Source organism: Podarcis muralis, chromosome 9 (genome assembly GCF_964188315.1).
Source record: "Podarcis muralis chromosome 9, rPodMur119.hap1.1, whole genome shotgun sequence".
Classification (NCBI taxonomy): Eukaryota; Metazoa; Chordata; class Lepidosauria; order Squamata; family Lacertidae; genus Podarcis; species Podarcis muralis.
The window spans coordinates 12,533,368-13,070,442 of NC_135663.1; the positions used below are offsets into that span (position 1 = coordinate 12,533,368).

Sequence of the window (537,075 nt, forward strand, 5' to 3'; positions counted from 1 at the left end):
TATCGCTCCGGCGGGAAGGTAAACAGCGTTTCCATGCGCTGCTCTGGAGTTGGTGTTCCATTGTGCCTGAAGCGGCTTAGTCATGCTGGCCACATGACCCGGGAAAACTGTCTGTGGAGCGGACAAATGCTGGCTTCCTCAGGCTGTAAAGCGAGATGAGTGCCGCAACCCCAGAGTCATTCGCGACTGGACTTAATTGTCAGGGGTCCCTTTACCTTTAAGTATGCATTGGATTGCAGCCTTTCAGGCACGTTGTTTGCAGGTTAAGGTGTGTCAAAGCCCATTGATTCCCCCCCATAGGTTAGGTGCACCTGACTTTCATAGGACTGAGCTATTGCTTGAGTGCAAGCCCCATGAAGACAGTGGGCCCTATCCTGAGATTCACTTAGCTTTTCATTGGCTCAGGCTGCATGGGGTACTAAATAGATAAAACTAAACATCAGGAATAACTTTATGACAGTAAGAGCTCTTCCTCAGGAGGTTGTGGGCTCCTTCCTTGGAGGGATTTTAGCAGAGGTTAGGTGGCCATCTGTCATGGATGCTTTTGTTGAGATTCCTGCATTGCAGGGGGTTGGTCTAGGGCAGGGGTCAGCAAACTTTTTCAGCGGGGGGCCGGTCCACTGTCCCTCAGACCTTGTGGGGGGCCAGACTATATTTTTTTTGGGGGGGATGAACGAATTCCTATGCCCCACAAATAACCCAGAGATGCATTTTAAATAAAAGGATACGTTCTACTCATGTAAAAACACGCTGATTCCCGGACCGTCTGCGGGCCAGATTTAGAAGGCGTTTGGTCCGGATCCGGCCCCCGGGCCTTAGTTTGCCTACCGATTCTCTAGGGGTCCCTTTCCAGCTCTATTATTCTATGATATACAGGTGGGAGGAAGGTCCACAGAAGGCAGAACGGGCTTACCGCGGGGAAAATAATAATTGCGGAGAACAGAAACTGCTACAGAATCCAGCCCCTAAAAACACCGGGGAGCTGAGTGCTCAGACCAAATGCTATCAGTTACGCGGGCTGCCTCTTCGGGTTCCATTCATAAGAAAAGCGCTGGAGAGCGATTGGTTGCTTCGACGCGGAGGGCGTGGCCAGCCACCAGCCCCTCCGAGTCGATTGGCTTCTGGGAGGAGAGCGGGCGGGGCTTTCCCGCGGCAGGGAGACGGTTGCCAGGGACGCCGCGGCCTCTGAGGCTGCGCAGCGTCGGCGATGGCGGGCATCGAGGGCGAAGACGCCAGCGCCACTTTGGACCACATCCTCACCCAGTTCAACACCTACGAGGATTACCTGGATTCGCAGATCACCACGCAGGACCTGTATTACTTGGAGGCGAGTGTCTCTGTGGTTTGTTTTTTTTTGGGGGGGGGGGGGGGTGGCTCGCATTCCTGAGTGTCGAGAGGTCGCCCGAGCATGTGCAGAGTGCATTGCAGCCCTGGGGCCCGGACGGGGTAGGGGAGGAACCCCAGCAGCTTGAGGAGCAACTGCAGAGCAGGTTAACTTTTGCCAGCTCCCTGCTCTGCTTTAGCTGCAGTTCTCCCTGAGGGGAGGAAAACCGAACTATCTCTTGAGGACTAGCCCCTTCTGATACACAGTAGCTGGGCTTCACGCCGGACTTTGCAAAACTGCCCCCCCCCCCCGCTCCCATTTTACTCAAGTTGGCTCCACTGATTACTGCAGTGGGTGGGTGGCTGTGCTAATATTCTGTCTACATTGTATCTATTTTTATTTGTCTATTTGTTTAATTTCTATACCGCTTTATATTTTTAAGAAAAATCTCAAAGCGGTTTACAGCATATTAAATCAACAAACAATCTGAAGAAAGTCAAATAAAGAGTATACAGTCAAAGCAACATAACAGAAAACGAAAATATTATCTTGAAGATTTCAAAGTAAAACATTACAAAGGCAAAGGAGGTCAGCTACAGAATACATATTTAACATAGTTAGGGCTGGGTGAGTGTGGGCCCCGCCCCCTAGGCCAGGTGGAAAGGGCCTTGCAGGGAGCGGCCTTCACACTCACAGCCGGGCAATGTTATATACTGTCATCACACTATATCAAGCCTCTGGACACTATAAAGCATGGTTTAAAATGTAATAAATAAACAAACATGGATAATCATTCAGGCAACTATTGATTATTATTATTATTCAGTTCCTTTATATCCCACTTTTCTGCATATATAAAACAATACAGTTAATATGTATTTTTTGGGGGGGGGAATATGTATTTTTTTTGGGGGGGGATAAAACAGTAGGGAAGGAACAGTTTTCAAAACCAATCTTAAAGCTGGAAGAAAAGGAGCCTGTTGGATCTTTCCATGGAGGTAATTTCATAGTTCTGGAACCACCACCAAGAAGTCTCCGCCAGTCGTATAAAGATGGCTCAGAGAGCAGCACCTCCAAAACTAATCTTGCAGCCCAAGCAGGTGAGACAGTTCTTAAGATCACCTGGTGTCAGGCTATTAGGACTTGGCAAATACCAGCACTTTAAATTAAGCCTGGAAATTAATAAATAAGCAATGCAGTTGGTATAATATCCATGCAATCTGTTCTGACTGCCACATTCCTGGTAACAAGTTAGCAGCCAAATTTTATACCAGTTGTGGTTTCTGAACTGTCTCTTAAGGCAGCCCCATGGGGAGAACTTTGCAGTAGTGCAGTCTAGGTATAACCAGGGCACAGCAACTATAACGGTACACAAGGTGTTACGCAAACTGCCTAGCACAGTACAAGGCCTTCCCCTGCTTAACTGTGCCATTCTGAATAGCCCAACCCTTTTCAAATGCTTTTCTGCCCTTCCAGCGGAAATTGCATGTTCACCTTTTGTCGCACCTTCTTTCCTGAACTTAAGAAAAGAGTTGTTGTTGTTTAGTCGTTTAGTCGTGTCTGACTCTTCGTGACCCCATGGACCAGAGCACGCCAGGCACTCCTGTCTTCCACTGCTTCCCGCAGTTTGGTCAGACTCATGCTGGTAGCTTCGAGAACACTGTCCAACCATCTCGTCCTCTGTCGTCCCCTTCTCCTTGTGCCCTCCATCTTTCCCAGCATCAGGTCTTTTCCAGGGAGTCTTCTCTTCTCATGAGGTGGCCAAAGTATTGGAGCCTCAGCTTCACGATCTGTCCTTCTAGTGAGCACTCAGGGCTGATTTTCTTAAGAATGGAGAGGTTTGATCTTCTTGCAGTCCATGGGACTCTCAAGAGTCTCCTCCAGCACCATAATTCAAAAGCATCCATTCTTCGGCGATCAGCCTTCTTTATGGTCCAGCTCTCACTTCCGTACATCACTACTGGGAAAACCATAGCTTTAACTATACGGACCTTTGTTGGCAAGGTGATGCCTCTGCTTTTTAAGAAAAGAGTAATCTTCCCCAAAGAAAGTCCAGCTTTCAGCAGCAGAGACTAGTCCTGTCCCCTTTCCCTTCTGTAGACTTGAGGAAAGTGCAGCTTCTGACTTTTACCAATAAAATGCTAAACACAAGAAGCATTATCCTCCGGGGGCGAAAGTCAGTTTTTGGAAAAAGTCCTGACATAGTTTAATCCTGCAGGTTTTTATTATCTCCTCTCTCCTCTTCTGACTGCACATCGTATCTCGTCCTTGCCCTTCATTAATCTCTTTTTGTTCCCTTGTTCCCTTTCCTGTGGCTTTCCTTTTTCGTTTTCTCTAATATGCTATGCCATGTGCTTTGACAATGAGACTCCAAGGGCGAGCATGTGGTGCAAGCGTCTCCAAGAGATATTTAAGAAGATTGCGGAGAATGTGGAGGAAAGTTGGGGCAGGCAAGGGACTAGAAAGGGGAAGAGATGAGTCATAAGACTGACAGGACAACTGACAGCTTAAATCAGGTGTGAGGATATACATGGGTTAGTGTTAGAATTAGATATATTAAATATAATTAGCTGCTTCAGTGGAGCAGTGAATTAAGAGCTCACTGCAAAAACAATCTTTCTGTGTGGTTCTTTATGAAGAGGAATGCTAAGCTCTGCTCTTGAGATTAAAAATGTGGGAATATGAAGGATAACAAAATTGGAAGGCAGTTTTGGAGCCAGCGTGCATTGGCATTATTTTTCTCCATAACAGCATTTGGGGAATTGTAGAGTTGGAAGGCATATGCAGTTGTCCCACCCGGGGATCAAACCTGCAACCTTGGCATTGCCAGAGCGATGCTCTAACCAGCTGAGCTGTTAATGAAGTGTTTGCTTTAGGCCAGGTGTGGGGGACCTGTGGCCCTCCATAATTTGGTGAACTTCAGCCAGTGGTCAGGGATGGTGGAGGTTGTAGCTGAACAACTTCTAGAATGTTACAGGTGAGCTGGAATGTGTCCCTTTATTTAAAACAGCTGGTGTCCAACCACATCTATGTTCCATTTTCCAAAACAGCTGGTGCTATTTCACTGATGGGAAACAAAAAATGTCTAAGCCCCATCAGTGAAATGGCACCAGGTGTTTGGGAAAATGGGACATAGATGTGGTTGGGCAAACGTTTTCAGCAGGGGGCTGGTCCACTGTCCCTCAGAACTTGTGGGGGGACGGACTATGTTTTTTGGGGAAAATGAACAAATTCCTATGCCCCACAAATAATTCAGAGATGCATTATAAACAAAAGCACACATTCTACTCCTGTAAAAACACCAGGCAGGCCCCACAAATAACCCAGAGATGCACTTTAAATAAAAGGACACATTCTACTCATGTAAAAACACGCAGATTCCCAGACTATCCGTGGGCCAGATTTAGAAGCCGATTGGGCCGGATCCAGCCCCCAGGCCTTAGTTTGCCTACCCATGGGGTAGAGGATTTGTAATTGAATCATTCTGGTCTTCCTGAGTGCTTTTTTTACCTGGAGGTACACAGTGCTACGCAGTACAACCACCTTTTTTGGAGAGGGGAAGGAGGTGGGAGTCCTCTCGGACCCCGCCAGAGCACCATGCCTCCTTCCCCAAGCCCAGGAAGCATTTGCCCATCTTAGGGAAGGAGTTGCAATGCTCTGACAGGATCCTGGAGCTCTGCGGCCCCCTTCCCAAAGCCCCGGGAGGGAGTGGGGGAGTGAGGCCTCCTCACCTGGGCAGCAGCTCTGCGGTAGGTGTTTGAGAGGGGAAGAGAATGTTAAGCCGCTAACCTGCCCTCACCCCCAACTTTGGTGTCATGCCCCTCCCCCTTAGGCACCTTTTTCCTAAGAAAAAAACCACTTGTCTTCTTGTAAAGGTAAAGGGACCCCTGACGATTAGGTCCAGTTGTGACCGACTCTGGGGCTGTGGCGCTCATCTCGCTTTACTGGCCGAGGGAGCCAGCGTACAGCTTCCGGGTCATGTGGCCAGCATGACTAAGTCACTTCTGGCAAACCAGAGCAGCACATGGAAACGCCGTTTACCTTCCCGCCGGAGCGGTACCTATTTATCTACTTGCACTTTGATGTGCTTTCAAACTGCTAGGTGGGCAGGAGCAGGGACCGAGCAACGGGAGCTCACCCCGTCATGGGGATTCAAACCGCCGGCAAGTCCTAGGCTCTGTGGTTTAACCCACAGCGCCACCCGCATTCCTATAGTCTTCTTGTTCCTCAGACCATACATTGCATTTGTACTGTGAATAGTGCGTTAGCAGTGAGGCATGGATGTTAGGATCTCATGGACATATGCCACTCTCTGCTCCCTCCACAGAGGCTGTCCACGTTCTTGTGGAAAGTGCCTGCTGTGGGATGTGAAACACAGATAGCAGTCAAATTCAACATTCCTAGAGCGGACATGAAAGGGGATGTTTGCACCAGCCAGTAGAAAACTTCCTGTTTCCTCCTGGGCTGGGACAAACTTCCTCTACATGTGACCAAAGGTGGGCGTTGCCTTTAACTGTGCAGGTAAAAAGTAGCACAGCGCAAGCAGCCATCTCTCTCTCTGACTCCATTCCTCGAAGAAGCAACACCTCTTCAGCTACAGATGCCCTGCTGGCTTCCAGCCAACAGAGCACAAAGGGACTATCTCCTTATTGGATAGATTCCACGTGCATATACTTTTGTAACCTACGTCTGCCTTCAGGGATCCATCTGTGAACTGAATGTGAGTAAACGTCATTTATACTTTTTACACAAGATTGGGTGGTGTCTATTTTTTTTTAAGGGGAGGGGAGAGACTCCATCAGGCAAGGCCTTCTTCCACCTGCCTTGCCCCACCCTCCGACCCTAGGAGCCCTCATAAGGGAGCTGTTCCTGGAGGAAGAACTCTGAGGGGAGAGTCTCCATCAGGCAAGGCCTCCTTTCACCTGTCTTGCCCCACTCTCTGTTTCTCAATGTGTATTGTATTGTTTTATGTACTGTGGCTTGCCGTTGTTTTATTGATTATAGTTTAGATATTATCGTCACTGTTGAGTGGATTTCTGTTTAACTTTTATAGTTGATATTATTATTTTATACTATTCTAATGATTGTTGAATGTTACTTTTTTGATGGAGGTTGCCTATTTTAAAGTTATGTTTTATTATCACATAATTTATAATTGTATTGCATTAGATTGTTATAAGATGTACATTTTTTGTTTCTTCAGCTTGTAAACCGCCTTGAGTATTGTAAGATAGAAAGGCGGTATGCAAATTAAAAATGATGATGATGTTGATGATAAGGGGGAGTAAAGGGGATTACCAGGAATTTTATATTGAGAGGCTAAAACTAGCCTGCAACAAGCTAACCGCTGTGTCTTTAAAAAGGGGAATGTTAGAACTCTGCTAAGTTACAGAACTTGCTAACGCAAGTTAGGAAGGATATTATTGAACAATATATCCTCTCTTGTTTCCCTGAACATTCCCACACCTACCTGATCCAGGGAGTCCCCAGGATCCAAACATACATAAAGCGTTGATGCAGCTACAAGCAGGATATTTTGAGGCAGCAACCATGCTTCTAAGATAATTAGAGCCACGTTTGCATGTAAGAATAGTCTAGGGTTCCTGGGATACCATGGGTTATTGTTCCTGCTTTGCTCCTCCGCTGGTGTAATTGGGAGAAATAAACCTGGAAGCTATAATTAAGCTTTGCATACCATTGCACCTGGACCCTGGATTGTGGCTCCCTAACGAGCCAAGAGATGTAAGCCAACAACAGACCATGGTTAAAGGCTGGCTAGCAATCCTAACTGGGTAGGAATCAACCAATCAGCAACCCAGTAAAAGTTAAAGCAGTGAGTAGATAGGATGGAGGAAGTGGTACAGTTTGCAGACTGATATGGGGAAAATGAAAGGCAAATTGGCAGGAGGAGGGAGGAATATAAAGAACCTGCTACAGGGTGCTGTGGGGTAACTGAAGACAGCAGTGCAGATTGGTGCTGTCGACAAGGGAAATATCTATGGGGAATGTGGGGACCAGGGACCGGTGCAACATTACGCTGCCTAGTTGTGCTGGAATGTGGGGTTTCTCTTGTAAAATCTCGGGGGACAGACTTAGTGGGGCTGATCTGGAGTGAAGTCTGTGGGAATGAATTGCTTATGATAGCCAAGGTGTGAAGTTTTGTACCTTTGCTAGATGACGCGAATGTAAGATTCGCATAAATTATGGATGCTGATTTATGGTATTATCCAATATATAGAAATAATAATAATAATAATAATAATAATAATAATAATAATAATAATAATAATTTATACCCCGCCCATCTGGCTGAGTTTCCCTAGCCATTCTGGGCGGCTCCCAATCAAGTGTTAAAAACAATACAGCATTAAATATTAAAAGGTTCCCTTAACAGGGCTGCCTTCAGATGTCTTTTAAAGATAGGATAGCTGCTTATTTCCTTCACATCTGAAGGGAGGGTGTTCCACAGGGTGGGCGCCACTACCGAGAAGGCCCTTTGTATGGTTCCCTGTAACCTCACTTCTCGCAATGAAGGAACCGCCAGAAGGCCCTCAACGCTGGATCTCAGTGTCCGGGCTGAACGATGGGGGTGGAGACGCTCCTTCAGGTATACAGGAATGAATACACATACAAACACAGCCGCCATGCTCACAATTTATTTCCTGTCCTTGGTGATAACCCATAATTCCACCTTGGCTGCCTTTTGGCCCCTTGATTAGCTAACTGGGGAATGAAATAACTTCTGGATGACTGGAGAAATCCTATTTTAGCCTACGTTGCATAGTCTTTATTATTTGCATAAGTCTATTTGTAAATGCGTGCTCACGTTTAGAAGTGCCTAGAACAAAGACTTTAAAAGGACTGTATTGTGCTAGGCTTTATGAATAGCTTAAAATCAACCCACCACTTTTGAGTCTTATTTCCAGCAGGGAGCCATCAAATCCCAAATTGCTCCTGCAATCAAAGTCAAATCGGCAGGCTTTTTTGCTGAGCTTTGCCAAGTATGCAAGTCTGCTCAATGGGATGGAAAGCAAGATAAGCGTCCACATTTCAGCTGAAGTTTCTTGGGTCACTCTATGCAAAGGGGGGATAATGCTTAGTGTGTTGTCTGAATCCAGGATCATGGTTCAGGTCTCCCTATCTTAACCATAACTTGCAAGCACAGGACAAACCATGGTTAGTTATTGGTTATGGAGGAGAGATCTTAATCACATCCTGGCTTCAGACACACTAACCCAAACCTTAGCATAGTTGCTGCGCTGACCTGAAAAGTCTGGGGAGGAGTAGAATGGCTGCAGTCTTCTTGAGAGTCAGTGAGTTTGAACTAAACCATGGTTTGTCTGTTCAGGGAAGTTTTTAATGTGTGACATTTTGATGCATTTTTCATCTTTGTTGGAAGCCGCCCAGAGTGGCTGGGGAAACCCAGCCAGATGTGCAGGGTACAAATAATAAATTATTATTATTATTTGTCTCAGCTTGACATGTGACTGTGGCACCTGCCTGTTCTTTGTTCATGGGCCTTCATTAAAAAAAAAATGTGCAAAGCATCCATATCCTGCTTGTCCAAAATATTCAGGGCAGTTAGCAAAAAAAGTAAAGCAAAGAAATACAATAGGTAAAGGTAAAGGGACCATTAGGTCCTGTCGTGACCGACTCTGGGGTTGTGGTGCTCATCTCACTTTATTGGCCGAGGGAGCCGGCATACAGCTTCCGGGTCATGTGGCCAGCATGACTAAGCCGCTTCTGGCGTACCAGAGCAGTGCATGGAAACGCCGTTTACCTTCCCGCCGGCTATTTATCTACTTGCACTTTGACGTGCTTTCGAACTGTTAGGTTGGCAGGAGAAGGGACCGAACAACAAGAGCTCACCCTGTCGCAGGGATTCGAACAGCCGACCTTCTGATCGGCAAGTCCTAGGCTCTGTGGTTTAACCCACAGCGCCACCTACGTCCCTGAGAAATACAATAGACTTAGATAAAAACAACAATACTTTCGTAAAAGGCTCCTTCTTGGGTTCTTATCTCTGGCGGTTTTTCCTCGACTCACAGTAATGACCCCGATCCAGCAGTTCTGTGATGCTGCAGAAAAGGGGCGAGTGCCCTTCCCCAACTCTTCCTTCTGTGATTGCTGGGTTGCGGAAAAACTGTCTTCAGTGCCCACATGCCACAAGCTGTAACATTCCTAGAAGGACAGATCTGTTGAATTAAACTGGGGTGGTTGTTCTTCAAGGTTGCCACTAGGTGGAAATGTTATTTCACTTTTGTTTAAATGGAGCACTAAGAAGGTTGGCAGTAGGAGAAGATTGCTGTACGGTGCAGAAGTGCGGGCTTGATCAGTCTTGCCCTATAGCACTGCTCCATAGTCGGTGATTGACGAGCCATATCATGCCTGTCAAACCTCACCCACTGTTGCCCCTCCTCCTTCCTTTGGATTATTGATATAGTGCTGTGCAGTCTATATCCCTAATTTTCAGAGCAGCAAATGCAGAGCAAGTTTTCTGCACTTGGGGCATCACCAAACTAATTTTGAGGTGTGGCAGCTGTCCTCCTCCACCCCCCGAATCCTACCTCTTTGGTTTCCCCATGATCCTGCACATATTATAGGCCACAGGGCTGGCGCGGTGGCAGCCAGTATGAGCAGCAAGATTAAAGCTTTGACCACCATTAAGCTGCCTCATATTAGGAATAGCTGCAGAGATAGCGCAGGATAGTGCGCACCCCGGAAATGATCTCTTTCAGCTTCTGCCTTCTGGAAGAAGGTACAGGGTTATAAAGACTAGGACAACCGCCTGAGAAACAGTTTCTATCCAAACACGATTTTGGTTTTAAACACAGTGTAAGGAGTCTCTATGGGAGTATATTGTATTTAATTATGGGGTATCAGAATTTTTAGGGGGTTAACCAGGCTGGGATAACAGGCTTGTTGGTTTTTGAATGTCTGATGTAGATTTTTTTCAATTTCGTTGTTCTGTATGGGACAATGACAATAAAGATTATCGTATCGTATCATAGCTGGCAATGTTAAAGAATCCATAAAGTAATCCATTTTAACAGCAATTTCTTTTTTAAAAAACAGAGTAAGGTTGTATCGTCTACAAAGCCTAGTGAGTACAATGCTGGACTTGGACAAAGGAGATGCAAACTGAATTCCCAGCTCTGCTGTGGCCTTTGACAAGCCACAGTTTCACAGAATCATAGAATTGGAAGGGACCCCGAGGGTCATCTAGTCCAACCCGCTCCAGTGCAGGAATATGTAGGTGGCCCATATTTCTCAGCCTTTGTTCCTCATTGGCAAAATAATAGGAATAACTGCAGTGTACCCCATGTGGGGTGAAATATTCCTGCCTTGCAAGGGGTTGGACTAGATCAGTGTTTCCCAACCTTGGGCCTCCAGCTGTTTTTGAACTACAATTCCCATCATCCCTGACCACTGGTCTTGCTAGCTAGGGATGATGGGAGTTGTAGTCCAAAAACAGCTGGAGGCCCAAGGTTCGGAAACACTGGACTAGATGACCCGTAGGGTCCTTTCCAACTCTACAGTTCTATTATTATTTGACTATTCATGTGAGGGTGAGAAAGGCAGCGACATGCCAGCTGCCCCAAGTAGGCAAGGATGAGACTTCATTTGTTGTCTGTACAAATGTAACTTGGATGTTTCCTAGACCGGGGCCCTCGTATTTCTCTTTCTAGGCGATTCTTTCCTGTGCCTATGCTTTTTGGTTTATCTAAGCTGGCATTGATTTCCCTTTTTACCACACCCTTTGATCACCCAAGACTCCTAGGGCAGCCCACAGTTACAACAAGAAGAAAAAAGCAATCTGTTTGAAAAACAGCATTATAGCTGCACAATTGAAAGTCCACCAGAGTGCCTTAAAATGGCACATTTTAAAGATATATTTAGAAAGATATATTTTGAAAAGTGAACAGTGTAATGACTATAATTATTGCATATATCATATACAGGCATATAAATTGAAATTCTCTATTTTCTTCTTTTTGTTTGCTTGTCTATATAACTTTGCTATTTGAAAATGAACTTTATATTAAAACGAGAGAGAGAGAGAGCAAGCTAGGAACCACAGATAACTCTGTTCCTTGTTGACAACAAGCTAGCCTCTGATGTCAGCTTTGGATAAATGTGTGGAAGATTAGAAATGATTTTTTAAAATTACTGTAAAACTTTAAAACTTGCATGTTCAGACAGTGGCAGAAATTTTCAGCGGGCCACCAGGGAATCAGCTGAGATGCCATCAACATGGGATAAAACATCCCCTACCACTCTTTGGAAACCATTTGGATCCATTAAGTGGTCCTCCTTCCCTGCAGAGGGAATGGGTTGCAGAGAAGTCTAGTTGCACCAGGAAGTGATCTGATCATGGCACTTCTTTTGTTTCACTTTTACTTAATGTCAGATCACCCTCGTCCATAGAAGTGAACACCAGGTCTAAGGCATGTTCGTGGCTATGGGTTGGGCCAAATTTATTCAGGGACAGCCCCATGGAGGTCATGCTTTCCATGTAGTCCCGAGTGGCCCCTTGTAAGGTTGTGTCAGCATGGATGTTAAAATCCCCTAGGACAGCCAAATTAGGTGTCCCCAGGAGCACATGCACGGCCTGAAGCAGCTCAGGCAGGGAATCCATAGTGCAGCTGGGAGGTCAGTACACCAAAGGGAATCCTGTACTGCCCCTATTGCCCAACCTCCAGAGCACACATGGTGCAAGTTAATGATTTCCTAAAAATCACTGCACCCCTTCCCCCTGCCCATATGTGTCAGCATCGCCTTTGAGCCAGTGCACCAACTGGACTCATGCACCTCAACCCCGACTGGGCTAGGCGAGCTGGGTAGCACTGCCAGAGACCTCCTTTCTCACAGGAACAGGTCACAGTGCTGTGGACTCACAGCTTAGAGCTGAGAGCACCGGATTCACTGTCTCAATAATATAGTCGTTGCGCAGCAGAGTTTTGCAGAGTCTTGCAGAGTATAAACCACTCGGAGAGCAGCTCTGTAGAATATCTTCCTTTTATTCTGTAACTACAACTATGACACAAAACTATATACAGAGCTGAATATTCTAAGCATAAATCAATGCTACACTGAGAGTCTGCAGCTGCTCTTAGCAGCAACCTTATCTCTACGATCTCTAACACTCTCTCTCTCTCTCCGATACACTGACTGACTGACTCTCTCACTCACACAGAGACACACAGATGTGGTGCTGGGCAGAATAAGTAGATAGCAGGACACGCCTCCTCCTCTCTGGAGAGTCAGCAGAGATCTCAGGAGATTCTTGGATATGGGAGGGGTGAAATCTCCTCAATATGATCTGGGTTACTGTGCGTAAGAGAAAACAGGTAGACAAGCAGCAGCAAGAACAGGCCCATCTGCCTTGTCCGACCAAGTCTGTTACACATGCCAGGCCAATTCCCTCCATTCACGATTAAGTCTTGGATGGCAGTGGTCTTGTGAATCATTGACCTGGCATTGCACAGCAGCACCTTAAGGTCCTGTGTGTCTCCCTTGTTGATTCTAGCATCCTTCCAGTCAGGACCAGACCTGGAGGCAGGGATAGTCCTCAAACAACGACTAAACCTGCCTCCCCAGTAATGACACGATCTGGTCCTAGCATAACTCCTCTTCCTGCCTGTGATCACTGAGATCGGGTGTCCCAATGCATAAACCCCCACCACCGCAGAACCTGCCCCAGCCATCCTATTGGCCAGGGCCCACTTCCAGGGCAGCCCTGAACCTATCCCTTAAAAAGATGTTTTCTTCTGGCAACAACAAAACAAAAGAACCCACAAAAACCACAAAACGCAATTTACAGTTAAAGACAGATTAAAATAACCTCCACCCCCATTAAAAGCATTGAAAACAACCCCAAGCTAACTACATTGGTACCTCGGGTTAAGTACTTAATTCGTTCTGGAGGTCCGTTCTTAACCTGAAACTGTTCTTAACCTGAAGCACCACTTCAGCTAATGGGGCCTCCTGCTGCCGCCGCGCCGCCGGAGCACAATTTCTGTTCTCATCCTGAAGCAAAGTTCTTAACCTGAATCACTATTTCTGGGTTAGTGGAGTCTGTAACCTGAAGCATATGTAACCTGAAGTGTATGTAACCTGAGGTACCACAGTAAAACAAAACAAGATAATATTTGAAACCAAACAGATGAAAAGGTGCTTAAAAACGTTTATAAAACACATTAGACACCCGGAGCAGTGAAAATATATCAGAACCGCCCCACCTCACCCCAGCTAGCAATGTCCCAAGAGTTTGGTCCAGCGAGAAGGCCACGCTCCCTAGGCCAGCTAGTGACGGCCTTGCAAAGAAGCAGGTAAAGGCCTTTCAGAAAAGAAGGTAGAGTCCTTGCAAGGAAGCAGGCCCCGCAGTCCTCGCCACAGACATGTGGGGCGCAAGCAAAAGAGGCATGAAGGCCATTTCAGTCAAAGCAAGATGAAGAAAGTGAAGATAAACCAAATGAGGCCTAAGGTTCAAGAGCACCTTATATTGAGTCATCTGCATAAGGTGTTTTTATACTCCACCCTTTAGCCAAAACGGCCCTTGGAGCAGCTTTCCAAAAACCAGTATCCGTAAGGTCTGGCCATAAGTGACCCCTCTGCAGCTCTCGCTTCAAAACATTGGTGACTTGCTAAGTGCACAGTTGCTCCTTCCGATTCAGTTGATCTGAATCTGATTTTTGCTTCTTCAGAACGAAGAAATGGCTCGCCAGCTGGTGGAGCTGGGCTTCCGAGGAAGCGGCGAAGTGCTGAAGAGGGAAGATTTCATAGCTAGGAAATTGGCCGCCGAGGCTTCGAGGCTCTCAGAAAGGCAGCAGCAAAAGTAAGTGTGCGTTTGTGTGTAAAATGAACCGTATCTCAAGTTCAGGAAAATGGAAGTAAGAGAGGATTCAATGTAAATTTTAAAGCACAACCTCAGACCCTCCAAGTGTCCCTATTTTCCAGGGACAGTTCTGGATTTACAGAAGCCGTCCCGGTTTCTGATTTGATCCCAGAATATCCCGCTTTCCCTTAGGACGCCCCTGTTTTCATTGGAGAAACTTGGGAGGGGAGGGTATGGAGTTATGCGACGCCCTGAGCCAAGCAGATAAGTAGCTATGCAACCTTTAGAAGATATCTGAAGGGAAGCTTTTTAATGTTTTATTTTGTTTTCGTATATGTTGGTAGCTGTCCAGAGTGGCTGGGGCAACCCAGTCAAATGGGCAAGGTATGAGTAAAATAATAATAATTATAATAATTGTGTTATGTATTAAGATTAACTGCAGTTCTCACTCAGGGCCACCAGTATGCAAATGAAGGATTGAGAACTGTCGCTCACTGATAGGTTAGTTAGTTGCAAGTTGTTACTGTTACAAGTTAAAAGGTAAAGTTAACGGTACCCCTGCCGGTACGGGCCAGTCTTGACAGACTCTAGGGTTGTGCGCTCATCTCACTCTAGAGGCCGGGAGCCAGCGCTGTCCGAAGACACTTCCGGGTCACGTGGCCAGCGTGACAAAGCTGCATCTGGCGAGCCAGCGCAGCACACGGAACACCGTTTACCTTCCCGCTAGTAAGCGGTCCCTATTTATCTACTTGCACCCGGGGGTGCTTTCGAACTGCTAGGTTGGCAGGCGCTGGGACCGAGCAACGGGAGTGCACCCCGCCGCGGGGATTCGAACCGTCGACCATGCGATCGGCAAGTCCTAGTCGCTGAGGTTTTACCCACAGCGCCACCCGCGTCCCCACAAGTTACTTAGTATTATATAAAGCAGCCAGCTAGGCCGCAGTGTGTCAGACTCCAGGAGCAGTTCTAACTGCTGTAATAAAGAGCTGTGAATCTAACAGAGCTGAGTCCTTTGTCTATCTTCCCCACTATTTAACAAATCGAATAGGTAAAGGTAAAGGTACCCCTGCCCGTACGGGCCAGTCGTGTCCGACTCTAGGGTTGTGCTCCCATCTCACTTAAGAGGCCGGGGGCCAGCACTGTCCGGAGACACTTCCGGGTCACGTGGCCAGCGTGACGAAGCTGCTCTGGCGAGCCGGCACCAGCGCAGCACACGGAAACAAATCAAATAGGACCTCATTATTTTCATCAGATAAATGCTGGAGGGCTGTATAAAACCAGTATGAAAATATGTTGGAAATGGCATCTAGGCCTTGGGTAAGATGTTGAATAAAGCCAAAACCATAACCACCCACACTAGCTGCTTAGGCCAGTAATTCCAAACTGTGTTGCAACAAAACCATTTATTTCCATTTCTTCAGACACACCAACAGTTAAAGGTTTCTGTGAGCCCAAAGGTCCCACTGGAGGAAGCTGCCCACTGCAACTTTCCATGATTCATTGCTCTGTGTGCAGGTTCAGTCCCCGGTATCCCCAGGTAGGCCTGGGAGAAACTCCTTGCCTGAACTGTTATGTACTGAAGTTCTCACCCTGGGCCAGCAGGGGGGGATACTGTAGATAGTTTTCACTCAGGTCCACATATGCAAATAAGGGATTGAAAGTGACGTTCAGTGATTGGATAGTTAGAGAAAATGGTTACTGTTGCATTCTAGTGGAGCTCTATATAAGCAGGCTGGCTGAACCCTTCAGTTCAGTTCAGTTCTGTTCTGGCCTGTGAATAAACAAGAGCTGTTTGAAGAATCACTGTGTCATCTGATATGTTCACCCACAACTTAGCATGAACCCCTGGAGAGCCACTGCCAGTCAGTGTAGGCAATATGGAGATAGAGGCATGCATCATCTCACTTGGTCCATGGCGGCTTCCTATGTTCCTGTGAGTCGGAGGTGTAAAACTCTGTTGCATTTTTCCATTTGGTGCAATTGCACCTTCACCCCCATCATTCAGCCTGGACACTGAGGTCCAGCGCCGAGGGCCTTCTGGCGGTTCCCTCCCTGCGAGAAGTGAGCTTAGAGGGAACCAGGCAGAGGGCCTTCTCGGTGGTGGCGCCTGCCCTGTGGAACGCCTTCCCAGTAGATGTCAAGGCAATAAACAACTATTTTACTTTTAAAAGACAGCTGAAGGCTGCCCTGTTTAGGGATGTTTTTAATGTCTGATGCTGTATTGTTTTTAATATTCGGTTGGAAGCCGCCAAGAGTGGCTGTGGAAACCCAGCCAGATGGGCGGGGTATAAATAATAAATAATAATAATAATTATAATTATAATTATAATTATAATTATTATTATTATTATTATACTGGGCTTGTGCTACACCCACCCCATGCACTTGAAACACACTTCCAAAGAATTATGGGAACTGTAGTTTACCCCCACAGAGTATTAGTTCCCAACACCTTTAGCAAACTACAGTTCCCAGAATTCTTTGGAGGAAAAGATGTGCTTGAAATGTATGCATTGGATGCAGCCATAAAAGGTAAAGGTAAAGGTACCCCTGCCCGTATGGGCCAGTCTTGACAGACTCTGGGGTTGTGCGCCCATCTCACTTAAGAGGCCGGGGGCCAGCGCTGTCCGCAGACACTTCCGGGTCACGTGGCCAGCGTGACATCGCTGCTCTGGCGAGCCAGCGCAGCACACGGAAACGCCGTTTACCTTCCCGCCAGTAAGCGGTCCCTATTTATCTACTTGCACCCGGGGGTGCTTTCGAACTGCTAGGTTGGCAGGCGCTGGGACCGAGCAACGGGAGCGCACCCCGCCGCGGGGATTCGAACTGCCGACCTTTCGATCGGCAAGTCCTAGGTGCTGAGGCTTTAACCCACAGCGCCACCCGCGTCCCTAAGGATGCAGCCATAGCTACCACCAATGGTTTTGAGCACGCCCTGTGGTGGAGGTTTTAGGCTTTTTCTCTCTTCCAGTTTTTCTTTCTTTCTTTTTTTGCAAGACTCTTAGTTTGCTTGGACAGCTGTCAAGCATATGCTATCACGTTAGCTGTCAAACTGAAGCATGTGCCAGAGCAAAACATTTTCACTTCTTTCGGTCCATATCTTTGCATAATTGGTAATTGACCTCTGCCTTTTGCATACTTTGGGAGAACACAGAAATAAACGCTCGAAACCGTGACCGCCAAAGCATTGCTCTTAAATTTGAGCTAACAATTTGAGGAACATTTTTTTTAGGTATTAGAATTGGGTTGTTGTTTTTTTCTAAAGGAATTTGTGTCGTTTGGGCAATTCCTGGGCTTTGGCTGCTGATTCTGGTTTCCATGCCTCCTTATTCTGGATTCACAATTTGCCTCCCAAAATGTGTTAATATACCGCTTGTTCAGATGAGAGCAGTTGTGGAATTCAGATAAATGAACTGAATTAGCATGATTTTTAAGTATTCATATTTTTCTCCAACGTTGCAGTTCCTGTTCATGCAATGTGCAGCTACTCTGAGTGACCTCTAATATACTTGCTTTCTTTCTCTTTTTATTTTATTTTTAACAACAATTTGAGCTCAATTCTCAATCCTGCACATTCCTGGATTCTCTAATCTGAGATGAATGGGTTTGTGAAGTATAGATACACTTTACAAGATGGTTTAGTAACCAGTGAGCTCATATAGGTGGCGACAACATCCCCCCTAAGCAGAAAAGGAGACGAAATCTGCTTGGGGTAAGCAAATCAGAGTCAAAACATTATGTGAATGCGGTCTTTCCTTATTTCTAATCAAACTGGGTACAAAGGATGAGGAGATAACCTTACACAGGGCCTACAGTCAGGAAAGCATATCACGTATTGCATATGGATTTCATATAGCTGAGCCAAAATAAGCTGACTAATCTTTAGTTGCAGGTCTCTGGTTTTTTTATATATATAAAAATGCCAGAAATGTACCTTCTTTCTTTTTGTTGCACACATGGGAGGCAGTTCATAACTGCAGCCTCCCAGTTATCTAAACCTTGTAATATTATTTTGCTTTTATTGAAAACAAAAATGACAAAGAAAAACTAACAATGAAGTTATTTGGGGATTTTATCACGTCTTCATGTATTGTGCTAGCTAATGAAAACATTATTAAAACGGTTGTAGTTCTGCACCATCTGTACCAGCCCTTGCAGAAAGGGTTTTGCAGTGTTGTCTAAAAATGCATACCGTATTTTTCCGTGTATAAGGCTATGTTATTTTCTTTAAAAATCATGCTAAAAAGTGGGGGTCGTCATACACGGATAGTGCGTAGGGTGGACGTTTGATTGGTTGCTGCCGTGGCTGTCAGCGACTATTGCGCGTGTTATTGGTTGCTGCGTCAGTGGGTGGTGTTGATTTGCTGACGCTGTGGCAGGTGGGATTGACAGCTTCTGCCAGCGATGGGACAGATGGAAGGCGGATTTTGCGGCGCATGCAAGTGAGCAATTTTTGGCAATTCCCCCCCCCAAAAGAAAGCTCAACAACCCTGGGTAATCCCCCCCCCAAGCCATCTCCCCCCATTTTCTTAAATGAGAGTTCCCCAAAATAGGGGACATTTTATACATGGAAAAGCACGGTAATTTTACCTACTTGAATAACTACGAAATGCAAATGTGCGTTGTGACTAGTAGTGGCCTGTTTTAACCTGTTTTAATTGAGAATTAAAAAATTGTCCTTCCTTCCATGAGATGAGAGGTAGTTTTCCTTTTCCAAGGGGGTGGTCTTGTTTATAGGATGTTTTGGCTAAAAAAAACCTTCTCTCGAAGAGGCCACCAGGTTGTGCCTTGTTTGCTAGATCTCATGTTGTGCAGGGAACCAGCTCCTTTGCTGTAGCAACAGAAAACCAGAAGAAGAAGAAGAGTTTGGATTTGATATCCCACTTTATCACTACCCTAAGGAGTCTCAAAGCGGCTAGCAATCTCCTTTCCCTTCCTCCCCAACAACAAACACTCTGTGAGGTGAGTGAGGCTGAGAGAAGTGAGACTGGCCCAAGGTCACCCAGCAGCTGCATGTGGAAGGGCAGGGAATCGAACCCAGTTCACCAGATTACGAGTCCACCGCTCTTAACCACTACACCACACTGGCTCTACACCACACACGGTCCAAGGAACAGATCAGCAGAACCAAAAGCAAATGGTTGAAAAAACATCTGGGCCTTGGAGTGGGTAAATGCTAAGGGCAGAACATTTTTGTGTGACAGAAGTTAATCAGACTTTTTTTTCTGGTGGGATAAAAAAGAGAGCAAAACACACGAGATCGGTTGCTGGTTCTTCCTGTCACAGGACTCGTGAATCAGCTGCTTATGTCAACATTCTTGCATCTTTCTACATGCCTGGAGAACACCTGGATATTTGTGTTGCCGTTTTCAGAAACCGTGGATCTCTGTGCGGTTGCCAAGCTGCTTTGCGTAGGAAGGTTTCGATGTGGACAAACTTTTTCTGATTCAACTGATGATTGATCCTGTGCCAGTGTGTTGCCCAGGAGAGGATTATTCCCGAGCTCCTTGTGTAAGTGGCTGGAGAACAGAGCCATGGAGCTCCTACAAACCGGTGCTTCTTCCTTTCCCCTGTGGCTCAGTAGGCCTACGTACATCTGTCTGCACATGCCAATTCAGCCTCGAGATGTTGTCTCTCACTTTCCTTGTCCCACTGTGCCAGCACAATTCCCTAACCCAAAGGTCACCACTGCATATCTGGAATTGAGGGTGGGGAGACCTCCGTATTTGGAACTATTGATTCCAAGGGGTTTTGAGTGCTCACCTGTCTCACCTTTTAGAAAACAAGTTCAAGCAGTTGTTAATTAGACCTACTCGCCAGGGACCAGGGTGGATTAAAATCAATGTGTGTTTTTTTAATTAAAAAAAAACCAAAAGCAGATTCTTTGATTTAAATCAATTTTTTCTCATTTGAATTGGATTTTTTTTTAAAAAAAAATTAAATTGAATTTTAAAAATAAAATGCTTTGGGCGGAAAAATCTTTCTAAAGATAGTTTTCTATTTAAGCTACATTATAGTCCAAAGGCTATTCATCAGGAAATAAGGATTTGTTTTAAGTTTTTCATGTGCACTAAAACTCAGCCTAAGTTTTTTTTTAAAAAAACAACCCCGTTTAACCACATCAGTTAACAAACGTGGATACATATGCTATAATGTTGTTGTTTTAGTTAAATAAATTGTTTAAATTGTTATTAAGGAAATGATTATTTTTCTCCTTCCAATAAAGTGCAGCAGAAAAGTTGTCCAAATATAATCAGTTAACTTACTAAACTTCACAATAATTTCATAATTATCTGTCTATGTATTTCTAAGAGTATAACCATATCAGTAATTTTTGATATAACTGTAAAAACTGCTCTGAAAAGTTATTATTCCAAAAATGAGACCTTCATCTGGTTGTAAATATTAAGATTATGCCAACAAGAATGAGTCTGTCTGTAAAAAAGAAGATTTAAATCAAGTCTTACTGACTAGTGATTTAAATCGATTTGATTTAAATCAAATCCACCCTGTCAGGAACATTCAACTTGACTTTAGTGAACACCCATCAGCTTTTTGGAGTTGTGATGCCAGCTATTCTGGATCAGCAGTACCTCCTGTCGTAATTGCAAGCCCAAAGCTTCAAGACCACTTCACATATTACACCATGGCAAACATGTGTGTTCCAAGGTTCTGTGACCAATCTGTGCTTCTAGGCGTGTGAACCTCTATCGTACACAAGGTTAAAACTATGTTTAAATGCTAAGCTTGTAAGAGTGCATATAAAATGCTTTCGTATGTATCTGGTCTAAACCACAGAGCCTAGGGCTTGCCAATCAGAAGGTCGGTGGTTTGAATCCCCGCGACGGGGTGAGCTCTCGTTGCTTGGTCCCTGCTCCTGCCAACCTAGCAGTTCGAAAGCACGTCAAAGTCAAGTAGATAAATAGGTACCGCTCTGGCGGGAAGGCAAACGGCGTTTTTGTGCGCTGCTCTGGTTCGCCAGAAGCAGCTTAGTCATGCTGGCCACATGACCCAGAAGCTGTACGCTGGCTCCCTCAGCCAATAAAGCGAGATGAGACAACCCCACAGTTGTCTGCGACTGGAGCTAACGGTCAGGGGTCCCTTTACCTTTATGTATATCTACTGGCCCAGTACTAAGATGAAGGTCGACCAGGCTTGTGTGCTGAGCACTTCTTTATGGAAGTAAGTCGTGGGCAACTTAACACTCATCAGAAGCGTCGCTTCATTGCCTTCAGGAATCAGGAACATTTTCGGCATCTCATGGCAGGACAGAGTCTCAAACAAGGATGTGCTTTCCCAAGCCCATATTCCCAGCACCTTCTTACTCCTGTCTCAGCGACGTCTATGCTGGCTTGGTCATGTACACGGAATGGAAGATGGCAGAATCCCTAAGGACGTTCTCTACGAGGAACTGGCTTCAAGCACTAAGCCTGTTGGCAGACCAACTCTGCTTTACAAAGATGTCTGCAGACATGACATGGAGGCTGGCCACATGAGTCAACAGTGTGATGCAGCAGCACAGAAAAGCTACTGCTATTCTAGGCTGTATCAACGGAAGCATAGCGTCCAGCTCAAGGGAAGTAATAATACCATTCTATTATGTCTTGGTCAGACCACACCTGGAATACTGTGTCCAATTGGGGTGTGTGAGTGTTAATTGGGTTGTTGTTTTTACTTTGATTTTATATATTGTGATCTTTTGTGTGAACTGCCCTGAGACCTCTGGGTATAGGGCAGTATATAAATTCAGTTAATAATAATAATAATAATTCTGGAAGCCACAGTTTAGGAAGGATGTTGACAAGCTGGAATGTGTGCAGAGGAGGGCAACCAAGATGATCAAGGGTCTAGAAACCAAGCCTGATGAGGAACACTTGAAGGAGCTGCGTATGTTTAGCCTGTAAAAGAGGAGACGGAGAGGAGATATGCTAGCCATCTTAAAATAGCTTAAAGGCTGTCACATGGAAGAGGGAACATGCTTGTTTTTCCTGCTCTTGAGGGTAGGACTTGAAGCAATGGCTTCAAGTTACAAGAAAGGAGATTCCGATTAAACACCAAGAAGAACTTTCTGATTGTAAGAGCTGTTCGTCAGTGGAACAGACTCTCATGAGAGGTGGTGGACTGTCGTTTGGAGGTTTTTAAGCAAAGGTTGGATGACCATCTGTCATGGATGCTTTAGCTGAGATTCCTGCATTGCAGGGGGTTGGACTAGATGACCATTGGTGTCCCTTCCAACTCTACAATTCTATCATTCTATGAACCCTGCTGTATGGAAATCCCTTGCAGACGATTGCGGTTCTGGGAGACAGTCAGGTCTTGTATTCACAGCACTGACCAGAGGAGGAATGACCCTGGGAGGAGCGCAGAGAGAAGAAATGCCATGGTGCATCTGTAGCAGCACAACCGGATGCCTTCATCTGCCCCAGCTGCAACAAAACATGTCTCTACCATATTGGTCTCTACAACCACAACATGCACTGTAACTGTCCGGCAGGTTGAATTTACTCCTGAAAGCATGCTCCTAAGACAGACGGATGGCAACAACAACAACATATTTAACTAGCTTCTATTTTCCTCTGATTATATTGTCCTAGTGCTTGCTTTCTTTCTTTCTTTCTTTCTTTCTTTCTTTCTTTCTTTCTTTCTTTCTTTCTTGTGAATTACCGTATTTTTTGCTCTATAAGACGCACCAGACCACAAGACGCACCTAGTTTTTGGAGGAGGAAAACAAGAAAAAAAATATTCTGAATCTCAGAAGCCAGAACGGCAAGAGGGATCACTGCACAGTGAAACCAGCAATCCCTCTTGCTGTTCTGGCTTCTGGGATAGCTGCGCAGCCTGCATTCGCTCCATAAGACGCACACACATTTCCCCTTACTTTTTAGGAAGGAAAAAGTGAGTCTTATAGAGCAAAAAATACGGTAGTTGTTTTCCCCCCAGATGTTATTGTAGTTAGCCATCTTAGGGTTTTGTTTTTTTAGTGGAAAGGTGGTATATACAGTGGTACCTCAGGTTAAGTACTTAATTCATTCCGGAGGTCTGTACTTAACCTGAAACTGTTCTGAACCTGAAGCACCACTTTAGCTAATGGGGCCTCCTGCTGCCACCGCGCCGCCAGAGCACGATTTCTGTTCTCATCCTGAAGCAAAGTTCTTAACCTGAAGCACTATTTCTGGGTTAGCGGAGTCTGTAACCTGAAGCGTATGTAACCTGAAGCGTATGTAACCCGAGGTACCACTGTATATGAAACAAATAATTAATACATTCCACACATACAGTCTGTTGATGAAGTATGCCAGTTCAAATTGATCCATATAAACATGTTAAGACCAACTCTGTGATCCCAGTCCCAAGTTTCTAAAGTAGGAGGCAAAGTTATAGCATACAGAACTTACCTCCGGCACTGGAAAGTCAATTTAGATTTATCCGCCATGCAAGATAATTCTGTTGCCTAGCCCTTGCCAGGCTTCTATAGCGTTGCAAATAAGTCTGCAAAAGTTGCTGCCCACAGAAAGTTTCCTAGTTTGCCAGTTGGTACGCAAGTATGCTAGTTGTTTGTGATATATTGATGTCCTGAAAAGAGGGGGCAAATATCTCCTTCCTAATTTGCAAATGTTTTCCTTCTGTCTGATCAGCCGGAGGCAGTTCTGACTCCCTGGAAGCAACAAGGCAAGGGCCGTATTCAAATCTGCCTTATAGCACCAGCAAAGCAAGCAAAGGGTAGTACAGTCGGACTTTGGAAGTCGAACGGAATCTGTTCTGGAAGTCTGTTTGACTTCCAAAACGTTCGGAAACCAAAGCGTGGCTTCTGATTGGCTGCAGGAAGCTCCTGCAGCCAATCAGAAGCTGCAGAAGCCCTGTTGGACATTCGGCTTCCAAAAATTGTTCACAAACCGGAACAGTCACTTCTAGTTTTGCAGCGTTCGGGAGCCAAAATGTTCGAGAACTAAGCTGTTCGAAAACCAAGGTACCACTGTATGGGACTTTGGAAGGGAAGGTCAGAGTTCAAATTTCTATTCAGCCATAAAGCTCACTGGACTTGGACCGATCATGCATTCTTTCAACAGCCCTGCCAGATATGTTAGGCTATGAGGATAAAAACCTGCATCTATGTATGCCACCCTCGTGAACCCTTTAGAACAGTGTTTCCCAGACTTTCCCAAACAGCAGGGTCTCCTGCTGTTTTCGGACTACAAGTCCCATCATTCCTGACCACTAGTCTTGCTAGCTAGGGATGATGGGAGTTGTAGTCCAAAGACAGCTGGAGAGCCAAGTTTGGGAAACACTGCTTTAGAAGAAGGACGAATACAAATGTGTTTATGACGAGGGCACTATCTTAGTGTCCTTAGCCCCAACACTGCATGCATTTTTCAGTCTTAGCGCTCACGTAGGGCACAATACTTTCAGCTGAGCACAAATGGGTGCTTAACTTAAAGACGCAAATAAAATAAGAAAGGAACTGGATACGTCTTCACATTAGGTCAGAGTTATGTCTTTGAGTTTCGTCTTCCATATGTAAAGTATTTGAATATAGCCTCCAAAGAGGAAAATTGAAGGGAGGGGCAAGAGGATGTGTCTTTTCTAAACATCGCCTTTTGGTTTTGCCGTCATAAATTCACCCACCGAAATACAACGGAAAGAATTAAGCACCGAGGATCCAAAGTTTCTTATTATTCTAAACGTTTCCATGTATTTGAGTGGCTGGGGCTACAGGAAATGCCAAGTGCCCCCCCCCCCAAAGCAGTTGTGTACGCAGTAGAGAGATGAGATATCTCCAACATGATTAGCTTCATGTGAGGGAAACTTTGCCTCCTTCTGCATATGTGCGTCTTGAAGGCTTTCCCCTGGCAATCCAGAAGGGAGGATGAATTGCAGAAGACTCTATGCACCATTAGAAGCAGAGTCTTTGAACACCCTCTGACTTTGAATCCCACTCGAACTGGAGCATCCCTGACAGTGTATATAACTTCGCATCGTCTTTAGTTATAGCTCTGTGTATTTTGCATCCCAATTGGGTGGCTAGGAACAGATGGAATCTAGCATTTGGTACAGGCATCAAAACCTCACGACCATGGCTCTTTGAGTATTTTGGTTATTTTTCTTTTCATACCCTAAATTTCTAAGCCCCATTTGCTCTGGAGTTGGAAGCCAAGCAGCTGCTCAGGTGATGGCATGGAAGTTTCAACAGGTCCTGAGCAGCTTTCACCCTCAAACTCAGCATGTCTATCTGGTCGTGCAAATTGGCCCTTTGTTTGTATCAGGAAGGAGACGTAATGTTGAGATTCACTGTGAGCTGTTTATTTGATTTTTGGTCAACGTGAGCTTTTGTAGGCAATAAAGCCCTACAAAGGTTTTGACATATGACACTGAAAATGTCTCGGAACCTCTTTTTGAGCTCTTAGTACACACATGTGAAAGTTATTGCAAGTGGGCCAGTTTTAAACTAAAGGTATATGTTCATCAATGGACCTTCTCCGTTTATGGCCCAGTGATAACAGAAGTTGCCTTTAGGCATTGTATTCTTGCTTTTGAGAATAACACATTGCATCTTAGTTGGTAAATACCATCTCACAAGTGGGACCTAAAACCAAATAGCCTCGGGTTGCAGATGCTTCAGGTTACAGACGCTTCAGGTTACAGACTTCGCTAACCCAGAAATAGTACCTTGGGTTAAGAACTTTGCTTCAGGATGAGAACAGAAATCATGCAGCAGCAGTGGGAGGCCCCATTAGCTAAAGTGGTACCTCAGGTTAAGAATAGTTTCAGGTTAAGAACGGACCTCCAGAACGAATTAAGTTCTTAAACCAAGGTACCACTGTACATTCTCGTCTCCTAATAGGAGCGCTCCTCTTCGAGCTCCCTGCAAAGCTAGCCATGCCCTCCTTCAGCAGGCTATGCCACCCATCTGCACCCCCATCGTTTAGCTCAGACACCGAGATCCAGCACCGAAGGCCTTCTGGCGGTTCCCTCACTGTGAGAAGTGAAGCTACAAGGAACCAGGCAGAGGGCCTTCTCGGTAGTGGCGCCCGCCCTGTGGAATGCCCGCCCATCGGATGTCAAGGAGATGAGTAACTATATAACCTTTAGAAGACATCTGAAGGCAGCTCTGTATAGGGAAGCTTTAAAAAGTTTTATTACGTTTTTATATCTGTTGAAATCCTCCCAGAGTGGCTGGGGCAACCTAGTCAGGTGGGTGAGGTATAATAATACAGTGGTACCTCGGGTTACATCCGCTTCAGGTTACATCCGCTTCAGGTGACACACTCCGCTAACCCAGAAATAGTGCTTCAGGTTAAGAACTTTGCTTCAGGATGAGAACAGAAATTGGGCTCAGGTGGCGTGGCAGCAGCAGGAGGCCCCATTAGCTAAAGTGGTGCTTCAGTTTAAGAACAGTTTCAGGTTAGGAACGGACCCCCGCAATGAATTAAGTACTTAACCCGAGGTACCACTGTAATAATAATAATAATAATAATAATAATAATAATAATAATAATTCAATTCCAATTGACACTCAACCTTCTATGGCTACCGAGGGTGCTCAGTCCCATTAGACCAGGGGCCAGCAAACTTTTTCAGCAGGGGGCCGGTCCACTGTCCCTCAGACCTTGTGGGGGGCCGGACTCTATTTTGGGGGGGGGGGGAAGGATGCAAGAGCACCATGAGCCCTGGTGACTGCTTACCTGTGTCTTGTAAGCGGCAGGGGCTGGCGGGGGGGGGGGGGCGATGAGCAGTGCGTGCAGGGCTCCAGAGAGGGGATGCTTAAAATGGCGGCCGCTGCTGCTGCTGGCACCAAGAAGGCCCAGCCCCCTTCCTCCTCTAGGCAGGGCAGGGAGAAGCCAGGAGGAGGTGCCGCCTCCGTGTGAGGGAGACGGAGGGGGAGGGGGAGGGAAAGAATGTATGTGCGCTGGCGATCCATGCGGCGATTCCCGGACCGTCCACGGGCCGGATCCAGAAGGCAGTTGGGCCTGATCCAGCCCACGGGCCTTAGTTTGTCGACCCATGCATTAGACCAGCTTTTCTCAATCTGTGGGTCCCCAGATGTTGTTGAACTACAACTCCCATCACCCCTAGCTAGCAAGGCCAGAGCTCAGGGATGATGGGAGTTGTTTTCCAACAACATCTGGGGACCCACAGGTTGAGAACCGCTGCATTAGACTCTTTATGCTCCTTTTAGGGTATTTTTTTTTGGGGGGGGAGGTATTTCAGTAAACCCTGGTGCTCCCTTGATCATGCTGACAGCTCCCTCTTCCATTGCCTCTGTTTGGCTTCTATGTGGTGTCACTTTTGTTTGCTGTTGGAGGGAGTGACAGTCCGTGGGATTTTCCTTTTTCCTTGGGGACATGTGGGCGACTGTTTACACAGATACATTGGGTATAACTATTTCGGAGATATTTTCCGCTTGCGACGTTCGCAAAAGGGTTATCAAAGTCTTCCATGTCTTACTGCTTTATGGCCTCTGTCAGGGAGGGGGAAGCAAATGGTGAAATCTTAAATGGTTTGCTGTTTACCTTCAGCAGCTCAGGATGCTTTTCGGTTTGTAGCACAAAGAAGACAAGAAAGCCCTTCCTTTTAAATAGCATGTGGGGGCCAGGAAATTTTTTTTTGATGACTCCAAACGTTCTTGTCCTTAACATGTTTACTTTAATACAATATTAAGCAAGCTTTTTTTGAAAAGCTGCAGGTGTGTTTGGGTAGCTTTCCACTCTGTGCAAGTGAATTTGTTACATTAACAGAAATGTTTTTGCACCTGGAAATAGGCAGTGATAATCAACATGCTCAACCTTAAGAATAAATTGCTCCTGTTCTTCCTTGACCCCCTTCTGCTTTTAAAATTCTGAATGGTTTGGTGGAAATACCCTGGGAAGAAAGGAAATCTGTTTAGATAGGTATTGCAAAATATGTCTGTTTTGTAAAGAAGCATTTGTGGGGCTGGGTTCTTTTGTCTGTGCTTTTGGTAACAGTTTTCAAGTGAGTTAAGCCAGAGTTCAAATAGGATGTTTGTAAAAGATTGGAATTCTTGTGACCTGTTCTGAACCTTTTGGGGTAAGGTAGGATAAAAAAAGCAGAGACATCACCTTGCCAACAAAGGTCCGTATAGTTAAAGCCATGGTTTTCCCAGTAGTGATGTATGGAAGTGAGAGCTGGACCATAAAGAAGGCTGATCGCTGAAGAATCCATGCTTTTGAATTATGGTGCTGGAGGAGACTCTTGAGAGTCCCATGGACTGCAAGAAGATCAAACCTCTCCATTCTGAAGGAAATCAGCCCTGAGTGCTCACTGGAAGGACAGATCGTGAAGCTGAGGCTCCAATACTTTGGCCACCTCATGAGAAGAGAAGGCTCCCTGGAAAAGACCCTGATGCTGGGGAAGATTGAGGGCACAAGGAGAAGGGGACGACAGAGGACGAGATGGTTGGACAGTGTTCTCGAAGCTACCAGCATGAGTTTGACCAAACTGCAGGAGGCAGTGGAAGACAGGAGTACCTGGTGTGCTCTGGTCCATGGGGTTACGATGTGTCGGACACGACTAAACGACTAAACAACAACAACAAGGATAAAAATCTAAATAAAACTTGAATTTGACCAGTGACATTGAAGTATGAACTTCACCACAATGGGAGTAGGAGAACTCAGTGTAACATGTAGCACTGCATTCCTTTTTTTGATAGAGTTACAAGCATGGTGGATCAGGGGAATGCTCTGAGGGTTTTGTAGCTGTTGACTGACCAAACTCAAAGAGTGCTCACCCATGGTTCCTGGTCACCCTGGCAAAAAGTGGATCTGTCCTGGGCCCATTGTTGTTCCAAGAGGTACAAATGTAAAGTTCTGCACTTAGGCAGAATGAAGCAGCTGCACAAATATAGGACGGGGGCCCTGGCTTGCCAGTAGCAGATGTGAAAAGACCACAAACTTAACATGAGCTAACAGCATGATGCAGCAGCAAAAAAAGTGAAAGCTATTCTAGGCTGCATCAACCAAAGTATAATGTCCGGAGCAAGGGAAGTAATAGTACTATTCTGTGTTGCTGTGGTCAGGCCGCACCTGGAATATTGTTTAAGAAGGATGTTGACAGGCTGGAATGTGTGCAGAGGATGGCAACCAAAATGATCAAGGGTCTGGAAACCAAGATTTATGAGGAATGGTTGAAGGAACTGGGTATATTTAGCCTGGATAGGAGGAGACTGAGAGGAGTTCATACGTGTTACCTGCCCCTCTGCCGTCGCGATACTGGTGGACCCAGACATGGCTCTGATGGGTTGGTAGCTAGTCTACAGTGCTGGAGTCCCTCTTTTCTCCTTTGGCTTTTCTCATTCCTATGTGAACTCTTTTCTCAAGAGCTACTTGTAGTAAATCACTTGGACAGATCTGAAGTGAAGCTGTCGCATTATTTAAAGCCTGTTTTTTCTGTTGTTGTTTGTTTCTTCCTGCTGATTCTACAGCCAACTTTTTTTAAAATGTTGGCTAGTTTATGCCATTGTGCTTGTGTATGTATATATGCATAATTCCTACAAACTTTTTAAGCTACAATGCTAAAGACAAGCTCTTGTTGTATATACCTTTAGGTGTCATTGCATTAAACCTCCTGGAAGGGGAAGAAATTGTATCTAGTGGCACTAAAATATGTTCCTCTTCTGGGCCTGGAGCTAAATTTCTCTCTCTGTGTCTCTCATGATGGAGCTAACTATTTCCTTGTTTTGGTCATTGGTTTTGGAGCAAAGGCTGCTTATTCTTTGCCGCCAGACGTTTTGCTAAAGATAGCTGTTGCATATTTGAGAGAAGCCGTTGATCCTAAGTTAAAATGCAGAAATGCAGGGAAAAAAGAACCAAACAAAAACGGACATTTGTATTTCAAAGCTTCAGGTGAAGAACAACCGCCAACTCAATTTGTCTTGCCTCTTTCCATTTTTAGCAACTGCAAGCAAGAGATTTTGCTGATCTTCTTTTGGCTAGAGTTGCGCCTTTTGTGATTCTTGTTGTGGCTGCCTTTCACTTTGTATTTTTGTAATGCTAGGGGCTACTGCCCCTGCTCAGGCCGCTCTCCAACTCCCTTCTCCCATACCTGGACAACCCCTCCTCCCTTTGCACCTCATCCACCACCTCGCCTATCCCAAACTTCCCTTCTCGCTCCTCTCACAGCTCACCCCAAACCCTTTAAAACAGGCTTCCTCAAACTCGGCCCTCCAGATGCTTTTGGCCTACAGCTCCCATGATCCCTAGCTAGTGGGACCAATAGTCAGGGATGATGGGAATTGTAGTCTCAAAACATCTGAAGGGCTGAGTTTGCGGAAGCCTGCTTTCAAAGGATGGTGAAGGTGCTTCAGATAACAGTTGGGCAAACTGCTTTCTAAAGCTTTACACCTCCTCCATTGAACAGCTTTCCTAGGCTGCTTGCCACCTGTCCTATTGTTCTCTCACCTACCTATTTTCCATTCCCATGTGATTCTGGAGTTCACTAATTTGTATTGTATTGACACTCCGAACAAACCCTGTGATGTAGACCACTGCTGTCCCCATTTTAGGGGTTTATGTGTGTCCAGGGCTTTTTTTCCAGCTGGAACTCAGTTCCAGCACCTCTCAGGTGGGCGCCATTGGCATTATAAGAGAACAGAGGAGGTGCCCATGGTGAGTTCTGGCACCTCTTTTCTAGAAAAATAGCACTTTCTGTGTCACATTTGGATCTGGGCTTTTTACGTAGACTAGAGAAGGCTTCCAGTCCTCCTTGAAAGATTCTAAATCTGCGTCTCTTCTTGTTGCTATCAGTTTTGCCATCTCAACATATCCCATGATTTTCATCAGCCATTTGAATGTATTCTGTCCTCCTTCCACTTCTGTGCATACGGATTCCCCTGTGGAATCTACTCCTGAGGAGGCATACATAGGATTGTGCTGTGAGTGGCTTGGTCGCACCCACTCACAAATGGCTTGGGAGGGGGGGAAAACCAAATTATTTTAAGTAGTGTAAGACTCTTGAGAGTCCCATGGACTGCAAGAAGACCAAACCTATCCATTCTGAAGGAAATCAGCCCTGAGTGCTCACTGGAAGGACAGATCCTTTGGCCACCTCATGAGAAGCAACTTTGGCCACCTCATGAGAAGAGAAGACTCCCTGGAAAAGACCCTGATGTTGGGAAAGATGGAGGGCACAGGGAGAAGGGGACGACAGAGGACGAGATGGTTGGACAGTGTTCTCGAAGCTACCAGCATGAGTTTGACCAAACTGCGGGAGGCAGTGGAAGACAGGAGTGCCTGGCGTGCTCTGGTCCATGGGGTCACGAAGAGTCGGACACGACTGAACGACTAAACAACAACAACAATGTTCAATAGAGCAGCCCATCACTGAAAATTCAGTCCTTTATCTCTCTCACTCTCTGTGTATTATTACCACAGGTGCACGGCAGCTCCCAATCAGAGGCATGCTGTGGGCAAGATTGCTATTAATTGAAAGCAATTCTATTTATACACCTGCCCCCCCCAAAAGATTCCAAAGGTAGAGCGTATGCCAGAGGAGGGGAAGCGCAAGAAAACAGCCCACACAGCATTGACACAGTTATAAATTTAATCTCCTCCTTAGGGGAAATAGATTGGAAGGGTACAAACAATTCTCCAAACCAGCTTAACTACTACTCCAGAGGTGCAGGTGTTCGAAAACCATTTCGAGGATGTTTACCCATCGATCCCTGCAGCTGCCAGAAAGGTTGCATCCAAAATCGTTTTGGAATAAAAAAATGTTTAGAAGCAAGCAAAAGTGCTCAGCTGTAGTTTTGCTGTCTTTTCTATTAGGAAAGGAGGAAGAGATGTTTTCTGCCGCGTGCCTGCCATTTGTGATTTCCCTCGCAGTTTTCAATTGCACATTTCAACCATTTTGTCTCCAGTCTCGAGTCATGGCATGTTCCAGTGCCTCACATCGTGTTTTAAATATGAATTAAAGCTGTAAATTTTTCCATTCTGGCAAGGTGACAAACTTTTTCCAACCATTCCCAAGGAAGTAGGTGAAATGTCGCCATAATGTTGAAATTCCCATTCTGACGATTAAGCTGCTTATTCAGCACTCCCCTCAGTACAGCCATGGCGTTCTTGCTAATGTTATACCCAGTTGCTTGGTGAAAGTAAATGAATCCTGTTATGTACTGAGTTGAATAGGATCCAAAAGGCAGCAGTCTGATTGGTCCTAGAACAATAGGATCCAAAAGGCAGCAGTCTGATTGGTCCTAGAACAATAGGATTCAGAATGCAGCAGTCTGATTGGTCCTAGAACAATGCAGCAGTATGATTGGTTGGCAGGAACTACCCAATCATGCTCCAGATAGAAGTGAATCCACAACCTGATTGGCTTACAGTAGAATTCCAGAATTAGCCAAACATGTGCAGCCCATTGTGTAAATAATGTATATAAAGCAGATACTTTGAGGGGACATTCATTCATTCCTCCTCACCACTATGAGCTGAATAAAGAGCATGAAATCACTTTGCGACTCTGAGTATATTTCAAATCCCAACACTTTTGACAGGAAAAGAACCCCCCCACGCACACTTCATATCTAAGACTTAGTCTAGATTAGCCATTGCCAACCCTAACCCTTCCAGGTGTTTTGAACCACGTATAGCCCCCATCAGCGCTGGGCAACACAGCCATGCTAGCTGAGATTGATAAGAACTATAGTCCAAAACACACCGTTTAGACTTTGGATATACATTATGAAGAAACCCTTTCTGGGACCCCACATTTAAATTCTTCCCTGGTCTCCTTGCTGGCCCTAGTAGGACCAACTTGGCCAGTTAGCCCTGGTGATCGTTTGATGTCTACTGACTGGGTCCCCACCCACCAAATTACCCCTGAATTTTTGGATTTTATTGATATTGATGCTGCATTTTACGTTGTATTTTATGCTGTTTTATGCTGTTTTTAAGTAGCATTTTAATCAATGTTTTATATTTGCTGTTAGCTGCCCTGAGCCGAGTTTTTAAACTGGGAAGGGTGGGGCATACATAAATTATTATTATTATCGATCTTGTTCAGCCATTGCAGTGTTGGCAGCTAGTGAAATGGCACCTTGAGCTGACATTAAAATAATGTTAAGCCCATGATTCTATGATGGAGAGAAATGCCCATTCATCAGAATAATTCACCCTTGGCAACATGAACCACTTGGGTTAAAACTAGTCAAGTTCAGTGTTGTGGATGAGATATGCCATTATAGTCACTAGACCAAGCCCTGTGAAATGGTGTTGTTGAGGCAGTGGTCCCAGCTCTCTTTCCCACCAAAACCCGATTACCCCCTGGCAGAGGACCTCATTGATCCAGAGTGGATTAGTTGAGTTGTCTTGCACCCTTATTTCCCCTGCATCACCCCAATAGGATTTGAAAAGAGGAATATAGCAGGGAAGCATTGTTCTGGTATTTATCCACATTTTCTAATGCAATTGTGAGATTACGGCCCCGGTATGCATGCAGCCAAGTGCAACAGTCTCTACATGTTCACCTGTGGAACAGAGTAAGTTTATACAGGGGGACCTGAGTTTGAAAACTTTGAAAGAAATACATATAACATTATTGGTAGGGAATGCCACAATATAGGTAAAGGTAAAGGTACCCCTGCCCGTATGGGCCAGTCTTGACAGACTCTAGGGTTGTGCGCTCATCTCACTCTATAGGCCGGGAGCCAGCGCTGTCCGCAGACACTTCCAGGTCACGTGGCCAGTGTGACAAGCTGCATCTGGCGAGCCAGCGCAGCACACGGAACGCCGTTTACCTTCCCGCTAGTAAGCGGTCCCTATTTATCTACTTGCACCCGGGAGTGCTTTCGAACTGCTAGGTTGGCAGGCGCTGGGACCGAACAACGGGAGCGCACCCCGCCGCGGGGATTTGAACCGCCGACCTTTCGATCGGCAAGTCCTAGGCGCTGAGGCTTTAACCCACAGCGCCACCCACGGCCACAATATAGCATCTACTTAAATGAGTTAAAGCCCAAAAAGGTTAAAGGACTTAAGTACTGTATACTTAAATCAGGGCTGGTTATGACATGAACCTTACTTCATCAGTATTAGAAACTCAGATATATAAGCTAGGTGCCAAATTGTTCCTTAAACCAGGGTTACAGTTGCCAAAACGGAACGCCTAGTTTCCATTTGGGGACCAGATGGCTCGGAAGTCGTATTTTTCAACACGACTTTTTGGTTCCTGAAGTTCGTTCTGATTTTGCAGATAAAGTATAACAGACAGCATTCTACAGGATGTGTTGCTAGTGTGCTAGTGTATGAAAACAGGCAAGGTCCAAGGATCTCTGGGCATGCACCTCCAGATGGTGGAGACGTCCGACACCATCTTGGCACCCGGGCATCTTCACTTGGTCGCAAGTGGCTGATAGCCAGGTGCAAAATTGCGCCTGGCCAATTTTGAACACTGGGTGTGTCTGTGTTGTCTTGCTACAACAAATTAACATGTGTATGCATATTTGCTTGGAAGTATCCAGTGTGGCATTCACTCATGTGTATAGAATTGCAATCACAGCTTACTGGAATGATGAGATCCAACATATACGAAAAACCTACCTTTCCCCTTGTTGTGTAACTGGGTCCTCTGATATATAAAAAGAAATGATCTCTGCCTAACCAGAGATCAAAACCATATTCTATGCCCTAGATATATCAATAATATGCTTTGAGCGATGTGATATGTGGTTTCTTTGGAAACCAAACAAATAAACCAGCAGTGCTCATCCTTTGTTAACCACCAGAGTGTACTTCAAATGATTTTTAACAGGTCCTTTTCTGAGTGTTTTCTTTTTTTAAAACAAAAGGATCAGCCAGCGTGGATTTTTTTCTTCTCACCTGAAGCAACTCTGTACCTGGAGTTCTTTACTTGGGGCTGTTTTCATAGCAACCTAGCGGGGAGGGGGTTTTAAATAAACTTTGCTGCTCAATGTGGAACCCCTCCAAGAGAGTTTTGCTACTCTTTTATGGGAGCTTTTTTGGCTTTCCTTGAAATTCCTCAAGCTGTCTTGGCAGATTTTGCCTTAGGTGAAATTTGGGCGGCTACCCTAGCGAGCAGCAGCAAAAGTTTTGGCAGAGGCCATCATTACATACATCAGCAGGTCACTCCCAAGACATGAGGGCAAGGGCACTCCCCCCCATCTCCTCCCACCAGTGTGAAAAGCAACAGAGGAAATGTCAGAATTCTTCCCTCCTGACATCTGTGCAAAAGGAAGCAAGTTGATGAAGCAGAGAATTCTGACCAAACCTCTGCCGCAGTGGATGGAATACAGTAAAGCATTCCATGGAGAGCCAGTGTGGTGTAGTGATTAAGAGTGGTGGACTCGTAATCTGGTGAACTGGGTTCGATTCCCCGCTCCTCCACATGCAGCTGCTGGGTGACCTTGGGCTAGTCACACTTCTCTGAAGTCTCTCAGCCTCACTCACCTCACAGAGTGTTTGTTGTGGGGGAGGAAGGGAAAGGAGATTGTTAGCCGCTTTGAGATTCCTTTGGGTAGTGATAAAGCGGGATATCAAATCCAAACTCTTCTCTTCTTCTTCTTCTTCCCTTTGACTTGCCATGCGTGAAAGAATTCAGCTGCAATTGCATAGAACCATATGATCATTGAGATCGCACGCCGGCAGTGCTGCGATCCTTGCACCTCCACTGAGCAGAAACACAACACAGCAGTACAGTTTCCCAGGTGGTAGCTGTTCTCTGGACTCCCCATCTATAGCATGTTTCAGTTGCTTACTAGAAATGAATTCCCCACCCACCTGGGCATTTCCCGACTTTGGTCATACTGCTTCTTATTTTCAATATATTTTGTATTTGATTGACTGGCGCTCTCTCTCTCTCTCTCTCTCTCTCTCTCTCTCTCTCTGTATTGGATTGCTCTTGCTCTGCATGTTGGAGTCTTTCCCTCTTAGTTGTAGCACAGCCTTTTATTCCTTCCTAAGAAAAGTCCAGCTGGATCAGTCCAGTGACCCATTTAGTCCAGCATCCTGTTGTCACAATGGCCAACAGACTGGCCAAAGGGGGTGTCTACAAGCAGGACCTGCAACAGCAACTCATATTTAGAGACATATTGCCTCCAATAGTGGAGGTGGACCATAGATATCATGTCTTGTGGCCACCGATGGCTTCTGCATACAGTAAGAAGTCTATAGGTTGACTAAATAAGTAATGTGCCACATTAGGAGATGTGGATGGATTAGGGGGTTATGCTGGGTACCTCCTGGAATTTTATGGACACTGGATGCAGTCCCCAAGATACTCTAACTTACTAATTTTATATCAAAGAGCCTTCTGGATATCTATGGATATATTTTTTTTTGGTGTTATCCCCAAAATAGCTTCATGCACAAATGCCGGATGGATGTTTGAAAATATAGGATTTCTGCAAATGTTAGAATGTTTGTTGCTTGCATAGATACATGTACCAGATGTCCAGGCTGTGGCTTATTGTCACAGATGCAAGCAATGGCAAATATGGATGCTTTCATGAATGATGCCAATAATGTTTTTTCTGTCTGTAGGTATGTGTACGCAGGTGGCACTGTGGTCTAAACCACTGAGCCTCTTGGGCTTGCCGATCAGAAGGTCGGTGGTTCGAATCCCCACAATGGGGTGAGCTCCCATTGTTCGGTCCCTGCTCCTGCCCACCTAGCAGTTTGAAAGCACGTCAAAGTGCAAGTAGATATATAGGTACCGCTCTGGTGGGAAGGTAAAGGGCGTTTCTGTGCGCTGCTCTGGTTCACCAGAAGCGGGTTAGTCATGCTGGCCACATGACCCGGAAGCTGTACGCCGGCTCCCTTGGCCAATAAAGCGAGATGAGCGCCGCAACCCCAGAGTCATCCACGACTGGACCTAATGGTCAGGGGTACCTTTACCTTTATGTGTGGGTTAACTTGGCTAACGCAGGACAGAATGTGGGAAATGGAGATTGTTATTTCATTTCTGTAGCACACAGATTTGAGTTTGTGATTGTTTTGAAGGCTTATGCCTGGAGAGTAGGCACTCTCACCCTGTGTTGCTGCTCCTGTTGACTGTTGTTGAGCTTTACTTTTGATTGATTTGTTTTTATATTTTATTATCTTATTAATTATTTTATTTTTGTTTAAGCTACCTTAAGCTTTGTAGAGGCGAGACACTTTTTTTAAAAAAAAACACCCCACAATAATGTTAATTATAGCTTATCATAATTAGTTTCTCCACGACAATGTCCACCAATGTTCTTTTCCTAGTGCCTTGGCCTCTTCTTGCCTGTTCAAAGTACTTCTTTTAGTAATGCTGGTTTGCATAATGTGAGGAAAGAGGCTGGAAATGCAAAAAAAGAGAGAGCAAACTTTACCTTTCTGCATGCAAAGGATGTACATAACAAGGGAACCAATATCACATGTGCTAAGGTTTACCAGCCATTAGTTTCTCGGTATAAAATTGGATTTCACGTGAAGGGAAGCTGGGCGCAGGGACCACACATAGCTAACCTAAAAGCAAGCACCATGGCTGATAACCTGAGAACTGTCTCTCTGGTTCTAGAACCACAGATATTCCCCATAAAGCACAGAAAGACAAAGTGGGAACTTCCCTGAGTAACAAGAAGAGGAGGAGGAGTTTGGATTTGATATCCCAGTTTATCACTACCCGAAGGAGTCTCAAAGCGGCTAACAAACTCCTTTCCCTCTCTCCCCCACAACAAACACTCTGTGAGGTGAGTGAGGCTGAGAGACTTCAGAGAAGTGTGACTAGCCCAAGGTCACCCAGCAGCTGCATGTGGAAGAGCGGAGATGCGAACCCGGTTCCCCCAGATTACAAGTCTACCGCTCTTAACCACTACACCACACTGGCTCTCTCTCTCAAGAATGTATCTGGAGCAGTTTGGGTTCTCTAAAAGCTTTTGACTATTGATTAAAACCCAGAGTCTATGTTTATGCAGTTCCTTTCCTTCACAAAAGTGCATTTTTATTGCCATGGTGCAAACCAGCACAACCGGTGACTCACCAGTCAAGCACAGCGCTCCAGCTGCAACCTACCAATGCTTTGGCACACTTCCGTCCTTCCTGTAATTTCGAAAACAAAAGAAGTTATCAAGCACCCGGTAAGCTGCAACACATGACTAGTCGACTGTGTCTGCCATAATTTTCTCTACAAAACGAAAAGGACAAGTGGAACTGGGAATTAGATTTTGTAGGCTCTTCTTCAGGGAAATTCCCTTGAAAAATCCATGTAGATGAGGAAGTGCCATTTTTTAACTTCTCTGTTTCCATTGAAACTCGGTCGATGCAACTGTCTGGGGCTGCTGCCTTGTGGTTTATCAAGAGGCGCATGCTTTTGAATGGCAACTTAACATGAATAAGCTTAGCCAAGTTCATACTGTCCGGAAGCCTGACTGAGTAACAGTGTGTTTGTGAATGAAGCTGCTGTTAGGCAAAGTGGCTTTCCTTTCAGACTTTTTTATATTACCTGGTTGTTCATAAGGAGCAATGGACTGAAGAGATTGCTATGGCAGGTATCTCTAGGACAGGAATTATGTCCATCTCATAGGGTAACAGTTGAAGCCGGATGTCAGGGAACTGACATCAGAGACACGGGAGAAGGAGAGGGTCTCAGATTCTGCAGGTGAAGGTCCTAGCACAAGGGGGAGACTCAGCTCGGTGGAAGGGGAAGGAAATACGCGTTACACCAAGAGTCCAGGAGAGCAATGGGAAGAGGAGGTGGAAGGGCTCCGGGATTCTTCCCTGGAAGTCAGTGAAGAGAGCCCAGGCACTCTGCTACCCACGCCCACCCTGCGCAGGAGACTCCCGCGCAATGAGAGGCGGAGACGATTAGGTGTCAAACAGCTTTTATGCTGGCAGAGGTTTAAGAAACGCCCACAGACAGATTCTGCCAGTGACTGAGGCAGCCACACGGAGATGGGCTGTGCAGTCCAAAGGGTTTAACCAGGCAACCAAGCACCCAAACGGGGTCGGCTTACGCACGAGTAACTCCAAACCACTACACCAGTTTTGCCTGAGAAACACTGTATGCAGATGACAGCCATAGTTTAGGAAAATGATGATCTGAATTTGGGACAATAGGACTGATGCTGCTTTGAGACCAGCACTTGTGGCTGAACTCCCATAATAATACATGCTTAACCCTTTTGACTATAAAGAAAATGATCACATGCCTTGACAAGCGATACTACAGGCTCCCAGCGTGCTCTCTTGGAAAGGAATTTGGTTATGTAAAGAATGCCCTACTATAGGGCTGGGTGATATCTGGCTTTCAACTTCGTGATATATCACCAGCTAGACATCGCAATACAGCGGTACCTCGGGTTACATACGCTTCAGGTTACAGATGCTTCAGGTTACAGACTCCGCTAACCCAGAAATATTACCTCGGGTTAAGAACTTTGCTTCAGGATGAGAACAGAAATTGTGCTCCGGCGGCATGGCGGCAGCAGAAGGCCCCATTAGCTAAAGTGGTGCTTCAGGTTAAGAACAGTTTCAGGTTAAGAACGGACCTCCAGAACAAATTAAGTTCTTAAACCGAGGTACCACTGTATACTGATATATCACAATGTCTGAAATAAGGATGAAGCTATGTTGACTGGCTTCACTGTTTTTCCCACATTGTGATTTTTGCATAGCCCACACACACCATGATTCATGATATATTTCCAGGTCAAAAACTATAAAACCGATATCATGATATAATCTTCTTTTTTGTAATTTTTTTATTGAGTTTTCCATTATTTTTTTACATAAAATCCACACCTCAATAGCATGTAAATAATTATCCACCAATTCCTGCCCCACCGCCACTTCCTTCAACTTCCTTTTCTGGTTTGTTTATACACTGTTTTCCCTTGCTTATTTTCTATTCCATTATACGTATTTATTATATTATTTGTTATTATTATTTATCATTCTTTACAATGATTTTATACATTTTATATTTATTCTAAGTTGTTAATTGTAAATGCTCATTCAAACCCTGCTAGAGAGTCCATTTCCTTATATTGTTTCTGTATATACAACATAAATAGTTCCCAATCTTTTTTGAATTCTCTGTTGTCTTTGCCTCTGAGTCTTTCTTTTAGCTTCACCATTTCAGCATATTCCATCAATTTTTGTAGCCATTCTTCTTTAGTTGGTATTTCTTCACTTTTCCATCTTTGGGCTAGCAACATCCTAATTTATTTCATTTCTCAATTTACCATGATATAAACTTGAAACTAGGGAAACGGGTGGCGCTGTGGTCTAAACCACTGAGCCTAGGACTTGCCGATCAGAAGGTCGTCGGTTCGAATCCCCGCGACAGGGTGAGCTCCCGTTGCTCGGACCCAGCTCCTGCCAACCTAGTAGTTTGAAAGCATGTCAAAGTGCAAGTAGATAGATAGGTACCGCTCCAGCGGGAAGGTAAATGGCGTTTCTGTGCACTGCTCTGGTTCACCAGAAGTGGCTTAGTCGTGCTGGCCACATGACCCGGAAGTTGTACGCCGGTTCCCTCAGCCAATAAAGCAAGATGAGTGCCGCAACCCCAGAGTCGGCCCCAACTGGACCTAACGGTCAGGGGTCCCTTTACCTTTAAACTGGTTTTGGATGATATATTGATATATCACCCAGCCCTACCCTGCAAGTTCCACACACAATATAGCACAACTTTCAGGACCAGCAATTCTTAGCATCTTTATAGGCCTATCTGCGTAGCTTTTATCTAGCATGGGGATGAGGAACGTGTGGTCCTCCAGATGTTCCTGGACTCTGACTTCCATCAGTCCCAGTCAGCATGGCACGTCTAAATGATCTGTCCATGCTGTGGGTCTGATCCTTGCAGGCAACATGCTGAGAACTTCAGCCTGAGCTACACAGAGCAGAGCTCCACGTTGCCACAAATTTGCATGATGGAAATGTGCCTCTTCAGGAGGAGATTTGAAACTAAGAAATGGGGTCCCTGGTTTTCTACTGTATCTCCATCTCCATTGCTTCCCACCCCATTGTGGCTCCTGATACATATTTATTGCATGTGTTACCAACATATTGTTCAGCCCTATGTACTATTAACTATGTGATTTTGCTTCATTCAGATAAGTGAGTTTGCATTGTCTATCTAATTCTCGGTGCCCAGCTGTGAGGTTGCTAGGGTGGATGCTGTCATATGAAAGGCTTTTTTTTTTTGAAGTGCCAACCCTAGAACTGCCCTAGAACTGCTTTCCTCACTTGCAGTCGCAGACTCACAGCTGTCCATGGAGGCGCAGGTCAATTCTGTATCCAGGGCAGCTGTCTACCAGCTCCACCTGGAACGCAGGCTGAGACCCTACCTGCCCATGGACTGTCTCTCCAGAGTGGTGCATGCTCTAGTTATCTCCCACTTGGACTACTGCAATGCGCTCTACGTGGGGTTACCTCTGAAGGTGACCCGGAAACTACAACTAATCCAGAATGCGGCAGCTAGACTGGTGATTGGGAGCAGCCACCGAGACCACATAACACCGGTCTTGAAAGACCTACATTGGCTTCCAGTACGTTTCTGAGCACAATTCAAAGTGCTGGTGTTGACCTTTAAAGCCCTAAACGGCTCGGCCCAGTATACCTGAAGGAGCATCTCCACCTCCATCATTCTGCCCGGACGCTGAGGTCCAGCGCCGAGGGCCTTCTGGCGGTTCCCTCATTGCGAGAAGCAAAGCTACAGGGAACCAGGCAGAGGCCCTTCTCAGTAGTGGCGCCCGCCCTGTGGAATGCCCTCCCATCAGATGTCAAAGAGATCAACAACTACCTGACATTCAGAAGACATCTTAAGGCAGCCCTGTTCAGGGAAGTTTTTAATGTGTGACATCTTAGTGTATTTTTGGTCTCTGTGGAAGCCGCCCAGAGTGGCTGGGGAAACACAGCCAGATGGGCAGGGTACAAATAATAAATTATTATTATTATTATTATTATTATTATTATTATTACTTGCAATAGCATTATAAAACGCACGAATTCAACATGAGTTCCCACAGCAGGGCATTTCCACAGGCGAGTATAAAATCCAGTGTTTCCCATTACTGGGATATATCTGAGCTATGAGATTGTTTCAAACTGGCAGTGTGTTGTGCACATCACAGATGATCTGCAGGATTGCAGCCCAAAATGACAGGCTGTGCGTGCAGATTTACTGCGATGACTTATTATTTGCAAAGACAGACTTGTCGGCATGATAAAACATTCCCCTTGCGCAGCTCAAAAAGCATTTTTGATGCAGCACCATATGATGTAAACGTTGAAAGGCTTTATAAATGACCTTCCTGTGCAAGGACTACCTCATGGGAAAATCACCCAGTATTTTTCAATTTAAATAATACATTCCCCCCCCCCCCGAAGAACATGTGTTTCTGTGATCTGGTACCATGAAAAATCAGCTGCCTTTATAAACAACTTAGGAACACTGATCCCATGCTATGATTTATGATCTCTCAAGTCATGCCACTCAAAAAACGAAAATACAAGAGGAATCATAAAGCTAAGGTACTTTCTATTCATTCCCTCCCCCTTTGTTTTTATAGCTCCGAGTAATGTTGCTTGCTTTTAGTTGCATTATCTGAAATAAAAACACTTCAGAGCAGAATGATACCAATGTTTCACTTGTTGATGCAAGCATTACTCCGTGCAAAATTGTGGTTTGCTGTATTGGAGCCTTTCTACAGGACTAAGTCTGTGCTGGTGCTCACCAGAGCTGAACTGTAGCGACTCCTTTTGATGTTTGGGAGTGTCTCTGAGAAAGAACAGTCAGATTTCTTGCATTTGAGGTTAGAGCACAGGTTTCCAAGGCTGAGGTCATGACTTCCAGGAAGGCTTAAGATCTTGAACATTTCACCTCTATCCTCTTTTCAAAACTTCCACTGCTCCCTTCGTTGGTGATGCCATTTTAAGTCACTTAACTATCGTTGTGGAAATATGATTAAGCTATCCAAGTAAAGCACAAGAGCACACTGATTTCTTGAATGAGAATGGCTTTGGCGACTTGCCACAAAGGATTTATAGAGGAACAAACAAGGGCAAGACCTTTGTTTCCCTCTCTATAACCTTTTGTGGCAAGTTTTTCCTCTATCTCCTATAATACTGGAGCCCGGGATTGAAGCTGAATGCTGGAAGATCAAGAGCAGATAAAAGGAAGTACAGTGGTACCTTGGTTCTCAAATGCCTTGGTTCTCAAACTATGAAAGCCCAGATGTAAGTGTTCCAGTTTTCAAACAATTTTTGGAAGCCAAATGTCTGATTCAGCTGTCAGCTATTGTATCTGGGGCACCTGCACCAATCAGAAGCTGCACCTTGGTTTTTGAACATTTCGGAAGTCAAGCAGACTTCTGGAATGGATTAAGTTTGGCGCTTTTGCTCTTTTGTTTTTGAGGCTTTTTTGGTTAATTTGTTTTTTGTGACTGTGTGGAACCCAGTTCAGCTGCTGATTGATTGATTGTGTGACTGCAGAAATGGATAAAAGCCCCCGATCCAAAAAATGACTATCAGTGCAGGGAAGAAAAAAAATCAAATTTTCATTTTTATCATCTACAATGCTGTCTTATTTATTTTATAGAACAGTACATTGATTATTGCTTTCATTTTATGGAGCAATGGTCTCTTTAGATCATAAAATTCATGTTAAATTGCTGTTTTAGGGGTTGTTTTTAAAAGTCTGGAGTGGATTAATTCGTTTTGCATTACTTTCTATGGGAAAGCATGCCTTGGTTTTGGAACGCTTTGGTTTTGGAACGGACTTCCGGAACGATTAAGTTTGAGAACCAAGGTACTACTGTACTTCTCCATGGAGCACATATTCAGCTATGGAATTCGCTCCACTGGGTAGCTCAGTTGGTTAGAGCATGGTGCTGATAATAGCAAGGTCACAGGTTCGATCCCTGCATGGGACAGCGACCTATAGATGATCCCCAAGGACCCTTCTATGACTCTGAGCAGCGGTTCTCAACCTGTGGGCCCCCAGATGTTGTTGGACTACAACTCCCATCATCCCTGAGTTCTGGCCTTGCTAGCTAGGGATGATGGGAGTTGTAGTCCAACAACATCTGGGGACCCACAGGTTGAGAAAAGCTGCTATAAGATGTAATAATGACACCAACTTGGATCACTTTAGATGAGTATTAGACAAATTCACAGAGGATAAGGCTATTCATGGCTACAAACCATGATGGCTGTGTTATTTCTCTAGGGTTGGAGGCACATGCTGGCTAGCTTTACCTTTCCTGACTGAGTAGGACAAGGTTGCAGTAATGCCAAGCTGAGCTTTCAGGATCAGGGCCTCAGAAAAGTAGCTAGACTTTAGAGGGCAATGCAAGAGTCATACATCTACTCTTCAGCCTGGAATCAATAAATAGTGGGATTCCTCCCTAATTATGACCTTTGCTGCCATGTGCAGTTGGGGAATGATCTGTGTCTTCCTTTTAACAAGATATCTGTTGTTTGTCTCTCATCGGTAGAGGTTTGTAGCCATATCCGTTTCCTCTCATTGCAAACAGGGCTTTTTATGGCTTATGTGCATTCATCAGCTGTTCGGTAGATTTTTGTGGAACGAAGTCCTTCCCACACATTTCTTTACTACAAAAGCAAACATATGGTTCTTCCTAAGTATCTAAACAGTAGTGGTTTTTGCAGGAAAGCTTACCATCTGTCCTCTTAGTGTTCAAGACTGTGTCTTGCAGGAGTAAACTAAGATGCAAAAGACTGTTGCATCTCCATTATAAACAAGCCCTAACTCAATTTCGACCTGAATTACGTCTTGCATCTTTTCAGAGTAAGATGGTTTTGCCTTTAGATCAGCCTTCTGCTTTTTCTTTTCAGGTTTATAGACCTCATAGCTGGAGACCCAGTACAGAGTACCGTGCCCTGCTGGCTTTTGACTTCTTCGTTACCGATTAGCAGTGTTCTGTCTGCTAATCATGGTGCTTTTTTCAAAATAAGTTATATTAAGGTTTTTGTGTGTGTGTGTTACATAGCAAACAGATAAAAAAGGAGCAATACACCTATTGTCTCCACTACTCTTTTTCACAGTTCTTGACACCTGAGAATGCCAAAAGTAGTTTGCAATACAGATTTAGTTATTGCTCTTCAAAGCAGAATGTCCAGTCCCACTGAATGTTGGACAGACTTTGCCATGCTGATGAGAAGGGGTCTTTGGAAACATTGGCCATCATATAAAGGACCCACACATCGGCAATCGCTCGTCAATTGGACCTCCTGTGTTGCCACCTCTTTGGCCTTCCTTTGTGGTGGCATGGAGAAAATTGCCCTGGCCACATGTTGAACTGGAGTGATTTAGTCGAAACAAAATATAAACTTTCTTTCCAGTAGCACCTTCAGATAAAGGGACCCCTGACCATTAGGTCCAGTCATGACTGACTCTGGGGTTGCAGCGCTCATCTTGCTTTATTGGCCAAGGGAGCCGGCGTACAGCTTCCGGGTCATGTGGCCAGCATGACTAAGCTGCTTCTGGCAAACCAGAGCAGCGCACGGAAACACAGTTTACCTTCCTGCTAGAGCAGTACCTATTTATCTACTTGCACTTTGATGTGCTTTCAAACTGCTAGGTTGGCAGGAGCTGGGACCGAGCAACGGGAGCTCACCCCGTCGCGGGGATTCAAACCGCCAACCTTCTGATTGGCAAGTCGTAGGCTCTGTGGTTTAACCCACAGCGCCACCCGCATCCCTAGTAGCACTTTAGAGCAGTGTTTCCCAACCTTGTGCCTCCAGCTGTTTTTGAACTACAACTCCCATCATCCCTGACTAGCAAGACCAGTGGCAAGGGATGATGGGAATTGTAGTCCAAAAACAGCTGGAGGCACAAGGTTGGGAAACACTGCTTTAGAGACCAACTAAGTTTGTCTCTAAGGTACTACTGGAAGGATATTTTTTATTTTGTTTCGACTACGACAGACCAACACGGCTACCTACCTTTAGAGCCAGTGTGGTGGTGTGGTTAAGAGCGGTAGTCTCGTAATCTGGTGAACCGGGTTCGCGTCTTTGCTCCTCCACATGCAGCTGCTGGGTGACTTTGAAGTCTCTCAGCCCCACTCACTTCACAGAGTGTTTGTTGTGGGGGAGGAAGGGAAAGGAGAATGTTAGCCGCTTTGAGATTCCTGAAGGGGAGTGAAAGGCGGGATATCAAATCCAAACTTCTCCTCCTCCTCCTCCTCCTCCTCCTCCTCCTCCTCCTCTTTCTTTAACTAGAACTACGGGGTGATTTAGAGAAGCCTTCATAACTCATAACATCATAACTCATAACTTCATAACTCATGCGCCGCCCCAAAGTTAACACAATGGCATATTGGATTCCTAGTGACTATTCCTACTGAACAGCTTCATGTGTAAGGTGGTGATCATGCCTTACGGGGTGTTCACAACTGCTATGAAGAATCAGTTTTCCAGCAGCAATTCCAGCGTGGTGTAGTGGTTAAGAGCGGTAGACTCGTAATCTGGGGAACCGGGCTTGTGTCTCCGCTCCTCCACATTCAGCTGCTGGCTGACCTTGGGCCAGTCACACTTCTTTGAAGTCTCTCAGCCCCATTCACCTCACAGAGTGTTTGTTGTGGGGGAGGAACGGAAAGCAGAATGTTAGCCGCTTTGAGACTCCTTCGGGTAGTGATAAAGCAGGATATCAAATCCAAACTCCTCCTCTTCCTCTTCTTCTTCTTCTTCTTCTTCTTCTTCTTCTTCTTCTTAACAGATGTGTTGACTGATTATTCCTGCATTGACTAATACATTTCAGTTTTCTTTGGGGAACCTTCTCTCTCCACCCCGTTCCTGGTTTCGCATCCCTTATCTCTTGCATCATGTCATACAGGTGAATTTGCATGTTAATCTCTCAGCAGCAGATATATGGCTGGCTAAATGAGATTGGACAAGTCCTTCCTGCAACATGGGTCACAAGTGACCTTATTATTTCTTCTCAAGTGCCATTTTGGACAAGGTTTCTATATAGGTTATGTCACCTCCAAGTATGTCATTCAGTATCTGTTTTATAGCCAACCTGAACGGACCAAACCAGATGAGAATTTTAGGTGTTACTGGATGGCACGAGGGAGCTATGCTGAAGCTTCCCTGTGATTTCAAAATTAGATCCACAGTTCATAACACCTCACGACTAAATGTATTAATCTTACCCTCCAGCCCCCATAATAAAACTGCATTCTTGGTCCGTAGTCTGATTTGCTTCTCTAGTGGAAGAGTTACAAAATACTTCATATATCAGTGATTTTTTATTTGTTATTTGGACTGAAATCCCATCACTCTCTTCCTTCAGATTATAAATCTAGACAATTGTATTATTATTATTTTAAATAATGTTATTACCCAGGATCCAAAGTGTCTTGGAACCAGTTCGTTAAGCCCAAGGGAGCCGTAGACTTGCTTTTCATTATACTCATCTGCTCCTCCATTCCACATGGCAAACGGTTTTTGAACTCTGAAGGTAGTTTCAAAAGCACTTTGTGATATGGCATCGAGGTGGGGGAAGAGCGTTCAGCTGTTCAGAGGGAAGAGAACGATAAAACATTCCACCCTGCTAGCACAAGTCCCTTGCGTGAGCCTAAGCAACTCTTTGGACACTGGCCTAACCCTTATTTTAAACCTTTTTAAGAGATCTGGGTATTGTTCTGCCAGCAGACCAAAAGTATTGGGAATTGCAGTTATTTGGAATTGCTTTCTGTAATTATTTCTGTACTGCGTTCCAGGATTTTTTGCTCCATGCTTCGCTTTCAAGATTTTGAATGAGTCTTGTGGCTTTCATTTCACTTGTAAATTTATGGTTTAGTCTGACCTGCTCCTTCCTTTGTCAAAAATAAGCAAGTCACTTTTTTTGTAAAAAAACCCACACCCAAATCTTCATTGATATTTTTTATTAAATTTCTATACTGCCCTTCATCTGAGGATTACAGGGCAGTTTATAGTATATATGAAAATACACAACATAGTAACAAACAAAACAATACTTCCGCTGCTACAGTTTAATTAGATTGTTTAATTAGCCAAAGGTCAGGGAGAAGAGGAATATTTCTGTCTGGCACCTAAAGATATATAATGCGGGTACCTGATATATAAAGATATATAAAGGTGGTATCTGACTCGGTTGCCCCAGCCACTCTGGGTATCTTCCAACAGACTATACAAGAACACAACGGAACATGACACATTAAAAGCTTCCCGATACAGGACTGCCTTCAGATGTCTACAGAAGGCCATATAATTATTTATCTCTTTGACATCTGACAGGAGGGCGTTTCACAGGGTAGGCGCCACTAGCGAGAAGCCCCTCTGCCTGTTTCCCTGTAACCTCACTTCTTGCAATGAGGGAACTGCCAGAAGGCCCTCGGAGTTGGACCTCAGTATCTGGGCTGAATGATGAGGGTGGAAATGCTCCACATTTCCGCATACAGGACCAAAGCCGTTTAGGGTTTTAAAGTGTCTCCTGTTGTCACCCTCTGGACCTCTGTATCATAGCTGTCAACTTTTCCCTTTTCTTGCGAGGAATCCTGTCAGAGGGTGCCCTAGGTCCCAGCTCACAAAGGACCAACGCCAGGTCGTTGTTATAAGAAATAGTCTTTATTTAAGTTCTGTTTCATTCTTACATTCTCAGCGTGCACCTCTACGTCTCGAACCCTAGACCGCCGAAGCTCCGTCTGAGTCTCCTCCCCCCAGGCACCAGTTTAAGACCCTAGCCTTGCTCCACCTCTTCCTTTGTTCTTTCCTCCTCTGGGTCCTCTTGCCCATCGAGGACTCGCCTTTCCTAGACTCTTCAGAAGCTGAGTCTCCCGAGTCCTCCCCCAGCCTTCGGCGGGCTTTAGGACCTGGTTCCCACTCCGGGGTGTCAGCAGTCCCGCGCGCCTGTACATTTGAACTTGGCGCGCGCGCGCAGCCCGACACCTTCCTCCTCACTGCTACACAGCTCCTGTCGCTACTCTCCTCCCCAGGGGTGCTGCCTGGCTCTGACTTCCCCTCCATTCCCTCACTCTCCGACAGGGGCGTGGCCAGCCCTGACTCCTCTTCCCCCCCACTGCGCTCCGGTGGGGAAACTGGTCCTGATCTCCAGCTACTACTTTGGGAGTCTCCGCTGGCCCCTTGCTTCTGGTGTGTCCCCTCTGGGACCCCCTTCTCCCTGGCCGTCGGCGCCCCCTTCTGGGAGTCTTCTGATTCACTGGAGAGGCTTATGGAATCTCTCGATTCACTGTCATTCTGTTCTCCGCTACCTTCAGATTCCTCCCCCTCGCTCTCCATTTCCTCTCTCCCCTGTGGCTCAGTCCCTGAGCCCCTGACAAATCCTATTCGGAATAAGGGAATTTCCCTTAAAAAAAAGGGAAACATTGACAGCTATGCTCTGTATGAGGGCAGTAATGCTGGCTTACCTCACAACGTGGTTGTAAAATTGCAGAAAGACAGTGCATGTGAAGCTCCTTAGAGTCTTCAAAGTGTTTACAGATGCTAAGTATTATTATTTTAAAACTAATATTACAATGAAAACAGCAAACGGTAAATAACAACATAGAAGAAGTCATAAAGCTTTTTTAATGGATGTTATGTTATAGGAAATATTAATGTCTTATACCATCCCCGCCTTCCCCTATGGTTTTATATATTGTATATCTTCTTCTCTCTTTTTTTGCTGAAAGTCGCTCGGAGACTCTTGGGTGACAAGCGACTAAAAAGCTTAATAAATGAAATGAAAATAAATGAGAAATATCTTTAAATGTGACATTCCAAAATGTGTCAATCTTCCAATGAGTTCCAGTCCATGTTTCTACAGAGCTTTTGTACTCCTATTCATTTTACTTAGATATGTTTTCCACTGTATCCAGTTTGATTTACTCCTGTGCGATTGTGTACAAAATCGCAGCCTCTGAAAAAAAGTCAGTCTTGACCTTAATGAAATGGTCCAAATTGTTTTGAACCAGTCAAGGGTGGTCTTGCACTATTTCACTGAGTAGCTGCTGTTCTTAATAACTTTAGAATTAACTCTTGGACACTGATATAAATGGAAATTCTTAAATAATGCTGCGAAAACTTTACAGAGTCATGAGGAATTAAATATCCCGATGTTCCCTTAATTATGCCAAGTATTTTCTTTCAGATATAATTGAATAATTGGGAACATTAGCCTTATTATTGCGGTAGTTAGATAATTGGCCTTATTTGGGTTAAAGGAGCTCCTTACATATTCAAGCATGTTTTATTATCTTTTGCTTACTGCACTTTACCACAGGAATTGCAAATCTCTGCCAAATTCATTGTTGTCCTGCTGTGAAACCCACTGACTTTCATTGCAGAGCAGAATCCTGCAGAATTTCTCGGACTTGATTAAAAGCACTGTCTTGCTGCCTTTTTCTTTTCTTTTCTACAGCTGTGATAGTTTTTTGGAGGTCGTTGATTTGAAAATATGGCAAGGTTTGTTCAGCGTTTGGAGATGCGTGTGTGTGCGTGCGTGCAATTTGAATTGTTTTAGACCAAAAGGATTAGAACAGGTCAGGGAAGGAATCTGTGATTCATCTAATTCAGCCAACCTAATGACATGCCCCCCTCTCCATCCAGTTCTCTCGATATCCATTGGGAAGATCAACTTTCTTTTAAGACCTCGGTACTGATGATATTAAACTGGCATTGAATATCAAAGTCAGACATTCCCCCCTCTTCCTTTTTCCATCACAAGCTTGTTCATGGAGGTGACTGATCTCATCCTGGCACCTTTAAGGTCCTGCCTTCATTGCATAAAGGCGAAGGAAATAAGTGGTCATCCCCGGCTGGTGCTGAATGCAGAGAAAGTTGATGGGCCATGAGCTTTGGTAACTGCAGAAGCCAAGAAACAAAGTCGCATGCAATAAACTTCTTTTCCAAAGGGGAAAGAGAGGTCCAGCAGAGTCTTAAATACAAAGTCCTCTGGAGACGCTATCAAAAGCCTTTTCAACACTGAGAATATTGGCATAACTCGGCATATGTGGGGAATGTTGCCCGACACCTGCCTACATTATGCCTCAGCCCAGCCAACACTATTAATCTCTCGCTTTCAAGTATACTAAACTTCTCAGAAATGACCGGGAAAAAATTTATAGGGGGGGGGGACCCCAAACAACCCGGTTGGCCAACCAGGTTTGCTCATCTGTGAACCAATGATAAAGAACATAGTCTTCATTTTTGGCCTAGCCAAAAACTGTTGCCTTCCCTCCTCATTCATTGAGAACTTAATTCTAACTGAAAGCAATTGATAACTTGATTGGCAGGTGTGTGACTAGCATACATCTGATTTTCAGGGACGCGGGTGGTGCTGTGGGTTAAACCACAGAGCCTAGGACTTGCCGATCAGAAGGTCGGCAGTTCGAATCCCTGCGACGGGGTGAGCTCCCGTTCATAGAATCATAGAATTATAGAGTTGGAATAGACCACAAGGGCCATCGAGTCCAACCCCCTGCCAAGCAGGAAACACCATCAGAGCACTCCTGACATATGGTTGTCAAGCCTCTGCTTAAAGACCTCCAAAGAAGGAGACTCCACCACACTCCTTGGCAGCAAATTCCACTGTCGAACAGCTCTTACTGTCGGGAAGTTCTTCCTAATGTTTAGGTGGAATCTTCTTTCTTGTAGTTTGGATCCATTGCTCCGTGTCCACTTCTCTGGAGCAGCAGAAAACAACCTTTCTCCCTCCTCTATATGACATCCTTTTATATATTTGAAAATGGCTATCATATCACCCCTTAACCTCCTCTTCTCCAGGCTAAACATGCCCAGGTCCCTTAGCCGTTCCTCATAAGGCATCGTTTCCAGGCCTTTGACCATTTTGGTTGCCCTCCTCTGGACACGTTCCAGTTTGTCAGTGTCCTTCTTCAGTGTCCGTTGCTTGGTCCCTGCTCCTGCCAACCTAGCAGTTCGAAAGCACGTCAAAGTGCAAGTAGATAAATAGGTACCGCTCTGGCGGGAAGGTAAACGGCATTTCCATGCGCTGCTCTGGTTTGCCAGAAGCGGCTTAGTCATGTTGGCCACATGACTCGGAAGCTGTACGCTGGCTCCCTTGGCCAATAAAGCGAGATGAGCACCGCAACCCCAGAGTCGGTCACGACTGGACCTAATGGTCAGGGGTCCCTTTACCTTTACCTTTACCTTTACCCCCCCTTGCTTCCTCCCCCAAGCTTTTGAGGGAGATTTGTGCCGATTATTCCCATACCTGCACAGGGCCGGCCCTTCTGTTAGGCGATCTGAGGCCACTGCCTCAATCGGTGGACTCATGGGGCATTAAATTGACACCACTGGACCCCTCTACCTGCCACGGCTGGGCTTTGCCTGCCCTGCTGCCTGCTTGCTTGATAGCGAGCCTCCCTCCCTTTCTCTAGGAAGGTCCATCGCAGACGTTAGGCACCATTAGCCTCAGCTGCAGAACAAGCACTTTCTCAGCCACCCTGTCCAGAATGAATCTAGTGTGGTGCTAGCTGTGAAAAGCTTCCCAGGATTTAGTCTGGCTTTTCCTTTGGGATGCTAGTTTTCCATGCACAGGGAGGCCTTGTGGGGTTAATGCATTTTGTATGCATGCATGTTCTCACCCTGTGATTTGTGTCTCGGCCTGAAGTGGTACAGTAGCCCACGCAGACTTGAGCCACGTGTCGTTTCTGCGCTTCTCAGGTGGCTCCTCTGTTGACTTATTTCAAAAACATGTATGCGTAAGAAAATACACAGCCTCCTGACATTTAGCAAAACTGGATGCTCCGAAAAGGCGGGCAAGGCTTCAGCCTCCTACATATATAAAATAATCTTTGTTAAATGCCAGTAAATGAGGTGGTAATAACCTCAGACAACTTTGCAGGGTACGAAAAGAGGCCTTGTGGAGAGGAGGAAAAACTCAGTAAGGCGATCTTGGCCTCTCTCATAAGCAACAGAAATGGTCAGGTGGCTTTCGGAGCGTGGGGCCACAGGTATAAAAGCTGATTTAAAGCAATAAGATTTGAGGTATATATTTTAACACCCTCCCTCCCCTCCTCTCTGAAACTAGCATTCAAATTCAGCAGTGCGGCTGCCAGTGTTTCCCTGGCTGCTGGATGGAGTAGCCCATCCACTTTCCTTCCACAACACCTGTGTTTACATTGAGGCCTTGGCAGTACACGACCTTGCCGCAATCCTTCACTCACAGCTTTCAGTTTGCTTTCAGCCATGGCAAGAAACGCTGGCCCGGCACTTTCACTAGCTAGTACCGTTGGCATGTTGATTTAGTAGTCCTAAGCTTGGAATCTGATATAAATCAGTTTGCTGGAAGCTCCCTCCCAGCGGAGAATGCTGCCCAGACATCTCAGATGGGAATAAAAATTTGTCTTGTAAACCTGGCTGAACTTATTTTTTTATATGATAGGCTTGTTTTTCTGGGGTTGTTTGCTCTGTTTTTGTCTTTCGGGGGTCTTGAAAGCTTGGTTTACCTATTTTTGCTCCCCCCCGCCCTTCAGATGTGGTTGCAAACACTACTTTTTTTTTAGAACAAGTCATATGAAACACTTTTGGTGTGTGTGCAACAGGAAAAGAAACAATCCAGTCAGTTCTGAAGCCACAATAGGGGGAAGGAAGCTTTGTTGACATAGAAGGGGGGTACCCTCTGAGTGTTGTGGACCATGACTGCCACCATCCCTGACCATTGGCCATGCTGGCTAGGCCTGGTGGCAGTTGTGGTCCATAGCATCTTGCGGGCACCAAAATAGCTCCCCCACCCACCTTGAATTTTCAGGTTTTATTTAAATTTCTAGCCCTTCTTGTTCTTGAGATATAAGGAAACAAATGCAGGTCCTTTACTGCTCAACTGCTCAGTAGGAAGCAAAGCTGCCTTGCCTCCCACTGTTCTGGCCAGTTAATGCCAAGGTACTGCAGAGAAGACGCGGGTGGCGCTGTGGGTTAAACCACAGAGCCTAGGACTTGCTGATCATAAGGTTGGCGGTTCGAATCCCTGCAGCGGGGTGAGCTCCCGTCGTTCGGTCCCAGCTCCTGTCAACCTAGCAGTTCGAAAGCACCCCTAAGTGCAAGTAGATAAATAGGTACCGCTTTATGGTGGTACTGCTTTATGGTAAACGGCGTTTCCGTGTGCGGCGCTGGTGCTGGCTCACCAGATGCAGCTTCGTCACGCTGGCCACATGACCCGGAAGTGTCTTCAGACAGTGCCGGCTCCCGGCCTCTAGAGCGAGATGAGCGTGCAACCCTAGAGTCGGTCACGACTAGCCCTGTCGGGCAGGGGTACATTTACCTTTACCTTTACCTTTTACTGCAAAGAATGACAGGTGTATACAGTGGTACCTCTGGTTACGAACTTAATTCATTCCGGAGGTCCGTTCTTAACCTGAAATTGTTCTTAACCTGAGGTACCACTTTAGCTAATGGGGCCTCCCGCTGCCCCGCCGCCGTGCAATTTCTGTTCTCATCCTGAGGTAAAGTTCTTAACCTGAGGTACTACTTCTGGGTTAGCGGAGTTTGTAACCCAAAGTGTTTGTAACCCAAGGTGTTTGTAATCCAAGGTACCACTGTACTTAAAAGTAATAATATTATTAACCTAAAATATAGATCCATTTCAGATTGGCATCCAGACACTGTTTAATTCATAACTAACCTTCGTCACCTGGCAGATGAAGTATGCCGGAATTAGATCCCTGTTGGGTCAGTTCATATGGGGAGAAGTATTTATTTATCAGATTTACAATAAATAATATAGATTTGAAAATAATAATAATATCACTTGTTTATTTATCTAATCCGAATCTGTACCTGGAAGATCCACACCTTCTGAACTGTCACTTTGAGTTTAATGGAGTTCAGAAAATGAAAGCTTTGCATGCATTCAGATAAGGTCTTCAATTCTTTTTTGCATGTTATCTTGATCTTTGATTGCATGTGCATTTTCAAGAGTCTCCCACCCCTCTTCTCTCCTTGATGTAGAGGAATATGAGGCGGGAGTGAATCTGTGGTGTATAAAGGCTTTGCAGCCACAATTGCATGATGTTTGACAAACTCTCAGATTTCAGTATTACACCAAATACTTGAAGATGTTGTCTAGGTTGCAACATTTTAAAAGGATGCCCTAAATCTACATCCACAGGACCACCCTAGCTCTAATGTGTCTCTTCACATGTGGGAAAGATGGTAACCAGCTCAGAGGGCAGCTTAGTGAGAATAGTGTTTTGAACACAGATCTCAAGCCAGCAATCTGTTTACTTGACTGTACTGGCTCAGCAGGTAATTATTAAAATCTAGCAAGTAGAATTCCTTGTAAAGTTCTTCCCACACCTGCTGCTGCTTTTTCTCCCAAATGATAGGGATGGAGGAGTCATCGCTTCAAAATGAGGTGTGTTCTTCCAACCTGGGGCAACTTGGGGCTTCCTGGGGAGTCAGCCAAGCCTCAGACACTTCTGCAAGGTTTATCTTTCCCTTCGTTCTATTTCTGTTCCTTCCCTTTCCCTGGTAGCCCAGCTACTTGAAGGAGTGGGGATGGCCGTTTTCAACCCTGCCGTTGCGGCACCTCCTTATCCTCCCATTTCCAAGGGGGAAAAGAAGGTAGAAGTTACTTACAAGGAACATAAGCAATGGCACTGTGCAGGGAGATGTGTAAAGTTTGGAAGGGGGTGGCTGCTGCACAGCACAGCTGTTGGAAGCGACTCTCCTAGCAGACCTGTTTGATCTCATGCCTAATTTGCCAGTTCCTTGTAGCTTGTGAGAAAGCATTTCCGTGAATCTGATCTTCTCATTGGCTTTGGGGCTTTTGGTTTTGTTTTCCTCCTCAGGTGTGCTGGCAGCAAATGGCGTCAAGGAGTAAGAGTTGGAATCTATATGCTTGTCATGAGGGGGTCCATAACTGCCTGAGGCCTCGGGGCACTGCTGCCAGTCATGTGTGGTCAATGGTGGGCTTGGTCAATCAGTGGTCTGATTCAGTATTTAGGACAGCTTCATATGTTCATCTGTTGTCTTAGTCTGCTTTTCATTCATAATGTGATGGCCTGGGACTCGGGCTCAGGCTCGGAACCAGGGGAGACTCAGTCTGCACCGGATCCTTTGCCTCAGGCATCATCTGAACCAAGTCTGGGGCCTGATCCTGAAGAGTCCCAGTCTGCACAGGTTCCCCTGCAACAAACACCAGCTGGGCCGAGTCAGGGGCCTGAGCCTGCCCTGGCTCCAGATGCGGGGATTACCTAGTTGCCTTCAGATGGGCCATCACTTACAGCTGCTCCACTACTGGTTTGTTCATGGGAGGCTGAGGCGGCCCCTGGGTCTAGTAACCCACCTACGTCTCCCGAGCTGCAGAGAATAAGGTCTGAGAGAAGGAGAGACCTGAGTACTCACAGGAGGAGGGCTTGCCTATGGGTTGGACAGGGAGGTGAGTCACCGGGGGATCAGGAATGGCCGCTACCCCGACAAAGATAAAAGGCTGTCGGACCCCACCCCAGGTTGTGGGAGCAACATTGCTGTATGCTAGATCCTGCCTGAGATCCTGTACCTGTCCTTGCCTGGTTTCCTGCCTTGTGTCCTGTCGGACTGACTCCCAGTGGAACCTTCGGATTCTGGACCGGTCCTGGACCGCGTTTCACGGGTTACCCCCGGGCCCAGCACACATAAATAGCCAAGTTTCCCCTTTGCAAATATTGTAATGTTTAGTGCAGAAGCAGGAAAAGTTTGGTTCACAGCCCCTCTGTTGTGGCCCATATGTTCTCTATAGCAGTAGTATATTATTCGACCTTAAAGTCTCAAGAACCGTATGAGAGAGGTTAGGTGGAGATGTGTTGTGACATGCTAGGTACCACCCAGCCACCCTGTTACCATAGCTGTACTGAGAGTGTTGGTGATCATTGGTGGTCTTCTCATTTGCTCATACAATTTAGAATAGGTTAATAGTGAGGCGGGTTTTGAACCCATTGTGGGGATAATTCAGAACAATGCAAACTGCCCTGCCTGCATTTGTTTGAGGTTTTGCACCTGGTCTTGGCAGCCTGGGAGCAGCCATGAGAGTAGTGGCTCTCACACAAGTACAGTTAACTTATTTTAAATCGAGCCTAATTTACTGTATAGGACATTACAAAGAGGAAGCATCTGTATCACCTGATTCATCCTTGAACCAAAGGTCTAACAACCACATTTGCTTGACATCCCTTTCTATTGCTGCTTCTCACAAGAAAGTGTCTTTGTTCAGCCTCAGTTCCCCAGAGCATTTTCGGAGATATCCGAAGTTGTGACTTGAATCGGGTGCAAAGCCAGGAGCAGAGGATTTGGGACCCATTCATCATGAGGGTGGAGATAAGATCAGCTACCTGCGGTTTTATAAATATGCCCCGAGAGCAGGCAACTAATTATTTTCCATGTTTCTTTCCTCCAACCGTAAAGCACTCAGGGCATCTTCTCCTCACAACGAACTTCTGAAGTATATTGGGATGAGCGTGACTTGTCCAAAGCTACCGGGGGGGGTTTAAAAATTTCTGCAGCAGGTGGATTTGATGTGGGCAACATCTGATGATGTTAACATGAGATGCTGGCATGGGGGGGAGCAATTTGGACTTCTGGTGTGCTTAAGGATGCATGCCTGTCATTCACAGTTTTAGAAGTGTGGGGCTGCTCTCAATGAGCTTCATGTCTACCAAGGAATTTGAACCTAGTGTCTCCAGCCTGCATTCTGTACTCTTATCTAGTATAGAGCACTGCCTTTCAGATGTGATAGTTAATTTGTGTTGCATGTTCTTGGCCCTGTGTTCTGAGAACCTGGGTTATTTTTTCATTTTAAGCTTCTATTGACAGTTGTTGGGAAGTAAAAGGGATGCGAGTGGCGCTGTGGTCTACACCACTGAGCCTCTTGGACTTGCTGATCAGAAGGTTGGCGGTTTGAATACGCACAATGGCGTGAGCTCCCGTTGCTCTGTCCCAGCTCCTGCCAACTTAGCAGTTCAAAAGCACGCCAGTGCAAGTAGATAAATAGGTACCGCTGCAGCAGGAAGGTAAATGGTGTTTCCGTGTGCTCTGGTTTCCCTCATGGTGTTCTGTTGCACCAGAAGCAGTTTAGTCATGCTGGTCACATGGCCTGGAAAACTATATGTGGACAAACACTGGCTCCCTCAGCCTGAAAGCAAGATGAGTGCCGCAACCCCATAGTCGCCATTGACTGGACGACTATGGGTCTTTTACCTTTTTCCATGTCGGGGAGTCATATAAACATTGTACAGTGGTGCCCCGCAAGACAAATGCCTCGCAAGACAGAAAACCCGCTAGACGAAAGGGTTTTCCGTTTCTGAGCTGCTTCGCAAGACGATTTTCCCTATGGGCTTGCTTCGCAAGACGAAAACGTCTTGCAAGTCTTGCGATTTTTTCTCGCTCCCCCCCCCTTTTTCTAAGCCGCTAAGCCGCTAATAGCCTTTTAGCCGCTAAGCTAAAGGCACAGGTCAAATCTGTGTCCAGGGCAGCTGTTTACCAGCTCCATCTGGTACGTAGGCTGAGACCCTATCTGCCTGCGGACTGTCTCGCCAGAGTGGTACATGCTCTGGTTATCTCCCGCTTGGACTACTGCAATGCACTCTACGTGGGGCTACCTTTGAAGGTGACTCGGAAACTACAACTAATCCAGAATGCGGCAGCTAGACTGGTGACTGGGGGCGGCCGCTGAGACCATATAACACCGGTTTTGAAAGACCTACATTGGCTCCCAGTACGTTTCCGAGCACAATTCAAAGTGTTGGTGCTGACCTTTAAAGCCCTAAACGGCGTCGGTCCAGTATACCTGAAGGAGCGTCTCCACCCCCATCATTCTGCCCGGACGCTGAGGTCCAGCGCCGAGGGCCTTCTGGCAGTTCCCTCATTGCGAGAAGCAAAGCTACAGGGAACCAGGCAGAGGGCCTTTTCGGTAGTGGCGCCCGCCCTGTGGAACGCCCTTCCAGCAGATGTCAAAGCGATAAACAACTACCTGACATTCAGAAGACATCTTAAGGCAGCCCTGTTCAGGGAAGTTTTTAACGTGTGATTTTATTGTATTTTTGGTTTTTATGGAAGCCGCCCAGAGTGGCTGGGGAGGCCCAGCCAGATGGGCGGGGTATAAATAATAAATTATTATTATTATTATTATTATAAGCCGCTAAGCCTTTAATAGCCGCTAAGCCGCTAATAGTGCTAATCCGCTAATCCGCTAATAGGGTTGCTTCGCAAGACGAAAATACCGCTAGACGAAGAGACTTGCGGAACGGATTATTTTCGTCTTGCGAGGCACCACTGTACCAAAATCACCTGCTTTGGTCATGAGAATCTAATATGTCTGAAGGTCAATCACAGTTGTGACAGCTTATGAATGGAGAAACAGAAGTTTAGCACATAAATATGAGAAGTTGTGATCTGACTTCAAAAAAGCAACCACACTTCAGAGGAAATGAGAGCAAATAATTCAGCGAGAACGGGCTTTTGTATTCCACCAACTCTTTAGAGTTTGGCTGACTAGATGAGGCATATCGCTGAGCCTTATTTATCAACCCCTTTGGCCAGGGTGGAACCCAGTTTCTGTCATGGAGCACTCATGCATTAGAATTGGCTGCCTGGAGAAGGGAGTGTCCCGAGGCCATGAGATGGGATGGTTTTTCCTCAAATGCTCTTCTTTGGCACCTGATTGTTTCGAGAAACATCACAGCATTGGATGAGGCTCATTATCCAGGTGTGTTAAATTAGCCTTGTTGATGCAAACTTTCCAGTAAATGTTTCAATTAACTCTTTTGAAGTTTAGAGCCTTAGTTTCGTACACGGATGCGCTTGAGGTCAGAGTTCCCTTTTAGCCTAAATGCCAAGGGGCGAGGTGGATCGCCCCTCCCCACACCTGGCTTCTCCAAGCCAAAAGGGTGATGGATCTAGGGACCCTAAGAGCAACCCTAAGTGCAAGAGTCAGGTAGCCCCCCTTGTCCTTTCAATGTTCTTACAGTCTCCCTCTCCGTTCCTAGTGTCATTCCCTGCTCCCGTTTGCTCTCTGTGTGCCTGCAACCCTAAAGTGGACATGTGCCATGGGACCACATAGCAAAGTGTGCCTCTACTGTGTGCCCACCAGCCTTGTGTTTTTACAGACTCTGTTTTTGCAGCCACTGTTTTGCACGGTGTCTGCGGTGGAAAATGCCAACGAACATGCGGCAAACATGCCTGCTCTGTAAATTGTGGAATGGACTTGTTTGTTTGGTGCCCTGTAAACAGAAGTAAAATATTTCAGGTTTCTTGAATTGATACATGGGCTTTACCCTCAAGCTTCATGAGCTACACGCAGCCCCAGCTGCTGAAATGTTTTCTGCCCTGGGTGACAAAGCACCAAGGCAAATTAAATAGCAGGGTGAGGAGGCCACACCACTCTGCCCCTCCTCTCCTTGACCTAAATGAAGCTTAAGCTTCTAATAAAGTCATAGAATGATAGAGTTCGAAGAGACCCCAAGGGCCGTCTGATCCAACCCGCTGCAATGCAGGAACCTTAACTAAAGCATCAATGACAGCTGGCCACCAAATCGCTGCTTAAAATGCCCCCCCCCCAATGAAAGCAAGTTCACAGTATCCTGGGGAACTCCATTCCACTGCTGAGCAGCTCTTACTGTCAAAAGCTTCTTCCTGATGTTTCATCGGAATCTCCTTTCTTGTAATGCGGCCTAGGACGTACGTACCTATGGGACCGCCTCTCCTGGTTTGCCCCGCGGAGGACCTTAAGGTCCACACATGACAACACTTTGGAGGTCCCAGGTTGCAAGGCGGTTAGATTGGTCTCAACTAGGGCCAGAGCCTTTTCATTACTGGCCCCGACTTGGTGGAACGCTCTGTCTCAAGAGACTAGGGCCTTGCGGGACTTGACATCTTTCCACAGGGCCTGCAAGATAGAGCTGTTCCGCCTGGCCTTTGGTTTGGACTCAGTCTGACCCTTATGTTTCCCTTCCCCTTATGGTTTTGATCTATGGGCTACTTTTAAAATGAGGCAGAAATTGCATTTTAACCAGTATTTTAAATTGGTTCCCCCCCCCTATCATTTTTTTACTGTAATTTTACTGGTGTCAGCCACGCTGAGTCCGGCTCTGGCTGGGGAGGGCGGGGTATAAATAAAATATCATCATCATCATCATCATCATCATCATCATCATCATCATCATTATTAACTTGAAGCCATGGGTTTGAGTCCTAGCCTCCAGAGCAGGAGAAAACAAGCCTGTTTCCTCTTCCATATGAAGAGGAACTTCCTATCAGTTATGCAGATATAAAGTTGGCGTGGGTGTGTGGTGTGTTTCGCACTGTCTGCCACATGTCTGCCTTATCTCTGCATTGGACAGAGGTATGTCCTCAATGCAATGAGCTCCAGATTGTCCAGGGTCAATTTTGTCCCTTAAGGCCAAGGTGGTTGACCTGGAAAAGCTGAGAGAGGCAGAGTGGTTGGTGGATGAGGCCTTCAGTGATGCAGTAGCTGTGCCCCTCTCCCAGGATGATAGCTCCCCTGATGTCAGGAACTATGAGAGTCTCAGAGAAGGAGGACATCATCTGAGGAAAAGTGCTGGAAGTGTTTATTTGCTAATGCTAGAATCATCCCTGACCATTGGTCCTGCTAGCTAGGGATGATAGGAGTTGCTGGAGACCCAAGTTTGGAAAACCCTGCTCTAGAGCATATGCACAGCTCAGCCAATAGCAGCCAAAGACCTGACATGCTGGAGAGCAGCTCCATCAATAGGAGTCAGAGACAACTCACATATCCTGCCCTATGTGATAGTAGAACAATGGTGAATCTCACAGTCATTTCCATGAACTTTATCTTGACTACCATTCAGTCTGATCGCCAAAGAATTGATGCTTTTGAATTATGGTGCTGGAGGAGACTCTTGAGAGTCCCATGGACTGCAAGAAGATCAAACCTATCCATTCTGAAGGAAATCAGCCCTGAGTGCTCACTGGAAGGACAGATCCGGAAGCATAGCCTCCAATACTTTGGTCACCTCATGAGAAGAGAAGACTCCCTGGAAAAGACCCTGATGTTGGGAAAGATGGAGGGCACGAGAAGAAGGGGACGACAGAGGACGAGATGGTTGGACAGTGTTCTCGAAGCTACCAGCATGAGTTTGACCAAACTGTGGGAGGCAGTGGAAGACAGGAGTGCCTGGCGTGCTCTGGTCCAGGGGGTCACAAAGAGTCGGACACGACTAAATGACTAAACAACAACAACAAACAACAACAACCATTCAGTCCCTTAATACATTACAATGCAGAGGGGTTTGTGTGTGTGTGGTTCATGCATATTTTTACCAACCAGTCAACCCAGTTTTTCCTCCCTTTTCCTTTTTGTGGTAGAATCCAGCTGTGTCAATTTGTTGTGTCTGTGGTCTACCAACCAACAGAAGCTGGTTGATTTATCTTTTTGTTAGTCTTCTGTGCTTTGAACACTTGGGGGAAATAGCCTCCCCCATGGAATGAACAGGTGCAAAAGACCTCTTCCGCTGGTCCTTTCCCTCCCCTTCTATTAAAAGCAGTCAAAGCCCTTCTTGTTGTTGCGTTAGGTGATTTGAAATGCGAGAGGCCTGCCCAGCTCTCAAAATGAGTGCAACCTTTTATTACTTGGTTTCCATCACTCGACTTGTTTGTAACTAAATTTGTCCCCGGTGTATTTTCTTAACCCGACGAGGGCAGTTTTGTGTGGTTGGCGAGGGCGTTTTAGGGTTAGAAATACAGAAATGGGATGGCTGTCAAAATAAATAGGCCCAAGTGTGATACAGGATGCTGGTCTGAAGCTGTTGCCATGTAACACCTCTGCAGCAAACAAACAGGTTGGAAGGTTAACAATAGCAACCTGACACATCGGTGTTGAGCGCAAGCAACCCAAGATGCAGGCGCTTCTTCTGCATTCATCCCGTGTGTGGCTGCAAATATAGACAGGTGTGTCCAAGTCACAGTTCCTGTGCAAAACAGGGATGTATTCACGCCATTGAAGTTCCTGCTGAAAATGAGCACTGCATTCTGTTTGGATGCTACAAGCCTGGTCTACCCAACTTGTGTGATACACAAAGCTGAATGCAGCCCCCTAGGTAGGTTTTGCTGGATACTGCAAAAAGTGGGTGGGGGGAGTTTTGATCAAACCGGGATACGATCCTGGCTTGTGATCTTGGGTTTCTGGAAAAGCTAAAGTTTACTGCATATGAACACATTGATATACTGAGGTTTGCTGAGAACCAGGAAGTCAGTTTAGAAACTGCCGTATGTGGAGGGAGGCAGGAGTGGAATGTGAATCTGAGGCTCACTGTTGCTCATGCATGCATTGTGGGAAAACTCCACACTGCTAAGCCCATTTCTGGGTGGAACTAACATAAATAGACAGAGACCAATCTATGAAGCCAAGGCACGCATGAGGGTGGTCTTCATTACTGCTGCAGCAGGACCCCCAGTCCACCGAAAGTATGGTGGGGGGTCAAGAGAAGTCTTCAGTAATTCACCTATGTTGAATTCTGCACCAGCATCAGAGAAACCTCTGCCATGGCTTGGCCAGGCACAAACTGGAAGCATGGTCCAGGTATTTACTGGCTAACTCTTAATGAAACATATTGGGTTTGCGGTACTTATGTGTAGCTCTGGTTGCCCCATAGCGAGCGAGGTCGTTGCTATCTGAGATTCCTTTGGGTAGCATACAGAACAAGGGAAATTATATCCAGTAGTGAGATTTTAAACTGGTGAACCCAGAAAGGAAAAGTGGGCATGTTCAACGTGTCTTTCCTTCACTTACTGCTTTTAGCAGCTCTCTCTAGGGTTCAAAGCTGCCCGGATCCAGTTCCGCACCCTTCCACCAGACTGCTGTGCTTGGTGATTTGCTGCCTATAGGTGAGCTCTTAAAGACCTGCCTCTCACCCTGCTTCACACTTGAGCTCTTGTGTAGTGTCAGCTAAGCAAAGAACTGGAATTCAGGTCAATGTAGTTGTGGCATATAAAACTATCTCACAGTAGCTTGCTAAAATACCCATTGCAGCCCAGCTGTAATAAGCAGAACCTACTGTATTTTTCGCCCCATAGGACACACCGGCGCTTCTCCCCGCTGCCAGCCTCCAAACCAGATCGGGGAACGAAAGCCCGGGCGCGCTGTGCGCGCCCCTGGCTTCGAGATGCAGGCTGCTATCCGCAAGCCTAAGGAGCCCAACGGGAACTCCCGCAGGCTCCCAAGGCTTGCGGAGAGCTTCCTGAAGCCTGGAGAGTGAGAGGGGTCGGTGCGCACTGACCCCTCTCGCTCTCCAGGCTTCAGTGAAAGCCTGCATTCGCCCCATAGGACGCACACACATTTCCCCTTCATTTTTGGAGGGGAAAAAGTGTGTCCTATAGGGCGAAAAATACGGTACTTCTTTTATCAACACTATGCCTGTCCACGAAGAGTATAACTTAAGTGAGATTCCCAGCTGTATCTCTTGATAATTACCACCTCCCAAATCACTCTGTGTGTGTTTATTGGGAATACCCCTGATCCTACTGGGGCTTGCTAACAAACAATTGTTCATAGGATTTGTTCCCGGCCGACCACAATAATATTGAAAGTCAGCTCTGAGGACTTTTGTTTTTCCTGTTTTCGCACCATCATGGATTCTTTCTGTTATGTGTGTGTGAATTCACCTGAGGTCAAGCAAATTTGCTGTGGAGTAGAGTCTTTACTAGGCCAGTCAGGTGGGGCTGGACCCAAAACAGGCTGTAGTCTGCAGCCCATAGACTTTAATGGCGAGGGTCAGAGCTGAATTGTCTGATGTGGACTTTGACATCTGGCCCGTCAAGAGCTTACCTGGTTGTTTCAAGTGCAGATGGGCAAATTGCTGCTAAGTTTCAGGTTTCCCATCCTACGGTTTGCATTCGAGATAAGAAGTCTCCCACAGCTGGAATTTTTGCATGGGAGAAGAAGCACGGTGGAAAACTGGATAGCAGTAAAAGTAACTGGTGGGGAAAGCAACTCCAAAAAGCTTATAAAATGGCTCAATAAGTGCACAGGTGGCAGCTCTGTCTGGGAGTATAGAATTTGAGGCTGTTTTTTTATGGCCCGTGAAATCCCTTTACCAGAGGGTGTTGTGTGGGGAGTGAGGGCAAACGATACGTTTTTTCAAACGCAGAGGTATCAGTCCACCCAAGTTAAATGGCACTGTCCCTCTTCTATTCTTCTCCTCTCTCTTTTTTGCATAATATAAGAGAGGGTAGTGGGGAAGTCCCAGGGAAAGTGTGTCTTTACTGCAGCACACAGTCATTTCCTTAAGTAGCAGCATTCCCACCATTGTGATGGGTGCAGGGGGGACGGGCGGTTTTTGCATGCAGCATGCCTGTGTACTTTGTTTAAAAACACTTTGTCCATAGCTACAAAATCCTTTCTAGTGGGGCCAAGCCCCTTATAATATCAGGGCGGGGGACAGGTCTCGCTCCCAGTTGTAGCACTTTTATTTCCTCACATGGGAAAAACTACAGCCATTCTTTTATATGGGCGAAAGTAAAGACATGCAATTGCAGATGCCATTCAGAAAGAAAAAAACATTCTAAATCTGTTTCCTGCACCTGGAACTTGAGGCTTTGCTCCCTCTTAATTCAGTCCCAGCCTGTAGCTTATTCACTTTGTATGGGAACAATGGAAAACCAAATACAAAGAGAGAGAATGTTTTTATTGACTTGGTAAAGACTGGGAGCGGTCACCCTGCTACAGGAAATGATTTGCCCCTTCTAGGTGTGTGTTTATGGTATTTGGGGTTTTTTTCCATGCTGGTTCATCTCTACAGCTTCCAATTGGGAGTAGCTCACACATCTGCTCTGACTGAATGTTGCATCTGATTGGAACTCGAAATCATTCTCTGCATAATATTGCGGACAGTGCTATCTCTTGTAGTGCCTGGCCTTTTGACCTCACCGTATATGAATCTGTATGTTTCCTCCCCTGCTGTCATCTTATATAATATAAGAACATAAGAAGAACTCCGAGGAAAGCCTATCTGGTCCAACATCCTGCTTCCCAACCAGATGCTTAGGTGATTAGCTTATGCAGTTATTGTTTATTCAATTTATATACTGCTCTTTATCAAAAGATTCCAGGGCCGTGTACAACGTTAAAAACATATTACATTGCCCCTTGTATTTCATTAATAACAGGATTGTTACTGAAAAAAGAAAAAAGAAAAAACACATTATAGAACATAACTGATGAAAACACAATAAAAACATAATAAAAAGCATAAGGTAAAGGTAAAGGGACCCCTGACCATTAGGTCCAGTCGTGGCCGACTCTGGGATTGCGGCACTCATCTCGCTTTACTGACCGAGGGAGCCGGCGTACAGCTTCCGGGTCATGTGGCCAGCATGACTAACCCGCTTCTGGCGAACCAGAGCAGTGCACGGAAACGCCGTTTGCCTTCCTGCTGGAGTGGTACCTATTAATCTACTTGCACTTTGACGTGCTTTTGAACTGCTAGGTGGGCAGGAGCAGGGACCGAGCAACGGGTGCTCACCCTGTCGCGGGGATTCAAACTGACGACCTTCTGATCGGCAAGTCCTAGGCTCTGTGGTTTAACCCACAGCACCACCCGCGTCCCTATAATAAAAAGCATACTGACAGCCTAATAATAAAATAGTCATCATAATAACAGTCCTCTCCCCCATGCTTTTAGAAGCCATAGATTATTTAATAACCACAGGCCTGGGTAAAGAGGAATGTTTTTGTCTGGCATCTGAAGACATGTACTGATGGTGCCAGGCAAGCATCTCTGGGGAGAGCATTCCACAGTTGGGGAGCCACCACAGAAAAGGCCCATTTCTTCTGTTACCACTCTCCAAACCTCTCTGGGATGGAAGTCACAGAGAAGGGCCTCAGACGACAAGTGCAGGGTCTGGGTCAGTTCTTATGGGGAGAGGCGATCTTTAAGGTATTGAGGTCCTGAGCCTTGCAAGGCTTTATAGGTTGACACTAGTACAGTTGGCTTTGGCCCTCCATACACATGCCTCTTTAATATTGGTCTTTAAGGTGCCGCAGGACCCTTTGTATGCTTCTTTCTCTGAGTTACATGAACCTTTTAAAGGCAAAGGGACCCCTGACCATTAGGTCCAGTTGTGGCCGACTCGGGTTGCGGCGCTCATCTCGCTTTATTGGCCGAGGGAGCCGGCGTACAGCTTCCGGGTCATGTGGCCAGCATAACTAAGCTGCTTCTGGTGAACCAGAGCAGCACATGGAAACACCGTTTACCTTCCCGTCGGAGTGGTACCTATTTATCTACTTGCACTTTGACGTGCTTTTGAACTGCTAGATTGGCAGGAGCAGGGAATGAGCAACGGGAGCTCACCCCGTTGCAGGGATTAGAACCGCCAACCTTCTGATCGGCAAGTCCTAGGCTCGGTGGTTTAACCCACACCGCTACCCACGTCCCTTCATGAACCATTTACTGGTCAACAACAGCAAAAAAACCATAGATGGATATCGTGGGAGGATGTTGCTTTGCCATGTCATGCCAGGAATTATTAGGTCAGGCTACAGTCAGGCCAGCTTCAAGAGGTGAAGCAGACTCCGTTTCAAAAAAAAGAGAGTTAAAATTCACACAAAGAGCATCAAGCTCTTACTTTTGCTTGGAGTTATTCCTTGGGCTCCCCTCCCCCTGCTCAAGTTGTGCAGAATGTCTGGCTTAAGTACAGGCATTCAAGTTCTTCTACCCCTAATTTCTTTTTCGTTTTTTGGTGTGTGTGTGTTTTTGCTTTGGAGTGCCTACTATTTGAATTGGCTGCATTTGAAAGCGCTTGCTTTTAATAAGGCCACTTCTTTACGTTGTGTCGGTTTATAACTCTCGCCTTCCATGCGTCCTTCATATGTAGTTCTTGGGCTGGGGGATTGTGAAGGACATACTTTTTTGTGTGCCCTGCGAGCACGACCCTCCCTTTTGTGCCCCTCTTAGGCAGAGTATTTGTTTTGACACGCTAATTTTGGGATGAGGTAGCTTGACACTTCTAAGTCAGTTCATTTGCTTGGCACACTTTTGGACGAGTTGGTCTATTATCCCCGTCAGTCATGGCTGGCATAGGCTGCTTCTAGGTCAGCCAAAAGCAACTGTATGACTGACTTCTGGCTGATCCTGAAACACTCTGGCTGCGGCTGACCTAGTAAAGAAGAATGCAATGTTTAGGGTGCTGCCAGCTTCCATTCGTTCTGAATGTTGTTTTATCTCATCAGATTTCTGGTGTTGTAAACAAAAATCTGCCCTTTTTTCCCTTATGGGGTATCCAAGAGCCCATATAGAGTCCTTATGTACCGTATTTTTCGCTCTGTAGGACGCACCTGACCATAGGACACACGTTGTTTTAGAGGGGGAGAACAAGAAAAAAATAATTCTCCCCCTCTCTGCTCAGCGCAACTTCAGCGAAGCGGCAGGAGAAACAGAGCCCCTTCCATTTCTCCTCCCGCTTGGCTGAAGGGGCTCTGTGCATCTCTCCCTCTCTGCTGAAGCCAGGAGAGTCTTGCTCTCCAGCAAAAGGAATCCGAAGCCTCCGGAGTGCTATCCCTGAAGCCGATCCTGGCTTCAGCGAAAGCAACGCAAAGCCTCCTGAGCGCGGAGGGAGCGCTCCCTCTGAGCTTCATAGGCTTCGCGTTGCTATTGTTGAAGCCAAGGAACCTGCATTCGTTCCATAGGATGCACACACATTTCCCCTTAATTTTTGGAGGGGGAAAAGTGTGTCCTATAGAGCGAAAAATGTGGTAGGTTCCCTATTGGTAGGAGAAAATAACAGAGGCCAACCAGAGAATATTGAGAAGCAAAGCAGCTAGTAAGCCTGATCTTTATTGATCTGTTGCAACAGGGTCCTCACTCACCACACGCAGGAGGGAGGAGGAACCCAGAACAAAAGTGTGCCTGCCCTTATATAGACATTTTAAATTCCCTCCCTGGAGTCCCAGACCACCCCCAGAAACATCATACATACGTCACAGAAGGGGTGTAGCTCAAGACCACCCCCCAGATACATCAAACCTACATCACAGAAAGGGCCGTCTACAGCAGAAATCTGAGTGCTTTATTTACCTCCTGTCTGCTAGGTTACCTGTTTAATGGTCACTTGACTGGATTGCCTGGGGAGCCTGTCCAGTCTTTTGTAATGATAAATAGTTCCTGAGCCAGGTCACAGGCTCACACCCTATTCATATCTTAAATGTGCCCTTAAGACAGAATTTGTAAAGGAAAAGACAATGGGGAGGCTTTTCCAATTTCCTTTGACCTTGCAGAGAAAACATTTGGTCAGTTTGGGAATCAAAAAATGGTTTCAGGTTGGTCTTCCTGTGCTGACTATTGTTACCTTTGAAGCCCTGTAACATGGATGGGGAACACGCTGAGCTTCCCTACTTCCCATGGGAAGGAAGGAAGGACTGCTACCTGTCAATCGCCATGTGTCAGGGACTGGCTGGACAATGAGGACTGGTGGGAGGCAGTATCCAGGGACCCTCTGAGGGAAATCCCAGAGGAAGAAGGCTCAGAGCCCGACGATTGATGGTGGGACACTGAGGAGAGGTCAAAGGGGGAAGGTGCACAGACACAGTTGGTAATCTTGGAATCAGTAGGTCAATATTTTCCTGTAGTGCATCAACCCAACATCTTGTGCTTCCACACTGGCGAACCAGGCACTGACAACCAAGACACGAAGAAGAAGAAGAAGAAGAAGAAGAAGAAGAAGAGCAGCAGCAGGAGGAGTTTGGATTTGATATCCTGCTTTATCACTACCCAAAGGAGTCTCAAAGTGGCTAACATTCTCCTTTCCCTTCCTCCCCCACAACAAACACTCTGTGAGGTGAGTGGGGCTGAGAGACTTCAAAGAAGTGTGACTGGCCCAAGGTCACCCAGCAGCTGCATGTGGAGGAGCGGAGACACGAACCCGGTTCCCCAGATTACGAGTCTACCGCTCTTAACCACTACACCACACTGGCAGTAGTAGCTGTCTTGCTGCTATTTTCCAGCAACTCGTGATTCAGAGACCTCTGAATCTGGAGGTTGTAGTCTAGGTTGGTTCAGCTCCCAGCATTTCCCGTTCCCCTCCGGAACTGAACTTCTGCCCTCTACTTCATTAATCCCCATTTCTTGTCTTCTGCCTGGATCTAAAGCTCAATGTCTGCCTGGAAATGTGTAATTGTAGCAAGCCATAGAGCAGCATGGCTAAGCAGCGTTCAAGTGGAGGCTTTGGCTGAGCGCAAGCCAAGCTACCACTCTTTGAAGAAGCCAAAATATGTTGCACTGGAACAATTTTTCACCTGGTTGTTCTCAGCCTTATTTCCAAGAACAGTTGAATGTCTGAAATTTATTTCTGATCTCTGCAACATTGTCAAATTGATGGAAGTTTAATAATCGGTGGTGCTTGAGTATTGTCTCAGAAGCAAAGTAGCAAATGACTTCCAGATGTGCCTTTTCTTGTGTACCTCTCTTGCTCATCTTCTTGAAGATAGTTATTATCCAGTTTGAATTCTTTTAATTTTTAACTGCATTCTGGTGGAGCAGAGTGGAGGGAAAACTGGGTGAAATATCAGAGATTAAATTCTATGCTATAGATGTCAGTTGCGATCAATGTTAGTGGCAATCAAAGTTGATATCAAAGGTGCAACACTTTAGGATGTAACACCTTTTGACTTATGATGGAATGAAACAATACTAGGTAAAGAATATCTTGATGGCCGGGGATGATGGGAGTTGTAGTCTAACAACATCTGGGAACCCAAAGATGAAAAAGTAGACTGTTGTTTATTTTGGCATAAAACAAGTAAGTTAACATAGAGTAACAGAATGCTCTGGAATTGCATCCATTACTGTAACTAAGTTTTTTCGTTTTTTCCTACTTTTTTCGTTTTTTCCTACTTTGGGACTAGAGTAGACCCATTGAAATGAATGGGCATGACTAACTTAATTCATTTCAGTGAGTCTGTTGTGAGAATGACTAGCATTGAATGCAACCTGAAGTATTTTAAGATCACTTTTCTATTCAGAATACTCAAAAGTGATGATTCTCATTTCACATCACATAATAACCATAACAACAAGCTAATCGCTTTGCATACAGCAACGAAGAAATAATTTCAAGCATATCAACCAACCAGAGGATAAAACAGCAGATTTGGCATGTTGCGGTTTAAATCCGGCATCTAATTAACTGATAAATATTATGAATTCCCAGAGGTTGATGTGATTTTACTGCCTTTCCAAAGGCAAATGGACATGGAACCAGGTGAAGGTTGGATCTCTAGAGACATTATGAGGGAAACATGGGGTTTGGTTCAGATGTGGAAAGTGGCGGTGGCAGGTGTAGGAGAGAATTGACAAGTGGGTAAGGTAAAAAAGGTAAAGGACCCCTGGACGGTTAAGTCCAGTCAAAGACGACTTTGGGGTTGCGGCGCTCATCTTGCTTTCAGGCCGAAGGAGCCAGTGTTTGTCCACAGACAGCTTTCCAGGTCATGTGGCCACCAGGACTAAACCGCTTCTGGCGCAATGGGACACCAGAGCGCACAGAAATTCCATTTACCTTCCCGCCGGAGCGGTACCTATTTATCTACTTGCACTGGTGTGCTTTTGAACTGCTAGGTTGGCTGGAGCTGGGACAGAGCAACTGGAGCTCACCCCGTCGCGGGGATTTGAACCACCAACCTTCTGATGGGCAAGCCCAAGCGGCTCAGTGGTTTAGACCACAGCGTCACCCGCATCCCTACTGAGAAGTGGACAGGAATGCTTTTAATGCCCCCCCAAGCTTGCAGTTTCTATCCTGCAAATGCCTCCCTCCCCCGGGTATTTTCAGATGAATATTTTTTTCACCCAGTTGGGCTCCCAAAGCAGAAGCAAAAGTGGGAGCACACAAGCCTGCTTGAGCTCATTGGCTCAGCATCACAAATTTTAGCTGTTCCTCAGAATGTGAAGGTTGGTGGTCTCTAAACTGTGTGCGGAAATTACTCTTTTAGAAGATTTCTCCCGCCTTTATGTATCAAAGGATGCCACTTCGGCTGTTTCTTGGAAATGCATTTTAGTGATTTGAGGAACCTTTTGATCTACTGTAAAAACAGTATCGTGCACTTTATGAATTAGTACAGTTTGAGTTTTATGTTCAAGTTGTTTTATTTATCATCAGCCAAATATGTGCTTCTATATTGAAATGGATGCATACTTTTATATTGGAATGGACATACATACCCAAGGTGCTATTTCTGGTTTAGCAGAGTCTGTAACTGAAGCGTCTGTAACCTGAAGCATATGTAACTTGAGGTACCACTGTATACTTTTCGATTACAGTGGTACCTCGGGTTACATACGCTTCAGGTTGCATATGCTTCAGGTTACAGACTCCGCTAACCCAGAAATAGTGCTTCAGGTTAAGAACTTTGCTTCAGGATAAGAACAGAAATTGGGCTCCGGTGGTGCGGCGGCAGTGGGAGGCCCCATTACCTAAAGTGGTGCTTCAGGTTAAGAACAGTTTCAGGTTAAGAACGGACCTCTGGAACGGATTAAGTACTTAACCTGAGGTAAAAAGATAAAAGGTAAAGGTACCCCTGCCCGTACGGGCCAGTCTTGACAGACTCTAGGGTTGTGCGCTCATCTCACTCAAGAGGCCAGGAGCCAGCGCTGTCCGGAGACACTTCCGGGTCACGTGGCCAGCGTGACAAAGCTGCATCTGGCGAGCCAGCGCAGCACACGGAAACGCCGTTTACCTTCCCGCTAGTACCTTCCCGCCGCGGGGATTCGAACCGCCAACCTTTCGATCGGCAAGCCCTAGGCGCTGAGGCTTTTACCCACAGCGCCACCCGCGTCCCTGTTAACCTGAGGTACCACTGTACTAAAAAATGCTACTTATAGAACTTAATGGAAACAAGTCCTAGAAGGGTCTTGCGTCACCTTTAAAATTGGTCCACGAAATCTTATGCCAACAAATATACCAGTCCTCAAGGTGCCACAAGGCTGTTGTTTTTGACATCTGATTTTGGATTCTTCAGGTACCGTATTTATTCCCCCCCCCCCAAGTTGTTTGTTGAACGTTGAGTTCTTTTGTGCCTGAAGCAACGTTAACATTTTTGCACCAGGTCTGTGTGCATCAGAGTTCAGTAATTATGCAACTGGATGACTTGAAGGCCAATTTCCACATTGCATTTGAATGGTACTAAGACTGCCCATCAAATTAGGTGCAGCAGAAACTGCCACCCACCCCACCCACACATGAAAACAAAGACCATCACAGCCAACCCCAAATGAACAACCACACCCTAGGCCAACCCCAACCTCTCTCAACACCAAAGGAACACAAGTGAACAGCAGAGAACCTGCACAAGCGATGCTGACACAAAACCCTACATATAGTAAGTAAAATAGAAAGGTCGCTACCCGACCCCATCCCCATCTTTTCCCCCCACTTCTTTTCCCCTGTTCTTCCTAATATCTCAACAAATGAAACTGATTTATAAAAATGTTACATGGGGGGGGGGAAATAATAATATGAGAGAGAGACATTGCACACACTTTTGTAAACCAAGAAAATCTTTAATAATGATGATGATGATGATGATGATGATGATGATGATAATAATAAGGTGCAGCAGCATCCCGAGAATGTTTACTCAGAAGTAGGTTGCAATGAGTTCCAGGAGCTTTTCCTCCCTTTGGCATTTTGCAGTCTTTGCAGCATTGCTATTTATTTAAAAGATCCTTTTTATTCCATACCTCCATAGCTTTAGGCAGCTTATTTAAAATCACAATAAATAAATAAATTAACCACTACGTTAAAACCCATTCTTTCTGAAAAGAGCTTGGGAAGGATAATTATAAGTATGCAAAACTAAATCAGAGGACTGGGAAATAATTACTGTGAGGAAGCTAGTATTTAATGCAATACAAAGCAGACATACAACAAAATTAAGTTCCTAGAAGCCACCATTACATTTGAATTTTGAGAGGTGGGACTGCTATTACTGGTATTTTCACACGGGGGCTGAGGTAGCAAGTGTGAGTTGGTTTGTGAGTCTGCTGGTGAAACTGAATATAGTACAGTGGTACCTCTGCTTGTGAACAGGATCTGTTCCAGAGGCCCGTTCGCAACATGAAAAGAGCATAACCTGAAGCGCCATATCTGCGCAGGTGTGCGGCACGATTTGGTGCTTGTGCACATGTGCGAAGCGTGATTTAGCATTTCTGCGCATGCGTGAGTGGCGAAACCTGGAAGTAACCCTTTCCGGTACAGTGGTACCTCGCAAGACGAATGCCTCGCAAGATGGAAAACTCGCAAGATGAAAGGGTTTTTTATTTTTTGAGCTGCTTCGCAAGACGGAAACGTCTTGCAAGTTTGTTTCCTTTTTCTTAACACCGTTAATACAGTTGCGACTTGACTTCGAGGAGCAACTCATAGAACGCGGTGTGGTAGCCTTTTTTGAGGTTTTAAAAGACTTTGGTGATTTTTGAAGCTTTTCCAAAACTTTCCCGACACCGTGCTTCACAAGACGAAAAAAATCGCAAGACGACAAAACTCGCGGAACGAATTAATTTCGTCTTGTGAGGCACCACTGTATTTCCGGGTCACTGTGGGACGTAACCTGAAAGAACGTAACATGAAGCAAATGTAACATGAGGTATGCCTATACTTCAAAATCTAACACTTCACTAGGCTGGAGAAATATGGCTGCTAATATGTCCATTAAGATATATTAAGGATTCCTGTTTCTTCATTATTATGGACAAGTAATGTGTGCATGGGTCAGTACCTCACCATGCCTAGCTGTGGTGTAAGAAAGAACCTTGAAATAGATTATAGTGTGCCTTTTTTTGTCACTTTACGTAAACACAACAAAACATTGTTCTCCATTTCAAATAGTTCATGTTTGGTTTTATTTGTTTTGAAATTGGAGGTTATATGAATTGAACCGATCGAAACATGTTAATATTTTGACTAAATAATATTTTGGGCTTAATATTGGGTTAGCTTCAGATAGTTGAGCTTAGGTCCCATTGAACTCAATGGGACAAATGAGTCATGACGTGAACCCCACTGATTTCAGTGGGAACTTCCTTCCACTTAGCCTGTATCTAACTCAATATTATTATAGCTAGGGCTGTCCCAATCGATTTACTAATGTAAACCAGATAAGAGTTTTAATCTATCAAAATAACAATCTGCATTATTTGTTTTTAGATGATATACGTGCATGTCTCAGGCATTATTGTAGAAGAAATATTTTCTCTTCTTCACTTCTAAAACAGTGCATCATATTTGGGGTGTGTGGGTGTGTGTGTATTGTTAAAAATTAAAAACTTGATGCCTAATTAATTGGGAGTTTCTTTTTAGACTGCAGTCCCACGCAAACTTACTGGGAGTAAATCCATTGGACTCAGTGGCCAATGTGGTGTCAGTGTTCGGATTAGATTGTCGGACTAGGATTTGGGAGACAAAAGTTCAAATCCCCACTCAGCCACGAAAGCCCACTGAGTGAACTTGGGCAAGTCACTGTCTCTCAGCCTAACCTACCTCACAGGGTTGTTCTGAGGATGAAATGAGAAGGGTGGGAACAATGCACACCCCTTTGAGCTCCTTAGAGAAAAAGTTGGGATAGAAATACAATAGTAAATAAGTAAATAAATAATCATAGAATCATAGAGTTGGAATAGACCACAAGGGCCATCGAGTCCAACCCCCTGCCAAGCAGGAAACACCATCAGAGCACTCCTGACATATGGTTGTCAAGCCTCTGCTTAAAGACTTCCAAAGAAGGAGACTCCACCACACTCCTTGGCAGCAAATTCCACTGTCGAACAGCTCTTACTGTCAGGAAGTTCTTCCTAATGTTTAGGTGGAATCTTCTTTCTTGTAGTTTGGATCCATTGCTCCGTGTCCGCTTCTCTGGAGCAGCAGAAAACAACCTTTCTCCCTCCTCTATATGACATCCTTTTATATATTTGAACATGGTTATCATATCACTCCTTAACCTCCTCTTCTCCAGGCTAAACATGCCCAGCTCCCTTAGCCGTTCCTCATAAGGCATCGTTTCCAGGCCTTTGACCATTTTGGTTGCCCTCCTCTGGACACGTTCCAGTTTGTCAGTGTCCTTCTTGATCTGTGGTGCCCAGAACTGGACACAGTACTCCAGGTGAGGTCTGACCAGAGCAGAATACAGTGGCACTATTACTTCCCTTGATCTAGATGCTATACTCCTATTCATGCAGCCCAGAATTGCATTGGCTTTTTTAGCTGCCGCGTCACACTGTTGGCTCATGTCAAGTTTGTCAATCATCTCATGGTAAATCAATCAAAGTGTTTTTAGTGATGAAACTAATTGATTGACTGAAGATTTCGGCCTTTACAGTGGTAACTCTACTTAGGTTCACCTCTGATTATGTATCCTTCAGGATATGTACACGGCAAATGCAAACCCAGAAGTATTTTTCCGGGTTTCGCCACATGCGCATGCACAGAAGCGCTCTATCACACTGCGCGCATGCGCATAAGTGGTCCCTCGGGTTGCGGAAACCTCGGGATCCGACCGGAGCTCCCAAATGGATCCTGTCTGCAACCGGAGCTACCACTGTACTTATATTACTGGTATACAGAATAACCCTACCATAAGCGGTTCTTGAAATTGAGAAGAATTTGTCTTGTCTGAGAGCTGATTGTAGTCTTCATGTCAGAGCTTCCAGAAAGAAACCGAGAGCTCAGAAAATGCATATGTTATATCCAATGTATTTGAACAGTAACACTAATGTGTTTGGATTCTTTTAAGATAATTTAGTGTTCCTGGGGAGTTCTTAGCTCTGTTCCTAAAGTGATGTGGAAGATGAAGGGGAGCATCTCTTGGAACACGTCTGCAACGTTCACCTGAGGGTGTGAAAACTATTAAAGGCTTTCTTGGCCTTCAGGCATGTGTAAAGTGGAACACGGCCACCTGGGAGTTTGCGAATTAAATTCCTGGGTTATTTTCTATCAGAGGAAAGGAAATGTTTGGTGTTGAATGGCAGATCACTACAAACTAGCCACAAGTTTTTGCTGTAGCTCTTCTCAGATCTTCTTGTAATTGCTGTTTGAAGCTTGAGGGGTTGACAGCGTGCAGGTCAATTGAAGGTATAAAGAACTATTTCTCAAACCGTTTGTTGAAATGATCCATCCTGCTTGTGAACTCTTTTCTCGATGAGCCAGAAACCCTACAGCAAAATTAACTCTTGTTTATGTTTGGATGCTTTTCATAAACTGCTGATTGCAAGGTAGTTTTGAGTTACATGTCTGTGAGGCTGTTCCAGTTGGGAATATTCTTCTTCTTTGGCGATCACTCGTAAGATTGTCTTGCATAAACACGGTTTTAACAATGAGTCCGTAAGTGACTGTGGAGGCCAATTCTGGATCCACACACCCTTCCATAGTGGGGACATTGGTTTCCAGGTGGGAGTTGATCACGGTGAGGGTTTGCCAAGCGTGCCTTCCTCTTAGCCCGTTTCTCCCTTGTGTCCTGAGTTCAAGTGCCTTCAAAGCCCATGACACCTTTGGTAAAGGCTGTTCTCCAATTGGAGCGCTTGCAGGCCAGTGTTTCCCAGTTGTCAGTGTTTATACTATATATTTTTTTAGATTTACCTTGAGACAGTCTTTAAACCTCTTTTGTTGACCACCAGCATTACTCGGAATAGAGTAGTTGCTTTGGAAGACGATCATCAGGCATCCGCACAACATGACCAGTCTAGCGAAGTTGATGCTGAAGAATCATTGCTTCAACACTGGTGATCTTTGCTTCTTCCATTACACTGGTATTAGTTTGCCTGTTTTCCCAAGTCTGTTTGCTAACAAAAAAGTTCTTGAGGGTTCAGTAGAGCATGCTTGAGGGAGAGTGTGCATAGGGTTGCAGCCTTAGGACTAAATATAAATCTTTATTTTGCCTTTGAAGGTTCAAATGTACATGACAAACCAAACATGATGTAAGAAAAGACCCATGGTTTGTTTCTTTCCTATCTTTTAATACGACTACTAATTTATTTATACGCTGCGCATCTGGCTGGCTTCCAACACACATAAAAATAATAGCAAAACATCAAACATTAATAGTAACAATCTGATCCGATATAAAAAGTCACAATAACTTTAAAATAAACACCTTATATGAAATAAAGCAGTAGCCATTAAGCCACTGGAATCCAAAAGTAAACAGTAAAATTAAATACCAGCAAATAATTATTAAACAGGAAGTGATTTGGAGTGAAAAAGTCGCATGGAGTTACAGTGGACACTCGGGTTGTGAACGTGATCTGTGCGGGATGCACGTTCACAACCCACAGCATTCGCAACCCACAGCGGCGCGTCTGCACACGTGTGGGTTGCAATTCGGCGCTTCTGCACATGTGCGACCACTGAAACCTGGAAGTAACCTGTTCCGGTACTTCTGGGTTTCGGTGGGTGCGTAACCCGAAAAAACGCAACCTGAAGCGGCTGTAACCCGAAGTATGACTGTACTTACATCTTTCCCAAACTGAATTTTAATGCAGAAGTAAATGGGTCCCTCAGCTCTTTGATGTCTGGGAAACAGTGGAGTTAAAGAGGTCTACGCAGGCATTGGGACACGGGTGGCGCTGTGGTCTAAACCACTGAGCCTAGGGCTTGCTGACCAGAAGGTCGGTGGTTTGAATCCTCACGACGGGGTGAGCTCCCGTTGTTCGGTTCCTGCTCCTGCCAACCTAGCAGTTCGAAAGCACGTCAAAGTGCAAGTAGATAAATAGGTACCACTCCGGCAGGAAGGTAAACGCCGTTTTCGTGCGCTGCTCTGGTTCGCCAGAAGCGGCTTAGTCATGCTGGCCATATGACCCGGAAGCTGAACACCGGCTCCCTCGGCCAGTAAAGCGAGATGAGCGCCGCAACCCCAGAGTCGTTCGCAACTGGACTTAACTGTCAGGGGTCCTTTTTTTTTTTTTACTCAGGAATTAAATGCAGTGATAAGACCAGAGATTTCAATCCACCTCATCATCTGCACTCTGAAAATGAGCAATGGCTGCTCCTGAACAAGTAGATGAATGGCAGACTTTCACTTTGCATGCAGACTTTCACTTTCTTTTTCGTTAGATTGGTAGTCGTGTGGATACTGCCAGAGTGCAGATTTCTAAGGTACATAGAACTGGATGAGTTTTCAATCTATCTGCATTTTAAGAGTGGAAAGCCTTAGCAGGTGGGTGGTGCCACTGTGACTTTCTGTTCCTGCAAATGCAATGTTTTCAATTGGTGAACATCCTAGATAAAGCGATGCAATGGGAGGCCGGGGAGAAAGTCCTAGGAATTCGCCAAATTATCATCCTAAGTGAAGTTTCTAATTGTATGGAGTGGCTTCACATTTAAGGTAAGTTATTTTTGCTGATATGCTTGGCATGAAGAGGGCTTCCTTCTGCCTACAGGGAAGAAGAAAAATTGCCTCTAGTCTCTCCATAGCGCTGCATGATAACCCTATTAGCCTAGCCTCTGGCTGACCTCATTTCTTACCCAGTTAGGTGAAAACATGTGTCTTAAGATAACTTGGTAAAAAACGTTGGATGGGGTGGAGGGGGGGGGATAATTCAGAAACGATCCCCTTACGACACTACTTTTAAGACTTATAAAACAAAGTCCTTTGCATTAACATTACCTCCAGGGCTTCACATTAATAATAAGAGACACAATGATGAAGACTTCACATTCCTGAAGAGCTGCCTTGAAATTTATTAGGAGACAAAGATTAAATACTTGAATTTCAAGAGTTTTGCATTTGCACTTTATAGCCAGGTGGCTTGGATTGGAATTCTCGTGGTGGCAAGTATCCAACCTTGAGAAGATACAGCCCAGGATGTGGAACTCAAGCTGGAAAATGATAGAGTATTCTAGTGCGTTCCCAATATGATTTCATCTCGTGAGCTTCGAGTACCTGGCTAAAACCGCCTATGCTTTAAGGCCTGTGCTTAGATAAATTCAATATTAAATTGCAAAAAAAGAAAAGAAGTCGGAAAGCAGTGCATTTAAAGAATTTTTGAGGTAGTTCTTTTTAATATCTCGTAAAGCAATGACAATCCTAGAGAGCATCTTAAAAAACAGAGACATCACCTTGCCCACAAAGGTCCGTATACAGTGGTACCTCAGGGTAAGTACTTAATTCGTTCCGGAGGTCTGTACTTAACCTGAAACTGTTCTTAACCTGAAGCACCACTTTAGCTAATGGGGCTTCCTGCTGCCGCCGCGCCGCCAGAGCATGATTTCTGTTCTCATCCTGAAGCAAAGTTCTTAACCTGAAGCACTATTTCTGGGTTAGCGGAGTCTGTAACCTGAAGCGTATGTAATCTGAAGTGTATGTAACCTGAGGTACCACTGTAGTTAAAGCTATGGTTTTCCTAGTAGTGATGTATGGAAATGAGAGCTGGACCATAGAGAAGGCTGATCGCCGAAGAATTGATGCTTTTGAATTCTGGTGCTGGAGGAGACTCTTGAGAGTCCCATGGACTGCAAGAAGATCAAACCTATCCATTCTGAAGGAAATCAGCCCTGAGTGCTCACTGGAAGGACAGATCCTGAAGCTGAGGCTCCAATACTTTGGCCACCTCATGAGAAGAGAAGACTCCCTGGAAAAGACCCTGATGTTGGGAAAGATGGAGGGCACAAGGAGAAGGGGAGACAGAGAACGAGATGGCTGGGCAGTGTTCTCGAAGCTACCAGCATGAGTTTGACCAAACTGCGGGAGGCAGTGGAAGACAGGAGTGCCTGGCGTGCTCTGGTCCATGGGGCCACAAAGAGTCAGACACGACTAAATGACTAAACAACAACAAAAAATGATAGCAAGATAATAGACAGAGTTCACACAGTTGCGTGTACGTATTTGAAGATAGCAGTGGATAGCTCAGTTCTTTCTCAAACCTATTATTGGCAGCGCATACAAACATCCATAGCAAATCAATACAGAATTACCACCTTCCCAGTGACACAAAACATTTGTCAAATGAAAGAGGCAAAGGAGTCTAACATTACATCTCTAGGTCTCCAGGGAGATCAGACGTCTGCTATGTGTTTTGACGACAAAAAACCAGATAAAGATATTTAGCCACTAACTTGGTGAGCTCCTGATTATTCCCCAATAATAGAAAATGTATGACCTCTAACTCTGGTTTCCATTTGGGGATGCAGAGTTGATCTAGGAACTGCTGGCAGAGATCAAGATGTAGTTTACATTTAAGAACCATATGTGTAAGAGTTTCCAACAGGTGGTCTTCACATGGGCAAATTCCTTCTTCCAGCATTCCCAAGAACCTTCCCCATAGGAGGTTTGAAGGATTGGAATTAAACGTGGCCAGCGAAAATGCCCTTCTTTCTTGAGGATCAAGCAAAAATTCAAGATAATTGTGGTTAATTTCATGTGCCCAAGAAAGCTGAAAGTTAAGTGGGGAACATGTTTTCTGATAGCTCAGTTGGTTAGAGTGTGCTGCTGATAACACCAAGGTTGCATGTTGTATCCAGGGCTGGATTTAGGTTTGATGAGGCCCTAAGCTACTGAAGGTAATGGGGCCCTTTATATGTCCAGCTGTCCTTTGTCAACAACAAATTGTCGCTGTTTTTGTTGTTGAATATATGCTATATGGTAATTTATGGACCTAAATGCAACTAGTCCATGCTGAATGTAGGCATCTTATATATATAGAAATGAGCATGCCAGTGATATTTCAGGGAGCAGGCTAGCAGGCAGGGCCCATTACTTACATCCTAGGAGCCTACATAACCTGTAAAGGTAAAGGTAAAGGGATCCCTGACCATTAGGTCCAGTCATTGTTGGCTATTTGCAGTATGGTAGTGCAGCAGAGAGCTTGCTGGGGAGATCATGCATTAAAAAGAAAAGGACTCAAAAATAACTTAAACAAGGTTTTAATAAGAAAAACAAAAACTCCATTTACACTAATACATCAACAAACCAGACCCAACCACCAACCCATCCCCCAGGGTAATGGGAGAGCTAGGTGCTGCTCCTTATATACTAAACCCAAATGCTGACACACCTTAATCAAATACAACTCAGCAGCACCTGCTATGTTTCACAGCTGTAAAGCTGGGTCTCGTTAGTTTGCTCTGGCCCTTGCTCTGGCCCCTTAAAGACATACACATCGGGTGGAACAATGATGAACCTTTACATTTAAAGAAACCATTCAACAGTCATGACTGACTCTGGGGTTGTGGCGCTCGCTTTATTGGCCGAGGGAGCTGGCGTATAGCTTCCGGGTCATGTGGCCAGCATGACTAAGCCGCTTCTGGCGAACCAGAGCAGTGCATGGAAATGCCGTTTACCTTCCCGCCAGAGCAGTACCTATTTATCTACTTGCACTTTGATGTGCTTTTGAACTGCCAGGTTGGCAGGAGCAGGGACTGAGCAATGGGAGCTCACCCCGTCACAGGGATTCGAACCGCCGACCTTCTGATCGGCAAGTCCAGTGTCCAGGGTCCTTTCCAACTCTAGCATTCTGTGCTTCTATACTTCCTCACACACCCACATTCTTTTAGTATAGGGATTTGTTACTTTGGCCATAGGCTAATACCCATCTGCTCTAGAACCAGCGGATGGATGGAATTCTCCACTGCTCTCTTTAAATGGCGCCCATGGATGAGATATGGCCAACTGTTTGCTGCATAGTGACGTCTCTTAACTCAGCGTGGAATCACTGCAGCCAAGAGAGAATCCTGTTTCTGGGGGTTTGTTGTATTTTCTTTTAGTTGTATAACTAAATATACAATGTGGAAATGGCAAACACATTTGGGAATAAAGAGCCAAATGCAAACACGTAGATCAGCGTAAGTGTACAATCGGTGGCAAACCCAGGGCTGCTTTTGTGTAACGTGTGGAATTGTTCACAGCTGTGTCCTTTCAGGTTCTTTTTGAAACACAGCTGGATGGGCACCTTGTTCAGGATTGAGAGCCTAGGAGCAGTGTAAGCCAGAGGACAGCGTATTTCCATATGCTTCCATATTTTGGCTCCATGTGGTTTAACATAAATTGTGTATAATCATGGATTGAGGTTTCTTTTTGCCATTCCTGCCAGGTTCTGAATCTCTAGCTACTGCTTTTTTTCAAGCTTATTCCTGCATCCATGAATACAAGAACCCTTTTAAAATGAAAGCTGGTATTCTCCAAAATTGAAGAAGAGCCCAGTGGCCACACAAACAGCATGTTGTCTACCAGTTCATATGTTGTTCTAAGAAAAAGAAAAACTTAGGTTGATTGGCCATCATTTTCAGACAACATATTCTGGGAGCTGTGACTAACAGTAATTAGCTTTGCCTTCTAGAAGGGATGAGTAAACTGTTGCTCTTCAAATGTGGTTGGAGTCCAAGCTCCCATCAGTTATAGTCAGCCTGGCCAATGGTCAGATACTATGGGAATTGTAGTTCTGCAATATGCGGAGGCCCCAGCTTCCCCATCTCTGCCTTTCTACATGAAAAACTCTGGGCCAACCTGACTGCAGAAGTTCACCATAGAGCAGTGATGGCTAAACTTGGCCCTCTAGCTGTTTTGGGACTACAACTCCCATCATCCCTAGCTAACAGGACCAGTGTTCAGGGATGATGGGAATTGTAGTCCCAAAACAGCTGGAGGACCAAGTTTGGCCATCACTGCCATAGAGTGTATTGACACTTCATCAGCACAGAACAAAATTAGATTATCTTATGTTCATTAAGGGAGCCAGAGAGTCAAACGTGGACCAAAGTTATGTAAGTACCTGAACTTTAAGATTGTCCTTGGAGATCCTGCTCCAGGTGCAATCAGGGAGATGGTCTTTTTGGTCGAAGCACCTAAGTCACAGAACAGAGAGGTTCACCTTTGCGATCTTTTTGGTGACAGGTGGACATACTATTCTGTTTACTCAAGATTCCCATGTGCATAGTCTGCACCCTTCAGTTTTTTAATTCTGTGTTTTCAGTCTTGCAGATGATGCCCGATTTGCTTCTGTTGTATCTATTTAGTTTTGATTTTATGCTTTTGTGTTGTGTTTTATATTTACATTGGGGTTTTTTTATTTACTAAAAGCCCTCCCAGAAAACCTTGTGTTATGAGGTAGTATACAAGTGCCAAAATTAAAAAAATAAACAAGGGCTCTGAGTTGAAATACCTACTTATCCATAAAAAAACCACTAGGTGATCTAAGACCACTCACTCTTTGTCCACCTAATCAACTTTCCAGGGTGCTTGTGAGGATTAAAAATAATAATGATGATGATATAACTTTGTTCATTACTTTGACCTTCTTAAAGGGATATAAAAATTATTTTGGTTATTGTTGAATATTGTTTGCCTTTCTCTCCTTCGCTAAACCTTTATTAGGCATTAAAAGTATAGTCCATCATAAAACATCCGTGTGTAACATTTTTAAATATATACAAATAAACAGTCATGTAAAATATATAACAATGAGGTATTTCATTGGGGTTTCTTCCCACTAAATCGTGCCATTCACCACGCTTCAGAGATGTTGTTGTTGTTTAGTCGTTTAGTTGTGTCCGACCCTTCGTGACCTCATGGACCAGAGCACGCCAGGCACTCCTGTCCTCCACTGCCTCCCGCAGCTTGGTCAAACTCATGCTGGTAGCTTCGAGCACACTGTCCAACCATCTCGTCCTCTGCCGTCCCCTTCTCCTTGTGCCCTCCATCTTTCCCAACATCAGGGTCTTTTCCAGGGAGTCTTCTCTTCTCATGAGGTGGCCAAAGTATTGGAGCCTCAACTTCATGATCTGTCCTTCCAGTGAGAACTTAGTGCTGATTCCCTTCAGAATGGTTTGATCTTGCAGTCCACGGGATTCTCAAGAGTCTCCTCCAGCACCATAACTCAAAAGCATCAATTCTTCGTTGATCAGCCTTCTTATGGTCCAGCTCTCACTTAAGACATACTATTGACAAAAACTCAGCAATGTATAGAGCCACCTTCGCCAATCTGGTGCCCCCTGAGGTGTCCAATGCAGAACATCTGGAAGATGGCAGATTGGCAAAGAGTATTAAAATATCTGGGAACATATTAAAAAAGCTTTTGCCTGGCACCAAAATGGTATCAAAGGAGGTGCCAGGCAAGATTCCCTTGGGGAGAACATTCCACAGCCAGCATGCCACCACCAAGTAGTCTTTTCATGTTGCATCTCACATTGAAGAGGAGCCCTGATGGATCAGACCAAAGACCTATCTAAAGGTAAAGGTACCCCTGCCCATACGGGCCAGTCTTGACAGACTCTAGGGTTGTGCGCCCATCACACTTAAGAGGCCGTGGGCCAGCGCTGTCCGGAGACACTTCCGGGTCACGTGGCCAGCGTGACAAAGCTGCATCTGGCGAGCCAGCGCAGCACACGGAAACGCCGTTTACCTTCCCGCCAGTAAGCGGTCCCTATTTATCTACTTGCACCCGGGGGTGTTTTCGAACTGCTAGGTTGGCAGGCGCTGGGACCGAGCAGCGGGAGCGCACCCCGCCGCGGGGATTCGAACCGCCAACCTTTCGATCGGCAAGCCCTAGGCGCTGAGGCTTTTACCCACAGTGCCACCCGCGTCCCTAAAGACCTATCTAGTCCAGCATAAAAAAGGTAAAGGGAAAGGACCCCTGGATGGTGAAGTCCAGTCAAAGGTGACTATGGGGTTGCGACGCTCATCTCGCTTTCAGGCCAAGGGAGCCGGTGTTTGTCCACAGACAGCTTTCCAGGTCATGTGGCCAACAGGCCTAAACTGCTTCTGGTGCACGGAGGACTGTGACAGAAACCAGAGCATGCAGAAACGTTGTTTACTTCCCGCTGCAGCGGTACCTATATATCTACTTGCATTAGCATGCTTTCAAACTGCTGGGTCGGCAGGAGCAGGGACCAAGCAACGGGAGCTCACTCTGTCGTGGGGATTCAAACTGCCAACCTTCTGATCGGCAATAATAATAATAATAATAATAATAATAATAATAATAATAATAATAATTTATTTATTATTATTTATACCCCGCCCATCTGGCTGGGTTTCCCCAGCCACTCTGGGTGGCTTCCAACAAAATATTTAAATACAATGGTCTGTTAAACATTAAAAGCTTCCCTAAACAGGGCTGCCTTCAGATGTCTTCTAAAAGTCTGGTAGTTGTTCTTCTCTTTGACATCTGGTGGGAGGGCGTTCCACAGGGCGGGCGCCACTACCGAGAAGGCCCTCTGCCTGGTTCCCTGTAACTTGGCTTCTCACAGAGAGGGAACCGCCAGAAGGTCCTCAGTGCTGGACCTCAGTGTCCGGGCAGAACAATGGAGGTGGAGACGCTCCTTCAGGTATACTGGACCGGGGCCGTTTAGGGCTTTAAAGGTCAGCACCAACACTTTGAATTGTGCTCAGAAATGTACTGGGAGCCAATGTAGATTTTTCAAGACCAGTGTTATGTGGTGTTGGCGGCCACTCCCAGTCACCAGTCTAGCTGCCGCATTCTGGATTAGTTGTAGTTTCCAGGTCACATTCAAAGGTAGCCCCACACAGAGCGCATTGCAGTAGTCCAAGTGAGAGATAAATAGAGCATGCACCACTCTGGCGAGACAGTCTGCGGGCAGGGAGGGTCTCAGCCTGCGTACCAGGTGGAGCTGGTAAACAGCTGCCCTGGACACAGAATTGACCTGCGCCTCCATGGACAGCTGTGGGTCGAAAATGACTCCCAGGCTGCGCACCTGGTCCTTCAGGGGCACAGTTACCCCATTCAGGACCAGGGAATCCTCCACACCTGCCCGCCTCCTGTCCCCCAAAAACAGTACTTCTGTCTTGTCAGGATTCAACCTCAATCTGCTAGCCACCATCCATCCTCCAACCCAGGAGGCTCAGTGGCTTAAACCACAGCGCCACCTGTGGCCCCTAGTCCAGCGTAGAATCATAGAATCATAGAATTGGAATAGACCACAAGGGCCATCGAGTCCAACCCCCTGCCAAGCAGGAAACACCATCAGAGCACTCCTGACATATGGTTGTCAAGCCTCTGCTTAAAGACCTCCAAAGAAGGAGACTCCACCACACTCCTTGGCAGCAAATTCCACTGTCGAACAGCTCTTACTGTCAGGAAGTTCTTCCTAATGTTTAGGTGGAATGTTCTTTCTTGTAGTTTGGATCCATTGCTCCGTGTCCGCTTCTCTGGAGCAGCAGAAAACAACCTTTCTCCCTCCTCTATATGACATCCTTTTATATATTTGAACATGGCTATCATATCACCCCTTAACCTCCTCTTCTCCAGGCTAAACATGCCCAGCTCCCTTAGCCGTTCCTCATAAGGCATCGTTTCCAGGCCTTTGACCATTTTGGTTGCCCTCCTCTGGACACGTCCCAGTTTGTCAGTGTCCTTCTTGAACTGTGGTGCCCAGAACTGGACACAGTACTCCAAGTGAGGTCTGACCAGAGCAGAATACAGTGGCACTATTACTTCCCTTGATCTAGATGCTATACTCCTATTGATACAGCCCAGAATTGCATTGGCTTTTTTAGCTGCCACGTCACACTGTTGGCTCATGTCAAGTTTGTGGACTCCTAGATCCTTACACCCTAGAAGCAGGGTGTAAGGCTAATAATCATATCTCACAGTTGCTTCCCAGTGGCAGGGATTCTGAGGCGTGTGGTCTCTGATCCTGGATTATACAGCTGCCATTACTAATCCCCTTTTAAAGACATCCAAGTTGGTGAGCATCGCTCCATCTTTTGGCATCAAATTCCACAGTCAACCCTTCGGTTTCATTGGATGCTGATAGGTTATAGTTTTATTATGAGGGAGCGGGAAAAATTCTCTGTGAATGTCTTTCATGTTCACTCTTACTTGCCCTGCTTCCTCCCCCCCCCCAAGAAAACCACACCTGTTATGTGCTGAGTTGAATAGGATCCAAAATGCAGCAGTCTGATTGGTCCGCAGGAGCCACCCAATCCAACTCCAGGTGGAAGTGAATCCGCAACCTGATTGGGCTACAGGAGAAACCCAGAATTAGCCAGTCACGTGGGGCCCATTGTGTAAATAATGTATATAAAGCAGACATTTCGGGGGAACTTCCATTCCTCACTACTATGAGCTGAGTAAAGAGCATGAAATCCACACTCGACTCCGAGTCTATTTCAATACCTCTCCCTTTTTAGTTGCCACAGCCCTCTGATCATTTTGGTCGCTGCTTTCTTCAGCTTTTCAGTACTGAGGGCACTTGACGAAGGGCCTCTCTTGAAGATTTTAGACACACAAGGAAACAAATAGCACTTCACATTCCATAGTCTGAGGCTGGGAAGTGCTTGAAAAGGTCATAGCCAACACTTTGAATGGTACCCAGAAAGAAACGGAGAGCTAAAACCCTTTCAGCTGTGCTTTTTGCTACTATTTTCATGTTCTACTGTATGCAGTATGTCATGAACTGTCAGGACAATGGGGAGGAGGAGGGAAAAGATCCTGGCAAGGGGTTTAGCCAGGACTGGGGCAAGCTTGGGGTCAGTGCTGGATTACCAAATCCAGAGTAGGCATGGCCTATCGGCCCCATGGCTTTTTAGGGGCCCCATGGGACCGGATCAGAACAATATTGATGTGATCTTGTTAGTTGATAAGAGCTAATTTTTTAATTTATACTTTTCAGGTTTATACATTTCACTGATTTTACAATCATTTTGACATTTCAAAACTTGACTTCCTTCCCCTTCTTTCTGCAGTTCCTTAAAATTATTTTTAATCACTTCTGCATATCCAAATTAACTTAGTTTGCTCATTTTTTCATCTTCTTTAAATATATACTCTTATGAAACTGCAGGTTATTGCAATAATCCTGCCAATATTCTTAAAGGTAAAGGTAAAGGGACCCCTGACTATTAGGTCCAGTCGTGACCGACTCTGGGGTTGCGGCGCTCATCTCGCTTTATTGGCCGAGGGAGCCGACGTTTGTCCTCAGACAGCTTCCAGGTCATGTGGCCAGCATGACTAAGTCACTTCTTGTGAACCAGAGCAGCGCACGGAAACACCGTTTACCTTCCCGCTGGAGCGGTACCTCTTTATCTACTTGCACTTTGACGTGCTTTCGATCTGCTAGGTGGGCAGGAGCTGGGACCGAGCAATTGGAGCTCACCCCGTCGTGGGAATTCGAACCGCCAACCTTCTGATCGGCAAGTCCTAGGCTCTGTGGTTTAACCCACAGTGCCACCCTTGCCAATATTCTTACCTGTTTGCAATTTATCTGTAAATATTCAATAAACTATTTCCATTCTTTTATATAAAAAATTTTATCATCTTAATTTCTTATTCTTCTGGTAAGTTTCACCATTTCTGCATGTTCTATAAGTTTTGGTATCCATTCTTCCTTTGCTGGGACTTCTGCTTCTTTCCACTTTTGGGCAAGTAGCATTCTTGTCGCTGTAGTCACATGCATGAATATGTTTCTATACTGTTTAGGTGGTTCTGTCCCTATAATTCCAAAAATCGGAAGCTGGCCTTGGTTTCCAAACATTTTGGAAGTCAAACAGACTTCTGGAATGGATTCCATTCACCTTCTGTTCACCAACTGTAGTCTGCCGTCTAACATTTGTTTGTGTTCTGCTTTTTAAAGTAATATCTATACTATCGGTTCCAGAAATTTCCCCCTCAGCCTAGTACTGTTACTAGTTGTTTCCCTACTAGTTTTAGCTACACACAACAGGGGCTTGTAAGGCTAAATAAGGCCGGAAACTTGTTTTGCCCTCTACCAGTTGGACGAACCACACCTGTTTTATGTCAGAAATGATATAGTTTGCCAATAAGTATAATACTGCCAACACAATTTTGGCCACAATTTTAAAAAACACAGTACAGGAACCGTCATACAGGGCAGGAAACGTTCCTGATCTGAAAGCTGCTAATGTTGTTTTCGTGATCTTTGCAGTTGTAGTGAGTTGTAGTGATTGTCTGCACAGAAATATTAAAAATTGGATAAATTCAAGGAGGATAGCCACTGGATAGACATGGTAAGAGTAGACCCTCCATTTACAGAGGCAGTCTAACTCTTGCTTTCTGATACTCAGTGCCAGCAGCTGGAGGTGCCTCTGGCAAATCATGGTCTGGTTTTGAACATCTCTGGAGTACAGTGGTACCTCGGATTAAGTACTTAATTCGTTCCGGAGGTCTGTTCTTAACCTGAAACTGTTCTTAACCTGAAGCACCACTTTAGCTAATGGGGCCTCCCGCTGCCGCCGTGCCACCGGAACACGATTTCTATTCTCATCCTGAAGCAAAGTTCTTAACCTGAAGCACTATTTCTTGGTTAGCAGAGTCTGTAACCTGAAGCGTATGTAACCTGAAGCGTATGTAACCCGAGGTACCACTGTATCTGGCTGGCTGCTGTTGGGAAACTAGTAGACAGTTTTTGTCAACTTTGATATACATCAGACAGACAGTTGGGTCTAAAATGTGTTGAAGATGTTTTTCAAGCCAGCAGTCACATACATTGTAAGCGTTATTAGTTTGCTTGATACCTGAATCCAGGATTTGTGTAAGCCAAAGTGTGGGCCAAGTCACACAACCATTTGTGTTTGCGCGTGTTGGAATTTGTGCATTGGAATTTGCTAGAAACGGACAGTTTTCATTGGATATCAGCATGCTAAACTTGTTTACCCTATAAAAAATATTGAAGATTTTCCAGTACTTGTTGCTTTGTGGGTATGGGCATTTTTAATACTCATTCAGCAGTTGCAAATGCACCAAGAAAGTTAGCTAATGTTGACTTCAACATTAAAATGTTTATGTGAGCTGCCCCTACGTCTTCTGATTTAAATGAGCGTCTTTCCATGTGCATAATCGAATTGCTGGCTTCCTCCCTGCGCAGGCTGGCTTTGGTAAGTTCTTTGTGTTCAAGATGTTGTTGTGTTGTGATCGAATTATTAGCTTCCTTAGTGTGAAGAGTGCAGGTATCCTGGGAGACCATCCCAAAGTTGGGGCGCCATAAAGGAAAAAGCCCTTTGACTTCTGAAAGTGGGGAACCTAGAGAAGTTTCAGCAATGGTGTTTTTCCAGGGCAGTTTTTGCACTTGGTGTGCAGTTACCCAATGCCACATGTGTTCCCAACCTTTCAGTGTTATCCATATGAAAATGGGCCGCAAGCCAAAAAGTTAATACCGGCGCCTTAATGAGCCAAGCTATCGCAGAGGCCAAGATAGGCAGTGAAGCATTGCTTGAGCCCAGAATTAAAACCAGCGTTCATGCTGCCAAGGTTGCAAAGTTTTAATCCTGATTGTAGGCATATGGGCAGCCGTCATCACATGTTACTTAAAATGAATAACTGTACATAGCCACAGGTGCAGATTGAAAAGAGGCTCATGCGTTTCCATATGCAAGTTTTTCTTTTGAAAATTCAGCTGTCGGATCCTATGTCATTGTTTCTAAGGGAAATGAACCATAGAGAAGTATGGGGTTCCCTTAGCCAAGTGCAGAAAGAACTTGTGACTTTTGGCAGTTAGGAAAATGAGAATCTAATTATTTTGAACATAAACTTTCAGTAATCACTTAATGCATCCTTTGTGCTGCAAACATATGGGGCAAATGTTTCTGCATTATTAATACTCAAGGATATATCAGCTAATAATTTTCCTCATTCTCAGTCAAAATATTTAGATGGTTGATTTTTAAACTGATGTCCCTCAGGGATCAGCATGATCAATTGGGTTTATTTTGAGGTGTTAGAGGGTCTCACAGATGATGTCACAAAACAGCTGTACTGAGCTTCACGTTGAAGCTATTTATTGACCTTTGACATTTTGCAAAACAGCGGAGAAATAAATATTAGGATTCTGTTTCTGCTCTGTTCAGAAGAGTGAGAACCTGTGCCACAGACAATCTGAGGACCTTAAAAAACTCATTAGAGGTTGCTCACAATTTTGGCTTTGGACCGCTTGAGAGCTTTGACACTAGGGCCAAATTTGTCGCTCTAAAAATGAGTAAAGTTAAAAACTTACTCATAGGTCGGACTGCAGAAATTTCTGAATGCCTCTTGTGGCTTGATGCCTCATTGATCTTTCCAAGTTAGTTTTGTAGAGCTCCTTCCTGCAAAACTAGGCACAGAGGCCAGGAGCAGTCTTCAGTCACAAATATTTTGAGGAAATTTCTTGAAAACGAAAGTGTGGCAAGATTTGCACCAGCAGATTAACTGTCTAGTTAGTGTCTACTTGCTAGGAAGTTCTCTTTTCTGCAACTCGTGAGAGGAAAAAATTGTGAAATGACATGGCCTGAAATGCCTTAGGACCACGGGCTAAACTGACATGTCAAGGCAGATGCACGTAATACTCTTTCCTGGTGGTGGTGATGAAGAAAAGCATCTGTGGGATATTCAGATTCGGGTAGAGGAACAGAAAGGCAGGTTTATTAACCCCAAACTTTTTTTTCTGCTCTGTGAAAATATATATACTTATATTAAAGGTAAAGGGACCCCTGACCATTAGGTCCAGTCATGACCTACTCTGGGGTTGTGGTGCTCATTTCGTTTTATTGACCGAGGGAGCTGGCGTACAGCTTCCGGGTCATGTGGCCAGCATGACTAAGCTGCTTCTGGCAAACCAGAGCAGCACATGGAAACGCCGTTTACCTTCCCGCCGGAGTGGTACTTATTTATCTACTTGCACTTTGACATGCTTTCAAACTGCTAGGTGGGCAGGAGCAGGGACTGAGCAACGGGAGTTCACCCCGTCACGGGGATTCGAACCGTCAACCTTCTGATCGGCAAGTCCTAGGCTCTGTGGTTTAACCCACAGCGCCAACTGCATCCCCAATACTTATATCAGGTTAATGCATACTCTGACATACTATAGGGTCAGTTACAGCTTTTCGAGTTCTTGCCTTGTTCTCATCTTTTAAGGAGATATACAATTGTCCCTGGGCAAGATAAAGTGACTAACAAATTTAAATAATAATAATAATAATAATAATAATAATAATAATAATAATGACGACTCTGCTGCCTGGGGCTGATGGGGGTCCAACAACATTCAGAGGGCAGTGGCAGAGCTTAAAGTCTCAAATTTCAGCGGTGCCCTGTGTGATGCTAAAATTTGGCACCTCTTACCTTCCAATCTTCATTGTAGTTTTGGTGCCCCCTGAGGCTCCATACCCAGTGCGTCCGAACCTGTTGCTCTCCCCTAAATCCATTTCTGCAGAGGGCCACAGATTCCACATCAGAGAAATCTTTGGCTCTTCAGGCATTTTCCTTGACGGCCTCCTTAAAGTGCACGCTTGACAACAGTTTGATAAAACACCACTCTGCAACCATCTAGCTGGGCATCACTTTATCACAGCCTCCAGCTGTTTCTGATGACAACTCTTTGACTAGTGTACAAAAGTTCTGCTTGGTTGGTCCCATTTTTTAAGATCTGTCATTTGGGGAAGATAGTATTCCTTCACACATGGGTCTCATTTCCTGGATTTATGTGTGGAGTTCTCTTGTAAAATCCTGTTCAGAGAAACTATCAGGGATAGAATATATATGTTGGTGTCCTGAGAGTCACAGCTTTATTATGTTTCTAATGTGTAGTCCTGTAATAGATGAGTTTTACACCTGATTTCTATTTATATGCATGATCACCACTGATCCTTAAGAATGCAGGGATTGTTTGAGGCTGATTCTTGGAATCCTGCTAGTTCCAGTGTCTCTGCTTCAGAACGTTTGCATGTAAGCTTAAGATGTTTCAGGTGCACACCAACAAATCAAAAGTATGAATGCAACAAACGTGTGTCCGCAGGATTGTGCATCATGCAGAAACACTCATTGTGATTGTCTGCATTTCCCTGTTAGGTGTATAGAGCCAAGTGAGACAGGACGTTAATTGCATAAATGCAGTTTAATGTACATTTTTTAAAAATATGCAATCATCAGTGGTGGAAGAACCAGAGTAGCCCTGGAACCTCAGGGGGGTGAGGAGCGAGAGTTTAACCCTCCACCCAATGAAAGTATCTCCTGGTGACTTTTCAAATTCCACAATTGTGGGGCCACCACTGAGAAGGCCTTGTTCTAAATGCTGCTAACCTAATTGTCTTTGTCAGTGGGCACCTAAGCAGGGCCTCAGAATTGAATCTGAAGGCATGGATGTGCATGTGAGGCATAGAGGTGCATGTGGTCCCTCAAATAATCTGATCCCAAATCATTCGGGGTTTTAAAGGTCATTGCCAGCACTTTAAAACTGGACCTGGAAACGCACTGACAATCAGTGCAAGTGGTAAGATATAGATGTAAATGAGCTCCAACCAGCCAGCTCCAGCTAGCAGCCAAGAAGCTGCATATTGTGTGAGCTGAGGTTTCTGAACCATCTCTAACCATCTCTTTTATAGCCATGTTCAAATATATAAAAGGATGTCACATAGAGGAGGGAGAAAGGTTGTTTTCTGCTGCTCCAGAGAAGCGGACACGGAGCAATGGATCCAAACTACAAGAAAGAAGATTCCACCTAAACATTAGGAAGAACTTCCTGACAGTAAGAGCTGTTCAACAGTGGAATTTGCTGCCAAGGAGTGTGGTGGAGTCTCCTTCTTTGGAGGTCTTTAAGCAGAGGCTTGACAACCATATGTCAGGAGTGCTCTGGTGGTGTTTCCTGCTTGGCAGGGGGTTGGACTCGATGGCCCTTGTGGTCTATTCCAACTCTATGATTCTATGATTCTAAAGGCAGCCCTACATAGTACATGCAAGTTCCTAGGAGAAGACACAAAGCAGGGAGAAAGATGCCTACTTAAAGAGACCCAGTACGAGGTATAGAAGAACTTCTTGTAACCTAAAATAAATTGTTGAGCCCGATGAATAATTCTGTGAAAGGCCAGAGCTAGCATATTTCTCTATCAGTTTGTTGTTGTTGTTTAGTCGATTAGTCGTGTCTGACTCTTCGTGACCCCATGGACCAGAGCATGCCAGGCACTCCTGTCTTCCACTGCCTCCCGCAGTTGCTCAAATTCATGTTGGTCCCTGTTGTTGTTGTCCATGGAGTTTTCTTGGCAGGGATACTGGAGTGGATTGCCGATTCCTTCTCCACGTGGATCACATTTAGTCTAAACTCTCGGCTATGACCTGTCTGTCTTGGGTGGCCCTGCACGGCATAGCTCATAGCTTCTCTGAGTTATTCAGTCCCCTTCGCCACAACAAGGCAGTGATCCATGAAGGGGATATCAGTTTGTAGAGTCCCCCAAACTTATAGGTACCACAAATAACCACAGCAAATGATTTTTAAGATACGCCGCTTTGAGATTTTTTTTTCTGCAGCTGAGCACTATATAAGTTTTAATAAACAAACACATAAATGGGTGGTGTACTCTCATTCCATTCCCTTTCTAAAGCACATGAAAGCAGTCACCAAAAAAAAAAAAAGTCCCTGGTGTGGATTGTACTGTGTCTAATCTCTGTGAGAAATTTCTTGTCCAAGTCTGTAAGACTACGTACTAATTATATACATACATAAATAATTTTATTTCTATGCCACCTTTGTACAGTTCATGCTCAAAGCAGTTTACAACGTGAAAAGAATACATAACTACAACATAACGAAAGTAGCCATAAACAATAAATGAAACCTTAAAAAACACACAACCAAACTGAACAATTTCCATATAAATCATAAGATACAAGATAAAGATACAAAAAAACACGCCAACAAACAGTCCCCTGCAACGAAAAACCCCAAACAGTACCCCAACCCAAATGAGATGGACTTTGATTATAGAAGGATTCTACTTGCCTTTGAACTAAAAAGCCCCCACCTATCTGTAGTTTATCCTGGCTGGGGCTGATGGGAATTGTAGTCCAAAGCATGGGATGGGCACCAGGTTGATGAAGCCTTGTCTGGCAACACAGGGTTTAAGCCAATGACACTCCGTTACAATGAATAATATCCATTTATTTGGTTGCTATTTTCCAACTGAAAATGCCTATGTATGTTTCCATTATCCTAAACATCTGAAAAGCTATAAAGTGCCTAAGCAAAATGTTACACTGTGTCTCTAGGGGCAACTTAGTTCTGTTAGGCTGTGGAATTTTTCAGAAGGCTTGAAACTGCTTAACAGCAGTTAACGGCCAGGCATCAGTTTCTAGAGAGCAGATTTTTTTTTACTGTAATAAACACAAAGCTTGAGGGATTCAATTTTGTACTTTTAAAACCACAAAATTTGTCTTGGACGCAGGGTCCTGGGGTCGATGGTGGTTGAATTACAGGTCTGCTCAACTTGTGACCCATTAAACCAAACATGGCCACATATTGTTACTCCTCCATTTTTGCAGTTCTAGGCAGGTAGCAAAAATATGGTTTATTGAGTCTCCGGAGGGATGCCATAGATGGTGTGTCAGCTGCACTGGTCTATTGTGCTATGTCAAATCAGTAGAACAGTAACAGAGAAATTATATGCGTAGGGAGCTGAATTGATGATTCAAAAGCCCAACAGCTGTGCAGCCAATCCTCTCCCCACCCCCTTAGTGTAGCATAATTCTTGGGTAAAGGTAAAGGGACCCCCTGACTATTAGGTCCAGTCGTGGCCGACTCTGGGGTTGCGGTGCTCATCTTGCTTTATTGGCCGAGGGAGCCGGCGTACAGCTTCCGGGTCATGTGGCCAGCATGACTAAGCCGCTTCTGGCAAACCAGAGCAGCGCACGGAAATGCTGTTTACCTTCCCGCCGGACTGGTACCTATTTATCTACTTGCACTTTGACATGCTTTCAAACTGCTAGGTTGGCAGTGTGTAGGGGCAAATTAATAGGGACAATGAGCCTCAATCTACTGTTGTTTTGTGTTATGAGAATGGCTGTCTTCCTACAACACACTAAACCATGGTATAGCATGGCACGCTGGAATGAGTCAGAGCATTCCTTTTTCTTCCCTTAAATATCATCTTGTTGTGTCTCCAAGACCATGGATTGTGGTGTGAAACAAAGAGAAGGCTATCTGAGAGGTCAGGTGGTGAGGTTTTGCTAGGAAGTTTACTGCCTAGGTGTGGCCTCAGTGAAGGCCCTCTTCCGAAGGCGAAGGAGAACTTCACTAGAAGATCTTAATGAGTGACCAGCTTCATACACAATTAAGGCTCGTGTAAAACCAACCGGCTCATATAGAATTAAGAATACCACTCTCTTATCTCATGTCTGTTAGATTATATGACATTGTTTTAAAATTATAAAACTTTAAATAAACAACTTGTTTTGCAATGGACAGCTAATAGGGCATATGGTAAAGGTAAAAGGTAAAGGACCCCTGGACGGTTAAGTCCAGTCAAAGGTGACAATGGGGTTGCGGCTCTCATCTCGCTTTCAGGCCGAGGGAGCCGGCGTTTGTCCACAGACGGCTTTCTGAGTCATGTGGCCAGCAGGACTAAACCGCTTCCGGCTCAACAGAACACCGTGACAGAAACCAGAGCACACGGAAACACTGTTTACCTTCCTGCCGCAGTGGTACCTATTTATCTACTTGCACTGGTGTGCTTTCGAACTGCTAGGTTGGCAGGAGCTGGGACAGAGCAACGGGAACTCACTCCATTGCAGGGATTCGAACCACCGACCTTCCGATCAGCAAGCCCAAGAGGAACATGTTCTGGATTGTTCTCATCGTTCATGTGTGTGTCAGTGAAACCCAGTAGACTTGGATGCATGCTGTCGCTCAGAATCCTTTGTGATAGCTCCTCAGCAGACATGGCACCATAGCAGACAGAAGGCAACAACATTTGCAGAATTTCAGGAGTGTACCACTCCTAGCAGAGGTGCCGAGTTCCGCCCAACATGGGGGGGAAGGGGCTCGCCGCATGTGTCTGGTGTCACATGTGTGACACACATGTGACTTCATGTGCGTTGGGAGGAGGCTTGGCCCCTCAAGTTTGGGGGAAGGGGCTCAGCCCCATCCCTACATACTTTAGGGTCGGGTGCTGAGGTGTCCTCAGCCCCATACAGTTGCAGCAAAGGTACTTTTGCAATGTAATGCAGCGTATTCTAATTTCACTCATTCATTTGTTTGCTCTTTCATATACAGCTTATGTATTTTGTTTTCATCTTATCTCTGGAAGTTACAAAACATTAGTCAAAATTCAAGTTGAAAGTCAAACAAAAATTTGAAAAACAGCTGCAAAATCAATTTGAAGTGACCACTACAGGCCTGAGGTCCATATTATCTGCTCTGAATGCTTTGCCACATAATGCCACTGAAGAGCCTAACTGATGCAAGAATGACTTGAAAATATTGCAGGCCATTTTTTAAAATACTACACTTTTTAATAAGAATTCTGAAACATTATTTAGGGGAAATGAGGAGTACATTTAAACCAATTTAAGGTTTGTCTTTACCCTGGCTTTTTACCTCACATAATTAGCTCATGAGTGCTGAAAAGCAGTGGTAAAATTGTTTTTTGCTTCTGGTTGTTCCACAAGACCAGCAAATTAAATGAGGAGGCTTATTGAAGTAAAGATTACATAGATGGGGGCAGGGGGGGGGGACAGCCCCTGTATTTTCGATTGAATAATGAAGCATTTGCTCTAAGAAACTCCATCACCAAGGTAGCCTATTTTAATATGTTTTAATGGGGTAGAAGTAAAGGAAAGACCTCGGAAAATCTTTGGCTCTTTGCTTCAGAGACGCATTACATATTATTTCTATAAAAGTTTTGCATTCCAGATGGAGTTGCTTGCCTAATTCATGTCACAAACTTTGACCCTTGAGTGTGAGCTTTGGTTTTGTATATAGCGTGTTCTTTTAGAAACTGCTCGTTTTTGAAACTGGGTAACTAGCAACACAGTTTATCAGGTAATAAATTACTGGAGAAACTTTACTCCGCGAAGGAATGTAATTAATACTGCTCCATGTAGAATTAACTGTTGCAGATGTTAATATTAGCAAATCGGCAGTGGAGCAGGCTTCATATTTTTCTGGAGAACGAAAGGGATTCTTCTGTCAAATATAACACACACATTTTGTTTTTGTAACTGGAGTTGGGTTTGAGTGGTCGCTCTCAGAAGTTCCAGAATCTGATAATTTCACCGTGGATTTTAATCCAATTGTCAACATCTCTGCCTTGCTGCTGTCTTGAAAACACTTGAGAAGCGCCATTCACTAAGAAGCTAGGGCTCAACCCGTCAAGTTTCTCCTGAATAAGCTCCATTAAAATGAATGGGAGCAACACAAAAGCAGGGCCATTCCCCTGACAGGATGGACTCCAGCGCCTTACAGCTCTTCCTGTAGAGGGTTTATTCGTCTTCAAGTGTGTCGCAGCCAGTGAGTGTGTCTTGAGAGAACTACAGTGGTACCTTGGTTCTCAAACGCCTTGGTATTCAAACACTGCAACCCCAGAAGTAAGTGTTCCGGTTTGCGAACTTTTTTGGAAGCCAAACGTGCTCCGATTTGAGTGCCACACTTCTGTTTTGAGTGTTGTGCTTCAATTTTGAGTGTTACACTGAGATCTGTTTTTGCTATTTATTTTGTTGTTGTTTTTTTGACAGCTCTTTTGTTTTTGTTTTTGTGACTGTGTGGAACCCAGTTCAGCTACTGATTGATGGATTGTGTGACTGCAGTACATTGTTTATTGCTTTCATTTTATGGATCAATGGTCCTGTTAGATAGTAAAATTCATGTTAAATTGCTGTTTTAGGGGTTGTTTTTAAAAGTCTGGAACAGATTAATCCATTTTGCATTACTTTCTATGGGAATGCGCTTCTTGGTTTCAGAACGCTTTGGTTTTAGAATGGTCTTCCGGACAGATTAATTTGGAGAACCAAGGTACTACTGTACTGGTATGTTAATAATAATTAAATAACAAACACATCTGCAGAGGGAGCTGACAGCTATGTCTCTACATGATTCACTGTTCTGCCCTTGCCACCTTCTCGTTTCCTTCTGCTAGGTGGGGGCTATTGACTCTTTTCATCTCTGTATTGGGTGTCCATGCACTTTCAATGCAGAGATGCAGTAGTGTCATACCAGCTTAGAGTAGGCTGTCCCGTTGCACTTACACATGTTAATACTCCGAGTATATGCCATTTAAGTCTAAGTGTAATTGCAATTTTAATGTCATTGTTGTTGTTTAGTCGTTTAGTAGTGTCCGACTCTTCGTGACCCCATGGACCAGAGCACGCCAGGCACTCCTATCTTCCACTGCCTCCCACAATTTGATCAGACTCATGTTTGTGGCTTCGAGAACACTGTCCAACCATCTCGTCCTCTGTCGTCCCCTTCTCCTTGTGCCCTCCATCTTTCCCAACATCAGGGTCTTTTCCAGGGAGTCTTCTTTTCTCATGAGATAGCCAAAGTATTGGAGCCTCAGCTTCAGGATCTGTCATTCAGGGCTGATTTCCTTCAGAATGGATAGGTTTGATCTTCTTGCAGTCCATGGGACTCTCAATAGTCTCCAGCTCCATAATTCAGAAGCATCATTTCTTCGGCAACCAGCCTTCTTTATGGTCCAGCTCTCACTTCCATACATCACTACTGGGAAAACCATAGCTTTAACTATACGGGCCTTTGTTGGCAAGGTTATGTCTCTACTTTTTAAGATGCTGTCTAGGTTTGTCATTGCTTTTCTACCAAGAAGCGGGTGTCTTTTAATTTCGTAGCTGCTGTCACCATCTGCAGTGAGCATGGAGTCCAAGAAAGTAAAATCTCTCACTGCCTCCATTTCTTCCCCTTCTATTTGCAAGGAGGTGATGGGACCAGTGGCCATGATCTTAGTTAATGCCATTACTGTGTTTTTAAATGGAAGGTGGGTATAGAAATGTTTTAAATAAAGAAGTGGAACCTAGAGCTGGGCGATACCTGTTTTTCAACATTGTGATACATCAGCAGCTAAATATCATTATGTACTGATATATCACAATGTCTGAAATTGCCCAGCCCTAACCCATACCGCTCCTGCTTGCAGGAGCCAGAGTGGCATGGGGTTTGCTCAGCTCAGTGAGCTGGGCAAGCCCCTCTAGCGTTCTGGCTCCCGTGAGCTGGAACTGTATGGGGGCTTCATCAACTGAGGGTAGGCAGGGAAGCCGCAATGTATCACCAGCTCAAATTGCCAAGATCAGCTGAAGAGGCGGGTGGTTTAAGGAAGCCCTCTTCCCAGCTGGTCAAGCGATTAGATCTGGCTTCCCGGCCTCTGTCAGTACAGAGCAAGAAGGAGGCAGGCAGACTAGAGTGAGTGTGTTGGCGGAGGCCGGGAAGCCGCAATGTATCACCAGCTCAAAAAGTCTGAAATCGGTATCGCAGTTTGGCCGTGGTTTCTGTTTTAGTAAATTACAGTGGTACCTCAGGTTAAGTACTTAATTCGTTCCGGAGGTCAGTTCTCAACCTGAAACTGTTCTTAACCTGAAGCACCACTTTAGCTAATGGGGCCTCCTGCTGCTGCCACGCCACCGGAGCACAATTTCTGTTCTCATCCTGAAGCAAAGTTCTTAACCTGAAGCACTATTTCTGGGTTAGCGGAATCTGTAACCTGAAGCATATGTAACCTGAAGCGTATGTAACCTGAAGCGTATGTAACCTGAGGTACCACTGTAATTGTAATATCACCCAGCTCTAGTGGAACCTACTCGTTCAGAGGAAGCATCCATCTAAATATGAGTTGCTGAGTCACAGCAGTGGTGATGGGTTATTGCCTTTATCTTCTGCTTAATGGCTTCTTAGTTATTTAGTTAAGCAATGTGTATGAGCCTCCATATTACAAAGAAAATCTCTAGGTGACTTGCTACATCCCCCAAATATTACAAATACAGTGGTACCTTGATTCTCCACTTAATCCATTTTGAGGGTCCGTTCGACTTCCAAAACTGTTTGAAAACCAAGGCGTGGCTTCCGATTGGCTGCAGGAGCTTCCTGCACTCAAGCGGAAGCTGCGTTGGACGTTCGGCTTCCAAAAAACGTTCGCAAACCAGAACACTTACGTCTGAGTTTGCGGCATTCGGGAACCGATTTGTTCGACAACTAAGCCATTCCAGAACCAAGGTACCGCTATACAGTGGTACTTCGGGTTAAGAACTTAATTCGTTCCGGCGGTCCATTCTTAACCTGAAACTGTTGTTAACCTGAAGCACCACTTTAGCTAATGGGGCCTCCCGCTGCCACACAATTTCTGTTCTCATCCTGAAGCAAAGTTCTTAACCCGAGGTACTATTTCTGGGCTAGCGGAGTCTGTAACCTGGAGCGTCTGTAACCCGAGGTACCACTGTAATACCTTCTTAAAGGCTTCTAGTTCATAGCTGGACATTTCCTCTCATCTAGAAGGGTTCTTCTTCCGTTCCAAATGTCCTCTGTGCACAGGTAGGTCCTAACCTTCCATGCTCAAAGCCATAATTAATGTTTAACTATGGTTTTACGTGAATGTACAGTTTGTGGTTGTTCCTGCCCCTGCATGGCCAGAAGTTGGGGAGGAGTGAAGTGGGGACTTTTGAGCAGCTTGCTACTCATTCACATTTACACATAGTTAAACATTTGCTATGGTTTAAAGTGATGGGCAAACACAGTTGTAACCCCTTTCCTCTGTGAGCCAAGAGTCGGATGCCTCCAAATGCGATTTGCAAGAAGAAGAAGAAGAAGAAGAGTTTGGATTTGATATCCCGCCTTTCACTCCCCTTCAGGAGTCTCAAAGCGGCTAACAATCTCCTTTCCCTTCCTCCCCCACAACAAACACTCTGTGAGGTGAGTGGGGCTGAGAGACTTCAAAGAAATGTGACTGGCCCAAGGTCACCCAGCAGCTGCATGTGGAGGAGCGGAGACGCGAACCCGGTTACCCAGATTACGTGACTACCGCTCTTAACCACTACACCACACTGGCTCTTTGTTCAGCGCTCTCTTGCCAAATTTACAGAAATGGCAAAAAAGGAGATGTGGAATGAACATTAGTATTTCAGGAAAGGATTAGAAATAGCATTGATTGTTGAGCTTCCAACATTAGGCAGTTCACCAACTGTGTTAAAATCTGAATGGAGAAAATAAATGGGAAGCCAGCATTTGCTATTTATTTTGCCTTTTTATTATATATATATATAATGTTGTTATGCTTCTGATTAATGGATTTAGGAAGTTTGAAAGACTGTAAATAGGAAACAGATGCCACAGATCTTTTGCTCGTAATTTTTATTTCCTTTATTTTACAAAGAACACTACTGTGTTTTGAAAAACAAAATTAAACCACACTAGTCACTACCACTTAGCCACTATCCTGAATTACTGTAGTGGTAAGAATGTCTAAAGTACAGTATTAGGAAAAGATTTACTTCTTGGCAAAAGTTGAGATGCTTGGATTAACAAAAGTCAACAAACCTATTTGGGGGTTATATTTGAAAGTTGAGTCTTCTACAGCCTTTAAATCGGAAGCAATAAAAACCAATTTTTGACTTTGAAGAATTCACGCAGCAGTTATTCAGATTCTAATTGATCTGGCTTTTGTTGAAACTCTTATCCCTTTATAATATTTACAAGCTGATTAGCTCAGCCTGGATAGTTCATCTGGTTAGAGCGTGGTGCTGATAATGCTAAGGTTCCAAGTTCAATCCCTGTACGGGACAGCTGCATATTCCTGCGTTGCCGGGGGTCAGACTACATGATCCTCAGGGACCCTTCCAACTCTACAATTCCATTATCTTACTCTTCGTTCATTTGTATTTGCTCTATGACTCATAATTAGAGTGCATTTAGGGAAGGGGTCTTCCTCAGTTGAGTTCTAGCTGGGCAGGGTTGGATTTTCTGAGTTCTGAGAGTAATTGATCTCGATCCAGAGCAGAACTCCAACGTATAGTTAGCAGAGTAAAAACTTAAACGTGTTGCAGGATTCCCAAAAAATAGACCAGAGGCAATTAATATTTCATCCAGCAGAGCTTGACTGCTACTGAAGGCAATTGAGCATAATGGTCACAAATCCAATACATTCAGGATTGGCACTGTCCATAAGAAATCATCATCATCATCATCATCTACACCCCACCCTCCCCAGCCAAGACCGGGCTCAGGGCAGATAACACCAAATAGAAAACAAATTGATTGAAATACAGCTTAAATAAAACATTAAAACATTAAAATGCAGCCTCATTTCAGCAGAAACTCAAAAACTTTTTGGGGATGAAAACGTCAAGTCTTCACCAAGGCTAACTATCCAGACTGGTCCTACGTGGGCCAGAAAAAAGGCAGGGAAGTCCCCAAGTAGGAGTTCTGTCACAGAAGGAAAAATCCAGTTGCAGCAGACTTAACTTAAACTTGTTGTTGTTGTTTAGTCGTTTAGTCGTGTCCGACTCTTCGTGACCCCATGGACCAGAGCTTAAATTTACAGTAGCTTATAATAAGACTAAACACCACACCAGAAGGAAGAGAGATAGAAGGAGAAAGAGCTCCTTCTGGCCTTTTATAGTCAGCATGACCTTGATAGAAAAGATAACAGAACCATTTAAAACCAGCTGTTCTCAGCTTCTCTGAAGGAATAACCCAAACATCATGAACCTTCTGCTTGTTTCCTTCACACAGAGAAGCTTCCAGAACCCTCTTGAATTAATTAGAATAGGAAAGATCTCTACACATCAGATCAATACCTTCACTAAGAAATGCAAAGTGACAGTTCGGACTCGGGGACAACAGTATATTGCCTAAAGTAATCAGCATGTACCGTAGTTAACATCTCTCATGAGTTTTATCATTGGATTCCTGTCCCAGCAATTTATATAGGCCCTTACAGTCACCCCTTAGTACATGTTGCATAGACCAAAGTTTGTATTGGGGTGGGGAATGAAGGTTGAATCTGGCCTCAATCATATTCTTGTTTCTTAATTTCCCATTGTAATTATACAGAATACAGCTTCAAGGCTTTTTCTGGTTCTTTTCAATATTGGCTGAAGTTAACTTGTTTTGTGATGACTTGACTGTAAAGCTTTATTAGAGCGTTTCCGTCTGAATAGATTGAGGTTTGCTTTGTTATTTCCAAGTGCTGCATTTACAGAGCTCTTAATATTTGTTTTGTTTTATTTCATTTCTGCGAGTTCCCCTTGGATTCTAGGCTCGAGGAATAAAATGTGCGGCAAGGATGTGGACATTTTTCATTAAAATGGAGCTACAAAATAAAATATAACATTTAAAAAGTCTCTCCAATTGAAGTATAAACATTGCTTTTGAATTCTTTTTTCTCAAGGGTGACTTCTAACCCAGCTGTTTCCCCCCACCCCAGAGCCGATTCCTTTCCTTTCGGCTCTGTCTAGATGGTTTTACTACCAAGAAAAACACAGGCAAACTTGTACAAACACACACATAATCTTTGAAAATCCCGAGGAAAATGTGTTGCACGTCAGTGTCACAGAAAGATATATTTGACTGATTATCTCCTTTTTAAAAAAACAATAACCAACTATCATCTTGGGAATGTTGAGGGGATGGAGCAGAAATATCGCTATTTGCAACACATATTTTTTTTGTAAAAGATTACCTATGTTTTAGGACAGGCTTACCCAACATCCAGATGTTGTGACTCCAGGTACCATCAGCCCCATGGCCAGTGGTTAGGGATGATGGGATCTGAGGTCCACTAAATCTGGGGAATGGCTACTCTTGTTTTAGAAACAGAGCCCTGCAAAGAGATAGCTGAGTATGTTATACGACTGGTCAGCTTGGCTAAACCTGTGAATGGCAGTGGCTCTAGAGCAGCATTTGCCAACGTGGCTCCATCCAGATGTTTTGACCTACATCTAGTTCTGCTGAGATCTTTTAACTGAAGATGCTGCATCCGGAACCTTCCATATTCAAAACAGGGGACTCTGTGGTTCTTCTAGGCCAGTGTTTTTGAAACTTGGGTCTCCAGCTGTTTTTGGACTACAACTCCCATCATCCCTAGCTAGTAGGCCCAGTAGTAAGGGCTAATGGCACTTGTAGTTCAAAAACAGCTGGAGACCCAAGTTTGGAAAACACTTTTTTAGGCCAGCCTGTTTGAGACCAGGTTGCAGTCAGGTTTTCTGCGTTGCTGCAGAACTGCCAACTATGTCAAACCCATATTATATATATTGGTAGATATTTCCGTTGCACTAAGTGGTCCTATTCCCAAGATCAAGGCGAAATGTTCTGCATCCCTTTGAATTCTTTGCAAACGTTTGTTCCAGTCGAAAAGGTACTTCACCTGGCTGACCGTAACCTGAGCTGAGCATTCCTGCACGCTTCTCTGCCACAGAACAGGGTTTAAAACCTTCGTAGGAATATTAAATATGGAGGCGAGCACAGGTGCATGACTTCTGGCTTCCATGTTATTTGCATAATAGTGGGCTACTAATTGAAGTGGAGAATGGTCAGGCAGCCAAGCATGAAGAGATAAGAGCTTTTTTGCCGAAGTGTGCTCACTTAAGTCTCCCCTCCCTTTACGAGCGCTGTATTCATTCATTGCTGCTAACTGCACCACCTGTTAGCTAAAGTGCACAGGTATGCATTTCTTCCTGCCCTTTTCCTCGCTGAGATAATTTTAAGTGGAGCGTTGGCCAGTCATCTTTTGTTGAAGCCTTCAGCAGTTGAGAGAGGAAGAAAGCTATCCTCAGAGGTGTTGTCCATAATCAAGACAAGATGTTGGTTTCTGTTGCTGGAAATGGAATGTGGGGGAAAGTGTCTGTCGGGGATGTTAACTTTCACTTGCTGCAAAAGTGTTTCAACTGGCTTAAGAAAAATACTCTTAACATAACGTTCTTATTTATATGGCTCGGGACCTGGGTACTTTAATTATTATTATTATTATTATTATTATTATTATTATTATTATTATTTATTTGTACCCCGCCCATCTGGCTGGGTTTCCCCAGCCACTCTGGGCAGCTTCCACAGAGACCAAAAACACACTAAAATGTCACACATTAAAAACTTCCCTGAACAGGGCTGCCTTAAGATGTCTTCTGAATGTCAGGTAGTTGTTTATCTCTTTGACATCTGATGGGAGGGTGTTCCACAGGGCGGGCGCCACTACCGAGAAGGCCCTCTGCCTTCTTCCGTGTAGCTTTGCTTCTCGCATTGAGGAAACCGCCAGAAGGCCCTCGGCGCTGGACCTCAGCGTCCGGGCAGAACGATGGGGGTGAAGACGCTCCTTCAGGTATACTGGGCCGAGGCCGTATACCTGAAGCACCAATGATGAAAAGACCATCTTTTCTCGCATGTACTTTCCCTTGTATTAAGAACCTTTGCAGGATTTTTTTCCAGCTGGAACTCTCCAGAACTCATTTCTGACACCTCTCAGGTGGCTGTCATTGCCATTGCAAGAGAACAAGGGAGGCGTTCATGGTGAGTTCCAGCACCCCCTCTTTAAAAATAAGATGCTCTTGCCTGGGCACCCTCACTTTCCGAATTTCGGTGAATGGCAACTGTTCAAATGGCCTTTTGTGCTGTGGTACCTTAAACCAAGGGACGCGGGTGGCGCTGTGGGTTAAACCACAGAGCCTAAGACTTGTCGATCAGAAGGTCGGCGGTTCGAATCCCCGTGACGGGGTGAGCTCCCGTTGCTCAGTCCCAGCTCCTGCCCACCTAGCAGTTTGAAAGCATGTCAAAGTGCAAGTAGATAAATAGGTACCAGTCCGGCGGGAAGGTAAACAGTGTTTCTGTGCGCTGCTCTGGTTCGCCAGAAGCGGCTTAGTCATGCTGGCCACATGACCCAGAAGCTGTACACTGGCTCCCTTGGCCAATAATGCGAGATGAGCGCCACAACCCCAGAGTCGGTCACGACTGGACCTAATAGTCAGGAGTCCCCTTTACCTTTACTTTAAACCAAGAGAGGCTTGCCTGGTACTTATTATTACGTCTTTCTAGTGCAAGGTAAAGTATTTCCCCAGGCTTTCTAGAATAGCTGGAATATAGTTTTATTCTGCCTCTGCAGTTTTATTCCTATTTTATTTTTGGTAAGGTTACTGATTTATTTGTCATTCTTTTTTAGTGATTGCCATGCTTACCCTGAACAAGGTTTTTGAGTGTAAGCTGCAAATAAATGTTAGTTTATTTATTTTTTACTGACAGAAAGTGTGTTGAACCGCTACACATTTTAGTAAACATCTGTTCCCTGCAGACTTAGGGTTGCATCCAGATTAAGTGAATCGTTCTTATATCCCTCTGAAATTGGTTGTCATCATTGGTGCTTAAATGGGGAAAGGGTAAGGTGGCAGTGAGGTCAGGATGCACAGTTGTTCTGGTGGGAACATCGGATGAGTTTTGTCACATAGGCTGCACCTGTGCACCTGGGCAGGCCCAACCTTGCTTCCACCTTGCCCCTCCCAGTAAGTGGCAGGAACTCACCAGCTGGTAGGCTATTGGTGTGGCTCCACCCCAGAGGAGAGCTGCTCCCAGTGCTGTGCAGAAGCCTATTTTAATTCTAGTTCCAGCGCATTGTGGAAATGTAGTGTTTCAGCAAACCTAAAGGACCATCGTGTGCAGTCTGGCTTCCAAGAGTGTGATTGGCCTAGTTCACTCAGCAGCCCCCACTGATTTACCGTTTGCTATTATATTCTCGTAAGAGCTAGTCTGGTGTAGTGGTTAAGAGCGGTAGTCTTGTAATCTGGTGAACTGGGTTCGCATCCCCGCTCCTCCACATGCAGCTGCTGTGTGACCTTGGGCTAGTCACACTTCTCTGAAGTCTCTCATCCCCACTCACCTCACAGAGTGTTTGTTGTGGGGGAGGAAGGGAAAGGAGATTGTTAGCCACTTTGGGACTCCTTCAAGTAGTGATAAAGCGGGATATCAAATCCAAACTCTTCTCTTCTCTTCTAATGGGCTATTTAAAAAAGGTAAAGGACACCGGCAGTTAAGTCCAGTTGCAAACAACTCTGGGGTTGTGGCGCTCATCTGGCTTTATTGGCCTAGGGAGCCGACGTTTGTCCACAGACAGTTTTTCAGGTCATGTGGCCAGCATGACTAAGCCACTTCTGGCTAAACCAGAGCAGCGCACAGAAATGCCATTTACCTTCCCACCGGAGCGGTTCCTATTTATCTACTTGCACTTTGACGTGCTTTCAAACTGCTAGGTGGGCAGGAGATGGGACCGAGCAACAGGAGCTCACCCCATCGTGGGGATTCAAACCACTGATCTTCTGACTGACAAGCCCTAGCCTCAGTGGTTTAGACCACAGCACCAGCCGCGTCCCAATGGATTACTTTATTTGAAAGAAGTTGTTTATTTTAAAATTGTTGTGGGTTTTTTTGGTGTTGGATAAGATTATTACTATGTGTGTGATCTTTGCTGTCTATTTTGTTGTTTCTTCAGCTTCTAAACTGCCTTGTACATAGTAATATACAGTGGTACCTCGGGTTACATATGCTTCAGGTTACATACGCTTCAGGTTACAGACTCCGCTAACCCAGAAATATTACCTTGGGTTAAGAACTTTGCTTCAGGATGAGAACAGAAATCGTGCTCCGGTGGCGCGGCAGCAGCAGGAAGCCCCATTAGCTAAAGTGGTGCTTCAGGTTAAGAACAGTTTCAGGTTAAGAACGAACCTCCGGAACGAATTAAGTACTTAACCCAAGGTACCACTGTAGAAAGGTAGTATATAAATTCAAAGGGAAATGAAGGGAAATGAAATTATTGTCAGGCCTAATGTACTTGAGTCTATCTGTTAAGTAGCCCAGAATGTTTTGCATGCTGGGTCAGTATATATCATGGCAAACTTAACCTCTGCAAAATCACCTTTGCAGGAAAATTCTGTGTACGCATGCCCATGGAGGATTCCTACTGCCATTCTTGCTAGTCAGATGTTGTTCTCCAGCATTTGCCGTGTCAGCCCTTTTTGTCGGAGTGAATTTCTTTATCATTTCTCCTTACAACCTCCCTTGTGATCTTGAATTTAAATATTTCAGGTGGAAATTATGTAAGAAATGACTTGTGCAAGGGTGTAGCAGCTAGATTTTGCTATTTTTCTGAAGAAATCTCTGTGATTTTTGAGCAAGAGTTGCAAAAGCTGATTGCTTGTTTGCATAGTTCTTAGGAACTTTTCACTTGGGGAGCGAAAAGTTGAAAATCTCTTGAGGTTACTATTACCATTAGTTTTTGCTAAGCTTTTAATTTGTTACTCTTCCGTAAGTGTTGTTTAGGTCTTGATAAGTATCTCTACTTTGATGTGATGCTTTCCAGGGGCTGCTATGTTACTAGGACTGAAGCCTTGTATCGCAAAAGTGCTTAATAACAGATGCTGTATTTTTCCTTAAAATAGATTAATATTATGATTTGATCTAAAAGTGTTTATTTTTAAAAGTGCCTTTTACACAGTGTGATCCAAGGTTCATGCACTCCTGATACTTTTGATGTCTGTGCTTCTTAGATTTTGCGTAGTTATTTCTCCAATTGCTGCCTGTGAAAATATATTTATAACAAGATTCCAAGGCTCTTGAGACCACAAGCTTTTCCCACATGCATCTTTGAAAAAGCAAGTTTCGTGTTAGGAAAGCTCATACTTCCAGAGTTTAGAGGGCTTCAAACATGAATGGAGAAATACTGAAGTTGACCCATTGCTATGTGTTCTGTTCTCTAATCGTGTGAAGAGTAGAATCATAGAATTGTAATTTGGAAGGGACCCTGAGGCTCATCTAGTCTAACCCCCTGCAATGCAAGTATCTCAACCCCCGGTTACCCATCCAATTTGAAACCACACTGGACCCTGCTTAGCTTTGCAAACGTGCTGGAAGCTTTATTGCTGTACCACATCAGCCCATTAAACAATGATAGACACAATAGCTTCCTTGTGGGATTTTCATCTTTCAAAATCACATTATGCTGGATATAGGGGTGTTATCCAATGTATGGACATTACTGATTTGTCCACACTGATTTGTGTCTAACACTGTATAAACCACAATCTATATATGGTCTAGACAGCACCTTAAAAAGCAGAGACATCACCTTGCCAACAAAGGTCCGTATAGTTAAAGCTATGGTTCTCCCAGTAGAGATGTATGGAAGTGAGAGCTGGACCATAAAGAAGGCTGATCACCAAAGAATTGATGCTTTTGAATTATGGGGCTGGAGGAGACTCTTGAGAGTCCCATGGACTGCAAGAAGATCAAACCTATCCATTCTTAAGGAAATCAGCCCTGAGTGCTCACTGGAAGGACAGATCATGAAGCTGAGGCTCCAATACTTTGGCCACCTCATGAGAAGAGAAGACTCCCTGGAAAAGGCCCTGATGTTGGGAAAGATGGAGTGCACAAGGAGAAGGAGACGACAGAGGACAAGATGGCTGGACAGTGTTCTTGAAGCTACCAGCATGAGTTTGACTGCGGGAGGCAGTGGAAAACAGGAGTGCCTGGCATGCTCTGGTCCATGGGGTCACGAAGAGTCGGACATGACTAAACGACTAAACAACAATGACAACAACATATATGGTCAAAACATTAGGCTAATCAAATCACTTGTTTCTTCATTTATCCTTTATGCATGCTTCCAATTTCCAGTTCTTAACACTACACAGTGCAAGCCTTAAAACATTTGCATTTAATACAAGTGTCACATTTTAAACTTATATGTCAGCGTATAATAGGGAAATGAGACTATATTGGTTATCGCTGAGCCAATTCTTCCCCAGTTCCATCTGCTTTTTTGAGGCAAGATTAATCATCCCAGTCTCCATGTCACTTCCTTGTTTTTTAACCTTACTCAGAAATAAGTGATGTTTCTCCCGAGTATAAATATTAACTGTTTAAAATGGCAAAAGGCAATTATTGCGAATAAAAATTACGGACAGCAACTAAATCTTTACCAAATACAACTCAAACAGCTGTCTGGTTTTCATTTTTAAAAGTATTGCTAAATTATACCCACTTAGCAATCCTGCCTAATAGCTATTGAGGTGATCCTGGGCCGGTCTAAGACATTTTGATACCTGAAGCAAAGGACAAGACGGCAGTTCTACTCACTCCACGTATGAATGTTGACTGGTTTGGAAGTTGAGTTTTACTTAAAATGGGTGCTGAGCCAGCATCTTCCGTTAATAGCTGAGATTTATATTTGTCTATATTTATCTATCACCAGCCTAGGGACGTGGGTGGCGCTGTGGTCTTAACCACAGAGCCTAGGGCTTGCCGATTGGAAGGTCGGTGGTTCGAATCCCCACGATGGGGCGAGCTCCCGTTGTTCGGTCCTAGCTCCTGCCAACCTAGCAGTTCAAAAGCACGTCAAAGTGCAAGTAGATAAATAGGTACCGCTCCAGTGGGAAGGTAAACGCCGTTTCTGTGTGCTGCTCTGGTTTTGCCAGAAGTGGCTTAGTCATGCTGGCCACACGACCTGGAAAAACTGTCTGTGGACAAATGCTGGCTCCCTTGGCCTGCAAAGTGAGATGAGCGGCGCAACCCCAGAGTCATTCGCGACTGGACTTAACTGTCAAGGGTCCTTTACCTTATCACCAGCATAGCACTACGATACAGTTATACGTCACGATGTTGAAAAGCGGCGGGAGGAACAAGCTGCATCGGCCCCGCAAAGTTATGGGGTGAAATCAGCTCTGTTAGTGGGAACAGTGGTGTTTTCACCCTGGCGCCTTACAGGGTGGGGCCGGTGGAGCTTGTTTCTCAGTGCACGAGGGGCTGGCGGTGGAGGGATTCAGGGAAAGGCAAGTTCCACCCGCAATATACCACTAGGTGAAGGCGCCATTGCGCTATGGCCCTCAAACTGGTCCTGAGCAATGTATCAATACATTGCCCAGTCCTTATAGCTAGAAGCCACCATCTCATCTTAAGGTAACAAATTCAATAAATCAGGCATGTCCAACAGTCGATTGTGTGATCCTGATCAAAATAAGCAGCAACTTTGGGTCTTTCTCCCCCCAGAAAGCTCAACCGCTTTGGGTCTTCCTCCCCAACAACATTGGTCAATCCAATGAGTAGATCACTGCCAATTTTTTTTATAGTGGGAGTAGATCACTATCCCTTAGGAGTTGGACATGCCTGCAATAAATGAATGATGTGCAATGTGAGGAAATACTGCCTCGTCAACTGATTTCTGATAATTTGCCTGATTTCCGATAATTTATTGCTGTGAGTTGTGTGTTTTATCGTGAATCCAGAATTCAGGGCAAGGTCCTCTCCTCATGTTAGCTCTGCTAATCACATTAGGAAGCACGCTGAAACACTTCCTTAAAATAAAAATTTTAAAAAACCACCCTTGACAGCAGTGATGTTTTTTCTTTTTCTTTTAATGAACTTAGCCTAGAGCTGATAAAAGAACCTTTTAAAAAAAGTTGTGAATGTTGGATAAATGACAGGACCACGTTGCTGGTAGCTTGCTGTTAACTGTTTGTAATATCAGTGCCAATATTATGTCAGGTGTAGGTTTCTCCTTGTCAGCCAAAGCTGTGATAACCATGGAAACTGTTCAAATAAAGTGCATAAGCAACCAAAATATTTTCTGAAAAGAGAGAGAGCCTTGGCTTTGTAGAGTTTCGCGTATCATATACTGAGTGTAGCTTTTGCAATTACTTGTTCATTTTATTAAACAATAAAATACGTGGGATTAAGGCCCTTCCAAAGGTATTTCCTGTACATTAGATTATGTAAGTAGCAATCAAGAGTTTTATAGCACATTTCTCAATTGAGTGTGTGCCAAATATGTCAGAAATGGTAAGAGTTTAAGCTTTCTTTTAAAAAGTAACTTCCTAATCCAATTAGTCATTGTAAAGAGTAGCTCTCTCTTAACCCAATCCATGCGCGGGGAGAGTGAAAGCTTATATTTCTTCCTTCATAAATAGAAGTGCAATGTTCCACTTGTATGAAATTCCTCTGTAACGCAAGGGTGGCTTGCCCTGGATGGATCTCTGAATGCTTTAGGCCAACTCCCAAGAGACTGCGATCTACTCACAGAATAAAAAAATGGCAGTGATCTACCACTTTTTGGTAGGGGTTCAGGTCAAAGTTGTTGAGCTTTTCTTAGGGAGGAAAGTCAAGAGTTGTTGACCTTTTTTTGGGGGGGGGGGTTCAGATCAAAGTTGTTGAGCTCTTTTTTAGGGAGGAAAGCCAGAGTTGTTGACCTAATAATAATAATAATAATAATAATAATAATAATTTATTATTTTTACCCCACCCATCTGGCTGAATTTCCCCAGCCACTCTGGGCGGCTTCCAATCAAGTGTTAAAAATGATACAGCATTAGATATTAAAAACTTCCCTAAACAGGGCTGCTTTCAGATGTCTTTTAAAAATAATATAGCTGCTTATTTCCTTCACATCTGAACCACTGATATATTAGAAGTGGACTCTTTATTTACTGTGTCTGCAATTATTTAAGATAAAACCTATTTTGGAAAGAAACTGCTTTTGCCATTTTATGGGCGTTTATCATTTGTTTACAGATAGTTGCCCTGATGATATTAGCTTTTGTCTGTTGGAGGTGTAATGCTGGGAGTTCCTCAGTGATGCACATGATGTGGGCATGTCCAGTGATATTTTCTTTTTGGTCTGAAGTTGTCCTTATCAATTTTGTATTAGTGAAATCCTTGAAGTTTGTGGACGTTCATGTACTTCTAAATTATATTAATGGACAGCAAGAATGGATTTTACGTGCCCTAAGAGCCACTAAGAGATTTATACTTTGAGCCTGGAAGGATAAATAGCCCCAATCTATTACGCAGTGGTTTGGTGACCTTAATGTACTTGCTGCATTTGAATGTACTTTCTATTTTTCTTGGATCCAGATTTGGGCAATTGGACAGCATATATTACTCTTACGTGTAAACTAATTTGGGTGTATTGATTTTTAAATGTACTGTTAATGTAAGTTGACAGGTCCCCCCTCCCCCTGTGTTTCCTTCCTTCCTTCCTTCCTTCCTTCCTTCCTTCCTTCCTTTTCTTTTTTCTTTAATGAATTTGCAATAAAACAAAGAAATTAAAAAAAGAATGCTAAAAAAATAAAAAGTTGAACAGCAGAATCCAGTAATTAGCAGTTTTTGTACAAAAATATGTTTTTTAGTAAGAGTCTACAATAAGTTATAGATGGGGTCTCCGGGATAACAGGTGAAATCACTTTACTTTAAATTACCTGTACCAGATTTAAAATGAACGTGAGAAATCAGTCTTCACTTTTAAGGTGTTTTTGAAATGTTTAAATGGATTTTGTTTTAAATCGACTCCACAGCTAAATAACATTTACATTTGGCTGAATCCATTTGGTGGTTTTTCTGAATTCTGAACTGTGGCCCGCTCCCCATATTTATACATCATGCAAAGCATGCAAGGGTGCTTCTTTTCTGTGATAAATAAAACCTAAGCAGCACCCCTTAACAATCAGGAATATCTTGGTGCACATCACTGAGGATGAGCCAGAAGCTCCACATCATCCTTCATCTCCTGCAACAAGAGCTTATTGCACTATTACACTGTAGATATTTAAAGCACAAGCTGTTCTCCCATCACTTTCTACAAAGCATCATTTGGCCATGCCACTGAGCTGGACCAGTCCAGCTGGAACAACCAGTTCCCGGACTCCGACTCCTCCTCCAGCTCATCTGTGAATCCTTGGAAGTCCTTTGTCCCAGCAGTAGATAATTCTAGCAGGTTTCTTTTCTTTTTGCTTCACATCCGGCAAATTGCTGACCTCCAACGGTTCACAAAAGGCTGTTCTGAGCATCTTAGCGTGCGGCCTGCTGATCTCATTTGAAGATCAGTAGTGAATATACATCCCCTAGAGAGTAAGGACAGTTTCATTGTTGCTTCTTTGAAAGCTGAAAATGTATTAGGTTAGCTCTTTTAAAAATAAGTTTTCGTGCTGAAGTGTTAGCTTTAATGGGAGACGAAATGCTTGTGGAGACCAGTATATAGAGAAACCAGAAGCTGAAGACTGGCTAAGAGGTGGTTTCTGAAATAAGGTTTGATGGCCCATAGCTGAAATTTTCTTACCTAGCGTAACTGATTCTTTATGTTCTCTTTCCCTGTACTGTTGATCCATTGACTTGATGCTAATAGTTCACACACCACTTCTCCCCTTCCTTCTGCTTCTTGTCGGGGTGGGGTGGGGTCCCAAAGTGTTGCAGTTGGGACCTCTCTTTAATCACACTGATTAGGTATTGAAACGGAGTGCCTAATGTTAGGTGATAATATTTGCAATGTGTTATCTAGGCTGTATCAACAGAAGAATAGTGACCAGATCAAGGGAAGTAATAGTGCCACTCTATTCTGCCTCGACAGCATCTTAAAAAGCAGAGACATCACCTTGCCAACAAAGGTCCGTATGGTTAAAGCTATGGTTTTCCCAGTAGTGAGGTATGGAAGTGAGAGCTGGACCTTAAAGAAGGCTGATTGCCGAAGAATTGATGCTTTTGAAATATGGTGCTGGAGGAGACTCTTGAGAGTCCCATGGACTGCAAGAAGATCAAACCTATCCATTCTGAAGGAAATCAGCCCTGAGTGCTCACTGGAAGGACGGATCGTGAAGCTGAGGCTCCAATACTTTGGCCACCTCATGAGAAGAGAAGACTCCCTGGAAAAGACCCTGATGTTGGGAAAGATTGAGGGCACAAGGAGAAGGGGCTGCCTGGGGCTGTTTTGATTGCCATGGAATCATAGAATTGTAGAGTTGGAAGGGACCCAGGGGTTATCTAGTCCAACCCCTTGAAATGCAGGAATCTCAGCTAAAGCATCCTTGACGGATGGCCATCCAACCTCTGCTTAAAAACCTCCATGGAAGGAGAGTCTACAACCTCCCAAGGGAGGCCTTTCCACTGTCCTGTATGGACCTTTGTCTCACAGGGAGCATGACTTTGCAGGAGGGAGTGACTTTTCATACTTGGCAGTTGATACAGGATGCGGTGAGGATAATGGGAATTGCAATTGCATTGGTAAATTCTTATTTTGCAACTGAGGGCCACCAGAAGCAACCCAAGCAGTTGCTTTGCAGACGTGCGTTGTAGAGTCAATGTAGCGAAGTAGTATCAGACACAGAATAGTGCTGCAAAGAACATACTCATAACGCAGAAGTCTGCTTCTGGCTGGGTAGCAATGAGTGTTTCGGTTTAATGGGTGGCACCATTTTATGTGCACTTTGTAATGGTGTTCCATTAATTAATGACTTGCACCAATACTTTCCTGCAGAACGAGGGCGGCAAGTTTCAACAAGAGCTTGCCCTGATTTGGCCTCAGTTTCATTGTCATCTTATTGAAGCCTCTGGTGGGGATTGTCATCATGAGTCTGCGATGTCAACAGTTTGCCAATAACACTTAGCTTTGGGTGTGTTTGTTTTTTTGCCATCTTTGTATCCAGGAAAATTCAATCCATCTTTTAATAGACAGGCTGTCTTTGCTTACAGATATATATGTGTGTGTGTGTGTGTGTGTGTGTGTGTGTGTGTGTCTATAGATATGTGTGTGTGTGTGCGCGCGCTGCCCATCTGACTGGGCACTCTGGGAAATTCTGGACGGTTTCCAACAAATTAAAAAAACTTGCGAGAAAAACTCGCAAAAAAACTTGAGCTTCTCATTCCCATTCCAATATGGTTTGCGCAGAATGATCTCCCTGTGGAACAATCTCCCTTTCTTATAAATTAGATTACATTGAAGATTCTGCAATGGAAGGACTTGTTACCGGAAAAATCCGAGGGCTCCCTTGGACAAAAAGTAAAGACACAAACCAGAGTAAATTGGAGCAAATCAGCAGCCTGTAGGCTTGGCCTTTATTGAACTGTTGCAACAGGGTGTTCCCCTCACTTGCAAGAGAGAGGAAAGACAAAGAAAAATGGTGTGCAAGGTCTTATAAAAACTTTTGAAATTCCCCTCCTGTAGCTCAAGCCCACCCCCAGAATCATCATGCATACATCACAGAGAAGAGGGGTTGAGGGAGGAGTTGTGGTGGTAACCTGAGTGTCCTGTCACCTGGCTGGTTCCTCCTTTCCCCCTCCCCATGAGTCATTTTCTGACAACAAAAGGTAGTCGCAGTTTCCTGCCCCCTGAGGGAAGATCTGATCATTGTCCTTTGTTCCAGTCCATGCTGAATCCACTCCCATATGCAAGTTCTTTGTGATCTTGATTGTCTTCTGTCTGGGATCATCAGGGTTGGCATAGCAACTGGGCAGGGCTCCTGTGGATGTGCTGGTATGGTGAAGGGATTATGGCTGACCAGAACCAAGCCACCCCCCTTTGATAGTCCTTGTCATATGGAGTAAAATAAAAATGGAACAGTGCAAATCCGATGTATGGTTGATTTTTCTATGAATTTATAACAGAAGTGTGGCGTATGTAGTGTGTGAGTGTGAGTGAAGTTTGTACAAACTGAATGATTGGGGTTGGGGGGCTCCTGCTACAGACTGAAGAAATGGGCTGCAGGAAGACCTTTACTTGTTACTTGTTAGATTGTATGTGTGACATTGGAATAGCATGCATAACTTGCTGGTTAATCGTTAAACACAGCTTTCAGTTTTTCTCTTGCCTTTTTTTGCATCGCCCTTATACTGCATCGAAAGGGTGCAATTGCGTGAATATGTTAACAATAGAATAACTGAGTGTTTACATGCCAGTAAAGTAAAGTGTAGCTCTAATCCTTTGTAAAGAAATTACTCTAGCTTCCTTTCTTTTCTTTTTTTTCCTTTTTGAGGAAATAACTTCTTTTTGGTATTTATTTTTACAAGCTTTTTCAGGTCACTGAGTGTTAAGTAAACTTAGTCAAACAGGAGAAATGCATAGCAGGGGCTAAAGAATCCCTTCCAACCGTTTTCCCTTTTCTAGTTGCCACTTCTCCCTTCCTTGGGAAAACAGAGAAGGCATAGTAAGACTGTACAAAGTTTAACTATCCCCAACACAAATATATCCAACTGTTCCTTGTGGGCATGGAGGCACCCTTTTCTCTGGAGGGTTAGCTTTTTATTAAAATTGATGAAGAAGGGCAGTCGTATATTACCATTGGTGTGATATGTGATGTGGGTGCATGCACACATATATTTGCCTATCAAGGCCCCCAAGCCACCCCCACACAAGGACACAGAATTTTAGGTTAATGTTAAAGGGCAAAAGTTAGGCCACAACTTTATATTGGTTACAGAATGTCAGAGGTATTGGCTTAGGCCAGGGGTCCCCAACCTGTGGCTGATGGGCCAGAAGTGGCCTAGGGAGGCCCCTGAGCAGCCCCCGAACCGAGCCACCCGCTTGGCGAGTCCCTGCACACTGCGCTAACAGTGCAGCGCGGGGACTATCTTCTGCGGCTCCGGAAATCGCTTCAATGCATGCTCAGACACTGGAAATCGCGGCTGTGCATATCCGCGGCACCGGAAATCGCTTCTGTGCGTGCCCAGACGCTGGAAATCACTTCTGCGCAGGCAAGATTTTCGGTGTCTGGGCATGCACAGAAGCGATTTCTGATGCTGTGGACATGCACAGACGCAATTTCCGGCATCGCACTATGCTGGCCCGGCTCACGGAGGATCTCCATGCCCGGTAAGCCTTGCTGACCCCTGACTTAGGCATTGGCCTCAACAGACTATATCTGACTCCTACGCGCCTTGCAGGAAGTCTGGTAAGGGTACACCACCAGTAGGGGGAGTCCCGCTGATGCGGATCGACTCAAGCACCCCCTGGGTTCCCGTCAGGGTCGTGGTATGGCCCTGGCCCCTCCCCGGGCTTTGGACAAGATCCACACTCCCGGATTCCTTTAACAGAATAACCTTAATCTTGGAGGGGCAGGTGATGGCCGCACCTCCCCTCCCCCACACAATGCTATTCCAACGCCTAACCGCCAAACCTTACAAAGTTGTGATGAGGTAGGCGAAAACCAAGTGGCTGGTGCCAATTTGCCAAGTGGAAAAAGTCCTACCAGGCCCCTCAACGGCGACAAACCGAAGACCATCACAAGGCCAAAGATGCAACTTGGAAAAAGGGTGGGAGGGCAGGAGATCCGTGGCGCGAGGCTGAAAGGGAAACCTCAGAGTCGTGCCGCGGCATAAATCGGCCCTGGCCACGCTCCCGAGCGACCCGATTGGCTGCCTGGCAAAATGAGGGGGCCAGGGTCTCTCCCAGCAGGACGCGGGGCGCCATCCCACCCCCATGTTGAGGGGGGAGGAGGCTAGGTGGCCCAGCCGTAACCTGGCCCCACCCAGAAGTGGACCCGATTTGTAATAGGACAGTAATGTTTGGACGAAATATGTAGCCAGTCCATGGCTACAAAATGTGGTCCATGCCAGAACTTAAATTTGAGTTGATTGCAAGCAATATGTAACTCATTCTCTATCTGCTGTGAAGACCGGGATTTATTGGAGTTCCCTGTTTATTTTTCTGCATTATAATATGGTCTGCTGTGCTTTAGATATTTATATTCAGCACAGTGCACAGGAGAATCTGCTTTAATTATATGGCATCTTCATAAGGAACTACCTTATCAGGAAACACACCAAGATCACCCCTCATTTTGGGGACTACATAAATTGTTTTGATCCCTGCAGTCTAATCACAAAGGTGCTTCAGCTGGTTGCCACATAGTATGTACAACTGCCATTGACTGGTGGATGCGTATCATGGTGACATAAGACGGAAGTCCTATCTAGTTCAGCATTCTGTTCTTAATGGCCAACTAGATGCCTATGAGCGGGACGCGGGTGGCACTGTGGGTTAAACCACAGAGCCTAGGACTTGCCGATCAGAAGGTCGGCGATTCGAATCCCCACGACAGGGTGAGCTCCCGTTGCTTGGTCCCTGCTCCTGCCAACCTAGCACTTCGAAAGCACGTCAAAGTTCAAGTAGATGAATAGGTACCTCTCCAGCGGGAAGGTAAACGGCATTTCCGTGCGCTGCTCTGGTTCGCCAGAAGCGGCTTAGTCATGCTGGCCACATGACCTGGAAGCTGAATACCGGCTCCCTCGGCCAATAAAGCGAGATGAGTGCGCAACCCCAGAGTCGGTCACGACTGGACCTAATGGTCAGGGGTCCTTTTACCTTTTAGTTGCCTATGGGAAGCCTACAAGGATCTGCTGGGTTCCAAACCAGTCCAGCTGCTGGTAATGGGCCTGATCCGGCCTTCTCTGCTGCATTTGCTTGGAGCTGACACAGCAAAAAAATACTGCCCCCATTTGTTGCCCTGTTTGGCAAAAGCATCATGGCTTTAGATGCGGTGGCTCTGCTATTCAGTTCAGCCTTGCCGCACACAGTGTGTTGGGGTTGTGTTTATTAATTCAGACTTTTCTATTAAAAAAATCTGCAGTCCTTTTTGAAATATTTAAGGTTGGTTTGGAACATTGTCAAGGTACTGATGGATCTTCTCTTGGACTGTGCTCTTTTAATTTTTTTATTATTATTATTCACTCTTGTTTAAATGTTATTTAGATGAGGAAGAAGATAGAAAGAGCAGGGAACAAACATTGTGTTCTCTCTTTCCCTTACCAGAGCTCTGGCAAGTGCAGGAAAAGAGCTGAAAGACGACTTTCTGAAGGCACTGGCGGAGAGGGAGGAAGCCAACCGCAACGGCAAAATGTCTGTAAGTAAATTTGAAAGGAAAGTTCTGTAGAACAATGTGAGATTGCAGTGAAAAGCTGCCATCCGAATACTGCGACTATTATGGGTTCTCAACATGGAAATGTTAAATAGAATGAAGCTTATGGAGGAAATTGAGGGAAGGCTCAGAAATCAATTGATCAGAGCACAACTTGATTATTATTTTTTAACATAAAAACAATGTCAATAGGTTGTGTGAAGGCTTGGAAAGTAAAGAATAGAGCAGATCTATTTCCGTATAGACATATAAGATCTGTATGAAAACACAACTCTGCATTTCATATGTGTGCATATGCGCATGGGACGGGGTATTCTTGTTTTCCTAAATAATATTACGGAAAACTTTCACAAGTTTTGACAGGGTCCTTTTGTAAGCGCAACTGAAATGCATGCACTTAAAATTTCATACTCTTAATGCAGATACTCATCAGTGCAGCCAAATGTTAAGATACAAAAAAATGTGTGTAGTGGTGTATTTACATTTTTCTGATATTTACATTTTAGTACTGTACTACAATGACGAGCATTCTGGACTCTTCCTTATCCTTAGATACTTGGCTGCTTTTGAAGAACTTGGTAGAAGCCACTGAGTTGGCCCACATGTGCCTTGAGTTCTCTTGGTTGGATCAGGCTAGACTTTAGGTCTCCAACACAGTGCCCTCATACACCCCCTTTGCCAAGACCTGCCTTTCCCAGTTTTTAAAATGAGGGTTTTGTGGGGGCCTTTTTTGTTGCTATTTGGTTGTGGGGTGCCTTTAAAAAAAAATCTGTTTTATTTGTTGTGTGTATGGGGGGGGTCAGTGTTTTGCCTGTTGTTTGCCTGTTTGTTTATGTGTGTGTGTGTGTATTTCTGACCATCACCAGAAATACACACACGCGCGCACACACACACACACACACAAATACAATCATACCTCGCGTTGGTTCTGTATTATGCTGTTTTTCATTTTGCTTCTGACATCATTGTGGCAGAAACAGTATGAGGAGTCGCAATCCTTACCTCCTACTTAGGGGGCTAGAAGAAGCTGTGTATGGCCCCATGCAAAACATGGTTCATGCTTCTGGAGGACTGCCAAGTTTTTATCACGGAACAGCATCCTGATAGGCTGGGTCAGCGATGGCCTTCCTTGCAGGCCATGCGACACAAGGTGATATCAGGCTTTGTTTATCATGAAATTCTACTCGATAGTGATCCAGAGCAGAACTCCAATGTATAGGTAAAGGTAAAGGGGCCCCTGACCATTAGGTTCAGTCGTGGCCGACTCTGGGGTTGCGGCGCTCATCTCGCCTTATTGGCCGAGGCAGCCGGCGTACAGCTTCCAGGTCATGTGGCCAGCATGACTAAGCCTCTTTTGGCAAACCAGAGCAGCGCACGGAAACGTCGTTTACCTTCCCACCAGAGCGGTACCTATTTATCTACTTGCGTTTTGATGTGCTATTGAACAACTTAAACACGTTGCAGGATTCCCAAAAAACAGACCAGAGGCAATTGTATTTCATCCAGCAGAGCTTGACTGCTAAGGAAGGCAAATGAGCATAATGGTCACAAATCCAACACATTCAGGATTGGCACTGTCCATAAGAAATCCAGTTGCCGCAGACTTAACTTAAACTTACAAGAACTTATAATAAGTCTAAACCTCAACACTAAGCATACTGTCTGCAGCAGGGGTCAGCAAACTTTTTCAGCAGGGGGCCGGTCCACTGTCCCTCAGACCTTGTGGGGGGCCGGACTATTTTTTTTTGGGGGGGGGGAATGAACTAATTCCTATGCCCCACAAATAACCCAGAGATGCATTTTAAATAAAAGGACACATTCTACTCATGTAAAAACACACTGATTCTCAGACCGTCTGCTGGCCGGATTTAGAAGGCGATTGGGCCGGATCCAGCTCCCGGGCCTTAGTTTGCCAACCCATGATGTACAGAACACCACACCAGAAAGGAAACAAAGATAGAAAGAGAAAGTGAAACTCAGGCTCCTTCTGCCCTTACTACTATAGTCAGCATGACCTTGGCAGAAAGAGATAAGAGAACCAGTTTAAGGCAGCTGTACTCTGCTTCTCTGAAGGAATAACCCAAACATCATGAACCTTCTGCTTGTTTCTTTCACACAGAGAAGCTGCCAGAACTAATTGAATTAACTCTTGAACTACCGGTAATTAGAATATGGAATATCTCTACACATCTGATCTATACTTTCTGTACTAAGAAACTGACAGTGTTATGTACTATTTCACATGTAGGCACTACTCACGGAATATGTGTGATTTGATCACCCTCTAAATAATAATAATAATAATAATAATAATAATAATAATAATAATAATAATAATTTATTATTTATGCCCCGCCCATCTGGCTGGGCTTCCCCAGTGTACTTCAAGACCAGTGAAGGACACATGAATGCCTCTTCCACACAAAACTTAGAAGTGGAGGGTGGCCAAGCCACCTGTGAAACTTCTGTATGTTATTCCAAATAATATGCAGTGATTTTCCTTTCAAAAAAAAACCCCAACACACCATTGGATACAGATACTGCTTCCATGGCATTTCACTTTAACTGGAATTGTGGTGGTGGAGACTGAGTACATTAGAAAACTTGCTATCTATAGTCCATTGGGCTACAATACAGTGGTACCTCGCAAGACGAATGCCTCGCAAGACGAAAAACTCGCAAGACGAAAGGGTTTTTGGTTTTTTGAGTTGCTTCGCAAGACGAATTTCCCTATGGGCTTGCTTCGCAAGACGAAAACGTCTTGCAAGTTTGTTTCCTTTTTCTTAAAACCGTTAATACAGTTGCGACTTGACTTCGAGGAGCAACTCATAGCACGCGGTGTGGTAGCCTTTTTTGAGGTTTTTGAAGACTTTGGTGATTTTTGAAGCTTTTCCAAAACTTTTCCGAAACCGTGCTTCGCAAGACGAAAAAATCGCAAGACGAAAAAACTCGCGGAACGAATTAATTTTGTCTTGCGAGGCACCACTGTAATCTAAACTCATTATAATGTCTACCATATGTTGCTATAAACCCATCCATCATGTAACTTGGGTACCATCCCCCAAAATGAAGTTATCAGATGCCTTAGACGTATGGAAGTGCTTTTCCCATAAGTCGGGATAAGGATTTTATCCCTGGTCTTTTCAAATATCTAGAGTTTTGTTAACAAGGTTCCAATGAATGGTTGGGTTGACATGATAAATAGACTTTCATACTTTAGGTCTTCTAATTTGTACATTACTGAGATGTTGCAGCTCTTGGAAAGTTGGCTAAGGTTTCAATCAATTAGCAAGTTACAAATAATATAGCTTGAATGATTAGGAAATAATCTAAACAAAATGTGCCTAGACAACGAATTCTGAGATCAGGTTGGTCTAAATTATGCTTTAGCTGCTAAACTTTAGCATGGGGCATTGACATTATCACTGAATGTTGTCTGAGTCAGCAATTAACAAGCATGGACATCTTAAGCTAGTGTAAAAACAGCTTGTTTCCATTCAAAGGAACCACAAGTCCTGATTCAAGCGAAAGAAATGTGAATTGGATTGTTTTTAATACACCAATTTCCTGTGTTGAAAATGCTATGAAACACAAGATTGCATTGTATATCACCAGAAATATTGTGCTGACATGATCTTTTTCTGATTTTTTCCCTTCCAACTTTTATTGGGGGGGGGAGTATGTGGGGGAGAGGGATGCTGGTATGCTGCTGCTGAAATAAAACGTGCATTGTCAAAATATTCCTTTCTCTTCTGATGGAACCCATGTCTGTGCAATTAATATTTCCCTGCAGAGATGATATGAGTCATGCAGGTAATCATAATTTAATTTCAAACAAATCACTTTTGTGCTTAGAATATGAATTGCATATCACATTCCAATTCTCTGCTAGCAGGGCACCATAAAAAGACGTAAAACTGTGCATTTCCTGGAAATAGCTGTGATTTTTCTTCTAGCAGCACAGATATCAATAACTGCTTTCCCCTGCATGTTGAGAGTAAAAGAAATGTCAAGCAGTTTTAAGGAGAAATGGCCTTTAGGCAGCTTAAATATCTGATCTTTGCCAGAAGGCTGATAATGGGTTTCAGTCATAAAATATATATTTTGCTTTCAAATTTTTCCAAAAAATGGTTTACTTTTCCTTTGCTCTTTGTTTATTTTCAAAGTTTTTTTTGTGTGATGCTTGCATGCTTTCTGCAGCAAAGGTAGCCCCAATAAAAGATATCTTCTCAGCTTGCAAAGGTGAACTCAAATAACCCCGAAGGTCCCTTCTAGATATTTGCTAGGGCAAGAAAAACACCACTTAGTCAATCTTGGACATGTATAGTGAGATTTTGGAGGGGAATGCAAAGCTGTGCTCATCCAAGTGTTGAAACTGCAGCGGTTTCTGAACCTGGAGCTGGAAGGATGTCAAACAGAGATTCAGCTGGAGCATCAAACCAGAATAAGGTTACAAATTTCTTAGACAGCACTAGGCCACACTAGTGAAAGCTTGCAGGTGAAATGGAGCTTTTATATGAATTCAAGGGAATGCTGATGCCCTTATTTCTCTCTTCCTTAACACACATACTCGCCTCGCCCAACTTTGACTCATTCCCAGACTTTGCCTCCTGTGTTGCCAGAAGTTGGGTGTAACAGCAAGCACCTGGGTGCAAAGCATGCTAGTTCTACTTTAGTTTGCACGGCAGAATTGGTGCCGCTCGCAGAGGGAAAGAATATGCAACAGCTGGCATGTTGGGCATTATGCATCCTGAACTAGAGACTTCACTTTAAAGCACTAATCTGGGAGTGCAGAGAAGCTCTGCTGAGACTGTGCCCATGCACTGGGTAACAGGCACAATCTACAGGCTACTGACTGTACAACTTAGAGTGGTTCATTGACATACAGTTTCCATCTTGAAGTTAGGCTCATGGACAGTGCCAGATTTACATAGAAGCTAAACAAGCTATAGCTTAATAATAATAATAATAATAATAATAATAATAATAATAATAATAATTTATTATTTGTACCCCGCCCATCTGGCTGGGTTTCCCCAGCCACTCTGGGCGGCTTCCACAAAGACCAAAAATACACTAAGATGTCGCACATTAAAAACTTCCCTGAACAGGGCTGCCTTCAGATGTCTTCTGAATGTCAGGTAGTTGTTGTTCTCTTTGACATCTGATGGGAGGGTGTTCCACAGGGTGGGTGCCACCACCAAGAAGGCCCTCTGCCTGGTTCCTTGTAGCTTTGCTTCTTGCAATGAGAGAACCGCCAGAAGGCCCTCGGTGCTGGACCTCAGCGTCCTGGCAGAACGATGGGGGAGGAGACGCTCCTTCAGGTATACTGGGCTGAGGCCGTTTAGGGCTTTAAAGGTCAACACCAATACTTTGAATTGTGCTCGGAAACATACTGGGAGCCAATGTAGGTCATTCAAGACCGGTGTTATGTGGGCTTGGCGGCCGCCCCCAGTCACCAGTCTAGCTGCCGCATTCTGGATTAGTTGTAGTTTCCGGGTCACCTTCAAAGGTAGCCCCACGTACAGCTTAGGGCCCCACTCTCTTGCCCTGCCCCCCAAAATACTTCTTAATTGTATTTCACTATTAATATACTTCTTCTTAATTGTATTTCACTATTAATATACTACTTCTTAATTGTATTTCAGTTCAACAAATACTTCAATAAAATACATATTTTGTTATGTGCAAATGGCTTTAGAATAGGCATAGGCAAACTCCAGCCCTCCAGATGTTTGGGACCACAACTCCCATCATCCCTAGCTAACAGGACCAGTGGTGAGGGATGATGGGAGTTGTAGTCCCAAAACATCTGGAGGGCTGAGTTTGCCTATGCATGGTTTAGGGCCTCATCAAACCTAAATCCGGCCCTGCTCATGGAAGCCACGTAATAATGAGAATTTCTGGGTTTGTTTGTTTTTTGCTTTACGGGGAAGCAGTGTAGAGATTCTGTGTGTGGGTCACTCAGCGGTGATGCTTCATGAAAACCTGAGAACCAGTTGATACGCTCAGCAGAATCCCGTGGTGAAACTTCTTGTGTGCCATTCTAAGATGGAGGGATGGGATTTCATCTTAGAACGTTCTGCCATTAAAAAAAGGAATAACCTCTCTGCACATATAAAACTAGTGTGTTTTGCCTTCTCTTACACTCTGTAATTTTTCTGTGTGCTGGGAGTCTTTTTCCTGCAGGAGTATTCAAATATCCAGCCTTCCTACCACCATCATCTTCAGCCACGTTTTGCTACTTGACCCTGCTAAATGTGCCAAGCTGTACCTCTTAATCCTGCTAAATGCATAATTTGGTCCTCAGCAATTTAGGAAATGATTTCAAAGTAACCTTCCTCATCTCATTAAGCAATTGGTTTACTGACTTCCAAGTCTCAAATTCTGGACTCTGAATCTTTAAATTGCTACTACATTTTCCAAAGGTTACCTTGATTTAAGATGGAATAACTTTATTTTGAGTAACGGACAAAGTCGGTTGGGGACTTGAAGGTTTTCTTGCCCAATTGTCAATGTGGCAGGATTCCTTGAGCCCTTTCCAAAAGGTTCCCAACCTTTTGCGTTCTTGAAGATTCATTGTGGCTATAATTTCACTATTTATTTTAATATAAATCTCTAAAAACAGTGGGTGTTTGCGTGGAAGATTCATTCCTGCCAAAAATGAAAGCAGAATGTCAAGATAAGGCAGATTACAGGCGATTGTAACCACAGCTTCCCAAAACTATGCAGTAGCCATTTAGTGGTGTATATTGGTAGAGAAGCTCCAGAACTTATTTAACATCAAGCATATGAAATGGGGGCGGGGGGCATTCATCGCAGAGTCATGGATTTGAGGAAATAATATTCTCGGAACAAGGAAGTGCCTTTGAAGTGGCTAACACTAGAGTGCTATAAAAATCACATCTCTTCAGAAAGAAAATTACAAGTTGAAAACGAAAAAAAGATAACTCATAATTTGAGGGCAAACTCTAGTAGCTGGAAGACCGCTCAGCTGCCACAATATGAGCTTGCAATATTTTCTACAAAATACACCCTGAAACAATTACTTCCCTCGTGGTGATGACAAAAATGGCATTTCTGCAGCAGTGGGTCCAGTTTGAAGGTACTCGCATGGCATTCCGTACAGACATTTCTGCATATACCGTATTTTTCGCTCTATAAGATGCACTTTTCCCTCTTCAAAAATTAAGGGGAAATGTGTGTGCGTCTTATGGGGCGAATGCAGGCTCCTTGGCTTCAGCAATAGCAACGCGAAGCCTCCGAAGTGCAGAGGGAGAGCCCCCCCCCCCGCGCTCCAGAGGCTTTGCGTTGCTTTCGCTGAAGCCCCCGGAGCACAGTGCAAACTCCTGCTGCGCTCTGGAGGCTTCAGGCAGCTATCCGCAAGCCTTCGGAGCGCAGCAGAAGTTCCCGCCGCACTCCGAAGGCTTGCGGATAGCCGCCTGAAGCCTGGAGAGCGAGAGGGGTCGGTGCACACTGATCCCTCTTGTTCTCCAGGCTTCGCTTCGCTGGAGAGGCGCTGCACAGTTTTCCCTCTCTGCACAGTGCCCTTTCAGCTAAGCGGGAGGAGAAATGGAAGGGGCTCCATTTCTCCTGCCGCTTCGCTGAAGGGGCGCTGAGCAGAGAGGGGGAGAATTTTTTTTCCCCTGTTCTCCCCCTCTAAAACAAGGTGCGTCCTATGGTCAAGTGCATCCTATAGAGCGAAAAATACGGTAATTGATAATCATAGAGTTGGAAGGGACCCCAAGGGTCATCTAGTTTAACCTCTGCAATGCAGTAATGTTGCACAATGTAGTCAAACAAACAGGCTATTGCCTAATTTAAGCTATGAGAATGCTTTAACAGTGTTGAAGACAACAACCATTTGATTGTGTACATTAAAGTAACCTACTAGAAAGGTGACATCATACTGGGGAATTTGTATTAAAAAAATCCCCTCACTTATTTTCATATTATGTGATATTTGCTTTGAGCTTTTTTGTTGAATCAAATATAATTGTAATATTATTAAGAAATATAATATGTATGATGATGATAATGTAAAAAAAAAAACAACAACAGTGGAACATTTGCCTTAGATTTAGTGGGATGTGATACCCATCTGAGTTGCTCTCCTAGTTAAAAGGTTTTGCAAATTAATTACAAATTAAGGGTGCGTCACCAACTGCTCTTGATATTTACCTGTTCCAATATGCTTCTGATGTTGTGTTTGAATGCACTGGCATGTTCTAGCAGTCATCCTTAGGCAAGTGCAAATAAACCTCTATCAGATCCCTTCAAAACACACTGTAAATCTTTATAGCACTGCAGCCAAATGCAAAACCGCATGACCACATGGTTTAATTCTCCTGAGATAGTACATGTAATTCCGTCAGGTTTTTCCATGCTCATTCATCAGTTTGGGGCTTTCATCTGCTTTTAAAGTCGTGGATTTTCAAGCAGGGGTGAAATTGCTCCTGTCACTAATATATGTTCTTGTTACTCCATCATTCTGTCAGTTTGCTAAAGAAACTATGAAAAGGGGCGTGCTTCCACAAATACCAAGAAATGCAGGTTTTTCTGTTGGGCTAATTTGACAGTGTTAATCTCATCACAAATGCAAAAGGATTTCATTTTTGTTTTACACCAGCTGTAACGGAAGCATATTGTGTTTGTGTGTATATATATATCTATATATCTGTATATCTATCTATCTATCTATCTATCTATCTATCTATCTATCTATGTATATCGATTTTACATTTTCAAATAAACATTTTACAAATATCCAGTGACTTCCCTTCTCTTTCTATGGTTCATTTTACATATCATACATCCCTGTGTATTTTACTATAACCATTCAAATTAGTTTTCCACTTTTACATCCATGAAAAATTATTTACTCTGTTGAATTTATCTTAATGCGGCCAGCGTTTTCATCAGCTGTATGCAGTTATTTTCCATATAGTCAATAAATGTTTTCTAGTCTTCTTTAAAAGTATGTTCTTCTTGCTCTCTTATTCTATATGTTAAGTCTGCAAGTTCTGCCAACTTAAGTTGCCAATCTTCTTTAGTTGGGACCTCACTCACTTTCTATTTTGGGCTTACAAAACATGGGCCGTAGTTGTTGCATACAAAAATAACCTTTTTTGACATCTAGGAATTTCAGTCTGGGTTATCCCCAACAAAAAGGACTCTGGGTTGTTGTTTTTGGGGGGGGAAGTAGTTTTAAACATTTTTTTCAATTCATTAGAAATCAATTCCCAATACACTGGAAGCATATCGTTTTACCATTAGTTGTAAAACTAATATTTGCTCCCTTTGCTTATGCTTAGAACCAGGAAGAGATCTGGAGGGGAAAAAATCATTTCAAAAATATTTGGTATCACAAAGTAAGCTTTCTGGGCCCAGGGACACATTTGAAAATCTAACAAATAGTCATGGGCACCAAATAATACTATTTTACAGAAGAAAACCAGATATTGCCCAGCACTAATGGGTTCCAAAGTTCAAGAAGCATTAGATCTTCTTGATCCATCCACCCACCCCAAACTTGTACTCAGTTTCAGTTATAGAAACCCATTATAATGGTTAAATTAAACCCCAAATTGGTTCTGCTTAATTTTGTGGGTAACCTATTCTGCTTGCGTTGTTCAACTTAACATCAGCGGATGTCTAGATGAATAGTTCAGCATAGTTACTTCTTTTATTTAGTTTTCTGCTGATATTGCTTCCAGGCCCACAGCAAAGATCACAGAAACAGGTGCACCTGAAGAGGTTTCTTAACAGTGGAAGCAAAGTTAATGTTTTACCCAATCCAGATTATGCCTGGGCTGACATAGAACTAGTAGGTCAAGGATCTGCCTTCAGAAATATTTGTGTGTGTGTTTTATATTCAGGCCTGGAGAAATTGATTTTCCCATGACTCCTGGTGGTAATTTGACCTAAGGAATAGATTGGTTAAGGTTAGGCAGGCAGGCATTTGTATTTTGCTTTTAGATGCCAGACTAACTTGTGATGGGTAAACATCCGCCGTAAATTGTTAGTTCTGTTCTAGTGCCACATGAGTTTTTACAGAAGTGTTTGGTTTTAGTTTTCCTTCTGGAGAAAATGGAAAAGCTAAACTAAAAGAAAGCTGGGGGTCATTGTAGATAATTGGATGATCTAGCAATAAAGTTCTGTCTTGGAAATACCAAACCAAGTGGTCTCTAATGTCCGCATCATTGCAGAGAAACACTCAGCCGGACACGAGCAGACACTGCGTATTCCAACACAAGAATGTTTTCCTTTACAAGGTCAATGCACATTATCGTTTCTGATGCAGAAGACTGCATTGGCAGTCTCCCAGGTATTTGAATAGATTTGTAAATAGGTATCTTGGTTTCTCTCAGAAATGAATTACTAGTTCCCATAAATATCTCTGGGTTGTTTTTTTGTTTTTGTTTTTTGTTTGCAAAGAGAGTGTAGAGTTTTCCTGGAGTCTATGTGTACATGCTTTAATCTCTCTCCACCAGGTTTTGGTCTCCAGCACCACCACCTTCTCCATGTTGCTGAGTTTGAAACGTTACCTGCTGTTGTTGTTTATTAGCTAACAATACGTTAGCTCTTGCATTGCTTTGCAACTCATGTTTTCTGCTTGGGCAAGCTCCAAATTGTTAACAACAACAACAACAACAACAACAACAACAATAAATAATAATATAATAATAAATTTTATTTATATCCCGCCCTCCCCAGCCGAAGCCGGGCTCAGGGCGGCTAACAACAACAAAATAGTACAAAAGTACAGCATAAACAACATTCTAAAATCATTCATTATAGAATTAATTAATTCAAGCCACTGGCAACCATTGGGCCAGAGCTCCGCGAAGATTGCCGAGGGAGGGAGTCAGGCTGTGCCCTGGCCAAAGTCCTGATGGAACAGCTCTGTCTTGCAGGCCCTGCGGAAAGATGTCAAGTCCCGCAGGGCCCTTGTCTCTTGTGACAGAGTGTTCCACCAGATCGGAGCCACAGCCGAAAAAGCCATGGCTCTAGTTGAGGCCAGCCTAACTTCTCTGTGGCCTGGGACCTTCAAGATGTTTTTATTTGAAGACCGTAAGTTTCTCTGTGGGGCATACCAGGAGAGGCGGTCCCGTAGGTACGAGGGTCCTAAGCCGTATAGGGATTTAAAGGTTAAAACCAGCACCTTAAACCTGATCCTGTACTCCACCGGGAGCCAGTGCAGCTGGTATAGCACCAGGTGAATGTGATCTTGCAGCGAAGACCTCGTAAGGAGTCTCGCTGCAGCATTCTGCACCCGCTGGAGTTTCTGGGTCAGTCTCAAGGGCAGCCCCACGTAGAGCGAGTTACAATAATCCAGTCTGGAGGTGACCGTCGCGTGGATCACAGTGGCTAGGTCAGGGCGAGAGAGGTAAGGAGCCAACTGCTTAGCTTGGCGGAGATGGAAAAATGGAAAAATAAATAATATTATTTATTATTTATACCCCGCCCATCTGGCTGGGTTTCCCCAGCCACTCTGGGCGGCTTTCAACAGAATATTAAAATACAATAGTCTATTAAACATTAGAAGCTTCCCTAAACAGGGCTGCTTTCAGATGTCTTCTAAAAGTCTGGTAGTTGTTTTTCTCTTTGACATCTGGTGGGAGGGTGTTCTACAGGGCGGGTGCCACTACTGAGAAGGCCCTCTGCCTGGTTCCCTGTAACATGGCTTCTCGCAGCAAGGGAACCACCAGAAGGCCCTCAGGCAGAATGATGAGGGTGGAGACACTCCTTCAGGTATACTGGACCGAGGCTCTTTAGGGCTTTAAAGGTCAGCACCAACACTTTGAATTGTGCTCGGAAACGTACTGGGAGCCAATGCAGGTCTTTCAAGACCGGTGTTATGTGGTCTTGGCGGCTGTTCCCAGTCACCAGTCTAGCTGCTGCATTCTGGATTAGTTGTAGTTTCCAGGTCACCTTCAAAGGTAGCCCCACATAGAGTGCATTGCAGTAGTCCAAGCGAGAGATAATTAGAGCATGCGCCACTCTGGCGAGACAGTCCCATCCCATTTCTGATTTGACTCCACAGTTTTCAGCTATATTCTAAATTCTTTCTTTCTAAATTCTTCTAAATTCCGGTGGTCATATTGCCGTTAAGATACACAATCCATAATGCTGGAGCCTTGACAATTCACTGATTGAGTTATCACATAAGGCTATGCCAAATCATGGCTTAGGTGGATGCACAGGATCACAGAGAGGAGATGGTTGGTGCTTTGCTCTTCCTCTGGTCCTGCTGTAGTGGTGAGTTTAAGTCATGGTTTGGCTTAGCATATCATTCAAACCTGGGCTTGTGGTTTGTCTTTGCTTCAAGCTCTAACCAAAGTTTGTTGCTGATTTACAGTTAATGCTTTGTCAAGGGAAAACAAACAATGAGCCTAAGTTTCAATGACAGGCAAAGTCAAACCAGCCAGACTGGAAGAGGAGCAATGTGACAGTTACAGCCTATCTGAATATCCGTTTGTGCTAATCTGAGGGTTTTTTGTGGCATGGTATTTCATAGACAAGGCACCAGACACGTGGTGAGACCAGCGCGATTTCTGTTCTCATCCTGAAGCAAAGTTCTTAACCCAAGGTACTATTTCTGGGATAGCAGAGTCTGTAACCTGAAGCGTCTGTAACCCAAGGTACGGTACCACTGTACAGTTAAAAGGATCAGGTGACAGGTGATGGAAAAGACCTCTACCTGAGACCCTGGAAAGTTACTGCCAGTCTGAGTAGACATTAGTGGTCTAGGTAGACCAGTAGTCAGATCTGGTATAGGTTAACTCCCTATTTTCCTACCAAATGTGTGATGAAGAATTTTCTATCAATCATATTACCTCTTCCTCTTCTTTCAAAGTTTGCTATGTGGCTGCCAGGGTTTACATGCTGAACCATACAGTTAGACTAGAGTTATGGACTGGGCAGAACTGGCTCGCACAGTTTGTAACCCACCAAGTTGAAAGCAACCTACAATTAGCAAGTTTGCAGGCCTGGAGTGGAATAGCGATCATTAGAAAACTTGGTGCTGATCATTGGGCAAATTGCTGGATTTACATACTTCCGAATATTTTGTAGCTATAACACATGGCATGTTTGTACCATGCCTTTCACTATTTTTAAAAGAAATCTCTTTCAGGCATTCTCCAGCAGGTGGCAGATGCCTGTCTAAGGAGCTGTTCCGAATGCCAGCGCTCCTTGGGGTTCTTCCCTCTCGTTGGACATGTGCTTCCTCTAAGTCTGCCAAGATGATTTTCCTTCCTAAAGGAAAGTGTTTGGTACACTGTCTTTCCTCCTTCCATCCCCCTGAAATGGCAGTTGAAGTGGAAGGAATGGGGAAGGAGGAGAAAAGTACCAGGCCATCTCTGTGAAGTCAAGAAAATACTTCACGCTCATTTGGTGTTCCGGAGGCTGTTTTGTCACATCAAATATTTTTGATGCTCAAATTGAAAACACAGACAGCTTTTTAGAGCAGCAATTGCTCAGGAAGCTTTGGTTTGCAAATAACCAGCAGCATGGATCAAGGAGCTGGTGGGAAATTTCAGGAGAAATGGCTTTCTGTTCTAGGTTGGATGGGTACCTACTCAGTAACCTTAAACAAAGTGCTCTCTCATACACACTGTGTCTTTTTCTGTCTTGAAATTTGTCTGTCTGTTTAGCCTGTATCTTAAGCGAAGCATTTGCAACCCCTTGTAAACATGTGTATGCCTTGGACCATTCTGGCATATAGCAGTCACTGTGAAGTACTGTATCTTGGGGATTATTTTTCCACCTGCTACAGAGGTATCTACACTGATGGTTTAATGTTCTTATGAGTTACTGTTTTGTCTTTATAATCACATACGTTTCTGAACTGTAGCAGCCTGAAATCTTCTGCTCAGATCCTGCTCCTGTCTTGGACCTCTTTGCTGGACTTGGGGTCTCGTTTCCTGCTTACCATCTCGGAATCTCATCTAGACATACTTGAGTTTAAACTCTTTCAGTCCTTTGATGTAAGAACGGCACCTTAGTTATGCTAACTTGTTAATTGTCCAATCTTCATTATGGTTCCTTACTCTGCCGTTACTCTGTGTGGGACGCGGGTGGCGCTGTGGGTAAAAGCCTCAGCGCCTAGGGCTTGCCGATCGAAAGGTCGGCGGTTCGAATCCCTGCAGCGGGGTGCGCTCCCGTTGTTCGGTCCCAGCGCCTGCCAACCTAGCAGTTCGAAAGCACCTCTGGGTGCAAGTAGATAAATAGGGACCGCTTTCTAGCGGGAAGGTAAACGGCGTTTCCGTGTGCGGCTCTGGCTCGCCAGAGCAGCGATGTCACACTGGCCACGTGACCCGGAAGTGTCTCCAGACAGCGCTGGCCCCCGGCCTCTTGAGTGAGATGGGCGCACAACCCTAGAGTCTGTCAAGACTGGCCCGTACGGGCAGGGGTACCTTTACTCTGCAGAGCTGAAGTTCTGTTCATCCAGTATTTTGTTTCAGTTATCTAGTTATATCTGGAAGCTCACAGGCAAGGCACAATGGGAGATTCACTCCCTATTCTCTCTCTCTCTCTCTCTCTCTCTCCCCCCCCCCCAGCATCTAATAATCAGAAGCATATTGCCTCTAAACATAAATGTTCTGTTTAGCAATCATGTTTAACAGCTGTTGACAAACAAATGGATTTTTAACATCCTTTCAGCACTGGGCCATATGCAGCCAAGGTATAGCCAAACCTGAATACCTGAAGGGTTATCGGTTAGTGTTGGCAGGAAGTTGCAATGGCTGTTGACCCAAGATTCAATGTACCACTCATAAAGGAGCTGTCCAAAGACTGAATCAATCGCTAGCTAGGGTCAGTGCTTAATATAGTAGTCCAAATTGGAACGAGAGGCAGTAGAAAGTCAGAAAGCAGTCTAATGTGGTGCACAAGGATGTGTTGAGCCAGAAAGGCAAGGCCTAAACTAGACAGTTGTCCTCGTCATAGAGTGTCAATATACTGTCTGGGATGGGACCCTGTTAGTGCTTGATGGGGACATATCGGGGGAACAGTAATGCATATCAGGAGAGATGGCTCTGGTTTAAATTTCAACAGGTCCTGACAACTCACGTTTCTTCCCTGCCCATTTTAAAGCTAGCGGCCATCCCCACCTCTTGTGACAGGGAATGATATAACAAAGATCTGCATTCATCTGCTACAGCACATTTTGGTTGCACCCATCCTACTTTGGCGTGAGCAAAGTGAAGCCCCTTCTCACCACACAATTATTCAGTTTTGCACAATCCTGATTATGTCATGCAAGGTCATTTCACCAGATCTTGTTTTGGCAAATGGAATTTCCTTGGGGATGTTCATCGTTTCCCCTTATCTATTTTACTTTGATATAATTTGTCTCCCCTCCCTTCTTGTCAGTTAAGCTGTTCACGTCCCCCCTCTTTTCTTCTATACATTTTTGAAGTTCCTTTGTTGTTCGTGTCTATCACCATCTGTTCTGTTGCTTTTGCCATGGAGGCCCACTGAATCAGCACGCCCTGGGGCATCCCCTCTCAGTCCAGTGACTCACACAGGGTGCTTTTTCTGGCAACATCGCCCCAGTTCTCCTGGGGAGGAAGGAGTGTCAGATGCAGCTGTGGTAGCTTCAGGATGAAAAATAGCTCAAGCTCTGAATCACGCAGTAGGAAGGGAAATACCAGCACGCTTGGGATGTGTAATTTTTATAGACGAAGCAGCAAAGACACACCTTTCTTATGTGTGCATGGATTTACGCAGCTGCTCATTAAAGCTGTCTTGAAAAATATACTGTTCCTTGAGCATACAGCTTTTACTGGTTATCATAAAAAGCAGATTTGACGCAACATCTTTCCACAGGCACATGTCCACATGAACCAGAGACCAAGGGAGAACTGCTGAACTCCTGTTCCCTTCAGATTCTACATCAGGTTCTTCACCCAGAATACGTTAGACAGCTTTCCATGTGCTTGGCTTCCCTGTGTAGCGATCGTTGCATTTGGCTTTTCATAGCATCTTCTTTCTCTCTCTCTCTCTCTCTCTCTTTCTCTCTTCTCCTGCACTCACTCACACACAGTGTTGGCCAGTGCGGAGAACCAGTGTGGTGTGTTGATATAGCAATTGCTAATCAGGTTCAAATTCCAGCTCAGGCAGTCACAATCCTGTAGTCTAAACCAGGATGAAACAAAATGAGATTAAGCTGTTTTATAACCCCCGTTGAATCTTGAGGATAAAGTGGGGACAACATATAAGAAATAATCAAAGAGATAGTAGTGGATAAATCCCTTTCCCCTAATTTAGGCAATGACTGTCAAATATCATTCAATTTTGCTTTTGCAAACAATTTTGGGGGAACTGGCCTTAGTCAGACCAGGAATTGTTTCCCAACACTCTGATCCTCATTACACACTGAATAGCCAAGCTGGGTTCTTTGAAATTCAGATGTTAGTCTGACTTAATTCCTGTTTTAATACATGGGAGGGAGTGTTGGGGGATACAAATTGGTAACAGGAAGTAGCCTATTTTGTCTCCCACTGATTTCAGTGTGGAGCAGCCCCTCCTCCATAATTAACTGTTTTCGTTACAACCTTGTAAAAAATTAAAGCAAATCTGAGGATTTTAAAGTAAAATATGACACTAGGAGTTTAGAAAGAAGAAATCTGCTAACAGGTTATTCCAATTTATGATGGGTGTAACCTAATTGTTAATATAATTATTATTTTCATTATGTTGAGAATGTTCTTTAAGTAGTTTTGAGAACTCACTTATTGCTAGAAGCAAAAAGAGGTATATTTATAGCACCCAGCCACATTTTAAAATGCATATCACATCATCAGAGAAGAATGTATGTATTAAAAATCCATTAAAATCATACAGTATATATAAAACTTTAAAAGACAAATGTTACAAATTGTTGAAATGCGATGCAGTTCTAAGTACAATAACTGAATTATCACAATGCATAAAATACCACAATACATTTAAAACATGTAAACGGATCAAACTAAGAAACAAAGACACACAACTTATAAAACTTTTTTTAATAGAAAAATCTGTGATGCCACTGAAAAACTAGAGATGCAAAGTATGTGCTTTAGTACTGTGTTAAGATTTTTCCCAGCAGGCTTTGGCCTCAACACTGCTCTTTTTGCCACGTGACAGTTGCCCATAGTTAATTCTTCTTCTTCTTCTTCTTCTTCTTCTTCTTCTTCTTCTTCTTCTTCTTCTTCGGCAATCACTTGTAGTCAAGTAAGATTGTCTTCCATGAACACGGTCTTACCAGCGAGTCCATGAATGACTGTGTAGGCCAATTGGACTGGATCCACACGTCCTTCCACAGTGGGGAAATAGGTTTCTGGGTGGGAGTTGATCATGGCAAGGGTTCGCCAAATGTGCCTTCCTTTTCCTCTTTTTTCCCCTGAGCTTGTGCTTCTTCAAAGTCCACGACACCTTTGGTAAAGGCTGTTCTTCAGTTGGAACGCTCGCAGGCCAGTGTTTCCCAGTTATCAGTGCTTATACTACATTTTTAAAGATTTGCCTTGCGAGTGTCTTTAAACCTCTTTTGTTGTCCACTGGTATTTCACTTTCCATTCTTAAGTTGGGAATAGAGTAGTTGCTTTGGAAGATGATAATAAGGCATCGGAACAACATGACCAGTCCAACAAAGTTGATGTTGAAGAATCATTTCTTCGACATTGGTGATCTTTGCTTCTTCCAGTAAAGGTACTAGGGATGCGGGTGGTGCAGTGGTCTAAACCACTGAGCCTCTTGGACTTGCTGATCTGAAGGTTGGCGGTTCGAATCCCTGCGACAGGGTGAGCTCCCGTTGCTCTGTCCCAGCTCCTGCCAACCTAGCAGTTCGAAAACACGCCAGTGCAAGTAGATAAATAGGTACCGCTGCTGTGGGAAGGTAAACGGCATTTTTGTGCGCTCTAGCACTCGTCATGGTCCTCCGTGTGCCAGTAGTGTTTAGTTATGCTGGTCACATGACCTGGAAAGCTGTCTGTGGACAAACACTGGCTCCCTCGGCCTGAAAGCGAGATGAGCGCTGCAACCCCAAAGTCGCCTTTGACTGGACTTAACCATCCTGGGGTCCTTTACCTTTTTTTACCTTTGCTTCTTCCAGTACACTGACATTAGTTTGCGAGTCTTCCCAAGTGTTGTGTAAAAGTTTTTGGAGGCACCATTGATGGAATCTTTCGAGAAGCTGGAGATGGTGTTTATAAGTGGTCCATGTTTCTCAAGCATGCAGTAAAGTTGGTAGTACAGTGGTACCTCGGGTTACAGACGCTTCAGGTTACATATGCTTCAGGTTACAGACTCCGCTAACCCAGAAATAGTACCTCGGGTTAAGAACTTTGCTTCAGGATGAGACCAGAAATTGTGCAGCTGCAGTGGGAGGCCCCATTAACTAAAGTGGTACCTCAGGTTAAGAACAGTTTCAGATTAAGAACGGACCTCCAGAACGAATTAAGTTCTTAACCCGAGGTACCACTGTACAATGTCTTTGGTCCCAGCACTGCTCTTTTTGCCACGTGACAATTGCCCTTTGTTAATAAATAATTGTCACTTAAGAAATGCAGACTGAAAAGCTTTGGAATTTGAGAGTGCAAGAGTCCACAATCGGCACCCTGTCAATGTTGCAGCAAAGTTAGAGGGGTCATTTTGTCTCAGCTATACCTTCCAGCAACTTCATTGCAGCAGGACTTAGCCGTCACTGAGGCGGCAAACCTGTCGCTGTGCTGCTCCACTCCAGACTGAGTGTTCCTCCATAACAGATGGGAGAATCTACCTGCCCTAAGAAAACTAGCACTTTCTCAAGGAGAAGACTGGGCCAGAACACTTGTTCTAATGCAAGATTTCCACACAGAGGTGTTTAAAAATAAAAATTAAAAAATAGAGAAGCTTTCCTTCATGTAAGCCACCACTCTGAAGTGTTACAGCCTCAAAGTGACACCTCTGAAAACTTGAACCATGCACCATTACATATTTTGTGGAGCTTGTAAGAAAATTTGAAATCGCTTGTTAACCAGAGACCCATTGCCCATTAATTTTTATTTCTTTACAAACACTGAAGTAAAAGAGAGAACCTGCCACAAGAGTATAATAACAGAGGCATCTTCTTTGAGGACATGTAAGTGTTTTGAAGGACGCTTTTATAGCCCCATGCAGAATGATGGGCTATGTTCCAATGTTCAGTACGTGATTAAAAAATATGTCCTCTGACTCTGAGGGAGCTAAAGCTTTGTTTTCCTTCCCCCTCCCCTTTTACTCTCTGAGTCAGTCTTTCATCGTGGCATCATTAAACTTTCCTCCATGTGGACAAAGCTCCAGGCACAGAAGGAGGATAGTGTGAGATGCAGATAGAACCTTGAAAATTCCGTGTAAAGTAAAACGAATTAACAAAAACACGTTGGGCCATGGGCCATTTAGCAAGGCGCTGAAGCACATAAATGGGTGTATCTAATGTTTCCCTAGTCATCTCTGTGGAGAATCTGCAAGACTTTTTCTTTATAACCCCCTAATAATAATAATAAAAATCATCTGGATTGATGGTTTTGACGTCTCAGGGCTTGAATTGAGACAAGATACACTGGAAAGAAAAGTTAATTTGGGCAGCCTTATTGAATTTTCTTCCCTGTGTGTGTGTTCATTAGCATGTTGAAACCATGGTGGCAGGGGCTAATGGACAAAATGTCCCCACACTGAAATGACCATTCTGACTAAGCTGTACTGTGTTTATTTCAAACATAAGATTTTGCACATTGGAACTACATGCCAGAGTTCTTGCAGTAATTGTTACCAATATTCTGACTCTTGCTCTACACTTCGAGCAGATGCAGGTGTGAACGACACTTGCACACAGGTGATGTGAGGACCTTAGCCTTTCATTCCTCCTGTCCCACATAGTCCACATTTCCTGCAAAACAAAACAAAAGCTCCTTGTAGCATCCTCTCCTCTTTCTTCCCTTTCTTCCTGCCTTTCTGTCCACAAGAGTCTTATTATCCCTGAATTTTCTTTTCTCCCGTTGGCTGATTTCCCTATCTTGAGAATGAGGGCTCGGGAAAGAACAAATTAAGTAAGTCCCAGCCTCTTGGGTTTAATAGAAGAGGAGATATAATCAGGCATGCTGATCCCTTCCTTCCTGTTCTGTAATTAGGGGCGCTTAGTGCTTGTGGAATTACTGTGTGCAATTGCATAAAAACAAAGTCACTCAACGTGAGGTGCCGGATTGTACTAAGGAAAGAGCAGTGTTGATGGAGAACTAATATTTTCCTTTAGATAAGAGAACTACACCTGTAAACCCGGAAGGTGTAGATGGAACATGAACTGTAGTAATATAAAGGCAGATTAGAACCTACTTTTATGGCTAAACTTAGTTACAGTTTAATAGAGATGGGGGCTTTGTCATTGCTGCACCCCATGACTGGTACATATGTCATGAATACGCTCAGGCCAAGGTGTTACTGCCAGTGGAAGAGTATGTTCTTCATACTTTTGCCAGCATTCCAAAAGGGATGTGTAGGAAAGAATTACCTAGACAGGTAATTCTTAGTTGCTTTCTTAGTTCAGTGCAGAAATCCCCCACCGCTGAAGAGACAAGCCACGCTGAAGTTCCAGATGAGGCTTGTCTCTATGGCAATGCAAGCTGCTGCATCACAGCACAGAGCCCTACTGTGTGTGCCTAATTACTACGATTCTCTCATCCAAGGAGCATATAGATTACAGGCTCAGCTCAAGTTAGTGAAGCATCAAATTTTTCTTTGCAAGTAACATGTTTGGGCAGCCTTATCACGTATCAGTGGTGAACAGTGGTCACTCTCCATGTCAGGAATACTGTCACCACAAATTCAATTATTCTTCTTAAGTTAAAAAGCATACGATCCGATTCTAGCACTGCTTAACATAAAAAAGGTAAAGGTACCCCTGCCCGTACGGGCCAGTCTTGACAGACTCTGGGGTTGTGCGCCCATCTCACTTAAGAGGCCAGGGGCCAGCGCTGTCCGAAGACACTTCCGGGTCACGTGGCCAGCGTGACAAAGCTGCATCTGGCGAGCCAGCGCAGCACACGGAAACGCTGTTTACCTTCCCGCCAGTAAGCGGTCCCTATTTATCTACTTGCACCCGGGGGTGCTTTCAAACTGCTAGGTTGGCAGGCGCTGGGACCGAGCAGCAGGAGCGCGCCCCGTCGCGGGGATTCGAACTGCCGACCTTTCAATCGGCAAGCCCTAGGCACTGAGGCTTTTACCCACAGCGCCACCCGCGTCCCTTACTGCTTAACATATAGGCTCTATATTTTAGATGAATCAGTAGCCTCCTGGGTGTTCTAGATCTTCTTATTTTATTCATCCCATTCTTTTCATTCATCTCCCAGTCTCTGTGTATGTGTGCTGCTTGCAGGACTTATCACATCAGTCTAATTCCGTGGCTAACGAGAGAGACTTTGCCGAGCTGGTTCATCTAGCTCCAAAGGTCCCATGGTGCCCATTTGATGGGGTCAGAAATGCCCCAGAGCTATTCCTGCTACAAAAAAAATCCTTGTAATGTCTCTCTATCAAATTCATAAGTGCCCAAAGCCATTCAGGAGGCCAGAGTTTTGCCAGCAGAGGCACATAGTGGCTGCGGCAGGTGCAGGGAGAGCAAGAAGAATGGACACAGGAGACTGGTATTGTGTTGAATTAGGACACAACTTTATTGATTCCAGGAAAGAGTAGGTTTGGATAAAGCTTTGGGCAGGTATCCAGCATCAGGCAGCCTGTCCACCACCTGACAGGAACCTGGTGGGGTTGACGTTGTGTTGGGGAGTGACCCCTGACATGGTGCCGCAACACCATACAGGCCGCCATTGGGTGAGGTGTGTTGGCCCACCGGCCTCCCATGGACTCCTGGACAGAGTTCCCCCTCCTGGACCCCTCTATTAGGCTACCTCCATGGCTAAGGATCCAGCCCAATGCCTTATCCTCCCAAGTTGTGGTGGTGGTTATGAGGTAGCCGAAACCTGCAAGCCAGCCAGTTTGCTTGCAGGAGAAAATTGCTTCCTGACCCCAAATATGGTGACCAAGTAAACCAATGCAACACATGCCTGCTCCCCCACTGTGGGTGACACTAACACACTGGGGGGTGGGCAGGTGGGTGGGTAATCGAGCGATGAACATTCCTGTTACTCAAAAACCTTTTAATGTCTCTCTTACCAGTGCCAGGAAGCCATGTTTCTGTTAGAAAAATCACTGTTAGAAGGCCTACAGCTATGGTGAACATACGTTTCTAATGGGATTTCAAAGATCCATTAATTTGCCATTAATGTCCAGTATCAAAAGCAGTACCCGAAATGAATTATGTGTTTTGCTGGAGCTCTAAATCCAGTAATGAATGTGGATAAAATGTTTTATCTAATACTGCAAGTATTTTATTGGTACTTTAAAATCTGTCCATTGCGTTATAGCAATTACGGGCCAAGCTGCAGAGGCCGAGAACTTCAGTATTGTGTGTGTGTGTGATAAATCTCTTCCAGATATTTCCAACAATGATAAATCCATTTTAATCTGTTTAGTGCCTATATTTTATTCCGCTTTTCAGACAATTATTGTTGAGGGAACGATATGTCCTGCTAGTAAACTTACAAACTAAAAAGATAAGGTGCACATTGGAGCAGGAGTAGTAGGGGAAAGTAGAGGAGGGCGATCAGAAGCTATAAACATTTATAACCCACTCGGACCACTGATGTTCATGCTTGAAAAGCAATTAGTGGCTGATGGATGGGGCCAGAGTACCTTCCCATCTGCAGCCCCAGGGCAACAGGGAAGGGGAGCAAAGTGTTCTTTCTAGCCCAGTGGTGGAGAAGCAAGATCTTTGCAGGTGCTGCTTTTCAAGTCAACAGAGTGAGTCCAGTGGGTCTACTTTGTGCCGTGATGATCTTCCTAGGAAACAGGGGATGGAGACTCCAGGTGGCCCTTGGTCTCTTGTCCAGTGGCAGAGATCAGATGTGCTGCCCTTCAGCTCTGCAGCCCTAGAGCAACTGTGCATCACTTTTCAGCCGGGGGAAAAGGCTCCCACAGTGACTTGTATATTGACGGTCCCTGTTCTCAGGTTTATAATCTAAAAGACATGACACAAAAGGTAAGGGAATTAAGAAAGAGGAGGAAAAAAGATTTGGACACTAGTTACAGAGCTTTGTAAAAACCATCCAGAATTTAAAGCGAAATTTGTGTGACCTGTCCTTTAATGGAGCACTTGTAGACTTGGTTTTGTGACTGCTTATTTCCTAACTATGCAAAATATAACATTTTAAACTTAACAAATAAAACCTCTTTGTTCTCCGCTGTATTTTATATATATATTTAAATACTAATAATTTGTTGGGAAAGGGATATTTTTATTTCAGGGATGTAAGCCTAAGTACATATAATTGAAATAAGTGCATGCTCTTCCCTCTTCTTCCAATTCCTTCTTCTTCCTCTGTGCTTTACCTTGCTGTTGAATTTTAGATTGTAACCTCTTTGGGGCAGGGACCTGCTGCTTTGTATTCTATAAAGCACCATGCATTCTGAATTGAATGGGTCCATGTGCATAATAATAAATGTATAGCTCGATTTTGTGCAGAAATAAATCCCATCAAATTCAGTTGTACTGATTCCCACTACTTTTCGTTCCCTGACTGTAAAAGAGAGAGAGAGAGAAATCATTGTCAGCAGCTGGTAATGGATACAACATAATGTACACTAAACGGTGGGATTGATAGACAAGCATGTCCTCTCCAGCAGAACTCCCAGGCTTTGGAAGCAATGGTTGTCAATGCCTGTGTATTTTCTTGACAGGAGATACCATGCCGTACAATGGCTGTGTTTGTTTTTGGCCTATGGGCCAGGGACTCCCTGTGTCGACGGGACCTTGTTCAGCAGAGGGAATAATAAGGTGGTCAGTCATGCAACCAAAAGATCAGATTCAACGTTGAAACCAAAGATGAATTCCCAGCACTATTCTCTTTCAGCTTCGTGTAAAAAAAAGGGGAAAAAAATATCATTTCACTTTGCCCAAACGTATGCCCTTGACGTGGGCCTTGAGAGGTTGGAAAGTTTGCCTGAAAAGGCAGACTTGGAAAAGGGGAAGCAAACTCATGCTGCCAACCTCTCAACTTAATTAATTAGACAATGAGTGCAAAACTGTCGTGTCAGGAATGGGGCTTCCGTTATTTCAGTGAAATTACATTTTGAAGATAATTCACATCTGGGTCTCTTTTAGGTAGTGGCATGGTGAATTTGTATCTCCTCTCTCGATCCGCTAATGAGACCTCATCCTGGCAGGTCCTCCATTGCTGTTTTCCCAGTGTTCACATGAGACAACTGATTAAATTTACTGGTTTCTAGTGATTCAGAAACTTGCAGGCAACTCCTTGTTTTGTTGCGGAGGCAGATGTGTCGAGAGTGCCTACTGGATGGTGGCATTTCTGGTAAGTTAGTCACTCCCCGGCCACAGCATTTTGCATGACTGCACTCCCAATTATTGTTTTCCTGTTTTGTTGTTGCTGTTGGCACCCGTCTGTCTTGGGAGACAATGGAAGAGTGCGCCTTTGGGGGTAAAGTCAAACCATTGGAGAATTACAGCACCTGCTGTGGTTGTAGAGAGCGATACAGAAGAGACATGTTCTGTTGCAGCTAGGGCAGATGAAGGCGTCCGGTTCTGCTGCAGATGCACCATGGCGTTTCGTCTTCCCAGCGCTCACTTCTCCTCGGGTCACTGCTGTGAATACACAACCTGACTGACGTGTATTGTGACTACAATACAGTGGTACCTCGGTTTTCAAACAGCTTAGTTCACGAACAACTTGGAGTCCGAATGCTGCAAAACCGGAAGTAGGTGTTCCGGTTTTCGAACTTTATTTCGGAAACCGAACATGCTCTGTTTTGAGTCCCCCTGTTTCCTGTTGCGCTGCTAATTTGCGTCCTCCCATTGTAATTCAAGCCTTCCATTTCCGATTGCAGTGTTCTAAGGTGATATTTGGAGCTTACATTTGGTGCTCTCTTTTTTTGCTATTTATTTTGCATTTTTTGTTTTGAGGCTTTTTCACAATTTGTTTTTGTGACTGTGTGGATCCCAGTTCAGCTACTGATTGATTGATTGATTGATTGATTGTGTAACTGTGGACATGGATAAAAAAAACCCCATCCAAACAATGACTATCAACAGTGCAGGGAAGAAATTTTTATTATTATTATTATTATCATCTACAATACTGTCTTATTTATTTTATACTACAGTACATTGATTATTGCTTTCATTTTATGAATCAATGGTCTTGTTAGATAGTAAAATTCATGTTAAATTTTTGTTTTAGCGGTTGTTTTTAGAAGTCTGGAATGGATTAATCCGTTTTGCATTACTTTCTATGTTTCTTAAATGATAATATAAGAAGAGCAGTAATTTAATTTATGAAAACTTATGAAAAAACTCAACCACCTATTTTTACATTTTTAGACTGAGAAAACATATTTTTGGTTGGAAAGAACATTTCTGTTTAATGTTAAACTAATACTGTATCAGTGAGGACTTTCAGGATTGGGTAATGATAAGTTGTCAAAATGCAAGCGCTAAAATATTAATCATTGGGAAATAAATAGGTATATTTAGGAAGAAGAACCAGGCAAGGGTGTTCCATGTCATCTGTTCCCTTTGTTATCTTTATTTAAAGCCTGGATTAGTGATTAGGAAATATCTTGATACAAAAGGGATAAAATTGGCAAATGAAAAAAATAATGTTTTGCTATAAGCAGATGACGTCACGTCAAGCATTTCCGATGCAAAGTATCCATTGAGCAAATGATAAGTGAAATGCAGGATCAGTTTCTGGGAACACAATAAATGAATTCTAAGACAGAATCTATGGGGTTTTATTTGAAGGATGGTGGAAATGTATAGCATGTTAGGAATAATTGGAAACAAATTACAACACAATATTTGAGCTAAAATATTATAGCTCAATACAATATTACAATATGAACAGCTAAAATGGAACGGGTAATAGCAGCCAACCCACTGAAGAAATCCAACTTGAATTTTGAAAAGTTGGAGGGGTTGAAACATTTCTAGGTTTTGAAAGTTAGACTTGATAAAGAATTGTGCTTAAGTATTGTGCTTAAGGTTTCTTACTTAATTTCAGAGTTTAACTTTTGAAATATCTGAAAAAATATTAAAAGCTTAGCAAAAGCTAACTTTGAAAGTCATCTAATCTTCCTTGCTGTATTATACTGTATTGTTTTAATTAGTGTTTTTATAGTTGTTTTGATTTTGTGTGGAGTGCCCTACCTGGGTGGATGGAGCAGCCAAGTAATTTTGTTGTCCCCGAGAGGGGGCAATGACAATAAAGATATTATTATTATTATTATTATTATTATTATTATTATTATTATTATTATTAAAAAAGGACACAGAGATTTTGTTCTAATGGGAAAAGCAAGCGAATAAAGATGAACGTTAAGAAGAAGCCAAAGCAGAAATGAGGTTTGGGAAAGTGAGTTTTGGGGATGGGATTTCAGAGGCTTCCTAAGCTGTAGACCAAGTCCACAAATGGAATCATTGTGCCCAAAGGTTCCATACTAGTGACCCAGGGTTAAGTAGAACAACACTGGTTTATGTTTTCAGTCTGGATTGCTGCTGTTGTGTGTGGTTCCTTCCATCTTTGCATTTGGGTGTGCTATTCTCTGTTACGTTACAGTGGACTTTTATTAATTTTTATTTGAAAACTTGGTATTAATCTTATCTAGATAATTCTCTCCTTCCTTGGAGGTTTTTTAAAGCAGAGGTTGGGTTGCCATCTGTCATGGATGCTTTACCTGAGATTCCTGCATTGCAGAGAGATGGTCTACATCAGGGGTCAGCAAACTTTTTCAGCCGTGGGCCAGTCCACTGTTGCTCCAACCTTGTGGGAGGCCGGACTATATTTTGAAGGAAAAATGGAATGAATTCCTATGCCCCACAAATAACTCAGAGATGCATTTTAAATAAAAGCACACATTCTACTCATGTAAAAACATGCTGATTCCAGGACCGTCTGCGGGCCGGATTAAGAAGGCGATTGGGCTGGATCCGGCCCCCGGGCCTTAGGTTGCCTACTCATGGTCTAGATGACCCTTGTGGTCCTTTGCAACCCTACAATTCTATTATTCACTTTTAATAAGAGAAGAGGATGCAGCAGTTGACTATGTAAGGCTCTGTCACAGTGCAAACAATCAAACTCTGGTCCTCTGGATTTTAGAACTTCCAGTCTGGTGGGCAGTTCCAACCTAAGCCATACTCTTAGAGATGGGATTATGCTGTTAAATCTTAAATGCAGCTGCTTTCTATCCTAGATGTTTTGCTTGCTTTTTTTATGGACGTGGGAGTGGTGGAACACCAGGATTATCTTTGTCAGAGGAGACTGTGTTGGAATGTCTTGTGGGAAGGAATGCACTTCCTTTCTCATGTCGCACTGCTTTAACTGCTGAAACATCATCCCTCCAAAAGCATCCAAGAGGCCTGAAGTCAACACTGAGCATTCTGTATTCTGCCACCAACCGAAAGAAACCAGGGTCAGATAAAATGAATGCAAGTTTGCGTATGTGATGAGCACGTGGCACCTTGCAGGCATCCGTAAGAAATTATTTTATACCTGTAAGCATTTGCGTGGTAGCCTGGAGGTTTGGTTACAAGGGGCGTCATGCTATGCTGAGCCTCTCTTTTGAGCAGACTTGTCATAGCCTGGTAATTGGTCGGTAGTGAATTGCTCCAAACTTCTTCTTGTTGTTTAGTCATTTAGTCGTGTCCAACTCTTCATGACCCATGGACCAGAGCACGCCAGGCACTCCTGTCTTCCACTGCCTCCCACAGTTTGGTCAAACTCAGGCTGGTAGCTTCGAGAACACTGTCCAACCTTCTCGTCCTCTGTTGTCCCCTTCTCCTTGTGCCCTCCATCTTTCCCAACATCAGGGTCTTTTCCAGGGAGTCTTCTCTTCTCATGAGGTGGCCAAAGTCTTAGAGCCTCAGCTTCACGATCTGTCCTTCCAGTGAGCACTCAGGGCTGATTTCCTTCAGAATGGATGCGTTTGATCTTCTTGCAGGCCATGGGACTCTCAGGAGTCTCCTCCAGCACCATCATTCAAAAGCATCAATTCTTGGGCGATCAGCCTTCTTTATGGTCCAGCTCTTACTTCCATACATCACTACTGGGAAAACCATAGCTTTAACTATGTGGACCTTTGTGCTCCAAACTACTGGAATGCAAATCTTGCCCAACTCCAAGGATTGGTGTTTGCTTTCCTTGTGATGGAAAAGAAAGTGCAGGCGAGTCACACTTTATCTCCCCTAATTTGGGGGTCAAATCTAAAGGGCGAAAGTGCATATGATTCCCATGGGAAGTTGAGTGATTTGCCCCTGTATCAGGAGGATGAACATCTCTCTCTCTCTCTCTAGCCAAAATGGGTATATTTCCACCTTTGGATGAGTCCCAGGAAAGGAAGTGCGAATCATTTGCACTTGTTTTCTTACTTTTCTCCTTCTGAGCTTTCAAAACATTTCTGAATTAGTCAGAATTCTAAGTGTTATTGTATTGTGGGCTTGGAGATGGTGTGGAGGACATGCAAACAGTGGGCACAAGAGGGATTTGTGCTGGCATTTAAGCAATTCCAAGTACTGGTAAACGTATCTTCAAACAAGTGAGGTTTTTTCAGCTGGAACTCAGTTCCGGCACCTCTCAGGTGGACGCCATTATAAGAGAACAAGGGAGGCGGTTCATGTTGAGTCCTGGCACTTCTTTTTCTAGAACAATAGGTAAGGTAAAGGGACCCCTGACCATTTGGTCCAGTCGTGGCCGACTCTGGGGTTGTGGCGCTCATCTCGCTTTATTGGCCGAGGGAGCCAGCGTACAGCTTCCGGGTCATGTGGCCAGCATGACTAAGCTGCTTCTGGCGAACCAGAGCAGCGCACGGAAACACTGTTTACCTTCTCACTGGAGCGGTACCTATTTATCCACTTGCACTTTGACATGCTTTCGAACTGCTAGGTGGGCAGGAGCAGGGACCGAGCAACGGGAGCTCACCCCGTCACGGGGATTTGAACTGCCGACCTTCTGATCGGCAACTCCTAGGCTCTGTGGTTTAACCCACAGTGCCACCCGCATCCTTCTAGAACAATAGCACTGCTTAAAACTCATACTGCCTTTTTATAGTGTGCCTCTTCCCTCCTCCCCAGTTCAGCTGAACTGGTGCTGTTCTCCTTACTTGAAAAACTTTAGATCCTTCATACTAAATTAAGCCCATTCTTTGTGTGGTGGAGACTTCAGGTCGCACATTCATTAGAATGGGAGATTCGATAGGCCAAACCGCAACAGTGATTTTCAAAGTCTTGAAAAAGGGAGCTGATACAAATTCTGCATGTGTTCTGCATGTGTACGGGAGGGCTCAGCCCCAACATTCCTTCAACCCATGCAATATTTGTAAAATAATAGAAGAATAAAGAGTTGGCTATGCTTCATTCTGATGTGATATTTAGTCAGCTTGGAAATCTTTTGACCGTGGTTTTAGTTTGCAGTACCCATTCCTGCACCCACCTGTCTTTAATTTAAATTGATGGCTTGTTGTGACTTGCCACAATCTCATATCATTTTTTAATTATAGGTCTACTGTGCAGGGACAGAACGTGTGGCAGGCTTAGAATAGAATACACAGCCAAACTAAATCAAGTTAAAGGTAAAGGTACCCCTGCCCGTACGGGCCAGTCTTGCCAGACTCTGGGGTTGTGCGCCCATCTCACTCAAGAGGCCGGGGGCCAGCGCTGTCCACAGACACTTCCGGGTCACGTGGCCAGTGTGACAAAGCTGCATCTGGCGAGCCAGCGCAGCACACGGAAACAGCGTTTACCTTCCCGCCAGTAAGCGGTCCCTATTTATCTACTTGCACCCGGAGGTGCTTTCGAACTGCTAGGTTGGCAGGCGCTGGGACCGAACGACGGGAGCACACCCCGCCGCAGGGATTCAAACCACCGACCTTTCGATCAGCAAGCCCTAGGCGCTGAGGCTTTTACCCACAGCGCCACCCGCGTCCTTTAAATCAAGTTAATTGGGAGTAAATGTGTTTAAATTTGCTTATATCCTGGTCTTCTAAATTGTGATACTATATGGAAAGTGCGGCCATCCGCCCCCCCCCCCCCGCCAGAATACAATCCATTCATGCCCTCTCTGTTTGCAAAAACCCTGATTGCAATAGATGTGTTGATCTTCAAAGCTGTTCTTTTAAAAGTCTAACTATCTGTTATATGCAATGGGAAGTTGCAGACATCCCCTTCACCCCATAAAGTAGAATTCAGGGTAGGGATGTGCATGTCAAATGGTAGGGTTCAGTTTTCGACAGCCTTTATTATGTTCACTGAGACATAGTAAATAGGCTGCCATCTAGATAACATTTGTGTAGGATTCTGCCCCATAACAGGGACGCGGGTGGTGCTGTGGGTTAAACCACAGAGCCTAGGACTTGCCGATCAGAAGGTCAGCGGTTCGAATCCCCGCGACAGGGTGAGCTCCCGTTGCTCGGTCCCTGCTCCTGCCAACCTAGCAGTTTGAAAGCATGTCTAAATGCAAGTAGATAAATAGGTACTGCTCTGGTAGGAAGGTAAACAGTGTTTCCGTGCACTGCTCTGGTTCGCCAGAAGCGGCTTAGTCATGCTGGCCACATGACCCGGAAGCTGTACGCCGGCTCCCTCGGCCAATAAAGCGAGATGAGTGCCGCAACCCCAGAGTCGGCCATGACTGGACCTAATGGTCAGGGGTCCCAATACCTTTTACCTGCCCCATAATATCAACCAGACAGCATGGGAAACAGCAGAACAAAACACTAACGAGGCCAATGATTTCACTCCAATGTGTTGTTTTTGGTTTTTTAAAAAAAAATCTAAGTAGAAATCTTACAACAGGGATAATCTTGTAGCTTTAATAATCTAATAATGTTACAGCCGGTAGTTACCCTTGCGCTGGTTGTCAGCTCACTTTCGGACGGGGAACAGTTGCTGCAGAGAAACTGCTCATGCTGCGGAGATGGTGGCTGTTCCAATGTCAATCACACCGTGATAACAACGGCGAAGCTGTACTGCAGATGCTGCCACATAAATTTGCCATGGAAGCTTGGATAGTCTGGAGAATGGCTTTGAGGATTGTTGGTCCTTAGCAGCTAAGCTATGTGAAAGAAACAAGAAACCCTAACTAATTACTCTAAAATCTACATGGAAAATATTTAGACACTGGGGGGGAAACAGCCAAAGGCCAAGAGTTTCCTACTCGGTGCATCTGTGCTACAGTGTGGAGGAGTGAGAAGGAGTGGGGAACAGGAAGGAGCAAAGCCCTCTAACCAGTCAAGACAACCCCAACTAGAACTGTATAGCAATAAAGATAGCCAGCATACATGCAGCAGCAGCCTACATTTCTCAGACTTTGAAAAGGACAGAAAGGGTTGCTTTTTAGGCTCAGTTAGTAGTGCGTGAGGCTTTTAATCTCAGGGTTGCGGGTTCACATTGGGTGAAATAGTCCTGCATTCCAGGCCCCTTGTGGTCTGGACTCTACAATTCTGTGATTCTAAGTTGCAAACTCCACCTTGCTTTCTTTTCCTTCTCCCCAAAGAATGGCGATGGTGGAGTTTAGGTCCAGGCCGTAGGTTGGCTGGTATAGTGTCCAAAGCTGTTAAACTTGGTTCTGGGAGACCTGAAAAAACGCTCCTCTGCTATTGGTCACAAAGCTGTTGTAAGATTAAAAGGGGATGGGTCTATGTATGTTGCCCTGAACGTCTTGGATGCAGAGGTAACAAACTCAGCAAGAAGATCATTCCCCTGGACTGACCTAAACATAGGCAGGATCAGATCTTCTCATTCTATTTCATAACTAGCTCAGAAGTTTTAGCATCCCAGTTTTAGCAGAGAGAGGTTCATTCTGGACTGTTCACCAGCAGTCTGCCTACCGATAGTTGATGGTCAGGCAGCAGCATAACAGTAAACCTGGGAGTGGGGGTAGATGCAAATGCATGGACATAAATATGTATACTCGGGAGGAATTCTGGAAAATATAACTGGAGAAAGCTGCCTCAATTGGTTCTGTTCTGCATGCAATCCAAGGCAGTTCAACATAATAGAGTCTGGAGAGAGTCTAGAAGAGAAATTTAGGAGCGTTCCTACCCAGAGAGACTTGCCAACTTTTGTGTTTGTTGAGAAGCACCTCCCAATTTCATTGGGGTTTTTTTGATACTCGTGAAATGTTTATGATGTTTTCATGCTGTTTTGTGCCCTTTTAATCCCCAGGCCACAGCTGCTCTTTGTTCCATGTTTCCATATTCTTCTTTGCTATCGCTGTCCTCTGGCTCCCGTGCCCTCACTGCCATTTAATCCAATCCATCATGCTGTGCTTAAGGGATGGGATAAGGAGATTTGGTTCAGTTCACATGTCTCGCCAAAGTGGTGCATGCTCTAGTTATCTCCCGCTTGGACTACTGCAATGCACTCTACGTGGGGCTACCTTTGAAGGTGACCCGGAAACTACAACTAATCCAGAATGTGGCAGCTAGACTGGTGACTGGGGGCGACCACCGAGACCACATAACACCAGTCTTGAAAGACCTACATTGGTTCCCAGTACGTTTTCGAGCACAATTCAAAGTGTTGGTGTTGACCTTTAAAGCTCTAAATGGCCTCGGCCCAGTATACCTGAAGGAGCGTCTCTACCCCCATCGTTCAGCCCAGACGCAGAGGTCCAGTGCCAAGGGCCTTCTGGCGGTTCCCTCATTGCGAACAGGGAACCAGACAGAGGGCCTTCTCGGTAGTGGCGCCCACCCTATGAAACGCCCTCCCATCAGATGTCAAAGAGATAGACAACTACCTGACATTCAGAAGACATCTTAAGGCAGCCCTGTTCAGGGAAGTTTTTAATGTATGACATATTAGTGTATTTTTGGTCTTTGTGGAAGACCAAAGAGTGGCTGGGGAAACCCAGCCAGATGGGCGGGGTACAAATAATAAATTATTATTATATTATTATTATTTAAAGGTGAACTTACCTAATTTCCACTTCCTGAAACGATCTGCTAACCGAACAATGGCCACCTTTCAAAACTTCTCTGAATTTTGCAATGCAGTTCTCCAGCCAAGCAATGTGCATATAAATGCATAAAGTAGGACAAAGTGTGCATAAAAATGCATGCATTTGAGGATATGTCATAGAAAATGCATTAAATTTGGGGAAATTCTTTTGCAAAATGTGTATAGTAGGCAATGACATACCAGTATGCGTCTATTAGGGGAAATTTGCTTCATGAAGATTTTTTTTAAAAAAAGTGATGTGGATTTAGGATTGGAAAATTGAGAAACCAAAATCAACAGAGTTGCCCATCAATAGCTGTGGCTATCTGCATGATCTTGTCTCAGTGGCACACTGATAAAAGCTCTTATGCAACAACATGGTGGACTTCCAAAGTGAAGGTCATCAGAGTAAATCCAATCAAATGGCAGTAAGTGAGGCTAAGTAAAAGTAAAAAAGAAGAAGAATGGTGCTACGAAGCAAAAGGTTGCCAAACCGCATCCAACAATGTGAATGCTCATTGGGATGAGTATTTTTCCAGCTATGGCTTGCATGCATTGAATACTTTTCAAAGTAAATATCGAAATTACAAAATAGTCAGCACAGTCCCCATGAATTACCCGTTTTCTCCCAATTACATTTCATAGAATCATAGAATAGTAGAGTTGGAAGGGACTCTGAGGGTCATCTAGTCCAACCCCGAGCAATGCAGGAATCACGACTAAACGATCCATGGCAAATAACCACCCAATCTCTGCTTTAAAAGCTCCAAGGGAGAAGAGTCCACCACTGTCCAAGGGTTGTCTTTTACACTGTCGAACAGCTCTTACTGTCATAAAGTTCTTCCTGATATTTAGTCAGAATCTCCTTTCATGTGACTTGAGTCCGCTGGCTCGAGTCCTGCCCTCCAGAGCAGGAGAAAACAAGCTTGCTCCTTCTTCCATGTGACAGCCCTTGAGATATTTGAAGATGGCTATCACATCTCCTCTCAGTCTCCTCTTTTCTAGGTTAGCATACCCAAGTCTCTCTGCCATTCCTTACAAGGCTTGGTTTCCAGACCCCTTGATCATCTTGGTCTCCCTCCTCTGCACATGTTCCAGCTTATCAATATTCTTCTTAAAATTGTGGTGCCCAGAACTGGACACAGTATTCCAGGTGTGGTCTGACCGAGGCAGAATAGAGTGGCACTATTACTTCCCTTGATCTGGTCACTATTCTTCTGTTGATACAGCCTAGATAATACATTGTAAATATTATCACTTAACATTAGGCAGTCCATTTCAATACCTAATCAGTGTGATTAAAGAGGGGTCCCAACTGCAACACTTTGCGTCCGCACCCTACCCTGACAAGAAGCAGAAGGAAGGGGAGAAGTGGTGTTTGACCTATTAGCATCAAGTCGATGGATCAACAGTGCAGGAAAAGAGGACATAAAGAATCAGTTATACTTGGTAAGAAAATTTCAGCCATGGGTCACCAAACCTTATTTCAGAAACCACCTCTTAGCCAGTCTTCAGCTTCTGGTTTCTCTATATCAGCGGTTCTCAACCTGTGGGTCCCCAGATGTTGTTGGACTACAACTCCCATCATCCCCGAGCTCTGGCCTTGCTAGCTAGGGGTGATGGGAGTTGTAGTTCAACAACATCTGGAGACCCACAGGTTGAGAAATGCTGCTCTATATACTGGTCTCCACAAGCATAAATGGCGGTGCCCAGAACTGAACATGGTATTCCAAGTGTGGTCTGACCAAGGCAGAACAGCAATGAGTGACTAAATTCATCACCCAACTCAAATTGGTCTTAGCATTGCTTCCTACAACAACATTTCCTACACACATACAAACATGGGTGACGAGCTTGAGTAGGCTCCTGGCATAGCACTGCTCGTGCTCCAACCCAAACCTCAATGACGTCAGCTAGTGCTATATCACCGACACTGCCTGGGAACCCCTTGGCAGGCTTCATTGGCATAGGATCACAGAGGTCCAACCGCCCTGCAATGCAGGGATATGCAGCTGTCCCATACAGGGATTGAGCCTGCAACCTTGGTGCTATCAGCACCATGCTCTAACCGACTGAGTTATCTGGGCTCTTTGTATATCGACACCAGAGGACCCTGCTCAGCTGCATGGCCCCAGCAGCTGCCCAAATATTCCAGGTTCTGATGCTGAACCTGGTCACCACACTGCCCAGGTTAAGGTATAAAATGAAATTAAAGTACCATAGATTCCGGTGTGGGACACGGGTGACGCTGTGGGTTAAACCACAGAGCCTAGGACTTGCCGATCAGAAGGTTGGCGGTTCGAATCCCCACGACGGGGTGAGCTCCTGTTGCTCAGTCCCTGCTCCTTCCAACCTAGCAATTCGAAAGCATCTCAAAGTGCAAGTAGATAAATAGGTACCGCTCCGGCGGGAAGGTAAACGGCGTTTCCGTGCGCTGCTCTGGTTTGCCAGAAGCGGCTTAGTCATGCTGGCCACATGACCCGGAAGCTGTACGCCGGCTCCCTCGGTCAGTAAAGCGAGATGAGCGCTGCAACCCTAGAGTCGGCCACGACTGGACCTAATGGTCAGGGGTCCCTTTACCTTTAGATTCTGACGTATTAGGCAACTGGGTGTATAAAACGACTCCCAACTTTTGCTGTTCAATTGTAGAGTTTTAGAGTTATAGAGTTTGAGCACCGCCAGGGCAGAGCGTGCACCCCTCCTCTGCCTCTGCCGTCGCAGCAGCAGGAGCAGCCTGAGGCGAGGCGTTTAGCAGGCAGGTGGGTGAGCGCCACGCTCGGAAGGACTTTCCGCATCCCCTTCTGTGGGGACAGAGGAGGAGCGACGGCAGAAGGGGAGCCTCTGCTCACCGTCTCCCTCTCCACACGAGAGCCAGTGTGGTGTAGTGGTTAAGAGCGATAGATTCGTAATCTGGGGAACCAGGTTCGTGTCTCTGCTCCTCCACATGCAGTTGCTGGGTGACCTTGGGCTAGTCACACTTCTCTGAAGTCTCTCAGCCCCACTCACCTCACAGAGTGTTTGTTGGGGGGGAGGAAGGGAAAGGAGATTGTTAGCCGCTTTGAGACTCCTTTGGGTAGTGATAAAGCGGGATATCAAATCCAAACTCTTCTTCTCTTCTTCTTCCTCCTTCCCAACGCGTATACCCAGCATATAAGACAACCCCAAACTTTTGGGGCGATTTTCCAGGGATAAAAAGTCGTCTTGTACGCCGGAACATACGGTAACTGCTGAACATAGTTTAGGAAGTTGCCCTGAGTTTGCTCTTTCTCCATCTTGGACCATTGGCACACTATTTTCTGCAGTTTCTCATTTGCTACTGCAGGACCTCATTGAAGGTGAGCTAGAGGCCATCCAAATAATTTGGTGGGGGGGGTTACAATTGGATTTGGGGGGGTGGGGAGTGCTAAGTTGACACAATGGAACTGCCTAGCCATGCATTCTTGGGCAATTTTTGCTGAAACATTGACTTACTAAAGTAAATATTTTGGGATCATTACAGGAAATAAATTTCATGGTGTTTTTAACTTGTATCTATAAAAAGCTAGAAAGGATACTGAGCAGACAGCAGTGGTCTGGTGAGTAGACCCTGCAGCTGTGTTGGCTTCATAAATGTTTTGCATGTGCCTTTCTTCAAGAGCAGATAAGCAACAACAACAACCCCTTCCTCACACACACACACACAAAAATCCCTTCCCAAACGCCGTTGTCTTCCAAGATCATGAGAATTTTTAATGTAATAATTTTATCAAAATAGGCTATGCATTTTTCCCCATTAAATGTTTGAAATAATTAGCAGAGATTTCAGCACCAAGCAGCAGCTGTTGAGAAAATCAGGCATAACAAAATCTCCAAAATATTTGCAAGAAGTGAAATTGCAATTATGTAAATCCGGGCTACTGGAATTGTAAACATGGAAACCCAGGAGAGAGCCGTCAGCTGCATCTTAAAGAAAAATCTTTATTTTTTTATTTTATTTTTTGCAAGTCCCTTGCTAGCAACAGATCATCCCCCTGATCTCTCAGCCACTTGCTTCTTTCTTCTCTTTTTCCCCCCAGCCTGGAAGTGAAGTGGCTGGAAGCTGATTCCTTGAACGATTTTGTCCTCTTGTTCACCGCAGTGTGAACAGCTGTGCAGAATTCTCCAACACCATTTTCTGTATGTACCGGCCAATGGTCAGCTGAGATGAAAAGGGAAAACATTCATCTTCCAAGATGTCTTAGGGTTTGCCCTTGAAAGAAATGTGGCGGTGGGGTGGGGGAGTATTAACAGTGCTGAAGCAGATGCAGAACAGATTCCTGTTACAGTTTTGACACCATCTGAACCTAAATCTAAACCCCAGTGCAAGGAAGTTTTTAGAACCCTGTTTCAAACAGCTGTCGGGTAGACAGGGGAACAGGTCTATAGTCATCCCTGCAAAGTTGACATGGATCAGCATCAGATCAGTCATAGACAACTAGGGTTATGGTATATATAGATCCTTATGCAAGCTTTTGAAAACCTCGGAAACTTGCCTACTTCTTTGACAATAATTAGCCCAGCCCCTGCACCTATTCCTTGGCCCCTGACGAAACAAAAGGCAATTAAAAATGGCATCTGTATTTTAATATCTGTAACAACATCAACATTGTTTCAAGTGATGCAATTAAATTGCAGTGGTACCTTGGGTTAAGAACTTAATTTGTTCCGGAGGTCCGTTCTTAACCTGAAACTGTTCTTAACCTGAAGTACCACTTTAGCTAATGGGGCCTCCCGCTGCTGCCGCACCACCAGAGCATGATTTCTGTTCTCATCCTGAAGCAAATTTCTTAACCCGAGGTACTATTTCTGGGTTAGCGGAGTCTGTAACCTGAAGTGTCTGTAACCCGAGGTACCACTGTAATGTGTTAGGCCCAAAGGCATTGTTCTTCCCACCTTTCTAGGGAGCTGATTTTACAGAAGTATCTATCCATTTTCTTGTGGAAGAGCTAAGGTCTTGCAAGAAGCTCTCATCTGATTATATGGCATGGTTTCCTTAATTTTAATGAGCTTGTAGAGTTGCTGTCTGGCAAAATATTTGCTGTGTTCTAGAAAAGTCAGCTATTGACATGCTTGTTTTAACAGTCACTAACATTGATGGAAAAACTTCAGGGAAAGAAAATAAACCTAACTAGTGTTTTATAGTTGGTGAACATTGACTGTCGGCAGCAGAAGATAGAGAAAGCTTTCCTGCTTCTACCAAAGGCAACTGGTTCTTAGCAGCAGAGAAAGCTGCAAAGCCTTTGATTTTATTTTGTTGTGCTGCCATTGGAAGACCTGATACTAACCAACGATGACAAGAATGGAAACAATAAAACCAAATAAAAGTTGCATTGCTTAACCATAAAAAAATGAAGCCTTCACAGAAAAAGATAAAACAGAAAGCATATTAAGAACAAGGGACGACACATGATATTATGTGGATTAAATCAAAATCGAAACCAGATATTAAAAATCTATTCCCAGCAGGTTAATAATCACTGCATGAATCCAAAAGCAATGCTAAGGAGCGGCATATACTAATTGACTGGAAGATTGTTGCCATTTACTGCATTAGATTCAAACAACAACAACAACAACTTTATTGTTCATACCCTGCCCACCTGGCTGGGTTTCCCCAGCCACTCTGGGCAGCTTCCAACATATATAAGAAGGTAATAAAACCTCAAACATTAAGAACTTCCCAATACAGAACACATTCCAGCAAATCAGGGCTGCTTGGGGGTGTAGCTTGGGAGGATGTGTGGCTTGGGGAGAATCCTGGGGGCCAGACTGAAAGGCCTGGAGGGCCACATTCAGCCCCAGGTCTGATGTTCCCCATCTCTGATGTTCCCCATCTCTGCCCTAGGGAGTTCATGGCAGAGTTGGGATTTGCATTGGCCTTTCCACCTCATAGTTGTTCACTTGGTTGCACCAGCTCTTGTTTTTCTCTTCTTATTCCTCCTTACCTTATTCCTCAAGCATAATATGACTTCCCTAGACATCCAGCCTCTCCCCTTCTTTTGAGGGGCGATTCATGAATACATGGCAATATCCAGTGACACCCCATGTGTTTACCCCACGGAAACACATAGGCTTTTAGCACATCCCTGCGTGTAACAATAACAACAGCAATAATTTTATTATTTATATGCCACCCATATAAATTGCCCCAGCTGCTCCGGATGGCTCCCAACAAAATATTAAAAACACAATACAGTGGTACCTTGGTTTACGAACTTAATCCGTTCCGAAATTCCATTCTTAAACCGAAACTGTTCTTAAACCAAGGTGCGCTTTCCCTAATGAGGCCTCCTGCCGCCGGTGCCCTTCCACTGTTTGGATTCCGTTCTTAGACCAAGGTAAAATTCGCAAACCGGGACACTACTTCCGGTTTTGCGGAGTTTGTAAACCGAATCGTTCGTAAACAGGACTGTTCTTAAACTGAGATACCACTGTAAAACCTCCGACGTTAAAAACTTCCCTGTACAGGGCTGCCTTTAGATGTCTTCTAAAAGTAGCATTCTTTGAATGGCACACATGGTACCATCCTATTCTTAAAAAGTAAGATTCCATACCTCTGCTGCACTGCTTCCAGGCACTCACCTGGACAGTAATTCTGCATCCTTTCCCACATTTTTAAGCAATGGGTTTCTCTTTCATTTGGAAAAGGCCTTTTCCTGGCCTCCCCCCCTCAAAAAAAAATAAAAAAAATTCAGCTGCAGTCTTTGTTGCTTGCCACCCACATGGAATAGGGAGACAAGGCTGAGCACATCAAAGCAAAAGAGCTGTTTAAAGGGACATGCCTTCCCTGTGAGTCAGTGTCAGGTGCAAATGTTCTCCACCTCAACTCTTTTCACCTTAAACAGACACTGTGGTCATACCGCTTTGTTTCCTTCCATTTGGAGTTGGAAGGATTCCTCCCCTCTTCCACCTCACACACACTTTTTTCCACTGTGATCTCCTTTGTCTAATGGAGGCATGTGTGTGATACTCTCTTCTGTATTAAAATCAACCCCCCTAAACCCCATATACTCGAAAATCCATTTTGCGTAGAAGGCAAACTAGAACACTTCTCACTTTGTTAAATTTGTAAATTTTCTGTGGGGACGAAATCAGCATTCAGGAGAATTCACTTCTGTGATCATTTACTTGGAATCTCGAGTAATAGAACCCAGACACGATTTTTCTTTTTTTTAATAATAAATTTTTATTAGTTTTCCATAAATAAAGAATAAACAAAACAAAAACATAGACATAAACAAACAAAAACATGACTTCCCCATACCACCCCTTTCCTGCATTCTTGTTTCAAGATTTTTTAGCAACCCTCTGATCATGACTTAAGTATATTTCATGTATTTAACTTCAGTTAATTATTAATACCACTGTAGTTCTTTATCTCTTATAACTCTGAGCCCCTAATTTTCCAAATTACAACAGTTTTTAAGATAAACTTTGAATTTGTTCCAGTCTTCATCCACCGCCTCTTTCCCCCGGTCTCGAATTCTGCCAGTCATCTCTGCCAGTCCCATATAGTCGATCACCTTCGTCTGCCATTCTTCCAGCGTGGGTAAATCCTGCGTCTTCCAATACTTTGCTAGAAGAATTCTTGCTGCTGTGGTGGCGTACATAAAAAATGTCCTATCCTTCTTTGGCACCATTTGGCCCACCATACCCAAGAGAAAGGCCTCTGGTTTTTTAACAAACGCTCTCTTCAGAACTTTTTTTATTTCATTATAGATCATTTCCCAGAAAGCCTTAATCTTCGGGCAGGTCCACCAAAGGTGATAGAAGGTTCCCTCCGTTTCACTGCACTTCCAACACTTGTTATTGGGCAAATGATAGATCTTTGCTAACTTAGCAGGAGTCATGTACCACCTGTAGATCATTTTCATAATGTTTTCTTTTAAGGCATTGCATGCCGTAAATTTAACACCAGTGGTCCATAACTGCTCCCAGTCTGCAAATTCAATGTCATGCCCAATGTCCTGTGCCCATTTAATCATATTAGATTTCACCATTTCATCTTGAGTATTCCATTTCAACAGCAAGTTGTACATTCTTGACAAATTTTTAGTATTGGGTTCTAACAGTTCTGTTTCTAATTTTGACTTCTCCACCTGGAAGCCCCCAGACACGATTTTTCCACCTCAAGAGCTAAAGACAGGCCTCATACTTTCTTGCTCAGTTTTATCATCTCTGCCACTAGGCATGATTTAACGCATGGAGACTCAAGGGTACACGGGTTTTCTTGCTACCAAAATTATGACAGCTGCCAACATACTCCATAAGAGGTCTTGACTTTTTTTTTCTTTCAGTATACTCATCCAGATGTTCAACGGAAGTGACTGTAGGGTCACTAATTTGGGATCTCCTGATCATTTGGACGATATCCATGTAAAGCTATTTTTAATACAGCTTTAACTGCTCTGCCTCCACGGCCAGAGGCAGCAAGAAGGAGTATAGCATCTAGATCAAGGGAAGTAATAGTGCCACTGTATTCTGCTCTGGTCAGACCTCACCTGGAGTACTGTGTCCAGTTCTGGGCACCACAGTTCAAGAAGGACACTGACAAACTGGAACGTGTCCAGAGGAGGGCAACCAAAATGGTCAAAGGCTTGGAAACGATGCCTTATGAGGAACGGCTAAGGGAGCTGGGCATGTTTAGCCTGGAGAAGAGGAGGTTAAGGGGTGATATGATAGCCATGTTCAAATATATAAAAGGATGTCACATAGAGGAGGGAGAAAGGTTGTTTTCTGCTGCTCCAGAGAAGCGGACACGGAGCAATGGATACAAACTACAAGAAAGAAGATTCCACCTAAACATTAGGAAGAACTTCCTGACAGTAAGAGCTGTTCGACAGTGGAATTTGCTCCCAAGGAGTGTGGTGGAGTCTCCGTCTTTGGAGGTCTTTAAGCAGAGGCTTGACAACCATATGTCAGGAGTGCTCTGATGGTGTTTCCTGCTTGGCAGGGGGTTGGACTCGATGGCCCTTGTGGTCTATTCCAACTCTATGATTCTAAGAAGAGGATGTTCTTGTGCTCAGGTCCTGTTTCCAAGTTTCCCACATGCAAGATCTGGTTGACCACTGTGTGTACAGGATCCTGGACTAGGTGGTGCATGTTAGCATGCAGAGGGCCGGGAGGCCAGCTGGCTAGCCCCGGCTGGGCCATTTCCTTCCAGTGGCCCAGTACAAAGACCATCACCTCTGCTCTGATGTAAATCAGTGACCCGGGCTTACGCAGCCAGGGCACACTCTCAGCAGATCGAACTGTGCACACAGAATAGGCGTGAGGCTTGTGGAAGCATACTACAGCTACAGATTTATTAATCATAAATCAGGACAAAGTAACATGTCGTCTCTCTCTCATGTCATCTCAGAGAGAACAGCTAAAAGCAAAAGCAATACACACAATGGAAGTTCCCAGCATACTGTGCTGGAATGTAAACAGACATGTGACATGCAACTCCACACGTCTGCTCCTTAAGGTGGAATGGAAATGTCAACAGACCATTGGCCTGATTCAGCAGGCTGTTCTTATGTTAACAGTGCTTTGGACACTCTCTAAAGTGTTGCTATCACTGCAGATGCCATTTGAATCCCCCACAACACCTGCTGAAAATCAGGCAGGCTTGTGTATGTATACTCAGCCACATGGATGGGTTTCCTTGCTCCTCAGTTTCTGTCGATTGCCTCCAATCGGTTGTCGGTGAATTGGAAGTTCAATTCCAGCTTTCCAAGGAATCGGGCACCACTGGTCCACACTGAGCTCCGTAGAAAAACAGAAACAGCCCGATGGGGAATGTGACCCAGTGCGGAGGAACTGAACGCCTGCCAGTTGCCCTACATCGCTGCATTCATTATGTCATACCACACACATCTGATAAGGGAAGGCCTAATGCCTCTGGATAAGTTCTTGTATACAAGAGCTCAGCAGGTCAAGCAGAGAGAGCAAGAGAGCTGTTTCTTATTTAATAACTGGAGGTATGCAGGTGCTAATTTAAACCACATGGGGAAAGTGGAAAACCAAGGAGCATCGCCGCAGAGCACAAAAGCTGTGGTGTTTGAGGACAGTTGAGGCCCTTTCTTACTCAGTTAACTTTTTTATTTGTGAAAATATGAATTTGTCAGTTATTAAATTAACATTTTTGTTCTTTTTCTTTTGGCTGCCATTACTACTTGTCTTTTAGTTCCCAACCATACTGTGGTTCTAAGGGTTGACGATGGATTTGTATTTCATACCCATTCTCCCCTCCTTGCACTGTCCTCCCATACTGATGAATGGTGCTACTCTGGCTGCTCGTCTGCCTTTCCTTCTTCACCCCCCACCAAAGGGAGGAGAGGGGTGGGGATATTCAGTGGGTGGGGGCAGTTTCCAGACTGGGGTTCATACACCCATCACTTGAGAAAAGTACCTCTTTGTCTTAATAGCTGTGAATGTTTGCAGACCCCACCCCCAAAATGAAAAGGAGAAGAAGCAAAACCGATAAGCTGAAACTGGATATAAATGCAATGTTTTCTTCAGCTTTCCTTCACTTACTCTATGACACCTGGTGTCAAAACTGAATATAGGAAGATGACTTACCGATACTTTGATCCAGCTAGTCCAGGAGTCACAAATCTGACTGCTGGTGGCTCTCCAAGGTGTAAGGCGGAGATGATCTTTCCAAGCCCTCATATTTGAGATCCTTATAGCTGAATATATCATATACTGAACTTGGGACTGTCTTTGTGCAAGGTATAGTAAGGGTAGATTGCTGTTGTTGGCTGTTTTAGGGACATTGTTAGAGTACATAGAGGTAGTTGTTGTTGTTCTTTAGTCGTTTATTCGTGTCCAACTCTTCATGACCCCATGGACCAGAGCACACCAGGCACTCCTGTCTTCCACTGCCTCCCGCAGTTTGGTCAAACTCATGCTGGTAGCTTCGAGAACACTGTCCAAACATCTTGTCCTCTGTCGTCCCCTTCTCCTTGTGCCCTCCATCTTTCCCAACATCAGGGTCTTTTCCAGGGAGTCTTCTCTTCTCATGAGGTGGCCAAAGTATTGGAGCCTCAGCTTCAGGATCTGTCCTTCCAGTGAGCATTCAGGGCTGATTTCCTTAAGAATGGATAGGTTTGATCTTCTTGCAGTCCATGGGACTCTCAAGAGTTTCCTCCAGCACCATAATTCAAAAGCATCAATTCTTGGGCGATCAGCCTTCTTTATGGTCCAGCTCTCACTTCCATGCACCACTACTGGGGAAACCATAGCTTTAACTTATACGGGCCTTTGTTGGCAAGGTGATGTCTCTGCTTTTTGTTCTCCCACAAAGATTTTGCTCTTCACTTCAACAGGGAAGGTGGAGTTCTGCATGAAGAAAGGAATGTATGCATGGACATGTACCCATGTTAAAATGAACCAGAAAGTCCATGTACTGTGTATCGCTGAATGATCATTGGAACATGTATATACTGTCTACTCAGGGACATCGTTTGGGTTGGGAACTCAACTTGACCCTGTTCCGTGACCCTGTTCCATTTGTTAGGAGAAACAAGTTGTCAATGGTCTTGCTGATTGTAGCCTATGTTGTTGCATAGAATTCCGGGTTGGAGGGAGAGAATTACATTATTCATCACTTTAGTGGAACAATATTTTATGCTGTCTTGTAGGAATCACCCTGCTGGAAAGAAAACCAGAACAGCAAAGTTGTTTTACGGGGATTTTCCTTGGTATCTGAACCAAAGGGTGGGATTTGAAAATTCTGTTGCTATCAGACGCATTCAGCGTGATCATTATGGGAATGGAAAAGCTGAATGATGAGGTGAACTGCTGAGATACAAGTGCTTTTAATTTACTGTAATTGGTAGCTTATTCATGGGTCAACAAACCTAATGAAGATGTAATACGTGGTCAGTTTGACATTGCTCGCATTCACTCAAACCATCAATGGGAAGGTGTTTGATTTTCCTTGTGATTTACCTCTGCTCATATAGCCAGATGGAGATGCAATAGACTTCCACATGGACTAACAATGGACTAAGGTGATGATATCCAGACTTTGACAACGACCAGCTGTGCAGCGTATTCCGAGTCAACACGTTTCCTCACACGTATACTTAAGACTTTTTTTTTAAGTTCCAATACCTGTTTTCCAGGTCAGGTGGACCCCTGCTGAACAACTTTATGAAAGAGGTCTTCATTTTACCATAGCAAATACCAAGGTAGCCTTTGAACAGGACGGTTCTGCTTTTAGAAAATAAGGCATGTGTTGTGGGCTCCCTGTTTTCATTTAGTCTTGCTGATTTGAAGCAGGTTCTTCTTCATGCATTGTGTTTGTTCAGGTAAAACAAGTACTGCCCCCAATAATGTGTGAAGAATGCAGCTGGGTTGCGAGAGAGCAGACAGGGTGCTGCAATGAATAAATCAGCTCAATAGCCAAATGTTCTGGTCTATGGGCTCAAAAGTGTATCCCTTCAGAGAAGAGAAAGCTCCCAGGTGAGAGCTGGGAGCACTATTTCTGTTTGTATCTCAGCATCCTAGAACATCCGCCATTCATCCTTCCTGTAGATTAAATGGGCATAAAGGCTAAGCACTTTCTTCCACTCAGTTTTCAGGTCCTGTTTGTGTGAAGGGGCTCTAGCTCACTCATAAGCATGCATTGCACACAGAAAGTCTCTGACTAGTCCAGTTAAAAAGATCTCAGGTAATGGAACTGAGAAAGACCTCAGAGAGCCATTGCCAGTCAGATAGCACTGCACAAGATGGGAGGGTGGTTGGAAGAATTTGCTGAAACTAAATTGGAAATTTGAATACAGGAAAGGGAGATGTGAGGAAGTCAGGAAAGTAAGTTATATGAAACTAAGATTTGAACGTATATATTTTTGTTTGGTTTTTGTGTTTTTTATCGTTTATTGTTTGTTGTTGTGTTATTTTGTCTTGTTTGTTATTATAAATCTGTTGAAACCTTAATAAAAATCTTTAAAAAAAAAAAAAAGATGGGAGGGTGGTTGGATTAATTATAAGGCAGCTGATATATGTTCGTCCTCTCAGATCCGAAGAGCATTGACTGAGTGGGACTTAAGCAGCAGTTTCCAATGCATAAGAGTGCAATTCCAGTGCGATTTTCAGTGTGGCTGCGCACACAGAGTCCGGTGAGAGAAACACAAACGCGGAGAAAAGAAAATACACCTGGAGTTGCAAAAATGTCCAGGGCAAATACAGAGCAGTACAAAGAAAGAAAAGCAGATGTTGCCCAGAGAGCATTAGTCACGTCTCATATCAAAACGTGGGTGCGTTCTGTTTGGCTTTCAGCGGAAGCTGTTAAGGCGAATTCTGCTCTATAGGAACCACAAGTTCATCCTAGTAAAAGCACATGTATGAACACGGGTGCAATTTGAAGCCAAATCACTAAACTTTAGTTTTGATATTAGCTCTCTTCCATCCTTATGTGGGGGGGGGGGGGGGAATCAAGTTATGCAGCACTCTTTTGGTTTTGAAGGTGTGTTATAAATAATATAGGCAGATATGCATTCTTTATGCTGGTACAAACTTACACCGCTACACATTTCATAGAATTGTAGATTTGGAAGGGACCCGCAAGGATCATCTAATCCAACCCCCTGCTATGCAGGAATTTCAGCTAAAGCATCCATGACAGACGGCCATCCGAATTCCTATTACTATTAGCTGGGGCATTTATTTTGTCATTTTGTCAACAACTCACACAATAATAAACACACTTCTTCTTTTTTAGTTAGAGCAATTGCAATTGAATGATTTTTCCCCCCAAGGCAAAAATGTGGCTATGGCATAGCCAAAAAGCAGTGCAAAACATCACCAGCCACACAATCAACTTCTTTTTTATTTTTTTATTTTTTTATAATAATATTTTATTAGGGTTTTCCAAGAAGTTAACAACCAACAAAAATCAACAAAAATCACAAAAAACAGACAACAAACATCGGAAATCCAAACAAAAAAGCAGAAAAAAGAAAAATACAAAAGAAAAAAAATTAGCATAAAAAAGAACACTCTTTCATATTGATAACTTTCAAAACCTTATTCTCTTTACTTCCACTCGCCTTCCCTTCTTGTATTCTACTTTAAAAATTAGTTCAGCAAGATCATTACAATCAACTTCTTTTTTAAACAACAACAACACTCTTTTGCAGTAGTGTGCCAATAGCACCGTGGCAATATGCACTGGACATGCCAACCTTGTAATTGCATTCAGTGGGGTGTATCCAATATACCACCTGTTTAGTTTTGCTGTGCCAACGGGGCTTCCATTTCCTCTCCTCCCTAAACATGTCCCTAAAACCTGCTCTCCAACCCTCTGAAGCTGATTTCGAGGATGCATGGTAGACTGGAGGGTTGCAGACAGGAGAGCTGTGTCACACTGCAGCATTGGACCACCCCAATTACAGTTACATTTTGCATCTGAAAGATGAGCATAAACTACCGTATATTTCACTCTATAAGACGCACCTAGTTTTTAGAGCAGGTAAACAAGAAAAAAAATATTCTGAATACCAGATGCCAGAACAGCAAGAGGGATCACTGCGCAGCGAAAGCAATGGTCCCTCTTGCTGTTCTGGCTTCTGGGATAGCTGCGCAGTCTGCATTCGCTCCATAACACACACACACATTTCCCCTTACTTTTTAGGAGGGAAAAGGTGTGTCTTATAGAGCGAAAAATATGGTAGGTTTCTACACAGGTAGGAGAATATGAAAATCACAGCACATGGCAGGGTGGCCTGTGATGTTTTCTAGATGCTGTATTCTAACTAAGCCCAATATGGCCAACTGGTGGCCCACTTGCAGCTCTCGTGAAGTCTGTGGCTTGCTGAATGCCCCATGCTTCCAATTTTTTCTGCCACCAAATTTTGTGACACAGTTGTGAAGGGAAGGCTCACCCCTGCGTGCACGCACACCCAAAAAACACAGCAGACAGCTGTTGCTAGGTAAACAAAACAGGTAGAGTGAAAGCAACAATGTAAAGTAAGGCTAAAGCAACCAGCATAACAGCGAAAAAAATAAGATAAAATAAGAATAAAAATGTCGGGCTCCCTCAAAGTCCAGAGCGAAACAGATTTGCTTAGTCTTTATAAATGAGGTGCTGAAACCTTGATTCAAGTGAAATTGTGGATATTTATCAAGTCCAGAATGTTGTGGGTGGATCAGACCCATATGTAACCAATTGACAATTCTGCAGGCAGAAGAATGACGCCTGCACGTTCCAAAAGTAACACCTGAATCTGCTCACACATTTATAAAAAGCTGTGTGAGTGTCACGCCCTGGAAGGGCCTGGTGTCTCTCTTGCAGGATCGGGGCCTCTAGGGAATCAGACAAGGGGGCAGACACTACTGCCAGGACATAGGGTGGGGTGGGTGTCTTTCCAGCAAAGCAAGCCAGGCCGAGGTGCAAGGAATTAAAACGCAACTGTGGCTGAGAAGCCGAGCCCAAGTCGGCTACGGAAAAGGAGGCTGGGGAGAAAGTACAGTGGTGCCTCGCAAGACGAAAAGAATCCGTTCCGCGAGTCTCTTCGTCTTGCGGTTTTTTCGTCTTGCGAAACAAGCCCATTAGTGGCTTAGCGGATTAGCGCTATTAGCGGCTTAGCGGACTTAGCGGGTCAGCTGATAAGCGGCTTAGCGGCTTAGCAGATCAGCTGTTAAGCGGCTTAGCGGATCAGCTGATAAGCGGCTTAGAGGGTCAGCTGATAAGCGGCTTAGCGGCTTAGCAGATCAGCTGTTAAGTGGCTTAGCGGATCAGCTGATAAGCGGCTTAGCGATCAGCTGTTAAGCGGCTTAGCGGCTTAGCAGATCAGCTGTTAAGCGGCTTAGCGGATCAGCCGATAAGCGGCTTAGCGGCTTGGGAAAAAGGGGGGGGAGGAAAAAACCCCTGCAGGAACTTGCAAGACATTTTCGTCTTGCGAAGCAAGCCCATAGGAAATTCGTTTTGCGAAGCACCTCCAAAACGGAAAACCCTTTCGTCTAGCGGGTTTTCCGTCTTGCGAGGCATTCGTCTTGCGGGGCACCACTGTAGATAGAAGAGGGAGCTGGTGCGGCTGAGGATGAGGGAGACATCTAGCAGAGCAATGCAAGGAGGCAGGAACAAGGCGAAGCACTGGACCTGTGAGGTGCTTTGCTGCACAAGAATTGTCAGCTGTAGAGTTGGAAGGGATTCCAAGGATCAACCTCCTGCAATGCAGGAATCAGATAGGTCTGCAGGGGAGCAAGGAAAGGCAGTGACTACACACAGAAAGAAAGGGTAGAGCAAGGCAGATGCTGCTTAGGGCCTAGGAAGCTACAGTTTTGAATAGGAGCTCAGAGGGAAAAGTTCAAGGCCAGCTCAGAGAAGTCGAATACAGTGGTACCTCAGGTTACATACGTTTCAGGTTACAGACTCCGCTAACCCAGAAATAGTGCTTCAGGTTAAGAACTTTGCTTCAGGATGAGAACAGAAATCGTGCTCCGGTGGTGTGGCGGCAGCGGGAGGCCCCATTAGCTCAAGTGGTGCTTCAGGTTAAGAATAGTTTCAGGTTAAGAATGGACCTCTGGAACGAATTAAGTACTTAACCTGAGGTACCACTGTACCATCAATGTATCTGACACGGCTATAGGCAACAACTCCTAGGGACCCAAGTCCCTTCACACACACCCCACATAAAATATTTGAGGCACACCTCCCCCCCCCCAAAAAAAAATATAAGTTGATGGGCATTGATGCCTGTCTTCCGCTTCCACTTTGGACTTTGTTTCCCAGCAAGCCCTTGCAACAGGGTTGCAAGAGAGCTGGAGTTGCGCAAAGAGAATGAATCCACAGGGCAGCTTCACAGAGCTATGCTAGGCTGAGAGAGGAAGAGACTCCTGGTTGCTTATCATTAAAAAAAATATGAAACTAGGACTCCTCTCAGTTAAATCCTTCCCAGACTTGCAATTTCAACCACATAAGGCCAGGGGACAAGGGGAGGGTAGAGGGATATTGTCCAGAGCAGGCACCCCCAAACTTGGCCCTCCAGTTGTTTCGGGACTACAACTCCCATCATCCCTAGCGAACAGGACCAGTGGTCAGGGATTATGGGAACTGTAGTATGGAAGTGAGAGCTGGACCATAAAGAAGGCTGATTGCCAAAGAATGGATGCTTTTGAATTATGGTGCTGGAGGAGACTCTTGAGAGTCCCGTGGACTGCAAGAAGATAAAATCTCTCCATTCTTCAGGAAATTAGCCCTGAGTGCTCACTGGAAGGACAGATCATGAAGCTGAGGCTCCAATACTTTGGCCACCTCATGAGAAGAGAAGACTCCCTGGAAAAGACCCTGATGTTGGGAAAGGAGAAGGGGACGACAGAGGACAAGATGGTTGGACAGTGTTCTCGAAGCTACCAGCATGAGTTTGACCAAACTGGGGAGGCAGTGGAAGACAGGAGTGCCTGGCGTGTTCTGGTCCATGGGGTCACAAAGAGTCGGACATGACTAAACAACAACAACAAAAGTCCCCAAACAGCTGGAGGGCCGAGTTTGGGGATGCCTGGTCTAGAGCCATTTACTTTCAAGTTTTCCCGCCTGCCATCCCTTCCTCCTCCCCGTCCCACAACCTCTCTCCCACATCACTGTCCTTGTCCGCCCCTCCCCCAAATATTTTCTTCAAGTTGGTCTCCTGGTCAGGGCAGAAGTACATATGATGGCAGCAGGCCTTCTGTCATGTGTAAAAGAAAAGGGCAGGCAGTGGGTGCTGAAATTCATATATTTCCCCAACTGAAGCGAACCTGGAAGGGAGAAAATGGCAGAAGGACTTCTGGAGGAGAAGTTCCCAGGCCTAGTGGAGGGTTCAATAAGTTGGAGTTTTTGTTATTAAATATACCAAGAAAAAAAGCACACCAAGAACTCAGGCCAATGTAAGCTTCAATCGTGGGAGTGGTCTCTACTCGCAAGTAGGGACCACTCCCACTATTGAAACTTACATTGGCCTTAGTTCTTGGTGTGCTTTTTCCTAGTGGAGGGTTCAGCACCCCAAAGCCCACAGCCTCTTGGCAAATTTAACCATCTCCACTTGGGACATGCTTGGGGTCTAGCCATGGTTGAAAGTCATAGGCCGGCTGCCCCCTGCATCTGGTTTGGGCCTGCAGCATTTGGGATTACCACGTTGCGAGAGGAAGGGATTATAGCTCCCTGACCTAGTCAGCCCTGCCTGCCACGTCTTTCTCTTTCGCTAGCTATTAAGTTTCCCCGTTGGAAACGCTGCCCAAAGGTTAAGTGAAGCTAAAACGTTTCCATTTAATTAGGCACATGCGGCCATTAAGATCCTATGTGGCCAAAGCAGGCCATAGTTTATAACTTGCGCATGAAGAAATAGAGCAATCAGCTCGTAAAGTGAGGAGAAGGGGACACGGATTGTCATTTTAATAGCATTCCCTATCATTTATTTTCACATGAAAAGACAAGGAGAGCTAAAATAGGTTGTTTGGGGAGGGAACCCTAACCCTCTTCCCCTCCGCCCCCCTCGTCCCCCCATGCTATTCCCCCTCTTCCAATTAGGCTCTGTAGCACCATTAAACTTCCCCGTTTCCAAAAGCTGCTCCGGCTGGAGGCTCCAGGGCCCCAAACGACAATAATTTTGCTCCTGGCTGTCACTTGATATTGCATATACAGTGTGCTTACAGTGGAGCCCTGGAAATCCCACATGGAGTGCATTCTTTGGAATCGTCTTTGTTTTATCATTGCAGAGCAGCCCACAATGATTTGTATTATTGCACCTGAATAAACAGAGCTCTGCCTTTCACCCATTGAGGTCAACGTGTGCATCTTGCGGAGGGGGGTGGCATTCTTCACATCTTCTCCTACTGTTTCCACCGAAGAGCAACAGCTTCATCAGTCGTGCCACCTGACCGAATGTCTTATCTTGAAAGGCCAGCTGCTGACCACCAGTAGTTTTATATACAGGGCTATTTTTCCTCTCGTGGGCAGAAGTGGTGCGCTTCGGCGTAGCTCTCTGTTGAAACTACCAGCATAGTTTCAAAAGGGTAGGCCTGCCAAATTCTCCAAATATTTTAATTTCATTGTCATGCACAATAGCAGGTGGACAGTGTTGCTGCCAGTTTCTTTGTGCTGGCGGGAGAGCAAATTATTCCTGGCCAAGAGAGAATGGTATTTAATTGATATTTTAGGATGGAAACCAATAACAGCCAAATACACAAGCTTCAGCAGAGATTTCCTGCTTATTATCTTTTGAGTGGAGGTTAACCACTCCTTTGTGTGCTCGATGGGGAATGGGGGGAGCTACATCTTGAGTTTTTCCACAAGTGGGGTTAAAGACATCATGGTGCAACATTTGGTATTCAGATTGTACTTTCGGTTGATGTGGGTGATGTGGAGGTGATGGGTTTTCCCCCCTTGGGGTTTAGGAATGCCCCCGCTATTGCAATATGGTTATTCTGTGACTCCAGCTATTAACGTGGGTCTGAGATAGAGGAGTTCCAATCCCTGCACACACCCCACACTTAAATGAAAAGTTAACACACATTTGCTGTTTAACAAATGTCAGGGTTTTAACTGACAAGAGTGTGATGACAACGTTGTTGTTGTTGCTGTTGTACCTCAGGGCTGTACCAGCTCCTTAACATTTTCTGCTGGAAGGGGATGTGAGACCAGGATTCTCCTTGCTGACCTCTCCTTGTTTCTGTTTCCTGAAGCCTAACTGTAACTCACTCTATGTGGGGCTGCCCTTGATACTGACCCAGAAACTCCAGCAGGTGCAGAATGCCGCGGCGAGACTCCTTACGGGGTCCTCACCACAGGATCACATTCACCCGGTGCCATAGCTGCACTGGCTTCCGGTGGAGTACAGGATCAGGTTTAAGGTGCTGGTTTTAGCCTTTAAAGCCCTATACGGCCTGGGACCCTCGTACCTACGGGACCGCCTCTCCTGGTATGTCCCACAGAGGATTTTACGGTCTTCAAATAAAAACATTTTAGAGATCCTGGGCCACAGGGAGGTTAGGCTGGCCTCAACCAGAGCCAGGGCTTTTTCGGCCGTGGCCCCGATCTGGTGGAACGCTCTGTCACGAGAAACTAGGGCCCTGCGGGACTTGACATCTTTCCGTGGGGTCTGCAAGACGGAGCTGTTCCACCAGACCTTTGGCCAAGGCACAGTCTGACCCCCTCTCTCCTTCTGTAATCCACCTAGAACTCTAGCCCAGTGGTTGCCATTAATTTGATTCTGAATTGATTTTAGAATGTATTTTAATTAATTGAGTGTGTGATTTTATGTACCCTGTGCTATTTTTACTTGTTGTTAGCCGCTCTGAGCCCGGCTTTGGCCGGGGAGGGCGGGATATAAATAAAATTTATTATTGTTATTATTATTATTAACATTGAACCATCAGGCAGTGAAAGGAGACCCCCTCTAGATTTAATGGAGTGTTAATGCCATATCTGTAAGGGACGCGGGTGGCGCTGTGGGTAAAAGCCTCAGCGCCTAGGGCTTGCCGATCGAAAGGTCGGCGGTTCGAATCCCCGCGGCGGGGTGCGCTCCCGCTGCTCGGTCCCAGCGCCTGCCAACCTAGCAGTTCGAAAGCACCCCCGGGTGCAAGTAGATAAATAGGGACCGCTTACCAGTGGGAAGGTAAACGGTGTTCTGTGTGCTGCGCTGGCTCGCCAGATGCAGCTTTGTCACGCTGGCCACGTAACCCGGAAGTGTCTCTGGACAGCGCTGGCCCCCGGCCTCTTGAGTGAGATGGGCGCACAACCCCAGAGTCTGTCAAGACTGGCCTGTACGGGCAGGAGTACCTTTACCTTTACCTTAATGCCATATCTGCACCAATCTGATTTTATTGTCTTCATTTTACCCCTGTTTCGTATTTCATTATGAAGCCTTAGGAGCTATCTGGTCCTAGGACAGTGTTCAAATATATACAAATAAAATAAAAAGCAGCAACATGCTGTGTTGGACAGGTCTTTGGATAAGCTTGTTTGCATCAGGAAGCACCATTGAACCCCGTGGGAATTATATATAAATATGTTAAGTTTACAAAATGGATATATGTGTGTCTGTGTGTGTGTGTTTTAAAACTATCTAAGTTGTAATGTATTGCCTGCTCCCTCCCACCCTCAAACCATGTGACACTAATATATGTTCTCTTTGCATAAGCAATAACAGATGATGGGGTTATGCATAGAGATTTCAAGGCCAGGTTTTTCTGGTGAACTTAGCATACCAATGGATCATTGCATGCCCATTTATCATGTGCAATTATTGTGACCGCTTTCGGTAATCTGTATGAATCCTCTTGGATGCATACTTGGTCGTTCTCAAGTCACTTCCCACGTGATAACTGCATGTCCAATTTAGGACATTTTGAGTATCTGCCTGGTAGAAACAGAGGTTCCAAGACAAAACTACCAAAACTATTTTAAAAGTAAGTTCAGGAGTCCAAGAGCCATCTCAGTTTACAGCCACTAAAGTTCTAGGCCCAAATATCCTTCTGCAGCTATTGTTAAGGTCTCTCAATGTTTAGCCTGGAGCTTTGCCATTCCATAGCTTTTCTGAATGCTCCCGTTGCTGAGATCATGAGCGTCCCAGGCAGACTTTACCTGTCAGAAGAACATACCTAGCTGCTCCGATTGTGGAGTATGGCTCTAGTACAGCAGCACTAAGCAAAATGCAAACCAAAGAAAAGTCCCCCAAATTGTTTTTAGAATTCTCATTGTTATAAAAGACAGTTTTATTATTTTAGTGGCCTGATTTATAGCAGTTACATAGTTGGTGTTGACAACTCCTTTTCTGCTGTGTGCGAAGGCTTGAGTTTAAGATTCATTTCACCCCCCAGAAGACATGACTAAATCATATTGCAGAGTGATAGGAATTTCACGTTATTTCCCTGATCAAGAAAATGGTTTATATAGCCTTCAGCAGTTTGTGCACCACAGGGAGAGGCCAGAAATCCATTTTAGAAATTCTTTATGCTCGAATTCATAGGCTGAGTCTTAAACGCAGAGTTTCAGAAGGCAAGAACGATTAGTCGGCCAGCGGGCTGGGACTAAAATGCGCAACTCTTGAGAGGATAAAAAAGTACTGTGAACGCATCGTAACCTTTGTCTCAGTGATACAGCATCCCTGTCGTGGAAAGTGATCCATGATTCTGTTTGTCGCTTTTCAAACAAGCTGGGAATTTAGAATACCTCCATATCCCCATAGCACACGAGATGCAGTTGTGCTTGTGGGTGGCTAATGTAAACAGCTTTTTATATGCTTGTGGAATTCACACACAAGCCCAGCAGCCTCTGAACATCCTTTGTTTGTCCAGGGACTGTGGAGCTACAGTGGGGATATGTCCAATACACTATTTGTAACACAGTGTCATGGATTGTTTGGATGCAGAGGAATGATGGGAGGAACCAGCTCCCTAGAGGAAGAAAGCTCAGAGCCCAAGGAGTGGTGGTGTGATGACGATGGGTAGTCTGAGGGCGAGGAGGGAGAAGACTGGGAAGAGGAGGTAACAGGGTTTAGTGAGCAGGGAGAGTTTGTGACAGAGAGAAAATCCAGAATCGGAGGCAAAAAACTGAAGCAGGCAAGGGGGTGGAGGGGGGCTGAGAGGAAGATATGAGTCAGGTTGGTGAAGAGTCGAGGGTGTCTCCCCATCCTGCTGCGACCAGCTCCCCTCCCCCCCATCTCCAAGAACAGAAGAGGGGTGAAATGGGCGGAGCAGCAACATGCTGCACACAGGCGCAGTCTCTGATTGCTAGGGAAAAACTCTGGAGAGGATGGGACTTAGATAGCTGTGGGGAGGTGGGGCTTTTCAGTCTCAGTAACTGATTTTTTGGGGTAAGACCTACCAGGGATGAGCTGCTGCGCTCATTACGCATTAGCCCTAACAATCAGCTGAGGCTGTGATGGTGTTTACATCAGATGTCAAAGAGATAAACAACCACCTAACATTTAGAAAAAGGGACGCGGGTGGCGCTGTGGGTTAAACCACAGAGCCTAGGACTTGCCGATCAGAAGGTCGGCGGTTCGAATCCCTGCGACGGGGTGACCTCCCGTTGCTCGGTCCCTGCTCCTGCCAACCTAGCAGTTCGAAAGCACGTCAAAGTGCAAGTAGATAAATAGGTACCACTCTGGTGGGAAGGTAAATGGCATTTCCGTGCGCTGCTCTGGTTTGCCAGAAGCGGCTTAGTCATGCTGGCCACATGATCCGGAAGCTGTACGCCGGCTCCCTCAGCCAATAAAGTGAGATGAGCGCCGTAACCCCAGAGTCGGCCACGACTGGACTTAACGGTCAGGGGTCCTTTTACCTTTTTAACATTTAGAAGACATTTGAAGGCAGGCCTGTTCAGGGAAGTTTTTAATGTGTGACATTTAATATATTTTTCATCTTTGTTGGAAGCTGCCCAGAGTGGCTGGGGAAACCCAGCCAGATGGGTGGGGTACAAATAATAAATTATTATATTATTATTATTACTCCAACTTGAACAGTGTGGTTTACGGGCCGTGCACTCTGTGACACACAGACACTGTTCTTCCAGGTCTGCAGCCTCCACTGTCTAAAGTTCTTTTGTGCCCTGAAAAGACATTGCCCTTTCTTTCTTGCTACCCTAGGCACTTAGAAATTTTCCCCAGTTCTAACCCTAAGCCTAAGCTTAACCCCCACCTTTTCCATGAAGCCCCGGCAATTCCAGCTAGTTCCTATGTCTTACTACAGGGATGGGATGGGGAGCCTGTACCTTTCCAGATGTTGTTGGACTCCATCATCCCTGGACTGGCTGGGGCTGATGGGAGTTGGAGTCCAGCAGCATCTCGAGGGGCCCCTTGCATTGCAGAGCCCAAGTATGTGCAACTGCTATGAACAAAAAAGAACTTCTCTGTTACGCTGCCTCCCCTTCCTCTATGTGTCAAATTTTAGACTGTAAGCTAAGCTCCTTGGGATAGGCTCCTGGCCTCTTGTACTCTTTAAAGTGCCTTGCACCCTGTTGGTGTGACATAAGTAGCAATAATAAGAATAACAGAAGGCAGCTTGCCTGACCTTAGCTGGATGCGTGCAAATGGCTGGTGTCTGTGCAATTCCCCTACCTAGTCCTCCAGCCGTGCATGACCCCAGTTAGAGACTCCGTGTCTTCTGGCTTTTCAGGGCAGGAAGTGGAGGTGGATTAAATAATCATGGCTATCCCTTCAGCACCAAACAGCTGATTGGTGTTCTTCAGGGTCTCTAATGGGGACCATGCACACACATGCATTATAACTGGGGCCAAAGAGTTCTTTTACGGCTGCTCAGCATGCTCTAGCAATAATATATCCACCTGTCACAGCACCTTGTGGAATTACTTTAAGAACCCTACCTATAATAATATATATATATATACATTCTAGCAGTTTAAATACAAGCACAGCTCTGGTGCACACTGCTAATAAGCATCTGTTTATATAAAACTGGGCATTGCATGATGTCATCCAGTTCAGTATGATTGCCTGGAATCATCCATGCGATTAAGCAGGGAAGAAAAAAGAGGCAGTAATTCTAACAGGAGGAAATGTTGCTGAATCAGCAGCAGAGAGGGAAAACTGTGTCAGTATTATTATTATTTTTACAATTTTTATAGCAAGCTTAACAAAAACAAAAAAAGGGAAAAACATCAGCTCACATTAATAACGTATCAGTCAACATAAGCCATCCAAATGTTCTGATAGATATCCCAACCAAATTTATGTTTATAAGCTATACATTCAAATGTAGCAAGGCGATAAGGTTGTATAATAGATGTTGAGCATTTGCCATTGCAAGTTCGAAGTATAAGCCTCTTGGTGACCGTAAGGGATTGCAAACTCTACTTTCGTTCAAAAATTCTTTTTTATTAATTTTCCACATTTATAACAAAAATGACATATGAAAACACAAAACAAAGCGCCTTACACTACTAAAAGAAAGAAAAAAGAATAAAAACACTTATTATTTCTAGAAGCCAAGTTAGCTTTCATTGTAATCTGACTTCCTCGATTCCCTCCCAACTGAATTTCATTGTAACACCTTTGTAACAGTTTTCCAAAATCATCTTTCTAATACAATTAACTCCTTCAATTTGCTATCTTTCTCTCTTTTCTTTTTAGCTTAAATCCATATTACTATTGTTGTTGTTGTTTAGTCATTTAGTCGTGTCCGACTCTTCGTGACCTCATGGACCAGAGCACGCCAGGCACCTCTGTCCTCCACTACCTCCCGCAGTTTGGTCAAACTCATGCTGGTAACCTCGAAAACACTATCCAACCATCTCGTCCTGTGTCGCCCCCTTCTCCTTGTGCCCTCCATCTTTCCCAGCATCAGTGTCTTCTCCAGGGAGTCTTCTCTTCTCATGAGGTGGCCAAAGTACTGGAGCCTCAGCTTCAGGATCTGTCCTTCCAGTGAGCACTCAGGGCTGATTTCCTTAAGAATGGATGCATTTGATCTTCTTGCAGTTCATGGGACTCTCAAGAGTCTTCTCCAGCACCATAATTCAAAAGCATCAATTCTTCGGCGACCAGCCTTCTTTATGGTCCAGCTCTCACTTCCATACATCACTACTGGGAAAACCATGGCTTTAACTATACGGACCTTTGTTGGCAAGGTGACGTCTCTACTTCTCAAGATGCTGTCTAGGCCTGTCATTGCCCTTCTCCCAAGAAGCAGGCGTCTTTTAATTTCGTGGCTGCTGTTAATTTCGCTTCCAGGCATATCCGCAACTGAGCGTCCTTTCGGCTTTAGCCCAGCCGCTTCATCAGCTCTGGATCTACTTGTACTTGCCCTCCGCTCTTCCCCAGTAGCATGTTGGATGCCTTCCGACCTGAGGGGCTCATCTTCCAGCGTCATAACTTTTATATGCCTGTTGTCTTTGTCCATGGAGTTTTCTTGGCAAGGATACTGGAGTGGCTTGCCGGTTCCTCCTCCAGGTGGATCACGTTTGGTCAAAACTCTCCACTATGACCTGTTCATCTTGTTTGCCCTGCTCGGTGTAGTTCATAGCTTCTCTGAGTTCTTCAAGCCCCTTCGCCACGGCAAGGCAGTGATCCATGAAGGGGCCATATTACTATACCACATTCTTATTCTAATCCTAAGCCTATCAGATGCTTTCAAGTATCTTCTAATTATCCTATATTACAATATTTAGCTAAATAGTCTTTAAATTTCTTCCAGTCTTTTGGGTGCTCCTCTTCCTTCTGATCACGGATTCTCCCAGTCAGTTCAGCCAGCTCCATAAACTCCAACATCTTCATCTGCCATTCTTCTACCGTTGGTATTTCTTGGGATTTCCAGTTTTTTGCTAATAGCAGTCTTGCCGCTGTAGTGGCATACAAAAATAATCTAACACCTTTTTTTGGCAATTCCAACCCTATTATACCAAGTAAAAAGGCTTCTGGTTGCTTAACAAATGTATTTTTCAACATTTTTTTCCAATTCATTATTGCAAACTCCACTTTCGTTGTCCTGTCGTTTGTCCCCCATGCCGCAGGAATATAATTTAAAAGTGTGTGGACACCTGCAAATATCAAGGATTTCTCCACTTTCAAAACTAATGCAGACAATAACATAAGAACTAAAAGAAAATATCACTGGACAGGAACGAAAGCTGTATATTAAGTCTGGAAATCAAAATGGGCAAACATTCTTATCTGCCATCTTTCTTTTGCTAACCAGCTCTATGTGACCTTGTTCTTGTTTCCTGTCTAGCTGAAACATTATCCTTTTTCCATTTTTTTCATTGAATGCCAGAAGAAAAATAAGCACCAGCAAAGTACAAGACGGTACCATCTACAGAAATTCGACCAAACTCAAATACATCATTAGTGCTCAAAGTATCATTAGAATTTCTATTTCTGATCAATTTTATGAGGTTCAACAGGAAAAAACCCCCACCATTTTTGTTAATGTAAGAATTTGGAGACGTTTATTTCAAAATAAAGAAACTGTCATGGTGAGTTTTCAACAGATTGCACAGTCTGTTTTCCCCTTCCTGATGAAATTACATTATGAGATCTCTGACTGATGACTGCTTTGCAGCTCACCACACAAGGCTAAAATTTCCCTTGTGTTCTTCCCCTTAACACATTTTTCTCTCTTGGGCTAGAAACTAAACAAATGAAAATCATTACACCATTTTGGAAAATGGTGTAAAAAGGCTGAAAATCGGTGTCGGTTTTGGAATTACTGCTTAGGTAATCCTCCTCCTCCTCATAAGCATGATACATTAAGAGTGGAGATGGAGAGAAAATAAATTCAAATGAGCACCTTATGAAACATTTACCAGGACACAGGCAGCATTCGTTTTAGGGTCAGTGCATTCTAACAAGAATGTTTAATCCTTTAAAAAACAGCACCAACCACATTCAGGGATTAGTATTCTGCTTTGATGTTTGATTAATGAAACAAAGGCCCCTGAAGTTAATGTTTCATTAACAGTTTTAATATTTACTTTAGACAAAGTTTAATGTTCAGTTGAAATTTTTAAGTCTATTTTTAATATTCTCACATTCTATTTATTTATTTATTTATTTATTTATTTATTTATTTATACATACCATGCCCATCTAGCTGGGTTTCCCCAGCCACTCTGGGCAGCTTCCAACAAAATATTAAAATACAATAGTCCTTCAGATATTAAAAGTTTCCCTAAACAGGGCTGCCTTCAGTTGTCTCCTAAAAGTCTGGTAGTTGTTTTTTCCTTTGACATCTGGTGGGAGGGTGTTCCACAGGATGGGCGCCACTACCGAGAAGGCCCTCTGCCTGGTTCCCTGTAACTTTGCTTCTCACAGTGAGGGAACCGCCAGAAGGCCCTCGGTGCTGGACCTCAGTGTCTGGGCCGAATGAAGGGGGTGGAGACACTCCTTCAGGACCGAGGCTGTTTAGGGCTTTAAAGGTCAGCACCAACACTTTGAAATGTGCTCGGAAACATACTGGGAGCCAATGTAGGTCTTTCAAGACCAGTGTTATATGGTCTCGGCAGCCACGCCCAGTCACCAGTCTAGCTGCCGCATTCTGGATTAGTTGTAGTTTCCGGGTAACCTTCAAAGGTAGCCCCACGTAGAGCGCATTGCAGTAGTCCAAGCGGGAGATAACTAGAGCATGCACCACTCTGGCGAGACAGTCTGCGGGCAGGTAGGGTATCAGCGTGCGTACCAGATGGAGCTGGTAGACAGCTGCCCTGGATACAGAATTGACCTGTGCCTCCATGGACAGCTGCAAGTCCAAAATGACTCCCAGGCTGCGCACCTGGTCCTGCAGTGGCACAGTTACCCCATTCAGGACCAAGGAGTCCTCCACATCTGCCTGCCTCCTGTCCCGCAAAAACAGTATTTCTGTCTTGTCAGGATTCAAGCTCAATCTGTTAGCCGCCATCCATTCTCCAACCACCTCCAGACACTCACACATGACCTTCACCACCTTCACTGCTTCTGATTTAAAAGAGAGGAAGAGGTGGGTGTCATCTGCATACTGATGAACCCAACCCCCCTGCTGATCTCTCCCAGCAGCTTCATGTAGATATTGAAAAGCATAGGGGAGAGGACGGAACCCTGAGGCACCCCACAACTGAGAGCCCATAGGTCTGAGCACTCATCCCCCACAACCACTTTCTGAACATGGCCCAGGAGGACGGAGCGGAACCACTGTATAACAGTGCCCCCAGCTCCCTCTAGACAGTCCAGAAGGATGTTATGGTGGATGGTGTCAAAGGCCGCTGAGAGATCCAGCAGAACTAGGAAACATCTCTCACCTTTGTCCTTAGCCCATGGGAGATCATCAACCAGGGCAACCAAGGCAGTTTCAGTCCCATGATGAAGCCTGAATCCCGACTGGAAGGGACCCAAATGGTCCGCATCTTCCAGGCGTGCCTGGAGTTGTTCAGCAACTACCCGCTCAAGCACCAAAGCACCAAAGAAAGCTGATGGGTTTTGTTGTTGAACTTCTGCTCCTTGTCCTGGCCCTTTTGTTCTTGCATCCTCAAGCTCAGCCCCTGAACTAATTGACTGCCCTATTTTGATCAGTAGTGGGTTCTGTGTTGACACGTGGAGAGCAGCCTTTAGCTTAATTGCTCTGGTACCAGGGATGTCTGGGGAGCTGTGCTAGCAGGGAGACAGTCAATAAAAAAGATCTATGAGCAACTTGAAAGACTGTGTGCAGACCATGCATGGTCCTTCAAGTGCAGATCACTTGAGCAGTTCTAGAACTTAAGTCAGGTTCAGCCATCGACTACAGATTACGGTAGGTTTGCTGCTTATGACACGTAATACCTTAAACACAGCAGTTCTCCATCACAAAACCTTTCCTGCTTGCTGATCTAATGACCTGGCCTTGAATACTAGGTGGAATGGACAGTGGAGTGTGTGTGCTTGTGTGTGTTTTGAATAAAACCAAAGGCATTTTTGTCTGCAGGACTTTGGTTTTGAAGTTTTATTGGGAGAATTCTTAAGAGCAGATGTATCTACAGGAGCTTGCCATCACAGACAATTTCCTGCTTTGTATTCTCTATTTTCTTTTCCCTCAAGCACTGTATAAATTCTCTCTTTGAGCAAAACAGGTGCAATCAGATTTAGGGATGTTTAATGCGGCAATGGCAGAATTTACACAATGTTCGAAGAGGACCATATGGGGAGGGGGAGGAAAGCCCATCTCATAAATGTAAACTCTAAATTATGTTTACATGCTGGATAGAGGACACCAGAATGTGCAAGCAAGCAGAGCTGTGCAAAGACAGATATCTTGTTCTGTAGTCTCCAGCGAAGTTAACAGTGTTTAGCCATTGAACTTCAATCCACCCAGATAAGTTTATGACTAAAACCTTTGGTTGTTTGAACACCTGGCTACTGTGCATATCTTGATTAAGACAAGTAATATTAGGGTAGCAGATTCCATGCAGGATTTACATAGTCTTTAAATCCCAAGGATACAACAGCTCATCAAGGAAGCTGATGACCTTATTTTGTCTCTTGGCTACTCGGAGGAAGAAGTTATCTGTCAGCCTGTAGGTTCATCCAGGTTTCCTTCACTCTCGGTAGAATATACACTCATCCTTTGAGGGTTCTCCAGGTGTGCCTGGAGTTTCATCCCTGGGAAATTCTTGGTTGTCAGGAGCTGTTCTCAGTTGGCAGCTAGCTTTGCCTCGCTTCCAGATGTTGTCCAGGCTGCCCAGTTTCCAGGACATATAAGCTTCCTCTGACCTTGCCCCAACCCTGGTGGTGCCAGATGTCTCTCTTAGATGTAGGCTTTTCAGGATTTTTGGCATCTTTGCAGCCAGTTCCCTTAGCATTGGCACTCTAAAAAAGACTGCTCTGGGCTTAGCTGAGCAGGTCACATATGTTCATCATCCCTCCATGGGTGCCCCAGGCATCACAAGATGTTGTCATGAATCACATGGAGGTGTCATGGTGGAGATGGTCAGGCCCCTAAGGAGGAATGGGAGGAACCTGAGGAACTCAATCTCGAGGACCCTGGGGTGGGTTGCAGTAGGTGAGGATTGCAAATTCTGAACCATAAGAGATGTCTCATCCTTGGGAGAGTCCTAACGGATTAGGAGTTGGAGATCGGCTCTACAAAGGAGGCTCTGACAAACTTTCAGAAGTGCCTCCTGTTAACTACCTGCTAGATGTGATGGCCTGGGACTCGAGCTCGGACTCGAAGCCAGAGGAGTCTCAGTCTGTACCAGGTCCTTTGCCCCAGGCGGCATCTGAACCTAGTCTGGGGGCTGATTCTGAAGAGCCCCACTCTGCACAGGTTCCCCTGCAACAAGTACCAGCTGGGCAGAGTCAGGGGCCTGAGCCTGCCCTGGCTCCAGATGCGGGGATTACCTCGTTGCCTTCAGCTGGGCCATCACTTACAGCTGCTCCACTACCAATTGGGTAAGGAGAGGCTGAGACAGCCTCTGGGTCTAGTAACCCACCGACGTCTCCCGAGCTGCAGAGACTGAGGTCTGGGAGAAGGAGAGACCTGAGTACTCACAGGAGGAGTGCTCGCCTTCGGGCAAGACAAGGAGGTGAGTCACCGGGGGATCAGGACTGGCCGTTACCCCGACAGAGATAAAAGGCTGCTGGACCCCGCCCCAGGTTGCGGGAGCAATGTTGCTGTTTGCCAGAATTTGCCTGTGATCCTGTGCCTGACCTTGCCTGGTTTCCTGCCTCATGTCCTGCCTTGGCCCTGTCGGACTGACTCCTCGTGGAACCCTTAGACTTGGGACTGGACCTGGACTGTGTTACTTGGATTACCCCCGGGCCCAGCACACTAGGCATGCCTCCCTCATCTTCTCCAGCACCTTTTTTACATAGAAGCCTCTCCTTTCAGGGAAGGCCACTGGGAGTAAATCTCATGCTGAACCAGTTTCCATCTTGTCTCCATTTCCTCAGGCACAGATATGCCAGTACCAGAGCATACAAACCTCACCTAGCCAGCCCCCTAAGAAGGAGTGCCTGCTTGCTTGCTCAAGCTCAGAACTCCAGCTGCCTTTCACTCTAAATGCTATGCCTGTCCTGTCCTTCACTTCTTGGTTCAGTGTCCTACCTCGCGCTTGCCCAAGCCTTAGATCTCTCATCTAACTGCTTATATTTGCAGCCTGTGACTGCTTTATGTACGGTTTGAATCTGAAAAAATAAAAATAAAAACCTTTTGCAGAACTGGGTTTGTGAGTTCTAGTTCCTGAATGGGCGAGGAGGACTAGGACAGATGTCTGAATTGAAATCTTGCCAGAATAAAAAGTCTTGCCCTGCCAGCTTACAGCCAGTCACTTGCGCTGCCAAACTGGCCTGCCTAACCTTTCCAATATGCCCCCCAGATGCCATCCCTACACTGGTGTTGGTCTTCTTTGCCAGTGTTCAAAAATCCAGTGGATGTGGACTGTGCAGAACATTTCACTGCGTGTTGTGTGAATGATTTTAGAGGTGGGGAAAGATAGTGTTGGCAGAAAGGAGGGGAAGCTCCGTGTCTGGCTCCTTTTGCGTGGATCTAATCTGTGTTATGAATTCCAGCGGAAGGAAGAAGCCTGGATCAGTGAACAGGAGAATATGGTTCTCTGTGGGGACCCTGTGCTTTCTTAGCTGCTTCTGTTTCCAGACACCGATGCGATTGCATTCCTGCTACAACAGTTTTGTTGCATGTACATTTCCTTGCATGGCTAAAGGGTATTTCATAAGGGGTTTGCCGGGTCACTTTAGGACACTCCCGCAAGGTTGAGTTAAGCTACACGAGCTCATTATGTTGTCTGGAGAACTTAATTTGCCGCTGGAGTTAATAAGTGAGCAGAGCATCCAGCTAAATCCGTCTGCTCGTTTGGGGATGTTTTCTTCAGTCTCCTTAAGCAGGTTGTGTCTGCGGCTGCTGCCAAGGGTTGATTTGAATGCAAGTCTTGAGCAGGCCATTGCCAGAGCGCGCGCACACACACACGTTCCAGTACCCAGCAGCAGGGCACTGAAACAAGCAGAGACAGCTGGGTCAGGATTTTAGTTAGGGTTTGAGAGCCCATGGGTGGAGTACGGAGAGGCATCTATGATCAGCTTTCCAGAAACCAGAGAAACTCATTGTGGAAAGCAGTTTCTTCTCCCATGATGGGGGTTGTTGCAACCACTTCACTCAACGAAAGCCTTGCTTTGGAAACACTTTTGTGCTTTGGTCTTTAGATGCATGGAGCCTCCCAAATCCGCGTGGAAAGTCTGGGGAAAATTGGGAAAATCTCTTTGAAGAGACAGTTTGTATAATGTAATTGCCATCATTTGAAATGGTGGCTTTTGCCCAGTGCTGGGAGCTGAAAGATGGCTTATGGTGCTATCTCCAAAGCAATTAAATCATAGGGTAGCAGATACCTGCAGACATTCATGGTGACTGCTAACATGTTGTTTTCGGTTGTCTTTGCTTATTTTCCTACTCACTTTATCCCCCTGTTAATCTGAACTCTTAAATCAGCTGGACAGATACTCCTGTTCTCCAGTAGTGGAACACAATTATCTGATAGGACTCATCTCAGTGGTGATTACACCAGTCCTGCCACAATTCTGACTTTTCATCTCCCATCCCCTTTTCAGGAAGAGCCATAGTTCAGCAGCAGAGCCCACGTTTTGCATGTAGAAGTTCCTAATTTCACTTCCTAGGTTCATCACCAATATCCTAGCTCCCAAATCTACACTTCTCTCCTGCCAGGCTGCTTGTTTCCTTATAAGATCCAATCTAAATATTCAGCTGAGAATAACTTAATTAATAAAAGACTGCTTTATCTCAATGAACAGTTAACTTATTAGCAATCAGATCTGATGGAGGTTCCATTGCAACATCTGGAGGACTTAGAAATATTCTAGTGGGCCGCTAGTGGTGCAGTGGGTCAGTGGGTCTGGCTGTTAACCATAAGGTTGGTGGTTGATAATTTGAGTCAACCTTTTTACAAGCATTTGCAACCCTGAATCATGGCATTCATTGTCTGATGACTATTTCAACCCACCCCCCAAAAGATCAAAGAGTGTAACGGGTCACCTGGACTTTAGTTCAGGAACTGAAATCAATCAGAACAACAGGTGAATTGAGAAGACTAGTGTAAAGAGTCCTAGGAACTTGTGAATTGTTTTCATATTTCACTTAAACTGTGAGCACTACTTGGGGTAGTGACTTCTCCTCATGTTGTCTGGGATCAGAATAACAGCCTGTCTCTTGTGCAGCTGGAAAGGGAAGGAGATGCAATAGAGCTTCCCAGGGTCATCACAGCCCAAACCTTCAGTTTGCTTCCACCAGCAATTTCATGTCGATGCTGAAAAGAATGGGAGACAATCTAGGCCCATGCAGAACCCTGTAAATCAAAGGCCTCGGGGCAGAATTAGAGTTCCCCAGCACTGTCATCTGGGTACACCCATTCTCAAAGGACCAGAAACACGGTAAAACAGTACAGCCCCACATTCAACCCTGAGCACTGAATCTTACTTACATATTCTTGTGAAAAATATTGGTTGATGAAGTCTATCACGAAACAGTAGTATCATTCCGGTAACGCTGTCCTTGAGACTTTTGGGACATCTTCCGTTGAAACTTTTGAAAAACTATTGAGAAAACTTTACTTTTTAGACTTTTGAGACATCTTCTGTTGAAAGCTTTGAATAACCATCGTGAGACTGACCTTTGACGCCTATCTTGAACACATGGCTTGACGTTCTGCGCTACTCATCTGTTACATTGTATATATGATCTCTAATAGGTTTATTTCTACTTTTTGAATGATATCATTATTCTATTACATATGCTTTAACAGTTATTAGCCTATGTGTTGTGTCAATATTTCTGTGATTGGTTCTCATTGCAACACAGGGGTTTGCTTTTCCCAAATGCAACCCTGACAGACGATCCAAAGAGAGACCATGGTTGATGATACTGAAAGCTGCTGAGAGCTCCAGGAGAACTAGCAAGGTAGTGCTCCCCAGGTCACCAGCGTATGTCATCCACCAGGGCAACCTCAGCCATTTCTGTTCCATAATTGGGCCTGGAGCCAGACTGAAATGGATCCAGATAATCAGCACAAATAAGCTTTAACAAGCTGAACCATGGGCCTGGATGGTGCATGCTCTTCGGGTGTTGGAGACTTTGTGGACTGAAGGCTCCTGCCAATTTTCTAATTTTATGCTTTATCTATAGTTACCATGCATGAGCATTTCCTGTCGTTTCTCCTCCAATGTAGGATATACCGTAACTAGTTCCCGAAGCGATGGAGTGTTTTGGTGGTAGCTGCTATGCCTTGTTAATGTTCTATGGTTAATTTGTCAACTAAGTGGTTGCTGTCACTACCCAAAGGAAGCTCTAATTATTTTGAAGTGCAACTATTTCACAGTCTGAATTCTTACAGCGAAAGAGAATATGAAACAGCTTTGCTAAAGGAGAGGAACTTTGGCGTCGTTGGTCTGTGACAAATTTTAAGCTGCTAGCTTAAAATCAACACCGAATTAAGCCAAGAAATACTGGGATTAGCTGGTATAGATTGCCTTTGCCTGCAAAAACCGAATACGCTAAATGGACTGAATAATTGTTAGCAGAAGGCTTTGGCCTGTAGCTGTGTTGGTGGGCCTGAATAATATCTGTGTACTTATATTACATCCTTTCCTGCTCCCACCTTTCCTTTCCATTTTTCTTTCTGGCTGCAGCAATGTTTTTGGTGGGAAGTCTATACCAGGTCATGCTGAGCATCCCGCACACGCAGTCTGCTGCATCAGTTTTTGCAGGCCTTGTGAAAGGGGAGGGAAATGGCAAGCTGTACAACACAGCCTGACCAGCCCTTATGGAAAGGATCAGGGAGGAAAGCAGGCCAGGTGGAAAAGAATCTTGAAGAGCATCTCAGCTAGCTGAACTGTAGAAGGCATTATGGTGCCTTAGGACAAGGGTGACTACCCTGTGGCCCTCAATGTGTTCTTCAGCTTAACTCCCACAATCCCTGTACCTTTGGCTACTCAGGCAGGGGCTGGTGGGAGTTGCAGTCCAACAATGTCCAGAGGGCCACATTGTCAGGGCTGGTGACAAAAACCAGTCACCCCCTGGCTCCATGCCTGAAAACAGAACATCAGGGCACGGGCAAAAATAGCAGAGTCACGTGAAGGCCCATGGGGAGTTCCAATGTAAGAAAACACACACACACAAGGAGAGAGAGAGACAGAGAGAGAGAGAGAGAGAGAGAGAGAGAGAGAGAGAGGGAGATATTCTTTAATATTTTACTGAGGTTCTTAGAGCATAAAATAGTCACAAAGTCCATATTCTTCCTGGATCCCCAGGCAAGGCACACAACTTCGTTCAAAAGAACGTGTCCAGTTACAGAGGCAAAAACACAGATAGACTGTACAGAAGACGAAAGATAGAAGGAATACAGAACCGCTCAGTAGCAGGATATTTACCTCCTACTCTGAGCATTTTTACCTTGAGTCTCTCGTGACTCTGGTAAACACAGCCCAGCTGTTTCTGAGCATGTACAGAAAAGCTTTGAGAAAATTCGGGAACATTCTGCATCCACAATCCTCGACACACATACTCCCCACCTATGTTCCAGGGACTGGTTCACTTTGAATCTAAAGCGCCAGTAGCTGTCCACCTTGGTATCTGGTCCAGAGGGGGAGGAAAATAGTGAACACAGCATCCAGGGTCTAGTTTCAGCAGAGGCTGTGGCATCTTCCAAAATACGAGAGGGCAGGCCCCTGCTATGAGGGGGTTGCTGTCTAAAATTTGACATGGGGCAAACAACAGAGGGATGGGGAGTTTAAGTGGAGGTGCCCACTTAATTTCACGTGCATGTTCTTGTACATACTTAAAATGGCAATGCTTATTAAGAAAGTCAGTAGGATATAGTTGCTAGAGTGGACCACAGGGGCCATGTCTCTCCTCAAACATGAATCTTTATGGGTAGCCTTATTTCAAACACTGTCTCTCCACAATCCTCTGCCTCAGAGGATTTTTGTAAGGTAAAACATGGTCATTCTTATCAAGCAAGCAAATTTTTATTATGGTCATAGACCAGCACAAGTAGGGTGGGGTACAGTCATTTAGAATCTGTAAGACTTTTTGGAAAGCTAAAAAGTATTAAAACAAAAGGTATATCTAAAGGACTATAAGTCTAAAAGAAACTGAAAGAATCTAAAAAAAGGGTTAGGAGCATCAAACGGATGTGGAAGAGCATAAAAGACTAGTATATAAAAGGCTATGACAATCAATTTAGAGAGCACTCTGATGTGAGTGTTCATTACATCTAGTTTGTGGCACAAGTCATCATCCGAATTTTGAACGCTACTGTGCAGAATCTGACAACATTGTATTTTGTAGCAGGGTTGGTATCTTAATAATGATGATGATGATGATAAAATTTTATACCCTGCCCATCTGGTTGGGTTTCCCCAGCCACTCTGGGTGGCTTCCAGTAAAATATTAAAATACAACAATTCATCACATATTAAAAGCTTCCCTAAACAGGGCAACAGGGAGGTATAGAATTGTCCTGTGCACCCTGGGTACTTATGGAGTAGTGGGGTAAAGGTACCCCTGACCGTTAGGTCCAGTCGCAGACGACTCTGGGGTTGCGGCGCTCATCTCACTCTATAGGCCGAGGGAGCCAGCGTTTGTCTGCAGACAGCTTCCAGGTCATATGGCCAGCATGACAAAGGTGCTTCTGGCAAACCAGAGCAGCGCACGGAAACACCGTTTACCTTCCCTCTGGAGCGGTACCTATTTATCTACTTGCAATTTGACGTGCTTTCGAACTGCAAGGCGGGCAGGAGCTGGGACCGAACAATAGGGGCTCACCCCGTCACGGGGATTCAAACAGCCAACCTTCTGATCGGCAAGCCCTAGGCTCTCTGCTTTAGACCACAGTGCCACCCGTGCCCCGGAGTAGTGGGGAGATGAGGCTAATATGGATGCCTCTATAATATAGGCACTGGAGAAACACATGCTCTATTGTTTCTGTTTGTCCAGAGTCACAGGGGCATTGCTGGTAATTCTTAAATACACTACCCTTTGGAGGAAGGGCAGGGTAAAAACAAGTGTAATTAATAAATTATAAAATACTATTATATCTTGCATTTTGTGTCCCACCCTTCCTCCAAGGCAGCGTTTTAGTCTCACACCAACCCTGAAAGGTAGGTCGTACTGAGAAAGGATGGCTTGCTTAATGCTGACCCGTGACCTTCACAGCTGAGCACGGAATTTAAATGTCGACTTTCCGCATCCAAACTCAGCCCTGCGGGGGTGCATATTTGTGCACAGATATTTTGTCATACAGGGTGATACTGGAGGTGACCGTCTGGGGGAATGTTTCTCTGTACGCCCCGGTTGTGTGACCAAATCGGAGAGAGGGAACAATATCCTGATCTGTCACTGGAATTCATTCTGCAGGTGCAAAGAGAAAAAAGAAAAAGAAAGAAAGAAAATACCACCTGCAAGAAAATCTCTTCCCCCTCCCTATACAGCTGGCCTCCATTCTTTATGATGATGAGTGCCTAGGGACAAATGTGGTCCTTCAAATTTCAATTTAGGCAGGAACCTCGTAGTTCTTTTCTTTTACAGAATGATTGTGGAACGAGATAATTTTTCTGTCTGAACACAGTTGTCCTTGGGCAGCTTCTCTTATCACAGCTGCCAAAAGAGTGTGTCATTCCAGCTGATGGTTTACTTTTGATGGCCGGGGGGGGGGGGGTGTACAGCCCGGCCTTTATGAGCCCTGACATTTGTCTGCTTCCCTCCCATTTCACCCTGCTCAAAGAATGACTCGCATCATTAAAAAAAATGTCGGTGACCCTACTAAAATAATTGTTTCAAAAGCCCGTCGTTTGTGGCCTCTGAGAGAATCGTACGCAGTTTATTTAGCCTGTGGGTGCTTTTGTGCCCCTTTTCTTTTTGTAAAGGTGTTTACATTGAGATGCGTTGCTTCGCAGCTGTAGGAATGATTTTTCTTCTTTAATTCCACCCGAGGACCCATGTCTTCAGCAAGGCATTTCCTGAACTGTTCCAACTTCACTTTGCCCAAGCCACCCCTAGCTAGTGAGGAACGAGCCCCTAACCAGGAAATAGCTAGCAAATTTGAGTCATACTACGCCCAGTTCCCCCATAAATCTCCAAACTCTGTCTGCACTCACCTCTCACCCCCGCACCTGCAAGTCTCCAGCCTTTATTCCCTTCTTTCAGTCACCCACCCATTTACCTTGCTATTACAAGAGGAAGGAGCAGTTTCCTCTCCCTCCTTATTTGGCATCTGGGTAGGGAGTATAGGTATAGCAGCAAATCAGGCATCAGGAAGAGGGGGGCAGAAGAGAGAAATTGTCCTCTTTTTCTACCTCCTGTGATTAGTGACATAACAGCAACAAGGTGGGAGGATAGGATTGGATTAAAGTCTTGAGTCTGAGCTGAAGAACTACTTGGGGAGTTGTATTTGTGGTGTAATAAAAAAATTAAGGTCTTATATATATAATAAATGTTCATTATAAATGTACCAACCAAGCACGTACATAGATATGCGGACCACATATCTGGAGCAGCACAGGAAGACCGTCCTGAAACCGTTTTGACTCCCAAACTGACCAAATGTTTTCTCTGCAAGGAGGGAGGGGGTGAGGGAACCTTCCCGTTGTCTCAGGAATTGGGTAATCACCATGTCAAAGGAATGGGCAGACTGCCAGGAAGCGCAATCAGATAAGGCATTATCAGATAACCTGGCAGACAGGAAAAACAACAGCATTAAATTTTTTGTTGTAGACCGCCTTTTCTGTGATGTAGGTATGATGTTTGTGGGGCGTGGTCTTGGGTTACACCCCTTCTGTGATGTATGTATGATGTATGGATGTCTATATAAGGGCAGGCACACCTTGGTTCTAGGTCCTCCTCTGTCCTTCTGTGTGTGAGGGGAGCACCCTGTTGCAACATTTTTAATAAAGATCAGGCTTACTAGCTGCTTTGCTTCTCAATATTCTCTGGTTGGCCTCTGTTATTTTCTCCTACCAATAGGGAACCCACTTAAGGACTCTGTATGGGCTCTTGGATACCCCATAAGGGGAGAAGGGCAGATTTTGTTTACAACAGTGGTGAACATTATGAGTTGCTGAGGTTAGCATTCCTAGCTTCTGGGGCCATCTGCACCCCTAAACTAAACTTGCTTGAGCCATCCTACTCCCACTTTGCCTTCATTTCCACCGTAAGCCCTCTCAGTGGGGACTGTAGCAGTTGTCTTGAAGCAAGCACTGGAGAGGAGGCTGGTTATATAGTCAGTAGGATCAGCGATCAAGTGGGGGATTAATCTCCCCATCTGCAGCCTCAAGTGATATCCTCCAACAGAGACAATCTGTTATATAATCAGACTATTGATTGTATAAAATGGCTCAGGTTTAAAAAGTACTGACCAAACCTCCTAGCATAATCATAAGGTAGATCCATTTGCCAGACTGCCGGTGATCTTCAAGGGCGGTAGCTTCTGAGAACCATTTGCCTATCTACCGTACTTCAGAACATAAGGAGATCCCTGCTGGATCATATTGAGGCTGCATCTAGTCTGGTATTGTATTTCTCACAGTGCCCAGCTAGATGCTTCTGGGAAGGCCAACAGCCAGGCATGAAGACGACTTCTTCTTTGGCGATCACTCGTAGCAGAGTAAGATTGTCTTCCATAAACACGACTTTAACAATGAGTCCGTGAGTGACTGTGGAGGCCAATTCTGGATCCACACGTCCTTCCACAGTATGGACATTGGTTTCCAGGTGGGAGTTGATCACGGTGTGGATTTGCCAAGCGCGCCTTCCTCCTATCACGTTTCTCCCTTGTGTCCTGAGTTTGAGTGTCTTCAAAGCCCATGACACCTTTGGTAAAGGCAGTTCTCCAACTGGAGTGCTCGCGGGCCAGTGTTTCCCAGTTGTCAGTGTTTATAGACCTTTCCAGAAGAATGTGTAGCCTTGGCCTTCTTTTTCTTCCTTCAGTTGTCCCTCACCTGCTCTTTGAGTCTCTTGAAGCGCTGCAATATCTGTTATGTACTGATGTTCTCACCCTGGGCCAGCAGGGGGATACTGTAGATAGTTCAGGTCCACATATGCAAATAAGGGATCAAAAGTGACGTTCAGTGATTGGATAGTTACAGAAAGTTGTTACAGTTACGTTGTACTGGAGCTCTATATAAGCAGGCTGGCTGAACCCTTCAGTTCAGTTCTGTTCTGGCCTGTGAATAAACAAGAGCTGTTTGAAGAATCGCTGTGTCGGCTGATATGTTCACCCACAACTTAACAATATTGATGTTAAAACGTCACAGCTCTCTTGCAATGATGGCAGTTCTGCCTTCAGGAGGCTCGCTGTCTGTGTTATCTGACAAAGTCCGTATATTCCATGTTCCAAAGTTCATTTGTCTTTTATGACCGCTAGGTGGTGACCCCACTGGATGCGGTAATCCAGTCAGGGGAAAAGGGAGACAGACTATTTTTAGGGCACCTTTTCTAGCCCCCCCCCCCCGTCCCTCCTTCACAACGGATACCGAGAGGTATATTGCCACTGATAGACTCCCCTGCCCACTGCCTGATTTTGAGTAATTCTCTTTTAAGCTAATGACCATTTCTATATCTTCTGCAAGCAAACCTTCCTTTGGTCTGCCTTGAATCTTTTGTCAGTTTCAGTCAGTGCAGCATATTATAAAAAAAACCCTTTGTCACCTTTGTTCTGAACCAGGGATTCTCAGACTTTCCGTCCCCAGGGCCCATGAGGTGACAGAAAGCTACCGAGGCCCACAAGTCACAAAATTCTGCTCCCCACGAGGTTTCTGTCCCACCTTGAGCTCACCTTAGGACAGAGTTAGCCACAAAATATGATGCTTAGGGGCAGAGTTTGGCCTAAGCAGCTGGCAGTTACTGACATCACTTTCTACTGATACCTAACCCATCTTTAGAAACTGATAAATTCTTTGCTGCAGCATTTTTCTTGTGGCAAGCAGTTCCAAAGCTCAACTTCCCTCAAGCTGATTACGGACATTTGCTCTGGAGATACTGTGGCTCAGCCTCCACATTTTAGGCAGAATTTGCTGAACCAAAGGCTCTTAAGTACCGGTAGGTGTTATGTACTGGGTTGAATAGGATCCAAAATGCAGCAGTCTGATTGGTCCTAGAACAATAGGATTCAGAATGCAGTAGTCTGATTGGTCCTAGAACAATGTGGCAGTATGATTGGTCCGCAGGAGCCACCCAGTCCAGCTCCAGGTGGAAGTGAATCCACAACCTGATTGGCCTACAGGAGAATCCTGGAATTAGCCAATCACGTGCAGCCCATTGTGTAAATAATGTATATAAAGCAGATATTTTGGGGGAACATTCACTCCTCCTCACCACTATGAGCTGAATAAAGAGCATGAAACCCACTCTCGACTCCGAGAAGTAGGGAAGGCTTTTCTTCTATATTTCCCCCTTTCCACTTTTCACATGCCTCTCAAAGTATTTTTACCCATTAAATACCTGCAATTTCTTCCTCCTTTCATACTCAACCTGTGTACCTTAACCCCCCCCCCCAAAAAAAAGTCTGTTTATTTAATTTCTCCTCCTGGTCCTTTCACATTCATTTCTTTCTCTTATAACTGCTTTCCTCTCTTATCCCCTTTATTTCTATCATCATCTAAGCAAAATAAATATTAACCTTTCATCTCCCTTTATCTTGTATTATCGCCATTTGACATTTAGTGGCTCTTAAAGACTCATATGTATTACGGAGGCACTGAAATCCAGACTGATGCAGCCCCAATGAACTGTGTTGCATAACTCTCAACATTTTTGGTTGGCCAAGGATCACAGGTTTCTGGAATTAGAAGAGTGACATGCCTCTTCCCAAAACTTTTAATTATCTGCAAGAAAAAGGAGAGTAATTGTTGCTGGTAGAAAATGTGCCAAGTTTCTATTAGCATTTACAAAAGTGGCCGAATGTATAGGGAGCTTTCCTTTCCTTTGGAAATTTAGCCCGGCTTTGGAGAAACCGTTGAGGACAGTGTCTGCAGAACAATCTCACTGTCAACAACTGACCGAGTTTGCCACTTTGCTGATCGTAAGTCTTGTCTTTGATTTCAATATATTTGACTGCTCTTCATTAGAAATCCAAATAGTGTGTCTGATTAGACTTGTAAATATAAGCATGTCTGTGCTGTAAGCTTTCTGCTTTGCTAGCGGCTACAGTCTTCTCCTCCTCCGTTTTAAATATGCTTAGTTGGTTTACTAAGTAATTGTCTCTCCAATGCCAAAAAGAAGCTGTAAAAGAATAGCCTTCTCAAAGTATGTGTTCCATTTTTCATAGGCTCAGTCAAGGATCTGAGCTACCTGTCCGGTACTGAAGGCTATAGTGGAAATGTATCATGAGTTAAGGTTAGGAGGTAATTGAAAATATTTGCATTACTATGCAGAGGCATTCTCTTGTCTCAATCCTCACAACAGTCTTGTAGGCTGAGTGTTTTCCTCATATTTCTAATGGAAACTCTGAGGCTGAGAGAGGGAGCATGCTGTGGAAGAAAGGAAGTAACTTAGTGAGTTTAGGGCAGAGATGGGGTTCAAATTGGGGGCTTCAGCTCAGTTCCTTAACCATTATATGCTACATGTGTGTTGCCAGCAGTTAACCATTAATGATATTTGCATTTCATTTTAATGACTCCACTATGTAACACAAAAGGTGCAAAAGTTAAACTGATTGGGCATGCTGTGTTTATTTGACAGTTACCTTAGAAATTCATTCACTAGAATTGGGGAGAGAACTTAAGTAGGAGGATGTTTTAGAGGAGGTATCTCCAACCCTGTCTGATCCACTTTTAACTCAAACATGCATTTTGCAGACCCATTTCTTAATCTTTCACCATTTATTTGCATGGTGGGAGTGTTCCTGTTGCAGTCCACCTTGGGTCAGGCCAAGACCCACCTTAGATCAGGTTGAAGAACAGTGTTTTGCAGCACATGAAACACCCTCAGTAAATGTAATGTGGTGCCTTCTATGTTAGATAAAGCACATGGCCCATGAAAAAAATCTTGAAAAGTGGAAATAGACATTGTGGGACTTAAGAAGCAAATTTATTGTTTTTTATTGGTTTCCTTGATTCTGGTACTTTTGTGTTATTTTTGCAATGCTTTCAGACTTATCTCTGCAGCTCTGAGAACTAGCAATCATTCTTTGTGAAAGCTTCTATTATTGTGTTTAAGAGCTGTTTTATTTTGTAACAGGGAGTCAATTTTTAAGTGGTAGAATCCTGGACTGTAACACTTCAGACTACAGATTGGGGTGGGGGGGTCAAACCTTTAAATGTGTGTTCCACACAGTAAGGAGATGCAATACTTGTCCTTGTCCCCCCTGCATGTAGTAAACTAGCATCAGGGATAAATGCTTAATGCAGGAATTGCTGCTGACTGACAGGCTTTTGTCTCTTGTTATCTCACCTGGCTAATTTTCCCAGCAATTGAGAAGCAGGGGAAATTAGCAGAGCAAGATAAGCCGAGAAAAAGCCTATTAGCAGTTCCTTCTTTCTCGCAGTATAATGTCAAGCATAAAAATTTAAAAAAGTCTGGCTGCTTTTCACAGGATGAGTGTAATGTGTAGTCTGGTTTTAACACTAATCTGAGAGGCAGCGTAACAGCACTGCAGAGTGTATTTTGCCTAAATCAAAGGGCATTGTCTTATATTCACAGTGCTAGGAATCTGTAAAAAGTTGGGGGTGGTATGTCCAAAGTCCATTTCGGGGGCCTAATCCGTCCCGCTGGTCGGTTTAATCCGGCCCCTATGGCAGTTTATTTCTCAACAACTTCAATCCTAAAAGGTCAACAACTTTGGTTGGCCATTTGGACGGCCCTCACGCATGTTCACTTCATCAAATCTGGCCCTCTTTGAAAAAAGTATGGATACCTTCCATAGCGTGAGATACTATTGGCCAGGGTCACTATCTCAGTTTTGATGCCCTCCTTTTTCCTCAGCAAAACACTCTAATGTCCTCACACCCAAAATGGGATGAGTCCTTGAGGCCTCATGGAAAATGGGGGCACCTGGCAGCAGGACTGATGAGCTCTATTAGTGGCTTGTTAGGACACTTAAATAGGGAGAAAGACTATTTTTTAGCAAGGGTGAAAGGCTCACTTGCTTATATTGAAGACTAAATTGCAAAAAGAAAAAGAGAATCATAGAATTATAGAGTTGGAATAGACCACAAGGGCCATCGAGTCCAACCCCCTGCCAAGCAGGAAACATCATCAGAGCACTCCTGACATATGGTTGTCAAGCCTCTGCTTAAAGACCTCCAAAGAAGGAGACTCCACCACACTCCTTGGCAGCAAATTCCACTGTCGAACAGCTCTTACTGTCAGGAAGTTCTTCCTAATGTTTAGGTGGAATCTTCTTTCTTGCAGTTTGGATCCATTGCTCCGTGTCCGCTTCTCTGGAGTAGCAGCAAACAACCTTTCTCCCTCCTCTATATGACATCCTTTTATATATTTGAACATGCCTCATAAGGCATCGTTTCCAGGCCTTTGACCATTTTGGTTGCCCTCCTCTGGACACGTTCCAGTTTGTCAGTGTCCTTCTTGAACTGTGGTGCCCAGAACTGGACACAGTACTCCAGGTGAGGTCTGACCAGAGCAGAATACAGTGGCACTATTACATGAAAACAGCTGTTCATGTAGAGATCATTTATTCTGGGACACAAACAAATAATCACAATAACTATCGTTGCTTTATCAGTACAAATCAGTCATGCCCCACTATCCCAGCCAAGCTTTCGTATTCCTACCCAGTACAGAGGCCTTTTTAATAGTCACTCAATGTATGAAACTGGTCCAATGTCCACAGATAAAGTCCTGAACAATAATCACATTGGAAATACGACCTCTTCCCTACCTTATACTCTACAAATGGTGGATGTGAGGGCCTCAGCCTCTCCACTCCAGTTGGTGGAGGTAGAATTGTGGAATTGTGCAAAGCAACATTTGCTTTCATACAAACTTGTTTTCCTTCCTATGCTTCTATCCGGTTTGTTTGTACTTTTTAACACCTCTGTACTGTGAGATCTTTTGATGAAGGGTGGTCTATAAAATCTAGTAAATAAATATCTCAGTTAAATTGGTTCAATTTAGTACAGCTAACATATCAGGAGATCTATCTGTTGGTTGCTATGTGGGTTTGAAATCTCGTTTACAAAGCACGTGTGCCTCATTTCAGGTTATGTCCTATTGTTAGGTTTCCCTAAACAGTAGCATTAAAATAGTTTCCCCAATGGGTACTCTGGTATCCAGTCTTTTAAAAGGGCAAGGGGCTGCAAGCAGGGTACTCCACACAGTGAAGACAGACGTGACAGTTTATTGGAGACCTTGCTCAAACATCATAATCTCTCGGTAAACCATGAAGGTTACTCTGGTACGTCCAGGAAGCTGATACTGCATATTATTACCTCCTTCCCAGAAGTTGACAGTAAGAATCTCAAGCAAGTTTCTACCCATCATTGTTGGGAATAATATTCTTTGAAGCACAAAGCTTCTAACAGTGAAAGGCTTTAATGGTTGGTCGTGAGAAAAAGATGAACATGAGACTCAGAGATTAAGGTATGGAGAATGGTTCACTGTAGGTTCTCCCCTGGGTCCTCTTTCTCTACTGGCTTAGTCCTGTTTTTCCTGTACTCCAGAATGTCTCCTTGCTTTGTTTCTGAGTGGGCATGAGTAGGGGGAATGGGGTCATGTCTGTTTGATATCCTTTGGTTTAGCTCCTCTGATGACGCAGAGGCATGGCAGTTTTGCCAGCCTTATTCTCCTCTGGCATCATAGTAGATCAGCTACTGGCATCAAGAGGTTCAAAACCCATGAGCAACATTTGTGAAATTAAACCATGGATTTGCTTAGAAACCACAAGGTTTCACATGTCACCTTCTTGGTGCAATTCAGTTGAATGGGTAGTCACTATAATAACAGTATTACATTCTCCTATCTTTTAAGATGGATCATATAGCAAAGACAGGACGTGAGAGGCTTCAGCATTGATGGAGGAGCCTAGATCTTACTTGTTTTTGTTTTTATCCTTTTCCTGTTCTTGTTGATTCCACATTTCCAAAGAGCAGGTATTCTGCTGATCTGGATGAGGAACCAGCTCTTGTCTGCTCCCCTCTCTGCATCTCCGTCCTGATTCTTCCTCCTTACCATCCCCTCCTGCAGTTTCTGTTGGTGTTTCATAGATGTGGCAGCAGGGACTCAGGTCTAAACCACTGAGCCTCTTGGGCTTGCCGATCAGAAGGTTGGCGGTTCTAATCCCTGCAACGGGATAAGCTCCCGTTGCTCTGTCCCAGCTTCTGCCAGCCTAGCTGTTCGAAAGCACACCAGTGCAAGTAGATAAATAGGCACCGCTGTGACAGGAAAGTAAACAGTGTTTCCATGCGCTCTGGCTTCCGTCACAGTATTTATTGCGCCAAAAGTGGTTTAGTCATGCTGGCCACATGACCCAAAAAGCTGTCTGTGGTCAAATGCTGGCTCCCTCAGCCTGAGGAGAGATGAGCACCACAGAGTTGCCTCTGACTGGACTTAACTGTCCAGCAGTCTTTAAAAAAGGGTCCCTGACCGTTAGGTCCAGTTGTGACTGACTCTGGGTTTGTGGCGCTCATCTCGCTTTATTGGCCGAGGGAGCCGGCGTACAGCTTCCGGGTCATGTGTCCAGCATGACTAAGCTGCTTCTGACGAACCAGAGCAGCACACGGAAACGCCATTTACCTTCCCGCCGGAGCGGTACCTATTGATCTACTTGCACTTTGACGTGCTTTTGAACTGCTAGGTTGGCAGGAGCAGGGACCGAGCAACGGGAGCTCACCCCATCGTGGGGATTCGAACTGCTGACCTTCTGATCAGCAAATCCTAGGCTCTGTGGTTTAACTCACAGCGCCACTCACGTCCCTTTACCTTTACCTAGATATGGCAGCCATGATCCCAGCTGCAGTGGGAATAGCTAACAGCTGCTCAGCACTCCACCAGGGCCAGTAAACAAGGGGAAATTCCCCATTTGCATTCTCATAAATCTCCTCGCCTACAAACAAGATTGCCAAACTCTTTAACATATAAACAGGTACATCTTTTTAAATGGGAACCCCAACTAATCTTCAGAAACTGCTCCAATACTTTTTTTTTAGTCAACACTGGGTGGCTGTATTATGAACTAATATTTTTTTTTTTTGGCAGGGGGTCACAATCTTGCTCACCAAATCTCACCTTCTCTCTTTTTTAAAAAAAATCAGTAGTATTGAATGGAAATCACAGCTTTCTTTAAGGCACAGGAGGACAGCGGAGTTACTCTATCCGAGTCAAGGAACTGGCATGAGATATGTACCGTCGATCATAGTTGGCACTTCTTCTCCTTTGTGATTTTCCATTTCTCTGTTAATTAAAAACACTGTGAAGGCTGAGTGCTTTATTTTCCCGTAATGAAGATTATGAAAACAGTAGGCCAACATGAAATGCTAATCCTACCCTTTGCAGGTGGTGGTATTATGGCACAACAGCTTCCGAGAAAGGAATGCATCAACTTGTTCCCAAACGTTTTGTTCTGGGTAGGGGAGATTGAGGGATGGTTCATGGGCGCATTGCTCCAAAACCCACAGATTAGACTGGGGTGCCAAATTTCCCATTGGAGGAAACGAGCTGTGGTGTTCCCTTTTGATTGCTGCGGTGCTACAGTCTCACTTGGGCTTGTATAGTTTACAAGAGTGTCTTGACCTTACTTTGTCCACAGTTACGTTGCCACATTCTCTGCCTTCCCCCCCCCCCTTTTTTTTACACAGCTTAGAGTTACGAAGTGGTATAGCAATTAAATAATTAATCAAATAAGCAAATATTAGCAGGGAAATAAATAAATATAAAATACAGAATGTATCTGAAGAGAAAAGGCAGGAAGAAAGGAGGGGAGGTTAAGGATCGGAAAAATAAAAACACAAAACGTATTTACAATATTCCCAACAATATTTGTGACTCAGCTTTCTCCTGTATTTGCTGTACCACTAAATGATAAAAGATGTCAAGGTTTCAACAAAATAGTTAGCAAACTGCCTACCCTCCCTTATGCTAATAATGTTTCTCAACATTAGACCACATTTTTCTTTTCTTTTCATAAGCTGGTCGTCTAACGTGCAAGCATTTATTTTTCTCCAGTAAAAACTAATTGTCTGTAGAACATTGATTAAAAATACATTGCCATTTCTCTACTGACTAACAAAATATACTCTCTTGTAACCAAAAAGTACTATTATAGGGTCTATTGGTAAAGTGTATTTACAGATGTCCAAAAAAGATTTTATTTTGGGGCACGTTCAAAATATATGTCCAGTTCAGCCTTTAAAGATTTACAACTCTGGCAAGTAGTATTAGATATGGGATAGCTCTGATTTAACCTAGTGGGGTAAGAAGCCATATTAGTATTATTTATTGAATCTATATAAAAAATTGTATAAAAATCAGTTTGTAAAAAAGTATTTTAAGGTCACACTGTTTGTTTGTTTGTTTGTTTGTTTGTTTGTTTGTTTGTTGTGGGGTGTTTTTCCAGGGCCATTTTTAAATAGAAAGTGGAATGTCCTGTCCTAAACATCTTTCCTATTTAGGTAGGTAATGATTTGATGTTATATCTAATAAACTCATAATCATTTTCTATATTTTGTTTTGTTCAATCGCATCTCCCCTACATTGGTGACTATTTAGAGTGACAACAATATCATTCAAAAGTCTTGATAGTTGCATAATTTGGAAATGTTTCCTCTTGAATCGTAGAATTTTAGAGGTGTGGTCATAGCTTCAGGCTTGGAAAATGACTGAAAGAGAGCTGAGTTTTGCGGGCTGGGGAGAGGGTCTTGTGATGTGGACAGGGATGTCTGACTGGGAAAAGACCTCTTAAGAATAAAACAGCAGATTTTATTTATTTGGACACATTTATACCCAATATAGGTGTTTTTTCCCCCAGCCATGTGCCATACAATATAAAATTTAGGTTTTGGGGCACTCTAAAAGTTCGATTTTGTATGGAAATATGTCCTGACACATAAAATAAAAAATCTGATATCGTTTTAAGGGAGACTTGTCTAGATCAAATCAACTCAGATACCTTTTATTTATATTATGCCTTATAGCATAACTGTCCAAAGGTTGCTTAGTAAGACTAAGATCTCTGGTATACCTGTGCAAATGTCCATCTGTTGCAGAAACTTTTCCCACTGTTGGATTTGAGCTACAAATATCTGCTTAGCCATGAAGCTTTGTTGTTGTTTAGTCGTTTAGTCGTGTCCGCCTCTTCGTGACCCCGTGGACCAGAGCACGCCAGGCACTCCTGTCTTCCACTGCCTCCCGCAATTTGGTCAGACTCATGTTTGTAGCTTCGAGAACACTGTCCAACCATCTTGTCCTCTGTCGTCCCCTTCTCCTTGTGCCCTCCATCTTTCCCAACATCAGGGTCTTTTCCAGGGAGTCTTCTCTTCTCATGAGGTGGCCAAAGTATTGGAGCCTCAGCTTCAGGATCTGTCCTTCCAGTGAGCACTCAGGGCTGATTTCCTTAAGAATGGATAGGTTTGATCTTCTTGCAGTCCGTGGGACTCTCAAGAGTCTCCTCCAGCACCATAATTCAAAAGCATCAATTCTTCGGCGATCAGCCTTCTTGATGGTCCAGCTCTCACTTCCATACATCACTACTGGGAAAACCATGGCTTTAACTATACGGACCTTTGGTGGTAAGCCATGAAGCTTACTTGATTTCATTTAGCAAAACAGTAACAGCCCTATGCACACTTACTTGGGAATAAGTCTATTGACTATTGAAGTCAGTTGGGCACATATAGGAATGCACTTTCAGCCTAGCATATATAACATTATTTGGGGTGAGGATAAAGAAATTAAGAATGTATAAGCACTTTAGTATGCAGTTGTAAAAATAATATCTGTCCATCACTACATTATATATGAGTCGTGTGCAAGTCACACAACATGTACATGGTTTTGAATGTATGTTGTTTATCCATATTGGATTGGATTTTTTTAAAAAACAGCTTAAAACCTATAACTTCAGTTAAATGTGGCTGTGTAGGACATGCATTATGCATAGATGCTGCCCAGAGAGCCATTGTTGTAGGCTAGCTGAGTGTCAAGAAGGAGCTGATCTGTTTTGCAATAGCCTCAAAATCCTGGGTGAGGTCCAAGAGAGGGAACCATCGGTGCACCTTGTTAAGGAAATGTCTGCTAAGCAAGCAAATCTGTTGTTGGTCCACCACCACCCCTCTCTTTTTTTACTATCCTTCTGTTTTAATGTTATGGCTGCTGACAAATTAATTTGAACTCGGAGTGATTTTAAGCATGTTTGTTTGCATGATCAACATCTGAAACATATCGAGCCATTGATCTGTCTCAAGGTCAGTACAGTGGTACTTCGGGTTAAGTGCTTAATTCATTCCGGAGGTACGTTCTTAACCTGAAACTGTTCTTAACCTGAAGCACCAAGTTAGCTAATGGGGCCTCCTGCTGCCGCTGCGCTGCCAGAGCATGATTTCTGTTCTTATCCTGAAGCAAAGTTCTTAACCTGAAGCACTATTTCTGGGTTAGCGGAGTCTGTAACCTGAAGCGTATGTAACCCGAGGTACCACTGTATTGTCTTCTCCAAGTGGCCACATCTCTCTCAAGATCCCAGGTCTTTGGTTCCTGAACTCTTTTTAATTGAGGGTGCTTGGAACCGAATCTGATCCCATGTGTTCTACAATTTTGCTATAAAGGTAAAGGGTAAAGGGACCCCTGACCATTAGGTCCAGTCGTGGCCGACTCTGGGGTTGCGGCGCTCATCCCGCTTTATTGGCTGAGGGAGCCGGCGTACAGCTTCCAAGTCATGTGGCCAGCATGACTAAGCCGCTTCTGGTGAACCAGAGCAGTGCACGGAAACGCCGTTTACCTTCCCGCCGGAGCAGTACCTATTTATCTACTTGCACTTTGATGTGCTTTCGAACTGCTATGTTGGCAGGAGCAGGGACCGAGCAACGGGAGCTCACCCTGTTGCGGGGATTCGAACCGCTGACCTTCTGATCAGCAAGCCCTAGGCTCTGTGGTTTAACCCACAGCGCCACCCGTGTCCCTACAACTTTGCTATAGGTCCACATGTTTTAATGCCTGTTGTCCGTCTCCTTGCGCTCTTTGGAGAAGCAGCGTAGGAGAATCTCAAATTAATAACATTTCTCTTTTGTGCATTGCCCATTTGGAAACAGCCTCCCTATCCAAAGGGGTGGACTTGCATTAGATTTGTACCTGTATGGCCGTTGTGGCATGTGTGGCACTTGAAGCAGGAAGTAGAGGGAGACCCAAATCTGATTGGAAGTGAGCCAGAAGAGGAGGGAGCTCTGAAGGAAGCAATTCAGTTGCACGGTTTTCCTTAATAAATTTTCTCATGTTTACTTGGAGGAGAGCCATAGGTTTTCAGAGGGCTTGGTTGAAACAGAGCACACCTGGAACTGTTCAGCTATGTTTACAAGCTCCTTTCAGAGGCACACGGTGTCCTGCCACTTCGCCCTCTTGAAGCACCAACCCGACCTGTTAGTATTCAGCCCTCACCAAATAATCCAGGTTGCCAAGATCTTTCCCCATCCTGGAGATCCAGAGGCAGCCAAATTAGCTATTACGCTTGTTGTTACCAACACAGAGAGAAAAACACATTTGGAACATTTTCTGGCTTCCCAAGTTCTGAGCATGCAAAGACTTGTTGGCTTAGCTTACAGGTGATGTGTTCTTATCGCTTGAGGTCTGGCAGCATTCTGAGAATAGAAACTTTCCCTCTTTAATCATCAGTCACAGTGAAAATATTGAGGCCAGTCTTAGTCTTTGCAATAACATTATTCTATAGGACAGTGGTGTCCAAACTTTTTTCAAAGAGAAGATTTGATGAAGTGAAGGACTGTGGGGGTCGACCAAAGGGCCAACCAAAGTTTTTGAGCTTCTTTTAGGATTGAAGTTGTTGAGGGTTTTTTTTAGGATTTTACCCTAGGAAATGAACTGCCTCAGGGGCTGGATTAAACCAACCGGTGGGCCATATTAGGCCCCCAAAACGGACTTTGGGCATGCCTGCTATAGGAGAAGCACAAGGTCAGCTGTAGCAGTAATGACACCTGTAAGACACAGGTGCCCCATACGTTCTCTATTCCCTCCTTTTTACTCCATCTTTTGTTGATGTAGAAGAGCCGTAATGAGAAGATAGCTGAATTCCCAGCTTTTTGCCCAGTACACTGAGAACTGCAGTTAGTTACGATAGACAGAGCTGGACCGCATGGACATATAGTCATCTGTGTGTCTACAGAGAAGTACCATAAACATGAGCAAAACCAACTTGGTGGTCCATGAGAGGGACTGAAATGTGCCTTAAAAATTAAGACACCATCCTGTATGCATTGGATCATTCTGTGTCCATTGGAGTGTGGAGGTCTAGTGGAACATCCACTATATATGGGCAGTAGCACTGTCAGGATTTCCCTGACACAGCCCCACACGCAAGCAAACAAGCAGGTTTGTGGGAACGCTAAATGGAGATAAAGCTCTTGTACCCGAGTCCTGCTTGCCAGTTTCCTTGTGGCATCTGGTTGGCCACTGTGAGAATATGATGCAGGACTAGATGGGCCATTGGCCTGGTCCAGCAGCCTCTTCTTAGTGTGATTTCTGATAAATGGAAATTTCACCCCTGATTCCTGACTAACTAGGCAAGAGGGAGGCCATATTAACTGTGTGTCGGAGCTGAACCATAGACAGCTAATGTGTGAGAGCCAGGAGCCATGCCAGGGTTAAGATCTAGAAGTATTCCTTTTCAAACAGAAGATGAGATTTGCAGAATGCTCATTGGTGCACTTTTTACCAGTTATTGCACTTTTGCAGGGCATATATGGACTTATGGAATATGAAGAGCCTTGAGCATAGTCTCCAAACCAGCTTGCGATTAAATTATTTGCTATCATGCTATCTTCAGTGCTCCTGAAGATTACGTGGCCAAGTTACTGAACCATTGAGAGACTAATAAAAGAGAGCTGACAAAAACCATTGTATCATAGACATCAAATAATGGTTAAATGCAGAATAATTTAGCTGAAAAGGGTAATGATCTGACAATTATGTCTTATGATTGTTTAAGTGCTAGCTCTTTGATGCTGCGACTGAGGAGAATCTCATATTAATGATGGAACTTTTAAAGTAGGTACTAAGAAATTTACGTAGCTATGAGCACCAGCTATCAAATTACACAACCTTGTTATTTTATTTTTTTAAAGCACAGGACATTTGATAACCAAAACATGTGAAAAAAAGAACATTTAACCTTCCTTTTACTGTCAGTTTGATTGACAAAGACACTTTCGTTTGGGTGATTTCCTTCAAACTCCAATCTAAGAGCCAGGATAGGATGTTTCTCCAAGTTAAAGAGTTGACATCCATCTACAACATGTTGTGGCAAGAGTTCATAGTGACTTGCTGGGAGAGCAGAGGAGACAAGAAGTGGTAGATGAATGACAAAAACCTGTACACCTTTCTAATTAAACTGCTCAGAGGCTAATGCAGATGGTTTTGATTTCTTGCTGTACTGAGACTTTCAGAATTTAGATGGAAAAAGACCATACGTTTCGTAAATTTAAAATGGTTTACCTACAAACTCTCCAAAGGTCAGATTCATGTGCTTTTCCATACAGCATTCAGAAAAAGCTGCACAGGCAAGAAAACTTGGCTTAGTTTCATTGGTGTAGGAACTCAAGAAAGGCATGTTAGAGCCCTGCTATCTAAGTTTGGAGCAACCAGTTCAGACCTCCTCACATGCTGAGCTTCTCAGGTAGATGGAGGGAACAAAGGATTGATTAGCTAGCCCTTCTTAAGGTGAGCTAAGCCTAGCAGGACAGCTTACTCTATGGCATTAACCCCTTCATGCATTAATGAGACTTGGGTAAGTTGGTTGTATGAGGCTGGTTATCCCACAGAGAATCACAAGGCTAGAAGGAATACAGTCGTTTCCCCCATCTTGGTCTCATGCCTCTTTCTCTCCACTGCCCTCCCTTTTGTACTCACATGATGACAGCCCCCCCCCCCCCCCCCCGCGATCTTCTCAGCAGGCAAAACTCTGGAGAGTCCATCTGACATCTTGAAAGCAATTGGGACATAGCAATATCCTTTGGAGAACTAACGGGTAGGAAGGCATAGGAAGTCCAGCAGCACATCTCATGAGGCATATGGAGATGGCAACTGACTCCCTAGAGTTGTGTCTCTCTTACTACCTCTTGTTCATGATTGTTTTTGTGTGTTATTTGTGAAACATCTTGAAAGACCTACATTGGCTCCCAGTACGTTTCCTCCGAGCACAATTCAAAGTGTTGGTGTTGACCTTTAAAGCCCTAAACAGCCTCGGCCCAGTATACCTGAAGGAGCGTCTCCACCCCCATTGTTCTGCCCGGACGCTGAGGTCCAGCGCCGAGGGCCTTCTGGCAGTTCCCTCATTGTGAGAGGCAAAGCTACAGAGAACCAGGCAGAGGGCCTTCTCGGTAGTGGCGCCCGCCCTGTGGAACGCCCTCCCACCAGATGTCAAAGAGATAAACAACTACCTGACATTCAGAAGACATCTGAAGGCAGCCCTGTTCAGGGAAGTTTTTAATGTGTGACATCTTGGTTTATTTTTGGTCTTTGTGGAAGCCGCCCAGAGTGGCTGGGGAAACACAGCCAGATGGGCAGGGTACAAATAATAAAGTAGTAGTAGTAGTAGTAGTAGTAGTAGTAGTAGTATTAAGTGTTTTGACGTTTTGTTATATGAAAAACATAGCCCCTACCAGCTTCAATTGGTTTTCTTCTACCAAGGAGGATTTTGGTTGCAGATGTATGCATGTTAATGCGTGTATGCATGATCTCACTTGCTTGGGTCGTGTACTAATGTCAGAGGCAATAGCAGAATTACAATTTTTGGCATCTTTTTATCTCACCACATTAGAAACAGCAATAATTCAGTTTTGGAGATCCCTTTGCCAGTAATTGGATTCCACAGCCGTTAATTGGATTCCACCTGTGGTGCTGGAATCCTGCGGCGGTGGTGATGATTCAGTAAGAGAGCACCTGTCCTTCAAGATAAAGAGACCCCAGTAAACCTTACTTATATCCTTCCTTTCTAGTTTTTAATTACCCTGCGGCTTTGGAACTAATAAGCCTAATAGCAGCTGAGCTACTCATTGCCTGTGTTTTGTTTGGTCATGTTGTGCATCTCACATTGTGTAAAGAGACTTGAGCTTACAAATTAGGAAACTCGCCTCTGCCACAAATGCCTTGGCCAAGTCCCTCTATCTCTCGGCCTCAGTCCAGCATCTGGGTGATGGTGAGGAGCAAAACACAACAATGCAGTGATGGCCAAAGTTGGCCCTCCAGCTCTTTTGGGACTACAATTCCCATCATCCCTGACCACTGGTCCTGTTAGCTAGGGATGATGGGAGTTGTAGTCCCAAAACAGTTGGAGTGCCAAGTTTGGCTATCACCGCAATAATGTATATACATAGCTGTCAACTGTTCACTTTTTAAAAGGAAAATTCCCTTATTCCAAATAGGACTCCTCACAAGAAAAGGGAAAAGTTGACAGCTATGTGTATATAATGTATTTGAAGTGCTTTCAACACTGGGACTGGGAACACTGGGACTCACAGGTGCCAACTGGGAGGGGAAGCACCTTTCCTTCAAGAGTAGCAAATGACTAGTAAGCAAGCCACCCCCCAAAAAAACAGAGGGACAAGCCCAGTGGGAGATTGAAGTGCATGCTTGATGCATAACTGTCTAGAGGAGTTGCTAAATCGTGTTTCAAAGTGGGGGGGGTGGGGCTTCAGTTCACTGCCCTGCCCTGCTGGCAAAAACAGTTTTGCAAAATGTTAACATTGCAGAATAAATTCTGCAAAATATAAGAAAGAGGAAACATTTGCAGGGACACAATATTAATGTTTTGAGTGTTTTAATATGTTGTTGCTAATTGTTTTTTATTTTTAAAAATTATTGTTTTCTTCTTTTTTTGAAAACCACTTTGAGGTTTTTTATAATCAAGCGGTATATACATTTTATTATACAAATAAACAAATAAATGCCTGGCAGGAGAGAGGGGGATACAGAGTCACTACTCAAGGCTAGGATTTGAATCTGATGCATGCATGCAGGTTGTGCAACAGAACACCTTAAAACCTTCCATGCGTAGCTATCCTAGGTGCCATGTTCAACATACATTTCAAAGTGTTTTGTTCCATCTCACGGTAGTTTCAGAACAAGGTGCTTGCATAAAAGACACAGTCATCACTTAGCTTGGTTGTTGTTGATTCGATTTATTAGTTCCCGAATGTGGCATGATCTCTAGGTGATTTACATTCAGGATAGAAAGAGAATTACCGGCAATAATTAACAATAAGAAACTCTCCAGAACATCAAACACCATCAACAATAGTAAAACATCATTAGCACGTAGCTCCTCACATTCCATCAAATGCCTGGGAAAAGAGGAAGGTCTTAACCCAGCACCAAAAAGAGATTGCTGTGAGTTGCCAAGTCGGCCTCGCTTAATCCGCTCAGGCAATGTTGGTGGCAACAGAAGCATTCCAGCTGACTTTAGCTTGGTGTATTTCCAGCACTCAGACCAAATTGCAGTTGCTATGAAACTTGCCCCCAGAAAATGTGTATGAGCCTATAAAGGTCATGGAGGACAGCCCTCTTGAGATATCCATCATCACCACTTTATTGGTATGTTGCCTTTTCATAGTTAACACTATGCTCAAGGTGGCTTGCAACACAAAAAAGATTTACAGTAATTACAAACATAACTGAGGTAGTCATGAACAATACAGTGGTACCTCGGGTTAAGTACTTAATTCATTTCAGAGGTCCGTTCTTAACCTGAAACTGTTCTTAACCTGAAGCACCACTTTAGCTAATGGGGCCTCCCTCTGCCGCCGCCTGAGATTTCTGTTCTCATTCTGAAGCAAAGTTCTTAACCCGAGGTACTATTTCTGGGTTAGCGGAGTCTGTAACCTGAAGCGTCTGTAACCTGAAATGTATGCAACCCGAGGTACCACTGTAAATGCAACACATCCAAAAGTATGCAACCAAGTCGAACCATTTCCTCATAAAGATATAAAAATAAAGATACAAAAAACACAACAACATTGATAAGAGTAACAAGCCTCGCCAAACAATACCCCAGCCCAATGGTCTGTTCAGTAGTCTCAGCATTTGCAGCTGGAGTCAGTCCGGCCCCGCCCTCTCAGGCCAGGTGAGAAGTTAGGCCAGCAAGGCAGGGAGCATGTCTTCCAGGACTCACAACCAAGATGGCCTCTTCCCTCTTCAGCAGCCTCAGCTTTTGTAGCTGGAGTCAGACAGGGCCACTGACGTCAGAAATGTCTTTTGTTGTATCTGTGACTGTGCTTTCAAGAAGCCACCCTCCTTGTTCTATAATGGTTCCTCATTGTATCTTAAGGACCTTCCTTTTAGAAGTTTCCTTTGGGCCATAAGGTTCTTTGTGCATCATTTAGGGCAGGCATGGTCAAACTTGGCCCTCCAGCTGTTTTGGGACTACAGTTCCCATCATCCCTGACCACTGGTCCTGTTAGCTAGGGATGATGGGGTTGTAGTCCGAAAACAGCTGGAGGGCCAAGTTTGGCCATGCCTGATTTAGGGTAACTCCTTAATTGTTTTGCAGCGTTTTGTTTTCTTGGGCTCCTATTTTAGCTGGTGTCACTCTTCTATGCTATTTATGATATATTGTGCTGCCTTTAGCTTTTTGTTATTATTTTAGATATAGCAGGTGGTGGTGGTGTATTCTTCCAAATGTTCACTGCCTTGAACTTTTGGCTGAATGGTCTATTAAATGAATGAATAAATAATCATGTGTGGGTTTGTTTGTTTTTTCCTGTGGGACTGATTATTGTGTTGGTTTCCTAAATAGATGATATTCCACCCCAGGTGCATTAGAAGCTCCACCCCTCCTTACCTGCACTGTTCTGCCAGCCATCTTTTAATTGTTTTTGTTGTTTTTCTAATTCTAGGCTGTGCATTCCCTTTCTTCCATGGTCAGACACAAACCTCCTCTAATTAAAAACTATCCGCCCCCCTCCCCCCTTGGCAAAGTTAGCCCATTATGCCAGGATGGAAGAGTCACCTCATGTCTACTAGCACATCAAAAGAGAGAAATGTAATCCCTCAGGAAAAATAGAACATCTGGAATTTTTCCTTCTTTTCTCCACAAGGGCTTGTTTTAGATTAGCAATATTTTATCATAGTGGAATGAAGCTGGAGTGTAAAGTACTTAATGTTCCCTTTCTTTGTACCAATAAAATTGTGCTTGCCAACAGAAAACCTGGGTTGTTGTTGTTGTTTTTTTAAAAAAGGGGGAAGTATTAGGGAAGTATGACAAGAGAAGACTTAATCTTTTAGATTAAATTCTTGAAAAGGGCTTCTTGTTGAAGTCTTTTGCTTCAACCTTGCAACCGATAGTAAACAAATTCCTCCAAGGGCCAACTGATCTGGGTGGGAAGTGGAAAACCACTTATAATCCAATTAATCACAAAGAACTGGATGATCCTTTCACGAGGCGAAAGCAACTTCCACACTTTGCATGCTCAGCTGTTATCTTTCCCAACGAGTAGCACAGTTGCCATTAAAAGCCTCCTGCTAGCAAAAACATCCGTTGGGTTCATTTTACCTCCAAATATTTTTGCACTTCTGTTCCAATAAATATAAGCTGCCCTAACTGGAACAGACAGACTTACGGCCCTCCTCGTGGCTGTAGCCCAAACTATTTACTCTGGAGCCATCTTCAGGCGTTCCATAATGTTCAGCCTGAGGTGATTCCAGGATAAAGGAGAGGGGGGGGAGAGGCTAGGCTAGTTCTGATTCACATCAGCTTGGTCCACAACCCAGGAAAGCCAAGCTGAGTGGATTTTTAAAAAAGCAATTAGCACAGCATTTAACACCCGCTTCAGGCCAGTTCAACTTAGGACCCAGCAAAGAGCACCAGCCTTGGGGCCCACCAGGGTGCGACAACTCCTTGTTCATTTCTTATTGTCCCAGACAGGCATGGACAAACAGCAGGTCCTGTTTACCAGGGGACCTAGGAGGCTGCCTTATCCTAAGTTCATGTAGCTCAGTATTGTTGACTCTGGCAGGCAGATGCAGGGCTTGCATGTCCATTAATAGTTAGTACCTGGATGGCAGAATGAGCAAGCACCCGATGCGTTTTTATTTTAAGTTACAGTGATTATTCATCTATAAGTGTTTAGCGCATGCAAATCCCCATTTGGTCTTGGTTTCCATGCAGTTGCTGTTTGTTCATGATGTGGCTGCCCTAGCACTAGAGAGTGGTACCTCAGGTTACATACGCTTCAGGTTACATACGCTTCAGGTTACAGACTTCACTAACCCAGAAATAATGCTTCAGGTTAAGAATTTTGCTTCAGGATGAGAACAGAAATCGTGCTCCGGCGGCATAGCATCAGCGGGAGGCCCCATTAGCTAAAGTGGTGCTTCAGGTTAAGAACAGTTTCAGGTTAAGAACGGACCTCCAGTACGAATTAAGTTCTTAACCCGAGGTACCACTCAAACGCTTTGGTTCTCAAACAACTTGGAACCCAAACATTGCAAACCTGGAAGTAAGTGTTCTGGTTTGCGAACTTTTTACGGAAGCTGAACACTCTCTGTTTTGAGTGTTACACTTCCAAATTGAATGTTATGCTGAGGTCTGTCTGTTTTTGCTATTTATTTTGCGTTTTTGCGGCTCTTTTTGTTTTGTTTTTGTGACTGTGTGGAACCCAGTTCAGCTACGATTGATTGATTGATTGATTGATTGATTGATTGATTGAGTGACTGTAGTACGTTGTTTATTGCCTTTATTTTATGGATCAATTGTCTCGTTAGATAGTAAAATTCATGTTATATTGCTGTTTTAGGGGTTGTTTTTAAAAGTCTGGAATGGATTAATCCATTTTGCATTACTTTCTATGGGAAAGCACGCCTTGGTTTTGGAACGGACTTCTGGAACGGATTAAGTTTGAGAACCCAGGTACCACTGTAGAGGCCATACACAGATCAGTACAAAGGGAATTCCACCATGGAGGGCCACAACCATCTCTCAGCGAGGAAGGGATGCATCGTGACTGTCGTACACATTTATTGCCACTCCCAATTCCAATGTCACCTAAGAAGACTGGGGACGGGACTTGATCCTGCTGGTGGGCCAAACCCTTAATTTCCCCACCCTACCTTTGAGAAGTGGGCAGGACTGCCCACCTGTCCTCACATGATGAAATAATGATTGACAGCTCTCAAAGTTAGCTTCCCGTCACACCAACTTCCTTTAAAGGCTAATGGCACCAATTAGCTGATTGGCGCTGGGAATGTGCCTTCAGCTGGGCTTGCCATTACCACCAGCCATCTAATTGATTGTTACAGGGAGCTCCTTTAGAATCCACTGGGAGTCTGAAGAGGGAAAATGTTGCATTTGCAGGACGTGGTCTGTAGCCAATCTAAGTCCTGCCAATCGATCCAAAATGGCTCCCTGTAATTGTGGAATGGTGGCCCCTTTGAAAATGGGCTTCTAGCACCAGTGGGGCTCCCTATCAATGATCTCCACTTGCAAAAGTACCACATGAAACTCCCTTTATCCTCCTCATTTTTCCTTTGTAGAGTGGTACCTCGGGTTAAGAACTTAATTTGTTCTGGAGGTCCGTTCTTAACCTGAAACTGTTCTTAACCTGAAGACCACTTTAGCTAATGGGGCCTCCTGCTGCTGCCGCACCGCCGCCACATGATTTCTGTTCTCATCCTGAAGCAAAGTTCTTAACCCGAGGTACTATTTCTGGGTTAGCGGCGTCTGTAACCTGAAGCATCTGTAGCCTGAAGCGTATGTAACCCGAGGTACTGCTGTACCTGAATCTACAACCTGTCTCACACATGCCCCCATGTATGATGTTATGAATTGGGCAGTTTTGTGCGGCTTGTGGGGAACAGATTTGTAGGCCATGCTGGGGCCTAGGTTGCATCCAGTGCTAGTCCTACTCAGCGTAGACCCACAGAGATTCATGGACACGACTAACTTACCTCCATAATTTTAACAGTCTACTCTTAGTAGGACAGTTGGATACAACTGAATATTTTTTGTTCCTGTTTGTTGTTCTAGAAGGGTCCGCTCCAGGTGTGAGAGGTCTCCTGGCAGTTGCTTCTGATGGGCCTTAGCTTTTCTGGTGTCAGCAGGCAGAGACACCAGGGCTCCCATCGATGCCAGTCAAGAGTCAACGCTCCTAATTTTCTGTGATATCCCCAGCATAACTGTCACACATGCAGCGTTTGGGATTCTGACAATAAATTGGAATCTCTTCTGTGGTTTATTTTCACATGAGCTTGGTTGTATAATATCTCTAAAGCCTTCGGGATTTTGTTGGGAAATCTTTCTACTCTGTTGCCATTGTCTTCTTTTTTTAAAACCCTGGCATTGTTCAAGGGTCTACGCTGAGTAGGACTAGCACTGGATGCAACCTAGGCCCCAACATGGCCTACAAAGCTGTTCCCCACAAGCCTGGCATTGTTTGGTTCCTAAGTGGGACTGGAGTTTGCTGCTGCGTCCTGAACTGAGGTGAAGGGTAAAGACCAGTGTTCTGACAAGCAGTCGCAGTGTAAGAACATAAGGAGAACTCTGCTTTTGCAATGTCACAGGGAATAGGGGTTCAGAAAGCACATTTGACGGTGTACATTCCCCTCAGCTGAGCCATAATGCAAAGCCATAGAGCCAGCTTTTTGGACTTCAACCAAGAGAACGAAAGGAACATTTGTCCTGAGGGCGCTTCCAGGCCAACTCCCTATTGCTCTAAAATTGCTGCATCCATCTTCAGCCAGTTGACCACCTGATGAAGTGAAAGTGCTCCTGTCATTGGAGAGGCTCAGGAGGAGATATCGGGAAGCCAGTTGGAACTGGGTTTGAATGCTGCTGAGAGATTTGCCATTTTAAACAATCCTTTCCACCTCACGGAAATCTGACAGCTCTCATTGCAGTGATTTAATTACATCAATTGCATTGCTTCACTCAGACATTTTTTGCATTGCTGACATCCACAGGTCCCCCCTCTTTTTTTTAAAAAAAAATATTTTTATTTCAAAAGCTCAATTTATATAAACAAGAACATATGTATAACTAAACAGCACTTCCCTCCTGGAATCCAGCTCTTTGCTTCTGGGTGGTCACTACACTATTCATTACTTGTATAAGATAGGAAAATACAGTAAGGGCTCTCTTACCTAAATTAAAATACAATAAAATTCCATTAACAGTTAATGTACTTATGTAATCACACCACAACTATCTGTCATTTCCAGTATCTGTTGGGGAGATGACTGATTTCGTATTGCAGTGACCAGTTTTCAGACCATGCGAATAAGATCAAATTTCACTGTTAGCGAAAATAGAAATTGTGAACTGGCTGTAAACACAGACAAACAGCAGCTCTACATGTTGCACTTCCTTAGGAAACACCTGTGACCGTTCTACCAAATACTAACATGGCTCAGTTGGTAGAGCGCGAGAGCTTTAATCTTAGGGTTGTGGGTTTGAGCCTCACGTTGGGCAAAAGGTTCCTGCATTCCAGGGGGTTGGAATAGATGACCTTTGTGGTCCCTTCCAACTCTGCAATTCTATGAATTGCTTGAGAAGGGCCATAGTTCAGTGGTAGAGCACCTGTTTTTCATGTAGAAGGTTCCAGGTTCAACCCACAGCATGTCCAGGAAGGACTAGGAATGTCTGCAATACTGGAGACCTGTAGGCCAGTCAGTGTAGGCCAGTGTTTCCCAAACTTGCGTCTCCCCCAGCTGTTGTTGGGCTACTACTGCCATCATCCCTAACTAGCAGGGCCAGTGGTCAGGGGTGATAGGAACTGTAGTCCAAAAACAGCTGGAGACCCAAGTTTGGGAAACACTGGTGTAGACTGTAATGAACTCTCAGTGATGGCCAAACTTGGCCCTCCAGCTGTTTTGGGACTACAACTCCCATCACCCTATAGCTAACTGGATCAGTGGTCAGGGATGATGGGAACTGTAGTCCAAAAACAGCTGGAGACCCACGTTTGGGAAACACTGGAATAGACTGTAATGAACTCTCAGTGATGGCCAAACTTGGCCCTCCAGCTGTTTTGGGACTACAACTCCCATCATCCCTAGCTAACAGGACCCAGCGGTCAGGGATGATGGGAATTGTAGTCCCAAAACAGCTGGAGGGCCAAGTTTGACCACCACTGAGCTAGATGGACAAAATAGTCTGACACAGCACCAGGCTGCTTCCCATGTCCCAAAATGTAGTGTTAACGTCTCACCAAACTATATGCAAGCATTAGGGATGAGGAACCTTTCAGATGCTGTTGGACTCCAGTTTCCATCACCTTTGACCACCGGCCATGCTGGTTTGGGCTGATGAGTATTGACATCCAATATCTGGAATAGATTTTGGAGTCCCCAACTCTGGACTGTGTAATGCTTTTTCATGTGTGGTCATTACAATATATGACTGAAGCAGATAAGAGGTTTATAAAATATAAATAGCATTAACAGATGAGAAAGAGGGAGAGAGAGATTTATCCCTTACTCACAGTGCTATAATTCTAGGGCCCCTTCCAGTTGGTGTTTATTATGGGCAGGAATGCCATCCTGCCCTCAGGGTTGTGGGTGCCTGCCACTGTAGTGCGGATGTGCAGCATCTTACACGACACACAACGTCATGTCAGGTTTTTGGAGGGGGGCTGTGGCAGAGAGAGGCAGGCACCCACAACCCTGAGGAGAGAGAGACTCTGCTTCCACATCCAAGCCCCCACTCTGGAGAAGGGTACCTCGCTCACTGGTTGGCTGCAGAGGGTGGAACTTAATTGCTTCTTTTTCAGAGGCAGCGCGACAGAGGCTGGCTGGCTGGCTGGATAGATCGATCGATCGATAAATAAGATAGATAGATAGATTAGAGAGGCAGACAGAAAGACAGATAGCCAGATACAGTGGTGCCCCGCAAGACGAACGCCTCGCAAGACGGAAAACCCGCTAGACGAAAGGGTTTTCCATTTTGGAGGCGCTTCGTAAAACGAATTTCCCTATGGGGGGTTGCTTCGCAAGACGAAAAAATCTTGCGCGTCCCCGCGGTTTTTTTTCCGCTTTCCTCCCCTTTTCCTAAGCCGCTAAGCCGCCTATCAGCTGTTCCGCTGATAACCCGCTTAACAGCTGATCGCGAAAAGCCGCTAGACCGCTGTAGCGCTAATCCGCTAAGCTGTCAATGGGCTTGCTTCGCAAGACGAAAAAACCGCTAGACGAAGAGAATCGCGGAACGGATTCTTTTCGTCTTGCGAGGCACCACTGTAGATAGATTTTATTTATACTCTGCCCTCCCTGGGCAGAGCCAGGCTCAGGGCAGCTAATACCAATAAAATCACAGTAAAAACATAATGGGGGGGAGACCCAATTTAAAATACAGGTTAAAATGCAATTTAAAATGCAGCCTCATTTTAAAAGCAGCCGATAGATCAAGACCATAAGGGGAGGGCAACATAAGGGTCCAAACCAAAGGCCAGGTGGAACAGCTCTGTCTTGCAGGCCTCTCTCCAGCCTCCTTGACTTTCTGGGTGCCTGGCTCTCAAAATTACATTATTGTGGGTGCCCAAGTACCCACAGCCCCCTGGCATTGGCTCCTATGATTATGGGATACATGCTGCTCATGCATGTCTTGTTCATAGCACCTACGCTGTGTTGCCAGCCTCAAAGTACCGGTCTGTATTTTTTGCCCATTTAATCTGGATTTTGCGCATTTAATCTGGCAGGGAATTGATATTAAAATAAAAAAACAACAACTGTTGCCAACCACCCATCTGCAATATATGAATGGCCCAATTGCAATAGGAAACCCCACCCAGAAGCTCCCCATGAAATTAATTAGCGGTTAATCCAAGACAGACAAAATACTTCTTCATGCAACACATCATTTACTCATGGAATTTATCACTACAACGTTGTAATTTTCAGCAGCCTATATGGATTTAAGAGAAGATTAGATAAAAAACAGAGATAAATTAAAGAAATTGTTTTTTTAAAAAATCAGTGCCTAGAAGCTATGATATCTAAGTGAATCACTGTGTGTGTTTTTTAACCCTTCAGGGAAAATCCCTTTCCAAACCCCCAAAGAGTTACTGTCAGTGCAAATACTGAACTAGATGGATACTAGTGATGTAACTTAGGATAAGAAACCGGCAGAGAGGGACTGAGAGAGATTTAAGGGCCTCGGACGTGAGGTTGCCAGGCTGATAGTAGGTGGACTAATGGACAACGGTTCGGGGATCGAAACCGGGGAAGGGAGGGTGGGGTTTGGAAATCCAAAGGGTGTCTGATTTTTTCTACTTTTTTTTTTAAATTTTGTGTTGTTATTAGTATAAAAATGGGGAATTTGTGGAAGGGAAACTGGGTCGACCCTAGAAAAAAAATTTAAGCATAAATGATTGATGTATATAAGTTAAAAGTTGATATATAAATTGAACTAAATATAATAACAAATTAAGGTTAAAAATTTAGGGATAAGAACTTGTTGGATAAATATTTGGACATGGAATACAAGAACGGGAGGTGAGGGGAAGTTGTGGAAAGAAGTTATTGTAAATTTGGACTGTAATGGGTGAATCTTTTTTTCTTTCTTGTTTTTTCTTTTCTCTTTTCTTTTTGTTTTTTGTACTATTTGAAACTTTAATAAATATTATTATTATTTTTTTAAAAAGGAAACCCCACCCAGAAGCACCCCATGAAATTAATTAGCGGTTAATCCAAGACAGACAAAATACTTCTTCATGCAACACATCATTTACTCATGGAATTTATCACTACAACGTTGTAATTTTCAGCAGCCTATATGGATTTAAGAGAAGATTAGATAAAAAACAGAGATAAATTAAAGAAATTGTGTTTTTTTTAAAATCAGTGCCTAGAATACTGAACTAGATGGATACTAGTGATGTAACTTAGGATAAGGCACCTTCCTATGTGAATCACTGGATACTAGGTGTTGGGGACAAATTGCAGCTGAGAGCTATCATCTCCATGCCCATCTTGGGAGCTTCCAGAGGCATAGCTAGCCATTTTGTAGACAGAATGGAACTTTTCGCTAATCTAACAAGACAGTTTTTTTCATTATAATAATAATACCTTTATTGTCATTGTACAACCTGTGTACAATGAAATTAAACGAGCCTCCCTCCCTCCTCCAAACACTTGATCTCTTATCGAACAACACACCATCTCACAAGTCAATTTCACTATGTTATTTTTCATTCAGCAGCCTAACAGCCCATGGATAGAAGCTATTTTTTAGCCTGTTGGTACGGCTGTTTATACTTCTATATCTCCTGCCCGAGGGTAGAAGATTAAAGAGGTGAGGGCCGGGGTGTGAATTTTTCTCGCTCTCCTAAAGCAACAATCCCCTGCAATGTCATCTAGCGGACTCAAGGGACAGCCCATGATATCATGTGCTGTATTCACCACCCTCTGTAGAGACTTTCTGTCCATGGCTGTCAGGCCAGCATACCACACTGTGATACAATATGAAAGGACACTTTATATTGTGGACCAGTAAAAGGAGTTCATCAGTTGTTGTTTAACATTATTCTTTCGCAAGACCCTGAGGAAATGGAGTCTCTGTTGGGCCTTTCTGACCACCTGAGTATATATTGATTTTCCAAGTGAGGTCCTCACTAAGGTAAACTCCCAGGAATTTAATGATATGATCCCCATGCATTATTATTATTATTATTATTATTATTATTATTATTATTATTATTACTACTACTACTACTACTACTACCCTTCACCCAGTGGCGTAGCGTGGGGGGTGCAGGGGGGGCCAGCCGCACCGGGCGCAACATCTGGGGTTAGGGCAAATCCACAGGTTAGGGGGCGCAAATCCACGGGTTAGGGGGCGCAAATTACTTCCCTTGCCCCGGGTGCTGACAACCCACGCTACGCCACTGCCTTCACCACAAGATCTCAGGGCGGTTTTGAGAATAAAATACAAGATAAAAGCACAAGTAAATAATTAAAAGAAAAACAACAAAATAATACCCTCCCCCCTTTGCCACAGACACTTTAAAAAGACTGTAGAATTTTAATCAAAGACCTGGTTGAAGAGGAATGTTTTCTCCTGGTGGCTTAAAATATATAATTGCGGTCCTGAGCTGTTTAAGGCTCAGTAGTTGATGTTTCCCTGCAGCAAATTTATACGTGGCCACCATTATGCAGTCAGTATTATAAATGATATTGGCTGAATGAATGCTAGCAACTGACAGCACTGATAAGAGTGCGTATCCTAAATACGCATACGAGCATAGAAATTACAGGTTTTAAATAGTGTAGCATTGCAAGATGTGATAGCAGACTCTACCGCTGCAAAGAGTTTCTCATGCAAGAATTAAACTGGAAACTCCGTTTCCCAGCGGTGCTGAGTTTTGCTTCTAAAATTGCTCCTTCTCCACATCCGCTGCTGCTGGTTTGCACCTACACTTGGCCACTGTGGGGGGAAAACCACATTGCAACTGGACTTTCCCGTGCTAATGTGAATAAAATCTATTTCAGTCCGCTACTGACGGAAATAATATTGCAAAGTAAAGTTGCTCTTTTCAGCCAGCAATTGGAGATTTTAGCAGGGGATGCGCTACTGTGCCCCCCGCAAAAATAAAAAATAAAACCTGACGTTGGTTTGGCATATGGCCAGGTGAATAGTTCTAATAATATATATGTAAAAAGCTCTAAAACCTGCGTAAATATTGGAGTGCAGCAACAGCCAAACCACATTCCACAATGGTATCTAATGTTTGGGTTCTAAGCAAGCAGAAATGTTAATCAGTCCCACCAGATGCTGTTATACTGGCCTCTCTTCCCAATCTTGCCTGTATCTTCTTGGGTCTATTGGGCAATACAAAACATTTTAAACAGATACATAATTTTATCCTTTTGGTACATGTGGTCCTGGCACATTAAACATCATATCCTTCCACGTTGGACAGATGAAAGCAGTTTAAGCATTAACATGGCACAGTTTTTTCCATCTACTAACTGTCCATTACTGTGTAGACGTTGCTTCATGCACAGTTATAGAGAATCAAGTTCAATAGGATTTACTCTCAACTGTAGGCTTACAGTTGTCATTCGCAAAGAGCTTTATACTCTTCACTGTGCTTACCCATTCAGCAAGAAAAAAATTACTGTTCAAGACGACATATGAATTCATAGGAAAGTTTTGGACCCAGTTTGCACTTTATGCAAGAAGTTAGTCTAGCTTTCCTGTCAAGTGAATCCAAGAATACCCATCGTGTCTGGCAGAGTGTAGGGCATTTTACTGCTTTGCAAACTCATTGCTAGAAAGAATGGGCCCAAAGCAGGTTTTCTGGAATATATTCATTTATATATTAAAGATATGTATATTCCCCCCCTTCCACTGCACTTGTAGTGCCCAGGGTGGCTAACAGCAGTTTAAAGAGCAATGAAATGGAGTAGAAAATTATTATTTAATGTTCTCACCTAGCTGTTTCATATTTACATAGCACTGCTTGTCCATCACTACAAAAGCTGTCAGATTTGTTGCAGAAATATATACCTAGATCTCCAACACTCTATTCTAGACGCTTACATTTAGGGGCTCACTGCAAACCCAATCAACATACGGTTTTTATTGTTACTGTGCAGGATCTCTTTAAAACTGTCCCTATGTGGTGCCTTATCCCTTGTCAGTTCAAAAGACCTCCCTGTTCTAGGAGACACCTTTAAAGATTATCAGCTGATTGGTGCTGATTGGAGGGCCTTCATGGGGCTTGCTGTAATCAAAAGGTAAAAGGTAAAGGACCCCTGGATGATTAAGTCCAGTCAAAGGCGACTATGGGCTTGTGGCGCTCATCTCGCTTTCAGGCTGAGGGAGCTGGCTTTTGTCCACAGACGGCTTTCTGACTCATGTGGCCAGCATGACTAATAATAAATAATAATAATAAATTTTATTTATATCCCGCCCTCCCCAGCCGAAGCCGGGCTCAGGGCGGCTAACAACACTAAAACAGTACAACATTATAAATACATTCTAAAAATTAATTAAAATACAAATTGATGGCAACCATAGACTAAAGCTTTGTAGAGATTGCCAAAGGAGGGAGTCAGGCTGCACCCTGACCAAAGGCCTGGTGGAACAGCTCTGTCTTGCAGGCCCTCCAGAAAGATGTCAAGTCCTGCAGGGCCCTTGTCTCTTGCGACAGAGCGTTCCACCAGGTTGGAGCCGCAACCGAAAAAGCTCTGGCTCTAGTTGAGGCCAGCCTAACCTCTCTGTGGCCTGGGACCTTCAAGATGTTTTTATTTGAAGACCGTAAGTTCCTCTGTGGGGCATACCAGGAGAGGCGGTCCCGTAGGTACGAGGGTCCTAGGCCGTATAGGGCTTTAAAGGTTAAAACCAGCACCTTAAACCTGATCCTGTACTCCACCGGGAGCCAGTGCAGCTGGTATAGCACCGGATGAATGTGATCTCGCAGCGAAGACCCCGTAAGGAGTCTCGCTGCGGCATTCTGCACCCGCTGGAGTTTCTGGGTCAGTCTCAAGGGCAGCCCCACGTAGAGCGAGTTACAATAATCCAGTCTGGAGGTGACCGTCGCGTGGATCACAGTGGCTAGGTCAGGGCGAGAGAGGTAAGGAGCCAACTGCTTAGCTTGGCGGAGATGAAAAAATGCCGCCTTTGTTATAGCTGCAATCTGCGCCTCCATGGAGGCTAAGCCGCTTCTGGTGCAATGGGACACCGTGACAGAAACCAGAGCACATGGAAACGTTGTTTACCTTCCCGCCACAGTGATACCTATTTATCTACTTGCACTGGTATGCTTTCGAACTGCTAGGTTGGCAGGAGCTGGGACAGAGCAACGGGAGCTCACCCCATCGCAGGGATTTGAACCGTCAACCTTCCGATCGGCAAGCTCAACAAATTCAGTGGTGTAGACCACAGCGCCACCCGTGTCCCCTTTGCTTTAATCAGCGACCAGCTGATTCACATGGAAAATGCTCCATTTGCAATAGCTATGTTACACAGGTAAATTTATTTAGTTATTTCTTACTGTTTACAGGCTAACTGTACACATGGCACCTTGCACAGTCATAACAGGTAACACAAACTTGTCTCTGTCCAACAGTGGGGACATTACGAATCACCCAGTTCCTACTGAAAATCAGAAATGACCTCTAGCCAACAGGATAGTGGTACAGAACTTATGGTTTGTAGCATATTCCCCAGCATGTGTCCTGAGTTAAAGGGGGGGGGGGGGAATCCTTTGGACATCCTTTCACAGCACAATCCCATGCATAGTTGCATGGAAGTATGCTTCCTGCCTTCAGTGGGTCTTCGCAGATGTGTTTAGGATTGCATCCTTAAATGCATTTACATTTTTGCACTGTTCCAAGTCCTAGTAAATTAAGATACAGTGGTACCTCGGGTTACAGTGGTGCCTCACAAGACAAAATTAATCCGTTCCACGAGTCTCTTCGTCTTGCGGTTTTTTCGTCTTGCGAAGCACGGCTATTAGCGGCTTAGCGGCTATTAGCGGCTTAGCGGCTATTAACGGTTTAGCGGCTTAGCGGCTATTAATGGCTTAGCGGCTTAGCGGCTTTAAGAAAAAGGAAACAAACTCGCAAGAACTCGCAAGACGTTTCGTCTTGCGAAGCAAGCCCATAGGGAAATTCATCTTGCGGAACGACTCAAAAAACGGAAAACCCTTTCGTCTAGCGAGTTTTTCGTTTTGCGAGGCATTCGTCTTGCGGGGCACCACTGTACATACGCTTCAGGTTACAGACTCTGCTAACCCAGAAATAGTGCCTCGCGTTAAGAACTTTACTTCAGGATGAGAACAGAAATCAAGCTCCGGTGGCGCAGCGGCAGCAGGAGGCCCCATTAGCTAAAGTGGTGCTTCAGGTTAAGAACAGTTTCCGGTTAAGAACGGACCTCCGGAACGAATTAAGTACTGAACCCGAGGTACCACTGTAAGGTCTCCAGTCAGCGGATTCTCTGTCCTCTGTCTTGGGGTCTTTGTCTTTGGGAAAAGTTTTGTAGGGAAAGGTGTGGTAAACATTAGCTCTCTCTCGCTCGCTCTCTCTCTCTCTCTCTCTCTCTCTCTCTCTCTCTGCATTTGCTGCAGAAGCTGCAGCTGCCGTAACAGAAGATAGCTGGAAGCTGCTTTTGTATGGAGCTGGTTTGAGCTTTATGCAAAACTAACAGGTTACTCAGCGAGTAAAAAGAAAAAATCACCTTAGATGTCCAAAGGCCATCTATTCCTTCATATTTATTTACTTAAAAAGCATTTCTAAACTGTAGCAAAGATATATCATAATAGTGATAATCTATGCTGGAAATGTAGAGAAAAAGAGGGTACCTTTTATCATATGTGGTGGACCTGCCCCAAGGTGAAAGACTTCTGGGAGAATACTTATAATGAATTAGAAAAATGTTAAAATATACATTTATTAAGAAACCAGAAGCCTTTCTTCTTGGAATAATAGGTCTAGAATTGCCCAAGAAAGAAGTTAGATTGTTTTTGTCTGCCACAACTGTAGCTAGAATTTTGTTAACTAAGAATTGGAAAACACAAGAAGTCCCAACAGTGGAGGAATGGCAGATGAAGATGATGGACTTTTCAGAGCTAGCTGACCTGACTGGAAGAGTCCGCGATCAGAAGGAGGAGGAGTACCAGAAGGAATGGATGAAATTTAAAGACTATTTAGTTAAATATGCTAGGATAACTTAATTGGGAAAACTTGCAAATACCAGATAGGCTTAGGATTTAAACAGGTGATGCTAGAGAATAAAATGTTTAAAGTCAAAATGAATAGAAAGAATGACGTTAAGTGATTAAGTTAATTTTATGAGAAATTTACTTTTGGAAAACTGTTACAATTATATACACTGAAATTCAGCCAGGGGGATTAGGGGAAGTCACCTAACAATGTTATGAAGACTGGATTAAGTACAGATAAGATTTGTGTTTGTTTGTTTGTTTGTTTGTTTGTTTGTTTGTTTTAAAGATTTTGGAAAATCAATTTAAAAAATTGGGGGAAAAGCTTTTCTAAACTGTTCAACCTTTCAAAAAATGTACACTACATAACAATGCAACAGCAATATCCATTAGAAGAGAAGTGAAACATAAAACCAATAAAACAGAATAAAAGCAAAACCAACAACAAATATTGGGGGAATCGTACACATAAAACAGGGTCCAATCTTATGAGTCAATTGAAGCTTGGGCAAAAAGATAAGTATTGGCAAGATCTCTGAAGTGGGTAATATTTGATGTATGGCAGAGAGAGGAAGGGAATTCTATCGTACAGAGGTGGCAGCAGAAAATGCACGCTCCCAGGTTACTGCTGTAAGGTAATATTCTGTAAGGTGAAGTGCCACAAGTAGAATTTACCCAGATCAGAGTTTCCTAAATTTGGGTCTCCAGCTGTTTTTGAACTACAGTTCCCATCATCCCTGCCCCCTGGTCCTGCTAGCTAAGAGGGGTGGGAGTTGTAGTCCAAAGACAGCTGGAGACCCAAGTTTGGGAAACCCTGTCCCAGATGATCAAAATGATTTTACACATTTATACAGGGGCAGGTGGTCTTTCAGGTAACCCGGCCCCCCAGGTTCTTGGACTGAGCCATGGGAGTCTGGGGCAGAATGCTAAGGGCAAAATTCTAAGGGGTGCTGTATTGCCATATAGACTGGACTGGGTTTTATTGGGGGTTGTTGCTGTTATTGATATTAATTTTTGTATCTTTATTTAAATCTTATGATTTATGTGGACATTGTTCAGTCCAATTGTGTCCTTTTTGCTGTTTATTGATTTATGACTACTTTTGTTATGTTTGATAATTATTATTTTTTAAAAAGATTTCTTGTTGTAAGCTGCCTTGAGCGTGGTTTTGGAAAGGCTGGGTAAAAATAAAACGATGTGTATCTGTATTAACTTGCAAAGACTACACAGTTTTTTTGTAAATAGGTGCCAGTTTGGGCAGAACAGATTGTTTCTTTGATCAGACAAAATCTGTAGAGGGGAACTGGCAATGAAAGGCAATTGTGGCCTTGTGTCTTATATATATATTCTTTTACATCATGGTAAATAAACACATTAATCCCCAAGTATTCCACTTCTTTTGGATTTCTTTAGTCCAATTTTGTATTTTGTATTTTGGAACGGCTAGATATTTTCACCTGTGTTTTCCATGAGCATCACTGCTATTCTTGGAATCATACCTTTCAAATTTACTCGCAAATTAGCAGATGGGCTCCTGACTTATAACTATTAAATTTTGGGATTTCTTTTCAATGTTGTAGATATGCATCCTTTTATTTCATTAGCCATTCGTAATATCAATAATCCCTCTCCTTGCAGAGAGAGATGCTTGTAGGTTAGTTGTCGGTTTAGTTGTTTATTGTTTGGGAAGATAACAGAAGTTAAAGAATGCTGATTGATTGAGGTCAGGATATAACAGCTGTGCTCAAAGATCTGCATTGGTTGCCATTTTTATACCAGCCCAGGTTCAAGGTGTTATTCGAGGTCTATTCTATATCTGACCTTCTTCTGCAATGTCTTATCTTGAAATATTTGAGATAATATTTTGTTTGTTTGTTAGTTCTGTTGCTTTGAATGCATATTTGACCTTCTGTACTGCTTTATTTTGCAGTGTCTTATTTGATGTTTTAATGTAGGTTGTAAACTGTTTGATATTCTATAAAGTGGAATTATTATTATTATTATTATTATTATTATTATTATTATTATTATTATTCCCTCTCCTTGTATTATGTACCAGTAGAGAGATTTATAAGCATTATTGCACTATTGAGATTACTACTATAGTGTAGAAGCGCTGGCCTTGGGCAGTTCTAACCTTGGTGAGCTGTGGGATTTTGAAGCCTCCTCAATAAGTCTGTCCCCAAAAATTCTGAGATTACCTGGTAAGGTTGTTTGGTTTTTTTCTGTGGGTGCACAATTCAGACTGATGGTGTTGGAGCTTCCATCGTGCCTTAGATTCCCTGCATATACTTTTGGGTTGATTCATGTGGTGCACCTGAGAGAACAGCAAAGGCATGAGATAATTCACCTCCATACCTTGTTCTCTCCACACCTTTGAGCCTAATTATGCCAGTGACATTCTGTTATTCTGGAGCTTATGTGCATGCTAAGTTAAACCAGAACTTTGCACCTGCTTTTCTTCCCATTCATGGATACTGTTTACAGCTGGTGATAAGACGATTAGGCAGAGAGCCGTAGCCCACAAGCAAATAATAATTGCTATTTAGATATACCTTTAAACCCAGCATGGTCTAGTGGTCAGAATATTAAAATAAGCCCTGGAACACCTGGCTCCAAATACCTGTTTCAGCCAAGGACTCAGTGGGTGGCCTCGGGCAATCTGTTTAGTTCAACAATTGCACAAAAGCCGAACACGGGAAATAATAGCACAGTTTGCAAGGCTTTTCTGTGGAGATTAATCAGATGATGTTTACAAAATATAAAGAGGTTTTGGGAGGAGGTGGGGGTTAAAAGATAGGTTGGAAGCTGACCATATTCTACTATTACAAGGATAAAGGAATGTACATGTTGGTTCTTGCAAATCATTTTTCTGAGAGTTATTACCAGGAGATGAAAGTTAAAGACTCACCTTTTTCAGATATAGAATTGAGTTCCAAGTGGTTGTTTTTTTAAAAAAAAGTTATACCCTAGCTTTTGAGACTTGTTGGTTTTTTGAGAAGTCAATTCATACACTGTTTTGCAGTTGTTTCGGTGTTAAAAAGTCTCTGATTTGTAGTATTTCCCAAACATTAAAATGTTAGAAAACTTTCTGAAATCCATTAATTATGAACAGAGAGGGATTGAACTGGATTGTCTGTGCCCATGCCAGCAAATAATCTGGCCAAGAACATTTTGCTCCAACCAGTTTTTACTTTTCCCTCTTCCACTAAGCCAGATAAGAAGTACTCCATCCATAACGAATGTTCGTCCTTCCATCCTCCTTGGGGCTCTTAAGTCAACCTTAAATTCCTTCCTCCTGGAGCAAGAAGGTCACAAATATTGCCGATAGCATGTTCTACTTCAGGCAACTTCAGATCCGTGTCAGTTCTTAACCTCAAATATTGAACCAATTTCCCCACAGATAATAAAAATAGAGTCTAAGATGGAAAAGGCACAAGCTTGCTTTGGATATTGTTTTCCTTCTGCAAAAGTCACATGAAAATCGCTATGTGGGATTTCCATTAAATCTTTCCACATGGAGACCATCACCAGATGGTTAACTACTTATTTGCAGCAGTTCAGATTGGACAGTTTTCTCCATATCACCAAAGACATTTCCTTTTTACTGTGGTGGAAAGGGGAGGAAGGGAAATTGCTCAGTCTACAAAGTGAGCCACTGCATAGGCCTTAACAGACTAGGACCCTAGAGTATCTGAATTACCACCTTCTTGCATGCTCTGCCTCCACTAGGTAAAGGGACCCCTGCCCATTAGGTCCAGTTGTGGCTGACTCTGGGGTTGTGGCGCTCATCTCACTTTACTGGCCGAGGGAGCCGGTGTACAGCTTCCAGGTCATGTGGCCAGCATGACTAAGCTGCTTCTGGTAAACCAGAGCAGCGCACGGAAACGCCATTTACCTTCTCGCTTGAGTAGTACCTATTTATCTAATTGCACTTGGACGTGGTTTTGAACTGCTAGGTTGGCAGGAGCAGGAACCAAGCAACGTGAGCTCACCCCATCGCGTGAGCTGCCGACCTTCTGATCAGCAAGTCCTAGGCTCTGTGGTTTAACCCACAGTGTCACCTGTGTCCCCTGCCTCCACTATTAGAGACCTAATAGCATGCCTCTGAATTCCAGTTGCTAGGAATCACAAGTAGGGAGAGGGCTGTTGGGCTGCTGTGCTGTTGTACTCATGTCCTACTTGTGGACATTTGGTTGTCAGCTGTGAGAACAGGCTGGTGGACTACATGGGCGTTTGGTCTGATTCAGCATGGCTCATTTTATGCTCTTATTCTTCATAATGTATAGAGTGCTGTGGTCTAAACCACTGAGCCTCTTGGACTTACCAATCAGAAGGTTGGCGGTTCAAATCCGCGTGATGGGGTGAGCTCCCATTGCTCTACCCCAGCTCCTGCCAACCAGCAGTTCAAAAGCACACCAGTATAAGTAGATAAATAGGTACCACTCCGGTGGGAAGGTAAATAGTGTTTCCATGCGCTCTGGTTTCCGTCATGGTGTCCCGTTGTGCCAGAAGCGGTTTAGTCCTGCTGGCCACATGACCCGGAAAGCTGTCTGTGGACAAACGCCGGCTCCCTCGGCCTGAAAGCAAGATGAGTGCCACAACCCCATAGTTGCCTTTGACTGGACTTAACCGGCCAGGGGTCCTTTACCTTTACCTTTTTAAAAAACTGTTGAGCTGAGGATAAGCTATCATTTACTACTAGTCATGATGGTCATATATTACCTGCATTATCAGAGTCAGTCTTGCCTCTATATACAGTGATACCTCGGGTTACAGACGCTTCAGGTTACAGACTCTGCTAACCCAGAAATAGTACCTCAGGTTAAGAACTTTGCTTCAGGATGAGAACAGAAATCACACGGTGGCAGTGGGAGGCCCCATTAGCTAAAGTGGTGCTTCAGGTTAAGAACAGTTTCCGGTTAAGAACGGACCTCCGGAACAAATTAAGTACTTAACCCGAGGTACCACTGTACCAGTTACCGAGGAGCACAAGTCAAGTCAAGTAACCTTTATTGGCATCACATAAGAACATTCAGAATACATTCAGAATAGATAGGCCAGTGAGATCTCAGTGACTGTGCTGAGGAGCACAAATAGGAGAAGTGCTATCCTCCTGGGACCTCCCATAGGTAGGTTGACCATTGTGAGAACACAGTGCTGGAGCAGTGCCCTGTCCTACCTGTCTCTCCGTTGCTTCAGAAGTAGAGCTTGCTTTCTGTAGGGAAGGGATCCCTGCGAGCCTCCCCCAAGGCTCATGGATCCTTCTTGGGTGCTGTTTGGGGCTGTTCCTGAGTTTCTGGGGACGCCATTCATTCATTCATTTTATTTGCTCAAAGCATCTTACAACAAAGGCAACAGGAACACATTTCAAACAAACGATTCATAATAACATAGCAAAGCAACAAAACAGTAACAATTTCATAATAGCATAGCGAAACAATAGCAAACATAGTAACATTTTTAAAACTTCATTTTGGTACTATAAACAACAAGATGTCTTAGACAACTTGCAGCATCTAATAGCAAAAGTAACAGGGAAGCTTCACAGTTTTACCCTGGTTTTAGGAACACCCCTCTCATGATCACAGTCCTTCTCCTGCAGAAGCGTCTTACAGGGTGGATTTGGTTTAAATCAAATTGATTTAAATCATGTTTTAAATCATTAGTCAGTAAGACTTGATTTAAATCATTATTTTTTTACAGAAAGACTCATTCTTGCTGGTATAATCTTAATATTTACAACCAGAGGAAGGTCTCATTTTTGGAATAATAAATTTTCAGAGTAGTTTTTACAGTTATATCAAAACCTACTGATGTGGTTATACAATTAGAAATACATAGACAGATAATTATGAAATTATTGTGAGGTTTAATAAGTTAACCATTTATATTTGGACAACTTTTCTGCTGTACTTTATTGGAAGGGGGGAAATAATCATTTCCTTAATAACAATTTAAACAATTTATTTAACTAAAACAATAACATTATAGCATATGTATCCATGTTTGTTAACTGATGTGGTTAAACAACTTTTAAAAAACAACAACTTAGACCAAGTTTTAGCACACATGAAAAACTTAAAACAAATCCTTATTTCCTGATGAATAGCCTTTGGACTATAATGTAACTTAAATAGAAAACTATCTTTAGAAATATTTTTCCACCAAAAGAATTTTATTTTAAAAATCCAATTTGAATAAAAAAAATCAGATTTAAATTTTTGAAAATCAGATTTAAAATAAATAAATCAGATTTAAATTTTTAAAAATCAGATTTAAATTTTAAAAATCTGATTTTTTTTTTTAAAAAACCATTGATTTTTATCCACCCTGGCTTCTTATAATGCTTCCAGATCATCAATGCTCAGATCTTCCCTGAGCATGGTGTGTGGGTGACAACTAGATGGTCCATTGGCATGTTGAGGTTATAATCCAGTTACAGAGGCACAGCCTTGAGTGTATGACTTGGGATGCGGTGGGCAGGGATCAGGGACAGAGCCTCGCTGGTAGACCTCAGATGTGGAATTCCTTTCTGTTAAAAGCTCAGTCTGTTGGCTTTTAGGCACCAGGTGAAAACCAGGTTAACTTTCCCAGGTTTTAACGCCATTTATTTTGTTTTGTGGTTTTGCTGCTGCTTTTAACTATTGCTATGTGCTGCTGTTTTATTATCATTGTATTTTACTGTTTAAAGTGATACCGTAAGCCACCTTGGGGAATTTGAAATTGAAAGGCAGAGTGGAAATCTTTCACAAAGTAAGAAAAAAGGAATGGCTCACAATATATTTACAGCTTCCATGTGAAGTGGTCTCCACATAGTAGCTGCAGTTTGACCAGGATCTTATCGAGGAAGTTAATTACATCAAAGTGGTACTTTAGATCTGAAGTACTACTGAAAGAGGTGATTTTAAGCAGGCTTGAGGTAGATATTTCTGCACTAGCCTCATATTTGGATTTTATATGGTGTGATATGTTTAATCGTTTATCTTTGCACTTTTTCATACATGAATTGTTGTTTCAGATGACATGTGTAAGCTACCTTCATAATAATGCCTGATTTTATCTTGTTGGGTTTTTCCAGTACCTATTAGGAATCACTATTCTAACTTGTCTTTATTTTTTAATTTATTTAGTTTACAGTGGTGCCTCGCAAGATGAAATTAATCCGTTCCGCGAGTCTTGCGGTTTTTTCGTCTTGCGAAGTACGGCTATTAGCGGCTTAGCGGCTATTAGTGGCTTAGCGGCTTTAAGAAAAAGGAAAAAGGAAACAAACTTGCAAGAACTCGCAAGACGTTTCGTCTTGCGAAGCAAGCCCATAGGGAAATTCAACTTGCGGAACGACTCAAAAAACGGGAAACCCTTTCGTCTAGCGAGTTTTTCGTCTTGCGAGGCATTCGTCTTGCGGGGCACCACTGTACTTGTTCATTCTGAGACAAGCAGGGCTGGACAGATCAGCCTAAGCACACCGTTCCACACGATTTAAAGAACATGACTTCTCCAAAGAAACCTGGGAACTGTTTGTTAAGGGTGCAGGAAATTCTATCTCTGTGAGGGAAAACTGCAGTTTCCAGGATTCTTCGGAGGAAGTCATGTGCTTTTAATATGACCTTATTGATAGGCCCGTTTCACCCTGTTTTGTGCAGATTCTTTGAAGTAATGTTCCCGCCTAAATTGTACACATTACTGTATGCATTTATTCTAAGAAGCTAAAAAGGTAAAGGACCCCTGACAGTTAAGTCGAGTCGCATATGACTCTGGGGTTGCAGCGCTCATCTCTCTTTACAGGCCAGTGTTTGTCCACAGACAGTTTTTGCGGTCATGAGGCCAGCATGACTAAGCCACTTCTGGTGCAACGGAACACCAAAACCAGAGCAGCACACGGAAATGCCGTTTACCTTTCCTCCGGAGCGGTACCTATTTATCTACTTCCACTTTGGTGTGCTTTCGAACTGCTAGGTTGGCTGGAGCTGGGACTGAACAACGGGAGCTCACCCCATCGAAGGGATTTGAACCGCTGACCTTCCGATCGGCAAGCCCAAGCAGCTCAGTGGTTTAGACCACAGCACCACCCGCGTCCCTAAACAACAACAACAACAACAATGTACTTTTAAATGCATTATTTCCTGTCAAATAAGTATTTTATACTGTACACAACTTTGCCATAAAGTATCATTTTGTGCACACTTTTTGTACATTGCCACAGCATTGCAAAATCCGGAGAAGCGCATAATCTGATCAAGAGTTATGTTCCAGTCCTCAAATGAATTTGGGATTGTTGGATTGGGTCAGTCGACTGCAAAAAGCAGACTGAATGAATTCTTCTTCCGTCCCTAAAGACGAGCAACAGCTGAGATGTGATCTTGCAGGAGACAAATGTGCTTTGGAAAACTGTTCAAGACTGTCATCGCCCAGCCCTTTGTTTATTAAGAAGAAGAAAAAGATGTCAAGCAACCAACCAAATTTCAAGGAAGGTATACTTCAAGGGAAATCTGGCGTGTTCTGCTCAGGTACATTTTTCTGCAGGAATGGGAATTTATAAAAGTGTAAAGTAGAAAAAAAAAATCCTGTAAGTTTTGCAGGCATTTCTCATGAGAGCTGAGCTTCTACACTTGTCTGCTTGAATGTAGTTACAGTATATGTGCCTAAGAGGCTACGCTACAGCTATGGAATATAATAGCCCTTACCTTTTCCTCTCCTGCTCTGCTAAGATGAGGAGTAATGCTATTTCCATGGAGAGGGGATTGTTGCCGGGCCCTGAGCAAAAAGAACAAAATCAGGAGCGAGGTTTGGGCTTGCGAGAGGGTGGCCTGTAAAAACAGGATTTTCTGGGCTGCTCATTTGTAAACAAATGTATGTTGCAAAACGAAAGAGATCACATTTGTGTTTTTATTACTTCTGATTCCTGTTACTTCTTACTCCGTTTATTACACTTATTCCTGTAAGTGATCTGAATAGCAATTGAGAAATGCACTGAGTCAACAAAATAGATGCTCCCATTTGCGCTTATTCTCAATGGCTCTGGCAACCATTAAACCTTAAAAAGCGAAAGGAAAAAAGCAAGCTTGTTTTGTTGTTCAGTGTTGAAACTGGGGCCATCCCAGCCAAGCTCAGGCATTCTCTTGCCAACAGTAACACCACGGCAAGCTATTTGAAATTAAAACTAACAGAAGTGGTAGCAAGCTATCCCAAGGCATTAGTTTCCTCCCCCCAAAAATACCTTTAGGGATAAGCCATGTGCTTTTTCGTTTCACTCAGAAGCTGAATTAGCAAGTGTCTTAAAGGTAACACACAAGGAAATGCCAGTGTGGTGTAGTGGTTAAGAGCGGTAGTCTCCTAATCTGGGGAACCGGGTTTGCGTCTCCGCTCCTCCACATGCAGCTGCTGGGTAGCCTTGGGCCAGTCACACTTCTTTGAAGTCTCTCAGCCCCACTCACCTCACAGAGTGTTTGTTGTGGGGGAGGAAGGGAAAGGAGATTGTTAGCCGCTTTGAGACTCCTGAAGGGGAGTGAAAGGCGGGATATCAAATCCAAACTCTTCTTCTTCTTCTTCTTCACCTCCTAGACCCATGAAGCTTTGTGTGCACATACAATGAGGTCAGATGGTTACCTTCCAACCTGGAAACCTTGCATAAATACCTTGATGAAGAGAGAGACAGGGCAGCTGTAGTTTCTCTCACTGATTCCCTTCCCACTTTTGCCTCCTGTAGTGTGCAGGTATGCTGCACAGCATCGGGGTGGGGTGGGGGACAGAACAGGCGGGAGAAGCGACAGCTGCCTTATTTCATCCTGAGTCAGAAAACTGAAAGGCGCAACAATGGTGACCGGGCTGAAAAATAGAAGCCCTGATGGAGCTACCATCTCTTTATCCTGTCCCAAAAGTGTCCAAATCTTGAAGGGGCCTCCATACCTGGCCACTTCATTATACACTGGTACCTCTGGATGTGAACGGGATCCGTTCTGGAGCCCCGTTCACATCCTGAAGCAAATGCAACCCACGTCCCTGCACTTGCACGGGTCACGATTCGCCACTTATGCGCGTGACGTCATTTTGAGCGTCTGCGAATGCGCGAGCGGCGAAACCCAGAATTAACGCTCCCCGTTAATTCCGGGTCGCTGCAGAATGCAACCCGAAAATATTCATCCCAAAGCTACTTCAACCCAAGGTATGACTGTACATCAAACAGATAGATCCATATCTGCACTGGCTGCCGATTTGCTACAGATCCAAGTTCAAGGTGTTACTATTGGCATATAAAGCCCTTAACTTGGGACCAGTTGGCTTATGAGATTGCCTTACCCCACATGTGCCCTGTCGACTGCTTCAATCGTCATAATTGGCACTACTGTAGGTGCCACATAATGCCATTTCTGCATTTGTAAAAACTCAATCATTTAGCATGGCAGCAGCCGCACTTTGGAACTCCCTGCCTATTGAGATCAAGCAGGCACCTTCACTGTGCTCTTTTCAGTTCCTCCTAAAAACCTTATTATTTAGACAAGCCTACCCAGGTGATTAGAAAGTGGAGCTAATTTTAATCTGTTTTTAGATTCAGGTAGGTAGCCGTGTTGGTTTGACGCAGTCGAAATGAATAAATCATTTTTTAAAAAATGTCCAGTAGCACCTTAGAGACCAACTAAGTTTGTTCTGGGTATAAGCTTTCGTCTATCTGAAGAAGTGTGCATGCACACGAAAGCTTACACCCAGAACAAACTTAGTTGGTCTCTAAGGTGCTACTGGACAATTTTTTAAATAAAAAATTAAAAATTATTTAATCTGTTTTAGTATTTTAACTTTTAACTAAAGTATGGTTGTGATTTCCCCCCTCAATTTTTATCTTACATAAATTGTTTTCTGGTTTGTTTGTTTTTGTGTGTGTGTGTGTTTTACAATCAAGCAGTATGTAGATTTTGTGAAATAAATAAGGAAAATGAATACCCAACAAAGCAGGATTTTATATGGCGAGGTGGCTCAGTCCGCATCCCAGAACTCATTGCTCTGTAGCATGTCCTCCCACTTCTAGGATTGCCCTGTCTGTTGCTCTTCTCTTCACCAGCTGCTTATTCTTGCTTGCTCTGTATGCTTCTGCCAAATTCACAGCAGTTCACACCCATGCAACTTTTAACGCAAGGCTGAGGGCCAGCAACCAGGTCTGTATGTGTACCTACCCCGGTATATGCTGGCACATGAGTGAGTGGTGTACAGAACTGAGTTGTATGTACATGAGCACATGTACACATGTTGTACATGCATCTTCAAGTAATCCGTCTCCACCAGAGCTACACTTTCTCTTCCATTCGTTACCTTAGCTCCACCTGCTATCCCAAGTATCTCTTCATTCTTGGACAGCCCATTCTCCATAATCTTGTCTATAATCTCTTGGCACTTCCTATACTGGACACGTCAGAAGTTTATGCTATGAAATTAGAGCAGTGGTAGCCACTATGCTGCCCTCCTAATGCTGTTGGACTCCCACTCTTAAAAACCCAAGCCAGCATGGCCAAAGGTCAGGGTTGATGGGAGTTGTAGTCCAACAATATCTTGAAGGTACCCATATTTGTTGGCATCTGAGAGGCGATGGAGGAGCACACCTTGTGGGTAAAGTCAAACTCTTAGAAGTTTGCAGCACCTGCTATGGCTGTAGAGACCAATACAGGAGAGACATGTTATGTTGCATCTGGGGCAGATGAAGGTGTCAGGTTATGCTACCACAGATGTGCCATGACATTTCTTCCTTCTGTGCTCCTCCCAGGGGTCATTCCTCCTCTGGTCACTGCTCTGGATACCCGACCTATCTGTCTCCAGGCACTGTGGTCATCTGCAGCCTCTAAGGCAGCTGCATAGTAGAAATTATTACACATTTCTTTAATACTTCAAAAATTGCACAGTGACTACTCTTATAGCTTGTAGTTTTGAATAGGGCACCCTCTTCAAAGGTCCTAAAGTGGGTAATAATAATGATAATTTGTTCTTTGTACCTTGCCCATTTGACTGGTTAACAACTCCTAATACAGTGTGGGGGGGAAGTATTTGATCCCCTTCTAAATTTGCCCATTTGCCCTCTGACGAAGAAATGACCAGTCCATTATTTTAATTGTAGGTTTATTGTAGCTGTGTGTGTGTGAGAGAGGGGGAAACCCCCAGAAACCCAGAAGACAAAAGTCAGAGATTGGTGTGCATTATACAGTGGTACCTCGGGTTACAGACGCTTCAGGTTACAGACTCCGCTAACCCAGAAATAGGACCTCGGGTTAAGAACTTTGCTTCAGGATGAGAACAGAAATTGCGCAGTGGCAGTGCGGCGGCAGCAGGAGGCCCCATTAGCTAAAGTGCTACCTCAGGTTAAGAACAGACCTCCAGAACAAATTAAGTTCTTAACCCGAGGTACCGCTGTAATGAGTGAAATAAGTATTTGATCCCCTGTCAACCAGCCAGATGTCAGGCTACCTGGTATCTTCACTGTATGTAACAAGCTGATATTAGTTGCACCTGCTGTAAGGGAGAGGTCTTACCTGTAATTCTAGCTTGTTACAGTACCTGTACAATGGGCAAATTTAGCAGGGGATCAAATACTTTCCCCCCTCACTGTATATTGATTTTGTGTGGGTTCCTGCTCTCAAAGCAGTTCAGTTGCGTTATAATTCCAATGATTTTGAAGCTACCAGCAGCCAAGTGTTAGCAGTACAAACTGTTAATATTCTCAGAATGCGAATATTTATTTACTAATGGCGCATAAACTAAAAGGATCAAAATCCTGCCTAAAGTTAATCTCATTGTCACAAGCCATCTTGCCTTTCCAGACTTTGCTTCCTGGAACTCTGATGAGAACCTTTGTACCGCTCATACCATGATGATCTGAATTTTACGCTAGGTAATTTCCAATTCTCCAGTCATTTAAGCTCTTGACAGTTTTGAAAACAACAGCTGATCTTAGCATAAGCAGGCCTCCCTCACATGCCTGCAACTTCAGTTGATTGTGTTTTCTCAGTGCACCCAGATATTATGCTGAGTCATGTCTTGATTCATGAAATGGAACAACCAAGTGGGAGAAGAGGCCGAGAAAATGATGAATCGGATAGAATCCTGTGCAGAAGGCAGTACAGTGGTACCTCGCAAGACGAATGCCTCGCAAGACAAAAAACTCGCTAGACGAAAGGGTTTTTTGTTTTTTGAGCTGCTTCGCAAGACGATTTTCCCTATGGACTTGCTTCGCAAGACGAAAACGTCTTGCAAGTTTGTTTCCTTTTTCTTAACACCGTTAATACAGTTGCGACTTGACTTCGAGGAGCAACTCATAGAACGCGGTGTGGTAGCCTTTTTTGAGGTTTTTAAAGACTTTGGTGATTTTTGAAGCTTTTCCAAAACTTTCCCGACACCGTGCGTCGCAAGACGGAAAAAATCGCAAGACGACAAAACTCGCGGAACGAATTAATTCAGAGGAAGCTCTTACAGAGCAGCTGTCAGGGAATGGGAGGCAGAGAAGGGGGAGAGAATGGGAACTTATCGAGACAAACCTCCACTAATTAGTAGTTGCTCTTCCTCGGACGAGGAAGGTGACGAATGAATCTGAGAGGGAGGAGGCACTTCCGGGGCCAAGCCACTCTCGTAAGAGAGGAAGGAGGGGGGTTGGGCTTCGGAAGTGGTTATGCTGGGGGAAACCGAAAGCAAATTTAGTCGAGGCAACTGACCCGCCATGACTGGAACAGACTTTCAACGCTGACTGTAAATAGCAATAAATCTTTGTAAATATGGCTGGATTCCTGGACTCTTATCTCCACTAGCACTCACAACTCATTCCTGACAGCAGCTAGTAGAGTTACCTACATATACATTGCTCCAGTTTATCAGGCAGTGGGGGAGAAGGGACAGGATGAGAACTGTGCCCATGATTCCCAAATTATTATAATATGGTGTTCAGAAGTGCAGTTCACCCGGACTAAGCAGAAGTTACCTGTAGATGTGTCGTAGGGAGGTAAGTTAGAATAGCCCTGCTCTGCTCTTTGCAAAAGGGGAATGGCATGGCAAAAGTTGCTTGTGCTGGCTCTTCTAGCCATGGAGACATGGGTGGTGCAAAGAAGAGGATGAACTGAAACCATCTTGTTATCCATTTACAAGTTGGTCAGTGTAGCTGCCTGTTTATCAGGAGGCTTGTTTGTGTATATTACCTGCACAAACAGCATATTTCTACCTGTGCCAAACAGGGCGGAATTACTTTCGGAAATTACCTTGCTTCAGCAAAACCTATCCATGGATTATCCCACATATATCTTGGGTCCAGTGGATTTTACTAGTGATGGGTGAACAACCCTCAGCTCAATTGAGAATTGACTTTTTTTCCTTCATAATTTTTGCATTATTCTTAATCCAACCTAGAACTCACATGACACTAACACATTTTTACTTCTCTCAGAGTTTTTTTTAAGGGGTGCTGTTTCTTTTACACAACCTCCTCTGGCAACTGCTTCCATTGCATCCCAGAAGAGGTGGTTTGTTATGTTTTCTACATCTTTTTCTTTAAAGTAGTTTTGGAGGGTCTTCAAGGGACTCTCTCTTGTTCTTTTCCTTGTAGTCAGTATGGGGCTGAAAGACCATGATATGTTTTGGGGGGAGGGGTTGTATTTCCTCTCCTAATTTGAGAGTGACTTGGTCTGTAATCTTAATGTTGCCAATATTTGTTTTGACAAAGGGGGTCAGGCCTGGTGCGACTAGGACCTTGTGCCATGATGTCCTGGCTGGAACATGTGACTGGTGTCACCTGGGTTCTCCTCTCTCTCCCCCCCATGTATTATATAGGCCTCCACCTTTTAGTATTTTAGTAGTCTGTAGGTAAAAGGTAAAGGGACCCCTGACCATTAGGTCCAGTCATGGCCGACTCTGGGGTTGCGGCGCTCATCTCGCTTTATTGGCCGAGGGAGCCGGCGTACAACTTCCGGGTCATGTGGCCAGCATGACTCTGGCGAACCAGAGCAACAAACAAAAACACCGTTTACCTTCCTGCCAGAGCAGTATCTATTTATCTACTTGCACTTTGAGGTGCTTTCGAACTGCTAGGTTGGCAGGAGCAGGGACCGAGCAACGGGTGCTCACCCCGTCGTGGGGATTCGAACCGCCAACATTCTGATCGGCAAGTCCTAGGCTCTGTGGTTTAACCCACAGTACCACCCACGTCCCTGTCTGTAGGAGGCTTTGATTTTTCTGGATTTCCCTTGGAGAAAAGTTGGCCCTCGGGTTGTGGGGTGTATGTCTCTCAGGGAGATGCAGAACATGAGGTTTTTATGACTTAGGGACAATGGCTGGCACCCATTGTCCATTCCTTTTGTAGCAGATAGAGCATGGCAGTCTAATAAGTTTTGCCTCAAATGCTTCTGTTGATGGTTGTTTTGGTTCTAGACCACCTGGGCAAGTTGACATTGGACTTGGATGTCACTGACTGAGAAAGCAAAAGAAAAGCATGTTAAAAGCTTGATCTTGGGGCAATAAAACAGCAGTTAATTATACTGGACATGTTAGTTTCTGGTAAGCTTGTTGGCAGGCTTCGTCTTTAGCCTCATGTCTATCATACTTTCCTCCGCTACATTAAACATGTAAATCTAATCAAATTATTATTTCATGAACTCGCAGATATTCTGTTAGGTTCATGCTCTTTGAGCGGCCAATGCAAGTGGGATTTTTCACACCAACCTGGTGGCGACCAGCAAATACTTCTGATTTTCTTGCCCTCGATAAACATTGGAATAGAAAAGGAAAACATGCAAGTAGTGAAAGAAATGTAACATAATTAGTAAGTATGGGACAAGGAGAACAGTAGCGTGTGTGTTACACTGCCCAAATGAGACTATTTTTCCTGCCCACTTTTTTTTATGAAGATGGAAGAAAAGGCAGTGCATTTATTCAGTCATTCTGGAGGAAAGCTGTGAAATTATTGAATTATGTAAAATAGCCCATCCACGAGTTCCTTAGATAGCTACCCTTCAGTGGCATGTTGTATGCAAGCAGAAGGGCCTAGCTTTCACTGGTCACAATACCTTCCAAATTATAAAAATTACAAGCAGTAACCATGGCCATGACACCTTTCTGAGCATGAGTAAGAAAGGGTTGCATATGAGCATGTGAGACAGGGTTGCTGGAGCCACAGCAGGGAGGTGTTGAAGCACATGGGAAATGCCAGTCTCTACAGACTGTCTTGCCAGAGTGGTGCATGCTCTAGTTATCACCCGCTTGGACTACTGCAATGCGCTCTACGTGGGGCCACCTTTGAAGGTGACTCTGAAACTGCAATTAATCCAGAATGCGGCAGCTAGAGTGGTGACTGGGAGTGGCCGCCGAGACCATATAACACCGGTCCTGAAAGATCTTCATTGCTTCCCAGTACGTTTCCAAGCACAATCCAAAGTGTCGGTGTTGACCTTTAAAGCCCTAAACGGCCTCAGTCCTGTATACCTGAAGGAGCGTATTCACCCCCATTGTTCAGCCCGGACACTGAGGTCTAGTGCCGAGGGCCTTCTGGCGGTTCCATCGCTGTGAGAAGTGAGGTTACAGGGAACCAGGCAGAGGGCCTTCTCGGTAGTGGCGCCTGCCCTGTGGAACGCCCTCCCAGCCGATGTCAAGGCAATAAACAACTATTTTAACTTTTAGGAGACAACTGAAGGCAGCCCTGTTTAGGGAAGTTTTTAATGTCTGATGCTGTATTGTTTTTAATATTCGGTTGGAAGCTGCCCAGAGTGGCTGGGGAAACCCAGCCAGATGGGCGGGGTATAAATAATATATTATTATTATTATTATTATTATTATTATTATTATTATTATTTTACAAACGTTCACCACCATCACCCCTTCCCTGCATCTGCAAGGACCTAGCTTTCAGCATATATGCCCTCAAGTGGCTGCTTTGGGGAATAGCTTTTCCCCAGTGAACTCACACCAGGTATGTCTGTGCTCAAGAGTGCCATGGAAGGCTTTCTTGTGATTACATCAATTGGGCAGGGAACCATGCCAGGAGAGAGTGGGTGTCTATGGCGGTGAAGTTTATCCTTGCCAAAAAAAGGAAGAGAGCATGGGACAAACCCACCATGGCAGTCTGCTACTGAGACCCTTCAGATATTGTTGGATTCCAGGAGCTCCCACCAGGCCCAGCCAGCATAGATAGAGACTTGGGGTGATATAGGATATAGTTCCCCACCACTTCACCACAGTATGAATGTGAGTGAATGTATGGGTGCGCACATGTCTCCATGTTTTTGCTCAGCGCAAGTGAAATGGGGTTGGGACAGAAGGGGTCTTTCCATTCCTCTCCTTGCCTTCCCTCTTCTATCCATGTTCTCCACCCCATGGTCTGCTCAGATTGGGCCCAGGGTGGGGTGGTTGAATGGTTAAGCCCCCTCCCCTTCCTCACAAATACATCTCACATACAACAAAAATCTCATTTTTTATTTTTATTTTTTAATTGATACAGCAAGAAAAGAAGAAAGAGAAAACACAAATACCAAATTACACACAGGAATAACTATAGACACATAATTTTCTTAACAAACGATAAAACATAAATTGGTTTTAACGCTAAAGACCCAACCTCCCGTCTATTCCATATTTTGATTTCATATTACTTATTGCCAATACACACTTTTATCATAATTAAACTTTTTCTTAATATGTCTTAATTCTTACATCTACCTTGCAACTATTGCTGCAGTTCATCGAATGCTGCAACAGAGTTTAAACTACTAGATTTATATTTCAAATATTCTTTGAAAACCTCCCAATTTTGAGACAAATTCCTGTTCTGATTTATTCTTTATTTTTTCTGATAGACCGTCTAATTCGACATATTCTGTCAGCTTTTGGATCCAATCTTGTATATAGGGGATTTCATTACTCTTCCATTTTGCCGCGATAAGAACTCTTGTTGCTGCCGTAGCGTATAAAAAAATACCCTTCCTCTTTTGCAGAATATCCAGATCTGTAATTCCCAGGCGGTAGGCCTCTGGTTTTTTATTAAAAGAGATCTTTAGCATTTTTTGCAGTTCTGCATGAATACTCTCCCAGAATACCTGCATTTTCTTACATATCCACCACATATGGTAGAAAGTTCCTGAGTTGTCTCCGCATCTCCAACATTTACTTGACACATTTTTGTACATTTTAGAAAGTTTCCATGGTGTTAGGTACCATCGGTGTTGCATTTTTTGAAAGTTCTCTCTAATCGTATAACAATTTGTGAATTTCCCATGGATCTTCCATAATCTCATTTTGTTCTTAGTGCATGCACACCCTTTCCCTGAAACTCCACAAAATCGACCTATTAAGAGTCTGGTCGACAGATAGCTTGGCAAAAGGGCAAAACCCACCTAGAAACCTCTTGCGATCTTTGTCTCCAAAATGTGAGCAGTGTGTGCCTAGAGAAGACTTAAGAGAGAGAGCGCAGTGGAGACCTTCAGCCCCCAGCCCTGGTCCTGGTCCTCTTAGAGAGCAGAGATATTCTGTCTTGAGGGCAATATTGATTCTGGTCTTCCCACGACGCTTTCTTTCCCCCTTTCCCCTTAGCTCCATTTTCAAAAGGATATGTAACAGTTCAGTTGCTCAGACGCACAGGGCGTTAGCGTGATATAAATATTTGCTATTGCTACTAATAGCTGAGCAAGTACAATATCAAAAAATAAATAAATTCAAGTGTGACTCATAGCATGTTAGCATGTGTTGTGAATACACTGGCTTGGCTACAGCTCTGCGAGTTGAATTCCGAATGTTCTTATTTTTAGCTTTAAAAAATCGAGATTAATAATATACTGGGTGGGGGAGGCAGAGGGAAGCTGCTGTAATAGGTGTGTTGGTGTTTCTATAATGATTAGCCTGAAGTTATGAGTTGAAGTCGTTACCAGGATGGGGCCTTCCTGGTGTTCTTAGAACCCCCATCATCTCTGACCATTCGCCATGCTGGCTGGGGGCTGGTGTCCAAAAACGTCTGCAAGTCACCAATACAGTATGCACTTTCCATCACTTTAGACAAATAATAATAACAACTGCCGTATTTTTCCGTGTATTAAACAATGTTTTTTGACTCAAAAAATCTTTTTTAAAAAACTGGGGTCGTCCTATACAGTGGTACCTCAGGTTACATACGCTTCAGGTTACAGACTCCGCTAACCCAGAAATAGTACATCAGGTTAAGAACTTTTGCTTCAGGATGAGAACAGAAATCGTGTTCCGGTGGCGCGGCGGCAGCAGGAGGCCCCATTAGCTAAAGTGGTGCTTCAGTTTGAGAACAGTTTCAGGTTAAGAACAGACCTACAGAACGAATTAAGTACTTAACTAGAAGTACCACTGTACATGGATAGTGGCATGGGGGGGGGAGCTGCGCGCTGCCAGACTGCTGGATGACGGGTGCGCAACTCCCCCCATGCAACTGCAGGAGGGATGTGCTCTAGGGAGCTTCCTGCCCGCAGTGGTGTGGGGGGAGCGGCTACCCACTTTGCCAACCCCCAGCAACGGCCCTGTTGGGGTAATGGGGTGCACGTGTAGTTCCCCCCTAAAAAATGCTCAACAACTTTGGGCCACCTCCCCTCATTTTCTTTAAATTTAGTTCCCAAAAAATAGGAGGCGTCTTATACATGGGGCATCTGACACATGGAAAAGTACGGTATTTTATTATTTGTTCCCCACGCATCTGACTGGGTTGCCCTAGCCACTCTGGGCAGCTTCCAACAGAATATAAGAAAACATAAGACAACATCAAACATTAAAAGCTTCCCAATACAGGGCTGCCTTCAGGTGTCTTCTAAAAGTTAAACAGGTGTTTATCTCTTTGACATCTGGTGGGAGGGCGTTTCACAGGGCGGGCACCGTTGCCGAGAAGGCCCTCTGCCTGGTTTCCTGTAACTTCGCTTCTCGCAGTGAGGGAACCGGGAAGAATGAGATAAAGTTGACTCATTCAGCACTTAAATACTGTAGCATCAAGTGGTGGTTTATATGTGTGGATTCTTTTCATTTAAGTTGGTTTGCATATTAAGCCTGAAGTTATTTGGTACTGAGTAATCTATGAGAAAACAAAGGATATGCATAGCCCACACAGTTTTGAATATTCACACAAGTTCTTTGCCATTGTGCCTTGCCTAGTTTTCTGCTTTCTCCATCTATATGCTGAATATATTCCACTCTTTGCCACTGGAATTTTGCCTGCAGCATATTGTGAAGCAAGTTTGGGAAAGTTTCTCCTCGTGGGAAGCATATAGAGAATTTCAAGGCTAACCATAAGCATCTTGGTAACACCTGATCAATTTCTTGAGGGTCATTTTGGATGCCTCTAACCTGACACAGGATTTCACTTAAAGTGAAATTTGAATATTCCACTTGGTTAAGGAAGCTCAAGGGACCTCATAAATGTGTCGAGAAAACTAGCAAAGATTGGGGGGGGGGGTGCTCCTATATTTCTGTTTAAAGTAGAGAAGTCTGTAAAATTAGTTAACCTTGGGAAGCTGTGATCATGCCATCAGTGTGAAGAATGAATCCCATTTTTGCCTTTGAACATCTATTTAAGTTCAAACATGTTCTATAGTCATTTTGACGGTTTGGCTTTCAGAATAACGAGGCTGTCAAAAATACAGTAAATTACCACCAACACTATTAACTTGTTTTTCCTTCTAGCAGAAAACATTCTTTTCAAATTGAAATGTGATTACAGGCTTGATCTCCTCTAAACATTTTATTTAACCCAACTGAAAACGATGTTTTCCATAAGCTGCTTTCAAGCCTGGATTGGGGGTGGCAGGGTGTGTGTGTGTTGGGGAGGGGGGGAGAGAGAGACCAAAACAGGGGAAAAAGCAAAAAAGCCCTCACCTAATTATAGGATCAGTATTCTTGAGGAGGTTTGCAAGTATACTGTGTGACACATTTCAACAGCTATTTTGTCCTGGAAAATGTTCAGTGTCATCACAGACCATGATGCTGAAATACTTAAAATGACAGAATACCAAACTTCTAACTGTCTTAACCATTGTAGGCTAAACATATTTAAAGACATACTATATGGCTGATTTATCAAGATGTGCGTACATATTTTGGCCTCTGTTTGTCTTGGGAGACAATGGAAGAGTGTGCCTTCGGGAGAGTCAAACCCTTGGAGAGTTACAGCGCCTGCTGTGGCTGTTGAGACAGATACGGGAGAGCCTCTCTTTTTTTAAGTGTTTAATGGATTTTCAGTGAGACAGGTTTTATTGCAGCTGGGGCAGATAAATGCATCTGGTTTAGCTGCTACAGGTGCACTATGGCGTTTCTTCTCTGTGGGCTCCTCCCAGCGGTCATTCCTCCTCTGGTCACTGCTATGGATACACGACTTGACTTTCCATCTCCAAGCCACTGCAGTCGTATGCAAGGGATTCCCACACGGTGGAATTGATGTTGCCAGCCCTCCCATCTCATTTGCAGGCTTCTTTGTAACACGGGGTTGGTCTGCCAACAGGCCTAGTGCCTGAAGCCAGCTCCCCGTAGAGCAGGTCCTTGGGGATCCTGCCACTTTCCATTCTGTGTACACGACCAAGCCAGTGTAGACAGCCCTGAGACAGAAATGCGAACATGCTGGGAATATGGGCTTGGGAGAGCACATCTTTGTCCTGCCATGCTGTTGGAAAATTCCATTCCCCCTTTAGTTGCAGACATGGAACTGTTGCATGTCACATGTCTGTTTACATACCAGCACAGTCTGCTGGGAACTTCCGGGTGTGTATAGCTTTTGCTTTTCTCTGTCTCTCTGAGAAGACAAAGAGAGAGACGACATGTTTCTTTGTCCTGATTTATGATTAATAAATCCGTAGTTGTAGTATGCTTCCACAAGCCTCACGCCTATTCTGTGTGCACAGTTTGCTCGGCTGATATAGTGTGCCCTGGCTTTGAAGCCTGAGTCACTGATTTTTGTTGGAGAAGAGGCCGATGGGTCTTCGCAGCAGGACGGCTGGAAGGAGATGACCCAGCTGGGGCTAGCCAGCTGGCCTTGTGACCCTCTGCATGTTGACAGCGATCACTCAATTGCTGATTCTCAGCCTAACTTACTTCACAGGGCTGTTGCAAGGATAACACAAGGAGACCTATATGCACCACCCTTCGCTCCACAGAGGACATGTGGGATATGAATGCAATACATAAATAAAATAAATCAAGTTAGAACTTTAATTACCTTACCCCAGAGCTGTATTTCTAGATGGCTGTGCACCTGAAGGCAAGGGTGAGAAACTTGTGGCCTTCTATATGTCTCTGAACAGCAACTCCTTTCAACCCCAGCCAGTGTGCCTGATGGTCAGGCATGGTGGCAGATATAGTTCAGCAGAATCTGGAGCATGGGTAGGCAAACTAAGGCCCAGGGGCTGGATCCAGCCCAATCGCCTTCTCAATCCGGCCCGTGGATGGTCCGAGAATCAGCGTGTTTTTACATGAGTAGAATGTGTCCTTTTATTTAAAATGCATCCCTGGGTTATTTGTGGGGCATAGGAATTCGTTCATTTTTCCCCGTTCAAAATATAGTCTGGCCCCCCACAAGGTCTGAGGGACAGTGGACCGGCCCCCTGCTGAAAAAGTTTGCTGACCCCTGAATTCTGAAGGGTCACAGTTTAGTTGTTACAGAAGGCCTGGATATAGCCCCCTGCTCAGTCATGAAGCAGGACTTCTGGACTTAAATGTCATTCTGCGCAAATGCAAAACATACTGAAAACAGTTTTTTGTTTTTTTTAAAAAGCAACAGGTGCACTTTCCTTCCCTTTCAGGTGCTGTGCTGTGAAAACCGGCACCATTTTTTCCTCTTCACCATTACAGGCTTCTTAGGAGAAAAAGTGGAAGCCCTGGTTATGCCTTATAATAACATACCCGTGTGTCAGACGGTCTTTGGTGAGACCTTTGAGGAAGATGCCCATCCGTCCAGGTTACATCTTAAGCATTCCTCCACAACCAGATAGTTAGCAAGCATTTAGTATGTAAACACAGTTATGTACATTTGCTTTTGTAGGTTGCCAGCTGGGTTTTGGCTTACGTTCAAATATATATTGGGAGATAATTTTTTTTGCCACTGGAATGATTTTACCGTTTGGTTTCGGTCTATAACAAACAGCAGCTCAGGCGTTCAACAGATACTTAGACTCCGGGCCCCTATTTAACCCCATTCTACTTCAGCTGAATTCCTAGTTACCAGCTTGGCTTAGACTTTTCCCATCATGGCTTCGAGAATAACAACATCTAAGTGGAAGAAAGGGAGGAATCTCAACACTTCTGTTTCCTTCTACCTGAACCCAGTAGAAGTGCATAGGGGGTGGGTTGGGGGAGGGGGGTCACTGTCCAGGAGTGGCGCTTAGAAGCTTTTTAATTAGATTTTATGAAAGGGGACAGAGAGCTGCTTCTGTTTACTCCGCCCCTATATTTTTCTCTGCATTGAGGCTCAGGTCTACAGCACTTCTGCTTGTAAGCTAGCTGTTGCTCATTTTTCTTGCTGACATAACCACAACGCACTAGGGTTGCCTTCTAAACTTCCTTCGTCCTTTCATAGAATCATGGAATTGTAGAGCTGGAAGGGACTGCTAGGATCATCTACGGTAGTCCAGCCTTTCTCAACCTCTGGGTCCCCAGATGTTGTTGAACTACAACTCCCATCACCTCTAGCTAGCAAGGCCAGAGCTCAGGGATGATGGGAGTTGCAGTCCAACAACATCTGGGGACCCACAGGTTGAGAACCGCTGACTCTAGTCCATGGGTAGGCAACCTAAGGCCCGGGGCTGGATCCGGCCCAATCGTCTTCTCAATCCGGCCTGCAGACGGTACGGGAATCAGCATGTTTTTACAAGAATGTGTCCTTTTATTTAAAACGCATCTCTGGGTTATTTGTGGGGCATAGGAATTTGTTCATTTATCCCCCCCCACACACACAAAAAAAAATAGTCCGCCCCCCCCCCAAGGTCTGAGGGACAGTGGACCAGCTTCCTGCTGAAAAAGTTTGCTGACCCCTGTTCTAGATTTCCTTTTAAACTGGATTTAAAGGAAGGCTTCATCAAAAGAAGTTCAGTGTTGGGGGGTTCATGTGTTGAGGAGCAGATGCCCAAGCCTTTCTGCGAAATCTGTTCTTAGGCTGAAACAAATCACAACCCGGCGTTCAGAAACAATGCTAAACTGTCCTTTTCCAGTTACAGATAGGTAGCCGTGTTGGTCTGCCGTAGTCAAAACAAAAAATATTCCTTCCAGTAGCACCTTAAAGACCAACTAAGTTAGTTCTTGGTATGAGCTTTCGTGTGCATGCACACTTCAGTGTATCTGAAGAAGTGTGCATGCACACGAAAGCTCATACCAAGAACTAACTTAGTTGGTCTTTAAGGTGCTACTGGAAGGAATTTTTTTTGTTTTGTCCTTTTCCAGTTTTCAGCAAGAAATCCAACAATAAATTTCCACCAGCAAGCAAAACAAACAAACAAATCTAAAATAAAGAGAATGAATCAAGCACTTTAACACAAAAAGAAACAGGTCCAAATGGCCACACAGCATTATGTAACAGAGGAAAAACCTCTGACACAGCAAAAAGGGACCAAAACCAGTTTTTCTAGTTTGAAGGGCTCTATTCAGAATTTGAAAATATTCACCCTGTTCTTGCTAAACTAGATGCACTATTTCTGCCCTGTAACTGTAGTACTTAGTAATAATATTAATATCTATGTAGTTCTGTGGTTTTAATTTTGTTTCAATTTTGCCTGAGGGGAGACAAATGAAATAACTGGTTAAAATCATTATTTACCACTTCCCTTTGTAAAACTAGTTTCTCGAGCCCAGGAAATGTCTGACAGAAACGCAAGACAGACTTAATTCCTCCCCCTTACCCGCTTGAGCTGCTTCGAGGAGTCTCTCTCTTACGAACTAGAAATGCTTAATTTTATGTCTGAACACATGCCAGTACTTTTTGCCAGGCCATTATTGCATGTGGCAACTTAGAAACACTTTAGCACCTATTCCTCCAAGTTCCAGTTTATCCCTTCATTTGTTTGAGATAGGGATGTTTACCTAAAAATAAAGAGGGTGGAGTGGATTTTCTTTCTTTCCTTTTTCTTTTTGGTGTTCTGTTCTCCTTGCTCTGTTTCCCCACCCATCTTGAGGGGTGGGTGGGACTTATGCTACAGTTTCTGCACCTAAATCCTCTGTGTTCCTCACCTGAAATTTTAATCCTCAGCAATCAAAGAGCAGATTTTGGTTTCAGGTGAGAAAGGAAAGCGGGCTAATCCTTTTTAAAGAACCAAAATAAGTTTACCAAAGAAAGCAAAAGGAAGTTTAAAAATCACAACTCTCTCACGGGAGACTTTTGCAAATTCAGAAAATACATCTGGAGGATCAAGCTATCTTCTGCCACAAAGAAAGCATAAACAGGAAACACCATGTTGAATCAAGGCAAGATCTACCTATTCCAGCGTTCTACTTCCAACAAATACTGGCTTACTTCTGAGAAAGGACATGATGACCTATGTCAGTTGTGGGTACACAGGATTTCTTGATGGCTCTTGACATGAGATATCAACCCATAGCTTCAGGGGGGCAAAAAGGGGGGAACTAAGGGATGTAAATCACTGGGTGATAAAGGTAAAGGGACCCCTGACCATTAGGTCCAGTCGTGGCCGACTCTGGGGTTGCGGTGCTCATCTCGCTTTATTGGCCAAGGGAGCTGGCGTACAGCTTCCGGGTCATTCTGGCGAATCAGAGCAGCGCACGGAAACGCTGTTTACCTTCCCGCCAGAGTGGTACCTATTTATCTACTTGCACTTTGACGTGCTTTCGAACTGCTAGGTTGGCAGGAGCTGGGACAGAGCAACGGGAGCTCACCCCGTCGCAGGGATTCGAACCGCCGACCTTCTGATCGGCAAGTCCAGGGCTCAGTGATTTAACCCACAGCACCTCCCGCATCCCACTGGGTGATAAACAACTTGCCAAATATGTATAGTGCAAGTTAGGTCTTCCCTGTGAGAGAATAATATCCAGCTGTGTGTTTCTTTCACACTGACCCAGAATTGATGTTCTGGGAGAGCCTTGTGCAAATTGGCTCCCAAGTATTGTTCAGATCAGGAGACGGGGAAAGCTGCAAAGGTGAGTGTGAAGATGTTTCAACATGACTCCACCTTGGCTGGTGAATGGGATGTAGTATTTACTTAGCGTATGAGCAATAGAACATTTGCTGCAACTCTGGTAAAAGGCAAAAGGACTGCCAAGGACAGCTTAGGGGATGCTTTTGTGGTAGGGTGAGAGTTGCACCTGTAGACGGAGCGTGGGGGGGGGAGAGAGATTGAAGGGCTACCCTCCTGAAATTCAGAGTGCCTAAAGCTAGACACCTGAATCTGTACGCAGGCAGCCAAAACAAGCAATGGCAACAGCAACACAAAATCTCCCAGGAAAGCAAAGTCCATTCATCCTCATCATTTACACCTTTTGACAGAACTTGCTGTAATCCTGCGGCAAAGAATCTGAGCCTTTTCCTATCGTTAATTTCTATAGTGCATTTAATATGCAAAGCTCTGTTATTTTTATTTGATTTACTATCACAGGGGCCCAACTTCCTTGGTACACAGAAGATTATCATAAGGCTAAAAATGAAGTTGCAATCCCTAGTGGTGGCTTATGGCAAAATGGGATGGGGAGAAATGGGGGGGGGGGGGGATACGTAGTACGACCAGATTTTTCGAAAAGAAGCACTGTTTATATTGGCTCCAATCCAGCTAAAGGAAGTTGTGGTTAATTCCTTTCCCCCCATTGCTTTCACTGGGCTTTGACACAACTAACGTTAGCTAGATTGGGACATTTGGCTTTCTTTGTGTTCAAGAGGGAAAATTAGGTTCATCTGGTAAATAGCTGGCTTTGCCCCGAGGGCTTAGAGTAGGTTAAAGAAAACAGGGCACAGTTCATCAGGATGTTCTCATGCAAAGGCACAATTCAAAGGAAGAAGAGTTGCAGGTGGTGTATTGTGCTCCTGTACTAAAGGGACCCTGACCGTTAAGTCCAGTCCCGGATGACTCTGGGGTTGTGGCGTTCATCTCGCTTTATTGGCAGAGGGAGCCGGCGTACAGCTTCCGGGTCATGTGGCCAGCATGACTAAGCCGCTTCTGGCGAACCAGAGCAGCGCACGGAAACGCCGTTTACCTTCCCGCCAGAGTGGTACCTATTTATCTACTTGCACTTTGACGTGCTTTCGAACTGCTAGGTTGGCAGGAGCAGGGACCGAGCAACGGGAGCTCACCCCGTCGCAGGGATTTGAACCGCCGGCCTGTTGATCAGCAAGCCCTAGGCTCTGTGGTTTAACCCACAGCGCCACCCGCGTCCTGCACTTCTCCCTCTCAATTCAATGGATTATTCTCCTTGCTTGTTTCTCTGCCCTGCTGCTCAGAGACGTCTCAAAAGACATTCTAGTGCCTGCGTCCAGCTCACCTCCTCTACGGGCAAAATCCTGCTAGGGCTTCCTCTCACCCCTCCAGCAATAACAATAGAATAATACATTTAAATAAGTTCATATCCCAAGATCTACCTTACAGCAAGCTCAGATCACAAAGAAGATAAGCATCACAACTAATGATAAGGATGCTTGAAATCACAGCACCATCCCATAATGAAAACACTGTGGAAAGATAACGTGAAGTAGTGGGTAAGGCTGCATTCCCCCAGCTTGGAGGAGACAATGAGCTTTTTATCTAATCGCTGTAGCCACAGGACTTGGTCAGAATTAATGTATGTATTCAAAGGGCAGTTTTCTGTTTGGTGCAGTAACATGGTGTACCTTTCCAACTTGCTTACTGGAGGAAGCAAAGCTTGTACCTTAGGCACCAAAGTCATAGCTATAAAGCACTGGGACGGCTCAGTTGGCTAGAGCACGAGGCTCTTAATTCTCAAGGTTGGAGGTTCGAGCCCCGTGTTAGGCAAAAGATTCCTGCATTGCAGGGGTTTGGACTAGATCAGAGGTTAGCAAACTTTTTCAGCAGGCAGCCGGTCCACTGTCCCTCAGACCTTGTGGGGGGCTGGACTATATTTCGGGGGGGGGGGTTAGGAACAAATTCCTATGCCCCACAAATAACCCAGAGATGCATTTTAAATAAAAGGACACATTCTACTCATGTAAAAACATGCCAATTCTTGGACCGTCTGTGGGGCCAGATTTAGAAGACAATTAGGCCGGATCCAGCCCCCCGGGCCTTAGTTTGCCTACCCATGATCTAGATCAGTGTTTCCCAACTTTTTTCTGACCATAGCCCCCTTCCAACCTTGTTTCCTTCCTGTGCCCCTCCCCAGGAACAAAGCCAATGGGGGGGGAGGTGCCCTCCCCTAAGTAAAAATCAATACAAATCTGAGGTTCTGCCCCCCCAAAAGCTTGCCCCCCTAACAAAAACCCTGGCTATGCCTTCCTGCCCCACTCCATCCTACCAGTAGAAAGGTAGCTATTTAAATATTTTGTTTATAAATAGAACATCTTTTATTTATAATTTTTATAATTTATCCAAAATACAATTACATAAAATGATGGGAACATAATGAAATATTGTTGAAGCAGAAAAACATAGACTCATAGAGCTGGAAGAGACCTCAGGGGTCATCTTTCTAGTGCAACCCCCCCCCCCTGCAATATAGGAAACTCAGCCAAAGTATCCATGACAGATGGCCACCCAACCTCTGCTTAGAAACCTCCAAGGAAGGAGAGTCCAGAATCTCCCGAGGGAGATCCATCTTCCGTGTATTATAAAGGTAATAAACACTTATTTGACCCCAGTTATTTGACACGGGGCGGGGGGGGGGACCTACAGATACAGTCCAAAAGGCACACAGGGAGTTCTGTATATATGGTAAAGGTAAAGGGACCCCTGACCATTAGGTCCATTTGTGGCCAACTCTGGGGTTGCGGCGCTCATCTCGCTTTATTGGCCGAGGGAGCCGGCGTACAGCTTCTGGGTCATGTGGCCAGCATGACTGAGCCGCTTCTGGCGAACCAGAGCAGCGCACGGAAACGCCATTTACCTTCCCGTCGGAGCGGTACCTATTTATCTACTTGCACTTTGACGTGATTTCAAACTGCTAGGTTGGCAGGAGCAGGGACCGAGCAACGGGAGCTCACCCCGTCGCGGGGATTCGAACCACCCACGTCCCGTTCTGTATATATGGGAGAATTTTAAAATGCAAGTGATCCTCACTTACCTGGGGCAAAAAGATCTTGTCATCAGGAGGAGCCCTGGATGCCTAGATAAAACACTATACCCCCCCCCCACTGTTACCTGGGTGTAAAGGCAAATGAACTCAGTGTGGCTGTCTTCTGAGTAGACAGTTATTTACTAGATGCAAGTCAGTAGCACCAGATGACCCCACTTGGCTAGGCGCTGGGCTAGATTTCACTCTACACCTTGCAGAACCAGGCTGACACTGTCAACGGGCGCTGTACTCCCTGGCGACATCCGAAGGCCCTGATCCCCTAGGCGTGGGGTGGATTGCACCCTACGCCTTGCAGAGTCAGGTCCAGGCAGCGATTGGGCTCAGTCCTAGCAGCAGCAACAAGCAGCTCTGGCTCACCCAGCCCTAATAAAATAATAATAATAATACAGTGGTGCCTCGCAAGGAGAAATTAATCCGTTCTGCGAGTCTCTTCGTCTTGCGGTTTTTTCGTCTTGCGAAGCACGGCTATTAGCGGCTTAGCGGCTATTAGCGGCTTAGCAGCTATTAACGGCTTAGCGGCTATTAGCGATTAGCGGCGATTAGCGGCTTAGCGGCTATTTGCGGCTTAGCGGCTATTAATGGCTTAGCGGCTTTAAGAAAAAGGAAACAAACTCGCAAGAACTCGCAAGAACTCGCGAGACCAAGGAAAAGAGACGGTGGATGAAGATTGGAAGAAATTTAAAGTTTACCTTAAGAATTGCTGTAAAATTGATGAGTGCTAAAATGTCAAGGTTAAGAAAATATAGAATTACAGCTGTAAATTGATTAAGTAATAGAAGAAAGGGGGGGGGAGAAAATGAGTAATCAGTCAATTGAAGCGAGGGGTTGCTGAAGAAATTTTGAAATAGGGATGCAGAAGGGGGAGGTATGGGGAAGTCGGGGAAGTAAGGTTTATGAAAAAGAGGTTGTGAAATTATACGTGTTTATATGTTTGTGTGTTTATGTATTGTTTATTGTATTGTTTTTTATTTATGTTGGAAAATTAATAAAAATTTATATATAAAAAAGAAAAGAAAAAAAACTCGCAAGACGTTTCGTCTTGCGAAGCAAGCCCATAGGGAAATTCGTCTTGCGGAACGACTCAAAAAACGGAAAACCCTTTTGTCTAAAGAGTTTTTCGTCTTGCGAGGCATTCGTCTTGCGGGGCACCACTGTAATAATAATAATAATAATAATAATAATAATAATAATAATAATAATAATTTTATTTATACCCCGCCCTCCCTGGCCAGAGCAGCACTCAGGGCGGCTAACACCAGTAAAATTACAATAAAAACATAATTGGGGGGGGGGGGCAATTTAAAATACAGGTTAAAAATACAATTTAAAATGCAGCCTCATTTTAATAGTAGCCCATAGATCAATTGCCACCCCACCACCGTGCTTACCTGACCTGGGGGTTCTGGATCGTGGGTTCTGCTGATCAAAGCAGGACCCTCTCCTGTCAGAAACAAACCCAGGACTGCTCCAAGAAAACATATGTGGCAAAAATGAGCATTAGGCCCTGGTGGGCTACCCCCTTGCCTGCTTGTGATTGGCCAAGCGGATAGCCAGCCAATTAGGATTTTTAAAAATAAAAATGTGATCTCCCCCATCACTTCTCACTTCCCTCTGTGGCTCTTTGCCTCATGCTTCCCCCCCCCCCTTTACATGATTTTTACCTGTGGCCCTAGTGGAATATCCTGGGAGACGCCAGGGGGCCACATTGGGAAACACTAATCTAGATTAGCCTGTACTAGAAGCAGTGCTTGTTCTAAGGTAGTAAAGCAGATATATTGTATAATGTTTTTCTGTGTAGCGTATACTTCCTGCAGGTGTGCTTCTTATCTGTATGTGTAAACACATATATGAGATTGATGGGATAAGGCAACCTTGCTCTGTGCCTGCTATTTTCTGCCACTGCAGAAGACTGAGAGATGTTGTGTCACAAAAATGACATGAGGTTTTTTTCTGTAATGGAACTGGCATAGTTATGGGGTACGCTGCTTTTTCCTTCTTTTTTGACCCCTGAGAGGGTCAGCATTTGTGTGAAGGTCTCGCTACCCAATGGATGAAACTCTTTAGTAATGTGTGCGTGACTATTTTCAAGATTGCATTAAAACATACCGTATTTTTCGCACCATAGGACGCACTTTTTCCCTCCTAAAAAGCAAGGGAAAATGTGTGTGCGTCCTATGGAGCAAATGCAGGCTTTCGCTGAAGCCTGGAGAGTGAGAGGGGTCGGTGCGCACCGACCCCTCTCGCTCTCCAGGCTTCAGGAAGCTATCCGCTAGCCGCGGCTAGCGGAGCGCTGCATTAATCCCGAAGCTTGGGGCGCGCGGAGCTCAGCGCGCCCCAAGCTTCTGGGTGCCGGCAAGGTCTCGCTAGCCCTGGGAGAGCCCCGCGACGTTGCGTGGCTCTCCCAGGGCTAGCGAAGCGCCGCGCTAATCCCGAAGCTTGGGACGCGCGGAGCTCAGCGCGCCCCAAGCTTCTGGGTGCCGGCAAGGTCTCGCTAGCCCTGGGAGAGCCCCGCGACGTTGCGTGGCTCTCCCAGGGCTAGCGAAGCGCCGCGCTAATCCCGAAGCTTGGGGCGCGCGGAGCTCAGCGCGCCCCAAGCTTCTGGGTGCCGGCAAGGTCTCGCTAGCCCTGGGAGAGCCACGCAACGTCGTGGGGCTCTCCCAGGGCTAGCGAAGCGCCGCGCTAATCCCGAAGCTTGGGGCGCGCGGAGCTCAGCGCGCCCCAAGCTTCTGGGTGCCGGCAAGGTCTCGCTAGCCCTGGGAGAGCCCCGCGACGTTGCGTGGCTCTCCCAGGGCTAGCGAAGCGCCGCGCTAATCCCGAAGCTTGGGGCGCGCGGAGCTCAGCGCGCCCCAAGCTTCTGGGTGCCGGCAAGGTCTCGCTAGCCCTGGGAGAGCCCCGCGACGTTGCGTGGCTCTCCCAGGGCTAGCGAAGCGCCGCGCTAATCCCGAAGCTTGGGACGCGCGGAGCTCAGCGCGCCCCAAGCTTCTGGGTGCCGGCAAGGTCTCGCTAGCCCTGGGAGAGCCCCGCGACGTTGCGTGGCTCTCCCAGGGCTAGCGAAGCGCCGCGCTAATCCCGAAGCTTGGGGCGCGCGGAGCTCAGCGCGCCCCAAGCTTCTGGGTGCCGGCAAGGTCTCGCTAGCCCTGGGAGAGCCACGCAACGTCGTGGGGCTCTCCCAGGGCTAGCGAAGCGCCGCGCTAATCCCGAAGCTTGGGGCGCGCGGAGCTCAGCGCGCCCCAAGCTTCTGGGTGCCGGCAAGGTCTCGCTAGCCCTGGGAGAGCCCCGCGACGTTGCGTGGCTCTCCCAGGGCTAGCGAAGCGCCGCGCTAATCCCGAAGCTTGGGGCGCGCGGAGCTCAGCGCGCCCCAAGCTTCTGGGTGCCGGCAAGGTCTCGCTAGCCCTGGGAGAGCCACGCAACGTCGCGGGGCTCTCCCAGGGCTAGCGCCGCGCTAATCCCGAAGCTTGGGGCGCGCGGAGCTCAGCGCGCCCCAAGCTTCTGGGTGCCGGCAAGGTCTCGCTAGCCCTGGGAGAGCCCCGCGACGTTGCGTGGCTCTCCCAGGGCTAGCGAAGCGCCGCGCTAATCCCGAAGCTTGGGGCGCGCGGAGCTCAGCGCGCCCCAAGCTTCTGGGTGCCGGCAAGGTCTCGCTAGCCCTGGGAGAGCCACGCAACGTCGCGGGGCTCTCCCAGGGCTAGCGAAGCGCCGCGCTAATCCCGAAGCTTGGGGCGCACGGAGCTCAGCGCGCCCCAAGCTTCTGGGTGCCGGCAAGGTCTCGCTAGCCCTGGGAGAGCCCCGCGACGTTGCGTGGCTCTCCCAGGGCTAGCGAAGCGCCGCGCTAATCCCGAAGCTTGGGGCGCGCGGAGCTCAGCGCGCCCCAAGCTTCTGGATGCCGGCAAGGTCTCGCTAGCCCTGGGAGAGCCCCGCGACGTTGCGGGGCTCTCCCAGGGCTAGCGAAGCGCCGCGCTAATCCCGAAGCTTGGGGCGCACGGAGCTCAGCGCGCCCCAAGCTTCTGGGTGCCGGCAAGGTCTCGCTAGCCCTGGGAGAGCCCCGCAACGTTGCGTGGCTCTCCCAGGGCTAGCGAAGTGCCGCGCTAATCCCAAAGCTTGGGGCTTCAGGATTAGCGCTCCGCTAGCCGTGTCTAGGCTGCGGATAGCAGCCTGCTTCCCGGAGCGCCGGGCGCCCTGAAAGCAGAGCTCCAGGCGCTTCGGGAACACATCCGCAGCGTGGGGAGTCTTGCAGGAATTCCCCACAGGGCTCCCCACGCTGCGGATAGCAGCCTGCTGCCTGGCGGGTGGGGCGCTCTGCTACAGGGCGCCAGGCATACATCCGCAGAGTGGGGAGCCTTGCAGGAGTTCCCCCACAGGGCTCCCCACGCTGCGGATAGCAGCCTGCTGCCTGGCGGGTGGGGCGCCCTGAAGCAGAGCTCCCCGTCCGCCGGACAGACATCGGCCAGCCCCACAAGCTTGGGGGACAGCAGGGAGGCGCAGCGCCACTATCCCGCTGTTCCTCAACCTGGTTCGGTTTCCCTGACCTGCTTTTGGGGGGGGGGGGAAATAAAGGGGAAATTTTTTTCCTTTATTTCCCCCCCAAAAAACAAGGTGCGTCCAATCGTGCGAAAAATACGGTATACGATGCTGTAGAGCTTTCATCTCCTCTTCCCCGCCATCTTCCTTCCTTTCTTCTTTTATCTTGTTTCTTTTCTAAGGAGAAGCAAATTAAAGGTTTCTCACAGAGTTTTCAATAACATCTGCAGCATAAACAAGGCTGACATTTGTTTCGTTTGGGCTGGTCCTCAAGCTCTCCGAAAACTTTGGAGCCCTCTTTGCAGTTGAGGCTTTCGGCTGCTCTGGCGTGTGGTTTTATATGCCTTTCAGCTTGGCATGCTGCCACCTTTGAAAGAACCTCCAAGAAAGCTATCAAAAAGAGTGAAGGGGAAACCCCCAGAAAACATTGCAGTCCTTGAGAAGACCTCCCACTCCTCACTTCAATCCCCCTCGCGATGGGAGTCCTGCTCCTGTTTTCAAAGTGAAAACTCTTTGGCAGCGAAGAGCGAGCTTCCAATTTGAATCATTAGTTGCCTCCGGAAGTAGATGCTCTGTGGGCTGTGGAGAGCTCAAATGTGGATTTGTGTGTAGGAAATGACTTCTGGAACAGGTTTCAGTGCTCAGTAGCCTATAACATGACACAAGTTAGGATTTCAGCGCCTGGTTTGCTTAATTTTAGAGTAGAGTTCCTCAGCATCAGAGAGCTGAGGAGACAAAATAATGGCCAGCCTTTCAGCCGAGGCTCGTGGGATATTTTTAAAACAGTCATACAACTACAGTGGTACCTTGGGTTACAGACGCTTCAGGTTACAGTCTCCACTAACCCAGAAATAGTACCTCAGGTTAAGAACTTTGCTTCAGGATGAGAACAGAAATCGCACGGCGGCTGCAGGAGGCCCCATTAGCTAAAGTAGTACCTCAGGTTAAGAACAGTGTCAGGTTAAGTACGGACCTCCAGAATGAATTAAGTTCTTAACCCAAGGTACCACTGTACATGAATCTTATTCAGTGAATTATACAAATGTTAATCAGCTGATTGGCAGAGGAACCCTAGACATGTTTATTTTGGTTCCACTGGGACTTGCTCCCAAGCAAGTGTTCATTTGATTGTGTCCTAATTCTGCATAATTCTCCATGAAAATTTGGAGCTGGGGGTGAGGCAAAGCATTATGGATGGGAAAAGACCAGGGTTTCTTTGTTCTTGGATGATGCATTCACACGTTACAGCGGGCAACTTAGCCTTGCCCCTTCGTGGGTGCAAAATGGAAGACTACTTTAAAGCTGCAGCTGAAACCTTCAGGGTTTTTTTTTTACTTATTTAAAGCAATTTATATACCACCTGTAATTTGGAAATGTTAAGGCAGTTTGCAGCAAGTGGAATGCAAATTCATTTAAAATGGTATGTTAGGTAGCAATTAATAGCTAATTAAACTATAGCATCCACAGTGGAACTGAAGCGCAAGAAGTACTAATGAGCTCCAAAAAGACTGTCTAAATAACAAGTGTCAGAAACATAGCATCGTTGGTGTTTGTCTAATTTCGGAGGCACTCATGCTAAAACAAGGTTGAAACAAACGTTGGCCAATTAATTGGGGGCATATTTTTAATAGATCAAAAGATTGTAACCACTTAATCAACCAAGCATTGTAGCGCTAGATATTTCTGTAAGCTCCTTCCCCCATCTCTCTCCAGGTGCAACAGGGATGCAGAACTCTTTTTTTTTTTTTTTTGGCATTCTCTTCTGGGCAACTTTCTAGGGACCACCTATCAGTGGTGGGTGGGGCCCAATGCAAAAATTAGCAAAGCAATGGACATGACATAAGGTCCATTCCACCCATGCAGGGTTATCTATTCATATACACACACCCATACCCTTCATGTTCCCTCCAGGCAAGCAAGGGGCATTGTAACAGTTGAAGGACACATTCTAGCCAGACAAAAGCAGCCCATCAGGTTGTGTCCTGGGCCTGGAGGGCTGCATTTCCCCCCCTGGGCCTGAGGCTTGGCACCCCAGGTCTAGGGCAAGGCATGCTTGGAGGCAGCTGAATATCTGCATCCATCTCAGTCAGGCTTCAGGCCCAGTCATAGTACTGAAACTGCTTTCATCCTACTTGAACTCTCAGTGGCCTTTGATAGGTAAAGGTAAAGGTACCCCTGCCCGTACGGGCCAGTCTTGCCAGACTCTAGGGTTGTGCGCCCATCTCACTCAAGAGGCCGGGGGCCAGCGCTGTCCGGAGACACTTCCGGGTCACGTGGCCAGCGTGACATCGCTGCTCTGGCGAGCCAGAGCCGCACACGGAAACGCCGTTTACCTTCCCGCTAGTAAGCGGTCCCTATTTATCTACTTGCACCCGGGGGTGCTTTCGAACTGCTAGGTTGGCAGGCGCTGGGACCGAGCAGCGGGAGCGCACCCCGCCGCGGGGATTCGAACCGCTGACCTTTCGATCGGCAAGTCCTAGGCGCTGAGGCTTTAACCCACAGCGCCACCCACGTCCCTTTGATACCATTAACTAAAAGAATCCTTTCAGAGCAGGTCAGGAAGGTGGGAGAAGCTCAGGAGCTATTTCAGCAGTTCTGCTCCTACCTCTTGGGCGATTTCAATGAAGCAGTTATGCTGGGCCATTGTTAGGCACACCATGGGAGCTTCCTTAGGGTTTCTGGCAAGGTCTCATCCTGTTCCCCCACTGGGAGCTGTAATCAGGAGTTTCAGAGTGACAATATGTGGATAACACCCAGCTCTGTATCTCTGCTTCATCTGAATCAGGAGAGGCGGCTGAGGTGATAAACAGGTGTTTGGAGTCAGTGATAGGCTGGATGTGAGCCAGCAGATAGATGCTGAGTGCTGAAAACACAGAGGCGTTGTGCGTTCCAAATTCTCGAATCCAGGAGGTGGGAAGAAGGCCTGTTTCGGATGGAGTTGCACTCTCCTGGAAGGAACAAGTTCATAGCTTATGGGCATTCCTGGGTCCATCATTATCCCTTCAGACTGCAACCCCTTTTGGACAGAGATGAGTTGGCCACAGTACACCATACTCTGGTAAAGGGACCCCTGACCATTAGGTCCAGTCGTGACCGACTCTGGCGGTGCAGCGCTCATCTCGCTTTATTGGCCAAGGGAGCCGGCGTACAGCTTCCGGGTCATGTGGCCAGCATGACTAAGTCGCTTCTGGCAAACCAGAGCAGCGCACAGAAACGCCGTTTACCTTCCCGCCGGAGTGGTACCTATTCATCTACTTGCACTTTGACATGCTTTCGAACTGCTAGGTTGGCAGGAGCAGGGACCGAGCAACGGGAGCTCACCCTGTCGTGGGGATTCGAACCGCCGACCTTCTGATCAGCAAGTCCTAGGCTCTGTGGTTTAACCCACAGCGCCACCCGCGTCCCTACCAACTCTGGTAACTTCCCTTAAAAATGATTTGGAAATTTCAGCTAGTCCAAAATGCAGTGATGAGACTGCTAGCTGAAGTTGCCTTTAGAACTCCTATCACACCCGTTCTAAAGCAGCTGCCTTGGTCGTCAGCTTGTTCCCAGGCCTTATTCAAAATGCTCACACCTTGTTTAAATCCTTAAATGACACCAGTCCCAAATATCAGGGACAGGACTGCCTCCTTCCTTACATACCCCATGCAGGTTGTGAATATCAACTCTTGGTAGCTCCACTGTTTTCAGAAATTTGGGTTTAGCAGATTTTCTTGTTCAAGATTTGCATTTCTGGTCACGGCAGAAAGCTTAATCTTTGCTCATTGCCGTATGAAGAGCCAGTGGAGTAAAACAGGCTCCTTGGATAGGATTGTAATAATGCAAATTGTATTCCCGTTTCATGCTTGCACCGCACACCTCTTTGCTCAACATGCTTTAATCCTGAAACTAGTTGCCTCTGGATTCACTCCCTCCTCTTCTCTCCACAAACAATTAAACTGTTTCACCACAGCAATGAATTCATAATGACAAATTGCTGGTTGGTCATGGCGATTTACTTGAAAGTGAAACAATAATCCACCTCTCTTGGAAATGTGAATCTCAATTAACATGTTGTGGTAAGCACTAAAGGCTGATAAGGGAAAGTTTTACAGCTTTTCATCCTATTTGTCTGCAGCGTCACCCAGTTATCTTTTGGCCCAGTCGTTATCTGGTGCTCTTGTTAACTGAGAGCCACTTGCATAATTTTTATTGCCAGAAATTATACATAAACCAGAACAAATCCGATATGAATTGCAAGACGATAGGTGGAGAGGAGGAAAGCTTTGCACATACACAGCACCCCCTTATCGCTCTCTTTCTCGCTCTTTAAGTAGTAACCTCAACCTCTGGGCCAGTCCTTTATACCTAATCCCACTGCCTCAAAATTGTGCTTTAAAGAACTGGGTTATATGAAACGGGGACAAACAGAACCCATAAACTTAGTTCATGGGGGAGGGGGGCGGAAGGAGAAGGGTACAATTTCCTCTGATCTTCACTGCAGATACAGTCTTGCAGTTTGCCATCATGTCTTGCGATTTGCCTCTGAGGCGACTCACCTTAGCTACTCTGAGCTTTCCAAAGAAAGATTTAAACAAAAGGGCTGTAGTTGAATAGATAAGAGAGACAGGACATCTAACTGCCCCAAAGAACGAATTACAAACAGGAAGTCCCCTGGGCAAATCTTGTGTCTGCTATTAACCCACTGCGGCCTTTAGAAATCCTGTGTCCCTCCATTGCAGCCCTGGTGAGGCAATTTGGACTGGGAGCGTGGAACTGAAGCAGGTGGTTTAACTGTACACACATACACGCATGTCACCATTTTCCTGATTAATGTTGTTGTTTACTTGTTTAGTCGTGTCCGACTCTTCATGACCCCATGGACCAGAGCACGCCAAGCACTCCTGTCTTCCACTGCCTCCCGCACTTTGGTCAAACTCATGCTGGTAGCTTCGAGAACACTGTCCAACCATCTCGTCCCCTGTCGTCCCCTTCTCCTTGTGCCCTCCATTTCCCAGCATCAGGGTCTTTTCCAGGGAGTCTTCTATTCTCACGAGGTGGCCAAAGTATTGGAGCCTCAGCTTCAGGATCTGTCCTTCTAGTGAGCACTCAGGGCTGATTTCCTTCAGAATGGAGAGGTTTGATCTTCTTGCAGTCCATGGGACTCTCAAGAGTCTCCTCCAGCACCATAATTCAAAATCCTGATTAATACTGCCACTCAAAAATGCCCCATGTTGCAAAACATATGGATACCTCTTGCTTGCTGTACTACAGGGTAAATAGCAGCCTGGGGTGGGGTGGGATTTTTATTAGGAAAATGGTACAGGGGGAGAACTCTCCCTGGCCCTATAGTCCCAATGTGATCTTGTGATCTTTCTTTCTTTCTTTCTTTCTTTCTTTCTTTCTTTCTTTCTTTCTTTCTTTCTCTCTCTCTCTCTCTCTCTCTCTCTCTCTGTCACATACACACATGCATGCGCGCGCGCACACCCACACCCACCCACACACCCATTTGGCTGCTGATAAACTTTCTAAAAGCAGTTGGAGATCCTATCACCGTTCTCCTGCTGTCATGCCTCGCCATGCCCTAAGGCATTAACATGTGTGACACATCTTGGAACTCATGCCTATTACACTGGGGAAGGGACCTTGTGCAATGCTCTGTCTATTCTCTCGGGTTCTTAGTGTTCTTACTCACTTAAAACCTTGCAGGAAGATGGCAAATGCAGCATCTTGCCCATCCTGGCACAGCGAGTAGTGTGTTTTTAAAACAAAATCTGTTCCACATGGATCGGGACCAGATGGCTGCAAAGAGTGCTGCAAAAACAGTTTTTGTCTGAAAACGCCTAATTGCGGCAAAGACACGGTAGCTGTGTAAACCTCTCTTGCTATTTACACCCAGAGCTGTCAATTTTAAAAATAAACTTCAGGAGGAGTCGTCCCCCCCTCCGCGCCCCAATCTATTTGGTGGTAACCGCATTTGCTCTATGGTTCTTCTTGTTAATTGTGGACTGCTCCAGCTTTCCATGAAGACATCTGCGCAGCGGCACACCCTATAATTACACGGGAAGCAGGCATCTCTATCTCGTGATTTTGTTGGTAGCTGTTTCTTGACTGGTGTTCAGATGAACACGATTGGGAGGAACGGAGCGTTTTCACTAAGCTGTGATGGAGGACTCACTGCAAAATATTAAAATGGGGGGGGGGGGAATGAACGAGAGACTGAAGACAGAAGTTCTCTTTACAAGAGTAGTTATTGCTCATAAAATATCAGTAGCAATATCAGTCTTTAGCAACCAGCCTTATGGTTCCACAAGTGAGAAAGAGAACATACGTCTTTTGGTAAGGTGCATGCAGAAATAATAATACTGTGGGGGGTTATTGCTTTCGTATATATTATGGTATGCATTAATATTGTGAATTACCCTGTGATCTTTGGATGAAGGGCTGTATAGAAAAATAAATAAATAAATAAATAATAAATAAATAAATAAATAAATAAATAAATAAATAAATAAATAACACACTGGCATGCAGATTTTATTCTGCATGTGCCAGGCATTTTCACATACAAAAGTTCAGTGAATATTTATGATTTTTCCATTCCTTTGGAGTTTGTAAAATAATAGTAATAGTAATAGTTGTTGTTATTTGTACCCTGCCCATCTGATTGGGTTGCCCCAGCCACTCTGGGTGGCTTCCAACTTATATAAAAACATAATAAAACATTTCACATTAAAAGGCTTCCCTATACATAAATACTACACACACACGCATCATTCACTCCTTTGCACAGTGCATGCAAGCATGTTCCAATGGCATTGGTCCACTCTCCCCAGCTCCCCACACGAATAGGACTTTTTAAATGTCAGGCCAAATTGAACAACACTATGTGCACCAGTTTCGAGAGCTATTTCAAGCTCTGCCACATACAATTTAACTGCACCAGCACTTCTTGCTGCTGGTTTTTTTAACTCAGATCCATTTTATTGCTGTTTGTGCAGTTGGTTCAAAAGTGGCTGCACAGTAAAACAAACAAACAGATGACATATGGATAGGTAACTTTTAGCCTAGTATCAAAATACGGGACACACCCGTCCCGTGCTCATTTTGGGGACTGCATGTGACCATACGATGCACCCAATTTCTTGTAGCTTTTGTTCAGAGAGAATCTTCTGCCTCTGCTCAATTCTCCAAGCATCTCCATGGCCGACCGAGACGGCGCACCTCCAAATTGCAATTTAATTACCTGTGGCTGGTGACAGAGGAGTTCAGAGTAGAAGGACTCCTTTAAATCTGGGAATTTCCCACACAGCAAACACACACCTTGGCAATAAAAGCCACCGGTGTAAAATACACAAGGAGGTGAAAACATAATTGCCATGATGACAGTTCTGTATCCATAATGCACTTCAATCAAAGGGCAGTTGGCACCAGTGTTCTGGGCCTCATCCAAGGCTCTCTTAAGAGCAATAGGAGTTTCCCCCTGACTTCAGTATGCTTTTGACTGAACACTTAGACACCACGTGCATTCACATGGCGATGCTAGGGGTACATGGCTGGAGGTGCAAGGGCCGAATCCAGCCCCTAAGACTTCCCACTTGGCCCACCAATGTTCCAAGGATCTCATTCCAAGGATCTCCCACTTCAAGTATAACTCACTTCAGTCCCTTTTCCTTTGAGATGCTGTCAAATGGCTGTTTAACTTCTTCCTCCCCAGCACGAACTGTATCAAAGGTTCTGTCGGAGTTTCTCCATTATGCACTGCTAGCTGTTCCAGACCTTTCAAGTGTCCCTGTTTTTCAGGGACAGCCCCAGATTTACATCCCGGTTTCTGATTTGATCCTGGAATGTCCTGCTTTTCCTTTGTTGTTGTTGTTTAGTTGTTTAGTCATGTCCGACTCTTCATGACCCCATGGACCAGAGCACGCCAGGCACTCCTGTCTTCCACTGCCTCCTGCAGTTCGGTCAAACTCCTGCTGGTAGCTTCAACAACACTGTCCAACCATCTCGTCCTCTGTCATCCCCTTCTCCTTGTGCCTTGTGCCCTCAATCTTTTCCAACATCAGGGTCTTTTCCAGGGAGTCTTCTCTCCTCATGAGGTGGCCAAAGTATTGGAGCCTCAGCTTCACGAACTGTCCTTCCAGTGAGCACACAGGGCTGATTTCCTTAAGATCAGTTTGATCTTCTTGCAGTCCATGGGACTCTCCAGAGTCTCCTCCAGCACCATAATTCAAAAGCATCAATTCTTCGACGATCAGCCTTCTTTATGGTCGAGCTCTCACTTCCATACATCACTACTGGGAAAACCATAGCTTTAACTATATGGACCTTTGTTGGCAAGGTGATGTCTCTGCTTTTCCTTAGGACGTCCCTATTTTCATTGGATAAATGTTGGAGGGTATGGAGTTATGTGTCCCCCAAGCCGAGGAGATAAGTAACTATACAACCTTTAAGTAAGCATGGACCAATGGTACCAAATAGTATGGGAAACAGCCCTACTAGAAAAATTAACCAATAAACTGAAACTGACATGGGGACAAATAGAAGACACTTTCACCCCAGTATGGCTCCCCTTTATCACATACACAGTCCAACAAGACAATGACAAAAATCCACCAAAAGCATACAAATCAATATGGCTAACCTGATCCAAAACACCCACCCACCCCACTCACACATGAAAACAAAGACCACCACAGTCAACCACAAATGAACAACCATACCCTAGGCCAGCCCCAAACTCTCTCACCACCAAAGGAACAGAAGCGAACAGCAAAGAACCTGCACAAGCAACACTGACACCAAACCCTACATATAGTAAGTAAAATAGAAACATCGCCACCCGACCCCACCCCCCATCTCCCCCCTCCACCTCTTTCCCCCTTTTCCCCCTAATGTCTCAAAAAATGAAACTGATTTGTAAAAATGTCACATGGGGGGGGGAATACAAGAGACAGACATTGCAAACACTTTTGTAAATCAAGAAAATCTTTAATAAAACAACAACAACTATACAACCTTTAGAAGACATCTGAAGGCAGCCCTGTACAGGGAAGTTTTTTAAAATGTCTAATGTTTTCTTACAGAGTGGCTGGAGCAACCCAGTCAGATGGGCGGGGAACAAATAATAAAATACCGTACTTTTCCGTGTATGAGATGCCCCATGTATAAGACGCCCCCTATTTTGGGGAACTAAATTTAAAGAAAATGAGGGGAGGTGGCCCAAAATTGTTCAGCCACTGCGGGCGGGAAGCTCCCTAGATGGGCAGGGTATAAAGAATAAAATTATTGTTATTAGTAGTATTAGTATTACTGTGGAATAGGACATCCTTATTTTCATCGGAGAAATGTTGGAGGGTATGCTATTCAGCCTTGTTTGTTGAATGAGCATTTGGGGTGCACTGCCAAACATAAAGCACTGTTGCTATCCATTCTGGGAAAGAAGGAGGAGGCTGTAGCCCACATTATAGGCCCTCCAAATGTTGTTGGACTCCAATTCCCATCAGCTCCAGCCAGCCTGATGCTATCCATTCTGGGAAAGAAGGCTTTTGCCCACATTACAGGCCCTCCAAATGTTTATGGACTCCAACTCCCATCAGCTCCAACCAGCCGGATCGATAATCAGAAATGATGGGAGTTGTAGTTCAACAACATCTGCAGAGCCAGAGTTTCCCACTCACATCCTATGACATGGCCTGCTTGGGAGTAAATCACTGGGCTGCTGGGCTTTCGGCCCTTGCCCAGTGCAAAGTATGACCGTTGTTAAAAATTAGTTGCTGACCGGGGGTTATGCACTGTGCAGAAATGCTTAAGGCAAGCCGATAAGGCAAAGTTGAACGTCCCAGTGAAAAAGTTAACCATTAACAGCTATACTGCCTAAGAGAGACCAGGGGTAGGTTACCAAGAATAAGCAGTAAACACATGAGGAGGTCATAAAAAATGGACTTGTTACCATTCCAAATTATGGTTTCCAGAGACTGGCTTCACGTGGTTACTGTTTATTCCCACCCTGTTCTTGTCAAACTTGGCTCTTGGCGCAGCATTAACCACGTGAAACTGTGGAGATTCCCTGAGGGCTCTCACATTAAGGCCAATCCACTTGTCAGGGACCATATTTGGTCCCTGAATTGCCCCACCCAACTTGAGCTGTGGTAGAGATGCCAAGGACTGGCAGCTGATGGCTTGTGGACTAGTACTTGTCTGTGGACCACCACTGAGTAGCACTGTTTTAAGTGGCCCAAAATATTCCATGTTTCTAATTCTTCTTGTACCTACTTAGTGTCGCCCGTTCCCCTGGTCCCTGCCTTGGAAATGTTTTCTGTTTGTTTAGGGCTTTTTTCTTTATTCTATGCTCAGAACCCCCCTTTATTTTTCTGAAGAATATCTGATTTAGATAGCATGATTTAGACGGCATCTTAAAATAATAAGGAAGAAAATTTATGAAATGGCAAAAAAATAGTAACAAAACAGAAGATGTCTTAAGTGAAAAGCAAGTTTATTCTAAAGGTAAAGGTACCCCTGCCCATACGGGCCAGTCTTGACAGACTCTAGGGTTGTGCGCTCATTTCACTCTATAGGCCGGGAGCCAGCGCTGTCCGCAGACACTTCTGGGTCACGTGGCCAGCGTGACAAGCTGCATCTGGTGAGCCAGCGCAGCACACGGAACGCCGTTTACCTTCCCGCTAGTAAGCGGTCCCTATTTATCTACCTGCACCCGGGGGTGCTTTCGAACTGCTAGGTTGGCAGGCACTGGGACTGAGCAACAGGATCGCACCCCGCCGCGGGGATTTGAACCACCAACCTGACGATCAGCAAGTCCTAGGCGCTGAGGCTTTTACCCACAGCGCCACCCGCGTCCCTAAGTTTATTCTACATAGCCATAAATTACAGGCTACTAGGCCCTCGCTGAGATATACATGACTTTACATGTAAAATAGCAGCCAGCTATAACCAGAGGAGCTACAGGAATACTGGGGCATCAGTCCCTACATTATAATTCTGTGCAGTGAATTCTTGAGTCATCAGTATCATTGTCTAATAACGAAGAATCATCCTTAGACTGGACATAATACCTTTGCCATTCTCCAACTCCACCTGCAACCTAGGATCACCAGGGGTAGATTCCAAGCTGGAGGGAGGCGGGGAATGGCTTTGCAGGGACCTGTACCATTCCTTCTAGCATAAGGTTACCAGATTTTCTTCAATGAATCCGGGGAGACTTTAAATAAATAAATAAATACTACTACACATTTGGGACGTTGATGCTGCAGCGATGGCGGTGGCAGAGGGGCAGCCACCGCCTTGACCTCAACCACCACATTTCCCCTTCCTCCGAGGCTTCTATCTCCTTCCTCCATGAGCCTTTGCAGCCCCTGAGTTGTTGGTTATTTGGTAGTGGTGGTGGTGGGGAAGCAGTGTGCGGTGGGTCATGGAGGGCGGAGAAGGAGGGCCAAGAGCAGCGGCAGTGAGGCTCAGGTAGTGTGATGCCTCCCTTCCCATCGGAACAGCCCCAATCCCATTCCTACCTGCGTACAAGCAGGAGGGGGCAGGGATCCCTCAGCTGGGAAGGGAGTCTTCCCGTTGCCTAACTGAGAGATTCCTGCCCCCTCCTGCTTGCACGCAAGCTCTGATAGGCAGCGTGAAGCCTCCCTTCACAGCTGAGAGATCCCCGCTCCGCTCCTGCTTGCACGCAAGTAGGAATTAGGAGGTTGCTCCTACACAAGTAGGAGTTGGGTGGAGAGCCAGTGTGGTGTAGTGGTTAAGAGCGGTAGACTCGTAATCTAGTGAACCGGGTTCGCATCTCTGCTCCTCCACATGCAGCTGCCGGGTGACCTTGGGCTATTCACACTTCTTTGAAGTCTCTCAGCCCCACTCACCTCACAGAGTGTTTGTTGTGGGGGAGGAAGGGAAAGGAGAATGTTAGCCGCTTTGAGACTCCATAGGGTAGTGATAAAGCGGGATATCAAATCCAAACTCCTCTTCTTCTTCTTCTCCAATAGGCAGCATGAAGCCTCCCTTCACAGCTTAGTTGCTGGGGTCAGGGAAGGTGGAGGCAGCTGCATCTTAGAGCCCCTGCACCACCATCATATGGGGACTTCTGAGCAGCTCCTGAAGCCAGCCAGAGCCGGCTGCTGAGGCTGCCACTGCTGCATTTCCCGGGGACATTAGATGAAATCCGGGGACACTCCGCGGATGGAATTTGTCTGGGGACTTATTCGCAAATCCGGGGACTGTCCCTGGGAAACGGGGACATCTGGTAACCCTATTCTAGCAGGCAAGATCCCTTGGAGTGAGCCTATCAAGGCCACCCCATTTGGGTTACATAGGCCAATCCTTGGGGAGTAGGAAGTAACTCTCCTGCGAGGATGCTGAGCACCACATCCTGGTTGGAGGAGAGGACCGAGAATCGAGCATCACAGAGATGTATGGACCACTGTGTCAGGCTCCGAGTGCTGCTACTTACACACTAGCTGTGTGGCAAAGGGCAAGGCTTCTTCTACACTGAAGAAGGCGCTCCCTCAGGGGAAAGTGGTGGCTGTGGTGCCTGAAAGCTCATGAAGCTGCGGCTTGGGCAGATGGGAGCAGACAGAGAGCTTACCCCCACAACTTGCAGGGACATCTCTTCGCCTCATCTCTCGATCCTTTACTCTAGTGCAGCAGGGCCCCGAGACAGTGCCAGGGCAGGCTGGCAAAAACTACAATGATTTTTATAAAGGTTAGAAAAACCATCCGACTTCCCTCCTGCCCCAGTGGTCGTAAGAGGATCAAAAGGCTTAGGAAAATATTTATAATGAAGGGCAATTCCCCTCCCCCCCCCTACCTTTGTTTCATTTGATTATAAGAGAGGTTATATTCCTTCTCTCCCCCCCTTAAAAACACACGATCTGATCTTAATGGAAACGACAACGTTTAAAAAAGATGCAAATGAATGCTTCTGTTATTTTTTGCAGAATTTCTTCCCGGGTAGAAAACAAATTGTACAAACAAACTTCTAAGGAGAGGCCGTGGAGGGGCGGGAGAGGGACACCCACCTCTGAACCCAGCCGAGGAAGTATTCCTCCAACAGAACTTAAATGAAAAGGGCAGCACACCTGCTCCCATCTGGTTTCTGTCCTGCACATGTCTCACACGGGCCTCTTTTTTTTGTGAAGTTCCTTCCAAGTCAAACAAGAAACAATTTTTAAGTAGCACCTCAAGAGGAACCGGAGTAAGGCCTTGCCAAGCAGAGCCACAGACCCTACAGTTTCCTCGCTGTACGGGCTTTGTTTTCATTGCCTTGACCCATTTGCACAGATTTGTTACTGGTGGCCTGGCCTGCCTTCCTGTACACAGCAAACCAATAATAAACACAGGCCAGCTAACACCCGGAGACACCTGCAGCAGCAAACTGCACAGTGCGTGATTGTTCGCTCCCAGAGGAAAGCCTTAGCGGGGGGAGGCTTCCACAGGCCTGGAGGACACGCAAGTACACATACACACGCTGACAAGGGTTGTTGGTTTTTTTAGCAAGAAGGCTTCAGAAACTCAAAAAAAGAATGACTGCGAAAACATTTCCACTCCCCACCCCCCGCCTCCCATAGGGTAGAGGGGAAATGGTTCTGTGTGCTATGTGTCTCTGTGTCTTATGGGAATAGTAGTACAGTAACCTCAACAGGAGGGATGCGGGTGGCGCTGTGGGTTAAACCACAGACCCTAGGGCTTGCCAATCAGAAGGTCGGCGGTTCGAATCCCCGCAACGGGGTGAGCTCCTGTTGCTCGGTCCCTGCTCCTGCCAACCTAGCAGTTTGAAAGCACGTCAAAGTGCAAATAGATCAATAGGTACCGCTCCGGCGGGAAGGTAAATGGCATTTCCGTGCACTGCTCTGGTTCGCCAGAAGCAGCTTAGTCATGCTGGCCACATGACCCAGAAGCTGTACGGCGGAGATGAGCGCCGCAACCCCAGAGTTGTCCACAACTGGACGTAATGGTCAAGGGTCCCTTTACCTTTAACCTCAACAGGGTAGCGTAATGCAAGTTCTGGAGTCAACGTACCGTGTTGGCATCCATCTGTCTCTGGAGACAATGGAGGAGTGTGCCATTGGGTGGTTGCAGCACCTGCTGTGGCTGTAGAGACTGATGCAGGAGAGACATGTTTTGTTGCAGCTGGGGCAGATGAAGGTGTCCAGTTGTGCAGACCCACCGTGGCGTTTCTCCTCTCTACGCTTGTCCCCAGCGGCCATTTCTCCTCTGGTCACTGCTATGGATGCGCAGCTTGACTGTCTGTCTCTAGGCACTGTGGTTGTCTGCAAGGGGTTCCCACTAATAATAATAATAATAATTTATTATTTATACCCCGCCCATCTGGCTGGGTTTCCCCAGAATATTAAAATACAATAGTCTATTAAACATAATAATAATAATTTATTCCCACATGGCAGACTTGATGTTGCCAGCCTTCATGTTAAGTTTGCAAGCATCTTTGTAGCGCAGAATTGGTCTGCCAATTGGCTTGGTGCTGGAACGTATCTTGCTACTCAACTGAAGCTTGTCTAGCCCATTCAGAGGTGGGGAAGACACAAGAGGGAGCCTCTCTTAGGGATTCTGAAAGCTACACACCTGGTCCAGGGGTTGCCTGAAGGCTTTATGGGTTCATATGGGGTCCCCTCTCTCCCAAGCAGGCTTCCGGGTGGCTGCAGCAGCTAATTTTTGATCAGCTGCAGCATCCACATTCTCAGCTATTATTGCTGTGTGTTTCAACTTGTTTAATGTAATTTGCATGTGATTATATTTTTGGCTCATAACAGGCTTAAAACACACAATAGTATGCAGTTAAGGCACACCATCAAACAACAACTTGTACTGGAAAATGTATTAATGGTGGCATACTTTGCACAGGGCCCCAAATTAGGAGGTAGGATCCTCTTTTAGCATCATTTAGAGCCCTGGCTCAAACATGGTAACAGCTGTCTGACTGGTTGATGTGCAAATGATGACAGCCATTCAATGCACAGTTACTCTCCCTTCACTCCCATCGACATCAAAGGGGATTGTGCCTTGTGCCCTTAAATGCAGAATCAGTGTGATGCAGAATGACCTCGTGCCAAGCTGAAGATGCAGATCTTGTGTGCTTTCTGTGCTGCTCCAGTGGGGGAAATCTCTCTTGACTAACACTTGGGTAGCTCTTGCACAGTTTTGATCTCCAAGCATGACCTTTAAGCCCCAATTTTCCAGGCTTCCTCTGCATATATAGTCTGTACCTGGCCAATCAATGTACTTTCGGACTCTACTGAAGAACAGCCACCGCCTCTGCTGAGATACATAATGCAATACCTGAGGACTCCCACCAATCAGCAGCTGAAAGGGCCCATGGAAATACTAGCTGCTAGCAACTGCCAGCAGACCACCTTCTACTGAGTCAAACTATTGGTCTCACTAGCTTAATATTGTCTACACTGACTGGCCGCGAGTTTCCATTTCAGGCAGGGATTTGGGAACATCAGAGGAGTCCTGCCCAATCAGGACACAGGGCCATGTGGTCTAACACTCTGTTTTCGCAGTGGCCAACCAGATGCCTGGATGTCTCTCCAGCTGGAGAGTGCTTAGATTGAGGAGGTGGTCAACCCATCTGAAGGACCAGGGCCCTAGTGCTCACCTTTCATGAACTGTCCAGACCGAGCTATATATAAAGCTATGGGGCATAGGATTGGTTGCCTCCGGTCACATGAGATTCTGGTCTGTCGGCTTAGCATCCATGTTTGTACTACCTATCTAGAGGCCCCTTGTTGGTATGGTTAGTAGAGAATCAATGCCTGATCCACAGCTTTCGAGCTTTGCTGTGTTTTGGACTCTTTGCACAGTGTAAAAGGTAAAGGTAAAGGTACCCCTGCCCGTACGGGCCAGTCTTGACAGACTCTGGGGTTGTGCGCCCATCTCACTCAAGAGGCCGGGGGCCAGCGCTGTCCGCAGACACTTCCGGGTCACGTGGCCAGCGTGACAAAGCTGCATCTGGCGAGCCAGCGCAGCACACGGAAACGCCATTTACCTTCCCGCTGGTAAGCGGTCCCTATTTATCTACTTGCACCCGGGGGTGCTTTCGAACTGCTAGGTTGGCAGGCGCTGGGACCGAGCAACGGGAGCGCACCCCGTCGCGGGGATTCGAACTGCCGACCTTTCGATCGGCAAGCCCTAGGCACTGAGGCTTTTACCCACAGCGCCACCCGCGTCCCCTTTGCACAGTGTAGGTTCTGCCTTTGCAGAGGCCCATAGCAGTGTACACAGGTGGGTAGCATCACTCGTCTTTGCTGGCTCAAGTCCTGCCTCTTCAGGTGCCACTCAGCAGTGCTGGCAAGTACATGTTTACCTCACCGACTCAGCCTCTATTTGGCAGCAGCTGCTGCCTCTGGTGAAATCCACATATGAAAGATCTCTGAAAAACCTTAAACAACGTTTGCAGATGTTTGGAAGTTTTCTTCAAATTCTTGGAAAGAGGATGTTTGTTCTTTAATTGCAAAGCCTCAAACAGGAAATCTTTTATTAACAAAAGCATATCAATATGAGTTGCTCGTTTCGATTAACAAGGAGGAAATACATTAACAAAGATAATTTAAGCAATTACTCCAAAGAACTTCTGAAGATGATGGGCAGATGTTGCCTTCATGCTTTGGGGGTTGGGGTTTTAGAGTGTGTGTGTGTGTGTGTGTGTGTGTGTGTGTGTGTTTTTTCTGCAAATGGTATAGAAAGGTTGTTGAAGAATTTTGAATATCTTTCATTTTGAAAGATAGTGTTTCTCTCCCCCCCCCTTTCCTTTATTTCCACCCTATGTATATCACATCTGTTTAATGCAATTATCCCTTGCTTCAAATTGCACATTATGGCAAATTAACCAGTTAGGTTTTTCTGTTTGTATAATGCCATAATCCAGTTCCCTGATGGCTACCATGTGGCTCCAAAAGGGTAAAGTGGTATTCAGAGGTAGGCATGCAGCTGAACCATTAACCTTACTCAGAAATGGACCAGGACCTGAAACCAGAATTGAAACTTATCCTTGAGCCTTCTTCTCACATTGCTGTGATATGATCCCAAAGCTCCAGGCATTATCCATCAACGGTGTCTCCGAAAAATTTTACACATCACTTGGGAAGACAGGCAAACTAATACCAGTGTACTGGAAGAAGCAAAGATCACCAGTGCTGAAGCAATGATTCTTCAACATCCACTTTGTTGGACTGGTCATGCCTGATGATCGTCTTCCAAAGCAACTACTTACTCCGAACTTAAAAATGGAAAGTGTAATGCTGGTGGTCAACAAAAGAGATTTAAAGACTCTCTCAAGGGAAATCTTTAAATATGTAGTATAAACACCATCAACGGGGAAACACTGGCCTGCAAGAGCTCCAATTGGAGAACAGCCAAAGGTGTCATGGATTTGAAGACACTTTAACTCAGGACAAAAGGGGGAGAAATGCTAAGAGGAAGGCATGCTTGGCAAACCCTCACCATGATCAACCCCTGCCCAGAAACCAATGTCCCCAATGTGGAAGGACGTGTGGATCCAGAATTGGCCTCCACAGTCACTTATGGACTCACTGTTAAAACCGTGTATATGGAAGGCAATCTTACTTGGCTACGAGGGATCACCAAAGAGAGAGCATGGAATCCAGTTTTGCCAGATCTGGACATGTTTTGCTCATCAAGGCTTCTCCAACGAGCACTGCCAAGTTTCCACCAGGTCCTGCAGATTATTCTGTAAGCATTGCTGCTTTGACCAATTGCCATCCATGATGACTACACAGCAAGGCCACAATTTATGCAGGGGCTCCCTTCCAGAGATTGCGCCTGAAGTCAAAACAGATTGGGTGCCATGATGGGTGGGGTTGCCAAAGCTTTTTTCCCCCTGGACGCCCACTTCCTTGTGCATAAAACTTAATGCTCACAAGTTACATGTGCATAAGTTGCAGGCTGACTGCAATGGCTAAATATTGACATAGCTTCCTCCAATCAGACACTCAAATCAGCATCAGTGGCACACTGTGGTTGATACCAATATGTCTTGCCTGTTCCATGCCCCTTCTCAGTCCTGCCTTCAAGTTTTTTTAACCTTAGAAACTTTTAAAAAATGAGGTGCCAGTTCTCATATATTGATAAAAGTGCCATGGGTGAGATGGCAGCAAGAAAAGAGGTGTCAGTGCTCCATACCAGTTAATACCATCTCAAAAAACACCGCCCTAATTCATTAGTAAAAATCCTCTAGGAAATCTTCCCCTCCTGTCTTTAACCCAGTCCTAATGATGGGAATACTGCCTACAGCTTCACGTAGGACATTCCTTGATTTCCTAGAAACAGGTGACATAAGGGTACAAGGCTCTTGAGCTGAGTGAACGAAAGAGAACCTATTTGCCGATGCAGAGAGCTGTTATTAAAACATCGTTAGAAATCAAAGGAGAGCGTCAAAATCTGCCAAGCCAAGTTCGCTGGATTTTTTTCTTCTTCAATGTATTTGGCTAAGTGTGCTCTGACGTGGGAGTCCACTGCAAAAAGGAGGAAGATTGAAAACCCAAGTGATGTTTTGCCACCTGAAGATACCTGGAGCAGAAAGACATAAAATGTTAAAAGAAAATAGCAAAGTCAAAGAAGCTCTTGTTTGGAGCAGGTAGAAAAGATCATTCAGAAGTTTTACACATCAGATGGTAGCCAATCTTTCTTTATTATTATTTAAACCATATCTTTCACAGTCTTTAGACTGGCTTTAGGCAAAGCAAATTGACAGCACTGATCATGTGACTTAAGGATAATTTTCGCATTGCAGCTTAAACATTCAGGAGCATTCCCACAAGCTCTTCAGAAGACATTGCACTGGGACCACACCATCAGGTCTTAATCACTTCTCAAACTGTCACCCATACCTCACCTACTAGACTTTCCTGGGTTATAGTCCAGAGAACTGCTGTACTGCTGAGAGAGAGGGTACAGCACATGTTTCACCTACCCCATTCCTTTTACTTTCATTGTGGTAAGGAATAACTGGGCAAGAACTTTGGTTCTGCACACAGCTGACCAAGTCTGCCATTTGGAGCACCTTTAAGGGCAGAGGTAGCCAACATAATGTCCTCAAGACAGCTACAATTCCCACCACCCCTGAAAATTGACCGTGATGGTCAGGGCCAGTCATGTACCCCAATTCTAGTGCAGGGAAGTAACCTCGGGCTGTGGATTGGGCCCACCCACCTAGGCTAATAATTGAGGACTTTTGAACAGGAAGCATGCCTAGCCCAATGCCATCCCATGCACAGCAGACAGCGCCCAGTAAAATTTTGCCATGCCCCCTCCCTTTAAGAAGTAGCTGGAAGCTCCCACCTAAATTTCCAACAATGCCTTGCCACTCTGGGACATTTGGGGAAACTAACATGGCAGCTTCAAGCTGCCCAGCACTGATTCGCACCACCACTGTTGGTGCCCACCTCAGCTGCCAGATAAGCCCACTGGAGTTCCCTGACCCACAAAAGGGGTCCGCCAGAGGGCACTTTGCCTAGGTGACCCTGACAGGAAGGGTGTAAAGAGCTTTCTGTTTGGGCTGCGGCTTTGCCTGAGCAACAACAGTCTTCCTGCATCTGTTGGGTTCCTGTGTGCTTCTCCGTCTGACTCCTGTCTCGGTCCTTTTGGGGCTCCCGTCCCAAACACTATGACATAATCTCTTCCATACAAGTAAGAAAGAAAGCATTACTCAAGGCTGGCAGTGGTACAGATTACAGACACAGGGATGGCTAAAGAGTTAAGAACAGTATCGGGAATCCCAGACTCGCAAGGATCTCCTTATGAGAGTGGTTTGCTCGGAGGCGAGGACTGTGGGTCTGTTACCAATGGCTGAGGGGGCACCTGGTTCTTGGCAGTTGGATGGAAGATAGTCCCCCGGGCTCCTCCTCTTCTTCCAGCTGTCCATCACCCCCTCCCAACCCTCTCCTGTTGCTGCGGAATCTCTCTGCTCTCCAGTGTGATAGGAATTTTGAGGTCTTAAATATATGTTAAATGTTCATAAGTGTACCAACCAAGCATGTACATAGATCAGCACAGGAAGACCAACCTGAAACCATTTTGATTTCCAAACTGAGCAAATGTTTTCTCTGCAAGATCAAAGGAAAATGGAAAAGCCTCCACATTGTCTTTTCCTTCACAAATCCTGTAGTAAGGGCACATTTAAGATATAAATACTGTAGGGTGTGAGGCTGTGACCTGGCTCAGGAACTAAGTCTTTAAGACTGGCCAGGCTCCCCAGGCAATCCAATCAAGTGATCATTAAACAGGTAACCTGGCAGACAGGAGGTAAACAAACCACTCAGATTTCTGCTGTAGACCGCCCTTTCTGTGGTATAGGTATGATGTATCTGGGGTGGTGGTCTTGGGTTACACCCCTTCTGTGATGTATATATGATGTATGGAAGGGTGGTCTTGAACTCCAGGGCAGGGAATTTAAAATGTCTATATAAGGCCTTGCACACCATTGTTCTGGGTTCCTCCTCCCTCCTGCGTGTGGTGAGTGAGGACCCTGTTGCAACAGACCAATGAAGATCAGGCTTACTAGCTGCTTTGCTTGTCAATATTCTCTGGTTGGCCTCTGTTATTCTCTCCTACCAAGAGGGAACCTATGTAAGGACTCTATATGGGCTCTTGGATACCCCATAAGGGGAAAAGGGCAGATTTTTGTTTACAACAATGGATGGGGCAGGACAGGGAGCCAGTGGGACTGCCTCTGCTCCCCCAGCCTCTAAAGGTGAAGGAGTGGAGAGACCCTTCTTCCTTATCAGCCTGTTCCACACCAACAGCACCCTCCATGTCCTCCTCTTCTTCTTCCTCACCTGAGAGCACCATAACCTCCAACATTTCTCCGATGCAAATAAAGGTAAAGGTACCCCTGCCCGTACGGGCCAGTCGTGTCCGACTCTAGGGTTGTGCGCCCATCTCACTTAAGAGGCCGGGGGCCAGCGCTGTCCGAAGACACTTCCGGGTCACGTGGCCAGCGTGACGAAGCTGCTCTGGCGAGCCGGCACCAGCACAGCACACGGAAACGCCGTTTACCTTCCCGCTATAAAGCGGTACCTATTTATCTACTTGCACTTAGGGGTGCTTTCCAACTGCTAGGTGGGCAGGAGCTGGGACCGAAAGACGGGAGCTCACCCCGCTGCGGGGATTCGAACCGCCGACCATGCGATCGGCAAGTCCTAGGCACTGAGGTTTTACCCACAGTGCCACCCGTGTCCCCGATGCAAATAGGAGCATCTTTAAGAAAAGTGGAGCATTCCAGGTTCAAATCAGAAACCGGGGGCAGCTTCTGTAAATCCTGGACTGTTCCTGGAAAATAGGGACACTTGGAGGGTCTTCTGACCAGCCCCAGCCCCAAGCTAGTAGGGCTTGCTGGGCTCATGGTTAAGTCCCTTGGTTCTGACTTTTTAGCCCAGCTCCCTTCTGACTGCTCTTACTGCTTAGTCCTGCCTGCCTGCCTGCCTGCTGTCCATGCTTCTTTGGTGGTGCACGGGAAGTACAGAAAGCTTTTTCAGTTTTTAATGCCATCTGAATGAATACAGGGACGCACACTCAGGAGCCTGTTCTCACTGTGAATTACTACTTGCAAATGCAGCCAACACCCTGTTTACACAGATAAGCAAATCCGCAGTCTGCTGAGCTTCCTCCAGTCAGAGCAGCAGCTGTGGAACACTGTGGATAATAGTTGACTGGAAAGCACATGTTGCACACACAGGGAAAACAGTTCCTCTTCTGTACAGGGAAGAAGCTTTTCTTTTGAAGACTTAAAAGCTGCGACATCTGCTGCTCAGCCAGCCACTGTCTCCCCTGCAATCTTGCTTCTGAGATGCAGAAGGAAGGGGGGCGGTTGGTGGTGGGGGGTTGATTATTGTTTTTTCATGTGTGCCTCTGAACTTTTGTGCATGTGGTGTGTTTTTTTTAAAAAAAAAAATTACACAAAAACTCAGGAGCAATGGCCTAGGGAGCAAGCATCTTTTCCTTTGATCCTCTCACTTGTTGGGGTGCAGTTAGCAATCTCTAAACATTTCACAAGGTGTTCTGATTTTATTCACTTTTCCGAACCGATCTTAACAGCCACCGGGGTCACTATAGAACAAGTCCTGCAGAGCAAAAAGCTTTCCAACTATTTAGCCTTAACATTATTCATTTCGCAGCTTGCTTTTTTTTTTTTATGGAAAAAGGGGGGGTGGAATCCACTCACAAAAGCAAGAGCTTGAGAAACCTGCTTCTTTTTAGCAACAAAAAAGCCAAGACCTTGAGTATTTCAGATATCTGTTCCGAATGCGGCAGGTTCCATGTGCACAGCTATATATCAGAATCTGTGTGCATACAGTACACCTGCTATGCTGACAGTCCACTTTGTCACTCATTGCCTGTTCGGGAGGAAGAAACAGGTGATGAACACTTTCAAAAAGGGGGCTTCAGTAGCTAAACTTGCAGCCCTAGATGCCCAAAGAAGTTGGTTTCACTTATATTAAATTTCACTAGGGAAGGGGGGAGTATTTATACAGGAGCAGATGAGAGTCTCCTTCTACGCAGAGATCACTGTACTGGGGTGACAGCCTTGCGTGAATCTCCCAGCAAAAGTGTTTTGAAAAATTAGCCGCTAACAATTTCCTTTCCTTGAAACCAGCACCCTTGTATTTCATGCAGGCAACATCGTGAAACGTGAGATAATATCCTAGTCGGCTTTCATCCCTCTTCTGGGCAAATCCGTCAGTTTCAACATTTTTTCCAGAGCAGAACAGCTAAGGCCATCTGTTTTAAAGATATGGAAGGGAGGTCCGCTTCCTTCGCTGCCGTAGCCCGGTGGTATTTTTGCTAGATGTAACCTGATCCACAGGTGACAAATTAGGCCAAACAGTATTCAAGAAAAAATAAATGGTCTGTCATTAAGAATTTATTTTAACTTGTAATGTATTTTAAGCCTCTCCTTTTCAGTCAAATTGTTGTTTCAGGGCCTTGGGGCAGCACCTGCAAAACTGTCCGTGTTTTGGTGGGTTGTGTGTGTTTTTTTAAAAAAAGAAAGCGTCCTCAATGAGTTAATAATTGACTCCTAAATATTGTCTCCCTTTTGCTTTCCAGTCGTTTACCTTTTATTTGGCACCTCTTCAACTTTTTCCCCCCCATTGAAGACTCTTTCACCAGGTGGCATGGCTAAGGCTTCAATTTCCCCACCAGCCCAGATTTTCTTCCGTCCCGCTTTTCCACTTGAATACGTACACCAAAATAGGATTTCTCATGGAGGACTGTTTGCTATTGTGTAGGCCAGGGGTCAGCAAACTTTTTCAGCAGGGGGCCAGTCCACTGTTCCTCAGACCTTGGGGGGGGGGGGCGGACTGTATTTTGAAGAAGAAAAAATGAACGAATTCCTATGCCCCACAAATAACCCAGAGATGCATTTTAAATAAAAGGACACATTCTACTCATGTAAAAACACACTGATTCCCTGACTGTCCGTGGGCTGGATTTAGAAGGTGATTGGGCCTTAGTTTGCCTACAAATGGTGTAGGCCCTCAAAGGAGCAAAACTTTCTCACATAACTAACTACACACTGGCTTATGCAGTCAGTCAAGGCATGAGTGACATAGCACAGTAGAGGACTGGTGTGAGTCTCTACCCTCCGGTGCAAAATGAGCCCAGTAGTGTGGAGGCCTAGATTGTGCTATTTTTTCCCCTTTGGAAAACACTGTCCAACCATCTCGTCCTCTGTCATCCCCTTCTCCTTGTGCCCTCAATCTTTCCCAACATCAGGGTCTTTTCCAGGGAGTCTTCTCTCCTCATGAGGTGGCCAAAGTCTTGGAGCCTCAGCTGCAGGATCTGTCCTTCCAGTGAGCACTCAGGGCTGATTTCCTTAAGAATGGATACGGTTTGAACTTCTTGCAGTCCATGGGACTCTCAAGAGTCTCCTCCAGCACCAGAATTCAAAAGCATAAATTATTCGACGATCAGCCTTCTTTATGGTCCAGCTCTCACTTCCATACATCACTACTGGGAAAACCATAGCTTTAACTATACGGACCTCTGTTGGCAAGGTGATGTCTCTGCTTTTTAAGATGCTGTCTAGGTTTGTCATTGCTTTTCTCCCAAGAAGCAGGGGTCTTTTAATTTCGTGACTGCTGGCACCATCTGCAGTGATCATGGAGCCCAAGAAAGTAAAATCTCTCACTGCCTCCATTTCTTCCCTTTCTATTTGCCAGGAGGTGATGGGACCAGTGGCCATGATCTTAGTTTTTTTTTATGTTGAGCTTCAGACCATATTTTGCGCTCTCCTCTTTCACTCCTACTCACTTTCTGCCATCAAGGTTTGTGAAGTTACCTGATCCTAAATCAAGCAGACTTTCTGGATTCTTCATCCATATACCAAATCCAATATGGAGGTGGGTTTTTGTTGTTGTTGTTGTTGTTTGCAGTAATGGCTACAGTGGAGCTGAGAGGGTGGGGATACATGGCTCTCCACAATGGGGATACCCCACACTGGGTGGGGAGTCAGTGTGGTGTAGTGGTTAAGAGTGATAGACTCATAATCTGGTGAACTGGGTTCGCTTCCCTGCTCCTCCACATTCAACTGCTGGGTGACCTTGGGCTAGTCACACTTCTCTGAAGTCTCTCAGCCTCACTCACCTCACAGCATGTTAGTTGTGGGGGGGGGAGGGAAAGGAGATTGTTAGCCGCTTTGAGACTCCTTCGGGTAGTGATAAAGAGGGATATCAAATCCAAACTCTCCTTCTCCTTCTCCTTCTCCTTCTCCTTCTCCTTCTCCTTCTCCTTCTTCTCCCAGCATCCCAACACTGTGTGTTGCTGCCTTTTATGGAGATTGGGGCAAGACAGCTGGAAGCTTGACACAGTCCGGCCGCAGCATCTGGAGCATCAGATTGTCTTTGCAGCCACACCATGCCAATGTCCCTCCAGTCGTGCCCCTCTCGCTCTTGCAAATGGCAACAGCATGGGGTGTTGGAAGGCTGGAAAAGCAATGCAGCCTCGTCTTCTTTTCTGAACGTGCTGAGAAACATTCCCCAATTTTAAACCATCTAATAGTTATCCCCCACTTCTTATTTGATCTAGGTGTCTTGCAGTATTATCAAAGCCACCTTTTCATATATATCTATATATCCTTCTATCCCTGATCCTTTTATTATGAGAGTTTAAACCCATGGCGCTGAGTGACAAAACTTTTATATATCTATTTTTAATCCCCCTCAGAAAGTGCAGGGGGGAAGCATAAAAAGGAAAATGATAAAAGATTTTATCAAATATGGAAGAGCCTATGATTTTGTCATAGAAGAAGCAGAAGTATCATTATCTAAAAGTTGTTGCGCTTTAGCCTGGGCAAAAATCTACATTCAACTTAAACAGTGTCCCACATCAATAATTATTTTTTCCCCTTTTTATAGCATATTGTTAAAAACTATAAATCCTTCCATTTCTTGGAAATTTCCGACTGCAGATCTAAAAAGACTTGAATTTCTCTCTCCTGTATTTTAAAGGGAACATCTGCCCAATTTTTCTTTTATATCTCTTTATTCACCCTTAAACGAATAAATGTTACGTGTGATAGGGCTTTAAAAACAAACAAACAAACATATTGTGTAATCTGAGTTAATATCCTGTTTTTTTTCCTACTGCATATTCTTGATTTATTTATTTTTAGAAGACTATTCCAACTCTCAACCGTATCCCCCCCACCACCCATGGTTACTCTTAAGACTCTTAAGACAGTCTAGGATCCCCAAATATCCAAAGAGCCCTTGGTTCCCATTAAAGCTGCCCTGATATTAAGCTGCTTCTTAGAGGCCTAGGTCTGGGTGTCGCAAGGTGGTTAGAATGGTCTCAACTAGGGCCAGGGCCTTTTCAGTACTGGCCCCGACTTGGTGGAACGCTCTGTCACAAGAGACTAGGGCCCTGCGGGACTTGACATCTTTCCCCAGGGCATGCAAGACAGAGCTGTTCCTCCTGGCCTTAGGTTTGGACTTAGTCTGACCCTTATGTTTCCTTCCCCTTATGGTTTTGATCTATGGGCTACTTTTAAAATGAGGCTGCATTTTAAATTGCATTTTATCCTGTATCTTAAATTGTCCTCCCCCCCCCCCTTATGTTTTTACTGTAATTTTACTGGTGTTAGCCGCACTGAGCACGGCTCTGGCCGGGGAGGGCAGGGTATAAATAAAAATACATACGCTTCAGGTTACAGACTCCGTTAACCCAGAAATAGTGCTTCAAGTTAAGAAGTTTGCTTCAGGATGAGAACAGAAATCATGCAGCGGTGGCGCAGCAGCAGCAGGAGGCCCCATTAGCTAAAGTGGTGCTTCAGGTTAAGAACAGTTTCAGGTTAAGTACGGACCTCCGGAACGAATTAAGTACTTAACCTGGGGTCCCACTGTAGTATTATTATTATTATTATTATTATTATTATTATTATTATTATTATTATTATTATTCCTGAGTTGACATGAGAGGATGCAAGAGAAGAACTCCCTTCCCTTCTTTATGTGGCAACCAATTTGAATGGCTTTTAGGTGCCAGGTGGAAACTGTCTAACTTACCTGAGCTCTTGGTGATTTTTTACGTGGCCTTCTATTGTTTTAGTGATGCTTTCGACTTACCGGGTGCTGCTGTTCTTCTGTGTGCTGTCTTGTTTCATTGCGATGTTTTAACTGATATCGCAAGACCCCCCTGGGAATTTTGTATGGAAGGCAGAGCAGAGATGTTGCAATGAGCCAATGTGCTTTGTGTGCAAAGTGCTGGAGGTGAGCTTGGGATGGGAGCAAGCGCCATGGAGACTGAACTGGTTGTGCATCCCATCGCCTCGAAATGGCTTTGCACCCACACCCTTAAAAGTCATCTTGTGACATTCACACTGACTGTTTAATTATCAGTAATGCATGAAACACATTGTCTGCTGTTGGTCACGCTAAGGGGCGAAATGTTGAAAAGACTGCCTATAAACCTACCTCCTCTGAGGCGGAAAGGTGTGGCAAAACTGAAAAGCGATAGAACATCTTAAGAGAATCCGTCCAACGCACTTGTAAGTTTTATGAATGAAAGCTTTATAAGTGCTTATAAAGTGCTTCTAAATGAATTTTTTGAAAGGGGGCGAAAAGAACAATGAAGTTGAATGCTGACAGGTGATACAGGATCAAAAGCAAAAGGAAGCCTTTGTACCTTTATCACAGGATTTCTTTTTTCTTTCAAATATTTTTGATAGAGTGTTTGAAGATTTTTTTTTTTTATTTTTTTTTTAAGAGACACTGATAGACATCCAGGCTGCTTCCCTGTAGAGCTGTGAAGCTTTTGTCATTTTTCACATGGCAGATTTGTGCGAAAACACCTACTTTAGGAAATTAATTTTACAATCAGATGAGAGTTGAAAGATGTCCTTTATGTTGTACACTGAACATAAGACAGAGTACACTTTGCCAACTTTTTAAACATTGGAACATCCCATGTAATTTAAGGTGTTTGCTTTTAATCTGTTACTTCTGCTTTTTTTTTTTAATGAAGCAATTATTCATATACTCACAACAAGCTTTCTGTCTTTTATCCTCGCAGCTTCAATGTATCATTTATTACAGTTCTTGCCATTCAGAGGAAATACTTTTTCTGCTAGAAATTCTTTTATCACAGCTCAATTTTTCCTCTTCTGAGGCTTTTTCTCAGCAGTGGTTGGGGAGGAAAATACATTGCTGAGTTTTGACTCTGAGGCACCTCTCCCCCCCTTTTTAATACAATCCTTCTGGTCTTTCCAGTCTGGGATATTTACAGTGGTAAATACCCTAGCCACATATGCACCATTATTTTAATAGTGGTATCATGGCTTCCCTGCTCACATTCTTCCCATCCTCCAAATCTGACTGATCTCCCTGATGTGTGGAAATGGCAAATGTTTGTTTTACTCCAGGAGCCAAAGAGAGTGACTTTCAGCTTTCTCAGAACATGCAATTATTGTGCTGCATTCCCTCCTCCGAATTAGTTGTTGTCTCCCCCACCCCAGTTTCACATGCCCCCATATAAAAACACAACTCCAGGGTTCCTGCTTCTGCCACCAGGATCCAGCTTCCTAGTTTTGACATGTACCCAATTCTAAAGAACACTCCTCCACGCCTGTTTTGGAGCTCCTATGCTTTGTAGAGAGCACAAAATGTGGTCTGAAGCTCAACATCAAAAAAAGATCATGGCCACTGGTCCCATCACCTCCTAGCAAATAGAAGGGGAAGAAATGGAGGCAGTGAGAGATTTTACTTTATTGGGCTCCATGAGCACTGCAGATGGTGCCAGCAGTCACGAAATTAAAAGACACCTGCTTCTTGGGAGAAAAGCGATGACAAACCTAGACAGCGTCCTAAAAAGCAGTGACATCACCTTGCCAACAAAGGTCTGTATAGTTAAAGCTATGGTTTTCCCAGTAGTGATGTATGGAAGTGACAGCTGGACCATAAAGAAGGCTTATTGTCGAAGAATTGATGCTTTTGAATTATGATGCTGGAGGAGACTCTTGAGAGTCCCATGGACTGCAAGAAGATCAAACCTATCCATTCTGAAGGAAATCAGCCCTGAGTGCCCACTGGAAGGCCAGATCCTGAAGCTGAGGCTCTAAAATTTTGGCCACCTCATGAGAAGAGAAGACTCCCTGGAAAAGACCCTGATGTTGGGAAAGATGGAGGGCACAAGGAGAAGGGGACGACAGACGACGAGATGGTTGGACAGTGTTCTCAAAGCTACTAACATGAGTTTGACCAAACTGTGAGAGGCAATGGAAGACAGGAGTGCCAGGTGTGCTCTGATCCATGGGTCACAAAGAGTCGGACACGACTAAACGACTAAACAGCAACAATGCTTTGTAGATGGATTAGGGGAGTGTTCTTTGATTTGGTTTACATTCCCATTGGAGTTTGACCAGACCTGCTGTGCCTCACATAGACTGAGAGGGTTCCTTGGACACCTCCAACATTCTCCCATTGGGGCACATTCTGGAGCAATAGCATAGTCTCCTATAGCGAGTCTGCCCTTGTGTTATGATCCGGAAATGCCTCAGGGACCCCAGAGTTGTACAGTTTGTACAGAGGTGTACAGTTTGAAAACCACTTGGAGTATTATCGCAGCCTTGCAAATCAGTTCACAAAAGTTACTGATATTTGTTAGGTGTCGTTTAGACTCCCTGGAAAAGACCCTGATGCTGGGAAAGATGGAGGGCACAAGGAGAAGGGGACGGCAGAGGACGAGATGGTTGGACAGTGTTCTCGAAGCTACAAACATGAGTCTAACCAAACTGCGGAAGGCAGTGGAAGACAGGAGTGCCTGGCGTGCTCTGGTCCATGGGGTCACAAAGAGTCGGACACGACTAAACGACTAAACAACAACAACAAATGTTTTGTATCTATCCATATTGTACATAATATTTGTAACATTACAAGTGGGATTAAAATCCTGCCAACATTTTCATCTGTTTACAGTGGTCTCCTAAATAAATTATAAACTTTTCCCGTTCTTTCTTGAATTTCTTGTCTGCCCCATATCTTTCTTTCTTTCCCACTGATGCATATGTGAATTTTAATGTTTCTATGGGGGTAGAGATTTTAAATTTGGTCTTTTGAGAGTGCATCAGGTCTTCGATCACCAAACTTTTAAAAAAGAGAGGAAAGCCCCAAAATATTGGGGATTTTCTTTCTTTTTTACCAAGAAAGAAAGAAAGAAAGAAAGAAAGAAAGAAAGAAAGAAAGAAAGAATACAGTTTCTTTATTGTATTTATACCCTCCATTTTCAGTCAATATTGGCTCCCAAGGCACAGTAGCAGCAGCATAGTTGCACAAGAGTATCCTGTTCCCTATTCATACCAACCAAAGATACAACAGAAACCTTTTTGCCCAATTGTCACCTATTTAGAATACAAACAAAAACTATTCAGATTTTGCCAGGGAATGTCTGTACCGCATGTCCTTTCTCTTCCCCAGGACCCAAGACAGGAACTTGTTCTTACTGTCACTGCTCAGTCCAAGAATATGTGTATTATTATATCATGGGTAGGCAAACTAAGGCCAGGGCGCCGGATCCGGCCCAATCACTTTCTGAATCTGGCCCGCGGACGGTCCGGGAATCAGCGTGTTTTTACATAAGTAGAATGTCCTTTTATTTAAAATGCATCTCTGGGTTATTTGTGGAGCATAGGAATTCGTTCTTTTTCCCCCTTCAAAATATAATCCGGCCCCCCACAAGGTCTGAGGGACAGTGGACCGGCCCCCTGCTGAAAAGGTTTGCTGACCCCTGTATTAGATAGTCCCTTAGCATTTCTAAACTGTCGTCCCCCCCCCCCCCAAGTAACTCAGATATTCTCTCTATAAAAGCAGCTTCAAGGCTATTTTCTCTGAAGGCAGCTGCAATTTCCTAGCGAATTCAAATAGGTAATTAGAGCTCAGGTCACACCTCTCCCTGTGACAGCCTCAGGGCAAGGAAAAGGTAACCCAGAAACAAAGACCACACTCACAGAGCAAAGTGAAATCCACTTATTCCAAGTCTTCAGCTTCGTTTACTGGATCTTGTTCAGCACAAAAATGGACAGAAGCCACAGAGCTTCTTGCAACCCGGAGCAGGATGCTCTATCCTTCAAAGGGCTGGCTCAATATTTGACGACAATTCAATCAGAACCTGACTGAGCTTGCCCAGTGGCTTCTGTTTATTCAAGCATAGGCTGGGAGCCAAAGGCTCTTGAGTCCTCCTCTGGTTGACTCCGGGCGATTTCAAGTTGCAAGTAGCTACCAGGTAATTCGTTGTTTCCCCGCTATTGGAGTAAGGACATATTTCTGTTGCCTGTATATCTTTGCAAGATGCCATGTATAATGTAGGTTTGTTAAACAAAGGCACACAAAAGCTGCCACTCTTTCATAATAAAAATACGTTTGGAAACAAATAATAATAATAATTTATTATTTATACCCCGCCCATCTGGCTGGGTTTCCCCAGCCACTCTGGGCGGCTTTCAACAGAATATTAAAATACAATAGTCTATTAAACATTAAAAGCTTCCCTAAACAGGCCTGCCTTCAGATGTCTTCTAAAAGCCTGGTAGTTGTTTTTCTCTTTGACATCTGGTGGGAGGGCGTTTCACAGGGCGGATGCCACTACCGAGAAGGCCCGCTGCCTGGTTCCCTATAACTTGGCTTCTCGCAGGGAGGGAACCATCAGAAGGCCCTTGGCGCTGGACTTCAGTGTCCAGGCAGAATGATGGGGGTGGAGACGCTCCTTCAGGTATACTGGACCGAGGCCATTTAGGGCTTTAAAGGTCAGCACCAACACTTTGAATTGTGCTCGGAAACATACTGGCTTCCTTTTGTAAAAGTGGAAAGACAATGTATGGAAAATAATGAACTAAATAGGAAACAGGCCGGAGCAGAATGTAAAATATTACTTCACTGATTAATTTGGGGCTCATTCTAACAGTGGGTCTCCAAGGCTGTGAGTCAGTCTACTACTTGTTAGATACTGTAGGTGTTTTCTGGGATGCATTTGCTATGAAAGCCAGACCGGCTTAGTGCAAAAAGCAGTGCAAGCTGGGTCCAGGACTTTTCCATGAATTCACTCTTTGGCCTTGAGTGATCTTTTTCTCTGTCTAAAGCAGAGGAACACGTTTCTGCAAGAACAAACACACTGATATTTGCATAACTCTTTGCAAATGCAAAATGCAATCTAACATGCTCTTCTCTGTGAGTAAGCCCTACTGAACTCAATGGGACTTACTTTGGAGTAAACATACACTCTGTTGCGAACTGCCCTGGGATCTTCGGAGGAAGGGCAGTATACAAATTTAAAATAATAATAATAATAATAATAATAATAATAATAATAATAATAATACCTTGGGCTTGGTTGGAAAAGTACAGCATGAAATATAGTACATGTCCTCAAAAGCAAATAATCAATATGAATAGCAAAAGTCTTTCTTGTTTGGACACTTTATTTTAATCATACTTTTCTATCCCCTTCCTCTCTCTCCCCCATTCCTAGTCCATAATCTTCATTCGGGATCATAATATCCGTGGCCAGGAAGTATCTGCATATATCGATTATGCACACCGGTTAAAGGTGGATGAGTTTGAAGTCTATTTCAGTGGCAAGAAGAAGCTTTTCCCCAGGCGCTCTGATCTGAGGTTGGTTGCTCATTTTCTTCCTATTTATGAAATACAGACGGTTAGCATAGCAAGTTTCCATTGACATCTGTGGGAAGGCCATGACCTGTTCTCAGATCTCTGCCTTTTTAGTTGGAACCATGCATGCCCATAGCCTTCTGGATGATGGCCATTGAAGGTATCGATGTTAATTGTTCATACAACTGAGCTACAAATACAGTGGTACCTTGGGTTAAGTACTTAATTCGTTCCGAAGGCCTGTTCTTAACTTGAAACTGTTCTTAACCTGAAGCACCACTTTAGCTAATGGGGCCTCCTGCTGCCACCACGCCGCTGGAGCACGATTTCTGTTCTCATCCTGAAGCAAAGTTCTTAACCCAAGGTACTATTTCTGGGTTAGCGGAGTCTGTAACCTGAAGCATCTGTAACCTGAAGCGTATGTAACCCGAGGTGCCACTGTAATACAGTAACATGGAAACAACAGTAATCAAATCAAATTAACAGCAACACACAGTCAATTTACATAGTAGCAAATGAGGACAGTCCAAACAACACATTATTAGTTGTTGTTTTTAAAAAGCCCAATGGAAAAAGAACAGGCCTACCAGGAAACCGGAAAATGGGGAGTGAAATACAGTGGTACCTCTGGTTGCGAACGGGATCCATTCCGGAGACCCGTTCGCAACATGAGCAGAACGCAACCCGCTGCGGCGCGTGTGTGCATGTGTGGGTTGCGATTCGCCGCTTCTGCGCATGCGTGTGACGTCATTTTGCGCGTCTGCACATGCAAGAGCGGCGAAACCCGGAAGTAATCCTTTCCAGTACTTCTGGGTCGCCGCAGGACGCAACCTGAAAAAACGTATCATGAAGCAAACATAACACGAGATATGACTGTACAGTTCTCGAGGGAGCTCGTAGCTGCAGCAGTGAATGCCTGCTTACCAACTTAACCTCAGACAGAGACAGGACATGGAACGGAGCCGCTTCTGAAGGTTTAATTGGTGGACAGTCTGATATGGAAACCAGTGGTCCTGTAGCTACCTGGGTCCAAGCCATTTAGGAATTTTGCACTCTGAAAAAAAACACACCAGGGAACAGTATAGCTGGAAGAGTAGTGGAGTAACATCAAGAATGTGGACCAGAAAGCTCTAACGCTTGCTTATGTGTATATGTCTGTTGCTTAATTTCTCATGCACTATTCAACATTTTCCCTGCAATATAATCTGAAGCCCTTCTCCCTGTGCTCCCTTCTCAAGGTGTTCATAGGCTGACAACACAATATTGGGTCTTTTTAGTGGTGGCCTCCCATTGGTGAAATGCTCTCTTTTTTCTCTTGCCCTGGGTTTTTGGCCCTTAATTTGAATGGGGGCAACATGGCTTCTTTTTGGTGGTGTGGGATCTGTAAGTCCTGCCTTTTACCTACTTAGATATATTTGTGGGGGATTTTTTAATTGGTTCTTAACTGATTTTAATGTACTAGATTCAGGTAGGTAGCCGTGTTGGTCTGACACAGTCGAAATAAAATAAAAAAATAGAAAATTGTCCAATAGCACCTTAGAGACCAATTTAGTTGGTTCTGGGTATAAGCTTTCGTCTGAAGAAGTGTGCATGCACACAAAAGCTTATACCCAGAACAAACTTAGTCGGTCTCTAAGGTGCTACTGGACAATTTTCTAAATTTTTTATTGATTTTAATGTAGTCGCGTTGGGTCGCCCTGTGAGAAAGCAACTAACAAGTACAAACAACTAGAGCAACAACCGTTTGGTGACTTGCAGCTGAATGTGTGAACTTAAGTGTACTGGAAAACATTGTGCTTTGAAGTTTGGCAATCTATTTGTGGCATTTTATCTCTGAAAGTAGTTGCACGCATGCATGTCATGACTTAATCCTGCAGCTATGAAGTCTGTGAACTTGCCTTCAAAATACATATTTATTTCATATTCATTTGCCAGAGCCTCAGATCCAATTAAAAGCTTATTCCTGGTTATCAAAAGCCAATGTAAATAGAAATGACCTTGCATATATTTTCAAAAGGCATTCAAGGCAAGCTCCCGCATTGTTGATTCTCTAGGGGAAAGGGAATGTACAACAGAGGTGCAAGCACCAAAGTTGTTTCTCTGTGTGCCCTTGTTGTCCAAATTTAGCATGTAGATGGGATAATCATGAACATGTATTTGATAGAAAAGTATTTGTATTTAAGAGAAGTAGATCAGAGAATGTAAATGAAGAGGAGGTGGTCTTAAAGGTGCAGAAGACCAAAGCCTTGTGCAGGATAAAGCCACAATCCTGATAGGACTGAGTGAAATTATCTGAAAGCAGGGAAGAAACAGTGCAGATGGTGGAGCATTGATCTAATGCAGGCATAGGCAAACTCGGACTTCCAGATGTTTTGAGACTCCAATTCCCATCACCCCTGACCTCTGGCCCTGTTAGCTAGGGATGATGGGAGTTGTAGTGCCCAAACAGCTAGAGGGCCAAGTTTGCCTATGCCGGGTCTAATGTGTTCCCAGCCGTGTGACGTCACACGTGCCGGGCACCCACAATGTTGGCTGGAATCTGGTGTGCCTGTACTGAACCTTGGAAGGCAAGAAGGCAAGAGGGTCATTGTCAGGTTCAGTGTGAGGACCATAGAATATTTAATCCTGTTTATAATCCATAAAGGGACGCGGGTGGCGCTGTGGACCAGCTCTGGGGTGGACCGACTCTGTGGTGACTGACTCTGGGGTTGCGGCGCTCATCTCGCTTTATCAGCCGAGGGAGCCAGCGTACAGCTTCCGGGTCATGTGGCCAGCATGACTAAGCCGCTTCTGGCGAACCAGAGCAGTGCACGGAAACGCCGTTTACCTTCCCGCCGGAGCGGTATCTATTTATCTACTTGCACTTTGACGTGCTTTCGAACTGCTAGGTGGGCAGGAGCAGGGACCGAGCAACAGGAGCTCACCCCGTCGCGGGGATTCGAACCGCCGACCTTCTGGTCAGCAAGCCCTAGGCTCTGTGGTTTAACCCACAGCGCCACCCGCGTCCCCTTGGACGACAGTATATAGGAGTTGAGGATTAGAATCACCCTTTCCACTCACTTTTATCAAGAGACTCTAAGAGACTGGCGTTCCATATGCTTTCTGCTGATGTCATCATTGGCTGATTCTCCTGTCAAAGTTGTATGCCCCGCCCCCCATCCAGCCACATCCAGAGACACTGGGGAGCCCTTTTGTTTGAGTGCTGATGGGTGCAAGAGGTGCTACTATCCTCTTTCTGCTTACACGTCTTGAACTGGAATGACTGTTTAGCAAACGTCTTATCTTCCTAGCTTCTGTTCTTGGCAGCCAACAGTGGGGTACAATTCCCTCTTTGCATTCACCCTTAACTGCTTTGGTTTGTTGTAGCAAGATTAAAGAGAATCATAGAATCATAGAGTTGGAAGAGACCACAAGGGCCATCGAGTCCAACCCCCTGCCAAGCAGGAAACACCATCAGAGCACTCCTGACATATGGTTGTCAAGCCTCTGCTTAAAGACCTCCAAAGAAGGAGACTCCACCACACTCCTTGGCAGCAAATTCCACTGTCGAACAGCTCTTACTGTCAGGAAGTTCTTCCTAATGTTTAGGTGGAATCTTCTTTCTTGTAGTTTGGATCCATTGTTCCGTGTCCGCTTCTCTGGAGCAGCAGAAAACAACCTTTCTCCCTCCTCTATATGACATCCTTTTATATATTTGAACATGGCTCTTCTCCAGGCTAAACATGCCCAGCTCCCTTAGCCGTTCCTCATAAGGCATCGTTTCCAGGCCTTTGACCATTTTGGTTGCCCTCCTCTGGACACGTTCCAGTTTGTCAGTGTCCTTCTTGAACTGTGGTGCCCAGAACTGGACACAGTACTCCAGGTGAGGTCTGACCAGAGCAGAATACAGTGGCACTATTACTTCCCTTGATCTAGATGCTATACTCCTATTGATGCAGCCCAGAATTGCATTGGCTTGCATTGGGTGAGAAACCCAGCACAAACTCATAATGTCCCTGCAGTGCTCTTCTGAATTTGGAAGGTGTCCCCTTTCACATCTTTCTAGCCAAGCGCTTGCCTAGGGTCATTTCTTCTTCTTTTGTCCGTAGTGCCACTCTATGTGGACTGGGGCGCACACATTCACATGCACACGATGTTACCACAGTTCTAGCAAACTTACCAAGCCCCCCCACATGGGCACAGGAACATGGGACAGTAGCAGTTCCAAAAATATTATGGGTGACGTGGTCAGATAAATTGTAAGGTAAAAAGGTAAAGGACCCCTGGACGGTTAAGTCCAGTCAAAGGTGACTAGGGGGTTGTGGCGATCATCTCGCTTTCAAGCCGTTTGTCCACAGACAGCTTTCCGGGTCATGTGGCCAGCAGGACTAAACCACTTCTGGCGCAACGGAACACCATGATGGAAACCAGAGCGCACGGAAACGCTGTTTACCTTCCTGCTGGAGTGGTACCTATTTATCTACTTACACTGGCGTGCTTTCGAACTGCTAGGCTGGCAGGAGCAGGGACAGAGCAATGGGAGCTCACTCCGTTGCGGGGATTCGAACCGCCGACCTTCTGATCGGGAAGCCCAAGAGAGCACAGTGGCAGCAAATGCATCTCATTAAATCAGGGACAGGGAATCTGTGGCCCACCAGACTGTAATTCCCAACATCCCTGACTATTGCCCATGTGGACTGGGGCTAATGGGAGTTGGAGTTCAGCAACATTTGAAAGGCCACAGCTTCCCTGTATTAAGCAGTCTTCCTCTACGTTTCTCTGGTTCCAACTGCTTCTGCAGAAGCAGCTTTTTTCTTGAAAAGATTCTGTCTGAATAATATTGTGCACATGTGCATATAAACTCTCTTTTGGCATTCAGGAGCTTATTGTTGATTAATATACCCGGTCACTGATTAATAATGGTGACGTCTAAAAAAATATGAACATGCCCCAAAACATCAGTATATTTGTCTTTTTGAGATACTGAAGGAGAACTTAATATCTAATTAACAAAAAGAACCAGTCATTGTCAGAAGGAAAGGTGTCTTTGAACATTTTCTCTTAAACTGTTTATAAGAGGGAAACACCAAAAATAGTCTCACAAAAATAAATAGATGTTTCCCTCGCTGGCAGACTTCACTGATCAAAATTTGCTTTTTCCAGTAGGGGAACTGCCACCCCCCTGGAGATTTTGGTTGTCCTCATCTGCACCCTCTCCTGATCCACAGTTTCCTTTTTGAGATGTGGGGACCAGAATCGTGCGCAAATTTCCAAGTGTGACCACATCATTTATTTGTGGTTTTATGATATTGGCTGTTTTATTTTGGATTTGTTTCCCAGTGATTCCTAGCATGGAATTGGCCTTTTCTCAGTTGCACCACTCAGGGTTCGCATTTCCACTGAGCTATCCACCATGACCTCAATATCCCTTCCTTCCTCAGCCACTGCCAGCCCAGACCCCATTAGTGTATATATGCAGTTGGGGGATTTCTTTGCCCCCAGATCCATCAGTGGACACTTACTTGCATCGAACCACATTTGCAATTTTATTGACTGTTCATTCAGATTGAAGATTCCACAGAGGAAAGTGGGGTTGAGACAGATATGTGCTTGTTCCGGTTATACACACTTTGACTTAGTACCAGGAGTGTATGGTGATGAATGGTTCTGCAAAAGATTTAGAATCATAGAATTGCAGTGTTTGAAAGGATCCCAAGGGTCAGTTCTTCCAATTCCCTGCAATGCAAAAATCTCAGCTAAAGCATCCATGACAGATGGCCATCCAACCGCTGCTTAAAAGCTCCAAGGAAGGAGAGTCCGCCACTTCCTGAGGGAGTTGGTCCCACTGTCAAGCAGCTCTTGTTCAGTTTCTGTTAATTGGTTCTCGTGGGAAACTTGCAGATTCTAGCTTCGCACAATTAACTCAGGCTGGTGTCAATTTACTCTTGGCAGAAAGCCCAGGTCTGCTTGACCTAGAAACTACTCACTCTGATTGGTTAACGACCAGCACTCAACTCTGTTATCAAGGGATTGCTAGCTCAGTTTGAAGTGAGGTGTTGTTAGGAGTAGAAGTGCTGTGTATGGTTATGAGAGAGAGAGAGAGAAAGAGAGGGTTTATTTTGCTTTGTTTTGTATGCAGAAACTCTGCTGGTTTTATTTTCTCCTTTTAATAAATCCTGTAAATAGTTATTCTGAGTCTAGCTGACTTGTCATTACTGCCGCAACTAGCTTCCTCGCTGTGCAGGAAAACTCTGCTACGTTTGGGCTAAAGCCAATAGGGCTATGCCTGACACTTCAAAGTTCCATGAGGTTATGGGCATTGTGCTGCCAGCCTGAGTTGCGGTGGTGTCAGCATCAACGGCGTTGGTTCCAGTAGTTCCAGAAGTTGTTGTTCTCTGGCTGGTTCCTGACCGTGGTGAGCTGGTGACGCAGCGGACACAAGGACAACAGCTGCAGCGTGTGAGTGCTGGGTGCTGTGGTTCCTGTTTTCTCTCTCGGTGGTCGTGAGTAGCTGGTTCCGGGTTCCAGGGACATCGCTCTCAAGATGGCCTCACAACCAGTTCAGATGGCTTTTGAGCGTCTGAATGACTCCAATTACTTGCTGTGGTCGGAACGCATGCAGGCAGTGCTGCAGAGGGATCGTCTCTGGCAAGTGGTGAGTAAGTTTCCTGTGAAGCCTGATGATGAAGACCTCGATAAAGACCAAAGAGCAAGGGCCACAATTGTCTTGGGGCTGGAAGATTCCCAGTTGCCGTATGTGAGGGGAATCAAGACAGCTAGAGGTGTGTGGCAAGCACTTAAAGAACTCCATGTGCGTGAGACAGCGGTTTCCAAGCTGTTCATTCGCAAGGCATTGTACAAGGCAATGTTACAGCCTGGGGTTACAATGCAGGAACACCTACACAGTTTACAGTTAAAGTTTGTTGCGCTACAGGAAAGAGACTGTGCGTTAGACCAGCAGGAGAAGGTGGCTATTATTTTGAGTTCTCTCCCGGAAAGCTGGGATAATTTAGTTTTGTCTCTAGAAGGCATGCAGGAGCATGATTTATCCGTCAGTTACGTTACTGGGCGTTTGATTGAAGAATGGCAGAAGAGGCAAGAAAGGTCGTTGGCTGCAGAGGCTTCTACAGGCGGGCGGTTTGGAAGGAGTTCTCATGCCGTGCCAGAGGTGGAGCGAAAGCAGCGTACCAGTGAGGAGTCAGCGTTTGCTGTTAGGCGTTGTTTCCAATGTGGGTCTTCAGCGCATCTGAAACGACAATGTCCGGAGTTGGTCAAGTCTCAGTTGCCGGTGCAGGAGCAGAGACGAGATCAGCAGCAGCAGCAGCGTAAAAGGAAATTCTTCAAACGAAAACAGTCAGCTCAGCTGGTGACCGGCGAGGTCAAGATTGCTGATGAGAAACAAGCGGTCTGGGTGGTCGATTCGGGAGCATCTCGCCACATCGTGAATTCAGATGAATTGTTTGTTTCCAAGAACTCAGCACAGCGCAGCCAGGTGGCTCTAGCAGACGGAAGTACTTCCGAAGTGATTTCGGGGGGTGCAGTTTTTGTTCCTTGTCTTCGTGAATGCCTGCAAAATGTACTTTGTGTGCCGTCATTAAGGAGCAATCTGATGTCTGTAGATTGTTTGCTAAAAGCTGGGTTTAAAGTGTATTTTGAAGGAGACAGTTGCATTATTAAGAAGGCTGGTGAGATTTTAGGCACTGCTAAGTCAGAGGGAGGCTTGTTTTGGCTTAAAGCAGGATCTCAAGTTGCAGCAGTAGTCAGTAAATCTCAGCCTGCAGTGAATAACAAAGCTATACATGACAACTGTGTGCACTTATTGCATAGGAAAATGGGGCATGCTTGCTGGAAAAGTGTACTAAAAATGTCTGAATTGGCTGATGGGGGTAATTTAAAGAGTTGTAACAAGTACCTTGATTGTAATGTTTGTAAAAAGGTTAAAACCCACAGAGTCTCTTACCCCAGAAGTGACAGAGTTAGTGAGTCACCGCTACAGCTGGTTCACATGGACGTAATTGGCCCATTTGCTGTAAGCAGGGGTGGATCGCGCTTTTCACTAACAATTGTGGATGACGCCACACGTTATTCTTGGGTTTTTCCCATGAAGAATAAGGGTGATGTGTTCACTAAGTTTAAAGGCTGGGTGGCATCTGTGGAAAGATTTCTGTCCATTAAACTCAAAAGGATTCAGACGGACAGAGGTGGCGAATTTATGTCAAATGCCTTTAAAGATTGGTTACAAAAGCGTGGCATTGGGCATAGAAAAACGAACGTTTTTTCCCCAGAGGAGAATGGCGTTGCAGAACGAAAAAACAGATCTTTACAAGATATGATGTTTGCCATGCTTGATGATGCTGATCTACCCATGTCTTATTGGGGGGAGAGCATGCTCACCGCGTGTTATCTCCAAAACAGGCTCTTTCATCAAACAATAGGTACAACCCCGTACTTTAAATTGTTTCAGAAAAAACCCAAAATTGACCATTTGCATGTGTTTGGATCAAAGGCCTGGGTATTAATTCCAAAACAAATGAGGAAGAAGGGAGATCCTAAGACCAAACAGTTAGTGTTTGTGGGTTACCAGGAGCTGGGAAAAGGTTTCCGCTTTGCTGAAGGGACAAATGGCATTGTGATCTCCAGGAATGCCAGTTTTTGTGAACATAGTGGCTGGGAGAGACTACATGCCAATACTGAGGTTTGGTTTGAACCTTCCCAAGAGCTTCATGACTCTGAAGGTAGACACAGGAAGTCAGAGTCTGAGGGGGAGGAAAGTTCAGATAAGAGCTCTCAAGAAAGTGGAGTTAGCCAAAGACCAGTTGCTAAGCAACAAAAGAGAGGTCGTAGTTCTGAGGAGGAAAGTGGGTCAGAAGAAAAATTTTCTCCCAGAAGATCTAAAAGACAAAACAAAGGAGTGCCTCCGGTGCGTTTTTCTCCAGATACTGCAAATGTGTTTAGTGTAAGTGCAGAACCCAAGAGTTTTCAGGATGTGTTAAAGTTACCAAAAGAGGAGGCAGAGCTCTGGAAACAGGCAATGGAGGAAGAGATGTCCTCTCTGAATGAGCACAAGGTCTTTACACCAGTAGCAGCGCCTGAGGGGGCAAAGATTGTAGGCTGCAGGTGGGTGTACAAACTTAAACCTCTGGTGACAGGAGAGTACAAGTACAAAGCTCGTTTAGTGGCTCAAGGATATTCTCAGAGGCCTGGAAAAGATTATGACGAGACTTTTTCCCCTACTGCTAAGGGAGACAGTGTAAGGCTGATTTTAACGCTTGGAGCAAAGAGAAAACTCCTGTTAAACCATTTTGACATTCAGACTGCATATTTACATGCATCAATATCAGAAGACCTGTATCTAGCCGAACCGCCTGGTTATGAGACAGGTTCCAATAGAGTGTTAAAATTAAACAAAGCTCTATATGGTCTCAAACAGGCTGCAAGATCTTGGAACAAATGTTTCCATGAGGCCTTAGTGTCATTTGGTTTCAAGCAGAGTACAGCTGACAATTGTGTTTATGTACGTGGTACAGGCAGTGATCAAGAGTTTTGTCTGATTTATGTAGATGATGTTTTGTATGCATGCAAAACAGATAAACAAACTAAAAGGTTTGCCAAACAATTGTCCAGTAAGTTCAAAGTGAAAGACTTAGGCCCGGTTAGGACATATCTAGGGTTGGAAGTGTGCTGGGCCCAAGATGGCAGCTGCTTAATTAGTCAGCAGAACAAAGTTAAACAACTACTGACTACATACAGGATGCAGGATTGCAAAGGGGCAGTGGTGCCTATGGATCCAGGTTTCATAAAAACACTTCATATAGATGAGAGTCCTGAATTTGAACATCCTGATGTATATCACTCTGTAATTGGAAGTTTATTGTATATAGCACAGTGGTCCAGACCTGATATTAGCTATGCAGTAGGCATATTAAGTAGATTGGTCTCAAAACCCACACTAAATGCCTGGAAAGGGGTAAAACAAGTTCTGAGATATCTCAAACAGACAATTGGCTATATGTTACAATTAAATTCTTCAGAGGATGAAATGTTGAGTTGCTACTGTGATAGTGACTGGGGAAATTTGCCGGATAGAAAATCTGTCACAGGACTAGTCATAATGGTCGGTGGAGCTTTAATCAGCTGGCGGTCACGCAAGCAAGACGTTGTAAGTGTGTCATCAACGGAATCAGAGTACGCCGCATTGAGTGAATTGTGCAACGAGGTGATTTATTTCAAGCATTTGTTAGCAGATTTAAATGTAAATTGTGGAGAACCAGTACAAGTTTACATTGATAATCAAGCTTGTATAACCTTAAGTAAAACAGAGGGTTTCAAATCACGTTCCAAACATATCTCTGTAAAATACCAAAATGTACGTTGCTGTGTACAAGACAATGTAATCACCTGTACTTATGTATCAAGTGAAGAAAATGTAGCAGATGTGTTAACTAAACCATTGGCAAAGATAAAGAACAAGCGAATGTGCAAGGGTTTAGGTTTGCTGGAAAAATGATCTCCTACATAGGTGTATTTGGTGTTAATTGTTCAGCAGAATCTGTGAGGGGGTGTTCAGTTTCTGTTAATTGGTTCTCGTGGGAAACTTGCAGATTCTAGCTTCGCACAATTAACTCAGGCTGGTGTCAATTTACTCTTGGCAGAAAGCCCAGGTCTGCTTGACCTAGAAACTACTCACTCTGATTGGTTAACGACCAGCACTCAACTCTGTTATCAAGGGATTGCTAGCTCAGTTTGAAGTGAGGTGTTGTTAGGAGTAGAAGTGCTGTGTATGGTTATGAGAGAGAGAGAGAGAAAGAGAGGGTTTATTTTGCTTTGTTTTGTATGCAGAAACTCTGCTGGTTTTATTTTCTCCTTTTAATAAATCCTGTAAATAGTTATTCTGAGTCTAGCTGACTTGTCATTACTGCCGCAACTAGCTTCCTCGCTGTGCAGGAAAACTCTGCTACGTTTGGGCTAAAGCCAATAGGGCTATGCCTGACACTTCAAAGTTCCATGAGCTCTTACTGTCAGGAAATTCTTCCTGATGTTTAGTTGGAATCTCCTTCTTGTAACCTGAAACCATTGGTTCGAGTCCTACCCTCCAGAGCAGGAGGAGACAAGCTTGCTCCATCTTCCATGTGACAGTGCTTGAGATATTTGAAGATGGCTATCATATCTCCCAGTCTCCTCATCCATTCTGAAGGAAATCAGACCTGAGTGCTCACTGGAAGGACAGATCATGAAGTTGAGGCTCCAGTACTTTGGCCACCTCATGAGAAGAGAAGACTCCCTGGAAAAGACCCTGATGTTGGGAAAGATTGAGGGCACAAGGAGAAGGGGACGACAGAGGACGAGATGGTTGGACAGTGTTCTCGAAGCTACTAACATGAGTTTGACCAAACTGCGGGAGGCGGTGGAAGACAGGAGTGCCTGGCGTGCTCTGGTCCATGGGGTCACGAAGAGTCGGACACGACTAAACGACTAAACAACAACAACATCATATCTCCCAGTCTCCTCTTTTCCAGGCTAAACATACCCAGCTTCTTCTTCTTTTTATTTTTTATTTAAAAAATTAACAATTTCAACACAACAAATTATCAAAACAAATCAACTTCATTATTTGTCCCCTTTTTTTTGCCCCCACCTCCCCAACGAACCCTCCCTCCCTCTCCCCCAAAACTTCCCTCAGCTCCTCTCTCTGATTTCTCAACTCATGTTGTTCTCTGCATACTGTCAAATTGTATACATCCTTATATTATCTATCTACTGTATTAACCCTCAATAAATTGGTGTAAGTTTATTCAAAACCGGCCAAGGAGTCCGGGTCATTTTGTTGTCTTTTTAAATAATTTGTAAAAAGTTCCCATTCTTCTTTGAAGTCACAGTTGTCCTTATCTCACAATTTGCATGTCAGTTTCGCCAGTTCTGCATAGTTCATCCATTTCTCTTGCCACTGTTCTTTTGTCGGGGTTTCCTCCTTCTCCCATCCTTGTGCTATCAAGACTCTTGCTGCTGTTGTAGCATACACAAATAAACATACCCAGCTTCTTCAACTGTTCCTCATAAGGCTTGAGGCCTCAAAACTCATAAAGCCTCAAAACTCATGGGAATTTTGTTCGTTTGTTCGTATGTACAAAATTAACACACACACACATACACAAAGATATATATTCTTTTGGCATACAATGCCCTTGCCATCCCAGTGTAATTTTAGACAGTTCTGGTGTTTGTGGTTTTCAAATGTGGTGTTTCAAGGATCCGGAACACGCCCTTTCCACTTCCTCTCCTTGCCACATTCATTGGTAAACAGAAACCTTTGTATTTAGCTGAACTTTTACAGTATTTTCATTTAACCCGGGGAATATGATAAGTAGCCGTCCTTGCAGACAAGTGGTGGACAGCAACAAAAAAATGCCCTCACACTCCAAGAAGAAGAAGAAGCTCTAGTGTAAAGTATTTGTGTGTTTTCTGAGGGCTCTGTTTCAGCATACCTTCAGGATATTTCCCTTGCTAATGAACTCATGTGTGTCTGATATAAAAATGACTGATGCTGAAAGGATATTCTAAAGTAAGACTTCCATCAGTGATAGGATAAACCAGTAATATTAAGGTCACGATGGAAACACAAGGTTCAAATGGGTCTTTTGCTCTTATGACACTCAGAATTATAATCTGGACATAGAACCCAAAATGGTGGGGATTTTTTCCCCTTTCCAGCAGGGTTCCTACTCCTTCTTAATGACATGCTCTTGGGAAAGTATTTCCTTTTTAGCCACATTAAATTTGTTGCCCTTTAATTTCACTGGATGCTTTTCTATGCTTATAGCTACGGAGGATGCATAGGTCTTTTGGCTGAAAGTTTATAGCAGGGCAGACCAACTTCTGGATTCTTGTGGCTGCTCTGTCCTCTGGTCTATGGTCCAGATGCCAGATGTGTGTTTTGTCACACGGCCTAAACATCTTACGGTTGGTTGGGCTATGTAATAAAGCTGGCACCATTTTAGAACAAGGACTTCGCTGTTCAAGAACACAGACTCCCGCAGAGAGCAGGTTTGAACCCTCCACTCCTTATGGGTAGGGACCAGTCATACCTGTTCTTTGCAAAGTATTTAGTAGTAGTAATAGTAGTACAGTATAATCTCTCCTATAATTTTCACATATTTCTAAGACCACACCAGTTGTGTTTGTTTGTACAGTCATACCTGAAGTAGCTTCGGGATGAGTATTTTCGGGTTGCGCTCCACAGCGACCCGGAAGTAACGGAGCACGTTACTTCCAGGTTTCGCCGCTCACGCATGCACAGATGCTCAAAATGATGTCATGCGCGGAAGCGACGAATCGCGACCTGTGCATGCGCAAACACGGTTTGTGTTCGCTTCAGGATATGAACAGGGCTCTGAAACGGATCCCGTTCGCATCCAGAGGTACCACTGTATATGTGCCATTTTAAATTGCCTACTTGCTTAACACAGCTTGAGAAATATAACCCTCTCTCTCTCTCTCTCTCTCTCTCTCTCTCTCTCTCTCTCCATCCTCTTTCCAATTTGTAATGGAATCCATCATATCTTTTGGAATCTTGATTTTAAGACGCCACAGTGGAGCATCTAGCCACAAGCTTTGGAAATTTCTTCCAATGGTTAATTAGCCTCGCTACTAGGCATTGCTGATTTCCCCATCTAGCTATCAGATTTTGTCCAGCTTTTCTTTATCTGCTTGCTTAAAACAGTTCTGTGCCATCAACTGTGATCACTTGCCTAGATAAGATTAATCACAACCTGACCTTCCCTTCCCTTCAGTAAGCTAATTAGATTGAACTCTCTTAAACTCTCAAATCAGACGCCTGCACAAAGAATCCAGGCACCATGACACTTAATTATTATTACAACACATACAAACCACAGCAACATTAAGGCTTTCTTTCAGACAGGAGCACATGACCGGTGAGTTTGACAATGATACCAGGGAAGGACCTAGAAAACATAATTCGTCAGTCTGTGAACACATAGAAAAGTGATTATTAATTGACTGAATATGCTGAATTAGACAATTTATCGGGGGGGAAATAAAAAATAAACTGAGAACTGAATTTGTATCAAAATGGGAGGCCTTCAGAACATATCTTAAACAAAATTATACCACGTTAAGATCTGTAGCAGCTTTTGTGTGATCCCGGTAGTTTTTAGCAATTGCTTATATAAACATAAATAGATATATACATTGTGAAAATATTAACACAAAAAATTGTATTTTGGTATGGCAGTAAAGATATGTAAAAATGAATAAATGGGAGGTTGGGTATAAAAGATAATGAATTTTTTATTTTTATTGTAACATGAAATTGCAATCACAAATTTATGTCAAACTTTTCATCTTAATAACAGATTGTGTAAGTTTTATTATTTTTATTTTCCCTCCCCCTCTTAAGTTGTACCCTTTTTCGGTATTGTTTTTTGTATTATTTTTCTTGTTATGTAACAAGCAAGGGAAAAAATAAAAATTATATAAAGAGAAGAAGAAAAAGAAAAAAAGAAAAATGATTATTAAGACCCAGTAAGGGTTTCTCAAAAATAAGTTATGTCAAACGAATCTCATTTCTTTTTTCGATGGAGTTACAAGCTTGGTGGATCAGGGGAATGCTGTGGGCATAGCGTATCTTGATTTCACTAAGGCTTTTTGACAAAGCCCCCCATAATATTTTTCTCACATCCCAGATTGCAATGCCACCATCAAACTAAATGTCTCTGACATGCCACATATCGGCACCATTATTGAGGGAGTAGGTGGCAGCTCAGCACAGTGCTGGGTGATCTGGATTCTACCTGAAACTTTATTTTGAAACTGGGTGTCTAGCTGAAACTTTAGCAAAGGTGGCAGCTGAGGCCCTTCCTCTTACAGTCTCTCACCCTGTCGCCACAGAAGCAGACGGCATTATTCTAATCGGATCAATCTTGTACATGACATTACAAGATATTTCCTCATACTGGGAGAGGCGTATGCCAGCTAGGAGATGGCATGGAGAAAACTGTGATTCAGAGTGTGACTCTTCTCTGACTGAACTTGCAGGGTTTCCCTTGCCAGCTATAGTACATAGAACATGGCACTCATAGGGTGCTTTCTCCTGCCACCCTTGACAGCAGGAGTGTGTGCCCCTCTACCACTTTTTTACCAGTAGAACTGTATCACTAGATCACTTCTGCCACTACCCTTGGTCATGCCGCCGCATGATTTCTGTTCTCATCCTGAAGCAAAGTTCTTAACCCGAGGTACTATTTCTGGGTTAGCGGAGTCTGTAACCTGAAGCATCTGTAACACAAGGTACCACTGTATAGAACTGGGCATCTGTAGTAGAACTGTGAGAAGATTCATTTTTCGCTGTGGAAATTAAGGCATCCTGGTTGTCTCAGATTTCCCCATTCTGTGGGATAATTTCTTCCCTCCGAGGCTGTCAGAAGACATTAAACCATATGTTAAGAGTGCCACCCAGGCCAGGTTCTCCTTCCCAACAGAGAAAGAAAGATTTGGACAATTAAGAATTTAATGTAATAGTCATATTTTAAATCCTTTGGGCAATTCCAAAGGGTCTTGCATTTGATGTATATGGTTCCTTGGGCTTCATTTTCCGTGGTATAACACTCCTTTATCAAGGGAGCATTATTTATGTGCTGTAATATTCATTTGGTTCTAGCCTGTTAAAGGAAATGACTTTATTAGCACAGGCATTTGAACTGAAACACGGGCCTGGAGTCTGGGCTGTAATTTAATCCATTTCTCCTCTGCTAATTTGTGTAATCTGAGTGGGTACAAGTACAATTCTGTTTTGTCAAAGAGAATACAATGTTTGCTTGGACACCTTCAATGTCGCTTGGAGACCTTCGGGTGACAGGCAACTAATAAGTCAAAGAAATGAAATGAAATGAAATCATATCCCCTTTCTTTCCCCCTCAAAAGAACCCCTTATTTGAATATGTCATTTATTTATTTATTTGTTTTTTTCATGTACCACCATCACCAGTAGGCCCCATAACAGATTACATCAATTAAAATATAGAGCAATGGGATAAAAAAGCAAATGGAATAAAAGCAATTCCATAACTCTTATCGCACAGAAGGGGGGGCAGCAAAACAGCATTAAATTGTCCATCAGTTCCATGAAAACCCAATTGTAAAAAGCTGAGAATTCTTCACCCCACGTATTCTCCAAAGGTGTGTCTTGACCTGTTTCCTAAAAGTTTGATGAAGAGGCCAGGCACACCTTGGCAAAATGCCCGGGAAGGCCGCCAACCTCCCAAGACACCGGGGCGTCTCTCCGGTGGACACACTCTGGCTATAAATCTCCCTCAGTCCAGAGAGACTGGTAATAAGCGACCCCTCCCTTCTGCAAGGAGCACACTTTTCTTCTGGCATCTCACTGCAGAAGAAAGAGTCAATCAGTAGCTCTAAACTACTTTATTTTACTGAGACTTCATCAGCATGTCTGTGCTCTCTCAGCACCAGTACAGAAGAGCATCACAAACAGAAGTGAAACTAACTTCCAACTTCCAACAGTATTGAGACTTCCTGTCTCACGTTCTCTCAGACACTCACATGATATACACACAAAACATAGTGCTACTACTGGAGCAGCACGGATGGATAAAAACCCTAACTGGGGAACAGGATTAAATTGTCCATTAATTCAATGAAACCCCAATTGTAAAAAGCTGAGAATTCTTCACCCACGTATTCTCCAAAGGTGTGTCTTGACCTCTTTCCTAAAAGTTTGATGAAGAGGCCAGGCACACCTTGGCGAGGAGAGAATTCCATAGATATGGAGCCACCTTGTATCAGACCGACTCATGCTCAGTTGCCTTCTTCCTCCTCTACAATGAATAGTATAATTCTTCTTATCATTATGTTGTTGTTGTTGCTTAGTCATTTAGTCGTGTCCGACTCTTCGTGACCCCATGGACCAGAGCACGCCAGGCACTCCTGTCTTCCACTGCCTCCCGCAGTTTGGTCAGACTCATGCTGGTAGCTTCGAGAACACTGTTCAACCATCTTGTCTTCTGTCGTCCCCTTCTCCTTGTGCCCTCAATCTTTCCCAACATCAGGGTCTTTTCCAGGGATCTTATCTTTATAGAAGAAGAAGAAGAGTTTGGATTTGATACCCCGCCTTTCACTCCCCTTCAGGAGTCTCAAAGCGGCTAACATTCTCCTTTCCCTTCCTCCCCCTCAACAAACACTCTGTGAGGTGAGTGAAGCTGAGAGACTTCAAAGAAGTGTGACTGGCCCAAGGTCACCCAGCAGCTGCATGTGGAGGAGCGGAGACGCGAACATGGTTCCCTAGATTACGAGACTACCGCTCTTAACCACTACACCACACTGGCTCTCTTATACTGAGTGTCAACACACTTTCGGCCAGTCCAGCATTTCTTCTGGTTGGTTGATTTGCCCCAGGTCAACCTCCTCTCTGCGCCCCAGACAGAAACAGTGACACACCTGCTGGGAAGTTAACAGAGTGTCTCCACCCTGCCCAGTGGCCACTTCTGCATGTTTCTTCCTTCTGCAGAATCTAATGGATGGCCTCTATGTCATACATCGTAAACAGAAACAAAGTCAAGTCCCACCAAACTAAGAGAGGTGATTGTGAACAAACTGAGATCTGAACTTCCAAATAATGCAAATTGACTTAACATAAAGCTGGTAGTGTGGAAGTGTTTTACTAATATGAACAATTATAAGCAGGCAAAATATTTAAAAATAATCCACTTGGCTCAATAAATACAAAATGAAATAGAACCAAACCTGTTCTGACCCTGTGTTCTTCCTTGTATACCAAGTTTTGATCCCAACTTGTACATCATCAGCTTTATTTCACAAATTGCAGCACTGAGATCTTTTCTGATCTAGCAGTCTTAAATCCAACAGCAAGACAATACTCAGGGAGACAGATTACCATTATTATGAGTGGCAATATGGGTCCCAGTCCTTATTACACAAAGCTGATAAAGCGCTTAGTTAACTTGTTACGGTGAATACTAGGAATTACTGCTGATGAAACAGCCGTTGCCTCTTTGAAATGAAATATATACAGCAATCAGCTAATTGAGAAGCCCAGCAAAACTAGACTAGCTACTTTCCAAGTACAGTTCCAGATATTTCGTAACAAAAAATTCAAGTGGTGAAATTTTCAGACTCGGCATTTGGGCCCACCAGTCAGGCCCTTGACCTTCTCCCTACCAAGAGTGACATCGTGAGGCTGTTCACATGACTCCACATAAGTTTGTTGTGTGTGAATGGGGAAAGGCTGGGATTGCAACATCAAACCCTGCCATGGGCACATCAACATCATCATCATTTTTAATTTGTATACCGTCTTTCTATCTCACAATACTCAAGGCTGTTTACAAGCTGAAGAAACAGAAAATGTACGTCTTATAACTAATGCAATACAAAAATGTGATAATAAAATATAGCTTTAAAATAAGCATCAAATTGTTACATCTATCGTTTTGTGTTTGGACCATTTGGCAAGGCCTCACTGTCATTGCCTTAGGATTTTCCCAGAGTTTCCCCCTGAAGTTCTGATGGGGCGGATTGTGCTGATGACTGAGAGGAGAATACCTATTTGGACCAATGCAGATATAAAATATTATGTCCGCCGTGAATTAAATAGTTAGACCATTCAGCAATGTCATACATTCTTTAATCTCTCTAATATTTTTTTTCTGACTTCTTTCCAAAATCAAAAGCAACCCAATGAAACATGGTTGGTATCAGGCCAAGGGTTTTTATTCTTTTTTATTTTATTTTTAATAATGGGCATCCAAGAGAAGAAGCGGTTTAAGAGATTGTGGGAGGGAGGGAGGGATGGAGGGAAGCAGTTGTTTCCAGAATTAAGAAATGCTACTTAATTCTTCTCATTGATAGGGCATTTCCACAATGATTTTTGCTCTTTTTACGAGGAGTTCTGGGAAAGGATCCCTCCTCCTCCACTCCCACCTAATTAGTATCCAGAGAATATGGATTTAGAATGAAATTCCAACTTGCTCTAGTAACAAGTTTTGGAAATGAAACAGCAGAGCAGAGATCCAAGCTGGCGGGCAGACCAGGCCAGGAACGCATTTTTCTGTCCTGCGTCTGGGTGATGCACCTGCGTCTATACATTACAGCCACCACAGTGTGTGTGGGGGGGGAGGGGAAATCCCTGAATGCTGCTTCTCATTACATCCCTGGATCAAAATGTTCCTAGTAACAATGTGGTCGGAGGCCAGTTTTCTCTGCAGCACTGGTATGCCCCGATGTTTGCGGGATGCCGATTCAGAAACGCTGTGAGGGGTTCAGACGCTAAGATAAACGTCTGGTTCTTTGGATTTATTATTGCGGCACCCCAAAATGACAGTGAAAATAATTCGAGAGAAATAATGGAGAGGTTAGAAAATAACAGAAGTTGGGAACAGAAGGTCCTTCCATTCTGGCTTAGATCCCAGTCCCATGGAAGTGGTAAATCCAGTCCTTTTTTTCTGGGGGTACACAGAGGTACGCATACCCCTAAACATTTTGTGAATTTTTGTACTTTTGTCAATTTACTGTACAGTGGTACCTCGGTTTACAAACTTAATCCATTCTGGAAGTCTGTTCTTAAACCGAAACCATTCTTAAACCGAGGCGCGTTTTCCCTAATGAGGTCTTCCACCGCCGGTGCCCTTCCACCATTCGGATTCTGTTCTTAGACCTAGGTAAAGTTTGCAAATCGGGACACTATTTCTGGTTTCGCAGAGTTCTTAAACTGAATCATTCATAAACAGGACTGTTCTTAAACCAAGGTACCACTGTATTTATTTTTCCCCATTTGAACTATAAAGTGGTCATTTTCTTGAGTCAAAATGAGAGTATCCCTAAACATTTTTTTAAAAAAAGCACTGGGTCAATCTGTATCGGTCCTGGGCCACTTCAGACTGAAGTGGGGGGGGGGGGGGCTCCCACAACTGAATACTCCACATACGAAAAAATGATCCCTTCACACAATAAACTGGAAGTCAGCAGAAAGATTTCATTGCAGCTTTCTCCTGGGCATGCATGTTTTTAACATGCAGGGATTATATATTACAGTCGTACCTTGGATTCCAAACGCCTTGCAAGTTGAACGTTTTGGCTCCCGGCCGCCGCAAACCCAGAAGTGAGTGTTCTGGTTTGCGAACGTTCTTTGGAACCCGAATGTCCGACAGGGCTTCCACGGCTTCTGATTGGCGGCAGGAGCTTCCTGCAGCCAATCAGATGCCGCACTTTGGTTTCCAAACATTTTGGAAGTCCAACAGACTTCCAGAACGGATTCCGTTCAACTTCCAAGGTACGACTGTACTTGGAGAAGCATTCAGATGTGCATTCCACTTGCATTCTGAAGTGGTGCAGCCCATTCACATGTTTATCACCTGAATGTGAACTAGGCCTCTAAAGTAGGGTCATCACCTAAGGGGTGTTCGAATGAGCCCCCTCATGTAGTCAGCGAACAACCGGGGGTAGTGAGAATCTTCCTGCTGTCCGTCCTTATTCTTCCAACATTCAACTTAATTTGATGGCACTGGGTTCTAGAATTACGAGAGGATAAAAACATCTGTATTCACTTTCTTTACACCATCAGGAAAAACTTTCTGAGAGTAGATTCAGGTAGGTGGCAGTCGAAATTTAAAAAATTTAAAAATGTCCAGTAGCACCTTAGAGACCAACTAAGTTTGTTCTGGGTATAAGCTTTTGTGTGTATGCACACTTCTTCAGATACACTGAAACAGAAGTCACCAGACCCTTATGTATAGGTGGGAGGGGGGGGTTCCTCAGAAGGGTAGTAGGAGATGGGTGATTGACTCAATGGTTATGGTAAATGACAGCAATTAGTCCTACAGGAAAAAGCAAGAGAAGTTGCCGAATTACAACTTATTACTATGATTCTGTAATATACCTGCTGCTCCAGAGAAGCGGACACGGAGCAATGGATCCAAACTGCAAGAAAGAAGATTCCACCTAAACATTAGGAAGAACTTCCTGACAGTAAGAGCTGTTTGACAGTGGAATTTGCTGCCAAGGAGTGTGGTGGAGTCTCCTTCTTTGGAGGTCTTTAAGCAGAGGCTTGACAACCATATGTCAGGAGTGCTCTGATGGTGTTTCCTGCTTGGCAGGGGGTTGGACTCGATGGCCCTTGTGGTCTATTCCAACTCTATGATTCTATGATTCTATGACCTCTGCCATGTCCCCTCTTACTTTTGTTTTTATAACCCAAAAAACCTAAGGTTGTAACTCTTTATGGTGGAGTTGCTCCAGCCCCTTGACATTTTTGCCGAACTCCTTTCTCAATGATCCCTAAAACCATTGTGTGTCTGTGTTTTGGCTTTGCTGTTTTTAGTTTGTTCATTTGTGTTTTATCAGTTTGGATTATTGTTGTTGTTACGTTTGCATTTATATTTGTAAGCTGCTTTGAGCAACTCCTTTGTGGAGGGGGAAAACGGCATACAAATGATGATGATGAAGATGAACTCACACCATTGCACCTGATGTGTTTTGACTATACAGTCGTACCTCGTTTTGTGGCCGGGATCCGCAAAAGTTGCAGACTTGCTGTATATCAATTTGCCTAATGTTGCTTATAGCTTCTCTGTTAAGTTCTCTGTTTGCAAAGGGAAAGGGGCAACAAATAACTCCATTCTAGGGAAATGGCAGGAGCTCCATAGCTATGGCAAACATTTTCTGCATATTGCACTGGGAGCTGTAAGTTCAAATCCCTGCACATCTGGAGCAGAGCATACCTGCCTCTATAAATATTCCATTTAGCACACTGGTATTCCATACTGCGCATAGCAATACCTCTCTCAAAACTTCCAATAATCAAATTACACTTAACTGCATTAAGCAGACATCGAAAACTAGGTGATTACATCAGCTACATAAACAAAAACACACAAGAATCTAATTTGACTCATTGTGCAGTAGAACAATTCCGAAGCATGTTTTTCTTAATCCTACAGAGTGGGGTTGTAGACTGCCAAAAGACAATTAACCCCGCTGGGGTTTAATTTTCCAGTCATTAAATTTGTGTATTGAATTTAGTCGAGTTCCAAATTCTTCTTTTGGGAGTAATTTACTTTCTTTGTGCTTTACAAGGGGGAAAAAAAGGAAAATAATAACTCTACCTCCATAGGAGACATGTTCCTATAGTCTGCGTGTGTTTTTTTGCTCTATCTTTGCCTTTCTGCCTCTATAATGATGAAGAGATAAATATATTAATAAGAAGCCTTTGCTAGTCCTCCTAGTTTCACTACCTGTCCTGCAGCCCCTCATACTTTGTCATTGACCCTGTTGTCATATGAATCTGTCCTGCTGTCCTGACTTAGTTGCCTACGAATTGATAGTCTTGACATTTTAAACTTACCTATTTCCACCCTGGACTTCGGATATTTGTTTTTCTACATCCACCTATAGTGGCTGATGCCCATTGGGGCTGGTGGAGTGGAAGGCGGGTAGACTGATCCAGTAAAAAAGGTAAAGGTAAAGGACCCCTAGACGGTTAAGTCCAGTCCAAGACGACTATGGGGTTTCGGCGCTCATCTCACTTTTCAGGCCAAGGGAGCCGGCGCTTTCCGGGTCATGTGGCCAGCAGGACTAAACCGCTTCTGGCACAACGGGACACTGTCATGGAAACTGGAGCGCACAGAAACACCGTTTACCTTCCCACCAGAATGGTACCTCTTTATCTACTTGCACTGGTATGCTTTCGAACTGCTAGGTTGGCAGGAGCCGGGGCAGAGCAACGGGAGTTCAGCCCGCTGTGGGGATTCGAACCGCCAACCTTCTGATTGGCAAGCCCAAGAGGTTCAGTGGTTTAGACCACAGCGCCACCTGCCAATCCAAAGCCAACTACAGGCAGGGAGCCAACTACTCCTATTCTGCACCCGCTCATTGACCCTCTCCTAGTGGCAAAGGGAAGAATAGGTGTAAACAAACGGGACACAAGACAGCATTCTGGGATTTAAAATTGGCAGCAACTTTATTGATTTCAGATGTAGGTAGGCTTTGACTCAGGCTCTGGGTGTATATCTATTATCAGCCTCCAGATGGAAGGCGGAAGCTTGAGTGTGCCTAGGATATGGACGACAACAAGATGGCGGTCAACGGAGGTGGCCCTTCTCCAACCGCTGCTGGAAGCTCTGTGGCCCATCTGCCCTAGGCTTGGCTTCTAGAAAGAGACTGCCACTTAGGGGTACTCTGAGGTCACACCTGTTTGAGGTTGAGGTGATGCACCAATTCCCCCCAATGAATTGGGCCATTTTTGCCTGTTTTTACGACTATATAATCCGCATAATGTAGATGATTTAGACATCTTCCATTGATGTTGATTCCTTTTTTCTGACCATTCCTGCTTTTTAAACACACCTCTGAATACAGTCAAATAAATATTACACGCCCGCTCAAACACCGGGTTGCATCCAGTCTTATTCTTACTCAGAGTAGACCCTGTGACCTTAGCGGACATGACTTACAGTCATTAATTTCAGTGGATCTGCTCTGAGTAGTTTGATACAACCCTGTGTTTATCGTCAGAGACTCTCCTCCAGATAGTTCCCTCGCTTCTCACAATACAAGTCTACACTTGTTTACTCAGATGAAAGTCTCACTGTGTTCAGTGGGACCTGCTCCCCAGTAAGTGTGTTTAGGACTGCAGCCTCAGCTATGACACTCTGTCTGTGGAATGCACAACCCACGAAGGCTCATCTGGGGCCAACTTTAATGTCATTCTGACATGTTTGTTTGCCCAGGCTTTTAACCAGGAATATTAATTTACTGTTAGCTGCTTTTGCTGAAATTTTACATCCTTGCTCCACTCTCCTTGTTTATTTGTGAGTTTATACTGGTGTTTTCCTATTCTGCTCTAATAGTTTGACTGAAGGGCACTTAAAATATTTTAAAATAAATCCGTGCCATTGCATGTCACCTGACAGATGCAGGGCCATTTCTCAGACTGAATGGCAGCAAACCTGGCTCTTGCCTCTGAGTAAACAGCGCAAGCCTAACTTCCATGCATGTCAGCTGGTATCAAATGTCAAGCCGAGAGCAAACAGCAAATATTTGGAGATCATCAAAACTCAGATGAGGATTTTTTTCAAGCCACATTTTTGAGAGCAAATTCGTTTCAGCTGTACCACAGATCACTTGAGGACACAGTCTAAGATGCTAAATCAAGGATCTGTAGCCCTACAGCAGATTATTGATCTCCCTTGCAGCCTCTTTTAACAAGTAATGCACTGAAGCTTTTCCAAAACCACCAGGAAGTGACACATTCTTAGTAAAGCTAAAGCCTAATGAAGATGTTTCTTTGATACAATCCGGATTCGTGAGCACTGTGGTTTAAAACCCAATGAAATTAGTGGAAAGACTTCAGATGGGGCTTATTTCTTCCTGGTTCCCCACTCCCATAAAAAAATCCTTTTTGCTTTTTTTAAAAAGATTGAGTCATAATAGTGCTTGACACTCTCTCTCTCTCTCTCTCTCTCTCTCTCTCTCTCTCTCTCTCTCTCTCTCACACACACACACACACACCATTTGCACTGGAACATCTACAGCGTTTGAACATGCTTCAAATCTAACAAGATAATGCATCCCAAGATGCAGTCTCACATTCGTGGATAACGCATGTGCATAATTTGAGCATGGAACACTTGCCCTGCAACAGAATCGAGACACGAGAGGATTTGATTTTGGCCCCCAGGCCTTCCTGGAAGTGTGGATTTGGGGAGAGATCAGTTCAACCCTTCGATCAACCACACCACTAAAAGACACTTAAATATACACGCACATGGATAGTGGTGACAACATATCCTGTGCATTTTGAGAGATGATACTGCAATGATAATCGCCTCATGGATTCTGGAGTCTACTTCATACACTAAGCAGGCTCTCTGTCTTGTTCGGCAGAGGAGCAGAAATGCACCACCATCTATAGACAAGGTACTCTGCAATGTGGGTGCAGTATATGTGTCAAGAACTGATTCATGTGATCTTTCATCCTCACTTATACAAGACAGTGTGTAATCAGTCTTATGTAAAGGTAAAGGACCCCTGGACGGTTAAGTCCAATCAAAGGCGACTAAGGGATTGTGGCGCTCATCTCGCTTTCAGGCCAAGGGAGCCAGCGTTTGTCTACAGACAGCTTTCCAGGTCATGTGGCCAGCAGGACTAAACCGCTTCTGGTGCAACGGAACACCAGAGTGCACGGAAACGCCATTTGCCTTCCTGCCACAGTGGTACCTATTTATCTACTTGCACTGGCGTGCTTTCGAACTGCTAGTTGGCAGGAGCTGGGGCAGAGCAATGGGAGCTCACCCCGTTGTGCAGATTCGATCCCCCAACCTTCTGATCAGCAAGCTCAAGAGGCTCAGTGGTTTAGACCATCACCACCCACATCCCATAAGTCTTATGTGTTGGGTGAATGTTAGCATATTCCACCATGGTCACATGATACTTTGAATACATAGTAAGCTGCATGCATGCCCACTTCTCAGACACATCTGCAACTGGCAGATGGTATTAAGGCTATGGATTGGTCAGGTATGGTAGAAGCATTAGGAGCCAAGTTTTCTACTCTTGTTAAGTGAAGAGAGCAATACCTTCTGTCTACTGCTCCTCGGGTTGGAGGAGACCTATAAAGTCTGTCCAAAGAATTGCACTATTCCTAACATTAGGAAGTACACATTCCAGGGAGCTGGGTTTGAACCTCAGCCATGGCTTGTGAAGTGGTCCTTGAAGGCATCTCTCCAGGTCTAGAACAGAAGCCTCTTCCTTCTGTGGTTTGCCAAACCCCGACCTTTAAATGTATGGTGTGCATAACATTTGAAGCTGCAATTTTGGGTTCGCAAGTCTGTTGCTTGCCCTGAACCTTTGTGGAGAAAAGGAACTGTAAATCATATAAAGAAGACTTACAGAGGCAGCGAGAAGTGAGTGGTCTCCCCTCAATAGGATGAAAATGACATTTTCAAGCAAAAGCACTGGATTTCCTTTTCACCCAAAGTGGCGGAAGTGTTTGAAACAACAAGGGAGGGAAAAAACCCATTAGCTTGGCTGGCGATTAGAAGTTTTGTGCACGATTCTGCGACTTGAATCTCTCCGGATGAAACTTCTTCAGTGCCTAAGGAGATTAGAAGGGGAAGGCAAGAAGCCCCTTTGAAGAAACCACAGAACTAGAGGGAGAGATGTGTATATTATGTGTGGCTTTGAAAACATGCCTTCAAAAAGATCCAGAGTTTCCATCTTGGAGAGCTCATCAGCCTTTGATCAAAAAGACTGATTTATTCACGGATGTTAAATGCTGCTTCCTTAAAAGGGGGAATCATTCATGAAGGTGGCCCAGCTCCAAAAAAAGTTCTAAAAAAGAAACGTATCAGAATCAAATTGGCCAGGATTGTCACAGAACTGTGATACTTCCTTTCATATTTACGATTCCCTGTCCCCCCAAGGTCTTCCTGCCTGTCATCATGGCTCCAGCGTACCAGAGTCTCAGAGGTTTGGTTTTGCCAGGACTTAATCTCGGGCTTATTATGTACTTCGCAAGAAAGGGACCTTTATTGCATATGTATACCTAAGATTGTTGTAAAAGAGAGTCACAAATATCTGTTTGGCTAGCTGTTAAGTCTCTGATTGTACCAAACATTGCACATGACCAGTTATAACCAACCGTTGTTTTCATGAGTCACTTAATTGGCACATATATATTTATTTACATACCAGTCTGCAGGCACAGAACAAGATGGTAATCAGGTGGTGGGTGGGCTTCTCAGATTGCTCCTGGAAAACAAGGCACTTAGAACTGCTTCCCAGGTTAAAATTTTAGAGCTCAGGAGTGTCAGATTGTCCAACAGCCATAGAGAAGATATCTGTGGCCACTCTATAGCTTGTAACTTGCAGTGGCATAGTGGAGAGTGGGGCCCACAGGGGTGGTTGGGTTGCCCCAGGAACAAAATTGTTAGTGGCGCAAAATTTCGACACCCAGTCAGGGGCGAACGAAGGCGTCATGACACCCAGGGCGGGGCATCGCTACGTAGGGCGCATGTGCGGCGTCGCTATGTACAATGCATGTGCCCTACGTAGCGGCACCACACATGCACTGTACATAGTGGTTTGCCGCCAGCGCCGCTTGAGCGTCATACGGACGGCGATGGGATCCCTCCATCGCTGCTACCGTTCGCAGCTGTAGCAGCGAGGGAGGGATCCCACCGCCATCCGTACGGCGCTCAAGCGGTGCCTGCAGCAAACCACTATGTACAGCACATGTGCTGCGTCGTTACATACAGCGCATGCGTGCAGCACTGCACATGCGCTGTACATAGCCGTTTGCCACTGGTGCTGGGAACCTCTGCTCGTGGCTGCAGCCACAAATGGAGGAGCCTCCACATATGGCTGCGGCGGTGCGATGGCTGCTCGCGCTGCTGCTGCGAGCCACCACAGGGTGCCGTCTTGTCACCCCACCCCCCAGACATGGCATCCGGGGCGCACCGCCCCCCCCCATTGCGACACCACTGCACCCAGTGGTTCTTCAATACAGCTGCATGCTTCCTTCACTGGGCTTCATTGAAAACGGCTTCTCCATGCAAGCCAGGAAGTAACCTCTCCAGACAACGGAATAGCTCTTCTTTTCTTATCTCTGTGACTATGAATTCCTGGGTGACGCAGATGCCATTAGGCAGTTGAATGCGCATGTGTACTCAAGTCTGTTCCCCTCCCTCCGTGAGGCCCCGGGTGTTGGCAACCCGTTCTATGCCACTGGTAATTTGTGTTGTAACTTGGCCGGCTGGCTAGCTAGCTTGAGAGCGCTTTTTAGAACAACAGGTGAGTCAGTTAATTTAATAGGGTTCCACGATGGGAACCTTGTGCTGCTTTATCAATAGCAGAACTGAAGCGGGGAGATCAGCCTGGTGCCAAGATCTAGTGTGCCAGTGTGTAAACTCTGGCTCAGCCATGGCTTCTGACCTGTCACTGCCTATCTGCCTCCACTCCCAGTTCCTTGCAGAGGCACCATTTGTGCCCATAGGCGCCTCCACGAGGGACAGGCTGTAACCATTTGCACATTCATGGTGTCACAGTGATCACAGACAGCATGGAAGCTACTTGTAACAGTCCCAATGTGGAAGCACTAAATTCATACCAATGGCTACCCATGGGAGTAGCCATCAAGGGTGAAAGGGCCCTTGCTTATTTGCAATTTTGTTTAGGTTTTGGGTGTAAACGAGGCGACCGAAACCCACATTTAAATCCCTGTTTTCCATAGATTTTCACAATACAGGGGTACCTCGGATTTCAAACAGCATGGTTCCCGAACAACTTGGAACTCGAACGCTGCAAACCCGGATGACAGTGTTTCGGTTTGTGAACTTTGCTTCGGAAGCCGAACGTGCTCCTGAGCTTCCGTTTTCACTGTTGCACTGCTAATTTGCGCCGCCCCGCCATTGTAATCAAAGCCTTCCATTTCCGATTGTAGTGTTCTGAGGTGATATTTGGAGCTTATATTTGGTGCTTTTGTTTTTGCTCTTTTTTTCATTTTTGTGACTTTTTCATTTTTGTGACTTGTTCTTCGTTTTATGATTGATTGATTGATTGATTGATTGTGTGACTGCAGAAATGGATAAAAGCTCCCCCCCCCCCCATCCAAACAATGACTATCATCAGTGCAGGTAAGAAAAAAATATAATTTTAATTTTTATCATCTACAATACTGTCTTATTTATTTTATAGTACAGTACATTGATTATTGCTTTAATTTTATGGATCAATGGTCTTGTTAGATAGTAAAATTCATGTTAAATTGCTGTTTTAGGGGTTGTTTTTTAAAGTTTCGAACGGATTAATCTGTTTTGCATTACTTTCTATGGGAAAGCACGCCTTGATTTTAGAATGCTTTGTTTTTGGAGCAGACTTCTGGAACGGACTAAGTTTGAGAACCAAGGTACTACTGTATTGGTATGGATTTGGGAATGACTCATCTCATTGTTTATTTCAGCCACTTCATACCTATTTACAGTGGTACCTCAAGTTAAGAACTTAATTCGTTCTGGAGGTCCATTCTTAAGCTGAAACTGTTCTTAACCTGAGGTACCACTTTAGCTAATGGGGCCTCCCGCTGCTGCCACGTGATTTCTGTTCTCATCCTGAAGCAAAGTTCTTAACCCGAGGTACTGTTTCTGGGTTAGCGGAGTCTGTAACCTGAAGCGTCTGTAACCTGAGGTACTACTGTACAGTGGTACCTCGGGTTAAGTACTTAATTCGTTCTGGAGGTCCGTACTTAACCTGAAACTGTTCTTAACCTGAAGCACCACTTTAGCTAATGGGGCCTCCTGCTGCTGCCGCGCCACCAGAGCACGAACGCTGTACTGTTTTTAACACTGATTGGGAGCCGCCCAGAGTGGCTGGGGAAACTCAGCCAGATGGGCGGGGTATAAATAATAAATTATTATTATTATTATTATTATTATTATTATTATTATTATTATTATTATGTTCTCATCCTGAAGCAAAGTTCTTAACCTGAAGCACTATTTCTGGGTCAGTGGAGTCTGTAACCTGAAGCGTATGTAACCTGAAGCATATGTAACCTGAGGTACCACTGTACTTCTTTGGCTTTAGTCAAGAGCAATCCAGTTTCCATGGCTATAAATAACACACACCTTGGTGGAGTGAACTAATAAGATAATAAATTTTGAGTAGATTACCAAATAGCTTCTGGAGACTGACAGTAGTTTCATCATTTTTGGGACTGAGCCTATACCCCTGGGGACTTTAATTTCCTTTCCTTTTTATTTCTCTTTTTTTATTACTGTTCCCCTTCATCCTCAAAACGCAAACGTACCATAATGATAGCTCCAAAGGAATTCCACAAGTAACCGAGCACAGTACAGAACAAAAAGAAGAGGAAACACTGTTGGTGTTGGTGGATTATTATTGAAACACCACCACCTCCCATTTGCCAGACCTTGGTTAAACTCCCATTTATCTAAGCTCACAAGGTCCTTCCCCTCCATTCGACTGCAACTTCAATGCTCATTTTAATCTCTTTTATTGAAACTTAAGTTACAGCCTCAGTTTTTGGTTTCTCTTTAGTTTCTGATTTTTCCAATCTTAAATTCAGCTCCCCACAATTCCACATCATTTTGTGATTTATTCATTCATTTAGGAAAGCCCTCGTGAAAATTCACGAGCGTTTTCGTGAAAACCTAATGTGCTCATTTTTGCATGCAAATTCGCCTAATATAATGCATCTCCCTAGATTATTTTCACTAATAGCACACTTCACCCTAGTACATGCATTTTTGTACCCATTAGGTTTTATTACAGTATATACCTTTTGTTAAATAAAAATAAATAAGTCACTTGACTGGAAAACCATTTTATGTTGTAAACCGCCCTGAGATCTACGAATGAAGGGTCATATACAAATTTAGTAACTAACAATAACAACAACATTTCAAACTTGGGAGAAATGTGAATTTCAAAGGATGGCTGTATTTCAGAAAGTGTAAATCAAGTAGGTTCACCTTCCCATGGAAACTGAACTGAATGGTGGTTGCATCCCATAGGACTTGGCACTTCCTGGATCCCGAAAGTCAAGGCATAATTAGTTTTTGATGATGTGTTGCTTATTTTTAAACATTTTATCCAGAGTCACAATAACTTGCCTTAACTCTACAAATGAAGTATAAGTTACAAATCTGTCAACGGAAGTTCTGATAAACCCACTTGCAGTTCATTGAAAATCAAGAGAGCCAGTATAGATCAGATGGTGGCAAGTTGGACTTGAACCTGGGAGATTCAGGGCTGTTGCAGGAGCTAATGAATCACATGGACCAATTTCTGAGCAAGTGTGTTTACGATTGGATTGTCACTGTGTCTCTCAGTGTTAGGCAAAACACCTTACAGTTGCAGGCAGCTTTAATTAGAAGAACAGCCTTCTGAGACTTGCAGGTGCCTTTCACTGATTAGAATTAAGTCCCATGTGCAATTAATACACCCGCTTGATAATCCTAGGCTATTCTGATTTAAAACTGAACTATCCAGATCAGGCATCCCCAACCTGCGACCCTCCTGATGCTTTGGCCTACAACTCCCATGATCCCTAGTTAACAGGACCAGTGGTCACGGATGATGGGAATTGTAGTCCAAAAAATCTGGAGGGCCGAAGGTTGGGTGTGTCTGATCCAGATCATAGCTAGCACTATAGACCACATCTGTGAGAAGAGAGACAGGCACCAGATTGCCATAGGTCAATCAAGATGTCTTACACCAGGCTTCCTCAACCTCGGCCCTCCAAATATTTTTGGCCTACAACTCCCATGATCCCTAGCTAGCAGGACCAGTGGTCAGGGATGATGGGAATTGTAGTCTCAAAACATCTGGAGGGCCGAGATTGAGGAAGCCTGCCTTACACCAATATGAAATTTGGATGCTTGGTTGCAGTGGATGGCTTCACACTACAAACAACCTAGAATGTGTCATATTAAATCCTGGTGTTCTGTCCTCCATTCAGAGCTTGAGTTCTAGTCCCCCAAAGTTAAAGATGTGTATGTGAACACAGAGCAGGGACCATTGAGACATTTAGCTATTGAAACATCTTACATTTTTCTTAGAACTGTATTGACTGTCGGCCAGAGGCTCAGAGGTTTGTATTCTTCTCTAGGCACTTTTGAAATTTCACTAGTCTTATTGAAATTTGTTTAGCTTTCCTTGGAATTTCTCAGATGTTTTGCCAAGTCAACAACTTTTGGATTTGCCTTGAAATGTTCCTTCAGGTGAAATTAAGCAGCTTGAAAGGAAGGCTTCAATTAATGAACTAATTGAGAAAGCACAATTGTTTCAGTGGGGGGGGGGGGGGTTGGACATCACCAAGGGTCAGAAACCTTTTTCAGCAGCGGGCTGGTCTGCTGTCCCTCAGACCTTATAGGGGGCCAGTCTATATTTTGGAAAAAATAATAATGAACGAATTCCTTTGCCCCACAAATAACCCAGAGATGCATTTTAAATAAAAGGACACATTCTACTCATGTAAAAACATGCTGATTGCTGGACCATCCACGGGCCAGATTGAGAAGGCGATTGGGCTGGATCCGGCCCCTGGGCTTTAGTTTGCCTACCCATGACCTATAGCAATGGACCAAGCTAAGGAGAGGGCATTCAAGCTACTAAATGCTCACCCTGACCCCACCAAGCGACCCTTTCTATTTTTAAATCCTCACCTTTTTTTTAATGCTCTCAGTCTGTAGAGGCCTCAGTCTATTGCTTGATGTTTTAAATGCCTGCATAATCTCATCTTCCACCGCTGCATTTTTGGTGACATACTTAACAAAGAGTGAAAAGGCCAGGATTCAGATTCCGTATCTAAGGAGATATTCAAATTGGATGCAGGTGTGGTTCCTTTACAATGTACATGGTCCTTATCGCACTTACGTTCTGAGCAAGTGTTTGTAGGTGTGGCAAGGTCAGAACTGTGTTATGTAGGTCATCCCAAACTCAGGCTGATGAAACTGCTACATCACACCAATGGCCAAGTTTCTCAGGGGACCTTTTTATTTGGTGTAAATATATATATAGAGAGAGAGAACTTTTTGAGAGGAGTGAGGACATTTTGTATGAAACATTCAACAGTTACTGCAAATTAAGAGCTTAAGCAGAGGCCAAAGACCCATATCATACAGCTTCTTCTTCTTTGGCGATCACTTGTAGCCGAGTAAGATTGTCTTCCATAAACATGGTTTAACAGTGACTGTCTTACTGTGTTACTATATAAGTGACTGTGAAGGCCAATTCTGGATCCACACTCCTTCCACAGTGGGTACATTGGTTTCCGGGCGGCAGTTGATCACGGTGTGGATTTGCCAAGTGTGCCTTCCTCTTGGCACGTTTCTCCATTGTACCCTGAGTTTGAATGTCTTCAAAGCCCATGACACCTTTGGTAAAGGCTGTACTCCAATTGGAGCGCTCGCAGGGCCAGTGTTTCCCAATTGTTGGGTAAAAGCCTCAGCGCCTAGGGCTTGCTGATCGAAAGGTCGGTGGTTCGAATCCCCACGGCGGGGTGCGCTCCTGTCGTTCGGTCCCAGCGCCTGCCAACCTAGCAGTTCGAAAGCACCCCCGGGTGCAAGTAGATAAATAGGGACCGCTTACTAGCGGGAAGGTAAACGGCGTTTCCGTGTGCGGCTCTGGCTCGCCAGAGCAGCGATGCCACGCTGGCCACGTGACCCAGAAGTGTCTCCGGACAGCGCTGGCCCCCGGCCTCTTAAGTGAGATGGGCGCACAACCCTAGAGTCTGTCAAGACTGGCCCGTACGGGCAGGGGTACCTTTACCTTTTTATACTACATTTTAAAATATTTTCCTTGAGAGAGTCTTTAAACCTCTTTTGTTGACCACCAGCATTGCACTTTCCATTTTTAAGTTTGGAATAGAGTAGTTGCTTTGGAAGACAATAATCAGGCGTCCGCACAACATGACCAGTCCAACAAAGTGGATGTTGAAGAATCATTGCTTCAACACTGGTGATCTTTGCTTCTTCCAGTACATTCACCTGTCTTCCCAAGTGATGTGTAAAAAAATTTTGAGACACCATTGATGGAAACTTTCGAGGAGTTGGGGTGGTCCATGTTTCACAAGCATACATCTCAAGGGTTATCTAGTCCAGTGTTTCTCAACCTTTTTCCAACCATGGCCCCCTTCTGACCTTGTTTCCTTCCTGTGGCTCCCCTGCCCTACCAGTAGAAAGGTTGAACATGTTTTATTTATAATTTATACAAAATACAATTTATATATCTACAGTCATACCTCGGGATAAATATGCTTCAGGATAAGTATTTTCGGGTTGCACTCCACGGCGACCCGGAAGTAATGGAGCACGTTACTTCCGGGTTTCGCTGCTTGAGCATGCGCAGACGGTCAAAATGACGTCAAGCGCATGCGCGGAAGCGGCGAAACGCAACCAGTGCATGCGCAGACACGCTGTCACGTCTTACATTCTATTCAGGGTGTGAATGGGGCTCCAGAATGGATCCCGTTCACATCCCGAGGTACCACTGTATATCTGTACATACATACATACATACATTCACTTTACGTATTTCTCGATTAATGTGACTCTTATGTTTGATGGCCAGAAACAAGCCTCCACAGCAGGAAAAAACAAGCTTGCCACATCTTCCATGTAACAGGCTTTTAGGTATTTGAAGATGGCTATCATATCTCTTCTCAGTAGCCAACCGGATACCCATAATGGGAAAACTGCAAGCCAGATGAGCACAACATTGCTCTCCCCACCCACGTCCCAGAAACTGGCATTTAGAGGCATACTGATAGTTTCCTCAGCCCCTTTACATCCCATCTCCCTTCATGGTGTCTCCCGAGCCCCTTCATGCGTCAGCGTCCCCTCTACTTCCTCATCAAGTCACCTCCCTCTTCTGCTTCCAGCACTTCCTTGAAATAAACCACACCTGCAGAACATCTCCTAGACCATCACAGCCAGTGCCGGATTTACATATAAGCTAAACAAGCTATAGCTTTGGGCCCCACTCTCTTGCAGGCCCCCCCCAAAAGGAAAAAAACCTGGATGTATATTTCCAAAATATAAGATAAAAAACAAATAAAATAAAGCCTACATACAGCAACAGTGTTTTGTGTTGTGTAGGCTCCTATGATGTAAGTAATGGGCCCTGCCTGCTAGCCTGCTCCCTAAAATATCATGTTTTTTCTCATTTCTATATATAGGGTGCCTACATTCTGCATGTGCAAATGGCTTTAGATACCTGTTATGTCCATAAATTCCATATAGCATATATTCAACACAAAAAACAGCAACAATTTGTTGTTGACAAAGGACAGCTGTACATATACAGGGCCCCATTACCTTCAGTAGCTTAGGGCCTCATCAAACCTAAATCTGGCCCTTATTACAGCCAGTCTTTTCCCCCCGTACGTCCTTCTTTCTGCTGCTAACTTTCCCTCTCAGCAACATTTCTTCCCTCCGATGTGTTCCTTTATCACATGCAATGTGTGTTTTTCTCTGTAGTGACAGGTGACGGGCGTTGGGTTATTTTTCTTGTGGTGTTTCAATTGCACAGAAGGCTGTACCTCTCATGCATGCACATGCACACACACACACACACACACAAACACACCCATTGTCTATGGTTAGTCCTCAGGCACCATAAAAATAGTAATTATCGTCATCTAGATCTTGTTTTGTTTGTTAATTTTATTTTTCTTAGGGATATTGAAGGTTGGCACAGCCCAAGGCAAGGTGTTTGGCTGCACCTTCTCCTCTCTTCCTTCTCTTGAAGAGACTTTGTGGCTGGGCTACCAGTGTTTTTTCCAGACCGGGGATTGATTACTGGTTCTGAGGCAGCCGTGGGTAATTGCCTCTCTCATTTTAGTGTGCGGCTTGGCTAACTCGATTGAGTCATTTGGGGCAATCTGTCTGCAGATATGTTTGACAGGCGCTGCTTCCTTGCAGCACAGCATAATCTATATCATGAGGATTTAAGGGCAGGGCCTGAGCTTTCTGGCAGGATACGTGAAAAGTCTCCTTCTCTGTGTGCTTTTATTTGTATGATTACCTCTGTGTGCTTATATGAATGTATGGCATATGGGTCAGAAATGCGTAAGCCTTCCCCAACCTGGTGCCCCCCAGTCTATTCAAGAAGGACACTGACAAACTGGAACGTGTCCAGAGGAGGGCAACCAAAATGGTCAAAGGCCTGGAAACGATGCCTTATGAGGAACGGCTATGGGAGCTGGGCATGTTTAGCCTGGAGAAGAGGAGGTTAAGGGGTGATATGATAGCCATGTTCAAATATATAAAAGGATGTCATATAGAGGAGGGAGAAAGGTTGTTTTCTGCTGCTCCAGAGAAGCGGACACGGAGCAATGGATCCAAACTACAAGAAAGAAGATTCCACCTAAACATTAGGAAGAACTTCCTGACAGTAAGAGCTGTTCGACAGTGGAATTTGCTGCCAAGGAGTGTGGTGGAGTCTCCTTCTTTGGAGGTCTTTAAGCAGAGGCTTGACAACCATATGTCAGAAGAAGAAGAAGAAGAGTTTGGATTTGATATCCCGCCTTTCACTCCCCTTCAGGAGTCTCAAAGCGGCTAACATTCTCCTTTCCCTTCCTCCCCCACAACAAACACTCTGTGAGGTGAGTGGGGCTGAGAGACTTCAAAGAAGTGTGACTGGCCTAAGGTCACCCAGCAGTTGCATGTGGAGGAGCGGAGACGCGAACCCGGTTCCCCAGATTAGGAGACTACCGCTCTTAACCACTACACCACACTGGCTCTCCAGTCAGGAGTGCTCTGATGGTGTTTCCTGCTTGGCAGGGGGTTGGACTCGATGGCCCTTGTGGTCTATTCCAACTCTATGATTCTATGATTCTATTTTAAACTACAGCTCTCATCATCCCTTTGTTGGAGGTTTTTAAGGAGAGGTTGGGTGGCCAACCGTGCAAGGTTGAAATTGTGCAAATGAATTGTGCGCAATTGATGAGGAAAGACCCCTTCAGCTCACTGAGAGTTGAGATGTTATATTTTCCACTGTGCTCTACCTGTATTTTAATGGGATTGCCATTTTCAGATTTTGATCAGGCCCATTTCTTTAAAAAATAAATAAGTAGCAAAGGTCATCTTTAAATTTCACTTCTCTTCCCTATCTTGTTTCAGTAGCTTATCCGTCAGCGCGATAAAAACCAATCTGAGCCTGCGGGTTTGTGCGCAGAATAGTTTTGCAGTGTTTACCATGTGTAAATTAAACACTAACCAGCTGTCTGTTACTCATGCTGGAGGCCAGCTGCAGTTAAGATTCTTGCTTACCTCTCAGCCTCCAGCCCCAGCTCGGGAGGAGGCTATAACCTGGGGACAAATTGCACTGTATACATAAGCCTTAGGCCTGCGGCTTTGAAATGCAACGAGGGATACGCACAACTCCAAATAACATCAAAAGAAGCTGTGTGTGCTTTCGCTGAAAACCAGTGTTCCATCTACCCCACCCCTGTTCTTTCTGGGTTTTGGGGGGTGAAAGCAGAACCCAAACTGGAGAGGGAGGCTCCATGCTGTGGCTTCAGGGATATCGGGACTCCGTGGAGAGAGATGGCAAGATCAAAAAGGAACAATGCTGACAGGAGCTGTACAAAACCCTTTGATCTGAAAGCTGCTCCAGCACGCCACTCAATATGTTAAATAAAATCAAGGCTGAAAGCCAATCTCTATAGCACCCCACTGGACACCTCCCACCTTTTTAATAAGAAGATATTGCCATTAATCTTCCCCCCTCTGTTTACATGGCAGGGTTCTCCGGAGGAAGACACACCTGGCAGTGTGCGTCTGTGAATCCTCACTTTGCTGGCGCCGGTGCAGGATTTGGCCATCTCTGAGTATTACCATTTCCTTGGGTTATTAAAATCCAATGGAAAGCTGATGTAAGAGCGTTGTAGTGTGACACATGACTTGACTGATTAAGATCTGTCACGTAGGGTGTATCTGTTGACTAAGTATGCAGCCAAGGCTTGTTAATTTGAGGGTTTATGAAACCACACAGCAAAGGGTAGTCAAATCCAAGAATCTCTTTCGAGCGAGCCCATTTGGATAACAGCATAATGAGCAATTAAAACTAAGAAGGTTAAAAAAAAAAAAACAGTGTAAAAGAATTGGGTAGCCAAGCCGTCTTATCTGAAGCCACGAGTATGTTGTTGGTTTGGCTCTATCCAAAGGCTCCAAAACCACCCAATTAATCAGCACAAGTCAGGGATCTTCCAAAGGCCCAAGTATTTGAACGGTTTGATCTAACAGCATTTCTAAAGGATTTGGAATTCCAACTCTGCAGCCTCCCAGGTCTTTCTCTGTTACCTGTTTGAAGGCTGCCCAGGCCCTGTGAGTCAGTGGAGGAGCTTACCCCGTGATAGTCAGAAATACCAGACCCACGTTGGCGTCACTGCAGATCAGCTCGTGGCGACAAGAGGAGGAGCTTAACAGAGTAAAAGTGCAGAAGAGGGTGACCGTAAACAAGGGCACCTCACCACACTGATGGGGCTCTTAGCCCTTGTATAAAGGTAAAGGGACCCCTGACCATTAGGTCCAGTCGTGGCCGACTCTGGGGTTGCGGCGCTCATCTCGCTTTATTGGCCGAGGGAGCCAGCGTACAGCACATACAGGTTATGTGGCCAGCATGACTAAGCTGCTTCTGGCGAACCAGAGTAGCACACGGAAACGCCGTTTACCTTTCCGCTGGAGCAGTACCTATTTATCTACTTGCACTGGCGTGCTTTTGAACTGCTAGGTTGGCAGGAGCAGGGACCGAGCAACGGGAGCTCACCCCGTTGTGGGGATTCGAACTGCTGACCTTCCGATCGGCAAGCCCTAGGTTCTGTGGTTTAACTCACAGCGCCACCCGCATCCCTTCAGCCCTTGTATAGGATAACCTTAAATTACATCTCAAACGCAGCCTAAGGCTGCAACTATATTCTGCGTTAAAGGTGTGGCTGATGAAAACGGCCCTTGTGCATCCTCCATAAACCCTAGGAAAACTCACCCATCTTCCGCCCACCTCCCCAGCAGTGGCATTCGGTGACACAGAGCAAGTAGCAGCAGCTGTGTTGGTTTGGTGTTCCAGCTGCAACCCTCTCAGCTGGATGCTGCTCTCGAAGGCCTCTCAACATCCCATGGCAGCTTTCGGAGGGGCACAAGAAGCTGTGGCAGGAAAGGGAGCCCTGGAAAATCCCAGTGCATGCCTGGTTTTGAGATGCTGGCAGGGGTATTGCTTGGGACTTTTTAGCAGCTTGGGGCAAACGTTTATGTAAAATGTGCATATTGTAGTTTGCATACAGAGCTGCAAATTAAGATGCTGGAGTCACACCGGCACTGAATTTTTCAGTGGCAAAGACTTGGGGTACCCACCTCCTGACAACAACCCTGGAACCTGGCCAGAATGCCTTCTTTTAGCCCATATTTGTAGTCCGATAATTAAACCCATTGATTCATCTCCTATATGGCAAATACTTCTGTTTTCTTTTCAGTGTTTTCTAGTACGTGAGAGCAGCAGTTCCCCCATCTCCCCCATCTCCTCTTTTCTGCAGGATGAAAAATACCCACTTCCTGCAGCCTTCCCTCACAGAAAGAAGCCTTCTAAAAACTTTTTTCTGCCCATCCTTTTCACACACACCCCTTCTGAATCCTTCCCAATGAGACAACAGCCCTTTAAAAGTTGTTCAGATAAGTTACTCAAAAGTTGCTCAAATAATGGACAGCTGCAAGGCCATCTTGCTTTTTCACAAGCAAGGCAAGAAAATTAAAAACTTGCACTATATGCACTATACGCACTATACGCACTATTGTAAACATTGGACGGCTGCTGTTATTTCAACCAGGTATGCTCGGTGTTGCTAAACAGATACCGAAACCCAGTATTGCAAACTGCTTTCATGGCTTAAAATGCTCCTCTTGAGTTCTGAAGATGTGCATTACCCGGTGTGTATGCCCTTACATCCCTCTGAAGTAAGCAGGAATATCGGCCCTGAAAACTGATGGGCTGGATCCAACCTCTGCGCAATGCTCCTCCTTGTGCTATTTGGCAAAGCCAGGAATGGTGCCAGCAAAAATGATTATATAATAGCAGTCAGATATCAGAAAGCCCGATGGGTCTGCTTCACGTTTCTCATCTCCGTTGCCCTCCTTTCTGTCTGCTGTCACCACCCTGTTCTTTCACCACTCGCTTGAGAGAAGGCAGTAGTTTCAATGATGGGAGGCGGGAAGTCGAGCCGGATGACTGACATCATAAACTCGTGGAACCACAAAGTGAAAAAAGCTGTTGAGCCATCATTGTTTGTAATTAGCTTTTGACTGGATTCCCATTCTGCTATAGGGAATAGTTTTATCTGGATGCGTTTGTGTGGGTGGGGAGAGAAACTCGGAGAACCGAAGTGGAGGAACTCTTCTTGGCTTGGTGAAAGAGATTGAGAGAGACAGAAAAGGGAGCAGGATTTAAATAACGCAGTGCGCCACAGGGCAGATCAGGCATAGCCATCTCAACAGCGTTCTGCTGTTTAAAACGGCAGGTACCACCTCATTCATTTATATACACATATTACATCTAGAGGGACGTGGGTTAAACCACAGAGCCTAGGACTTGCCGATCAGGAGGTCGGCGGTTCAAATCCCCGCGACGGGGTGAGCTCCCGTTGCTCGGTCCCTGCTCCTTCCAACCTAGCAGTTCGAAAGCACGTCAAAGTGCAAGTAGATAAATAGGTACCGCTCCGGAGGGAAGGTAAACGGTGTTTCCGTGCACTGCTCTGGTTCACCATGCTGGCCACATGACCCGGAAGCTGTACGTCGGCTTCGTTGTCCAATAAAGCGCGATGAGTGCCACAACCCCAGAGTCGTCCACGACTGGACCTAATGGTCAGGGGTCCCTTTACCTTATTACATCTAGAGACCAACCTTCTGAGGAGTTCAGGGCATGGCATATATGGCATTTTCCGTATATACCCATGGTATAATATGGCATTATCCCATTTGGTTCTCCACAGACCACTGAGCTTCATGGCCAAACTAGAATTCGAACCAGGGCCTGCTCGCCCCACATCCACCAAAGGATCCATTATGCCCCACTGGCTCTCTGTTTGTATAAACTACCTGGAACATTCCTAATTTGTATTTTTGGTCTATCCGCTGTAGTGTTACATTGCCAAGAGGCTCTGCGTTTTAATGGCACATAGCTTTAATCTACCAATTTACTAATTTGGCAATTAGTTTTAATTTGGCAAAGCCATTATGGTGTTTCGGTAGTCTTCCATTCTAGAAATGGTTCAAACAATTACTTAAACAAACAAACAAACAAACAAACAAACAAACAAACAAACATGATAGGGTGCTTACCTGGGAGCAGGTAAGGACCAAAGCCTGGTGTTTGCAGCAGTAGAACTGCCCGCTGATCCAGATGTCTGAATAAGCAGAACAGCCTATTCCAGCAACTTACTATTTCAGGTATGCAGACTATGCAGCATTGAGCAATGCCCACTGGCCAGCTGCAAGGGTAATGCTTCTTTTATTGTCAAGGGAAATGGCTGAGGCTGTTGCATGCTGTAGAATTGCATGCTGACCCAATTGTCTGAATAAGCAGGTCAGCCTATTTCAGCAAATTTGCTGTATTTCCTTCCCTCAATTATTCCTGCGCTGTTATTTGCATGTGTGTATTGTGCATGTGTGCAAAGAGCATCTCACTTGGTGAGGTGGTCACTTAACAAGGAACCATAAATACACAAAGAGGAAAAAAGAAATTAAATTAAAAGCAATAAGGACCAGTGCCAGGAAGACCCATGTCTCCTCCTGCAACGTTGATGTAAACCACTTAAGAGATTTCTTGAAATATAAAGCAGTATGCAAGTTCAATAAATAAGTAATATAACTACATGGTGCCTTTCTCAGACACCAAAGAAGATAGGAGACAGGCAAGTGCTCCGATATTTGGCATCCTTCAAACAGAGAAGGAAATATTTAAGTAGTTCTTTCTAGCTCAGGTTTACATTGGGGCATAAATATATTATATGATTGCTCTGATTAGCATAGATAGCTTAGAGTTAAATGCATTTGCTAATATAGCTGAAGTTACTGTAAATAAACTGTTAATCTGCAGAAGAAAACACCAGAGGATAAATTTATTTCTTCTATTCCCAGCCCATTCTGATGACATTGATAAGTAAATTATGGAAATTAGGTACGTGTGAAAATAGGTTCTTGAGATGCACCTGAAATTGACAGAAGCAGTTGTAACCTGAGGCTTGTTTTGGTCAATTACCACTGTCAGTTGGTTGGCAAAACTTCTGTTGTCTACAAGGTAAGGTGAGGATGAAGTACGATAGCTAGCCAGCTTAGTTGCCTTGAAATTGAACAGAAAGTGTTGGAATTTTTGTGCCATGAGACTTGTTTCAGTTTCCAGCTGGTTGCCATGAAAGGCGACTTTCACTGATAAACGTTGGAAATCGTGGAGAAAATTTGCTCATTTTGGCACTTGGACAGCCACAAAATAGGTTGCATTGGCCAAGTCATACTCAAGAGGAGACCCTTTGAAAACAAGGGGTCACGTCTAACTTCATTCAGTTGATTCATTTCAATCTGAGTAGGGCTTCTAGTTGGATCCAACCTATTGTCCACGCCAGGGTGAAGAAGCCTGTTTCAGCCCAAGGACCACATTCCCTAGTGGGCAACTTTCTGGGGGCTGTGTGCTTGTGGTGGGTGAGGTCAGAGGCAAAACTGGATGGAGCAATGGATTCAGCTCTTAACTTTGTGCAAAGGGCTGCATTCCAGCCACACATATGTCAGAGGAAGAAGAGGAGGAGGAGGAGTTTGGATTTGATATTCCGTTTTATCCCGGGATCACATTCATCCAGTGCTTTACCAACTGCACTGGATCCTGGTGGAGTACAGGGTCAGGTTTAAGGTGCTGGTTTTGACCTTTAAAGCCCTATGCGGCCTAGGACCCTTGTACCCATGGGACTGCCTCTCCTGGTATGCCCCGCGGAGGACCTTAAGGTCTACAAATGACAACACTTTGGAGGTCCCAAGTTGCAAGGTGGTTAGATTGGTCTCAGCTAGGGCCCGGGCCTTTTCAGTACTGGCCCTGACTTGGTGGAACGCTCTGTCACAAGAGACTAGGACCCTGCGGGACTTGACATCTTTCCGCAGGGCCTGCAAGACAGAGCTGTTCCGCCTGGCCTTTGGTTTGGACTCAGTCTGACCCTTATGTTTCCTTACCCTTATGGTTTTGATCTATGGGCTTCTATTAAAATGAGGCTGCATTTTAAATTGTATTTTTAACCTGTATTTTAAGTCCCCCCCCCCTTATGTTTTTATTGTAATTTTACTGGTGTTAGCCTCCCTGAGCCCAGCTCTGGTCGGGGAGGGTGGGGTATAAATCAATTATTATCATTATCATTATCATTATTATCACTACCCTAAGGAGTCTCAAAGCGGCTCACAATCTCCTTTCCCTTCCACCCCACAACAAACACTCTGTGCGGCTGAGAGACTTCAGAGAAGTGCGACTAGCCCAAGGTCACCCATCAGCTACATGTGGAGGAGCAGGGAATCGAACCCGGTTCACCAGATTACGAGTCCACTGCTCTTAACCACCACACTACACTATATACTTCTCCAACCAGACAGGTGAGCAAGAGGCACAGGACAAGGCACACAGGACATGATCAGGACAAGGGCACATTCTAGCCTGGCAAAAGCACCCAAGGAAGTTGCAAAGTTGTGCCAGGGTGGGGTGTGGCCTGGGCAAGAGCAGGGCCCTCCACTCCTGGTCCTACATGACATGCATTGGACTACCCACGAATCTTTGGCTTCCTCAGATTCAGATTATTTTATTCATTTCACTGGAGGCTGATCTTAAATACATTTTACTCTGATTTTTGTATTTGCATTTGGAGAGTGACAAGAGGGCTGCTTTGACCTTGAAAGGCGTTTTAAAACTTCTAAATAAATAAGGACTGTTTTGTACCTCCTCCCTCCCCCTTCTGCTTTTTCCATTGTTATCTTTTTCAGCTTGTCTTTATTTTTTTGTCGTTCAGGACAATTTGATTCACTCTGGAAAAATAACAGCCCTTGTTGTAGCACCAACTTCAACCCAAGAATCACTACAGCCCTAATGCAACTAAATCTAATTTGGATTAATAGAATTAGAGATGACTTTTAAATGCTTTAAATCTCCCTGACAGAGAGAGGGGGGGGAAATGCTATCAAATTGACAGCAATGAACGCCAAAGCGTTTTAAATATTTCCTGCGTAGATTTCTTCTTCTTATTATTATTATTTTAATAGATTTCCGAATGTTCCAAAAAGTATTTGATACTCTTCAACAAGGGACTCAGGTATGTGGACTATGCGACATTGAGCGGTGCCCACTAACCAGCTGCAAAAGGAATGCTTCTTTTATTTTCAAGGGAAATGGCTGAGGCTGTTGCCATGCTTAATGAGCAGAGCGTTGTCCTTTGCAAAGCTGGAGAGAAGAATGCAAAGCAATCTTATCTCCACACTGACCAGCTAGGAAGAATTTGGAGAGGGAGCCACGCTTGCCCCTCTGGGGCAGCTTGTGTTGGCTGAAGCACCAGGGAATCAGATGAGGCGTCTCCAGCTCGAACAACAACATTGGACATTTTAGGGGTTCGCCTGTGATGCTGCCCAGGGAAACCAGCAAGGACCGAGCCCTGGAAGAAAATGTATTTTTCATCTGGGCAGTGATACAGGGAGGGGCATTCCACCATACCAACCCTGTTTTTTTTTTCTCCAGAAGCAAGGGGCAGACTCTGCAAATGGCGGAAACCTCCCCATGCCTTGCATTCTCACCGCCCGCCTTGTTAGGTAAATGGATGTCCACGTGGCGGGCATCTCTCCACTACAGAACTGTCAGAAAATGGCAAGTACAGTGGTACCTTGGTTCTCAAATGCCTTGGTACTCAAATAATTTGGAACCCAAACGCTGCAAACCTGGAAGTAAGTGCTCCAGTTTGCGAACTTTTTTCGGAAACCGAACATGCTCCGTTTTCAGTGTTACACTTCCGATTTGAGTGCCACACTTCCATTTGGAGCAGCCTTTCTCAACCTGTGGGTCCTCAGATGTTGTTGAACTACAAATCCCATCACCCCTAGCTAGCAAGGCCAGAGCTGAGGGATGATGGGAGTTGAAGTCCAACAACATCTGGGGACCCACAGGTTGAGAACCACTGGTTGGAGCGTTATGCTGAGGTCTGTCTGTTTTTGCTATTTATTTTGCGTTTTTGTGGCTGTGTGTGTGTGTGTGTGTGTGTGTGTGTGGAACCCAGTTCAGCTATTGATTGATTGATTGATTGTGTGACTGCAGTACATTGTTTATTGCTTTCATTTTATGGATCAATGGTCTCGTTAGATAGTAGAAATCACGTTAGATTGCTATTTTAGGGGTTGTTTTTAAAAGTCTGGAACGGATTAATCCATTTTGCATTTATTTCTATGGGAAAGCGTGCCTTGGTTTTGGAACGCTTTGGTTTTGGAACGGACTTCCGGAACGGATTAAGTTTGAGAACCAAGGTACCACTGTACAGATGACTGTTGTAGCTACGTTATGTGCCAGTTGAGCATCTGGTGAAAACCCAAAGCCAGCCACATAATGGTTATACTCAGGCTTGCTTGTCGTGTCAAGAACGGGCTTGCAGAGGAGACTTTGATGCACCAGCAGTGCATGTGTGGGCCTGGGGTTGCCCAGTGCACAAGCCCTCCAGGATGGAACCACGCTGCCGTTCGCTGCATGCGCGCAGGAAACTTGGCAAATGAAGGAAGTGATTATTCTGCAGCTGATTAGGGGTTCTTTCCCCACAAGTCTAATTTATTTTTAATGATTGGGGGGAAATCCTTCACCGAAGAGCTTTCTTTTTCCCTGTTTCAGAGCGAGAGGTGGAAAGCTTTTGCCTGATAGCATTTCTCCCCCCCCCCTTCCTTCCGAGCACCTATCCAGTTGCACAATCTGGCTATTAGCTTTGCCGCTTTATGGTGAGTGAAAGAGATTGCAAAGCAGCAACGCTAGATGAAGAGATACATTCTATGTAACACCTGCAACCCCAAATGTGGCTTGCTAGCTAGTTCAAATCTATGTGTGAAACTGAGTGTGCACATCTGCACACAGAGAGATTGCCTCTTTGGTCTTTTTTAGCCCACAGTTTTCCCATGTCTGCCGTTTCTCTTTCTGGGAATATCGCACTGCTTATCTCTAGGTTCTACTGATGTATCACCCCAGTGCACCTTTCTACGTAGGCCTCTCTTTTTCAGCACCACATGTTTTCTATTCCTCTTTCCCTCCTGTTCTTGCCTCCTCCACTTCTTCTGTACTTCAATTCCTGCTTTCAGTTGCTCTGTCCATTGGCTCACTTTCCCAGCATCCAGCCTCCTTTTCTTCCCTTACTTCCGTATGCCTCCCATCCAAACTCAGGTTTCACTGCCCTCATATAAGCAGCACCGCCTAGCAAATGTTCTATTGCTGCTGTTTCTGTGATGGGGACTTAGAATGGGTTTGCAAATATAAGGAGAAGAGCTCCCACCTTCCATGTGAGGTAGATCTGGCTGAGAAGTACTGCCTACTTAAGTTACCAGCAACTGCCCCCACCCATATTATTCAAACACCTGTAATCTGGGCGTATGAGGACTGAGACCTGCAATATTTACTTGTGGAGAAGAGACAGGCTTTAGCAAGCTCCCTTTAACTCCCCTAAGGTAGCTTCAGGATGAGCAGCCCAGTGAAATGGGTGAGATCAGTCCTGTGATCTAGCAACATTAGTCAGCTTTAGACTTGTAATTCCAGATTTTATTAAATGAGTGAAGGTGAGTGAGCAGGAGTGAGAAGCCTGGAAGAAGGAGGAAAAACAGTGAGTAATTTCTAGCTAACGTAGACTATTATCATCTCTAAGTTAGTTTCAGCAACTAGCATAAAACACAGCATTCTTGGCACATGCAAAGCCTGTTTTGAGGTTGAAGCGAACAAGCAGAATTCCCCAGGACAAAACCTGGGGACCAAGAGGGGTGATGGTTGATGGGGGCAAATCAAGTCAAAAGGTGGTAAGCAGAACTACTGTTGGCCCCACATATTTTCTGTAGGCCTCCAGTCTTCCAATTTACAATGCAGCTGGACATGCTCCAAGCAGAAAGGCTAGGGAGACCACAACAACCAGACATATTTTCCATTTGGCACAAACTTAAGTAAGAGTTACAAATCAAACCATTGCCAGCCCCTCTTCAGCCTCCCTTGCAAAAAAATGAAAAATAATGCCCTGCCCTGTGTCACTCCACTAAATGAGGGAAGTCTCGTTGGTTTTACTTCTTCTCCTTCTTGAACCCTCACTCCCTAATTGTCTCAACCCAGCCATTCCGACCAGAGAGTCCCATACACACTTGAGGGACGCCATGAATGTTCCTTCCTCCATACATCCTGGAGAAAATACCAAATTGCAATAAAGTTGTCATGGTCCAGTTCTTCATGTGAAGCTTGTAGATGGTTAGTTAGCTTCTCCACAGACTTTGCAACCATGCAAGTATCTCCAAGTCAGCCGTTCGCCATCTTGATGTGCCCAGAGGCACTTGTTTCCGTTTAAATATGTACGTAAGCAGCTGTTCTTGCCAACAGATTATGGGTGGGGTCAGGGCCGGATTTAGGTTTGATGAGGCCCTAAGCTACTGAAGGTAATGGGGCCCTTTATATGTCCAGATGTCCTTTGTCAACAACAAATTGTCGCTGTTTTTTGTGTTGAATATATGCTATATGGTAATTGATGGACCTAATAGGTATCTAAAGCCATTTGCACATGTTGCCATGCAACCAGTCCGTGCAGAATGTAAGCACCTATATATAGAAATGAGCAAGCCAGTGATATTTTAGGGAGCAGGCAGGGCCCATTACTTACATCATTAGAGTCTACACAACACAAAACACTGTTGCTATATGTAGGTTTTATTTTATTTGTTTTTTATCTTGTATTTTGGAAATGTACATCCAGGTTGTTTTTTTCTTTAAATTTTTTGGGGGGGCCCAAGAAAGTGGGGCCTTAAGCTATAGCTTGTTTAGCTTATATGTAAATCCATCACTGGGTGGGGGTGGAAGGTCCAATCCCACGTACTGGGCTCAGCAAATCCTATTGGCACCCCCACAGTTCAAACTAAGACCTCACAGCCAGAGTTCTACCCCCCCCACTCTGAAAAGCTGACTAAATTTGCATGCAGATATTATGCAAATGTATGCCATGCCCCTTGCCCCTGAGCCTAGAAATGTCCCTGTGGCATAGGATATGTGAGGTGCATATAGACTAGACAGGTAGAATAGACACATTAGCACAGGCTATTTACTGGAACTTGAGAAAGAGAATTGGGAAGGATTTCTGTCACATAGGATTAACTAAACACCCTATTGTGCATTCAGACAAAGTACAGTATCTGTGTCTTTTGGTTTGCTTCCTTTTCCTATGCTTTGACAGAGGGAAGAATCTTTGGGCAGAGTTGGGCATTTCAACAGGGACAGAAGGGATAGGACTCAGCTTTCTGAAATCTTGCTTGCCTTCTGCACAGCAAGCCAGCCATGAAACTGCAACAGCCTATCTAGTGGCTTGGGAGGCTTGCCAGTGACAAGTAGCCAATGTTTTGACTGCCTTTCCAACATGATGTCTTGGAAGCTATAGGCATATCTGCAGAGTAACTTGTTTCTTGGGGTTTCTGAGAGTGAAGAGAAAGAGTTAAATGAATTTGTGTTAATAGTGCAGACATGCCTTTCCCCCTCTGCCAGCATTCAAAGGGCTGGTCCTGACATGATGCCATTTTTCTCCACGGCTTTGAAATGATTCCCGTGGAGACATTCAGATGGAAAACATGAGTAACCGTTCATGTAGATTTCTTAGGATAAGAGCTAGAAGCAAGATACCAGGTTCACGGTGGCTGCTGCGCACAGGATTTCTAGTCCTGCTCTGGAACGACATATTATTGCTGAGATATTGCTGCTGCTAAATACCATAGAGCTGTGTCGCTTCATTCTGTCTGCTTGTAAATGCAAAATGTCACTGCATTGCAAGTTCCCCTTTCCATCACTCTCACTGATTGGCTGCTGCTTATAGGGGCATGGAACCCTAGGCACAATGATGCCATGACAAACATTTTGCTGTTGTAAATGTCCCTGAGTGAATATGTGGCATTGTTGGAAAGCCACTCATGAATGACTGCTTGGAAGAGCGCAGAGGGGAGCAATGCAGTGCTGCATCTGCAGCAGTACAACCGGACGCCTTGATCTGCAACCCCAGCTGCAACAAAACACGTCTCCTCCATATCAGTGTCTACAGCCACAGCAGATGCTGCAACCTTCCAACAGTTTGACTTCACTCCCAAAGGCCCACACCTCCATTGTCTCCCGAGACAGAAGGACAGTAGCTTTGGGGGCAGCACAAGGCTTGTACAACGTTGCAAACAGATGCTTTGCATTGTCTATTCTTTGGATTGTTGTGGTTTTTTTTACAGTTTCTACAACTGGGACAGGAATATCTGCTGCCTGAATTCAAGTCCAAATTACCAAGTGATTGCAGAAAATGTGTGCGGCCTCCTCTTCAAGAACAAGTCTGACAGGAAGGTCATCAATGTTGACCCCAAGGTAGCATTGTCACTTTTGTCATTTCCCTGAAACAACAGGCCTGTCTGTGTAAAACATCCATGCTTTTATTTTTACTGCTCATTTCACGGATCAAGGGACAATGCATGGGTCTGGTTTTTGTCCTGTTGAGAAGTGATGTTCCATCATGAAGGACGTTTCTTATATTAAAAACAAAAAAAATTCCTTCCAGTAGCACCTTAAAGTTAGTTCTTGGTATGAGCTTTCATGTGCATGCACACTTCTTCAGATACACTGAAACAGAAGTTGCCAGATCCTTCTATATAGTGAGAAGGTGGGGAGGGGTATTACTCAGAAGGGTGGTGGGAATGGGTGATTGGCAGATAGCTGTGATGAGCCTGTTGACGACTCTTAACGACTGCAATAGGTCTTACAGGGAAAAGCAAGGGGTGAGAAGGTGAAAAATGGCTTTGTCATGTATAATGAGATAAGAATCCAATGTCTTTGTTCAGACCAGGTCTCTCCATGGTTTTAAGTTTGGTAATGAGTTGCAATTCACTGTAAGACCTATTGCAGTCGTTAAGAGTCGTCAACAGGCTCATCACAGCTATCTGCCAATCACCCATTCCCACCACCCTTCTGAGTAATACCCCTCCCCCACCTTCTCACTATATAGAAGGATCTGGCAACTTCTGTTTCAGTGTATCTGAAGAAGTGTGCATGCACACGAAAGCTCATACCAAGAACTAACTTAGTTGGTCTTTAAGGTGCTACTGGAAGGAATTTTTTTTGTTTTGACTATGGCAGACCAACACAGCTACCTATCTGTTTCTTATATTAGTTGGATATATGATGTTCTTCAAATGGGACATCTTGTAAATGCAGCCAAGGTGGAAACAATCATGAACATATGAATCTTAAGTACTGCTGAAACAAGGTCCATGTACTTTGGTTCTATCTGAAAGCAACAGATCTCATTGTAGGTAGGTCTTCCTGTAAAGCTGTAGGCCTCACAAGATGGAAATGTCATCTTTTAATTCTTTTTGAATGAGACTTTTTTTCCCATGGATGACAGCAGTGGGCCTCAGTTTCATTAAGCATAAGGCATATCTAGAGAAGCATCTTAAACTCCCCAGATTCCCTTGGGCACTTCCTTATGTAATAGTGCAGTAATAATAGTTCAGTAATCCTGTGCAGAAACTGGGTGCACCTGCAGTCTTAGAGGCAACAACCAACCTACACAAAGCCAGCAGCACTTCTCCTTCGCTTATTGCAGTCTCTGGGAGCTTGGGATCAGGAGCTCGTGAACAGGACTTGCAAACAGGGGCATTTGAAGGAAGGAGGAGAACTGGAGGGATTGGAATTGGAAGAGACTGAAGAGAGTGAGATTGTGTCTTTTGGAACAAGGTTGCTTGCTTGTCTGAGCTGTTTGGAGACTTGATTGTGAGTTTGTTTGTGGTTGTGGTCATGTGACAGCACATGGTCTGAAGGAGAGGGGCTGCCGCTGAAAGGAAGGCAGGCAGACTGAATGAGAAAGCGAGTTGAGCCAGCAGCAGGTCTACTTAGCTTCTTGCAGTCTCCGGGAGCTCATGACCAGGACTACCTGGTATTCCCAGGTAGTGCTGGGAACAACTCCTGCTTGAAACTGTGAAGTACTACAGCCTGTCAGTGTAGACAATATAATGGTCTGTCTCAGTATAAGGCAACTTCCTATATTCCTATTTTATGGGTAGGTTCAAGGCCAAGGCAACTGAGATAATGTATGGGTCCCCTAGCAAGCACTGGGAAACTGGTCTCCTATGTTGCGCCCTTAGTACCAAAAAGTGTTGCTAAGAGGACTTAGAATCATAGAATTGTAGGGCAGGAAGGGACCCTGAGGTTAATTTAGTCCAATCCCCTGCAATGCAAACTTGGCCCTCCAGCTGTTTTGGGACTACAATTCCCATCATCCCTGACCACTGGTCCTGTTAGCTAGGGATGATGGGAGTTGTAGTCCAAAAACAGCTGGAGGGCCAAGTTTGGCCATCACTGACCTATGGGGATCGAGCTTGCAACCTCGTCATTATTGGCACCACGCTCTAGCCATCAGAGTCATTACGCCTCTTAAAACAAGCTACATACAAACCCACACTGTTTGTGCCCTCCTTACCCCACTGCAATGGCTCTATTTCAAGGCGTTTCTCTCTCTCAAACAACCACATTTGACAAGCTGATTTTTCACTGTCTTCCGCTTACTCCAGGTTATGACACCAAAACAGTTAAATGCTACATTACCTTCTTTTTACAAATTGGTTTAAGTATTTTTAAAGTGTGTGCATGGAATGTGCGGGAGGGAGGGAACTTAGGAAATCAGTCCCATATACTTCTGTTCCAAATGAACAGTATGCAATTTACAATTCTGTCACTGCAGGGGTGGTGTGCCCCATTTCACCGCTTAAGGCAAAACAAAAAGCTGCCATCCCACTTTGCCACCGCATGGAAGCCTCCGTTACCTGGGTTGCAAAGCAGCAGCAGCAGCAGGTTCTGGTGAAATCTCGCAAAGCACACGAGATCTTACATGAGTCCTACATTGGACTGACCCAAGATTACATAGTGTGCTCTGTGCACTGGATTTCAGGCAATCCCCCCACTCCAGTAAAACAGCAGAGAATAATGGACAAATGGCCATGATTCAAACAAAGGTAAGCATTTTACGTCCCTTCGATTCCATTTGAAGAGAGGTAATAAAATGCTTACCTTTGATTGAAATAAATGGGACTTAAAATACTGGGATTTGCTTGAATCATATCCCTTTTTCCATTGCTTCTTTGCTGTCTTGGTTAGAGAGTTCCGTTATGAACAATGGCCCTCTGTTGTGATCTGAGTGTGTCCATCTGCAGTGATCTGAGTGAGTCCATCTGTTCCTCATTGTCCCTTTAAAAACGTTGCATCTTAAGTCCTTGGACTATAGATTGAATATGGCAAACACACCCATGCTTTGGTTCCTCTCAAAACCAACGCAGAGTAAGCCGGGCAGTAATTTGTTTGGGTTTGCACAGAACAGCTCTCGGATGAGGGTTTCTTTGAAGTACTTCCCACGAAAGCTGGTTGCATATGAATAGCAACGGGACCAAATATCAAATTATACACATCTTAAAATGGGAGTGTGTTGGTTTGCAAGACATTTAAAAATGCATACCTAAAAAGAAGTGTATTTGGTTGCATTCAAAGTGGGTCACTGGTCTAACTTCCTGCAGCTGTGGAACATCTGTAACAAATAAGCAGATACCCTATTGCTGTGTGAAATATATACTTTTAAGAATTGAGGACCAAATCAAGCACAGAGGGGGTTTCGGCTCTTTAAAGCCGTACACATTGCATTTCTAGCTTCCTTGTGTGTCTCTACTGCACAGAGGCATAAATACCCATGAAAATGGTCAAAATTGGATTCCTACATTGGAGTGTGTAATGGGCCAGGGAGGCTGAATTCCACAAAATAGATTTGTGAGACAAAGAATCACCACCCACTCAGGACCTATGGGACAACATGGAGGACTGGTAGTTTTGGGAGGTGATGCCTTTCCCCCCATAAAATCTAATGGAGACATTGAATGGAAAATAATATTTAGAAATGGTTGCTCCTCCAAATTAACCCTTCTCTACCAAGCCAGCTACTAGGGACGCAAGTGGCACTGTGGGTTAAACCACAGAGCCAAAGATGTGCCGATCAGAAGGTCGGCAGTTTGAATCCCCGTGACAGGGGGAGCTCCCGTTGCTCGGTCTCTGCTCCTGCCAACCTAGCAGTTCGAAAGCATGTAAAAGTGCAAGTAGAGAAATAGGTACCGCTCTGGCAGGAAGGTAAACAGCTTTTCCGTGTGCTGCTTGGTTCACCAGAAGCAGCTTAGTCATGCTGGCCACATGACCCGGAAGCTGTACGCCGGCTCCCTCGGCCAATAAAGCGAGATGAGTTGAGTCGTCCGCAACTGGACCTAATGGTCAAGGGTACCTTTACCTTTACCAAGCCAGCTATGTGATGCTTACTAGAGAGGATAGAAGACAGCAGGTTGTAAACTGAGAGGCTGCAATACCCTCAAAGTGTGGACAATCGGCTCTCATTCCACTTGTAGCAGACAGCAGAATGAGTGTGTAGCACTTGGGGCCCCTTGACAGCTGCCTGCCCAACTTCCTAGCCATTATGCACCCAGGTAAAGGTAAAGGTACCCCTGACCGTTAGGTCCAGTCACAGATGACTCTGGGGTTGCGGCGCTCATCTCACTCTATAGGCCAAGGGAGCCAGCGTTTATCCGCAGACAGCTTCCAGGTCATGTGGCCAGCATGACTAAGCCGCTTCTGGCGAACCAGAGCAGCACACGGAAACGCCGTTTACCTTCCCACCGGAGCAGTACCTATTTATCTACTTGCACTTGACATGCTTTTGAACTGCTAGGTGGGCAGGAGCTAGGACAGAACAACGGGAGCTCACCCCATCACGGGGATTTGAACTGCCGACTTTCTGATCGACAAGCCCAAGGCTCTGTGGTTTAGACCACAGTGCCACCCGCGTCCCTTATGCACCCAGAAGCTATTGCAAATCAAACATTGCTCCTGGCTAGGCATTCCATGCAAATTGGGCCTTTCACAAGATCAAGCTCTCAAGGTAGACTTTGGAACAGAGGGCCAAAGTTGGCATGTTACGTGATGCATGTCATTGTGAGCTGGCAGTATTCCAGTGGTGCGTAACCTCCCAGGATCTCATGCCGCACAGATCGCAATGGTGTGAACTGAATGGTGTTTGATTTGAGTTTCTGGTTTCTTTCTCGCCCTTGTTCCATCCTCAGGCTTATCCAGGGGACAACACAACACGGACTCCAATCGAAACGGACCTCTACCTGCAGGTGGTCATTTATGATCATGTCCTCAGAAGAAAGCTCTAAACATCATTTCTGACGAGGAATAAATACACTGGAAGAAGTCTTTAATATGTATACCAGAGGTGGAGAGGGGGGGGAGTAGTTTATTCCAAGGACTAAATAGTCAAGGGTGCCTTAGGCTGATAAGGAACAGTTACCAAATAGCACTTTTCCTGAGGTTGTTTATTAAAGAGATTTTGCCTTTGTTTTCCTATCTGCATAAGAGTGCTTTAAATCATTTTATAATAATAATTTTTTATTTATACCCCGCCCTCCCCAGCCAAGGCCGGGCTCAGAGCGGCTTACAAGCAATAATAAAAACAAGATGAATGATTACAACTTAAAAACAAAAATAAAATACAACATTAAAATAATGGAACATTAAAATATTAAAATGTAGCCTCATCGCAGGAGGAGAAGGAAAAGAAAAAAGAAAGAGAGGGAGGAAGGGAATCAAATTAGCTCCAAGCCAAAGGCCAGGCGGAACAACTCTGTCTTACAGGCCCTGCGGAAAGAAATCAGATCCCGCAGGGCCCCGGTCTCATGAGGCAGAGCGTTCCACCAGGCCGGAGCCAGAGCTGAAAAGGCCCTGGCTCTGGTTGAAGCCAATCTAACTTCCTTAGGGCCTGGGACCACTAGGGTGTTTTAGAACCCTAAAATATAGCACCCCTTTAGAAACGTGTGTTAACTCAGTGCACAGTTACTTCTAATTACTTTTTAAACCACAGAATGCCTTCCACATTAGGGCTTTGTAAATGCCATTAAAGGGGAAAGAATGAAAGGATCACACACCTCTGGAAATGTGTGCAGGTTTGGGGGAATGCAACTTTTGGTGATGCATCGAATGTGGTGTGAATCAGAACAGGAGGAGGTGAAACTGAATTAACAAAATAAGATAGGGCAGGGTGGGGTGGGAAGAGAGCTGTGTTGCTCTTCACTTAATGATATTCACTAAATGAGTGCCCTGGAAACTCAACGCCAAACTTCAAGTGATTTTACATGTGTCACCTTGGAGTTGGGTGGATCCTTTAAAGCAGGGCTTGCACAGCCTGTGGCCCTTCAGACTTGGCTGCACTACAATGTCCATCGTCTCTGACTGGCTGGGTTGCTGGAGTCTAGCCAAGTATGGCCCACAGGTTGGCCACTGATGCTTTGAAAACTGTAAATTGGAAGGGCTAGGCAGCCAGCTTAGGTACCGTATTTTTTGCTCTATAAGACGTACCTGACCATAAGATGCACCTAGTTTTTAGAGGAGGAAAACAAGAAAATAAATATTCTGAATCAGATGTTGTTGAAGAGGCTTTGCACGGCTATCGCTGAAGCCAGAACAGCAAGAGGGATTGCTGCACAGCAATCCCTCTTGCTGTTCTGGCTTCAGCGATAGCTGTGCAGCCTGCATTGGCTCCATAAGACGCACACATATTTCCCTTTACTTTTCGGGAGGGAAAAAGTGTGTCTTATAGAGCGAAAAATACAGTAACTCATTCCTTTTGTGCTATGGTCCCTCTCCTCCCCATCCCACCCAACAAAAGACAATTGGAAGGGGAGCTCACTAATTGCATTTGGAAATGCTAACACATCAAATCATATAACTATAGAGTTGGAAGGGACCCTGAGAATAATCTAGTCCAGGCATGTCCAACTCCCAAGAGACTGCGATCTACTCCCAGTATTTAAAAAAAAACTGGCAGTGATCTACCCATTGTCATTGGAGTGAGGAGGTGCGTGCGTAGGGTGGGTGGATTACCCAGAGTTGATGAGCTTTTTTTTAGGAGAGAAGGAATAAGGATCCCGCGATCTACCAGGATCAGCCGGGGATCTACCGGTAGATCGCGATCTACTGGTTGGACATCCCTGCTCTAGTCCAACCCCCCACAAAGCAATACAGAAATATGCAGCTGTCCCATATAGGGACCGAACCTGTGACCCTGGCATTATCCACACCCTGCTCTAACCAAGTGAGCTAGAGCAGCTCTGTGTGGAAATGCCCCCAGTGTGGTCCTATGGTCCTACTACCTGCATGGCAAAGCTAGACTATTAAACGCAAGATTTCTCCCTGCCTTCCCTGCTTCCTTTCTCCTTGATATAGGGTCTCACACCTCACCCAGAAGCCCAGGAAACTGGATCTTTGCATCTCGAAAGGAACAGTTCCCTTGTCAGTTTGCAAATCTCTAATTAAAAGTACCCACCTAGAAAAATGCGTCTCTTCCTGCAGGTGGGGGGCAGGTGATGCTACGGGCCAAACGCTCTTAGGGAGGGCTGGGAGAATCCAGCTTGGGAATGAGCAAAGAGCCAAAGAAATCACAGAGCAGAACAGCTCCAGGGGAAGGGCTACTGTCAATAAGCCCATAAAGAGGACACCCAAAGGGAGGGCTGGGATGTCTCGCAGTGAGTAGTTAAGTGCTGTGCTGCTTAAGAGGCACTTGAATGGAAGCAGACTCATTAACAGGTGGGCACAGCTCCAGTAACATAGCAAGATCTAGGCCACGCGGAAGGAGCCCAAGACACGGTTCCTTCTCTTGCCAGGATCGTCTCTGCTCCCAGGAAGGGCAAGGGAAGGAAGCAAATTGTGAGCAAGAGATGAGGGTGAAACCAGAGGGGCACGTGCTTCTGTGTCTCCCCCACTACTAAGGTAGCCTTGTGTTTGACTGCTTACCTGATGGCCACGGGCAATCAGGAATTCCATGCAGGTGAGTGAGGAGGCTGAAGGAAGAGGGACAGGGTGCCCCATTCTTCCTCCAGCAGTCCACTTGCTTTCCATGTGAGCCACAGAAGGAAAGCCTTTTCCCAGTGACCATCGTGGAAATCCATAGCTGTGGCTCTGTCTCCTCTGCCAATCCCCTCTATCGAAGAATTGGGGTGTTTTTTACCAGCCTGACAAGAGGCTAGGAGCAGGATTCCACACACCTCTTTCCACAGCCAACATGGACATCCTGGCTACAGCCTCAGTGCAAGCTGTATTTGTAGATTTGTTTATAACGCAGTGTGAAGGAGACATCAGGAGGGGGTTGGTGCAGAACTGCTCAATGCCTGTGTGCTCACTGCAGTCACCATGCAAAGGCTGCTTAGAGGAGATGTTGTCATGTGGCAGGCCAAGTATGTGCAGCAGCTTTCTATGTGGATCACATAATTTATCCGTAAAAAGGTAAAGGTACCCCTGCCCGTACAGGCCAGTTCTTGACAGACTCTAGGGTTGTGCGCTCATCTCACTCTATAGGCCGGGAGCCAGCGCTGTCCGTAGACACTTCCGGGTCACGTGGCCAGTGTGACAAGCTGCATCTGGCGAGCCAGCGCAGCACACGGAACGCCGTTTACCTTCCCGCTGGTAAGCGGTCCCTATTTATCTACTTGCACCCGAAGGTGCTTTCGAACTGCTAGGTTGGCAGGCGCTGGGACCGAACGACGGGAGCGCACCCCGCCGCGGGGATTCAAACTGCCGACCTTTCGATCGGCAAGTCCTAGGCGCTGAGGCTTTAACCCACAGCGCCACCCGCGTCCCAATTTATCCGTGCCCCCCCCCCAAAGATTGGCCATTTGCCACAACATGGGGAAAACAGTCGGTTGCATATAATGAACTGCTGTACGTGAACAGGGGTTGTGTTTGCATTGCACCCGGAGGAAGGGAGCTGCTCCATTCATGAGTGAGGAAGAGCTTTCAAGGTGTGAATAGTTGGTCTTTCTCATAGAATGTGCAGGGAGTTTTGTTGACCTCTTCAAACTTCTCTTTGCCTGTTTTCCTGCCTTCCATTTAACCGAGTGCCCAAGAGGTTCTTGCCCATATGCAGAGTTTAAGGTTGCAGCCAGAGGGGAGAGGAAGGGAAACAGAGAGATCAGCTTCCCCTGATTCTGTTTGGTGGAATTTAGTAGCATGGAGGTCACCAAAAGAATACTCAGACAACTGCTTTGGTGAGGCCCATTGATGGAAGACCAAAAGGAGAACTCATAGCAGAAGCCTAAAAGGAAAGATGATGAGGGTGAGTTTTCTTCATTTGCCTGGACTAATAGCTGTGAAGCATTACTAAATTAATTCTGTGCTAATCTTGATTCAATAAATCTTGGGATTCAAGAGATATTTTTAGATGATTAATTGAAGGATGATTTGATTCTGGACTTGGAGTCATGCTATATAGCTGGGGGGAGTGGTTTGGTATATATTCACAGTGAATACTTGGAATACGACTATAAGTTCCTGCAAGGTTTAAGCAAGTTGGTAATAAGGAAATTCAATCTCCAGGCCAATGTGTGCACAAGGCTGGGCTCCATTGCTGGGCTTTTGTCAGCTTACTTGCTGGTGGGCAGGAATGAGTACCTTGACCCAGACACCGTTATAATCTCCAGCAATGCCCCCCAACTCACTCTGAGAAATTGAAATGGTGCCCAGCCCCTGTCAGCCAGCATTGTTCAGAGCATTTAGCCAGAAAGCATAATGTAAAGGTGGGCACAAGCACCAGTGGCAGGTCCCATGGGGAAGGTGGAGCCTAACCTTGACATCTGTCCAAAGATTCCAGGTGCTAACTGTGTAGGGACAGTAACTCCATGAGCAAGATTTCTCCCTAAGTGATGAAATACAGTATATTAAGCTTTCAGTATTTAAGATGGTTATCTGCTGAACATTCAGTTCAGCGGTTAAACTAGAGGTTCTCCAAACCATGGATGGTTATTTGAAACCATCACTTGAAGAATGCCAAACCTTGGTTTGAAGGCACTTCTAGTTAGCATTAGCCATAGTTTACCCAGTCCAGATGTCCTGGATAAACCACAATGCAAGATGCCTTTGACATATTATCACTCCTCCGAACCATAGTTTAAAGAATTGCTGACATGGAATCTGAAGAGACTCAGAGTATGCTGCAATTAATTAGGGCATATTAAAATACACTGTAATCAGTTTGCCTGGATTAACTAGATTTTAATATTCTTGTTTAATGTATGTTATTTATTTGGACTGCTGTGGTGTTTAAAATAAAATAGTTAGATTGGTTAAAACAGATCTTACTCTTTACAAGTTTAATATGGTTGGATTGATATATTATCAGTTTGTCTAGAAATAGTAAATTAATTACATTTGGAGAATTAATGTGCATTTAATTGGTAAGTGAGCTGTTGTCTGTTGTCATAAACTGTTCAACCTTTATAATAAGAAATGCTTATGTAGGCATTGTATATATAGTTTTCTTCTCTTAGAAAGCAGCCTAATAAAATCACTTCCATTCCTACTTTATACTTAAAAACTTGATTCTCTTTTTTTAAAAAGAACACCCTTAAAAGTGTATTCTAAAATACCCTGTTATCTATATCTATAAAACTAATTAACAATACTAACTGTAAAATGTAAACAAGGCTATTGGTATTGGCTCAACTCATACAATCAAGTTTCTGAATACTAAGTTCCCCAATACTAAGTGGCTTCATATATTCATATATTATGAAAACTAGCACACAACAGAGAGACAAACTGTAATGTGAGAGAGCTGTTCACACACATTCTTCTTTTTGTAAACCATGCGGTCCTGAGGACCCCAAACCAACTGTGGTTTCCAATAGTATATATATCACTACAGGAAATGTTGTGGGTACACTCTACTATTCTTGTAACACAAACTCCCTGCAAAATCATAGAAGCTGGAGGAACAGGAAGTCATCAGGTCCACTCCCCTGACGTATATCAGAATACCCCATGCATTCCAAAATCCAGGTAAGGACGCATCAGGAAGAGAGTGCAGCAACAATGGAAGTGTGCCCCACTTCTCAGGGGCATCATCTAAGTGTGTAGTTGCTTACTGGCTAGCAGTGCCCAGGAGGCTGGCATCAGGGAGAGCTGCTAGTCAGTAGGAAAGCATTCATCTGCACAGTGCTAACTTCGAAAACTCCTGCTTCCCCCTCTGCCTCCTAGGGCGTAAGGGTGGAGGTTCTCATTCATCTACCTGCCGTGAGAATAGCTTAATTGGTTTTGGCAACTCATGCATCAGCCCAAATGCTTACAGCCTCTCCACAGCAGTGTCACAGCAAGGCTTTAAAAACTAATGCCTGTCACATGTTTAGTCGTTTAATCGTGTCCGACTCTTCGTGACCCCATGGACCAGAGCACACCAGGCACTCCTGTCTTCCACTGCCTCCCGCAGTTTGGTCAAACTCATGCTGGTAGCTTTGAGAACACTGTCCAACCATCTCGTCCTCTGTCATCCCCTTCTCCTTGTGCCCTCCATCTTTCCCAACATCAGGGTCTTTCCCAGGAAATCTTCTCTTCTCATGAGGTGGCCAAAGTATTGGAGCCTCAGCTTCACGATCTGTCCTTCCAGTGAGCACTCAGGGCTGATTTCCTTAAGAATGGATAGGTGTGATCTTCTTGCAGTCCACGGGACTCTCAAGAGTCTCATCCAGCACCATAATTCAAAAGCATCAATTCTTTGGTGATCAGCCTTCTTTCTGGTCCAGCTCTCACTTCCATACATCACTACTGGGAGAACCATAGCTTTAACTATACGGACCTTTGTTGGCAAGGTGATGTCTCTGCTTTTTAAGATGCTGTCTAGGTTTATCATTGCTTTTCTCCTAAGAAGCAGGCGTCTTTTAATTTCGTGACAGCTGTCACCATCTGCAGTGACCTGCCACATGGGGACATCATTTTGGCAGGCTCAAATCAGATCTAACCAAAGAGTGGACGAGCTCAACAAAATCCTGACCTGCAGGGTTCTTCAGTCTTCAGCCCACATTAGTTCCTTGCCAGCAGACTGGCTAGTGTAGACTGTGGGCTGCCTGCTTTGCTCCTTGCAGTAATTTCGAGAAAATTCTGGGGGGATGTTCCATGCACTTGTGGTTGTGTGCTAGGAAACTGCCGTCTGGACACAACATATTTGAACCACGGACGGAAAATATTCCTCCAGGTAGTAATGGACATTTATATTATGCTTCTAGAAATGGATTCAACCTTGCAGCTTCCAGGGACTGAGTACTCCTTGCTGAGCAGGCCAAAGAACAATGCTGAAGTGCCTTTTTTTTTTTGTTTCAGAGGATCACTCCTCTTTCCTACATGACTATTCTGAAAGGTAACGTTTCTGCTTGCAGTCATATAGAATCATAGAATTTTAGAGTTGGAAGGGACTTCAAGAGTCATCTAGTCCAATCCCCCTGCAGTGCAGGAATCTCAAATAGATCGTACATGGCAGATGGCCATCAAACCTCCACTTAAAAACCTCCAAGGAAGGAGAGTCCACCACATTGCAAGGGAGTCTGCTCCACTGTCAAACAGCTCTTGCTGCCAGAAAATTCTTCCTGATGTTTAGTTGGAATCCTGATGATTAGTTGGTTTGGGTCCTACCTTCTGGAGCAGGAGAAAACAAGCTTGTTCCATCTTCCATGTGAGAGCCCTTCAGATATTTTAAGATGGTTATCCTATCTCCTCTTTCCCAGGCTAAACATACCCAGCTCCCTCAACCGTTCCTCATAAGACTTGGTTTCCAGACCCTGGATCATCTTGGTTGCGCTCCTCTGCACATGTTCCAGCTTGTCAATATCCTTCTTAAATTGTGGCACCCAGAACTGTGCACAATACTTCTGGTGTGGTCTGACCAAGACAGAATAGAGTAATACTATTACTTCCCTTGATCTGGACACTGTACTTCTGTTGGTCAGCCTAGAATAGGATTAGCTTTTTTTTTTGCCTCTGCATCACACTGTTGACTCATGTTAAGCTTGTGGTCTTCTAAGACACCTAGATCTTTTTCACATGTACTACTGGCAAGCCAGTTGTCCCCCATCTTACATTTGTGCAGTTGGTTATTCCCACCTAAGTGCAGAACCTTACGTTTGTCCCTGTTGAAATGCATTTTGTTAGTTTCGGCCCAGTTCTCCAATCTGTGAAGGTCATCTTGAACCTCAGTTCTGTCTTCAGCTGCATTGACTACCCCTCTCAGTTTGGTGTCATCTGCAAATTTGATGAACATCCCCTCAACACCTTCATCCATAAAGATGTTGAACAGCAACAGGGACAGAACCCTGTGGCACCTCACTTGTGACTTTTCCCCAGGATAACAAGCAACCATTAGTGAGCCCTCTGGGTTCTGTCTACCTCATCCAGTCCATATTTTACCAGCCTCTTCGCTTGCAATAATATCTCTGACAGATGGAAGTGTTTAGAATACCAGTGGTCATCAAAACTCTTCAGATAGGATAGGACCTGTTTTTATTTGCAGTTTCTTTGCTAAAGCATATTCACTATTGTCTGGAAAATGAAGGCATTGGTGCATTTCCATAGCTCTCTTTGTTGGACTTTTGCGCCAACACAGAGTGTGCGCAGCGTCCGGGGCGTAGAAATAAAAGGCTGTCCGCAATATCTTTGCTTTGTTTTATTTCAAAAACATAACAAACGCTGCAAGCCATCACTCTTCCTCACCAGTAGCATACAAAACATTTGATCAACTTAAATACAGTTTTCAGATAATCAATTATCCTATCACATCCCTTCCTGCATTCTGTGCAGAAAGCAAACTCCCCTTTTAATTAGTCAAATAGTCAAGAGACCACAGGTGTGCAGCTAAGTAGGTCAAACTGCAGACATACACCTCTGAAACCAACTTGGTTCCTGAGTAGCACCATTGACCACCTTAAAATAAAGAAAAACCAACACTCTTATCTTCAGTGAAATCCTGAGTACGCTGAGAACTGGTTAGTGACAGGTTTGGGGGGATGGCTGGAAGAGCACCACATTCTTCCATTCCTTTGAACCTATTGTCTCACTCCGCTGCTCTCACTCACCTAATTCCCCCTTAAAGTAATAAAAACCTGAGGTGGAAAGTAGGCAATATTCTCCAAACTGGAAAGACACAAACACACAAAAAACCCAACCCAAAGAAATCAAGAGATACATAAAATTAAAACTTCCAAGGATGTGGAAATGGTTTCTTCAAGGTGTATTCGGTGTTTTCTTACTTCTACCCTATAAATCAAAGCTTTTGATCTTGGTTAAATTACAGCAAGATTAGAACACCACGTCTGTGCCTGTAGGGTTAGAGAAGAAGGATTTAAATTACAGTGCAAACTTACTAAAAACCATGTTCATAAAAGCACAGATGACTGAGAAGCAACGTCTCTTGTGTGTATTGAAAACCCAAAGCACTTCCTAGGAGAGGGTGGTTTGATGCCCAGTTTGGAATTGCAAAGTGAGAAATGCAATTACATTTGGACAGTTGTCTTATAGCATCTAGGGACGCGGGTGGCGTTGTGGGTTAAACCAAAGAGCCTAGGACTTGCCAATCAGAATGTCAGCGGTTTGAATCCCCGCGACAGGGTGAGGTCCTGTTGCTCGGTCCCTGCTCCTGCCCACCTAGCAGTTCGAAAGCATGTCAAGTGCAAGTAGATAAATAGGTACCACACCGGTGGGAAGGTAAACGGCATTTCTGTGTGCTGCTCTGGTTCACCAGAAGCGGCTTAGTCATGCTGGCCACATGACCCAGAAGCTGTACGCTGGCTCCCTTGGCCAGTAAAGCGAGATGAGCGCCGCAACCCCAGAGTCATCTGCGACCGGACCGAATGGTCAGGGGTCCCTTTATCTTTACCTTATAGCATCTACCAAAGCAACCCCCCCCCCAAAAAAAACAACAACAACAACCTGTCAAATGCCTTGGTAAATGCCTTAATCCATGGTTTGCTGGTGGCCCCTAAAACAGATAGATGCCCACCCCTGGAGAAGAATCCCCATCCAGGTCAACAGTTCTGCAACAGAACAGACAGTTCTGCTTGTGCCTCCCCCCCCCCCCCCTTTCCATTCAGGTCAATGTGCCAGGCTGAAATTCTGGGCTCTGGATCAGGACACCCAGGATCTGACACATAAAACTGCCATGTTGAATCAGAGCAAGGACCCGCCCAATCTAGCATCCTATTCCTAACAGCCCATCAGATACCTCTGGGAGCTCACAAGCAAGGTGATGGAGAAAGTATATACAAATTTAAAAATCTACATATTTTGTATAGTCAAGATTACGTTGCAAATTAGAAATGAAGCACTCAGAACACATCTATTAACCGCTGCGAGAACGACCATTGCCAGGACATGGAAATCATTACAATTATTGAGTATGGTTCAGTGGGATAATGCAATTTGGCAAACAGCGTTATTGGAAAAAGTGACACAAAAATTAAAAGCAGCAAGGGGCCAAAAGAAACACAACAATTTTAATACAGTTTGGTGTGATTTTATGGATTATACAAATAATGAGGCATATGGCAGAACAGTTTACAGCACAGTTTGGCATGCATGGATTATATATTTTTATTTTCTCTTTTCTCCCTTACTCCCTGTCAATTAAAATTGTTATTGAAACAAAATACTTTTAATAATGGTCAACAATCTAAGCGTTCCTGTCAGAGACTGCCTCCAGGTCCTAGCTCACAGAGGACCCACGCTAGCCAGCGGTAATATACAAAAGTCTTTATTGAAGTACATTATCCATTTTCAAACCCTAGCGTGCGTCTCTACGTCTAGAGACTAGACCGGCGAAGCTCCGTCTGAGTCTCCGCCCCCTGTACACCAGCTTAAGACTCTAGCCTTACTCCACCTTTTCCGTCTCTCCTTCCGCCTCTGGGTCCTACCACCCCCCGGGGTCCCTTCCTTCCTGGACGCTTCGGAGGCGGACCCCTCGGACTCTTCCCCCTCCCTTCGGCGGGCTTTAGGACCTGGCTCCCTATCCGGGCTGCTCATTGCGCCACCCTCTTGTACATTTGAACTTGGCGCGCGCGCGCTGCCTCCGGCCTTCCTTTTGACCGTTTCCTCGCTCTCTGATGCAGGCGTGGCTAACCCTGACTCATGTCCTTCCGCTGACGGAAAGCTGCCTGATGCCGATGCCTGGGACTCCTCCCCCCTACTGCTCTCCGGTGGGGAAGCTGGTCCCGATTTCCAGCTGCTGCTCTCTGAGTCCCCTCTGGCCCCTCCTTCCTGAGGTGTTCCCTCTGGCAACCCCCTAGCTCTGACCACGGGAGCCCCTTTCTGTGAATCCTCCGATTCGCTGGAGAGACTTAGAGACCTCGGGCGGCTCTCATCGCTCACTTCCCCCTCGGATTCCTCCCCCTCGGTCTCTAATTCCTCCCTTTCCTGTCCCTCTGCTCCTGAGCCCCTGACAGTTCCCGTTATTATACATCATTTCATATCTGTAATAATTATGATATGTATACTTTAACACAACTTTATTCAGAAACGTTCTTTAGTGTTGTTTAATTTTAATTCTCATATTTTATATAACTGTTGCATGCCTTCTGCCTGAATGAAATAAATAAAAATTAAAATGTAATGTAATAAAATGAATAAATAATTAAACACCAATTGCTAGCATAAGCTCCTCTTCTAAAAATTATCCCATATCTTGACAGAGATAAGCCATTAAGAAATTATACGCCATAACACCACCTGTTATGACATGTCCTTGGCACTTTGCTTTTCCTGATAAAAGCACCTTTTCCGGATACATAACTGGGTTATCTTTATCATTACGGTAATAGATTAACTTCAGTGACTATGATAAGGAGATTGAATCTGATGTGGTGCTTCCTCATTCTTCTTGAAAATCCTTTGCAAGTGCATCTCAAAATAGAGTGCAGACATGGCGTCACAAGCACATTGCCTCCCTATCAAATCAATTAAATTATAAGAAATAACCAGTGGCCAGCATTTCAGTGAAAGGTGTATCTAATGAAATCCTCAGCTACTGTTCATTTGCTTTATTAAATGTAATGGTGATCAGCTCATGAAATTTGACAGGGAGGCACACAAAGAGAAAGAGAGAGAGAGAGAATTATTAAATATTCTGTTTCCTTCTAAGAATGAGTAGTAGTTTGTATTTACTAAACAGGTGTGTTTTCAACATAATCCAACCCACAAATCTCAGGGCTCCTACACTCTAGTAAAGGTAAAGGGACCCCTGACCATTAGGTTCAGTCATGACCGACTCTGGGGTTGCGGCGCTCATCTCGCTTTATTGGCCGAGGGAGCCAGCGTACAGCTTCTGGGTCATATGGACAGCATGACTAAGCCGCTTCTGGCAAACCAGAGCAGCACACAGAAACGCCGTTTACCTTCCCGCCGGAGCGGTACCTATTTATTTACTTTCACTTTGGCGTGCTTTCGAACTGCTAGGTGGGCAGGAGCTGGGACCGAACGATGGGAGCTCACCCCGTCGCAGGGATTCGAACCGCCAACCTTCTGATCGACAAGTCCACAGTGCCACCCGCGTCCCTATCTGGTACGTTAATGTGCCCCAAATGCCTTCATATCATTAGTGCAAGCCCTCGCAATTCCATCACTTCCCCTACACAAACACACACATAGCGCCATGTCTGCACTCTTAATAAAGGCTGCTTTTGGGGGAGGGGGTAGCATCCGTTTCCACTCCCAACCCGAGACCAAAGTTTCTTCTCTTTCAGAAAGTGTGAATCCAACTTGTACCATGCATAATATGGAACAGAAAGATGCATACTGATTAAAAAACTAAATCAGAGGGATCACCATGTTGATCAGCTGCTGCTGGAAAAAATAAGGAATCCTTTAAAGCTTGTTCAAGACTTAACAATTTTTTTATCCTTTGTGGCTCAGAACCCACTTCATGAAATGTATGGAGCAGTGATCTAAAGGGTGCAGGGGGGGAGGGTATCTGGAGTGTGCAGAAAAAAGAAATGAGGGTTTTTTAAAAAAACAAACAAACAATAAAGCAATATCAAAAGGTCAAAGCAGTGCAGATGATAGCAGCAGTAGGTGTGTCACAGCGGAGAACAACTTAACACAGAATCCAATCAGATAAATCCAACATCCAATTTCTCTCTCTCTCTCTCTCTCTCTCTCTCTCTCTCTCTCTCTGTGTGTGTGTGTGTGTGTGTGTGTGTGTGTGTACGGCACACTCACAACTAGCAACCACTGGAGATAGCAACAGCAAAATTGTAAACATGCACCCAAAATGCCATTTGGAGGATTTCTTGAGGGTCACATTTGCAGCTGCAGTTGCTCTAACGCTTTTATTTTCTTTAATACAATGATTTGAAGTTGTTCCACAGAACATCCTCAGGACTGAAACCTCTCATTATACTGGTATCTGAGCATTACCATTTTTGATGGAAACGCCAGCATGAAGTTTTGACATTTGCTGTAAACGTGAACTCCCAGGCCAGCTTAAACTTAACATTACATCGAAGTGAAACCAATAAAATGAAAAGTTGATATTGCGGTCGTGGACTCAAAAATGCTGGAGATTCAAAAAAAATTATTTATAAATAATGTGTACTCTGTTAGATTGCCTGCTGGGTAATAGATGCCCCTGTGTGTTCATAATGCTCATGATTCTGAATTGCAACAGCATTTGCTAAGGTCATATACACTGTGGAAATGTTTTTTCTTTTCATTTGTTGGTGTTGGTGGTGTTAATATGGGCTACTTGGAAGACGGTTCTCTAGGACGATGATATATTCCAGCTGCAAAACCTTCCATGAAACTCCTAAAGTTCAAACAGAGAAAAGAAAGCAAACTGGAACGAATTAAACACGTGTTGTCTCTCTCGGCCGGCAGGGACAGACCCTGTAGGCTAGGCAAATGTTCTCCTCATAAAGAAAACAGAAACACAGGTGCAGAACAGGCTAGAGCCGGTCAGATTAGTACACACACTTTTACAAGAAAAACACTATTCCTGTTTTGGGGCCATCTTAAGCCTGCGACTTCTTCATTCCTGCTCAGCTACGAGCCAAAGAATGCCCAAACCTGTAGCATATGTCTTTTGATATCACGGAAATATGCAGTACCGTGATCCAAATAGCTATTAAGCTAAAAAGCAGCAGGAAAGCAGATTGGATATAAGTCCCATTTGGGATGAGTTAACTTCTGCGGGATCTCAATATGCCATGAGCTAGGGTACAATTGTAGGGTACAACTGGCAGTGCACTTTAAAAACAACAACCTGGTGACCCTTTAAAACAGGTTTATACATCTCCACTTGCCAGGACACCTGTAGCAGGTAAGGACTGTCTGCAGCTTTTATTTTTTATTTTTTCTCAAAAATTTTGTTAGTTTCGCAAAATTATGAACAAACAGACAAACACACAAGACAAACAAACAAAAATCATAGCCTTATTGAAAATTACAGTTATTAACTTTGTTAAGTGACTTCCTCGCTTCCCCGTGGTTGAATTTCATTGCATGTCCTTTTAACGGTTTTCCAAATCCCAATTTTTATGAAATTTAACTTAAACATTAACATCCTTAGATCTTTACCTTATGGAATTAAACATATTAATTCATCACTTAACATAAATAAAATCCTAAGCCCATTAAGTATCTGCAAGCTGCTTTTCAGTTAGTTTAACTTAGCAAATTTAACTAAATAATCATTAAATTTATTCCACTCTTCCTGATACGCCTCCTCCTTCTGGTCGTGGACTCTTCCGGTTAGGTCAGCTAGCTCTGAAAAATCCAACATCTTCATCTGCCATTCTTCTATGGGAAGCTTTTAAAGGACTGGTTCTCTTCCCCCACAGCATCCCTTCTAAGTCACAAAAGGCTACTTTTATGTATGAGCAATGAATTTGCTGTTGTGGGCTTATTTGCATGAGTGTTGTTAAACAGCATGCTGAGCAAGAAACGGGCTGAGGATGTTTTATTTCATTTTGCATTATTATTGCTAGTGCTTTTCTGCACAGGTGTGCATTGAAAGCAGTGTGCAGTTAAGAAGGTAAAATTAACAGCGAAGCAAAAAAAGCAAGGCGGGTGCCTGTTTAACTCCAAATGCCTAAACTGTTCTATATCCATTTAATATAGGCCCACTGAATTCAATGGCTGTTACTTGTGAGTAGGCGTGCCTAAGATTACGCTATCCACAGCTCACCTGAGGGCAGGTGAAGAAGATTCCTCGGGGGATGGAGCTCCACATTTATGATCCCCTGCACTTTGTCCCTACCCATCATAGCAGAGAAAGGCCCAAGAAGCCATTCAAAAGGTTCCTATGGGCAAAGGTGAGCCCTGTGATCCCAGTGTGGTGTAGTGGTTAAGAGCAGTGGACTCGTAATCTGGTGAACCGGGTTCGCTTCCCCGCTCCTCCACATGCAGCTGCTGGGTGACCTTGGGCTAGTCACACTTCTCTGAAGTCTCTCAGCCCCACTCACCTCACAGAGTGTTTGTTGTGTTGGAGGAAGGGAAAGGAGGTTGTTAGCCGCTTTGAGACTCATTAAAGGTAAAAGTAAAGGGACCCCTGACCATTAGGTCCAATCGTGGCCGACTCTGGGGTTGCGGTGCTCATTTCGCTTTATTGGCCAAGGGAGCTGGCGTACAGCTTCCGGGTCATGTGGCCAGCATGACTAAGCCGCTTCTGGCAAACCAGAGCAGTGCACGGAAACGCTGTTTACCTTCCCACCGGAGTGGTACCTATTTATCTACTTGCACTTTGACATGCTTTTGAACTGCTAGGTTGGCGGGAGCAGGGACCGAGCAATGGGAGCTCACCCCGTTGTAGGGATTCGAACTGCCAAGCTTCTGATCGGCAAGTCGTAGGCTCTGTGGTTTAACCCACAGTGCCACCCGCGTCCCATGAGACTCCTTAGGGTAGTGATAAAGCGGGATATCAAATCCAAACTCTTCTTTCTCTTCTTCTTCTTCTTCAAATGGCTGTGGGCTGGGGTGGCCATTGCTGTCTGATGAGGAAGAAGAGGAGGTCATATGGGACACCGCAAGGAGAGAGCAGCCTGAGAGGGAGGACAGGGTCCCTGCCCCTTTGCCTTTAGGGGTTGGGAAGGGGGACAGTCCTGCTGGCTGGCTCCTTGTCCTGCTCTATCCAGGTGCAGAAAGATCCTCTAGTGACAGGTGAGGGGAGGATGAACAACTGAATGAGGTGGAGAGTCAGAGGAGCTAACTCCTATCGCTGATAACTTGGCCCTGCCTCTACTATTAGCAATGCTTGGTTATATTTAAGGTTGTCAACCATTTTGTTTTAATTCTTGTGTATTTATGACGTTTATTAAACGTGGGCATTTGGTTGTTCCATGTGATTCTAATTTGGGAACTTTACTTTGGGCATGATCCGAGACACACATTATTTTTAATTGGCGTTAGATTTTATTAAAATGCTTTTCATATGCTACAATTTATTAATATTTTCTACCCCCATTATTGTTCATGCCTGTCCCAAAACTCCCGTTTCCTGAAAACCTGCCAAAAGTGGGACCTGGGCATATTCCAAAAGTGCTAGAAGACCACCTTGCCTGCACTGGCTTTTGCTCCTGGGGCTAAGCAAGCATAGGGACAATGCTTGGCTTTGGTTTATGATTAGTGGGCATCACACTTTGTTGTTTTGCTTCCTAAGACCGTGGGTAGTTTCAGTACCTAAATGAATACGCAGCAGTAGCAAGTTGCGACAAGACTAAGGAATAGTGTTGAAGAACTGCAGTATCCAAATGTAATTATTAGCATAGCCCATCCTTATGACTGTTGATGGAGCTTGGAAGGATAATACATGCATAGCTCTCAGAGGGATTGCAAATACCCCACAAGATATAGATATGTGCTATTGTTAATGGAGAAATCTGAGGGCTCCCTTGGACAAAAAGTAAAGACAACAACCAGGACAATTAGAGCAAAACAGCAGCCTGTAGGCTTGGTCTTTATTGAAGACTGTCGTGACAGGACTCCCACCCACTGCAAGATGAAGTAAGATGGAAGCCCAGAACAAAAGAAGACCCCAGCTTTTATTAGTTACTAATCCCCCAAGGTACCCCCTGCCCATACGGGCCAGTCGTGTCCGACTCTAGGGTTGTGCGCCCATCTCACTTAAGAGTCTGGGGGCCAGCGCTGTCCAGAGACACTTCCGGGTCACGTGGCCAGCGTGACGAAGCTGCTCTGGTGAGCCAGCACCAGCGCAGTACACGGAAATGCCGTTTACCTTCCCACTATAAAGCGGTACCTATTTATCTACTTGCACTTAAGGGTGCTTTCGAACTGCTAGGTGGGCAGGAGCTGGGACCGAACGACGGGAGCTCACCCCGCTGCGGGGATTCGAACCGCCGACCATGCGATCGGCAAGTCCTAGGTGCTGAGGTTTTACCCACAGCGCCACCCGCGTCCCTTACTAATCCCCCAAACTACACCCCTAAAACTACATCACAACCACATCATTGATACATCACAAAAAGGAGGGGTTGAGGGAGGAGTTGTGGTGGTAATCTGAGTGTCCTGCCACCTGGCCGGTTCCGCCCTTTCCCCCTTCTCATGAGTACTTTCCAGGTGACAAAGGGGAGCTTGCAGTTTCCTGCACCCAGAGGGAAGAGCTGATCATTGTCCTTTGTTCTAGTCCATGCTAAATCCACTCCCATATGCAAGTTCTTTGTGACCTTGATGGTCTTCTGTCTGGGACCATCAGGGCTGGCATAGCAACTAGGCAGGGCTCCTGTGTACGTGCTGGTACGCTCACGGGATTATGGCCATCCTGTATCAAACCTATCCCCTTTGATAGTCCTTCCTTCATGGAGCAAAATAAAAGTGGACTGGTGCAGATCCGATGTATGGAACGGTCAGATCCGATGGATGGTTGATTTTCTATGAATTTATAACAGAAGCGTCGCGTATGTCATGTGTGTGAGAGTGTGTTTGTGTCGGGTTTGTACAAACTGAATGATGGGGGGGGGGGGCGTTCCTGCAACACTATCTAATATATCCTACAGATATCCAGTGCCTTTTTTCTGGGGGTACACAGAGGTACGCATACCCCTAAACATTTTGTGAATCTTTGTACTTTTGTCCATTTACTGTACAGTGGTACCTCAGTTTACGAACTTAATCCGTTCCGGAAGTCTGTTCTTAAACTGAAACCATTCTTAAACCGAGGTACGCTTTCCCTAATGAGGCCTCCTGCCACTGGTGCCCTTCCACCATTCAGATTCCGTTCTTAGACCAAGGTAAAGTTCTCAAACTGGGACACTATTTCCAGTTTTGCAGAGTTCGTAAACTGAATCATTCTTAAACAAGACTGTTCTTAAACCGAGGTACCACTGTATTTATTTCCCCCGATTTGAACAATAAAATGTGATTTTCTTGAGTCAGAATGATAGTACCTCTAAACATTTTTTTTAGGAATAAAGCGCTGCAGATATCTAATATTCATGCTATGCAATCCTAATCAAGACAAACTTTAACTAAAATAAAAAAATAAAAGGTAGCCATATTGGTCCGTAGGGGGGAAAAGAACTCCAAAATTCATAGTTGTGCAATACTTGTATTAAGACCAACCAAATTGTGTCGCAATACTGTTGTAAACTTTTCAGAAACTTTAATCAGGCACAAGGCACTGGTGGTTGGTGGGTGGTGTTAACAAATATTAGGTTGGATATTGTAGCCCTCAGGTCAGCAAAGCTTTTACACTCAGTTCCAAGATGGAGATTGCTCAACTAACTAGGTTTCTGCCAGGTGCTAGAGGCATCTACTTGCACACCTAAGAATGTGGAACAAAGAAACAATGGTATCTCCCTGTATTTTAAAACACAAAAGGCCAGCTGTTACCAAAACCTTTCCCACAATGTAAAGAAAACACAAATGTTAAGCAGAGAGCTGAAATAAAGAGACACTTGGCAGTTTTGGAGTTAATTTTTCAAGAATGCAAATGGCTGAACTCCTGTAATTTCAACACCTCCCAGAGCCAAGGCTCTGTTCCCTCCACCAATGCTCATGCAAAGTGTCTACAAACAAAAACACCTCAGTCTAGCGAAAATGTAGCAGTTGAGCAAAGCTTTGCTTTCCTCGCAAGAGCCGACACTAAAGGATCCACTGAAAGTGTAATGCTGGCATTACTAAACTTCTTCCGTGGCGCAATGAAGCGGCTTTCTTCATTAGACAGTAAATGCATAGGCGGTTTAAATCATTAGCTGATGATAATTACAGATTAGGAAACATCTTGCGTACAGAGAAACGACCTGCGCTGAAGTTGTATTTGGACCTCATGTTGAAATTCTTAAAAATGCTTCAGTTCTGCAGACACAGGGAAAGACCAGCAGCTTATTAGTGGCATTGTTATTGCAATCAAACCACGAGATGGTAAATCGGAGATGGCTGCAGATAAGTTATGAGGATACTAAGGAAGTCTCGCTCCTGTCATAAGCCACATCAGCATTTTAAAAGGCAAATCAATTTCAAGTTGGTAGATATGCCCCAGTTTCGTACAAGACACCTGTAGAAGTGTTTTGTGAAGGGGCTCATAATTCTCTTAAGGTACCCCATTAACCAAAGGGAGGTGAGGCTAGGGTGGGGGGGGGGGAGTGGCAGTCCAACAGAGAATTCAGCTGCTTCACAGAACTACAATGAAGCTAAATTACCATCCCAGCTTCCCGGAAGGACCCGTGGAAGCAAATAAAAGTATGTACGGCAAGTCCTCCTTGTGCTATGGAGGTGGAGAATCAAGTATTTGCTGCTCCAGTGCTCCCTTCCTGTGGAAAGCTAGCATCTGAGGTATAAGAGTTCTTCTTCTTCTTTGGTGATCACTCGTAGCTGAGTAAGATTGTCGTCCATAAACACGGTTTTAACAATGAGTCCGTAAGTGACTGTGGAGGCCAATTCTGGATCCACACGTCCTTCCACAGTGGGAACATTAGTTCCTGGGCAGGAGTTGATCACGGTGTGGATTTGCCAAACGTGCCTTCCTCTTGGCACATTTCTCCCTTGCGTCCTGAGTTTGAGTGTCTTCAAAGCCCATGACACCTTTGGTAAAGGCTCTTCTCCAACTGGAGCGCTCGCAGGCCAGTGTTTCCCAGTTGTCAGTGTTTATACTACATTTTTTTAGATTTGCCTTGAGACAGTCTTTAAACCTCTTTTGTTGACCACCAGCATTATGCTTTCCATTTTTAAGTTTGGAATAGAGTAGTTGCTTTGGAAGATGATGATCAGGCATCCGCACAACATGACCAGTCCAACAAAGTGTATGTTGAAGAACCATTGCTTCAGCACTGGTGATCTTTGCTTCTTCCAGTACACTGATCACTAGCTTTTTATGGGCAGTGAGCTCTTCAGAGCCAGTGTGGTGTAGTGGTTAAGAGCGGTAGACTCCTAATCTGGTGAACCGGGTTCGCGTCTCCACTCCTCCACATGCAGCTGCTGGGTGACCTTGGGCTAGTCACACTTCTCTGAAGTCTCTCAGCCCCACTCACCTCACAGAGTGTTTGTTGTGGGGGAGGAAGGGAAAGGAGAATGTTAGCCGCTTTGAGACTCCTTCAGGTAGTGATAAAGCGGGATATCAAATCCAAACACCTCTTCTTCTTCTTCTTCTTCTTCTTCTTCTTCTTCTTCATGTGGAGGAGAAGTTCAGCCAAGTGGTCCTTCGCCTTCATTCTCCCTTTCTCTCAGGGTGTTTTCCCCTGAACGTTCTATTTGCTTATTCCTTCCACGAAGAACTATCAGAGCAGTTCACGTAATGCAAGGCGCAATACCTCATAAAATAAAATATAATCAAAAACAGAAAACAATGACGTACATGTGGATTGTTCCCAAGAGCCAGATATTATAAGAAGAGCAAAAGAGGAGAGAAATTAAGAGGCACCTTTTAAAGAGTTTTGAATGTGGTTTTGAATGGGAGATGGGAGATGAAATATCTCAAATATCAAACCAGAAAGGAGATGAAGCATTCCTCCGCTCTCACCTGCTTGTTTGCTGGTCTTCATGAGTGGCTGAAATGGAAAGCTGCTCCTCAGCCGCCACACTCACATGCTAAGAGCCAGAGACCAAGAATCCTTTGAAGCTTAATGGATCAATGCATTTATTAATAAACAATGCTTTATTGAGACATGTAATATGTTTAAGGTGCCCACTTAATATATAAAAATCGCCCACAGATAATAATCAAGCAAGACTCAAAACACTGAAGCAAATGCCATTTGGGGGAAGAGAGTTGAAATGTAGCTTTTTCACATTTCTTTCCCTTGCTTAGTCATTTGGGGTCAAACAGGCACTTCAATAAAATCTAGGAAAAGTTTGCTCTCTCTCCCCTCCCCTTTCCCCCCACTCTCCGTTTAATCTCTGGTTTCATTAATTGATTGTGTTTTGTTCACTTCCAGATGTGTGAATTAAGAGTTCCAGCTGACTGGGACTCCTTTTCTATTGAGGAATGCTAGCTGGAGCATTAGCCGAAAGAGGACATTTCTGCATGTTCAATGAGTTGATTCCAGTGGCCTGTTATGGGGGCAGTGAGAGTGGGACGTGTTTTTCTTCTGGCTGGCTGTGGAAGGGAACTGGCAAAGCTGGGGGTGGTAAATGAGGCCTGTGAATGATTCTGTTTCAGGGAGACCCAGAACCAGACTGTGATAATGCAAACTGTGTTTAAACATAATGGCATTCAAAAAAATAGAAAGGGGGCGGTGGAGGGGGGAAGTTTGCATCACTAAATGCGTGTCACTCCATTCTTACAACGCTGAAGTTAAGACACTCTGGCTGCAACGCTCCCATCAGTTAAAAGCACAGTAAATCCCACTGATTCCATTAATTTGTGTTCATAGTATTTAAGTATTAGTTCCATTTATTTCAAAGGAAATTAATTGCCCTCACCTTTAAAAGCCCATCAAAACCAGCTGAAATACAGGCTGCTTTATAAGCCTGAAACCATAATCCACAAACCACAATCTCCATTGTAATCACGCTAAATTCCAGAGGCGAGCTGAAATTTCTCAGAAGGCATTTTTCTCGGAACATTTCTGATACATATTTTTTTCGTTTTACTCCTCTGGGGAAAAGTAGGCTACAGTGGTACCTCGGGTTACAGATGCTTCAGGTTACAGACGCTTCAGGTTACAGACTCCGCTAACCTAGAAATAGTACCTCGGGTTAAGAACTTTGCTTCAGGATGAGAACAGAAATCGTGCTCCGGCGGTGCGGCAGCAGCGGGAGGCTCCATTAGCTAAAGTGGTACCTCAGGTTAAGAACAGTTTCAGGTTAAGGACGGACCTCTGGGACGAATTAAGTTCTTAACTCGAGGTATCACTGGACTTTGAAGGATTTTCTCAGACTATTCTTCACTATCTTTATTTCTGTTTCATGATCAGAGGTGATTTCTATCCAAGGTGTTCTGTAATCAAGCTAGGGTGAAGTTAGGCTACCAGTGACCATTGCTTCTGCCGCCATTTGCAGCAGCAGAAATCCAGCAAAATTAAAACCTCGTGGGTTGGGAGAGAAAGAAGCTGTGCTACTGTCACTGCTAAGCCTCGTCCCCAAGACTACTGGAGAATTTCTCCTTCCCTTGGAGAAATCTTGCAAAACACTCTCCCCAGTTCTTTTATCTGTAAATAGGCTAGAGGATTTCCAGAAATCATTTGCACACAGCTGTTGCCAAATTATTTATTTCAGCGCCATTCTTGAGAAAGTGGTTCGTGGATTGCAATCTTGAGTGAATCATATACTGTATACCTTTTCTAGCTTCTCCTGCTGGTGCAGAGGAAATTAAAGCATGACTGAGCAAGGGGAGTGACACAGGTTATGTTTGTTTTCAAAAGTCACCTGATGGAGTGCCCGTGTAGACATGCTCTGAAACAGCAGCCATCCACGAGGTTACAAAGAGCAGTGGGATGAGACACAGCACTTTGTAAGGGGTTCTGCTTAGCAACTTTTCTTTATTTTAAACTTGAAGTGCTGGTTTTGGAATAGCACAGCGGCCGAGAGAGCCTGATCACAGCCAACCCTCAATTAAAAAAATAAAAATCGCTATATGTTCACAATATGTCATCAAAGCAAACCATTCCATTCGTCCTAGTTCCCTGTCCCACCTGCAAAAATTGCACATTCCCTTAGACATGCATGGTTCTAGTGTTCAAAATTTGTACTGCTGTGCTTTTTGCAACAGTCCTGCGAAGTAGGCTGCTACAAATGCTAACCTACTTCGCAGGACTGTTGCGAAGAGTACTCTTGATAATTTTGGAACACTCGAACCATGGACGCCTAAGGGAATATGCAATTTGTGCTGATGGCAGCAATCATGCCAGGGGATTATTCTCAACTGCCCAATTTCTAACGAACCCTGCAAGTCAAATGAAAGCACCGTGCTGATAACAAAAACAAAAAAAACCCCTGCTATTGATTCTAAAGTTGTTCTCATGCAATTCCTCTCTACTTCACCAGCGATCCAAAAAACGATACATCCCAACTCAAAGGCGTGTCTCGGGGTCCTTTCTTGTGTAAATGTGCCTGCAGGGCGAAAATCTGTGCAGAAGACGGAACAATCCCCACCCGCTTCGAACGGGGAGGCATCTTCACTTTCACAAACCTGAGCTGGGGGCGGTGGCGGGTGTGTGCAAAGCGAGCAGGATCTCCTTCATCTCTGCGCGGGTGATCCTAAGGATCGCTGGCGAAAGTGGCCGCGCAAGCGGAATCCTCTGCAGGCGTGCCATTATAAAGACGATCCCGCTTCACGTTTCCAGCCTTCTTTCCTCGGGGGTTCTTCCCCCGCCCCTCCCTGTAAGAAAGGAGCCAGGTGGGTCGAGAAGAGAGAAGCCGCCCCTTCCCCCGCTCCTCCTCTTCCTCCCCACCCCTCCGATTCTTGTCTCCTGCTGCTGCTGCCGCCTGCGGCAAGGGACACCATCCAGGGGAGCGCTCGACTTGGCAGCCACAGGCGTGTGTGTGTTTCTTTTGGGTGGTGTAATTCCTCCTCCGCCACCCCTCGACTTTCTCGCGCGCAGCCGGCTTGGCTCAAAGGAGAGAAAGGCGGCGCGATTGGCTGCTGATTACCCAGCGCTGGGACTTCTGCACACACGCCGGAGACAAAACTCAGCCCAGGGCTTCGCCTGCCCCACTCGAGGCAGCGGGGAAGGAACCTGCGGGAGCTGCGGAGGCGCGCGCAACGGACGGACGGACGGACTTGCCTGCCTGCTTGACTCCCTTTGCGCCACAAGCACCTCAGGCAGCGCGAGCGCGCAAAGCGAGAGAAGCCTCGCCACCAGAGCCCACCCGTCCCCCTTCTCCTCCTTCTCCTTTTCCGCCTAGTGTTTTGCAAGCACCCACCTGCTGCCCCGCTTCTCCCTTCACTCGCTGGGGGCCCCCGCTTGGACGAAGCGCGACTCCCTTCGCGCGCCACCGCAGCCGCCGCCTACCCCTCAGTCTTGTGGGAAAGAGTCCCTTCGGCTCGGGAAGGCGAGCGCAATGGCGGGCGCTCCCCGCGCGCTGCTGCTGCTTTGCCTTGGCCTCAGCTGGAGCCTGCTCGTGGCCCCCGGGGAGCCGGCGCTGGAGCGCACGGGCGGGCTGCGGAAGAGAAGCCGGGCGGCGGCGGCGGCGTTGGCTGCAGGTGACCAGCCCGCCCCGCTCGTCGTCTCCCCAGAGGACAAGGTCTCGGAACACATGCTCCGGCTCTACGACCGGTACAGCGGCGGTCGGCCCGAGGAGTCGGCGCCCGGCGCGCCGCAGCTGCTCCACCTCCGCGAGGGCAACACGGTGCGCAGCTTCCGAGCGCTGCCAGCAGGTGAGCCCAGGCGCCCGCGCGCGCCAGCAGGCAGCCCACAGCCGTACCCGCCCCGGGTTGCTCGGGTGGGGAATGTGTGCGGTGTGTGCCGTGAGCTGTTTGGTTTGATGTTTGCGCGCGAGGGAGATTGGGCACGCCGGGCAGCGCCGTGCCATGCGCTCGCGCGCGCCCGCAGAATGACAGGTCCCCGCGCCAATCCCTTCGCCCGGGGCGTCGCGCGCTCCGGGTCGCCGCGGGCAGGCGGTGCCCCCCGAGGGGGCGGCTTGGCGGACGCCAGGTGAGGAAAGAGAACTTACCTGGGCAGCTTTGCCCGTCGCCGGCTAGCGCGCCACAGGCGCCCTCAGCACAGGCGTCGTCGTGGCGCCCGGACAGGACGCGCGTCGAGCTTGGCTTGCGCGGGGGAGTTCTTCTTACCTAGCGTTACCCAGCGCCGGGTTCAAATCAGGCGTGTGGGTTCGGGGACATGTGTATACAGCGCGCTAAGGGCGCTTCCCTCCTCTTTAAGGGCAGTTTTATGTGAAAAACAACATTCCCATGGAGTAGGAAAATTTACCATCTCTCTTCTCTGTGTGGTTGCGGTGAGCTGGTGCTCTTTCAGCCAGGTGGGTGTCCTGCGCCTGTTGCCCGAGAAATCGGATATATTAAAAGAAGGAATCTGCAATAAGCCGCCCCTGTGTGGGCTCCGGAGAGTCAAAACTGCGCTCCTGCAGAGAAAATGACCAAGAGCGAAAGGTGGAGGAGTTCCGTGTCAAAACAGTTTTTGTTTACACAGATCGCTTGAGGTTTCCTTTCTCTCTCCCTCCCGCTTTTGAGATTTAACCAGGGCTGTCTACCCTGCGTCTTCTTGGAGACCTCCTGGGTGACATGAAAAATAACAAATAAACAACTCCTCCGAGTTGCTTTCGACATACTTTCCTTACCAAAAGCAAATGATGGCCATGGGCTTTAATTTTAAAAGGTGGATCTTCCCCCGCTAGTGAATGCATTATTCAACCTATTTCTCCGTGTAAAATCGGTTTGGGAGAAATGATTACTCACCAGAAGGTCCTCCGCTGCTCACAGAGCTCCCTTTTTCCAAAAAAGCGCTTTTGTAGGTTAAAGCCAAATCATACATGATAACGTCCAATGAAGGATAAAAGTTCATTGAGAGATCAGGAAGTGGGGCTCTGTCTTGCTTCTGCTCCAGTGAACTCTGTAGGGATTTGGTGAATGATTTGACAGCTGGACCGAGACCACAGACTGCACTTGTCTCAAACCACTGCAAAGAGATTTTCCAAAAGTTGCTACATGCTCAGACCTCAGAAAGTCTATTCCTGGGCACATACCTGAAATCCACAATATAAATATACCCTGAGCACCACTGACAAAATGGCATGGGTGGGTGATGGTTAAAATGACACCCCAATCCTAAACCCAATGGACACAAGCCAGGGAAAAATCAGCTACTCTTAAGACCCACTGAAATCTATCTTTGATCCAAGTGTTTACCTGTACGGTTTGCAGTCTGACCGTGCACTTGTTTACTTGGAAGCAAGTTCCATGGAGTTCAATGGGGCTTACTCCTTGGAAAAGATGCTTAGGATTGACAGCCTAAATCACATTGATTTAAGTGGGGATTCAGCAGCCCGTCTACCTTTCTGTGCGTGGCGTCCGATTATTGGGATTGACTTTAAGTGGTTTCAGAGAAATATATTTCCAGGTAAAGATGTGCAAGACTGTGGTGTCAGGTTGCAATAAATGAAAAGGTTAGTCCGCAATTAAGGCGGTGGTGGGGTGATAATATATGCGCCTTGGTGGGGTGAACAGATGACCTAACAGATGACTTCATAATGTGGAAGCAAGTGCCATTTATTTCAGTAGGTTTTGCGCCTAATCTGTTTACGATCAGAGTGCAAGTGCAAGTAGATAAGCAGCGTGCAGCCCCTGTCAGGTGCTTAGCAGAAATGCCACAAGCTGAATATGATGAAGATGACTGTATCTTACAGTTAGGCTCTAGTGTCTGGTAGCCAGGGGTATACTGGTTCTGAACATGGATGCTCCACTATGACTAGTCACCTAGCACCCCAGCATTTGTCTATATTTTTAAAAACTTTGGACCCACATCTTGCAGCAAGCTAATGCAATGCTATCATACACATTGCATGATGAGATACGGTACTTCCTTACATTTCTCCCGAGCCTCTTGTTAGTCCGTTTTAACGCACTCTGCTTTTTTGAGCATGTAAACCATTTATTTCCATTTTCTTTTTTCATATGGCTCAGAATTTTATAATGTATGGTGCCTAATCTTTGGTGTGTGTTTTTCCTAAACTTGTAAGCCTTTTTTTGAAGATTAGGGCACTCAGTGTGAGTGTGAGAGACACGGCGTTAGTGGTTATTGCAATCTAATTGCAGTGTCACCAAAAGGAAAAGGACCCAGAATCCTCACTACTCTTATACTAGTATATTTTCCTCATTTGCTGCATGCTTAGCTGAAGAAACAGACGCAGTGTATTATAGGATATGTCAGCTAATAAGTTGTTTTCGGCACACCATTAGTAAGTCAGTAAAACATATAGCCCTGTTTGAAATAACCATGTGCTTGATGTACTTGAAGCTTGGGCAGTTTCTACTGTATCGCATGTATCTTGCAGGCAAGCTACTGGGAGTTCCCTTCTTCTTCTGTATTTCAGGACTGGGATAAATTTTACACAGAGAAACAATTTCTTAGTCCTTGTCTCTGCAAAGTAGGATGGCTTGATTCTAAGTACAATCATGCCCGTGCCGTTTGAAGAACCTCTTAGGATTCCTAAGGGTCTGTTTAGCATTGAGGGTTTAGCCTGCTGTTACATAGTAATTAGTGATCTTCTAGTTCGGGTGTGTTCTCACATCCACAGTTAGAAATTAATGCTAAAACCGCTTAATTTCAGGGAGATCCAGTACTGTATTGAGTGGAGTGCTTCAGCCCATGAAAAGCTGCAGCAGGGAATAAAACTCATCCTGGAAAGACATTCAAGACCAGGTTGAATCCCTCTAAATTTACCCAGGATTTCCTAGAAATGTAGGATGTCTGTCTATCAGTCTTGTTAGGAGAAGCAGTTCTGGATTTGGTGCTGTGTTACATCAAACGCATCCTATGCATGTTTAATCCCCAGTAAGTGTGTTTAGGGAGACGCGGGTGGCACTGTGATCTAAACCACAGAGCCTAGGGCTTGCTGATCAGGTCGGCGGTTCGAATCCCCGCGACAGGGTGAGTTCCCATTGCTCAGTCCCAGCTCCTGCCAACCTAACAGTTCAAAAGCATGTCAAAGTGCAAGTAGAATAAATAGGTACTGCTCCAGTGGGAAGGTAAACGGCATTTCCGTGTGCTGCTCTGGTTTGCCAGAAGTGGCGTAGTCATGCTGGCCACATGACCCAGAAGCTGTCTGCGGACAAACGCCAGCTCCCTTGCCTATAGAGTGAGATGAGCACGCAACCCCAGAGTCGTCCGCAACTGGACCTAATGGTCAAGGGTACCTTTACCTTTACCTTTTAAGTGTGTTTAGGACTGCAGCCCATAACGATTTCAATCAATAGGAGTTTTGTCATGTCATTCAGTGGACTGTGGACCCATGTCCATGACCCAAGCTTGAAAAACCTGTAGATGTCTCATCGGTCAACATGAGTTTTGTTTTGTTATCTTGACATTGGCTTTATGTTGTTCCAGTCAAAGTCACCACTTAGCTTTCACCAGTTTAGTCACTGCTGGAGAGCCTCACCACTGCCATTGGAACAGTATATGCTTACTTTCTGAATAGCAATATTTACACGTGTGCGCATGTGTGTATTTACCACTTTCCACAACAAAGAAAGTTTTTTTTGTGCTCTTATACCCTTACATCCTCCAAATGCTGCCTGTTCCCAACATTTTAGCTTTCTCATTGCTTTGTATGAATTTCCAATACAGAGGTGTCAAATATACTCCCAGGAATTTTCTGCTTGCTTTCTTGAGCCATCTGGGTTTCTTCTACTAAATCTTAGTTCCACTTAGTTCTATTTAGCTTAATACCCACTCCTGGCCTCTAGCAGGATGGCTGAAACTCACAAAACAAAGCACTGAAGAGTACTTGAGTGCTGGGGTGGGGAACCTGTGTGACTCTCCAGATGTTGGAACTCTCCAGATGTAGGAGCTGCCCATCATGCGCAGCTCCTAGCATGTTAAATGGTCTGGATAGCGGGGAGTTGAAGCCCAGCAACATTCAGGGGGCTATGAGCTTTGAAGCCCTGTTTTAGCAATACCACTACTACTTAACTTCCATGTTAGTGGGACGTTCCTGTTCCCACTTTTTCAATCCAGCAAACTCCCATTGAACTGATTGCAGATTTATGTTAGTCACAACTAATGCCTGTCCCATTGCCTTCAAAGTGGTGGTGGTGGTCATAGGCATGAGTAACTTTTGCTGGACTGTGTCTGTTGTCGTCACATTCATAGACGGGCATCGCATCTCAATCCCAGATGCAATGCGTGGATGCATGAGCCATTGGTTCCAAAGCAATATTACATGTAAGTATGCATTATGATTGCAGCCTAAATCCACAATCCATCACCCCTTTGTTCCAGAGTTACTTTAATGAAACTACTATGCGCTCTCTCTCTCTCTCTCTCTCTCTCTCTCTCTCTCTCTCTCTCTCTCTCTCTCACACACACACACACACACACACACACACACACACTGAAAATTGCAGCCAAGAGCACTTACTTCAGTTGGTTTTATAGCAAGTTTGAAAGTACTGTAGTGACCTGACCATTTACCACTGGCAAGTCAGAATTGCCACCAGGCAACCAGACAGGAGCATTTTTATAAGGTGGGAGAGAGCTGGTGCTTCTTGATATGCCACAAATAACTAACCTAGACATAGGTGAGCAGGGTTTCTTTTTTATTATTATTAAAGATTTTATTGGTTTACAAAAGTATGAGCAATGTCTCTCTCTCTCTCTCTCTCTCTCTCTCTCTCTCTCTCTCTCTCTCTCTCTCTTTCCAAGTAACATTTTTACAGATCAGTTTCATTTGTTGAGACATTAGTGTTATATTAGGAAGAAAAGGGGGAAAGAGGTGGAGGGGGGAAAGGTGAGTGGGGGTGGGGTCAGGTGGCAATGTTTCTGTTTTACTTAATAGATGTGTGGGGTTTTGTGTCAGCGTCGCCCTCCAGTGTTATTGCCAGTCACCAAATTCTACTTGCCGTCTCTGCAACGTATTGCTAGAATGGGTCTATTTATCATCCAAACTAGAGATGTCACTGACTTTGGGAATGCAATTAACATGTGTTTTTTGGGTTATGCAAACAGAAGGAGCTTTGAAACTGGGAGGGGGCGGAATAAGGAGGGGAAGGGGAAGTTTAGGGAGCAGAAGTTTGATTCTCTTTTTCTCTTCCTGCCATGCTCCCAATAAAATAAGACCTCTCTCAAGCAGCTATTTGCATTTCAAGGGAAACCTTCGTTGGCACCAGAGTTGTTTATTTTGCCCTTATTCATATGATATAAGCAGTTCAGCACTTTTGCCTCCGTGATTGGAGACAGCAGTTCTTCTGAATGCCCTTTGCTGAAACTGCAGGAGGGGAGAGTGGCTCTTGTGCTGAGGTCTTGCTTTCAGCTTTCCTCACAGGCATTGGGTTGGCCACTGTGAGAACAAGATTGATCCAGCAGGGCTGTTCTTATGTTCTTATGATCGGTGGTGTGATTGGATGTGATGTTGCAAGGAATAATAATAATAATTTATTATTTATACCCCGCCCACCTGGCTGGGTTTCCCCAGCCACTCTGGGCGGCTTCCAACAAAACACTAAAATACAATAGTCTATTAAACATTAAAAGCTTCCCTAAACAGGGCTGCCTTCAGATGTCTTCTAAAAGTTTGGTAGTTATTTTTCTCTTTGACATCTGATGGGAGGGTGTTCCACAAGGTGGGTGCCACTACCAAGAAGGCCCTCTGCCTGGTTCCCTGTAACATGGCTTCTCGCAGCGAGGGAACCGCCAGAAGGCCCTCAGCGCTGGACCTCAGTGTCTGGGCAGAACAATGGGGGTGGAGATGCTCCTTCAGGTATACTGGACCGAGGCCGTTTAGGCCTTTAAAGGTCAGCACCAACACTTTGAAGGAAGGAAGGCATAAGCGGCCTGAATGTAACCTAACAACTCTAACAGACTGTCTTTGCATTTCACCTGCATATGGGCACCTAGCAATCTTATCTTGAGCTGAGTTCAGCATATCACTTAACGTGTGCATGGTACCTGCAGCCCAATCCTATGCATGTCCATTCAGAAACAAGTCTTGCAAAGCTCAGTGAGACTTTTCTCATAGCATTGCACCCCTGATGTAGCCTCTTGGTGCCAATGAAGCTCTTGTATACAAATCAAATAAAGCTGGTCACATTTGAGTGAGTCCCATTGAAGTGAATGGGATTTTGGCACGTACTCAAAAACTTAAGCCCCATTAATTTCATTGGAATCTAAGTGCACTTTCCCTGGAGAATTCCTGATGGGTTTAAGCTGCGTTAAGCATCAGTACTCAGCTGTCATTATGAGAGCCTAAAACTGGGTGAGATAATTAAATATATACTTTGAAGTGTTTGCTGCATCACAAAGACATGGCCTGGTCCTAAAGGTTGTTTCACTGGCAAACAAATGCTTAGGACTATAGTGTTGCAAAATCTGTGCAATGCCATCCAATTGTGGCATTACAGTGCTGTTGCAGAGATTTTGTGCAGACATTTAGGATTAACGTGTAATGCGTGTTTCAAAACATCATGGCTGCAGTCTTATTAGTATCCAAGAACTCCAAAAGAACACTGTGTGTGTTTTACAGTACTTGTAAAATGCTTGTTAAAATGGTGTGTGGGTGTGTAAGAGAGACTCCTGGATTTGCATACAGTACAATCCTGAATGGAATCCAGGCCAGGAATCAAGGTGAAGGTCATCATTGTGCAGAACATTTCCCCACAGAAGTGAATGGTAGCTATTTTCTTGTATGCAGGAAGGGGCAGCCTTGCAGGTGCCACCAGAGGAGAGGCTAAACCTGCTTCCTTCTCCTGGTGGCCTCATGGACTCTTCATAGTACCTTGTCTTCACCTGCATAGCTTCATCCTGGTTCTTGGTCACAGCACAGTGTAAAAGCATTGGGAAAAGGCTCTTATATAAAGTGGTACCTCAGGTTACATACGCTTCAGGTTACATACACTTCAGGTTACAGACTCCGCTAACCCAGAAATAGTGCTTCAAGGTTAAGAACTTTGCTTCAGGATGAGAACAGAAATCGTGCTCCAGCGGCATGGTGGCAGCAGGAGGCCCCATTAGCTAAAGTGGTGCTTCAGGTTAAGAACAGTTTCAGGTTAAGAACGGACCTCCAGAATGAATTAAGTACTTAACCCTAGGTACCACTGTATTTGGATGGTACCATCAATATTGAGCCAGTACAGTCATACCTCGTGTTACAGCCGCTTCAGGTTGCGTTTTTTCGGGTTGCCGGCCGTCGAAACCCGGAAGTACTGGAAAGATTACTTCGGGGTTACAGCAGTCGCGCATGCGCAGAAGCGCCGAATCGCAACCTGCACAGACACGTGGATTGCGAACGCTGTGGGTTGCAAACGTGCATCCCGCACGGATCATGCTCGCAACCTGAGCGTCCACTCTACAAGCTCCCATTGCCATAGGCATGCCATGTTCAAATGATCACCCATGGCTCCATGGGCAATTGTTTCGTGAGACTGTGGATAATTGCCCCTCCCTTGCTTCTACACCCTTCCCATCCCATTCTGGCTTCAGCACAAAGATCGTGGCTTGCACTGATTTAGAATTCCTCTTTGCACCCAACCTGGGAAACTCCGCTTTAATACCAGTTAAGAAACCAAGGTTCTGAAGAGAATTCCATATTTTAAAAAAGTCCTCTTAGAACAAAATGGTCCAGAACTCTTGTCTTCTCATTTGCGGTGCCACCCATCAAAAAGGGCACAGGTACAACTCAGGGGAAGTTATCTTGGCTCCTTTCAGGATACCTGATTAAAAGGTATTTATTGTTCTAAACCTAAAATGTCTTTGGAAAGGAGCCCATCTTTGCGGTCTTTTAGCTTGTATTTACTCTGTTTCTTGACTGTGGGTGGCAAAAGTCCTATAAATACACAGTTCGCTCACCCTTTTCCTCCTCCCCCCTGATCCTTTTGCAGTTCAAGTGCCAAAGAAATAAATTTGAAGTGGCTATAAGTTTTTTTTGACACTTTTATAAGTATTTATGCAAAATATTTAACCAGTTAGGTGTTATCTTTCCTGTCCCTTAGGATGTGACAGCTCATTTGTACGGTTATTAATGGCAGAGAACTACATTTTCTGTGAAACCTTAGATCGTATAAAGGTGGGGAGTGGTTCTTATTTCCCCCCACTAGGTTCCATACTTGGCTGAAAATGGAGTGGAAATTGGATATTTTGTTTCCATTTGTAGGTATTTCATATTGAAATTTATCCGCAACACACACTGGATGCTAGCTGGAATTTGCACAGAAAAAAAGCGCGCCTGTCTCCATCTTCACCTTTCGGTTCGTAAGCAAAAATGCACACAAATTATTTGGTCACGCTGAGCCGTCGAAGCCAATCGAGGATTTTGGCATTGCCTTCCACGGCGTGTAGGTGGCCCCCATTTCCACTGGTCTTTGGTGGCAATGTTGACTCATCTGTGAATTAATTTCTCGGGGAATTAATGGGTTTTTGTTCACCTCCACTAAAAGGTTTGATGGGAATCCGTTCTTACCAGTTTTAACAGCTGGTTTATCCATTCTGAGGAATAAGATAAGAAGAGTATTTGCTGGATCAGGCCAAAGACACCTCTAGTCCATTCTGTTCTCACAGTGGCCAACCAGATGGCTCTATGACCAGCCATCTTAGTACAACAGCACTTTCTCCATGTGATTCCCAGGAACTGCCATTCAGAGGGACACTGCCTCTGATGCTGGAACTCTTATAGAGCCATCCCAGCTAGTAGCTGCTGGTAGCTGAGCCCTAATTTTTTTTTGTCCAATCCCCTTTTAATGCTGCTCAAGTCGGCAGCCACCCCCACATCTTCTGGCAATGAATCCCATTAATTTAATTCTTCACTACGTCAAGCAATAATTCCTTTTGTTCTGTCTTGGGTTTTCCAACATTCAGGTTCAGTCCTAGTATTTTGGCAGAGGGATAAAAACTTCTGTCTCCACACCGTGGGTAGTATTATGGAGTGGTAAACTGATATAGCAGAATTTTGGACTGTCCCATATCAGACTGCTAGTGTGTGTGCGTGTGTATACACACACACACACACACACACACACACACACACACACACCATGTTTTTCCTATACTTCAGAGTGAGTTCTTTGAATGCCCTTAATTAGTAGTGCATTTGAAGAAGGTTGCTCTGAGCCATGGGTAGGCAAACTAAGGCCCGGGGGCCAGATGCAGCCCAATCGCCTTCTAAATCCGGCCCGCGGACGGTCCAAGAATCAACATGTTTTTACATGAGTAGAATGTGTGCTTTTATTTAAAATGCGTCTCCAGATTATTTGTGGGTCATAGGAATTTGTTCATTCCCCCCCCCCAAAAAAAAATATAGTCTGCCCCCCCCCCCCCAAGGTCTGAGGGACAGTGGACCGGCCCCCTGCTGAAAACATTTGCTGACCCCCGATGAGCCTTTCTTAGTATGTACAAGGTGTGTTTTGCACTTTGGGAGCCTGCAAAAACACCCCCTCCTTCACTTTCACACACCTGTAGCCTGTAAATGAATTCTACCAACATCGTTCCGTCTTATGGTGTAGAACAACCTTCACCAACTTGGGGCCTTCCAGAAGTTGTTGGACTACAACTCCCATCAGCCATAGCCACGTCGTGCTGATGGGAGTTGTAGTCCAAAAACTTCCGGGGGGCACCAGGTTGGCAAAGGTTGATGTAGGAAGACCCTTGTTTATAAACTCTACTTTTTATTTTTTCCACGTGATGATTTGTTCCTCCCCCTCCTCAAAACCCCCAATTCTTGTGATTCTATAGGGCAAATGCAATGCAGATACTTTTCTATGTTAGGTTCATCCTCATTAAAGATTTTGGGCCAGCTGTAGAATATGGGTTTCTCATAAGGGGAAAGGCACCTGGACAGCTTATCTAAGAATTAAAACAAATCAAAAATTCATCTGGTAGGAATCTTTGCATGACTCCCTTTGCCATTAGTCCCTTAGACTTCAGTATTGCGAGAATGTCTGAATAAGCGATTTGGAGATCACAGCCTCTAGGTGATGAATTGTGTGACCACCTGAATATCAGCAAAAGTCAGTTATGGTGGGGTGAGGAGTTCATCTTGAAATAACTTTGGGAAGATCCAATCATAAATGAAAATATACATTGTATTAATTACGTTGTTTCGATGCAATGTTCAGAAACAGCCAAGAATGGAACTATTATTTATAATTGTCTTTGGCACTGAACAACACCTCATCCCCACTGACACTGGGCATAAATTCTCCACTGAGAAGGCACAGCTAAAAGGACCTCCTCACATATTCCGTGTACACCTAAAAATGCAAAGTGTGTGAATGCTGCAAGCAGGTGTGTGGCAACAGACGCATCACACAGGTGTTATCAAAGAGCCAGGATTAGCTGCATATCCCTGCCGGGTGTGCAGGTGAAAGCTGTTTTCTCCAAGGCTCCTGGTGGAATATAATTACTGCACTTTAAAAACCTGTTGCTGAGGATATTTCGCACTGGTTTCAGCCTTTGTCTTAGCCGTGTGTATGTAGATATATAATCTTTGTATGCGAACTGGCTTGGAGATGCTGGGTTATATCCAACTAAATTCTGCTCAGACTTGACCCACTGACATAAGTAAGCAGCGCCAGATTTAGGGTGGTGCAGGCGGTTCTGCCCTGCATGGGGCACCGAGCCAATGGGGAGCAAAAGCAAGATGATCCATGATTGAGAAGAGCCATTTGGTGGCACCAAGTTTCGGCCTTGCTCAGGGCGCCTTATTACCAAAGATTACCAAAGCCTGCCTCTGAAGAAAGCCATGTCCTCTAATTTTTGTGGGTCTTTTCTGTGCATGACTCAGTAATTGAATATAGAGCTATCAGTAGAAAAGTGCTTTATATGTGTTCCTTGGATGCATCACAGTGGGTAGTAATTGCAGCATCACGACCTTTTCTAATTGTTTTCGAGAGAAAGTGGAAGGGCAGGGAGATAGTAAACAAAAAGAGTGGCATGGGAGGAAGGTGAACTCTGGTAAATGAAAAAAAAGAGGTTGTCTCATGTTGCAGTTTTATCTTAACGGTGGCTCTCAGGTCTAAAAATGTTGAAGGCAACTCAAGTTATGTACTGAAGTTCTCACCCTGGGCCAGCAGGGGGATACTGTAGATAGTTATGCAAATGAAGGATCGAAAGTGACATTCAGTGATTGGATGGATACTGTAGATAGTTATGCAAATGAAGGATCGAAAGTGACATTCAGTGATTGGATGGTTTTAGAAAGTTGCTACAGTAGCGTTGTACTGGAGCTCTATATAAGCAGGCTGACTGAGCCCTTCAGTTCAGTTCTGTTCTGGCCTCTGAATAAAGAAGAGCTGTTTGAAGAATCGCTGTGTCGTCTGATATGTTCACCCACAACTTAACAACTCAGGTTCAGAATGCCCTTTGTCAGAATGTTTTGATCAGTCCAACATCACAATCTGCTTTTAAATTCTTGAGAAACCATTGTCCTTTCTAGCTGGCCGTCCTTAAATGTGCAGTGATCTAAGACTTCCCCACCAAAACCAATTTATTTCAAATTGAATTTTGCAGTCTGGATAAAAATAGAAGTTTTAGCTCGAATGCCTCTCCCACCTTGTCGCTGCCTGAACTTTCTACACTTGAGATTCTTCAGCGGAGTGAAAAACTGAAATAGGCTACCAACCCAAACTGTTCCCGGTGTGCTATCTCTCTCTCTCCTCAACGGAATCCCACAAGCGAATATCTGCTTCGGTGGTAGGAGCTTTCCTGGAATATGTGAATTCATTGGAAATAGCACATTTCTGGCCCCCTTCACTTCTTCTATGGTTATTTTTTTATATATATAAAAACTTTAAACTAGACTTGCAAAATGCCAGTCTTTGAAATAGAGGACTGTCCCTTGTAAAATAGGACACAGGGCCACCTTAGAGGCAGCTACCTCATGAAAGGGCAGTAAATTGCTAGTTATTTAATTGAATTATGCAGCAAATATCATTGTTTTGTTTTGTTTTGTTTTACTGCTAGGAAGAGGTGTTTGTGTGGGTTTCAGCCTCAAGTGCCAAAATAACTTGACCCAGCCCTGAGTACTGTGTATCTTGACTCTGTGGTGGTGATGTTAGTCACCAGGCAGCAAAATGTCTTGGGGTTGCCTTGGCCAGTGTGGGGTAAGCAAGAGGAAGAGAAGATTTTTTTAGGAGGAGCAAAGTTCTCAGCAAAGTGTAAAGGTCCACCCTTTTTATATGAAATAGCACATTTTGAGAATGTTTGCTGTGGTTACATTAATTACACGCCTTATAATTACTGACTTATGTAAATGATAAGTCAGTAATTATAAGCTGAGACCCTACCTGCCTGCAGACTGTCTCGCCAGAGTGGTGCATGCTCTAGTTATCTCTCGCTTGGACTACTGCAATGTGCTCTATGTGGGGCTACCTTTGAAGGTGATCTGGAAACTAAAACTAATCCAGAATGCGGCAGCTGGACTGGTGACTGGGAGTGGCCGCCGAGACCTCATAACACCAGTCTTGAAAGACCTACACTGCCTCCCAGTACTTTTCCGAGGACAATTCAAAGTGTTGGTGCTGACTTATAAAGCCCTAAACGGCCTCGGTCCAGTATATCTGAAGGAGCATCTCCACCCCCATCATTCTGCCCGGACACTGAGATCCAGCGCTGAGGGCTTTCTGGCAGTTTCCTCGCTGCGAAAAGCCAAGTTACAGGGAACCAGGCAGAGGGCCTTCTCGGTAGTGGCACCCGCCCTGTGGAACACCCTCCCATCAGATGTCAAAGAGAACAACTACCAGACTTTTAGAAGACATCTGAAGGCAGCCCTCTTTAGGGAAGCTTTTAATGTTTAACAGACTATTGTATTTTAATATTCTATTGGAAGTCGCCCAGAGTGGCTGGGGAAACCCAGCCAGATGGGTGGGGTATAATTATTATTATTATTATTATTATTTTACTTTATCCGTTAAGTAAATTTATGTTGCACCTTTCCTCCAAAAAAGCCCAAGATGGAATACATAGTTCTCCCCCCACTTCCATTTTATCCTCCCAGCAACCCTGTGAGGTAGGCCAGCCTGAGAGATAGGGACTGGCCCAATGCTGACTTGATCCATGCTGACTTTATTTCTCCTTAGGGAGCAACGGCAGAATACACAGTGAATACACAAACAAGGGATGTGGGTGGCACTGTGGGTTAAACCACAGAGCCTAGGACTTGCCAATCAGAAGGTTGGCGGTTCGAAATCCTGCGACGGGGTGAGCTCCCGTTGCTCAGTCCCTGCTCCTGCCAACCTAGCAGTTCGAAAGCACTTCAAAGTGCAAGTAGATAAATAGGTACCACTTTGGCGGGAAGGTAAACAGCATTTCCATGCGCTACTCTGGTTCACCAGAAGCGGCTTAGTCATACTGGCCACATGACCCGGAAGCTGTACGCCGGCTCCCTCAGCCAATAAAGCGAGATGAGCGCCGCAACCCCAGAGTCGGCCACGACTGGACCTAATGGTCAGGGGTCCCTTTACCTTTACCTTTTACACAAACAAATGTACAAATCCAAATATGATCCATATGCCACTTTACATCAGGCTAAATTTACAGGTGCAATCCAAGCAAAGTTAAACATTTGCTTTCCGTGGGGGGGGAAAAAGCACCTGCTTAACCGTGTTCCATTGAAATCAATGTGGATTAAAAGTGTTTCACTTTGGCTAAGATTGCACCTTATGGGTCGGATTCTGCTACATGAGTCCCACTGGCAGAAACCTGCACAAGGATTTTCTGTTAGCACAGTGGGGCTTCCCCCCTCTCTCCTCCCCTGTGTGCCCACTGGCCCATCCCAAATTGGCATTTTTTTGCAGTGGGCAGGCAAGAGAACCCCTAGAATAGCACATGGGGGAATAGAGGGGGACTGTTCCCCCTCTATTAGACGGACTTATTCCCTAATAGGTGTGTTTAGGACTGCAGACTTAAAGAAAGCAGAACAGAGACCAAACAGTTCTATTTAATGAACACAGTTAATTTGACTTCATCAACACTCAACCCCTCCCAAAAAAACCCCCAACCCTAGATCTCTGAAAAGTCATTTCAGGTATTACACCTGTCCTTGAGCCAATTACAACCATATGGTTTCCTACTTCTTTTTTCAAGCAGTTCTTTTTCTTAGTTCAGTTTGAAACACCAGTCAAAAATAACACAGGAAATGAAGCATAGTGAACCTTACTAAGAAGCACAAAACACTATTGGGTTGCGAAGAGAAAAAGGAGGATTTCTTTCTTTCTTTCTTTCTTTCTTTCTTTCTTTCTTTCTTTCTTTCTTTCGCAGGGGGAAGAGGGCAATGAAAACAGAATTTCCTTCACCATTCTTTCAGCTGCGCTTGTTTCAACGAAGTTTGGGCAGCCTGTAAATGCATAAATAAAAATTGTGTCACCCCTTTTCATAAACAAATTTACTGAATATACATGAGGTACTCTTTTATTTTTATAATGGAGGTTTACCGGGAAAGCGAAAACAAAGCAAACTGAGAGCAGAATTGGAAGGAGTGACTAAGTAAGGCTTGATAGAAAAAAGGGGGAGCATTTGCAGGCTTGCGCTTTCTACTTCTCAGTTCCACCTCAGAGCGCACTACTGGCGACCGAGTTATAAAGCCACAAAAAGAGGGTTTAATAATGGAAGTGCTGGTGCATTCTTAAGTATATGGGGCCAGCATGCTGCTTTAATATCTAATTTAAAGTAGGGCTAATGATGACTATATAACTAAGCAGCCCTCATTATTGCATCCCTTTTCACCCATGGGATAGATTTGGCAATCCATAAAAATGTCAGTATATCCTCTGTAAAGGTAAACATGCCACATGCTAGTGGACTTGTTCTAGCCCCCCAGAAACATGTGGTAGTGATAGCAGCAGAACTGGAGCACAAGAGCACTCTCCCCTCCTAAAGTTTCCAGCAATTGGTATTCAGAAGCATTACTTGCCTCCAACAGTCAGGGGCAGAGTGTGGCCATCTTAGACAGCTGCCATTGATAGCCTTATTCCTGCATGAATTTGTCTAATCCTCTTTTAAAGGCGTCCAAGTTGATGGCCATCTCCGCTTCCTTTTGGGGGGGGTGTCAATTCACTGATGTAACTTGGGAGGGTGCCGGGGGGCATTGCCCCAAGCCCACAATGGGGAGGGGCATGCAAACCAGGTGTGTTCCCCCCCCCAGATACAGTGGTACCTCTGGATGCGAATGGGATCCATTCCGGAGCCCCGTTCGCATCCTGAAGAGAACGCAACCCACGCCTGCGCATTTGCGGGTTGTGATTCGCTGCTTCTGCGCATGTGCGTGACATCATTTTGTGCGAGTGGCGAAACCCTGAAGTAACCCGAAAACACTCAACCTGAAGCAACTTCAAACCAAGGTATGACTGTATCCCTGTCACACAGCTGGGTGAATATGGAGGGTGAAGACCAGCACCCTCTGCACTCCACTCTTGCCCAGCATGCTCCTGCCCACCTGTCAGTGATGAGGGCTGGGTGAGGCGCAAAGGGTGCCCTTCACCAGCCCTTGTCCCTGGCAAGCAGCCAGGCTGCAGCCAGCCATTCTACTCCCGGGTTAAGCCTGACCTGGGGAGCGAAGAGAGGAGAGTTGGTGGCAGCATTGCTGCCCCTCTCCTTGGATGGGTGACGCCTTGCAAGGGTGCTGCCAAGGCAGCATTCTTGCACCCAGGGGGGTCCCTTCGCACACCACCCCTGGGCTGCTGCAATACTTTTAACTATGCATGGTGTGGGAAAGTACTTTCTTTTGTCTGCCCTGAGACAGACCCACATCCATAAGTTCTGGTTTTATGACAGAGGGTGAGAGACATTTCTCAACCCATTTTCACCGTGCCCGTTTTTTAGGCGAGGTGACCAGAACGGCACACACTATTCCAAAGGCAGTTGCACCATAGAGGTGTGTAACAGCCCTGCTGTAATGTACCATAATCACATTACTTGAAGCACATTCTTTCCCTGTATGTCTCACCTTCAGTTTTCCTCACCTTCCTCTGTTTCCCTTGTGTTGTTAGCTCCTCAGACACCTTGTGTCTTCTGCAGAACACTAAGCGCAAACAGATGGCACTAAGTAAATCAGGTTAATTTATTGTGGCAACTAGGTGGAGATATACCATGATAGCATCTGTACTGGGCTTCTTCCCTTGGTTCCCCCCCCCCCCCTCTCTCTCTCGCGCTTTCATTTAAGCTGCAAATAAGCTGTGATGCACATTTTAAAACAGCACAAACATTTATTACTTTTGCATTGGTCAACCCTCTTTGCAAACGACATTTTCTCTGAGCCCATGGCAGCTTCTGCAAACAGTAGTGGCTGGCAGGCAACTGACACAGCTGTCTTAGGGGAAGGCAGGGCCGGCCTAAGACATTTTGCTGCCTGAGGCAAAGGACAATGCGCATAGAAACGAAATGGATGAGAAGTCTGCCTGAATCTAACTTTGACACTGGGGATAGGTGGATCCCTTCAACACTCCTGAGGGCAGCAGGCAAGTTTAGGAAGCCCAAGACAAGGCTGTGTGGCAACAGAGAGGTGTGGTTTGAACCCTCAGAGATCTGCCCTGAGACCTACAGGCATAGCGCAGTATGAATAAAGAATAATAGTCACTTCTAGGGACTACAGCTGCTACTACCACCTTCAGTATCTGCAACTGAGGCAGTCGTCTTGCTTTGTCTCATGCTAGGGCCAGACCTCAGGGACATGGGTGGCGCTGTGGGTTAAACCACAGAGCCTAGGACTTGCCGATCAGAAGGTCGGCAGTTCGAATCTCCGCGACGGGGTGAGCTCCCGTTGTTCGGTCCCTGCTCCTGCCAACCTAGCAGTTCAAAAGCACGTCAAAGTGCAAGTAGATAAATAGGTACCGCTCCGGCGGGAAGGTAAACGGCGTTTCCATGCTCTGCTCTGGTTCACCAGAAGCGGCTTAGTCATGCTGGCCACATGACCCGGAAGCTGTACGCCGGCTCCCTCGGCCTATAGAGCGAGATGAGCGCCGCAACCCCAGAGTCAGTCACAAGTGGACCTAATGGTCAGGGGTCCCGTTACCTTTAGGGCCAGACCTCAGAGAAAAAAAGGAAGGGGAACAGGCCCCTGGTCTGAAATTGGAAGTTTCTTCATCGAATGGCATGTCCTGTTTCTCTGCTTGCGGTGAAGTCACACCAGAATTGGTGCTGGTTTGGGGTGAGATTGTGCCGATTTCCAGTGCAAGATCTAATGTGATTTCTGCAAGATCTTGCTGGGAATCGGTGCAATCTCGTCCCATATCAGCACCACTTCTCTGCCTGTGGCGGAGGCAGCAGGGCAGGCAAGGTTGCCCATGCAGTCACCGTCTCAGGGGCTTCTGCCATCTGAGGCAACAGCCTCACACTGCCTAATGGCTGCACTGGCTCTGTGCTTCATTGCAGTCCAAATATTTATTAAACAACAACAACAATAATAATACTGAAATGCATTTATGTTATGCCTTTGTTGGGAAGCCTTCCCTTGCAAAATAATATCCAGCAAAATATTAATTAACCTCCCTTCTTAGTGCCTTGGCAAAGAGGAATCAGGAATATGCAAACATCTTCAGCTAGATGCACACTTTGGGGCATTTTTGCTTGCTCCGGATGCTGCCCAGATAGCAGGTTTGCAGAACGCAAATGACAGAGAAGTTATTTGCAAGGGGAAACAGATATTGGCCCAGTTTTCATGAAGCACTAAGCCAAACCATGGCTTACCGCAGATGAGCAAAACCATGCAGGCAAGGAGATTCCACCAGCTTTGGTCATTTTGCTGCCATGCTAAGTAAGCCATGGTTTGGCTCAGTGTGTCGTCCAAACCCAGACTCAGGTTTTGTGGGCTGCAGGTTCCCTACCCGCCGCAACGCACCACATAAAGAACTCTCCAGTGATCTTAACTATGCAGGTGTAAGTTCTTGACACACGTTATTCAGTGCCTGGAACAATAGCTCTTGGGAGAGTGTCAGTCTATACATGACGATCTGCAGAATTCAGTGGCAAAGGTTTCTTTGGACAGCACCATGTAGCAAGAAACTAAGCCCCTTCCCTGCATGCAGAAAACTAATGTATCAGGGTGAAGGCTTCAGCTGTATTGCTCTTTTTCTGTGTGCTTGGAACTTCTTAATTTTTTTTAGCGGGGCATCATGGCATCATGCACTTTCCATAAGGGCGTACATGGTTCAGGAGAAGCCTTGCCACTGGGCCCTCCTGCCTGCCTAAATGTTTATGCTTCAGAAGTGCAAGGAGCTTTTAGGGAATAATAATAATAATAATTTATTATTTATACCCCACCCATCTGGCTGAGTTTCCCCAGCCACTCTGGGTGGCTCCCAATCGAGTGTTAAAAACAATACAGCATTAAATATTAAAAGCTTCCCTAAACAGGGCTGCCTTCAGATGTCTTTTAAAAATAAGATAGCTGCTTATTTCCTTGACATCTGATGGGAGGGCGTTCCACAGGGCGGGTGCCACTACCGAGAAGGCCCTCTGTCTGGTTCTACAGTGTCGCTAGTGAGTGGACTGGGAACCAGTCCATCAATTCCCTGTCCGCTCCTCTTCCCTCACACATCCTGTTCTCCCCCTCTCTTAATTAATGCAAGCTGCTTTGGGAGACAATAATGGTCTGGAAAGCAGAATAGAGTAATAGGTAATTTACCTGTTGAATGTACCTGTTACAGTGTTTCCTAATGCTTCCTGATCACACACTCCTAGAGTCTTTCATCGCAACTGCAACTCCAGTGTCATGCATCAATAATGTTTAACTATTGTGGTTTGGAAACAATTGCACTGCCTCAGCCTGCCCCATCCTGAAGTGTTACTTTCTCAGTGCCGAGTTGGGTCAGCAGAAGCTTCCCCCTCCACGAGCAGAAGCAGACCCATTACTGCCTACCATGGGGCTGGATATATATTCTGTGTGTATTCCCACAAACCATATGTGAAGCACATGTGAAATTGGCAATCAGGCGTGTGGGGGTGGGGGAAGGGTACAAAGCAGCCCTTCTGCGAAAATCTGTCCGCATCCATCCATCACTCCATCATCACCTTGACACGTTTGACTCATAGTTAAGCAAAATCAGCCCTGTGCCAACGCGGAGACTGATTCAGCCATGTGAAAGTGCCCAAAATGGCAGGAGGAGGATATGGCAGTGATGGAGTTAGGAACATGCTTGCGATAAGTTATTTGCTTTTAACTTACTGCTGCTAATAAAAATCTAAAGAAATCCGATATCCAGGATAATCCTACAGCCGTGTTGATTCTTCCAGTATGGTTCTGGCCGCTAAATGTACTTAGAAGTTTTGTTGCAATCCATCAGCATAAATTTTGTTAATTAAAACAAAAAAATAATAATAATGTGCTTGATTTATATCTACTTCATCCTGAAGACCCAAGGCAGGTGTGTAGGTAGGTGTGTGTGTGTGTGTGTGTGCGTGCGTGTGTGCGTGCGTGCACAAAATTTCCAGTCAAAAACAGTCAAGATCCAGTAAAGCAAAAAACATTACATTTTCCTGGCTTTAAAATCATCCTGAAACAATACCTTCCCCCAGGAACCTGTGGCCCTTCAGATGTTGCTGGACTACAACTCCCATCATTCCTGATCATTGTCCATGTTGGCTGAGGCTAATGGGAGTTGTAGTCCAACAACAGATGGGGCGGTATCACTTTGGCTACCTTTGTCACTGCTGCTGCAACGTAGCACCTCCATCTTTTTCTATTTTTACCAGGGCCATGCTAACCAATCAAAGAGGTTGTAACTTAATAAAAAATGCTGCTCTGGGTCCTGTTTTTGAAATCAAGGGATGCTTTGAAAAGAAGAAGCAATCCCACCCCATGCCCCAGTCTTAAATGGTAACTTGGGATGTTAAATCGCATTAGATGAGACTGACAAGCAAGTGTACCTGGGTTTGCTGCTTTGGCCTGGCACTTGTCAGTTGTGTGATCGCTGCTAATGCGGGGCTGAAAGCAGAAGAGAGTTATTTTTAATCCAGTTTGCTTTCCAGTTTGTGCAGGCATTACATTAGAGCTACAAATATGGGAAATGTAAAAAAAGCAATTTGAGCATCGCTTGTGAGAGCAGCCTTCGTCTTGTGGTTTGGCTTCTGGGTCGTGCTTTCTACTTGGGCCGCTGTCCATGATTTAAAAGATGATGATTAGCAAACTGCGTATCTGCTGCATGAAAAAATTATTTCCCCCCCTTCTCTTCCAGAGTTATAGGCATGTGTTCCTTTCTGCCTTTTCTAAATCAAAGCTAATGTAACATCACAGCATCTGTGGTGACAGCATCCGAGAACCAGCTTGCAGGAGTTTCCCTAACAGTTGCTAGCTGAAAATGCAGGAAAACAGTGACATCTATTGATGAAGAGCAGCAAGTTTTTAAAACACCGAGAAACCTGCTTTGGGTATCTTCAGTGGAATGGCTTTTAAACTAGAATGTGACCCTCTTGTTTGAGTTTCACTTCATCATTTTTCCACAACATGCTCTGAACAGAACTGGAGAAAACAATTCCGTCTTCTTGCCTTTTCCATCTGGTTTAAATTCCACATGGAGTTGAGCAATTGCCACGGCACCAATGATGCAAATGGCTCTTAGGTAGAGAGGACCATTTTGCTACTAACCTTCACCTGAAATATGCTACAGATAGGTAGCCGTGTTGGTCTGCCATAGTCAAAACAAAAAAATTCCTTCCAGTAGCACCTTAAAGACCAACTAAGTTAGTTCTTGGTATGAGCTTTCATGTGCATGCACACTTCTTCAGATACACTGAAACAGAAGTTGCCAGATCCTTCTATATAGTGAGAAGGTGGGGAGGGGTATTACTCAGAAGGGTGGTGGGAATGGGTGATTATCACAGCTATCTGCCAATCACCCAATTTTATAAGAAGGTTTAAAAAGTTGTTATAGGTCGCAGAGCACTAAGCTTGCTTCCAGATGGCACTCTGCAGCTGTTTAAATGATTGGAGCTCCAAAATGGAAGACAAGAAGAACCAGCTAGAACAGTTTTCTTCCTAGCTAAGATTGCAGACTTTACAATTTGCCTTTATAATTCTGAGCATTGGGGGGGGGGGGAATGTGTCCCGGCAGCCTTTTCTTTTTCGTTCCAAGAAAGTAGCAAAGCAAAATCTGGTGTGTCCTTCCCATCTCATCCCCATCTTATCTTATCAATTATCTTATCTTTAAAAGACATATGAAGGCATCCCTGTTTAGGGAAGTTTTTAATATTTAATGCTGTATTGTTTTAACACTTGATTGGGAGCCGCCCAGAGTGGCTGGGGGAACTCAGCCAGATGGGCGGGGTATGAATTATTATTATTATTATTATTATTATTATTATTATTATTATTAATGAAAATGCATCCTTGCCAATTGATCAGCTGAAGTCCTGTTTTATCTATAGAATAAGATGAATCAGTTGAAGGAAATGAATAAATATCTGTTGCAATTAAAAATGAAATTTTGTGTTAAACTGACTTGTATGGTAGTCACAGGCAGATTACCTGACCTTTTCTATCCTCACACAAATGTTTTTTTTTTCTTCTCCTAGGGATCCCTGGCAACAAAGAAGTTCGGGTTTTTAACCTGACCTCCCTCACCAAGTCAGAAAACATCTTGTCTGCTCTGTTGCATTACTACGTTGGGGATCTCCAGAACAATAGCAATAACTGCCCCCATATCAAGGGCTGCTCTCGCCATGGGCACAGGAAGCCCGACATGCAGATTAGCCTCTCGCTGTTGAGTTTTCCTCCGTCGGGAAACCAAACTCGGACCCTGGGGCATTACTCCATCAACGTCTCCACTGCTTTCCGGGATGTCCTTTCTTGGCAGTGGAAGAACATCACTCAAGTCTTGAGCAAGGCAAAGCAGAACAACGACCTGCTCATTGGAGTCAAAATGGCCGCCGTCGGCCGGCACACCTGGAAGAACGTGCATCCCAGCTACGAGCCGTACATTCTCGTTTACGCGAATGACTCTGCGATTTCGGAGCCTGAGAGCGTCGTCTCCAGCTTGCAAGGGCACTGGAGCCCGCTTCCGGCCAGCTTCCCCAAATTAGACAGCCATTTGAAACGCGGGCTGGGGGAACGGCGGCAAAAGCGCTCCGCCGGCGTCTTGCTGCCTCTGCAGAACAACGAGCTCCCGGGCGCCGAGTACCAGTACAGCGAAGACGAAGGTTGGGAGGAGAGGAAGCACTACAAAACGCTGCAGCCCCGGCTGGCGGAGAGGGCAAAGAACAAGAAGAAGCAGAGAAAGAACAACCACCAGAAAAGCCAGACGCTGCAGTTCGATGAGCAGACCCTGAAAAAGGCAAGGAGGAAGCAGTGGAACGAGCCGAGATACTGCACACGGCGCTACCTCAAAGTGGATTTTGCAGATATTGGCTGGAGCGAATGGATTATTTCCCCTAAATCTTTTGATGCTTATTATTGCTCAGGTGAATGCCAGTTCCCGATTCCAAAGGTACAGTATTTATCTCTCTCTCTATATATATATTTGTTTAGTCGTTTAGTCATGTCCGACTCTTTGTGACCCCATGGACCAGAGCACGCCAGGCACTCCTGTCTTCCACTGCCTCCCGCAGTTTGGTCAAACTCATGCTGGTAGCTTCGAGAACACTGTCCAGCCATCTCGTCCTCTGTCGTCCCCTTCTCCTTGTGCCCTCCATCTTTCCCAACATCAGGGTCTTGTCCAGGGAGTCTTCTCTTCTCATGAGGTGGCCAAAGTATTGGAGTCTCAGCTTCAGGATCTGTCCTTCCAGTGAGCACTCAGGGCCGCCTCTCTCTCTCTCTCTCTCTCTCTCTCTCTCTCTCTCTCCATATATACGGTATTTTAAATCTTGCTTTATCTCTACACAGTACGGAAAAATGCAGCCCCATCCTTTTAACAAACTGCATGTGACTTTCTTAAAAGTGTCAATAAAAGCCAACTTGATTGTTATTAAACCATAGTATGCAGTAAGTGGGCTCTCTCTCTCTCTCTCTCTCTCTCTCTCTCTCTCTCTCTCTCTCTCTTTTCCTAATGGCTAAGTAAGAATCCAGAACTGATTTACACAAAGGTATAAAAATAAAGTTACAGGGGAGAATTACAGCAGGCTTTTTTTACAGAATTCAAATATGCTATAAATTGCTTATTGGGTAATAATAATGTGCGAACTCGTGACTGCCTGGTTAATCATCCCTAATATCCCCTGCATGCCCATTTCTAAAATAATAATAAAATACAACTGTGTTTAGTGCTTTATAAAAGTTGCAGCCCATTTCTAAAACTCGGTGTGCTGGAAAATAAGTGCTTTGGTTGGGGAGAATGATGCACTAAACCACGAGGTTCCACTAGGGTGGAGAAAGAAATCACGCCATTGGCATGGGATGTTTCAGCTACCATCTGGATTCCATGGGTGGGTGCCATGGTGCAGGAACCTGTGGGAAACTCACACCCAGGACCTGAGCACAGATGCACGCTTCCCTCCTGTGGTTTCCAGGAACTGGTATTCAGAACCATTATAGTCTATTGATAGCCATCTCCTCCTCCATGAATTTGTCCGTTCATCTTTTAAAGCCACCCAAGTTGTTGGCCATCACTTCTCCTGTGGAACAGAGTTCCATACTTTAACTATTGTTGCTGTTGTTGTTAACATTTATATACTGCCCTTCATCAAAAGATCTCAGTGTGGTTCACAAGATAAAAGCACAAATAAATTATTATTCTTAATTAGATTTATATACCATGCATAATTTTAGGGATGCAGGTGGCACTGTGGGTTAAACCACAGAGCCTAGGGCTGGCCGATCAGTTTGAATTCCCGCGACGGGGTGAGCTCCCATTGCTTGGTCCCTGCTCCTGCCAACCTAGCCGTTCAAAAGCACATCAAAGTGCAAGTAGATAAATAGATACCGCTCTGGCGGGAAGGTAAACAGCGTTTCCATGCGCTGCTCTGGTTCGCCAGAAGTGGCTTAGTCATGCTGGCCACATGATCCGGAAGCTGTACACCGGCTCCCTCGACCAATAAAATGAAATGAAAGCCACAACCCCAGAGTCACCCCTGACTGGATGTAATGGTCAGGGGTCCCTTTACCTTTTTTACTATGCATAATATGAAGAAATACTTACTTTCGCCTGCTGAATCTTAACATTCTATTTCAGTTTCATTGGGTGTCCACAAGTTCTAATGAGAGAGGGAGAAAAATCTTTCCTCTATCCTCTTTTTCCATGTCATTGTTATTACTGGCGCTCTTCTGAAGTTCAGACCTATCTTGTAGTGGCTCATCCTGGCATCCTAACCCCCTCTTGCTGCGTGCCTCCTTCCACAAAACCTATGCCAGGAGAATGGCAGCCAGGCAGGCCAGTGTGGAGAGCTTCGTAAGCAGCAACCTAAGGGGCTTCTTCACCCCCATCGCTCAGCCGGGACACTGAGGTCTTCCTCTGAAGGTCTTCTGCTGGTTTCAGGGAAGTTACAGAGAACCAGGCAGAGGGCCTTCTCGGTAGTGGGGCCTGCCCTGTGGAACACCCTCCCTTCAGATGTCAAAGGAGATAAAGAACCACAGTGGTACCTCCGGTTACAGATGGGATCTGTTCTGGAGGCCTGGCTGTATCCCGGAAATTCAGTAACTGGCGTACCGCTTCTGTGTACATGCGTGATGCCGCAGAGCAGTTCTGCACACATGCGAGTGGCAAACCCACTTCCGGGTTTGCTGCATTCACAACCCGAAAGTTACGTTACCCAAAGGTAATGTAACCCGAGGATCCACTGTACATAACTTTTGGAAGACATCTGAAGGCAGCTCTGTATTGGGGAGTTTTTAATGTTTGATGTTTTATTATGTTTTACATATTCTGTGAGCCACCCAGAGTGGCTGGGGAAACCCAGCCAGATGGGCGGGGTATAAATATTATTATTATTATTATTATTATTATTATTATTATTATTATTATTATCAACTCTTGGGTGCCCCTGGCCATGTCGGCCCTATCATTAGGCAGGGTGAGGTGACCGACTCAGGCAGCTGATGTTGGGGAGCAGCAACGAGGTTCTGGAAGGCAAAGTGCTTGACCCTGTGGCCCTCAAGTGCAGTGAATGTTGAAGTTGCCAATGTTGAAGTAAGATTCAGTTGCCCATTTCATCCGTTCCTGTGCCTGGAACGGTGTGTGCAGATGGCTGCCTTTGGTTTGGGAAGGAATTCTCCTCTGCTGATGATGCCGTATGACAATGGTGTGTTTTTATTTTAAATTTTTGGGTTTCTGACTATTAATAGGCCTTTTTTTTTGTTCTTTCGCCAACATTTGACCTTTCACAAAGCCCTAAAGGCTGCTTACAATTTGAAACAACACCCCAAGAATACTGCGTATAAAGCCACAAAAAATTGCAAAAAAGAATTAAGCATCAGTAACAACCACATTTAAGCAGAAGAACAGCAAACAAAAGTCATGTTAGAGTCCCCTAAAGACTCGTGAAACAAAAGATTTTGTCATTTCCCCATATAATGTTTCAAAGGATTGCTTCTGGTATACTTCTTCCTTTCAAGCGAACTCTAGAGAAAAGGCATGTGGTGCATCCACTGGGTTGAAAATAAGTAGGGCTGATTCTGGTCAGTGCCTGGATGGGGCCTAGAGATGTGCAGCGGGGGTGAGGGCATTTAGATACATTAAATGCAGTTTGCATTTGGTTTGCTCTCCAAAGTGCAGCCATCCTGTGAAATTTGCACTTCTCTGAATTTTGCAATGCAAAATTCTCATAGAACTGTACAATTGGAGGGGACCCTGAGGATCATCCAATCCAACCCTCTGCAATGCAAGAATACGCAGCTCTCCCATACGGGGATCGGACCTGCAACCTTGGCATTATCAGCGCCATGCTCTAACCAACTGTGCTACTTGGGCAAGGAGGACTTTTCCTTCACATTTTTGCAAAGTGATTATCCCTTATCTAATGCACCTAATGCACCTTTGTGCAATATTTTCCCTGACATAATGCACTTTTACATGTCGTTGTCACTGATAGATGCATTTACACCCACCTTAATATGTGCTTTTTAATACACATTACTTGGCTGGAGAGCTGCATTGCAAAATTCAGAGAAGCGCAAACCGGGGAAGGATCGTTGCGTTTTGGTTTGCTTACCGTGTTTTTCGCTCTATAAGACGCACCTGACCATAAGGCGCACCTAGGTTTTTAGAGGAAGAAAACAAGAAAAAAAATATATTCTGAATCAAATGTTGTTGAAGAGGCTTTGCACGGCTATCCCTGAAGCCAGAACAGCAAGAGGGGTTGCTGCGCAGCAATCCCTCTTGCTGTTCTGGCTTCAGCAATAGCTGCACAGCCTGCATTCGCTCCATAAGATGCACACACATTTCCCCTTACTTTTTAGGAGGGAAAATTTGCGTCTTATAGAGTGAAAAATACGGTATTTTTTTCACAAGACGGCTCACCATCTGAAGTGCAAGTTCAGTTGGTTTGCCTTTAAATGTGAACTGCACCAAATTCTTCCTCCATTCCTATGGACTAATGGTGTGACTTGATACAAGGCAGCTTCCTCTTCTCCTTTGTAACTACTCACACTTCTTCCTTTTCCCCTTCCTTGCCGTGTTTCCATTAACCCCCTCTCGCTTGGGTAGGCATCCTGGATATCCAGATGCAGACCAGCTGGGAGCTGGGGGAGATAATAAAACCGGAGAGGTGGAGAGGGGAAATCCATGTGGATTTGAATCGTTACCACTCTGTCTGCCTTAACAGCCCTGCTTTCATCTAGCTTCCCAAAAACATGTCCGTAGGTGTCCGAGGACACTCATCATTTTATTTTATTTTTACACTTCATGTGTTTTCTACAGGAAACACCTGCGCAACACCAAAGGTGGCTGTTGTGCAAAGTCTTGAGCTGCTCTAATGCAGAGACAAATATATGCGCCGAAAAGTACTGCAGGCAGAGGACTGGGCATTCCAACAGTCCCACACATAAGGAATTGCTACTCAGAGGGAAAGCTAGGATGAAAAATTGCTTCTGGAAAGGAATTCCTCTTTCTTATCTACTCTGTAGCTCAGGGGTGATGCAGAACCTCAAGCCCAGGAGGCAAATGTGGGGCCCTCTCTAGATGGCCTTTGGGAATCCCTACAGGCCACACCCTCCTGGAGTGCTTTTGCCTGCATGGAATGTGACCTGTGACAATGCTACTTGTTTGCATGGATGGAAGGTTTGGGTGTGTGCAGCAACCCTCTGGTTTTGTGTGTGGCTGAAATGCAACCTATGGTGCAATGGTAAGAGCCACATCCACTTTTGTTTCTGGCCTTCAGGCATTGTTGTTGTTGTTGTTTAGTCGTTTAGTCGTGTCCGACTCTTCGTGACCCCATGGACCAGAGCATGCCAGGCACTCCTGTCTTCCACTCCCGCAGTTTGGTCAAACTCATGCTGGTAGCTTCGAGAACACTGTCCAACCATCTCGTCCTCTGTCATCCCCTTCTCCTTGTGCCCTCCATCTTTCCCAACATCAGGGTCTTTTCCAGGGAGACTTCTCTTCTCATGAGGTGGCCAAAGTATAGGAGCCTCAGCTTCAGGATCTGTCCTTCCAGTGAGCACTCAGGGCTGATTCCCTTCAGAATGGATAGGTTACCCTCCAACATTTCTCCAATGAAAATAGGGACACCCTTTTTTGACAACAACAATTTTATTATATATTCACCCAGCCCATCTGACTGGGTTGCCCCAGCCACTCTGGGCGGCTTCCAACGTATATAAAAACATAATAAAACATATAGAAACTTCCCCATACAGGGCTGCCTCCAGTTGTCTTCTAAAGGTTGTCTAGTTATTTATCTCCTTGACTTAGAGGGTCACATAATTCCATACCCTCCAACATTTCTCTAATGAAAATAGGGGTGTCCTAAGGAAAGGCAGAACATTCTTAGATCAAATCAGAAACTGGGGCAGCTTCTGTAAATCTGGGGCTGTCCCTGGAGAATTTGCTGATTACCAATTTGGGGAGCAGAGGCTGCTGTTGTAGCTGCTCTGACTCTGGGGTCTGCATGAGGTTTAGATACCAAGAGCCTTCAGAATATACCTATGCATATTTATTTATTTTACTAGATGCAGCTATTTATTAAAAATATTTTTGTCCTACCTTTCCCATATAATGTTCCAGGTGGCGAACAGGCTTGTTTCTTTAGCTAATAAACATATTAGTCCTGTCTTGCAAATAAAATTGTCAGATGTTACCAGTCATGAGTGTTTTCACCAACTCATCTGTCTGAGCTCATGGCATTAGTCACCTGTACTGACAATCATAAAAAGGTGGCGGGTGGAAGTCTTACTATTTATTTACAAAATGTTCCCTAACTGCTCACTGACAATCATGCAAGCCACTATTTACAAGCCTGCATTGGTCAGTTTTGTTGCCGCCGCTGCTGTTGCTACTGGTTTTGCTTCGTGGGCCAATGTACACATAACATTATTAACACTTTTCGAAAAGAATGCTTAAATTGCCCACTTTTGTTTTGAAGAGAAAGCAGCAGTGCCCCCGATACAGATGGGAGCCCCCACATCATTATTATTTTTTTTTTGGTAAATCACACACACACATGCCACAGAGAGAGATGCTATTATTTCCCCTGACTTTGGCCAGTCACCACAGTCTTATCTGCCTCGCAGGGTTGTTTATAAGAATAAAATGATGGGGAAGAATATATGTTGTGTGTTTTTATTGCTGTAAACTGCAATTTTTTATTATATAGTGGAACCTCAGATATACCATCGTCCTTAGGAACGCTTTGGGTAATGAGCTTCACTAACCTGGAAGTAGATGTTCCTGGTTGCGAATTTTGCCCCGGGATGCAAGCAGAAGTCGTGCGGTGGCGACAGCAGGAGGCCCCATTAGCGAAAGCATGCCTCATGTTAAGAACGGTTTCGGGCTAAGAACGGCCCTCCGGAACGAATTAAGTTTGTAACCAGAGGTCCCACTGTATAGCAATACAGGCAATCCTTGTTTTGTGCATGGGGTCCCCATGTGTCAGTTCTGGCGAGGCCTGTGTAAAATGTTCTGCCCCACCCAGTTCCACCCTTTTAGTGACTTTTAATGATGTTTTCAGGTCATTTCTGGGTTTGGCGCCATGCGATCAAGCGTCAATTGGATGCACATAAATTGGCCATCACCTGTGCACAAATATTTTTGCAATTAATAATGTAATGCCATCTTGAACACTCTGAATGAAATATATGCTATAAATGTACCAAATGGATGGATAAGCAAACTGATTCTAACAGCAAGGAGGAGGCACGAAACTCAACTCTCTGTAGGCCTGCTGAAGCTTATAGCTCCCAAAGAACTTTTTGGATAGCTGAGCCCACTTCCAGGGTCAGAGTTCAGCTGAGTAGAACAGCAGCTCAGGAGAGAAGCTTCAGGCAGGCAGAAGGATTCCCTTCTCCTCGCTCAGACACTTGATCAGAGCAGTTTTGTGTCTAAACACATAGAACTGCAGCCATCACATCTAGTATGACCCTGTGGGTCAGTTTGCACGATGGGTAGCCCATGTGATGCTTTGGACGACAACTCTCATTGGTCCCAGGCAGCAACACAAATTGCTAGGGATGATGGGAATTGTAGTTCAGCAAACTCTGGGGCGGTAGGACACCATATTGGCAGGCTCTGTTTCCCAGTTCTGGAGAACCTAATGGTGGCACTTATACTGCACTGTATTGCTTCAAGTGCCGCACTGTATGTTCATATAAAAACTGCACATAGGAAATGAACAGCAGGGGCAGGGGGAATCCTCCTTGAGATGCTATTTTACTGTAGCCTGAAGACCAGGAAAAACTTTACAGCTTGATTCTGTTGAATGTCTAGGCTGGCTCTGAGTAACAAGAGGTTCATTCATATTTCTTAGTGCAGTGCCTGGAAGGGAAAACCAAGAGTTTTAAATTTAAACTGAAAACCGCATCCAAGCAAGGCTCTGCGTCAACCGGAGAGTAGTTGCTCTCATACCACAACCGTACCACAGGCCAGCAAACATCTTTATTGCTATTTTGTGCATAAAACCACAAAAAGCAGAACAATAAACTCACAACCCCTTTCAGAAACGGTAATTGACTTTGGAGAAGCATAACCTCCCAGCGTTCCTAATAAAATAGACTCGACATCAGCAGAGCACCTGTTTCCAATTCCTTTTAGCTCATAAGACACAATGGATATTTCATGGATCCCTAATGCAACCTTTTGTTCCTGGCATTCGGTGAGAGCAAAAGGACCTTAGAAAATTCCTGCGCATGCCTAGGGATAGCATAAGAGCCTTCATTTCTCTGTCCTAATTCGTATGCCTGCAGTAAAATAGTCTTCTCCTGTTTTCTGACTTCATTTTGTACATACTCTAAAGACGTGGGACCTCTAGAAATGCTTCTGGAAAAGAAATCCAGACAGTGGGCTCGAAGGTCTCCTCCTCTTCCCTGCCCCACTCCACCCCACATTTTATGCATTAAATCCTTTGACAGGAACACTGGGGGGCTGGGGGAGGAACAAAAGACAGAGAACAATATATTGCAAATTATTCTTACATAAGATATTGACTGGCTCAAACAGCAGCGCATTGAGGAACCCCTTTTCCCATTTTGGGGTGTTAACAGATGCAACAGAGATCTCTTTATAAACTGCTACACCTTCCATTTCAGCAAATCATCCACGGAAAGGGAGAGAGGTCTGCTGGCATTATGTTCCAGTTTGGAGAGGAATTTAAAGATTACCGGGAGGGAAATTGCATCTTGCACTGAAATTAAAAACACATCTTACCCGCCTGCTCGTGAATGGAGTGAGAGGCCAAATCCAATGTAGTGCATGTGCAGCAGCCAGAGATAGCCGTACATAGCGTGATAAGGGGAGCTGGAATCTGCCTGGATTAGCTGTTTGATGGGGAAGGGGCAGAGAGGGGACAGAATCCAGTCCCCGCTTTCCTCCCGAAGAGCTGGCTCATATTCCAGCTTTGCTGCTTTCTGGGCTACAAACATGCAGTCCTGGTAACTGGAGTCAGCTGGGGGAACATGTTGTTGTTGTTGTTTAGTTGTGTCCGACTCTTCGTGACCCTATGGACCAGAGCACACCAGGCACTCCTGTCTTCCACTGCCTTCCTTTGTAACTACTCACACTTCTTCCTTTTCCCCTTCCTTGCCGTGTTTCCATTAACCCCCTCTCGCTTGGGTAGGCATCCTGGATATCCAGATGCAGACCAGCTGGGAGCTGGGGGAGATAATAAAACCGGAGAGGTGGAGAGGGGAAATCCATGTGGATTTGAATCGTTACCACTCTGTCTGCCTTAACAGCCCTGCTTTCATCTAGCTTCCCAAAAACATGTCCGTAGGTGTCCGAGGACACTCATCATTTTATTTTATTTTTACACTTCATGTGTTTTCTACAGGAAACACCTGCGCAACACCAAAGGTGGCTGTTGTGCAAAGTCTTGAGCTGCTCTAATGCAGAGACAAATATATGCGCCGAAAAGTACTGCAGGCAGAGGACTGGGCATTCCAACAGTCCCACACATAAGGAATTGCTACTCAGAGGGAAAGCTAGGATGAAAAATTGCTTCTGGAAAGGAATTCCTCTTTCTTATCTACTCTGTAGCTCAGGGGTGATGCAGAACCTCAAGCCCAGGAGGCAAATGTGGGGCCCTCTCTAGATGGCCTTTGGGAATCCCTACAGGCCACACCCTCCTGGAGTGCTTTTGCCTGCATGGAATGTGACCTGTGACAATGCTACTTGTTTGCATGGATGGAAGGTTTGGGTGTGTGCAGCAACCCTCTGGTTTTGTGTGTGGCTGAAATGCAACCTATGGTGCAATGGTAAGAGCCACATCCACTTTTGTTTCTGGCCTTCAGGCATTGTTGTTGTTGTTGTTTAGTCGTTTAGTCGTGTCCGACTCTTCGTGACCCCATGGACCAGAGCATGCCAGGCACTCCTGTCTTCCACTCCCGCAGTTTGGTCAAACTCATGCTGGTAGCTTTGAGAACACTGTCCAACCATCTCGTCCTCTGTCGTCCACTTCTCCTTGTGCCCTCAATCTTTCCCAACATCAGGGTCTTTTCCAGGGAGTCTTCTCTTCTCATGAGGTGGCCAAAGCACTGGAGACTCAGCTTCAGGATCTGTCCTTCCAGTGAGCACTCAGGGCTGATTTCCTTCAGAATGGATAGGTGTGATCTTCTTGCAGTCCACGGGACTCTCAAGAGTCTCCTTCAACACCATAATTCAAAAGCATCAATTCTTCGGTGATCAGTCATCTTTGTGGTCCAGCTCTCACTTCCATACATCACTACTGGGAAAACCATATGGGCACCATCAATTTGTATGCATGTTCCCACATCCAGTTAGGAAACCTGATTTTGCATAGGCATGGCCGCTAATGTGCATGTTAGGCAAGATGCGCTTTGTTGCTACTAATAATTGCAGGAAACTATCTTAACAGATCAAGGCGTTTTTCTGCCCAATGGGCACATTTTCTTCTAAGCAGCCTTCACAGGAGGGGTGGTTGGTGCATTCCAGCAGTGAGTGAGGCCCAGTTGCAGAGACAGTTGCCCTGAGCACAAAATTCCTAGGGGTGCAAAATTTCAACACCCAGCGCTGCCTCAGTATAGCTCTGCACTTCTGTCGCTGGGTTCCATTGAAAATGGCTTCTGAAGTGATCTCTCTAAACAATGGAACTGCTTCTCTTTTCTTATCTCTGCAGCTACGATCTTTTGGGTGACGCAGACGCTGTTAGGCAGTTGAGTGTGCATGCGTACTCCGTCCACTTCCCTCCCTCTGCAAGGCCCTGGGCACTGGCAGCCCACACTAGGCCACTGGTGGGGTCAGAGGCAAAAGAGGGCAGAGAATTACATGTGAATTTTATCTTTTTGCAGTAGGCTACTATCTACCCAGAATTCACACACCTCTCTCCATCCTCCAGGCAACCAAAAAGTTTTATCAGAGCTGGAGGACACATTCCAACCAGACAAAAACACTGGGCAGGTGCGATGTTGGGCTGGTGAGAGGTGTGATCTGGTGAAAGAGGGTTTGTGACCTGAGGAAAGTCCAAAGGGCCAAACAGAGAGAGCCACATACAGCCCCTGTCCTTTTATACAGAGCAAGTCAAGTGTAAACTAGGCAGCCTCCGTTTATTACATCATGAGCTCTTAAGAGGAAGGATGGCATGCAGCGGTTTGCGGATTTTATTTGATAAGTGATATCTTACATACAAAAGGTGGCATTTTGACATGCAAACGGTTCGTTAATTGCATTTGATAAGCAATATCCAACACGGCAGCTATTTCAAGTCCTGGGTCACCAACCAGTTGTTCTATCAGAGCTGGTTTTCAGATCAGTTAAGGAAGGTGTACAGTGTCCAATAAGATGGCTTGATTGAGGATTTATTTCACTTACATAAACTGTGATGTGCAGAATTAATTAGTAATGCTAACCTATGTGCAGGGGGCGTACAGTAGCCCAAGGAACTCATTGAACTCCGTAAACATGTAGGACTGGGAGCTGCAAGCCTTCCAAGTCACTTTATCTCTAATCAACCTGAAATAATGCCAAACCAAACTAAGATATTAGAACATACAGTGAATTTTATTTTATACACACACACACACACACACACACACACACACACACACACACACCTGCCTTATTTTCAAAGGATAATCAAGGTGGCTAACATGTATCTTAACAATCCTGAAATGCAGAGCAATCCCTGTTCAAACTGCAAAATATTCATGCCAGAACTGCAACAACAAATTCCAAAACAGCCATCAAAACTAAAGCATCGGAATAAACCATCGTTCTTTCAGGGAAGCCTTGGCGATTAAACCTGGTGTAAAAACACTGCAGATCTATTCACGGTGGTGCTGCTGTAAAGGATCAGTTAAACATTGTGTGTTCCCAGCCCAGTTAACCGCTGTCCTTCTCTTCTGCAGGCCTTGAAGCCCTCCAACCATGCAACTATCCAAAGCATCGTGAGAGCTGTGGGTGTGGTCTCTGGGATTCCAGAGCCCTGCTGCGTCCCAGACAAGATGTCGTCTCTCAGCATCTTATTCTTCGATGAGAACAAGAACGTGGTACTCAAAGTCTACCCAAACATGACAGTGGAATCCTGCGCCTGCAGATAACACCCTCCCCTGCAACCCAAGAAGCCTTATCTTAAAAAACAACACCTCCTGCGTTGACTTTGTTGCTTAACAGTTCTCCCCCACCTGACCCCATTTTGCACTGCCAATGCATTTCATTCTCCAAAGATTTTTAAACAAGTATGAATGAAAAGATGTGCAGGAGCCAAGAAGGAACACACCAAAGGTTGCCACAATGTGGAAGGACTAGACTGTAACTTTCTTACTGTGAGAATATGGTGGTGGGGGAATGGAAAGCTCAGCACCAGTAAAGCAAAGCAACAAACCTTGTTGTTGCAAGCTATGCATGGGGGAGAATGAAATCTGCAAAGAACTTGTCAAGATGATATGAAGATTGGCAGGAAGACCATTTCGTATATTTCTGTACAAAGCTTTGTAAATGGTTCATCAAAACTGCTGGTTTTTTCAATCCACTCTTTTAGAATCTAGTGGTGAAGGAGATTTAAGATATATGTTATGCGTCTGAAGCAAAGCTTTCTGCCTTAGGTTACAGGAGAACTTCCCAAAGTGCTGAACAACACAATCGGTTCTGACATACGCAAAGAACCTAAGAAAATCCAGTGTAAGGTGTTTATTTCCCTGTTGTGGCATGTCAGAAGGGCTCTGTGTTTGTGCGTGCCTCTACACAGACAAGGGCTTCCTTTCGCAGAGTAATGGAAACCTTTATGTTGCAATCAAAAAAATATTCTTCTCTTTGCATATCTACTAAAGATCAATATGCACGGGCAGCCAATCCAACAAAATCCTACTCGTTGACCTAGTGCTGGTCTTTGCAGGAATGTGGAAGAGAAAAGTAGGGGACTCCCAGGAGTTTGCTATGGCCCTCCAGATGTTGCTGTACAACCCCAACCACCCCTGGCCATTGGCCATGCTTGCTGGGGCTGATGGGAGTTGGAGGTCAGCAACGTTTGGAGGGCCAAAGGTTTCCTACAACTTCTTTGTGCAATGGACAGCTCCTAGCGCTGGTAGTTAAGCCCTGTCAGGTGTGATTTAAACATGATCGTGTGTGTATGCATTTTTCAGCTTCCTGGTGCGAGGTTCCACGTGCTCAGTGACATGTATGAACCTGATCACTAGCACTCATGTATGCAGTTTCAGCCTGCTAGAATCGTGTGTTTGTAAGGAATGGCTACTTGGCATGCTAATGTCATGTGCACAGGTGCCTGCAAGCCGGTTGAAATAAGAATGGAAGGAGAACCGTGCTGGATGAGGCCAAGGGGTCAGGGAGAGGCTGATGGGAAAATCTCAAGCAGGATCTGTTCTGTCCACCTGCAATTCCCAAGCAGGCAGCATACAAAATCCCTAATGCCCAGAGCCCTGCCTGGGTCATCCTCCCCACCTCCCAAAATGTGTTGCAACACATTTAGAGCATTGCTCACTGTTGAGGAACGGAGTACAGTTCCTCCCCAAAACAGCACTGGCGCAAGGAGAGCTTGAGTTCACCAAAGCCAATGAGCAAGCTGATACAAAATCACATGGCAGCTTCCCATTACAGCAAAACCACATTCCCTGATGTGGACCATGAGAAGCTGCAAACATTTGGAGGAAAAAAGGTTGCATCCCATAACAGAAGATTTGCTCACGGCTGCAACGAATTCCTGGATCTTGCACTTTTGAATTTTCTGCCCCGTCTACTCCCTCCCCGCTAGCAATGGCTTTCTCACGTAATTCTTGATCAAGCTGTCCCTGCGCTGGTGCTACGTATGAAATCATGAAAGCTCAGTGACGTCCACTTTCATAGCCTTAGAGCAATACTGCGCAGACGTATCGAGTGTAGCACAAGGCTGCTAAACTGCATATCCATGAGCTCAGCTTTATTCAGTGGAACCAAAGACTAAACAGAGGCTGAGTCATTAGCCCATGACCTTCTGGAATTATAAACTATCCAGCCTGCAATCATGTATCATGGCTAGGCAATCGGATTAGCAGGCAAACAATGCATAGAGTTATTTGGTCTCATGCTTGCAGATGAAAATTAGGGAGTAGCATCTGCTTTTGTCAGAGGAAGTTGGTGCTGAATGCAATGCGTGCAGATATGTGCGCTTTGACCACACTACCTGGAAAGGCCAGCGCTTGGAATGGACTTTGACATATGATTGCTATGCATCTCACAGAAGATACGAAGTGCCTTCCGGTCTCTGCCAATAAAACACTGTGCATCTTTCTTGTATTCAAGCAAAGCTCTAGAGCTCGGAATGGAGCTGAAAGCTTTCATTTCCAGCTCACTAGAGTTATATTGCAGCTTCAAAGGGTTGGTTCCTCTTGCTGGGGAGCTGACAATATTAAGCTATCTCCTTTCCCATTTTTTTTTTAAATTAAAAATAAGACTTTGTACATTTTTTATTTTTATTTTGCTTAGGAATTGTAATGCTTGTACAGTTGGCGTCAGTAAAGTTAAAAGGAAAAAAAAACAACCCCAGAGGATATTTGTATATAGAAAGAAGCTTCTATTCATGCCTTTAATTTATTTTATGTTTGTTGCCTTCCTGTGTGTTAATTAATTTCCACTTTTTAGTACTCTCAAAAACATTGGTTTTTGCATTAATTTTACAAAATTATGTATCTATGATTAGAGGAGCTTCATGCCATCGAAACCAAATTTATGGGATGGAGGCACACTGAGAAGGGACACTTTTCACTACTGATGTATAAGCTTGCCTGACTTGTATTTGTTTTTCTCCTTCAGTAATAGGAATTTTTCACTGCAAACTACTATGTACAAGTAAAAAAAAAATTTTTTTTAAATGTGAATCTTCATTCTCTCTCTTGATTTTTAATATCACTTTGCACAGAATATTTTAAAACAGGATACACGCTCCCTCCTTGTTTTGTAAAGGATGACAAACAGGTTTTAAATAAATGAATGGGCTTTCAGTTTGGAAGAAGTTCCTTTAAAAACAACAACAAAAAACCCAAATTGTCACTCGCTGTAGTTAAGGTAAGGTAAAGGTAAAGGGACCCCTGACCATTAGGTCCAGTCGTGGCTGACTCTGGGGTTGCGGCACTCATCTCGCTTTACTGGCCAAGGGAGCCGGCGTACAGCTTCCGGATCATGTGGCCGGCATGACTAAGCTGCTTCTGGCGAACCAGAGCAGCACACGGAAACGCCATTTACCTTCCCGCTGGAGTGGTACCTATTTATCTACTTGCACTTTGACGTGCTTTCAAACTGCTAGGTTGGCAGGAGCTGGGACCAAGCAAAGGGAGCTCACCCCGTCGCGGGGATTCGAACTGCTGACCTTCTGATCGGCAAGTCCTAGGCTCAGTGGTTTAACCCACAGCGCAGGAAATAGAGTTGATGTCAGTTGAACGACCTACCAATCCAAACACCCTACTGCTGTAACCCAACAAGCACTTGATGCTCTTAGTAAGGGACACAGCTCAGGGTTAACACACCTGTTTTGCATGCAGAAGGTCGCAAGATCGATCCCTGGTATCTTCAGATAGCACTGGGAGTGTCCCATATCCGAAACCCTGTATAATTGCTGGCGGGTGCCATAGACAATACTGATCTAGATGGACTCAGGTAGTTTTGTATGTTCCTACCACTCTCCACACAGACTTCCTGCAGTTCCAGGCAACAAAAGTCCCTATAAGATTGGGCATGTATCATAGTAAGTCAAAGGCTAGCCAGGACTGCAATAGGCAGACACTTGGGTTGACAGTAGTGAATTGCAGAAATGTAGCAAGAACCTATACTTAGGAGAAGTTTTCCCAAATGTTTCAGACCCAAAATCTGAACTGAATAAAGATGAGAGAGGACCCAAATGCGATAGATTCGCCCACCCCCATTTTAGCTGAAGTTAAGAAATATTTCATTTTGGTGTGTTAGGAATGTAGGGGGCCTGTAATAGTGAAGTTCCTCTGTGTGGATGGGATGCTACTCTGGAGAACAAAAGGACTGAGACTGGTTTTGATGAGCTAAAAAATGTTAGGGTTTTAAACCGGATACAGCCTTTTCTGGGTTGGTTGAGCAACTAACCAAATTTTAATGGGAATGGGAATTAGTTTGTGGCCCACCAGAAAGGATTGGTTTATGAGAAGCGGATTCTTTGCACGCCGTATCACCATAAAAGAGAATGATAAGATGGCAAAGAAAAGCGCAACTTTTTCATAAAACAGCTTTTGAAAAATCCCCATGTGGTGAAGGAAGGGGCAAGAGAAGTCTTTTATCTAAACTTTCCAGAGATCAAAGTTCTCTTTTCTTTTCCATTCTTCAATGCACATTGCAGGTTTCCGCCCCCGAAAAAGATGTTAGGTAAGACCTGGGTAAAACTTCAAAGCCAAATTAAAAAAAAAGGTGGCATGTTGAAAAGAGGCAATTCAGGTGGAAAAGGGTTGGTGATATTTATGTGCATGCATTCATTTATACAGAAGTAAAATACATGTTGTTTGTTCTCTGAGCTGTTGCGAGGAGGGCATTAAAGCACTTGGAAGATTTTTAAAAAAGAAGCTTTTAATGCAAAGTTCTGTAGGAATACTACACCTGGATCAGACTGAAAGCCCATCAAGTCAATTGTTCTGTGGACAGCCAGATGTTCAGATGTTCAGTGCCAGATTACCAAATAGGAAGAGCAGGTCTATGGGCCCCATGCCTTCTGGGGCCCCCGCGACAGTGGATCAAAAGACTTGATTTTGAAAGACAATTACAAAAGCGTATTAGGACATAATTTGCAAGCCTCCCCACAGGTTTCGACTGCCTAGAGGACTCTGCAGGTTTAATCTGACACTACAAACCTGGCCAGGGACGCGGGTGGCGCTGTGGGTAAAAGCGTCAGCGCCTAGGGCTTGCCGATCGAAAGGTCGGCGGTTCGAATCCCCACGGCGGGGTGCGCTCCCGTTGCTCGGTCCCAGCGCCTGCCAACCTAGCAGTTCGAAAGCACCCCCAGGTGCAAGTAGATAAATAGGAACCGCTTACTGGCGGTAAGGTAAACGGCGTTTCCATGTGCTGCGCTGGCTCGCCAGATGCAGCTTTGTCACGCTGGCCACGTGACCCGGAAGTGTCTCCGGACAGCGCTGGCCCCCGGCCTCTTGAGTGAGATGGGCGCACAACCCCAGAGTCTGTCAAGACTGGCCTGTACGGGCAGGGGTACCTTTACCTTTACCTTTTTACAAACCTGGCCAGATCCAGGTGGGAGGCAGCTGACTGCAAAGACCAGCCTGGCAACACAGTGGCAGGCAGTAATAGCCACAATCAAATCCAAGTTAGGAGCATAGGAGCCAACTCCTAGGGGCCAAGGTCCCTTCGGCACCCCCCAAAAAAATATTTGAGGGGGCCACCAAAGTAAATGAAGGACGCAGGTGGTGCTGTGGGTTAAACCACAGAGCCTAGGACTTGGTGATCAGAAGGTCGGCGGTTTGAATCCCCACCACGGGGTGAGCTCCCATTGCTCGGTCCCTGCTCCTGCCAACCTAGCAGTTCGAAAGCACGTCAAAGTGCAAGTAGATAAATAGGTACCACTCCAGTGGGAAGGTAAACGGCGTTTCCATACGCTGCTGTGGTTCGCCAGAAGCGGCTTAGTCATGCTGGCCACATGATCTGGAAGCTCAGTCAATAAAGCGAGATGAGCGCCGCAACCCCAGAGTCGGCCGTGACTAGACCTAATGGTCAGGGGTCCCTTTACTTTTACCTTTTTACCAAAGTAAATGAGCAATGCCCAAATATTTTATTCAAGTTGGCACCCCTGGTTAGAAGCAAGTTCCATAGTTTAATTGTGCCCTATGTGGAAAAGTACTGCTTTATATCTGTCCTGTATTTTCCAACACTCAGTTGTCCACGAGTTCAGGCATTGGGAGGGAGGGAGGAAAACTTTATCCACTTTGTGTATGAATAATTCTATGCCCTTCTATCACCTCGCCTCTTCCTCGCCTTTTCTCTGAATTAAGATGTCCCAAATGCTGCAACCTTTCTTCATAGTTGTTCCACCCCCGTGATGAATTTGGTTGCCCTTTCCTTAACCTCTCCCAATATCCTTTTTGAGGTGGCGTGCTGGGGAAAAAGTTGCTTCAAACTAGTGGGCATGGCAAACCTTGCCAGGTTGCCTGGGTCCTGGCAGCTGCCCAAGGGTGCCATGGGCCTTGGGGATATAATTAGTGAAGTGATGAGTGATTAAGTGGCACAGCTTCCCACACCCACATTTTCAACCCATGCTGGCACCTTCTTTGTAACAGCAACAGCAAAAAGGCCCTAACTCTGGAAGCTGTGTGCTCCCCGCCGCGGCTTTTGCCTGGAGTTGCAGGCAATAACACGACCAAGAAAATGTCACTTGACTTTAGAGAAACACGGAGCAGATGTCTGGCCTTTAAAGAGCAGGATTGCATTTTGTCACCTTCTAAAAGAATATAGGCTAGTAAATGGGCTTTGGGACTTCTCCATGGGTTTTCTAGATGCTTTGGTCTCTGCATCTGGCAATTGAAGATGGGACCACAGCTACACCAGTGGGTTTTGCATTTACTGCCTGCATTCAGTTGGCAAAGCAATTAGCCCTTTTGCGGCAAAGCCAGCATCTGAATTACCCTCAAAATTTCCTGCGCAAAACTACTTTCCATCTGCCTGGTGTTTTCACCACCGGGAACAAGTTACACCTGCGCTCCATACAGAGTTCGTATTGGCTTTCAACCCACTTCCAAATGCAATACTAGGTGTTACTTTTGGACCGTAAAGAACCCAACTGATCATCTCCTTTGTTCTCCTTAACCAAGAGGAAAACCCTTGTGGATAAGCTATTTCCAGTTAGGAATCTGGCTAGAAGGAGGAGGAGGAGGAGGAAGAGGAGGAGGAGGAGAAGAAATCCCCAAATAATTGTTTCTCGAAATAAATGTCTTCCATCCACAGTCCTAAACAGATTGCATTTACTCCCAAGTAAAGACTCCACTGATGTCAATACATTGCAATACATTGCAATGAAGACCTCATTCTGGCCAGCCATGAAGGAGGGTGTTGGAAAACGCAAACAGAGCATGTTGAAGGTGCCGTGTAATAGATTTATTTGTGCACACAATGCATTTTACAGCCGGTTTAAAAAGGACGAAGGCATTTCTCTCCCTGTGTGTACATACCAGCAGCACTCTTGTGTAATAAAACCAACATATACTTTCTCGTTTAAAAAATAGGCCTATATGAAAACTGGGCATATATACAAATAAACTGGAAAAAACCAACCCATCTATTTTCTCTTTTTAAAAAAAGTTTTACAGCCTTTACATTTTTGATACCTTCTAGAAACGGGGCACAAAAATATAGATGATGTGCACTAAAGAAGACACAGATCATGGAGACACCGCACAGTCTTTGGTATTACTAACTGGTACCAGCAAGCACTTGAGTGTTTTCTATAGGATCAGGGATGAGTCACCAGGTGATCCCCCGACACTACAAGGACTACAACTCCCATTACCCTTGAGCATTGGGTGTGCTAACTAGGGCTGATGGGAGTTGTGGTTCAATAACAGCCAATAACAGCCAATACATTTCCCATCTCTGCCTTGAATCCTGACAAGACAGAAGTACTGTTTCTGGGGGACAGAAGGTGGGTGGGTGTGGAGGACTCCCTGGTCCTGAATGGGGTAACTGTGCCCCTGAAGGACCAGGTGCGCAGCCTGGGAGTCATTTTGGACTCGCAGCTGTCCATGGAGGCACAGGTCAATTCTGTGTCCAGGGCAGCTGTTTATCAGCTCCATCTGGTACGCAGGCTGAGGCCCTACCTGCCCGCAGACTGTCTCGCCAGAGTGGTGCATGCTCTAGTTATCTCTCGCTTGTACTACTGCAATGAACTCTACATGGGGCTACCTTTGAAGCTGACCCGGAAACAACAACCCCTTTGCTGTTCTGCTGTCAGTCTGTGGGGTTGAACTTCAGAAGTCCCTGTGAAGGAATGGGTTTCCCAAACCCAAAACTGACTGTGCAGGCAGTTTGAAACTGCACCAAAATCCCTATTTTTCCTTAGCTAAAATGCTTTAACTTGAGCTCTTGAGCTGAAACCCAGCTGTATAAACAAGTGCTCAGAGCCCTCTCCTTTATCAGTTTGTGATGGCAAGGATGGCCTTGACTGTACCAGTAGAACAGGGAAGATACGTCTGTGTCTTATCTTATATCCTGACCAGAAAAGACGCACAGACCTAGTCTGGGAACAGCGCCAGAGGGTGTTCTTGGAGATGGTGACCTCTTGCTCCAAGATAAGAGTAGGAACAGGAAGATCCTTTTATGGTCAGAAGTACAGGAGGGATATCCTTTTATGGTCAGAAGTATAGGAAGGAATGCCCTTTTATGGTTAAGAGTGCCAGAGCAGGAACATCTGTGATGTCAACCTGCGTGTATAAGCTGACGTGGCTGGATTCCTGGGGAAGGGGGGAGAGGGTGCCTGGAGGATATATATACTGCATGTAATCTCTCATTTCTTTGGACTTGCTGTGGACTGACCACGCAAGTGCCTTCTGCTATCCGGAGAGCAGAATAAAATAACTCTTTCTCTGAACCAACCCTCGGTGTCATTTGACTTCCTTCCTCCCGTCCGGGAGCAACGCAGAGCCTACCAATCGGTAAAGTCTAATAAGGCTACACCTGCAGTCCCTAAACTGGGTCATGTAAGTATCTCTTTCATGAACCTCTGGCTTTAGATCTTGGAAAGGCCAGAGCACATGCTTTATCTGCCCAAGTTCATTTTCTGGCATCTGCTGATAGGACTGGGCAAGACCACCCTGGAGAGCTGATGCCAGCCAGTGTTGACAACACTGAACTAGATGGCCTGATGTGAAATATGACAGCTTCCTTTGTCGCTCTCTGCATTTTTGCCATCGAGCCACTGCTCCACAATGGAAGAAACAAAAAGGTATTTGATTTCTATTTCTAATTCAACTTGTTTTTTCAATTAGACTGGAAGACTAAACATTTTCTACAAAATAGAAAAAGGACCTATGCTTTTAAAAATCTCTCTCTGTTAAAACATGGCCAGTCAAGAAAGGAATAATACTTTTTGTCCAAGTGGGTTAGATGTGATCCTCTAGAGGCCTGTTGGTTTCCAGTTACCACCTGCCCCAGGCAGACCGACAAAAATATTAGGAAAGATCAAAACCTGAGGGCAGTGAAAACAAGTTTCCACACTAGGCATATACTAAGCGAGGAGCTGCAGCCAATTCCAGCTCTTTGGTTTTTCAATATGTTTTTCTTCATGGTTTTTCAATATGTTGTGAAGCACCAATGATGCACAGGAATTGACTTCAGAAATCTCTGCTGAAATCTCTGCTAAATCAAGCGCTCTCTCTCTCTCTCTCTCTCTCTCTCTCTCTCTCTCTCTCTATATATATATATATATATATTTGCTTTCGTATATATATCCACACACAGAGAACAGTTATTTTGGGGAAAGTCTACTATACTGAACGTAATTGTTCTGCAATAATTGCCTTTCTTGTTGAAAGTGTAAGTTGGCCATCTTGTAACAATATTGCACAATCCTTTTAGCTCCTCTCTGCACTGATATTAATAGCATTTTTCTGTAGGAATGCATATGTATGGTGCATATGCGTATGCAGTAATCCCACCTGTGTATGCCAATTCCTGGATGTTAAGAAGACTGCATTATGCTGATGCAAGACTGCAACTGGAATAAAGCCCTACTTAAAATACAGCTTGGCTCCTGAGCGCTTCTGTACATCGCAACATGAGCAGGATATTTAAAAAGCTACTTTTAAGTGTGGATTTTGTTTACCCTGGGAGATGAGCAGAATAGGCCACCTCCACGAAGCCATTCAGAATGCTGCTCTGCTTTCCTGCATCTTTCCATTCCTCATACTGAGGGCTCACGGTTGCCAATACAGTCATATCTTGGATCCCAAACACCTTGCAAGCCAAACGTTTTTGCTCCCGAACGCCGCAAACCCAGAAGTGACTGTTCTGGTTTGAGAACGTTCTTTGGAACCAGAACATCCGACATGACTTCTGATTGGCTGCAGGAGCTTTGAAAGTCGAACGGACTTCCGGAATGGATTCCGTTGGACTTCCAAGGTATCACTGTGTCACACATCTCTACAAGAGATGAAGAACTACTTCTGTTTGCAATTAAACAAGGAGTGATGCTTCTTGCCACTGCCACTGCCCCATCCTTCAAAGGACAAGGCAAAACCCGTCATGCTGCGAAGTTGCAAAGGAAGTTAAAAGGGGGGGGTGTGTCGGCGTCTGTATCCTGCTCACACTAAATGCAGAAGTCTCCTTGATCTGAATGCAGCTGGGTTGGGCTCCTAACAATTGCGTTACATGACTACTACAAACAATCTGTGGATGCTCGTATTTGTTGATCTATAAGCCTGCTTCTTCTTTTCTCCTCTTAGAAGTCTTTATCCCAGCCTGAAAGCTCATCTGGTGGGGTTCCCTGCTCAGGTGGGTATCGGTCGAAGTAGCTGTAATCCATCGGACCAGAAAGCTGCGAAAGAAACACGTGTAAAGAAAATCTTAAGGGGGACACCAGGCAAAAAGCAGTTACAGAATCATAACTATCAGCTGAGATCCAGCTCTGAGGGCCTTCTGGCGGTTCCTCACTGCAAGAAGTGAAGTTACAGGGAACCAGGCAGAGGGCCTTCTCGGTAGTGGCACCCGCCCTGTGGAACGCCCTCCCACCAGATGTCAAGGAAATAAGGAGCTATGCAATCTTTAGAAGGCATCTGAAGGCAGCCCTGTATAGGGAAGTTTTTAATGTTTGATTATGTTTCTGTATATGCTAGGAGCTGCCCAGAGTGGCTGGGGCAACCCCGTCAGATGTGTGGGGTGCAAATAATAAAATTATTACCATCATCACCATCACCTAGTCCAACCCCACTGGCATTTAAGGCACATAGGCTTTGAACGACTTTCTAGCCACATTCCCAAAGCATGCTGGGATAGCATCATGCCAGGCCACTCATTGCAACTATCCACTGATCCTGCCCAAATGAAATCAAGCACCGTTGACGTGGAAGAGAGATTCTGGGAGACCAGAGTTTGAATCCCCGCTTGGCCCTTCTGACGCAAACAAGACTTCACCCTTGTGCAAGTGGTCAAATGACAAGCGTTTAATGCCACATAGTATGACGTTCTCAGTACCTCTCTTTTTAAAGGAGACGTTAACTTCCTTGCCTTGAGTCCTTCCCAGTTAAAACCGTTCAGCCACCTTAGGAAGGAAAGTTCAGAACAAGAAGATCAGTGAAGCAGGCTTCAGTGGTTATAAGACGAGAGGCGCATCTGTCTTGGAAGGAAACAACATCACACCTTCATCCTGCCTTTGTGGCCACAAAAGGACTTCCATGTTTCTCCTCTGCTCTACAGCATCAGAGACAAAAGCAGGAGAGAAAGAAGCGACCCTGGTTTGCAAGGAACCCCGCCATTCCTTTCCTTACCTATGCCTCTTAATATCATGGATACCATTCTTCAGATTTCCTAACCTCTCGGTTGGATTTTGCCTACAAACAAAACAAAACAAAAGCAATGTCAACGCTCCATAATTTGGAAGCTTCATAATTTAATAATACTATCACCTTCTGTGTTCTAATGCAATTCAACAGGTTGGATCCTATCTATCTATCTATATATATTAAAAGAGCCTGAATCAGCCTTCCCCAACTTGGTGCCCTTCAGTTGCCTGTTAGCAAACAGATTTGAAACTTCCAAGGGCTTTCCCCAGAAAACCTCCATTTGCACCAGTTGTATATTTAAAATCAAGGCAGAGAAACTTTCAGCATGACCTTATAAATAATATGCTCTTGGTCCGCAGGAAGTGGGGCTGATTTCTAGTAATGTTCATTTTGTTGGTATTTGCAAGTGGGTGGGGGAGTGGGAGAGTGTGTGTGCTCCAGCCGCCAGAATACATGGCTTGAAATACCCTCAGCAACTTCTCTCTCAAGTGAGAGAGAGAGAAGTGTTATGAAAAATCAATGATGTGTCATCATAAATGTATGGGAATCAGTGCATTTACATGTACCACATGTCCACAAAATGTCAAAACCTACAGGTGGTGAAAAATGGCCTTTACAGCATGGCTCAGTTAAATAGTGGCAAAGTTTCCAGATGTGCCTATTTGGTCCTGTTTTCTCAACGAACCTGCCAATTTCTTGATGAAAGATCACCTTTACCAGTAAAACCTGAGCTGAAAGGGTACAGAGAGCAACAAAGTGGCCATGTTTATTCCTAGCCAGCCTTGAGACTCCCCTAGTCACATAGCAGGAAATTCTTCCTGAGCCTCCCCTCTGTGAAACAGGTTCAACAAATGTTGATAACTATCCAATCAGACTTGTCAAAAGAGCAGATTCCTATGCATGAACGAAACAGGTCTGTGACAATGGATTATGGAGTCATGGCATTCACAGTATCAAAAGAATGACCCAGACTGGCCAGGAAAAGGCAATCAGCAAACATTAGCAGGGATCTTGACAGACAGAGGACAAGTCATACTCTCACAATTTCTAGTTACAGGTAGGTAGCCATGTTGGTCTGCCGTAGTAGAAACAAAATAAAAAAAATCCTTCCAGTAGCACCTTAGAGACCAACTAAGTTTGTTATTGGTATGAGCTTTCGTGTGCATGCACAATTCTTCAGTTGGTGTCTAAGGTGCTACTGGAAGGGTTTTTTTTATTTTGTTCTCAAATTTCTGTTGTAGACCGCCTCTTTCTGTGATGCTTGTATGATGCTTGTGGGTGGTCTTTGGTTAACGCACCCTTTCTCAACCTGTGGGTCCCCAAATGCTGGGGACCCACAGGCTGAGAACTGCTGGGCTAAGGGGTTGGGCAATTCCTACAGTCTTTAAAAGTTGTCACACACCTTTGTTCTGGGCTCCCTCGTCTCCTTGCATGGAGAGACTCTACTTGCAAACAGATCAATAGAGATCAACAGCTTGCCTTGTTTTCTTTGTTGCCTCTGAAATATACTTGGAGTCGAGAGTGGATTTCATGCTCTTTATTCAGGTCATAGTGACGAGGAGGAATGGAAGTTCCCCCAGGATGTCTGCTTTATATACATTATTTACACAATACCCCCACGTGATTGGCTAATTCCAGGATTCTCCAGTAGGCCAATCAGGTTGTGGATTCACTTCCACCTGGAGCTGGATTGGGTGGCTCCTGTGGACCAATCAGACTGCTGCATTCTGGATCCTATTGTTCTAGGACCAATCAGACTGCTGCATTCTGAATCCTATTGTTCTAGGACCAATCAGATTGCTGCATTTGGGATCCTATTCAACTCAGTACATAACAGCCTCACTGTTTCATCTCTGACCATGATGCAAGGGATATCTTTTCTCTTGATAGGGGAGGGGGCCGAGGGTGTAAAAACCAAACCCCATTCTCCCCCCCACAACAGAAGAAATGATAAAAGCCAAAGGCGACGACTCATCCTTACTGCAAAGGGTGCAGCACCAATGATCATTGCTACTTTGCACTCAAGGTATAGCAGAGTAGAAGCTTCATGTACGCCGTGTGCCATATTAAAACCGCTGCAGGCTTGTAGTTAATTATAAGACAGGAGGCTAAGAGCATGAACAGATGGGGGGTTCATTCAGGACACTGAGGTGCTGAGTCAATGAATCCAGTCTGCTTGAAGTGGGGCAAACAGAAGACCTGGAAGAGAGGTCCTGGATCAGGGTCCATGTGCCCTTCTGCAGCAACCTTGATCTTCCCGTTTGCCTGGTCTTCTGTCTCTTTCTCTGGTGACAGATGCCTGTCTCCAGGTGGTCTCCCATCGAGGCACAGCCAAGATCTGGGCTGGCTCAGCTTCAGCAAGGCCGTTGAATCACCTGCCTTTTTTTTTACTTCCATGCGCAATGGACTTGCAAGAATGGGATGTGCCCATCCCAAAGTCCCACGAAGCAGGCCTCTGAAAACAAGGTAAAGGCCTCAGAACCTCAGCCTTCAAGGGGCGAATTGGCGGCAACTTCCAGTTCACGTCTTCGGTTTTATGTTGGTTGCCTAGCAACTTGTGAGGAAGATTTTAATGTGAACAGGGAAGCCAAAATGCATCTGATTAACACAGAAACAAGTGTAGCCTAATCTGAAGAGAAGAGTCGGGGAGACAGCAGGCCCCAGTGAGGCTTTGGGTCTGGGCAAAAGTTGCCTGAGCATAAATAGGCAGCCTGGCTATAGACTTTGATTGTGCATATCTACCTTCACTCAGAATGCCCAAAGTGGACATCAAGCAATTCCATGCAATACTTGAATGGAATTGCACTGTAAAATAAATAATAAAGTATCTCACACCCGGTAAACCTTAAGCAAATAATGCATTTAAAAAAAACAAAACTAAACACCCTCAGTTTAATAATTAACATCCAAACATCTTAGCAGGATCTTTTTTGCTTCAAAAGAGAGAAAAGATAGGTTTTGGCTTAAGTTTAACAAGCTTTGATTTTGGGCGCCTGGCAGAATGAAACACGGCTAAAGTATTCTTTTCACACCTCCGCGACAAAATTGCCCTCCTCACCTGCAGAGCCGCCGAATCAAATCTTCAGGCCGCTTTGTGATTATCCTGGGAAAATCCAGCCTTTCGACGCCTTTCAGAATCAAATTGTAGGTCATCATTTGATCGACCCCAGAAAATGGAGGACTAGAGTAAATGTCACGATTTTTAGAAATGCATTGGGTGCGGGGGGGGGGGGGAGAGAAGAAAAAAAAATGCTCGAGTAAAAAGGAGTTAGTAATGACAAAAGAGAAATTCTATTTTAGGTACAGGTAAAATTCGCAGAAAGCTGTTTTATAGGAAGTCTCATTAATTGTCCTAGCGGCCCAGTATTGTCTACTTTGACTGGTAGCAGCAATCCAGGGTCTCTTCCACCGGGTTGGACTAGATGACCCTTGTAGTCCCTTCCAACTCTCTACAATTCTATGAATCTATGACCTGCTACCTGGTGCTTTTAAATGAAGATACTGGGGATTGAACCTGGGGATTCTTGTTTGCAAAGCAGATGCTCTACCACTGAGCTATATTATTTCCTGTTTAATGCCCATGCAAATCTGAATGAAGAAAGAAAGGAAGGAAGGAAGGAAGGAAGGAAGGAAGGAAGGAAGGAAGGAAGGAAGGAGAAGGGAGAAAGCTAGACCCCCTAACAGTTTGGCTACACTGAACCTTAAACAGAGATCATTCTGAAATATCAATGTATTATTACGGATTCGTGGGGGCCCTGCCTTCCCCTAGGTTTCTGGGTGCTGAGGTTTAACCAGTGTTTTGAGAATCAAGGTGAGCCGATAGGTGTCGGATTTAGCAGTGTAAAAATTCAGGCTAAGCTTCTGTTCCGGACCGGGGCATTGCCTGGGTGGGGGGAGTTATTAAGAAGTGCAAAGAGAGATCCTTGAGTCTGGGCAAACAGGGGTTGCCAGGGTTACGGTGAGCGGTGACTGAGACAGAAGGGATTGGGCAAGGGGGTTTGTTGGAAGAAGATGGAGGAAGTAGGAGAGCACCATGTGGAGATGAAGGAGAAGAAGCCAATTGGTGAGTGGCCAATTGGTGGCCTTAGGGCTGATTTCAGTCCTCTGACAACTGGATCCCACCCTCTCTGAAATATACTCAGAGTCGCAAAGTGATTTCATGCTCTTTATTCAGCTCATAGAGGAGGAATGAATGAAAGTCCCCTCAAAGTATCTGCTTTATATACATTATTTACACAATGGGCTGCACATGATTGGCTAATTCCGGAATTCTACTGTAAGCCAATCAGGTTGTGGATTCACTTCTATCTGGAGCATGATTGGGTGGTTCCTGCCAACCAATCATACTGCTGCATTGTTCTAGGACCAATCAGACTGCTGCATTCTGAATCCTATTGTTCTAGGACCAATCATACTGCTGCATTTTGGATCCTATTGTTCTAGGACCAATCAGACTGCTGCAGTTTGGATCCTATTCAACTCAGTACATAACACTCTCATTACATCCCCCCACCAGGACAGGGGGCAAGACAGAGAGCAGGGGGTTCAAGAAAATGGGAGAGAGAAAGAGGGTGGCAGAAAGAGAAAAAAAGGACTGGCCCCTCCCACTTTTGGCTCTGTCCCCACCTACAAATGGCGTCACCCCTGTCCACTGCTGGCATTTAGGCGCCCCTCCCCAATTATTTCCACAGAAGCAGCTCTCAATTTTTTTTAAAAAGCTTCCTCGAACCCAGCTATAAAGTGTGGGTTCTACAATATGGACTCTCCCCATAATATAATAACCAAGCAAAACAACAGCAAATAACCTATTTGTGTAAAGAGTTCATAGAAGCAGTGATTCCTGAGGTAACTGACTTGGCACTTACTTTCCTGTCAGCAGCTCATACACTAGGATACCAAGAGACCAGAAGTCCACGCTGAAATCGTGTCCTTTGTTCAGGATGACTTCAGGGGCAACGTACTCAGGAGTACCGCAGAACGTCCAGGTCTTTTGTCCAGCTCCAATCTTCTTAGCGAACCCAAAATCAACCTCAGGGGGTGGAAGAGCAAATACTATCATCAGACAGTGAGGCATTTAGCTTTGGCTGTTCTCGTTTGCAGCATCTAGCCCATGCTGGCTTTGTGCAGCCCAGGGCATTTACAAGTGGGCTTTGGAAGGCCAAGGGAAGTGGGATGCCATTTACAGTGGTACCTTGGTTCTCAAACTTAATCCGTTCCGGAAGTCCGTTCCAAAACCAAAGCATTTCTAAAAACAAGGCGCACTTTCCCACAGAAAGTAATGCAAAATGGATTAATCCATTCCAGACTTTTAAAAGCAACCTCTAAAACAGCAATTGAACATGGATTTTACTATCTAATGAGACCACTGATCCATAAAATGAAAGCAATAAACAATGTACTGCGGTCACACAATCAATCAATCAATCAATCAATCAATCAGTAGCTGAACTGGGTTCCACACAGTCACAAAAACGCAAAATAAATAGCAAAAACAGACAGACCTCAGCGTAACTCTCAAAATGGAAGCATAACACTCAAAACGGAGCACATTCAGCTTCCAAAAAATGTTTGCAGACCGGAACACTTACTTCCGGGTTTGAAGTGTTTGGGTTCCAAGTTGTTTGAGCCCCAAGGCATTTGAGAACCAAGGTACCACTGTACTTAAAATGTACAGGATGGCGAAAAGTTGCTTTTCTCTTCCATCTGTTCTGCTCCCTCTGGCAGCTTGGTGCCTACACTGACTTCCAGAAAAGCCTTTTACTGCCCCAGCGCATAGTTAAATTAAGGAACTCGTTTCCACAGGAGGCAGTGACACTGGTCCTGCTAGCTAGGGATGATGGGAGTTGTAGTCCAGGCTGGAGACCCCAGTTTGGGAAACCCTGGTCTACCCGAACCAGTAGCAGCTCTCCATGGTTTTGGACAAAAGTCTTTCCCAGCCCAACTTGTAAACACCAGGGGTTGAATCTTGACCTTAGCATACATACTGAGCTATGGGCCTTCCATTATCCTATTTTCACCTTAGCATTTTGAGGGGGTATTTTGGTTCTTCTGCACACTGGTATGTCAAGAACCTATGAAGAGTCTGCGTGAAAATATGGATGCAATTCGTCAATCGGAAACTCGGTGGTTCATGTCAGGAGAGTACAGGTGGTTTGCTGGTTTCCATCCTCACTCTACCTGAGTGGAGTGCAAGGAAGTTTCCTTTTTTTGTGAATTACCTTTGGGCTGGTAAACTATATTCCTCAGAGGCCCAGATCTGACCCAGGAGGCCTCCCACAACTGCTGACCTCAAGGATCATTCCTTCCGCTTAGACCATGCATGCAATTTACAGGAAGATTCTTGTGAATTAAAATTGTAACCTGGGAGGAAGGGGGTGGAATCGACACACCCAGGGGAATAATATTCCTTCCTAACCCTCGGGTTGAGGGCGACAGAGGCTTCAAGGATTAAGTGGTCTTAAAATTTCCCTTTAACGGGCATGACACTGGATGAAAAGCAAGCTTCTCTCTGCAGTACGGTTATGGGCATTAAAGAAAAACAAACCAACCACAACCTCACCAGCTTTATGTATCCTTGAGCGTCCAAAATTAAATTTTCGGGCTTCAAGTCCCTGTAGATCACACTGATGTAATGCAAATATTCGACGGCTTCCGTCACACATCCAACACAGAACTTTGTAGTGGTTTCATCAAAGCTCCCTCTGAAATAAAGCAAACATTTCCCATCTTTTTCACACTGGCTGTAGTTCCTCCATATCCCATGCAATCCTTGAGCTCCAGGAATCAAGATCCTCTCTCTCACACACATTTTATTTGATACAAGGAGAGCTCTGTCTAAATAAGCAGGTCTGAGGCTGTAGTATATAGCCTGAGGGCTCCTACAGATTTCATTTTCATTGCACATTCATGATTATTTGTGCTCATGATGCTATTGTGGGGTGGTCATGCCCAAAACCACTTTCAATACTATTCGTGTGTGCAAACATTTGGGGGCAGTCACCCCTCTTCATTACCAGTCAGTTTGTATCAAAGAACTTCCTGCTGAAATCATTCAACTTCTTAATACCTCAGGTTAAGAACTTAATTCGTTCTGGAGGTCTGTTCTTAACCTGAAACTGTTCTTAACCTGAGGTACCACTTTAGCTAATGGGGCCTCCCGCTGCCACCGTGTGATTTCTGTTCTCATCCTGAAGCAAAGTTCTTAACCCGAGGTACTATTTCTGGGTTAGTGGAGTCTGTAACCTGAAGTGTCTGTAACCCGAGGTACCACTGCGCCAGAAATGTTCTGGTTTGTATTTTCTCCTGCTCTGGAGGGTAGGATTCGAACCAATGGCTTCAAGTTGCAAGAAAGGAGATTCTTGATTAAGCATTTGGAAGAAGTTTCCAACAGCAAGAGCTGTTCGACAGGGGAACGGACTCCCTCCGGAGGCAATAATAATAATAATAATAATAATAATAATAATAATAATTTATTTATTTATACCCTGCCCATCTGGCTGGGCTTCCCCAGCCACTCTGGCGGCTTCCAACAAAATATTAATCTCCTTCATTGGAGATTTTTAAGACGAGGTCGAATGGCCATCTGTCAAGGATTCTTTAGTTGAGATTCCTGCATTGGACTAGATGACCTTGGAGGTCCCTTCCAACTCTATGATTTTATGATTCTCCTACTTTGGTTGCCCTCTAGCCCCTCCGGACAGCAATAATGTGCTAGCACTGGGGAAGCACTGCAGGGCAAACTAAAGCAGCACAAATTCACCACTAACGCATTAATATTGTGTCAAGAACTTGTAAAATGCACCTGCAACAAAACACAGGTCTGGAGGGGCCCTTATTGCAAGTTTATGAAACATTTTAGTAATTTCAAAACCCCTTGTCTAGAGACCATGCGAGAAACTTCCCCACGGGTAGTGTGGTGTAGTGGTTAGAGTGTTGGACTAGGACCTGGAAGACCAGGGTTCAAATGGCCATGAAGCTCACTGGGTGACGTTGGGCCAGTCACTCGCTTTCGGATTAACCTACCTCACAGGGTTGTTGTGAGGAAAAAATGGAGAGGAGGGAAACTATGTTCGCCAGCTCCTTGGAGGAAAGGTTAATAATAATAATAATAATAATAATAATAATAATAATAATAAGATACCCATGTGTTTGGGTGGCTCCAACAAAATACTAAAAACACAATAAAATTCCAACCATTAAAAACTTCCCTTGAGATGTCTTCTAAAAGTCAAATAGTTGTCAATCTGTTTGACATCTGATGGGAGGGCATTCCACAAGGTGGGATACAAATGTGATAATAATAAAATAAAAATAAAATAAAATAATAATAACAAAGATAACTCACATTGCCCTGTTAAGTTTCTAAAAACCTGTATTCTGTACAGAGCCCCACTGAGCATGGATCTTAAGGCATGCTTCTTTCTTTCTTTCTAAATCATTTTTTTTTAAAGTTATTCTTCAGGTAGAAAACAAAAAAAAAATGATTAATTATTACCTGTCTCTTAGGATACTCCACAGCTCACCACCAAGACAGGCTTCTAAGAGCATGTAAACGTATTTGTTGTCTTTGAAAGTGCGGTACATTCTGAAGGGAATTGGAGGGAAATCAATCAGTCAATTAAAATTATTTGTAGGCTATCCTTTATGAGCAAAACTCACACAGGACGTTTTACACAATAACAAATTTGTTTATTAAAAATACAATTTCCAGGGGAAAATAATAATACAGTGCAAAACCTCCCATAAAACGCAAGCATCTGAGCACGCTGGAAAATTATTAAGCTAAACCATACCTGGGCTGTGTCATTTTCTATAACAGTGGTTAAAGCTGAATAGAAAACAGAGAAAGCAATTTACTTCACAATGAAGGGAGAGCAGGCTTCTTCTAGAATTTTCTTTTCGGAGTGAATGTGCTCCTGCTGTTTGGTATCCACTATGTGTTTCTTCTTGATACATTTCATGGCAAATGCTATGTTCTCGTTCTTCACTTTCACCTGAGTTGACATTGGGGGGGGGGAAAACAGTTTAAAGGGGCTACACGATCATAAGCTCCCACCCTCCCCTGGTCCCTCAATTTTTTGCAGAGTAAACAGAACAGAATGATACGTGCTGACCATAATGGAAATTATGTTGATAGGAAAGGGGTTCTCATCCATATATGTTATAACCCTACAATTAACAAGAATTTTGGAGAAAAATGCCCTTCAATATGATCGGTTTTGTCTAAGACAGTGGTGTCCAAACTTTTTTCAAAGAGGGCCAGATTTGATGAAGTGAAGGGCCATGGGGGCAAACCTTTAGGACTGATGTTGTTGAGGATTTTTTAAGATTTTACCCCAGGAAATAAACTGCCACAGGGGCCGGATTAAACCAATTGGCTCGCCGGATTACGCCCCCAAAACGGACTTTGGACATGCCTATGTGATGTTACCATATGAGAGTGCTGGAGGTGAAATGGTTAAACAAATTACCCAATCAGAACCCAGGGGGGTGGAGCCAGAGGGACTATAAAACCAGCTCTGGGAGGGGCGAAAGGGGAGTTCGTTGGGAGTTGGGTGGTTGGTTGGAGTGGGAGTGAATTGGGATAGAGTCTGTGGGTAGGTTGAGTTAGTGTAGCGAAATAAGCTGAGTCAGGAACAGTTAGGGGCTAGAAAGACAAGTAAATATCTGAGAGGTGGTTTAGTGAGTGAGAGCAAGTAGTGGAAGTTATAGGTCTGGATAGGCACCCCATGAATGTAATGGACTGATACTGTTTATGAAACCACACGCTTGTTAAACTGCAATAAATAAACAGAAGTTTATGTTCCAATTTAACTCTGACTGGACTCAGTATTGTACCAGGTAGGGCCTGGGTGGTGGCAGCGAGAAATAAAGTGGTGGCACAGGGATCAATAGACGGTGAAACATCCGGGGACCCTGTGTGATCGCCACAGCCTGCTCTAAGATATTCAGTGGGGGGGGGGGGGCTATAGGATCAAGCATCCACATAATATGAAGCCTTGGAAAACCACTAGACCTGAGGATTTAACACATGACAACTGCAGCAAAGTGTGGCAGTATGACGTGCTGCCATTCAAGATTCCAGCCGGTCAATTCCACTCCCTACTTTTCTTTTCTTTTCAGCATTCTATTGGCCATTGAGCCATTTAGTCCTCATTGGGTAGTTTGCTCTCCCCCCCTCGCCCCCAATCACTTAGGATTTTATTCATAAAGGTTTTTATCATTCTGGAATCCCTATTCCCACACTGCTGGTATCTCCCTCTTGTGCAATGGCAATCACAACCCGAACATTAGAAACAGGTGGTGGTGGTGGTGGGGTGATTGATTGGTTTGGCCCAATTAACTGCAATGAGTCTTAGCCTGTTTATATATTTGGAGGAATCCGCCAGCCAGCCAACTGCTGCCCCCTCCCCAGCATTGGCAACTTGTGAGATGTGCTGATTGCCAGTGTAATGGAAGGTAGCTGTTAGGGAGAATGAGAGAGGAGCTACCGTTTCTCGCAAGTGCTCAATGACACATGCAGGCGCACCAAGCTCCAGCCAAAGCCCTGCAATGCTGCCATCACGACGCACCCGTCACGATGACCGCAGCGTGGCCATAGGCGAAGAGGCTGGAAGGCAGGTGGCGAGTCGGCATGCAGGCAGCGAGGCTTCGGATTGGCTTGCTGCTGGCACCAATCAAAGCCCAGCTCCCTTCCTCCGTGGGGCGGGGAGAAGCCAGGAGGGAGGGAGGTAGGGAGGAGGCGCTGCTGCGGTGTGCGTGTGTGTGGAAAATGGCGCCCAAAAAAATTGCAAAAAAATAATAATAAATGGCACAGCCCGATCACGCCGATCCAAGCGGCGATTCCAGGACCGTCCGCGGGCCGGATCCAGAGGGCAATTGGGCCTGATCCGGCCCACGGACCTTAGGTTGCCAACCCCTGCATTAGAGAATGCACTTGAAAATATGGGAATTCTGAGGCCCTAGGAAATGCAAGATCATCCACGCTGGCACGGGTACAGCAAAACATTCAGATCAGAAGCGGCAGTCAAAACGTTTAAAAGGCAAATTCTTACAAGTTCCACTCTTCCGAATCCACCAACACCCAGGGTAGCGACAATTTCCAGGTTCTGAAACGGGCAGGAGGAAGGAAACTGGGTTACTTTTTCTTTCAGCTGTATCATCTCCAAAGAGACGTCGCTGGGTAGCTGCTCCAAGGAAGAAACTCTGCATTAAAAAGAAATAAAACACCCCCTTCAGTTCAATCTCACTGAGTGCGCAACCGAGAATTGCTGCAGTGGTCTGATAACGTTTTTCGAAGTATGTTTCCGACGTTCCCCCACGTCGTTCAAAGGTATCTTTCCTCAAACACCTGGAGCAATGAGCTCACAGATGGCCCTTTTCTGATTGAGCTGGCAGAGGAAAAGACCCCCCCCCCCAATTCATTTAAATTATTTTGTTTTTGCAAGCTCAGTTTCAAGACCTTTTCATAGCTCACTGAAGTTTTAAGAAGAAACCACCAGTGTGGATAGGAATGATGGCTTCTTCCTGGCACAGAGGAAAGGCATTGTGAGTTATTTGTCCTGGATAAGTCATCAAAGTAACGATGGCAGGTGTGTCTCAATAGGAGAAGACTTCCTAAGAACATCTTGCAGCATTTTTGGTGTCCTTGAATTAGAATGTCTTTAGCATGTAAAAGGAGAAAAGAATTCCATGACTTCTTACAGGAGAAAAGTTAGCACAAATAATAGGAAAATAGTGTTGTTTTCTTAAAGGAAGATTTGACCGGGAACAGAATGCGATCTTTTTCTAATGAAGTTTTGAGAGTCCTCCCCACACATGTCAAAAATACATGCAGATGCATTCCAGCTGTCACCTGCTGTTCTGCTGAAAGTCTCTTTTTAGTGGCAGCATTTCATGAGGCATTAAATATTGATTGCAATCTCTCTGTTTGGGTACCTCGGGTCTGAAATGGCAATTTGTTTGATGAATAGCCATCTGCTTTTATTGCATCTCTCAGTGGCCTTTTGTAGGTTTATTGTAATGAAGTGAGGGCCAAATAATTTCTTGTCAGAATGCCAATGGTAATTTCTCCAACTTGAGCACTGATTCCTGTTCTGCATTAATGGTCTTTCGGATAATCCATTAAAACTGATCAAAATGAAAACGATACTGAGACTGCCTAATATTGCCCAATATTGCTGTGACTGGTGCCTGTGTTTCCATGGCTCTGATTGGCACTAAAAGGAAAAATACAGTGCTAGTAGCAGATAAAGTCCATTTGAAGCCACCACCCTTTACAATTAATCCATCCCACTTCAGTTTTTACTTAAGGTGACATTATGTCTGCAGTGATGGTGCACATATAGTGATGCTATAAAGCAAACTGTTGTTACCAGGCTAAGTCAGTTTGGACGAGGGCTGGAATGGCTAAAATTGCATGCAGCCTGGGTTAAGACTGCATGCAGCTAGGAATTTCTGAGAAAAAATTAAACAGCTGTGCTTAAGAGCTTCCTATTATCGTTTATGAGAAAGGCAAAGTGGAGAGCATGCATGCAAAAGAACTGAATGGAAAACTAAAAAAATAATTAGGGGAAGGTCCTGGATTGTGGCCAATGCATTGGAATCCCCCTGCTCCATTGCGCAGTGACACTCACAGTGGTGCCATATGTTATGGTAACACAGCCAAAATACTAAAAAACCCCCACCAAAAACAAAAAGGATAGATGGACTGGAAGATATCATCGCTGAGCAGCTCTGCTGGAAAACAACAAAATGCTTCTATGCTGTGTTGATCTTATGTTGCTCTTGTTGTTGTTTAGTGGTTTAGTCATGTCCGACTCTTCGTGATCCCATGGACCAGAGCACGCCAGGCACTCCTGTCTTCCACTGCCTCCCGCAGTTTGGTCAAACTCATGTTGGTAGCTTCGAGAACACTGTCCAACCATCTCGTCCTCTGTCATCCCCTTCTCCTTGTGCCCTCCATCTTTCCCAACATCAGGGTCTTTTCCAGGGAGTCTTCTCTTCTCATGAGGTGGCCACAGTATTGGAGCCTCAACTTCAGGATCTGTCCTTCCAGTGAGCACTCAGGGCTGATTTCCTTAAGAATGGATCGGTTTGATCTTCTTGCAGTCCATGGGACTCTCAAGAGTCTCCTCCAGCACCATAATTCAAAAGCATCAATTCTTCGGCAATCAGCCTTCTTTATGGTCCAGCTCGCACTTCCATACATCACTACTGGGAAAACCATAACTTTAACTATACGGACCTTTGTCGGCAAGGTGACGTCTTTGCTTTTTAAGGTGCTGTCTAGGTTTCTCATTGCTTTTCTCCCAAGAAGCAGGCGTATTTTAATTTCGTGACTGCTGTCTCCATCTGCAGTGATCATGGAGCCCAAGAAAGTAAAATCTCTCACTGCCTCCATTTCTTCCCCTTCTATTTGCCAGGAGGTGATGGGACCAGTGGCCATGATCTTCGTTTTTTTGATGTTGAGCTTCAGACCATATTTTGTGCTCTCCTCTTTCACCCTAAATCCTAGATGCCGCAAGAGTTTTTGAGGTCTCAGTTAGCTTGTGAATTTGCGGGACTTGAAAGTGGCTGGAAAATGCTGAACAAAAAGTAAATAAATAAACAGACAACTTGGGTCACCCATGAGTCCAAAACCGGAGGCGCTGCAGTCTGTATTCCCTTTTAGCAGGTCTGCTGTCGTAATGTAGATATGCGCCACCAACACTACAGAGTGTTGAAGAGGTTACTTTCCATGCAATTTCAAGAATCAGCTGCAAGACTTACTGAGCTTGTCTTTTTTCATCGTCCCGAGCCAGGGTGGCCACATAACCCGCAAGGTATGCCTGGAGTTCTTCAAATGTCCCAACTGTTTGACTGAAGGTTCTGCAGAACAAAAGGAATGAACCAACATGGAAGATCATTGCTAGGAGTGACGAGAACACATTTTCGTCAGTTTGTCTCTCCCCCCCCCCAATTAAATATACCACAGAAGTATCTTTGATTTCTACTTAGATCTCGTTAGCCAGACATATGGTAATGAATAAAAACGCCCAGAGATAATTGCTGTGTTTGAACGGAACAGCTTCAATGGGCAAACACTGCATGAGGCTGCAATACACACAGGCACTGAAAAACCTGGTTGTCATATTGATACATATGCTGTTATGGGGGATGACATTGTCTTGTGCTGTATAAGTGATAAAGGGGAGCCACATCGGGGTCAAGGCATCCTCCTTTGCTTGTCCCCGTGCTAGTTTAAGTTTGTTGGTTAAATGTTCTAGTAGGGCAGTTTCTCATAAATTTTGGTACCAGCTGTCTATGTTCACTCCTGATAGGACCTTCCAGAGTCTAGTTGTAATGTGTTAGGAACTGGGCAGAGGAGAAATGGTGGAGACTGCCTCCTCCTTCCAGGGAGGAGGAGGAGGAAGGCAGTATAGATTTACAACAGGGGTTTGAGGGAGGTCACAGCTCAGAGGCAGATGAAGGGGAAAGTTGGGAAATTGTGGGCGAGTCAGAACAGCTGGCTGACATGTTGTCACTAGAAAGCATTCAAGACCCACCATCTACCAGAACCCGGTGGGCCTTAAAAGTAGGAGAGCAAAGAGCTCAAAGACAGAGGGCACTTAGCGGCACCCATAGAGGAGGTGATGATGATGATGAACAAGGAAGTGGGAGAGACAGGAGGGTGGAGATTCATTTGGGACAAGGCCATTATCCAAGAGGCTTGGTTCTAGAGCCTCTCTCTGTAAAGTTTGGGGGGGGGGAAAGGACCGTAAGAAACTTTCCCTTGCCTTTATACTTCCCTGGGCAACCAGCTCACAGTATCCTGACATGATGTTTCTAGCTGCTGAGAGTAAGTGACCTATGAGCTCCTTGTCATGTGTATGTGTGTTGTTGCCTTGGGAGATATTTAATAGGGCTAGTTCTGGAGTTACATCTATTGCAAAACCGTACACAAACACGCTGTGATAGAATGAAATAACATTAGCCCTCCACATCTCTCTCTCCCCACTTTCTTTCCCCCACAACCGCATGGTGTCTATGACAGTACTGTCTCATAGCAAATGTAATCAAACCGTGAAAAAGACTCCATTAATTGAAAATGGAGATGCTGTTTTCCTTGTTTATGTGCTTGTTTTTGTAACACAAGAAAATATTTAATAAAAACCAATTATAACGAAACAAAAAACCTGATTGCACCTGCTTGAATGCAATTATAGGAAATTAACACTCTGTGACAGTCCTTCACAACTTCTGACCCACCAAGCTGAACTCACATCACCACACTATGTAGCGTGGCCCACAGGGAACTTCATTAACCTATATTTGCTGACTGCGAAAACAAGAGCGGTTTGACAAGAAACAGGCAGAGAATGTTGTGTCAGAAAGAGAGAGAAAGAAAAAGGATGGTACAGAGAGAGAGAGAGAGGCAGACAGACAGACAGACAGACAGACAGACAGACACGGAGAGGTACGAGGATGGAATGGGGATGTTTCCAAACTGTCGCTATTTTCAGATGGGACTGGCAAACTCAGGGTGTGCGATTAAAGTTGATTTGAAGAAATGAGCAGTTTGTGGATAAGCAGTCTTTTAGGAAACCCCATCTCCCACGAATGATTTAGCACACTGGCAAACTCAGGTTGTGGAATTAAAGTCTATTTTGTGCTCTTGTGCAACAAACCTGAACATTTTGTGATAAGGACAGGGGTGGGAAAATGCATTGGAAAAAGTGAGATAACATTTGCTTGAGTCAACATCATATAACTCATCCCGCAAACGAATGAGAATGAATGCTCAGTAAATAGCTGACATCCTCAAATGTGCCCACACTTTGTGCAAACAAACCAGGATGGATGTTTGGTAAACAGGGCGTCTGGGACAGGCAGGAGAGAGAAGACGGTGGCAGAGAGAGAAAAGGGACTTAGTGGAAGTTACTTATTTCGGATATGATCCAGGAATCAACTTTTGTTGGACTCTTAATTTTCACTGATTTTGAAAGGTATGAAGTATGTGTTTAAATCTCTCCTACAAAGAACAACAGGACTTTCTGCGCCTTTAGTAGGGATGTCAGAGAATTGCAACAAAACCAGAAACGGAAGTGAAAATTCTTGCAGTCTGTGTGTTCGCCTGTGCTCAGGAATGGAAATCAGCCGAGTGTGTGCAGTTTGTAATTGTTCGCATCGTTGTTGCTGTTTTCTCAAACAACAAGTAGTTACTTAGTTGTTGTTTTTTAAAATCGTTTTGCTGTTTCATTTGCGTTGAAGTAAAAAGTTACCTAAGCTACATCACTTCACATCAAATAGCAGACAAATAACTAAATATTTAGCGGAAACCAAACTGCAGCAGAATGGAAGCAGCGCTAATTGTGCCCCGAGAAGAGAAGACTGAGCAGTGACATGATAGCCATATTCAAGACGGAGCGAGTTTGTTTTCTGTTGCTCCAGAGCAGGGGTCAGCAACTTTTTCAGCAGGGGGCCGGTCCACTGTCCCTCAGACCTTGTGGGGGGCCAGGCTATATTTTGGAAAGATGAAAAAATGATGCAAGAGCACAAGGAGCCCCGGTGGCTGCTCACCTGTGTCTTGTGAGTGGTAGGGGCTGGCAGTGGCGGCGGTGGAGGGATGATGAGCGGCGCATGACAGGGCTCCGGAGAGGGGCTGGCTACTTAAAATGGCGGCCACTCGAGCGCTGCTGCTGCTGGCAGCAACAAAGCCCAGTCCCCTTCCTCCTCTAGGCAGGGCAGGGAGAAGCCAGGAGGAGGGAGGGAGGAGTAGGCAGTGGTGGCGCCTTGAGAGGGAGAGGGAGGGAAAGAATGTGCACGTGCTGGCGATCCATGCGGCGATTCCCAGACCATCCGTGGGCCAGATCCAGAAGGCAATTGGGCCTGATCCAGCCCACAGACCTTAGTTTGCCTACCCATGTTCCAGAGGATAGGACATGAAGCTATAGATTCATATGACAAGAAAGGAAGATTCTGACTAAACATTAGTAAGAACTTTCTAATGATAAGAGCTGTTTGACTGTGGGCAGCACAAAGTCACAAAGATGCCACTTACTCTCTGTCTATGACCAGGCACTCCACGTCGTTTTCGTCAGCAATTATATTAGCAGACCTGACGTCGTCACTGCAAGCGGAAATAAATCAAGGCATTACACTGTCTAAATTGTTCTGTCCAATACAGAGATATTAAAAAGTGGCGTATTAGATGTCAGCTTGCGTACAGTTATCAGAAGTGGTGCATGAGGAGGACGGAACAGCAGGACAGATCTCCCAGAGGTGCTGAGCTCAATATGAAAGGGATGAGGTGCAGTGGTGGCAAGGTTACGGGAACCCTGGGCTGGCAGTGGCAGCCTGCAGGAGCCCAACGGCGCCAACCCAAGCTTCTGCAACCTCACAGATGCCTTGCTCCATCCCTGTCAGGGCCGTCTTACCCATAGGTGCTCGGGGTGTGGGGCACCCAGGCACCGGGCTCTCAGGGGCGCCAGGCCGAGAGTCTAGAGCCCAAGACTTGAGTTCAAGGAAGAGCTTGCCCGTCGATTGGAGCGCCACAGTGGGCTCTTCTGCTGCAGGCAGTTCTGCGCTGCGAGTTCGGGGGCGACCGAGCCAGTGAGACGCTGAGGTGGCCATCTGACTCCGCCCTCCTGAGCACCTGGGACTGGGCAACCTGGGGGCTTGGATCTTTGCACCCCAGCGCTGCATATGCTTAAGACAGCCCTGACCCCTGTCCCAGTGAACACAGCACCGGTGGGGTGCTGCTCATCTGCTCCCCACCCTCCCGTCATGGATCATAGTGGAAGCTAAAACATCATTTATTTGATAACAGTTTATATACCGCTTCATTGTAGAAAAAAGACCCTCAAATCACAACACTTGAATACAACTGAAACTGAAGAGACTCAGGCTGCAAGTTGTGGGAGGATAAATCAGTGGGGGAAATGGGCAGCACAAATATTCATTCTTTTAATTTTAATTTTTTTAATAATTTTTATAAATTTTCCATTTAAACATATATAATCACATCATTAGTATCCATTTTACTTCTTGGCTCTTTAAAGCCTGTCAACTTCGTTCCCTCCCGCCTCTTGACTTTCAAAACTAATCTTTATATCACAGCATTTTACATGTTTCCCAGTTCTAATATAACTCATTACAAAATACCTCGCAGTTTAAATAAATATAGAAAGGTAAAATGTTTCTCATTACAAGTCTTCAGATAACCCTACTAGTGTTGTCAATTGCTTACAGTGATCTTTCAAATATTGTATAAATTTACTCCAGCCTTTTTGGAATACTTGATCGTGCTGGTTTCGGATTTTTCCCGTCAGCTTCGCCAGTTCTGCAAACTCCATCATTTTCATCTGCCACTCTTTTTTCGTTGGTACTTCTTGTTAAATATTCATTATTTTTATGGCAAAATGGTTAGTCAATTTCCCCCTTAGGATTGTGCTTACGACTCATATTCCCAAGTCCTGCTCCTGAACTCCTCAGCCACCCCACATCATAAACACTTTTAGATGCAAATGTGAATGCTAGCGATTTTTAAAAGCAATTTCCAACTCACCTGATCAGGGCCTTTTCCCCGAAGTAATCTCCTTTCTGCAGCGTTTTAATGAGCTGAGACTGTGTCTGACCTTCTGCAGTTTGGGTAACCTTAACCTAGGATTTGGAGGGCTACATGTTACACAATCACTTGTCAAACGCAAATACAATGATACCAAGGCCACGTTCGCACCGTACATTTAAAGCACCACGGTACCACTTTAAAAAGTTGTGGCTTCCCCCAAAGAATCCTGGGAGTTGTAGTTTGTTCAGGATGTGGAGATTTGTTAGGAGACCTCTGTTCTCCTCACAGAGCTACAATTCCCAGAACTCCTTGTGAAGCAGGCTTGAGAGTTAAACCACTTTGGGAACTGAAGTTCTGTGAGGGAAACAGGGCTCTCTTCACAACTCTCGGCACCCTTAACAAACTAAAGCTCCCAGATTTTTTTGGGGGGGAACCCAAGTGCTGCTATTGTGCTTTAAATATGTGGTGTGAATGTGGCCACAGTTGTTTCATCACCCATACAATTTATCATCCTAGTTTATCAACAAGAACCACCATTCTTGAGCTGGGCTACTGTTTAGAGTTCTTTGTCAGGTTAGGGTTGTTGCTGTTATTGCTATTAATTTTTGGTATCTGTAATTTAGATCTTATTATGATTGATGTGGAAACTGCTCAGTTTGGTCGTGCATCTCCTGATGTTTTATTTATTGTTTATGACTACTGTTGTTATGTCGTAATTATCTATTACAACTATATACAGTGGTACCTCAGGTTACATACGCTTCAGGTTACAGACTCCGCTAACCCAGAAATAGTGCTTCAGGTTAAGAACTTTGTTTCAGGATGAGAACAGAAATTGTGCTCTGGCGGCGTGGTGGCAGCAGGAGGCCCCATTAGCTAAAGTGGTGCTTCAGGTTAAGAACAGTTTCAGGTTAAGAACGGACCTCTGGAACGAATTAAGTACTTAACCTGAGGTACCACTGTATTGCAAAACATATAACTATACTGGGAAGAAACGGGATTCTGCAACCTTTAATGCATTTTTCCACCTCAACTTCCCACTTGACCAGCTCATTTGTCTGCATAGTCAGACAGTCACTTTTTGCAGGATTGAACTGCTATATGCATTATTAACAGGCTGAGTGTTTGATTTTGCCTCATTATTAAAAAAGAATAAGTTATCACAGAGCCGGGTGACCTAAAAATGTTAAGCCTTTGGAGCAGATTTCTTAAAAGGAAAGCCTACTTCGTTTTGGACTTCTTCGTTTAGGGAAGATTTGACTATGGGGAAAGGGGAAACATGGTAGCCATGTTTTATAATATTATGTATGGCGTGAAGAAAGCTGAGAGCAACTTATCTGATGATATAACAACTTGGGGTCATTCAGGAAAGACAAAACAAAACACTTGTTTTACATGAGGCATATTTGTTCATAAAAAATATTTATATACCGCTGTATCATAAAAGTATACCACAGTGCTTTGCCACAATATAAAAACATAAAACCAGATAATAAAATCATAACTAGTTGAAAGGGGGGGGGGGAACAAGTGAAAAGGAAAAGGAAATTAAAAACAGACTTCAATAGACCATTGTGGGGGGTCTACTCTAAACTGCCTGCATAGCCCATAGATTGGATTTGCTGGCACAGAATACTGTGCTGTCCACTGCAAAAGGTGGCTTTAAAAAATGATGAGAAAAATAAAGGAGGATATATCTCTTGATATCCACTAGTCATGATGGCTTAGCAGCTATTCACGCCCTGCTTGTGAGCTATATGGAGCAGGGGTCGGCAACCTAAGGCCCATGGGCCACAAGTGACCCACAGGGGTCATTTTACCGGTCCATGAGCCACCCCGAACCAAGCTGCCTGCTAGGCGAGTCCCCATGTGCTGCACTAAATGGGCGCAGCGCGGCACAGGGACTCGCTTTTGCAGCGCTGGAAATCGCTTCTGCGCATGCGCAGATGCTGGAAATCGTGTCTGCGCAAATGCCAGAAATCGTAGGTTCAGGCACTCACATGCGCCAGCGATCCAGCCCACAGAGGGGGCTCTGAGGCAGTGAACCAGCCCAGGCAAGGTAAGCCTTGCCAACCCCTGATATGGAGGCTTCTGATCAGCCACTCTCATAACCAGGGCACTGGATTTGATGGACCTTCGATTCATCCCAGCAGAGATCCTCTTGTGTTTTAAAATAGGCTTGGGAAGCCAGTAGCCACATAGATGCCATTTGTTGATGAAATATACTTGGAGTCGAAAGTGGATTTCATGCTCTTTATTCAGGTCATAGTGGTGAGGAGGAATGGAAGTTCCCCCAGGATGTCTGCTTTATATACATTATTTACGCAATGGGCCCCACGTGATTGGCTAATTCCGAGATTCATCTGTAGGCCAATCAGGTTGCGGATTCACTTCCACCTGCAGCTGGATTGGGTGGCTCCTGTGGACCAATCAGACTGCTGCATTCTGAATTCTATTGTTCTAGGATCAATCAGACTGCTGCCTTTTGGGTCCTATTCACCATCCCATGCTGACTGAGGCTGATAAGAGTTCATCAGCACCTGAAATGGCACAGGTTCCCTAGCCCCCCCCCCACTTTTAAAAAAACAACAGCATTTGATTGTAGATTGGAACCCACCAAACACAACATGATGAAATATCTTACAGGAAGCCCAATCCGTTCCCAGATTTGCCAGCTCCCAGATTCAATAAGCAAATCGCCTGAGATGTGCCCAACACAGACCGATTCCTGCCAGCACACATTTGCTTGCTTTCTCTGAGCGAACTGCAGACGTGTTTATCCCTGGCGCTTGCCAACTGGTAACACGCCATCTGTGTCTATTCCGGCATGTCGGCTGAGCTGCTCGTTCCCCGATAGTTAACACATAAATGTTTTTTTGATTAAGTCCCTTAGCCCTCGGCGTTTAAAAAAAAGGAAATATTTTGTTCTGTTTTTCAAATGAAGTTTTTGAAGGCTTTGGCTGGACTCCACAGTTATCTTAAAAGGTAAAGGGACTCCTCACCATTAGTTCCAGTCATGACCGACTCTGGCGTTGCAGCGCTCATCTTGCTTTATTGGCCAAGGGAGCCGGCATACAGCTTCTGGGTCATGTGGCCAGCATGACTAAGCCACTTCTGGCGAACCAGAGCAGCACGCGGAAATGCTGTTTACCTTCCCGCCGGAGCGGTACCTATTTATCTACTTGCACTTTGACGTGCTTTCAAACTGCTAGGTTGGCAGGAGCAGGGACCGAGCAACAGGAGCTCACCCCGTCGTGGAGATTCGAACCGCCGACCTTCTGATCGGCAAGCCCTAGGCTCAGTGGTTTACACCACAGCGCCACCCGCATCCCACAACATACATATTTAAATACATATTTTATACATGTGTATTATATATATGTATTTTGAATACAGGCAACTACTAATTTGTGTGGGGGTTATGTTCCAAGGCACTGCACTTAGGGGATATTGCCTACCTTTGAAACACCATGGAAAAAGCCTTAAAATGCTCTGTTCCTGTCTCATCCTACCCCACCACATTCTGCCCTGTTCCACCCCTTTTTGTGATGTTTGTGTGACCTTTGGGGTCATTTCCAGGTTTGGTGTGATGTGCATGTGCCTGAAATCATCGCTGCCTGAGCATATTTTAAGTATTCATTTCTAGAACTATTTCATCCTAAAATACACATTTTTATTGTTAGGATATTTCCGTTCCACCTTAAAAGGGAGCAGGCTGTGAGTCACAGAGTCTGCGTATTTCCTGTTGCAGGATGTTTATGTTTGCTATTGCTTTCGTTTTCTCTGTTCTGTGCTTGAACGCTGAAGCAGACGGTCATGTCTTTTCTTTGTTCTGACCAACATTGAATAAACTGTAAATATGCTCTCCTTAACAGGGACGCGGGTGGCGCTGTGGGTAAAAGCCTCAGCGCCTAGGGCTTGCCGATCGAAAGGTCGGCGGTTCGAATCCCCGTGGTGGGGTGCGCTCCCGCTGCTCGGTCCCAGCGCCTGCCAACCTAGCAGTTCGAAAGCACCCTCGGGTGCAAGTAGATAAATAGGGACCGCTTACTAGCGGGAAGGTAAATGGCGTTTCCGTGTGCGGCTCTGGCTCGCCAGAGCAGCGATGTCACGCTGGCCACGTGACCCGGAAGTGTCTCCGGACAGCGCTGGCTCCCGGCCTATAGAGTGAGATGAGCGCACAACCCTAGAGTCTGGCAAGACTGGCCCGTACGGGCAGGGGTACCTTTACCTTTACCTTTATGCTCTCCTGCTGTGCATCTTTTGCTGTGTGGATTCTGCTGAAAGAATGTGCACCAGCCTAGGAATGTGGCAATCTATTTCTAAGGCTTTGTGTCGCTAATTGCTGATACTGCGTGACTGCGTGACTACGGGAGGTCGATGGATCGTCCAGCAGCCGGCTTGGGGGCTCAGATGGATGTTATTTCCCTGGCAGTATCCCAACATTTTTATGTTCTTTGGTAGACTCTTTGAGCAGAAAAGTGTTTTGCGGAATTCACAGAAATCCAAAGGATAGTTATGTTTAAAATCTGTGTATTATTGGTGCACAAGCTGCAAATTTGATTGGTTGGCTTAAAAAGGAAGAGTAAACCAAATTCTCCTCCGCCCCTAACTGTGACCTTCATTTCAGCATCACTCAAGTCCTTGGAAGAGGCAGAACAGTCATCTGTTGTGATTGCAACCAAACCCTTGCTCCTACCCTTTGCTCCTACCCTTTGGCAAATATACCTGTGCATTTTCAGCGACAACTTACCTTCCCTTTGGATATAACAAAGAAGGTGCTTCCTTCCTCTCCCTCCCGAATAACATAATCACCTTTGTCATAGTATTCCTAGGGGACAGAAATAATGCAGATTATAAGAGGATGTAGCAACACATTCAGAGCCTTCCAGGGGCCGAAAGGGGGGGGGGGACACACCAGCATTTTACAGAACATTGTCAAGCGTGTAGGTTTTAATATAGACAATTATTTAAATTAGTACCAATCCCCACAGTTCAGATTCAGATAAAAAGGTTGAATTATTCAGTCTGCTTAAGGCACAGGTGGATTGGGGTATACACCTCTCAAGCAGGGATAATCGCAGTGTTACGTAACTGAAAACTTCCTTGCAGACTTCCTGCAACTGGACAAAAGAATGCTTCTGAGGAGGTAAGATCATGCAAATTCCCAAGAGGCTACAGCTGCTGATAGTGGCGGCTGGACAAGGATCAAGCATCCAGCTCAACAGCCTGCATTTTCTTTGCAGCGAGATGCTATTCTTTTGCATTGTAGCAATACCACTGTGACTTAAAGGTTAGGGAGGTGTAGCTGGGCAGGGTGTGACCTGGGGCAAATCATCGGATTTTTCGCTCCATAAGACAAACTTTTTTCCTCCTAAAAAGTAAGGGCAAATGTCTGTGCGTCTTATGGAGCGAATGTGTGGTCCTTGGAGCCGAATTGCCCAGGGAGAAAAAAAGATTGTGCTTTTTTTTTTTTTTTTTTTTTTTGAAAGAGGGAAGGGTGTGTGGAAATGAAACCGCTGAGCAGCTGATTGGCAAGCGATCAGGAGGGAGATAAGGGACGCTAGTGATAAAGGAGGCTGCCTGGGAGGGGGGAGGTAAAGACAGCGAACTTGCAAGGAGAGCAGACAGGAATATCAAAACAAGCAATGAGGAGAGAAATTAGAAGAAAAGGAGGAGCAAAAAACTGCTCCGGCTAAGGAAAAGACGCTAAGGCAAACAAGAGGGAAGGGGGTGTTGAAACGAAGCCGCTGAGCAGCTGATCGGCAAGCGATCAGGAGGGAGATAAGAGACGCTAGCGATAGAGGAGGCTGCCTGCGAGGGGGGAGGTAAAAGCACATGGATTCTCAGGATTTTTGCATTGGGTCAGCCAAAATTCACATAGCATGTCCATGGTTACAGGGAACCAGGCAGAGGGCCTTCTTGGTAGTGGCGCCCGCCCTGTGGAACGCCCTCCCATCAGATGTCAAAGCGATAAATAACTACCTGACATTCAGAAGGCATCTTAAGGCAGCCCTGTTCAGGGAAGTTTTTAATCTGTGATATTTTACTGTATCTTTGGTTTTTATGGAAGCCGCCCAGAGTGGCTGGGGAAACCCAGCCAGATGGGCGGGGTACAAATAATAAATTATTATTATTATTATTATTATGGCTACAGCCTGCAACAACAACAAAATCACACATCCACTGTTTCTGTCAGAATATTTTTTTCTTGTTTTCCTCCTCTAAAAACTAGGTGCGTCTTATGGTCAGGTGCGTCTTATGGAGCGAAAAATACAGTATGCAGGGCAGCCTATTATGAAGGGGAATTGCATAAGAAGGGCACTGCTGGCTCAGCATCCTGTTCTCACTGTGGCTGACCAGATACTCATGGGAAGCCAGAGTGCACCTAAATGCAATGTGATGGCAGTGGGGATGAGAGCTTTCCTTTCTTCCCCCAGACTCCAAATGCTCTTATGTAGCACCCCACAAAGATTCATCCAGACTACTTCCTCCTTCCTGGCAGACACTCCTCTCCTCTCTGCAAAAATCTCACCCTTCATTAGCATTATCCCCTCCTGCCTTGTTACCTTTAAAAGTCAACCTTTAAATAAGAACCTGAGTCACCGTTGGCTGCCGTCCCTGGAAACCTTCAAAGTGGAGGTGTAAGAGAAATACAGTGGCAAAAATGTGTGTCTAGGCAAACAGACAGTATGAGCTTGTTTTGGCCTCAGCTCAAATGCAGCCGCCTTGAGAAAAATGGCACATGAGGTTGACAGAAGCAGTAGATGGGATTTTTATTCTGCATCCAAACAGCTCAGTAGCTCACTAATACGGAGAGGTAAGGTAAAGGTAAAGGGACCCCTGACTATTAGGTTCAGTCATGACCGACTCTGGGGTTGTGGCGCTCATCTCACTTTACTGTCAGAGGGAGCCGGCGTTTGTCTGCAGACAGCTTCCGGGTCATGTGGCCAGCATGACTAAGCCGCTTCTGGCGAACCAAAGCAGCACATGGAAACGGCGTTTACCTTTCCGCTAGAGCAGTACCTATTTATCTACTTGCACTTTGATGTGCTTTTGAACTGCTAGGTTGGCAGGAGCTGGGACCGAGCAATGGGAGCTCACCCCGCCATGGGGATTTGAACCGCCAACCTTCTGATCGGCAAGTCCTAGGCTCTGTGGTTTAACCCACAGCGCCACCCGCGTCCCATACGAAGAGGTAGCATCTTTCTTTGGGGCTATAACTCTCCCCAGTCCTGGCCAACATGGCTGCTCTGGCGGCAGCTGATGGGAGTTGTAGTTCCTAATATCTTTCAAAAATCTCAGGAATTGATTATGATTTCTGTTATGTATTCAGTGGTCTGTGTTTGCCTGAGCTTGAGTCTGCACTAAGGATTCTGATCCCCTGTGTTCTGATTGGATACATGATATCCAATCACAGAACATTTCAGGATTTGGACCTCTGCCATTGGCCCTTAAACTCTGAGTTATGATTCGCAGCTTGGAAGTCTAGACAGCCAATCATGTTGGGAGTGGGAGTGGCCTAGGCCTTCAGAAATGTATATAAGCAGTTGCTTTGCCCCTGTTGCCCAGTTCTGTTAGTTCAATAAAGGTTCTTGCTGTTATCACTGTGTCTTGCCTCGTGGGAGCCCACCTACACTTCAACTTCCCTAAAAAGTATTCAGAACCGCCAGTATTGTTAGGGCTGTTTGTGTGGTTTGGCCAGCCCTACAAACAGTCTGTGCCAGACTATTGTTCTGATGGAGGTGTTGCCAAATGGAAGGAGTGCATTGTGAACCTTGAAAGAAATTCAGATCGCTCATGATAAGGCATTAGCAAAAAAAAAAGGGAAAGAAAGGAAAGAGGGGGAGGCAGGTATCGACGATCAGACAAAGGCTGAGCACGGATCCTGCTCAAAATATTTTGAATGTCTCTCAAATTACATTTCCTAATCCTCGCCAAATCACTCTGCAACACTCTTCTGCAGAAAAAAAGTTCCACTGAAATTAAACGGCACATTTACCTCCAAGTAATATATCTCAGGATTGGAGATATAAAGCGCTAAATGAGATCCATTTCCTGCTCATTTGTTCTACCGGAGAATAAAGCCATATACTTGCAACGCCATAAAGTGTGCATTAAACCAATATGCCCAGAGCTGTTCACACATAAAACTGCCTGCTCATTTACAGTGACAAATACATAAGCAAAAGCAAAGAGATAAAAAGCCTACTAATAATTTTAGGTTTCAAATAATTATTCCAGTTGCAAGATCATTGTTATATTTTATATCCAGAGAAGGAAAACTGAGTAGTGTAGAGAAAAATCTAGCATTTGTTCTAGACAGCTCTGTACAGCTTTTATCAGTCGCTATCGCTACTTCATTAATTCTGGTTACTTGATAGACAGAGGAGGAAAGGCTGGCTTCCATAAGTTTCATCACAGCAAGTATTTCGTTACAGATAATTGCCATAATGTCAAGAGCTATTTTAAGCGCTCCTTGGGGCTCGCACGCACAAAGTCTTCTTGGAACAGCAAAATCCACATGCTTTTTGCCGCAAGCGATGTGATTTGGGGGTGTTACTGACCGCATCCTTGCGATACATTTAAAACAGCAGAATTCCACTTTAGCTTTCTATCATGGCTTCCCCCAAAGAATCCTGGGAACTGTAGCTTGTTGATGGTGCTGAGAGTTGTTAGGAGACCCCTATTCCCCACACAATGCTACGATTCCCAGAATTCCCTGGGAAGAAGGATTGATTGCTAAACCGCTCTGGGAACTGCAGCTTTTTGAGGGGAACAACTCTTAACAAACTGAGGTTCCCATGATTCTTTGGGGGAAGCCATGATAGTTTAAAACCAGGAACCTGGCAGAGGGCCTTCTTGGTGGTGGCGCCCGCCTGCCCTGTGGATCGCCCTCCCATCAGATGTCAAAGAAATAAACTACTATCTGACTTTTAAAAGACATCTGAAGGCATCCCTGTTTAGGGAAGATTTTGATATTTGATGAATTATTGTATTTTAATATTTTGTTGGAAGCCAGCCAGATGGATGGGGTATATATAAATAAATAAATAAATAAATAAATAAATAAATAAATATTATTAAAATTGTATGGCACTGCTCTTGATATATGATGTGGATGTGGTCACTGTCTGAGAAACACAAGCCCGTAATATGGTCATTTTTGTGATGACACTACAATCAGCTAAAAACAGATTTCCCACACCGTCAATCATCACTTCTTTGTGCAACTGTAATTTTTGAAATATTCCCCAATGTTAAAAACAACAGCTCTGGGTATAGAAAATTATCATAACTAACTAGGCTTAGCTGTCCTACTACCATGCTGACTTTCCAGTGCCGCAGGTAAGACATAGTCTTGCTCTTCTGGAATATTTGGTGATTTTAGTTAAAGTTCAGCCACTTGGCCTACTGTTCTATACCCGCTTATTAGGGAGCGTGTCCCACCCCCGAGTAAACATATATAGGAATAGACAGCAAAATCTGCCCATTTCCCATGCGGCAATGAGAGCTAAACCAATTAGTGCCCTTGAACTCTTGATCAAAATGTTTTTGATCCAATGGAGGCATCCACTAACAGAAGAGGAGTATTTTTCCAATCTTCCCTTCCCCTGGCCCCCCATGCCACCTTCTATTGAAAGTGTAGCCCACTTTCTATCCTCTTCCAGAGGGTCCCCTCAACTCTCTGGAGCTGATTTTCCAGAGGCACTGCAGGATCAAAAGCCCTTTGGTAGAGCACAAGGGCACCAGCTGAATTCTGCCAGTTACTTAAAGTGGATGTGAATCTACAACACATTATTTTATACCACGTAATCCCAGGTTAACTGCTGTCTGTCATACAGGATTTTTCCTGAAGCTTTAAAACAGAATACAAGAGATCTCATTGGAAGCCCATGCCACTGGGTATAAAACTACTTACCACTTCCAAGCAGTCTATAATCTTTGTCAGTTTATCTTCAGGTAGATTCTTCAGCAGAGAAACACTTTGAAAGATAAATGTCAAAGGATTGCATTTAATTCAACTTGTATGTAGAGTTTCAACTCCTATACACAGTTTCAGCTTTCCTGTTGTAGACATTTATTGTCGGAGTAGCTGAGTTCTTTTTAGTTATTGTTACGTTTTAGGGTTCTTACAATCGAGTGGTGTATAAATATTATGACCTAAATAAAATGAATGCTTCTCCCAATCCAAAAGGATATTATCCATGATAACTCTCAAAACAGAAATTATCCGAGCAAGTGAATGATGCTCAGATAGGGGGTACTGATATAAGGCTTAGCAGTAGCACAGGAGAACCAATGTGAGCTAAATAATTGAAAATATACCCCTGAAAAAATGTGTTCTTCAGTGCTTTCAGCACCATGTAGTTATAATGGAATATTTTGTTATTATTTAAGTTACCTGCTTCCAATTCAGATATGCTGCTAAATAGTTGTGACAGAAATAAGAGCTCTACTGAGGTTAAAAGGCAAAAGGGACCCCAGACCATTAGGTCCACTCGTGACCGACTCTGGGGTTGCGGAGCTCATCTCGCTTTACTGGCTGAGGGAGCCGGTGTACAGCTTCCGGGTCATGTGGCCAGCATGACTAAGCCACTTCTGGCAAACCAGAGCAGCGCACGGAAACACCATTTACCTTTCCGCCGGAGCGGTACCTATTTATCTACTTGCACTTTGACGTGCTTTTGAACTGCTAGGTTGGAAGGAGCAGGGACCGAGCAATGGGAGCTCACCACTAAGGTTAGTTGCATGTTAAAAGCAAGTGTGCTTAATCTTGCCCTCTTATTTGGGAGGGACAAGCTAACATCACATGTAATTTGGCCCTGAAATTCTCTTCCCTGCACAAGCCCACACACTCTTGAAATGCAGCCCTTCAGCTTTGAACTATATACACAAGGAGCAACACAGAAGAACAGCTGACTTGACCCAAAGCTGAGACTGTCCCAGAAGGCCTGCAGACTCCATCTTGGTAGTCAAGATAATCCCAAAACTATTTGGTAGTTATAAGAATGAGCTCATATATAAGTTTATATTCACTTGTGTGGATATATGCTAATTGACTTGCTTTGGTGCTATGCTTATCTGGGGGTCCTGGAATGCTGGGCTCTTGTACGCCTTGGATAGTTGCCACTTATGCCCTGATGGTAAGCTCTGGCCAAGCTGACGTATGTTGATCTTTGTATAAGTAATGTACAGTGGTACCTTGGTTCCCAAACGGCTTAGTTGCTGAACAAATCAGCTCCCGAACGCCACAAACCCAGAAGTAAGTGTTCCGGTTTGCGAACGTTTTTTGGAAGCCAAACGTCCAACACAGCTTCCGCTTGAATGCAGGAAGCTCCTACAGCCAATCGGAAGCTGTGCCTTGGTTTTCAAATGGTTTCAGGAGTCAAATGCACCTCTGGAACAGACTAAGTTTGAGAACCAAGGTACCACTGTATACAGTGGTACCTCGGGTTACATACGCTTCAGGTTACATACACTTCAGGTTACAGACTCCGCTAACCCAGAAATAGTACCTCAGGTTAAGAACTTTGCTTCAGGATGAGAACAGAAATCGGGCAGCGGCAGCGTGGCAGAAGCGGGAGGTCCCATTAGCTAAAGTGGTGCTTCAGGTTAAGAACAGTTTCAGGTTAAGAACACACCTCCGGAACGAATTAAGCACGTAACCAGAGGTAACACTGTACACATTTGCCTGGGTGAGGGCAAGTCGCAACAACCTCTCCCTGTTGCAGTGTCCGTGCTGTGTCTGTAAAGACAGTGAGGCTCTGAATGTTTTGTTGTAAGTTTACACCTTTCTTTAATAAAGCACTAGAGCTAGTCATTCTGGCATTTATGACATCCTTCTTTGGTATCTCCGCATCAAACCACTCGCTTAGGTTCTCCTTTGGGCCTGTGGTTCAAAACACCAGCCCATCTGAATCAGATCTGATCATATCTAGATCAGATATGGTAGAGGATAGCTCAGTTAGCAGAGCATTAGATTCTTGATCTCAGCACTGTGGATTCGAAGCCCAGATGCCCACAGGAAGCCCCTGAGCAAAACCTGAGGGCAACAGCACTCTCCTTACTTGCGATTTCCAGCAACTGGTATTCTGAAGCATACAATGGAAGGAGAGCATTGTCACTGCAAATAGCCACTGATAGCCTTTCTATCTCTGAATATAGAGCCACACAGGTTGTGGGCTACAAGAGAAAATCAAAATACCTGCAAGAAATCTGGCCTTCTAATACAATTTTTAAGCTGATTTTAATACTGTACCATTGTGTTATAGTAACCTGCCCTAAGGCCAGCAAGAAATTCTGTAAATAAAATTTTCTCAGTCAGCAAGGCTGCTCTCAAGACATATTGCTGTGTCTGCCTCATTGACTTTATTTACTAAATATAGATGTAATTGAAATCTGTAAATGTCCATGGCAGACTTGCAGATACTTCACCCACAATCAGTGAGGCATTAAGTGGGTACTTGATGTCAAAGCAGCTTGCAGTAAGGAATTAAATAAAAACATTCAAATCTGAATTGCTAGAGAAGTTTTACTTGGCAATCTGTTCCAAGGCTCTGCCATCTAAAAACAAGAGGATTGAATGACTGACTGATAATCTTGGATCTCTGCTTATTTTCAATAATATACAGTTGGGCTTCTTCCAGATAACCTGTTTATTGAACATTCATCCAGGTTCGTTTGTAGGGAGTTGAGACAATGTGGACTATTTAATGTAGGGTTGCCGTATTTTGAAGAGCAAAAAAGAGGGCACATTTGCCAACTTCTACTTTTAACTATGGATCACTGTGACAACTCTTATTTTACATACCCATGAAAAAGAGGATGTGTCCTGGAAAAAGAGGACATATGGCAACCCTAATTTAATGAGCATTCATTCTGATTTGTTTGCAGACAGGTTAGACAATGTGTCAAAGCAAGCATTGATGCACTATCCAGTAAATTTCCCCATCAATTTCATTTTCACAAAAAGTCCAATATTTGTGGGGAGAAGGATTTTTGTGCAAGACGTCCCAATAAACTGTAATTGTGCATTATGTGTCTGAATCCCACCCCAAAACAGCAGCAATCTGGAAGTGCTGCCAAGCTAATTTAATGTTATGAGCATAATCTTCCCCCTGAGCTCCACCCTTTTCTGCCATTGCCCCGAGGATGAATTCAGAAGCAATCACTTCTGTTTTTCATTAACCATAGCTTGCCATATCATCTGAGTACAGTGGTACCTCGGGTTACATACGCTTCAGGTTACAGACTCCGCTAACCCAGAAATAGTACTTCGGGTTAAGAACTTTGCTTCAGGATGAGAACAGAAATCGTGCTCCGGAGGCACGGCGGCAGCAGGAGGCCCCATTAGCTAAAGTGGTGCTTCAGGTTAAGAACAGTTTCAGGTTAAGAACAGACCTTTGGAACGAATTAAGTACTTAACCCGAGGTACCACTGTAGTTTAGGAAGCTGGCATTTTTTCATTGACCACAGTTAAATTTAACCACAGTTTAGGGTTCAGATGACACGCTAAACAGTGGTTAATCTAAAACAGAATTGGTAGCTTCTGACTCCCTCCTCACAGCCATGGAAAGGCTGCAAGCTCAGGTCAAGCTAGGGGATTCTCCTAATGCTAAACCACAGTGTAGCATCATGCCTAAATGAAGTCAATGTATCTAAATTCACCAGACCCTCCCCACTAAATGCAGCAATAATTATCTGTCTATCCTGAGAAAACAAGCGTATGTGTTGTTTACCTTCTGAGGAAGTTTTTGTATTGTTCATGCCTTGCTTGTGCTGTCCTCCTCATTATATTCTGGAAAACCTCTCTGTCTAATGCCCATGTTTTCACGCTGGTGACAGCTTTAGGAACAAGCGGGGAAGAAAAGCAAAATTAAGAAGCTAAACCATTCTACAGCATACAAAAAATCACCCAGGTACACCCAGTGCAAATCCACCGAAATGAGCACATTGACTGAGGTTCTTCGTGAAACTGAGAATGCATTCACACTCACAGTGGGATTTTTGTATCACCTTCTCCTAGCAGAAATTGTCAGCGAGGGAAGCTGCAACCAGCGGCTTCACACCTCGCTGGTGTGATGATATGATTTTGCACAGCAACTGCTCGTGTTTCACCCTGGACGATTTCTATTCCAGGACAGCTTATAAATGTTGTAAATGAATAATTGGCATTCTCAGCAGGATTTCATAGTAAAGAACTAACAATAGCTCAGAGTCTTCCAAGGGGACAGATCCAAGGTGATGCATCCCAGATTTTGTGGGACTGCTAGTCCCATCATCTTTGATTGCTGAGTGAGGCATATGGGAACTGGAGTACAACAAAATCTGGGAGGCACCACAATAGCTACCCCTGAGTTAGAGTGCCAGGATAAGGAAAATAGTGTTCAAGTGGGTGTCAGGTGTCAGAGGATCCAATCCCCACAGCAGGTTGCCAGGAATGGATAAGACAAGGAAAGTTCTTACCAACTGCTTTTTAGTCAATATTCACAGAGAGAGGCTTAGAAATGCAGCCTCTTGGGATAATGGTATTCCTCCGAGTAAAGCTCCAATCCCCTTCTCTCCTAACTTCCTCAATGCAGAGAGATCTGGATTGGCTCCCAGTACGTTTCTGAGCACAATTCAAAGTGTTGGTGCTGACCTTTAAAGCCCTAAACGGCCTCGGTCCTGTATACCTGAAGGAGCGTCTCCACCCCCATCGTTCAGCCCGGACACTGAGATCCAGCACCAAGGGCCTTCTGGCGGTTCCCTCATTGCGAGAAGTGAGGTTACAGGGAACCAGGCAGAGGGCCTTCTCGGTAGTGGCACCCGCCCTGTGGAATGCCCTCCCGTGAGATGTGAAGGAAATAAGCAGCTATCCTATCTTTAAAAGACATCTGAAGGCAGCCCTGTTTAGGAAAGTTTTTAATATTTAATGCTGTATTGTTTTTAACACTCTATTGGGAGTCGCCCAGAGTGGCTGGGGAAACTCAGCCAGATGGGCGGGGTATAAATAATAAATTATTATTAATTATTATTATATTCGTCAACAGCACCACCACCCCTATGGTTGCCGCTTAGGGCCATCTGTCTCCAAGCCCTTTGCTCTCCTACTTTTAAGGCTCACCAGGTTCTGTGAGATGGTGGGTCTGGAATGCTTTCTAGTGATAACATGTCAGCTAGCTGCTCCAGCTCTGCCCCCTCCGCCTCTCCCATTATTTCCCAACTTTCCCCCTCATCTTCCTCTGAGCTGTGACCTCCCTCAAACTCCTGTTGTAATTCAGAACTGTCTCCTTCTTCTCTGGAAGCGTCAGGCTGGGGAGGTGGTCTCCACCATTCTTCCTATGCCCAGTGGCCTTTGTCCATTCTCTGACCCCCAATCTAAGTTGCCACATAGGGTTGCTGTGGGGCAGAGATGGATTTAGAGCAGTATGAGCCCTGCAGCCACACCGGGTGTGCAGCCAAGATGGGTGCATCCTCAAAGCCTGGTAAGTGGGTAAACACTTGTCCAGCTTCAGGAAGGAGCCATTAGGGCTCTGGCAGGGTCCTAGAGTCCTCCTTCATCCTTCCCAAAACCAGGCAAGTGCTTACCTTTGGGAAGGAGGTAGGAGGGCTCTAGGATCCTCCCAGAGCCTCATGCCTCCTTCCCAAAGCCCAGCTTAAGCTGGTGCCACAAGGGCTGGGGGTAGGGTGTCAAATGCACAAGGTGGTATATTACCATAGCTGTCAATGTTTCCCTTTTTTAAAGGGAAATTCCCTTATTTTGAATAGGATTCCTCGCAAGAAAAGGGAAAAGTTGACAGCTATGTATATTACCACAGTCCACCCCTACATGGGGAAGGATGAAATAGCCCCTTGGTATTTTGCTCTTGAGCTTTTCAGAGAAAGAACAAAACATAAACCAACTGACGGTCCTTCTTATTAATACTGTGGAGAATATTTCTTTCTTATATGATAATGACTCTTGCCTGAATGAAGGATAGAGAGGTGTGTGTAGAAAGTGGCCCATTGTACAAAAGCAAAATTGACACTTATTGCTCAACCCATTTTTGCCTCTGGTGTTGCTCGCCATTGGAGTGTGGCCCTTGGAACATCGCCCAGAAGGTAAGCTGTCCCCTAATCTCAATCCCGCTGCAATATGTATGCATGCTATTAAATACAAATACACCCCCCCCCCTGAAATCTTCAGACTTCCCAGAAGTTAATAACATCCGAGTTGTGCTTAGGATGCTAAGGAGAAACGTTGACAAAGGCTCCTAATTAACATGCACCAAAAACTGCTCAAAACCTGACCTGGGGCTGTAACGAGATGACAACTCAGGAGCACTTCGTAAAAAACAAACGAGAATCAAAATAGAAAGTGGTCATGGCAGATAAACTAATCTGCATGGTGCTGCCTCTTGTATGAGATTAGCAGAAATTGTTCCGTGCCGCTTTTCTGAATATGAATTGCGTCTGATCAACACGCGAAAAGATCCTCAGGGCCTGCTTTTTCCCTTCAAGAATCTAACTAGGCTTCTGGAGCTAGGAGTTCTGGGCCAATGCATTGACCAACTGGCCAGAGAAGGGAACTGTTGCTACTTCAGAGCAGACAGTAGGAACCTCTTATTGGAACTCACATATCCAAGAGTGAAAATGATGCACCAATCAGATCCCTCTGTATGTAACACCCCCAGATCTTGTTTGGGAACATGTCATGGGAAACTACTGGGATGTTTTCCCACACCTATTAGATTAGCCTCTGCCTGCCTGACACATATATTTGTCCGTCTGCCTTCCCTGATTAGGGACAGAGCCAAAATTTGATTCAGTTCGATTCAGTTCTCATTTAAAGGTAAAGGTAAAGGGACCCCTGACCATTAGGTCCAGTCGTGACCGACTCTGGGGTTGCGGCGCTCATCTCGCTTTATTGGCCGAGGGAGCCGGCGTACAGCTTCCGGGTCATGTGGCCAGCATGACTAAGCCGCTTCTGGCGAACCAGAGCAGCACATGGAAACGCCATTTACCTTCCTGCCAGAGCAGTACCTATTTATCTACTTGCACTTCGTGCTTTTGAACTGCTAGGTTGGCAGGAGCAGAGAGCAACGGGAGCTCACCCTGTCACAGGGATTCAAACCACCGACCTTCTGATCAGAAAGTCCTAGGCTCTGTGGTTTAACCCACAGCGCCACCTGCGTCATTTAAAGGTGAATCCACCTAAATCACACTTCCCAAAACAATGCACGAACTGAAACACTGCCGGTCTTCAAAATTTGCACTCCTCTGAATTTTGCAGAGCAGTTCTCCAGCCAAATAATGCGTACTAAAATGCATATGTTAATTACATATAAATGCATACATTACTGAAAATGGCATGCAAACGTGCATTATATTAGAGAAAATATTAACATTCCCTAATATTTATTAGGGAAAATATACTTTGCACAAATGTGCATATTAGAGAAAACTGCATCAAAAAAAAAGGATGTGCTGGGAGAAATTTGCACTAGAATGCTGATGAATTTTCAGGAGGACTTAAAAAAATAAATAATAATTTGGAAACTGAGGTGGAAATGTGGACTGAAAAACTGAGAAATTGAAACTGACAGATTTGCCCATCTCTAGCCCTGATCTACCTTGTTTTGCCCTTTCACCCACGAACTGCTGCTCCAGTTTTGGAATTCCATTTGCTAAATCCCCTCACAACTGCTTGTTCCACCACCCTCAGCTGCCCAAGGCCTCACAGCCATAGCTAGAGACGACCAGATGGTGTGCTTCAGAATCTCTACAGCAGGGATGGGGAACCTGGGGTCCTTCAGCTGTTGTTGGACGACAGCGAGCTGACTATTGGTCATGCTCACTGGTGCTGATGAGAGTCCAACAACATCTGGCTCCTCATCCTTGCCGTGCAGCATCAAACCCAAAGCTGCAGGTTTTGTCTCACAAGAGTCCTCCATGGCCACTGTACGGCTCTTCTCTGTTTGTCTCCTCATCGCCACAGTCTCTTCTATCAGGAAAGAGCAGCCTTGGGAGGATTGCTTTTCTGCTTTTGCAAAATTTTGAGGGATTAAGTGCACACACCTTTCACCGAGGCCGTCCTTGTGCAGTTGTACAAAATGGCCAGCTCCCCAAACGCTGTCCACACAGGAATCGAAGAGAGAAGTTTGTTTTGCTGAAAGACTTCCAACCTGCCTTCTGCGGGGAGAAAAAGACAGCATCAAAAATGGTGTGCAATTTTGCTGACGGTTCCTACAGTCACTTTTATATAAAACATAACCGCCCCCAAAAAAACTCCATGACAGCCAGGTAATCTAATATCTGAGCTAGTACTTGTGTTAGTGTGAACTATCCCTAGCAGTTTAGAACTGGGAACTTAGAATAAACCTCAACGGATTTTTAAGCCTGCAGCTTAAAACCCCTACATGAGTTTTACACCGTTTTCAATATATACAGCAAGATAAATTACAACCTCTCCATGAAGATTCTGCTCTGGGCAATTTCTCTTACACCTTTTTTTATATATTCATTGAAAAATGGATTTTATTAGAGTTAACAATATTTTACCGCCTTCTGCATCCAAAACTTTATTCCTCATTTCAGCTAACGGCAAGATTTCATGTGCAGGTGATCTCTGAACATGGCTGTACGTTTCTTTGCTGCAATTGTTTCCTTCGAGGCTAAAAAGTCGAATATATCACAAGCACACTGTCCACAAAGTAGCTATTTTGCTAAACATTAAACAATGGTTCTAATATTGGAGGAGCCAGTGGAAATTAGAGGCGAATCTTTTTTTAGGAGGAAAGGACAGCTTTGCTCTTAACGCCATGTTCAGGGGAGCTATTTCCTCCCTAGTATTGATTTCACTGGGTTAATTAGGAGTAACTCGATTCAGCTATCGACTCAGCTAGAACTATGGCAGTGTTAATTGCACCAAAGGTCAAACCAAATGTGACGCCAGCAACCATGTTTATTTAAGCACACATCTTGGCAAAGTGTGCCTGCCTGCATGCCTCATTGTGAATGTCAAAGTGGGGTATAGGGGTGAGGGAGCTGAATCTGCCCCACAGTCTCACCCCAGACATTTGCCTTGCAGTGCAGCTTAGTTGCCATATTGTAAAAAGAGGAGCCCTGCAGGATTAGCCATTGATATGCTCCAATGGCAGAGTGGTGCATGCTCTAGTTATCTCTCGCTTGTACTACCGCAATGCGATCTACGTGGGGCTACCTTTGAAGGTGACCCTAAACTACAACTAATCCAGAATGCGGCAGCTAGACTGGGGACTGGGAGAGGCCACTGAGACCACATAACACTGGTCTTGAAAGACCTACATTGGCTCCCAGTACATTTCCGAGCACAATTCAAAGTGTTGGTGCTGATCTTAAAGCCCTAAACAGCCTCAGCCCAGTATACCTGAAGGAGCATCTCCACCCCCATCATTCAGCCTAGACACTGATGTCCTGCTCCAAGGGCCTTCTGGCGGTTCCCTCACTGCGAGATGTGAGGTTACAGGGAACCAGGCAGAGGGCCTTCTTGGTAGTGGCAGCCAACCTGTGGAACGCCCTCCCATCAGATGTCAAGGAAATAAACAACTATCTGACTTCTAGAAGACATCTGAAGGCAGCCCTGTTTAGGGAAGTTTTTAATGTTTGATGTTTGATTGCTTTATTATTAATAATAATAATATTCAGTTGGGAGCTGCCCAGAGTGGCTGAGGAAACCCAGCCAGATGGGCAGAGTATAAATAAATAAATTGTTATTGTTATTGTTATTGTTATTGTTATTATTTAGAAGCTCACAAGCAGGCTATGAGCACAACAATGGATTGGGGTGTTGGGAAAATCTGAGCTATGGCTTCTCAGAAGTAAAAGTAAGTGCCACTGAATTCAATGGGGCATACTCTCAAGTTACGCTGGGTTGTACATGACTAAAGTGACAGTCACAACATACAATTAAAGTACTACAGCTGTAGTTTATTAAGGGTGCTGACCCCTGTTCCCCTCCCAGAGCTACAATTTTATGGAATCATAGAGCTGTAGAGTTGAAAGGGATCCTGAGGGTCATCCTAGCCCAATCCCTTGCAATACAGGAATCTCGACTAAAGCATCCTTGACAGATGACCATCCAACCTCTGCTTGAAAACCTCCAAGGAGTCCATTCCACTGTCAAACAGCTCATACAGTCAGAAAGTTTTCCCTGATGTTTAGTCTGAGTCTCCTTTCTTGCAATTTTCCGGGGTGGGGTTTAAGAATCAAATCCCCTTCACAGAGAACTCTGGGAACTGAGAGGGGAACAGGGGTTTCCTTATAACCCTCAGAAACCTTAAACCACGGCTCCCAGAATTCTCTGGGGAAAGCCAGGGCTGTTCAAATTGCTACTGTAGTGCTCCGAATGCATGGTGTGAATGTGGCCAAAGACAGGTGAATGTGATTAAGCAATTACTCCGGTGCGGTGTAGTGCCTAAGAGTGGTAGACTCGTAATCTGGTGAACCGGGTTCGCTTCCCCGCTCCTCCACATGCAGCTGCTGGGTGACCTTGGGCTAGTCACACTTCTCTGAAGTCTCTCAGCCCCACTCACCTCACAGAGTGTTTGTTGTGGGGGAGGAAGGGAAAGGAGAATGTTAGCCACTTTGAGACTCCTTCGGGTAGTGATAAAGCGGGATATCAAATCCAAACTCCTCCTCCTCTTCTTCTTCTTCTTCTTCTTCTTCTTCTTCTTCTTCTTCTTCTTTTTCAATGTTGGTGCTGCTGTCCTATCTAGTTTAGCTTCCAGGAATGCAGCTTAAGAGAGGCGTTTCAATGCATAGGGTTGTAGACAACTTACTTTTACTCAGAAGAGGTTCATTGAGATGAATGGAACTATGCTAGCAATGGCCACTAATTTTGATTGGTTTACTCTGAGTATGTTGATTCAGCCCATATGTATCAAGCAGCAGTGAAGGTGCACCAAGACAGCTCTATATTTCAGTAATATTTTGGCTGCTTGAGGCATTGGAACCCTTGACATTAGCTAGACTATCCGGTGTCGCCTTGCAAAGAGTGGCCAAACCAGACGACAAAGGGGTGGCAAGCAGCTTGTGGAAAAGGCTAGATGGATTTAGCGGTCAGGTAGTGGGAGAAATAAAAAGGGAAAGCTGTATCCATAATTCTTGTGAGCATTTCTGGGATGGGGAAAGGTGGGATATCCAGCTGGCCATTTATAAACAGATAATAATAATGACTCATCTCCTAGGGCTGCTGTGATGGATGGATGAGGTAGGAAGGCACTTAAAGCACAACACACATTATTACAAGCATCACATTGCTCCTCTTGCGGTCATAAATAATAGTTGATGTGCCTAGAAACATCGCTGGCTAATGGAACTTCTGGGTTCAGACACAGCGTGCAGTTTGCATGGACAAAAGGATTGCCCTGTTTTAAACTATCGAGAAGATGGATGCTGGAAGCCCTATCTTCCAACTGGGCTGCCATCTTAGAATCATAGAATTGTAGAGTAATGTGAGATGAATAAACAGCCAGCAATAAAAGATAATGGGAGAGGGTTTACCCCAGAAAATTATTTATCAAAATTACAAATACCCAAATACAGACAGTCATTTACCCTCGCTAGATTCAATGTACTGCCTTATTGCAGGGCAGATTCGAGGGTAAACCATCCGTGGACTGAGTCTGCACCTGCGGCTCGATGGAGGTAAAAACTGTCTCTCATGTCTTCTTATGCTGCCATTTCTACGGGGATATACGCTCGGTATTTATCACTCCTCTTATACCAAAATCTCCAACGGGTCCGAACTTCAATGTCTAAAACTCCTGGTAGACGACAAGGATCTAGAGATCACACTAAGGGTGGCCAAATTCTGTGTGACTGCCATAAAACTTAGGGAACAAGCTGTGCTACCAAAATGATTAAGGTTTTAAATGACAATTTTAGGTTATATTTTAGTGATCAAGATTTAATATATATTTTTAACTGCCGCTATATCTGAATTGTCTCTGTAATACCCAATTGCAATTCAATGTATTCCTGTTGTGTTTTATGATATTGTAAGTGAGCTAGAACTGGTCTGTGATCGTAATAATAAAATTCAGAACTGTAGACTTGGAGGGGGCCAGAAGGATCATCTAGTGATCCTTGTGCAATGCAGGAATCTTCTGCCCAGCATGGGGCTCAGACCCAGAACCCTGAGATTAAGAGTTTAAATATATCTACTCAGAAGCAAGTCCTACTTAATTCAACAGGACTCACTCCCAGGTAAGCGGGGCTAGGATTGCAGCATGGCAAGTTCATACCAGGTCAAAGCAGAAAATTCCCAGTGCTAGCCATTCAAATGTACAACTTAATGTGGTTTACTAACCTGCCAGTACAAATATATGGTTGCCAGGCTCTCCTTGTTTGATTATGTAGCTCCCTTGCTGGTATGTTCTCCCATACATACATTCCACCATATCTCTGATCTGCTGCGGGTCCAGCCTCTTCAGAAATTGGTTTCTACTCAGGGCATCTGTGATGAGCTTTTTCTCACTTATATTCAGTAAACCAGAGAGAGGAGAGGAGAGAAAGAAAGGCAAAAGTCATGTTCATTTGCAGCATATAAATGGATTGCATTATGCCCAACTTATTCCCCACATCATGGCATTCACAGTCCAGTGCCCATGAAAGTAGTTTACATTTTTCTCTGCAACCTAAAACATTCAGCACATAGGAAATTGTTGCTTTAAGCATTTGTCCATCTGGCCTAGCACTGCCTGAGCTAGGGATGGGAGGATCTGTACATTTCGATTCTCTTAAGTTTCTCGATTTCCCCATTTTAAATTCAGTCCTCCACATTTCTGCAGCGGTTTGCAGGGTGCTGTCGTTTTTAAATCCTCGGGAAGATTCTTCAGTATTTTAGCGCGATTTTCTCCTGCTAAACACAAATCTGCCCACAGTTTTGACTAGCGTGCATGTTTTTTTGCAAGCAGCTTCTCCTAATACAATGCATTTTTTGTTAGTCGTTTCACAAACATGTGCATTTTGACACACACATTTCCCTAACATATGCATTTCTGTAAACACTGATTGATTGGAGAACTGCATCACAGTATTTAGAAAAGTGTGAGTTTTGGAGGATGGCTATGTTTTGGTTTTCATGCTGTTTCAGGAAGTGCAGCTCTGATACATTCTGGTTTAAATGAGACCTGAATTGAATTCTGTCCCCGCTGCCCTGCCCTGTATCTCTACTGCCAGCAGATCTCCAAGGTCTCAGGCTGAAGCCTGTCACATCACTTGCTGCCTGATCCTTCAAACAGGGTATGCCAGGGACTCAGCTCGCCAATGTGGGCTGGAGAATTTGTTGTGCCATTTGTTGCAGCCAAATCCTTTCCCAAAAATACTTACAGCATGGAAGCATACACAAACACAAACAAACGCACACACAGATTACAATTTTGTTGGCTCCATGATGAGATTCAGAGCTTGCCTTTGCACACAGGGCAAGTTCTTCACTCACCAAGGGTTTGAGACCCATTGGCTACCTTACAGTAACTGTGTGAAACACTCTTTAGGGTGAAGAGGGGGACCCTGCAGCTCTCCAAATGTTATTGGAACAACAACATCAAAAGGGTCATAGGTTCTTCATATCAACACTGCATGAAACATGCACTGTATGAGCCCAAGAAACTGAGAAACTGAAATACATTTATTCATTTGCAAATGAAGGGATCTGAATCCACATCTACCATATTTTTCGCTCTATAAGATGCACCAGACCACAAGACGCACCTAGTTTTTGGAGGAGGAAAACAAGAAAAAAAATATTCTGAATCCCAGTAGCCAGAACAGCAAGAGGGATCGCTGCGCAGCGAAAGCAGCGATCCCTCTTGCTGTTCTGGCTTCTGGGATAGCTGCGCAGCCTGCATTCGCTCCATAAGACGCACACACATTTCCCCTTACTTTTTAGGAGGGGAAAAGTTAGTCTTATAGAGCAAAAAATATGGTAGCTAACTTGAAGGGCAACCTTTGCCCCGGAACACCGTGCTTTCGTTATTGCCTGTGTGAGGCTCATCCATCTAATGAAGCGAATCTCAACACAGCACTTTGGAAACCCTCCAGGGTCTCTTCCGACTTGGATTCATAAAACAAAGTAAAACTGTCCCAGGGAACGAGGCTTTGCTGCAAAATCTCCAGAGGGCACCTTAAGAGTGAGTGATCACTTCCCGTTTTGCAGCTTGATTCATTTGCTTTATTACCTGTGCAGCAAGCTTGAAAACGAAGAACGGCAATGATAAAAGCCTAGAAAAATAAAATCAGAGGCACAGAAGTCGTCGCGTTTCCTGGCCAAAATAGAAACTTGGGGCATTTAGGAAACTTTAGGCCTAGCAAATCACATTGTATATAGGTCACAATGTTCAGCTGAAAACAAATTTTCTAAGTATAGGCTAACCCCCACTGCCATCTTGCATAAGTGGGTTTTTTTCTTCTTTACATCAGGAATTCCTAATTAGACCCAAATATTAAACATTTCGACAGAGTTGGCCAATGCATTAGATATGGTCCCTAAGGGACCAATTGAGGCTACCTTAACATTTCACTCTCGTGACGATGGTCCCTCATGAAAGCTGGTTTTCCCCATTTATGGTTTTGGTTTTCCCCATTTATGGGGTTTCTATGGCTTAATTGTCTTGGTTTTCCATCTTGACTTCCCCCACCCCATCTGATCCTGTTATATCTTAAAAGCACTGTAGGAAAAAAGCAAAATACGAGAGAGAGAGAGAGAGAGAGAGAGAGAGAGAGAGAATGAGAATGCATTACTTCATAGAACTTGCCGCTTCCAAGAGGAGACTAGTTTCTGAACAGTACAGCAAGTTCTCAATGATGGTTGCATGGCTAGCTTCAGGAAATAGCCTCCTCACATGAAACTGTGATATGCTGCAATGTGTCTCCTCTCTAGGCACCAAAGGTCAGAATGGAGTGCCAAACCAGCATTGGCCCAGTTTCTATGAGGGATGCTGCTGCCAAGGGGAAGAGAGGTCAAGACTTGGCCACCTCCCATCTGGTCCTGGTTGTCTGATGTTACCACTAGGGCAGACATGGCCAAACTTGGGCTCCAGCTGTTTTGGGACTACAATTCACATCATCCCTGACCACTGGTCCTGTTAGCTAGGGATAATGAGAGTTGTAGTCCCTAAACAGCTGGAGGGCCAAGTTTGGCCATGCCTGCACTAGGGCACACTGTAGCTGCTCTCACATGGCAGAAGGTCATTGCAGAAGGGCCTTGAACATAGCTGTCAACTTTTCCCTTTTCTTGCGAGGCATCCTATTCGGAATAAGGGAATTTCCCTTTAAAAAAGGGAAAAGTTGACAGCTATGGCCTTGAAGGATCTATACAGAATTGCTCTTTGTTCCAATCCACTGTTACACACAGCCTATATACTAATGAACCAAACGTATAGTCTATTCTTTTCCTAATTATTACTTTCCTATCAACTTACTCCCCACTCCCATTGCCAACAATTCAATTTGTAATTTTTATTTGCACGGGTGTGCTTATTTATTGCTGGGGACATAAAGAAACATTAACTCCATTAAAGGCCCGTCTGGCGCAGTTACTTTCTCCCTATAAACGTTGATTGATGAAACAAAAATTGCAAACTTTGCCCTGCTTCCCCATTAAAATTTCTCAGGGTAGTAATTAGTGGGTGCATAATCGTAGACAATCACCTGCATTATATGATATTGAAGTGGGGGGGAAACACAAATTACGAGGTTCAAACATCAAGAGCTGAAGGAAAAATGGAAAACAAAATTGCAATGAGGAATAAAGAGAAACCAAGGCAAAAACTAAAGGAATTAAAGGGACAATCCACTGGGAATCTCTCCTGCATAATCCCATGGACATTAACGGGAGCTGAGTTGTGCATTATGCTGCTCTTATACAACTCCCATTCACTTCAATGGGGTGCATGTAGACTCTCGCAGCAGATGAGATAATAATAATAATAATAATAATAATAATAATAATAATAATAATAATAATAATTTATTTATACCCCACCCACCTGGCTGGGTTTCCCCAGCCACTCTGGGCGGCTCCCAACAGAATATTGGAAACACAATAAAACATCAAACATTAAAAACTTCCCTAAACAGGGCTGCCTTCAGATGTCTTCTAAAAGTCAGGTAGTTGTTTATTTCTTTGAGGGCGTTCCACAGGCCAGGTGCCACTACAGAGAAGGCCCTCTGCCTGATTGAATGGCAGGAGAGACAACCTGCTTCCATTTGATTTAGCCTCACACTTTCTAAGGCAGCTTCCCCAACCTGGTCTCCTCCAGATGTTCTGAGCTACAAAAAGTAGATGTTGTGAGAACTTATTATTGCTTAGACCAGGCTTCCTCAACCTCGGCCCTCCAGATGTTTTTGGCCTACAACTCCCATGATCCCTAGCTAGCAGGACCAGGGGTGAGAAAATGTGGGGTGAGAATAGAGCAACCCTTCCTTTATTTGTTCCCTCCCTGATCTTTATTGTAATTATTATCATGTTCTCTGACACTTTTGCTATCCTTCTTCGGCCATCTACAAGTGGAGAAATATCCCCATTCATACACTGGAGGAGGTCATACCGTTCGTGACAGCTATGTATAGTTTGAGGTTCAAACAGGGCTGCTGCAAACTGTACATTTCATTTATTAGTACAGTGGTACCTCGGGTTACATACACTTCAGGTTACATACGCTTCAGGTTACAGACTCCGCTAACTCAAAATTAGTACCTCAGGTTAAGAACTTTGCTTCAGGATGAGAACAGAAATCGTGCTCCAGCGGGAGACCCCATTAGCTAAAGTGGTGCTTCAGGTTAAGAACAGTTTCAGGTTAAGAACGGACCTCCGGAACGAATTAAGTACCGTATTTTTCATTCTATAAGATGCACCAGACCACAAGATGCACCTAGTTTTGGGAGGAGGAAAACAAGAAAAAAAAATATTCTGAATCTCAGAAGCCAGAACAGCTAGAGGGGCGCAGTGAAAGCAGCAATCCCTCTTGCTGTTCTGGCTTCTGGGATAGCTGCGCAGCCTGCATTCGCTCCATAAGACGGACACACATTTCCCCTTACTTTTTAGGAGGGGAAAAGTGAGTCTTATAGAGCAAAAAATACGGTACTTAACCCGAGGTACCACTGTACTTCTGTTTTGTAGGCTATGTTTTCAAGCACACCAGGAATGTGCTTCAAAAGCCAGATCTGTTTTACGACGGGATGGGTCGCTCTGGCACTCATCTCAGTGATAATGACATGTTTTGGAAGGGGATCTGTTGTTTGGAAGACACTTCAAGCTCAGTCTCTGTTGCTTGGGGAGTTGGGGCGGGAGGGAAGCTGCTAAATCCAACCTAATAACTGTAACTTGAGATAAAAACCAACTTCATTTTTTTCATAACATATCTTGGTTTTTCCCTTGATGTCCTACAGACACTTTTCCTTGGGCTCCAAAATATATTCTTATCATTTAGATTTCTTACTCGCTCTTCCCCAACAAGTACGAAAATCAGAATCTGGCACCTGCCCTGGCAGTAGACAACCTGCTGGCTGCATTTTGTGTTTTGCTGTTCGGTTGTGTAGACTGCACTACACTGCACTGCCTTTTTGCAGGGGGAGGAAGATGCGGAGAAAAATGGGGCTGTTGGGCCATTGCTCTACCTAGTTTAATATCATCTGCTCTAACCAGCAGGGGTGCCCCAAGGTTTATGGGATTTCCTAGTGCTAATATCCAAGTTCCTTTATGACTGGAGATGACAAGGGTTGCCCGGGGGTCTTCTGCATGAAGGACAGTATTTTTTTAAAATGCCTATAATAACTACATTTGAAAGACGGGCTTAGCAAACATCCAGTGACAACAGCTTCCCTTGAAAAAGGGAAACAGATCCCTTTGTAGCTCTTTGAGGATGGAATCGTGCACCTACTCAAGTAGGACCCTTGTAGAGACACATGCCCGACTGGCATGTTCTCTCCCTCCTGGTCGATCGTTTGGGAGCTTCAAAAGCTTTCTTCAGCCCGAACATCACAGCAACTGATGCCAACCGACACCGGCACACTTAGGGATCCTCAGAGTCTTTGCAGCTTGCGTAACAGACCTCAGCAACTCAGCATTTTGGCTAATCTACTTTATTTACATATAAACACACATGGAAAACTACAACATGGCTCCCTCTCTCTCTAGCATCAGACAGCAAAGAGAAAGAACAAAGGACAATAGTCCCACTTCACAGAACACAGTAACACAAACATCCTGTCTCTGTCACTTCCCACTTTGTGGAGTCAAAACATATACTGTCATGTGAAAGACAACAGTCCCATGACTGCAATCATGGAGCAGGAATTCTAACACTGGTGGAGAGAGCTTATTATGCAAGACTAGACTGGACTGTGTGGAGGAGGAGGACGCAAGTGAGCGTCTCGGAGAGGTCGCAGTTTGCTGTGCTTTCAGGTCAATCAATACCAAAGCGAGTGGAAAAAGTCGGAATTGCCTGAGGAATTTTGCATGCTTGTGGCAATAGCCGAAAGATCATCTGACTAGATTGCATGGTTCTCTGCATGCCTATACATTCACCCTTCGTATTTACAAGGAAGGAAATGCCACTTTGAAACACGGGGTACATAGGAAGCTGCCTTATACAAATTGAGGATATCGGTCCTTTGAACCCAGTGTTTTCCACACTGGTTGGCAATAGCTCTCCAGAGTTTCAGACTGGGGGTATTTTCAGCCAACACAGAATTGAACTTGTGTCTATCTGCATGCAACAGCACTTCCAGCATTAAACTGTTGAATTTATTAACCACATGATTTTATTGGCACTTCTGTCACTATAAGCCATGTCCCTTAGAGATGATGGGACAGAATGACCTTTTATTGGCATCTACAGAGCAAAACACCAAGTGATGGACCAGATTCCTGTTGGCTCTAATGACTAGTCTGGCAAGCTTGACATTCTGGCTTCTTTTTAAAAATAGTCTCCAGCTCAACACTGGCGAGTCCGCAAGCCAATGCACAGAGCAAGAGGTCTGCTGCACCTTGTCGTCTGTCTCTTAGCCAACCCACATATTTTCTCCATGCAAATGTTAAGCCATTTTGACAGGAAGAATGCAGCTGGCCAGCTCAGGAGCGTAATATCACTCAGACCTTACTAACTATCGTTGTCTACTCACACATCCTGTCCCTTGCAGTCTTGTATGCTATTGACTGAATTGCACCCCCAGTTTGGTGTGTTGCCTTTAGAAGGTCTCTAATGGCAGAGGGACTGAGATGTTCTGAGCTTTCTTCTTAAAGGTAAAGGGACCCCTGACCATTAGGTCCAGTCGCGGACGATTCTGGGGTTGCGGCGCTCATCTCGCTTTATTGGCCGAAGGAGCCGGCATACAGTTTCTGGGTCATGTGGCCAGCATGACTAAGCTGCTTCTGGCAAACCAGAGCAGCGCACGGAAATGCCATTTACCTTCCTGCCGGAGTGGTACCTATTTATCTACTTGCACTTTGACGTGCTTTCGAACTGCTAGGTTGGCAGGAGCTGGGGCCGAGCAATGGGAGCTTACCCCGTTGCGGGGATTCGAACCGCCTACCTTCTGATCGGCAAGTCCTAGGCTCTGAGCTTTCTTCTTAGGGTGAAGTAAACATACTCTTCCTGCTTGTTTGCTGTCTGAAATAGGAGTGTTCAAGTCTCAAAGAAGTTGCTTACCTCCCTTTTGTCTCAGAATCTGGCTTTGGGAAATGGACACAGAACTCTTAGAATTATGTCACTGTGCAACCATCATGTCCTAAAATCCAGGGCAAAGAAACTTGTTTTCTTTTATATTTTGGGTTCCAAATAAAAGCACAAGAGCCTAATAATCCATATAATTATTATTTACCACATTAACAGCCCTATCGCTTAGGCTTTTGTTATACATTTAGCCCATGCTACACACACTAGAGCAGTGTTTCCCAACCTTGGGCCCCAAGCTGTTTTTGAACTACAATTCCCATCATCCCTGACCACTGGTCTTGCTAGCTAGGGATGATGGGAGTTGTAGTCCAAAAACAGCTGGAGGCCCAAGGTTGGGAAACACTGCACTAGAGGTATACAAATGTTTTGGTTTGATATGAGAAGCAAGATTTCTCAAATGTTTGAAAGTTGGCTTCCTGGCACCTATAACTCCCCTTTTAATCTTATTTCTGAGGCTCCAGTACTTTGGCCACCTCATGAGAAGAGAAGACTCCCTGGAGAAGACACTGATGCTGGGAAAGATGGAGGGCACAAGGAGAAGGGGGCGACAGAGGACGAGACAGAGGACGAGATGGTTGGATAGTGTTTTCGAGGTTACCAGCATGAGTCTGACCAAACTGCGGGAAGTAGTGGAGGACAGAGGTGCCTGGCGTGCTCTGGTCCATGGGGTCACGAAGAGTCGGACACGACTAAACGACTAAACAACAACAAATCTTATTTCAAAGGAAACGGCAGAGGGTGCAAGGTTAGGAAACTGGAAAAAATACCTGCTTGTCTCTGGCTCTCTCATGTGGCCAGTGGCAATTTAATGCTGTTAACTTCAGGTGGTGAGCAGCTATCCACCTTATTGCTATATCTGCAGCTCCCGGGGAAAGGCCCAAAAGGGGAAAGCAAAAACCTGCTATTGTAGAATCTTCCTTGCTTAACCATGCAGATTTGAGTTTCTTTCCAGTGGAATCCAAACTGCAGCAGAATTTCATTATGTAGTCTCCAGAGCTAATTGCACTGCAAATTCAGTTATAACCCACAGGAGTCATAGCCTCTTTCCATAACTAGTGGACATATGTTTGCGACCCAGAGGACCAATGGTGCTCCAGTTTCCCTACAATGGTGCTGAATACTTGTGGCCAAAGAACTGGGACTGAGTCTCTGAAAATCCCAATGCCCTAAATGGAGGCAATGGCAGAGAACAAAAAAATGCAACCGTTAGTTCCTAGTTCCTAATTCTTGTAGTACATAGCCTGTTTTAAGCTGAAACTGCTTTTGTCTTACTAAAAATATACATCTAACAAGTGTGCCACCAGCTTCCCTCTTCAAAAAAGTGATTATATTATATTATTATTATTTAGTCACTGAGTACAATGAACCAACCAATAAAAACCTAAAAAAAACCACACATCCCTAGACCCCCCATTCCCCTTCACCTATGTGAACTTGGGAATTTAAAATATTATTTATAATATAAAAGCTTTAATATAAAATTTCTAACTGTGTCATATTTGTATACAGGAAAGAGAAGCAAAGAGAAGTTTAGAGTAATTAGGTATATTTTAATTTAGTTAATTATATAATAGGTTTATGTTAGAAAATGAATATGGATGTTGAATTTGATGTTTGTAATTTTTCTTTTTCCGGTTTTGGAAATAAAAAATTAAAAACAAAACAAAACCACATATCCATATAAATAAATGACAGGGCTTAAGAAACCTATCCCACTAAAAAGAGGCGACAGGTACTTGAAACTGCTCAAATTAAAGGCGCAAAGCCCAGGTAAAAAGGAAAACAATTTTCTTGTTTCTAAAAATAGATAAAGATGGTGCCATGTGAGTCTCCCTGGGGAGAGCATTCCACAACCAGGGAGCCACCATTGAAAAGGCCTGTTCAATGCTCTGTCTAAAATAGGCTCTTAAAATGCAGTCACCATTCTGTTTAGAGTCAACATACAGGGAAGAAGTTCTGGACACTGCCTTATTTGGCTGAGACATAGTCTCACAAAATCTGTGAGTGCTGTCATTATGCTGAGACCTAGGAACTGCTTCTGGAGTGAACGAGGCAGCCTTAAAAAACAGTTCCGGAAGAGCATAGTGAGTGGGAAAGAAGACAAAGAAGAAAATGAGCGCCTTAACTAATAGTACAGTGGTACCTCAGGTTACATACGCTTCAGGTTACATACGCTTTAGGTTACACACTCCACTAACCCAGAAATAGTGCTTCAGGTTAAGAACTTTGCTTCAGGATAAGAACAGAAATCAGGCTCCGGTGACGCAGCGGCAGCAGGAGGCCCCATTAGCTAAAGTGGTGCTTCAGGTTAAGAACGGTTTCAGTTTAAGAACAGACCTCCGGAACGAACTAAGTACTTAACCCAAGGTACCACTGTATGTCCTGGAACAGAATGATACAACATCAAAAGTCTTTAGTGAACAAGAATTCTTACTAGCCTATCTGCTCAAACAGACCTATGCCAGCCATCTGTGGTGTACCAAGGACCTGAGAAGAAAAGAATAAACTCTCCCAGTTTACAAACGCTTCTCTGCTTCAGGGTCTGAAAGCAATTCTTACAAGGGCAACAGATGAATGGTATTTGAAAGCCTGGGTTAATATTTAGTTTTTTTCTGCACAGTAACAGGCACCATCCAGAAAAACCTGTCTATTGTGCACAGCCAGCACTATTATTCCAGAAATAAATCCAGAAATAAATTTGATGGGCAATAAACACACAGTTTAAGACACACGTTTAAGCGTAATCTACCACACCCATTTGCAAACACCAAATGGGCATTATTGAGGGGAGAACCAACCACCATCTCCCCATTTTGGGCTCCTGTTTATGAGTACTGAAGTCTCACATTCACTAGTTCACAAGCCTTGCACACAAGCTCCTTCTCATCCAAGCCCAGCCCAGCCTTTCCCTCTTGTCCAACTATAGGCAAGTTCCTCAGAGACAGACACTCCTTTTCGCTCGACATCTGTGCTCCGAAGAATTATAGCTTTGCTGTGGCAGCATGAACAAAAAAGGCATTCTCTTACGCTCAAGGTATACCTCTTAACTAAACAACAAAGTACAGCGAGGCAGTGTGATCCCAAGGCCACCCTGAAAGCCCATGCCAGCTATGAAAGCCCAGGGCACATTGTGGTGCAATCTTTTTCTGTCCCAGATGCGTTGCTCTTCCTCCTGCAAAGGTTCTTAGAGAAGAGGCGGCTGCAAATGCATTCCTCTGCACAACCTCAGAGCCTTCGCCCCTTTCAGCTGCTCAGCGGCAGACAGGGAGGGGAATCAGAGGGCTAGGGGCAAATCTGTCTGTATGAGGCATTCAAACCTCCCCACACACTTGTGGTAGTCTACCGGCTCCTTGCCCAAATTCTATAAACAACCACAAGCGTGCATCTAAAACCGCAGCATTAGAGCTGTCTCACACACTTACAGCTATCACGGCAGCAGACAACTATCCTGTGAAGGATCAAGGTGGATAAAAAATCAATGATTTTTTTTTAAAAAAAAACCACCCAGATTTTTTTATTTAAATAGGATTTCCCCCCCCATTTCAATCAGATTTTTTAAAATTTAAATCAGATTTTTAAAATGAAATGCTTTTGAAGGAAAAAATCTTTCTAAAGATAGTTTTCTATTGAAGTTACATTATAGTCCAAAGGCTATTCATCAGGAAATAAGGATTTGTTTTAAGTTTTTCATGTTTGCTAAAACTCAGTCTAAGGGGTTTGTTTGTTTTTTTAAAAAATCGTTTAACCACATCAGTTAACAAACATGGATACATATGCTCTAATGTTATTGTTTTAGTTAAATAAATAAATGAAACCTTCACCTGGTTGTGAATATTATATCAGCAAGAATGAGTCTTTCTGTAAAAAAAAAAGAAGATTAAAATCAAGTCTGACTGACTAGTGATTTAAATCATGATTTAAATCGATTTGACTTGAATCATGATTTAAATTGATTTGACATGAATCGTGATTTACCGTATTTTTTGCTCTATAAGACTCACTTTTCCCCTCCTAAAAAGGGGAAATGTGTGTGCGTCTTATGGAGCGAATGCAGGCTGCACAGCTATCACAGAAGCCAGAACAGCAAGAGGGATTGCTGCTTTCACTGCACAGCGATCCCTCTTGCTGTTCTGGCTTCTGAGATTCAGAATATTTTTTTCCTTGTTTTCCTCCTCCAAAAACTAGGTGCGTCTTGTGGTCTGGTGCGTCTTATAGAGCGAAAAATACGGTAAATTGATTTGACTTAAATCATGATTTAAATCGATTTGATTTAAATCAAACCCACCCTGTGAAGCATGCACCTAGCTACGCATACTTTGGTGCGCACACCGATCGCCCCAGCACAGCGCAGTGTGCCCTCTCACCTTGAGGCCTTTCTGACTCTCGCCTTTTCGAAGGAGAAGCGAGGCTGCTCGCTCAAGTCGTACGTCCGGCTCGTGGGCTCTGCAGACACGCCTTCCTTCGCACCTCTCCTCCTGTTGCTGTAGGGGGCGGCATGGTTGGCCCTGGGCGCTTCTTTAAGAGGGGAGAACAGGAAGGGGTTTGTCCCCTGGGTGTCCACAACATCCTGTAGCTTGTTGAGCTGGATGCATTTGCACTTTAGCTCTTCGGTGAGGTCGGCGATGGTCCGGGTTTGCTTCGCCAGCTGCTCCTGCAGCTCGATGATGTGGTAGTTCCTCTCGTGGAGCTCTTCTTCCTGCCTCTTCAGCTCCCTCTCGAGCTCCCAGATCTTGCTCCTCAGAATATCCGCCGCACCTGTGATCGTACTGATGTTCAGACCCGGGTCTTTCAAGAACTTGCTGCTCCCTGAGCAGCCCAGAGGGCAGTTTCCCACATGACTGTCTGGCCTCTTCAGGTACTTGTGTTTCACTGACCCATTTCCCATTTGGGCAGGTGACCTGGACAAAGGGAAAAGAAATAAACCCAGTTCAAAACCCTGGCTGTGATAATGGGATCAAACAACCGGAGCATTGTTTACCTGAAAGGCGAATGCTAAGACTGGCAGGTTTTCTCACTGCACAGAAAGGAAACTTCAAGGCTTTTTTTCCCCCTTTAAAAAAAATAATCCATCTAGCTGGAAGTCAGCTTATGTGCCGCTGTGCATTTCAAACCGACGTCTCATGCAACCTGCTGCTGCTCTTGTTGAGCATTCCAAAGAATTTCACACATTGAAACTGAAATTCTAGTGTCAGGCTGCTAGAAGGAAATAAAACCAAATAGCAACATTGGAAATGTGGGAGGTGGAAAAAAATAGAAAAGAAAAGTCAACTTTCTGCTGCAAGAAAGCTACTGGGGTGGTTTTGAAAAAGCAGCAGTTATATGTTTTGATGTTTAAGTCCAAATCTCTCTCTCTCTCTCTCTCTCTCTCTCTCTCTCTCTCTCTCTCTCACACACACACACACACACACACACACAAACACATGTGTCAATGACAGAACTGGAACATCATTTCAGCTTGCAAACATGAAATGTTGAGCTACCAAACCTACACATGGCTGAAAAACAGATGAGAGCTGTACTATCCACACTACGACTTTCTCTAAAGAATCCTAGGGAACTGTAGGTTCCCCACCATAACTTAGACAGTTGTTGCATGAGGCTCTGGGTCTCAGGTAGTGATACCCATCCCCTTTTAATGGACATCTGTAGTCAAGGATCAGACTTGGGAGCTTCTTGCATGATAAGCTTGAGCTGTTTCGCTGCTCTTACATAGGGCCACTTCAGTACTGGGCAATATAGCACAGCAAGTCCTGGATTTCATGGAAGGCAGGCAGGTAGTCAGAGACTGCGTCAGACTTGGTGTCCACAAAGTTTCCTATCACAGAAACTCAGGAGGTGCCTTACACAGAGCCAGACCACTGGCCCATCTAGCTCAGTGTTGCTGACACTGGCTGGCAGAAGCCTGATCGCCAGGGTTTCAGGCAGCAGTCTCTCCCATCTCAACCTGCAGATGTCAGGGACTGAACCTGGGACCTTGTGCATACAGGGCAGATGTTCCACCACAGAGCTGGGGACCCTTTCCCTAATCTTTCCTTGCCTCTCCCTCTTTCTCTCTCCGGTCTGCTCCAGCATGGGGAGGTTGTGACACAGGGGACTCCCAATCTCACTGCTTCTCCAGCTCCCTTCTGAAATTATGGTGGCCCTTTGGACACCCAAAACGAAGACCCTGTGTGGTTTCTCCCAACATCTCCCAGGAAGATTGAAGCTTCTACAGAACTGCCAGCAAGGTGCTGACGTTGCCTCCTGGGCCATTATTACATCTTCCTTATCTCTCTCCATTCAAAAGGGCTTGTTCCCACACACACAAGGGATGCAAATGTATGTTGTGTGCAGTTTGGCGAATGCTCATGGGGGAGCCACAACGGGACTCAAACTGCTCATTGATAGCCTGTAGCTTATGCTTGCAACTGTGTCGAGGCCTGAGCTATGGAGGCCTGGAAGAGAGAGCAGTGCAATAGGTTCTTCTTCCTTACAAAGACTCTCTCTTTGTGTGTGTACATGAGAAAGAGAGAGCTCTGTAACATTATCTCAGTGCCATCAACGCACGTTGATTTGTGACTTCCGCGAATGGCTAGCAGGGACGTCACTGTGATTGATGGGTGGCAATGAAGTTGCAAAGGACTCTGTGGGCTGTTGTTGTTGTTCTGCAGATTCTCATGCTGTTTTGCTGCTGGAGGAGCATAGCTCGCTTTTTCCAGTGCACCACCAAAAGCCTTGGCAAAGCATCGCCACAAGCCCAGCTGCAGAATTGGCCTGCTCATTCTGCTCTCTGTATTACCGCAAAAGTTACCCAGGTTCTAAAATATGCATGTCATTATTTATAGATTTGCATCTATTCTGGGCTGCACGTCTGGGCTAGAGAAAGAAACACTTAGTGGGGAAATAGCATTGTTTGGGGTAGTTTGGACCACATGGCTTTCAGCCAATTGGTCCTATGTCTCAATGATTGGGGGGGGGGGGACTTGCTTAAGAGCAGGTCATCTCCCCATCGCTTACGGTGGGGGGCATGTCAGTGAGACAATGTCAGGCGCCTTTGTGGCACATGAATTGTGATGTTCCAGTAGCAGGATTTTAACCAATGTTGTCAGCAGTAATGGGAACACTGTGTGTGTTTATGACAAAAGTGTCTCTCACTAAATGTAAATGAACTGTGAAAAAGACTGTGAATTGAAAGCGGAGGCGATAGGTGTAGCTTTCCCTGTTTTGTAACACAAAAAATCCTTAATAAAAAGTAATTAAAAAGAGAGAGAGAGAAACAGTTGTGCAAAAATTCAGGTGCCCAGAAACCATTTGGAAGTTAAAAGATGAGCTGGGCAACTGGCTCCACGTATAACTGTAAACGTTTCCCTTTTTTAAAGGAAAATTCCCTTATTCCGAATAGGATTCCTCACAAGAAAAGGGAAAAGTTGACAGCTATGGCTCCATGTGTAGCTGTGGACCATAGGAGCGAAGGAAGATTATGTCAAGTCCGACCACAGACCCCCTAAAGGTGGTGACCCTATACCAGCAAAATATGGCTGGCTTCCTACCTCTTGCAACAATTTTTGCACTATTCTTGCAAAATGGCCGACGTGAGCCAAGTTGAAACGTACATTTATAGCCTGAGTTGCCAAAAGGTTCAAGCTGACAGACACAAGACTTCTCATTTCATCCTCAACAGAGTCCTGTGAGGAGGTTAGGTTGACTGGTCCAAAACAGACCAGAAAAATTTGTGGTTCTCACTGGAGCCAACCAAATGCCTGTGGGAAGCCCACAGGCAGAAACGGAGCACAACAGCTCCCTCCCCAGTTGTGAATCTCAGCAGCTGGTATTGTGAGACATAACCTCTCTGACAGTGGAGGTAGACCTTAGCTATCACAGGAAGAGCCTGCATAGCTCAGTTAGAGCGTGGTGCTGATAAAGCCAAGGTTGCAGGTTCGATCCCCGTATGGGACATCTGCATATTCCTGCATTAAAGGGGGTTGGTCTAGAAGATCTTCAAGGTCCCTCTCAACTCTATGCCTAGGACTCTTTCATAGTCCAATCCTCCGTGAATTTCTCTCATCAGCTTTTAACAGCCAACCGAGCTGGTGGCCGTCACAACCTCTTGTGGGAGCAAATTCCTTCGTTTTGCACTGTCCTTCACTGCGCAAAGAACTACTGCAGAATCATATAATAATACTAATAATTTATTATTTGTACCCCGCCCATCTGGCTGGGTCTCCCCAGCCACTCTGGGCGGCTTCCAAATTAGATTAAAAATACATTAAAATGTCACACATTAAAAACTTCCCTGAGCAGGGCAGCCTTCAGATGTCTGCTAAATGTCAGGTAGATGTTTATCTCTTTGACATCTGGTTCCACAGGGCAGGCGCCACTACCGAGAAGGCCCTCTGCCTGGTTCCCTGTAGCTTTGCTTCTTGCAGTGAGGGAACCGCCAGAAGGCCCTCGGAGCTGGACCTCAGTGTCCAGGCAGAACAATGGAGGTGGAAACGCTCCTTCAGGTATACAGTGGTACCTCAGGTTAAGTACTTAATTCATTCTGGATGTCCGTTCTTAACGTGAATCTGTTCTTAACCTGAAGCACCACTTTAGCTAATGGGGCCTCCTGCTGCTGCCACGTCGCCGGAGCATGATTTCTGTTCTCATCCTGAAGCAAAGTTCTTAACCTGAAGCACTATTTCTGGGTTAACGGAGTCTGTAACCTGAAGTGTATGTAACCTGAAACGTATGTAACCCAAGGTACCACTGTACTGGGCCTGATTTTGCAGAGGAACCACGAGGGTCATCTAGTCCAACCCCCTGCAGCAATGCAGGAATCTTTCGCCCAACGTGGGGCTCGAACCCACAACCTTGGGATTAAGAGTCTCATACTCTATCGACTGAGCTATTTGCACTGCCTTTCCTGAACCTTCCACATGGCCGATTTGGGTGGGTTCGAGTGATTGAATGGGGATTCGAACCTGTGCCTACCCAGTCCAAGTGTGACACTCTACAACACATGGACTTGCATACTAAAGAACTCTGAAAAAGCAGAGCCACTTCAGCTTTTCCAGAAGGGTCGATTCCCCCCCCCCCTTCACCTCTAACAGTGACACTAAATAGCTAATAAACCATTGGTAATGACCATATAGAGAACAGGAGCTTGCTGCTCTGAAAACTCTTCCATCTCTCTCCTTTGCTGCTATGCTATTTAATTAACCAACACAGGGACCAGTGTGTGATCAAGTCACATCAGATCTTCATCTCCTCCTCTCCCCTATCCTGCAGAAGGAACAAGGATACATGTGCTTTTAGCTCCAAGCAAACATCTCCATACTACTGCCCTTCCTGGAGGTGATACAATTACTATAATCTCTCCCATCAGTGGTTATTTAATCTATGCATATAGGCATGTTATATAAACTTGATTCCCCCCATTATATACCAACAGAAAAGGAGAAAGCCACCGGCATACAAACATACATACATTTTCAGCACTGACACTTGGGTGAAACTCCCACCCTGTTCTCTCCCCCACTCCCCCCCCCCATGGAAAAAGAAACACGAAATAACATCCCACTTTGTACATGAAACCCTAACACAATAAACTTAGAAGTGTTTTTTTCATTGTCACCTTGAGATGGCGGTTCAGAAGGCAATTAATAAATCAATGGTAATAACAGGAACAATAAATAGCAGGATGAGATAAAGCCAGAATGAAGTCCCTCAGACATGTGATGTGGTACTAAATGTCTTCTACATTAGCAGAATCCTAGCTCCAGCAATGAACACGGGTGGAATGCCAGGACGCTGGACTTCTCAGAAAAATCTGTATGCATTTTGAGGTTTAAACATGTCGCACTCCAGAGAAGCCCGCTACTCCTAGCTTCCAGCACAAATCTCCCCCCCAGCAGACAACTGCATGCCCAACATCGCATAGTTGTGAAGTTCCCCCCTCCCCTCTCTTATTGCACATAGATGGAGAGCAACCTCGCATCTTTCCCCCACCCTTTCTGCTGGAGCCATACAATGTGGGTGCAAATAAAGTAAATAATAATTGTGGTATTGCTCTCAGCTAGGTCAATTAATAAATTGTTAAGAGCTGGGTCCCCAACACACACACACACACATGCCAGATTCAATCAACGCACGCTTCAGGTAGCGCAGAATTGCTGTTTTTAAAATGCACATTTGCAGTACTAGTTATCCTGGGTTAATTAATGCAATCACCTGCTTTGCAAACAGAAGGTCCCAGATTCAACACACACACACACACACCGCATCTCCAGGTAGTGCTGCGAATATTCCCAGCCTGAAATTCTGGAGAGCCCCTGCCGGCCAGTGTAGACAACACTGACTCGAGTGAAGGCAGCTTCCTCCGGGATGCGTCTGCACACGCAACAAGCGAGCGCACACGTGAAGCGTCAACGCGCGTCTGGACCCCGATTTCTCCCCCCGAGACTCCATCCGCTCGTCTCCAAGAGCCAGGCTCGCCCGGCGACCTTCGCCCGCTTCGGCGGCACTCACCTGTCCGGTCAGCCCTGGCTCCGGCCACTGCCTTTCGAGGGACGCAGCCGGCCTCTTGCCCGGAGCCGCGGGGCCCAGAGAGACAGAGGCAGGCGGGCGGGCGGGCGCGGAGGCTGCGAGGGACGGGCAGCGCGTTCTGCGGGCACCGCCGCTGCCTCCTAGCTCCAGCCGCGGCTGCTTGCAAGAGGCGGAGGTGGCAAGGGCTGCTGCCTGCCTGCCTCTCTCTCCGGCGCGCAGGGGAGGGAAGGGGAGGAGAGCGCAGGCAGGAGCCGCCTCCTCGTGCCAGCCCCACCGCTTGCCCTTCGCTCGAGGCCGGGAAGGAGGGAGGGAAGGAGGGGAGCCGGCTTGCCTGGCGCTCGGCGGGGATAGGAGCCCCGCCACCGCGGCCGCGCATCCCCCGGGCCCGCGCGCCAAGCTGGTTGAATCCCCGGAGAGCGCGCAGCGGCGCATAGCTAGAGAGGAGGAGGAGGGGAAAGGAGCTGTCCAGCAGGGTTCACACGTGCAGAAGGTCAGCCTCTCCCTGCAACCCACCACTCAGCCAGCGGGGACTTGCACGTGTGAACGCGCCACCAGCACAGAGAAACAGGGCGAGGAGCCACCCGGAAAGGGCTGGGCTTTTCGATCAGCTGGCCCCCAAGTGCTTTTCGCTGGGGTAGGCCGTTCACACGTTCGGTTGCTGCCAGGGTTTAAAAGGAAGCCACCTAGTGCTGAGAAAGCAAGCGATGTGTGTGACTGAGAACGTGTGAATGGGTTCCCAGGAAGCCTTGTGTTTGAACCCATATGGTTGTTGACTGAGTTGTGTGGGTGATGATGGCCCATTTCACACATGCAGCTTGGTGCTCGAGGGTGACACCGGCTGAGCATTGTGCAAGCGTCTGTGTCCCAGCTTCGAATGCCCTTACCAGAAATGGGGTTACCTCCTCTGCCTGTGACTTTTAAGGTTTATTTCACATGTTATAGAATTGTAAACCCCTCTGCGGGGTTTGTTTGGATGGAGGTTGGTATATAAATTTAATAAACAATAACAATAATAATTTATCTACTGGGAAGTAACATGCAGACTTCTGTGTAGGTTGTCACAACTATTTCAAGCACTACAGTTCCAAGGGTTTATGGGGGGGGGGGCTTAAAATGTGCTTTAAATGACTGGCAGAATCTGAGACCAGGGAGAAGAAGATTGGAAGAAGATTGGAAGAAATTTAAAGACTATTTACAGAAATACTGCAAAATTAATGAATGTTAGAATGATGTTGGATTGAAGTTAAGTGGTTTTCAGCAGTAATGTTATAAAGATGTGCAAAAATGGATTGTTAACAGGTGATAATCTAAAGTTATAATATATTAAGATTAAAGATTAGGATAAAAACAAAGAGGGAAAGGATTTGCTGAACCAACTAATTGAACTGGAATACAAAAAAGGGAGGTGTGAGGAGGTCTGGGGAACAAGCAAATGAAAGATAAGATACGGAAAGATTGAATTGTTTTTAACTGTTTTTACTTTGTATTTTTTCTTTTTCTTTTTTCTTTTTGTAACATTTTGAAAACTTTAATAAATATCTTTAAAAAAAAAAAAAAATGTGCTTTAAATATATGGTATGCATGTAGCCTCTGCCTTCACTTTAATGTAGGAGTCCTCAAATTGTTCCGTAAAATTCTTCTAATTGCTGCCTCTGATCAAAACAGAGTGCTGTCCAAGCAAACTAACTCTAATGGGAGCATTCCTCAGAGGCCTGCCCTACCTTCCCCCTCTTTCTCATTATATTTTGTTCTAATTAAAAATGACAAAGTTATTACATAAAATGCACTAATTGTGCCTTTTGCTGCTTTCTTGGTACTTGGGAATGCAAATCCTGTGGATGATACAGTGAGTATTATGCAAAGGAGGGGGGGGGAGGAAATGGGTCATATAAAAAAGTTTGCATAATTAAACTACTTTGTGCAATAGGATATTGACAAGGAAACAAATGGCAGTAGGCCTCCCTTCTTAGGTCCGAACTACATGTGAGGTTAAGGGACGCGGGTGGCGCTGTGGGTTAAGATCAGAAGGTCTGCGGTTCGAATCCCTGCGACGGGGTGAGCTCCTGTTGCTCGGTCCCTGCTCCTGCCCACCCAGCAGTTCAAAAGCACGTCAAAGTGCAAGTAGATAAATAGGTACTGCTCCGGCGGGAAGGTAAACGGCGTTTCCGTGTACTGCTCTGGTTTGCCAGAAGCGGCTTAGTCATGCTGGCCACATGACCTGGAAGCTGTACGCCAGCTCCCTTGGCCAGTAAAACGAGATGAGCGCCGCAACCCCAGAGTCAGGGGTCCCTTTACCTTTACATGTGAGGTTAATCACATGGTTAAAACAAGTGCACCTAATTTGGCCCTCTTGGAGGGAAAGCTGGTGTAACATGTAGTTCGGCTCTTAAATGCTCTTCCCAATGCAGGACAAGGCAGACTCAATACAGATCCCTTTAGCTTTGTGCAATATATACAAGGAGGTTCACATATTGTCTTGGACTGGTTGGAGGAGTCCAAGGAGTAGTGGGAGGAACCAGCTGGGGAACCACCAAGGGAAGAAGTCTCAGACCCAGCGGGTTGGTGGTGGGGCAACAATGAGTGGTCAGAGGGAGAAGACTGAGAGGAGGTGGTGTCGGAAGCTGAAGAGATCATAGGGCTTAGTCAGCTGGGAGAGTCTGCAGAAAAGAGAAGTCCAGAATCAGAGGTAGAAGCTGAAGCAGGAGAGGAGAGAGCCAAGAGGCAGAGGTTGAAGAGGCTTGTGTGTCTCCTCCTCCTGAAGCGAGAAGATCCCCTCCATCCTGGTCTCCCAGAAGAGTCATGAAAGGGGCAGAGAAGAGGTTGTCTGCACGCAGGCATAGTCTCTGATTGCTTGGGGAAAAGCTCTGGAGAGGAGAGGGCTGTGTGGAGGCAGGGACAGCAACGGCTAAGTAGGCTGAAGCCTAGGGCCTCTAAATCTAGGGGGCCTCCCCAGTCCACCCACCCCCCAGCGGGCAGTCTCCCCTTTCCCAAAACTGCAAACCCAAGACTTCATGCGAGGGCAGGGCAACTCAGGCCCAGCAACTATGAGACTTGGGGCCAGCTAGTGGGTTCCAATCTGAAACTCTAGGGCCCCCAACTTGAATTTTTTTGTGGGGCCCTAGTTCACAGCGAAAATCTGCAGAATCTTAGAGACATCCTTTAGAGGAGAAATTGTGAATTACAGAATTTTAAATACCCATCATCATCCTTGGCTTCATTCAGTTTTGTTTATAACATGCCTCCATTTTATTCTAGTCGTGAGGGTGGGGGATTGGGAGGGGGCTCACAAGTGGAGTAGCCTAGGGCCTCTCTTCATCTAAATCCAGCTGTGATGGCCTGGGAATCTTATTCAGAGGCTGAACCTGAGGAATCCCAGCCTGCACAAGGCCGGCTGAGCCAGGGCAGGGGCTTGAACCTGAAGGGCCCTCACCTGTGCCGGATCCTCAGGAGCAGACACCAGCTGAATCCGCTCTGGCTCCAGAGGTGATTGAGGACCCATCGCCTGCAGGTGCTCCTCTCCCAGCTCTGTCAGGGGAAGGTGAGGTTGCCTCTGGGTCCAGTAACCCTCCAGCCTCTTCTGAGCTGCAGAGGCTCAGGGCAGAGAGGCGGAGGGAACTGGTTTCTCCCAGGAGAGGCGAGTCACCTGTGGACCGGGGCTGCCCTAAGCCTCAGAGGAGATAAAGGCCAGCCCGCCCAGTCCCAGGTTGCAGGAGCAACATCGTTGGTTACCTGTTCCTGCCGGGACCCTGTCCTGCTTTCTGCCAGAGTTCCTGACCACGCCCGACTCCCTGCCTTGGACCCCGCTTCAGCCTCGGACCGGACACGGACCATGCCCCCCCAGGACCAGCACACCAGCCCTGGGTCTGACATTCAGTCGAGTCTGTGGAGATCGTGTTTTTGCTAATAAAGAGCTAACTCCATCTTTGAACTGTGTGGTTACTTAATGGCACGCTCCTGTGACCATGTACGGGCATCAGGAGAGTCCATCTGGATCAGGCCAAAGGTCTATCTCAGGGGTCAGCAAACTTTTTCAGGAGGGGACCGGTCCACTGCCCCTCAGACCTTGTGGGGGGGCGGGCTATATTTTTTGGGGGGGAAATATGAACAAATTCCCATGCCCCACAAATAACCCAGAGATGGATTTTAAATAAAAGGACACATTCTACTCATGTAAAAACATGCTGAGTCCTGGACCATCTGCGGGCCGGATTGAGAAGGCGATTGGGCAGGATCTGGCCCCCAAGCCTTAGTTTGCCTAAAAGGTAAAAAAAAAACACCCCCGACCATTAGGTCCACTGGGGTTGCAGCACTCATCTTGCTTTACTGGCCGAGGTCATGTGGCCAGCATGACTAAGCTGCTTCTGGTGAACCAGAGCAGTGCATGGAAGCGTCGTTTATCTTCCCGCTGGAGCGGTACCTATTTATCTAATTGCACTTTGACGTGCTTTCGAACTGCTAGGTTGGCAGGACTAGGGACCGAGCAACGGGAGCTCACCCCGTGGGATTTGAACCGCCAACCTTCTGATCAGCAAGCCCTAGGCAAGACCACAGCGCCACCCGCACCCCCAGTGCAACTCATGGTCTATCTGCTACAGCAGGAGCGCACTCTCCTCTTGTGCTCCCACGCAATTGGTATTCAGAGGCTTACGACCTCCGATAACACACGTTATAATGGACATTCGTCATGGAAAGCCATATCCGCCAAGACTTTGTCCAAACCGCTTTTAAAGCAGTCCAAGTTGTTGGCCATTTCAATGTCTTGTGGCAGTGAGTTCCACAGCTGTGCAAAGAAATACTTCCATTTGTCTGACCTAAATCACCCACCGTATTTGCAGTTATGGGAAAGGGAGGAAAACTTCTGTCTAGCCACTTTCCCTCCACTATGCATAATTTTAGACACCTCTCCTTCCACCACCACCTTCTACCTAAAAGAAAAAGCCGTACATGCTGTTAGGTGCAGTGACCAGAACTAAACACAATATTCCAAGACTAGTTGTGTCATAGATTTATATAAAAGCATTATGATACTGGCAGTTTTATTTTCAATTCCTTTCCTAATGTTCCCAAGTGTGGAATTTACCCTTTCCATAGCCACCACAAACTGGTCAACATTTTCATTTAGCCAGACCTCTGAAGTCATTCCTGGTCATTTAAAACCAGTTCACACCCCATTAGCAAATATGTGAAACTATAATTTTTTTGTGTGTACCTTGCTTTACACTGCTCACATTGAATTATATTTTAATGCCCCAAATCCCTTTTTAAAATGCTGCATCACAATGAACGCTTTTCAGCCCTCCGATCTTAGGGGAAAGTTACCTATTTTTGCTAGAAGACCAGCAATTTCACTTTCAAGTTCTTTAAGACTGCCACGTGGACATGAGTATGGTATTTGTTCGTTTTGAATTTGTCAATAAAGCCTGTTACACGGAATCGTTCTGTGGAGGAGTCTCCTCCTTCGGGGATATCTAGCTTGTAGTCGTGCCTTCCCCCCAAAGAACCATGGGAACTGTAGTTTGTTAAGGGTGCTGAGCATTGCTAGGAGACACCCCCCCCCCCAATTCCCCTCACAGTGTTACAATTCCCAGACTTCCCTGGAAAGAAGGATTGATTTTTAAACCACTCTGGGAATTGTAGCTCTGTGAGGAGAACAGGGGTCTCCTAACAGTTGAGTGTCCCCTTGGAAAATTTTGCATTTCGATATTTAGGTTTTCGAGTGATGAAAAATCCTATTATTATGATGATGAAGATAGGGACATTCTAGGGATGCGGGTGGCGCTGTGGGTTAAATCACAGAGCTTAGGACTTGCCGATCTGAAGCTCGGCGGTTCGAATCCCCGTGACAGGGTGAGCTCCCATTGCTCGGTCCCTGCTCCTGCCAACCTAGCAGTTCAAAAGCACATCAAAGTGCAAGTAGATAAATAGGTACCGCTCTGGCGGGAAGGTAAACGTCGTTTCCGTGCGCTGCTCTGGTTCACCACAAGACCCAGAAGCTGTACGCCGGCTGCCTCGGCCAATAAAGCGAGATGGGCGCCGCAACCCCAGAGTCGGCCACGACTGGACCTAATGGTCAGGGGTCCCTTTACCTTGACCTTTAGGGGCATTCTATTCAACAACAAACAACAACAATTTTACTATGTATACCCCATCCATCTGACTAGGTTGCCCCAGCCACCCTGGGCAGCTTCCAACATGATAGAACATTTAACATTAAAAAACTTTTGAAAACTTCCCTATACAGCGCTGCCTTCAGACGGCTCAGGGGTTTGGATAACTCCATACCCTCCAATATTTCTCCAATGAAAATTGAGATGTCAAATCAGAAACTGGGATGACTTCTCTAAATCAGGGATGTCCCTGGAAAATAGGGACACTTGGAGAGTCTGGGAATGGAGGATAAATCTGATTCGGTTCATCTTTAAAGGTGAACCTACCTAATTTGCACTTTCCAAAACAATACAAGAGCCGAAATGCAACCATCTTTTGAAATCCGCACATCTCCGAATTTTGCAACGTTGTTCTTACACCAAGTAATGTGTACAAAAATTCATATACTAAGAGAGGGTGTGCATATAAATGCATGTATCTGTGAAAATGTAGCAAAATTGCATACAAAAATGTGTTTATTGGGAGGAATAGGCAGGAAAATGCTGGTGAATTTTCATGAGGGTTTAAACCACCACCACCACCTGCAAATTCATAGAATCGTAGAATTGTAGAGTTGGGAGGGATCATCTAGTCTAACCCCCTGCTGCAGAAATGTGGAAAACTGGAATTAAAATGGGAAAAATAAGAAAGAGAGGAAACTGAAACAGACAGATCCATCCATCCTTACTAGTAACAAGAGGAAATTGAAATATGCAGACCAAATGACGTATGTTCACATGTCAAATTAGCTAAGAAATATATCGAGCATTTTCTTATACAAATAATATGCATTAAAATTATTTAAACAATTACAATTATTATTATTTAATTATCTCCCTATCCATAGGACTTATGACCAGAGAGCACTATTCTTGACACACTGCACAAAATAAAGTCAGCCACAGATTGCCTTTGCCCTGGAAACAGGTCTGGTGGGTTGAATGCCTTCTGATCCACCACAGAACATTAGCACAAAATGCTGCAGAATTGTACTTTCATTATCTACTCGGGAATCATGATTAGTTATTAGCAACCACTGGCAAAAAATAATACTCCAGAAATGTCCCAGTGTTTACAACGACATTATAAAGCAACAGCCTTTCGTAACAGAAGGCACGAAGCACTAAAAGATTATTTACAAAAATGAGCTCCCTTCCTGAATTTGTCACAGAGCCTCTCCAACCTAATAATAGCATTTAGAAACAAATGACCCAGATTAATTTCTGAGATCTGCTGCTGGGAAAATTAGTCCTTTTGGATTCTTTGAGGAGGAGTGATCTGATACTTGGGGACTCAGCAGCATCACGGACAAGGAAGAAATTATATACTAATTAACCAGTGCCAGAAACAAGACAATGGCTACTACTGGACTAATCTACATCAATATTCAGGGAGGTTACTTCCAAGTTCCATAAATAATCTGAGATCTGACAATGGCTGATTTCATTTGCAGTTGGACTGTCTCAAACCCAGGGCCGGATTTAGGTTTGATGAAGCCCTAAGCTACTGAAGGTAATGGGGCCCTTTATATGTCCAGCTAGAGACTAGAACTTGCCGATCAGAAGGTCGGCGGTTCAAATCCCCATGACGGGGTGAGCTCCCGTTGCTCGGTCCCAACTCCTGCCAACCTAGCAGTTCGAAAGCACATCAAAGTGCAAGTAGATAAATAGATACCACTCTGGCAGGAAGGTAAACGGCGTTTCCGTGCATTGCTCTGGTTCGCTAGAAGCAGCTTAGTCATGCTGGCCACATGACCCGAAAGCTGTACGCTAGCTCCCTTGGCCAATAAAGTGAGATGAGCGCCGCAACCCCAGAGTCAGTCACGACTGGACCTAATGGTCAGGGGTCCCTTTACCTTTTTATTCTTTGTCAACAACAAATTGGCGCTGTCTTTTGTGTTGAATACATGCTATATGGTAATTTATGGACCTAAGAAGTATCTAAAGCCATTTGCACATAACAAAATGTGTATTTTATCAAAGTAATTGTAGAACTGAAATACAGTTAAGAAATATATTAATAGTGAAATGATAGAAATGAGCAAACCAGTGATATTTTAGGGAGCAGGCTAGAAGGCGGGGCCCATTACTTATATCATAGGAGCCTGCACAACCCAAAACACTGTTGCTGTATGTAGGTTTTATTTTATTTGACTAGCCACCTGTGAAGGAAGAGGACTGCGAGGAAGTGAATTCCAGACTGAATTTTCTGTTTGCATTTCAGAGGTTTGGCATAATATAAAGTGAGAAGCCCAAGCAGGCTGAACCATTTCTGGAGGTAAACTCTATAGTTCTGCCCTTCTCTACTACTGCAAGGAGACTGAGTCACACTTTCCCCTGAAGGAGGAGACCATCGAAGAAGAAGAAGAGAGGAGGAGGAGGAGTTTGGACTTGATAGCCTGCCTTTCACTCCCCTTCAGGAGTCTCAAAGCGGCTAACATTCTCCTTTCCCTTCCTCCCCCACACCAAACACTCCCTGAGGTGAGTGAGGCTGAGAGACTTTAGAGAAGTGTGACTAGCCCAAGGTCACCCAGCAGCTGCATGTGGAGGAAGCGAACCCGGTTCACCAGATTATGAGTTCACTGCTCTTAACCACGACATCACGCTGGCTCTCCATACCATACCTGTACTGTGGTGAATATAGTACAGTGGTACCTCGGGTTACATACGCTTCAGGTTACATACGCTTCAGGTTACAGACTCCACTAACCCAGAAATAGTGCTTCAGGTTAAGAACTTTGCTTCAGGATGAGAACAGAAATCGTGCTCCGGCGGCGTGGCGGCAGCAGCAGCAGCAGGAGGAGGCCCCATTAGCTAAAGTGGTGTTTCAGGTTAAGAACAGTTTCAGGTTAAGAACAGACCTTCAGAACTAATTAAGTACTTATCCCGAGGTACCACTGTACAGAAAGTACTGATCTGATGTGTAGAGATCTTTCCTATTCTAATTAATTCAAGAGGGTTTTGGAAACTTCTCTGTGTGAAATAAACAAGCAGAAGGTTCGTGATGTTTGGGTTATTCCTTCAGAGAAGCTGAGTACAGCTGCCTTAAACTGGTTCTGTTATCTCTTCTTCAAGGTCATGCAGACTATAATAAGAGGCCAGAAGGAGCCTCTGTTTCACTTTCTCTTTCTATCTCTCTTCCTCCTGATGTGGTGTTCTGTATATTGTGTTTAGTCTTATTGTAAGTTTAAGTTAAGTCTGCTGCAACTGGATTTCTTATGGACAGTGCCAATCCTGAATGTATTGGATTTGTGACCATGATGCTCATTTGCCTTCAGTAGCAGTAAAGCTCTGGTGGATGAAATATAATTGCCTCTGGTCTATTTTGGGGGGGACCCTGCAACGTATTTAAGTTTTTACTCTGCTAACTATACGTTGGAATCCGCTCTGGATCAATATTGAGTAGAATTCCAATGACAGCCTCTTCCCCACAATCGAGAGTAGATTGCCATAAGAATAACTTTGCTCTAACTAGGACAATAGGGATGCGGGTGGCGCTGTGGGTTAAACCACAGAGCCTAGGACTTGCCGATCAGAAGGTCAGCGGTTCGAATCCCCGCAATGGGGTGAGCTCCCATCGCTCGGTCCCTGCTCCTGCCAACCTAGCAGTTCGAAAGCACATCAAAGTGCAAGTAGATAAATAGATACCGCTCCAGCGGGAAGGTAAACGGTGTTTCCGTGTGCTGCTCTGGTTCACCAGAAGTGGCTTAGTCATGCTGGCCACATGACCCGGAAGCTGTATGCCGGCTCCCTCGGCCAATAAAGCGAGATGAGCGCCGCAACCCCAGAGTCGGCCACGACTGGACCTAATGGTCAGGGGTCCCTTTACCCATTTTAACTAGGACAATATCCCATCGTTTTCATAGGATTCCGTATGTGTGTGCAATTTGCAGGGATGCAGCCTACAAATTCCCCAACGTTAACTAACATAAACATGCCTACTTTTATATCCGTAAGGGGAGAAATTATTCATGATGTGACCTGACTTTCACTTCTGTATTATACATTCGCAGTAAGCACAGCTTCTGTAATCTTTGGCAACTGAGAGACTGTTTCATCATTAGTTCAGTTCAATTATATGCTGAATTAACTACCGTCTTGGGTTGTTGTTGTTGTTTTGTCCTTTTTTAAGCATTTCACTGTGCATTAGGTTTCGACAGACAAATCGAAGTTACTCCGTTATGTGCTTGGTTGGAAACGAAAATGCAGTTTCTTAAAAGTTAGGCCAGGTCTCTGAATGAGGTGGCAGGCTTTAATAAATAATAATAATAAATTTTATTTATACCCCACCCTCCCCAGCTAAGACCAGGCTCAGGGCAGCTAACACCAGGTATAAAAACAATTGATTGAAACACAACTTAAAAAAACAAGATTAAAATACAACATTAAAATGCAGCCTCATTTCAGTAGAAACTCAATTCAAAAACTTTTTTGGGGATGAAAACATCAAGTCTTCACCAAGGCTAATTATCCAGGCTGGTCCTACGTGGGCCAGAAAAAAGCCAGGGAAGTCCCCAAATAGGAGTTCCATCACAGAAGGAGAAAGGAAAAAAGAAAGAGGGGGAGAGGATCAAGTTGATTCCAAGCCAAAGGCCAGGTGGAACAACTCTGTCTTACAGGCCCTGCGGAAAGAAATCAGATCCTGCAGGACCCTGGTCTCATGAGAAAAAGCGTTCCACCAGGCTGGAGCCAGTGCTGAAAAGGCCCTGGCTCTGGTTGAGGCTAATCTGACTTCCTGACTGGGCTCATCAGCCACGGTTTCCAGGTCCCAGCAAGACTGCATGAGGCCGTCACACAATTTTGTTTGGCTCTCGCGAAATCTCACAGAAACCTGGAAGCCGCCACAGCTGCTTTTCCTCACACCTCCAGGGTCAGGGAAGGAGTGTGTGCCTATGGAGGAATCCCTTGAATTTCACAACCTGCGACAATTTTCCTCAGGGTCTTGCAAAAGAACAATGTGAAACAACAATTGATGACCTCCTTCTACAGGTCCACAATAGAAAGTGTTCTCTCATAATGTATCACGGTGTGGTATGTTGGCTTGACAGCCACGGACAAAAAGTCTTTACAGAGGGTGGTGAACACAGCACATGATATCATGGGCTGTCCCCTGAGCCCGCTAGTTGACATCGCAAGGGATTGATGCCTTAGGAGAGTGAGAAAAATTCTCAAGGACGATTCACACCCTGGCCAGCACCTCTTTAATCCTCTACCCTCAGGCAGGAGATATAGAGGTATAATCAGTCGTACCAACAGGCTAAAAAACAGTTTCTGTCCATGGGCTGTTAAGCTGTTGAACGGAAAATAATATAGTGCAACTGACTTTTGGGGTTGGGTGTGTTGTACAACAAGCACACAGAGTGCAATGAGATTGAGTGTTTGTGAGGAGGGAGGGAGGCTCAGTTAATTTCATTGTACATAGGTTGTACATTGACAATAAAGGTATTGCAAAAAATTGGAAATCAGAAGAAGTACCAACATTGAAAGATTGGCAATATAATTTTTTTGAATTGATTAAATTAGCAAAAATGACGGCAACAATTAGAATGCAATCTAATCAAAATCTCAAACAGGAATGGAAATGTGAAGAAGAATACATGACCAAAGATGCTCCAACAAGAACTTATTGATATGTATAGAATGACTTCACAAAGTTAAGTCAAGTTAAGCTAAGCAGATATGTAAGATTGAATGTTTAATTATTAAGATACAAAATTACAATCTTAGTAATAAAGTTTCGAAATAATAACAAGGAAGTCACGCACGGGTGGAGGGAAGACACAGGGCAAGAAATAAGAAATGGATAAATGTTGGTACCTTATGAAATGTGAAATTGTGAATTTACGAATATACAGTGGTACCTCAGGTTAAGTAGAAGAAGAAGAAGAAGAAGAAGAGTTTGGATTTGATATCCCGCTTTATCACTACCCTAAGGAGTCTCAAAGTGGCTAACATTCTCCTTTCCCTTCCTCCCCCACAACAAACACTCTGTGAGGTGAGTGGGGCTGAGAGACTTCAAAGAAGTGTGACTGGCCCAAGGTCACCCAGCAGCTGCATGTGGAGGAACGGAGACGCGAACCCGGTTCCCCAGATTACGAGACTACCGCTCTTAACCACTACACCATACTGGCTCCCTTAATTTGTTCTGGAGGTCTGTTCTTAACCTGAAACTGTTCTTAACCTGAAGCACCACTTTAGCTAATGGGGCCTCCCACTGCCGCCGCGCCGCCGCAGCACAATTTCTGCTCTCATCCTGAAGCAAAGTTCTTAACCTAAGGTACTATTTCTGGGTTAGCGGAGTCTGTAACCTGAAGCGTCTGTAACCCGAGGTACCACTGTAATGTATATGTATCAATATGTAAATATTTCATATATGTATTAAACATTAATAATAAATAAATTAAGTGCAAAAAAATAAATAAAAATAAAGGTATACTATTATTATTATTATTATTATTATTAACTGCCTCAGTCCGCCCTTTGGCCAAGGTATGCCATAATGTTTTGAAAAACCAGTAATAATAATAATAATAATAATAATAATAATAATAATAATTTATTATTTATACCCTGCCCATCTGGCTGAGTTTCCCCAGCCACTCTGGGCGGCTCCCAATCAAGTGTTAAAAACAATATAGCATTAAATATTAAAAACTTCCCTAAACAGAGCTGCCTTCAGATGTCTTTTAAAAAGAAGATAGCTGCTTATTTTCTTCACACCTGTTCCACAGGGCAGGCGCCACTACCAAGAAGGCCCTCTGTCTGGTTCCCTGTAACCTCACTTCTCGCAATGAGGGAACTGCCAGAAGGCCCTCGGAGCTGGACCTCAGTGTCCAGGCTGAATGATGGGGGTGGAGACGCTCCTTCAGGTATAATGGAGAGAGTACAAAGTGGGAATCCAGCTGCCAGGACCTGTGGGGGAAGTGTCAGTGGGCAGAAGGCAGACAGAGAGAGATGCAGGCAGAATAAAAAGGCTGCAGTAGATCACAAGTGTTTATGCTACATCTCTCTCTGGGAAGTGGTGAGGTATTTGGCTCCAGCAGCAGCAGTACAGGAGGAAGAGTCATCTTACCCTCAGCCTTCCAGATCTGCACTGCCTCTGGTGAGCTTGCCATGGGTCTTTTTCTCTGCGGGAAAAACGCTCCTGTTTAGGTGGCTCGATCACTCTTGTTTTGGTTGTTTGGTTAGCCTTTAGTCACTTATGCATTCAGGATTTTTGAGGGCATATTCACTTGTCTGTGTTGTGAGCCCAGTTTAACCAGGATTTCAAGGAAAGTCGATATTTAGATGAGGGTGTAATGGCACATGCCAAACCCTTTGGAAAGGCAGGACTTTACCAGAGAAAAGCATTCAGTCATGAAATTAAAAGACGCCTGCTCCTTGGGAGAAAGGCGATGGCAAACCTAGACAGCATCTTAAAAAGCAGAGACATGACCTTACCAACAAAGGTCCATATAGTTAAAGCCATGGTTTTCCCAGTAGTGATGTACGGAAGTGAGAGCTGGACCATAAAGAAGGCTGATCGCCAAAGAATTGATGCTTTTGAATTATGGTGCTGGAGGAGACTCTTGAGAGTCCCATGGACTGCAAGAAGATCAAACCTCTCCATTCTTAAGGAAATCATCCCTGAGTGCTCACTGGAAGGACAGATCATGAAGCTGAGGCTCCAATACTTTGGCCACCTCATGAGAAGAGAAGACTCCCTGGAAAAGACCCTGATGCACAAGGAGAAGGGGACGACAGAGGACGAGATGGTTGGACAGTGTTCTCGAAGCTACAAACATGAGTTTGACCAAACTGCGGGAGACAGTGGAAGACAGGAGTGCCTGGCGTGCTCTGGTCCATGGGGTCACGAAGAGTCGGACACGACTAAACAACAACAAATTGTACACATTCCCCCACTTTCATTTCATAATGTTGAGTGCTTCTGTTGGGAGCACAACGGTCAAATGGAATGCAAACCAGGTTAAAAAAAATTAAAATGTTACATTTCCATTTGCTTTTGCATTCTGACCTTTTGCAAAGGAAGCACGAGGAATAGGAAATGCAACATCTTACGCATTTCTAGAGGAATATCCAATTAAAGACAATCAGTGATTTAAATAATGCTCTCCTTTTTCGCGTAGCTTAAAATGTTCAAGAAAAAGTGCAGTTCTCTTGGTTTATTTCTCTTTAGAAGGTTGGTGAAAGATACCCAGAGAATGCTTGTGTGTCAGGGGAAAGGGCAGAGCCCTTCTCTCTGATGTGCTACATTTTAACAGGCAGGGGACTTTTGATAAAGGGAAAGGAATCAAACATGTGATCATCCACCTAGCAGCGTACCTGAAGGAGCGTCTCCCCCCCCCATTGTTCTGCCCGGACACTGAGGTCTAGCGCCAAGGGCCTTCTGGCGGTTCCCTCACTGCAAGAGGTGAGGTTACAGGGAACCAGGCAGAGGGCCTTCTCGGTGGTGGCACCCACCCTGTGGAACGCCCTCCCACCAGATGTCAAAAAGGAAAACAAGTACCAGACTTTTAGAAGACATCTGAAGGCAGCCCTGTTTAGGGAATCTTTTAATGTTTAATAGATTATTGTATTTTAATATTCTGTTGGAAGCTGCCCAGAGTGGTTGGGGAAACCCAGCCAGATGGGCAAGGTATAAATAAATTGTTGTTGTTGTTGTTGTTGTTGTTGTTGTTGTTGTTGTTGTTGTTGTTATCATTACTATATCGGGCATGGCTAGTGCCTGGGGTGGGCCTGCAGAGGTTGGGTGGCTGTCTGTCATGGATGCTTTAGTTAAGATTCCAGCATTGCAGGGGTTGGACTAGATGACCCTTAGGATCCCTTCCAGTTCTATGAAATACTTTTTGTAGTGTTTGTTTGAAATGTATACCTGTTTCTTTGTTGTAAGCTGTTTTGAATATGATTTTATTCTTTGTGGGACAGCAGCATACCAATGAAATGAACAACTGATTGAATGAACGAACGAACTGGTCTCTTCAGTTCTGACCTGCATCTCAAGCTTTGCCTGTTCCTAGTGGCTATCTTGGAGTTGTCTGTAAGCACATAGTATTGATCTCTGCCCCTTAATAGATTCATATATTGCTTGCATAGCAAGTCATGCACCTGAGGCCTTGCAGGCTGTGGGTCTCCAGAAGGTTCTCCAATAAAAATAGCGATGTGCTTGTTAGAATTCCTGCTCCATGATTGCAGTCATGGGATTGTTGTCTTTCACATGACGTGATGTGTTTTGACTCCACAGTGTGGGAAGTGACGGAGACAGGATGTTTGTGTTACTGTGATCCGTGAAGTGGGACTATTGCCCTTTGGTTTTTCTTCTTCTCTTTGCTGTCTGATGCTACAGAGAGAGGGAGCCATGTTGCAGTGCTCCGTGTGTGTTTATATGTAAATAAAGTAGATTAGCCAACATGCTGAGTTGCTGAGGTCTGTCACGTGCATGATGCGCAAACTCTGCGGATCCCTAAGTGTGCTGGTGTCGGTTGGCATCGGTCACTGTGATATTTGGGCTGAAGAAAGCTTTTGAAGCTCCCGAACGATCAAACAGGAGGGAGAGAACATGCCAGTCAGGCATGTGTCTCTGCCAGGTCCTACTCGAGTGTAGGCTGAACTCCTGACAGTCCTAAGAAAAAGTGGGACATTCCAGGTTTAAATCAGAAACCAGGACAGCTTCTGTAAATCCAGGACTGTCCCAAGAGCAAACTTGCTTTCTGTTGTTCCAGAGATTAGGTCCTGAACCGATGGATTTAAATTGCAAGAAAGGAGATTCCAGCTAAACATTAGGAATAACTTTCTGACAGTAAGAGCTGCTGGGCAGTGGAACGGACTCCTTTTGAAGGTAATGGACTTTCCTTCCTTGGAGGTTTTTAAGCAGAGTTTGGATGGCCATCTCTCAGCGATTCTTTAGCTGTGATTCCTGCATTGCTGGGGGTTGGACTCGATGACCCTTTGGGGTTCCTTCCAACCCTACAATTCCATGATTATATGATTCAATAAATTGTGGAACATTTGTGGACTGCAATATTAAGTTTAGCCCCCTCCCTTCAAAACACTAATTCTTCTGCACGTCTGCTATAAGCCTTTACCGCAGTTAAGTGCTTCAAAATCTCATTCACACAGAGCTAAATAAGATTATATGATGATATGAGGAGTGTTATCTTGGCCTAAAGGGTTGAGAATTGATAAGAAATACAAGAGAGGGAGGCTGTGGGGTGAGGGAGGGAGAGAGAGACATCAAGGAGAAAAGTTATAACCAAATTGCAGCTTGTTTTGAAAAACAACATGAAATTAGGTTACCTTCATTCTGTCCAGAGGCATTAGAAGTGATTGCTATTTATTTATTATTTTTTTACCGAACAGGGAGCTTCGGTTGTACCTACCTTTATTTTACTTATGCGATCACTCAGAGAACGACATCATTTTTCCAGCAGAAGGAAGGCCTTTTTAAATAGGCATTCATCTCCCCGTTCTGAAGTGTTTACTCAGAGGAAAGTGTCTCCACCTTTGTGTTTATAATTGAGGTGCACAATTATTCCCCTGCCGCCACGCCTCTCGTCATTTCTGTGAAATCCTTTTAATGCACAATGAAAGCAAGGTCAGTTTTAAATTGGGGTTTGTTGCTTTGGTACTGCCGCTTGCTGCAGACACTGTCGAAGGGCTGTGCGTTGCAACCTGGCGCTATAGAGTCAAGTCTCTGCAAAGGGTTCACACGGCCACCACGACATGAGTAGGGCGAAGGAAACACCCTCCCTTCAAATCCATATTCAGATAAATGTGTGATCAGCTTACCATTTAGTCTTAAAGGTATTACAGATCTGCCAGAGCTGATGTCATCTAATTCCCCAACACTGACAACTGTGATTCAAACTCATGCGTTCTACTCCAACAGTAGTCTAGTTTGTTTGCATCTGATGGCCCATTTTTGTATATTCTGCTTGATTTTGTATGTTACGTTTGTTTTGATTTTAACTGAGATTTGGTACACTGCAGAGGTGCCATTTCATATGAGTTTGCAGTATTGCAAATTGAATTATTATTATTATTATTATTATCTTTTTAATTAAGTTTTACATTGCAAATTTAAATTCAAACATTAAACATCAACATCAGACTTTTAGAAGACATCTGAAGGCAGCCCTGTTTAGGGAAGTTTTTAATGTCTGATGGATTACTGTATTTTAATATTTTGTTGGAAGCCACCCAGAGTGGCTGGGAAGGCCTGGCCAGATGGGCGGGGTATAAATAATAAATTATCATCATCATCATCATTTAGGATTCCCTGAATCCTTTGACTCCCCTCTGCCTTTCCATAGTTTCCATTCTCAATCTTTCTTCAACTGCTTCACTTATTTTCTCTATTTTTCTTAATTAATCCATTTTTACCTTAATTTTTAGTACTTCACAAGCGTTACTCAAATCCTGCCAAAGTTTTTAGTTGTTTACAGTGTTCTCTTAAATACACTGCAATTTTTTCCCATTCCTTCTTAAAGTTCTTCTCTTCCTGCTTTCTGATCTTCCTGGTCATTCTCGCCATTTCGGCATAGTCCATCATCTTCATCAACCATTTGTCTCCAGTCGGGATTTCATCTTCTTTCCATCTCTGGACCAGGAGCATCTGCGCTGCTGTCGTTGCATACATAAATAATTGTTTCTGCTCCTTTGGAATCTCTGCACATAAAATTCCTAATAAAAAAAGCCTCTGGTTCCCCCCCCCCCACTATTTTAAACATTTTTTTTCAACTCATTATATATCATTTCCCAGAATGCTTTTGTTATCTTGCATGTCCACTAGCAAATTGAATTATTGTTATCATTATTACACTGTAAATGTAGTCAATCTGTTCCTGGACTTTACCAGTTCAGAGCATAGCAAAACAAAATCTCCTTGCACATAGAAAAATAGCCTGTGAGGGAGAAGCCTAGGCTAGACTTAGTCTGCTTGATATGCTAATTGTCTAAATGCAGATAGAGACATTCAATCATGCAATTCTGTATCTTCAGCCTGCAGTCCAACTTTCTCATGGGAACATAGGAAGCTGGAAAGTTTCATAGCAAGCCAATTCCAAACCATGGATTCCCACAGCAGTATGTTATTCATAATCCACATGGCTTAAATTACAGCACCAGATTTCTGTGCAATACTTGTCTTGCTTCATATAATCAATGGTTGGGGCTGGAGTGGATTTGATTCAGTTCACATTTAAAGGGAAACCAGCCTAATTCCATTCTGCGACATCCATACTTCTCCAGATTTTGCTATGCAGTCCTCCGGCCATGGAAGGTGTGCAAAAATGCATGTACTGAAGTAAAACATACAGAAAAATTACACATATTCATGGAAAACAATTACAAAAATGTGTTATTTTAAGAGATATTGCTCTGCCAAAAAAAAAGTTATATTATGCAAAGTTGCACACAAACATTTGTATTGTACAATTTTCATATGCACTCCCTACCCCATCCCACCCTAAAAGCAAACTGAAGTGGAAAAAATGTAAAATGCGGAGAACCTGAAGCCGACAGATATTTCCATCCCTGACAATGACAATTCCATGTTGCTGTAGATTTAAAAAACCAGCCAATGAACCACAGCAGCTCACAGTGAATTAGCTGATGCTATTTTGCTCTTGTCTTGATGCAAGAAACTATTGATCAATGCACTGGCCTCTCACTTTAAAAAAGCTTTCTTTTCTTCTGTTGCACTGCAGACTACTGTTGATCCTCCCTAAAATGAGCTTTTCTTTGTATTTGCTTGCTAATGTTTGTTGCTAAACAGACCAAAAGGAAATGGAACTGCCACCTGTCTCTGGCAAGACAGTTTCGCAACACCTTCTTTATATCACATTTAATATTTTACTTGCAATTCCGTGGACCAAAGTTCCTCGCTGCTTTATTACAGTAACATTTCATCCGTGAATGGCTATGTGCAGTTTGTTCTTATTTATAATGATAATAAAAGTTTATTAGGGGAGGGGGTGGATATCTGTATATGCATGCATGCATGTGTGTGTGTGTGCATATGTCCAAGAGGAGACTGAATTGCACCTTTATTTTCAGGAAACATAATTAGGACAGCTAGTTAATATTTACTTGCTACCCCCTTTTCCCTGGAATGAACTGACCTTCCTGTGTGAGCTCATTGGCCACAATAGATAACAAGAAAACTTCAGTAGCTGACAGTTTCATCTTCTGAAAGCCATCTTGATGGTGTAAGAAGGTGTACTCTTATATTGCATCAAAATCCCAACCATTTCCCTTCTTCGTATCCAAGCATTTTTCTGCAAGATGTACATGCATATCCATGCAAAATGTGGCAGGTCCTGTCAAGATTGTTAAGGTCATAACTCCAGACGTAACAACACAGATCTGAGCATGCTTGTTCAAAAGTTTTGCTGTGGTCACACCCCAAAGGTAAAGGTAAAGGGACCCCTGACCATTAGGTCCAGTCGTGACCGACTCTGAGGTTGCGGCGCTCATCTCGCTTTATTGGCCGAGGGAGCCGGCATACAGCTCCTGGGTCATGTGGCCAGCATGACTAAGCCGCTTCTGGCAAACCAGAGCAGCGTATGGAAACACCGTTTACCTTCCCGCTGGAGCGGTACCTATTTATCTACTTGCACTTTGACGTGCTTTCAAACTGCTAGGTTGGCAGGAGCAGGTACCGAGCAATGGGAGCTCACCCCATCGTGGCAATTCGAACCGCTGACCTTCTGATCGGCAAGCCCTAGGCTCTGTGGTTTAACCCACAGTGCCACCCACGTCCTGGTTACACCCCAAACCTACATGTAAATAACTCTTATACTACTTTAACCAGGGCTGTCTTTACCCAGGGGTGCGGGGCACCCGGGCACCGAATTCTGGGGGGCACCAAATGTATACCTACTGTATACCAGTCCCTCTCGATCGGCAGCAGTGAAAAGCAATGGAGCAAAAGTCTCCGCCCCTCCCCCTGTTACTCCGTAGCATCAAATATCCCTGATGAGTCAGGAAATAAAAGCAGTTTTTTCCGCTGCGTCATTGTTACAGGTGAGTGATTTCGCTCCTTAAAAAGGACAACAACTTTGGCTTCCCCCCTCCTAAACAAAGCTCAATAAAAGTTAATTTGGGGGCGCTGGGCGGATCTTTGCACCCCGGCGGTGCATGTGCTAAAGACGGCCCTGACTTTAACTGTTATGGCTTCCCCCAAAGAATCACGGGAACCGTAGATGGTTCAGGGTGCTAGGTATTGTAGCTCTGCCATGGAGAAAACTACAGCTCCCAGGAAACTTTGGGGAAGTGGAAATGTGTTTTAAATGCATGGTGGGTATGTGCGTAAGATTACGCCCTTAAAGAAATGTGATATTCTATCACAGGGGGAAACCCCTACATCATCTTTCTGCTGGTCTTTCCCCCTACCCCAGTATTTCCTGCCTGAGGCAGATATCTCACATTGCCTAGTGGCAGGGCTGGTTCTGAGTCCCATTAGTAAAGTACAAATTCATGTTTTTACACTGTATTTTATGCTGCTTTTACAATTAAGTGTTTTAAATTTGTTGTTAGCTGCCCTGAGCCTGGTTTTTGAACCGGGAAGGGAGGGGTATAAATAAAAAAAAAATTATTTATTTATTTATTTATATTATTATTATTATTATTATTATTATTATTATTAAACCTCGTGGTTCTTTCAGAGAACGGAGCCCCAACCAATAAGCTGCTGTGAAACAGATGTAAACGACAGGCTGATTGTGTGGCTTTACCAAACTCTAAACTGGGAAGGTGTCCAGGGATCTCCAGTCCAGGATCCCTGGGGGCGGGGGCAGTTAGGTCCCAAAGGATCCATTGATCAGGCACAGGAAGACAGCCAAGCTCTGTCCCAGTGGCTGCCACTCTTTGGGGGCCTGTGAGCACACTGGAATACCGTGCAAGTGTCCCGTTTTTACCGGGACATCCTAGAATTCCAGAAGCCTGATGTCCTGGGGTTTCTGATAGAAGGCTATGGGGTTTTTTGGTGGGAATGTAAAAAAGTAAAGAACTTCTGGGAAATGATATATAATGAGATGAAAAAGATGTTGAAATATACATTTTTTAAAAAACCAGAAGCATTTTTACTTGGTATTATAGGTCAGGACATTAATAGGCAAGATATTAAATTGTTTTTTTATGCAACAACTGCGGCAAGAGTATTGTTAGCCCAGAAATGGAAACAAGAAGAAATCCTGACAAAAGAAGAATGGCAGACAAAAATAATGGACTATGCAGAATTGGACAAAATGACAGGAAGGATTCGAAACCTGCGGGACCAGAGATTTGCAGAAGATTGGAAGAAGCATATGAACTATTTGGAAAAGCAATTGTAAACAACAAATTACGCTACAAGAAGTTTTGAAAGGAGAAATATATGAAGTGCTACAAAGTAGATAAAGAATAGAGATATTGATTATGAGTTTTAAATGTAACAGGGGAAATAAGAAATGTATACTAAGAGGTTAGATTGGAAAAATTTCAGACAGGACTGATGGAAGTCAAAAAAACTGAATAAGATGTTGTCAGGGGCTCAGGGACTGAGCCACAGGAGAAGGAGGAGATGGAGAGCGAAGGGGAACAATCGGAGGGGAGCGCAGGAGGGTATGACAGTGACCAGAGAGATTCCCTGAGTCTCTCCAGCGAACCAGAAGATTCCCAGAAGGAGGCCCCCAGGGTCAGGGCAAGGGGGGCCAGTGGGGAGTCGCCAAGCGGCAGCTGGAAATCAGGGCTAGCTTCCCCACCAGAGCGCAGCGGGGGGGGGGGAGAATCCCACAGATTAGAACAAAAGCTTCCTCCTGCAGGAGGAGAGAGTGAGGCAGGACTGACCACGCCTCCGTCAGAGAGTGGAGGGGCGGAGGAGAGAGCAGGGCCGGCCAGCCTCCCTGAAGGAGAAAGCAGTGAAGGGAGCAGTGTAGCCGTTAGGAGGAAAGTGGGCGGCTGGGCGCGCGCGCCAAGTTCAAATGTAGAGGCGCACGGGACAGCAGAAAATCCGGATTGGGAGCCAGGTCCCAAAGCCCGCCGGAGACACAGGGAGGAGTCAGAAGAATCCGCCTCCGAAGAGTCCAGGAGGGTTGGGACCCCAGAGGGCAGGAGGACCCGGAGGCGAAAGGAGCAGAGGGAGGAAAGGAAGAGGTGGAGCAAAGCTCGGGTATTGAACTGGTGTAAAGGAGGGGCGGATTCAGACGGGACTTCGCCGGTCTAAGGACTCAGACGTAGCGCTGAGCGCCACGGATGTCAAACCAACAATGAACCACAATAAAGACTTTTGTTTATAAAGACCAACTGGCGTTGGTCCTTTGTGAGCTGGGACCTGAGGCAGCCGTTGACAGATGTAAAAACATGTTTAATTACTGTTGAAAATGGTATGTTTTTTAAAAAAACTAATAAAAATTCACGTATACAGTGGTACCTCAGGTTACATACACTTCAGGTTACAGACACTTCAGGTTACAGACTCCGCTAACCCAGAAATAGTACCTCGGGTTAAGAACTTTGCTTCAGGATGAGAACAGAAATCGTGCTCCGGCGGCACGGCAGCAGCGGGAGGCCCCATTAGCTAAAGTGGTGCTTCAGGTTAAGAACAGTTTCAGGTTAAGAACGGACCTCCGGAACGAATTAAGTACTTAATCCGAGGTACCACTGTATATAAAAAAAGAAGACTACGGGTTGTTTTCTTAAATGATTACCAGTTCTGCAGCTACTTACTGTGCATAGCTGTAGCCTAGCACAAAGGGGTATCACTGTGGTATCACATGTGGTATCACTGTTTGCTGCTTGAAGTGCTAGTGGCACCCGAGACAAAGAACCCCATGTCCTTTTGCCCCTGAGGATGAGGAGTTGTCACCTAAAATGAAAATAAACTATACAACATGTTAACTTTTTTCACAGAAAAAGCCGGATGACTGAAGGTATCAGCATGGCACACTGAGGATGTGAGAGAACCTGTGGCATTTTCCTGTGAGGTTTAATCCCCTCACACACACACACACTTTACCGCTCCAAAAGATTCAACTACCCTCCCCTGTCCTAATCACAGCGTTCCCTAGACCACTGAGTACGTAATTTTTAACGAAGACGAAGAGCCCTTTATATGAATTATAGAACAGCTTCTGCAGTTAGGCTGGCAGAAATAATCATTACAAGGGCTTCAGATTCTCCTTCTTCAGTGCAGATATGCTGAGCTCCCAGCTGAGGGGAGAATGAAATTTCCCCATTGCGGTATGGTATCGCATATTTAGGCACATTATGTGGGCTTTATGACTTCCTGTGAATCATCTGGCTCTTAAGTACTTTTGGAGACAGGATACTAAACGGAAGAGGCCTGTGCTTATGCGGTCCTTTTTCTGTATTCCCATTGCTTTTTGCCCTTCTTCCTTTCAGTGCTTGTGAAAGGCAACTGAAGAATAGCGGTGTTTTCCAAGTGGTCAAATTCACAAGGTTTGGGGGGGGGCACCATTTCCATATGTTTCACTTGCTCCTGTTTACTAGTGTAGCACCCTGCTTGTGGTTAACGCTTAGCTGGAATGAAATATTCAACGCAGCAATAGAGAAATTAAAATAATAATTTATTTGTCAGACAAATAAATGAGAGGCACAGTGGTATATGGTTACCAAGCTCTGGCCTGGCCTCCTGCCATTATGGCCAGCACTTATATTCCCTTAATCCAGCCCCCTTTACTCCTCCTGTGGCTGCATCTGTCCAATCAGCCTGGTTGGATTTCCTATTGGCTGATTGCTATAACCAATCCTAAAAGATACACCCATATCCTCCTGTCCTTATAAGGGAGACAAAGAGCTATATATTGTTACATCTATAAATGACAAATAAGTAATAATATATCTTACATGGAATCTTAATTACCAGCTCACCTCTTGCCCTCTTCGCCCTATTGCCTTCTAAAACAAATGGTTAATCTTAAATTTTTATCTTAAACATATGTCAAGGATCTTGAGTTTCACATCAACATTGAAAGATCTCCTTCATTTGAAGGTTTCTAAACAAATGCCTGACAACTATATATATCAGGACTGCCCAGATGGCGTCTTCTTGTCTGGCAGGGGGGCTAGGCTGGTGGCTGACTTAATTTCAGGATAAATACAACTCTTACAACTATATGAAATAAGAATCTAGCATTTCTTAAATCCTTTGCATAATTACATTTAAGCCAATATATTTAAGCTAATATATTTCATACATTATCATAGGTAACCTTTTAAAAGAATAAAGCTTCTCAAAGTAGAAAGGAAGGAACTCAGTAAAAAACAGCTTTTAAAAGAAACCTCTTCAGTTCACACCTCCCCCTTTCACCCTCCTTTCCAGCCTCAAAATAAAATAGGAAGAAGCTTCTTCTTCCCCAGCCAAGCCAGTTGCCTTTCCCAACATTTATTGCTCTTTTTAACTCTCTCAGTTTAAGAAAGAAACTGCTTTTAGAAGATTTCCTAAAAATGCTCTCTTTTTCTGTCAGCTAGATGTTTTTTTTTCCCATTTGCCTCTGGCCTTAGAAAATACAGCTCAAGGTTTAAGAGAGGCCCATGGTATCATTTTACTATTTACCTACCACTTTTACAACTTAGTTGTACTCTACAGCATGCAAGGTCAATGACCTGCTTCTCAGCCTTTTTATGACCGCAATAAACCAGGGGGCCCTTTGCTTGCCAGCTGCTTGCTGGAGCCGCTTGCTGGTTTTCTACCTTGGAAGAAACATTATTTTTAGAATTTTAGGAACCTGATCAAAATATAAGCCAATATAAGTCTTGATTAAAAATGCAGTCTATATTCAGATGCCACATTCCCCCCTTTCAAGCTCAAGGACCTTCATACCAAGTGTCCTTGATAGCTTGACCTTCATCATATTCCTGAGGTAAAGCTCTGTATAGGGCCATGATATGAGGTAGAGTTTCATTTGAAACCATCTTGCTAATTGTACTTCTAAAACATGAAATGATACATGGCACCATACATAAAACCATTACCACTACTGTCAAGAAAAACAAGCAAGACAATAGTATCCCTTTGAGTCCTGTGACATTAGGTAACCAATTGGTGAGCCATCCCATATCCCATCCTTCCCATGTTTGTACTGGGACATGTGCTATATTCTCCATCTTTGTGGCCAACACACGGATTGCCTCACCATTATCAGAAATGTTAAAGCAACAGGCATTCCCTGTCAAGTTCAAGACTCCACATAGGCCTCCCTGCCTGGCAAGTACATAATCCATTCCCATTTTCAGCTGCAAAATGGCGGCTCTACTTTCATCCAACTGTTGTGCAATAAGTCTCAAACTCTGGGCCGTTGCATTGGTTACAAGTTCCACTACTGCTTGCAATCGAATTATTCTGTTTAGATTATAAATAGGATCCCGTGCCCCTTGTATGAGCTCACCAGGATTCCAGGAGGCAGGATCATAATAGGCTATAATGCGCTCTGGTGGCCAATCATCAGTACCGCTCCAACTTTGGGTACTTCCTCCTGCTATACGAGAAATATCAGCATTCCTTCGTGTTCGCTTGGCCGAACTAGTGGGCATAATCCACATTGGTGGTAATACCCATCCCAGGAAACAAGTCCCACTCCATTTGGAAGGGAGTTTCTTGTATGCCCATTCTCCACATATCCACCACAACCATCGGGTCTGAGGTTTTTGGTACGTGGAGTACAGAAGGCGAAATATCAAAAGAGGTAGAGAGTTCACAGTGCAGTATGTTAGATTGCCTTTTTCTGTCACAGTTATGTTCCATACCACTTTCCATGCATGAATAAAAGGAGGTGCACAGGGCAAGGTATTCCGAGTTCGATAGGTAGTACTGTGTGCCCAGGTATGACTATTCTTAAAATAATCCCAAGTATAGTGACAATGAGAAGAGCCTATCATGGTAGAATCAGCTGCATCTGATGATTTATGTACACAGAATTCCCCTTGTACAGGTATAACTCGTAATGGTTTAGTTGAGTTCCATCCGGGAAAATTCTGTATTTCTGTTTGGTGTGGCATTTCGCTTACCATACCAATGGCATCTAATGGTATCGGTAATAAGGGCATACCTCCCTCTGAATCATCTGGCCCAAGAGAGCAAACAAGGCAATTGGTCCTATTTGCAACATTGGCTACCATTTCAGCTAAACCTACCCACATATTGTGGTCATGGCTGAATCCATATTTAGCAAATTTGGTCAGATTCAAGGACCCTTCCCCTTCCCAAGGGATCAGGATTAATAATAAAATCATGTTGATGTCTAGCATATGCATTCCTTCCACAAAAGATTACCTTATTGTGATAGCAAATAAATATTAGTCCCAATATAATTCCCCCAGTGACAGAAATGGGGAACCACCAAGACCAAAACATATATCCCGAGGATCCCCAATGAGTAATATCTCTGATAATTGTTCCACAAGGGGGGGCAGTCAATCAATTGTATAAGAGAATCTTCCCTTTCACAATCGCTGGTTCAGATGCTCCTCAAGCTTCAGGCGTGCGCAGGTCAGCCAGCTTCCAGGTTGTGGCTGCAGCAGGCCGGTCGTCTAATGTTGCCCGTGACCTAGCCCGTTCCCGGTAGGGCTAGATACAGGGGTTTTTGGAGAGAGTCAGTTTTAAAGGATTAGAGGGGTCACCTTTGCACGTCCAACTGCCTTCGGACTTCTTCAAACGGGAGTGATGAATCCAGGGGGTCACCTCAGCTACCTTCACCGCTGTTGGAGTAGAAAGCAAGACGGTGTAAGGTCCACGCCACTTAGGTGCGAGTGGATCACGTTTCCACTCTTTCACCCATACGCTATCGCCAGCCTGGAACTGATGAATCGGCTCGGCAATGCTGCACGGCGTGCGCTCGAGGACCCACCTGTTAAGAGAAACAAAAACACGGGAGAGAGATTGCACTTGTCCCTGTGTCACATAGTCTCCTATTTGTTTAAGGTCAGCTGGAATATCCTGAACAAAGGAGGGCGGTCTCCCATACAGGAGCTCAAAAGGTGACAACTTAAGTCTTTTTGTGGGTGCACACCGAACACGAAACAGTGTTATGGGTAACACATCTACCCATCCCAATCCCGTTTCCTGGGTTAATTTTGCCAATTGGGTTTTCAGAGTCCGATTCATTCTTTCAGTTTTCCCTGAACTCTGAGGCCTATAGGCTGCATGCAGTCTCCATTTCACTTGTAGGACTCGACATACTTCTTGTACTACTTGATCAATGAACGCTGGCCCATTATCACTTCCAATGCATCTAGGTAATCCAAACCTCGGGATCAATTCAGTGAGGAGTCTCTTAGTTACCTCTCGTGCCTTTTCAGTTCGGGTGGGAAAAGCTTCAACCCATCCGGTAAGAGTGTCTACAAACACAAGGAGATACTTGAATCCCTTAGAAGGGACCAGCTCTGTGAAGTCCACAATTAGACTTTCCATGGGGACATATCCCACATGTTGGATTCCAGGAGGTTGTACCGGTCCCTGCCTGGGATTGTTTTTAGCACAAAGAACACATTTCTGTGAAATGCAAGTTGCTAATTGTGATAGGTTAATAATATACAACTTCCGACTGAGACTCTCTCTGGTTGCAGTACCGCCAAGGTGAGTAGATTCATGATAATTTCTTACAATTGTGCCTGCTAGATGATGAGGTACATAAATCCTATTGTCCGGCAGGATCATCCAACCGTCCTTCACAACTGCTCCTTCCTGTTCAGCCCACTTCCTCTCTTCTGGGGTATAGTGAGGTTTAACTTCTTCTGGAGCTACCTCTGGTATGAGGGCTGCTATAAATCCTCCCACAGGCTTTTGGGCTGCCTCTCGGGCTGCTTTGTCAGCAGCATGATTTCCTCTGGTTATTGGATCCCTTCCTCGTCCATGACCTTTGCAATGCATTACAGCAATCTGTTCTGGGGCCCATACTGCTTCTAACAGGATTTCTACTTCAGGTCCATATTTCAAGGCCTTCCCGTGGGCTCCTATTAGACCTCTTTCTTTCCATAGAGCTCCATGTGCATGCAGGGTTAAGAAGGCATATTTAGAATCAGTATAGATGTTTGCCTTACATCCGGCTGCCAATTGCAGAGCTCTAGTTAAACCTATAAGTTCAGCTTTTTGTGCTGAGGTGCCAGCAGGCAAAGCTTCAGCTTCCACAACTTCCTCATTGGTGACCACAGCATATCCTGCTCGTCTGGCACCTTCATGCAGGTAACTGCTACCATCAGTATAATATACAACATCTGGATTTTTCAATGGTTCATCTTTCAGATCGGGTCTACTGGAATAAACTTCATCCATTACTTGGAGACAATCATGTGATTCCTCATCATCTACCTCTGGTAGGGGCAGCAAAGTCGCTGGATTGAGCATATTCACTACTCGTAGATGAATCCTGGGATTTTCACACAATAGGCCTTGGTATCTAGCCATCCTTGGGTTTGTTAGCCAATAACTACCCTTATATTCCATGAGTGTCAGAACAGCATGAGGTACATTCACATACATCGTTTGGCCGAAGGTAAATTTATCAGCTTCTTTGACAAGGCTTGCAGTGGCCGCTACTGCCCTTAGGCATGGAGGCCATCCTTTTGCTACTGAGTCCAATTGTTTTGACAAATAAGCTACTGGACGGTTCCAACTTCCTAATCTCTGGGTCAGGACTGCCGCTGCAATCCCATTCTGTTCATGTACATACAGCTGAAAGGGTTTTTCCGAATTAGGCAGTCCAAGGGCTGGGGCCTCCATAAGTCGTTGTTTGATAACTAAAAAGGCTTGTTGCTGCTCAGGTCCCCATACGAATGGGTCCTTTTCTGCACCTCGAGTGCTTTCATGTAAGGGCTTGGCCAGACTGCTGAAATCAGGTATCCATAGTCTACAAAACCCTGCTGTTCCCAGGAATCCTCTAAGTTGTTTCCTTGTGGTAGGTTCCTTGATAAGGCAAATAGCTTCTTTCCTCTCTGGTCTCAATGCTCGTTGTTGGTGTGAGATGTCAAAGCCCAAATATTTGACCTTTTCTAAACATAACTGTGCCTTTTTCTGGGAAACTCGGTAGCCAGCTTGCCAGAGCAAGTGGAGCAGTTCCTCTGTCCCTTCTTTACAGGTATCAAAATCCTTTGCTGCTAGTATAAGGTCATCTACATATTGCAGAACCACCTTTTCTCCAGGTATTGAGGGGTAACTTGTTAGATCCTTCGCCAAGGCAGTGCCAAATAAAGTTGGGGAATTTTTAAATCCCTGGGGCAATCTTGTCCAGGTTAGCTGGCCTTTTGTTCCTGTTAAAGGGTCTTCCCACTGGAAGGCAAATATAGGTTGGCTCTGTGGTGCCAGCCGGCAACAGAAGAATGCATCTTTCAAGTCCAATACAGTAAAAAATGTTGCTTCTGGTGGGATCAAACTCAGCAGGGTATATGGGTTTGGTACATTTGGGTGCAAGGTCTCGATAGCCTGGTTTACGAGCCTCAAGTCCTGCACTGGCCTGTATTCATCTGTCCCAGGTTTTCGAACAGGCAAAAGGGGTGTGTTCCATTCTGATTGGCAGGGCTTAAGCAGACCATATTTTAATAGGCGGTCCAAATGTTTCTGGATGCCCTCTGCTGCTCGCCGGGGTAAAGGATATTGCTTTACAGATACAGGGGTAGCCATAGGTTTTAAGGTTACTACAATTGGAGCTATATTCTTGGCCATTCCTGGTGGGCTATTTTCGGCCCATACTCCTGGTGGCACCTGTAGGGTTCGGAGGAGCTTGTTTAATTCTGTATCCAATGTGGGTTGGACTTGCAAGGCTGACATTAGGCGCCATGATTGTTCCTTAGGTACTGAGAGGGTAATTATTCCTGCTGCCTTTGATGGCAGTTTCATTTCTGGACCTCGAGGAGTGAAGGTGATTTGGGCCTGCAGTTTGGACAGCATATCTCTACCTAAGAGAGGTATTGGACACTCAGGTATATACAAAAACTGATGGGTTAAACGATGTCCCCCAATCTGGCATTCCAAAGGTTGGAGGAAAGACCTCTTAGCTGACTGACCAGTGGCACTTTTAATGACTACACTTTTGGATGCCTTTTTCTGCAATAGTTCTGGGAGTACTGAGTATTCAGCCCCAGTATCAATCATAAAGTCTATTAAATGGCTCCCTAATTGAATCGTGACCGTGGGCTCCTGGAAGCCTAACTTTATGGAGTCCGGTCGTTCCTAGTCTTGGGTAAAATCCTCCTCTGCCAGTCCAATGAAATTGTCTCTACTCTGTCCTTGTCCAGGTCTCTGATATCTTCCATTTCGGATCATTCCCCGTCCCCGTCCCTGGTTTCTTGGGCCGGAGCCTGGGCCTGGGCCTGGGCCTGGGCGTACTTCTTCCAACCTCAGGGGTTCAGGACACTCCCGCTTCCAATGACCCTCCTTCTTGCAATTCGCACATTGATTCCTTCCCAGTGGTGGATTCCTTCCCCGCCCTCTTCCTCCATTTAAGGGGCGGTAGTCTTGCTTCACTGCTGTGGCTAGCATTACCATCTTTTCCTTCTGCCACTTCTTCTTCTCTTGCTTCTCAGCCTCATCCCTATTCCGATAAACTCGGCGTGCAATGGCCATAATTTGGCTCATCAGCATCCCTTCCCATCCTTCTGATTTCTGAATTTTCTTACGAATGTCAGAAGCGCACTGGGCCACAAATGTAGCAGTAATCATTCTGCTGTTTTCAGGGGCTTCAGGGTCAAAAGGAGTCCATATACGATAGGCTTCTTGCAGCCTCTCTAAAAAGTCTCCCGGACTCTCATTTGGTTTCTGTTCTACTTCTGAGACTTTAGACATATTAGTGGGCTTCTGGCATGCCCTGCGGATACCTTGCACAAGCGTCTGGCGGTAAGTGGTAAGTCTGGCCAGATGAATTGCATTGTTTGGATCCCAATTAGGATCTTCCAAGGGAAAGTTATCTTGGAGATGACGGTCAATATTAAAAATATTTCCCACTCTGGCCTGCTCACGCAAATATATCTGTGCCTTTTCAATTATGTCTCTTCTTTCCTCAGTGGTGAACAGAGTATTCAGAAGCTGGCGACAATCTGTCCAAGTAGGACTATGAGTATTTATTATTGAAGTCACCAAGTCCATCATAGCCTGAGGTTTTTCTGCGAAAGATGGGGTGTGTGTTTTCCAATTCATCAGATCCGTAGTTGTGAATGGAATGTACTGAAGGGTCGAAGTTCGAGGTGGCCTTGGTCCGGGTTGCCCGTTAACCAGCACAGGCTCCTCAAGTGCATCAAATACTCTTCTAAGAGGGGCTACTACGTGACCTTTTTCTTCACTTTGCTCTAGGGGCCTCAAATCATAGGGGATGGTATTTGTCCCAAGGCGTTCTTTTAGCAGCTTAATACGCCTGGCTGTATTGCTTGCTGACCGATTAAGGTCTCCCTGTAACTTCTGTAATAATTCTCTAGGACTTGGATGTACAGGGGTTTGGGGTAGGCAATCAGTTGTTCCACTAAAAGAGACTGTAGATGGAGTTCTACTGGGACTCACAGATGGAATAACCACTTCTGCTTGGGCTTCATTATAGGACTCCAATGCCTCCTGAAGATATTTATCATAATCTATCAAGGAGTCAAGTTCTGTGTCTCTACCCCCATTATTCGTTCCACTTTCTTGCCTTGGGGTTACAACTGGTGGAGGGTTTGGATTAGGCTCCCTTCGATGTGGAGCATAGGGTGGAGGTGGAAGCACCTCTTCCTCTGGTCCCTCAAAAATGGGTTTGAGTTTATTTGGCAAGATTCCTTTCCTAGCTTCGGCTTTTACAGCCAATAATTTGCATCGTTGGACTTTGCATTCCCTTATCCATGGAGGATTTTTATTTAATGTGCTCAGCCAGGAATCTATATATGAAAATTGTTCTGGGCACCCTCCAGTTTCTTTGGTGATGTTAGACCAAAGTTTGCTTACTAAATTTATATCAAAAGTTCCCTGAGATGGCCATCCAGTATTTTGTTTTGGCCACTCTAATTCACATAACGTTCTCAAGCGCTCTGGCGTCATTTTGACTCCATATGCCCCTGAGAAGGCTTTCTTAAAATTATTTAACATACATTCAAGAGGTGTATTTCCCCCCTTTGAACCCCCAACTCCCATTGTATGGCCCTGTGAAGTATCCACTCAGTCACTCACACACACGCTTCGTGGGGTTTCTTGCCCAGATGGAGTCGCCTCACTGGGAACCGAAGTACTACCCACTCCACACTCAGGTCAGCTACAGATTGCTCTGTACTTTCTCACACATACAATGCGCAAGATACTTCACCACACTCTACCTCCCATTCTTCCCTTTTCCCCCACCAGACCACCATCTGATATACCCAACCACCTAGCGTACTCAGTTCCCACTTACTGAGACGCAGAAGTTTGATCAAGACTTCTCTTCCTCCCAATTAATTGGAGGGCCAAAAATCCCTTTGTGCACTTACCCCTTGGTTGGTTCCATTTCCCCCCGGTCCGTCGCCGCCAGTGAGCAGGGTATCAGACAGACGAGACTTCTGCGTTCCCCCTGGAAAAATTTACCAGTGCGCGCTGGGAAGCAGTTTAGAGATCCTCTCTCTTGTACCCTGCTCAGTAGAGCGAAGGGGCTGCGTTCCAGCAGACCACTTATCCGAGTCACAGGCGCACCATAAAATGTAGCACCCTGCTTGTGGTTAACGCTTAGCTGGAATGAAATATTCAACGCAGCAATAGAGAAATTAAAATAATAATTTATTTGTCAGACAAATAAATGAGAGGCACAGTGGTATATGGTTACCAAGCTCTGGCCTGGCCTCCTGCCATTATGGCCAGCACTTATATTCCCTTAATCCAGCCCCCTTTACTCCTCCTGTGGCTGCATCTGTCCAATCAGCCTGGTTGGATTTCCTATTGGCTGATTGCTATAACCAATCCTAAAAGATACACCCATATCCTCCTGTCCTTATAAGGGAGACAAAGAGCTATATATTGTTACATCTATAAATGACAAATAAGTAATAATATATCTTACATGGAATCTTAATTACCAGCTCACCTCTTGCCCTCTTCGCCCTATTGCCTTCTAAAACAAATGGTTAATCTTAAATTTTTATCTTAAACATATGTCAAGGATCTTGAGTTTCACATCAACATTGAAAGATCTCCTTCATTTGAAGGTTTCTAAACAAATGCCTGACAACTATATATATCAGGACTGCCCAGATGGCGTCTTCTTGTCTGGCAGGGGGGCTAGGCTGGTGGCTGACTTAATTTCAGGATAAATACAACTCTTACAACTATATGAAATAAGAATCTAGCATTTCTTAAATCCTTTGCATAATTACATTTAAGCCAATATATTTAAGCTAATATATTTCATACATTATCATAGGTAACCTTTTAAAAGAATAAAGCTTCTCAAAGTAGAAAGGAAGGAACTCAGTAAAAAACAGCTTTTAAAAGAAACCTCTTCAGTTCACACCTCCCCCTTTCACCCTCCTTTCCAGCCTCAAAATAAAATAGGAAGAAGCTTCTTCTTCCCCAGCCAAGCCAGTTGCCTTTCCCAACATTTATTGCTCTTTTTAACTCTCTCAGTTTAAGAAAGAAACTGCTTTTAGAAGATTTCCTAAAAATGCTCTCTTTTTCTGTCAGCTAGATGTTTTTTTTTCCCATTTGCCTCTGGCCTTAGAAAATACAGCTCAAGGTTTAAGAGAGGCCCATGGTATCATTTTACTATTTACCTACCACTTTTACAACTTAGTTGTACTCTACAGCATGCAAGGTCAATGACCTGCTTCTCAGCCTTTTTATGACCGCAATAAACCAGGGGGCCCTTTGCTTGCCAGCTGCTTGCTGGAGCCGCTTGCTGGTTTTCTACCTTGGAAGAAACATTATTTTTAGAATTTTAGGAACCTGATCAAAATATAAGCCAATATAAGTCTTGATTAAAAATGCAGTCTATATTCAGATGCCACACTAGGGGCATGCCAGGGACTCTTGAGCAAGACTCCGAGGTGGTCTCTCTTTCCCTCTCTCTCACACACACTGTATACCTGAAGGAGCGTCTCCACCACCATCGTTCTGCCTGGACACTGAGATCCAGCCCTGAGGGCCTTCTGGCGGTTCCCTCATTGCGAGAAGTGAGGTTACAGGGAACCAGGCAGAGGGCCTTCTCGGTAGTGGCACCCACCCTGTGGAACACCCTCCCACCAGATGTCAAAGAGAACAACAACTACCAGACTTTTAGAAGACATCTGAAGGCAGCCCTGTTTAGGGAAGCTTTTAATGTTTGATGCATTACTGTATTTTAATATTTTGTTGGAAGCCGCCCAGAGTGGTTGGGGAAGCCCAGCCAGATGGGGGGGGGGTATTAACTATTATTATTATTATTATTATTATTATTATTATTATTATCATTATTATCATTATTATCATTATTATTATTATTATTATCTTTTAAACCACTCTGGGAACTGCAGGGGAAGAGGGGACTCCAAACAACTCACAGCACCCATAACAAAGAGTGATTATCACAGCCGGGCGCACCTGAGACATTTTATTTCCAGGAACAACCATGTACAGCACAGTGGGAAGGGGAGGAATTTGTTTTGCTAGGCTTTTTGTCAGTGTGCAGATCCCAGGGCTATTAGGAAACAGAAATAATAAATCCTGGCAGTTTCATACTCTCCCTGAGTCATTTAGGAAGCTCTTGGTAAAACAGGTGAAGCATCAAAGGCCCGTGGAGTAAAATGCAACTCTTCCCCCTTACCTCCGCTCCCAGGAACCTTGTAGAAACAACAGTTGTCGTCCTGTGTGTCTCTTCTGCAACTGGGAAGATGGCACCGTCTGCAGGTGTGTGTTATGTTTGTGGTGGGAAGAAGGGAGGAAGTGTGTTAAACCCCTAGTTGATGGGCTTGTTTGTTGTTGTCCAGAAGAAGGGTTCCTTTCCCTTCCTTATCCAGTGCTGCTCAAGATCTTGCGATGCTGTTGGCCAAGCCAGTTCTTCATCCTCAGACACACGGCCCCAAACTCCCTGCTGGGTTGGCGGTGGTGGCAGAGTATTGCAAAACCATCCCAAACTGGGGGTTTTTAAGTCCCACACAGCTATTAAGGAATAATAATTAAAGCTGAGGCTCTAATACTTTGGCCACCTCATGAGAAGAGAAGATTCCTTGGAAAAGACCCTGATGTTGGGAAAGATGGAGGGCACAAGGAGAAGGGGACGACAGAGGACGAGATGGTTGGATAGTGTTCTCGAAGCTACTAGCATGAGTTTGACCAAACTGCGGGAGGCAGTGGAAGACAGGAGTGCCTGGCGTGCTCTGGTCCATGGGGTCACGAAGAGTCGGACACGACTAAACGACTAAACAACAACAACAACAATGCAGCCAAAAGCCTGATGTTGCTGCATTGGAAAAATAAATGCATAGTTCTGTTTATTCAATGGATTGAAGACCCGACTACACTTGCCACGAACAAGTGGAATGCTTGTAGAAGCAGACTCTGCATGGACAAGTGAAATAAAATTTGGAACTCATACAGTAGATTAAAAATTGTAATTGTTAACAAATGTTAGAGTGATAGACTATATCCAGGGCTTTTTTAAAGCCGGAACTCAGTTCTGGCACCTCTCAGGTGGGCGCCATTGCCATTGTAAGAGATCGAGGGAAGTGTTCTTTTTTTTCTCTTTCTTTTTATATGAATTTTTTTATTGAAATTCATTAATGTCATTACAGATTTAACTTCACACATACACATTATATATATATATATATATATATATATATATATATATATATATATATATATTCTTAAATTAGTTTAACTTAGAATGTTAATTTAACCTTCTAATTCCACTTAGATATCAGCTAAGCTAAAATCATATAATGGTACATAAAAAAGTAAAACAGTAACAACAAACTAAAGTAAAATAAATATAGACTTCCCATCATTTCCCAATATATTTGACGTTTGTGATTTTGAATGTACTTATGTACTTATAATTATTACCTTACATTTAATATACTTCCTAATACTTTCTTACAACCTAGCGTGCCGATTTTCCTTTATTTCTTAATATTTTATGTACACAAGAGTCATTCAAACACTACCATAGATAATATGTCACTGTTATTTTTTTGTAAGTATCTCTTAAACATTTCCCATTTTTGAGAAAATAATTGTTCGGTGTTACCTCTTAACCTATTTGCTAATTGAGCCATTTCCACGCAGTCTAATAATTTATTTTGCCATTCTGTTAGCGTTGGTATCTTTTCCCCTTCCCAATTAGATGCTATCAATAGATGGGTAGCCGCTGTTGCATATAAAAAGATTTCTCTTATATTTTTCAGAATGTCTCTACCTAAGATTCCTAACAGGAAGGCTTCTGGTTTCTTTAAAAATGTGTTCATGGTGAGTTCCCTCACCTCTTTTTCTAGAAAAATAGCACTGACTATATCCTTTGTTGTTGATAATAATAACAACATCCAATGAAGGTGCAAAAAGAGCAATGTATGGGACGCGGGTGGCGCTGTGGGTAAAAGCCTCAGCGCCTAGGGCTTGCCGATCGCAAGGTCGGCAGTTCGAATCCCCGCGGCGGGGTGCGCTCCCGTTGCTCGGTCCCAGCGCCTGCCAACCTAGCAGTTCGAAAGCACCCCCGGGTGCAAGTAGATAAATAGGGACCGCTTACTAGCGGGAAGGTAAACAGCGTTTCCGTGTGCGGCTCTGGCTCGCCAGAGCAGCGATGTCACGCTGGCCACGTGACCCGGAAGTGTCTCCGGACAGCGCTGGCCCCCGGCCTCTTAAGTGAGATGGGCGCACAACCCTAGTGTCTGTCAAGACTGGCCCGTACGGGCAGGGGTACCTTTACCTTTTTATGGCAAATGCAAGAGCAACCGTACATGAACTGGTCCTTGAGGCTGGACAATTACAAAAATTGGCAGGGATGTGGAAAGGGAACCACAGGTGGAGGAGGCCACAGGTGGGGGGCTGAGGAATAAACCAGGGTACCAAGATCCCTTTTCCATCCCTGTGCAATTCCTCTCTCTTCCAAATCCCTCGGTGTGGCTGATGTGGGCAGCCTGAAACAAGGATAGCCAACGTGGCACCTTCCGATGCCGCTGAACTACAATTCCCATCAGCCCTTGCATGCACGACCAACAGTCAAGGATGATGGGTGTTGTAATCCAACAACATCTGGAAGCCACCACATTGGTTGTTCATGGCTGTCAACTAAATAAAGAAATAGAGAATTTTCCGAATGGCTTTTAACCTCACACTCTTTTCCACCTGCGCTTTAAAAAAACCCCAAAATTTATAAAAGCATATAAAAATGCAGTCTGGCTTCAGAGTAGTGAAAGATTTAACACTCCCCTTTCCTATATACTTATTCACCAACCTGCCTTTCCCTTTCCCTTGTAGTAATGTTTCCTTCCAGCTGTGTTCACGGGCCATATTAACATCTATTCCCACCCGGCCTCCACTCATCTTTAAAAGGGAGTCAAGTAGACTTCACCTTTCTGGTGGGAAACCCTGCATGCTTTTCTGGCACCCTTAACAAGAGTGCTGCTTCTAGCACAAAACAGATGTGCACCCCGAGAGCAGGTGAAAGGAAATTTAACTGAGAAGCAGGGACGGGGAGGGGGGGAGGTCTTCTTACGCTGCAATTTAGGCACTTAGCTCTGCACCAGCACAGCACATCTGCCACGGCTGTACATTTTCAAAGCATTCTGGCAGGTGCACTTCATGTCCATCGGGGAGAAGGCAAGTTATATAGAGGTGGGAGATGGTGGGGTGGAAGAGAAGAGCAGAAGCAGGGCCTGGTATGGATGACAATGGTCTGGATCATGGCCATTGGGTGGAAGGCAGGGAGGAAAACACTAGGTGGCGCCAGAGTCAATAGCAGGCAGTGCCAACTCCTTCTAGTTTTGTCCCTATCCTCCTTCCTGCTCAGTTCTACAAGGGCAACACTGAGGGCTCATCCAGACTTCCTCTCGTCCCACCGCTTTCCCCTGGGCTGGATCTACACTGACCTGTTTAACGTTATTAGAACGATATTGGATATAGCTTCGGGCTTAGCGCAGCTCTCTGCAAGCCGTGGGAGGGCTGAGCTCAGCGCCCCCCCAGGCTTTGGGCTTAGCGCAGCTCTCTGCAAGCCGTGGGAGGGCTGAGCTCAGCGCTCCCCCAGGCTTTGGGCTTAGCGCAGCTCTCTGCAAGCCATGGGAGGGCTGAGCTCAGCGCCCCACCCCCAGGCTTTGGGCTTAGCGCAGCTCTCTGCAAGCCGTGGGAGGGCTGAGCTCAGCGCGCCCCCCCCCCCAGGCTTTGGGCTTAGCGCAGCTCTCTGCGAGCCGTGGGAGGGCTGAGCTCAGCGCTCCCCCAGGTTTCGGGCTTAGCGCAGCTCTCTGCAAGCCGTGGGAGGGCTGCGCGAAGTCACGCAGCTCTCCCACGGCTTGGGGATAGCTTCCTGAAGCCTGCATTCGCCCCATAGGACGCACACACATTCCCCCTTCATTTTTGCAGGGGGAAAAGTGTGTCCTATAGGGCGAAAAATACGGTAACTATTAGGTCCATAAATTACCATATAGCATATATTCAACACAAAAAACAGCGGCAATTTGTTGTTGACAAAGGACAGCTGGACATATAAAGGGCCCCATTACCTTCAGTTGCTGAGGGCCTCATCAAACCTAAATCCAGCCCTGCACAAACCAGTCAGTTAAGTCTGTTTAATTCTGTTAATAAGCGTGGTTTGGAACTTGTAACAGCTATGAAGCTAGGCTAGTAATAAGCAAGTGGACACATTACAATGATACACAAGAAGGTTTGGGGCATAGCATTGTTAAGGAAACTTCTGTACTCCAAAAGGGACGTTGGCAGAATCACACACCCTTATCAATTACATCACAAGCCAATTCTCCAAAGCAAGTGAGGCAATAGTGTTAGTTCAGGCTTCAATCGATTGTGCCATAGTAGTGATGGGGAGTCCAAAAAAGTTCACTGTAACTCTGCAGTTTGAAAGAAAGAAAGCAGAGGAGAAAGTGACAGAGGAAGAAAAGGAGAGACGTGCTATGTTTATGCAACAGTTCTGGGAAAACATCAAGTGGGAGTTTTCAGGAATATATGAGCAAGGCAAAGGTCTGGAAACATACCCAAAAAATGCTCTGGAGCCTGAAACTCAGGACTAGTTGGAGGGTAACTCCTGACAAATAACAGCCTTTCTTTATGCGCACATTTGAAAGCTCTGATTCCACATGAGAGCGGTTTTCATCTTCGAGGATTTGCCATTCCTGCTATTTGCTTGAAATATAAAAGCGAAGTTGCATCTGAGCTAGGCGCTAGGATTTGGGGCTGCAGCACAATAGGTCCTTTCCCCCATGCCCACTGAGTCTTTAAACATATACAGTGGAACCTGGGTGTCAAACGCTTCGGAAGTCAGACATTTCGGCTTTCTAATGCCAACAACCTGGAAGTGAACAGTTCCCGTTTTCAAATGCGCCTCAGAAGTCAAACGGCTTCTGAGGCGAGTTTCTCCATTTTTTCAATGGATTTTGCCAACCGGCAATTGCGCCTCGGTTGTTGAGCATTTCGGAAGTCGAACGGTCTTCCGGTAGGGATTACGTTAAGGGCCGGATTTAGGTTTGATGAGGCCCTCAGCAACTGAAGGTAATGGGGCCCTTTATATGTCCATCTGTCCTTTGTCAACAACAAATTGTCACTTTTTTGTGTGTTGAATATGTGCTATATGGTAATTTATGGACCTAACAGGTATCTAAAACCATTTGTACATAACAAAATAGGAGCCTACGCAACACAAAACACTGTTGCTGTGAGTAGGTTTTATTTTACAGTGGTACCTCGGGTTAAGTACTTAATTCATTCCGGAGGTCTGTTCTTAACCTGAAACTGTTCTTAACCTGAAGCACCACTTTAGCTAATGGGGCCTCCTGCTGCTGCCATGCCACCAGAGCACAATTTCTGTTCTCATCCTGAAGCAAAGTTCTTAACCTGAAGCACTATTTCTGGGTTAGCGGAGTCTGTAACCTGAAGTGTATGTAACCTGAAGCGTATGTAACCTGAGGTACCACTGTATTTGTTTTTTATCTTATATTTTGGAAATGTACATCCAGGTTTTTTTCCCTTTAAATTTTTTGGGATCCCCCAAGAGAGTGGGGCCCTAAGCTATAGCTTGTTTAGCTTATATGTAAATCCAGCACTGATTCTGTTTGACAACCGAGGTTCCACTGTATCACGATTCCCATTTCACCTCAATGACAAAACTGATCATTATAGTTAACAGCAGACTTGTTTCCCTACCCAGTGCTGACATCTGGTGGTTGAGACACTCACAGCAGTAGTCCCTGCTAGGTTCCTATTCGGGGAGAGAGAGAAAAGTGAGGCATTTTGAAGGAATGTTTTGATAAGACACAATTACCTGGTGGAGGGGGTTGCATGTTCTAAGGCTGCCAAGGTTATATTTAGTGTCACTGGTCCCATGCTGTGGAACACTCTTCCAGCAGAGATGCAACAGGCACCCTCACTTTGGGCTCCTTCATACTTCCGCTTGGTCTGAGAGGCTTTTCGTTCATCCCATCTCTTTCCCTTGGGAAACCGACGGTTTCCTGCTGAATCGGAACAAATGTCAATTTGCAGATTTCACTGCAGAAAGTGCTGGGACAAAAGAAAAACCTGTTACATCCTTGCCTAAAAATCACAGGACAAGCGGAAGCATGGATGAGCTCTTTAAGTTTCAGGCATCTCTTTTCTTCTTCTTGGAAATTTATCTATCGATACTTATTCAGAGATATACAGACTCGACTCTTGCAACCTTGGCAGTTCAGAGCCCTCTGAAGTTGCCCAAGAAACAATCACCTCTTGCATACCTTCCAATATTTCTCTGATGAGAATAGGACCGTCCTATTCAACAACAAGGGACGCGGGTGGCGCTGTGGGTAAAAGCCTCAGCGCCTAGGGCTTGCCGATCGAAAGGTTGGCGGTTCGAATCCCCGCGGCGGGGTGCGCTCCCATTGTTTGGTCCCAGCGCCTGCCAACCTAGCAGTTCGAAAGCACTCCCGGGTGCAAGTAGATAAATAGGGACCGCTTACTAGCGGGAAGGTAAACGGCGTTTCCGTGTGCGGCTCTGGCTTGCCAGAGCAGCGATGTCACGCTGGCCACGTGACCCGGAAGTGTCTCCGGACAGCACTGGCCCCCGGCCTATAGAGTGAGATGGGCGCACAACCCTAGAGTCTGTCAAGACTGGCCCGTACGGGCAGGGGTACCTTTACCTTTACCTTTTATTCAACAACAACAACAACAACAACAATTTTATTCTTTATACCCTGCACATCTGACTGGGTTGCCCCACTCTGGGCAGCTTCAAACATATCTATAAACATAAGAAAACATTAAACAAAAAACCTTCCCTATACAGTATTGCCTTCAGATGTCTTCAAAAGGTTGTATCTCCTTGGCTCAGGGGTCACAAAACTCCATACCCTCCAATATTTATCCATTGAAAATAGGGATGTCCTATGGAAAAGTGGGACATTCCAGGATCAAATCAGAAACTGAGATGGCTTCTGTAAATCCAGGACTGTCCCTGGAAAATAGAGACACTTGGAGGTTCTGCTGTTGTGTTTCACTAGGCCCAAACTCACTCACCAACCACCTGCCTCCATGACTTTGTCCCACTTATAATATATCTGAGCACAGACTATAGGAAATGCGAAAAATAAATAAATAAAACCAACAATTCCATTTTGTGCCTCGTTGCTTTTTTATTCTTATTTTATTCATGATTTTCAATTTTATAATCATTTTAACATTTCCAAAATCGACTTCCTTCCCCCCTCTTTCTGCAGTTCCTAAAATTTATTTTTCATATTTTCTGCATATCCAAATTAATTTATTCATTTCTTCATCTACTTTAAATATATACTCTTATTACAATAATCCTGCCAGTGTTCTTATCTGTTTACAATTTATTTGTAAATATTCAATAAACCATTTCCACTCTTTTATTTAAAAAAGTTTATCTTGATTTCTTATTTTTCCGGTAAGTTTCACCATTTACGTATATTCTGTAAGTTTTTGCATGCATTCTTCTTTTGCTGGGAAACATTCTTGCCGCTGTAGTCGCATACATGAATAAATTTCTATACAGTTTGGGTAGTTCTGTCCCTATAATTGCCTCATTGCAAGACTTTGGGACACTACGTCCAGATGTTCCTATTTCAACTTGTCAAAAGTAAAATGTTTCTTTTTAAGGGACCTGAGAGGCAGAAGGAGGTGTACTGGATGCATCATGTTTTCAAAAGTGGGGGATGAAACCCTGGGAGATTTACGAGTCTTTTGAGCGTTGCTTGAGAAGATACTGAAAGGTCTGACATCTTTATCCCTCCCCCCGCAATTATTCTGATAGCCTTGTGTTGAAAGGGAGTGAAATTTGCTTTCCATACTGGGTTATCCATGAAATGCAAAAGTAACGGGAGAAATTAAGTACGAGGGACCTCGCCTGCTTCAAATGTCGCAAGTTTCAGATGCTGAGAGTAGAGTGGTACCTTGGGTTAAGAACTTAATTCGTTCTGGAGGTCCATTCTTAACCTGAAACTGTTCTTAACCTGAGGTACCACTTTAGCTAATGGGGCCTCCCATTGATGACGATGCGACGCTGCCGCGCAATTTCTGTTCTCATCCCGAAAAAAAGTTCTTAACCTGAGGTACTATTTCTGAGTTAGCGGAGTCTGTAACCTGAAGCGTCTGTCACCTGAGGTATCACTGTACTTAACTGGAGTTTGAGAAGGATATTGACAAACTGGAATGTGTCCAGAGGAGGCCGGTGAAGATCCTGAGGGGCCTGGAGATCAAACCCTGAAGAGAAAAGGCTGAAGGAATTGGGAAAGCTTATTCTGGAGACAAGATCATAGCCATTGTGACGTAGCATTATAACAAGCAGTGGCAGAAGCTCCCTGGGCAGACTGTGCTGATGGCCCCCTAACATTAGTTCTCTGACCAATTAACACTGCAGGTTCTTCAAAGGATCTTTAGTAGACAATATGTGAGGGTGGTGCTGTGGTTTAAACCACAGAGCCTAGGGCTTGCCGATCGGAAGGTCGGTGGTTCAAATCCCCATGATGGGGTGAGATCCCATTGCTCAGTCCCTGCTCCTGCCAACCTAGCAGTTCGAAAGCACATCAAATTGCATGTAGAAAAATAGGTACCGCTCCAGCGGGAAGGTAAATGGCATTTTCGTGTGCTGCTTTAGTTCGCCAGAAGCGGCTTAGTCATGCTGGCCACATGACCCAGAAGCTGTACACCGGCTCCCTTGGCCAGTAAAGCGAGATGAGTGCCGCAACCCCAGAGTCGTCCGCAACTGGACCTAATGGTCAGGGGTCCCTTTACCTTTATAGGAGGGGAAAGATATTTTTATTTGAACAGAATAGGAAAACCTCCTCAAACAACAAAACCCCTCAAACAGTAAACCTTCTTAAATAGCAATAAAAACCTTCTTACATCAAGAAATAACCAATTCCCCCTCAAGATCTTCACCCACATACAGCAATAGATCCATCCATAGGGGGCCTCAGCAGTGTTTGGTCCATTCTTCTCTGAGACATTTAAGTGGGTAATGTCAGGCCCAATTTCTCTCTCCGTTATGATGGGCTGGGAAGGGTGAAGAACACAGATAATATTTATCTTGCATATATGCTGGTTAAGGGGAAATTGGTTACAGATATCTCACAGCTGTACAGGATACCTCTGTTTCATTTGAAGCTTGTCATAAATCTGGTTGCTTAATGTAGCTGCTCCAGTGATTTTAATTTAGGGGACATTGGGAACGTCCCTGCACATGACCCTCGTATATTAAGATAGAAAGAGGGGGCTCGTCTTGGGTTCGAGGCATCTCAAGGGAGGTGCTTTAGATTTATGAAAAGGCTGTGTTACAATGAGGAGTTCAGGGAATACGAGGGAAATCTTTCATTGATTAGCAAAGCCGTAAAGAAGAAATTGGTGGAAATGATTTTTTCAAAAAAATAATAATATTTGGAGCCATAATAAAAATGCTCTATTTGATTTATTCTCCTCTTTTTTCCGATAAGCACACACACACATACACAAACAATGCATGTCTAGGATTGATTTGCAAACTTTCCCCCTTTTAAGAGCACTTTCACATCAGCTTGTCTGCTCAGCAGCATTGCAAAGAATTCTGGAACACCTTCAGGAATATGTGGGGCATCCACACGACTTCGCTTTAGTATTTCATTCGTCCCAGACTATTTAAAGCACTATCCAAACTGCAGAAATACTGTTGTTTTAAAGTGGATTTTTCGTGCTACGGCGTCAGAACCATTGAATCGACTTCAAATGCGCCAACCTAAAGTTCTGGCATTACTGACAGTGTGGAGCAGGCATAGGCAGACTCCGGCCTCCTGATGTTTGGGACTACAATTCCCATCATCCCTAGCTAACAGGACCAGTGGTCAGGGATGATGGGAATTGTAGTCGCAAACATCTGGAGGGCCAGAGTTTGCCTGTACCTGGTCTGGAGGCACTTGAGGGAAATTGAGCCTCAGACTCGCCATGTAGAATGAAAGGGCACACTCAAGACCAAACTCACCTCTGGCTTTACATTAGAGAGACAGGTTGGCCATGGTGAGAAATCTATATCCCCCCAGGCATGTCTCTGTGTTGTTATTGATCTTGTCATTGAAGGACCCCTGATAAGCTTTCAGGACCTTCCACAGGTCTCTGAAGCAGTTTTTCAAGCCAAAGCCAAACTTTTGAGACAGGTCACAGTCAGGGGTTCAGTTATAGCTCAGGCAGACTTAAGTTCCAAAGACCTAGAGGCTGGTGGTCAGGTTCCTGGTCAAGGAGGTTAAGAAAAGGCAAAGAACTAGGGGCACCAAGCTTTTCAGGCCTATAAGCACATTTAGATTTTTGAATGGGTGCCGTGGGTACCACTCACTTTGGTCACCCCTGTCTCGCACATCCCTCTCCTCCAAGAAATAGGAAGACAGAGGGAGAGAGCACACACATGACTTTTCAAGGGATCTGGCTAAAAGTTGGATGCAGTAGAATTAATGTAAAGTACATAGAGGGATGAGGGTGGCACTGTGGGTTAAACCACAGAGCCTAGGACTTGCCGATCAGAAGGTTGGCGGTTTGAATCCCCACAATGGGGTGAGCTCCTGTTTCTCAGTCCCTGCTCCTGCCAACCTAGCAGTTCAAAAGCACGTCAAAGTGCAAGTAGATAAATAGGTACTGCTCCAGCGGGAAGGTAAACCGTATTTCCGTGTGCTGCGCTGGTTCGCCAGAAGGGGCTTAGTCATGCTGGCCACATAATCTTACCTTACATAGAGTTGAAGGAGGAAGTGGGAAAGAGGATCACACTTGCAACTTCCTCCTTCACATCTATGTCCTTTTCAAAGGAGACGAAGGCCACCACCTCATGACCAATGGGATAGGCATCTCAGAGGCTTTGTGGGTGCCTAAGAAAGACTTCGAGGGAGCTATTGCATACCCCTCAACTGCCCTGAATAAATCAGAATATCCTCTCGTTGCATCTGTGCTCTCATTGCATCCATACAAGAGTGGAATGAAATGGCGTTTGAGTTGTCTTGGTGTAGAATCTTTGCTTGAACTTTGCCACCTGTTCTGGATACTGGACTGAAATGGGACAAAAACAACCATTGAAAATAAATTGGGGTTCAGTTAATGGGTGGTGAGGGAGGAGGAAAGATGCTTACATGCCTCAGCTCAGATTTGCATCCCTAAACAGTGGTACCTCAGTTTTCGAACGTAATCTGTTCCGGAAGACCGTTCGAATTCAGAAACATTCAAAAACCAAGGCGCAAAGAGTGGTCTGCAAATTAAATTGAGAAACACTCAGCGTTCGACTTCCGAGGCGCGTTCAAAAACGGAAGCATTTACTTCCGGGTTTTCAGCGTTTGAAAACGGAAACGTTCAACTTCCAAGATGTTCGAAAACCAAGGTACCACTGTACTTCGGGGGTGGGGTGGAAAGTTACACATCTGCACAAGAAGATGGCTTGCTGGAACAAGCCAGCTTCATTTCTCCTCGTCTCATAAAAATCATTTTAGGAACTGGATACCCAACAACGTCTTTGGATCTGCCTCAAGAAGCTGTCAGCCTGGGGATCCCGCTGTTTGCTACTATTTTCATGCGATAAGCAGAGCCTCATTATATATATATCCCAACCTAACTATGGGATGGGCTTCTCACTGTCAGTGATTCATTTGGCGGTGTCGAGGGGCCCCTCTTGGCCAGGCTGGCTCACGCACGCAGCGCTTTGGCAGAAGAACTGTAGATGTTTCCAATTAGGTGAAAAACAAAACCTCCAAAGAGCGTGGCTTTAACCCAAACGAAACCTCTCCTGAATATCACATTTTCTGCATCAGGAAAGTGGTTGAGACAGCTGCGCCACACAGGTGGTATCGCAGGCCGTAAATTACGCCGCATTTATAGACGGCTTGGGAGATGCGGTCTCGGAACAATTAATTTTACCACTGGAACTTTGACCCCAGAGCACTTTTTACCGCCGCAGGAATTTCTTATCGAGTTCTTGGCACGCAGGTGCAATGTGGCTGCTCTGGGGAGAGGCGCAGCGTTTAAGACAGGTAGGGCCATGAAGGAGGGGTGTGTGGGACGGCTATTCAAAGTGCAGCCTGGGGAGGGAGAAAGGAAAAGCTGGCCCGAGTGTAAAAGGAGGGGGGCGGGGAGGAGAACAACCTCAAGTAAAACCATCCCCTGCTAATGAGTTTATTGCCTACCCTCTCACCCAGAATGTGTGCGAGGGAATCTCCAGGGCACACCTAAGGGCTGGCCGAAATGCCACTGAGAGAGAATTACAAGCGCAGCTGCAAGCTGTCTGCAACAACAGGCTTATCGCAGGGAGGCAACTTGGGCCTTCTTCCAGCAGAAAGCAAGCCACACGTGTGATGTTAATCTTTCTTCCCGTGGACGTTTGCTGCACTTTCAAATGCATAGCCCAGGGAACTTTGCAAGTGATAAGATACCACCCCGTCTAATGAAAGAAGACTTCGCTGAAAGTACCAGATGCTTCAAAGATCCCTCTAGACCAAGAATGGTTTTGATTTGGAGTACCTGTCCCCAGTAAATCTCTGCCCTGATTTTGCCTGTGGGGGATATCTCCACTGTTTTCTTTCTTTTTTTAGTATGAAGTGCACGAGTCACAGGGTCTCTACTGGATACAACCTCTCTTGGGGTTGGAGCTCAGCAGTAGAGCAGTAGAAGGTCCCAGGTTCTGTGGGATAACCAGCCTCATATAACCAACATGCTTAAATCTAATTAATGCATGAAAGGGTTAATACCATAGAGTAAGCTGTCCTGCCAGGCTTAGCTAGGTCACTCTGCCTCACCTTAGGAAGAAGGTAATCAGGCCTTTTGTTCTCTTAGTCTACCAGAGAAGCTCAGCATGCGAAGAGGCTAAGCTGGTTGCTGCAACTTAGCAGCATGGTTCTAACAAACCTTTCTTAAGTTACTATACCAATAATTTAGGAACTTTCACCACTGGAACTAAGTCGAGTTTTACTGGCTGTGTTTTGCGATTGCTGTATGCATGAGCACGTGAATCTGACCTTTGGAGAGTTTGCAAGTAAACCATTTATAATTTACCAAATGGGTGGTCTTTTTCTATATTGAAGGCTCCATGGGGCCAAACAGCACTCCCCAAGCATCAACCACTGGAAACAACCACCCAAGTATTTCAGAACCACTGAAAAGCGATGCCACCTACCCCTAACTCAGACAGCCACTCCAGAAGGGTCCTGTGATTGATAATATTGAAAGCTGCTGAGAGGTTGAGGAGAATTAACAGGGACACATTTCCCTTGTCTCTCCCCCAACAGAGGTCATCATATTATCTTGTCTGTAGTGCACATAAACACCAAGGTACCATGTAGAGCACAACCTGCAATTTCACAAGCTAGTGAGGTTTGTTTTGAATGGTGGTCGATACCTGATCAAATACAATTGTGTTTCGCTAGCATTGTTGTCGTAGAATTCTTCATCAGCGTAGTGGGAGGATATAAAATTGCTTCACAAACCTATCTTATTTCGAATGAATGTATGTAAACAACAATATCAAATGCTGTGGAACAGAGCACTGTTTCTACGAAACAGTAGTCAATATCTGGAATCACTGTTCAGTATTGGACATCATATTTGCTGAATACACAAAGCTTCACAGCTTATCTTTCATCTGGTACCTTGCTTCATTTAAAGATTTTCAGAGACTTTGAGACTAAAGATTTCATTTTGTACTTCTTATGGTTTGAAGGAATTCTATAAAGATTGTCTGTTGCGTATGTACATGGTCATCGTGTTGCCTAGACATTGCTGACGTTCTCTTTGCAACACAGGGGTTTGTTTGGTTTGTTGTTGTTTAGTCGTTTAGTCGTTTAGTCGTGTCCGACTCTTCATGACCCCATGGATCAGAGCACGCCAGGCACTCCTGTCTTCCACTGCCTCCCCAGTTTGGTCAAACTCATGCTGGTAGCTTCGAGAACACTGTCCAACCATCTTGTCCTCTGTCGTCCCCTTCTCCTTTCCCAACATCAGGGTCTTTTCCAGGGAGTCTTCTCTTCTCATGAGGTGGCCAAAGTCTTGGAGCCTCAGCTTCACGATCTGTCCTTCCAGTGAGCACTCAGGGCTGATTTCCTTCAGAATGGATAGGTTTGATCTTCTTGCAGTCCATGGGACTCTCAGGAGTCTCCTCCAGCACCATAATTCAAAAGCATCAATTCTTCGGCGATCAGCCTTCTTGATGGTCCAGCTCTCACTTCCATATATCACTACTGGGAAAACCATAGCTTTAACTACACGGACCTTTGTCGGCAAGGTGATGTCTCTACTTTTTAAGATGCTGTCTAGGTTGGTCATTGCTTTCCTCCCAAAGGGAGGTTACTTATTGTTTATTTGGGTCCCAAGTCATGCTAGAACTAACACCTTGAACTTGTCCCAGTAGCAAACTGGCAGCCTATGCTGTGCTTTCGGGACTGGTGACATAGGGTCACATTGGGCTGCCCTATGTACCAGCCTAGAAGCCACATTCTACACTAGCTGCAGTTTCTGGACCATCTTCAAGGGCAGCCCCACTTACAGCTCATTACAGTAGTCCGCATTCGAGGCCACCAGAGAAACTTAACCAAAGGAACAAAAACACCCACTTTTCTCCTGTCACCTCTTTTGTTGTTGTTTAGTCGTTTAGTCGTGTCCGACTCTTCGTGACCCCATGGACCAGAGCACGCCAGGCACTCCTGTCTTCCACTGCCCCCTGCAGTTTGGTCAAACTCATGTTAGTAGCTTCAAGAACACTGTCCAACCATCTCGTCCACTGTCGTCCCCTTCTCCTTGTGCCCTCCATCTTTCCCAACATCAGGGTCTTCTCCAGGGAGTCTTCTCTTCTCATGAGGTGGCTAAAGTATTGGAGCCTCAGCCTCAGCTTCAGGATCTGTCCTTCCAGTGAGCACTCCGGGCTGATTTCCTTCAGAATGGATAGGTTTGATCTTCTTACAGTCCTAAGCTTAAAATTCAATTCTTAGATTTCTGACTTCTTCATTCATGTATCCTTGTTACCACAAGATGGTGCCATCTACCAATCTGCCCTGAAACTAACTACATTCTTCTTTTATGCCTAGATTGTTGAAGATGGCAGAAGGGAAGGGCAAAAGACATGTTTGCCTGTTGCTGCTGTGTCTTGTTGACACTGCCCATCTGTCATTTGTTAGTATACAATCTAGACCCCAAAGTAGACTGAACCCTTTGCTGCATGCATTTCCTCACAATACAGTGGTACCTCAGGTTAAGAACTTAATTTGTTCCGGAGGTCCGTTCTTAACCTGAAACTGTTCTTAACCTGAAGCACCACTTTAGCTAATGGGGCCTCCCACTGCTGCTGCGCTGCTGCTGCCCGATTTCTGTTCTTATCCTGAAGCAAAGTTCTTAACCCAAGGTACTATTTCTGGGTTAGCAGAATCTGTAACCTGAAGCGTATGTAACCCAAGGTACCACTGTATGGTTAAAAATAAATAAATCTGTGGAATGGTGGGAGAATGGGCTGGTTCACTCTTTCCTTCCATCCATTTCCCCACAGAAAATCTCACCTCCTAAACTGCTGTTCTCCCCAGCTAGAGCTGGATGGGGTGATGTTTAAGAGTCCCACTTTAGCCACTGCAACACATTACTGTATCCTGCTTTTGTCGGGACCATAGCTTTGTGGCATTCAAGGGGTCCCAGGTTTGGTCCCAGGCAATCGCCATCTAAGGAATGGGGGAGAACATTACTTTCCTTTGCAGTGTGAGTAGGAAGCTACTGAAATCATGCTTTTTGAAGCATCATGTGAATGGAAGCATAGCCAACATTCGAAAATTGCAGTTCTCCGAATTTTGCAATGCATTTTCCAACCAAACCATTTGTACAGAAATGCGCCTCTTAGGGGGGAGAGTGTGCAAAAAAATTCACGCAACCTACATAAGTGCATTATATTCACGAAAATGGCTTGCAGAAATGTGTGGATTTGTCATAACTATATATGTAAACGTGTCTATTGGGAGAAATCCACGCTAAAATGCTGGTGAACATTCATGGAGGTTTCTTTAATTCACAAATTGCAGGGGAATTTGTGAATTAGTTGGATTTAAGAATGGAAGAATAAGAAACCAGGAGGAACTGAAACTGACAGATTCATCTAACTCCACACATAGTAGATGATCTGCGAGAGCCTCTGTTTTAAGTGCTGATAATATTGAGCATGATATATGAACAGCTTGTCCTTGTGTACGGCAGTTTTCTGTGTTCCTAACATGTTTTGCCTCTTTCCCCTTAAAAGTAGGGATTGGAATTGAGCTGGTGGATGAATTTAAACCAGAGAGTAAGTCATAACTTTCCTGTCAAAATGCATACCCCATCCACAGAAAACCTGCATTCGGGAATTTTGCAGATAAGAAATATATACTCTAACAGGGGATTCTCCACAGCATTTCAAAACTGCAATTTCCAGAATTCTTTGGTGGGAGCCATGGCAGGCGTACTTGAACATAAAACCAATCTAGTCTACTGTTTCCATGCCTTTCAATCCTTGTTATTGCTGTTTAGTCGTGTCTGACTCTTCGTGACCCCCTGGACCAGAGCACGCCAGGCACTTCTGTCTTCCACTGCCTCTCGCAGTTTGGTCAAACTCATGCTGGTAGCTTCGAGAACACTGTCCAACCATCTCATCCTTTGTCGTCCCCTTCTCCTTATGCCCTCAATCTTTCCCAACATCAGGGTCTTTTCCAGGGAGTCTTCTCTTTTCATGAGGTGGCCAAAGTATTGGAGCCTCCGCTTCAGGATCTGTCCTTCCAATGAGCACTCAGGGCTGATTTCCTTCAGAATGGAGAGGTTTGATCTTCTTGCAGTCCATGGGACTCTCAAGAGTCTCCTCCAACACCATAATTCAAAAGCATCAATTCTTTGGCGATCAGCCTTCTTTATGATCCAGCTCTCACTTCCATACATCACTACTGGGAAAACCATAGCTTTAACTATACGGACCTTTGTTGGCAAGGTGATGTCTCTGCTTTTTAAGATGCTGTCTAGTTTTGTCATTGCTTTTCTCCCAAGAAGCAGGAGTCTTTTAATTTCATGGCTGCTGTCACCATCTGCAGTGATCATGAAACCCAAGAAAGTAAAATCTCTCACTGCCTCCATTTCTTCCCTTTCTATTTGCCAGGAGGTGATGTGCCCAGTGGCCATGATCTTTGTTTTTTTGATGTTGAGCTTCAGACCATATTTTGCGCTCTCCTCTTTCACCTTCATTAAAAGGTTTAAGTAGCAATTCAAATATTTCTCTCTCTCCCAAAAGCACTAGGTGGTGCTAGCATCCCAGTGAAGTCCCGACGTTTCCTCCTGGGATTTCTGCAGACCAGAGCAGATCAAATATGAGCGGCAGGGCCTGGAGAACTCTCGTAAATTGTGTCGCTTCTCTTGTGACATTTGCTGAATCAGCCAAAGAAAGGCAGAGCAATAAAACTGGAGAATGAAACAGCTCAACAATTAATAGAGCCATAACAAAGCTTCTCCCTTCATCTTCCCTAATGCCAGTGTCTGGGGCAATGATCAACTTCCGGTCGGCGCCATCGCTTAATGGCGGTCCTTACCTCGAGCTCCGAGGAAGGACTGCTCCGCGAGTTCGGGTCTGACCCGCTACGGCGAGCGGGGGACCCCTAAAATCACAGGCGCTGAAGCCTGTGAACAAGGAGACTCGGTGGGCACCTTTCGCGCCCCCCCGGTACTGCAAAATAGCCTTTTTAAAGGCTCCGGAGCGGCATCGGGAGTGAGCGCGGTGCTGAGAGTCGTAACCCAGCCTGCGGAGTGAAGCCGCGTCGCCATTGAACGGAGAGCGCCGATTCCTTCCTGAAACTACAATTTGACCACAAAACCCGTGAGTAAGATCGACAGACGGGAAAGGGACACTCAAATTGACTTTAAAAGATTTGGCTGAAAACGGGAAAGGCATTAAATAAGGAAGTCTGCCTCCCCGGACTGCATGTTAACTAGAGCAACGAAAAGGCAAGCTGCACTTAAATGAAGGCTACCTTTTGAACTGTCAAAACCTGTCATCTGAATTAAACTTCCCCCCAATGAGCAGGAGAGGGGGGAAGGAAATTTGGACATCGCGAACCTGCTGGAAATAAATAGAGGGGAAAGATCTTCCACTGCCAAAACCCTGAGACGGGCTGCCGAAGTAAGGCACCGGGAAAGTGAACTGTCAACTTAAACTTGATACAAAGTTGGTGCTTGAACTGAAACAAAGTATAAACTTTTAATGGAGTTATTTTGTTGAATTTGGAAGGATACTGAAACAGGAATAGCAACTTTAACTGTGGACTTTTGGTTTTAACTTTAACTGTGGACTTTTGGACTCTTTGTTCCTTGGGCTCTTTGTTCTCTGCCTCATGTGCCTTTTTTTTGGAACTTCTCTTAACTGGATACAATTAAATGCTCCCTCTAGAGGATTTTAAGAGAATTTGTCATAGTGAGAGAAAAAGAGTGGATTTTTCCACTTGTAAACCTTCCCTGTGAGATTGACCTTGAGGATATGAGTGGCCAACCAGAAGAGATAACAACCAGAGCAAAAGCAAAACAAATCCAGCAAGCTCAAAAGAAAAGGGGCTCGATGCAAGGCACAACACCAGCTGGACAGGAAAAAGTAGCAACTGCATCTATGGAGTCAATGACACAGGCACTGCTTAAAATAAATCAGTCTTTGGAAGCATTGACAAAGCAGTCAGCGGAGAACACAAAAAAATTGAATGATTTGACAACAAGATTGGATCTGAATACGGCAAGTGTGGCCTCTAATACAGAATCTATAAATAAACTGATTCAAGAAAATTCCGAAACAAGAGGGATTGCTCAAAGTGCAAAAGATACTGCAGAGGAGACAAAGAGGGAGCTTGCACCGATTGCAAAAAAAGTGAATGAACATGATGCAACTTTAGCTCTGTGGGAACTTCAGAGAAAAGAGAAGAACCTAAAATTAAGATTGGTTCCAGAGAATGAGAAAGACAATCTTGTGGAATTCCTAACAGAAAATATTTCGGAATTTTGGCAGGACGAGCTACAGGAGGAAGAATTTGAAATAACAACGGCCTTCAGATTGGGCAGAAGGCAAGGCAAAAAGCCTAGGGATTGTCTGATTACACTGAGATCTAAAGAAGAAAGGGACAAAATACTGGACTTACACTACCACAAGGCTTTAGAAATTCAGAACTGTCAAGTTCAGATCTTTAAAGACATCCCTAAATATATCTTGGAGGTGAGGGCCTTCTACAGAGACCTGGTTTACCTGCTGAAGAAGAATAACATACTTTTCAGGTGGGAGTTCCCACAAGGACTGTCTTTTAACTACACAGGGAAGAAGATTAAAATAAAGACAATTCAAGATAAAGAACTTTTTTTGGAAAGATACCAGGAGGGCCTGCAGAAAGGAGTAATAGAAACAACAGGAGACAAAGAATCGACAGATATTGCAAACCTTTCATTTGGATTACTACCACCATCGGAGGAGGAACAAAAACTTGGAGCAGTTGGAGGAATAGGTACATAGCAGTACAATGTCTCTGCAACTTCTTAGCTGGAATTGTAATGGTTTGAACCTTCCCCGAAAAAGACGCCAAGTTTTCCATATTTTGAAGAGAGAGCAATTGGACTTAATATGTTTACAAGAAACGCATGTGACCAGGATACACAGGAAACTACTGGTAAACAAGAGACTTGGACAAGAATTTATTTCATCAGATAAGGTCAAAAAAAGAGGCGTCATGATTTATGCAAAGGAAAAATTGGCCCCTAAAATGATATTTAAAGACGAACAAGGAAGATATTTGGCAATAGAAATACAAGTTCAAGGAGAAAAAATTTTGGTATTGGGAATATATGCACCAAATGAAGGGAAGGCGGAATTTTTTAAGAAGTTGCATGAGACTTTAATGGACTATTTGGACTTTAAAATTATAATGATGGGAGACATGAATGGTGTTGTCTCCACTAACATGGACAAGGCACAGAGACAAATAATTTCTAAAGATGGAAGATTACCAAAGACTTTTTTTGAAATGACTGAAACATTGGACCTGATTGATATTTGGAGAGTGAAGAACCCTCTGGAGAGAGAGGGAACTTTTTTCTCTGAAGCAAAAATGACATGGACAAGGATCGACCAAATCTGGGTAACTAGTAGCATGGCTCCAAAGATAAAAAAAGCAGAAATCTGCCCAAAGACTTGCTCCGACCACAATGCTGTGAAGATGGAGATGAAACTAACAACAACTGGAACCTTCAGATGGAGGATGAACGACGCCCTATTCAGAGATGAAGAGATTTATAAGAAGGCCCAAAAAACTTTGAAAGACTATTTTGAGATAAATTTGAGAACAGATGTGGAGAAAAGAATAATATGGGACGCAAGTAAGGCCGTGATGCGAGGTTTCCTGATACAACAAAACTCTATAAAGAGGAAAAAGCAGAATGAGAGGAAAGAAAAACTTTTGGAAAAGATAAAAGAAGGTGAGAAGAAATTGAGGTCTAAACCAAAGTCTCATGAGATTTTGAGAGAAATAAAGTATTACCAGACGCAATATATGGAACTGATGAATCAAGAGATAGAATGGAAAATAAAGCAAATGAGACAAAGAACATTTGAATCGGCAGATAAATGTGGGAAACTTCTGTCATGGCAATTGAAAAAGAGACAAAAACTGAACACTGTGACAAGTTTGGAAATGGATGGGAAAATTATTCATAAACCAAATGAGATAAGCAACTGTTTCCAAAGCTTTTTTAGGAAATTATATACACAGGGGCCAATTGATGAGCGGGAAATAGAAGAATTTATTAAGAAGTATGGATTACCAAAGATCTCAGATCAAAGCAAAATGATTCTGAATGAGAAAATATCAGAGCAAGAAATAGAGGGCGCCATTCAGAATATGCAGTTGGGAAAATCTCCAGGACCAGATGGCCTAACGGCTAGATACTATAAGGCATTGAAGGAATGGATAATACAACCACTGAAGGAGGTCTGCAATGAAATTTTGGAAGGGAAAAAGGCACCTGAATCGTGGAAAGAAGCTTTCATCTCACTTATACCGAAAACAGAGACTGAAAAGAACCAGGTTAAAAACTACCGCCCTATATCATTGCTTAATGTGGACTACAAAATTTTTGCAGACATTTTAGCAAAAAGATTGAAAAGAGTACTGATTGAGGAGATTCATAAGGACCAAACAGGCTTTCTCCCAGGGAGATATATGTCAGACAATGTCAGGAACATTATAGACATTTTGGAACTGCTGGAAGTGAACATTAACAGAAAGGCGGTGCTGATCTTTGTGGACGCGGAGAAAGCCTTTGATAACATTTGTTGGACCTTTATGAAGAAGAATCTCCAAGGTATGGGGGTAGGCCAAGGTTTTGAAAACGGTATAGGTGCTATATATTCTAAGCAAAAAGCAAAGTTGATTGTGAACAATGTGGTTACGGAAGAAATACCCATAGAAAAAGGTACACGACAAGGGTGCCCAATATCTCCCTTGCTTTTTATAACAGTCCTGGAGGTCTTGCTAAACATGATTAGAGGGGACCAATTGGTTAAAGGGATCCAGGTCGGAGCCAGAAATTACAAACTAAGGGCATTCGCAGATGACCTTGTATTGACTTTACAACAGCCAGATACTAGTACTAAAAGAGTATTAGAACTAATTGAGATATTTGGTCAAGTAGCAGGATTCAAATTGAATAAGCAAAAAACTAAAGTGTTGGAGAAAAACCTAACATTGGCAGAAAAAGAGAAGTTTCAAAGTGAAACAGGTTTAGTAATAACAAAAAAGGTGAAGTACCTGGGTGTGAATCTGACTTCTAAAAATGTGAATTTGTTTAAAGACAACTATGACAAATGTTGGACAGAGGTGAAGAAAGATCTAGAAATATGGTCAAGGTTGAAACTTTCCTTGTTAGGCCGAATCACTGTTATTAAGATGAATGTATTGCCTAGAATGTTGTTTTTATTCCAGACACTCCAGATCCTGGATAAAATGGACTGTTTTAAGAAGTGGCAAAAAGACATATCAAAATTTGTCTGGCAGGGCAAAAAGCCCAGAATAAACTTTAAGATTTTAACTGATGCAAAAGATAGAGGGGGGTTTGCCCTGCCGGACCTGAGACTTTACTATGAATCGGCAGCGTTTTGCTGGTTGAAACAATGGCTGCTTCTTGAGAACACAGATATTTTGGATCTGGAAGGGTACGACAACAGATTTGGCTGGCATGCTTATATATGGTATGACAAGGTAAAAATGCATAAAGGTTTTAAAAACCATATTGTTAGGAAAGCACTATACAATGTTTGGATAAGATATAAAGATTTACTGGAAAGTAAAACTCCCAGGTGGCTATCACCAATGGAGGCTAAAGAGACAAAAAAACTTAATATGGAGTCTAAATGGCCAAAATATTGTGAAATTTTAGAGCAAGATGGTGAAAGGGTCAAATTACAGAGTTATGATAAATTAAGGTCTAAAGTACGAGATTGGTTGCACTACCTTCAGATAAATGAGGTATTTAAACAAGACAGGAAAATAGGTTTTCAGAAGGAGAGGTCGAAATTAGAAACAGAACTGTTAGAACCCAATACTAAGAACTTGTCAAGAATGTACAATTTGCTGCTGAAATGGAATACACAAGATGAAACAGTAAAATCGGTTATGATCAAATGGGCACAAGATATAGGTCATGACATTATGTTTGATGACTGGGAAAGGTTATGGAACACTGGTGTGAGATTTACGGCTTGTAATGCTTTAAGAGAAAACATAATGAAAATGATCTATAGATGGTATATGACCCCAGTCAAACTTGCAAAAATTTACCATTTGCCCAATAATAAATGTTGGAAATGTAATGAGACTGAGGGTACTTTCTATCACCTTTGGTGGACCTGCCCGAAGATTAAAGCCTACTGGGAAATGATCTATAATGAAATTAAAAAGGTCCTTAAATGGACATTTTTTAAAAAACCAGAGGCTTTTCTCCTGGGCATGGTGGGCCAATTGGTGCCAAGGAAGGACAGAACTTTATTTATGTATGCTACCACAGCAGCAAGAATTCTTCTGGCAAAGTATTGGAAGACGCAGCAGCTACCTACTCTGGAAGAATGGCAAGCGAAGGTGATTGACTACATGGGAATGGCAGAGATGACCGGCAGAATCCGAGACCAGGGGAGTGAGACAGTGGAAGAAGACTGGAAGAAATTTAAAATATATCTTAAAAACTGTTGTAATATTGAGGAGTGCTGAGATGCTATGGTGTTAAGAAACAGAGAATTGCAGCTGTATATCATAAATTTAAGGGAATTACAATGAAGATGAATTAATTAACTAAATGGAGGGTTGCTGATACAAGGGAAAAATAAGGATGCAGAAAAAGGGAGGTATGGGGAAGTCCGGGAAACAAGGTGAAGGAAAATGAGTTTATGAAATTATACATGTTTATTTGTGTGTATGTTTTGTTTTGTTTTGTTGTTTGTGTATAATACATGTGTGGAAAATTAATAAAAATTATTTAAAAAAAAAAACAAAAAAAAACTTTTCCTTGCTTGCTTGCCGTGATTTGATTTGCATATCAACTAGACGGGTGTGTGTCCGTGCAGCTTCAACGTACAAATGGAAAACACCAGGGAAGAATTATCAGCAGAAAGCTCCTGGAAATCAAAAAGTTCGGGTTTGGAGAGGCAAATGCGGTTGGAAAAAGTTATGGAAAACAGATTTGAAATTTACGGCATGTAGTACGCTGAAAGAAAATTAAATGAAAATAATGTACCGGTGGTATTTGACTCCTAGTGAACTAGCAAAAATGTATAGAACAAGTACAAATATCTGCTGGAAATGCAAAGGGAAATAAGGTACCTTTTATCATATGTGGTGGTCATGTGAGGTAATAAAAGCTTTCTCGGAGATGATATATAATGAAATGAAAAAAGTGTTTAAAATAACTTTTGTTTAAAAAAACCCAGAAGACTTTTTATTAGGAATTGTAGGTGCCAACATCCCAAAGGAGCAGAGAAGGCTTTTTATGCATGTGACAACAGCCACACAGATGCTACTAGCCCAGACATGGAAAGAAGAAAGATTCCCTACCAGAGAGGAATGGCAAACTAAGATGTTGGACTACACTGAAATAGCAAAAGTGACCAGAAAGCTCAGGAACCAAGAGGACAAAAACTTCAAGAAAGAATGGGGAAAAAGTACAATTTATTTAGGAGACCACTGTAAGCAGATGGAAACAGTAGCATGATTTTAAACTCACTTGTGATGTAACAAATACTATGGATAATATGGATGGATATGAAATATAGATTATGATATAATTTGTAGTTGAAAATTCTGACATTAGGACCCACAGAAGGGATGGGGGAGATCTCAAGATTCAGAGAAATCTCTGTACATCGAAATATGTTTAGTTTTGTTATAAATCTATATTTGAAAAATGATTTATTTTTATTATTTTTTTATGTGGTTGTCCAAAAGGAGGGATAGCTAGCTTGTTACCCCCAAATGTTGCTAGACTCCAACTCCTGTCAGCCTCAGAAAACGTGGCTACCACTAGGGTACGACCTAGTTTGTGTAAATCCCTTTGTCATGGACTGGTTGGACTCAGAGGAATGGTGGGAGGTGCCAGCTGGGGAACCCCCAAGAGAAGAAGGCTCAGAGCCTGGGGATTGGTGGTGGGGCAACAATGAGTGGTCAGAGGGAGAAGACTGAGAGGAGGAAGTGTCAGAAGCTGAAGAGGTAACAGGACTTGGTGAGCAGGGAGAGTCTGTGACAGAGAGAAGTCCTGAAGCTGAAGCTGAAGAAAGGGAGATGAGTCAGGCTGGTGAAGAAGTCCTGTTCCTGCTGTGACCAGTTCCCCTCCTGCCTGGTCTGCCAGGACCAGGAGAGGCATGAAGAGAGAGGAGGTAAGGCAGGCAACGCCAGCATAGTCTCAGATTGCTTGGGGAAAACCCAGGAGAGGAGTCGTCTTAGGCAGCTGTGGGAAGGCTCTGCAAGTGCCTCATAGGGGCAGATCTATTGAAGTGGAATTGCTGTGCACTTTAGACCTGGCAGACCTGAGCACATCATGTTTCTTCTAATAAAGAAGTGGTGGTTTAGTGGTGGCTTGCTTCTGACACCCCCTTCATTTGAGCGGAACTTGCACAGGAGAAATCCCTGCTGGACCTTGCCCTAAGAACTTGACTCTGCACATCCCACCAGCTGCCTTGACGCCTTGTCCCTTCCAAGGACACAGTTCTGGATTTTAACCTTTGAAGTCCTAAGCAGCTTGAGACCCACCCTGCTACCTTCAGGACTGCTTTCTCCCCTGTGAGCTTTCCAAGATCAGCCTTAGAAGCCCTTCCCTAGGTTCTCCGGCTGCAGGAAGGAGCCGTGAGCCAGGGGATTGGTGGTGGGACAACAATGAGTGGTCAGAGGGAGAAGACTGAGAGGAGGTGGTGTTGGAAGCAGAAGAGATCATAGGGCTTAGTCAGCTGGAAGAGTCTGCAGAAGAGAGAAGGCAGAAGCTGGAGCAGGAGAGGAGGGAGGCCAAGAGGCAGAGGTTGAAGAGGCTTGTGTGTCTCTTCCTCCTGAAGCGAGAAGATCCCCTCCACCCTGGTCTCCCAGAAGAGTCATGAAAGGGGCAGAGAAGAGGTTGTCTGCATGCAGGCATAGTCTCTGATTGCTTGGGGGAAAGCTCTGGAGAGGAGAAGACTGTGCGGAGGCAGGGACTTTCAGTCTCGGCAACTGATTTTCATGCAGTAAGACCCTCAGGAATGAGCTGCTCTGCTCATTAGGTCTGACCAGTGTCGGATTTATGTATAGGCTAAGTAGGCTGAAGCCTAGGGCCTCTAAATCTAGGGGGCTTCCCCAGTCCATCCGCCCCCCAGCGGGCAGTCTCCCCTCACCCAAAATTGCAAACCCAAGACTTCATGCAAGGGCAGGGCAAATTGGGCCCAGCAACCATGGGACTCAGGGCCAGCCAGTGGGTTCCAATTTGAAACTCTTCAGCTGCGAGAGGGGGCTGTGAGTGGGGACCAAAACTGTGCACAGCATTATAAAATCTATGGTGTGACCACACTTGAAACTTTTGACTTGTGTTATCGCTTCCTTTTCCCAACACAGGCTCCCACCTCGCTGGTCTGCCCTCCTTTCAATCTCGCATCATCACATCTGCCCAGTAGAATGATAAATGGAGAGAAGGGACAGTACTGGGGGGTGGGAGTGGGATGAGGCGTCTATTGTTGCACACAGAAGCCAAGCTCATTTGCATCCAAAGTGAAGGGCCTCTGGCTTGCCTAAGGCCATCATATTTGCATCTCTTTTCAAAAGGGGGAGTCCCACGGCTGGCCCCATCTCGCAGCACCTGCTGCCACTCGTGTCATTCAAGGCTCCCGCTGCCTGCTTTGGTATGCACAGCCTCTTTGCAAGCCAGATCAACACTCTCCATCCCAAAGCACACAACAGTGGCTGCTTTCGACTGTCAACACTCATCTCTGTTGCCTTTTTATATTCTCCCCACTTCTCCGGAAGCACCATAAATGAAACATGTTTGCCCCAGACACCCGGAGAGTCAAAACAACGGAGGAAATGTAAATTATTTCCACAGATAAGCAAACGATTGCATTGGAAGAGGCAGAAGCAATCCTAAAGTAATTATATTTTGTTATTTTATATCAAGCCACCTCGGAGATCTTTCTGGGATAAAAGGCGGAATAGAAACCAAACTAAGAAAGAAACAACACAGAGATAAATAACCACAGACTCCATCATCTATGCAGTCCACACTTATTTTGTATTTAAAATGTTTTCTGAGGATGATTCAGGATATTCCTTTGAAATGTATTTATATTGGTTTGGTTGCATCGCAAATTGTTTGCTTCAAAAACCGAGCTGAAAATACTGAAATAAATCGAGGGGTGATGACGTCTCAAGGTTCAAGACACACTGTGGGATAATGGTTTGAGGCCAGACTCAAATCTCCA

General features: G+C 44.8%; 3 protein-coding genes and 1 long non-coding RNA gene across 5 annotated transcripts; 2 read left to right on the forward strand and 2 right to left on the reverse strand.

Annotated features, from left to right (window-relative positions):
- The first annotated feature begins 1,152 nt into the window (after positions 1-1,152).
- On the forward strand, positions 1,153-346,684 carry CFAP299 (cilia and flagella associated protein 299). Of its 2 annotated transcripts, XM_028743975.2 has the most exons (6): positions 1,153-1,327; positions 14,032-14,162; positions 121,275-121,365; positions 292,339-292,481; positions 341,498-341,627; positions 346,403-346,684. In XM_028743975.2, exons 1-6 carry the CDS (start codon positions 1,208-1,210, stop codon positions 346,496-346,498), a joined length of 711 nt encoding a protein of 236 aa, XP_028599808.1. In that variant the 5' UTR covers positions 1,153-1,207; the 3' UTR covers positions 346,499-346,684. The 2 variants fall into 2 exon arrangements, with proteins under 2 accessions (XP_028599808.1, XP_028599809.1); XM_028743976.2 differs by lacking the exon at positions 341,498-341,627.
- Positions 346,685-367,202: 20,518 nt separating this feature from the next.
- Positions 367,203-370,578, reverse strand: LOC144328840 (uncharacterized). The gene is made up of 2 exons (XR_013394129.1): positions 370,455-370,578; positions 367,203-369,909 (listed from the first exon to the last, which is right to left on the reverse strand). It is a non-coding gene; the product is annotated as an uncharacterized LOC144328840 (long non-coding RNA).
- Positions 370,579-370,592: 14 nt separating this feature from the next.
- Positions 370,593-408,017, forward strand: BMP3 (bone morphogenetic protein 3). Its single transcript, XM_028744341.2, has 3 exons — positions 370,593-370,908; positions 392,696-393,606; positions 405,063-408,017. Exons 1-3 carry the CDS (start codon positions 370,593-370,595, stop codon positions 405,252-405,254), a joined length of 1,419 nt encoding a protein of 472 aa, XP_028600174.2. The 3' UTR covers positions 405,255-408,017.
- Positions 408,018-415,434: 7,417 nt separating this feature from the next.
- Positions 415,435-475,651, reverse strand: PRKG2 (protein kinase cGMP-dependent 2). The gene is made up of 19 exons (XM_028744438.2): positions 475,377-475,651; positions 469,253-469,786; positions 457,517-457,683; positions 453,244-453,357; positions 448,944-449,049; positions 445,124-445,187; positions 439,955-440,032; positions 435,202-435,296; positions 433,696-433,764; positions 430,425-430,523; positions 427,709-427,859; positions 425,511-425,647; positions 425,149-425,238; positions 423,214-423,355; positions 421,520-421,683; positions 419,713-419,835; positions 416,640-416,702; positions 416,347-416,413; positions 415,435-415,690 (listed from the first exon to the last, which is right to left on the reverse strand). The coding sequence occupies exons 2-19, from the start codon at positions 469,771-469,773 to the stop codon at positions 415,595-415,597; spliced, it is 2,346 nt and encodes a 781-aa protein (XP_028600271.2). The 5' UTR covers positions 469,774-469,786; positions 475,377-475,651; the 3' UTR covers positions 415,435-415,594.
- Between the last annotated feature and the right edge of the window lie 61,424 nt (positions 475,652-537,075).

Coding starts and splice junctions, on each gene's coding strand:
- CFAP299 (XM_028743975.2), top strand. CDS start 1,208: ATGGCGGGCATCGAGGGCGAAGACGCCAGCGCCACTTTGGACCACATC. Junction 1,328..14,031: donor AGGACCTGTATTACTTGGAG/GCGAGTGTCTCT, acceptor TTGCTTCTTCAG/AACGAAGAAATGGCTCGCCA. Junction 121,366..292,338: donor ACCGCAACGGCAAAATGTCT/GTAAGTAAATTT, acceptor CCCCATTCCTAG/TCCATAATCTTCATTCGGGA.
- BMP3 (XM_028744341.2), top strand. CDS start 370,593: ATGGCGGGCGCTCCCCGCGCGCTGCTGCTGCTTTGCCTTGGCCTCAGC. Junction 370,909..392,695: donor CTTCCGAGCGCTGCCAGCAG/GTGAGCCCAGGC, acceptor TTCTTCTCCTAG/GGATCCCTGGCAACAAAGAA. Junction 393,607..405,062: donor GCCAGTTCCCGATTCCAAAG/GTACAGTATTTA, acceptor TCTCTTCTGCAG/GCCTTGAAGCCCTCCAACCA.
- PRKG2 (XM_028744438.2), bottom strand. CDS start 469,773: ATGGGAAATGGGTCAGTGAAACACAAGTACCTGAAGAGGCCAGACAGT. Junction 433,765..435,201: donor GGGGAAAAGGCCCTGATCAG/GTGAGTTGGAAA, acceptor TTCCGCTTGCAG/TGACGACGTCAGGTCTGCTA. Junction 419,836..421,519: donor TATGAGCTGCTGACAGGAAA/GTAAGTGCCAAG, acceptor CATTTACTCTAG/TCCTCCATTTTCTGGGGTCG.